Here is a 576,716-nt window from a genome sequence, read left to right as displayed (position 1 = left end):
GATGAGCTCTAGCAATGATGTTGCACGGGAGCTCGCTCTTTGGCTATCACTGGGGAAAGGTAGCCTTGATTGTTTCCCTTCAATACATGAAATGCAGACAGAACTTTCTTTCTCTTCAGACAGTTTTACACCAGTAGCACAGTTTGTTATTTTATTTAAGTCTGTGAAATTCAGATGGCCCATTCTCAAGTGCCATAAATAGGTATTATTATTATCTGTTGTTGCTGCCATAGCATGAGCTGTTTTTGTATGTAGAATGTAAGTATCATTTATCTGACTAGCCATTGCTACTTTTTCTCCATTTTTATTGAATATCTGACAGCCATGCTCATCAAACTGCACCTTACATCCACTCTTTATTATCTTGCTGATTGATAACAGGTTTGCTTTTAAATCAGGAACATATAGGACATTGCTCACCTGAATCATACTGGTACTGCCATTTATGGAAGGTACACATATTTCAACCTTGCCACAGCTTTCAACATGCAGCATCTTGTCATCAGCAATGCGGACATGCCGCACTGGTGGGACTGTCTCGTCTTGCAACCACTCCCGGTGCATCGTCATGTGCATGGCGGCGCCTGAGTCGAGATACCACTTTGCAGAGTCATTGGATGTTAAGGCTGAAAATGCAGCAACAAAACCATTACTTTTATTGTTATCATGATTATCTTTCTTGTTTTTAAACCAGCAATTCTTTCCTAAGTGCCCATACTTGTTACAGTTGAAGCATCGGGGGCCCTTAGACTTAGACTGTTGTTGATGGCTATTTCTGAACAATTTTTTAGACGAGTTTGTGTAAAAAGCTGAAGTGGCACTGCTATCCTTTACTTCTTGAAGTAATTTAGTTTTAATTAAGTCTGCACTTATCTTTACACCGGAACTCTCCAATCCCATGATCATTGGCTTATATTCATCTGATAAGCCTGCAAGCATCAATGTGCCCAACCACTCATCATCAACGTGGAATTTTATGTTTCTTAGTTTGTGGGCTGCTGACATGATCTTGCTTATATAATCTTCAACACCGTTACTTGTTTCCAGACTTGTATTAATTAAATCTCTGAGTAAATTTACTTTTCTTGATAGACCAGAATCCTCGAAGGCCTTTTTTAAATTTTCCCATACCTCTTTCGCGGTCGTGGCTTCTTCTATGTGGATATATAAAGACGGATCCACCAGTAGAATGATCTTAGTTTTGGCTTTTGAGTCCTTCTTCGCATCTTTAACAATGTCAGCCTCAATACATTCCAACAATTCTTCATGTTCCAAAAAAGTCTTCACACTAAAACTCCATGTGGCATAGTTATCCCGGCCTTTTAGCCTTTCGATGCCATTGTGGGCATTAGAACTCATCATGAAGCTGAAATTTAGAAGCTGAAAAATGAAAACCGGCGAAAAAAATCCTTTACGGTGGCCACGCGAGTTTCACTTTTAGGTTATTTTTTCAAAATATTGTTAATTTATTTATTTTTACTGAAAATAACACTAGGTACGGGTCGGCCCATAACCTGATAACATTAAAAGGGCAAGATGTTCACGGATTTATCTATTTATTATAATATTTATTAATTGCAAGTTTACAAGTAATGGTGAATACTAAGTAAGTACAAAACGATCACAGAGTATGTATATCCACAGATAATGAAGTTGACAGTTCATAGTATTATTCTGTGTTGGCTGCGTTCACCTCAACAATACATTTTCTAACTTAATTAGTCCTTAGTAATGACATAACAGGAATATTTCAACTTTCTGAAACAATTTACTAATTAGGTAATTTCCACCCAGGTACCTTTGAAGGCTTTTTTCTGCAAATAATACCCTATTAAGCAATAGTTTATTTGTATTTTTATGTAATTTTGGAACCTTGCGGAGTTTTTAAAATTAATAAGGGACCATGAGAATATCTTTTTCAATTTTTAGTTTCAAGTAGAAAATTCAGAGCAGTCTAGCTCGATGATATAATTCGAACTTTCGATAAAAAATAACTAACTTACATTACAGCTAGGAAGCTGAAACTTTTATGGTTAAAAGAACAACTTAAGAGGATGACACAAAAATAAAAAATGCTTTAAAAAAGTTATCCAAAAAATAATAAAACATAATTAATCCACTGAGGTCGATTTTCGTAGAAAATTAGGAAAAAAAATCATAACTCCTAAACTACTAAAAATTGCTGAACATACATGGGGGTGATTTGGCTACCCCTTGACCTAAGGAATCAAACATTTTCCTTTGGACGTCAGTCTATGGGCCACCCTGTATATATACACAAACACGAAACTATATAGACTTGCACACTTTGTACACACTTAAAAAATTTCCTTTTGTTATTTTTGTTATTTGCATCTGCATGCCTTTTAGAATTTTGTTTTTAGTATTTAATTGTTAGTAAATTCATAGCAAAATTGTTAAATTAATGTGATAAAACTAGAACCTGTATATGCGTACAAAATAAGTATCTATAGGAAGAGCGGAGTCTCCTGGCACAGGTGTTTGTAATACTTAAAAGGAGGCTTCAGCAACTAGCATTTAAGCATATTTTTGGTTAACGTAAATAAACAATTTTGAATTTTGAATTTTTGAATTTTGGATAATGTGTACTGATCATATTTAGTGCCAATTTCTCCATAGTCGGTTAGAGCATAACCAGGGAGTAGTGGTTGAATTTTGACACATCTGTCATGAATTTTATATGGAGATGACGTTTAATTTATAAATCAATTCCTGTCGGTTAGATAACCGACTATGGAGAAATTGGCACTTTACCATATAAAGTTAAGTTTTCTTCATGGTCGAGGAAGAAAAAAACCAGGGAAAGTAATAAAAAATCCTTGAGCCGACGCGCGTTCTTCATTTAGTATTCAAATCGCTAGCCAACATCACAATGGAGATTATTTCTTACAGAAAAACCTTTGAGTGCAAGTTTAAGTAATTGTTGAAGGGTTTCGATTAATATAATATTCAGGATGATTTCCAAGAGTAGAGGATGGCATTTGCGGTGTCGATTGAACCCCAAAATGCCTTATCAAAAATATTCAATTTCAAAGTTTTTTTTCTATTATTACTTAATTTAATTTTATTGATTGTTTAGCAACAGTTAAACCTGAACTAACTAATTATTATACTTAATAGAAAAGTTATAGGACCTTATTCTAATTGTAAATACTAAATTACGATGCTTTAAATTTACTAAATAGGAGATTAATTTGTAAAATTATACATAAACTAGGTATAGTCTGACATGTTTATATTTCAACAACAAAATTAATAAAAGCAAGGAGATTAAAACGAAACTCTCATTTAATCTGCGGATCCATAAAAGTGAAGTGTTATCGAGAATATTTCATAATGGATGCCGAGGCGGATATGAAAATATGAGATGAATACACAAGCAGCTCAGAAAACACCACGATATTTAGAATATATTGATGTTCACAAATATGTAATATGATGTATACTTACATCCCTAATAATCATACTATAAGTTACGCAAAGAAATTTAATCTAAAATTCTGGATTTAAGTATTATGACGTAAAGTTTAGGAAGATAGAGCTTCCAAAGGTCGTGATTTTACATGCATTTTATAAAAAAGCTATAGTTATTTAACAGGAAATATTTAATATTGGTTGGATTGATTTGAAACCATAAAAAAGAAAGAGAGATTTGACCACAAAAACTGGGCCAACAGGATGTTTAGTGACGTCAAAATAAATGTATACCTACTAAAAATAATCTATCGGAATACACCGTGAGAATCTGTCAATCACTGTTTCAATCTTTCCTTAAACATATTATGGTTTAAGCTTTTTTGAGATAGTACAGCAAGAGCTTCACAAAATTCAAATTAAAAATGCCCTTGCCAGTGCAAACGTTCCCGCTACCTTAGAGCCAAGCGGGATCATGCGGGACGATGGCAAGAGACCCGACGGCATGAGTCTAGTGCCATGGAAGAGGGGCCGGCTGCTGGTGTGGGACGCAACATGCGTGGACACACTAGCACCGTCCCATCTTCCATCTACCTCCACAGAGGCTGGCGCTGCGGCCGGGCGGGCGGAAACGATGAAAGGCCGCAAATATGCATCCCTAGGAGAGGGGTACATGTTTGTGCCTTTCGGAGTCGAAACCCTAGGGCCGTGGGGACCGGAGGCGCGTCGGCTGCTAAAAGAAATCGGCAGCAGGCTCAAAGAAGTCACAAGGGACCCTAGGGCTGGCTCGTACCTCGCTCAAAGGATAAGCATCGCCATACAGCGAGGTAACGCGGCCAGCGTCTTGGGTACCCTACCCGACAGTGGCAGCGATCTGGCCAGCATCTACTTTTTAGTTAAATTTTAATTTTATATTAGTTAGTTTTAGAGTTAGGGATTAATATTTTATCATGTATTGTATAATAATTATAAGAAATAAAAAAGAACTTACTCCTTTATAAAAGTAAATAACAATGAAAAATTAAAAATATTATAGCTGCTTATGAAAAACTACACGTTGTTAATAACCTCCTACCTAAACCATCAACTGCAAATTAACCCGAAAAAAACCTCCATTTCCGTAATAACGTTTACCTACAGACCGTGCGAAAAAAATACAAAACAAAATATAAGGTTGAAATGTCTAGTGCACCATTATAGGTTTTATTATGTTTAGTGGCTCATACGATTGCGACAAAAATGTTGAATACATACAAACATTCCCATTCAAATTCACACAGACTTACAGACTGTAAGTTACAGTACGAACTTTTGAAATAAGTTGTATGGTACTATTAGGTTCATAGTTCATCCATATAATAAGTAAGAATGTTATAATTTTGTGACACTAAACTATTGCATTGGTGAATAACTGTCATAATAGTATTAAGTGTGTGTGTTAAATAAATAAATAAATAAATAAAATAAATAAATAAAATAAAAATAACATCACAGCGCTTTAAGATTTTAGTCCCATAATAAAATTAAATAGACTTTTTAAGTTACACGTTAGTCACATCACATGACACAAACCTACGCTACAGGCTCTGTTCAGTAGGGATTCAAAGTCACAACTAGCGCTCTTCCCACTACACCACAGTCGTCAATCTCATCACATCTCATCACAGCCAGTGTCCACCAGGACATGCTAGCACGCACGGCCGCCCCCGCATCCCGAGCCATACCTAATTTGAGCTTTAACAATTTATGGCACAGGAAATCTTTTTGCTTGTCGCCCGTTCCGGTTTTTTTGTAATTTACCGAGATTTCCTTTTATGTTGACAAATTTATGCTGTAGCGAAACGGCGACGGTGCAACTTGGACGTGAATTAAGCAAATGGATTATTTTGTGAGGGAATTTTAAATATTTTAATTTTGTTTCGAGAAAATTTTCTTGGAGGTTATTAAGATAAGGTGAGATTCGCATTTAAGATAGATAGAAATAACTGCCGTTTTTCCGTCCAGGTGTAAAGTTATTCAGAACAATTGTATGCTCATGTTTGAGCCTTATCATCACTACAGTGAAATCGCATTTTTTGCCTAATTTTGAGGGTCATAGTTACCTATTTACAGTGTTAACGACATCGACGTTGACATCGTTGCAAACTAGAAACGTCGTGTCGTAGCAACTAATATTTTTTTCATAAACTTCAGACAGACAGTTCCGTCTACGCCGCGTCGTAACGTAACATAATAACCGTAGGTATATTTTAAAGAGCTTACTGAAACAAGTAGGTAACTTTACCTATAATTTTTCAGAAGAAAATATATTTTTTAAGGTGCGTGAACTTTTTAAGTATTTTTATACATCCCATTACGATACTGTTTGCATATTTTATCACTTACCGGAGGCAGAGAGCCGAGCCATCGCCTTTATTGTTTCAAGCAGTTCGCGAGATGGAAACGACACATTAAAGTCTCGGCATAATGACTTATCTCCATCTTCAGTTACGTTTACAACGGTAATCCAAACGCTTAAACGTTTTACAGTTCAACGTTTTAACGACTTCTCCAACTTTTTGGTATTCATCGCACGCTGTACAGTCGACGAACGAGATAAGTGACCACTTCCAGTGGAAATGGTTTGATTCTAAAAGTCACTGGTAAATAAAATATAGGTTGATATAATTACATAGATACCTTGTCAGATAAAAGTTATCTGGTAAATAATGCTGTTGAATATTTCTAATAGACAGTGACAGCCATAATTTCATTCTTTAGATAACATTTATGCGATTGAAAAATCCGCCCTAAGTTATATACCTATATAAAAAATAATATTAATTGGCGCTTTTTTAAAGTACTTAATTGCTAATGCAAAAGGCAAATGGCAGTAATTTATACGCAGGATTTTATGTCAGCGGTTGTGCTTTTAATTGCTTGGCTCCCAAAAGTTTCTTAACATACAGGGTGTGGTTTATATTTAATTAGTCTTGTTAACTGACTTTTCCTTATTTAAATAAATACGGTTTTTGCTCATTTCCGCGAGTTCAAGAAACAGTTATTCTTAACATGCCCAGGCCGGAGGCCGTCCCACGCTAATGATTCTTAACGCCTATTTTGTACTCGATCATATTTGTTTGGTATAGTCAGAAAAGATATATGTGGGCCACCCTACCGCAAACTCTTTAATTTTATGACCCACTGTCAGGTGATACGTAACAAGATAAATATTTATCCCCTTATTAACCTTAAGGCGGTTAACCTCTAGGATCGTTATGTGCTGACAGTACAATACATTTTTTCCAAACATCCTGTTGAACTTTGACGCCACACTCAAGTTCCCAACAAGTCCTAACTCCGGAGGCGTCTGGGCGAATTAATAAAAACAAACTTCCCTTGAACGCTGCTCGTTAAGAGTTTATTTCGGTGAATCACAGCTATCTTTATTTAATCATGGCAGTGACTTATGTCGGTTGGCAGTGTTGGCACTAACTTTTTATAGTGGGATAATTTCTAAATAGATTGATGGCACAAATGGACTGTAAAATAATATTCAGTAGGTACTTACTCGGTTTATCAAATTACTGTGCATGTATTATAAATATTTATGCAACAACCTACCTACCTACCTTCTTATAAAGTGAAATATGTTGATTGAATGTAAAAAAATAACTTAATTGTTTAAAAATCATAAATATGCGACGGACAATTTGACTTTTTTTTTTTGACTTTAATATATAATTTCACGAGACTTTAATATTTTTTTGCTGTAAATCGTCAAAAATCGTTTCGTGTAAAAGTATGCACAAAAATGCCTATCAATATGCGTAAACAAGTACTTATTCACTTATTCAGAATAATCGGTTCTACGTTTTGAGGCCTAAGATTTATTAGCCTAATCTCGTATTGCACAGTTACGTTTGGTCAAAGTCTCGTTTCGCCGAAAATCGTATGGCATAAATCTCGATTAGTAAAAAGTTATTTCGCATTATCTTGTTTAGCCTAATAATGGTATGGCCAAATCTTGAATAGCCTAATAATGCTATGGCATAGGTTTATACAAAGTAATAATATTCGTTTGGCTTTAACTTTGACTGAGCTTCTCTCTACATACGGCAAACTGGTGCCTTGTATTGTTTCCGCTGTTTGGAAAACGCTCCGCTTTGGTTTTGATGAACATGTGCACCTAACACGCTCCTCCTCGCTTTGCTCGTCGTCGCACCTATCTTTAGGTTTCGATCTCATGGGATTTGTAATAATTATATTGGTCGTTAACTTTCGATTTTTTGATCATACAATATCGTGATTTTCGGGATGTAGGAGAAAAATGCCACAATTTGCACATTTACTACATACTTAATATATTATTTATTAAGATAACATAAGGAGAAACTAGATTGTACATAGGTATAGACGAACATAAATTTGAACAAACGAAACTTAGGTGTTAAAAGATTGTTCCTAAAGAGTTTTAGACGAAACGAGCCTTATGCCACATAAGTCTTGGCAAAGTGATGGTTCGGCCAAAAAAGTTTAGACCATACGAGTTATGCGAAATGAGTTTTGGTCAATAAAGATTATGCGAGATGAGCGGAACCCAGAATAATCAATTAATCCGATCGTGGAAGCGGAAAAAAACCGACCGCCCGAGGCAAAGACCGAATACAAACAGAATCTACGTAGCTAAAACTACCGTACATAAAATTGAAAACAACCAATAAAACATTCGATGATAAGAATTGAACAATGTCGAGAAGAACGATCAAGAACAAGAATTGATCAATAACGTGTATATCTAATAGGTTGTCCTGGAGAGGAGACCACGACGGCATACGTAGTGTAGGACACCCTCCGGCTAGGTGGGGTGACGACTTGAGGTGGCTAGTAAAGGTTTGACGCGGAATTCTATACATCGTATCCTGTGTAATGCTTTAGGAGGGGCCTAGGTCCAGCAATGGACTAGAATAGTCTGTAAATAACGTCAGAATAAAAAATTTAGGAGCGATTAATTCTATTGGATTTTACAATCCATCCGTAAGATTACGGATACGAACGCATCGAAACCGCCCCCATTACTCAACCAAACCCACGGTAATACTAAGATAACGTGGCTAAAGCAAAGGCTTTATCCACTTAACTGACAGCAATATGCTAATAAACCCATCATCTTTTATTACGACAAAGTCTCTGGATCTCAACGTAGTCACAAATTTTTATGATCATCGGATTACTGAAATCTAGCGACGGCGGAACAATTTCGTGTAAAAGCACGTTTCATGGAGATAAGCTTACGTCTCCCATCCGAGTTCGATTACCAGCCAGGGCAGATTTTATGAATTATTCGATTGAAGATTTTTTTACAGTAGACCGAAAAATAAGGGTGTAGTGTCTGTTTGCATGTCTACATAGAAAAGTAAGCGTGGTCGTAGTTTTTGTTTATTTTTAAAATAAGCTCTGATTTACTTTTAAAACATTTCAGCGTGATTTTACAGTCGATTATACAATATGTTTGAGTAATTAACAAAGTAACATTTTCTCTTTTTATCAGATAAAACATACCTAGGTATATGAAAATTTACTTGAAATCTGCAAGCTGAAGTGCAGTGTGCCAAAGATCTTGAATGGAGACCAGGAACACGCACCAGCGTGTAGCGTGCGAAGTCCTTGCCCGCTGGACTGACGACCGCAGACAAGTAGCCGGTAGAGGGTAAGGATTTATTATCATAAGTATTTTAATACGAAATTAAAATTTTCGTTATTACGTAGTTATAAAATATGTATTACCTATTTGTGTAGTTAGTGCTTATGTGAGTAGGACGGAGCGTGGACTTCATTAGACGGGAGCGTTCTATTTTGCAGTTTATATTCAAAGTGCCTCTTACGAGTCGGTGATCGCTGCCGGTCTTAACCCTACTGATCACTGAGACATCATTGAATATGTGCTTCTTATCCGTCAATATGAAGTCGATCTCGTTTTTAGTCTTCCCATCGGGGCTAATCCACGTCCACTTCCTTTGTGGCTTCTTCTTGTAGAAGGAGTTCATCATATAGAGGCCCTCCTTCTCCAAGAAGTCAGCCAGCATTTGCCCACGATGGTTCCTGACTCCAAATCCATGTGACCCCACTTTCGTCTCGCCGCCTTCTTGTTTTCCGAGTTTCGCGTTAAAGTCTCCCATCACCACCGTGAAATGAGTAGTGAACTTACGCAGGGCAGACGATACGTCTTCATACGCAAGTTCGACCTCATCATCGGTGTGCTTAGATGTGGGTGCGTAAACCTGTATGACCTTCATTGAGTATCGTTTACCATAAATCAACAAAAATACAAAAATATTTATTTTCAGTAACTTAGTCTATGTATAACAAAACATTGTTGGGGCTCTCCTATTAAGTAAAAAATACCTGTATTAGGAGACCCCGCTCTTCCTGGACCACTGTACGTAGTAAGTTACATTCAATAAACTTAAATATGATGTAGGGTGGATAAAGTAGACCGAAGAAAAGTTATTGTGAAGCTCCTTGGAAGAGGCCTATGTCCAACACGGGATGATTACAGGTTGACAATGATGATGGAATTGATACCTACCTACGTTTTTAAAATTATAAAATCATTGTTAGTGTTTGATTTTCAGGAAGCTAACTACATTTACAATGTACGGAGCACCCTTTTTAAATCACGTACCTAACCCAACATTTCCACATTTTTCGTGCAATATTACGCAAGCAAACGAAAGCATAATTTATAAATGTTAATAACTAAACCAGAAACTCGCAGACGATTTAAAATGTAGCCGTTGTACCTATGTGATATTCATTTAATTTTGGGGTACCTTTTATATGTTGTAAGAACCTTAAATATACCTAGCTCCTGTTGGCAACACCAACACAGTGTATATTTTTAATATTGTTATTTTGTCGTCTGGCAATACTCTCTCTCTCTCTCTACCAACCTACCTACGTGTGTGCATTGTTAATCATCTAATAATTAATAAAAGTGCAGTAAAATTTAGTCAGCGTATAATTCAAGCGTATACAGTCCCGCTTCGCAACAGCTAAGTACTTAGGTGGACTGGTACTTAGGATGTGAATGAAACAATATCTTAAGGAAACGAAAGGACCCTCCTCGATTGACGTATCACCTGTTCTTGACACACGTTAAGAGCACGATGGGCAGAACGACTGACGCTTTCAGGACAAACCTTTCACCACGGTGACTAAAGGTCTTCGCACATTACAACAACTCCACGCCAACGCGGCAGCAACTCTACTCACACTGTCGATGAGTAGTCAACTAGTTGATCCACCCAATGTTCACTAGTGGACAACGCGGTGTCAACGAGTGGACAACGCGGTATCAACGAGTGTCACTAACTATCTACCTTTCTACTACTTACCAGCTGATGGGAAAAATGAAAGATTAATTGAGTCGCAAACGCATAGTCGTTGCGTGGACAACGTGTGGTCGTTGCGTGGACGACGTGTGGTCATTGCGTGACAAACGTGTCGGGGTTGACCTTTAGTGTACGATGCGTAGGCCACTCGTTGTACACTACTTTATAATATTTTTTTGAAATTAAACCTTGAACATATGACCCAGGGCTTAAATATCAATGTCTAGCATAGAGTCGAGTCACCGCGGTGAGTTGTTATAATGTGCGAAGACCTTAATGCTAGACCGGCTACCTTACCACCGACACATTAGCAATCAAAAATGTTTAAGTAGCATCGCTTATCAAATCGTCAAATATCTCCGTCAGATCCATACAAGTTACGACTACAGATTTGATAGATAAGCAATTTAATTCTGCTTGAATTATCTATTGTGGATTGTAGTAATGCAACTGCTCTAGTGGTTGTCCCCGACAGGATAAGAATAGGGAGTAAGAATTGTACTCATTCATTTTGAATAGACGAACATGTACCTATGCTGCGATCGTTACCTCTAACGAACCACGATAGAGTCGCGGTTAGCGTAGCTTTCCGATTCATACAATTGGAAATTCTACAATAGCGTTTCAGAACCCCAAAGCTCCCGAACTTGTCCGTTTCCCTCATTGTTACGAAAGCTTCTAGCTATACAGGGTGATTTTTTATCAGTGGCATTCATTCTTAGCATTTTTCATTATAATACAAATATATTATAGAGATCGCGAAACTAAACAGTTTTTCTATAGTAAAAACACAATCGATATTTTGTATGGAACAGCTGTTTCAGATTTGGCCCCATAATGAAAGTGGCTCAATATTCACCATGATCATTGCCCAAACAACGAGAGTATCACTGATAAAACGCCACCCTGTATAAAGCTCGCCGCGACAACACGTAGCTAAAGTGGAATATTTTGAACCGCTGAAACCTGCCGCGGGAAAAAGCTCAGCACAAAGAAAAGCCTTTATCAACCGCTTTCAATGGCGAAAATGTACGTATACCTGTATTGGGGAACATTTGGAAACGTATATTCATTTTGGGGGTCAAGTGGGGGGAAAGGGGACCTCAATAAGTCGATATGAAGGCGTTGAAGAAGCGGTGGTTGGAAATAAGCGTCTGTTTAGGTAATCAAGGTGTGATCTGAAAATACAATTTTATAACCAGAATATCATTGATATCAAATGTTTGTTATTTGAAAGTTAGTACCTTATAAGTTAAATAAAACGAGACAAAAACTCTCATCTCGTAAACTTTTACGAACCAAACAATATATTGTTTTTGAACAATATGAAGTGAACTCAAAGTGAAATATATAAAATTTAATTCGTACATCGTTCTAAGTGTAACTAAGCTGTTATGTATGTGTAAGTACTTATTATTGTGTATGTAGCAATGCGCGTTTTTATTATGAATTCAAGAGGCATCCCTAATGGCGCTAATGTATTGTAAAATTGTGTTATGAAATGTAGTGGTTAGAGCGTATTGCTACTATTTATTAATGTATTAAGTATACCTAGCTGTGGCACAATTAGAACTTCTGGGGCGGTTAAAAAAAGATTGTGGTGAATGTATATAATTAGGTACTTAGGTAAAGCTACAAAATTGATAGAAAAATGTTGTTTTTCCAAAGTCCATTCAAAAGCTCTTTTGGAACTTAAGTACAAAGTCTTAACTTATACTTTACATACAGCCTTCAAGTCGTGGCAGAGTTTACGGTAAGTATACATACTTTAACCGGATGAAAAATAAAGAACATATTGAATCTATCCCCGCTAATACCCATAGTCTATAGGGTACCTCAAGACACGCCAACAAAAATAATTGTGATCATCGGATCCACCTTTAACCTTCACCTATCGGACTCCTGACCGCGACATTAAAACCTGACCATTCTCAAATTACAAGCAATTTATACCGCCTTATCTTACAGTTACGGCTGAGCCTGTAATTAGTAGGGTTGAAAAACAGTTAAATTAACCGGTTAATGCTTGCTACGAAGTTTATGGCAGGTCGGTGGGGCAGGGCGCGGGGTAACGGCAAAATAAACATCTTTTGCGGCCTCTCGGTAGCGAGTAAAGGTGATTAGGGCACGGCTATTTTTCCGTTGGGAGGTGACTTGTGGTCTTAAGATTACCTAAGGGTTGTTGTTTTATTTTATTACGTTTTTGGCTCATTTTCGATGCGGTTTGGAACGTTAATTTATGTTTAATGGCAGTTTTGGAAAGTTTTTTTTTAGGTACAACAATTTATTTTATTTTGAAAAAGATAAAGATAACGGAAATAAAATACCTAACTAATAACGGATCGATCTAAATATACTACTGAAGCAGGTACTTACATCTATTTAACAAAATATGGGAATGCATTGTAAGTAGATGGCTGACAAGGATGTAACCGTTTTACTGACACGATTTTTCAAAATTGGCTTAGCCGTTTCATAACTTAAATGTTCAGCGGCATTGACTGTGCCGTTATTTCTGGTAATTTTTGATCCACTAGGTAGGTACCCATTAAGTACTATCTTATCGCTATACCTACCTGCTACAATAATTCAATAGAAGGCTATTAGAAACATTCTCCTCCGCTTACCTTTATGAAAGCAAGGGTTTCAGTTTCAGTATTCTCCCTCCAATATCCATGGATACGGAATACAATATCTGAAGTCATTCCGTAACAAAATTTACCATCCGAACATGAAACCTCAGTAGGTACCTACTATCTTATATTTTAAGAACAATAAGGTTGTCTGGGATAAGAGAGGTTTTGCACGGGAAGGAAGATAAATGAGAACCCTTTTGTTTTTTTGTTACTTCTGCGTGGTTGTTAGGTTTAGTAGTGTGTGTTTAGTTTACAGTTCGTAGCAAAAACCGATCCTAACTTACTTTCATCATACGTAGAACCTAGTCTGTTGTTTACTAGGTTAGTTAGCATTAGGTTTTGCTAATTATGAATTATGAATTTTATCCTCAGCTTACTGTTAAATCTAAAGTGCCTGCTTTGCTTTCTCTAGCTACATCTTTTCTGTCATCTAGTACTGTACCTGCACTGCATTTCCGTTATTGGTAAAATAACCGATAAAGTAGTTGGTACTCTGCATATGCCCATTGTGCAAATCTGCCAATAATGTCAATCGATCACTGTGCTACATTTTATACTGCGTAAACTTCGGCTTGCCTTCAAATGCCCAAATCAAAATCATTAAAGTTAGGGGCAAGTACACAATTTTCTTTCCTACTTACGCTTGCACATCTGAAGAAAGTGGTAACTTGAAGCGATCAAAGCACTCAAGTATGAAGTCATAACACTCATAACGCCATAAACAACACAAACAGCGGTGAGTCGCGTGACGGAGCCAGGAGCTGACAACTCGGAGGTATGATGCGCCCGCCTTAATTAGGCGCGGGCCAGCAAAACAGCGGTGGCAAATTTAAATAATTGTACTTATTAAGTTATGTACTAACTGGACTGCGGGCTAGACATCCGCTCTGGAGCGTTTCTGATGCAGAGGATCTCTCTGGCTGTACAGTGAGGCAACGCTGCCAGCGCCTTAGGGACCTTTGCGTCGGATGCGTTCCGGAGCGAAGACACATAGGTACTTAGTTTTTTTTTGTTTATAGTTAGGTACTTACCTAGAATCATAAGTTTTTCTTAAGTTTAGAATAAGTTATTTAGATTGTATTGTGTAGGTACATAGATATTTACAGTTCGATTAAATGTACTAGCTTGGGAACAGAGATTCACTTCGCTGGTTTTTCGTGGGAAATAAAATAATTCAGGATAGGTATCAGATTTACCTACTATCCCTGAAGTGAAGGGTGATGTCATCCTAAGAGGTGACTCGCAAGCAAGTCTTTTCGCTGAACTCACGTGATAGGTCGCGAGCGGTATCGCTGTTTTTGAATAAGTAGGTACAATGCACTTAGGGTACACATCTTGAATCTACATGTGCAGGTTTCCTCACGATGTTTTCCTTCACCGTAAGAGTACATACGTGGTATAAATTGTACTCAAATTCTTCATTTTTAAAGAATTAATTGGTACATGATGGCTGGATTCGAATCCACGGCCTCACAAATGTGAGTCGAGATCTTATCCATTACGCTTCCATGACTGTTCTTAAGTTGTTTCACACATGCTTATTCTACTATTTTCGTGGCCAAACAGAAATACGAGTACCAGAGGCATCACATCACAAGTCGTATTTAACTTGAACGCAAACATACGACGTTAGCGTCTACATATGACGGCCAATCCACATGCATTCCTAGGATCCCCTAGAGCAGTCTTCGTGACACTTCTGGCTCAGGGAATAAGGTTCGAAATACTACAGATATATCCAAGGACTCATTTGATCAGAAATGTAAAGTTCTGTAGCGAAGGATCGGTAATTGGCATCGATACTGTTTGAATGTTTTGATATTTGCAACCGCACTAATAGTGTATAAACAGAGAGCATCTTTACATTATATGATGTACCTAAAGTAGGTACTTATAAGAGCGGGTATATCGCCTGATATACTGTACTAATGGATTCTTTGGAAGTAGTTAGGTACCATTGCATTATATAGGTACTTACCATCGCTCTTATGTTAGGGCCATACTAACTGCAAAATGCCATTAATTATCGTAACAATGGAAACTAATAAGATTATATAGTTAACGAACTAAAAGTTAACTTAGTTACCTACATATAATTAAAAATGAGTTTTTTATACCTACCCTACCATCAATTATCGTGATAATGAATGGCATTTGCCCGTTAGTGTGGACCGAGATTTACGGTTAAGGAAAACATGAGGAATTAAATATATTATCTAGATTAAGCTAATCTAGATATGTGAACCCACCAACCCGCAGTGGACCAGCGTGGTGGGAAATGGTCCAAGCTTAAGAAACCAGTTTAGACCTAGGGAATATGTACTTACACTCCCACAGAGAATAGTATAGAATAATACAATAGTAGGGATATGGATTTCTAGGTAGGTAATTGGTAATCAAAAGTCCGTGCCAACATCATGTAACATGCAACCAACTTGACGTGAACTCTGCAACAATTACCAAGTCATATCACTTGGTTTATTACTTGCATATTACTTGGCAGGACTTTAGTCGTCAAGTTGATAGGTTATTTAGATGATCATCTATGCCAAGTCACGGTTTTCTTGGGCTTGGTTTTGGTTAGTATCGCAGTTTCTTATTTCCATAGGGGTTAGTAAATTGCATTGATGGGGCTGGCTAACTGGCTATAACTTAGAAAGCTGCGGCTGCTACACGGGTTCGTTATCGACGTCGATAAACTCGTTTAATGCACCTTACATCACTCACAGCGTCGTATTTAGTGCTAATCGCGATATAGTGACGTTTATCTACGTCGATAACGTATCCATGTAGCGTTAGCTGACCTGCGTGAAGTTAGCAGCCTAAAGTTAGCAGCCTATGAATATGCGACCAAATTAAGATGGTCACTTCACTCATCCTGTTCTTATTCAATTAAAACGTATGCAAAGGCTTACGTTGTGTATAGTAGTAGTACTATATGCTAATAAAAATTTAATACAAACCAATATTGTCAAAATTACCATAATTCTAACTTATTTAAATTAAAGGCAGCAGCCTAAATGGCCCATTTGTATGGAGGCACCTGTAAGTTGTCCAGATGCCAGCATCTCACCTAGTTTATTTTGTGTGTTGTTTCATAAGAAAAGGCTGACGGAAGTTTCATCAACATTGAAAGAGGATAACAGGGGTAACGGGACGAAAGAATGAAATAAAAAGTTAGCAGCATAAATGGTAATTTTGTATGGGGGCACCTGGAAGTCGTCCAGATGCAAGCATCTCACCTAGTTTATTTTGTGTTTATTCCCAGAAACAAAGGCTGTCAGAAGTTTCATCAACATTGAAAGAGGATAGCAGGGGTAGCCGGGCTACTTTATAACTGATTTTGGTGGAAAATCGACATTTTGTATGGAGACACCTGGAAGTTGTCCAGATGTCAGCATCTCACCTAGTTTATTTTGTGTATAATTCTATAAACAAAGGCTGACAGAAATTTCATCAACATTGAAAGAGGATAACAGGGATAACGGGACGAAAGAATGAAATAAAAAGTTAGCAGCCTAAATGGTAATTTTGTATGGGGGCACCTGGAAGTCGTCCAGATGCCAGCATCTCACCTAGTTTATTTTGTGTTTATTCCCAGAAACAAAGGCTGTCAGAAGTTTCATCAACATTGAAAGAGGATAGCAGGGGTAGCCGGGCCACTTTATAACTAATTTGGTGGAAAATCGTCATTTTGTATGGAGACACCTGGAAGTTGTCCAGATGCCAGCATCTCACCTAGTTAATATTGTGTGTTGTTGCATAAAAAAGAGCAGACAGAAGTTTCATCAACATTGAAAGAGGATAACAGGGGTAACGGGACGAAAGAATGAAATAAAAAGTTAGCAGCCTAAATGGTAATTTTGTATGGGGGCACCTGGAAGTCGTCCAGATGCCAGCATTTCACCCGGTTTATTTTGTGTATATTCCCAGAAACAAAGGCTGTCAGAAGTTTCATCAACATTGAAAGAGGATAGCAGGGGTAGCCGGGCCACTTTATAACTGATTTTGGTGGAAAATCGTCATTTTGTATGGAGACACCTGGAAGTTGTCCAGATGCCAGCATCTCACCTAGTTTATTTTGTGTGTTGTTGCATAAGAAAAGGCAGACAGAAGTTTCATCAACATTGAAAGAGGATAACAGGGGTAACGGGACGAAAGAATGAAATAAAAAGTTAGCAGCCTAAATGGTAATTTTGTATAGGGGCACCTGGAAGTCGTCCAGATGCCAGCATCTCACCTAGTTTATTTTGTGTTTATTCCCAGAAACAAAGGCTGTCAGAAGTTTCATCAACATTGAAAGAGGATAGCAGGGGTAGCCGGGCCACTTTATAACTGATTTTGGTGGAAAATCGACATTTTGTATGGAGACACCTGGAAGTTGTCCAGATGCCAGCATCTCACCTAGTTTATTTTGTGTGTTGTTTCATAAGAAAAGGCTGACAGAAGTTTCATCAACATTGAAAGAGGATAACAGGGGTAACGGGAAGAAAGAATGAAATAAAAAGTTAGCAGCCTAAATGGTAATTTTGTATGGGGGCACCTGGAAGTCGTCCAGATGCCAGCATCTCACCTAGTTAATTTTGTGTATATTCTCTTAAACAAAGGCTGTCAGAAGTTTCATCAACATTGAAAGAGGATAGCAGGGGTAGCCGGGCCACTTTATAACTGATTTTGGTGGAAAATCGTCATTTTGTATGGAGACACCTGGAAGTTGTCCAGATGCCAGCATCTCACCTAGTTTTTTTTGTGTGTTGTTGCATAAGAAAAGGCAGACGGAAGTTTCATCAACATTGAAAAAGGATAACAGGGGTAACGGGACGAAAGAATGAAATAAAAAGTTAGCAGCCTAAATGGTAATTTTGTATGGGGGCACCTGGAAGTCGTCCAGATGCCAGCATCTCACCTAGTTTATTTTGTGTTTATTCCCAGAAACAAAGGCTGTCAGAAGTTTCATCAACATTGAAAGAGGATAGCAGGGGTAGCCGGGCCACTTTATAACTGATTTTGGTGGAAAATCGACTTTTTGTATGGAGACACCTGGAAGTTGTCCGGATGCCAGCATCTCACCTAGTTTATTTTGTGTGTTGTTGCATAAGAAAAGGCTGATAGAAGTTTCATCGACATTGAAAGAGGAAAACAGGGGTAACGGGAAGAAAGAATGAAATAAAAAGATAGCAGCCTAAATGGTGACTTTGTATGGGGGCACCTGGAAGTCGTCCAGATGCCAGCATCTCACCTTATTTATTTTGTGTATATTCCCATAAACAAAGGCTGTCAGAAGTTTTATCAACATTGAAAGAGGATAGCAGGGGTAGCCGGGCCACTTTCCCTGCTATCCTCTTTCAATGTTGATGAAACTTCTGACAGCCTTTGTTTATGGGAATATACACAAAATAAACTGGGTGAGATGCTGGCATCTGGACGACTTCCAGGTGTCTCCATACAAAATGTCGATTTTCCACCAAAATCAGTTATAAAGTGGCCCGGCTACCCCTGCTATCCTCTTTCAATGTTGATGAAACTTCTGACAGCCTTTTCTTATGAAACAACACACAAAATAAACTTGGTGAAACGCTGGCATCTGGACAACTTCCAGGTGTCTCCATACAAAATGTCGATTTTCCACCAAAATCAGTTATAAAGTGGCCCGGCTACCACTGCTATCCTCTTTCAATGTTAATGAAACTTCTGTCAGCCTTTTCTTATAAAACAACACACAAAATAAACAAGGTGAGATGCTGGCATCTGGACAACTTCCAGGTGTCTCCATACAAAATGACGATTTTCCACCAAAATCAGTTATAAAGTGGCCCAGCTACCCCTGCTATCCTCTTTCAATGTTGATGAAACTTCTGTCAGCCTTTGCTCATGAGTCATCAAACAAAGTAAACTAGGTGAGATGCTGGCATCTGGACAACTTCCAGGTGCCCCCATACAAAGTCACCATTTAGGCTGCTAACTTTTTATTTCATTCTTTCTTCCCGTTACCCCTGTTTTCCTCTTTCAATGTCGATGAAACTTCTATCAGCCTTTTCTTATGCAACAACAAACAAAATAAACTATGTGAGATGCTGGCATCTGGACAACTTCCAGGTGTCTCCATACAAAAAGTCGATTTTCCACCAAAATCAGTTATAAAGTGGCCCGGCTACCCCTGCTATCCTCTTTCAATGTTGATGAAACTTCTGACAGCCTTTGTTTCTGGGAATAAACACAAAATAAACCGGGTGAGATGCTGGCATCTGGACGACTTCCAGGTGCCCCCATACAAAATTACCATTTAGGCTGCTATCTTTTTATTTCATTCTTTCGTCCCGTTACCCCTGTTATCCTCTTTCAATGTTGATGAAACTTCTGTCAGCCTTTTCTTATGAAACAACACACAAAATAAACTAGGTGAGATGCTGGCATCTGAGCAACTTCCAGATGTCTCCATACAAAATGACGATTTTCCACCAAAATCAGTTATAAAGTGGCCCGGCTACCCCTGCTATCCTCTTTCAATGTTGATGAAACTTCTGACAGCCTTTGTTTCTGGGAATAAACACAAAATAAACTAGGTGAGATGCTGGCATCTGGACGACTTCCAGGTGACCCCATACAAAATTACCATTTAGGCTGCTAACTTTTTATTTCATTCTTTCTTCCCGTTACCCCTGTTTTCCTCTTTCAATGTCGATGAAACTTCTATCAGCCTTTTCTTATGCAACAACACACAAAATAAACTAGATGAGATGCTGGCATCTGGACAACTTCCAGGTGTCTCCATACAAAACGTCGATTTTCCACCAAAATCAGTTATAAAGTGGCCCGGCTACCCCTGCTATCCTCTTTCAATGTTGATGAAACTTCTGACAGCCTTTGTTTCTGGGAATAAACACAAAATAAACTAGGTGAGATGCTGGCATCTGGACGACTTCCAGGTGCCCCCATACAAAATTACCATTTAGGCTGCTAACTTTTTATTTCATTCTTTCGTCCCGTTACCCCTGTTATCCTCTTTCAATGTTGATGAAACTTCTGTCTGCCTTTTCTTATGCAACAACACACAAAATAAACTAGGTGAGATGCTGGCACCTGGACAACTTCCAGGTGTCTCCATACAAAATGACGATTTTCCACCAAAATCAGTTATAAAGTGGCCCGGCTACCCCTGCTATCCTCTTTCAATGTTGATGAAACTTCTGACAGCCTTTGTTTCTAGGAATATACACAAAATAAACCGGGTGAGATGCTGGCATCTGGACGACTTCCAGGTGCCCCCATACAAAATTACCATTTAGGCTGCTAACTTTTTATTTCATTCTTTCGTCCCGTTACCCCTGTTATCCTCTTTCAATGTTGATGAAACTTCTGTCAGCCTTTTCTTATGAAACAACACACAAAATAAATTAGGTGAGATGCTGGCATCTGGACAACTTCCAGGTGTCTCCATACAAAATGACGATTTTCCACCAAAATCAGTTATAAAGTGGCCCGGCTACCCCTGCTATCCTCTTTCAATGTTGATGAAACTTCTGACAGCCTTTGTTTCTGGGAATAAACACAAAATAAACTAGGTGAGATGCTGGCATCTGGACGACTTCCAGGTGCCCCCATACAAAATTACCATTTAGGCTGCTAACTTTTTATTTCATTCTTTCGTCCCGTTACCCCTGTTATCCTCTTTCAATGTTGATGAAACTTCTGTCAGCCTTTTCTTATGAAACAACACACAAAATAAACTAGGTGAGATGCTGGCATCTGGACAACTTCCAGGTGTCTCCATACAAAATGACGATTTTCCACCAAAATCAGTTATAAAGTGGCCCGGCTACCCCTGCTATCCTCTTTCAATGTTGATGAAACTTCTGACAGCCTTTGTTTCTGGGAATAAACACAAAATAAACTAGGTGAGATGCTGGCATCTGGACGACATCCAGGTGCCCCCATACAAAATTACCATTTAGGCTGCTAACTTTTTATTTCATTCTTTCGTCCCGTTACCCCTGTTATCCTCTTTCAATGTTGATGAAACTTCTGTCTGCCTTTTCTTATGCAACAACACACAAAATAAACTAGGTGAGATGCTGGCATCTGGACAACTTCCAGGTGTCTCCATACAAAATGTCGATTTTCCACCAAAATCAGTTATAAAGTGGCCCGGCTACCCCTGCTATCCTCTTTCAATGTTGATGAAACTTCTGACAGCCTTTGTTTCTGGGAATAAACACAAAATAAACTAGGTGAGATGCTGGCATCTGGACGACTTCCAGGTGCCCCCATACAAAATTACCATTTAGGCTGCTAACTTTTTATTTCATTCTTTCGTCCCTTTACCCCTGTTATCCTCTTTCAATGTTAATGAAACTTCTGTCAGCCTTTTTTTATGCAACAACACACAAAATAAACTAGGTTAGATGCTGGCATCTGGACGACTTCCAGGTGCCCCCATACAAATTCACCATTTAGGCTGCTAACTTTTTATTTCATTCTTTCTTCCCGTTACCCCTGCTATCCTCTTTCAATGTTGATGAAACTTCTGTCAGCTTTTTCTTTTGCAAAAACACACAAAATAAACAAGGTGAGATGCTGGCATCTGGACGACTTCCAGGTGTCTCCATACAAAATATCGATTTTTCACCAAAATCAGTTATAAAGTGGCCCGGCTACCCCTGCTATCCTCTTTCAATGATGATGAAACTTCTGACAGCCTTTGTTTCTGGGAATAAACACAAAATAAACTAGGTGAGATGCTGGCATCTGGACGACTTCCAGGTGCCCCCATACAAAATTACCATTTAGGCTGCTAACTTTTTATTTCATTCTTTCGTCCCGTTACCCCTGTTATCCTCTTTCAATGTTGATGAAACTTCTGTCTGCCTTTTCTTATGCAACAACACACAAAATAAACTAGGTGAGATGCTGGCATTTGGACAACTTCTAGGTGTCTCCATACAAAATGACGATTTTTCACCAAAATCAGTTATAAAGTGGCCCGGCTACCCCTGCTATCCTCTTTCAATGTTGATGAAACTTCTGTCAGCCTTTGCTTATGAGTCAACACATAAAGTAAACTAGGTGAGATGCTGGCATCTGGACGACTTCCAGGTGCCCCCATACAAAATTACCATTTAGGCTGCTAACTTTTTATTTCATTCTTTCGTCCCGCTACCCCTGTTATCCTCTTTCAATGTTGATGAAACTTCTGTCAGCCTTTGTTTATAGAATTATACCCAAAATAAACTAGGTGAGATGCTGGCATCTGGACAACTTCCAGGTGTCTCCATACAAAATGTCGATTTTCCACCAAAATCAGTTATAAAGTAGCCCGGCTACCCCTGCTATCCTCTTTCAATGTTGATGAAACTTCTGACAGCCTTTGTTTCTGGGAATAAACACAAAATAAACTAGGTGAGATGCTGGCATCTGGACGACTTCCAGGTGCCCCCATACAAAATTACCATTTAGGCTGCTAACTTTTTATTTCATTCTTTCGTCCCGTTACCCCTGTTATCCTCTTTCAATGTTGATGAAACTTCTGTCAGCCTTTTCTTATGAAACAACACACAAAATAAACTTGGTGAGATGCTGGCATCTGGACAACTTCCAGGTGTCTCCATACAAAATGAGGATTTTTCACCAAAATCAGTTATAAAGTGGCCCGGCTACCCCTGCTATCCTCTTTCAATGTTGATGAAACTTCTGTCAGCCTTTGCTTACGAGTCAACACACAAAGTAAACTAGGTGAGATGCTGGCATCTGGACAACTACCAGGTGTCCCCATACAAATGGACCATTTAGGCTGCTGCCTTTAATTTAAATAAGTTAGAATTATGGTAATTTTGACAATATTGGTTTGTATTAAATTTTTATTACCATATAGTACTACTACTTTACACAACGTAAGCCTTTGCATACGTTTTAATTGAATAAGAACAGGATGAGTGAAGTGACCATCTTAATTTGGTCGCATATTCATAGGCTGCTAACTTTAGGCTGCTAACTTCACGCAGGTCGTTAGCTGAACTTACAACATAAAGATACAAGGTGTTGCAAAAGTGGTATTATAAGATTCATAAGACACTAGTTATCTAGGTAGGGAAAACAAATTTTGAGTAATTGCTTAAAAAGTTAAGTTCCTTCTTTTATTAGAAACTTATAAAATATTCTATTTTCTGCCTATGTAAATGTACATAATTAGAAACTCGATTGTTCTATTTAGATTGTATGTAGGTGCTTTAGGACTTGTTTCGCAATGAGTGGATATTGGATATCTGTGGGATAAGGACATGCTGTCACTCTCTGTAATCTTGTTTTAGACAGTGACAGCATATTATGTGTTTTATTCCACAGGCAGCCATTATTAAGACATTGTGAAACAGGCCTTAATACATTTACGAAGATATTACTTACATAAATATACGACTCAGAAATGTTATAGGTTCCTAATAGGTAACATGGAAGGGACCTAATCTACTCTATCATGTTACCTTATACTTGAATCAATTCACAGCACAACTACCTACACAGTATAGGGTGGAATTTATCAGTGGTCGAGACAGAGAATGGTCTATTTACCACACACAGTAGATTAATTGTTTACACTTTGAACTGGATCAATAAGTAACATACCATTATGAAATTTCCTAAATTGTATAGTAAGTAGGTATCTCAAAAATCTTGACTGGGTAAGTTATAGAAGGTGCCTAATGGTCTTATGGGACATCTAGGTCAAAGTAGCAGATTTTTCCTTATACCTATAAGTACAGGTGTAATAATTTACGTAAGTACATTTATTCTAAGATTTGGGGAATTTCATGCAAATTTTTGTTAGTGTCTCGGTCATAAATACCGGAGCACTAATAGCTGGACTTTACTTTGTGACCGAAAGGATCAAAATCGAAATCGAATAACGAACGGACAAGATGTGGTGACGCAATAAAGTGCACATCCGAAAGAAAGTGACTTTAAGTGACACGACTCCTTATATTCTGAACAACTTTTGCTCTAAGTACCATTATTGAAATTTCGTAAAGGAGAATGTATCTACATACTCCCTAAAGTAAAAAATCACGTGAACAAAGTTTCTATAGTAGATTTTTTTACATATAATTATTTAAGTCTTAGAACAAAAGTTTTTTCGAATGACGAGTTGTGTCATTATCCTTCGGATGTGCACCATAACGTGGGATACCCTGTACAACGAGATAAAGTGGTTATAGCGCTCCGATTTCCGAAGCTTAGGGAAAACGAAGTTTAGGAGCTAACCACGACTCTATCTTGTTGTATTCATCGTACGAATTGAATAACAGCTGTCGTTCGTCGATGTAATCGGAATGACTAGGTGAGTAAGGCACGGTTTCGCGATACTCGGTTAGATCATAACCAGGGATTAGTTGTTGACTTTTGACACATCCTGTCAAGAATTTAATTTCGTTAATAGGAAGATGACGTATAATTGATGAACTAATCCCTTGTTATGATCTATCCGAGTATCGCGAAACCGGGCCTAAGCCTGTTTTGGTTAACTTTTGGTTTTTCAACACCCTGTACAGTCCACCACTGATAAAATTCCACCCTGTACAAGCCTAATCCGAGCTTACATCTATCCGTATTTGTTCGATCTACGCAGATAATGCGCACATGTCTCACCCTGTGAAGGTAATCCAATTTTGATGCGGTCTTACGCCAACATAAGAAAGGAGATTTCATTCTATTAATTACGGGATGTATGAGGAAAAAGGGCTTTGTTTTCGTTAATAATGAAGCCTATTCAATATAGGTGAGCAAACAAACACATGGCTTAGAAAGAAACGGACCTATATACTGGTAGATTATTTATATATCTAACTTGTTGGAGGAAGATAATTAATTTATACATCTACTTATGCTACAGCTATTGTTTCGTCTATCAAATGTGTAGAATATTTTTATTAATTTTTGAAGTTAGATTAAAAAGATTGGTTGGTGCAGCTGCCTTACATGTGTAGGGCATGTAATGGAATCAATTTCAAACAAATAAAAAGGACCAGTTGAAATAAACAATAAAATCCCAACTAATATTAAGTTTTAATACGAATGAAATATAACTTTCTATTACTAGTTTACATTGTGACGTTATAACCATTGCTAGGGCACGTTATACGAGTGGGCACCGAAGCAATAAGGTGTTTTTTCGCATGTTTACACGTCCTATTCTAAAGTGATAAGTTTAGTCACTATTAAAATCAAATCTTATCTTACAGAAGAATCGAGTTTCTATTGTAATATTATGAGAGACAGAGAAAACTTTATTAAATATTATGTTTTGTTTCTCTCTAGCAGCTACCATCTTATATTTTATTATAACATTATGTGAGTGATAGCCTGGAGCAATGTTTAAGATTAATATTTAGTTGTTTTGTTGTAAATAGTTACCATCTGGAACACATAATGTTATATTTTACAGACTAGAAAACCTGCGAGTTTTGACGATGCAAACATAATACAGAGTGATTTAAAAGAAAAGCCTTACAGCCTAATAACCCACTTTTGCAACACCATGTATAAAATGAGGAACAATAACATTTACAACCGGATAAATTTTGCTGCTTTTTATTCAGTAGTGCAAAATTGAGATACAATATTGTATCATATCGTTTTGTAACCGATCTGCTATTGGAATCATCATAAACTATTAAACTTTTGTCAGAATGATTCAACATAATGTGACACAGTCGATATCAATATAAAACAACACTCTTGCAAATAAACTATGATACATAAACATACAGTCCGATTTTTGCGCTGACACTTATGTTATTTTCATACATTTCTGTTTAAATTTAGAAGTTACCTTGTAATGAATGCTGCAGGGATATGCATATAAAAGAGAAGTGAAACATAGGAATTCATAAATACCCCCTTAGCTCTACCCATTAACTAGGGAACCTTTTAACAAATCTCTTTTATTCTTTAAATAATTACAGGCAGTCGCAATAGTAGAAATTTTGATTCTTCAACACAATTCACAGTCATAACAATTAACCTATACTACTATTACACTTCATCGCTCTGACCTCAAAAACCGCAACAACATAAGTGCAAAACGCATAATACATACAACACCATTTACACACAATATAAATCTATATTACATAAACTCAGAACCGATAAAACTGTCACTACACAACGAACTAGTCACAAGTTATCACCAATTATTATTAAATCTTTGCGGTCTTGGGCCCCAATTCCTGGGCGGCGGCCGTGGTCCATTCCTGGGCCAAAACTGCTGTTGTGGTCCAAACCCTTGCGGCCTAAAGTTCCTCACACCCGGACTCCAATTCCTAGGGAACCTAGGGTTCATAAACCTAGGACTTTCACTCTGGCCGTGCCATTCATCGTCATAATCTTTCGGCGGCGATGGATTCCTTAAATCCGGTATAGAATTATCCCTCATCCTACTACGTATGTCTTCATCATACGCGCTGTCGTTAGACATTTCTTCTTCCTCTCGCAATCTAGGGTCTTCCCTGAAGGCGAATTCCGGCATATTGTTGAACTTCGGCATGTTATCAAAGGGATTGCTTAGTGGCATGACTGGGGCTGTCGATGGCATGGCCAGTTTGTCTTGGTACGCGTGGTCGCCGGCGGGCATACTGTTGATGCGGATCAAGTTGGCGTGGTTGGTCTTGCCGTTGTCTCCTCCGACTAACACTTTGTTGTTTTGGTTGAAGCTGTTGCGGCGGTGTGGTTCAGAGTGTGGGTAGTGCCCTGTTGGTAGAGAGACGTTTATCGACAGCTAATAAGATAGATGTTGGTTGGCTAATAAGATTAGTGGAGACATTGAGGTAGATGTACGCTTGACATACGAACAGGCAAACGTAACGTGAAATACGACCATGGACAAACAACCAGTAGCGAGTGGATGGGAGAGACAAATATTGTTCTTTGGGACAGATTTTAATGAAATCTAACTTCCATCGCAATAGGAGGTAGCTTTAAAGAGTAACCGCCCTTATTTATAAAAACACTTATTGGATGTTTTAGCCATTGAACTGTTTTGTCACTCTCCGTCAGAGAACAAATTGTTCTCAGTTGTTGAGAATTGTTGAGAGTGACAAAATAGTTCAATAGCTAAAACATCCAATAACTTTTTTTTATGAATAAAGGGGTAAATAATAATGTAAATTCTTACTCTGCGGATGCTCCTCGTCCTCAGACAGGTCCATGTCCACGCTCTCCACTATATCCGGAGGGGGCACGGGCGGGGGCACTCGGTAATCCTGAAAATTACATATTTTAATACCATTTCAGAGCTGAAAACTACAGGGTGCACAAGATAGAAGGGGCTGCCAAGAGAATAGAAGAATAGAATATTACTTTATTCAACGTATGTAAAATTTTACAATAGTTTGTTGAGTCTACCACCATGGAGAAGAAATGGCGGACAGGTAAAGTCAGCTTCATAAGTAGCTATACACTTTCGTATATATCTGCGTACCTACGTATAAACTAAAACAAATAAATAAGAACAACAGTTTTGTAGAATTTTATGGTGCTATTAGTACTACTTAATATTAATATCCGTGATACAGGAAGCCTATCTCTGAAAACTTATGAGTGAGTGATATATTTACAAGCCAGTGTGCTAAGTGAAAACATTATGCAATAGACACTGTAACCTCCATTTTTAACATTTCAAAATCACTCACCAAAAAATCACTAAGGAATATATCCAACTGAAAATAAGTTTACAATCTATGGTTTAAAAGTAAGGGAAAATCAAAAAACGTTTGCAACTAAAAATTTATCTTACTGCTCTATAGTTAAGGTTACCTGATCGACTCCTCTGCTTTTTTCCACAGACGGCACCGGTTGTGGCTGATGCGTCAGTGATATGAGATTTCTGTGGTCCACATCTGAGAAAGGAAAAACGTATTGTTGAGTTATACTTAAAATACATAACACCAAAATCTAAATGTGTGTAAAAACACAAAAAAGACAAAATATTAGTTACATTTTCTACTTCCGTATTTTTTTGAAACTTAGTTTATAAAGTACCTATATGTAAATTAATTCAAAAAGGCACTTTCAGATAGTTAAACTCTACAGTAAACCTATAAAAATGCATATTGCATATGCGATATTTTTTCAAAAGAGAGTCGAAATCGGCTGACTTTAGCTATGATAGAACTCATTATTGAAATAATTTTTCGCTTAGTCCTTTTACCTTTCCAGAGCGTCAACAGTACACAGTAATAACTATAAATACCTTGATTAGAGCTAGGATGCCTAGAAAGCGGCGCGGGCGCGGGCGGCGGCGGCGGCAGCGACGGAAGTAATCTGTGGTCCACGTCCTCTAGTTCTGTGGATAGAGAGAGATAAGTTAATATGTACAGTAAATATATAACTCTATTGATCAACTTTTATTTATATTAAATACATTCGGAATTATATTTTATAATCTTTCAAGCAACCTATGGATGGAGGAATGTTTTTTTTGTTACAAATTTCCAAAGATCGTAGAAAAAGGTAAATAGTTAAAATGATGAGCTGAGTCGCTTATTCTGCTTAGTATACGGGTGCTTTTCCACCAGAGATGTGCTATGCTACGATGCTATGGATGCGTTTGATATCCACCAATCATATTATTGGTGCACATAGCTTAGCACTGGTGGAAACGGATTCAACTAAGATATGTTTTTTGTATGGAATGATGCGTGCTATGGATGTGTGCTATGGATGCGTGCTATGGATATGTGCTATGGACCATCGCGAGTGGTGTAGCTATGTATGTGCAGAGCAGACCTACAGTATGCCCGCGTTTTTCACTGAAAGTAGACATGCCATCGTGGAAATCGATACATAGCATAGCTCGAGATGCGCATCTTTCTCGCACAGCTACTTTGCGGCGGCGCATCTTCGTAGCGCATCTTCCTCGCACAGCTACCTAGCGTAGTATTGGTGGAAACGGTCACATATTTTCGTAGCGTAGATATCACATCTTCGCAGCATAGCTGCATAGCACATCTCTGGTGGAAAAGCACCCTACTACTTCTACATTACGCTGTAGACGTTTATTTCGTTTAGCATACCTAGCACGGGGTGCAAGACGCGCCAGACATGACAAAAATTGGCCTCAAAAACGAGCGCGTCTTGTGCCCCGTGCTAGGTATACTGGAGTAAGCGAATGAAACAACTCACGTCCTAACACACTCAGTGTGGGTATGACGGGCGGCGGCGGCGGTGGCGGTAAGATTCCTCTGTGGTCCACATCTCCCGTTATTCGATCCTGAAAGAAATATACATGTTTTAGAGTTTTTAGACTTTACGACTACGAAAATAAAGCCAGTGCCACATGGATTATTTAGGGCGGGTGTGATATTTTAACATGTGGGTTTTTCAAAATAGTGTCGTTAGGAATATATTTTTCCACGCTCCAAATGATTCTTATGGCACTGTAATTAGTATTTAGTAGAAAGAGAGAAATAACTAAAACATTTACAACTACATAGTTGGTTTAAGTTCTGAAGTACTACTGATATAAACTTACATCTTCATCACCTAATTCCACATTCGGAAAGGCCTGATAATGAAAGAATTTATTGTAACAATGTTTCACAGCGAATTTACATATTCAAACCAAGTCAAGCAACGACATATATGGTGATTTTCAGAAAAATACACCACCTATGCACACCCTAAGGGCCATGGGGTATCTACACACCTCGTATTATACTCTACCATCATCTTTCGCCAGTGTGCAGAATGACGTTGCTAGATGTCGCACGGCTTATTATTTATTACGGGCTATTCTTCAAAGCTTAACCTTTCCTATGCCGAACAGCCGCGCACACATGTAACTGCCGTCTGCCGGCGCTTTTTGACAGTAGAGAGCGCCCGCGCGGGAATCACATTTATATGAATATTTGGGTATTATTGTTCGGTACTCAATAATGTATCGATTGTAATTTATTGTCAGATAGCTAATGATAATGAACGTGTTACAATGAATTTTATTGGTTATAATTGTTTTATTTGATTTCTATAGGTCATTTATTACAGATTTTTACTTGAAGCTGCACCCATCACAGAAAAATACCTCTATTTCAATATAATTTTAGTTTCAATCCAGGTTTTTTTATACTTATTACTTGAAGAGATTATATAGCAATCAACTGATATCAATAAAATATAAACTCTAGAGGAAATACATTTATAATTCATATTTTGAAAACTGACTATAATATGCTTTATTTCAAAAGACTCCATTTTCTGTACATGTGCATGTGTGCGTGACAAGAGCTTGCTCCAGTGCGCCGTGTGACAGATCTGTCTCAAATCAAGGGTGTTCAGTTTTGATGAAATAAAATAAGAATGATAATAATATATTTATGATGTTTCGTATTTTAGCATACTTAATTATAAAAAATTAAACGTAAGTTACTTACTGAATCATATTTACTTATTTGTTAACCTACTTTCAACAAATATGATACTATAAATATATATATATATATAAATACATTATTTATTTATATAAATAGGACAGGTTATCACCCTCTCAGACTCATCTACACATCGATATCATTCTAAAGAGCCTAAACTTCGAGTTCGCTAGAGCGATGATCCCAAAAAATAAAACACGCTGTATAACAGCCCAACGCACTTCGTGTACATACACGAGCGGCGGCCATTTTGCTTGCGTATGTGTGTGTGTGAATTTTGGATGCACCTTGATAAATATTGATTTTCTCTAATATTTTGGCTATTTATTGAATAAACCGATATAAATATGTATTATCAATGAAATTATCTTTATAAATGAAATAAATTATTTATTAGTGTTTTTACATAATAGTCTAGAAAACAGTTTACAAACTTACGCACCCTTCAGGCAATAATCCGGTACAATTTTAGATCGATAAAAACTCGATTTTTTGTATTTTTTTATACTATTGATTTATCACTGTACCTTCAAAATTGTATAAATAACAAGAAAAAATAGTATTTACTAACCTTTTGACGTTTTTTCCATACGAAATCACCATTTTATTACCAACAGTCGCAAGTACAAGGACTGTTCAAGGTACCAAAATTTGAATTTCGCGCTACTAGTAAACAAGTGAAGTTTTTGACTCAATGAATGTTGTCGATGGTTGTTTCATTCATATAGAATAAATTACAGGTGAATTCATTCTCTATTTCATGGTAATTAATAACAAAAATCACAAAAATCGCGATGAAGTACTCTTGGGACAGATCTGTCACTAGGCAGACAAGGGGGGTTGGGACAGATCTGGCACACGGCATTCTAGAGGTTAAATGTTTGCAGGAATATTCCGTATCTTCCTCCTTTTAACCAACTTAAAAAAGGATGATTTTCTCAATGTGTCTGTTGTACTCGGGTAATCTATGTATTTGTGTAAATATATCAGCAGTCCGACATCCATATTACAGGCTCCGCCTTGTTTAGGGTCCGATGGCCGTGTGTGAGACACCCACATATTGCACAAGAGGCCGGCGAGACGCCAACGGGACCTATGAGCTGTCCACTGGGTCGTTGACAAAGTAAATAATATACAAATCACGTCACTAGATGTCGCCACATACCTGCGTGTAGCTGGGCGGCGAGGCGGGCGGCACGGCGTGCGCGAGGGCGGGCGGCGCGGGCGGCGCGGGCGGCGGCGCTAGGGCGGGCGGCGGCACCGGCACTGGTAGCGGGGCCTGATGAAACGGGTGCTATTTGTTAAATACTGTTGTTTCGAGCATATCCCTATTTTATTGATACTATAAAGCACTACAGGTAAGATAAGATAAATACTCTTTATTGCACACAAACAGTTTCACAAACATACAAATTATACTCGGCCTTATTACTAAAAGTAAGTATCATTTTATAACCTTCACTGGCACGGGGGCCTACGAAAAGGCAGAAGCAGGTGCTAGTGGTATGCCTTTATGCCCTTTTTAAGTCCGAGCTATAGCTCTGATAAAATTATTAACGACTGTGTTCGACGACATTTGAAATGGCTCAAGTATAATGTTTAAATCTGAGGCATAGTGTAGTGTAATGACATTTTGTACTCGGATCCAAAAAAACAAAAAACAGAATGGTATAATTACTAACCATAAAAGAATCTTCTAAGTCCTAGAAACAAGAAATATTATTGGTATTTTCTCAATATTGTTTAATGAAAAGGGGTTTTAAGATGAATAGTAATAAATAATGATTATACACTCACAGGTATGGTCCAGGGCGATACATTATTGCTCCAGGGCGCTGGCTCTGGCCTATAAGGCTCTGGTTCTTCTGAAAATAATATTTTACAGTTTTTTACTAAGGAGAGGACTACATATTTTAGTGAAGATAGCTGATCTCCAAGCAAACATTTCCAACTACGGGGCAAAGGCGAGTAGAATACATTATTTGATCTATTACTCGATCTATTTATCAATAAAATCAATCTTAACCCTACTGCAATACAAATACATACCAGGTTCCAATGTAGACCCGTAGAATGAGATAGGGGGTGGTGCATTTCCCGTGCTCTCTGGTGTTAATAGATCCAATCCAGGTAAAGTGTCTTGAGACTTCTGAGATAGTGTGCCACTTGCCACTGTGAAGATAAAAAGTAGTTAGAACTAGATAATGCCATTATAGCTGAAGGGCTAGCACGGGGACGGGGCGCATTTAAGTTAACACGTGACAAGTTTTGCATCCCGCTCACTCACATCGCGCAGCCTCAAGAGCGAGCGCGATGGAGCACTTTTATCACGTCTCAATTGCGCCCTGTGCTAGCCCTCTAGCCCTTCTAATGTGGCCATGGTCCACCACATGGCCATACCACATAGTGTTGCAAAAATAAACTGAAAAGAAGATAGAGCGTCTTTTCTTCTATGACTTTAGGAAATTCGACAAAATAATAATAATCTAATTATAGTAAAGTGTCGCGTGAAAACAAAAATTCTATGGAGAAACAAACATTTGCGAATTGTAAAAGTTACACACGATAACAACATCAAACCGGAAGTAGGGGTAACAGACAGCCACTAGTGATTTTCACAACTTTGTCATAATTGATTTTAGCCATTCAGACATAAAAATAATGAAAAAAAACTGCAAAAAGAAAAAAAAATGCACAAAAAGCCGATAGCATTTGGGTATTGGGTGCCATGCCATTATCATTATACAGAGTGGAATTTTATCAAACAATTCAACAGTTTCATTTAATTACATCCTTCATTTATTTTCTGTAGGCTATTTTTTTGCTATGTTTTTGCAATTTAAATGCATCTGTGAAACATTCCCCAATAATTTCCGGCAGAGGTACATTGTATAATAATATAATAATAATAATAATAATAATATGTGGGGACATCTCACACACGGCCATCCGACCCCAAGCTAGGCAGAACCTGTGTTATGGGTGTCGGACAGCTGATATATCTACACAAATACATAGATAGATAGATACTAAATATAAATATCAACGCCCAAGACCCGAGTACAAATATCTGTCTTTAAACAAATATCTGCCCCAGCCGGGAATCGAACCCGGGACCTTCGGCTCAGTAGTCCGGGTCATGTATGCAAGTAACTTGTTACTAGATAATGTTGTTGTTGTTAAATTTAATCTTCTATCATAGTTTTTATAAAGCAAATAATGAAAGTCACTAGACCTTCTACATAATTCATCTATCATTAGTTTATAACAGTTACCGCTAAGTGCATATCGCATAAAACGGTAACTTTCACAGTTTATACCAATTATAACATTAATGTTACATAGGCATGATCTATATTAATCATTGTCAAAATTCCACCCTGTATAAACGATGATGATGACTCACCGGACACATTATCCGACACAGTAATGACCTCAGTTGGTGTGAGCGTCTTCAGGAAATTACTAACGTCAAAGTCCTGCTTATCGGCCGGCCTAGTACTAATCACTTCTATTTTATTCGCTGCAAGAGACAAAAAGTTACCCTCCTAAGTTTGTTTAGAAAAAATAAGTATCGTCAAAATTCATACAAACAGAAACAAATCCACAAGTCCTTTTACATTCATTGTACTGCCGAGTGGGGTAGGTGCAATGTTGCTATAAATTCTAATATAGCTATAAATCGGACATAATGGCAGCCATTTTATGGAATTGATATATAATTTATTACGACTTTTTATTTTTAACTTTTTTAAAGATTATGGGCTGTTAAATCCCTAACAAAACTGTCAAATTCAATTTTAAATGCTAGTTAAACAATGTTTTAAGGTTTTTGTGGTAATACAGACTGTTTTGTGGTCCGTAACAAATCTGTCAAATTCAATTTTAAATGCTAGTTAAACAATGTTTTAAGGTTTTCGTGGTAATACAGACTGTTTTGTGGTCCGTATTTATTCATAAGTTATATTCTGTACAACTCACCGGCATCGCCGTCGTCCGTGTTGAACGTCTTGTCTATGTCGTACGTGCTCTATTCTAACGCACGGTCGCTAAGCACAGCGAAAAACTCGAATTGACCTTTTTGTATTTGTCGCACAGTAATAGTGCCCTCACACAGGCAGCACAGGCTGTAGATGCAAAGGTCAACGTTCTATTTTCTCTGTGCTTGCCGACCGGCCTTTTGTTCTACGTATATCAATCCTACTAATTTACTACTAGTGTGTAAGTTTGCTACTTCTTCACGGCTGATCCGATTTCAACGAAATTTGGTATGGAGTTAGCTGACACCCTGGATTAACACATATGCTACGTTTTATCCCGGAATTCCCACGGGAAAACGTGTCTTCCAACTCACCGGCATCGGCGTCGTCGTGGAACATGGCGAGCGCGCTCTCGGAGCCCAGGAACGAGCTGAGCCCGAGGTTGTAGAGCGAGCCGCCGCCCAGCGACGTGTTGAACGTCTTGTCTATGTCGTACGTGTCTGTGGAAGAATATAATTATGCTTTAGTTTAGAAGGAAGGGAAGGGGAGTAGAGGATATGGGCCGGTAAGGGTAGCTTTAACCCTTGCCTAGAAGTACTTGGTGGCTAATGAAAAACTTTAATAGGAGGAACTTCATTTACGGACGAAAAACAATTATAGCAATGATTGGATATAGCATACAATCCTATAAAATCCTTTTCCGCTTTAACTTATACTGACTGTCTGTCATATCACGTCGGGTTTACCAATGTAATTCCATTATTATATAGCCACATGTCTCACCTATCGTATGTCGACTCCGAGAGACTACATTGAAGATGCACTAATCAGCTAGCAATAAATAAAAAAACCACCGCGCCAAAATACGCACCCCTATAAATAGTATTTGTAGAATCATGTCGGGGTCACCAATATTATATGAATATAAAACGGAATTGCGTTAGTTACAGACCTGTTTGTTTACAGACTTCATTGCTTCTGCCATAGCTTAGCAGTGTAGATATAATAATATAGTCTATGGTCTCACCTATATCATGACCTATATCCTGCGGCAACATCAGGTCGTCATCGGGCGCGGGCGAGGGCACCTCCTAGTACGGGGGTCTACGAGCTACTGCAGCGGTGTGCGGGATACTACCGAGTGCCGTGAGCGACCGACAGATGGCGGGAATCGCTAAAAGAGCCTATCGATCTACCTAAATAGACATTTACAACGCACCTAAATACGCAGTGCAATAAATGAGTATGTATGTACTGTGTGGTATCATATCGGGGTCACCAATATCGTAGAATGCCGAATTTTGACCAGTTAGAGACATGTTTGTTTGACTTTATTGCGTGTAGCCTGTCAGAGATATAATTATAGTCTCACCTATATCATGTCCTATGTCCTGCGGCAACATCAAGTCATCGTCGGGCGCGGGCGAGGGCACCTCCTCGTCTCTTCGCGGCGGCGACGGGGCGCTCTCTAGTGTGGGTATTAGCTCGTCGAGCTTGCGTTTTAGGGCTCGGACGCGGGCGCCGAAGTTTTTGTAGGCCTGGGGATGGGATGAAAGGTTATTTCAATTACTACAAAGTATAAGATCGCGTTCACGACGTTAGCGGGTGGAGCGGGCGGCGCGGCGGCATGCACTAGTATTATTTACTCTCCACCATGGAGAATAACGAAGAAATCTCCACCTCTACTAGCATTAGTGGCCACCGCGCTCGGCCCGCTGACGTCTTAGGCTGGCCATACACGGACAGCTTGAAGCAGTCAGGATAGACTGCTTGAAGCTGCGACTGCACAGCAAACTACAGTCTTCTACGTAAACACATACACGGAACCGCTCGAGCAGTTACGACTGCTTCGGGCAGTCGGCAGCACGGTGAAATTTCATCGTGCGGTCAAGCAGTCGCCAGGCATACACTGACTACTCGAGCTGTCGACTGGTCTCGCGCAGTTACCTCCGGGCCCCGCGCTCTTCATTCCACGTCGAGGACGCTTCCCGTCCGCACGCTTCATTTGTTACAATGGACGACAACATCGATTGTGACGCGCATAAGGCTGGCCATACACGGACAGCTTGAAGCAGTCAGGATAGACTGCTTGAAGCTGCGACTGCACAGCAAACTACAGTCTTCTACGTAAACACATACACGGAACCGCTCGAGCAGTTACGACTGCTTCGGGCAGTCGGCAGCACGGTGAAATTTCATCGTGCGGTCAAGCAGTCGCCAGGCATACACTGACTGCTCGAGCTGTCGACTGGTCTCGCGCAGTTACCTCCGGGCCCCGCGCTCTTCATTCCACGTCGAGGACGCTTCCCGTCCATCCTAAAATAATTAAAAAACTTTTCTTCGTCACGTCTTAGTTCCAAAAACAAGTGATTAAATTCTCCATTATAATTTCGTGTTTCTAATATTGTATGAACCCACAATTTTCTATTTTTACGCCGGCATCGTCGTCGTATGAGCAAAAGCAGCAGAAGTGCTTCCTCCTCAAAATCCATGTCGCTACTGATTTGAATGGACTTGTCGAGCAGTTGATAACAACTGCTACAAGCAGTTATCAATGGCAGCTTGAAGCAGTTGAATTTGACTGCTCGAGCAGTTCGTGTATGTTGGTCACTGGCAAACTGCTCAAGCTGTCCGTGTATGGCCAGCCTAAGTGCAATAACAACTGCTGCAAGCAGTTATCAATGGCAGCTTGAAGCAGTTGAATTTGACTGCTCGAGCAGTTCGTGTATGTTGGTCACTGGCAAACTGCTCAAGCTGTCCGTGTATGGCCAGCCTGGCTGGCCATACACGGACAGCTTGAAGCAGTCAGGATAGACTGCTTGAAGCTGCGACTGCACAGCAAACTACAGTCTTCTACGTAAACACATACACGGAACCGCTCGAGCAGTTACGACTGCTTCGGGCAGTCGGCAGCACGGTGAAATTTCATCGTGCGGTCAAGCAGTCGCCAGGCATACACTGACTGCTCGAGCTGTCGACTGGTCTCGCGCAGTTACCTCCGGGCCCCGCGCTCTTCATTCCACGTCGAGGACGCTTCCCGTCCATCCTAAAATAATTAAAAAACTTTTCTTCGTCACGTCTTAGTTCCAAAAACAAGTGATTAAATTCTCCATTATAATTTCGTGTTTCTAATATTGTATGAACCCACAATTTTCTATTTTTACGCCGGCATCGTCGTCGTATGAGCAAAAGCAGCAGAAGTGCTTCCTCCTCAAAATCCATGTCGCTACTGATTTGAATGGACTTGTCGAGCAGTTGATAACAACTGCTACAAGCAGTTATCAATGGCAGCTTGAAGCAGTTGAATTTGACTGCTCGAGCAGTTCGTGTATGTTGGTCACTGGCAAACTGCTCAAGCTGTCCGTGTATGGCCAGCCTAAGTGCAATAACAACTGCTGCAAGCAGTTATCAATGGCAGCTTGAAGCAGTTGAATTTGACTGCTCGAGCAGTTCGTGTATGTTGGTCACTGGCAAACTGCTCAAGCTGTCCGTGTATGGCCAGCCTTAGACGCGTCCTAAGTTTCGCGGCAGTCATTTGTCGCATCTGCTGTCTATAAATAGAACAGATTTTGACGTGGTTTTGTCATAGTTAAACTGCCGTTTTCAGAGATTCTATTCTCATAGGGGGTGAAGTTCCTGTACGTGGCTCTCTCGAGTGGTTTTCAGAGATTAAAATGTCCCAAAATTTCAGTGCAGTTGAATTGGACATTGACTTTTCACATGCAAAACTTTTTAGACACACAAAAGCTAGTACTCACATAAGCAACAACTTTGACCTCGCCCCTCTGGGTAGAGTAATACTGGTTAGCAGACGTCAGTAATGCTAGCAGCGCTTCCCTCGCAACTATCTCTCGCTGCAGCGCTTGAGTGTAGCGCTCGACGCACGCTATACCCTCATTCAGTTCCTTCTCTACATCGTCTTTGTTGCTTCTTTCTGCAAGTTGAAAGAGAGAAAGATATGGATATGGAATGACTTACAACTCACAAAATTACGCTCATTTGGCTATGTAGGCTATTATACATAGATCGCTGCTGACAGTAGCATATTTTTCTGGTGTGCGCTTCATACCCTCCTGACCCCGAGAGGTACACTGGTATTAAATTTAAAAAAAATTAAAAAAATTACTACTGAACTGTTTTGTCACTTTGTCAAAGAACAAATTGTTTAAGGGATAGGTACTTTATAAAACTTTAAAGGAATAAGAGGGATACTCCATAAAACTTTTAATATAGGTATTTTTAAACTATATATTGTATATTTTTTTCAATGTCCTACTCATAGCACGCCAGGTGTCAGGAGGTTAATGCACCTTTTTTCACACAGTAAATTGATATATTGTGATATAGCGAGGTTTACCTGCATTGATAATAACATGAAAAATATTGATTTCCTTCTTTAATATTGTATTTTTACCTTTCAAACTGGCGCACAACTCATCAGCATCAGATAGTTGTAAAGGATTCTCATGAATATATTTGAGTCTTAAATCCGTGTCAGCTTCTAACACTGTACATTGCTTTATCTTATTTACTAATTGTTGAGGCTGAAACAAAAAACATATTAATAAAGTTCAGAGTCACCAAAAAATGGATTACAAATTGAATCATATTCCAGCAAACTCAATATTCTATAGTAATAATAATCATGTAATGGATTGCTGCTCAGCAACTGGTTTCACCTTATAATTCTGATATTTGATCAAAACACTGAGTTAGCAGAAACACAGCACTTTATTCTATGCAATATGGCCTAGGCAGTCAACTAGATGTTATTACATCATTACATGGTCTATTGTTGAACATAGGCTGTCCCCAAGGTCTGCCTTTCCACTAGATGTGAGCATTAGTTTACATGTAACTAGCCTATTCCATTTGTATTTGTAGTGTGTCCGAAACAAACACAAGAATAAGACTAGGGTTTGGCACTGTGGTGAACTTTCGATTGACATTACATAGATAGATGTCTGCTAATTTAGACATACATATTTGTTGTGTAACCCATTTGGTTATCACAACAACTACAAAATTTTGCATGAAATTTCTTTACCTGGAAGTCCAAAGGATCATCATCAGTCTTTTTAATAGCGCCGGCGCTGAGCAGACCAGTCAGGTCTGACAGAAACTCATCATCATACACAGACCTCTGTTCCCAGATCTTGAAGATCCTCAAGATCTTAGGCCGCACCTTTTCGTCCCTGCAATTTAATGTTACACAAATTAGTTGTAGTTTTGGGATAAATATAGTAACAGGATACTTTACATACTCTAAACCCGTTTCAGTATAACCATAACCAGGTTTTAGTGTGTATTTCCATGGAATAAACTCAAAGCATAGCGACTGTTGATGGCAGCAAAAGGTAAATAAACTAACCTCACTAACGGAGTTGCTTTTTGCAAATTCAAACCCCAGCTCTCTACAAACTCGTAGTTCTTCCTCTTACTGTACTGAATAACATCGTTGGCCAAGTAGAAGAGGACCAGACGTTGCTCAATCTTCACTCTTTTCAACACATTCAGCCAACTCTGCACTATCTTCTTGTGGTGTTCCCGCTGCTTGAGACACCACGACGACAGGCCCTGGATACTCTCCTGGGTGTCCTTTAGTTGAGCCAACTTCTTCTCAAACACTAAGGGGTTAAATTCTTCCGTTTCCCCCATGATTCCGTAACCAAACACAACACCATCAACACATCCTCAACCACGCGTGAGGTGTTTCACAAGGTAAAACTGAGCGGCACAGGTTAGTATGGAACTCAAATGATAGAAAACACTTCACATTACCACTAAACAAAAAACATTCGATGGAAAATTCTTAAAAATCACAAAATAAAAGAAAACCGCGCTTTACATGTAACTTTCAAGAATTCTTATCATTTACACCAAAATGTGTAAAGAAACTATTCATGAATAACCGATAAAGGTTTTTGTAATGGTAATTTGGACAAATAACTGTGGCATTTATCTGCTTTCATGCTGAAAAATCTCAAAGAACCTAAAAATATTTTGTGTGATTTCCGAGACAACAATCGCCATTTTCTTAATGGCGGAAGGGATGGGACACGGGACGTCATACTTAAATTACCGGTTTATTACCATTCGTTATCGTTGTCATTTAAATTACTTTATTATTAAATTTCTTCTTTTTAAATCGATATAGTATCATAAATGGCAATACCTATGCTTGATTGCGTGAAAGCAAATATGAGAGAGTGTGGAGTGAATGAGGATATATGTCCGATTCACTATGGTATAAAAAGAAGAAATTACTGTGTCAAAAGTGAAGTTGAGAAAATAAAACAGCGAAAATAAGTAAAATGTGTTTCAATATAACAAATCCAATTTATTTAGGCAATTAAGACCACGAAATACAACAAACATAATGGTCCTTCGAGCCGGATAATCAATTTACACTAAATAAATTGGAAAAGTGCACTAGTGACAGTTGGCAAATTTCAGTGTGAAAAATGGCATTACTGAACAAAGAACAAAGTGAGTACTTAAATACATTGGATCAAACGGCTCATATAATACAAAGAGAACTAGTCAACTTTAAAAAATGCCCGAAACAAAGACTTACGGGAGGGTACATAACAACAAGGTTAAAAAATAATGAACTGTACTGGGGTACATACAAAGAAGCATTTCAGAATCTCACAAAGTGCACGCCGCGGGAGGACAGGAAAGACATCGAGTACTTTGTGAACGAAGAATACTTCAAGATTCAAGACATATACCTTGATTTACAAGCAGACCTTACCGATTGTCTCACACAACCGTCACAACAGCAACCAACAAATGAAACAACTACAACTACAACAGCACAGGTACCACATAGTCCAATGTCCTTTGCCACACTACCGAAAATACAACTTCCTACATTTTCCGGTAAATATGAAGATTGGCCTACATACCAAGACCTATTCACAGCACTTGTTCACAATACATCACTAAGCGATGTACAAAAACTACATTACCTGAAAACAAGTGTCGCCGGAGAGGCGGAGATGTTGCTACGCCACATACAAATAACAGATAGCAACTATACACAGGCATGGGAAATACTAAAGGGGCGCTTCGGAAACAAAAAGATGATTGCGAATTCTATACTGAAACGATTATTTAGCCAAAAGAAAGTAACCAACCAGTCAGCAAGTCAGATAAAAACACTGTTGGATACTACGACTGAATGCCTAAACAGCCTAAATAATCTAAAGATAGCTACTGATTCATGGGACCCAATCATAGTGTTCTTAGTATCTCAGAAGATGGACGCCGAGTCACTGAAAGGCTGGGAGGAACACTCACACAACGAAGACTCAGACAAGATGGCTACGTGGAGAGATCTGCAAAAATTTCTTGAGACAAAGTTTAGAACACTCGAATTAATCACTTCCGAGCCATCGTCTGTGAGGGAAAGACCCCAGACACACAAATCTTTCCACACCATGGCTGAAGAAAGTGAAGAAGATACATGTCAAATTGCACATGCAAAGGTAAACTCAAGGTCATGTGTGTATTGCAACGGAGACCACTACATGTACCATTGTAAAGAATTTGCAAAACAAACAGTTGAGCATAGACAAGAATTTGTGAAGAAAAACAATCTATGTTTCAACTGTCTAATACCAAGTCACAATGTATATCAATGCAAACAAAGAACAACATGTCGCGTCTGTCATAAGAAACATCACTCCTTGTTACACCGAGCGAGAGAAACAACCATACAACCAGAACCTACAATCACAACCGCACACTTCTCCAATCAACAACCAAGTAGTCAAGTGCTATTAGCGACAGCCCAAGTTCAAATGGAATCAGGGGATGGTGCGGTACATACGTTGCGAGCACTAATAGATCAAGGCTCTGAGGCATCATTTGTATCTGCGAGAGTTGTTGATTTATTGAGGCTAAGAAAAAAAGACATCAACGGTGTAGCGTCGGGAGTCGGAGAAGGTACTAAAATTCCTCTGAAACATTTGGTCGAGATGAAAATAAGGTCAAGTTACACAAACAAGGTTGTAAATGTGACAGCTTACGTTCTGAAAACAATATCCACTAAATTACCGTCGAAAGATATCATAATGAATTGGCAAATACTACAAACATTAAATTTGGCTGACCCTACTTACAATACACCGGGAAAAATTGATATATTACTCGGAGCAGAAGTCTTCTGTAAAATAATAGAAGAAGGACTAATAAAACTGCCAGATGGAGTAGTGGCTCAGAAAACAATGTTGGGATGGATACTTTCCGGTCAGAGAGAAGGTACAGAGGAAATAATGAAACATAATGTGACAACCCTACATATCACAAGACAAGTGGTAGAAGACAATGATATGTTACGGAAGTTCTGGGAAATAGAGACAGATATGTACAAAAAGAGGAAGCTTATGACAAAAGAAGAAGAAATGTGTGAAAATATTTACAAAGATAGTACCTACTACAAGAGATGAAACAGGAAGATACATAGTACATTTACCACTGAAACAAAGTATAGAAGAAACAGTAAAGTTGTGTGGAGATACCAAGCAGCAAGCTATAGCTAGATTCAAGCAGTTGGAGAGAAAATTCAAAAGAAATGACAAATTGAAAACTGAATACACAAAGGTCATACACGAATACTTAGAGATGGGTCATATGAACGAGTCAAAAACACCAGACAATGAACTGACAGTGTATCTACCACACCATGCAGTTGTTCGCGAAGACAGAGAGACAACTAAAGTTAGAGTAGTATTTGATGCATCGGCAAAGGGTTCAAATGGTCACTCACTGAACGACGTAATGATGATTGGGCCTGCATTGCAACCTGATCTGCGGAGCCTAATAACTAAATGGCGCACGCATAAAATCTGCATTGTCGGTGACATAACAAAGATGTATAGAATGGTTAAAATGACTGAAGAACATACAGACCTGCAACGAATTGTCTGGAGAGATGACCCTAGTGATGACATAAAAAACTACAACCTCACAACTGTCACATTTGGTACAGCTGCAGCTCCATATCTAGCTGTACGAACACTAAATCAAGTAGCTGATGATGAAGCCCATAGATTTCCAGAAACTGCTCCATTGATAAAACACTCATTCTATATGGATGATCTCATGACGGGAGCTGAAGATGTAGAGAAAGCTAAAAGGATATGTACAGAAATCGGAACAATACTTAAAAGTGGAGGATTTGAGATGCAAAAGTGGTCGAGCAATTCAGAAGAAGTTTTTAACCATATACAAGGAGAAGACACAATCAGAGTGATAAAACAAGATGCGATTATAAAGATACTCGGATTGACATGGGACAGAAAAGACGACAAATTCAAAGCCACTGTTAATTTACCAGAACTGAGACATCCTGTAACAAAGAGAGCAATTCTTTCAGACGTAGGACGCCTCTTCGATCCATTTGGTTGGCTGTCACCAGTCATAATAATAGCAAAGATGCTGATACAAAAACTATGGAAATGTGAATTGGATTGGGATACTGAATTACCCAACCATTTAATCGAAGAATGGAAAAAATACAGACAAGAGATAATGCAACTGTACCTAGATGGGTGAATTCTACACTAGTAAATAGAGAAAAGGCAGAAATACATGGGTTTTCAGATGCATCCACTCAAGCATATGCTGCTGTTACATACCTGCGGGTAGTGGAAGAAGATAAGATTCATGTAACTATGATCGCAGCACGGACGAAGGTTGCACCGTTAAAGCAATTGTCGATTCCCAAGTTAGAGCTTTCTGCAGCAGCACTATTGACAGAACTTATAGAAGATATAGTGGAGCCATTGAGTATACCGAAAGAGAGAGTCTTTGCCTGGACGGACTCAACTGTAGTACTATCATGGCTACAGTCAGATTCACATAATTGGCGAACCTTCGTAGCAAACAGAATATCAGACATCACTCGTGTAGTCGACGGTGACCATTGGCATCATGTTCAGTCTGCCGAAAACCCCGCAGATATCGCTTCGAGAGGCATTAAAGCCAGCGAGGTAGCTGCATGTAAGATCTGGTGGACTGGGCCTGATTGGTTAAAGCAAGACACAATACAATTTGACAAAAGTGAGATTCCAACCACGGACTTAGAATTGAAGGTTTCGTGTCATACAACTTCAGTGGAAGAAAAACCTATCTGGGAGAGATTCTCTTCAATTTCAAGGATGAAAAGAGTATTAGCTTATTGTAGAAGAATTGACATGGGACAGAAAAGACGACAAATTCAAAGCCACTGTTAATTTACCAGAACTGAGACATCCTGTAACAAAGAGAGCAATTCTTTCAGACGTAGGACGCCTCTTCGATCCATTTGGTTGGCTGTCACCAGTCATAATAATAGCAAAGATGCTGATACAAAAACTATGGAAATGTGAATTGGATTGGGATACTGAATTACCCAACCATTTAATCGAAGAATGGAAAAAATACAGACAAGAGATAATGCAACTGTACCTAGATGGGTGAATTCTACACTAGTAAATAGAGAAAAGGCAGAAATACATGGGTTTTCAGATGCATCCACTCAAGCATATGCTGCTGTTACATACCTGCGGGTAGTGGAAGAAGATAAGATTCATGTAACTATGATCGCAGCACGGACGAAGGTTGCACCGTTAAAGCAATTGTCGATTCCCAAGTTAGAGCTTTCTGCAGCAGCACTATTGACAGAACTTATAGAAGCGTCCGTAGTCGAGCGGGCCTCAGTGATCGTAACTGATCGCTGAGGTTAAGCAACAACTGACACGGTCAGCCATTGGATGGGTGACCAATTTCAAGTGGTGCTTTTCTGGACGCTTCCGTGCTTCGGACGGCACGTTAAGCCGTGGGTCCCGGTTGCTGCTTCGGTAGCAGTCGTTAAGCATAGTCAGAGGCCTTCGGGCGGTTTGAAAACATCTGACAGTCGGGTTGCCTACTTACCCGACAACTCTCTCAGCACCAGCTTGCTTGTGTTGGGGTCCACCAATCCGCACTTGGCCAGCGTGGTGGACTAGGCCTAAACCCTTCCATCATTGGAAGGAGACCCGTGCCCCAGCAGTGGGGACGTAATGGGTCGTGATGATAGAAGATATAGTGGAGCCATTGAGTATACCGAAAGAGAGAGTCTTTGCCTGGACGGACTCAACTGTAGTACTATCATGGCTACAGTCAGATTCACATAATTGGCGAACCTTCGTAGCAAACAGAATATCAGACATCACTCGTGTAGTCGACGGTGACCATTGGCATCATGTTCAGTCTGCCGAAAACCCCGCAGATATCGCTTCGAGAGGCATTAAAGCCAGCGAGGTAGCTGCATGTAAGATCTGGTGGACTGGGCCTGATTGGTTAAAGCAAGACACAATACAATTTGACAAAAGTGAGATTCCAACCACGGACTTAGAATTGAAGGTTTCGTGTCATACAACTTCAGTGGAAGAAAAACCTATCTGGGAGAGATTCTCTTCAATTTCAAGGATGAAAAGAGTATTAGCTTATTGTAGAAGAATGATAAAGAATACTGAGACAGAACCAAGAAAGAAATATATAGAAGTTTCTGAAATGGATAAAATTTTAAGCGAAGGCATAAAATATTATCAAAACTTGGTTTATGGAAGAGAAATAGAAGAGATAAGAAGGGACGGAAGAGTGAAGAAAAGAAGTTCACTTATAAGCCTATCGCCCTACTTGTGTGAGTGGGAGGGCGATTACAAAATGCTGAGATAGCTGAAGAAACAAAACACCCAATAATTATCCCAAGTAGTCAACACATCACAAAGTTATTGATACAAGAAGCACACATGAAAACTCTTCATGGCGGCATTCAAGCAATGATGGCTTATATAAGAACTAACTACTGGGTGATTGGTCTAAAGTCAGGTGTTCGAAGATGCATACACAACTGCAAGACGTGTATTATAGACAAAGCTAAAGGCAAGAATCAGTTCATGGGTCAGTTACCAGCCGCGAGAGTCAATCAACACAGAGCGTTTAAACACAGTGGAGTCGATTACGCCGGGCCTGTGTTAATGAGAACATCCAAGGGGCGCGGACAACGTGCATACAAGGGATACATCTGCTTATTCGTATGCATGTCTACTCGGGCAATTCACCTTGAAGCAGTGACAGATCTTACCGCACAAGCCTTCATTGCAGCATTCAGGAGATTCGTGGCACGCAGGGGACATTGTGCGCATTTATGGAGTGACAATGGAACAAACTTTGTCGGAGCCGCCAGAGAGTTAAAAGAACTCTTTAACGAAAACAAGAGTGCTATGACCAAAGAAGTGGCAGAACTGCTAGCCAACGACGGCACGACATGGCACTTTATACCCCCTAGAATGCCAACATGTGGCGGATTATGGGAAGCAGGTGTACAATCAGCGAAAAGACACTTGACCAGGGTAAATAAAGGTACCAAACTGACATATGAAGAGATGTCTACCCTGCTAACACAGATTGAGGCATGCCTTAATTCGCGACCGCTCTGTCAGATAGACAACACCACAGAAACGCCGCTAACACCGGGACATTTCTTAGTGGGAGAACCTCTAATAGGTGTACCTGGTCCAGACTACCAAACTAAGAAGATCGGATTGTTAACAAGATGGCAACTCATTCAACGAATGACAAGTGATTTCTGGTGTAGATGGCGAACAGAGTATCTCAACACTCTGCAACAGAGATTCAAGTGGCAAGTAGCAGTTCCATCACCAGAGATAGGCGATTTGGTAGTCGTCAAGAATGAAGACATGCCCCCGACTAAATGGTTACTGGGTCGAATCAAGTATCTTCACCCAGGAGAAGATAACATAGTCAGAGTAGTGACGGTACAGTGCAAAGGAAACAATGAATTGAAGAGACCTTTGTACAAGATAATACCACTGCCGAAACAACCTGAGGCCGAGTAAGTCATGGTGGGCGGCATGCAAGTACAATTGAAAGGAATGAGAAACTATAATTTTTATGCAGTCCATTGCTATTTATAAGCTATATTAAGTTAGTTAAGTATATTTGTTTAGTTAATTTTATCTTAAAAACTATGTTTTTGGTGGGCGGTATGTCCGATTCACTATGGTATAAAAAGAAGAAATTACTGTGTCAAAAGTGAAGTTGAGAAAATAAAACAGCGAAAATAAGTAAAATGTGTTTCAATATAACAAATCCAATTTATTTAGGCAATTAAGACCACGAAATACAACAAACAATATGACAGAGGATAGGGTAAAATGGCGTGACATGACATGACCAACAAAGCCGACCCTAAATAAGGATAAGGCAAGGAAGAACAAGAAGAAGAAAATGGCAATACCTAGCATGTTATTATTCTGAAGCGCAACATTAAAAAAATAATGACTTCCTGTCAGTGACGAAAGGAAAGGCGGCAATAATCACGATCTCAGCAAAATGGCGGCAAAATCGAAATCTGTTTACTATTATTTCAATAAACTGCAGAATACAATGAATGTACGATAATCCACGCTAGAGTACGCCACGAGTCTTCCAGTCAAAGTAATTCCAGTCCTCCTAACGGGCAATCAACTTTAAATTCATCTTTTTTTATGTCGGCACCTACCTACAAATAATAACTACAGTCGAACTATAAAGTCCTGACAATAAAGAGTGCGTTTTTGCTTAGACTTTTTATGATTATCAGTTATTTACCTACATTTTTAAAATAAAATATCGAGTGATAATAGCTTTTGTTAGCGAATGCATCCCAGCAGTAGCTACGTCACTACCGGATGTACATTCCAATATTAGTAGGGATTTGAATTATTGTTTATATGTTGATCAAATTATTGTTAAGGTTTATAGAATATGATTTATATCTGAAATTATAAATATACAGTTATAAATAGCTTTATAATATTACATTATTTTCGCACTAGCGACAGTGGCGTCATTATACTACCGGAACAGTTAAATTAAGTATCAAGTTTTGTTATATAATTAAAAGAACCATTTAAAAAATATTATTAATATGTAGTAATTATAATCTAAATAATTAATGATTTTACGAGTTGTTTTGGATTATATAATTTTAATATTTAGAATATCCAGATACTGTAAGCGTTTCCATTTCCGCTTAGATTACGATACTTTTCAAATTGTTGGGAGTTCTTATAAAACTAGATGTAAGGGCCGAGAGAGCCTCACTCTTTACTGCACCGTCACCTAGACACCTAGTTAAGGGGAACCTCTGCCCGAAAATAAAATAAAGTGAAAGTGCCAGCCATCTTTATTTTTCGCCATCCTTCGCCACCTGTTACACCTCAGAAGTGGGATCAGCCCAAGATGTCCGGCCCATATGCTGCTGGTTTGGGCATGAAGAAGAGGACAATCAGCCACGTGTCCACCACCGACGACGAAGAAAACGAAGAAAATTTTTTTTCTTCCAACGACGCCATGCCTGCCCCGACGAAAAGACGGCGAGTCACACATGCCGACGCTGAAGTAGTCCCAAAATTTCGACCAGAAGACAGCAACAGCAGCGTCAGTAGCTGGCTACACAAGATCGACCAGCTGGGAGACGTCTACGGATGGGACGCGACCGAGAAGCAGTTCGTGATGCAACTCCGCCTGCGAGGTTCGGCTCGACGTTGGTATGACGAGCTAGAAAACTACAATCTACGCTGGGAAGATTGGAAAAGTGCACTACGAACTGCATTTCCACGATCAACTGACTACGTGGATCGTCTTGAGGCCATGTTGTCCAGAACAAAAAGGGACACGGAAACCATGACAAACTATTTCCACGACAAAGTTTCACTCCTCAAAAAGTGTGAAATAGAAGGTGAAAGTGCAATCTCATGCATTATTCGTGGTCTGCCTGTGGAACTGCGCGCTAATGCTAAAGCGTATCAATGCGAAACACCTGAGCTTCTCTATTACGGCTACCTGTCGTCACTAGAAAACTACCGAAAAGTCGAAGCGGCTGCATCAACCAAGCGGTCAACATGGAGAAGAGGCGCGACTGACGTATATGTCGCAACATCACAGCCGTCTGGAGTGAAGCGGTGCTACGCGTGCCGACGAGTGGGACATGACGCACGGGACTGCCGGACTCAACAACGCTGCGACACCTGCCAGCGGGCCGGCCACACCTCTACCACCTGCTGGTTTGCATCCGCCCCAAGTTCATCTCGGGCACCGGTGCAGCAGGCGCCATCACGGGTGAGTCGTATTATGTTTACAACTATCAGTACCTGTCAGGACATCTATAAACGACTAGTTTACATTGGTGCGATTGTCCTATTAGCATTCATTGATACTGGCAGTAAATTGAATATACTTACATCAAAGCGGGCCAAAATGCTAGATCTTAATGTCGTTCCATCGGATATAGTAATGAGAGGATTTGGGGGTGCTCATATAAAATCGTTAGGCAGAACGCGCATAGATGTATCAATAGATGATATTTGCTTAAGTGGAGAAGTTGAAATTACTGATTACGATTTATCAGATATAGATCTAATCATAGGACAGTCTATGATCAATCAACCTGGTATTAGTCTAGTCACTACCACAAATACTGTAGAGTTCGTACAAACTAAGGAGGTAGAAAACTGTCTTATGAATTGTAAACTAGAGGACAATGATTTCAACTCAAAGTATTGTGTGTATCTCAAGTGTGATGTTAAAATACCAGCTCAAAGCGCCTGTTACATTAACGTATTTGTAGATATTGAAAGTAATGACAATAGTTGTTGTTTTCTGACTAATTCGATATATGTTCATAACGGTCAGATGTGCTATGCTATACCCGGGCGAGTTATCTGCATCGAGGGATATTTGAAATTCATTAACTTAAGTGATGAGGTCATATCTTTACCAGCCCATAAATTAGTGGCCCGAGCCGAGCTTGTTTCGCTGGTTCCTGATAATTTTCGCGACGTCATGGCTGTTGAATTACATACAAAGTCCACACGTAACGTGCCATTATTAGATCCTAACGAAATTGACATAGGTGACCTTTCAGGAGAAGATAATGATAAATTATTGACCTTGCTTAGTAAATATAGTCATATGTTTGCCAAAGATACGAAAGACTTAGGCTGCACAGATCTAATTAAGATGCAAATTCAGACAACGACTGACAAACCAGTTCATTTTAAGCCATACCGATTGTCACATAAAGAAAACGAAATAGTTAATGAAAAGGTGCAGGATTTAATCGATTCGGAAATTGTTCGTGAGTCGATGTCTGAATATGCAAGTCCCGTTATACTTGTTAAAAAGAAAGATGGAGATTACCGGCTCTGCATTGATTATAGAGCACTAAATTCACAAACTATTAAAGATCGCTATCCGTTACCAAATATTGATGACCAAGTTACGAAATTAGCGGGAAAATGCTACTTTTCGACCTTGGACCTCGCCCAAGGTTATTACCAGGTCAAAATATCAGAGGAGTCAGTACCTAAAACTGCGTTTGTTACACCGTCGGGACAGTACGAATTCCTCAAAATGCCGTTTGGTCTAGCTAATGCTCCCGCAGTTTTCTCTAGATTAATACGTCTAGCTCTACATGACGTCAGAAATGACGTAGCAACGTATCTTGATGACGTCATGCTACCAACCGTTACTGTAGAGTCAGGACTAGAATTATTAGAACGTGTCTTGGAACTTCTCGAAAGAGCCAATTTAAAATTGAACCTAAAAAAGTGTTCGTTTTTAAAAACTAGTGTCAACTATTTAGGTCACGAAATTACTGAAGGTACTATACGACCAGGTCAAAACAAAATTAATTGTGTTTCCGAGTATCGTCAACCTCGAAATGTCCACGAGATCAGACAATTTATTGGATTAACCTCGTACTTTCGCAAATTTATCCGCGGATTCGCTGAAATTGCTCTACCCTTAACGCGTTTGACAAAAAAGACGTAGAGTGGCAGTGGGGTCCAGAACAGGAAAACGCATTTCAAACTCTAAAACAACGGCTGATTGAAAGACCGGTACTAGGTATCTACGATAGTAAATCCGAGACCCAACTGCATACCGATGCCAGCAAACTAGGATTAGGTGGTATACTTATGCAGGTACAGCCTGATGGATCCTTAAAACCAATTGCGTATTTTAGCAGGGTTACTACTAGAGAGGAGCAGTTCTATCATAGCTATGAGTTAGAAACTTTAGCGGTTGTAGAGTCGTTAAAACGTTTTCGAATTTATTTAACGGGAATACCAGTAAAAGTTGTTACCGACTGCCCAGCTTTACGTTCTACACTGGTTAAAAAGGACTTAATACCACGCATTGCCCGTTGGTGGCTTACTATACAGGATTTTGACTTGCAAATAGAGTACCGTCCGGGGGAGCGAATGAAACACGTAGACGCGCTTAGTAGGAACCCTGTCACTGAAAACGTGTACCAAATAGATGAGTCTGATTGGCTTGTGACCCTTCAGTTACAGGATGATAATTTACAAAATATTATTACCCAATTACGAGAAAATACAACCAACCCAGATATAACCAACAATTATATTCTGAAAGAAAATCTTTTGTACCGAAAAACATTGCACGGAGAACGCTTTGTAATACCAAAATTAGCAAAATATGGCCTTTTACAGAAGTACCATGATCAAATAGGACATCCGGGGTTTGATAGGTGCGAGAAAACTATTAAGGAACAATTTTGGTTTCCGGGTATGACACGGTTTATCTTGAATTCCTGTCTACAGTGCGCATATGGCAAGTCAGAGTATGGTAGAGCGCAGGGTGAGCTATACCCAATCGAAAAACAACCGATCCCCATGCATACTTTGCATGCAGATCACTTAGGCCCCTTTACAAAAACTCGAAAAGGAAATACATACATCTTGGTGGTAATAGACTCTTTCACAAAATTCGTGTTTGCAAGACCTGTCAAAAACTGCAGCTCTATAGAAACAGTAAAACACATGAAAGAAATTATTACAATGTTTGGAAATCCAAATAGAGTCATTACAGATCGAGGAAAGGCCTTTACGAGTCGTTATTTTAAGCAGTTCGCGGAAGAAACCCAATTTAAACACATTCTCAATGCTATAGCTAGTCCGAGGTTGAATGGCCAAGTTGAGCGTGTCAACCGCACTATCATAGATGGTCTCAATACAATGTCTGAGAGCGAGAGTACTTGGGACGATAAACTTGCTGATATTGTGTGGGGAATCAACAATACGCCTAATGCTACTACCTCATTCCCCCCATTCAAACTTATGTTCGGACACGAAAACTCCCGTTTGCCGGCCTACCCTACTAATAGGCCTACTTCTCAAGAGGAAGCTTTAAAAGATAGGAGAGAGAACGCAAAGTTACGTATTGATAGGAATATGACACTAATGAAAAGTCGATTCGATCGTTCCCGTAAGAAGTGCAAGAAATACACAGTAGGTCAATTAGTTTTGTGGAAAGGCGGCGCTAGTAGAGTAACGACAGCAAAAGTTTCACAAAAACTGAAAAGTCCGTACAGCGGGCCGTACAGGGTATGCAAGGCAGAACCAAACATAGATCGTTATACAATATGTAGTGTAAAAGGGATGAAAGGATATAAGAAATTCAGTGCAGTTGTTCGGGGTGAAGTATTAAGACCATATAAATCATGTGTTTCCGATGCAGATAGCTGTTCATCTAGTGATAAAGATGTGGATAGAGATGATTTAATAGACTTGCTAGAGAGTTAATGATGTATAAAATAAGTAGAAGTTAATCCTGTAAATAGACTGTTCATAATCAAAATAGAGCTTTGCAAAATAATGTCGAATAATTATGATGTTATAGGCTTGATTCACTAACTATTAACTTATATCTTGTGTACGAGTATGAAATTAAAAGCAGGCCAAATAGTATGTTTAATAGAAATAATGATTTACAGAGTCTTGGTATTTTGAATATATGGTAAACAGTACAAACAATATTATGGATATAAGTAGGTACATTATCTGGCTGAATACTTGCAACTCCACGAAGATCTTCTTATGCGGTAAACTCGGTAAACTGCAATTAAAAACATATATAGCATTATTGATAACCGTTACCTAACCTAAGTCTATGTGGCAAAACTAGTCTGTGTGACGTCATGGCGCCTTGCGAATTTTAAACATACTTAGCTCTTAAGGTCTATGTGACACGTAGAAGCAAGCACATGGTGTGTGATGATGTGTATAACATTTAGCTCTTAAGGTCTATGTGACACGTAGAAGCAAGCACATGGTGTGTGATGATGTGTATAACATTTAGCTCTTAAGGTCTATGTGACACGTAGAAGCAAGCACATGGTGTGTGATGATGTGTATAACATTTAGCTCTTAAGGTCTATGTGACACGTAGAAGCAAGCACATGGTGTGTGATGATGTGCATAACATAATAATGGGTCTATGTGACAATTCTAGGTGCAACAAAGTCTGTGTGACAATGCTAGGTGTTATTTAAAGTCTGTGTGACAGCCAATAAGTCCATGAGATCAAAAATGTCTGTGTGACATGTTTTAACAATGAGGGGTACTTACTAATAAAAAATAAGTCTGTGTGACTTGAACAAAATGTAGACATGAAAGCAATTGAATATACATATTATACTTTACTAACTTACCATTCGCTTGAGGAACGAGATGTTGCTTCACTTTCAATAATATAAGTATACTTCATCACTCCACTTTATATTTTATTCGACGACCAATTTTCTGCCTGAATTTATTATTTTTCAGATACAAAATGGAGGCAGCGGCAGCGGTGGAGACTCCAGGGTGCAGCCCGAGCGACGTGGGACACGCGCTTTCCAGGATGGCCGAGTGTTAGCGAATGCATCCCAGCAGTAGCTACGTCACTACCGGATGTACATTCCAATATTAGTAGGGATTTGAATTATTGTTTATATGTTGATCAAATTATTGTTAAGGTTTATAGAATATGATTTATATCTGAAATTATAAATATACAGTTATAAATAGCTTTATAATATTACATTATTTTCGCACTAGCGACAGTGGCGTCATTATACTACCGGAACAGTTAAATTAAGTATCAAGTTTTGTTATATAATTAAAAGAACCATTTAAAAAATATTATTAATATGTAGTAATTATAATCTAAATAATTAATGATTTTACGAGTTGTTTTGGATTATATAATTTTAATATTTAGAATATCCAGATACTGTAAGCGTTTCCATTTCCGCTTAGATTACGATACTTTTCAAATTGTTGGGAGTTCTTATAAAACTAGATGTAAGGGCCGAGAGAGCCTCACTCTTTACTGCACCGTCACCTAGACACCTAGTTAAGGGGAACCTCTGCCCGAAAATAAAATAAAGTGAAAGTGCCAGCCATCTTTATTTTTCGCCATCCTTCGCCACCTGTTACACTTTTTAACGAATTTATCCTTAAATAAATATAATAGAATGATTAAATACAGTCAATACAATTAGTTAGGATTCATTTCCGTTTTCAGGACTTTATAGTTTTACTGTATCTGTTCCCCTTTGATTTATAATAAAAATGTCCTCCCGTGGGAACTTAAAAAGCAATTTATGTGTTATTTTAGAGTATCAGCATCCTGCACCCCAAGTTTCATGAAAATTTGTTTACTATGTAGTTTTTACGTGAACACTGAATAGGCCTATAAATAAAACAAAATCACTTCATTTTGCAAACTTATAATTTATCTACCTACTCAAAAATGCAACATTTACTTATCCATATTTCGTATAAAAAATAATTAAGTAACAACAAATATTTAATTTACTACCACACAGGCATTGAACGTTGAAGCTTCGTTATAAAAATGTATGTAAGTATTCCTTTTTCGATAAGCTTAGGATATTTTACTTCCGGTAGGTTCAATTAATATTTTATAAAATCAGTATGAATACAGGGTGTTAACTTAATTGCGTTGGAGCGGGAAATGGTAGATACAGCTGATGATACTGAACACGATAAGACATTAAAAAACGTATTTTATTTGCTTTAAGCTGACCAACATAAAACAGTTTTATTTAGTACATTTTAAAATTTCATAGTCACCCTATTCAGGTTTAGGTACGTTTGACAGAATGACCATGAACTTGAAAGCCAAGATCAAGGCCAAACAATTCAAAGCCAAGGTCAAAAAGTATGCGTGCATCTGCACCACACTCGTGGAGCCACATCGTCAAGGTACCTACCGAGATTTTGGGTACTCAAAGTACCCAATCCATTGTAGACATTTCATTTTACTCCATAAGTATCACTTTATTGATACACAATTATCTTTTATGAATACAGAACATTTTCATTTTATGCTTCATAACATAGGTCACACGTATTCACAGCACAGCACAACTTGCTGGCTTGGTAATCAAAATATAGAATTGTAGGTACCTTTTCCCTTTTAGGTAATAATTGTAAAAAATGATTGTAAACAAGTAAACAACAATGACTGACTGACAGACTAGATCCACAGAGAAGGTAATGACTATCATAAATACTCGATGGTTATGATACGCGAGATTGTTATTATTCTACTGGTATTTAAAGTGAGGCCATACTTATTATGAGGATTTCCGTACTATTCGTCATCAAAGACGTCTCAATCGCAAGTACACAACACAAATCGAGATGAGCGAGTGTAAGTAAACCAATTCGTCATTGAAGTAGACCCTGTTATCATCCTGTTATGCATTGTGGTCTTTTATCTTTAGCTGCATACAGACCGGCCAAACGAACGCCAACGAACGGGTTTTGTTGACCTTCGTTGCTCAATCTGCCCCTGTATTATGTATGATAAATGTCCATCGGTGGGCGTTCGTTGGGCCGGTCTGTACGCATCTTTAGGTAATAAAAGAAAAATAAAATGTGGTGAGTATCAAGGGTGAATACTAAACGCTTACCTTATTCTGAGTAAAAAGGTTTAATTATTGTTCTGAGCTCCTAAAAAGTCATAAATTATATTCTGTACGATCTATCAATCTTTATGACAATCAGCTGTTTAATTGTTGATTAGTATGGCATTAATCACCATGAATAATTTCAATTTTATTTAATAATTGTTATTACCTACTGTGTAATTAATTACAATCATAGTTACATCAAATAAATTATGAAAAGTGAAGTTGATAAAAAATTTACAGTGTGTGTCCTTTTGCAATCGAATGTCTCATTGGTTATGTGTTTGTGTAGGGTGACCATGTTTTTGATTAAGGTAAAACTTTCCACTTTACTTTAGCGTCAATTCACACGTACCACAACCACACCACGTCGCAGCGACAAAATGTGGTCAAGCTGTGGTTACGTGTGAATTGTGTGACAGCGGCTTTTTGCAGTTGCGTTGTGGCAGCGACAAAATGTCGATGTGGTTGCGTTGTCGCTGTCATTGCGATGTGGTAACCACGTCGTCGTGTGCAGTTAATATGGAAAACAGGTTGCCGCGGTGCCGCCGCCGCGTGGTGGCGTTGCCGTTGCGATGTGGTTGCGTTGTGGTTGTGATGTGGTTGCGATGTGGTTGCGATGTGGTCGTATTACACAGGTGGTCGATAATAACGGCAAAATGTGGCACGTGTGAATTGGATTATTCATTGTCAATACAAAATATACGCCCGACCACACCGCGTGGTTGTGGCTGTGGTGTGGTTGTGGTACGTCTGAATTGACCCTTAGACTTTAAACATAAATATTCGAGATTCTGATGTTTTTTTTCTTAGAAACGTGCTTGGTTAGACTAATACTAACCCCCATTTCCCGCTCAAACGCATTCTAGTTAACACCCTGTATAATAATATTAATAATCAACAAGCATAATAAAAAATAATTCACATTGTAAGTATTTAGGTTTCTACTTAGGTTATATACTGTAGTCTAGTAAGTAGTTTCAGTGTATTTGAGTAAGTATAGGTAAGTAGATGAAACAACAAAATTATCTTTGGTGGAGAAAGATATGGGTGAAGCTGCGACAACCTATATATCTAACCTTGTACATAGAATACTAACTGACACAATAATTATATTATGTAAGTATACCTACTTTTATAAAAAAAGATAAATTATTAGGATTATTTAAATTTAAGGCTTGTATATTCTCTCGACATCCACTAAATTATTATTTGCTACTTCACTTTCACGTATCCATACTTTTCAAACTAATCTAAACTAAACCGATTGAGAACCAAATGCATGTATTCAATATCTGCCAAATTTTTCAATGGGATACCTAATAATTTATAATCTCGATAAGTACACAAAGTTTTAATGCCCAAATAATATTTTAAAACTATAACATAGTAATTGACTGTAAGTTAGTAGTTACTATGAAACCTACAGGTACCACGGTAGTTATGCCGGTCTGGTATGTTTGATTATAATGTAAGTAGGTACCTATACTACGGTCAGCCTCATAAGTAGTTATACACTTCCTTACCGTCACAATCTAACATTAGCAGTTTGTGAGTTTGACAAGGTACAAAAGTGTACACTTACTTATTAAGCTAAAGCTACGCCCGTAAATAAAGAAATTATACGAAAATTTCCCACGGACTAGTGCTTTCTCACGGTTCTACCTTTTTTGGCATAAGATTTATTTGCCTAATCTCGTATTGCATAGTAACGTTTGGTCAAAGTCTCGTTACGCCGAAAATCGTATGGCATAAATCTCGTTTAGTAAAAAGTTATTTCGCATAACATTGTTTAACCTAATAATGGTATGGCCAAATCTTGAATAGCCTAATAATGCTATGGCATAGGTTTATTATACAAAGTAATAATATTCGTTTGGCTTTAACTTTGACGGAGCGTCTCCCTACTTAGCGCAAATTGGTGCCTTGTATTGTTTCCGCTGTTTGGAAAACGCTCCGCTCCGCTTCGCTGCGCTCCGCTCCGCTTCGCTGCGCTCCGCTTTGGTTTTGATGAACATGTGCACCTAACACGCTCCTCCTCGCTTTGCTCGTCGTCGCACCTATTTTTAGGTTTCAATCTGATGGGGTTTGTAATAATTATACCTATTGGTCGTTAACTTTCGATTTTTTGATCATACAACATCGAGATTTTCGGGATGTAGGAGAAAAATACCACGATTTGTACATTTACTACATACTTAATATATTATTTATTAAGATAACATTAGGAGAAACCAGATTATACATAGGTATAGACGAACATAAATTTGAGCAAACGAAACTTAGGTGTTTAAAGATTGTGTCTAAAGAGTTTTAGACGAAACGAGCCTTATGCCACATAAGTCTTGGCAAAGTGATGGTTCGGCCAAAAAAGTTTAGACCATACGAGTTATGCGAAATGAGTTTTGGTCAATAAAGATTATGCCAGATGAGCGGAACCCCTTTCTCACTCTTATAGCAGCTCTTTCCTACTCCCACTTATGTGACTGACGGCTGTATTGTTTCTTTATTCTAGGATATTTTATATGTATTACACTATCAGTGTTGCCATGAAAAGCTAAAGTGTGAAAGGTAACCTGTCTTCGCCTGTTAGGGCAACTTACTATAAATTTTAGATACTCTTCCCAAAATCGTAAAACAACATTTTACATATTAAAACGTACCTCATATGTATTTATTTTAAATACATATGCAAACATAATGGATAGGTAGTTAATTATTTTATCACTGGTATGTTGCACAGTAAATCGTAGGAATAAATAATTATCAAATTATCCCATACGTTAGAAATTGGACTATAGCCTAATAGTAAGAAGAGTTAGATTAGACTCGGATTAAAGTTACGAAAGAGTTGAATAAATATATTATTCTACATAATAAGTATATTTATAAATTGTGTACGTAGGTAATAAAGTTAACAGTTTCTCTTTAAAAAACTGACATATTTGATTATTTAACTTTGTACTTATCTAATGGTTGAATATAATGAATGTATTGAAATTATTTGATTATAGGTATTTCAGGTTACCAAACATATTTCCTAAAACTTAAAATTCCGGCAACACTGTAAACAAAACACAAACGTTACCTATTTCGACATATCTGAAATGATTCAGATTTATAGTTAAATAAATAGTAATAACTTGCTATGCATACTATCTAGTAATAAATAGTTATAGTTAAGAATAAAACGACAATACAGTTATTGGTGCCTATTTCTATAAGTATGGACTTTTTGGACGTTACAGAATCTATAATTTTATGACTATTGCTTTATATTTAAGTAAGTACTTACTTATTTATATCAATGAAATTATTAAACAATTGAATCCTCAGAGATAGGTAGGTAAGTACTTCAGCTAAGTACAACAGGTATTATAACTAGGTAACGAGCAAATTATTTTATGAAATATTTTATAGCAACTTTCAAATTATTGTCATTTAAATTGCTTTCAGTATACAGGGTGTTAACTTAATTGCGTTGGAGCGGGAAATGGTAGATACAGCTGATGATACTGAACACGATAAGACATTAAAAAACGTATTTTATTTGCTTTAAGCTGACCAACATAAAACAGTTTTATTTAGTACATTTTAAAATTTCATAGTCACCCTATTCAGGTTTAGGTACGTTTGACAGAATGACCATGAACTTGAAAGCCAAGATCAAGGCCAAACAATTCAAAGCCAAGGTCAATAAAAAAGTATGCGTGCATCTGCACCACACTCGTGGAGCTACATCGTCAAGGTACCTACCGAGATATTGGGTACTCAAAGTACCCAATCCATTGTAGACATTTCATTTTACTCCATAAGTATCACTTTATTGATACACAATTATCTTTTATGAATACAGAACATTTTCATTTTATGCTTCATAACATAGGTCACACGTATTCACAGCACAGCACAGCATAAAACGAAATGAGGAACAAGGCTTGGTAATCAAAAGATAGAATTGTATGTACCTTTTCCCTTTTAGGTAATACTTAATTGTAATAAATGATTGTAAACAAGTAAACAACAATGACTGACTGACAGACTAGATCCACAGAGAAGGTAATGACTATCATAAATACTCGATGGTTATGATACGCGAGATTGTTATTATTCTACTGGTATTTAAAGTGAGGCCATACTTATTATAAGGATTCCCGTACTATTCGTCATCAAAGACGTCTCAATCGCAAGTACACAACACAAATCGAGATGAGCGAGTGTAAGTAAACCAATTCGTCATTGAAGTAGACCCTGTTATCATCCTGTTATGCATTGTGGTCTTTTAACTTTAGCTGCATACAGACCGGCCAAACGAACGCCAACGAACGGGTTTTGTTGACCTTCGTTGCTCAATCTGCCCCTGTATTATGTATGATAAATGTCCATCGGTGGGCGTTCGTTGGGCCGGTCTGTACGCATCTTTAGGTAATAAAAGAAAAATAAAATGTGGTGAGTATCAAGGGTGAATACTAAACGCTTACCTTATTCTGAGTAAAAAGGTTTAATTATTGCTCTGAGCTCCTAGAAAGTCATAAATTATATTCTGTACGATCTATCAAACTTTATGACAATCAGCTGTTTAATTGTTGATTAGTATGTCATTAATCACCATGAATAATTTCAATTTTATTTAATAATTGTTATTACCTACTGTGTAATTAATTACAATCATAGTTACATCAAATAAATTATGAAATGTGAAGTTGATAACAAATTTACAGTGTGTGTTCTTTTGCAATCGAATGTCTCATTGGTTATGTGTTTGTGTAGGGTGACCATGTTTTTGATTAAGGTAAAACTTTCCACTTTACTTTAGACTTTAAACATAAATATTCGAGATTCTGATGTTTTTTTTTCTTAGAAACGTGCTTGGTTAGACTAATACTAACCCCCATTTCCCGCTCAAACGCATTCTAGTTAACACCCTGTATAACACAATATTAAGCTTTAAACTTGAAGCCCAACATTTGCTTTGTCAACAGAAAAAACGACATCGATAACATTAAAAATATCGTCAAAAGTTTATCATTTCAAAATGTTTAAAAATCCTCGCCTTCTTTTACCCATGGCACCCTAAGTCTGCTTTTCTACCTGATATGTGCTATGGAGCTATGCTGAGAAAATGTGAAATCAACGCTAGGAATGTGACTGCTTCCACCAACACTAAGTTATATAGTACGAGGAAGATGCACTAGCTATGAGTATCGACACCCCATAGCACGCATCCATAGCATAACATCCTTCCATATAAACATTAAAAAAAAAAAATTAGTTGAATTAAATTTTTTCCCAACATTGATAAGCTATGTGCTCCAATGAATATGATTGGTGGATAATTGGACAATATGTCTAATGCATGGATAGCTACGTAGCATAGCACATATCTGGTGGAAAAGCACACCCTAATACAAATAAGTTTGTTTATTAATCAACAGTTAATTTACTTTATAAAAACGATAGAAACAAATTATTCAACTTTGATTACTTTACCATTAGCCACAATGTTACATCCATTCAAAATGACACATATTACATTCGTTCATCATTCATCACATCAAATATTGTATTAATCGAATAGATGAGGAATAATAATAATAATATGAAGGTGAAAACTAGTATACACTAACGATACTTTACCTAACAAATTAGTAGCCGATTCTGAAGGCACCAAATCTCAAAACATACATAATGTGAGCACGACAAAAACTTAAGTTTTAGGTACTCCAGTGTGTATTGAAAAAACATGGTTGTGTGTGTAGCTACTGTTCATGTGATCAAATAACTGATTTTACCGTTTGACTTTGGTGCCTTAAGAATGGTTAATACTATCATAATTATCAACCTACTAAAATAATCTATTGGATACAATGTGTGTGCTTTATACGAGTTTTTCCCGCTTCTCACTGCTTTAACATTTAAAAGACGCTGAATAGTATGACTGACTGAATCGGGCTCTTGGCAACTCTGATCATTATATGTGTTACTAGCAGAAGATGTGATCAGCAGATGTTTCCATATCTCAATGTCAACCGATTCTGCAAGGTAAAGGTTACTTCATAGTAGGTAAAGGTATAGAGAGCGATATTGATAGATATAAGCAGCAGGTATCTTACTGTGTATGCGTAGGTATTTCTTTTACTTTAGCCCTGTTAACAATATCGCCTATTACCCAGCAGTAAGAACCGTGAAAAACTCGCGCTAAGCACACCAGTAACAGTATAAGGTGCGTGAATAAATTAACTAGTGCCGTTGTTCTGTTGCGGCCTGCGTTTGACGTCGTCCACTTGAATCAGTTGCTCGATCGGGATCAAGTTGAGTTCTCCGCCGAGTATGGGTGCTGGGAGACTCTGGGAAATATAAAAATGGAGGTGATTATGTCTGATGATGTGTTCGATATTGTCGAATTTGGTAATTGGGCCGATATTAAAATATACCTACCAATAATATCGATATTAAAAACCTAAAATGCTAGAATATAAATACGCTAAAATTAATGAAGAGATAAAAATGGCAATGGCCACCGAACGGTGTAGTGGTTAGTGACTGCCATGCCGAAGGTCTCGGGTTTGATTCTCGGCCGGGGCAGATATTTGAATTCAGGTCTTGTGTGTTAATATGTACCTATGTATCTATAGGTAAGTATATCTGTAGTAGATTATCAGATTTCCGATACCCATATTACAGACACAGAGGGTCATTCTGAACAAGTTTTGGAGGCTTTTTATACCCTTTTTGCAACATCCTGTATTATTTAGGTACCTGTGAGTTGTTGTCGGGCGTCTTAGGCGGCGCATGGGCGGCGGCGGCATCGTAACTAATCATTGAGGTTAAGCTACACATGGCACGGTCAGCCATATGGATGGGTGACTGATTTCAAGTGGTTCTTTTCTGGGCGCTTCCGTGCTTCGGACGGCACGTTAAAGGTCTTCGCACATTATAACAACTCACCGGCGACTCGACTCTATGCTAGACATTGATATTTAAGCCCTGTGTCATATGTTCAAGGTTTAATTTCAAAAAATGTTTATAAAGTAGTGTAGAACGAGTGGCTTACGCAATTCGTACACTAAGTGTCTAGAAAAACTAAAGGAGTGTGAGTAGAGTTGCTGCCGCGTTGGCGTGGAGTTGTCATAATGTGCGAAGACCTTAAGCCTTAGGTCCCGGTTGCTGCTTCGGCAGCAGTCGTTTGGCCTAGTCATGAGCATATGTAAGTATGTAATACAGTTACCTGTGAGTTGTTGTCGGGGGTCCTGGGCTGCGCGTGCCTTGCGCAGCCCCAGAGAGAACACTGCCACTGAGCGCACGCGCTTTACTAGGAGCGTTTTAGCAAGGGAACTGTATGTACTTACTATATATACTGCATTTTTTCCTAATGTAAACAATATTTGTGTGTCTTTTTATAATCATGCCGTATAGTTACCATAGAGTTGTGGTCGGGCGTCTTAGTTACTATTATATACTGATTTTTTTTTTCATATTTGGCATAAAACGTAAACAATCTTTGTGTGTCTTTTTAATCGAAATATGGTTACACAAATAAACTAAAGCTACAGTACTATAAAGGGTTTCATTGCGAAATTAATAATTTTCCCTAAATCAAAACCTCGTTTTTCAATACATTGTAATAAAAAGACACTGAGATAGTCTACCTTTTCTGCCATGTATGAAATCATGCAGTACAGTTACCTGTGAGTTGTTGTCGGGGGTTTTGGGCGGCGCGTGCGCGGCGGCGGCCTCTTTAAACTTATATACTAAACCCCGAATTCATAGAGCTTTAAAATAGGTTTAGAACTGACGTAAACAGTCAAAACTTGTGTGTTTCAAAGTCAATTTTAACCTAGTTGTAATGATACAATGACTTACTTGACTTAGTATCCTATGTCCCCTGGATGGGGCAGAGGGCGTCCACAGTGACTCTCCATCGCAACCTGTCTTGAGCTTCGCGTTTGATTTCACTCCAAGACTTCCCGATCTTTTTCGCTTCGTCCACTACCGTGCGTCGCCAGGTCTGCTTGGGACGGCCACGCTTTCTCTTTCCTTGCGGATTCCAATCCATCGCCTGTTTGGGTATGTGGTCAGAATTTCTTCGGAGGGTGTGGCCAATCCAGTTCCACTTGCGTCGCTTGATCTGCTGGTCGATCAGGGTATCGTGGCACCGTTCTCTCAGTTGGTCGTTGGAGATTTTATTGGGCCAGTATATTCGGAGTATGCGTCGAAGGCATCGGTTCACGAAGACTTGAAGCTGGTGCGAGATGGGTTTGGTTACCTTCCACGTTTCGCAACCATATAGCAACACGGACTTAACGTTTGACCTGAATATTTTCAGTTTGACTCTTCTGGTTAACTTTTGTGATTGCCATATTGGTCGCAACTGCGCTGCATTGTCATATTGAATGATACAATACGGTCTATGAATTTGAGGGTTTATTAATTTAGTTACTCTATATCTATAGTTACCTGTGAGTTGTTGTCGGGGGTCTTGGGCGGCGCGTGCGCGGCGGCGGCCTCGCGCGCCTTGCGCAGCCCCAGAGAGAACACTGCCACCGAGCGGACGCGCTTTACTAGCAGAGCTTTTGCGCGGGAGCGGGAACCTGTTGGTAATTAATACATTTATAATCATAATGGAATTTAAAGCTTTTTTTAAGCCGAACGGAGGTGACTCAGGGAAGTCGCTCTGAATAGCTTTGAGTTTTGGCCCTTTCGACTTCTTTCGGCTTAATTATACCACTTTTGCAACACCTCTTCTCTATACTTGAGCCGTTACAAACATGCGAAGTCAGTCGTAAAGCATCATATCAGATCTCTCGCTCACACAAGCGTATCCGAACGCGAACATAAGTGGGAGGTCTGATGATGATTTCACTTATGGTTATGACTGAGTTCGGATGAATGTAATGACTCAAATATGACGAGCGCGCCTGTTAATTATATGGTCCGATTAACATCATTTTTAGTAGGTAGGTAATTGAGGTATGGCTATAACATTGTCCGGCCTAGAAACATTCACCATTAACATACGTCCATTAACTCCCCCATCTACTCACCAGTTTTATCTTTCTCCTTAGGCCTGTCATCCTCACTAGAGGTGGCGCTGGCATCGATGATAGACGGCGCTCCGGACGGCACTGCATTCAGATCCGGTTCAGAGCCGCCCGCGCTCACTGTGCCTATTAGCTCCTGGAATTAAATAAGCATGGTTTTAATAAGATAACCGCAAAAAAATATTGTGTTTCAAAGGTAAAGGGTACAGGTATATTGTGTTGTCGGTTGTAGAATAGGGTGGTCTACTACTAAGTAATACTAGCTAAAGCACCCATATGTTATCATAATCAGCCTTGTAATCGTCCACTAGACATAGGCCTCAAGGAGGATCACAACATTCTGTCTTCAGTGTTTCTAATCCAGCCACTACCGGCTACTATCGGTCCAGCGGGTCTGAGGGCACCCCACGCTTGCCTGTTCGTTGTCTCCACTTGAGACCTTGTCAACATCATTGACTCGTCTAGTAGAGGCTCCTATACCTAGTGTATAGTAGAGTGTAGTATGTAGTCACCTGTAGAGTGGGGTTGTCTAGTAGAGGCTCCTATACTTAGTGTATAGTAGAGTGTAGTATGTAGTCACCTGAAGGGGATGACTCGTGGATAGTGAAGGAAACCGCGTGTTTGTGATACTGGCAGGATGCGCCATCTAGCAGGATTTATAGTTACTTAATAATCGATCTATGAAGCAAGTAACCTGCGAGATAACGCTGTGTTAACATAGGAATAATGTCCTCCTAGCCGAATTTCGACCACGGCGGCCAATCTCAATTGAGATCAGCCAACTACGCAGGAGTAGATTATAGTGCCCAAGTGTGTGCGCAGTACACAGGAGCACTCTCTGTTCCATCACTCTCATAGCCCAATGGGACGGATTGACCGACACGACTGGAGAGAGCTAGGCGCAGGACCGACTGCTTTACATGCCCATCCGACAGCATGGATCGTTTCACTGTTTCGGACATCAGGTGATCAGCCTTCTATGTCCTAACCAAACTTAGAACCACAATTTAGAAACACAAATTGATGGTCCCACCCAGGAATCGAACCCAGGACCTCTGGGTCATGAAGCGAAGCTTCTACCACTAGACCACAGAGGCAGTAACATAGGAAACTAAGTAGTTAAACCTTGTAATGTATAGATGGCGGTTTTCCTAGCCTTTTCCTTATTTAGGGTCGAGTTTGTGCGTCATGTCACGCCATTTTACCCTATCCTCTGTCATATCCTCATTCACTCCACACTCTCTCATATTTTCTAATGTATAGATGGCGCTAATATACTGTTAACACAGTCAACACACCTGTAGAGTGGGGTTGGCGCGGGGTCTGTGTGGGGTCTGTGGGAGGCAGTGCGCCGAGCGGTGTAACGGCTCGTCGCGGAGCCCGCGAACCCCGAGCAGGGAGAGCGGGGCGCCGGGTACTGACTCCTGGGGAGAGGGGAGGTGGTTAGGTAATGTATAAGTACTGACAGTACTGTATACGGAAGTATGGTTATGAAGAACTACCTACGGTCAGCTGCATAAGTCGTTATACACTTTTGTACCTTGTCAAACTGACGAACCGTTAATATTTCAATGGATGGATAGGCGGTTTCAGATTGACAAGGTACAAAAGTGTAGAGCTACTTATGCAGCTGACTGTACCAGTTTGAAAGCTGAACTCCGTATTTCGTTATTCTGTGCAAGGTTGTAAGGAAATAACGCTGCGCCGGGCTAGTGTTTATCACCGTGGTGAAAGGATTAGCCAATCATATATTATGAGTTGCCAAAATTGCGCGTCAAACCTGATATGAAATGTAAAAAATCTCATGATTATAGTATGACACATAAGTATAGTGTAAGGTGTAGAATTGAAATATTCAATTTTGTTGTTTTCCTACGCCGAAAGAGAACTCTATGTATACTTAGGTAGAAGAGTAAGATAGGTGTATGATGGTACATACCTTATGACGGATGGGTTTGGTAGGGCTAACATCTTGTAGTATTTGCAAGGACCCGTGAGTGATGGTCGGCTCAGCTATAGATGCTGCCTTAGTCCTAAAACACAATTCAGAATTCATTTTAACATGTATTACACTCGTAGGTAAGTTTGAAGTTATTGGAGAAATAGCGCTATAGTTTAGTTTTAAATAGGTAAGCTAGGTAAGTAGGATTAAGAAGTCAAAAATTCAAAGGCTGATAGAAAAGAGAAATATGGAATAATATTAAAGCTACTTGTAAGTAGGGTTATTGGAAGAATAATTTGAAGAGTTGAATTATTAAAAATCTGGAAGCTATTAAAGACGCGCTAAGCTTGTTATTATATTATTTTTTTAATCTGTAAAGGAAAATAAATTAAGTGTTAGACAAACACACACAAAAATAAGAATATAAAAGCAAAAAAATATAAAAAAGAATCTCATACCTGTTTGAATTCAGTTTGAATTTTTTTCTAATAGATAGATAGATAGAATATTCTTTATTTGTACACACACACATAAAAGAAACTTATATAACTTAAATACTATAAACTTAACTAAACTGTAATAACATTCCATTAGAAATATTTCAATCTTAATAAACCATTTTTTTGTATATAAGCTGTTTAAAAATATTTAATAAAACACACTGATTATTTTCAGAAATATTTCTTAGGAATTCATAGAAAAAAGAAAACAATTTTAAAATAGTGAGTACATTATTTATTCAAATAGAAGCCTTATAAAATTATGAGTGAGGTAAAGAATAATAACAAAAGTACTACCTTAAAAAAGTATATAAACTAAATAAAACTACTATGTAACTACACACCGATCCAGGCACAATTTTACTTGTCACAAATCAACTGAAAAAATGAAAAACATACATTTAGTTATTTTACTTTCAAGGAAAATAAAATATTTAAAAAATAATAATAATAATTGTACAATGTTGAATGTTAGAGGTAGAGTTCGATCAACGTAACTTGACTTATTTCATAATGTACGTACCTCAGCTGAAATGAGCTTATTTATTTCAGTAGACAGCAGATAAGCACATGAATAAATTCAACATTGCTGGGGCGTAAATATTGAACTATTTTCGTCTCATTAGCAATCTGTCTCACGGCAATATTGGGTGGCAGTTTTTGGTCAAGTTACGTTAAACGTAGTCTACTTCCGATTTGGGGAGTAACATAATTTAATTTTAAAATATTATAATACAGACCAAATCATGCAACCATCAAGTGAGCAATCATAATGGTAAGTGATAAATTGTTTCCTAGTGGGAATTTTGAAAATAATTCCTTTGTTGAATGTGGAAAATGTTTAATAGCAATAAACAGAATGTGTTTTTTTTGTGTGAGCAAATATAATTCCATGAAATAAATATTAAATGAGGTCATGGATGTTGACGACAACGTTTAAAACAACATTAATTGCAAACTGCATTCACCATCTCACTAAATCTACTAAAAGTAACAAAATATGAGGAAATTAAATTATTTTAATTTGTAGTGTGTTGCACAATGTTGTACACCGAAGGTTGCTGCCAAAGTGGTATGGAAAGCCGAAAAAGCTTAATTATGTTGCTTATTCTATACTTTTATTCAACGAATTCGCCAAATTAGTAAATGAAAAAAAATATTTCCTCTTAAACTTATTTATGTGACTTTTTAGCATGTGACCTATGCATATTTTTTAACATTTTTAAAAATACCCAGTACAAACGTTGCTTAGAAAACGTTCCACTAACCATACCACCTTTACCACAGCTCAACAACATTTTCAAAAACCAGCACTTCCCTCCCCTCTTAAAAACCCACTCACCTAAACGGCGGTATCTCCGGTATCTTCCCTATGTTGATCTTCTTCTTCTCTTGTTGCTTGTCGTCGGCCATTTTGGGCGTCGTGGGGGTGGCGGTGCGAGGCGAGCGCGCTTTTGAGACGTCGTCTTGGCTCGTGCATTCAGACTGTTGAATAATGAGAGATAGATCAGAATCAGTATTGGAATCTGAATTTATTTAAAAAAAATAGATTAAAGTATTTTTATCAAATGTCTCTTGAGAGACAGACAGACAACACAAAGTACTCTGTGTGTTAGTATTTAAGTTTTGTAAGTTTATTTCATGTGTGTGTATATATTCTATCTATCTATCTACTCTGGATACATGGGTTTCTTTTTTTCTGTACTTCAGAGGGTAAACACAGTACAGTTCTGTACTTCAAAAGGTAAAACGAAACCGAGAACGGATTTTTATGTAGTATAAGCATTGTAAGTAACTAACATAGAATAATCAACATTGTTGCTGTGGCTCTTTTTGGCTGAAATATTTTTTTTCGGTCACTGGTACAAAAAATAACTTACCAATAGAGGAGCGTGCGAATTCTTAATAGCCTCTCGTCGTTGGAACTCCACTTTAGCCATTTCCGTCTCCAGCCAAGAAGGAATCTCTGGTATGGCGAGACGCAGCGCTAATACTGATACCAGTATTATATGCTGAAACAATATAGCAGGGGATTTATTACACTGTACGCAAAATAAGACACTTTCCGATAGGTTTTTGATAAGTTCACTTGAATTTGTATTATCTATTGCTATATTAATTAGTTTTAAATGGACAGGGGTGATTATCGAGCTCTCATACAACACCACCAAACGAATAAACCTAGAAGTGACATAATTATTCCCGACTCTCTACTGACAGACATGATGTATGCAGAGAGAGTATTCGTGCTGCCATTTTAGATTTACTTCTTTATTGAAGGGGCTTATACGTAGCTTAGCTAGATACTGATTAATTAATCAGTAAGTAATCGATGTCAGAATACAATATTTCCCTTTGATATTGTCATTAATTGGCATTTATTGGTTCAACGATTAGTTTTGTACAATATTCCACTACAGATTCTCACCTCCAACCCGACGTACACAAGTAGGTATATGCGCTTGCGGCATGGCGTCGCCCAGCAATCTGTTGACGGTGCCGGACAGACCAATCAGAGCGCAGTTCACTAGCACCGCCACCGCTATGAGCGCTTCCATTGGACAATATTCCACTACAGATTCTCACCTCCAACCCGACGTACACAAGTATATGCGCTTGCGGCATGGCGTCGCCCAGCAATCTGTTGACGGTGCCGGACAGACCAATCAGAGCGCAGTTCACTAGCACCGCCACCGCTATGAGCGCTTCCATTGGACAATATTCCACTACAGATTCTCACCTCCAACCCGACGTACACAAGTATATGCGCTTGCGGCATGGCGTCGCCCAGCAATCTGTTGACGGTGCCGGACAGACCAATCAGAGCGCAGTTCACTAGCACCGCCACCGCTATGAGCGCTTCCATTGGACAATATTCCACTACAGATTCTCACCTCCAACCCGACGTACACAAGTATATGCGCTTGCGGCATGGCGTCGCCCAGCAATCTGTTGACGGTGCCGGACAGACCAATCAGAGCGCAGTTCACTAGCACCGCCACCGCTATGAGCGCTTCCATTGGACAATATTCCACTACAGATTCTCACCTCCAACCCGACGTACACAAGTATATGCGCTTGCGGCATGGCGTCGCCCAGCAATCTGTTGACGGTGCCGGACAGACCAATCAGAGCGCAGTTCACTAGCACCGCCACCGCTATGAGCGCTTCCATTGGACAATATTCCACTACAGATTCTCACCTCCAACCCGACGTACACAAGTATATGCGCTTGCGGCATGGCGTCGCCCAGCAATCTGTTGACGGTGCCGGACAGACCAATCAGAGCGCAGTTCACTAGCACCGCCACCGCTATGAGCGCTTCCATTGGACAATATTCCACTACAGATTCTCACCTCCAACCCGACGTACACAAGTATATGCGCTTGCGGCATGGCGTCGCCCAGCAATCTGTTGACGGTGCCGGACAGACCAATCAGAGCGCAGTTCACTAGCACCGCCACCGCTATGAGCGCTTCCATTGGACAATATTCCACTACAGATTCTCACCTCCAACCCGACGTACACAAGTATATGCGCTTGCGGCATGGCGTCGCCCAGCAATCTGTTGACGGTGCCGGACAGACCAATCAGAGCGCAGTTCACTAGCACCGCCACCGCTATGAGCGCTTCCATTACGTGCTGCGGACAAATTATAAAGATATAAATATTTTGATTACTTAAATGTTAAAATAATACGGTTTTATCGCTAAATGGCGACCGGATTGTGTAATAGAGACCCTCATGTCATAAACCGCTGCTAATGATAACGTTACATACCCATTCCGATTGAATTCATTACAGCTATGTATGTAGGTATGTAAATATACTTAACACGCTCTAGAACTTAAACTACTAGACCGATTTTGACATATGAGGTAACTTTGGAATCCTTTTGATGCAATTAAAGTGCCTATAGATCTGATTATAGTCGCTGTGGCGTGTCGATGTACCTACGCCACATATGCGGACACCCCATAATCAACTAGGCGCTGCATCCTACACCAATGGACGAGCAACCGGCCCGCCGCGGCATCGTCACCGATGGCGTGATATTCAACCAATGGCAAGACGGCTAGATCACGACATCGCGCGCCGAACCAATAGCGACGCGGCACCACTACTACTCCAACTTGAAGATGCGCTTACATAAAAGGACAAGCAGAGGACAGCCCTTCCCTTTTTCTCGGCTTGCGCTTCTAGCTTTCGCATCTCTTTAATTCTTTTTGTGCTTTGCTTAATTTCAATTATTAAAATTAACTATCTAGTTTTGTATCAAATCCTTTTTCCAAATTCTATAAACCTTTTCTATCGCAAATTCAGTATTAATGTTTGTGTAACGTGTAAAAATAAAAATTACTTAGTGTTCGTGCTTCCGCATTTTTATTAAAAACTTCACATAGATGGTTAGGTCTCAAAATACCATAAAAATTAGCTTGCAAAGTTAGCTTAGGCAAAATTAGGCTAGGTAACTACAGCTAAACTGGTGACCCCGTACGAAGAAAGAAACAAAAGAACACGTGTGAAAATGCCATTGACGGAGGAACAACCGCAGGGTGAAAACTCTGGAACCAGTGCTAGAAGCCGTGGCGTGGAGCGGGTTGGCGTGCGAATACCACCGTTTTGGCCGGAAAGACCTGCAGTATGGTTTGCTCAATTGGAAGGTCAGTTTATTTTATCTAATATTACTGTGGATTCAACAAAGTTCTACATGGTAGCAGCGAACCTAGACCCAAGCATTGCGTCAGAAGTAGACGACATTATCGTGTCACCGCCGGCAACTGGCATGTACGAGAAATTGAAAACCGAGGTGATTAAAAGGCTTTCCGTGTCACAACAACGCAAAACTTTACAATTACTTACGCACGAAGAGCTAGGAGATCGCAAACCCTCGCAGTTTTTACGTCATTTACGTAACCTCGCAGGCCCCAAAGTACACGAGGAGTTCCTGAGAGAAATGTGGACCAGTAAACTACCAGCTAACCTACAAACGATTGTTATTTCACAGGCGGAATGCACATTAGACGCCGTGGCGGACTTGGCTGACCGCGTGCACGAGATCATACCCCCGCATCACTCACCAGGTAGCCAGTACGTCCACGGATTTGCCAGGTACTGCTTTAGAGCGTAGAGGAGCAGAACTGACGCGGCAAGTAGAAGCTTTAAGCACACAGGTACGTGACGCACGTTTTTACTCTGACGGTCCACGTGGCCGCTCTCAATATCGCCGCCCATCCCGCACACGCCATCAACGTTCACGTAGCCGCAGCAAGACACGCCCTGAAGGCCATCGGTATTGTTTTTACCACTATAGATTTGGAGCCAGAGCCGAGAAATGCACCGAACCATGTTCATTCAAGTCGGAAAACTTATCGGGCAGCCACTGATTGCGGCAAGTGACTGTCCTGCATCATCATCAGGCCGCCTGTTCATCGTTGACCGAAAAACTAAAATAAAATTTCTCATAGACACGGGTTCGGACCTGTGTGTATTTCCAAGGTCAGCAGTACGGGAGCCACGCAGCAAGACAAAATACGAACTGTACGCAGCAAACGGTACGAACATATCAACCTATGGGTACAAGCAGCTAGAGCTAGACCTAGGATTGCGACGTGCATTCACGTGGCGTTTCACTGTAGCAGATGTCACAAAGCCAATTATCGGCGTCGACTTTTTAGTTCACTATAATCTACTAGTCGACTGTCGCAACCATCGCCTCATTGATAATCTCACAACACTATCAGTCACGGTACCAGCAAGCCACCAGCAGCCCAGCGACACTATCTCATCCGTGCGCACTACAGCCGGCTCGGAGGAAAACCTGTTCATCAACATCCTTCGAGAATTCCCAGAGGTAACCCGCCCAGCTGGTGAGCCTTTACTAGTTCCTAAGCACAATACGGTGCATCATATAAGGACGACACCTGGACCACCGGTCTCCAGCCGTCCGCGCCGTCTAGACCCAGAAAGACTGCAGACCGCCAAGAAGGAGTTTGATGAAATGCTGCACAATGGCACCGCTCGCAGGTCAGAAAGTCCATGGTCTTCCCCATTGCACCTGGCACGTAAGAAAAACGACGGCTGGCGACCGTGTGGAGATTATAGGAGACTTAACGCCCGAACCATACCAGATAGGTATCCCATCCGCAATATCCAGGATTTCGCTCATCAGCTGGCGGGCAAACAGGTATTTTCTACAGTAGATCTCGTAAAGGCCTATAACCAAATACCGGTTTTTAAGGAAGATATCTGCAAAACAGCCATCACAACGCCCTTCGGACTCTTCGAATTTCCATATATGACAATTGGACTACGAAATGCCGCTCAATCTTTCCAGCGTTTTATGTATGAAGTGCTCAGGGACCTGGAATTTTGTTATGGATATATCGACGACATAATTATCTATTCTGAGAACCAGCAGCAGCACATCCAGCACCTCAGACAGCTGTTCCAGCGACTGGCCGACTATGGAATCCTCATAAACACATCCAAGTGTGTCTTTGGTGAGAGTGAAGTAACGTTCTTAGGTTTTCGAGTATCAGCAGCTGGAATCCAACCACTCGAGTCTAAAGTACAGGCACTCCAGGACTATCCAGTACCAAAAACAATGAAGGAGCTAAGGCGATTCCTAGGTATGATTAATTTCTATAGACGGTTCATACCAGCAGCAGCCAATATCCAAGCCCCACTCAACGCTCTCCTTGCCGGCCGAGACGCAAAAGGAAACAAGCCGGTCGACCTGAAACCCGAGCACGTGGAAGCATTCGAGCGCTGTAAGGCAAGTCTGTCAAAAGCTACATTACTTTCCCATCCGGACTACAAAGCACCACTGTCAATCCAAACAGACGCATCTGACGTGGCTATAGGGGGAGTTCTTCAGCAAAAGAAAGGAGACACCTGGCACCCACTCGCATTTTTTTCCAGAAAACTGAGCCCATCACAGAGGAAATACAGTCCATACGATCGGGAGCTGCTCGCAATATATGAAGCTATACGCCACTTCAGACACATGGTGGAAGCACGAGAATTCACTATCTACACGGATCACAAACCGCTGACTCACGCATTCTCAACACCACGTGACAACTGTTCACCACGCCAATTCAGGTATTTAGACTTTATTAGTCAATTCAGCACTGATCTGAGATATGTTGCTGGCAACCAGAACACAGTCGCAGACGCCTTGTCTCGCATCGAAGAGATATCCCCGAAGCCGCTGGATTACCAGTCCTTGTCGCGAGCCCAAGAAGAAGACGCTGAATTGAGGTCCTTGCTGAGAAACGGAACGAGCCTGAAGATAGAGAAAGTCAGGTTAACAGACTCCAACACACAGGTATATTGTGATGTCTCAGTATCTCAACCACGCCCTTACCTAACAGCTAACTTCCGTAGACAAGTATTTGACAACCTACATAACCTCAGTCATCCAGGCGCGAAGGCCTCTGTCAAACTCGTCTCGCAGAGATTCGTCTGGCCTGGAATGCGCAAGGACTGTCGACAATGGGCAAAAGAATGCATACAATGTCAGAGCTGTAAAGTAACAAGACATACAAAAGCACCTTTAGCAAGCTTCGAGACTCCTTCGGCTAGATTTCGTCACGTGCATATGGATATAGTAGGTCCTTTACCATTCTATGGGCCCTTGATGCCTGCAATAAATGGATTTATTATTATTATTATTATTATTATTATCTTCTGGCTTCAGGTACCTCCTCACCGTCATCGATCGCTTCTCTCGTTGGCCTGAGGCGTACCCGCTTGAGGACATCACAGCGGAGACCTGCGCCCGCACCTTCATCGCTGGCTGGGTCGCGAGGTTCGGCTGCCCAGAACGCATCACAACAGACCGCGGCCGGCAGTTTGAATCGCAACTATTCAAGACCATCGCTACACTCATCGGCGCATCACATCACACGACCACATCCTACCATCCGGCAGCCAACGGTCTGGTCGAGAGGCTGCATCGTCAACTGAAGGCAGCCATCACCTGTCACGTAAACTCAAGATGGACTGAAACCCTGCCACTGGTGCTCCTGGGGATCCGAAGCGCCTGGAAGGACGACCTGCAGACGTCAGCTGCTGAGCTGGTGTACGGCGAGCCACTTCGCCTGCCAGGCCACTTCTTCGAGCCCCCCAAAGATGAAGAGATCGACATGAGCGACTTCACCAGCAGACTACGGGGCCTCATCAGACAGCTAGCTCCCCAACCAACATCGTGGCACACAAGCACGAACCGCATCTTCTACATCCCGAAGGATCTACACACCAGCAGCCACGTCTTCCTCAAACAGGGTCCAGCGAAGAGGTCGCTCCAGCCTCCCTACTCCGGCCCATACAAGGTGCTGAAAAGAGGACCGAAAACCTTCGACATCGACGTTCAAGGCAAGCAAACTACGGTAACAGTCGACCGCCTCAAACCAGCCTTCGTGAGCCAACCGCAAACGCAAGTTCCAGTTCCTAAACCTCATGATGAGCCAATGAAGAAAACCAGAAGCGGGCGAGTAGTTCACTTCCCAGACTACTATCGACCGTAACCAGTCACGGTCTCGGCAGGGGAGTATTGTGGCGTGTCGATGTACCTACGCCACATATGCGGACACCCCATAATCAACTAGGCGCTGCATCCTACACCAATGGACGAGCAACCGGCCCGCCGCGGCATCGTCACCGATGGCGTGATATTCAACCAATGGCAAGACGGCTAGATCACGACATCGCGCGCCGAACCAATAGCGACGCGGCACCACTACTACTCCAACTTGAAGATGCGCTTACATAAAAGGACAAGCAGAGGACAGCCCTTCCCTTTTTCTCGGCTTGCGCTTCTAGCTTTCGCATCTCTTTAATTCTTTTTGTGCTTTGCTTAATTTCAATTATTAAAATTAACTATCTAGTTTTGTATCAAATCCTTTTTCCAAATTCTATAAACCTTTTCTATCGCAAATTCAGTATTAATGTTTGTGTAACGTGTAAAAATAAAAATTACTTAGTGTTCGTGCTTCCGCATTTTTATTAAAAACTTCACATAGATGGTTAGGTCTCAAAATACCATAAAAATTAGCTTGCAAAGTTAGCTTAGGCAAAATTAGGCTAGGTAACTACAGCTAAATCGCTATAGCAATGTGTGTGGGTATCTTAATCTATCTAGAAACTAAATTACTCAACCGATTTTGACAAATCGTTCGAATCCTAACAAAACTAATAATAAGGTATCCCTACACCCGTAACACACCACTCCACTCCACTCGTCACCTGCCAAGAGCCGACGGAGCTGACGGGCGCGGGGAAGGGCCTCTGCGCCACGTGGCACAGTTTGAACGCGTCGGCCCGTATCTCCGCCGCGTTGTTCAACAACGCGCTCTAGAAACTAAACTAATGGACCGATTTTGACAAATGAGGTGTCTTTAGAACCGTTAATTAACGCTCTTGACGCTTAAGTAACAAAACGTTCTATAAGAGCGATGGTATTGCACTAATCAGGTCACCTGCCAAGAGCCGACGGAGCTGACGGGCGCGGGGAAGGGCCTCTGCGCCACGTGGCACAGTTTGAACGCGTCGGCGCGTATCTCCGCCGCGTTGTTCAACAGCGCGCTCTAGAAACTAAACTAATGGACCGATTTTGACAAATGAGGTGTCTTTATAACCGTTATTTAACGCTCTATAACGGTATCTTTAGAAACGTTTTTTAACTTCACTAGTCACCTGCCAAGAGCCGACGGAGCTGACGGGCGCGGGGAAGGGCCTCTGCGCCACGTGGCACAGTTTGAACGCGTCGGCCCGTATCTCCGCCGCGTTGTTCAACAACGCGCAGGCGCCGGCCAGCGGGAACGCGGACGAGAATAGCACCACGTGGCCGAGTTGGGTGAGCATCTCGAGGTACTCGGCGAATGTGCCTTCGTACTGGAACAAAGAGGAAATTATTATTATTGACTAAATTATTGTTATTAGATAACTGTTGCTAAGAGCTAAGCTTTGCCTTAAAAAGTTTTTTGGTGAGAAGTCTGGGATAGAATGTGGCGTATTATATTAATGTGCCGTGATGGCGTAATGGATAAGAGGTCGTCTCGCGCCTAAAAGTACCAATATATTCAGTAAATTTTATGACGTGCCCTTATGTTCAAGGAAAACATCATGAGGAAACCTGCACGTCTAAAAGTGCAAAGTGCTTATTCCAAAATGGCATAACGGGTCGCGTTTTATCACCTGAGTACAAATGTGCATTGAACACCATTATGACGATTGCGACTTGCGAGTCACACGATTACAGTCGTGAGCATTATGTATACTATTTTATAAGCCAAGTTAATACATACCTTGAACAGCTGCGATTCCAACTCAGCCTGGTGTATGACCTTCTGCCCGACCACCGGCTCGGAGTCCCTTCGCTCGTCCTTGTCGCTGGTGTTGAAGATTGAGTTCTCTGGCACACCCTGTATACCTCAAACCTACGTACCTTTTGACAGCACCGTAGCGTAGGCGGTAATGAAGCTGCTTCCGAAGCTTTGGGCCGCGGGTTCGAATCCCACTCAGGGCAAACATTCGTGTGATGAGCACTTGTGTTTGTCTTGTGTCTGGTTGTCGCTTATCTATTTAATATGTATTTGTGTAGATATATCAGCTGTCCGACACCCATACCACAGGTCTACTTAGCTTGGGGTCGGATGGCCGCGTGTAAGATGTCCCCACCACATATTTATTTATTTATTTATACCTTAAACAGCTGCGACTCCAGTTCAGCCTGGTGTATGACCTTCTGTCCGACGACCGGCTCAGAGTCTCTTCGCTCGTCCTTGTCGCTAGTGTTGAAGATTGAGTTCTCTGGCACGTCACCCGAAGAGTCAGTTTTCTTCTCGAACAGTTCTGTCAGTTGTGCTGATGTTGGCACTAGGGAGAAAAGATAAGCTATTTGTTAAAATAAAAATGGTATGATAAATAAGATCAATACAGATAGTAGGTTCGATTTCGGTAACTAATTTCAGAAGTGGGATTGTAGTAGATAGAGTAAAAAATTGCAGCAAGATGAAAAACTTTACACAGAAAACTCTGGGTATCTCGAACCTCAAGAGAGATGCCGAAAACTACAAGTTGGGTACTCATACAGTTTTCGGCTTGAATTTTTTTTCATGTGATAGATGAATTTTATGAAGAGTACATTCCCTATTTTTCCCTGTAGACAGGTGTAGATTTATTTAGTAAATTATAAAAGTGCTATTGGCACTTTCAAAAACTTTTGACTTTTTACTAAGTTCATACTGCCATATTCTCATCTTACTGAAGTCTGTTACCCAATAAATTTCTTATTCTTATTCTTATTCTCATTACTCCTGAGTTGGCCTATCAGTTCTCGAAGGCACGACGTTACCTTTAGAGACACGGGACAGTGTGGGTATTTACAATACAATTAAAACTATTATTTATCTACTTACTTACGTGTTCTGGAGTGGAGGCCGCGTCTAGGCAAACATAGTGTGAGACGCCCGCCCTAGATGGGGTGACGACTTGCGAAAGGTGGCTGGTTATGATTGGATGCGGAAAGCTAAAGATCGCATCCAGTGGCGTGCTTTGGGAGAGGCCTACGTCCGTCAGTGGACTGCTATAGGCTGATGATGATCTACTTACTTTTGCTAGGACTGAGAGCGCCGAACACATCGACACAGATTTTTGCAAGTCTCAGGTTCTCAATCAAATATGGCAGAGCAGACTCCTTGAGATTGCCGATTATCTGCCTCGTTATGAGCAAGACGGCTAGTTGCTGAAATATATAAAATGTTATATATTATGAGATTGTCAAAAAAGTACACTTTGCAAAAATATAGGCACCTTGTTTCAGTACTTAACTGAAAGTTATATTTTCAAAGTGATATAAATCTACTGTCTCTCTCTCTCTCTATCTCTCTCTCTCTAATTTAGCAATTTTGTAGTACCTACTATCATACTATGTTCTCTTAGATTAAGCCTCTTTCACAATGTCTTGATAAAAAGTTAATCGAGTGATAGAAACCAGATACATAACATTTGTAACATAGGTACATTATGAAACAAGGTCCAAGACTGTACAAAATATGTGTTACACCATACCTCTTTAAGCTTTTCCATGTCTTGTACGTAAAATGCGAGGTAGAATAAACTCATGAACGAGTTTACGAATTGAAACTGAAATAAAAAAAACTCATTTTTACTTTTCATGCAATACCTACTGCTAAGATTTTTTTGTTTTTTTCTATAGACTAGGTTTAGTAGAATTTGTAATTTTAAGTTGATATTTTATATCTATTTAAGTAGCAAGTGGTATGTAGCCCTAAAGGTAGCTAAATATTATGAATATGAAGTATATGAAATACATAGATGTATAGAAATAAATATTATATTCGGACCATATACAGGACCGTAGTTTCTACTTGTAAATATCATAATTGAAAATGCCATTTACTTAATGGTACTTTGTGCCATGTCTAGTAGATACATGCAAAGGGCTTTTAAACTTCACTTATTTATAGTGCTTTTACTCCAAATACATATTTTGTGATAGAAGGGTATATATACCCCGTATACCACAATCTCTTATATCGACTCTTTGTTATTCTTCAAATTACAGTTAGTCATATTCGAAACAGCTGAAATTCACATGAAAATAATATAATAATGTTACATGGTAATTAGATTGCATGTTTATAAGAGATAGTGGCTGGAAGCAAATACTTTAATGGGACTTTATTATTATTATGAAAAGTTACTAAAGGAGAATGGCAATTTCTCTATAGCGCCATGACCCAGAGCGGCCATTGATGAAACATACACTGATGTGTAGTCCATGACTACAGTATATACTGGTATTAATTTTATTATTATGAGGCATGGGAGAACGAAGATATAAGTGCCGAAAGATCAAGTCTTTCTACTGTACTAGATGTTACCCTTGAGCTAAAAATAGTTTTTAAAAGTGTTCCCGTGGGAATTCCTGGATAAAAAGTATTCTATGTTATTTCGGGATAACGGGAACTTGAATAGAATGAAATAATTTTTGAAATTGATCTCTTTATAAAAATAGGTTTCCGAGTGTGAAATGTGCAAAAATAATCTTGATATTATTTGCAGAAATAAAATCATGTAATACATTTTGTGATGCACTATGTATTGGGAATCTCATGATTTAGATTATAAAACTTGTTTGTGCGTGTACTATTCATCAAAAACTTATTTAACGAAAAAAAATATATTAATTAATTTACTTTTGAACCCTAATATCTCAAGAACCCCATGTTTTAGATTTTTTAAAATATTTTTCCCTGATAGTAGACATTTTTATCAATAACTTAAAATAGGTTTGGTTAGTGGCTGCTAACTTACGCAAAGCGGGTCAGGTTTCGCCATTCTTCTTTGCTTCAAAAGTGCTTTGCACACGTGAGTTCGTAACATCGTCGCCAAAAATCAAAAATTTTTATAATCGAGGAAGTGAGGTTATAAGAGACAACGTGCTTGATCGATAGCTAATGGCCATCTGGCTTATTTTATGATACTCTCTGCTTATTTTATGCTGTAGCTTACAGCACACAACAATAAGCACCCTTTTTCTAGTAAATTATGTAGCTAAATAGGGTTGCGTTTATGTGTTTTAAAAATGTGGTGAATTTTGTGCACAAGGCTTTAGTGCAAAGGCGCCTGATTGTAAATTATCCAGTTTAATCCAATTGCTATTATTTTAGTATTTAGTACTAGGTGTATTTACATTAAGTTACAGTAGTTAATAACCTTTTCCTTGTTCTACAAAGCAAAGCGTGATCCGTGAGCTTAGCGGTGTTTACTGCATTATTCAATACAAACCAATGCTATTTTCACTATCAGATGATTTTCATACTTCGTCTCGAGACGGTAGTTTTCTGTTGAGAATGTGTTTTTTGTTGTTGTTTATTTTATGTTTTTTTTTGTATTTGTTGTAGTCCAGTCCGTTGGGTAGGCAGTAAAGGGAAAATAATAATGTACTATAGTATTTTGCTACGGAATTATGTAAGACTAAATTAATATAACTTTCTATGCAGATGTAAATATAGTTAATTTCTTATATTTTCAGAATCTTTAAAATCATATTTAATTATTTATAAAAAAAAACACGCACTCACGCCTTGTACTAATGTACTCCATTATTTATATCTACATAGAAAGTTATTAAAATGTAAATATATCTACTTAGGTAAATATTAAACATTAAATACTCTACATCACTCTACATATTTATTTCCTGTGTATAGGTCATATGTGTGTTATAATAAACTAGATCAGAATAAACAGTAATAGGTAGTCAGGTAATAATATAAATCTATTAGGAAAATGCGACTGGTGCTAAAAGTTTGTATTGGCTAATTACTTTATCTTGGGTTTTAGATATCATGCAAATATGAATTATTTATTTTATTAAATTCCTAATTTAGCTATTCTTTACCTAACTGTATCTAAAATCTTAGTTTTAGGTTTGCTATTTTAAAGTATAGTAACTTAAGGCTGTAAACATAAGGCTTTGTTAATATTATTATTATCAAAACAAAAAAAAAACTGGCTGTATCACCAAAAGTCATAAAAAAACAAATCATACATAACACATCCTATAAATAAGGAGTCATACAACTCCACTCTAATGTATAAGGCATACATACTAACCTTTGTCATTCAACCATCGCGCTATCCTGCCGTAAACCTCCTCTTCCACTGCTATGATGATGGCTAGTATCGCTCGAGGTAGCCACGAGAAATATACTATGTGATTTTCCCACCATTCCTGCGGATATAATGTGGTAGGTTATTGGTTTATTCGCGTAGTGGCAACTGATTTACGGTATTTTTGTATGCGGTTCTGAGTCATATCTGGTCGGGGTCACCATTTTTCCGAAGAAACAAGACAGTACAATAAGACACGACCATTGTGTCTCACCGAAGTTATACTTTTATTGTGGAGATAATCTTGTAGTGAAATAACGTCCTATTATCGAATCTAATACAGGAATTAAGTTACATAACCATGTACAGTGAAACTATAAAGTCCTGAAATTAAATGAGGGCACTGCTATCTTTCATGTAGCAACCCTATATAGCGAAACATAACTGACTTTGATACTTGAAATTTTGCCTGTAAACTACTTACCTATTTATGTATTTTAAAAACAACTTACCATTCACAAAAAAGCTCTTATACAAGCTAGAAGGTGTAAGTATGAAGGCTAATAGTGAAAACAATAAATATTTATTTACATAACGTTATTACAACTGTATAAAAAAACTGGATCTGCTGACGAAGGGCACACATAGTAAAGACATCAATTTCTCTTTTTGGACGGTCACTTCTGTTTCTTCCAGGATTTAGAAATATTCCATATTTTGCCCTCTTTGGCACGCTGGTCCGATACAACTATAAAATAAAATAAAAAAATATTTTTGAGTTACGCAATGCCCCCCAAATTCACACAATGTGAATTTAGTAAGTAAACAAAAAATATATCTTCAAGTATCAAAATGTTAAGGTTTGACTCAACTGAAACCAGATGAAACCTACAATCAGTGGTATGTAAACAATGATCGATTTGGGCTCTAAACCTAGGTTTATCGATAAATGAAGCATTGGTACTAATAAAAAAAAAATTATTACAATTTGTACAATGCTACATGTATACCCGTCATAGACGATGTACGAGCGTAAACATCCTCCAAATTCTACAAAATGTGTCCAGCTTCATGTTCCGCTAAACATTGTATATAAACTCGATAAATTACTTCCCTAGCTTGACTACGAATATTTTCTTATTCTTCCTAATTGCAAACAAGCGTAAATAGTTGTTTTTATCTAGATTATCCTAATAATTAATAAGAAAATTGAAAAAACAGCCAACCGCCAACTGCCATAAACAATTGTTGACTTTTATGTTTCTTTTCTAAAGGTGCCAGGCTCCTGAAAATTTTAGTTCCTCAAACATTATAGCTGAACACAAAAGAGTAGAGATTAATGTTTTTGGAACTAAACAGATTTAAACCTGGCAATAAAAAAAAACTTGTGATTTGTGGTCTGTTTCTATGGTTTGAATGTTAAACTCGCCCTGTTCCTGTATAAACAAATCGAATTTTGCTTAATTTTGGAGTTTTGTGGATTGTTGAGTTTGTTCACGAGGTGAAAATGAATAAAACCATTCGCAGCGAAGCTAGACAGATGATTTACAGCGTTTACCTACGATGTTTGGCGGAGAATGAGGCTGGAGAAGTATTAGTCAATATATACGATGTTTATAATAATAATAATAATAATACCCAGTAAGGTGCTTGTAGGGATCTTGACCGATAACGCGATTGTCCTGAGAGCCGTGGAATACCTCTCCATCCTTAGCACCTCATGCCATGTTGCCCCTTGTTGCTACGTCACTGTAATGTGCTAGCGACTGCTATGGGGGGGCCATTTACTGTGTGTGCGAGTCACCCCCTGCCTTTTTATCCGTGTGTGAAACATATAGGTCAGGCAGGGGCCATAGTCCTTCCATAGTCCCAGTTACCCAGTCCATTTAGCACCCCCTTCCATAACCCTGTATTAGTTTTCTCCATATCCTACAATAGTCCTGCACTAACCGGGGATTTTCCTTGGGTTTACTCCATAGTTTACACAGGGAAAATCGTCGGTTGGTGTCACATTTCATATAGATTAATGTTGTCAAACGGGCCTCTACGTGTTGGCTTCGGCCCCATGCACGCCTTCCAAATGCCCGGGACCCCATGGTCCCGTGATGGTAAAGACACAACATAATAATAATAAAATATTTATTGATCAAAAAATAATGTAAGATAGACATACATCGACAATGGAACAAGATTATATAGGGTAACCTTGCCACCTAAACTAGGTTTATGGCCTGTACGATAGGTGACAAGCTCTTCCTTTACAAATATTAATATGTAATTAACGTGAGAGTATGAAAGATATATGAAGCAGTTTTAATAGGTAAATATACTAAAAGTGAGTTACAAATTAACCTTAATTACTATTAAAAACTATTAAAAAATCTGATAGTTTACATACTTAGTTTAGTAAATTTTATCTTATATACAGAAAATTACCTTAATTTATAAGAGAAAAACAAAATAAAAGTTAATATAATATAACAATGATTGTGAAACTGTAGAATGTACGATCTTGCATGCAGATTTATGATAAAAGGTGAACTTTACAATTTTAAGAATATTAATTAATAATAACAATAAAGATAATGCTATTCCCGATATACGGAGATTAACAAATTCTCGGACTCAACATAATTTAACGGGAGGAGCCACTTAAATAGTATACTTTTAACTTCGTATCTGTTAAGAGTATGAATAGAATGGAGCTTGTTAGCTAAGTTATACAAATAACCACCAAGATAAAATTCAAATCTTTTAGCAAAGGATGTCTTATAAAAGTCAGTAGATACCACTGCATACGAACGCCGGCTAGAGCAGGAGATTGTGGAAGATGGGAAAACGGAAGTTGAGTGAATCCTTAGGATGGAGTTCATGATAAATAGTTGTCTAACAGTTAGAATACCACATTCTTTATGTATTTTTGCGGTCGGGAACCGAATCGGTTTGAACGTGCTGACCTTCAGGATAGCTCATGAAAGAGCAGCGTTTTATACTGGTGAGTAGGTACTTAATTTCTAACCATTAACATACATTGCTTATATTTCTTGTAAAAAAGTACTATTTTGATGTAATAGAATGCCTTTCAATGTGTATTTGTTATTCTTATAGAGGTTAGAAAATACTCGTGTCAAACGTTAAATGACATCAGGGTCTGGATGGTAATGTTGTTAAAACATCAGGTCTAGATACTTTTTTACTAACCCCCGACTCAAAAAGGGTATCGATAAGTTTTACAGCTGTAGGTGTCTATGTGTTTCGGTCTCTCCGTGTTAGAGTACCTATTGTAAAAATATGTGTAAGAATATGTAAGAGTCGGTATAAATTCCCCAGACATAATTATTTGCAAGTCACTGCTTTTCTGACCAATTAAATAATTTGTTGCAGGAAAATCGGTAAAGACAGTTTTAGAAGAATTGTCGGGGCACATTTGAACTTTTTCCTGAGCAAGAAAAAACTGTAATAAAATATCGATGTGTGATACTATCACTTTTCTCCTATAGTAATTACATAATGGGATAACCAACACGTGTTTCAGTGCAAAAAAACATTATGAAATACACAATGAAATAAAAGTTACAGTTGATTTGATTTAATGAAATTCATTCAAGACTGACCCCTCTCCCCTACTAATTTCTTCTCTTAACATAAACCTCCACAAAAAGTGGCATTTTATAATTAGTAAATATTTGAAACATTTCTCGTTTTGATTTTTTCTGCTAAAGTATCGTGATAATTTGTCCGTTTCCTATACTATAATAGTGTGGCCACTTTCTTAGATTGACACGCCCTCAATGATTCTCTACTCTTTTATGTTCAGCTATAATTTCATGAATTAATAGTTTCACTGTAGTGCAGTCAGCAAAAAGCAAAAGTATACCTTATAAGGTATCACCAGTCATTGTTTGTGTTGGGGTGGATTACACATATCTTTTGTGATACTCCTACACTATACACACGCGACATACTATACCTGTACAGTAAGAGCGGCGAGCGTGACGTGCGCGCACGCACACACGCACATGACGGGCAGCGAGACGGCGTGGCGCCACAGGCGGCGCCGCCACGCCGGCCATGTTGGCTCCGGTACTGTGGCTACACACTATTGACGCACTATACTAGACTACCGAATGGTGTAGTGGTAAGGCCTGGGTCTCCTATTTACGCCGCAGTTCCCTTCCGGCGTCAAGCCGTAGGCCGCGTCACGATGCTCACTATGGCCCGGGTCTCCTATTACGCGCCGTAGGACGCGTCCAGCGTCACGCCGTAGGCCGCGCCACGATGCTCACTACATCTACGCGCCAACGTCTGAATGCTACGCCTTGAGGTCGGATGGCTGTGTGTGAGATGTCCCCACATATTACGTAAGGAGAAAAAAGGCGGAATTAATCTTGCCAACTAAAAACTGAGGCACAACAATGGTTACATGAGAGTGTGAATGTGTGTGTGTCAGCTCGTTGTATCATGAAATTTTTACTTACTTAGGGTGCCTCAGTTTTTCGACCTTCCTTCCGCCTTTTTTTCTACTTCGATAATGGTATTACTATACCTGTACAGTAAGAGCAGCGAGCGTGACGTGCGCGCACGCACACACGCACACGCACATGACGGGCAGCGAGACGGCGTGGCGCCACAGGCGGCGCCGCCACGCCGGCCACGTCGGTTCTGGCTTGCCGGTGACAGGGCTTATTGTCATCTCGCCCTGGGGACAAAATAGTTGGGTAATCGTCAAGAGAGTTAATGAAAGAAAAACGATTCAAGTTAGGTAAATCTAATATGTAACTAACCTAGATAATAAGTCAAATTGTAACTTAGAAACTATAGACTAATGTCTGTAATAAAAACAATCCATTATAATCGGGAAGAGAAAGAACGAAAAAAGGGACGCTCCACAGAAGTACCATAGACGCGACGCATTGTAGTAGCTTTTACCGTAAGATTCAAAAGTTATTCAGAAGGAATACTAATGAAGTTTTCATGATTGACAGAGTAGCATGTAGCGTCGTCTATATTGAAATCTCGATACGAGCCAATGAGAAAATGTAATTTGTTATTTTATTTCATAATTTCTACCTGAAACTGTGGTCTTGGTTCTACCAACAATTCGTCTCTTTGATCCAGCGTCCCCCATTTATAGGCGAGCACATTGGAACGTCTGCAAAACAAAACACATGATTTAATTAATATTCACACTCTGATAATGGTGAAGATACAGACTATAAATGAAATGAATCAAATATTACCTTTTCCAAGTCTCCAAATAAACGCACGCCCATAGCACGTTGAATATAGAGAATAGAACGTAAGCGATATCCCGCCAGTTTTCATTGGCGACGCCAAGCCATATCTGGGGAGTGAATAAAAATGGTTGAATTATTATTATTACAAAAAAATACGTACAAGTTTAGTTGGCTGCTGTAGTGTAATGTAAGTAGTAAGTAGTAGTCATTATTTTTCTGGACTTTCTGGACTACCAACGTGGATTTTGTACAAATACTTAAATGGTACCTACTACTTATATAACTATTTAGCTGCCTGTCCTATTTTCATTTTTGTCAAGAATCCAGTAAAAATTTTCGTAAAATTTTAGCTCAGTAACTAACATAACAATTTCGTTTTCATCCGTATTGTTCAGAGGGTTCACGAGAGAGAAAGGCTGTTCACGAGAACTAGAGTTTTTCAGAATGTCAATTTTAGTTTAAAATTCCAGTTTTTTTACCAAGAACAGCCTGTATGTCTACTAATACACACACCCTGTATATTCACAACTGACACATACCCAGAACAGGAACCCCACTACGGCGGGCGCGATGAGCGAGCGCGTGTAGTGGCCGAGCCACGCGAAGTACATGGCTATTTTCACGCCAAAGTAGTCGCATATCTCGTCTGGAAATATAAGCAAAAGATAAAAATACTGTTTACTATTATTTGAAAACGTAAGCAAAGGGTGAAGATACAGTAAAGCTAAGTGTTTACTTAGCGTAATTTTCGGTTAAGCGTATTTGAATATCATTAAAGGGCTTTATTAGGGTTAATTTGCAACGCTAATTAACATGACTTCTCAAATCTTTTTCCGTCAGGCTAATCTGTTTGTCATGCATTCGAATTTAGAACCAAAACTACAAAGGCTGGTTTCCTAAGCGGCCGAAGAAGAGGTTTCATTGGCAGTTATTAGATGAATCTACTCTGACTACTCTCATAAGGAGCTTAATCTACATCAGAATTAGCTCATCACTTTTGGAGTTACATACGGCACACAAATATCGCCATTCTTCTTCAGTCAGTTGAAAATATCGCATAAACACTGACTGCTACTTACAGCTACATACGGCAAACAAACATCTTCATTTTCCTTTAGTTCAAAATATAGCATAAATACTTACTGGACCTATATACAGTTACATACGGCACACAAGCATCACCATTTTTCTTCACAGTCAGTTGTAAAACACTTACCCAAAGGCTGTGGAGCAAAGAACTGTTTGACCCACTTCTTCCTGAGCACCTCTAGCGCCTTCCTGTCGTGTAGCGGGAACATGTTGGAGACCACACCCTTGCTCACGCATGCTGGCACTGAGAAAGATATTGTAAAAATTTAGTATCAGATGATGAAATGATGAGAAATACAATACAATTTAATACGTATTGAAGAAGGTTTTGAACAATGTGGTTGCACTTCTTGGGAGGCGATAAGGGGATTTTTTTCACGTAATTCCATAAGACCTAAAGCAAATGTAGTTCACAATGATCACCCCCATTCGGCTTTTTGTTGTTGTTTTTGTCCTATTAGGTACCCTCGAAATACAGAGGGCCTCCACAAGAGTGCACCACGCCGTTCTCTCGTCAGCAACCGCGTCCGCTAGTGTGTCGGCGCCTTAATACTCACATATAGCCTGCCTCAACCTCAGCTCGAGCGCGGGCCGCAGCGCGTCCTCCTCGCCGGGCTGCGCGCGCGCAGACTCCAGCACCCGCTTCACGAGGGCCCCGAGTTGAGCAGCTCTGACGCAGTTGAGACACCCTGTATGTAACAAGACACACTCACATATAGCCTGCCTCAACCTCAGCTCGAGCGCGGGCCGCAGCGCGTCCTCCTCGCCGGGCTGCGCGCGCGCAGACTCCAGCACCCGCTTCACGAGGGCCGCGCGCTCGCCCGAGTTGAGCAGCTCTGACGCTGATGAGCCCTGAGGGTGTGGAGTTGAAGTTACTTTAGGGTAGTAAAATTTGCCTTCAGGCGATATTATAATGTACAATGGATAGTTTTTGGCCCTTGGTCCAAAGGTTGAAGACCCTGGGTGTAGGTAGATAGTGCTTTAGCTCGCGATCTACTGGTTAACAGAAGAAAAAGAGGCGATCCCTTTACATTAGGTCATATGTGCGGTGACCATTAGATGTGAGGTTACTAATGTGTAGCCGGTATTCAGTGCCGTCTGATTGGTATACAATTTTCTATCTTACGAGCTGCGTTTCGCCTTAAAAAGATATCTCGTTGGAAGTCGGGATAAACAGTAGATTATGTGTCAATCCAGGTTGTCAAATTCGCACCGTCGTAAAAAGAACTTCCTGACCATTTCCTAAGTAAACTTCATCATCATTGAAATAACTTCCCTGTGGTATTTCGAATCATCATCATCATCATCATCAGCCAATAATCATCCACTGCTGGACATAGGCCTCTCCCAAGGAGCGCCACAACACTCGGTCCTCGGCCTTCCTCATCCAACCACTACCCGCCACCCGCCTAAGGTCGTCAGTCCAGCGGGCAGGAGGGCGTCCCACGCTGCGTTTGCCTGTTCGTGGTCTCTACTCGAGAACTCGTCTACCCCAACGGTTATCGGTTCTTCGGCAGATATGACCAGCCCACTGCCACTTCAGCTTGCATATTTTGACAGCTATGTCGGTAACCTTAGTCCTCTGACGGATAACCTCATTTCTGATACGATCCATCAGAGAAACCCCAAGCATAGCTCTCTCCATAGCACGCTGAGCGACTTTAAATCGGTGGACCAGTCCTACCGTCAGTGTCCACGTCTCTGCACCATACGTCATCACTGGCAGGACGCACTGGTTGAAGACTTTTGTCTTCAGGCTCTGAGGAATGGCCGAGGAGAATATGTGACTGTTGGATCAACTATATTTATTATAAAACATAAGTAAATGAGAAATCTTGGGTTCTTCTTGTATAATAGCGTAATTTAATTAACTTTACACATTTTAATATCGTTTTACATTTTAGTTGCAAACAATCGAACAATAGTATTTAGCATAGAGAGAAGCAGCAATATAGTTTTTTTATGGACACAGATTACACTAGTTTCACAGATTAACAGTTTGCACTTATGGCGCGTTTACACGCGTGAACATAGTCCCCCCGGTTGAAGGGATCTTCAATCACTATGCACATCGATTGCACGTCGGCCATTCGTGACTTTGCGTCGGCTCCAGGCATCGCTATCGGAGGTGCTCGCTCGCTGCGTAGCACGGAGGCATTCTTGATTCTTCTTTCTTCGGAGACGGCAGCGACATTAACGGCCGGCCAATTAGAAATGTCCAAGAGAAAGAAACTTATTGTCTTAAGGACAAAACGATAGGGGACATAGACGGCGACTAATAAAAATATTAGTGAAAAAAAGAACTGACGAAGTTTGCCGAATGCAGCCCAACCCAGTTGGATGCGCCTTGCAGCCTCCTTGTCGAAGTTGCTTCTGCCTAGCCGAATAGTCTGCCCGAGGTAGACATATTCTTGCACAACTTCGAGTGTTGCCTCACCAACGGCGATCGGCTCCGGTTTGATGTGAGCATTGTACATGACTTTCGTCTTGTCCAAGTTCATTCCGAGGCCTACACGTCGGGAAGCAGCATTTAGGCCACTTAGCATCCAGCTGAGTTCCTGCAGAGATTCTGCCATAATAACGATGTCGTCCGCGAAGCGGAGGTGTGACATGTACTCGCCATTTATACATATGCCATGTCCTTTCCAGTCCAACGTCCAAGATTCAAGATTCAAGATATATTTATTTGCATAAACACAGGTTAGTTACATTCATCTTATGTATAGGTTAGGACATGCCATGCTTTGCCATGAGGCGTACAAATAGAGAGGAGGCGTCATAGTCATAATTTTATAAATTTTACACAAATTAATTATAAATTAAGAATTAATATTTTAATTACAGTTTTATATTTTTAATTAAGTTAGGTTTCAATAGTTTCAATTATGCCAAAAAATTATATAAAACACCAATTATCAAAAACAATTAAATTAATTAAAAAAATAATAATAATAGTAAAAGTACCTAATTATCAGACCTGCCAGCATACATAAATTTATCATTAGATATTGTCTGTGAAAAACTCGTTTAGATTATAATAGTTCCTTTCAAGTAAAAATTTATTTAGTTCTCTTTTGAAATGAAATAGGTTTTCAATGTCACGTAGAGCCTTTGGTAATTTATTGAAGATCTTTGGTCCCATACCAAGTATACTCCTGCTAAACACGGCTGTTTTACGAGGCATAGCTTTTAATAGGTTAGGACGTCTTAAAGACATCTTCCAATGCATTGGTGAACATCAGTTTCGGAGATATCACATCCCCCTGTCTCACTCCACGTTTCGAATCCGCAAGTCAAATCTGATCATTAAATTCTAACTGAGAATGATAGATGAGAGATTAAACGTAGCACCATCTGTTCCCTGCAACGATTCTGCTGAGTCATAGCTGAAACGTTAATCACAAGATATTCAGGAAATTTTTCAGACGGATTTTTGAACTTCGTTAATACTTTGAAAGTAACTTTCACCTTTAGCAGTAAACGTATGCCAATACGAATTGGTTAGAGAAACACATACCTTCACATAGAACTTACAACACACCTGGTTTCGGTGTGGATTACTATTGTTACTATAGAATTTCTTAACGAGTTGGAGTAATCTTGTATTTCCGTTGCGTGCGCGTTTCTCACTGAAACTTATCGCATTAGGGAACAATAAATCGTGCACATACTACGCAGCGAATTAAAACTAATAAGTTTAGTTTTCAACCTTTACAAGTTTGATTTTAATCTATTTATAAGAAAGGCATGCCACCATTTAGTCAAAATTACGGAGTCAATGAAGTCCAAAAACATTAGGTACTATTGTATAAAAAATATTAAATAATCGAATCGTATCATATTTTTTGCATCTAGAAAGAGAAATAGACCGATAGACAAATACCCCCATAGTCATCACACTTCAAAGTTATATCATCCCACTTTGGGCCAGAGGTTAAAACCATAGACTTAGTATATACTAGCGTATAGACGAACTGACAGCTCGATAAAACGTGACCAATTTTGATTTTTCAGTGTGTGCATTAGCTAGTGATGTACCTTTCTTTACTTTGGACGACCATCGATAAGTTATTGAAGTTCGATGTTCGACCCTTGGAGAGTTGTTCCATAGACTGTTGTTGTCCAGATTATAATTTTGACATAGTGTAAAAAAATGCATAAATAAAAATAAAAACACTTTTTTCATCGCTCTTTATTTTATTGACTTTTAAACAGAACAATCTTAGATATATCAGCTGTCTGACCCATATTACAGGCTCTGCCTCGGATGGCCCTGTCTGAGATGTTCCCACATATTTGTTTATTTAACTGGTTCATTACAGTTTCGTTTCCTAAATTATGAAGTTTACATTCATTCTTAAGTCGAATTGCTGCAAATGGTAGAGTTCTTCTTTGGATTCCAACCAACGCGTCCAACTTATTTCAACCACTTTCGGCTTATTATAATATCTATAGAGGGAATCTGTTGGACAAATTATAGAAAATAATTAGTTTATGTATTTGTTAAAAGATGTGCCTTGCCCTGACTTATTTTTATAGCTAACATTCAAGATAAAATATCGATAATGATATCGATTAATTTGAGTCAATCCCTAGCGTACATGTAAAATAAATTGATGAAAAATATATCCACTAAAATCTTGTAAATTATTAACAAATGGACTTCCACATAGACAAAATATGAAAGTAAACAACAGCATTGGCATTATTTTATATTTAATACAGGATAAAAGACAAGTTTTAACCAAAAATATACGCGTCATAGCAGTGATGACGATTTTGGTATTTACCAGTGAAATGTGCAATTTTCAGGATTATTTCTATGATTAACGCCACAATCACTCGCAGAATATGTTACCATTGTTGAATACAATTAGATTTACTGAAAATAAACCACCGATGTACGCAAAAAATCCAAAATACTGAGGTGTTGATTTTCCGCGTGCTGAATTGTGACGCTCTGTCATTCAAAACCAGTCACAGTTTCATTGGACTCGCTATCCTTTTCTATCTTGCCAAATTTCCGTAAGGGATTTTCTTCTCTCTCGCTCGCTTTGTTCGTCTATACCATTGGTACTCAACCTTTTTTATATAAGGGCCACAAACACGTTTAAGTCATATAGTCGCGGGCCGCAAGCAATTTTTTTTAAACTATTTTAAAACGATGTAAACTGTCGCAAAATAATATAAATAACACATGCATATACTACTCTGTGTAAAAAGTATCGGAATTAGATCAATAAAATAAAAAAATGATTGTTATTCATCCAAATTTATTTTATCAACTTCAAATTATGCTACTTCAGAAACGATACACATACAGTGCAAAGTGCAACTAAAAAGTCCTGACAGTAAAGAGTGCGATTTTGACTATGACTTATTATCATTTTCATATATTTTTTTACATTTACATCCAATTTAAAAATAAAATACCGATTGATAATGGCTTATTAACGGATTTTTTCTTAAATAAATATAATGGATCGATTAAATAAGGACTTAAACAATTAGTTATAATCCACTTCTGTTTTCAGGGCTTTATAGTTTTGTACTGTACGCCATCACAACATTTTTTTAAACACTCTGTTTTCAAAGTTGTGTTTAGTACTCGCGGCGAATTTTCCTTTTTGTCTTCTATCGATTGTTAGTTAAAGTCATGTTGACTGTTTTCTTTGACTATCGTGGTTTTGTGCACTCGGAATTATTGCCCGAAAGTCAAACGGTAGGAAAATATTATTATTTGCGAGTTATGTAGAATTAATACAGCAAATTTGACGAAGATGTGTGGAAAAAAATTAGAGAAAAGATTTTGTGCCACGATATCGCGCCTTTCCCACAAGGATCATCATTGTGAACGAATATTTAAGCAAACACTCACCATCGAGCATCCACCATATGCACCAGATATGGCTGCAGCTCACGGCTCTAGGTTCTTTTTTATCCTCGACTCAAATTACCACGAGGCACTGTTTTCAATCGATAGAAGACAATAAGGTAAAATCGCCGCGAGTACCAAACACAACTCTGAAAACAGCGTTGAAAAAAATGTTGTGATGATTGGATAATTCGTTGGCGTATGTGTATCTTTTCTGAAGGAGCAAACTTTGAAGGTGATAAAATTAATTTGGAGGAATAAAAAACATTTTCTGTTTTATTGATATAATCCCAATACTTTTTACACAGAATGTATATTCTCTATTATCTCCCATGGCACGCGGGCCACTGATAAAGGCCCGGCGGGCCACATGCGGCCCGCGGGCCGCAGTTTGAGTATAGCTGGTCTATACGCTAGTATATACTAAGTCTATGGTTAAAACGATGTATGTATAACATAAATATTATGTAACGCCAAGATATTTCGGTACCACTTGCATAGGCGAATCGCGTGCTTGCTCAAGCCACTGAAAGCCTTATGCAAAATACCTAGTGATGTTATTAACTCGATACACTTTAACAGTGTGGAATATCGAATAATGTGTCTTCCTAAACTATGAGATTCTTTTTTCTGTTCTTTCCTACAATCTTCGCTTTGTAGTAGCAGAAGTCCTCAAGTTTAAAAAAAATTGTTACATGAAAGTACTAGCCATTCTCTAAATTATGTAATTAGTAATATGTATGTATGACGACTACTTATGTGATGACGATCCTTGGGAGAAGCTTACCTTATGTCCAGCAGTGGAAGATTGTATGATGACGATGATAATTTAGGTTATCAGTAGATACTAAACTGCATCCCTTTAAGGAATGGTGAAGCAAAAATGGTAGATATAAATAAATGGTGGATAAATAAATATGAACGCAGATTTTTTACCTTTTGGAAACAGTGCATGTCCCGAACAGTGAATTCTTTGTAACCCCCTCCGAATTCTGGCTTCAGTTGTTTCGTCAGATGTATTTCTTCCGCCGTTTGTAGGAGCCTGTGTGGAACAAAGTTTATGATTAATTTATTACCTATACAAACCTGATACCTATAAAAGATAAATGGGTGAAAGTATTTTCACGAAACAATGATCTAACGATGAAACATAGCTGATCTAGTCACCATCAAAATCGCATTTGAACCGATGACGGCTGTATGGCTAATTGGTTAGCGACTGCTATGCCGTGAGTCCTAGGTTCAATCCCCAGCCATGGCAGATCTTTATTAAATGTTTGTGTTGTGTGATATCTCCAAGTCGCCTGCCAAGCGTGGAGATTATGGCAATAACTCTCCAGTCTTGGATGCATGGAACGTATCTAAGGCTTTGGATCGATGTTAGAGACCAGGTGTTTCGTGAATGGCTTTTATTTCCATAAATGCCATAAGGTTCCTTCTCACATTGATTAAGTAGTGCAAGCGATTAGGACATTTATAGCGTACATTGCCGCGTAGCTCTTATCATTATTTATTTTTTAATGCAATGCTAATGCATGTCTACTCATACCGGATACTATCAAATGTGTAATAGCAAAATAAATAGAAAGATAAGATAAAGGACCACCTAAAAATGCCACGGGATCTTTACTGCTGTCATAATAGCAATGCAAAACTTCGATATGAATAAAATCGATGGATGATAGAAGCATTATTCCAACGCTTTAGTATTCAGAGTCAGTTTGTAGCGATAATACCGTTCAAGGCTGTTGTTCCTATCAGTAGCATAAACTTAGAAACTTGGTCTAGTCTGCAGAGAAAAGTGACAGCTTCTTAGACATGCTACCGCGGGGTACCAGCTGGTACGGTCAGCTTCATTAGTAGTTGTACACTTTTGTACCTTGTCAAATTCACAAACCGTCAATAAATAGTTGTATTGCGAGATTGACAACGTACAGTGTAAAGTTATAGCTACTCTTTTACATTAAGAAATAGTCATGGCGTTATTCTTTCTCACTTTGATAATACTTGGAGTTCGACAACGTTAACTTTCCAAAGGGTAGAATTAGAATAAGGGTTAGGGTTAGGAACTAGGGGGTTTCTTTAGCTGATAGTCCTAAATAAATTAAAAATAAGCTAAAAGAATAAGATGAAAATCTTCAGTTTCAGAGATTACAAAGTGTAATTAAAGTAAATCATTTTTTCTGGTTTTATCTTTCTATTCCAAAGGACTCTATCAGCTAAAGTGTTAAATCAATTCCCAGGGAATCGTAAACGATATCGGATAATCAAATTGAATGCCATGTCTTTTGGGATCTCTGAGTAGACGTCGCGAGATATCCCTTCGGGGATAGAGACTATAACATATATTCTGAAGGATTGGTATGGGATTGCTCTAGCTTCACGAAAACGATAATTATTTCGAAGCGCTCACCGAGACTTTATATCGTTACATTAATAATCTAACTCGATGTATGTGTATGCCTAAATATTATACCTACACCACGTAAGTTATTTGATTAGGAGTCCCTCCGATCAGGTTATAAATGATAAATCAAATGGATGGACAGTGGACACACTTTATAGGTTACAGCTAGTGATATCGGTAGCAAAAGAGTAATACTCGTATAATAGCAGTATTATAATAATACATCTCTCCTAATACGCCTCAAGACTTCTCGAAAATACCGATCTGTTAGATAGCTCAACTAAAAACATCCTATTTTTTACGTCATAAAACCATTCCAACGAAACTACCACCAGAAGAAAACTTATCCTACTCGTAGCAAAGACATCACATAACGACAAAACGTATAAAATCTCGAACACCACGATAGCACTAATGCCTGTATTTTCCTCCCGACACTACAGAAGGCTCAGGGGGATAGAGTATACATTTAGATAGTGACATGACGTGATCGCAAACCTTACTGGGACTTCCGTTTATATGTGTCAGGGGAAAATGGTTTTGAAACGGCTTTGTGTCAACATTCAGGCCAATAGATGGAATATGAGGAATGGTTACGAATTGAAGTGAACAATACAGAAAAAGGACAAAAAACTGGATTTAAACTAAGCAACCTACTTTAACATGCATATTTCTCCGAATTGAAGTGGACAATATGCTCCAATACGCTATAGAAGAAAAAAATCTTTATTTTAACCTAACCTAACCTATTTTAGCATGTTAACTTCTACATTATAAACTTTCACAACTCCTTCTCCGCACCATTATTGCCTAATTACACGCCACGTCACTCAAACTGGTGAAAGCGTAATGAAAACCCTTTCCCCACCCTGTTACAAGTTTTAAACAAACCTTCAGTTTTCAGACTATACCTACCTAGTTTTTTGTTGAACACTTGGCAGAATGTCTGAATACGAGTACATAAGAATTACCATATTATTTTGTCTTAGTTATTCAGTCGCATCTAATTTCTAATTCAAATGCAGACACCTACAAAGTACGACGATTCATTTGGGTGCTAGACAATTTTACTGCTAATACAGTGTGTTGCAAAAGAGATATAATAATAGTAAAGTGAAAGGGGGTTACTCAGTTTGTAATAAAATTTTAAATAATTTTGAACTACGAATCTTAGTAGGTAATAAGGCCACCATTTATACCGTCTATGTTGTACATTTCCTTGTGTAATTTATGTTTGTGTGTGCAATAAAGAATTATCTATCTATCTACGACTTATGAAAAATAATACTGCTCGTAATAAAAAAGTCACGTGACATCAAAGTTTCTATGTAGAAGCAAACAAAATGCCTCGGTTTACTATGAGTAGCCTGTTAACATCCTGTATAGCTCTTAGAAGTCAAACGAGCTTTTAAAGTTGTTGAATTCAACCCAAACAGCTATCAGAATGGAACCCGTAATACAATGCCACGGCAAACTTTTAACTCAACGAAGAAAGAACAAAAGCACGATATAAAACCACGGAACAGAATTCATCAGTCACTGACAAACTGGAGACAGGCAACGGATCCGTTTCCTGAAAGTTCCTTAATTAAGAAGCAGAGCAGCAGTTGTGTAAAACGATCCGAGAAAAAGGTTTAATCCGCCATCTTGGAAAATGGCGGCCATATCTTGCCGTATGTCCGTTTCCGGTGAAACGTAACCGTCATTTTTCAAGATGGCGAATGGTATTATATTCTTGTTTCTACGAGTCATTATTACTAATAAATTTAACCTACATAAATGCAGATATATTTTTTTATCAAAATACGTAATATATACGATAAGTACTTACAAAAAAATAAGCTTCTACAGTATAAGTATATAAAGATCAAATCATGGGACATAATTCCTATCTCTACATAATTTTATGGAATTTCCAAATGCTGTCGAATAATGACGAATATTCAGTTGTGCTGGCTCCCTTTTAGTTCCAATAACCTCTTGTAGAATGCTACTTATATACAGTGTGGAATTTTACCAGCACTCTATGTATATATCACCATGAGTTCAAAGTCCTCTCGACAACGCCTTTCATCTGAGGAACAATGCCAATGTGTACCTATACTTCAAGAGGGAACGTGTGCTGGTTTTTAGAATACGGTCCGCGACGAAACTTAGGTGAACAAAGACTGTAACACCATAGATTTTATAATAGTAGGTATAGCTGGTAAGGAATCTACGGGTTTCACAACTGAGAACTTTTAGTTAAGCAGAGCTTACGTATGACATGCAGCGCTGTGATTGACCAAAGTGTAAGGGTGCTTTTCCACCAGAGATGTGCTATGCAGCTATGCTGCGAAGATGTGATATCTACGCTACGAAAATATGTGACCGTTTCCACCAATACTACGCTAGGTAGCTGTGCGAGGAAGATGCGCTACGAAGATGCGCCGCCGCAAAGTAGCTGTGCGAGAAAGATGCGCATCTGGAGCTTTTTGCTTCCACGATGGCATGTCTACTTTCAGTGAAAAACGCAGGCATACTGTAGGTCTGCTCTGCACATACATAGCTATACCACTCGCGATGGTCCATAGCACATATCCATAGCACGCATCCATAGCACACATCCATAGCACGCATCATTCCATACAAAAAACATATCTTAGTTGAATCCGTTTCCACCAGTGCTAAGCTATGTGCACCAATAAATATGATTGGTGGATATTAAACGCATCCATAGCATCGTAGCATAGCACATCTCTGGTGGAAAAGCACCCTAAGTGTAGTTAAATTTATGCGTTGGTTGATTTTCTGAAACTAAACTGATTTACTTATACAGTAGCAATAGAACTTGTAACTATTTGGTATCTTCAAATTAATACAAAATACTGTAAGTACTTCAAATTAACTTATAGGATTTAGGTAAAATAATATGTCTTTTATTAGTGCTTACTCTACTAGGCAACTCTCCAGTTCAGTGCCGACATTTTGGGCATTTCCGTTCTCGCTATCTCAGCACTCATTTACTTACTTGACTTGCTACAGAATTTCCCACTTGAAATTTTCAAGCCTTGCTTGTTGTAACCAAAGCCTTATACAGGTTGAATTATTTTAAAATTTAGCGATCCGAATGTACAGTGCATTCCTTTTAATCGACAGACTGAACGATAGAACTGAATATTACACTCCTATACATTCTGCTCCCCGTATCCCTCCTGCACCTGCTGCAGGTTGACTGGTAGAAAATGCTTTTAGCATGAAGTCCACCATATTGGAAATAATTAATTTTGTATACTGTGCTTATTGCAAAAGAATAAATAAACAAATATTAACTTATACTCATAATATTATCTCTACTATAGTATTTTGTCGATTACAGTTTACTAATGCTAAAATTACTCTTATTATCATTATTAGGCCAAGGTAGGACTACATTGGTAACATAAAATATTATATTTGGACAGTATAAAGAAGGCATATAACCAGGAGAAATAAAAGAACCAGGAAAAAGTCTAACTCAAAAACACTGATTAAATCCCACCCTGTATAATCGATCGTACCTACAACTAGGTAGCTACCTATACCTACCGTTCCCATTAGCGTTCAGAACGTCTTTGTCAAATTCTCAACTCTCACTCGAAACCTTCCAATGGACCCTCAATGAACGATGGAGGGGAGAGAAGGGCTATTCAACGAACCTATTTTTGGATACCGTATATTTTTAAGTTAATATAACGCACGCACATAAAGAAGCAAAATAAAAATGCGAGATGGCATGATTCCGCACCATATTTATAAGGTTTCTTTTTTTGCGTGATATACATTGTAGATGTAGTGAGTAAATATATATGTTTGTGTAACTTACACTTACTTTTATCCGACAATGAAGTAAGGAATGAACATAGTTTTGATACTTCCCATTTATTTGAAAGCTCGAAACGACCGACTATAGCAGGGCTGCTTAATAAAACTGGCGTGCGGTTGCCCTAATACAAATTCAGCTCAAATCCGTAAGCTCAAACTCTGGCTCTGCAGCACAAATTCAAGATAAAACACAGTTTAGCATAGCGATGAAATAATCTCAGAGTCAGAGATTCAAGCATTCAACGCTGTTAGCGAACTATCCTTAATTTTAATGTCCCAAGTTTAATTTTGAAAGTTAATTTAGCAAGCTGAGCTCAGTAGATTTTGAATGCTTTAATTATTCTCGAGCGGTCTTATGAGAACCGGCGAAGCCATTTCCTAGCTGTAGAAATTAGGCGAAAATATGCTCTTTAATTTTCGGCGGTTCTACTTGTGCGCTAAAGTGGTTATGTGCCCATTGTCAAAGAAGAACCTAATTGTAGTAATTTATATTAATATTACAATAGACTGAGCGGTATAGCACACGTACCAATGGCGTAGCGGGGTTCATAACACAGCTACACTTTAACCCATACGAGTACTCTTAAACAGACAGCGAATAAAATGTATTGTAAAAAGTCTACTACAGGACAATATTTGTTGCAATAACCCAGTCTTGGAGTGAGTGGAGGGCTATTGCAACAAATATCACCCTCGGCGGGCGATCGAATCCAAGATCTTCGTCACTGCACCATCCGGTCATCTTACATTAGGCAAGTTACTTTTAAGTCTCATGCTAAGGATTTTACAACGTTTACGCGTGCTGTGAAACAAGTGACACTCATACGTCGTCGTCATCGATCAATCTCATGTCTTATTCCCTCCATCCAAAGGTTGTCTGGCAGAGATCACTTTTAGTGATAAGACCGCCTTTTGTACCCTAATTAAGTTGTAATTTGTTATTCATATGATTCTTTGTTGGTGTGCAAATAAAGCGTATTCTATCTATCTATCCCTTCACCTACCACTGCTACAGCATGGTCGCTAAGCACAGCGAAAAACGGGCATTGCCCTTTTTATATTTGTCTCTGTCGCACGCGCATAGTAATAGTGCTTTCACGCTCGCACAGTAACCTTGATTGGCGTTGGCAGAGATTGTGATTGGTTGTAGATGCAAAGGTCAACGTTCGATTTTCTCTGTGCTTGCCGACGGGCCTTTACAAGTGATTTAAAACAAGTGACACTCAAACCGTCATCAGCTTCTCTGCTCCTGTCTCATACCACTGCTACAAGTGATATAGAAACAAGTGACACTCACGCATCGTCGTCAGCGGTTCAGCTCCTCTGCACACTTCACCTACCACTGCTAAAAGTGATATAGAAACAAGTGACACTCACACATCGTCGTCAGCGGTTCAGCTCCTCTGTTCCCTTCACCTACCACTGCTAAAAGTGATATAGAAACAAGTGACACTCACACATCGTCATCCGCGGTGATGTAGAACGCGGAGCACTGCACGCTCGCGTGTTGTCTCACACACACGCGCAGACATTGTTTTTGGTTGTAGATGCAAAGGTCAACGTTCGATATTCTCTGTGCTAGCCAACCGGCAAAGTGATGTAAAACAAGTGACACTCACACGTCGTCGTCAGCGGTGATGTAGAACGCGGAGCACTGCACGCTCGCATGTTGGCGCACGCACACGCGTAAACGGGGCTGGCTCCCTCGGAGCTTCTGCAGCAGCCAGAGCAGCATCGAGTCGGGCAGACCTGGTGGAGAGGTGTGGTTATTGTGGGATTGATGTAGGGGAGATCTATCTTATTGGAGGAGTATGACATTCACACTGGAAGCTACTATCGTTATACCCTGATTACACCTACCGAGTAGAAGTTCTACTCAGTAGGCATTCTGAACGCAAATTGCTAGTATTGAACGAGCGATTGGCCGAGGATACTGTCTCGCCACTCTACTCGGTAGGTGTAATCAGGGTATCACGAAGGAAGCTGAACGACTGGATAGTTTTATGAGTGGATTTATTGACTGAATCATCAAGGCTGGTTGCAATATGCACTTCATTTCATATTCGCACCAATATTTCGTCTTTAATATTATTTTAGATACATTATATAGGTACCTAATTCACACATGCATTTAGGTATAGGTCTAGGTTTGTATGGATACTGTTACGCAAAATAAAACGAAGGAAGCCGCCGCCGTAGCTTTCATATTACTTGGCTCGAAGATGGGAAAAGTAATTTGAATCAATTCAAAAGTAGAACTGACTGGTTCCTTCAAATCAATATCTCGAAGACACATTGAACATTCCAATAAATTCACCGATAAAAGTTGAAACATCAACTTGGGAAAAGTTAACCGTTCGTACAATAACTTCCATTTTCCACATTGTACCGTCTTGGCAAACTATAGTTTCTTAACTAGAACAATTATTATTGTTGTAGGTTAATGGAAACCCAATGGGCATAAAGATAGGTTGCTGCTATTCCATTTGCTATACCATTTTCCAGAACCAATGATATGGGTGACACTTTAAAATTTTTCATTTAACGCATGAATACTATTGCAAAATCTGTCATTTTATTGACAACGACCACAGATAATATATATTTCTTGAGTACACACTTTGGTAAAATGGAACGTACTAGAGACGGGACACATCAAAGTCGACGTTCTGAAATCGATAAAATATAAGAATTTTTTACATTGTATTATAGTAAGTAGGTATATAGTATTTCTTACTTACTTTCTCATCAACAGCTTAATTATTACAAATTTACTTATTTAAAACAAACTATGATGTTTTAATCAGAGTGCATATCTCTCTCATGCTGCCTCTCAGAATAATAACAATTTTAATATATTTTATTAATAATCTACCTTCATGTATTTCATCGATATACTTCGTATAATTTGAGTACAGTTTAATTTATGGTTTTATTATCCTATTGTTGTTGGAAAATTTCGGTCTGTTTTTTGTCATTTTGTTTGTTATTTTTGTCAAAATGCCGAGAAAGGCTGTTTTAAACTCGAAATGTCGTGAGTTTGTAATTAATTTGAGTTTGGTTGATAGAACAAAAACAATTATATTACAGGACTGTGACTATTTGGCTCGGATAGATTGTTTGCAAGATGAACTGATCATCAATGTCGGTGTTTAATCTGACACATACAAATTGACCCGTACAAATATCGATAGGTACAAGTCGATAGAATTTTACTCTCGGACATCTCTAAAACTGCCAAACTCAAAACGTCATGAAAACGTCCCCCATATCATTGGTTCTGGAAAATGGTATAAGGTACACTGAACACAAAACAATTGATATAGTTATATAAATGTATTATAGATTGCGCCATTTATATGAGAAAACCTTTTAATATCCAGGTCATAATAAGCAGTAAGCACCGTACCATAAATATAGTGTAATAAGCTAAATTATTTACCAGGAATTTCCATGGGAAAACCTAGTAGGGTGAACCGGACACAAGCTATAACAGCAGCATTGCAATTAGGCTCATTGCACTAGGGATCGGTTACTTACTGTAATTATACTTTGGGGTTTAATTGCTTATTTATCGTTATTTGCCTACAGGGACACAATTTAGAAGCTACTTTGTGCTCAGGCCTAAAATTTTCCCGAAATTTTGCGATAGTTCCTCTATATTCTCTCTATAATATTGGCACTATAACATTTCCATTGCAAAAGTGGGTGTAGCAATACAAGTAAGTAGCTACCCCGCAATCTCGCAAGACGTGAGTTTTTGTGTTAAATGATAGTCGAATTCTAGAATAAAATATTCAAGTAAAACTTCATCCTCTTCTACCAACAAAATACAGAGAGCAGTAAACGCAATGAACAAGTTTATTATGCAAAGAAACGTCCAAAGCGAAGTTTAATTTTAAAACTTTGAATTCGTTTTTACTTGAAATCTAGAGATGTATTTTTTATTCGTTTTGTACGGTCAGATAGACTGGTTTGTAAATTCACAAACCGACAATGGTTGAATGAATGTATAGCGAGTTTATAAGTTTAACAAAGTACAAAATTGTTTAGCTACTTGTGCTTATGAAACTGGCTGTGCCTTATTATGTACCCTGTAGGAAAATTTTAGAAAACTTCAGATTATTATACACTCACGGGCAAAGAAACAGTTCCACTTACAAAATGCAGATAGCAAATGACCTCAATTTTTATAAAATTTAATAGGTTATTTGTACAAAATGTTTACGTTTTTAGTTAGTAATAATTCTGATGAACTGTAAAATATAGTTAAATGTTGCAGAAGGCGTCATTAAGTTAGTTTTTTCCGTTTAGAAGTAATATGGTGATTTTCTCAATGGTAATTTTTCATTGCCCGTAAGTGTAGTTCCTCCTACTAGCATAACCGTTAATTGGCGACGCAAAAGTCAACATATTTTCAGTAATTCAACAAACACACTTTGGCAGCGTTTCGTATTTCCACCAATTCGCTTTCATTCCATTATGCCCTATGTTCTTTGGCAACCAGAAATCAAGGAGTCAGACGCAACGGTATGCAATGTTGTATACAGGCTAGATACAATACTGGCGTGTTGAGTTCACTCGACTATATATTCAGATTGTATATAATTTACTTTATGGTATTCCTTGAGTCCTTGATTGATTAAGTGGATAGTTTATCACACATTAGTGAACATGGCAAAATAGGGGGCACCGTGGTAGCAATTTTGTCTTACCTCCTCCTTAACTCCCTAGCCTGCTAAAAGAAGAGCCACCATCTTTGAGACTTAAAGACTATTTTTTAATTTATAACACCAGAAAATACATTTTCTGTTACTCGAACTCATAACCCTTTTTACCTTTACCGGTCAGGCGTTAATAATATAACTGCTATATCAAACCAAATAGACACTACACTGCCGGGCAATGAAAAAGTTCCACTCACAAAATTCCGACAGCAAATGACCCCAATTTTTTCAAAGATTTAATGTACAATTGGATTTTTTTTTTTTTTTATTTATTTATTTAAGGATCACAAAACAGATAAGTTACACTTTTAAAAATAATTTAAGACTAGAGTAAAGTTATTGTAATGTGTACTTTCTAAATACATGCGACCACAATAAAATATTACTGATTTTAGTTGGTAATATCCTGATTTATCCTGATGCTCTGTTAAATGTAGGTACTTCAATGTTGCAGAAGACGACATTAAGCCAGCCTTTTTCGATTAGAAGTAATTTGGTGCTTTTCTCAGTGGAACCTTTTCATTGCCCGTGAGTGTAATAACGAGCTATCTAGCCTGAGGCAGAAAGGTCAAACACACAGCCACATTTATTTTATCGTCACACAAAAACCTTATTGTTACTGCGGACTTCTCGAGATTGTGGCATCTAAAAACTAGAGCAGATGCTGTTAGATAAATATTTTGTATAGGTTCATAATTTCGTATATATCACAAAAAAAAATGTTAAGAAAAAGAGTCGAGAAAAACTTTTAGTGGTTATGAAGCGCGATAAAAGCACATGGATAGATTAAATGAGTTTGTACCTAGTTGTTGTAGAGACATTTTCATTTACTTATAATAAAATAGTATGTGTTGGTCAAGAGTTATCCAATCATTCGTATTTACCTATCGTGACACGACACAGTCTTCTTACCAATAAATATTTTGAGTTATTGGTGATTTGTTTTGTGTGAGCGACCAACGAAGCACGATATCGGAAAAATACGCTCTAATAACTCAAAATATTTATTGGTAAGAAGACTGTGTCGTGCCAAGTATGATTTATGAGGATGAGCCATTGAATTTATCAGAATAACTGATATGTTTGTAATATACACGAATATGTCTCTTTACATTGCTATCCTAATAAGCGCATAAAATTTGCGCTACAGAAACTTCTCCATAGTAGCTACGTAAGCTACGTAGCTACAGAATGACTTCAATAGATTTTTACTAAGCCTAAAAAGACAGACAGACTAATCACCTTTGTCTTGAAAAACCTTTTAGTAAGATAGGAAAACTCGTCGCAATGTTCGCACACAAGTCATAACACCTACTTTAATGGTTTATAGATAAAAGTACAAGTATAGATAAAAATAAAAAAATACCATAGATACATTACAAACATTTGTTAACACTGGTGAGCTTACTAGACCCGAGTAATAAAATAGCAAAATGTGACACTGTAATTCAAATAGAAACTGAAGAGCTTCTCCGCATTTCCCAAGAGGGGAATCCGGGGAAAAGCATAAAATTGTGTGGAAAACTCCGTTTTAGTACCTACGCGTGATAGACTTATGCCGAGTTGTAGAAAGGATGGTTTAGCTAATGTCGGCATTAAATCTATGTCTGTCTCTTTCTGTCCGTATACTGTCAAAGCAAGGCAGCAATACATTTCTGCCGTCCTAAGGATAAACGCAGTAAGTCGGGTTTAGGCGGTTCCGAGAAAAACGCGGTCAAAGTTTTGTGGCGATATTCTTCCATTTTTTTTTTGTTTTTGATCACATCTTGACGGTTTATACCTTAAACGAAAGAGGACCTTTGCCCCTATCTGGCACTCAATTTTAGACCAAAACTCTGCAATATAAAGGCACAATAAACTCATTTATGTAGTTATTCTAAGTATATCCTAAAATATACTCAGAGAGGATACTTAGCAGAAATAAAGTAAGTACTTATTTTACTTCGTTTATGCTAAGTTACCATACTAAGTTATAAGGGAATTTTTTGTGGTTATCCTGATTTTACGACGAGTTTTGCTTCTCCTCTAAAACGTTTGTAGAATTATGAGATAAAGGGTAGCTAATGTGATTCTCTGATGTTTAAGCTCTATCAATGTAAAGTTTCACTCAAATCCATTGAGTAGTTTTTGTTTGGAGCAGTAACAAACATACTCACGAACTTGCGTATTATATATTTTCTTGCTTTTTCCCATTGATATTGTTTCGGTTTTACAGGTTTTCCCGCGAGAATTCCGGGAAAAATGTAGTTTAATTGTTAATCTGACGTGTAAGCTCCATTGCTGTTTATTTGCATTTACATAATATGTTCAGTACTTTTTGAATGATAGGGGATCAAAAACAAACACCTCACAAATTTTTGCATAAAAAAATATTAATTCATGTTAACTATGTCAGTTTGGGGTGCGCATTGCGACGTATAAAAACGAAATGTATAATTTCACATTAATAACGTTCACAACATATAATGAACGTTACGTATAACAACAAAATCTATATTTTCATAAGGTATAAGATTCAATTGGTATAACGTACATTTTATATAATATCAAAATATATAATACTTACGAGGACTAATATCAATTCGTATAACATACATTACGTATATCGTTTAAAATATATACTATCATTTAGTATACAGTTCATAAAACATACTAACATACAATAACATAATCTGTGTTTAATTACCAAACACCGTCAAACCCCTTAGCACCAAAACCTAAAGATAGGTGCGACGACGAGCAAAGCGAGGAGGAGCGTGTTAGGTGCACATGTTCGTCGAAACCAAAGCGGAGCGCAGCGAAGCGGAGCGGAGCGTCTCCCCACATAGCGTCAATAATAATAATAATAATAATGTCAAAACCCCTTAGCACCAAAACCTAAAGATAGGTGCAACGACGAGCAAAGCGAGGAGGAGCGTGTTAGGTGCACATGTTCGTCGAAACCAAAGCGGAGCGCAGCGAAGCGGAGCGGAGCGTCTCCCCACATAGCGTCAATAATAATAATAATGTCAAAACCCCTAGTACCAAAACCTAAAGATAGGTGCGACGACGAGCAAAGCGAGGAGGAGCGTGTTAGGTGCACATGTTCGTCGAAACCAAAGCGGAGCGCAGCGAAGCGGAGCGGAGCGTTCCCCCCACATAACATCAATGATAATGAAAATACGATACGACAATCTTCTATACTTTTTGTGCATTATACATTATAATAATTATATCCGTTGTAGAATATATGTTATAAACGTTATATATTATAAACGTTATGCATTTTAATCGTTATATCAATTGAAATTATACTTTTTGAACGTTATTCTTTACGAAATTATGTATTTAGTAATTATGCCTTTCGTTTGTTATGCACAGTGATCGTTATACTTAATAAATTTATATCATATGGGCGTATACCTTGGGAATGTTATACCATTCGTTTGTATACCTCGTATTACTTACCCGTCAGTTTGTTATTATTATAGTGGCAATAAAACAAATACTATGAATAATCAATTTATTTTAAAAAAACACTTGAGTAAAGTACCTAATATTTATCAAATAATATTTATTGTCTCTTAGTTATGGAAATAAACTCGCAGATGTGATATAGTTTTCTTTATGTTACTCACAATAACAACAACTCTTAACTAAAACTTAACATGTTATTCAGTCTTTTTTAATACTTATTAATTTTTAAAAAATCACAGACAAGTACTTCTTCAGTACATTTTCTATCAAAACAAATAAAAATGAAACTTAAAAAAAATATTCTTTATAGTAACCAGCTTTAACATTATAATTAACAAATCGTAAATCAAAATGACTAAACATAAAACTTTCTTCTTTATAGAATTACAAATATTTCAAACGGGAACACCCAAATATTCCGAAAAACTTTTTTCCGAATTTGAAAACACTGAATATGTAATTTACGAAATATTGCAATACCGATTTTTTTAAATGCCGAATTCTAAAATCACGTAAATTATAATTTCGAATATTATAATCACGAAGATTTGTTATTACGATTGTCAAATACACGAACGTTAAAAAATACGATTACTTAAGCATACGAAAAATAAAATACCGATTTATTATAAACACGAAAAATTGAAATCCCGATCGAAAATGTGATAATTCGTGATATTGACAAAAAAACCGTAAACGTCTTAAAAACCTTAGACCCAAAACCTAAAGATAGGTGCGACGACGAGCAAAGCGAGGATGAGCGTGTTAGGTGCACATAGATATCGAAAAACAAAGCGGAGCGCAGCGAAGCGGAGCGGAGCGTTTCAAATATAGAGCAAAGCAATTGCTCGGAATTTTATGGTGTTTAACCTTAAAAACCTTAGGACCTAAACCTAAAGATAGGTGCGACGACGAGCAAAGCGAGGAGGAGCGTGTTAGGTGCACATAGATATCGAAAAACAAAGCGGAGCGCAGCGAAGCGGAGCGGAGCGTTTCAAATATAGAGCAAAGCAATTGCTCGGAATATTATGGTGTTTAACCTTAAAAACCTTAGGACCTAAACCTAAAGATAGGTGCGACGACGAGCAAAGCGAGGAGGAGCGTGTTAGGTGCACATAGATATTGAAAAACAAAGCGGAGCGCAGCGAAGCGGAGCGGAGCGTTTCACATAATATAGCTTAAAAAATATTGTTAAATTGTATACGGATTATGCTGTTAATAAACACACTATTCTTAATAACTATTTCTTGTTAACTAAGATACATTCGGGAATTTGTATTTTCGGAATATTAAAACTTCGGGATTCGTAATTTTAACAATTCGTTATAATAAAAGGTCGTACTTTTAAAACATCGAAATAATAATATTCGGAAAATTGACTTTCGTCATTTTAATAAATATGTTGTTTGAAATTTCGTTTATTATCTATTCGAGATTTTCGTTGTTCGGAAACTTGAAATTCGGGATTGTGAATTATTCGGAACTATGAAATTCGTAATTTTAAAAATCGTTATTTTCATATTCGTAAAAAAGTAATTCGGATTAATGTAGTGTACCCATTTCAAACATATATTTAAATCAACGAAAATAAAAATGTAATTAAAAATACAATCAACATAAAACATAAAACTTTCTTCTTAATTAACTACAAAAGATCACACACTGAAGAAAAGTATATTAATAACAATAAATCTAGTTTTAATAAATCTAATCATCTAACTCTTTTGAGAGATTAGCAGATACCTCGTTCGTAGGCAAATGTCTCCAGAATGGTCTCTTGCTGGGTAGCATCAGCGGAGCCAGATCTTTTACTATTTTCTCCTTTCTAGACGATGCTACGCCTCTTGGAGATTTTCTTTTTTCGGGCTCAGGGAAAGCCTTGTGTTTTAAAATCTTTAGTTGCAAAAAGTTTAGACTTGTAAACTCTTCTTCAGTGTGTGATATTTTGTAGTACAAATTGTACTCACCACGCACAACCTTAACAACTGTGAAATTCTTTACATATTCACGATCTTTCAGCGCTCGCATCTTTTGTTCTGAATGAAAGTCACAGTATTTGTAAAAATCACCCGTAAGTATCCATTACTTTTACCGTATTTAATCTCGAGTTTGATCTTTGAACGGCATCCACAAAATCCGTGAAATCACAAACATTAGTTTTTTCTCCTTTCAAGTACTATTAAAATGTACTACGAAACTATTATTAGGACAATTTAGATCAGTGTTTTATCATGTTCACAGTAAAGCAACTTTACTGCATTGAATTAATGACGTAGCATTATGTCAAAGCTAAATAGACATGCAGTAGAAATGACTTATACTTGATATAATACGTTATACCATCAAATTGTACATAGGTGATTCGTAAGTATGAGTGCAGTGTAGCTACCTTACTTCCCCCATGATACGTAAACCGAAACATTTAGGTATAACCACTGTCTTAACATTAACACAGTATAGCTACTTTGCTTTCAGTACAATACGTACTTTACTTAGTAAGAATTGATTACCTAACTTACTACAATTACAGTATGGCATCGTACTGTCTTTGAGGTAAGTTATCCAGAACATAATACCTAATGATCATTACTAAGTATATATGCAGGGTAGCGACTTACTGTATTTATATTATTTAAGCAATAATATAAAATTTTGGCTTGTACGTAGTTAAATAACAGTATGGCATCATACTGTATTTAATACTATATAACTCTAATAAGTATAATTATTGGAAACTGCTAAGGCTAAATGTAGCATATCTTCTTACTGGCATTTAGCTAGGCTAAATTCAATTTTTTATCCTGTATATTACTCGTCATATTAGTCGTATAGATGTCATACTGCATTTAAGACATGGACACTGAATAAATACTTCTGCAGTAAGTGGATAGGCTTCAATCATGCTTAGTAACGAAAAAAAAAATCCCAAGTTACTGTAAATATAAAATTGCTAAAATTGCTTTAAAAAGAGATAGAAACGAATGGGTAAGATCAAAATGTAGATCTCGTTACCGTGATCACGCCTATATATATAACTCAATTTCGGAAAAAACCCGACTTACTGCGTTTATCCGTAGGACGGCAGATTTTTAAGCTCGAAATTAGCTTAAAGTCCCTTTCTGCAAGTCAGCGTTAGCGGAGCATTAGACCTTTGGAGGAACATTAAATATAAAATAATTAGTATGTTGTATTTATTATGGTTTGAATTTGAATACCAACAAAGTAAAATTTCATTATTGGGATGTTGTAGCTGTTGTAACATTTTTTGCGGGTCTACATAGCGAATGGAGATATAGTTGGGCTTAATTTTTCTTTATATTCTGAAAGTCCCACGGGCACAGAATAATTAATTAATTTAATTCATTTATTTCAGATAAAGTGATCCATATTCAGTACATGTCACAAAATTAAATAAAAATAAAAAATAAAATTAAATACATTAATAACTCCACGGGTAAATTAAAGGACTCGATAAAACTATATCATGTTTCGTATAGTGAGTTAGGTATAGACTGAAGGCATTTACTTTGTTACAACTTCTAAAACAAAGCGCCGAAACAAATACATCATCTCCAAGATAATTTTATGGTCTTCATAAATAAATATGAAACAAATTGTGTGAAAGAAGAGGGAAGGTATTATTACTAGGGAACAATAAGGGACAATATTTTATTGACTACAATATAGCAAAAGTCGAAGGCTACTTTTAGCTTATGATGAAATATGACATCTATTATTGCTAAGGACGCGGACTTATTTAGCGTTTTATCGTTACAAGATTGTAGACACCATTGACAAGTATGGTCTAGTAGATCATGCAAGTACCTATAGTTAGTTGTTTTTGTAATTTTGTTAGTGTTACATTGCACTAGTAGACCTCTCGATACTATTTAATAAACTCCATATTTCTTATATGTAGCATAGTCTTTCCGTTTACATTTAAAAAATCCGCTTTGAATTTCAGGTTTTACAACATTTCTGCAGGACTTTTAAACATGAAAAAGCTTTTAACCGAGCTTAGTGTTGGTTCCCAGGTGACATGGCTGGGAACCTGGATAAGCGAAACTGTGACACAGAAAAAAAAAAAACACGCACTCACGCCTTGTACTAATGTACTCCCTTGCGGGGTAGGCAGAGGTGCATTGCTGCACCCACTTTTCGCCAGAGTGTTGTGTTAGTCCCAATGTAATAGGGGGCGGGCCTATTGCCATTTTACGGGCACATCCAAGACCCGAGAACAAATATCTGTGTTTAAACAAATATCTGCCCCAGCCGGGAATCGAACCCGGGACCATCGGCTCAGTAGTCAGGTCACTAACCACTACGCCATTCGGTCGTCACACACTGTGACACAGGTACCTAAAAGATAACTTAAAACTAAGTCCAGCGTAGGGATATTTCGTCCTGCTATTCTACTAATATTATAAACACAAAAAATTCCAGCATGGATATTTGTATTGTAACGTAAAAACGAATTTACAGATTTTCATGAATTTTGGTATGCAGGAAGCCGACAACCTGGATTAAATATGTTACTTACTGCTAATAGATTTTTTTTATGAAAGTGTTACTTCGTGTTGACTCTGCGAAGGGCCCCAGTTCTTTTTAATAAAATACATGCAGAACTTATTATATTAAATATAGTTTATAATATATTAAATTACCTATAAACTAGTTTACGTCTCTTTTTTGTTTATAATTATATCAATATTGCTGTCTGAGTCAAATAAATATTTTTTTCTTCTTTCTTTCTGAACAGAGATACCTAATAAGCAGTCGGATAATTTGGCGCAGGGCTCGCGCGAGTCACGCCTACGCCTATGGAATCTATGAATACGAACGAGACTCGAGCCCCAGCTATTTACATTTGTGCCTCGCTCACTGCAGGGGCAATCTGTCTCGGCACCTGCACTACCGATATGCGATCACGAACAATCGCATAAGTACAACTATTATAAAGAGTAAAGATTTGACTGTTTTATATAGGTATTTCGGAGATGACATGATACTAGTGGTCGATGTCATGGTACTGTCATGATACCTGGTTGTGGCGGATGTCGTGAAACTGTCATGATATCTAGTTGCTGCGAATGTCATTGTAGTAGATGTTAGATTGTTCATGTCATGATACCTAGTAATCGTGGAAACGACCTGCTTTACCGACATCACACCGGAAGAGACGCGAAGTGTGCCGTTGGCGCGCTTTGTCAGAGTCCAACCGTTTACTTTATGAAGACCGGGACGGTGGGTCCCTCACTTTGTGCTGGAGGCAAGCTACCGAGTAGACGTGTTGGGAACTGATCGTGCGTTTCTTGGAAAGTGTGGTATTTGTGAAGTGCTGTACATGTGAAGTGTTAGTTTAGTTGATCTGTGCCGTTAAGTTGATTTCACTTTGATGTTTTGTTAATTGTGATTTTTATTAAATCTTAATTGTGAACTACCGCTGTGTTTTATGTGTCCACCTACTCGTACACCACGTGCCATGTCTGATGATGATGATAACGAACGCTCGGGCCCCCTCCTGCTTCGTTATATATTTGTTTATTCATTTTCAAAGTAGCCATGAGTCCATAGGAAACCATTTAAAATCGATGTGAAGATCTCGCGGAAAAGATAGTAATACTATGTGGGTACAACTCACACACGGCAATCCGACCCCAAACTACCTGTAGCCTGTAATAATATGAGTACCAACCAATTGGACAGCTGATATAATATATCTACACTGATAAAAAGATAAATGTACATATCAACACAAATATCTGTCTATAAACAAATATCTGCACCTGGGAATCGAACCCGAGACCTTCAGCACGTAATAATAATCAGTTAAATAATAAAAACCAGATTATTCCAGGAGTCGAAAAGTCAGAGTTACTGCTTCGGATTTATTTGCATACGGATCAAGTGCTGGCAATGGATTCACTGTCAAGTTACGTAAAGAATAAAGTTGTTACCGGCAACGTAACCATTGGATGGTGTCGTTTTTACGAGTATTATACGTAGATCTAGGGGTGAGATTCAGAGATATGTATAATGCTCACGACTGTAATCCCCAAAGGGGTAAGCGAGCCACCAATCGTATCGTCATTTTGTATGAAACATGGTGGTCTTTCACAAACTTAATTTAAATTGTATCACAACCAAGTCTAGCTATTGTGTTTGTCACCTAAAACATAGAAGACAAGCTTTTCCCGCGAGCTTCGCTTCACCTAAAGTTTTTTCCGAGCGAATTCCGGGATAAAAAAGTATCCTATGTATTAATCAAGGAAAAATTACTAAGACATCAAACAAAATTACAAAAAAAATAGTCCAGCGGTTTTCCCGTGAAAGAATGACAAATATAATTCCAAACTTCCAAACTTTAACGTTTATAACATTACTACAGAAGGATTTTTCGGCGCAATAAAATGAAACTAATATGTTAGATCTCAAGGTACATAGTTACATACCACTAGTAGACTAGTAGGTGAACTTGAATTAATGATAGGTAACTACTACGAAAAGTATTCTGCAAGGTCATTCATCAGTTCCTTATAAATTAGGTCATCTAATGGTGAATCATCAATGTCGTAATAGGTACTTGTACTGTTGTATGTTTTTGTTTATATTTAGGTAGATACTTACCGAAAAAGCTACACATTTATACTTTTCTCATACTCAAAATATACCTAAACCTACCTTGTACAATATTTTAACTATGTTTTTAACAGAAATTCCACTAAATCATACCTACAAGATTTTTATCGTTATTATAAGCCATTAAATAAACACAGTGGGCCCAATAAATTATACCAAACATATAGGCCACTAAATAGTTGGCTAATGTAGTAACACAAAGCTGAATTGGGCCCGTTATTTAGCCCTAAAATGGGTAAATAGGCACAAGGTTAATATGTTTTTAACATGCATAATATAATAGTCCATACTAACTTACATTCTTGAATGATGAAGAATAGGTACTTTTATCTCGTAAAAAAATTGTATAAATTTACTGAAAGTATAGTAAGTATCTACTTAGTACACCACTAAGGAATAAAGACAAAATTCATAAATTAGTTAGGTACCTAGATAAATTACCCTGCGTCTTACCTTTAGGGAAGGTGAGTACCACATCAGTATGTTGGGTGGCAGTGGAGTGTAGCAGCAGGCGGCGCGGGTGCATGAGGTGAGCCCCGATCTGTCCCGCCATGGGCAGCCGGCGACGGAGCTCGCGGCCCGCTGGGTAAATGGAGTGGGGTTATTTTATTGGATCATGATGTAAGGTGGTATGTTATCAGTGGGTTGTAATAATGTTTTTTGTAGAAATGATTATTTAATCTCATGGTTTGATAGGTACTAAAGATGGTTAGTGGGTCATCTTAGGGACTAAGTACTTGTTATAGGTAAGTACTTAAGTACATATTTTATTTTTACTTTTATATAAATGTTTTTTAAATTTAAGTAAACTTAAGTCACAGAGAATTTACAAGGCAGAAAGTAATAAAAGTAATAGCTAAATTTGTTAATAAATATCTAAAAATCGTGTTTAATTGAAGGCAAGTGTTTAAATTATAATTTCAATTAACTCACCACTGTCGAGCTTGTCTTTAGCGAACTCCGCAAAAGATTTGTGTTCTTGCGGTGTAGAGTGAGAACTACTCTCGTTCTCATCTTTATCATGCGCACCGATCAACCCGACTTCCTCACCTTCCATGGCGAGCAACTAACAAATACGCACAAAACAATAACAGCAACCGGCGTTCCCACAAAGCCTAGCTTCGTCCTTCAGTTTCTTACATCATCGATTACAATAGAAACATGAACAACAAAACTCGCAAAGTTTACACAAATTATCACTGAACTAATGTCACTGAGAACTTAAAACGATTAAGAGCACGAGTAATTCAACGTTTCCATTTTATGAGATGAAAATTAAGCTTATTTATTTACGTCGTAAATAATTCAGCTTTGTTGTTATCCTTCGCAAAAGTTCGGACTCTACTAAACGTCAGATTTGAAATTGATTTTTCGCCGCCATTGTTCTCACGGTTTTTTTAAGTGTTGCTACTCTACCTACTTCCGGTAAACAAAATTAAATTTAAACATTTTTGCACAAAGTCAAAATTTTCCTGCCGCTCTCGTAGGTACCTACTAAGTAGTACCATCTACCTATTGGTAGCAAGCATTTTGTATTTCTACACGCGATTTTAGAATAATGATTAATTAAAACCGGTATTTATCGATAGACTTAAAAAATATATATGTATATTTTGATCTGGCAACTCTAATTATTGACATTCATGTGACGTCACAAACAACGTCAAAAGTTGTCAAAACTTGGGGAGGAGGAGAAATTTAGTTTTTCGTTTTATTCGACGCGAAAATAAAAGACACAATGGTCGAATGAAAATAAAATACGTGGGTTTCAGTGAACTGCTGAGATAAATTGTGTTGAAGAATCTGTGAAACAAATATAATCCATAGGAGGTAAGAATTCTATGTACTTTCCTATGACCTTTCATTGTTCTGAAATGTTTCGTCGCAGTTTCTGAAATTCCGTAATTTCGCGCAGATTAGAGCCAAGAAACTGTCCATTCAGGTAGAAACTAATTTAAAATTAAGTAAGGTAAAGTTTTCATAGAAATTTACCGTCGTAACAAGCGGAGAAAAAATTTGGCCCACTTTTATCTATACAATAATAATGAACAGCTGTTTTTTCGTCACACCCTAAAGTAAAACAACAAAAAACAGCTGTGAGATTTTAGCCTTTCTATTATAATCTGAATATAAACATACCTACGCCTTGCGGCTTAAATCTATGAAATTAGGTATTTAAAACATAACATAAGTATTTTAATGTCTATCGAAACTATGTCCGTAGGTACCTAGTTATAAATGTAACAGTATTACGAAAGATTTGTGTTGTGGCAAGGTTGAGCGACATTCCATGTTGATTTCTATTGATTTTCGAAATTGTACCAACCTTATTGTGCCAGAATCTTGCTAATTCACTAATTTTATTTAATTTATAATGTGAAAGTAAACTCTGCCTGTTTTACTATGACATCTAAATAACTATTAGATTATGTAAAGCATAACTTAAACACTCATACCTGGTAGGCTAGCCACTTTTCTCCAGTTTAAGTTAGTTAGAGGCTCCCCTATGAATTAGAGGCTGTGGCTCAGTTTCTTACTTGAGTAAATCTACCTAAAAATAAATGGAAGTCAACAATAATTTTTCTAATAACTGACATCCATATATTTTATAGATTGCCCACAAAACAACAAATAGAAATATTCTGTCTTCCAACCGAAACTATGAAAGAAAATACAATCTTTCATCATATCTTCTTGTGCCGTATCTTCCTCTTTTTATCCAAAAGATAAAAAATTGATTCTCAGTTTGACCTGTCTATAATCTCTGGCTTTCGGCTGAACCAATTTTGATATGGTTTTCAGTAACATATCTTTATACTAGTCTGCCATTACAGGTACCAGGATGACAGCATGGGAGTGGAGCTCTCTCCCGCTGCTGCCGCTGAAGTGTGTGCTGGACTTCCTCAGCATCAGCGATGTGCTGGCCGCCACCGCCGCCTGTCGAAACTGGCGATATGCGTTGGCATTGTATGAGGGCAAGAGGTAATTTAACATTAATGTTTGTTTCTAACATCCGATGATAATGTGGGGTGTTATAAGTTTAAGGTATCTGTGTGTATTTGTGTGTGTCTGTCTGTGGCAGCATAGCTCCCAAAGGGCTGAACTGGTTTTCGATTTGATTTTTTGGGGTCATAAGTAATGTTACTCCAAGTGTTCTTAGCCATGTTTATTTAATATCGGTTCATCATTCAAAAGTTATGCGACTTTTGGTGTTGAATGTCGGGAGTTTTTAACGTTGGTTAGGTTAGATAATATAGGCTTTTTTTGTAAAGGTATAGGAGTTAAATTGGAAATAGAACACAGGAAAAGTTTTCAATGTACTTAAGTATTTTTATTTACATTAAACTTTTATTTGTATTTGAAAACTGATCTTTTTAATAACTGTAAATATAAATATAAATATGTGGGGACATCTCACACACGGCCATCCGACCCCAAGCTAGGCAGAACCTGTGTTATGGGTGTCGGACAGCTGATATATCTACACAAATACATAGATAGATACATATATAGATACTAAATATAAATATTAGAGGTGCCACGAATATTCGGCAACTATTCGGTATTCGGCCTATTCGGCCAGTTTTTTCAGTATTCGGTATTCGGCCGAATAGTGCGTACTATTCGGGCCGAATACCGAATAGTAAATCATGTAAAAAAATACTTGTTATTTTAATCAAAATTGTGTATTTATTTCCAAATCACAACATTTTAGTACTTAAAATTTATCAGTAATAAGTTGTGCTGGATAAAAACGAGCATTTCAGCATTTTTTGGTAGACCACGATTGCGCTTTTCATTGTAACCATCCTCAGAAAATAACCTCTCACTATAAACGCTAATTCCAGGTGAAAAAAGATAAGTTTTTGCAAATTTCAAAAGGTTCGGGTATTGTTTTTTTGTTTGCTGACCACCACTTGTAAGGATCGGCCATCCGATCTAGGCGAACTATTATAAAATAAAAAGTCAACTCGTTTGCCACAGCATTCTGACTCCTAATAATTAGCATTTCTCATATAATCTGTTGCGACTTCTTCAAAGCAGTTCCAGGAACAAAAAAAACAGGTTGTAGCGCCGAATATTCGGCGGCCGAATATTCGGCGCTTCGGCCGGCAGCGTCGCCGAATATTCGGTATTCGGTATTCGGCCAATTCACTATTCGTGGCAACACTAATAAATATCAACACCCAAGACCCGAGTACAAATATCTGTCTTTAAACAAATATCTGCCCCAGCCGGGAATCGAACCCGGGACCTTCGGCTCAGTAGTCAGGGTCACTAACCACTACGCCATTCGGTCGTCAGTAAATGGTAATTTATAGACAAAATTTTATAAAAAAATCTATAAATTATCAAACATAAACAGTTTTTATAAGACTTTGTCTATCTGTTGTCATTGCGGTCTATGTGGTCTATGTTGCCAAATTCAGATAGACACTCACAGAACAGATATAACAACTTCTATTCCTTTCCGGAAATATTACCTACCTAATACAATTTCCTCTTACAGAGAGACCCTGAAACTGACTGCCAAAGATGTCCCCAAGAGCTTATTCCTGAGTAGACTGTTCAAGGACAACGCGTCGAGACTGGAGATCTACGTCGACTGTAGTGGGGACGATCTTGACAACTTCTTCCAGATTGTGCTGCCAATGTGAGTTGACTACATTATTATAAAATAGCCTTAAGCCTCTTCTATTCCCTAAGCTTGGACTATTTCCCACCATGCTGTTCCACACCGGGTTGGTACTGTTGGTAGATCTTGATGTACTAAATCTAGATATACCTATATGCAGGCTTCCTCACGACGGTTTCCTTCACCGTAAAACTGATGATATACATTGTGCTTAAATTTATAAAGAACTTATTGGTACATGTCAGCGACGGGATTCCAACCCGCATATCTGGATACCAATAAATACGAATACCAACCTACCATCGCTCTTCCTTAAGCATCTTCATGACACATGTTTTTTTGGCCACTTATGCCAAGCCTAGATACCCAACTGTAGGCCATAGAGGGCTGATGATGATTCAAGATGGACAATAAAAGATAAGTGTTGAAAAATTATATGATTAAATCTTTGATTAGAGAAAGTGCAAAATTATTACACTAACTTGTAACATCTCAAGTACCTTACATACTCAATAGCTTATTATCAGATAGCAAATAGATACAATACAATATTATTATAAATTACAAAGTTACATTTACAGGAAGTTATAATTTTCATACCTCTACACTCTACACTACAGTCTAAGCTGTTATCATTAACTAGCACACATACACATAAGCTACACTGTAAATTGCAAAGTAATCGATTTTGCCATTGCGTGTCTGTGTTTTGTCTTCAAAGCCGTCGACTCGTCACAAAGTTATGCCTAATCGATATTACTTCGGCTGCTATTCTAGTTGGCTTATAGCACGTATAATCATAATCGTATACACTTGCTTTATGATTTGATTTACCTATATTCAACTAAGACTTACCTGTGTAATAAAGTAAAGTATAATAGCAGACATTTCTCCACTCTGCAACTTTTGCCTTTGCTGTTTAACTTTCAGTGTAAATCAATGTAAACATCGCCTATCAGTATCTTACGAATCGGCCCAAACAGATTGTCATAAATGAATGGGGAAACTGCATCGGCAATGGGGAAACTGCATCGGCAATGCCGATGAAATGGACGGATTTGTGTGAATTTCATTACAAAGAAGGCAATGCGTCCGTTGCGTGTAATGCCGAAAGATGGTCGCTTACCTTTAAAGAGAGCTCTTCGGATAAAAATATTAATACGTAGGTATGTATTCGGTAACCCTGATTAAGAAAGTGAAACAACGACCTTCAACCACTGCCAAGTGCATACGCCAAGCGATGCTAAAATAGTTATGATGTTAGTAAACAAAAATCATTGCCGTGGCAATAGAGTACTATTTATATTCTATGGCATGGCAATAGTAGAGCTTCTGTAAGTTGCAAGTTTACAATGCCGCCTGATTTACATTATCATAAGCTCTATTAATTATGTACGCTTTTAACGATATACACTGAGAGAAAAAAGTACAAAAATAGTGTTGAAGTTACTAAAATGGGTGTTATTCCCAGGACAACAAATTTACTGTTACTGTTACAATCGGACTTTTGTAAATTCAGTTTTGTATAAATAAGTAAATAATATGTGTAGACATTACACAATAGATATATAGCGAATTTTATAAAACTTTGTCATTTTAAGTTTAACAAAATAGTGTCTTTTAGTAGTACCTCTGTAAATATTACTAAACTTTGTGTTACTTACAGACGTTGTTTTGTGATACTAGTGTTTGTGTTTTTATTATTACTGAACATATTTTTCGTTTTGTAATGTGCAGACTAGGGAATACATTAGCATACTGGGATTCAGTAGTGTGTTTAGTAATTTCAGCTAACTATTTTATATATTCTACATTTGTGTTGTGATAATTATGCATAAAATTTGTAATTTCTAATCCTTTAGTATTGTCTTGACTAGGAAATACATTGGTGAAGTTAAATATATTGTGGGTGTTTTGTAATTTCTAGTACTCGTTTTTGTGATCTCAATAGCCATAGCGCAGGCCACACCAGGAATGAAGCGTAAGGAAACTGAGTTCGATCAGCTTCGCTCTCGTAGCTACCGTCTCTATACCACAAACAATATTAGTCTATGCTCTATACGTACTTAGGATATCACTATGAACTGTGAACCAATGTACGCTATAATACTTGTAAAAGTCCAAATCTGAGCACTGTGTAGTGGTAGAAGTAAGTACGAGAAAGTCATTATAACACAAGAAAACTTAATACCGCGATGTAGACTATTGCATAGTGACATCTGTTAGCGGGCATATGAACTAAACTTTAACAAAGGCTACATTAATTTTTAGTATTATGAAATACTCGGAATAATCATTGTGGTCACTTGTAAAAACAAAATATTCATTTGGCATTACAAACTTTGTTTGATTTCACAAATGTATGTTTTTCATCAGGGCTACATTAATTTTTAGTATTAAGAAATACTCGGAATCATCATTGTACGTTAGAAAATACACAGAGAAGAAATTACAAAGCAACGACACTCAACTTCACAAATCGATACACTTGGTATTATGAGGGAACTGTTAATTTTATTTAATGTAGTAATACCATAATTTTAAAGTGTTTTTTGTTGTTATTACATTTGGATGTTTTATAGTAATTAAACAAGCCTTTGTGAAAATAATTAATACTGTATTGAAATCAATAGGCATTGTAAATCGTATGATTTTTTAATAATACCCTCAAAAACAAAAGTCATGTTATAGATATTACAATATGGAAATAACAAAAGTTTTTAATAATTATGTTTCACTATTATTTTAAAGTAAAGTTCTGTTGGATTTATTTTAAAATAGTATTAACGGGCATTGCAAATCGATTTTTTTATTTCTACAATAAAATTTCTCTCAGTGTAACTATGTATACTTTTACCTTAAATTATCGAAGTTTAATATTCCCTTTATTAGAAGTGCCAATAATTAATCGTCCACTGGTTAGCTACCTGTCTGCTTGCTGGTATTAGTTGGATGAGGAAGGCTGAGGATAGAGTGTTGAGGCGATCTTACGATACGCCTGTTTCCAGTGGATGATTATGTCGTTGGTCCTGCCTCAACCACTCAAGAACTTATTTACCCCAACGGTTATCGCTTCTGCGGCAGATATAACCAGTCCAATCCAATGCCATAACAGCGACTGAAAAGAGGTCTCTAGTGCAGACACTAAACCGAATTCCGAAAAGAATCGCTTCCGTCCAGAATTCGAATGGCGAAGCTACTTGATAAGTCGTTGCGTGTAGTCATTTACATACATAAACGTTTGTTGTTGTTTTGTTTCAATGTATTTATTAAGTAATCATAAAAACACATTACAATTGACAATGACCCACAAAACCAGTTTACTGGTTTGTCTGTGGATTCAGACTTCACTCTTAATAAACTAATTATATTATATTCTATTTTTAAGAAACTTAGTGCTTAACAATAAAATTAACTTGTTTAAACATCAGACAATAGGTATCTATATTTTACTTAACAAATGTTTTTTTAACAATCTTGAGAATCTTGCCTTATTTGTTTCATCCCTTATTTCAGTAGGTAGATCATTTAATAATTTAGGTAATTGTTTTGTTAAGGTCCGACCTCCATAGAAGTTATTAACCCTAGGTATTTCATATTTACCCTGAGTAACCATCCTAGTACCTATACCATGCTGGTGCTGTGTTATATGCTCCGTACTGCCATGGTTGTTCATTGCTAATAAATATTTATGCTTAAGGCTGACTGGTAATACTTTAAGAATTTTGAATAATTGACTATAATCATTTTGGCATTTTCTCTGTGTTTTTTTGTCAACTAGAAGTTTAAGAAATCTTATTTGAAGAGCTTCTATTTTATCAATATAAGTTTTAAATGATAAACCATAGCAGTCAAGGGCATAGCTTACTATAGAATCCACTAAAGCAAGGTAAATACATTTTAGAACATCTTTAGGTATTTTAAAACTTAGTTGATAAAACTTACACAGCAGTATTCTTAATTTATTCGATACATAATCAATATGCTTGGTCCAGCCAAAGTTCTCATCAATTTTCATTCCTAGGTAGGTTACCTCACTAACTTTTTTAAGAAGTTTACATTTACATACATAGTTTATATTTAAATTATTATGATAACACTCATAGGAGTGGGTTTTAATATGACAAGGCAAATTTGGTTGAGCTGTATAAGGTGATTGAATAATTAATAATTGAGTTTTATCAGCATTGAGTATAATACCATTATCATGTGACCATTTGACTACATTATCGACATCTTCCTGCATGAGACGGCTAACCTCAGCCATGTCCTTGCCCGCGCGCAGCGCGCACAGGTCGTCAGCAAACATATACACTGAGGAGTGACGCAGCACCCTGCATAAGCTGTTGACCAGGGTGAGGTAGCACACGGGCCCTGCCGTGGATCCCTGCGGCACCCCGCAGCGCACCGCCCGCCGCTCGCTGAGCGCGCCGGCCACGCGCACCCGGTACGAGCGTGCAGTGAGGTAGTCGCGGAACCAGTCGTTCAGCGGCCCCCTCACCCCACACTCGTCCATGGCACCAAGCAATGTCTCGTGATCAAGTGTATCAAACGCTTTTTTGTAATCAAAAAATATTGCAACTACAAAGTCCTTATTATTTAAATAGGTATTTATTTCATGTGTAAAATTAGCCAACAATGTATTGGTACTTTTGCCTTTTTGAAAACCATGTTGTGATTTATGTAGTATCTGGTTAGTATTTAAAAAATTACCTACTTGATTAATTATACATTTCTCAATAATTTTTTCTATACTTGATAGTATAGCAATAGGTCTATAGTTTCCACAAACTTTATGGTCACCCTTTTTATATATTGGTCTTAATATAGCCTCTTTTAATTGATCTGGGAACTTTGACTGGGCCACACACATATTTATTAGTTTAGCAATTACAGGACTTATCTTATTATTTATGAATTTAATATCACACATTCTAATGAGGTCACAACCAGCTGACTTTTTATCATTCATTGTTTGAATTATCTTTGAAACATAAGCCTCAGTAACTGGTTGCCATCTCATAGACATACTAGCAGGGTTTACATAGTTATTCCTATCGAGCCATTTATTATCACAATGATGCCTTATATTTTCTATTTCATCAGTAAATGTATTTGAGAAACAATCTGAAATATCCTTAGGAGTGCCTATTTGAGACATATGCTTTGTAAGGGATGGCTTAGGCGAGACAAGTGAAACACGCGACTGTCCAGTAAATACTCATTTATTTAATAATAAGTTGAGACTTATATTAACTCTGTACCCTACGTCACTACCTGAGTACATATCATCCCTACATCCCCATCGGAGGGAAAAAACAAAACATAATGATTACATATTGTTGTTTTGTTGTATAGTAATACAAATTATAAAATATAGATTAATGCGATTACATAATCGGTTACATAATGTTGAAGATTAAATGAATAACATATAAAAGGTATACATGTAGGTTACAACATTACACGAGTACACATTACTAAAATAAACACATGTTATTTAATTGATATAGAATAACTATACTTAATTACTAGGAAGGTAGGTAATACAATTTCGTTCTGTTTTTGTGAATAATTTCTGGTTTACCATTTTTTAAAATCTCAACATTCGGTGACATATCTCTAATAACTTTATAAGGACCTAAATAGATATTCTGTAATTTATTACCTGTCTCGTTTTTTACTAAAATTAAGTCGTTTGGTTTATATTCTATTGGATTTTTGTTAGAATCATATTTCTCTTTTCTTGCTAATTTACTGTTAATTAAATTTTTTCTAGCCTCGCTTTGTACCGTTTGTAACCTGAACTTTAACTCTAGAGGATATGAGTCAACATTGTACAGAGGTTCAACTGTGCCATTAGTTAAATTAGATGGCAAACTGCACTTTTTACCAAACACCAACTCGAATGGAGTAAATTTTGTTTCAAAATGTACTGAAGTATTATATGAAAAGCACCAATAAGGAAGCCACGTGCTCCATGCTTCCGGTCTGTTGTCAGTTTGTATGCGTAGATAATTTCCTAAACCTTTGTGTGTATTTTCTAACGCACCAATGCTTTGATGATGGTAGGCAGTAGAGTTTAATTTTTCTATTTTTAAAAGTTTACATACCTCCGTAAATGTTGCTGACATAAATTCGGCCCCTCTGTCGGTTCCGATGGAAATTGGCACCCCGTACTTTAGTAGGAAATTAGTAACAAAACACCTTGCAATCTCCGTCGAACTCTTAGTAATCAAGGGAAAAGCTTCCACATATTTTGTTAATTCACATTGTATGGTTAGTATATATGAATATCCATGGCAATCTTTATCGATAGGACCAACTACATCTAAAAAAACTTTTTCGAATGCTGTGTTTGCAGTTGTTGTAATCTCCATAGGCTCTTTTACATAGTGATTCGAATATTTTTGTTTTTGACATTTGTCACACCTTTTTATGAAATTTTTAATATCATTTTCCATTCCTGTCCAAAAGTAATATTTTCTTATATTATGTAACATTTTCCTTATGCCTGCGTGGCCACTCGTAGGCAGTAGGTGAAAGTCATTAAGAATTACCCTTTTATCATCTTTATCTTGAATTCTCATAATATCTTTTAATATACAAAGTCGTGGTCCGGACCATTTTTTCATACTTTTTATTTCGCGCATTAATTTTTCAACAAATATTTTATTTTCATTATTTCGTAAAAAATATATTTCTTTAATATTCAACTCATCACAAAAATTACTTAGCTCTCTCACAAAAGCGCTTGGCGTCGGTTGTGATCGAGAAGCTAGTTTTATATATATCATATTTTTACTTGAATCATAACATAAGTAATTGCTCTCTTTATCTATATTTTTTCTTAATCTCAATTCTCGTAAGTAAGTATTATCTATAAATCGAAGCTCTACCGAATCCTGCGGTTTATTACACATTTCTACAACTTTCGGCTGATCAGACCGGCGGTCGGTAGGAATAGTAATATCCCGAGAATCCTGAGTCGCTTTCCTGCATTGCGCACGCGTCATCACATTCATAACTTGCTCATTCAACTCTTTTAACTCTTGTGAACTCACACATATCCTGGATAATGCGTCTGCAGCCGCATTATCTGTTCCTTTCACATATACTACCTCGAAATCGTACTCCTCCAAAGTAAGGCGAAACTTGGTCAACCTACTTGAAGGGTCCTTCATACCAAATAAATATACTAATGGCTTATGATCCGTAAAAATTTTAAACTTTCGCCCGTATAAATATGGCCTAAAATGTTTCACAGCCCATACAATGGCCAATAATTCCTTTTCAATAATTGGGTAATTTTTTTCCGCTTTATTTAGTCCTCTACTAGCGAAAGCTACCGGCCTGTTATCTTTATTCGATAATATCGCTCCGAGAGCGTAATTTGATGCGTCAGTCTGTAGTAAGAACTCATTGTTTTGCGATAGGTCGGGATATTGCAGAATAGGGTGACCAATTATTTTTTCTTTTAACGTTTCGAAAGACTTTTGACAGTTATCATCCCACTCGAAAACGGCATTTTTCTTACACATTTTATTTAAGTGATATGCTATTTCCGCGAAATTAGGAATAAATTTTCGATAATAGTTGACGAACGCCACAAATCTCTTTACTTCATCCGTGTTTTTAGGAATTGGGTAGTTTTTTACAACTGTAATTTTATCAGGATCTGGTAAAATTCCATCGGCTGATACAACATGGCCTAAATAAAGTATCTCTTTTTTTAGAAAAGTACATTTTGATGGGTTTAATTTAAGGTTCACTTTTCGCAGTCTTTCAAAAATTGCCTGTAAATTTTTATTATGGTGTTCTAAATTTTTCCCGAAACAAATTAAATCGTCCAAATATATTAGACATTTTTCGTAAGAAAGACCAGACATAGCAATAGACATCATTCTGGAAAATGAACTGGGACTTGTCTTAAGACCCATGGGCATCCTAGTCATTTGATACTGCCCAGAGTCGAATGCGGTGTACTTACGACTGTTTGGATCTAGCTCAACATTATAATAACTTTGATATAGGTCTAAATGAGAAAAGTATATACTTCCGGATAAAGAATCGAGTATTTCTACAATATTCGGAAGCGGAAATTTATCGTCTTTTATGCAGTTGTTCAATTTTCGGTAATCTATCACCAATCTCCATTTCTTTTCACCATTGACGTCGGTTTTTTTAGGAACCAAAAGTACCGGACTTGACCACTCACTCTGACTGGGTTCAATAATCCCTTGTTTCAGCATTTCATCAATTTGTTTTTGTTTTTCAGCTTTTTGTGAATATGGTAATCTATACGGCTTAGAATAAACGGTATCAGTGCCCGGTTTCAAGTGAATAGTATGTTTATAAATTGGAGTCGTAGTTAATTTATCGCCATTTAAAAAAAATACGTCCGAATATTTTGCACATAAATTTTCTATGGAGGCTTGTTCCTCTTTATTTAGGTAATTTAATTTTAATGATGAAAATAATTGTTTTACGCGATTTGCATCAATTTTATTTTCATTAAGAATACAAATGTTGTAATCACAAGCCTTTTTTATACGCGGTTTAATTTCATTTAAGGTCAAGTTATTTTCAGTCGTGTTTAAAATTTGGATCGGTATTTGACCGTCAATTGGGGCAACTAGAGAACTAGCAATAAACACCCCTTCCTGAATCTCACTTGCACAAACCAAGCATTCTTCTTTCATATCAATTTTAAGGAAATGTATGGATTCTGATCTCGCTGGAATATTAAAGTTATTTTGAGTTGAAGAATCATTATTCATTATAAGTGGAATGTTGAATATACTTGAATTGTTTTGAAATGAGATGTATTTATCTTTGAAATTTAAAACAGCCTTATACTTATTCAGAAAGTCTTGTCCTATTATGCCGTCAGCCTTACAAGGCAGTGTCTCAAATACATAAAACACATGCGTCAAAACTTGATCATCGATACGCAGCGGTAAGTAAATATATCCCATAGCCTGGACTTTGCCACCTACACCATTTATGACGATGCTACCTTTATGGATTGGAAGATTATGTTCTCTGACATGTTTATATTTTATTGCCGATATGGAGGCGCCTGTATCTAACAGCCAAGTATAAACATAGTTTTGGTTAGTAGATAAATTTATATGACAGTTGTCGTTGCACACATATATATGGTGATTAGTCACGAAAAAACTGGTTTTCTGGAATGCATTTGGAATTGTTGTCTGACTCTAAGACATGAATCTGCTCCGGGCGGCGTCCCCTGTTAAAGTAATTATTAGAATTACCTGTGTATCTGCCTCTCCGGGGTCGCATGTAGCCTCGTCCCGACGGTTGTCCTCGCCATCCTCTGCCTGATGAGGTATTAGCATAGCCACGACCTCGACTGGAGTACGCACCTCTTTGTTGATAACTCGACGACGAGAATGGAGCACCCCTTTGGTTACGGAATGTCCTGGCTCTGAAATTACGGTTATTATTATTTCTCTGTATGGTAAAAAGTTCAGTTGCCTGTGTCGATGGAGCATCCTCATCAACTGCCGCTTGTATGGCATCTTTTAAAGATGTGTAGTTTCTAGCAGTAATAACAGTACCTAACCTGCGACTACGTAAACCTTCTGCAAATTGTTTTATCGCTTGCCGTTCGTTCAGTGGTTTTAAAACATCAAAGCTGTTTGAGTTGTTTTCTGATTGAGAAATTGTTAAATCTACAAACATTTCGGATAGTTTTTTGCCAAACTCATCAATACTTAAATCATTTTGTTTCAAAGTCATCATTTGTTTTTGAATAGCACTTGCGGACTTCTTAGGAAGTAGCCTTTCCTTCATATCTTTCAGTAAATCGGATACAGTATCATAATTCTGTTCCAATTTCAGCTTCGCACTTTGGGAAAGTCGGCTTTTTAGTATAAAAGCAATTAAATTATTTATCGATTCTTTTTTCAAAACAGAATTATAATATTCTATCCCGTCTATTAACTGTTTTGTGTTAGAAAGTTCGTCTGTCATAACAGGTAATAAATTCAGAGCTACCTTTAAATCAAAATCCATTTTTCCACTTCTTTCGTTTTCTTTTTTACACAATAATATAATTTCTTTATATATTTTTTCAAATTTATCAGTATCGCTATATATATTTCTTAAGGTTTCCACATCACTTACGACATTTAAGGCACAACTTATTTCATGTAACAAAGCTTCAAACTCTGATTTTAATACATTTGCCTCAGCTAATTTTTTTTCTAAAATTTGTCCTCTCCTTCTAGTTGATCCTATCTTTATTAAATATGTTTTAACTTTTAATAATTCTTCTATGAACTGTTTAATACCTTCCATAACATAATAATACAAAGTAATAAAAATACCTTACCCTTAACAGTTACAATGATACATAGTATTGAGTAATATGATACGCGACGATAATAATTGTCCCGATAGACTTTAATTTTAACGCACTTGGTACTCACTGCACTTTAGAGGCCATATTTTTAATCACTTTTTCTCACTATATCACTGTTTTACGAAGTGCTGCCGCTTGTAGTCGTCATCATCACCAGCGCCCATGCCAGTGCCCGAAGTGGTTCGCCGCAGTCTCATGCTCTGCGCCGCCGCACGCCGCTCTATCTTCTTATTACAGCTTATATTGATATATCGGCCCAGAAAAAACAATATCACAACAGCCAGCATCAACAGCAGCAGGAACATATACCAGTTCATGTGATTCAAGTGACCGAGAATATTATTTGATTCTTGGTTCAAGGAATTTTTCAGCCCAACTTGTGTCATGAAGTTATTATTTTCCTGGCGCGGAGGGGGCACGGAATTACACATTTTAGTAATTTTTACACAACACCAACAGTTTTAGAGGTCCTTGCGCGCGCGACACGACGATATAATATATTATGCGATGCATTTTGTCACACTTATTTTGCACGCGATACCCGAAACGCTGCCAAACATGGCAGGGTCGCCATGTAAGGGATGGCTTAGGCGAGACAAGTGAAACACGCGACTGTCCAGTAAATACTCATTTATTTAATAATAAGTTGAGACTTATATTAACTCTGTACCCTACGTCACTACCTGAGTACATATCATCCCTACAGCTTCATTATAGTGATATCCGGAGAGACCTTACTGTTACCAAGTATACTATTAATTCTTTCCCATATTTTTTTACTGTTACCATTACAGTCAATGACAGCCTGCTTCTCATGCATATTTCTGGCTTTTGAAATTGCTTTATTACATTTATTTCTATACCTAGTATAAGTTAGTCTTTTCTCCATACTTTTGCTATCATTATACCATAAATTAAATAAAGTATCTCTTTTTAATATCATACATTTTAAGTTATAATTTACCCAACACTTATTATCCCTATTACTTGCTGTTATTTTCTTAAACTTATATGATGATTCATAAACAGAAGTAAAAGTAGAGTTAATTTTGTTATACAAATCTAGTGGGCAATCTATATCCATGAAGGTAGAAAAATCTATGTTAAGTAGGGATTCACGAATCTTTCTATTATCTAAGACCCTACGGGTAAGTGGTTTACATAGTTATGTACTGGCCACCGTTTTATGTAAACCTAGTCGCGTATTTACTTTCTCTGGGGTGTGGCCTGTGAGCCGAATGAAGTAAAAGTTACGAGTTAGTTTTTTGCCAAGCGAGGTAATACCGATATGGTCTCACCACAGAAACTGTTCATACGTAAACATAATATTATTGTATAATAATGTGTAATGTTTAGATAAATTGTACTTTATTGCACACTAACACAGAAATTACAACAATAAATCCACAAAATAGACTAGTTTAATGCTGGAAAATACCTTTAACATCTGTGACATACGGTGATAAGCTCCGGTTAAATATGGTTTAAGTATATATGTTTGTGGTAATATCGAGACTAGGCCTAAAACCCTTCCTTCATTGGAAGGAGACCCGTCTGAGCAGGAGAGTGATGGGTCGTCGAATAGTCGTGATGATGAATTCGAATGGCTTCCTTTTTTGATACAGTCAGTAAGAAATACTTACAATACCTTTTCTTTCTTACTGACAATTTATGAAATAGTATTATTCACGAATGGCCGCGCATATTTCTATCATTTAAATAGGAAAAAGCTTTCACTTTCACACGAAATTCTACAATTAGGTATGTGAATTTGACCTCAAACGATGTATTGTAGAAAAGATGAAAGTTTTATGACAAATATATAAATATTTTCATCATATGTAGTTAAGTAACTATAATAAATTTATATTTACGATTGATTCATAATTATATTTGATCAATCAACCTGTTAATAGGTATTTATCTTATTCCACTATACAAAAAAACCACAACAAGTTATATTATTAAAGTAATGGGTACCTATTTTATTTTCGAACAAAAAGTGTACACAGTTATACAGTTGCTCTCAAGTTATTAGGATTCTTGAAAGTTCAAAGGTCAGACATTTCTGTAACAGACCTTTCCTGCTTTGGTCCTTTACACAAGTTTACAATTTATTGTTAGATGCCGACCGTTATTTATTTAACTACGCAATGAACTTAAACCTTCATAGGGCACTAAAGTTAAAATATAGAATAGTATTCGTTCTCAGTTGCAAAACTCTCAGTAATCTTAGAATCCGTCTATGCTGTAAGCATACCAAAAAATATAGTAAATAACAAAGTGGAGACATCTCACACAGACCATCCGACCCCAAGCTATAGGCAGAGCCTGTAGTATGGGTATCATACAAAACAACACACAACACCAAACAACATTAAATTAACACTCAATACCCGAGTACAAATATATGTCTTTGAACAAACATCTGCCCCGATCTGTCTCGAACTGGAGATCGAACCCAGGATCTTCGGCTTAGCAGTCATTTATTTATCCATAGTTCATTCGGTCGTAGTCAACCGATATACTGATTATAAACCATTTGTCTTCAGATTCTACGAGCCCAGTCGTCTTACAGAGATAGTGTTCGTGGCTCGAGCCTTCATGAACGAACAGAAAGCAACCACTTTGAGGCTTCAGAGGTAAGGATTTTTCTCATTATTGCTATATCTTTGAAGTCTTGGTGTCTTATGAACCCTTAAATAGGACAAAGGATCATCGAAATCATCGAATTTTATCAGAAAATATATTCAAATGGCGACAGATATTTATTTATTGACAAACCTACCATTATCATTAGAGTGAGATACCTTCTCCCACATATTGTTTATTTATTTTATTTATTTATTTATTATAAAAACAATAATGCTTAACAGCTATGGCCAACACGCGATCATTGCTAGGTAGTACAACAATTATGTATTTACAAAATATAATTTAGCTTTCAACAAATACAATTAAAATTATAAAAAAAGAAACATAAAATACAACATTTAAAAAAAACAGAATTAAAAATCTATATAAATTGAGATCATTTTAAACAATAAATAACATATATCTTAGGAACTAAGTACAACTTTACATAGCCTAATAAGAGCAGGTAATGTAGTGTGATGTATGTCGGCATCCTGACATCGCTCTAAAAAGTTATTAATATAACAAATAGCCCTGACAGTGGGAGCATTCTGTCCACGTACTGTGGTGACCTCAACTACTGGTGCGATCGCAGGCGGCGCGGCGCGGGCGGCCCCCGCGCGTCGGCGCCCACAGCCCCACGCCGCTCAGCGCCGCCGGGTTGTCCACGCCGCCCCGCAGCAGGCGCAGGTAGTGCACCACGGTGTGCACCGCTCGACGCACTTCCAGTGTCTCCATACCTACCATGCCTATTACAAATAGAGACGGATATAGAAAAGGATAGTATCCGTAGACCCTCCTAAACAGATATCTGGCAAACTTACGCTGCAAACGCTCCATCATGACAATATACTTAGCCTCGTAGGGTCCCCATGTAATTGCGTCAAATTCTAGTTTACTTCGGACAAACGAATTATATAGGACCATGGCAACTCTAGTGTCACTAAAATGAGATGCAGTGCGCATGACGTAACCTAGAGTCTTGTTAGCACTCTTACAACACGCCAGAATTTGATTTCTAAATGAAAGTTGCGGATCCAACAAGACACCCAAGTCGCGTATCTCTTCTACTCTCTGGATAGGACAACCAAGTAACGTATAAGACTGCTCAACAAAGCTTTGCAGTCTGCCAAAAGTCATCACCCTACACTTGTCCACATTGAAATTCATATCGTTTAGTTCGCTCCAATGGCCAATAGCGTCGATGTCTTGCTGTAGTGATTCACAATCGACAGTGCTTTTAATGTATGTGTAGATCTTTAAATCATCAGCGTACATCAGGCATTTACATACCTGGAGCACTTTGGGAAGGTCATTGACCATCAGAGCGAACAGAGTTGGCCCGATGGTGCTGCCCTGACTGACACCAGAACGAGTGTGGTAGCCGTCAGAGCAGTAAGGTCCCAATTTAGGTTCTACCTTTTTTGGCATAAGATTTATTTGCCTAATCTCGTATTGCATAGTAACGTTTGGTCAAAGTCTCGTTACGCCGAAAATCGTATGGCATAAATCTCGTTTAGTAAAAATTTATTTCGCATAACATTGTTTAGCCTAATAATGGTATGGCCAAATCTTGAATAGCCTAATAATGCTATGGCATAGGTTTATTAGGTTTATACAAAGTAATAATATTCGTTTGGCTTTAACTTTGACTGAGCGTCTCCCTACATAGCGCAAACTGATGCCTTGTATTGTTTCCACTGTTTGGAAAACGCTCCGCTCCGCTTCGCTGCGCTCCGCTTTGGTTTTGATGAACATGTGCACCTAACACGCTCCTCCTCGCTTTGCTCGTCGTCGCACCTATTTTTAGGTTTCGATCTCATGGGGTTTGTAATAATTATATTGGTCGTTAACTTTCGATTTTTTGATCATACAATATCGTGATTTTCGGGATGTAGGAGAAAAATACCACAATTTGTACATTTACTACGTACTTAATATATTATTTATTAAGATAACATTACGAGAAACAAGATTATACATAGGTATAGCCGAACATTAATTTGAGCAAACGAAACTTAGGTGTTTAAAGATTGTGCCTAAAGAGTTTTAGACGAAACGAGCCTTATGCCACACAAGTCTTGGCAAAGTGATGGTTCGGCCAAAAAAGTTTAGACCATACGAGTTATGCGAAATGAGTTTTGGTCAATAAAGATTATGCCAGATGAGCGGAACCCCCCAATTTAACATATTGCCTACGTTATTGTTATGTTGGCATCTATTTTTATTTTAGTTTCCTCACCTATTCAAGGTTGCCTTTAAGACATCGCTCTTAGCGATAAGGCCGCCTATTATTAATTGTTCTTAGTTTATAACAATTTTTGTCTGTTGTGTTACTTTGGCGACCAGTAAAGGCATATTCTATTCGATTAATAATAATATCCGTGTAGGCTGATGATGATGATAATTCTTGGGCACTGCTGCTGATGATGATGATGATGTCGTGTTGCAGGCCAATAACGGAGAACCTGATCCACGCTCACCGCAACACGTTGCAATCTCTAGCGTTATTCGGATGCGAGATGTCTTCACTGAAGGATGATAATATCGTGAGTATTTCCTTTAGTGCTACCCCCAAATTCATAGTAGTTTTACTTTTAGTTTTGAGTACGTTTACAAATGACTTTAAAACATGGGAGTTTAGACTCTTTGTGCCAGTCCAAATTCGTATTTCCCAACGTAATTTGTAAACCTAATAAAGTGACAACTATTAAGTACCAACCTAATCCATGTCGTATGTAATAGAAGACAAGCGAAACACATTCAACCTGTTTCGATTAGTCTTCTTCATTTTTGCGTGTCGGTGACAAACACTAGATGTGACTGGTCAAAGTAGAGCAACGATTAACCAGTCAGATAAATTGTCTAGGTCCACTCTGTCGAATCTCATTATTTTTAAGGTCCTTTTAATATCCATTATTAACCACTACTAACTACCTCAAAATTGGAAAGGCATTTGTATTGTATGTTGGTTGAATTCCATCTAAATCTCTTACCAACAAGCATGTTTGTATGTAATGTATGTATTTTCCAGGACGGCAAAGAGCTGAGTCCGTGTTCGGATCAGTACTTCGAGGCGGCGCCGAGCCTGCTGCCCCCGCAGTACAGTCTGCGGCCGCTCGCCTTCTCTTCTATACGGGTGTGTTGTTTATAATATATCCAAGTAGGTAAAACGTACAATAGGCTAGTTTCCTTGGTATGAAAATCATAGTAAGTAAAATATAATATTATACACAAAAAATGGGACCACCCCTGAGCTCAACCCGATAAAACAAAAAAATAATTTTCAAAATTGGTCCATAAATGGCGAAGTAATCGGTGAACATACATAAAAAAAAACATACAGACGAATTGAGAACCTCCTCCGTTTTTCGAAGTCGGTTAAAAATATAACATGAGTCCTGTGACAGGTGTCAAATGCATAAATTTTAAATGTCATTGGTTCGTTCTCAAGTGAAGACAGTTACATTTTACAAAGGGTTTGCGGCCTCTCTCAATTTCAATGATACGGATATGTGACTCCTTTGTAGAGAGTTTCATAAAAGATAGAAGAAATTATAAAATGAAGAACCTTTAGAATGTCCCGACTCTAGTGCGCTAAACTAAATTATGTACTGCCTATATACCTATAATATGTAACATAAACCCAATAACATAACCAATGTCTCTCCCCCCAGCACCTAACCGTAGACATAACCACCCTAGACGGCGCGGCTCTCGACGCCATCTCGTCACTGCGCATGCGTCGCCTCAGCGTGTGCGTGTCGGGGCTGTGTCGTGTCGGCGCTGTGCCGTGGCGGGAGTGGCGCCCGCCGGAGATGGACGTCACTATTGTGAGTTGATTCACCGGTAGTTATAACAAAAGAACAAATTGACAATGACGGCATGATCTTACTACTAATCAGCAGCTAGCAATAAGCGAAAATAAGTATATAATTATGAGTGACGCATTATTAGTAGCGGATTATTAGTAATATATTAGGATGCTATTAACATTTATCCCTGTTGACATTAACTTACGACTCATTTGGTGCCCACTATAATGATTTCTGATGACGATGATAATGATTGCTGGTAGCTTGGATGCTAGTGCCAAATCTTTGTCACGTCTTGTCAATCTTGTCATGCGTGTATTGTGCCCTGTGCTAGGTATGCCGAGGGTAGGAGAAGTGAAAAGCGATCATTATACTTACTATGACATGTAAAGCAAAACAATGCTTCTTGTTTTCCAGATCAACGTATCGACGGATTTGTTCCCCGAAATAATGGAGAACATCCTAACAGATGACATCCCCGTGGTGGCCTTCCGAGTCATGTTCTGCAAAGTTGTAAGTTTATTCGTTTATTTACTAGTTTAACACACTCTACACAATGTTGCAAAAGTTCGTATGTTTGAGTTGAGCCATAAAGTCACACATTGTTAGAATCAGATCTTAAATATTTGGGAGTTTGTTAACTTTATTGTACAGTGTCATGCACATAAACCTAACCCCTCATAAAGTGACATTGCTACTCAGGGAGTCAGGTATCTTATCTTATATGTTATATCCCATTCCACGGGGAAAGATATTTGATACCAACAAAAACTACCCTTATTCGAATGTAATAAGGGTTCTGTCAGATGTCTTTCTCCGTGAAATGGGATATAGTGCATTATAATACACACACACATTTGATAAAGCTTATGTTTGTAGATGTAGATGTATAAACTCTAAAGGCCCCTTGCGCACTAGGTAGCTGGGCTTGCCATAGACAACATGACACAAATTCTCGTAAATTCGAGCTGCCTATTGTGCCTATAGTGCGCGGGGGTCTACCTCTAAATATGCTTATTCTAAGACACCGTTCTCTAATAAATCCCATTTCTTTTCATTCCAGCTATACGAGCCGATAATAAAGCACGTGGCCAACAACTACCACTCCATCCTACGTGAGTTTCAGTATGTGGACGCGCCCCACTGCGGCCCGCGCCCAGCCGAGGTCGTCATGGACCCTGAAACGGTACTGAGCTGTAGCGTATAGGAGATTAGGTCTATATTTCAGCGTTATAATGGGGGAAAAAACCAAGTGAAACTTTGGCAGCACTATCGAGTTCTCCTTTCAGGTTCTGACCAATTACATTATTGGGTTGGGGCAAAAAAATTGCGACTGAATCAACGAATTAGAACTGGAGAATCGGGCACACTCGACAGTGGCGACATCTGGAATTAGCTTTGCGTTTTCCTCCCCATTGCAAGAATCCTAACATTCAGCTAATGTCAATGCGATGCAAAAATTCAAACTTGTATAAAGTAGTAAACCAGAACTATATTTGATCTTCGTTTTACAATATGGGGGTTTAAGACGAAGTGGAGCTAGCGCTCATTAACTAACTACTGTATAATAAATTATATTGTGTATGTTTGTTGACAGTATGAAGACCCATGCGTCATCAACCCTTTCATCCTGGTGTGTTGGCGCTGCACCAATCTGCGCAAAATGGTCATACACGGTAAGTTTATTATAAACATTTACTTCGAAAGGTCACCGCACGTATACGCGTAAAAAAAGGCGTTCGCGAGCTCGCGTTCTACTGGTTGACAGAAGGAAAAGAGGCAATCCCTTTTCGTTACGCTTTATGTGCTGAGAACCTTAACCTTACTTCGAAAAAACGAATATTACGACCCTCTTTCTACCTACTTTATATACACTTTGGCAACACCTTATATACGATTTATTTATTGTAAGACACTTATTTTTATGGTAGGCGATTTTTGAAGGCCGTTTATTTTGTGGCAATTCATTAGTGACCTCCCCGGTGCCTACAGTACCCCCTAAATTTCCTAATAAAGTTCTACCATCTATAACCAACACTCCATACCCCCCCAGGCTACTGGATCTGGCAATACGACCTGCTAGGCATGGTCCGACTCCGACACAACACACTGCAAGAGTTCGAGGTGTCTGCAGTATTCTCCAAGGACAACCGCACCGGGTGTTCCTCAGCCCACTGCATGATGCCGGCGGGGGTGAGGCGAGTGGTGCGGGGGGACCGGGCCAAGCCGAAGGATGATTGCTTTGTTAGGGTGAGTTTTTGAAGTTGAATTGCATTGTTGATGCCTCAAAGTTTGGTTTTGGTGCAGTCCAATAGAGTCTTTGACACAAAAGGGTGAGTAACTTTTGAACGGGTGAATAGATTTTAATGTAACATGCCTTATCAAAATCTAGATTCCTTTAGCTACGTAACAAAAAAACCCGCATCAAAATCAAGCCATCCGTTTCGGAGCTACAGGACTTCAAACATACAGCTGAAGTAAGCTATAAGTGTCAGCAGTATTCTCTAAGGACAACCGCACCGGGTGTTCCTCAGCCCACTGCATGATGCTAGCGGGGGTGAGGCGGGTGGTGCGGGGGGACCGGGCCAAGCCTAAGGATGACTGTTTTGTCAGGGTAAGTTTTTAACATTGAACTAAATATTGATGCTTGAAAACTAGGTTTCGGTGCAGTCCAAAATAGTCTGTGACACAAATGGTTAAGTAACTTTTGAATAGGTAAGGAGATTTTGATGAAACATAGCTTATCAAAGTCTAGATTGCTTTAGCTACGTAACACAAAAATCCGCATCGAAATCGGTCCATTCGTTTCGGAGCCACAAGACTTCAAACATACAGCTGAAGTAAGTACGAAGTGTCAGCAGTATTCTCTAAGGACAACCGCACCGGGTGTTCCTCAGCCCACTGCATGATGCCAGCGGGGGTGAGGCGGGTGGTGCGGGGCGACCGGGCCAAGCCGAAGGACGACTGTTTCGTGAGGGTAAGAAATAATTATACATAGAGATGCTTCAAAATTAGGTTTCGGTGCAGTCCAATAGAGCCCTTGACACAAAAGGGTGAGTAACTTTTGAATGGATTAACAGATTTTGATGAAACATAGATTAACGAATACTCGATGACATAAGCTATCTAACGCAAAAACCCGCATCGAAATCGGTTCACCCGTTTCGGAGCTACAAGACTTCAAACATACAGCTGAAGTAAGTTCGAAGTGTCTGCAGTATTCTCTAAGGACAACCGCACCGGGTGTTCCTCAGCCCACTGCATGATGCCAGCGGGGGTGAGGCGGGTGGTGCGGGGGGACCGGACCAAACCGAAGGATGATTGCTTTGTTAGGGTAAGAGATAATTATAGTGTAGTAGTGATTACTGTAGTATTGATTGATGCTTCAAAATTAGGTTTTGGTGCAGTCCAATAGAGTTTTTGACACAAAAGGGTGAGTAACTTTTGAATGGATAAACAGATTTTGATGAAACATAGCTTAACAAATTCTCGATGATGTAAGCTTTCTAATACAAAAACCCGCATCGAAATCGGCCCATCCGTTTCGCAGCTAAAAGACTTCAAACATACAGCTGAAGTAAGTTCAAAGTGTCAACAACCGCACCGGGTGTTCCTCGGCCCACTGCATGATGCCAGCGGGGGTGAGGAGAGTGGTGCGGGGGGACCGGGCCAAGCCGAAGGATGATTGCTTTGTCAGGGTAAGAAATAATTAAACTCTGGTAGAGATGCTTAAAAATTAGGTTTCGGCGCAGTCCAAAAGAGTCTATAACACAAATGGGTAAGTAACTTTTGACAGGGTGAATAGATTATAATCAAACATAGCGTATACAATTCTTGGTGAGCTGGTGGTAGCTGTTACAACAGGACAGGACATCCTTTTGTATTTCCTACTTACTGTAACAATTTATTTAATCTTATGTTCGTCCTATATTAAGAGCTGCGCTCTTGTAGATATACCTAGTTCCCATCCCATCACCGTGGTCAGTCCCAACCCATGCAATTCTTTAATCTCTTGGCATGATTATGTTATCTTTCTCAAACCACATTAAGAACTTTTCACATTTGCCCACAGCAAATCAACCGTCTCCTTCAATTCCCGTGGCGTCCTGTCAAGCGCTTCTCCCAGCTGCACCCGGCGCTGTGGGCCAACGCCTCTCGCAGGGATCAACTTGAGTATGTCATGCAGCAAGTCTTGCAGACCAACTATGGAGTCACGTAAGATGGTTGTGTGTAGTATTGCAATGTCTTCGTCTACTATACTTAAGTACTGTTCTTGTAATAGCGGAATAGGATCTGTTGGTGTTTGTGTTTGGGCTCAATTTGTGTGTTTTTTCTGTTTAGGTGTTACAGGAAGGTGTTATGAACTTGAATGAGGATTAAATATAGCTATTTGTTTTCACTTTCTGTCTGAATAGTGTTAAAGGAAGACAGCAATAGATTTCAAGCTTCAGATTAGTTGAAAGTTCTTTCAGGCTGTTAAGAAAGCGCAAATTTACATACATATTAATCCTTACTAATATTATAAATGCGAAAGTAACTGTGTCTGTCTGTCTGTCTGTCTGTCTGTCTGTCTGTTACTCTTTCACGCCCAAACTACTGAACGGATTTGAATGAAATTTGGTATACATATGGTCTAGACCCTGGGAAAGAACATAGGCTACTTTTTATCCCGGAATTCCCACGGGAAAACTTTTTAAGGCGAAGCGAAGCTCGCGGGCAACAGCTAGTAAAAGATAATTTTGATAAAAACAGAGAATCAATGCAGAGAACACATAAAATGAGCGTAAATATCCAACGAAATATCAAGACATTGTGAAAATATACAAAGAAACCATTAAGATCAAATAAGATCGTAAAGGAGATTGAATCTTGAGTATGATCAGGTGTAAAATTTAAGGTTTCAGAAAATAAATGTGTACAATAAATACCGAAATAACTAGTTCAGAGGTGAGACGTACACTTTTATTGATAAATCCTTATGCAACGTTATACTAATCGGATAATAATTTTATCAGCTTTACTTTGACGACACCGTTATTTTGACGAAAATAAAACGTGCACATTATTATTTAATCGTTTTGTGGTACGTATCTGTGATAGAAAATTCTGTGTTATTTTGATTGTCCGCTTTAACATTGTTTGATTTATCAATAAAAAATATATACCTACTTATATAAAGAAACCAAAATTTTACACCTTTTTCAATCAGCTGTCATGGCGGTGTGTGGTTTAGACATCTCACATCTACCATTTTCAGCCCAAATGTACCTATTAAATAACCGTATTTACGAAAACACGGTATAGCAACGTACCCATATCACCAACCTACGCAATACAGGAAAATCTACGTTGCAAAACTTCATATATAAATATTGTATATAACTATATGAAGGGCCATATAATCCATGATTTAATCTAATATATGTGCACGAAAATATTCAATATCACTGCTTTTTCTATATATTTACTGTGATTCCATCTTCACTATACCTATTACATGCATATTTATGTACTCAAAACGAATCCGAGGTTAAACTTTAAAATCATTTATTAAAACTAAATATTCATGTATATTATTTACTAGAATTAAGATATATTTAAAGACCTGTTGAACTCTTTCATATATGTAAGGAGAGTTCGTTAAATATGTAATGATGAATATTATAAATATTGTAACATTGTTGTTAATAATTGGCTAATAGTTAAATTTAATATACTTACATAGAAAATAAAAGTAACTATTTTTGAGGATAAAATAATAGGTAACTCCAACAATCAAAACAATGATATATTAAACTAAATAAAATATAATTTCGTTAAAATAAAGTTGGTAGTTCAGATGGTAACATCCTAAAAGTTATCTGAACATCATTTAAATCCTGTATAAGTACTTGCATATCATTTCAGTAATATGGCCTATATATCAAATTTCATCGTTTACCACATAAGAATAAAGCTTGTACTTAGCCAATTGTAGTTAAATTAATATGATAAAAATTCCTAAAAATCACTAATTTATTTCAGTGATTTAAAAATCATTATATTTAGATAAAAATAAATACAAAAATATTATCTATCAAACTATTAAGAAAACTATTTCTAGTGAATCCTTAGAAGTTTTATCATCGTATACAATTTATATTAACAGCGTCTAGAAAAAAAGTGGCACAAAATAAGTCCATCTAAGAAGTACACACACATATGTTACAATCGTACCAACAAACTATAGAGAGTAGGTCGCAATACAAGTCAATTATATAACCAAACTAATGTATTTATAAATGCAATTAAAATTACAATTTAGTGGCGTGTACAACAGAATCTTAGCTCGAAGGGAAGAAATCGAACCGTTTTACCGTGCCTTTGGCCTAAATCTATCTTGTGATTGGTTGATTCAATAACCAGATTATCTCTGATTGGCCAGGCACATTCGAATTCATGTTAATGTTTTGTTATTTTTCTTCTCCAATCGGTAAAAAATACTGTTGTACATAGAAACTGTAGTTCGTGCTAATAAATCTGATTTTTGTTGTATGTTTTATCCCTTTATAAGGCAGAGTAAGTTCACATATTTCATTGGTTTTGGATCTTAAGTCAGTGTCATAAAGTTCAAAATATTGCCCAGGGCCTTATAAAGATATAAATAAAGTTTTCAGAAGATGATGTATGATGTATGACTGACATTATTGCATAAATATCAAATCTCATATCTTCATTCATCGTATCGTTTCCAACGGTTCAATGTTAAGCTTTAATGTATTTTTAGTATTCTATCCTAACGGATATTTACCGAAGGAATTTAATTAGCACGAACTATAAATAGTTGTAAAAACAGTCTTTGAGCAAATTAGTGAAGTTGTTTTGTTATAAAATCATTTATTTACAACAAATATACAAAGTATTGAAAGTATTTTGCAATAAAATGAGGCTGTAGGTATGTATTCAAAAGCTTGCTTTCTACAAGACTGATATCACGAAAAATAAAACATCCCTATCATCTTTACTATTTCCCACCTCAATGTTTTATTAAAAATATATTTTGTCAAGCTTATGAGTACATTCAAACACTATTACAATGCTAAGTTTATTTAAAACTGTCAACTTATTTAAAGCTTATCTATTTTGAACGCTTGGTTGAACAGGTCTTCTTTGAAATAATATGAAAATTTGTATCAGGGTGTCCGATGAATACTAAAGTCACGTAACCATCAAAATATCTATGGAGAAGCTATTTCTTTTCGCGAATTTCTAAAAGTCATAGAATAAAAATTGTTTAGATTGACTCCCTGAGTGACCTCCGTTCCGTTTGTACACTTTTTCAGGACACTCCGTATACCTATTACACATAAGTTTTCACGTTTTTTTTTAAAGTAATCTAAACGTTGATATCATATTTTTTATCGTCTATATCAAACAATGAATCTTACAAAAAAAGCTTAGCATTGTTAAAAGTTGTCAAATCATACCAAATCACGCGATGTATGAACAATGAAGTCTGTAGCTTAGGAATAATATCTTTATGGAGTATGAGAACGGCCGAAAAATATGTTTAAAGGCATCCAATCTCAACATCCAATCATGTACCTAGTTGTGTTTTAAGTGCAATGGCATATGCCTACAATATACAGGGCATAGTTAGTAAGACCAAATGTACAGATATCTCGTTAATAACTTGGTAAAATCGCATTCAGTAATTGTAAAACATCTTATTTTATTACTAGTTTTACATGAGAGTATCAAAAAAGGTTGTGCGACGGATTCTTTTTATAAGACTTCTTTGAATGCGATTTGTTTAAAGTTGGGTTTCCTACATGAATATATCCTTGATGCCCCGTTCTAACCATAGTGTCGGTCGAATGTAAAATTGTATACTTAAGTAAATCTTAATATAACACTAGTACAGTATAAGGCAGATAAATCTGACCCCTCTCAGAAACATTGTTACTATGAGAGGGGGGTCAGGTTCCTCTGCACATGACCGTACCTGTACCACTCTGTTACAAATTCATATAAATTGTAACTCAACAAAATGTGATATAGACATGCACTTTATACTGAACGGGGCTCAAAGAACAGTAGAAACGTAACCATCTAGTCCAAAAATCGTAGACTTTGTACATAAATAATTAAATACAATCCTTTAATAACGGGTTTAAAATCCAACATTGCACTGAACGAAGTATTACAAAGAAATGCCTAGTTAATATATATTTAACAACGGAAAGCTTTAATAACATCTACTGTATATAATACGGTAAATATGTGCCACTCTGAAAGGGTTTAGTAAGAACTTACGAAGTAGTTTTTGAGAACGATGGAAATAACGAGAAAGGAGGTTATTGTATAAACATATATATAAACTATATATTCCACAAATAAAAAACGCCCGACCAATATTACAATCTTCACTTTTTACAAGCCTGACCAATAAAATTGTTATGAAAGTACCTACATATTGCTTATTTCGGTCTTTAGAAGTATTGGCCTGTTTGGGAATAAGAAACTATATTCAAAGCTCTTGAGAGAATAGCTTGTCAAAAAGGAAAGAAAAATTATAAATAATAATAATAATACTGCCAATATTTTTTATTTGGTCGGACTTTAACTGCCTATATATACGGGTTATATTTCCATCTACTGCTCCCAATAGCCATCTTTGTATTTACTTTAAAATCTAATAAGTATATTTAAAATAAATAGAGTATAATGTAAGTCGGTAGTTTTTAGGATTAAAGACATATTATGAAAAGCTCAGATCTAGAAATTTTAACTGTTTCTCAGACCTTGTATAGTAATATCATTAAATTGTTATTTTTCATGTTTGAATAACAATTATATCCGTCCCCAATTAATTGATTTATTGAATTTTAAACAGACTGATAAAGATTATTACGGTCTGACCACAAAAAATATGCTAAAATTTATAGATACATCATTTGAGTTCATAAATTACAAATTAAGTATATGAATAGAATAACACATTTTTATTCAAGCATTGTAGTATAAATTTTGGCTTTGTTATTAAATACATACAAAACCATAGATGGTAATTGGTGGTATCAATAGGCCATTGGTTGTTTCAGAATTTAACAAAAGTTTTTTTTTTATGGTGAACAATACAGTTTTTGAACTCACGCACAAAATAAGTTGTTTAATCGTCCATATTTTCATAATTATCATACATGGTTGTTTTCATCTATTCTTGATGTCTAGAAACAATCATTTTTTAATCGATGAAAATACTTTGAATGAATTAAATTCGTTACAACAACAAAAATCTTGTCAATAAATTTTATATTCATCCTAATACGATTTTATTTTGTTAAATATTAGTTAATAAAGAATACAGTAATTTCATCCTTAGAAAATTAGAAATAATAATAAAATGTATTAACAACTATAAAGTACACGAAACTATTCTAAATGAAAAATATTTCCTATTATTGCAATATACATTATCTACATAGATGGTTCAAACTAAATTAACCAAAAATGATATTTATACAATATTTTACACAATCCACATAAGGCACTATAACTGAGTGTTATTAATAATTATATAACAAAAAACTTAGATAAAAAGCTTATTAGATAGCAGTAATACATAATTGCTTTTTTTAGAGCTGTCGTGTAAAAATCTCCTTGATTACCTAAGTTAAATAAATTATAGAATTCATATTTTTTGTAACTTATATTTTTAACATCGGTAAAGTGACTAATCGTAAGGCAACGAAGAGACTTATTAACAACATACATTCCCTGAGACTGAACCAAACAACTGTGAATATAATAACAACTATAAATAAAAAAAACTGCACCAAAAACCTGTTTTTTACTAAAAAAAAAACATCAGACGAAGAAAGCTCAATCTTAATCTAATACGAATATTATTATTTACATACTGAGGCTCTCTGACAAAAATATAAGGCAGCCATTAATGACCATTTAATCGTTTGTCACTCAAATAACACTAAGCCCCAGTTTCACCATAGTCTGTTAGAACATAACAAGTGATTAGTGGTTGACTTTTGACACATCTGTCAAAACGCAACGCAACGCAAACCGATGTGAATTATAATAATCATGCTGTATAGTATTAAATAAAATAGTTAAAAAAAATGTAAAGATAATTGATGACATAATGACATTACAATGTAACAGGGGTGTTAATGATCTAACAGACTATAGTGAAACTAGGCATAAAAAAACTATACTATTTTATAAAGAAATCAATGTAAATAACAAAATGGTTGCTTTAAAACCATTATAATTCCTGTTATTTTTAATAAAAATTGCCACCATTTTTATGATTGAGGCTGTGAAACATCATGTTGGGTTATTCCACTAATACCTACTGTATAATTTAATGGCGAAAATAAATAATATACTTGTACAGTAGTCAAATAAAACCGATTTGCCTAGAGTAAGATCAAAATGTACTTATTCAATCAGTTTGTGCAAGAGTAATTACGCAATTTTTGTGGATATGAAAGAGGGAGTGGAGATGATAAAATTATATATTTAAAATATAAAAATCATTCTTTTTTTACTACACGGCACAAATTAACCTAAGTACATTGTGTCAAGACAAACCCTTCAGGTTTAATGGCACGTAAACTTCAATAAAATAACTATGTTACACAATGTTTGGTATAAATAAAAATAAAAACATATTGTTTATATCATTTCAATAATTCCATATGGTCAATTTGTTATAAATATAATATACCTCCCTCTTATTTATTAAATATTTACTGTTATCTCTGCAGAAATGATACATCGGGAATGTGGGAATGAAAAGTATAAGAGTAAATACAGGGTGTTGCAAAAAGAGTATACTAAGCCGAAACCTACATGTGCAGCTTGTTATATCTAAGCCTAATAAATAAGTTATCCATAGTAAAAAAGTCACGTGACCAACAAAGTTTCTATTGAATATGAGTATTTTTTTCGCGAATTTTGAAATCGTGATTTTCGGGCTTAGATATAACATGCTGCATATGTAGGTTTCGGCTTAGTATACCCTTTTTGCAACACCCTATATAAGTATAGTTAGTACTTTTAAAATTATATGACAAAATGTGTTTTCAATTGATTTAAAAGAGTTTATATTTGTGTTTAAAGATGGTCGTTAATGAAAAAAATAGTGTAGTCATAAATAATTATTAATTACTGTTATTTTATTATGAATCATGACTTGTTGTTTTCCAATAACATTGTATGTATATCCTTATGTACCTACTTGTCTTAAATAATAATTATCCTTATTTTATTAGTAGTTTAAGAATATAAAATTATTATATAGTTATAAAATTATAAAACAAACGATTGTATTTTACCAAAAATCTTCTTAACTTACATCCAAATTATGTTATCGGTTCTGTGAAAAATTATAAACAAATATGTATCTACGAGCCCTTATGTAACTCTTTTGTATGGATAAATAAATCACCTAAACTATCAAATTCTTATAATCATAGTACAATTCAAAAAAATAAACAGATTTTATTGTCACATATAATTTGTTTAAAAATAAATCGATTTCGTAGTATAGTTAAAGATTAAGATTTATCGATGTCTTTCACTTGATAATGAAAATTATAATGTGTTGTGTATGTATGGAAATATATCCTTAATTATGTGTATCAAATTCTCGTTTTATTTGCAATCCATATAAGTACTTGCTAGTCTTGCTGGTTTTAAACTCTCACGGGCAATGAAAAGGTTCCACTGAGAAAAGTACCAAATTACTCCTAAACGGAAAAGGCTAGCTTAATGACGCCTTCTGCAACATTGAAGTTCATTTAAAAGAGCACCCGAATACTATCAACTAAAAACGGTAATATTTTATTCAAATTTAAAATTATATGTTTGGAAAAATCGGGGTCCTTTGGTGAAGACACATTGTGAGTGGAACTTTTTCATTGCCCGTGAGTGTAATTGTTCTTTCACAGAGATTGATCAAACTGTTCAATAGCTAAAACGCTCAATATTTTTAATGAATACGTAGGTATACATAGTTTTTAAAATAGGCTTTAGACTATTGATAATTTACTAATGGAAGCAAACCAAGCTAGGTCGCTATGCTTATCATAAGCCACACAAATCCGTATGCGGGCTGCAATAAAATGAACAGTTATTTCCCCCGCTGAGTCATGTGTGGGCTGCAAGAGTGATGTCTTTGTAGGAGTCGACGTGATGGCATTCACCTACTAACAGTTTTGGGGTTAAGGATAGTTTGTCTATGAGAAACAGCTGCAACTCTGAAAAACAGAGCCATGAATAAATGTAAATCATGTAGGTACTTTTCGTTAAGTTAATGTTAATTAATAAGTTTAGACTGATGACTGAAAGAGGTGTTGGGTAGTGGCTGAATGAGGAAGACCGGGCAGTCTGACTGGCTTAATCCTTTCATCATAGTGAAAACCCGTAAACCGTCCAGTTAAAGCCTTAAGCACTACCAATCACTTTTTCAACATCACCAAAGGTTAACTGGTAGAAAATGCTGCTAGCATTAAGTTCGCCTTTGTACCACTTGGAATTTAATAATAATAAAGTACCTATCTATAGGTATGCATCATAGAATAACAAGTACAGTAGTAGGTAGTAGTAGGTACTCGTTATTCAATGTATGTATTTTCTGCGTTAATTTTTAATTCCGGCGCAGATGACCAAATCCTCAAAGGGTTAGTACCTACAATGGCTACAATACCTTCTACTGTTTAAATCCAAGGTTGACCATCTCTTGTCTTCTTTCCATCCTACAGTAGCCTTCTTCTAACCAACGCGCTATAGAAGGTGTCAGAGAGAGACAGAATATGTATTGTTTATTTCACGATACCGTGGGAACCGCCTAATGAATGAGTCAATCCGAGGATGCTGTGATTGTCATTCGTATGACATAATCATACAATCAACATTTGTGTAGATAATGGTAAGTATAAGTACCTACCATAACTTACATATTATTTACGTAGTGTATATAGGTACGGTCGCCTGCGCCTAAAAGTATACAGGCGGAGTTTTTAAAATAGCAATCTCAAGCTCACATGCTGCTCAAGCACATCCACATAAAAACCACTACTACACACATCACACACAACACGTCCCCGGATTTATAACAGATGTAGCTGGTCCCTTCATCATCAGGGATCGCTATTTTAAAAACTCCGCCTGTATACTTTTAGGCGCAGGCCACCGTACATAATAAACAAGATTTGGGGATGTTCTTCTTCGTTAGGGCCATTTTCGTGGAAAATATAAACGTCTCTAGTCTTTGTTTGTCCTTAGTGGTATGTTCGTTAGTGGCGAAGTTCGTTATACATAATATCGTAAAGTTCATATTAAATATCAAATCAGTCAATCCTAGAGAATGTACAGTCATCTGCATAAGTAGCTGTACACATTTGTACCTTGTCAAACTCGCAAAATTATCATCATCAGCCACCAAACGATGGACATGTCACAATTAACTGTCCTCGGCGGCCTTCCTCATCTAGCCACTACCGGTGCGTGGTTACGGATAAAGGTATTTATTGAATCCTTTATTGCACAACAATAAACATATGCAAGTATACAAAGGATGGACTTAATGCTATAAGCATTTTATGTCAGTCAATCTACAGGAGGTGCAAGAAAATGTTTGTAAGTTTGTAACGTTGTTACGGTATTTACTTATGTCGCAAAGTTCGTTGGTCCTAGATTATAAAATATACTTAATCCCCGAATTTCAAATTGACCTACAAGTAAGGTTATTGTGTAGGAAGTGAATACTCCATAATTATAGTAATTGTAGACCTCAGTGACAAAATTACCGACTCTGTCAGGCGAAATCACCTCGGTTCACGACCTTAAGCTATTTTCAAATCACTTCATGCAACTGAAATGGGTTCCCCTCATCTCGCCTAATCTTTATTTCCCTAAACTCGATTCGCATAACTCGTAAGGTCTAAATTTTTTTGTTAAAATCATCACTTCGTCAAGACTTATGTGGCATAAGACTCGTTTCGTCTAAAACTCTTTTGGCACAAACTTGAAACACCTAAGTCTCGTTTGCTCAAATTGTTCGTATGGGTATAATCTTGTTTTTCCTAATATTATCTTAATAAATACTATATTAAGTATGTTGTAAATGTACAAATTGTGGTATTTTTCTCCTACATCCCGAAAATCACGATATCGAGTGATCAAAATATCGAAAGTGAATGACCATTATATTGATTACAAACGCCATTAAACCCCATGGGATCGAAACCTAAAGATAGGTGCGACCTGCGAACACCTGCAGGGCGATTACGAAAAACAGAACTAACGTATAGAATCGGATGCGAGTGCGACAACTGCAGGGCGATCACGAAAAACAGAGCTAACGTATAGAATCGAATGCGTGTGCGACAACTGTCAATTCGATAGGTAAAAAGTGTTCGAAAGCAAGGGCGTACCCAGGTAGTAGCAGATAAAATAAAGCCCTAGAAGATAAAATAAACGTAAATTTTCCTGCCAAGTGGGAATTAAAAACGTGTTATACTTACTGTGCGCAATATTTTTAGTCAGATATTTTGATTTAATATTCTTTTATCTATAATGTTTCAATATACCTAACCCGACCGACCATCATCTCAGAACAGGTATGAGCTGCCCCCCCCTAGCTGAAATCCTGGGTACGCCCTTGTTCGAAAGTGCTGTCAAGTTGACACTATTCGCACTCGCATTCGATTCTATATTTTTCGTCATCGCCCTGCAGTCAATTCTATAGGTAAAAAGTGGTAAAAAGTGTTCGAAAGTGCTGTCAAGTTGACAATAGTCGCACTCGCATTCGATTCTATATTTTTCGTGATCGCCCTGCAGTTTGCGCTATGTAGGGAGACGCTCCATCAAAGTTAAAGCCAAACGAATATTATTACTTTTTACATTATTAGGCTATTCAAGATTTAGCCATACCATTATTAGGCTAAACAAGATTATGCGAAATAACTTTTTACTAAAAGAGATTTATGCCATACGATTTTCGGCGAAACGAGACTTTGACCAAACGTTACTATGCAATATGAGATTAGGCAAATAAATCTTAGGCCAAAAAAGGTAGAACCCGGTAAGCTACCTACATCGACATAGGTACTTCATGGTCTATGTTAATGGCACAGAACCCCAAAAACAATAATGTCTTCCGCAGACCATACTAAACAACCTCACTACTCACGTAGACAAACCATCGTCTACATTCAATTTCGACCTCTAAGAATTTCACACTAACGGTTCTTTTCCTACCAAAGGGCAGTGCGTTGGGACAACAGTTCCAACTCTTTTGTATGCAAACTTGTTACTCTGAGTCATATTGTCGCATTCAGGTTTGTGACCTGCCAGTCGCTTTCATAGCAAGGAGGTATTGGGGCTACTTTTACAATTACACCTTGAAATGCTTCGAATATTTCTGGCTCAAGCCCTTGTACTATTGGTTTCAGTGTAAATCTGATTCTTGTCTAGATTTAACCTGTGAGCTCCAGAAAGCGCGATATCGCGCAAGACACAATAGATTTTAATTGTGTCTGATTTTATAGGATTCAACCAGTTGATTAAACAAAAGCAAAGTAAGAATGATTTACCTGAAACGTGTACAGCTTCACAGCTGAATTACATAGGCCACAATATGTCAATGGGCTACGCTCAATTTTTATGAAATGCTGGCCCGGAATAAAAAAAATCGTAAGTATATTATTGTAGGTATACTGTTGTGTTAACACATGCTTCTTGAAAATACCTAATAAAATTACGCACCGGAACAGTAGCTATGTCTTTATTACTACGATCACGATAAGCAATAACCTACATTACCTTCTATTTTATTGATGCATTGATAACAATTTATTGCATTTAGCTATAACTTACTTACGACGCTCCATTTGTGCCACATTTCAACTAAACTGATACCGAGAAACCGACTTTGCAAACGATCCATTAATAAATGTTACGCCATAGCTATTTGCATTTTGATAAATCAAAACCTGTTTTTTGTTAACGTCACGTACAGCTGGTTTCTGACAGGCCATTCTAAATGAAACCAAAGATTAAGTGTTCGTTAACTGTAATGTGATGTGTGATTTGTATGAATAACATTATCTTTTTTAGAAGTAGCTTAAATATTAATATAATATTTGCTGGTTAACTTTGAATAGCCTTCTGGAAACCGAGAGTTTTGACATGTGCATTCCCGCGCTTTGAGTCACCAATCGCAGGCCAGTACCATGCCGGCAGGCGGCGCGCGCGCGCGTATTCTTAATTCAAAATCGCGTGTTCGCTCTCGATAAATAAACGCACAGCTGTTTTTATTTTCAGCCAGTGTTATTGTATTCTTAAATTAAGTTTTTGAATTGTTGTCAAGGAGTTTATGGTATTAGTGCCTCTGAATGGTCGAAATTGTTTTGGTTGTGCAACTTCTTATAGTGCAAGGTTGTTTTAGTGCTTTATTGTAAAGGAGGTGTTAAATATTCACAGTCGAAGGTTTGTGAAGGTTTTTTTGTTTGGACTGGTGTGGGGAAATAGTTGTTTCTTACTTATTATTTTAATTAATACATTATTTTGTTTTCGTTATGTACGTATTATTTATAGCTATAAAAAGTTAATAAGGTACAATAATAATAATTAATGTTAAAAAATTATTGTATCCTTATTGCATAAATTCTTAACTAACTAAAAACAGGTTCTTATTCAATATTTTAGTAGTAAAGACTACTAAAATCATTTACTTCCACAACGTCATAATAATATTCCGGTCAGATTCTCGATACAAAAGACATCAACGCGCGCGCACGAAGTGTAAGTTCTAATCAAATTAAATTCCAAACATCCTATTTTTATCAGTATTATGTATATGTTTTTTGAGTTCGACGTAACATAAACCTTTAATTTAGTTTTTCTATGCCTGTTGTCCCTGAAAGGGTAGGCAAAGATTCGTTGTTTGTTACACCAACTTTATATTAAATTTTTATATTAAGTAGATACGTATTCCACAGATTTCTGACTATAGTTAAATACGTCCTATTTTTCAGACATGAAATGTACCAGGAAACCAACTTTATCTTATTTAATTTTGAAGTTCTTATGTCAATAACAAGTTGCAAAAAATCATGGTTGTTATTAAACAAACTACATCAAAGATACGGTATCGCATATTTAATAGACACGTATAGTGGTACCGTTTAAAGTATTTGAATAATTTGCAACATTCTGCCATTGTCATCGCATGTATCGATAAGATGCCGGCAATATGCTGTGCAGGTACATAATATACTGTTATTACGATCGCACCAGTATTGTAAAACTATAGTTTGCTATAATAAGTATATGAATGCATGAAAATAGCTGTTTCTTTCATATTATATGCATGAAAGTTAGTAGGTTCGAAACTGAATACAAAAGTTTCAGTAAAATATACTTAATTATAATTTTCTACCTATAGCAGGTAGGTACTAGTAGGCAGCATTGGATTCTAGAGTCGTTTTAACTCCAATTTAAGTAGGTATTTTCTTAAATAGATTCGGTAAGTAACTATATCATAATTAGGTACTTATTATATATTCATATTAATATAATTTAATCACAATTTATGAATCACCAAATCATCATTTGTATTGTACAACAGTGTACTTATAACAAACAATGCTATATTAACCTTCGTGAGGTCGTTGGTTTAATGTCAATCAATGATAATGATAAGTTTTTTCGTAAGTAATCAACTTTAAGAAGCTGCGAGGCTGGTTTTACTGTGTGTGTGTATTTATGCCTGTTAAGGAAGATTTTTATGTAGTAGATAACGTACATTAAAGTTTCGAAAACGTAATTAGCTAACACAAATTCATATATATCCTATCTTGAGGTAATACAATAGTAGTAGGTACTACAATAAACTACTTACAGTGCTCCAAAATTGATAATGCGCATAGAAATCTTTGACAGATCGGCTTTTCAATTATGTGACACATGATATTGACTCCTATTTCTTTCAAACAAGGTGCAAAATGCAAGTGTTTTTTAAGGCTCTTACGAGGGCTCATCTCGCATAATCTTTATTGACCAAAACTCATTTCGCATAACTCGTATGGTCTAAACTTTTTTGGCCGAACCATCATTTTGCCAAGACTTATGTGGCATAAGGCTCGTTTCGTCTAAAACTCTTTAGGCACAATCTTTAAACACCTAAGTTTCGTTTGCTCAAATTTATGTTCGTCTATACCTATGTATAATCTTGTTTCTCATAATGTTCTCTTAATAAATAATATATTAAGTATGTATTAAATGTACAAATTGTGGTATTTTTCTCCTACATCCCGAAAATCACGATATTGTATGATCAAAAAATCGAAAGTTAACGACCAATATAATTATTACAAACCCCATGAGATCGAAACCTAAAAATAGGTGCGACGACGAGCAAAGCGAGGAGGAGCGTGTTAGGTGCACATGTTCATCAAAACCAAAGCGGAGCGCAGCGAAGCGGAGCGGAGCGTTTTCCAAACAGCGGAAACAATACAAGGCACCAGTTTGCGCTATGTAGGGAGACGCTCCGTCAAAGTTAAAGCCAAACGAATATTATTACTTTGTATAAAGCTATGCCATAGCATTATTAGGCTATTCAAGATTTGGCAATACCATTATTAGGCTAAACAATGTTATGCGAAATAACTTTTTACTAAACGAGATTTATGCCATACGATTTTCGGCGTGACGAGACTTTGACCAAACGTTACTATGCAATACGAGATTAGGCAAATAAATCTTATGCCAAAAAAGGTAGAACCCTCTTACGATTTAATGATTCGGGTGTGAAGATCTGCATGTGCATTATTAATTTTGGACAAGTGTACTACACTGTATAAAAACAGTTTTGTGGAACATTAACTGTAAAACCAAAGTAAAATATGTACACTTTAATATATAAATAAATAATGTCTTTGCTACTTTAGAAACATTATACCTATACCTATAAAAATAAGCATAAAACAAAGATGAAAACATCTCGTATCGTCCGCCCACGCTCTTGCCATGCTAATCATGTGAATAATCATTGCATTTGCATTATTTGATTTATCCATTACGACCTCACTCGCTGCATGGGGCTGATATATAACGTAGACAATAGTTTTGATCACTACACAGCCTTGCGATCCTGTAAAATCAGACTTCATTCGCATCTCACTTCGATCTTCATTCTCCCTTCACCTTTCACTTCACGTTCGAACAGTAATGCCATTATACGTCATCACATACATTATTTATTAAAAACTCGAAATTGCTTTAGTTCTACTCACTTCCAACCTTGTAAGGATGTCGCTAGTGTGCATTCGATGTGTCTACGGAAATTACAGAATATCAATTTGAAAACTCACTCCGGATTCAGAATCGAGTTTTGACAATTAGCTTTATAGAATCGCAATGCAGGCAAACTTTTCGGTGTCGGGAGGGCGAGTTATTACAACGTTCGAGTAGCGGTGAGTAAACGCGAATTTGTGTCCGCGCCATATAATTTTGCGTCAGTTTTCACTGCTCGATCGGTTAACTTGGCCCTTTTACGAATCACGAATATTGTCCACTCTAGTCGATAGTAAAGTAATTCGATAGTTTGTATGCGTTTATTAGTTTCTAACGTTACCGACTAAGTACATACCTACCTACTTAGTAGAGAAATAAGTCATGCAGTTGACCGTGTGACGAGTTCATGACTGCATTTTTGTACTGAATTTCTGTACTTTTATGAACCTGATATACGCATACCGTTTCTGGTAAACATTCTGAGATTTCGTAAGTTCAAAATATATTGTAGACTGCAACGACCACCATTTGCAAGGGCTATAACTATAAAGTTTAGTGCCTATTTACAAACACATTTCTTCGAGAGAAAGCTTTTTATTGTCAAACGTGACTACCAACTCGCTATACAGGGAAGACTATCAGTGATACACTCGACAAACATAATGAAAAATGTTTTTAATGTAAGTATAATAAGTTTGTTTTGTATTTAAATCGTCGACGACCGAATGGCGTAGTGGTTAGTGACCCTGACTACCTACTGAGCAGATGGTCCCGGGTTCGATTCCCGGCTGGGGCAGATATTTGTTTAAACACAGATATTTGTTCTCGGGTCTTGGATGTGCCCGTAAAATGGCAATAGGCCCGCCCCCTATTACATTGGGACTAACATAACACTCTGGCGAAAAGTGGGTGCAGCAATGCACCTCTGCCTACCCCGCAAGGGAGTACATTAGTACAAGGCGTGAGTGCGTGTGTTGTGTATTTAAATCGTTAATACCTAGAGATATTAAAGCATGTAAACTTATCATATTTTTTTGATTAAAATAGTGTAGGTAACTAAATATACATAGTAATATTTATAAAACCTACTCCGTGACCTAAATTCAGGCCTTAGCATTTACACAGTTGGGCCAGTGCGGTCATGTTGATAGATGCGGGTGTACGGTGCCTACTTACACTATCGTATGTGCAAGTTTCGGTATAAATATTTACTTACTTACGTTTGTAGGTGATTCATCAATCTGTTACAGGCTGTTTCATACAGAAGAAAAGGTAAACAGTAAGTTTCATAAATAGTAAAGCTCAATTACATTCTCTGCTTCTATCATCAACCTTTGTATATTTATCCGAGAGACCCCAAACACCGACCTAAATAACAATAGCAACACGGGCCGTTCTCCATAAAACCAATAGAACAGTTAGGCGCTTCCTTCCAATCCTCAGAAGGTATGATGTGAGGCCGAGTGGGCTGGCACAGACGTGAGTGGGAATACTAAACATGTCTGTCACACTTTAGTATTTTATTTTTATCATTAGTGTGCGTAGTTGCCTACCAACTGTGTATGAGTTGTACACACTCGAGCAATGAAAAAATTCCACCTTCCATAGCCGTTTTGTCACAGGAACTTTTTCATTGGCCGTGAGTGTAAATTTAAAGGAGGAAATCTTTAAAATTCTTTGAAAATTTATTAGATTTCCTTTTTTTTTGTTTGGGTCATAAGTAAGTAAAGTCACCATTAGTGTTCTAAGGTAAGTATAGTAGAATGACGGGGGATTTTAAAGTTGGTTAGGATGGGTATTTTTGCCAATAATGGTAGTCTATATTTAAAAGTATAGGTTATTTTATTTGATTTTGATTTGAATTTTGATTATGGCCTTAACAGGGTAGGCAAGGTAGTGGTAGGTGTTTATAATAATTATGTACCTCCATCAAACGGAAAGGGTTAATTCCAAAGCATAATAAATAACTTAAGTTTGGCCTAGCCAGGGTATAATGACTGTACTCAGGACGCTAATTGCAAGCGGAAGGATATGGCTGTGATGCAAATATTACGAAATGGCTGCCGACTTGTAATCTCTGCATGCATTTAATCGTGCACGCAGATTAGATAAGTGGCTTAAGGATTAAGGTTTATCTGAATAAAACGACTAGGTATGTTTTTTATAGATACTTACACACTTAACATAAAATTTTAAGTTTAAGTCTGTGCTAAAGTACCTACAAAAAATATTAGGAAAGTAACATTTAATTTTAGCTACTCTTCATTTTTTTTTGTTGAATACATCGAGATAGATTCGTGGTTAGTATACATATGTGTCTCAGAAGCTTAGTAAGTATATATTTCGTAAACTACAGTGACCGTAAGCTAGAGTGGTACAAAAAGTACAGTGAATAAAGTTCAAAGCTCACACTTACTCGCTTATTCTCGTGAAATACTTTGCTTAACCCAATTCCGGTAGCTGTGACAATACTGGTGCAAACCTCGTTTGACCATTGAGTTTGTCCCTTCATTATTTACTACAAAATGTATATTGAATGCGTTGTATCAGTATTACAAATAGCCAGAAACGCGTTAAAACGTCGATTAATTCATAATATAAAAGTAAAGTAGACTTATTCAGTACTTGGCCGACGTGCATTAAAGATTTCTAGCAACTTCATCATCATCACATTCCCACTGCTGGGGCACGGGTCTGCCTTCAATGAAGGAAGGGTTTTTGGCCTAGTCCACCACGCTGGCTTAGTGCGGGTTGGTGGATTATCTGAACTTAACTATCTGAAATTTATGACAGTATAATAATATGTGTTGCTTGTATGGTCCAAACGCGTTTGCCAAGTCTGTAACTGGCCACCCAAAAACTGGGTTTATTCGCACGCCACCACACCAAACAAGTTACAATAAACTCTGTGTAACAATTATTATCTAACTTATTACATCCTTCCGTATTTTGCGTTAGTTAATACAGCTTGTTAAAATTGATAATATTTAATGATTCTTGACTGATGTTCAGCTATATTGGTGGTTGCGTGATCAACACAGGTACAACTGCACGATGGTAGTATGTAATTAATCCGAGATCCAGTAGCTTATATAGTTTTTGCTAGGTGTTTCTTGAATGATTCTGCATGTAATTTTCTGTCTATATAATTAAGTACAAAATACGTATATCGTCCGGCACACCCGAAGACTGCAGTGAACAGTTATCGTTTTACAAGTCTTAATCTGACTGCTTAATCCTTTATAACCACATAACCACGGCGACAAATCCTACTCCACATACATAAATTAAATTTAAATTATAAATTTTCTCTCAATACTCTACGGTGAGCTATATTATCTGCTGGTTATGGTTGATGGCTGGTAACTGTTGTTAATTGTCTGCAATAATACGTGATCTGAAGTGAGAAAAAAACGTAATACCTGCCCACGTGCGTTATGAGAAAAGTTGGTACAGTTATTCAGCGTTATATGAAGATAATACCTTTAGGTAGGTACTGAAAGATATTTAAGGTAAATGTCCCTGTAGTTGATAGCGTCCCAGTAATTGATAGTTTCAACTTTATGGTTGAACAATAAGAAAACTAATTCAGTTTTTGAACGCACTCCTATCAATATTTGAACTTTGAAGTCTGTAAAATTGAAAACCAAAGTGTCAGTATTCTGCATCGATTCAATTTCACGTTACAATTTTTTTCCCGCGCAGCCGTTTGCATCAACGCGTTTACTTGTGTTTCGTTAATTGAATAACTAAGCTCGGAGTATTCGCCGGTATGATATTGCAGTTGATTCATGACGTTTTACGGGTAAGTATTGTTTTTATTACCTTTGCATGTAAAGTAACTTCGCTGGTTCATGCTTTTTTTTACCAATTTTTATTATATTATCTTGTTTGTGACGAGTATCATCTACTAGAACAAGAAAAACTCAAATACCTAGTAATTGATACCCCCTATCAAGTAATAGGTCAAAACTTTTTTTTTTATTTGCTCGTAATATCAAAGGTGTAAGGGTCACAATACAATAAAATTTGTCTTTGTTTATTTCTGGGTTGAAAATATTGCACGGGTCGAGTATTTGATAGGGTATCAAGTACTGGTCATCTAGCTATCAACTATTAGTTATACACATTATTAATAACAATAAAATTTTCGTTGTAGGTACTATAATTTGATAAGATGCCACCAATTAAAGTTAAAATGCTGGCTTATAGTGAGGATTCAATGCTACGAGCTTATGAAGAGGTAAAATCTGGTTTACCAATAGCTGCTGCAGCCCTTAAATACAATGTACTTTATAGTACTCTTGCTTATAAGGTGAACGGTAACTAAATTAAAACGAGATATTAAGCATGGCAAAGGAATATGAAAAAAAATATTAGAAACGAAAGAAAAACGAGCTGAAGAAAGACAAAGAAAAAAGAGATGAAGATGAAGCCATGAAGATTAAACAAGAAAATAATTTAGCAAAGAAAACTGTAGCACAACAGAATATAGACGCCTTGCAATTGACCATAAAAGTATTGTTTGATTCTTCAAGCGAAGATGATGTGGAAATACAGGAAGACAATAATAAGAATGATAATGGAGAAAGACGGACGAATGAGAACGATTAAGACGAAAGAAGAAACAAGAAAAGGATAAATCTAAAGCGAAGGAAACTACAATAAGGTATATTCTACAAGTGAAAGTGAAGCCGAAAAGTGGGTGCCTCCTCATGATAGTACGGATGATCTCGAGAGTGATGACTATATAATATATTTTCTAGAATTTGTTGATTTGTATAAGAAGTTTAAATTATTGTTTTTTTCCTATTAAAGATTTATAATGTTGTAAAATACTTATTTTGAATGGTGAATTTCATAAGGTCTCATTATAATAACAACGTTATTGCGTAAAATATGTTGCGAAGACGCGTAAAATCTTCAGTGTTTTTATGTATGAAAATTACTTTACTTTTGCTATGACAGATTTTTAATACTTTGATATTTTTTTGTTTGATGACTTCATATCAATTACTGGAACACAAAATGTAAAACTGTTATGTCAATTACTGGGCAAAGTGAAAAATTTCCTATCAATTATAGGTACATTTTGAGACTGTTTGAATTTTCTCGGAAAATAGTAAAAAACGTTTAATTAGATACTTGATTGTAAAGAAATAATTTAGATAGAAGACTGATTTACCAAATTTTGTTACTTAGTTACCGCCTGATTTCGTAATAAAAGTTTTTCCCTAACAACGTTTTTGTTATTGCCACTATTGTGTCAACTACTGGGACATTTACCTTACAACAAAATAAGACACACCGCTAGATCAAAATCCTATTTCAAAGGTTTCCCGTGGGGTCTCCGGAATAAAATTATTTAGAAATTTAGCATTATTTTTTAAATAGTAACAAACATTTCTTATCTACCTACAAACTTTCACTTTTATGGATTTTCAATCCATAAAAATAACTAATTTTATGCGTTCTCTATGTATAAGTGTAGAAGCACGGAAGTGTACAAAATACAAACATTGCAAATTGCATTTGCGTAAGACAATTTTCTGCATTTGTCAATGCAATGCATTTCTAGTAATTTGTGAAACTTTCTCCTAATAACTTGCTGCAGCAAGCACAGATTGACTGGATTAGAGACGCACGCCTCTACTGACGCTAATAATAACATTATTTTACAGATATAATATAGATAGAAATGTAGTAACTAGTACATAATAATATACTTATGAAATTAGGTATATTATGAGAGTGAGAATCTTGGTACACCACACTAATCTATTGGCAAAGCAATATATTTAAATATTTATGTAATAGCTTTTTGTTATTATACAGGTGTTAAAAATTATAGTAGGTAGGTAAGCCAAAAGTGGGTGATTCAGCGGGTGATTCTGAAAAACTTAATCCTACAACTTTTTAAATTACGAAAAAAAAACCTGAGAGACTTTGTTGCCGACGTGACTTTTTAAATATGGAGAGTTGAATATTTCATCAATATGTAAAAGTCTATTATAATATAAAACATTGACATTCATACAATGCTATTCTTATTGTTGGTCCCGTAACTTCGATCAACGAATAAGTAGTGGATCAGATTAATAAGGTTCTACTTTTTTTTGGCCTGCGGAAATTAGGCAAGGTTTTATTTGTATATTTTTTTTTACATTGTTTATATGTAATGAGAAGTTTAAATATACCTTATCTACTTATACTAAACTATTTATACAGGGTTATTTGCAAGTAGACCTGATTCTTTCAGGAGGTGATAGAGGAAGGCATTTCCAGTCGATTATACCCTATAATGCATTATCCGAAACTTATCTATTTCTAAGATATTTAATATTTAAAGTTTTTTTGATTTTTTGCCAAAATTTCATGTTTAAAACCGAAAATAAAAAAAACTAGCCATATTTCAATACTTTTTTTGTTTGTTTAGCATTAGTAACATCTTAATAAACTAATTAAAATAATCAAATGTGCATTATTCGACCAAAATTAGACACCATACCACAAAATAGATAAACATTTTTTAAAAATATTCAAAACCTAAAAACAAATAAGTTAAATTAAATAAGAATTTCATATAACAATTTTTTGTGCACTTAAGCTTAAAAACATTGTCAACTTATAAGCTTTCAAATGAGATATTTCAATATCAAATCGATTTAGGTATGACCAAGATATGGCCAAAACAATCAGAGAAGGCGGAGAAAACTCAACAGGGGTTTCCATACTAAAGTGAACAGTACTGCTACTCTTGATACGCAATAAGACGGTTATTCATATTGCGTTAATATTGTGCTCGAGTCAGAACCAATTTCAATTTAGATTTGGTACTCTTGACGTCTATTTGGTTACAATTCGGTTTCACTTAAAATTTGGTTATGATTGTTTGAAACTGTTTTATCGACTTTGTGAAAGAATGAATGAAAAGGAAAAAATAACAAAAACTGTCGTGAATAGTGTCAAGTTGACACTATCGAAGCGTCTGTAGTCGAGCGGGCTTCAGTGATCGTAACTGATCACTGAGGTCAAGCAACAACTGGCACGGTCAGCCATTGGATGGGTGAGCAATTTCAAGTGGTTCTTTTCTGGACACTTCCGTGCTTCGGACGGCACGTTAAACTGTGGGACCCGGTTGCTGCTTCGGCAGCAGTCCTTAAACCTAGTCAGAGGCCTGTACTGTATTTTATTTATGTAGCCTTGATGTATGTAACAAGTGTATCATTTGTTGGTCTTCAAATAAATAAATAAACTCTTTCAGCACAAGCTTGCTTGTGTTGGGGTCCACCAACCCGCACTAGGCCAGCGTGGTGGACTAGGCCTAAACCCTTCCTTCATGAAGGGCTCTATGTCTCCACATAGTTCATCAAAAAGTTCTTTTGTGAGGCGGTAATTATCGACGAACTCCGCCTGTCCCATTTCCACTGCTTCGTCCAAATATCTCACCATTCGCCGCTGATTTTTGCGCCTCCGGATATCTCTTCGCTGCGCATTGCGCTAAATCGCTATTCGTAGTGCTAAATAAGCCATAACACAGCATCTTTAGTCTCAAATACCAGTACCACACAAAATCGCCACTCACAAGTACAAATACAAGTAATAAAGTTACTTTTTTCTTCTTGCCTTAGCGATTGCGTATATCCAGTTTGTTCAATATTGACAACTGTCAAAATGGTGGTCAAGAGTACCAACTTGCGATCGTAACAGAATTTAGACTAGTTCACCCGAAAACCACCAAATACGGTAGGCAAGGTGGCGCTACCATCGTGTTCCAGAGTGCCAAATGACTCGAAGGCAAGCGTGACACAATGGATTGCGCGTCGAGAGTACCACTACAGGACTGAAAACCATCACACTTTTTACCTTTAAATTGCGCTAATTTTGTTAGTATTTCTTATAAATTTTGTCCGCCTTCTCTGATTGTTTTGGCCATATCTTGGTGATACCTAAATCGATTTGATATTGAAATATCTCATTTGAAAGCTTATAAGTTGACAATGTTTTTAAGCTTAAGTGCACAAAAAATTGTTATATGAAATTCTTATTTAATTTAACTTATTTGTTTTTAGGTTTTGAATATTTTTAAAAAATGTTTATCTATTTTGTGGTATGGTGTCTAATTTTGGTCGAATAATGCACATTTGATTATTTTAATTAGTTTATTAAGATGTTACTAATGCTAAACAAACAAAAAAAGTATTGAAATATGGCTAGTTTTTTTTATTTTCGGTTTTAAACATGAAATTTTGGTAAAATTTAAAAAATCTTGAAATATTAAATATCTTTGAAATGGTTAAGTTTCGGATAATGCATTTTAGGGTATAATCGACTGGAAATGCCTTCCTCTATCACCTCCTGAAAGGATCAGGTCTACTTACCAATAACCCTGTATATTTTACTAGTAAGGTTCTACTGTATAAGTAGGTATTGGTACTTATTATGGGAACTGGCTGTTGCTCCACTGATATAAGCGCACTTTCTAGCGGAAAGCAATGGCAATCGATTCTGTGCGAATTATGACCATGGCGAGTAGCAATTTATAAAAACTATCTAGGTACTTAGGTAAGTACTATCTTTCTTTCATTAACAATTTCTTAGGTGGTAAGTATTTATTCATGAAAAAATATCACAAAGTAACTTAAGCCTAATAATAAAGAATGTTGGGAACTCTCCCACAGGGACCAGACTTAGAAGGTCTGTTCTACATATTATAGTTTTAGTTATGTACATAGGTTTAGTTTCTATAATATATAGGTACTTTAGTTTGTGACATTCTTTATTATTAACAATTAAAACATCTATTAGAACATTCGGATAACGTCTTGTGCTCTACCTACTTTATATGTTTAGAAGCAGGATAATCGCAATTTGTTTTTAAGTCGTTGTTACTCATGCGTGTAATTTACAGGATATTACAAAATAGTTGAATCAATGTAAAACGTACAATATGTATACTCCAAGTGCAGGTACTTGAACAATGGGACTATGAAGTAATTTTGCAATTACATTTAGTTCTGTTCAAAAGAAAATAAGCACACCGGGACAAAAAAATCGCGATAAACGCAAATGGTAAGTAAATCCTTTATGTTGATTCAGGGTGTCAGATTCCTAGTTCCTACACTACGAAATTTCATCAAAGGTCGCCTGGGAGAGATCGCTTTTGAAGTCGTATTCTATTGATCCATCAGTTTTCCCGTCAAAGTGTAAGACACATCCATCCATCCATAACTAACTAAGTACTTACAAACTTTCGCGTTTACTTAAGTAAGTATAATAAATTAATACCTAGGATTCACCAATTTAACCTTAGCCCACACTCTAACTTTGCGTAGGTTAGTATTATGCAGGTAATCTAAGCATGCGTTACGTCGGTAGGCGTAAGAAATAAGCTATGTAATTGTTTCCCTTGCCTTGGACTTTTGCTGACTAACAGGGCCTTGGCCCACACGGGAGTCACTGATGCTTGTGGATATTAATTACTAATTAACTACTCATTATAGCGGAATAATATGATTTATAAGGTTGGATTATAGTTACCATCGTGGCAAGTTTGGTAGAACTATGCTGCAACTAATATCTCGGCCATAGATATATAATTTAACTAGCTGTCCCCGCGATCTTCACTTCGCCTTAAAAAGGGTTTCCCGCGGGAATTCCGGGATAGTAGCCTATGTTCTTTCCCAGGGTCTAGACTATATGTATACCAAATTTCATTCAAATCCGTTAGGTAGTTTTGGCGTGAAAGAGTAACAGACATGTCTGTCTGTCGACAGACACAGTTACTTTGGCATTTATAATATTAGTTTGGATAACACCAAACATAACTTAGAGATCTAACGTAACGATGCAGTGGGTTGGTTATTTCCGAAGCATGGTATTACCCTGTGGGACTATTAACTTTATTTACAAATGTTTACAATACATACTTAATTAGCTATATTTTAAAGGTACAAATTCTTTTATAAGAAATTAACTGACGAAGACGGAGATACGGAAACACCTATAAAGCGTTGTGTAAAAAAACACAATCAAAGTCATTGCCATGTATCTACTTAATCGACAGGCTATTTGCATAGTTATATACCTACATAATGTATTATATTTCATCGCTTCATTCTTCAGATATAAGTAAGATTAACAATGTAGTCCTTTTAACCTACAGGCAAATCATTCGCACTATTTAAAGATTTCAACTCATTTGAAACTTTTTTTTTTTTTTTTTTTTTATTTCACTACCCTCACTTTACCTCGTTTACCTTACCGATTCCGAGCTGCGCTCGCGTCATTCTTTTTTCTTGCGAGGCAACACGCGCACGTATAACCTAAAAACATTATTAAAGTAGCACTCCTTTCTTATTAAAACATGTCTAAAAGAAGTGCAGATGATAAAATTGAGCGTTACAAAGCTAAAATAAGAAAGTTAGAAGAAAAACAATATCGCAAGCGTATTCGGATCATCGATTCATCAGACTCTGAAGAAAAATCTGGTAAGTACTCATATTTTCCTCATTTATAGTGAACAGTGCCAATGTTTAATCGTTTAAGTATAAAAATAAACAGAACTAAACCCTTGGACGGTGGCCACGGGTCACCGCCATGAGATTTTTTTTCTGTGCTGTATCTTGCCATGATGGTGATAGCTGATCACTACGTTGGTAGTTTTTTGACCAAGATGTTAAGCACGGCTTAACACGATGGTACCATATATGTGCCATACGGGCACGTCTACCAAAGTGGGCTTCGATGTTGGCCAAGGGTCATCACGTCGTCACACAAGAACATGAACTTAAAATTACATTAACAACGATTATAAAATGGTTTTTTCGTTCTACCTGATATAATATAGCATATTATACAAGAGTAAAAATCGAAAATTATGTTATTTTTTAGACAACGAGCCACAAACTATCGAAGATGCGACTGCGCCCGCCGATTTACCGGTTGTAGAAATAGTCGAAGACGTCACATCGGACCACGCTGATCCTGAGCAAGGGCCAATAGCGACACCCGAATTGGACCCGGATATACTTCTCGCCTTAGGAGAAGCTTCCGAAGACACTCCACAGTATGGTGAGAAAATTCACGATAATTTGGCTCGTTTATGGCTTCCCATACTTAGAAAAGGATTAGACAAAGAGGCAAAACAGAAATTAATGAAACAATTTCTTATACCCAACAATTGCTCTCTTCTACATGCACCAAAACTGAATCCTGAAATATCAGCCTTTGCCAGCGAAGCCACTAGGTCGAAAGACAAGAGAGTAGAAGCCGTCCAACAACAGTTGGGATTGGGAATCACGGCGTTAAATAAAGGTTTATCTTTATTGTTGGAACCAGATCACGATAAAGTCCAGGCCATTAAATATCTGAGCGATAGTTCTCGCCTTCTATGTGACTTACATTTTATCGAAACGGAAGCCAGAAAAAAATTTGTTACTCCGGGATTAGACAGATCATTTCTAAGTGTCATCCAAGGAGTCGACCGTGATGAGATGTTGTTTGGAAGCAAACTGCCTGAAAAGATTAAAGCCTCAAAGGCTATCGAAAAACAAGGTCTGCAGATAAAGAAGGTGACGGCAGCGGCCCCCAAGGCGACTTCTTCTACGTCATCGCAGCCTAGTACAAGCAACTATCGGGGTCGACCCCAGGGAAACTGGAACTACCCCTCTCGATACCCATCAGCCCGGGGCGGGAGGGGGGCACCGAGGAGGACGGCGCCAGCGGGCCGTCCGGCGGGCCGCCCAGCTGCATTGCAGCCCCAGTCGAAGCCATCGTACCAGAGCAACCGACAGCGTGCTCCCACGCACCAACAGTAGAGGTAGGTGTTCATGCAGGACGAATACAACACTTTTATGACTGTTGGCTAAAAATCACAAGTAATCCAGTTGTACTCCAATGGATCCGTGAAGGATACCATATCCCATTCTGCTGTACAGTCAAACAAGGACGTACCCCGTTGTCACTTAAAGATGACCCAGAAATGTCTCTGGCTATTAAAAAATTGCTTGACTTAGGAGCTATTACTGTATGTAAACATTCTGATGACCAATTTGTTTCAAGTATATTCCTAGCACCTAAGTCGAATGGTGGCAAACGATTTATCCTAAACTTGAAACGGCTAAATAAATTTATTGCCACTACTCATTTTAAAATGGAAGACCACAGGACAGCCGCTAAACTTATTCCGAAGGACGGGTATTTAGCTACAATTGACCTTAAAGAATCGTATCTTTTGGTCCCGATGTCGGAAAAGCACAGAAAATATTTGCGTTTCCAGTTTGGTCAAAAAACTTACCAGTTTAACGCTCTGCCCTATGGTCTTTCAGTAGCACCTCGAGTTTTCACTAAAATTATGAGGGAAGTAGTAAATCACGTAAGACATCGTGGCTTTAAATCTGTCATATTTTTGGACGATTTGCTGTGTGTAGGTGACTCATATGAAGAATGTAATCTTAATGTTACCGAGACTATAAATTTACTCAAATGTTTAGGATTTGTGATAAATTATGATAAGAGTGTTTTAGTCCCCCAGAAAGAGTGTAAATTCCTAGGCTTTATGTTTAATACATCTAGTATATCAATCTATCTTCCTATAGATAAGAAATTAAGAATATTGGACTTAGTTAAAAAACACTTGAAACTGCCAACTTGTACTATAAGAGAGGTTTCTCAGTTGATAGGCACGCTTACATCCGCTTGTCCAGCAATTAAATATGGCTGGCTTTATACAAAAGAAATCGAACGTCAAAAGTATTTAGCACTCAAAAAAAGTAACAGTTACGAAACTAAAGTTAGGCTACCCGATACTATTTTGCCCGACTTACGTTGGTGGGAACAAAATATTATGAATTCAGAGAACTCTATGAGGCCCGATGAAAACTTCAAACTTGAAATTTTCTCTGATGCATCTAGGACAGGCTGGGGGGGCTATTGTAATGGCAGCAGGGTTCATGGGAGTTGGAAGCAGGACGAACTCGTTTCCCACATTAATTATTTAGAATTATTAGCTGTGTTTCTGTCACTAAAATGTTTTGCTAAAAGTATGTCACACTGTTCTTTACTTTTACGTATAGATAATACAACTGCCATCAGCTATGTTAATCGTATGGGTGGAATTCAGTTCCCTCATTTAAATAAGCTAGCCAAAGATATATGGCAATGGTGCGAGATGCGAAGGATTTGGCTTTTTGCTTCTTACATTAACACCAAAGAAAATAAAGAAGCAGACCAAGAATCACGAAGATTAAACTGTGACACAGAGTGGCAACTATCACAGTGGGCTTTCGAACACATAGTTGACACTTTTGGCCAGCCAGAAGTAGATCTGTTCGCATCTCGAACTAATGCCAAGTGTAGCAGGTTTGTTTCATGGAAACCGGATCCCGATGCAAGCGCCGTAGACGCTTTTACGATATGCTGGGGTACTTCTTTTTTCTACGCATTCCCTCCTTTTTCAGTAATTCTGAGATGCTTAAGAAAAATAGTTACGGACAGAGCCACTGGTATATTTGTTTTCCCTTACTGGCCCGGTCAACCTTGGTTTCCGCTTCTAAAAAAGATGCTTGCTTCAGAAATCATTTTTTTCCAACCTCACGTCGATCTTTTGCAATCCTATTCCAGATCAGTCCACCCGCTGCACCAGAGCCTTACCCTGGGGGCCGCGAAGCTCTCAGGATTGCCTTCTTAAGACGAAATACCCCACCTGTGGCTCTTGATCTAATGCTTTCGTCCATATCAAGCAATACGTTGAAACAATATTCAGTGTCATTTAAACTATGGTGGGAGTTTTGTGTACATAGACAAATAGATATATTTAATCCATCAATCCCCATGATCTTGACCTTTTTAAGTGAGCAATTCAATCTAGGGTCTTCCTATGGCTCTATTAACAGCCACAGGTCAGCTTTATCATTGCTCCTGGGAAGTAACATTGGCTCGGATGAAACCATAAAGAGACTTCTGAAGGGTATTTATAAACAGAAACCCTCGCGCCCTAAATATTCAAGCACATGGAATCCTGATACAGTTCTTAATTATTTATCTGGGTTGTTCCCTAATACAGAAATCAACCTTGAAAAATTAACTAGGAAAATGGTGACATTGTTAGCACTTTGTACTGCACAAAGAGTTCAAACCTTATCGTTAATAAAAATGTGTAATATTTCAAAAACCAACACTGGATTAAAGATATCTATCACTGATATTATTAAAACCTCAGCTGCAGGACGAGAACAACCAATTTTGTTTCTTCCGTATTTCATAGAAAACCCTAATATTTGCCCGGCTTCTACTATAAATGATTACATGGACGTAACATCACAACTTAGACCTGTAAATATAGACAACTTGATCATTTCATTTAAAAAGCCGCACAAGCCGGCTTCATCTCAAACCCTAAGTCGATGGATCAAGCAGACGCTGGCGGAGAGCGGCGTGGACGTGTCTGTGTTCAGTGCGCACAGCACGCGCCACGCGGCCACGTCCGCGGCGGCCGCGCACGGCGTCTGCATCGACACCATTAGGAAGACGGCTGGCTGGACCAGTTCGTCTCAGACCTTTGCCAGGTTTTATAATCGTCCCATCACGGACAATAGCGCATTTGCGAGATCTGTGTGTTCGGTATCAAATATTGAGAACAATACTTAACTAGTAAGTTTAAATGTTAAGTTGGTATAATGTACTTAATTAAGCAGTTATGTTATAATGATTATAGATATGTAAAATTTGATTACAAGAAACTATGTTATCATATTTATTATATAAAATTTTGCGAAGACTGACTGAAGATACAATTAAACCTTTTCTATTGCTTAAAAAATATTTAGTTTCATTTATTTACTAAATAATACCAATCATAGATAACAATTTACTCTCTGAACATCTACATTGTTAATCTTACTTATATCTGAAGAATGAAGCGATGAAATATAATTGATGATCAAACGAACTTCTAGAAGTGAAGTTCGATCGATATTATATGAATCGCTTCATTCGAAGATATAAGGTTCCCTCCCACCCTTATAACCCATAGCTTATAGAAAGAATACATAGAAAAGCTTTAATTACTTATTATGGAGAATCTTTAAAGAAATGACGCGAGCGCAGCTCGGAATCGGTAAGGTAAACGAGGTAAAGTGAGGGTAGTGAAATAAAAAAAAAAAAAAAAAAAAAGTTTCAAATGAGTTGAAATCTTTAAATAGTGCGAATGATTTGCCTGTAGGTTAAAAGGACTACATTGTTAATCTTACTTATATCTTCGAATGAAGCGATTCATATAATATCGATCGAACTTCACTTCTAGAAGTTCGTTTGATCATCAATTATTTACTACAGTGTACAATGCGTATAACGTACAAACGTATGTGAAATAACTCCGTAGAGTAATTTTAATTACACACAACAATGGTTACAGTTCCCAGTATTCAATAGCTCTATAACCTAGGTTGCCTAGGGCTTCTGTTCCCATGAAACTGTCTAATTTGTTTGCATATAGGTAGGTATGGATACTCATTTACATACTATAGGTATTCCTAGGTAAATATGATTAAATAAGAGTAGAAAACTATCTCATATCTCCACATCCTATCCAAACCTTAATTTTTTTGATACAAGCTTCTATTTGAATATAAAATAAATTATTTTATTTTAAATAATAGAGATATGGAAAACCTCGACCGACCGAATAGTGTAGTGGTTAGTGATCTTTCGATTCCCGGCTGGGGCAGATATTTGTTTAAACACAGATATTTGTTCTCGGGTTTTGGATGTGACCGTAAAATGGCAATAGGCCCGCCCCCTATTACATTGGGACTAACATAACACTGCTGGCGAAAAGTGGGTGCAGCAATGCACCTCTGCCTGCCCTGCAAGGGAGTACAAGGTTTTTAGTGTTTTTTTTGTTTAGATATGGAAATACCTACAGTCATGTATATTTCATGCAATCAATATAAGTACGTATAGGTCCCACGTACGTACCTATAGATAAATATAAGTACTTAATTAACTATTTTCAATCATTTAAATTTAATTAAATAATAAATAATTTTCTTGTTTGTAGTGCTAAAATTATCCATACGATACGTACATAATAGGTATGTGAAACTCTTATAATGAAGCCAGGGATTTAAAAAATAAATTAATTGCACTTTGCACATTCGATGCTCACAAAGGCATAATATGTTAGCCTGGGTAAAAACAAGCAATACTTCTGAGCCACGGTACCTAGCAAAAACAATAGACCATCGCCGTACTTACTTGACCGCTGTTTATCACCCTAGACTTGTCTAGTTTTAAGCCCTGACTTCACACGATTTTCACGGGAGACCAAACAAAGCCATATTCTGGATAAAGAAGCGTTTCTATTAAGTAGGTACATGCATTGCATAGCGATGCTACGTGTGTATTCTAATACATAAACCAGAGAACTTTTTATTTTTGTGTGCTTTTACTACAGGTTTCATACAAATCTAAGCTAACTTAGGTGTTGTACCTGCTTAGATACCTACTAGATTTTATCCTAATATCGTACCGTCAAAGATAGATAACATATATGCTATATAGGTACTATTGCTAATATATTATTTTCGCTAGGTGATACCTTACATTTCACTATTAAGGCTGAATAATATATCGTGAAGAAAGCTGCAAATTAAACAAATTGTCATATTGATGGCCGGCATTGTTCTATAACCCTTATTGTTCACAATAAGATAATACCTTTCTTCGGAAGCGACCATTATCTTGAAGTTTCTCATGAAATAATTCCACTGTTCGTTAGCGCACTTGTTAATTGAGACATTATTCTGAGCTTTAAATAAATCATCCTTTTTATTTGCAGATTGGAAACCGTCTCCTCACGCAGAACTGAGAAGATGCAGTATTTTCAAATCAAAATAAGAAGAAGGATTCTTAACGATAATAATTCGTAGAACATTTAAAAAATGGTGGCTCCATCTTGGAATATAACACGACGGTTTAAAAAACAAACACATCTATGGATCTCCATGAACGAACAGAAAAACTAACAATCAACACTGGCCACTAAGAAAAAGTTTGCATACCAAATGAGATAGCAAAGAGTCCGACTTTAAAAGTCACTAAGAAGATCGAAGACCGCAGAGGTTGCGACCTCCTTGGATAACAAGATGTCGACCAGCAATGACCTCACCGAGGTGGAGTCGGCTCCCAAGTTGAGGATGAAGCCAGCTGTCAAGAAGATCTTCTGTTGCAGCGTCACTGCTGCTTCGGGATTCATAGCCGCTTACGCTTTGGTAAGTTAGTCTTATGCTGTTTCATTGTTTAGATATTTAGCTCACAGATTGGAGAGCCTATGTATGTATTTTTAGCTTAAATATTATAGGAACATCTTTCTTTGCACTGACCGTAACGATGACATTACGGTTGGAGTAATATAAAGCGATAAAATAATATTCTTACAAACAAATTACCTCAAGCAAATGTGGTCTCAGCGAAGAAGCTGAAAACTACTCAAATGTATAAAAATATGTAGGTAGGGGAACCCGGGGTAAGACGGGGTCGCGAGGTAAGACGGGGCCACCCACATATATGCAAAACTATACATCTTAGGAATCCGAGTAATTAGCCAATAGAAAGGCTTAAATGATTAACCTTTAGTGCGCCAGTGACTACAGGTGTGAGCGCTTCCTTTTTTTGTGATAGCTCAATTGTTTGTTTTTGCGTAGTGTCCATGTTATTTTTGACCGGTGGAAACAACGTCACAACTCAGTAAGTAAAACAGTGGCATTTTTGGTAATTGTGTGTTTTTATTTAAGGTTTGGTACGCTTTGTTTAGATATGTGCAAAATCACTTTAACATTGAAAGTTTTTTTTTTAATGAATTATTTTTATCAAAAATATAACGTGGGGCAAGACGGGGTAATTTAGGAGGGGCAAGATGGTGTATGGATCAAGCTTGGTGAAGTTTTTTTTTCTCCAACCCGATGTTTGACATTGGAGAAGGGCTCTAAAAGGGCTACAGGGAAGTTGGCTAAAAAAACAAAGCAGATACTGCCTACGAAAAGAATAACAACGGAGATAACTGTGTCTACCTTTGCTGTGAGGATATCAACAGTCCTACTTTAAATCTAAGGAAAACTGGGTCGGATGTCAAAGGTGCAGGCGTTGGGCTCACACTGCAGGTGCTAATGTTGACGATAAAAACACAGAAGAAGTTTTGTTTGTCTGTTTTGTGCCCCACATAGTATACCTACCCCATCTTACCCCGTACATGGGGCAAGATGGTTTATTTCCCATTTTTTACATTTCTTAAAATAAGTCAATTTTAATGATTACTTTTTTGGCAAAAGCTGTGCCAAAGTGTTCGTCATTAAGTTCCTAATGAGCCATAAATAATTGATAACGTTGTGGTTATAAATACCTGTTGTTTTTTCTATTTTCCCTTAGCGACCCCGTCTTACCCCGGGTTCCCCTATGTATACCTAAAACACGTTAATTATTCAAACTTGTGACCTTCTACTATTTTACCAGCACATACGTTCAACTAATCCGCAGTTTATTATATTGTACTTAGGTAAGTATGTCTGACTATGTCTGCATGATTTCTGCATGTAGGTAATCCTTACATAGCTGCCGAATTTCGCAGAAAGTTAGGCAGAATGCAATGAATTATTAGAATACGCAATCGCGATAGTTTTTGCTACCTATTTATAATACTAGACCTACGCTATGTTAATGACATTTATTAAGTATGTTGGTAGTTTATTTAAATCTATTGTCGTTTCCTAAATACACAAACAAATGCAAGAAACATTTGAAAGTTCTTGTTGAACTGTTTCGCAAATGTCCGAGTTGCCACCAACGGCCACGCACTACGCACTAATGGTGTAGTTTAACCTTTTAAACACTTTCCAAGTAGTTCGCTTACTTTGCATTAAGTAAATACTTAAGTATTCTTTCTATGAGTCACCTAACAAATTATTTTAGAATACCTACTTACTGAAAATTATTCAACTTTAAGTTACTTTTATCTAACTTTGAAAAGATTGATTTGAAGTTACTTGCCCCCTTTATAAATAAATGAGCAGTGATGTTGTGTGCATAGGAAGAACAATACCTATTAGATATTGAACATAGAATTAACTACCTAACGTGATAATAGTTACTAGTTATTATTCTGTGGTAATAATAAGCTTCCGTACCTATAACAGCTGAATCCGATTCGACCAGCTCACAGCCTGTACCTACGTACATAGATGGGTGCAGTCTCAGACTCTTAACTCTCGTAACAGTTAAGTTGTACCTACTTATATAGCTTATACATATATTATACATACAATTATATGGTATGTAGTGAGTCGTAACAGCTGTTTAAACACTCGGATTATGGGCACCAGTGCCGCCCGGCCTCCTAGCAGACTGTTCAACCCAGATTTGAGCTAGTTCAACGGCTAATGAGTTATGTTATGTTATCTATATAGGTACTTAGAGTGAAGTATAAAACCCTAGACGGTGCCCACCAGCCCACTGCCCAGTCATCAAAATGAAAGCTTTCTTGCACCGCATTGGCCACACACCTAAGTGAGCAGTACCTACCTACTTATAATATTTCTTTTATCTGGGCAGGATTAATCGACAGTATCAAACATCATCAATGAATGATGCAACCACAAGTTTCAATTATAAGATCGAAGAGACACGTAACCCCAACATCCTCATAGCTAGGAGAGGTCAGTCTACTCTGGCTGTGTGTAATAAGGCCATACAGAGCGGTTATCTCAGTGGATGTCGCAACCAGTGAGAGTGAACTTTGTTGTGACTTACCGGTCGTAGTAGACTTCTGATGTGCTATGGGTGCCTGGTAGAGGCTTGGGCTTGCGAGGCGGTTTCGTAAAAAGTTTAGCGTGTTTTTACTAAATGTGTCGCTAGCTAAAGTTGACGTCGTAATGCTTGCACCTAAGTAATAACCGCAACATTCCAAACGTAGCTTAGGTATTCATACTTTTTCAAAATTTTGTCTTCATCTTACTAACGCTTTCTAGTTCAGTGGGATTTTCCCTCTTCTTCAGCATACTCAATTTTTAAGTAACTATAACGTATGTAAAAGGGTTATCGATAACCTGGCGTGTTACAGTATTGAATCTATAATATGCAAGGCGTGGCGGCGACCACTTCCTCTGTGCAGCCCGCAATTCCGGTGCACTGGGCGGGTGCTCTAAATTCTATAATTTATGTTGATACCTTAGGTACCTACATAGGTTGGTAATTTATTGCTGAACCTACCTATTATTTAAAGCTTTTCTCTGTGAGCTTTGCATCGACTTAAAAGCATAGCTTATTTTCAGTATATTTATTACATTACAATCACTCAAAGAAGATCTTGCAATGAATGATATTTCAATTTGCTATTATTAGGTAAGTACTCTAAGCACAAGGGTAAAGCTTAAGTATTCAATTTATTTTGTGAAATACTACTTAGCTACCTTTTTTAATGTCACCGTCCACGTATGCTATAAAAATGTTAATTATTAACCATTTAGCGCCTCGATTTGGCTTGTTTATTTCTGTAATTGTGTACTAAAGTCGGTAATTAAGTAGCGACATGATCTTTAATAAGGCAGGTGCGGACAACACCCTGTAAATAATGAAGTAAGTACTTACTACATTAAGATCTTGTTTTAAAAGATCACAATCATCTTGACCTTTCCGTACGACTCTGCTAAATAAGTTATTATTATGTTAAATTCTTAAAAACAACGTAGATACTATTTAAATAGGTATTCCAAGTAAGGAGCATCAGTCAAATAGTTACGAAGTATAATTTGTATGTTATATATAATTTCAATTAAGGAGTTTAAGTACAATAATACCACGTGCTCTTACGGTGATGGAAAACATCGTGAGGAAACCTGCACATCTAGATTCTAGATGTGTATTCTAAGTGCATAGTACCTACTTATCCCAAAACGGCGATATGGTTCGCAACCTATCACGTGAGTACAAATGTGCTGCGAAAAATGGGTGGCTCGCTTGTGAGCCACCTCTGACTACCCCTTCGGGGATTGCAGTCGTGAGTGCAAATGTATGTATGTATATATAAAATACTTAGGTAGGTACATAGTTTATAAACTGGTAGGCCTACTTAAATTAAGTACTTTAATACATCATTACCTAACACATTAAACATGTACCTACTTACGATTTCTAACACTGACACCTCCAATTTCATAGCAGTACCGTTAGATCCTATTGCATAGTAAAGTAAAATAGTAAGCTATCAAACTAAATAATTTATTGGTAGGAACTTAGGGTAACGTAACGTACCTTGGGACGCTTGTACCTCGGGACATTGATTGTATTTTAAAAACCGGCTAAATAAACAAATTATAATTCTACCCTAGGCATAGTATTTTACTCGCTTGGCAAAACTAGTGAGTCTCGTGATCATACCAGCATCTAGTGTGTGGTGAAGACAGTATGAAGTTTTTTGGAGTCAAAAGTAGCTTTTGTATAGTTTTTTTGTGTTGCTTTATCTCATTGAGGCATGCTCAAAATAAATACATGGATGTCACGTATAACTTTTCAGTTATTTAATTTTATGACATGGCAATTATCTGAAAGATTCCTATTGATTAAAAATAAAGATATTTAAATTTTGGTTAAATATTGCTTTTTTGTACCTTGGGACACGATTAAATTTGTACCTTGGGACACTGTTTCCTATGGCTTTGTACTATGGAAAATGCAAACATCTAAATAACGCCTTATATCTCTGTTCTTATTAGTGCCAGAGTGAAACTAGACAGAAGAGAGATGCAGTAAATAAATAAGAACAAAGATATAAGGCGTTATTTAGAAGTTTGCATTTTCCATAGTACAAAGCTATAGGAAACAGTGTCCCAAGGTACAAACGTGTAACGTACCTTGGGTCAAAACAAGCATTTTTACTTTTATCTTAATTTAATAAAATCTAGCCACACTAAAGCTTAAGCACAAATACTAGTGATAATAGATTATATATCCTACCGAATAAAGAAAATTTCACATTAATATCTTAGTTGTACGCTGCGATAGCTTCATTCAAAGTTGGGGTAGTCGAAAATGTCCCTAGGTACGTTACGTTACCCTACCTACCTAGGCAGTTCCAGCTACTCGATTGTATAAGCATAACTTAACTCGTAAGTACACACGGCAACGTCAAATGGTTGGCAGGGCACACTAACGTAGTGTATGTGTGCACACACTGCACACTAACGTTGCCTATGTGTGCATAAATGCAGTAATCGGTTTACACACCAGTAACAAACCACACACACACACACAACACAGCACAAACGAGTTTGCGCGTAGGCAAACGCCCGTATACCAGCTGTGACATAAAAATATCAACCGGTAGTGTTAGTGAAATAGTTATAAAATTAATGTGAAGCAAAATTTCACTGCCTGTGTCTATACACTTCGTAGCTCATTGGTAGAATGTTAGACTAATGAAACATAGGTCGTGAGTTCGAGTCCACGAATGGTTATTTTTATTTAACTTAATTCAAATTTTGCGTTAATTTAAACGCTGTTGAGTATAAAATTAATATATTTGAAACTGACAAATGACTACAAGCTGCATAGCTATCGACTATTTCTCTTCGCCAAAAATATATGATTCGTTCTTCATTTGAGAATTAAAACCATTCTACCCTCACACAATATGAATAAACGAAATTTGTTTTTAGTTTTAGTGACAATCCACCTCTGCGTCTGCAAAGTGAAACACTTTGTGATTTGTCAATTTAATTAATTACTCTTCGCAGTCACTATGGAAAGTCACTTAACCATGTTCAAAAAGGCGGAGATAATCGTATTTATATCAACAAAACATTACAATTAGTGAAATCGCAAGACGTTTAACGGTAAGTAACATAGAATTGCAAATATTTTATTTGACTGTTAGAATATTTGTATTTGTATAAGCTAAGTATTTGTTTTTTTTGTTTGCAGAGGAGAACTGTTCAATTATGGGTTCACCGATACGCAGATTCGGGACATGTAGACAGTAGTCGTCTATACGGATGCATCACCACGCCATCGAGAAATCGTATACAGCTGCACATAGCGCTGATCCGTTCTGCAGCACCCGTTCTACGGCCACAACACATAATCTATCCCTACAAACCGTACGGGTTCACTTGCGTGCTGCTGGGTTGTGGTGTCGGAGGCCGACGAAGAAAATTGCTCTAAACGATCAGCACCGTCGAAACAGAGTGCGTTTTGCGACTGACTATTTTAAACTTTGATTGGTGTAACAATGTGGTGATATTTAGTGATGAAAAGTCCTTTAAGTCAGACAAGGATGGACGTAAGATATTATGGTGAAAAAGTGGTGAAAATTATAGTTATTGGGGTTAGCTCAGTAATTTTTATTTTTCCATTTGTATAAGATTTTAGTTATTTTGTTAAATACTTATTATTATTTACAATTATGGGTAAGCCAATGTGTTAATGATGTTATTGTTACTGAGGTTGGAATAAGTTATCTTATTTCTAGCTAATTAACATGGTGATTCATATAACTAATGACTTGCCTATTTACTTTAGTAAAACAGCCAGTCCATCCTTTTCTGAAGTTTATTATGATTTAAAACTGCTAATTGAAAATTTTCCTTATTAATATAAACTACAACTATGTTTTAAAACGAAAAACAACAAAAACGTAACATCCTTAATGTTTATGTTACGGCAAGAATAAATTTGGTAATTTTAACACTTAATAACTTGTTTCATTTACTTTCTGTGTTGCTTTTATTCGTATATACTACAATACTATTATTAACCATCTTAAAAAATAAATTAAATCTATAAAAAAAAACAAAAAAAAAATATTGTAAGTTTAGTGGGATTCGAACCACCATACCGATAATTGTAAGTCTTGTATCATACCAACTGAGCCATTCAATCTATTCCAATGCTTTGCAAAATTTTGCTTCATATCATAAAAACAATGAATCATTGTCACTGGCACAACTACATGCTTACAATATCCGTGTGTGGCTTGCCCAGAACTAAATAATTACGTCGACGTCGCCGACAAACACATACACTACCTACGTTAGTGTGCCCTGCCAACCATTTAACGTTGCCGTGTGTACCTAGGTATACATTAGTTGTATAGTTTATTGTAGGTAAGTAGGTAATTTATGTGGCTTTTAATCTTATCAATCTGATCACAAAGTTTTTGTGCATTGCTGAATAAACGAATGAACGCAGTAATAATTCATAAAATATTTAGAAATAGCGTTGCTAAATTTATAATACTTACATAATAGAGGTAAACAAGTAATTTTATAAGTATAGGGAGGAATCTAATCAGTGAAATACCGGCAAGCCGACTCAACATCGTGAAAAACATCTTCGAACGTATGTCTCGGGTCGTATCGACACTTTTGGCAAGCAGGTTATACATTTTTAGAAAACATTAATGTTAAAATGTTGTGATTAACCCTTTCCCTTGGGGTACAGAGCGGAGGGCCTTGCCAAACGTGCGTCTTTTGTCCTGCCCAGCTGCAGATGCCTGCTTAGATGCGAGCAGCGGAGCACCCCAAACCAGCCCTGCTCGCATCTCACCGTTTGCTCTATAGATACGCCGCTACGGGATGACCGCTGCGGCCCCCCTTCGGTTTCCACTCGCTAATGCTTTCTGCTCTTTTCCGAATAGTCTTGCCTATCTATCTTTCTCTCATCTCGAATCCTTCTTTTTGTGCGCCCTCACTAAAGCCTCGTCTTCTAACTTCCAGTATATAGCGTACGTTCCCAACTCCAATCCTGGTTTTGGGTGCTCTTACTTATAAGGCCCTTACTAAACTAAACTCCTCTGAATTTCTAGGTAGCATACGTGATAGCGCTGATCTACGAGATAGTGTGGGTGCTGGAGGGCGGCGCGGGGCTGCCGGCGGCGGCGGCGGCGCTCATGCTGTGCTACTGCGTGGTCATCGCCGCCACCGTCACCCTGGTGCACGGGCTCATCTCTGTGAGTCTCTGTCTGTCACTAGTACTAATACCCTGATTACATCTACCGATTAGAGTGGCTGAGACAGTGTCCTTGGCCGAGCACTCGGTCAATTTCAAGCCGTTCATTGGTCAAGGATCGGCCGAGGATACCTACTCTGTCTCACCAAATCCTTGGTAATCATAATCATTTAATGAGGCAAGTATAACAGGGGCACATCTCCGTGACAGATAGAGCTGGACTGCATTTGTCACCGTGGTGAAAGGATTATTTGATAGTCAGATTAGTTTTTCCAGAAACTCCATATTGCTCTTCATGCTGTAGTTTACCTGGTCGTCAATCAATCAAGTCAATGGTAGTGATGATGACTGCATAATTATTTGCATAACCATCGAATTCCCCAAGGTCCCCTAAAACTAATCCGCCATTTCTACCCCATCTTGCAGAAGAACAACAAGTGCCTGATGGCGTGGCTGATCGCGGTGATCCTGGTGCTGGTGCCGGAGTGCGCGCTCGTCTTCTACATGTCCATCAGCCATTGGGTGAGATGAATAGTTACCATGTCCTTACCTGCGGCCGCTCCACGGGTTCGCTATCTACGTCGATAATGAACCCGTGTAGCACGTAGTTATAATATTCTAGTCTATGGTGCACAGCGGCAGCTGAGGAACCAACTTGACTGACATAATCCAACAACATGCCAACCTGAGTCTGCGTTGTTTTATGTCTGCCAATATAAAATCCTATTAGGTTTTTTTAATCCAAGTAGGTACATTACACGGATTCACTCGGCTTTTCCTGTAACGGTTGCCTGTATGTGCACTCGTATTCTACATGTCCATCAGCCATTGGTTACAGAAACTACCATGTTGATCCATATACCTGAGGAATCAACTTATTAGTCCAATGCCTACCCATTGTCATCATCAGTATATCTACTGACCTGATAAACCAACTTTTTATATTATTAGCGCCTAGCGAGTCACCAAGCGAGTAGCTCAGTAAAACGAACGTTCTAGAATCGCTATATAGGCTCTTGGAGCAAAGCAAACCTCCTGTCTGTTCCTGCCTCCTGGCTCCATACTAACAGAATCTCTCTCCACATTCCAGGGTCTGCAAGGCGTGTACGGCGGCGCGGAGCTGGCGTGCTACGTGGCGCGTCTGCCTGCCATTGTCATAGGAGTTGTGCTGGTGCAATCAGCTTATGCGCTGAGGGAGGCCAGGTGCGTTGTTTAGCTTTTTTATTTAGAGTGACATGTTATACTTAGAGCGGTTCTGAGCAGCAGTCTCAAAAAAAAGAATATGCCAGATGATTACCGGCCTCCGATAGGAAAAGGTACCCAAATAAGAAGAAGAAGATATAGAGCATTGTTCTCACCAAAATAGTTAAATATTCATCATCATCGATCCTGTTACTCTTAACAGATCATAGTCGCAGTATCTTCCTCTATTTGGGCCGATCGGTCACTCATTGTTTCACCTCTGTGTTGTAGTCTCTTTTGCCACTGAGTGGCACCAATGGGCTACCGGCGCCCTTCTTTTCAAGGTTGCCTTTCAACTCATGTCCTGCTTACGTAGGTACCCTCCTGATATCCTGACGGTATAACCGATGCAGCAAAGCATATTCTTCTACTTCTTTATTCTCGTTACTCCTGCCTTGTTGTCTGGGGCTGAAGCCAGGAGCTGGGCATATTACTAATCAACCTCTATTCCCTATGTTTCCAGGATCGCGGGCTACCCCAGCGCGGGCGGCGCGGTGGGCAGTGAGTTCGACGCCAGTCACTACGTGCCCGACGCGCCCGCCGCCTTCACGAATGATGGCTTTATGAGCGATAATGGTAACTATTGAAGATATTCTGCTTGCTATCTTGTCGGTTACATGAACTAGAGCTGCAGTTCAGTTACTGCCCAGAGCATAGGTATAGGTAATAAGGAATCATTCATACCTACGTCATCATGGAGGCTCCTTTCATGCACCATCACCACTGAACCCTGTAATCGCACTGTAATATTTAAGTAAGTCATTGTGGTGACCATTTGGTCAGCTGGCTAGGTAGTTATGATCATATTATTTATTAATTCCTAGCTTATCAAAGAGCGTATTAGTAACGGTATCATACACATAGACAGGAAGACGTAATCTCCAGTTCCAGAACTTGGATATGGCTAATTCCTCTGTAAATTATCACGAATAAAACTGCTGCTTACCAACACCTACCTACTAACCAAATGTTTTCTTCTCTCCCCAGGCAAACACGGCTCAATGCCAGACCTTCGCAGGCACCTGGCCACCAGACACTCGTTCAACATGGGCTACCCTCCCGCCATGATGCCGCCCCCGCCCCCCGCCTACTGGCAGCACCTGGCTGAGCGGCAGTACGCAGCCAGCTTACGAGGCTTCCCCAAGCCATACCAGCCACAGATGTACGGGACCTGGGTCGGCCCTAGGACACACCCGAGCGAAGCTAATTACAAGCGAAGACACTCCGTTGTTGGCGCTTTTGCTGATGAGTATCCTGCTAAAGAATACGATGGGTATAACGAAGATAGAGCTGACTGTAAAAGCGAGATGGGTTACCCGTATTATAGACAGTATCATTACGATCCTCGGATGTATCCGCCAGAATACGATCCGAGGTTCGCGTATGATTATAAACGGGATGATACAGCGTATGGGGTGAATTTGTTACGTCATGAGCCGTATCATTTTAGGGGGTCTCGGGATAGAGTGTTCTATGACCCAGGGTTCAGACATAGTCACCAGTCGGTGGGGAACGAGTCTGATGATCTAGGAAAGTATAAGGATGTAGCGTTGTGAGCGGCTGTTGTGATTGTTAGTGAAAGAGAGCTGTTGTAAATTATCTTATGTATATCTTAGGTATGTAGTAGTAAGTATGAGCTGAGCACTAGATACTCGTAGAATAGAATAATCCTTAAATTTTAATGGAATTAAATAGAATTAAGAAGAGCTAGCTAGTATTGGATATATAGATAGGAATATACTTATTAAGTTATCTTGATATATAATTTAAGTAGTTGTAGATGGGTAGGCACTTACTTACCAGAGTCTGTGTTCTATGCTACCTAGTTATAAAATAACCTTTATTGAAAACCTTTAATCAAAATATGAATTCATAGTACTTAAGTAATTAGTGAAGTGCATAGGAAGAATGTATAGTTAGATAGGTTTATGTTACCCTAATAACCAAAGGTATGTACTTATGTTATTAATTGTGAGTAGGTTGAGGTAAGTACCTATCTACCTACCTACTCACATACTTAATTTGAAAAAGATCTACTTATTCTTGTATAAATTAGTAGGTGCGAGGTGCCTTATAATTATAACATAGTTGAAAAGGTAGGTACGAGTCATTTAATAAGACAATGCAAAAATAATAAATTATGTTTCTTATGTGTGTGTTTTCTGTTTTAATTACTTAATAAAGCCCCTGTCCTAATGCGAGTGTAATTATTTAATTAGGTAAGGTATCTATGCACGTGCGACGTACCACAGTCAGAGTCCACAGTAGTTACGTTCAATCATAGTTGTCATCATCATCATCAAGCTGCATAGATCAGTAAGTACATAGTTACATTATTATAATCGTCCACTGAATATAAGTACCTTAGTTAAGTACTACATATGTAGTTACCTACCTACGTCTCTACCAAGGAGCAACATTACCTATATAAGTAGGTACTCTCTCTTCGGCTTTGCTTACCAACACACATCATTGTCATTTTAACACCTAGCATCTATACAATAATCAGCATGTCCCTTGTATACCTTATAGTTAGTAACCGTGCATACTGCTTAGCCTCCCATATTGAACCCATAAGGTCGAATTGACCGAACCAATGCAGCAGACAACGGTCGTAGGTACCTACTTAAGTAAAAGATGGCCCAACGATTATGCGGTGTATCTACTGATGTCGCCATCGGTATAGATATAGCCATAGAATAACAAGTAAGTACAGTAACTTTCTATGATATAGCTCAGATATAATGTTGCATGTGCATGCCGAGGCAGATCAAGCTTGAAACTCCGAATAATTACTACCTGTAGACTCATTAGGATTATAGGTACCCAGTTATCGAGATACAATAGGTACGATATTCAATAAAAAAAAATAATCAAAAAATCAAAAATATTTATTTAAACACCTATTTTTCTTTATCATAATGAAACAACAACAAAACACCTATGAATTTAAATGAGTAAGTACAATATTATGAAATTAAATTGGAAGTGTGTGAGTTAGTAAATTTACGAGTTTTGGTGGCTTCCACACTAGGCTCGGCCTGTGTCGTGGATGCCGGTGTACCGGTTATAAAAGGTATAATATTAACAAAGAAGGTAGGTAGCACTTACAGTAAAAACAGGTACTTCTTCTCTCTGAACCGAAAGTGATAAAAGCTTTGCTTTGCGGGAAATTCTTAGAATAATAATTGTAAATTGGCCGAATAAGAAGTATCCTTTGCTTTAAAAAATATAGAGAAGTTGTGTTTTTGCTTTGTCTCTATAATTTTTTTTCACACTACTAAATATAATTTGTACCAAAATTTTATTATAAACAAATATTATTATTTGTTATTCCACCACATAATGTGTAAAAAGCCAACATTTTTGTTTAGCTCTGGTTTTACTTTCGCTGAAATGTATTTTAATACAGTTAAAATAATGGTTTGAAAACAATAGTGCATAAACGGAACGCAATATAAAATTTTAGTGTGACCAGTAGCTTTAGAAAATTTCCTTGTAATAATTTGAATAAGAAATATATTTTTTTCTTTTTTATTAAAGCGGATGATGAAAAAAATGGGATAGTGTGGTAAACCAACCAAACGAGCAAAATAAAACATAATATATGTAAACTCGTATACTAAATAAATGCGAAATCAACAAGGCATTTCTTGGATGGATTATAACGTGATCATATTTTTTCCTTTTACTTGATGAAGTTTTTTAGTCTGGTATTATTTTCAATGTCGGCGTTGTCAAGTCGTCGACAGCAAAACTTTTTTCGATGTTTCCGAAAAGTTGTTTCCAAGTTCTATTTATTGTGATTACCTAGAGATATTTTGTTAATGACACAGCCTTTATCTCTAAGCCCGTGTAGACTATTCGTATTTGTGATAAAACTTGATATGTAACTGTTTTTCGTTTGTGTAGGTGGCTTTGGCTACCTGTAGATACCATTGTTGTTATACCAATGTGAAAGTGTATATTCGCATAAAATTTAGATCCCATTGTTTTAATCTTTCCGGGTAACTGTTGGGAAAAAGTACGTGCGACTTGTGTGCGATAATATCAAGTTAAAATGCTATAAGGTTTTACTTATAGTGACTGGATAGTGACAGAGAAAAAAGGTAAATGGAAGTGTTTTTAAGCTTATTTAATGTTGTGTTTATAGTCAAATCTATTGGAGGTAACTATCTGCATACACAGGGGATGAGGTTGGTCAGACAATACATGGTAACATTATAGTTGCCCGTGGCTCCTACAAATTTTGTACAGAGAAATAATTGAACCATGACTATCAGCTGTAATATAACCTTTAATTGAATTGTGTACATTAGTTTCTGTGTGGTGTAAGCACCAAGGCTTTACACACAATGCTGTACGAGGCAATTTATTTATTTCATTGAAGGATATTTTACAGAAATGTATAGTAGGAATAAACATTTATTTTAAAGGCTCTTTTGAACAGATGGCTCTGAAGATTCTAGTGTCCTTCTTCTTTCAAAGTCTAAGAGAAGAGTCTTTAACCTTTGGATGGCAAAGCGGGCTCCATGCAAGACATAATTAATTTTAAATTTTTCCTGATATGCAGAATACTGAAGCGTTTAATGAATATGGAATACTTTTAATAGATGGGGAGTAGTGGTGGTTCAACTCCATAGCAAAGGCAGGATCCTCCAACCAAACCAGGTATTTTGGCTTGGAGGGCTGCTGACTGCTGGCTACCATTTAGATCACATTTCTATAATTTTATTCTGAAATGCTATCCTTGTTTTCAACTATTGGTCTGTACACGCACATGACTAATAATATTTTTTCATATTTCAGTACTTCAAACATCACAATCCTGAACATTATGGCTTCAGAAGAACATGTTGGTCTACTGTCTTCAGGTATGTTGGCATTCAGTGAACCTTATCTTAATTGATATAGACCCTGATGAGGGATGGATCTCATTGTGACATTAATTTGTTAGCCATGAGCTTTAAACCTACCTGGGAACACTACTTGTGCTTGATGAAATATGTGTTTTAGATTGCTATTTATAGCTGTAGTTATGTTATTTTGCTGCTATACTGTGTATTTCAAAAAACTGGGCAAGAGTGTGTGTGACACGCACACGAAAGGGTTCCATAGCTATAAGATGGGCTGACCATATACATCTCTCCACCAATTTTCATGGCAATTGGTGCACAAACGTTGGAGAACGAGCCAGGACAAACGGACAGATGGACAAAACTATAATAAGGGTTCCGTGTAGAATTACAGAACCCAAAAAAAGACTGACATCCATAACTATTAGTGGCTAAAAGTTATTATTTCTATTATACATATTTTATGTTCATGTTGTATGTAGACCTGCAAAGCTATTCTATTCTATTCTATTCTATTCTCTGTGGGGGTGTTAGTACCTGCACCTGGCTCTCTCGAGTGGAACCTTTGTGCATATCCCCAAGGTCTAAACTGCCTTCCTAAGCTTGGACCATTTCCCCCCCACGCTGGTCCACTGCGGGTTGCTGGGTTCACATATCTAGATGTGCTAAATCTAGATATGCAGGTTTCCTCACGATGTTTTCCTTCACCGTAAGAGCAATGGTATACATTGTACTTAAGTTAAAAGAACTCATTGGTACATGTCAGCGCCGGGATTCGAACCCGCATCTCTTGCGTGCTTGCCTGCAAAGCTATAAAATTCATAACCCTGCGATACCATACAGCAAGGATTGAAATTGTGTTTAAAAAGTGGACTTACTATTGTCTACCTCTGAGGTACAGAATTATTTCCTCCTCTCCTAGCTGTGTGTCTCAATTTCGTCAGCAACCTAAATGTCGTACAAAAAAGATAATTTTCCCACAACTATCTATCAGTGTTGTTGTGTAAACTCTCACATATTTATAGATTAGATCATAGATAAGGCAGACAAACATTATTGAGGTGAATCTTGAACATCCTAAATTGATTGAGTGGAGATACTAAATACTATGGGGAGATTCTGTTATGTAGGTGCAGTAGATAAAAAAAAGATAGATAAAAATATGACAAGACACATTAAACATGACTTAAGTTTAAAACTTGTTAATGACATGCCAATGACCGACCATACAATACTAATTGTGCACATAAGAAGTCCCAATATAAGAAGAAGGACGCAATTATGTATCACATGTTGTTTACATGGGGTGTTGTGCGGATTTCATCACGCACGCGGGATTGCCCCGCACGAGTGACAAGCTCAAGTGTTCTTTTCATACAAGTATTCACTGTAACGCGTGGAATGTGTACCTACGCGGGTCGCGAGAAAATTGCGTGACCATACGTTCACCCGAATTCGCTTTGTTCTATGCGTCCGACGCACCCTCAACTGACGCTAGTCTGACTGACCAATCATTTCGCCACTGTGACAAACCCTGGTCTTGACTTGTGTTTGTCACCGAGGTAATAAGCAGATAGGTAATTAAACTAATTAAAACGGCCTTATTCCTCTTCTTCTTCAGTCCCGCTACTCCTCCGAGGAGTCTGGGGCCGACACCAGGCGCCTCCATCCTTCTCTGTCGGTGGCCAGCAAGTTGAGCTCTGGCCACGACTTCCCTTTCTCTTGGGCCTCACTGAATAGGCCTTACATCTATGTTTAAACAACACCACATCACAAGCATCTTGCTTATCTGGAATTCGAACCAGCATTCAATTCGTAGTTCCATTCCGATGCTGTAATATCATCACGACCCATCACGTCGCCACTGCTGGGGCACGGGTCTCCTTCCAATGAAGAAAGCGTTTTAGGCCTAGTCCACCACGCTGGCCTAGTGCGGGTTGGTGCACCCCAACACAAGCTGTACATAAATTATCTATTGTCCTCTATAAAATTTCCAACATAAAAAAAGTATTTTGAAATTTTTGCTAAAAGTATTAATTCCTAAGTGCACAACTACAGTTCCATTATGCAGGCACTCTGCTCCGTAATAGGATATATCGGAGTGCCGCGCTACCTCCATTTAATGCACTATAGAGTTGTGGTTAGTGCAGCCTTGATCCGAGGATTAAACTGAGTAGTTTTTCAGAGAGCTAAAAAGCTTATATTATGTATTTTACAATACCCGCACTTGCGTTGTTCTATGCGTATTTATAGGAATTGTAATGTGTTATTCTGATGATTAACTTAATAATAGCTCAACTTAGTCTAAGTTGAGCTATTATTAAGTTTTCTAAATCTATTAAAAGTGAATCCTACTAATATTTAACTGATAACCCTAATAATTTTAATAGTGCCCTTAGTATTTTTTTAGTTGCAACGTTACCGTTGTACGATATCTTTTTAATTGACTCAGTATCAGACATTCCTTTTCATGTAACTAGTACCTGCTAGAAGCTAGATGATTCCCTAAGTAACTGATATACGTTCAACCATTCGTCACGTCTCAATATCCACCAACACAACACAACAAGCATACACCACTCAATACTGAACCCGTCAGCTCTCGAAATAGAGTAAGTTTTTAATTAACAGAACAATGGCATCCGTCAGTCAGTCGGGCCGCTTCCGCTGTCGCGTCCTGCGTTCCTGACTACCTGTCTGGTGGACGATTCTGCTAATATATTTTGGTTATGTAGGTACCTAGTTATTATTGTAGATGCACAGGTACAGACGGTACAGTCCATTTGTCATGAAAATAAATAGTGTGATTTTACAAACATCAATTTATAATTTTCAGTAACGTATTTAGGTACTTATAAAAAGTACATGTTTAAAATAAAATACTTACCGTTTGATAATCTCTTTTGAAGGTATTTGTGCTTAGTATTAGTAGTTAGGATCCATTTCCGTTTTTATTACTTTATCATTTGGGCTGGATAAGGGAGGCTAAGGACAGAATGTTGTTTTTGTCTCGATGATGATTATTACTTTTTCACAACATATTGGGTAGGTACAGATTTTTATGTCAAAATTACAAACTAATTAGAACATATTTGTATGTAAAAAAGGCGGTTATCACTAATAGTAGCGCTGAGCGTTTATTCCAGACAACCTTTGGTTTTGTCAGGGTATTGTTACTTCAGGTCCGAAGCACCACCATTATTGGCTTAGTTAGTAGAATGGATCCTCTTTGTTTATGTGTCGCTCAGCCTCACGCAAGGTCAATGGAGATAAAACAATAACTGTTAATAACTTATATTTTTATGAAAGTAGGATCTTCTTGATCGTATAAATCCTTCCTACGACAATACTCGTGTCGATATGAGACACCTACAAGAACCGTATTCATACAAATCATTATATTTAAAACCGCTTTCCAATTTCCTAAATAATTTCACAACTTGGATTATAATTTTATAATATTTTTCATCATTAGACCGTTATTGGTCCTATTAACAACCCACCGAATCAGTCAGTAGGTACTCAGTACTCAATAGTCATAAAAAAAGAACATCAAGTTCCGAAGTAGTTACCGTAGCTTCGACATTCCGAACTAAAAATGAGTAGAATAGTTGAACCCCGTCGAAGGCTAGGGGGTCACTCTATTTGACGAAAAACTAAGTATCAGATCGCCGCTGCGCGAGCCACGACTCTATCTCGTTGTATTTCACGTGCCGATTGATTAACATCTCTCGTTGGTTAGTTTTTCGTCAGTATAGAATGACCCTGGTGGTCCGGATCGATGTTGGCGCATGCGTGATGCCGCCTACCCGTGCAGAGGCAAGGTTGACGAGCCACCAGCCAGCTCTGTCAAAATAATACCAACCAATATCGGGAAAATTGCACGCAAACTATCCTTCATCCTCAAACTAACATCTCGTGAAAAATCTTCGACACTAAAAAAGAAACAAAAGAACGCGCCAGCGTTCCAATTTCAAACCTCGCGCTTTTTTCCATAAATTGCAAAGTTTTTTTCTTCATATCGAGTTGCATTGTAATTTGTTCTATATTTAAAAATGCGCGTGTGGTTAATGTGGCCAGTAATTTAATCAGTGGCGGCGGGATTATGCAGCCTTCTTGAGGCGTCATACGGTGAGTGGTGGAGATTACTTGTAGCTTTCGTTTACTTGTTGCGCCCTGTCTCTAGTTCGGAGTTCGGACATTACGTAACGGGACATTTAAAATTTATTTCAGCTATATCTAATATATTAACATTTTTATTTTAAATATATTAACATGACTTACTTAGTATCCTATGTCCCCTAGATGGGGCACAGGGCGTCCACAGTGACTCTCCATAAAATATATTAAACAGGTTATTAAATCATCATAAATAATAACTTCGTACCTATAAAATGTTAAAGGGCCCTTACCGATTTTTTCAAATGAAGGAATGTTCCCTTGAAGATTTTTTTAAAGTAGTTTCCTTCCATTACCCGTATTGTATTTCCAACCTGTGTATGGTTTAAATTTCAAACACATCTACGCGTTTCCGAGACAGTCAAGGGTTCCGTTTTTAACTTTTTAGTAATGGAACTCTTAAAATACAATATAGTTCAAGATCTACAAAATTTAAATAAAAAGGTATATTTTTAAAAAGATATATATCCTCTTAATATTATTATTTGCCTCAATATAATGATCTTCATTCTTTATCTTACTAAAAAAGCAATAATAAGTAATGTATTTAACTTACATGTAACTGGCAATGGCTAGCAATTCTTTAGTTTATTCCTTAACGGTACGGCTAAGAGGCTTTTATGTCAGGCTTACTAATAAAACTAAGACAAAGCCGTAACGTAATGGATAAGTAAACGTAGCAAGAAGGATTACGCTATAAATTCACAGACGTCTCGACTACTCTCGACAATATATATATATATATATATATATATTTTTTCTTATAACGCGCCGAATCATTGTACACCTTTATTTTTTTATTGTACAAATTTTTTTTTTTTTTTTTTTTTTTTTACATAGCCTATTTGGTTTCCCACTGCTGGGCAAAGGCCTCCCCTTTTTCCTTCCACACCCTACGATCCTGTGCACTCTCAGCCCAGTTACTTTCGAATTTGTCCAGGTCGTCCCGCCATCTCCGTCTTCGCCATCTTCGTCATTGTACAAATAATAATATAATATTTCAAATCAAAGTAACTTAAGCCTAATAATAAATAATGTTACAAACTAAACTACCTATATATTAACTTTTCTGTAAGTATGTCATTTATTTTTGCTTTACATCGAGAAACTATTTGTACGTAATATCCTTCCACCCAAAGGTTTTCTGGAAGAAATAGCTTTAAGCGATTAGACCGCCATTTGCTCTATATGTGTTAGATTGAGTTCTGTATTTTGCATCCGTGTGTTTTGTGTGCAAATAAAGAATAATCTATATCTTATTTATACCAGCCAAGTGAGCAACGTTGCCTAAGGATTGTTAATAATTCATGCTTCACGTTTTCATTCCGATGTATAAAAGTTTTATATTCCAATCTCCAAGTTCCAATATATCTCCCAGTCAATGGATGGGCGAGGAAAAAGGATTAAATCAGTTAAAATTGATATTCCAAATAAGCGGATATTAAAAGACCTTTTTACTCTTATTCAGAATTTCTTATTATTATTTCTATAATGAGGACCAAAAAAGAAGACGGTTGGAAATAACGGAACAAAAACACGATGCCAATTATTTCGCAGGGCTTAATGTCCTGAAATAGAAATTCAATTATCGGAGCGTTGCATAATGTGCTAATTTTTACGACGATAGATAGATAAATTGTTTATTTGAAGGCGTAAGAGAGGATGACCAAGAATGACGTGGCTTGATTGTGTGAAAAAGGATATGAGAGAGTGTGGAGTGAATGAGGATAGGGTAAAATGGCGTGAAATGACACTCAAAGCCGACAGTACAAGCCTAGGAAGAAGAAGAAGAAGGTAAATAGTTTATTCACTGAACACAATAAATACGCAAGTTACACGATACAGACAAGAAACATGTGTATTTATCATGTTAGCCCTCTCACTAACAGCAGCTCACTCAGCATAATGCTATGATAATTATTAAATATACATAGAATCGTCTTTTAACAAGTCAACATTATTCCTCAGAGTTAGACTTATTAGACAGAGCAAGATAGATCTGAATATCGCGATCTCATTAAAAGTAAAAAAGTCAGTTTTAAATAGTGGAACACGGTATTACAGGTCTACCTCTGAGGTAAATAATTGTATCACTTTGCCGGAAGTTTGATCACTTGTTAACGGATATGCGTCGATTCCCGCCATTTAACCGGAAGCGGCGACATCGCCATATTACGGGCGAAATGAAAATGGCGCTATCCCATACCCGTGTATATGGGATCGCTTGAATAAACTGTTACTGTTATTGCGATGTGATGTTATTAAATTGGAAAAAGTAATGAAAGCTATAGCCGTCGTTTCGATGTTAGTTGTGTGTTTTATGGACAATTTATTGAGGGGTTGGTTGTTAAACCACATAACCTCAATATGGGTGGGGCTAGTTTGCTGTTCAACTATTTATGAGCAAGTTGTTTTAATCTTTAGTCACCCAAAAAAATCAAGCTAGGTTTGCCGTTTCAGTAGGACAGTAGGTAAGCTATGTAGTACCCGTCAGATCATGAATTCTATTACTACCTACAGTACCTACTTTTTACAGGATTTACACCAAACCTTTCACTAAAACATAATATATTTAGACGCCAGTCAAACGTCTGTCTGTCAGTACAATAATGTATTCTAAATTACATTTAAATACGTTTACCATTTGCTAAAATACTCTCTTAAACAAACAATCAATAATTGATTACAAGCGCCACTTACATTAGATGCTGCATACCATATACCAGGCAATAGCCTTGACCCAGAGTGCGTCTAGAATGTAGGTCAAATCTCCCGCCCGGAGCTTCGTGGCTCCGTGACGCCGTCACATGCATTTTGTATGGGGGTTGCGGGAAAAAGGTCGTGTTTTAGCCTAGATTAACGATATACGAACAGGATGGAGTGTCAGTGCAAAAGAAATGTCTCGGTAACACCATACTTCTACTACTAAGCTCTTATTTTGAATTAGTTCGGTTTGAAGATTTGTGCCCTTCTTCAATGGTACAGTTCCCCAAAATTGATAATGCGCATAGAAATCTTCGTCATTGTTCGGCAACGGTCGTATTCCCGAGCGTTAGAAAACTATATGTATTTAGAGTGGTTAAGTGCATTTTCTTCATGCAATTTTAGTAGAATTGTGTATTTGGTGCTAAAAGAGATATTGATTTATCAATAACGAAATCTGATTCGATAATTCATAATATTGTCATAATTTAAAATTTACTTCGAAAATGTTACAGTACTTTCCAAGTGTCTTACTGAAGCTGATTTGTAAAGATGGATGAAAGAAGGTTTGAATAACACAAGGTTTATAATAGTTTATATTATAAGAAGAAATGGATTTCAAACACAGGTTTACATAAAAAAATTAAAATGTCAGTTCAAAAGTACCTATTTACAGCACTGATCATTTTCACATTAATAAAAATGGATTTCAAACACAGATTAAGATTAAAATTTTAAAATGTCAGTTCAAAAGTATTTACAGCACTGATCATTTCACATTAATATTAAAATTACAAACTTGGCCTTTTGGGTGTGGCTTTATTTACAAAGTGAAGTCTATATCAATGTGACATTATATTTTATTCTTTAATTTGTTTCATAATAGGGCGTCATCAAAAATAATTTTATTAAAGTTGCAATGAAATTCACATTTGAAAACAAAACCAAGAACGATGTGTAATAACAGCTCTATACATATAATTCCAAAGAACTGACTGACAAGAACTGAAGAAACTTTGACTGATTGGAGACAGCCGCCGACAGCCCGAATTGTTTTCGATTATGTGACACATGATATTGACTCCTATTTCTTTCGAATAAGGTGCAAAATCCAAGTGAATTGTTTAAGGCTCTTACGATTCAATGATTCGGGTGTTTCCGGGAACACGACAGTTTGTGAAGATTTGCATGTGCATTATTAATATGGGAGAACTGTACAATGGTTGTCATTAGGTTGAACATAAGCGATTAGACAGCAAACAAAATGCAGACAGGATTTTGCTTTGTTTTTGTATGCAACACACCATTTTGTTCGTACATTGTTAATCTAAGTGTTTTAGCGCTCTTTTAAACGTCTCGGCTGGTTTACGACGGGCCTTTATTCGCGTTTACTTTGCTACAGCATGATTGCTGGGATCAAGTGTTTTTACTGGCCGTCTTGTTTTCATTGAGGAATCTTTAGGGTTTTCCTACTATGCAATAAAACTCTTTTATGTTTAAATCACTTACGAATTGTGTCGGAGACTTTGTAACGAAACTTTGTAAGCTTTTATCTCCCTTTTAAGATCAGCTTGGTCTAGCTTGTTACAAGTAGTTCTACATGTTGTATTATATTTAAACACTTTATTGTATACAAAATACATAGGTATAGCAATAAAAGATGGAGAACATTAAACTAGACTAGTATACAAGGGCGGACTTATCGCCTCTTATACTGTCTGCTGAAGTGATTATGGCTGGTATCAACAGCGGATGAAGGTGAATATCCCCATCTTGAAATTGCTGAGTCGCCACTTATCTGTCTCGTTTAGTTCAATCTTGAGATTCTTGAGCCCATGTTGGGCGCCAAATATAGAATGCTCGGTAAAATCTGTCCCGTGTTGGGCGCCAATTACATTTACATACAATCGTTGTTTTTATGTTAAATAATAAAATGCATAGTTAACCTCCCTTATGTCAGATCGAAACATAGATCTACCAATAGAGTCATAATTAACAATGGTGAATATTTTCAATTATCTTCTTCAATAGGTCGTTCGCAGTGTTAATAGTAATAGCAGTGACTACTTAATTAACTCTTTTAATTAACCTTTAGCATCACTACAACGAATACATCTAGTCTACGATCTATTCTAATCTAAATCACAATCTTTTATTTATTAACTAAACACGTATAATGTCTAATTCAAAAAAAAATTCAAAAATTATTTATTATCCATATAACACAAAAACATAATTATAAAAAATACACCTTGCCCTTACAATTTTACAAAATTTTTATGTTTATAACCGAAATTAATTATAGTGGCCCCACACTAAGAAAGCTTGTATCGTGGGTACCTTTACAAAGATTTACTTAATACTATTTCGCAGAGGTAGTTAGGCAGGTTTTTGAGTCAGTCAGTCAGTTTGTAGATAGGTATGAATTATGTATCCTAAACTAATTCTAAACATGCAATAAAAGAAAAAATAAATCAGGGGTAATAATATAAAATGAATACGGTGAATAAATATATGTATACTTTTATAAATATATACATTTATGTGAGTAAGTAATAATATATATTTTAATAATAATAATATATTTTAAATTATGATTTTAAGAATTTCAATTAAGTAAAATCTTATATGTTTTCAATTTAACCTCATTGCACGTGTTTTCACGGAAGTCGCAAATACTGTGAAGTTTATTATAAACAAACGGGTGCAGAAAATAGGGAAATTTTTGGGCGAATTTCGTTTTTACCTGAGTGGTGTTAGCTCTGTATATGTAAGCCATTGTTCTGCAAAACCTTTTATGGCTCAGTCTTTCGAGCTTACAAGGCTTGTTGATCTGAACCCCTTTAGGGGGGATTGACTAACGAGAGTTTTACCCCTGAGTGCTACTTGGAAATAGCTGCTTATAAATAGCCTATAATATGCGTAGTGTGAGTTCATTCTAAGCCTTAAGGTGACGTGTAAGGCCAACTAGCGCCGACAATTGAAAAAAAATCACGAATTCCGTTTTTAAGCCTTTTTGCCAAAACTGCCACGTTTGTGCTCTCGTCATGCTATTTACAATTTTTAGAACCTACCTCCCGTACTATAATAAGGTATTATCTATGCCACTACCTACATTATTTTTATTTTATGTAAAAAACTCTAAAAAGAGCCACTTACACGGTCATCACCTTAAAAATAAATGGTATTATTAGAGGTTACAGAAGGGTCATTCTGACTAAGCAAACATATTTTAATTCATTTATAAAAATGTTTACGACGAATGGAAAATATTTAAAAAATCTAGAGTATCTAGACTCTAGCCAGACCATTGGCCATGGGGTTCTTGAGATATTAGGGTTCAAAAGTGAAATAATAAAAATAAAAAAAAATCGTTAAATAAGATTTTGATGAATTTTAAACGCACAAATAATAATAATTATCTAAATCATGGGATTCCCAACACAATAGTGCATCATAAAGTGTGTACATGATTTTATTTGTGCAAAAAATTACATAATTATTTTTACATATTTCACACTTAAAAAAATATTTTTTCTAAAAAGACTAATTAAAAATATATTTTATGCTATGCAAAGTTCCCGTTATACCAAAGTAAAATTGAATACTTTTGATACAAAAATTACCACTGGAACACTTTTTGAAAAACGCATCTAGTGCAGTACAAAGACATGATTTTTCAGCACCTATATCTTCGTTCTCCCATGCCTCATAATAAGAAAATTAATACCAGGATATACTGTATTCAAGGACTACACATCAGTACATGTTACGTCAAAGGCCGCTCTGGGTCATGGCGCCATAGAAATTTAGTCATTCTCCTTTGAAAATAAATAAATGGTTTTTCATCCAAACTTTTTAACGTCAGCTTTTACTTTTAAATAAGTACCTACATAATTTCCCAAAAGTTTTTTTTTGTTTTTATTTTCTGTTTGTAATGTTTCTCGCTAGATGTCAGTAGTGTGCTGAATCCTACATCGCGGTATGGTTGTGTTTACTTGAACATTCTTAACTGAACATGCCATTTACCGTGCATGGTCTAAAAGGAATTCTCTTCTATTAAACCCTACGAAATCTAAATTTACTTTTTGGAAGACTTCTTCACAAATATATAATGAAGTGGTCTTAAGTTATTATTAAAATAGAGAAGTCTAACCCTCGGTTTCGCAACTGAGTATTTGAGGTTGAGTCGTTCTCAAAGCCTACTTAAGTTCATACTTATTAAATTTCTGTTTCTGAATTGAGATTTCTTATGATTGAGTTTGGTTTGAGCAACAGAGCTTGAGAAATCTCAAATTTGACAGTTGGCATGCTTAACTTCGTGCTTAGCGACAAAAATGCGTTTCACAACGCGTTTGACAGCGCTCAAACCGTACTTGCTCAAAGTTGAGTCTGTCAAATTTAAGTAACCAATTTCGGCTACTTAAACCTTAATCAAATATTTTTACTCGTGCTTATTGTGAAAAATCAAGTATTATACAAGAGTTTTGTTTGCTGTACAATGTCCAGTGACGATACTACGTTAATCTAATCTTATAACACCATTCATAAATGCAGCCATACCGTCACAAGAAGCATTTAATAGAGCCCAGAACCCAACAAGAAACACCATTGAGTGATGCTTTGTGGTGTTAAAGAGAAGATTCCCATATCTACATTATGGAATGCAACTCAAATTGCAGAAGGTTTACAAGGTCATTATGAGATGTTGCACAACATGGCTCTAGAACTAGACGATTATACTTGTGGTTCTGGACAATGAAATAGAAGAGGAACCATATGCTGTGCTGCCTTTGCCTCAAGAACTGCAAAGTTTTGAAAACAAGATGAATATGCTGTAAGAACAGCACTGGTGGAGACATATTAAATATTTATGAATGTAAGGACTTATATAAGATTTCATGGCTATAAATAAAAATATTTGTTTAAACTTTTATATTCTTTAATTAATAATATTTTTTATCAGGAAACAACAAAAATCACAGTAATTACTTAGAAATCAAAATAATGCTCCGGGTTTGATTTGTTGTTGTTGTTGTTGTTCTAAGGTACCCTGGTGGTACAGAGGGTCTTCACGAGAGTGCGCCACGACGTCCGGTCCTCAGCAACCGCTCTGGCCTCCGTCCAGCTCAGGCCTTGCGCTCGCAGCTCGCCGTCCACTGTACGCCGCCATGTGTGCACGAGGCGACCGCGTCTGCGGTGGTGCGTCCCTTCTGATAGTGTGGCTGTTCAATCTCCAATTCGCCATGCGACTTCTTACTCGATATGTAGTAGGTTCATCGATCCCTTAGTCACAATCGAACAGCAGAAGCGACTTGACCACGGAGTTGAAGAGGGGTTTTTACGCAACGCTTGAGCATGTTGGAGTCCCACACAGATCCGAGTTGAGGGAAGGCAGTTTTCGTTATTTATTCCAGCATTCACACGGGGCTACCAAGTCAGTGCTCTACTTGGTTGCTCACTGGGTCCAGTCACTGAACTAACTAATTATTATCTTCCTTTCCATTTTAATATTTGGTTAGAATCCTTTAATTTAATGGATAACTATGGTAAAATACACAAGATTATATTTGGTTTTGAAGATGAATATTTATGAAATGACAATAGATTTGATCAAGATTTGATTGATTGACAATGAAATGACAATGACATTTCGAATTTCACAGATTGGATTTTGAAATGCGTTCCGTTGTCTATCCTGGTGATTCGAAATTAAAAGAAATATCTGAATTTATAACATTATGGCCTAATATATTATAAATAGATAATTCTTTTAATAATTTCACGTGTTTGAAATTAAATTCGTCAATATTTTTTAACAAAAATCCTATACAATATTTTTATCGATTAAAACCGGTTTTTTGTACATATAATGAAACGTAAAGTCGTGCTTAGAGGCACCTTGATTAAATACTTAGCTAAGTACGGTTTGATAAAAACTATGTTCGACTTGTGAAACGTAGAAAACCTAAGTATCTACTCAACCATTGAGCAAATCTCTACTGAGATTTTCTTGAATACTCTATTCTGAAACCGGGTGTAATTCGTCGTAGAAAGGTAACTTTTAATTAAAACGCACTAATAAACATAATATACTTTTTTCTATCGTCGCATATAGTAGGTATTAATTACGGAAGTTTTAAAATAAAGTTTACGTTTAAGTTTAAATATAAAATAACGTGAAAATTAATTAAAAAAGAAAATCAAATTATATGTATGTGTTTAAATATAATGTTTATTTCCCAAGGGTCGTCGCGTCACGAGACGCATCGTGAGAAAGTTCAAATGAAACAAAGATCTAATATCTGATATAATACCAAAGTATTTAATTAAAAATAATGTCGATAATTGAATAAATTGTGGAACTTAGCACGTCTAAATTCAGTATAGAGCTTTATAATGGTTTCACAAGGCGAAGAGTAGAGAGCGCTGCAAAGAACTGACTGCCAACCTCCAATGATGAAGAGGCACTTTAAGAAAAAGAATGGTTTCACAATCTTTTGATTTTTTAAATAAGTAGGTACATGTAGTTAATTTGTAGTGGTCGTTTCTTTCGTGATTTTCTATGTGTCTATGACAATATGACGGGCACTAATATTCTGAACGTAAAATACTATTTATTTTAAACTACCTATATTTTTACGTATACTTTCTTTCATTCTTTGGGCGACTTGAAACAAAATTTTAAATCTACATTTAGTGACTAATCTCAAAGTATTTTTTTGTTTGACATTAAATCGAGATTAGTCTCTAAATTTAGATTTAAAATTCTGTTGCAAGTCTCCCTTATTGTGTTTGCTTTTCAGCCACAGCAACTGGTAGCCTTTTGAATGCGGGCTTTTGCATAAAATGCTTCATTTGCACCGTTTCTTGGCTAACGTTGGCTTTCGACTCGACTTATAGCAGCCGCTTTTTTGCTGTTGAAAATAATTGTGCTTCTATTTTATATAGCGTGGTTTTAATGATTCAGTTGCGTTATGACGACTATTGCGGTTCTGAAACTTTTGACAGATAAAAAAACATATTCCAAAAAAAAACGTAAACTTGTTTCGTTTTCGTAAATCGCGAAACCTGTGCTAGAGTCTCTGCTCCATGTCCTCCACAGTACATTCACGGGTTAAGAGCAGGTATACTGAAGGACAGATTAGAGCCAGCGGATCGACGGAAGCGCGATATTCACTTGCATCCGGATACGATCGTCTGACACGCCGGCAGCTGTGCATGTGTGAGTGTGCCGGTGTAGGGTGCATGTTGGCTCACATGAGTTAAACTATAGGGATGTGTAGTACAGAACACTCGCGAGCAACGAAAAAGAGCCAATTACAAAATGTCAACACCGATAAACCTAGGAGTAATTTCGTGCTTTTGTCACTGGAACTTTTTTAAATACTTTGCTCGCGAATGTATTTTACCACGCACCATCAAAAGTTTCATTATAGTGTCCGCTAGAGGCGCCACTTTGTATGCGTATAATCGTAAACTTTTACAGGTTTCAAAAACCATCAAACATGCGTGCTAATAATTATGTTGAGGAAAGTGACTGTAAGTGAATTTGTTTTACAAAATATAGGAGAAAAAGTACCACCCACTAAATAATGTCACGAAATAGATTCTTAAAATTAGACATTTAATTTAAAACTTCAACACAATATTTCTGGGACATAGGGCTCGAAGTGTAGATTTCCACTTACGTTTCCATTTAAGTTTTTAGTTGGTAATATTCTGATGCGCTGTTAAATGGACTTCAATGTTGCTGACGGCTAGCCTTTTCCGTTTCGGAGTAATTTGGTACTATTGTCACTAGAACCTTTTCATTGCCCGTGAGCGTATCTTAACAGGATAATTTTATTTTATCTGACCTGAGATGAAATTATGAAATCCAATGTTTATTACCGGCTAGCTGTTCCCGCGAGCTTCACTTCGCCTTAAAAAGTTTTCCCGTGGGAATTCCGGGATAAAAAGTAACCAAAGTAACTAAAGTATACCAAATTTCATTCAAATCCGGTCAGTAGTTTTGGCGTGAAAGAGTAACAGACAGACAGACAGACACAGATACTTTCGCATTTATAATATTATTATAGTTACCGATACCCGCTCCGTTTCGCGCTTACACCACAAAGCGAATGTCACATCAGTTGAACGGAACTTCAAAGCCGGCGCATTCGATGTCCGATCCGGTGAAAACCAATATCCTATTTCCGTTTGACGGCCGACGTTTCCTATCTGCTGGAGCCACGAGTTGATGGTATTTGCTGTGTTCTTTTTTTGAAGTTTGAGGGTAGTTTATTGGGATTGGAACGGATTTGGAAAAGTTTGGGCTGATTTTTCAATGGTCAGATAAACTTTATCTGGGGAAAAAAATTGTTGCTGTCACTGTCTAATACAAATATTCAGATGTGACAGCATCAGAATTATACCTCAGATAACGTTTATCTGCCCATTGAAAAATCAGCCCTTAATCGCATATCTTTGATATGGGGTATAGTTAAAAGTTGGTTTCGTATTAAATAATATGTATTCCCAATGTTGACTAACTCAGAGCTCAAGCGAGTCACCCACTTCTCGCTGTAAGTATAATTGTACTCAAGTGATAGTTCGCGAGCCGTATCGCGGTTTTTGGATAAGTGTAATGTACTTATGTTATACATCTAGAATCTAGATGTGCAGATTTCCATAATGATGCAGATGTTAAAGTGTATTTCTCACATTCTGATATCAAATGCACTGCAAAATAGTCAAAGCTCAAAGCACAGTTAACTCAAAGGACGTTTGGCCCGTTCGCTGAAGCTTTAATGATCAGTTTGCTGTAAAGGGAAACGGGAACGCTTTGAAGCACTCACTTCGTTTTAGATACACGACTTTCCAATACGACGATGCAAACCAAAACATGTTCGCAAAATAGTGTTTTCGTTTTTGGAATGAGATCAAAACCTTTAGATCAGGCTAGGTTTCATACCAACTGTTAAAGAGCTGTTTACTGATAACGATAATATTCAACCAAGGCTGAATATAAATAATGGTGCTCAATCTGATCTCAAGTATCATTGCCGATTTTTTATTTAAGCCTGCCTCTATAATCCTCTTCAGCGTATTACATAAAATTTGACCGATAAAAGACCAGTTTCTCATTTGGATAAATCCACCTAAGTCCTGCTCAAAGGCAGTGCTGCATGGCATAATATCATACTTAAGTTAAGTTATTTGACATTTACAGTAGTGAAACCCGCCGTTAATCTATAAAGCATGAAGTGGCCTGACCACATTCGATAGCAATGAGGGATATAACTACCGACTGAAAACCAATATCCGACTTCCGCTCCCGTCGCTTTATCTGGGGAAGTTCATTTTCATTTCCGTAGCTTTTATTAATATATTCATATTCCATCCTGACAATGCAACGGCAGAATATAACGAGATGATTGTGTGTGTGATGCATTAATATTTGTACGCAATCTGAAGTAGTGATTGTTCCGGACAAGTTATATTCATAAATTGCATAAGCATGAAAATTTTGCTCTACCTTTTCTAATTATGCTAGACAGCCAAAAGGTTGACAAGTTAAAATTTGCTCTACATTTTCCATAATATACATTCTTATCTTATCCATCTCGTATTTAAAATATGAAAATTAGAGTGTCAGTCACTACACATGCAAAATTTATTGCAGTATTTAAACATGCACAATTTTAACCGAGGAAATAATAATTTACAGTGAAGGCAAGTTACCTACGAACACAGACAGGAGTTGAAATCAAAAGCTCGCCCCAACAACTTCATCCGACTTTGTTGACTGTTTAATAAATGAACTTTGTTGTTGTTCCGTTATGATAGAGCCTGATTGTTTAGTGGCTGGCGCAAATTTGTGCACTCTGGGCTGCGGCTTTGTTTTGCGGTGAAAGTTTCAGCCGGTTTGTGATGCTTTCACGGATTCAAGTGGTTGTTTGTTAACGGTGGATGGAGCTATTAGGAAATTAGGCTGGTTATTGATTGGTAAAGCTCGCAGTATAGTTTGGTAATTGATGGCTTAGAGCTCTATAGGCTTGCTGCCTACCTGTGTGCATGGTGCATATCAATTATCTGGTTTCAAAAATAAGATCCTAATACCTGCGCTTATGTGTATGTGTGTCTGTTTGCACAACAGCATCACTGCAGATTAAATTCTACTTATTCTCGGCTAAGCCTTATTATTCAATGATGAATTTAGTTTATTGACTCTACATGTCGACTGCCAATTTCTTTCACAAACTTCCCTATACCCGTTCATCTTAAGATAGAGATAAAGAAACATTTAATTTACACAACTGACAGCAATAACATAAAATACAGACAATAACACAAAACAAAATAAACGATAACACAACAAATTCCTAATTATCCAGAACGTCAAAAGGGCACCGTATATTGAACACATCATCTCCCTATTCCAGACGAGGGCGGCGGCAGCTCGGACTCGCCGGACAGCAGCGAGGACGAGGTGACGGAGCACGTGCGCGCGCCGCCCGCAGACATGTGCGCCGCCAGAGCACAGGTACTTGTAAGTGATGATTTGGATAAGTCATACTGTGTGTTACTGGGATTGGCGCCCAACATGGGGCTAATAACCCCATGGGGTAACAATGAGAAGAGTATGAGAATATAGATGAGGAGACTGTTGAATCCTGCCCTCCTCCGACATGTGCGCCGCCAGAGCACAGGTACTTGTAGTGATGATTTAGATAAGTGTGGTTTGGCGCCCAACATGGGACTTAAAAAGTACCTACTGATAGATAAGAAAAGCTGTAGTAGATTGTGAGGACGAGGTCATGGAGCTGGTAGGCGCCTGAAGCCGCAGACATGTGCACCGCCAGAGCACAGGTACTTGTAAGTGATGATTTAGATAAGTGTGGTTTGGCGCCCAACATGGGAGTTAAAAAGTACCTACTGATAGATAAGAAAAGTTGTAATAGATTGTGAGGACTAGGTCATGTAGCTTGTAAGCGCCTGCCGGAGATATGTACGCAGCCAGAGCTCAGGCACTTGTAAGTGATGATTTGGATAAGGTGTGGTTTGGCGCCCAACATGGGACTTAAAACTAAAAGTTGTAAAAGAAAAGAAAATTTGTAGTATATGGGACTTTTAGCATTAGTTACTTCTTACACTACTGAGTGAAAGAAAAGAGGTCGTATTTTAAGGTACATACAATGAGTAGAATATGAGGACATTGAGGGCAAAGTGATGGAGCAGTATCCTTCGAAATATGTTCGTCCAGAGCTCAGATTCCTCCTTTCATAAGTCTACAAATATTTCTTAGATTCATCTTGGCGCCCAACAAGGGACTGCCACCAAGCAAATCCAAACGCCACTAAACTCATCCCACATTGCAGGTGCCCACTATCAGCGTGAAGCCACACATGGCGCCCAACATGGGACAACAGCCACCCGAATCACCCCTGAAAACCACACCACTAAACTCATCCCACATTGCAGGTGCCCACCATCAGCGTGACGCCGCACAGCCCGGGCGTGCTGGACGACAGCCTGCAGCAGCTGCGCCGCCTGCACCAAGCCGTGCAGCGCATGCGCGCCGCGCCGCTGCCTCTACTGGTGAGCTTCATTTGTAATCCCTGAGGAAAAAGAGGGGTGTAATAAGTTTAACGTGTCTGTGTATCTGTCGAACGGCTGAACCGATTTTCGATTCGTATTTTCTTGGGTCTTACCTGCCACAGTGAGAGTTCTCAGCCATATTTTATCCAAAAGGCCTAGCCGTCCAAAAGTTATGCGACTTTTAGCATTAAATATAGGCGTTTTTTTACATTGAAGCGTAAGCGAGCTCTGCGCCTTCTTTGAATGACTACAATGCATAATTGAGTGTTAGGCCCTAGTCTTGTGCTTCTGGGAATTCCTAACTTCTTCAATGAAACTCAGATAGAACTTAAATAAACTGTATTAATATAAATAGGCGCTGATTGTGCAAGAGGCCGAGAAATTTATGTTGCGCGGTCGCAGAGAGCTGAGCGAGTGTGTGTGCCGCGCCGCGATGTCTCGGAGCTCGCATCGCGCGAGTGGTGGAGGCACGAAGATTGCCGAGGATTCCCGAGGCGATGTAGGCGGTTGTAGGTGTAGGCGTTCCGGTCGGAACAATGCACTTAGTTTTCTAGAATCAATATCTCTTATCCTATAAATTTTATGTCCTTAGGGAAGCGGCTCCAGTCGGCTCAGTACATCGTGCCCGTCACTCTGCAAGGACGGCCAACAGGAGGCAGAATGTTCCTCGCCAACACACCTGGACTTGTATCCTAGTCGGAAGGGAAGTGGTGAGTTATAATACATGGTATTACGGTTACTGGCTGGTGTGTTATGGGCGCCTGGTATAGTGGCTGTAGGTACGACAGAAATTTTATTGTTTTTTTTTGTAGATATTTAAAGCCATTTATTACTAATGCATTTATGGTTTATGGATTAACCATATTATATAAGTCTGGCGCACCCTCGTCAGTGAAGTTATCGACTTACAAGTGACAACTAATCTGAGTTGCTAATCTTTTAAATACGATGACATACCATTACATAGCCAAGCTCTCATTTGTCACTAACAAGTTAAAAGAAAGATTTGTGGCGACATTGAATATCTGTGGGTATTGTGGGTAACCCAATGATTTTGTATGGGTAACCTTATTGACCTATGTGTGTGTATCTGTTCGTCTTTCTGCTTTGACGTCAGATAGGTACGTCTGTCTATCTCGTCTCTGCTACGTCTGAGGGGTTATAGCCTTAACCTCCATGTTAAGAAAAGATCTCCAGAGTTCAAGATATCCAGCCACATCTAGCTAACATAAAACCCCTTCTCCCCAGGAGTATCATTCGCGGGCGACTACCGATGGGGCTGGGAGTCGCGCGACGAGGGCCGGCGCTCCTCCTGGGCCGCGCTGGAGCCCGGCGCGCGCCCGCCCACAGCCACGAGACAGAGGAAGTGAGAACTTAGCAACTTTATCACCTATGGACTTAGAGTATGGTTTAATTAAAGGAATGTAATAGTGATGATAATCGCGTGCTCTTGGAAGCGAGACTTTGAACCCTTTGATCTGTGCCACAAAAAGCGACGACAAACGGATCAGTGGCAGATGCGTTTGCGGACGTCAAATACCTATGCCCAAATCACCCCCTCTACACGTCCGCGGATGTCATCTCCGGATGCATCTGCGAACGCATCCGCAGACGTGTAGAGGCGCCATATGATTTTGCGTCGAACGAAGTGGCCGTCTTCTTACCCTATATATTATGTAAATACCCGTATTTTAATTATGTTTATTATGTATTTTTCCAGCACTCTAAACGGGCACAGTGCGTCGCTATCGTCGATGGAGTCAGAAGGGGAAGTCCCACGACCCGTGCGCCACTCCACACACTCGCTCAACGACAATGATCTCGCTGTGAGTACAAATATGTTGTAAACTGTTTAATTGCTCTTAATGTGATCATCATCATCATTACAACCCATCACGTCCCCGGCAACCGGGACCCATAGCTAAACATGATAACTTCTAACCCAGATGCCCAGATTACCTGTAAAATGTTTATTTGCCTGGAATGGCTACTTCAAATTTATTATTGGGTTTGCCCTTAACTCAACCGAACAGTTAAACCAGTTAAAGCATAGCTGCCCTTTAGGTCATAAAATATGTATTGCAGTTTGCTGAGCCTGCCGCTTATGCCACACAAAAAAATAACGTATTTTCCTTCACCGTCCATGTTTTTACCATTTCTTGAGTCATTGGGGGTAAATAAATAGCACATTATAAGTAATGGTAGGTATTCTAATCTCTTCTAGAGGAAGATACGGCATTTCTCTCCCAAAATTGAAGCGTGCAAAATTGTTGTGTGCACCACTAAATCTCATTCCCTCTAAAACAACCCACAGAAAGACTTCGAAAAAGTAACCGCCGCCCTCCGCGCCGGTTGCCTAGCAACAGAGCCGCCGGCCGTCGACACTCGGTTAACCGCTCGACTGCCGCTGCAGAAGAGTGTGTCGACCCCGAGTATTGTGGCGGCGGTGCAGCCGGCGTTGCCTACGCAGACTATGTGAGTTTTTGGGGTTATATGCTGCGGTAATCGTGGGGGGGTTATTAGGTGTTGTGGGTGGGGAGTTTGAGCTTTAAACCTTATAACCGTTAAATTAAGCTTTAACTGCAAGTTTTAATACTCTATCTATCGATAGCTGACAGTTATTATCATACATTAAAAGTTGCATTCTGTCAAAATCATATGAAAGTAACTGCAAGCTATGTTTAGTCGTCTAATGGCTGATTTTTCAATGGTCAGATAAGTGTTAACTGAAGAATAAAATTGTTGGTGTCTAATACAAACATTCAGATGTGACAGAAAAAAATATTCCTCAGATAACACTTATCTTACCATTGAAAAATCAGCCCTAAGCTCAAATTCTCAATTCACAAGTGTTGACTGCTTTATGATTTTTGCTAAACTTAACTTATCAAAGAGAGAAACAGGGGCATTATTATCCAATCCAATATATCAAATTCTTATTTTAATGCATATGCACATTAAAAGTTTCTCAATTAGCCAAACATTAGTTAAAGTTTTTTGAACGTTTATTCATTATTTAGAATATTTACTTGAATGAAAATCTTACCAATTGATGCATTGCAAGAACATAGTGATAGTGATTTATGCAATCTTTCACATTTATAATTTTGAAATATCTAAATAAATAGAATAATTTGCAATTACTTAAATAATAATTTTGCATGTCTTTGAAATGAGTTAGTTTCAGAGCCTATTGTGATGATATTATTATGAACAGCAATCAATATTTTTTGTGGAATCTATTCTGATAAGAGAGTTTAATTTGGGACTAATGAAGCATAATAAACTCTAAAAAGGTACCCTAGTGGACCATGCAGCAGAAAATATAATTATTCCAAATTAATCATTACTGTTTTCGGAATAAGGTTCATATTTGTGCATGTTAAAGTCAATGTTTTTTGTGGCACAGTGTTATAGCTTCGCTGCGAAAGGCACAGACCAGTTTAAATACCGAACTGGATAATTTTTTATGTTTTCTTTTGTTGCGCACTTAATTTTAGACTTTTGCGATCTTATGTCTAGACTGTGGTGATAGAAATTAGGGTAGCAGGGGAAAAACGGCTGTTTTTTACAAATTGGATTTATTCTGCATATAGTCGTAATATGCTGGCTAAAAACTGCTGGTTATCATGAAAACTTAAGTACCAATTTCTCCATTGTCGGTTAGTAACCGACAGGGATTGATTTATAAATTAAACGTCATCCCCATATAAAATTCATGACAGATGTGTCAAAAGTTAACCATTACTCCCTGGTTATGCTCTAACCGAGAATGGAGAAATTGGCACTAAGACACAATGTTAAACGCTGTCAAGATCTGACAGACGTCATCCATACCACCCTATACTACGCAAAATGCGATTGTAGTTTAGTTTACCAGTAATTACCGCCAAAGCGCAAAAAACCCCCTATTTCTATCACGCACCCGCCCTAAAGTACCAGGCGCACATAACCTCGCAAGAGTCTGAAGTGCACTTGTGAATGTGGCTGGATGTTAGCTTGTCCGCGGGCGCTGACAGCGACACCTCTGACGACGACACGTCGGCCGCGACCACGGGGGCTGTCGCACCGCCGGCCAGACGCAACAATACCAGACAAGACCACCTGGATATACATCGACTAGCCTTCCTTGAACAGTGAGTATAGCGTATCAAGAAACTATATGAAAATGGCGGTAGGAAAAAAATATGCAGATTGGTAACGTACACAGCCATCACAAATAGCTACCAAAGTACCAGGCGCCCATAAAAGCGCAAGCGCATTGTCTAGGACCAAAACAAGCGGCATTGGTAACTATCACAAATAGCCTCAAAAGTACCAGGCGCACATAACCTCGCAAGAGTCTGAAGTGCACTTGTGAATGTGGCTGGATGTTAGCTTGTCCGCGGGCGCTGACAGCGACACTTCAGACGACGACACGTCGGCGGCGACCACCGGGGCTGTAGCACCGCCGGCCAGACGCAACAATACACGACAAGACCACCTGGATATACATCGACTAGCCTTTCTTGAACAGTAAGTAGTGTCTACAGAGCTATAAACAAAAATAAGATAGGTATTTGGCAACAATTATGGTCTGACGCAAGGAGATAATCAAACTCGGCATTGGATTGTAACTATGGCATCCGTAAGAAGCAATGGTAATGTATAACGCGAGCACAAAAAGTACTAGGCGCCCATAAGAGCGCAAGAGTTAAATTTGACACGATGGTAGCGACCGCGGCTGTGGCACCGCCGGCCAGACGCAACAATACCAGACAAGACCACCTGGATATACATCGACTAGCCTTCCTTGAACAGTGAGTATAGAGACTATAGAGTATTAAGAAACAATATGAAAATGGCGGTAGGACAAAAATATGCAACATCGATAACATACACTTGTATCGCAAATAGCCACAAAAGTACCAGGCGCCCATAGAGTGAAAGCGTATTCACTAGGACGAAAAGAAGCAGCATTGGTAACTATCACAAAGAGCCTCAAAAGTACCAGGATCACATAACCTCGCAAGAGTCTGAATTTGGCTGGATGTTAGCTTGTCCGCGGGCGCTGACAGCGACACTTCAGATGACGACACGTCGGCGGCGACCACCGGGGCTGTCGCACCGCCGGCCAGACGCAACAATACCAGACAAGACCACCTGGATATACATCGACTAGCCTTCCTTGAACAGTGAGTATAGCGTATGAAGAAATCGTATGAAAATGGCGGCAGGACAAAAATTTGCAGCTTTGGTACGTACACAGCCATCACAAATAGCCACAAAAGTACCAGGCGCCCATAAGAGCGCAAGCGTATTGACTAGGAACAAAACTAGCGGCATTGGTAACTATCACAAATAGCATCAAAAGTACCAGGCGCGCATAACCTCGCAAGAGTCTGAATGTGGCTGGATGTTAGCTTGTCCGCGGGCGCTGACAGCGACACTTCAGACGACGACACGTCGGCGGCGACCACCGGGGCTGTCGCACCGCCGGCCAGACGCAACAATACCAGACAAGACCACCTGGATATACATCGACTAGCCTTCCTTGAGCAGTGAGTAGTGACTACAGCACTTTTAACAAACAGAAGATAGGTATTTGGCCACACTTATGGTGTGAGGGAAGGCAACAAACAAACTCCGCATTGGATTGAATCTAGGGCATCGGTAAGAAGCAACGGTAATGTATAACGCGAGCATTAAAAGTACTAGGCGTCCATGACAGTTCAAGAGACAAACTTGACACGTTGGTAGCGACCACCGGGGCTGTCGCACCGCCGGCCAGACGCAACAATACCAGACAAGACCACCTGGATATACATCGACTAGCCTTCCTTGAGCAGTGAGTATAGCTTATCAAGAAACATTATGAAAATGGCGGTAGGACAAAAATATGCAGCGCTGGTAGCCATCACAAATAACCACAAAAGTACCAAGCGCCCATAAGAGCACAAGCGTATTCAAGAACGAAAAGAAGCAGCATTGGTAACTATCACAAAGAGCCTCAAAAGTACCAGGGTCACATAACCTTGCAAGAGTCTGAATGTGTCTGGATATTAGCTTGTCCGCGGGCGCTGACAGCGACACTTCAGACGACGACACGTCGGCGGCGACAACTGGGGCTGTGGCACCGCCGGCCAGACGCAACAATACCAGACAAGACCACCTGGGTAAACATCGACTAGCCTTCCTTGAACAGTGAGTAGTGTCTAGGTATTTGGCAACAATTATAGTGTGAGGAAAGGAGATAATCAAACTCCGCATTGGATTGTAACTAGGCCATCAGTAAGAAGCAATGGTAATGTATAACGCGAGCATCAAAAGTACTAGGAGCCCATAAGAGTGCAAGAGCTAAACTTGACACGTCGGCGGCGACCACCGGGGCCGTATCACCGCCGGCCAGACGCAACAATACCAGACAAGACCACCTGGATATACATCGACTAGCCTTCCTTGAACAGTGAGTAGTGTCTACAGCTGTTTTATACAGAAAGAAGGCATTTGGAAACAATTTATGATCTGAGGGAGGGCAATAATCAAACTCGGCATAGGATTGTAATGGACATCGGTAAGAATAATTGGTAATGTATAACTCGAGCTTAAAATTACTAGGCTCCCAGGAGTAGGTGGAAGCAATGGTCCCGAAATTAATCCAGACACATTCGTCGTTATCAAACTGTGAGTACATTCTTATTCTTTAAAACTTTAGGAGAAAATAATTGAAAAAAATTTAAAAAAGTATATTCAATAACTTTAATTTTGAAGCATGTTGTAACGTTTTGCGCACAAAGCTTTGCTTATGTTTTTGTTCCGAAACACACAGATTAATAGTTTTTGGCATGGATTTACGAGTATATGAAAAGTGAATATTTCTCTTGTATTGCATAAATATTATGTATTAATTTGTCTTAAATGTATGTCTAGAGCTGCCTATGACCACCATGCAGAGAAACGACGGAAAAGGGGAAGCCTATTCTTCAGGAAGAAGAAGGTAAGATACAAATCATCATTAAAACATAGAATTATTATACATACACATAAAAAACTATAACGTAATGTTGTATTGTTTCATACCATTATTTAGATTTTTGATATTTTCGATTCTCCTATGAACTCCTTTCCCAACTATCATGTACCTAAATATAATTAAGTAGGTACTCATACTCTCATTTGGACAGAAATTTTCCCTTTATTTTTAAAACAAGTCTGTAAACAGCATTAAACTAAACACGCACTCACGCCTTGTACTAATGTACTCCCTTGCGGGGTAGGCAGAGGTGCATTGCTGCACCCACTTTTCGCCAGAGTGTATGTTAGTCCCAATGCATTAAACTACTTTACTACAAATAATTAAACCAGGTATAACGAGCATTAAGGGGCCGTCCATTAATCACGTGAGGCTCAAAGGGGGGGGGGAGGTGGTACTGAAAACCTCACGAAACATCACGAGGGGGGAGGGGGGTTCTCATTAGACATCACGTGTATAAATTTTTTGTCAAAAATTAGGTATTTCTGAACCGATATTTTGGACGGCGCAAAATTTTTTACGATTTGTAGTATGACCTATATTTTTTCTAGCCAAAAATTGCCTTTACATAGACTTCCGAAAAAATACACGTGATCCAGGGGGGGGGGGAGGGGGGGTTGGTCCCAAACCTCACCAAATATCACCAGGGGGGAGGGGGGGGTCAAAAAATGAGAAAAACGACCTCACGTGATTAATGGACGGCCCCTAAGTCCACCCTTTATAGTTTTGTAATATTTGTACAATAAAGAGTTAAATAAATAAATAAAATAAATAACGAGAGTTACACCCGATATCCGCCAGATACATAACGTTAATCAACAATTTTACATTTTTACATGTTGCATAGTGTAACCATAGTCTTTTAGATCATAACACCCCTGTTACATTGTAATGTCATCAATTATACGTCATCTCCATATAAAATTCTTGACAGATGTATCAAAAGTCAACTAACCCTTGTTATGATCTAACAGACTATGGTGAAACTGGTTCTTATCTTTTAAATATGCTTTAACAAGAATTCCCTAATCAGGACAAATCCCGCAAGGCGTCCCACGTATGGCAGGCGGCCGGCGCGGGCGGCGACTGTGACTGGTGCAACCGGGCGCTGTCTGACAAGCCGTCGCTGTACTGCGAAAGTGAGTCTTATTGACATCGGTATTGGGGTTATTGTTGCTGGTATTTGTGGCTGATGGAACCGGGTGTATGGAAATCCCATGGTTGTAGGTCGTAGGTCAATGTGAGCTTTTTGGGCATTTTATTAGGTTTACTGTGTGATTGATGTAGCCAACATAATGTCTTTCTGGCATCCTTTTTAGGGTTCCGTAGCCAAAATGGCAAAAACGGAACCCTTATAGTTTCGTCATGTCCGTCTGTCCGTCTGTCCGTCTGTCCGTCTGTCACAGCCGATTTACTCGGAAACTATAAGTACTACAGTGATGAAATTTGATGGGAATATGTGTTGTATGAACCGCTACAAAAATATGACACTAAATAGTAAAAAAAAGAATTGGGGGTGGGGCCCCCCATACATGTAACTGAGGGATGAAATTTTTTTTTTCGATGTACATACCCGTGTGGGGTATCAATGGAAAGGTCTTTTAAAATGATATAAAGTTTTCTAAAAAACATTTCTCTTAAAGTGAACGGTTTTTGAGATATCAGCTCTCAAAGTCGTAAAAAGTATGTCCCCCCCCCTCTATTTTTATAACTACGGGGTATAAAATTCTAAAAAGAATAGAGGTGATGCATGCTAATTAACTCTTTCAACGATTTTTGGTTTGATCAAAGTATCTCTTATAGTTTTTGAGATAGGTTGATTTAACTGTAATATTATATGTGCTGCTACGGAACCCTTTGTGCGCGAGCCCGACTCGCACTTGGCCGGTTTTTTTTTTATTTAGGTACAATCAAAGATTGATGTATAAAATTTGAATGAGATAACGAAGTTATTTTCAAAACTTGAATATTTTATTTTCAGATTGTACAATGACGGTGCATCAAAACATATGCAAGGACTACATAGTGGAGTGCAATAAACCTAAAACATCTAAGGTCAGTAATTTTAGTACATTTGTCGTCCTTGTATGATTCTCGTGTATACGCAAAAAATATTTTCAAAGCCGTTTGGATCTATTCTTCGGAATGTGAAACAAATGATTATTTTTTTACTTTCAAAATCTAATCTAATCTTCCGAATGTTCCAGACATCAGTTGGCAAATCGCTAAGCGCAAGCAGCGGCAAAAGCAGCAAACGAAGCTCGGTCTCCGGCCAATCACAGACCAATAGGTGAGTCCAACGACCAATCAGATTCTACCTCTAAATAAATACTTTTTTCATTCAACCTCCTAAAGTATTCATAGGCTGAACGATACTGGCCGGAAATAAAAAAGCGTAGAAAAAGATTTTGTAATATTTGTGTATGTATTTTGCTGCTTTCTTTTTAATTGTTGCAAGAAGCAAAGCGGCGTGCACTCGAAACTCGGGCTAATGCTACTGCGTTTTAAGGTTTTATTTTGCGTGCGGCGGATATCAAACCTAATTTGCTGTAAACAGGATTTAAGCCATGGAGTATTTATTTGTAAGATGCGTTAGTTTTAAAATCTATAGACGTTGCCAGATTATTACTGAATTTTCTTATGAATCGTCCACTTTAATTGTGATTTTATTATAAGAAGATACACAAGTATGTTAAACTTTATACTAAACTCTATAAACTTTTTGCTTTCTTCACTGCTATAAATCAGTCTTCTTTCTATCCATTCTTCATTTGGTTACCGCTTTTTTGTATATTTAGTTGTGTTGATTTTTCTTTTCTTTTTCCTTTTACAATTTAGTTGAAAGATGTCTTCTTATAAGAGAAATCATAGGTTTGTGAAAGTTTAGAGGTGAAATAAGTCATACTATATTTTTAAGACAAATAATATGTAAACACCTCTATTCTCCACAACGCTTGTAGCCCAAATCAATAAATAAAACAGTAACTAAACACACATTAAGATGTACACAGAGGTTGGTCAGTTATAATAACGTTATGTACATAATCATAATATGTAAAAATCTTTGTGAAACATACTTAATTTGGGTTTGCTACATGCATTATTATAGCTGACATTGAGATTAATTAATTATCCACGGAAGTCGTAACGCTATCGAAATGTGAACATCTGAAATAAATTAACAATAAAAATTGTGTGATAATATAGGTTGCCTTGGAAAAATATTACAACAATTTTGTTAACACTGACTAAACACCAATAGAAAACCGATCAATAATACTCCCCACCGTTATTCGACAACGTTACGACTGCCAACACAACCATTGACGAAATAACCGTTACTAAAATAACGCCTATATATAAAACAACGCCATACAAACTGACTGTATTGATAACACGCTACAGCAAGAAGAATTCTGGATGTTATTCGCCGTGGCGGCGAGTGGCCACAAAACTCGGCGTGCAGTAAGTTAGCTGCAGCTGTCTCACTCTCTCCTTCCGTATCATCCATGACAACGTACACACAGCCATCGTGCCGTCTCTTTTCCTCTCGAGCGCGACCTCCGCGCGTCTCTGCGCTCCTAGTACTTTTGGTTAGGTTTTTGTTGGAATTTGTTTGTTTTTTCGTTGGATTTTAGGTTGTTTTGTAGTATTTTTTACTGTTTTCCTTTTATTTCAGTGATTTAAGTTGTTTTTACAAATGGCGCGAAGAGCCATTGTTATTTTATTAAGTTGTTGTTATAAACATTATTCTTCGCTTTAATCAGTCACATAAACTTGATACACACAAACTGTTTATGCATAAGTTTGTTATACTGTGAAGCTAGCTTTAAATGCAAAACAAAATAAGTTGTAAACCATAGACTAAACTTTCTTTAAAAAAGGGCTAATTCCAAAGAGGATTACTAAACCTATTCCACAGTATACAAACTCTATGCTATCATCGGATCACACACGTAACTTTCTTGACCCATCGAGCCTTACTTGTGTATCTTTCTCTCTATCGTTGAAGGTAGTTCGAAATATGTGTCGTAGATTTAAAATTGGAACCAAAGAGGTGGGTTGATTGTAGAATATATTAAAAACATTATGAACAAACCACAGCAACATTATGGTTTGGTATCGCGAACTAATTTGAGCAAAGACTGATTCTTACTACTTATGTACTGCTATAAATACTTTGAATTTGGGATGAATGTGACATAAAAACCCGATATTTACTAAGTATTCTACAATCAATACTAACCCAGTATTATAATTTTCGAAATTTATTTGGCTGAGCCGACACTTTAGTAGGTAAACGTTATTGTAAACAGATTATACACTAGTTTTAAGATTTAATTGTTATTTGACGCATGTCTCTATTTTACTGTACTTCTTGGTAAGATTTGATATTCTATTGAGTTAGTAAGTTTTCGTCGCTTCTTTTTATGATTTAAAGCTTGGCAAAGTCTTGTTTTTATAATTTTGTTAAATTAATGAACTAAACAAATGTATCTTCTTCAACTGTTTGATATGTCTCATGTTGTTTCTGTCGAATGAAGTTAACCCTGTCTTATCTACCTATCACTTTTTGAAGATCACAGAATAGTTAATAAATATTTGAAATGTAATACAGAAAAGACTTATTTAAAAAGTTCAGCTCTTATAAATCTATATATTCACAATGTACCTAATTGCCTTAAAATTATAACCAGTAGTGGTCGAAATATGACCACCATATCTTCAATTTTATGCTTTTAACTTTAGGTCCAAAACCAATGAAATATTTTAATTTTCTACCAGTTAAAGTAGATGCCTAACTGAATATATGTACTGCGCTGATACGAGTAAATGGAACTTATAGCCGAATATATATTCTGTGGTCTTCCTCCACACTAAATAATACTTGTATTAAGATCTGTGTTTATGTTTGCAGCACTAGTCACCTATGCAATGATGACAAGGACGGATCAGATCACAAACACGATCAGAGCAAGTAAGTTAATGAAATATTACGAGTTTACGACATCATCATAATCATTCGTCCATAATCCTAAGGAGCGCCACAACACTCTGTGTATGATAGCATGCCCCATAATGTATACCTACCCTAAATGACGTCAATTGAATCGTTACATTAAATAATATTCTGCTTCACTGCCATCTAACAGTAGTCTCCGTAACTTTGTACATAATATGTTAGGACGACACACACATACTATGCCCTTAATTTTTAAATTCTACTAATATTATAAAGGCGAAAGTTTGTGAGTATGCGTGTGTGTATGTTTGTTACCTCTTCACGTCGAAACGACTGAACCGATGGTTATAAAATTTGGTAAGGAGTTAGCTGACACCCTGTATTAACATATAGGCTACTTTTTATCCCGAAATTCCCACGGGATAACTTTTTAAGGCCAAGCGAAGCTCACGGGAAGAGCTAGTTATTAATATTCTTTAATATTTTCTCCCCAGTGCATCAGACGAAGCCGGCATGTCGTCATGGGCTGAAGCGACCATCACGGCAGAGCAACTGGGGGACGAGGCTTTAGCTCTCGGATTAGCACTGGTAGAGGCGGATACTTGGGCGGCCGCCGCGCCTAGCGGACTCGCCAGGTGACTCACTTACGACTCACGTCATGACACAATGTGCCAGGTGTCCTATAACACAACTTGTGGCTATAACATAGATATTCCGTGACAAATCCATCATAATTATATGCCAAAGTTATGTCTCACACATACCTATCATAATTTCATAACGCTCACCATTACTAGACACATGTAACTCACTGTTATACAGGGTACTTATTGCAACAGTCGTATATTGAAGTGAGCCAAAAATAGGTGACTTCAGCTCTTAGCACTTGGGCCGGTTTCTCGATACTCGGTTAAATACAAGGGATTAGTTCATCAATTATACGTCATCTCCATATTTAATTCTTGACAGATGTCTCAAAAGTCAACAACTAATCCCTAGTTATGATCTAACCGAGTATCGCGAAACCGGGCCATAGGCTTACTAAATTTTAAAGTGTGTGTAACGATAACAATGTATATTTTTATTTCCAGACAACTGGGCGACCGAGAGACGAAGCGACAGGAGCACATCTACGAGCTGATACTGACGGAGAAGCACCACTGCCTCACCATACGACTCATGCAGAAGGTAACATATTCACTATTCAGGCTGTATTCAAAGTAGGCCAACTGTTCTCCAGTGACATGGGTCATGTACAGATCCTACTTATACTAGAAAATATGTATTTAAAAATGGATCATGTTATCACTAGTAAAATCAGTACCACCTAGAGAGGTGCCGTATTTTTGTGGTGAAGCGTAATCTTATTTCTAACATCTAAAATAATAAAAACAGTGATTGATAATATCATATACTAAATACGGCACGTTACCGTTAAAAATGATACCATTTTACAACGAACAGCAACAAATTTATTTTCTTACTTTACAATTTACAATATAACTTGTACATAAGACTTAAAAAATATTAAAACCTTTTCTCCTCCCCAGATGTTCGCCGAAGGCATGATGCGAGCCGGCGGCGTCACCGCCTCGCAAATAGGGCGCATGTTCCCGTGCCTCCACGAGCTGTGGGCGCTACACTCGACCTTATTGACGCGGCTGCGCAACCGACAGAAGTGCTCGCCCCACATCGCGTCTATTGCCGATATATTGGCGGATACGTTCTCGCATCCGAGTGCTGAGAAGTTTAAGCAGGCTTATGGTACGTTCATTGTTTCATTCATTCACCAAAAGGAAGATAAAAAGACTTGCGCTTGGTTCATTCAGTGAATCATTCAGTCGTTCAATAAAAGAAGGTTACTATTCGTTCATTCATAAATCCTACGGCTGGCAAATTTAAGCTAGATTATGGTTCGGTTAGGCCTTTGCCTTCTCAGGTAGATATATTAAGGCTTACTGAAACTTCAGATATTAAGAGAAGGTCTAGCGAATAGGGCGCATGTTCCCGTGTCTCCACGAGCTGTGGGCGCTACACTCGACCTTATTGACCCGGCTGCGCAACCGACAGAAGTGCTCGCCCCACATCGCGTCTATTGCCGATATATTGGCGGATACGTTCTCGCATCCGAGTGCTGAGAAGTTTAAGCAGGCTTATGGTAAGTTCACTCGGTTATTCATCTAAAGAAAGGTAATTTTATACTTAGTTCCTTCAGTCATTCACCAAAAAAGGTGAAATTAAGCAGGCTAACGATTCGTTCACTCAGTGAATCATTCATTAAGAGTACGCTTTGTTCTACGACTTGCGCTTTATTCATTCAGTGAATCTTCACTCGTTAATTAAAAGAAGTTTACTATTAGTTCATTCAGTCAATCATTCATTCGACGTAAGCTTCTTTAATTCATTAATCCTACGGCTGGCAAATTTAAGATAGCTTACGGTTCGGCTATGCCTTTGCTTTCTTTGGCTATAAGTGCACTAAGGTCTAGCGAATAGGGCGCATGTTCCCGTGTCTCCACGAGCTGTGGGCGCTACACTCGACCTTATTGACGCGGCTAAGGAACCGACAGAAGTGCTCGCCCCACATCGCCTCTATTGCCGATATACTGGCGGATACGTTCTCGCATCCGAGTGCTGAGAAGTTTAAACAGGCTTATGGTAACGGATCCCTCATTCCTTCGCCTAAATATGGATAGTTAAATAAAAGTTGTCTCAGTAAATTTTTGTCACCCATTCCCATATAGGAAAACAGGTAGGTAAATAATGAAATGTCCAGCAGTGGATGATTATTTTATTTTATTTTAATTTTAATTTATTGCATGGAAAACCAACAGCTTTATACTAATAACAAGTTAATCTTATTTAAACATAAATAGACGAAAAGCTAATTATAGGTTTTCGCATATGGAGACGATATAACAATAACAACACATACTCACCTAATAATAAATTCTACTTAGATTATACTTATGCTACTTATTTATTTGGTATCTATTACGTACTAAAGTTAGTTATAATATGTTTTCTAATAGAACATAAGCTGCCGCTAAAGAGGTCCACACTATTATTATTACACATCTGGTTAAAAGTATTACTAGCTCTTACTAAGAATGAATTTTGTCTGTAGTTGCTGTTACACTGAGGAATACTAAGAAGCGGTCTGTTACGCGTTCTTCGCCACGGAACTCTTAAACCAAGTTTACCTAGCAGATCCGGACAGTCAACGTAACCTCGAAATATTTTAATTAAATAAATTATATCGCTGATATCCCTTCTTAATTTAAGAGGAAGCAAGTGAAGTTTGATACATTTACATTCGTAACTTGAATCAATAAGTTTGAATTTAAAGCCGAGATACCTTATAAACCTTTTTTGGATACGTTCGAGTCTGTCGATATAAATATCATACTGGGGATTCCAGATCTGGGAAGCATACTCAAGGTGGCTTCGGACATAGGCGCAGTATAATATTTTAACTGTCTTCATGCATTTGAACGGACGAGAAGAACGTATTAAGAAACCGAGGGCCTTAGAAGCTTTTGTGATTATGCTATCGATATGTGAATCAAAAAGAAGCTTACTATCATGCACTACACCAAGGTCTCTAATTTCTGATACGCTTGTAAGGCTCTGATTCTGAAGCATGTACGTACTCATATGTTTGTTGCGTTTACGAGTGAATGAGATGTGAAAACATTTATCTACATTGATGTCGAGTTTATTATTGAGGCAGTACACACTAAGTCGATCTAGATCACCCTGCAGGAGTTCCTCATCAATTGAGTTATTTACAGCTTTGAAAATTTTCATGTCATCAGCAAACATTAGATATTCGGAATTACGAAAGCAATCATTGATGTCATTTATAAATATAATAAATAGAAGGGGCCCCAGAAGAGATCCTTGCGGAACACCAGATGGAATGTTTATCCACGAGGATGTAAAGCCATTTAAAACAACTGCTTGAGATCTTCCCGTGACATAAGATTGGAACCAGGAGAGCAATGCACCGGTAACACCTATTCTACTCAACTTTTTTAATAATAAACTATGGTCTATACGATCAAATGCTTTACTATAGTCAGTGTAAATAACATCTACCTGACTACCACCATCCATTTTCTCGGTGACAAAGTCATTGAATAACGTAAGATTAGAGACAGTAGATCGCCCTTTTAAGAACCCGTGTTGCATGGGGCTGAAAGAAGATTTAATGCAACTATATAATTGGGTATAGACTAATCGCTCAAGTACCTTAGCCAGAAGACAGAGCTTAGATATTGGCCTGTAATTGTCAATCTTATGTTTACTGCCCTTTTTATGTATAGGAGATATAAAAGCACGTTTCCAATTTACAGGCATAGTACCTTCAGATAATATCTTCTTGAAAATTAAGGACACAGGAATGGATAGTTCAGCAGCACAGGGCACTATAAACATAGCAGGTAACGTGTCAGGGCCGGCAGATTTATTTAAGTCAAGAGAGCGAAGTTGTTTTTCTACGTCAGAAGTCAATATTTCAACTTGCGAGATATGACAGCAGGGTTGAAAGTCAGCGAATTGATTGTGAACATTAGAAGTACTAGTTTCATTAAAGGTAGAGTAAAAAAAGGAGGCAAATAGTTCACTAATTTCCTGACCGGAGTCACTGGAAGTGTCCTTATAGGTCATTGTTGAGGGGAATGTGCTAGCAGATTTATTGTTTTTTATGTACGTCCAAAATGATTTAGGGTTAACGTTGATTGATTCTTCTATCTTTTCTATATATTTATTGTAACATTGCCGCTCAACGTCCTTGATCCTGCCCCGAAGTGTTTTTAATGATAAATAATCAGATAAGTTACCGTAGGTTTTAAATTTTTTAATATATTTAAATTTTTCTTTTAATATTTTTATAAGTGCAGGACTATACCATGCAGGATATTTATCACGTAATGTCGACCTAATCGGTACGAATTTTTCACGAATGTCATATATAACATTATAAAAAAAATCGAGTGCTAATTCAGCAGAAACATTCGAAAATGACTCGATCCAGTTTACATCACTAATGCTCTTACATATTTGGGTGTAATCAGCGCGAGAATAAGTAAAAAGTTTACGCGGTTTATTAGGAAGCGATTTTTGAGATTCAATAGGATAACTAACTAGCAAAGCCTTGTGGTAAGGATCTTCAGGGACAAATGGGTCAGGGCAAGCCACCACCTCTGTTGCCTCATGTGCAAAAACTAAGTCTAAGATGCGTCCAAAGTTATTTTGTACGCTATTGAATTGGCGTAAGTTATGAAAATTAATTAAATCAATAAAATCCGTGACTTGAGTGCCGACAAGATCTTTTGCCATCAGTCCATCGTCAGTTACCAACCATGTAATGGAACTCATATTGAAATCTCCAAGAACAAGGAATTTATCTTCAGAATGTGAGGCTAAAAAGTAAGTTAGCTGACTAGTGAAATTAATTAGCTGCGTAGAAAAGTTTGAACCTAGGTTTTGGCTACATAAATATAATACGCAAATGTGTAGCTTAAAATCTTTTAAGGATATGGTTACCCACAGATCCTCGGCCGATGATAGCATACTAGCAGATGAATTAGCACAGAATTCGCGTTTTACCGCTATGAAAACACCCCCACCGAGCGACTGGCCCGTGGCTGCGTAGTCCCGGTCCCTGCGCCACACTAAGTACCTATCGTCCACAATCTCCGCATCGCCAATACCATCGAGAAGCCATGACTCGGTTATCGTTATTATGTCGTAATCATTCAGCATTACATTCCGCAAGAACATGTTGGTCTTTGTCCGAAGCCCCCTGGCATTTTGATAATAAATACTTAAATAATTAGTCATCAAAGTCAAAGTTCAATATAAAGAACGCGTAGGCAGCCACGTAACAATAAATAAAATTTAAGCATGAATGAAATAAAATGTACAAGTTACTTTTATTTATTTACAAAAAGGTAACAAACAGTCTTTTGCGTACATTATTACATATTTTTGGTGCTTAATGACCTATAGTACCATTAATTAATATAAAAATAAATCAATATAAATGACAGATTAATAAAATAAATGATATAAATTAAAAAAATAGTGTAAACATGCAAACAAATTAAGTGAAATTAAGATAATTAAATAAACAATTAAAAGAAAATATAAACAATTTTAAATTAAGTTAAAAAAGTGAGCAGTCTATGTTGCGATTAATATTTAAATGATGTTAAGACTAGATTTTTAAAAGAGTTTAACGAATTGTGAAATATGTCAACGTCGGCAAATTCCCTATCCATTAATCTTGCACAACGCCTGAAAAATGAATTTTTGGCATAATTTGTGTTACACAAACTTGCATGAAAAGTATCTTTAAATCTTGTGTGTGCACGGGGGACTCTGAATGTGATATTTTCAAGCAGTGTAGGAGAATCCACTTGGTTATTTAATATTTTAAAGAAAAACGATGCGTCAATAAGTTTTCTACGATTTTGTAGTGATACAAGGTTATAGCGTTTAGCAGAAGTTTTGTAATCTAGAAAGAAATTTCCGACACGATAATCCAAAGCTTTGGTAAATTTATTTTGAATTTTTTCAATGCGGTCGATGTGAACTGTATACTGAGGGTTCCATACTACGCTACAAAATTCCAATGTACTACGAACATACGCATAGTAGAGTATAATGTAAGTAGAGGGATCCTTAAAGGGCTGACCCAATCGTAGGATAAGACCAAGGTTTTTAAAGGCTCTATTAATTATGTTATCGACATGCAAATTGAAATGAAGTTTTGAGTCTAAAATTACTCCTAGGTCGCGTATTTTGTAAACGCGTTTAATTTCGTCGCCATGCAGATTGTACGTATAGTCAATAGTATTCTGTTTACGTGTGAAAGTGATGCAATAACATTTATCTACATTTAAACGCATATTGTTATCTTCACAATAATTTACAAATTTATTTAAATCATATTGCAATTCTACACAATCGCTTGTAGTAGAAATTATTTTAAAAATTTTAGCATCGTCGGCATACAGTAAATGACAAGAACTATCAAATATGGTATCCAAGTCGTTGATATAGAGAGTGAAAAGTAAGGGCCCCAAATGTGATCCCTGCGGCACTCCAGAACTAATTGGAAGGAATTGTGAAGTATGACCCTTCAAGGATACCGCCTGTGAACGATTTAAGACATACGACCTCAGCCACCGAAGAAGATCGCCGTGCACACCGACTCCAAGTAATTTTTTAATAAGCAGGTGATGGTCAATTTTATCAAAGGCTTTAGAAAAGTCTGTGTACACGGCATCCACCTGACAACCAACATCCATGGCATTAAGGATAAAATCGGTGTAGGTCACGAGGTTGGTATCCACGGAGCGTCCCTTAAGGAAGCCGTGTTGATATGGAGATATATGCTGTGATAGGGCCAGGCTAAGTTCTTGTGTGACTATCTTCTCAAAAATTTTCCCAAAGATGTTAAGCTTGGAAATCGGCCTGTAATTCGGTACATGTTGTTTGTTACCACTTTTGTAGATAGGGTTCACAATAGCACGCTTCCACAATTCCGGGAAACAGCCTTCACCTATAGATTTTTTATATATGATGGAAAGGGGCACGACTAACTGCTTAGCACACTTAGAGATAAAGAGGGGGTGAATACCGTCACAACCAGCGCCCTTACTGACATCAACATGCTCAAGATGCTTAAGAACGATTTCTTGTGTTATGTGGATAGAAGATATGCTTATGGGGGCATTAGGATCATCCGCTAAGGTGCCACAGTCGTTACTGATGCAATTTGGCTCGAAAACTGATTGGAAATAATTATTAAACATATCTGCAATTATTTGACCATCTTGAGATACTTTATTATTATAAATCATTTGACTAGGAATATTGTTACTATTAAATTTAGATTTAATGAATCTCCAGAAGTATTTCGGAGATTGCTTAATATTACTTTCCGCAAATTGGATATAGGCATGGTAACATTCTCTTTCTAACTTCTTTTCTCGTGATCTTAGCAACTTAAATGTTTCATAATCAAGTGGATTGCCGTATTTTTTCCATCTTGTATGAAAGTTACGTTTTTCCCTGGTTAGTTTAATAAGAGCCCGTGAGTACCAAGGAGGGTGTCCATCAGAATTGCGTACAGGCCGAGTGGGAACATGCCTCTGAATTAGATCGTCGAGAACATTGTAAAACATATTAATTGAGTCATTAGTATCAAGGTCACGAAGCAAATTCCAATCAGTGTTCCGAATTCCAGACGAAATTTCTTCATAGTTAGCCGAGTAGAACGATTTTTTGAGACCAATATTCTCTGGTAAAAAAGGGTATTCATTCAAGGAAAAAGTAATTTCGAGGCTGGTGTGGTGAACTGCATCTTCTTTAGAAAGGGGGTTCTTACAAGAGGATAGAGCACAGTCCTCGGAATTAGTCAAAACTAAATCTAGAATGTTTCCATTCTGATTAAAACATGAATTATACTGACGCATGGAGTTAAGTGACATAAAATCTGATAGAAGAATGGCTTTTTTATGGTTGTTAGGTATGAATGTCATGAAATTTTCTTCACCAACTACGGACCAAGAAGCATCAGTGATATTAAAATCCCCCAGTATAATAAACATATCGTCAGGATGTTCCGCAATCAAGTCAGAAGACTTATCAAAATAGTGCTGCAATGAGTTTAAGTGGTTATTATTTTGGGGAAGATAGACACATGACAAATGAATAAATTTAGGTGATACGTAACCACGCCGGTCGTGATTAGCTGGGTGTTTGTTTAATTGTAGAGTAACCCAGAGTTCGCTATGACCCGGTGCCGCTCGCCACTCCCTGGCGACCGCGTTCAGTCGGCGATGCACCGCCACTATGACTCCGCCACCACGTTCCTGCCCTGTAGCAACGTAATCGCGATCCGATCGGAAAACATTGTAACGTGAGTCAAAGTATTCCGCGTCGTGATAGCTATCAGTTAACCATGTTTCAGTTATGCACAAGATATCATAGTCAGTGGTTAAAACATTAAACAGAAATAAATTAGATTTCGTACGTAGTCCCCTTGCATTCTGATAGTAGATATTTAGTTTATGAGTATTAGCCATAGATATACATAAAAAGTGTTGTATGGACGGAACAAGTACAATATGTTTCAGGTATAAGACGTGCAATTAAAATTAGCTGACAAGGATCCTCCAACGTTGACTCAGTTCGGAATAAAATAATTATACAATGAAAAATACAAGATTGCTCACTCACAAAATGAAAACATAAGATAACATGATTATGAATCAATTCATTTACCATACTCAATACAATAATTAATATTTTATTAATAGATACAGATAGTCACTTCAACCTATCGAGAATGCTATCATTATTGATATGAAAGGATTTGCTCTTTTCGTTTTTCCTCATAAAGATCTTGCAATCCCTCACCCACAGATACGTGTAATTAAGTTCACCTTTAAGTTGCCTAGCTCTTTTTAGCAGTAATTTATTAGCTGGAGTCAAGTGATCGCTGATGTAGATGTTGCTCGGTGGGCCATCGATGGAGATATCCTTAGTGGTGATAAGTTACACTTTTCTATCTTTCTTTCTTTCTTTATATATTTTAACGATAGATATCTGAAACACGTTATAGATACTAAGACAGCGATACAGCAATGATAATTAGTTAGCGACACAAATAAATAACCTAGGACGCATAACCTAGTATGTAAGTTTAGTTTATGTATGATTTTTACAAATTCCAGCAATAACAGTACGCTTATTACGTTCATAACATTACACCGTAACAGCAACAACAGAACAAGCCAACGGAAACATGGGTAAGCGAACAAATAGACGACAAATATAAAATAACAAGATTTATCATTTTTAACTAGTATGAATGTTATGTGTGGAAAAACCGACCTAATTGTGAGGACGGTAAATAGCAAATCACAATGTTCTATTGAAAGCATAAACAGGTGGCAATCGTAGGCAGCAATAGACAAAAGGCTCGCCGAGGCGAATTGAATAGGCAAATAGATAAGAAGCTCGGCGGTTCTCAACATTAAGTAAATACAATTAATCTGTAAAGTTGCCGGGTGTATTTTACATGATTTTGTGCAAATCATTTTCAGTACGGATTTTAATAATATTAGAGGTAGAATTCTTACGAACCAATATTTTGGCATGCTTAACCCAGACGTACTGAAACTCGAATTGTTGCGCTGCTGCTTTTGCCTTCGTGAGTAATTGCTTATTCTGCACAGTCAGGTGGTCATTGATATAGATTTTGCTGGAGCCCTGAAGATCAATGTCCGTTGGAACCAGGTACTTTAGAGATCGCGCTGCAGCCACAAAGTCCTCCTTCATGTAACGATTGGTGAAAGCGACGATAATGGGCTTTGCTTGCTCAGAGTCACGGGATGGTACTCGCGCCACATAGTTTATGTTACACTTGGAAATTGGGTAACTTATTTTCGAACCGATTTTGGCGACTATGTCAAGTAGATTTTCACCGTGCTTTTGAGGTACGCCCTTGATTTCGGCGTTGTTGCTGCGAAGCCACTGCTCCTTATCATTCAGGCTTCTTTCTAACTTAGCAACTTGTACCTTGAGAGCTTCAGCTTCATCAAGACGACGTTCAACCTTGCTCAATCGCTCGTCCATGGCCTTAAACTGGGTAGGAACGGTACTTGAGGATCTTTTCAAATCAGATATATCTGATTTAATACCTCGAATTTCATCTACCAGCGACAGCAAAGGTGACAGTTTGCTGTTGAGTTTGTTGAACTCCTCCATCACGTTGGCAAGCGTCAAAGTAGACGGCTCCTTGGAAGAGGCGCTAGCGGATTTCACAGCGACGGAAGCAGCAGATGTTGAAGATGACGCTTCATTTTTGCAGGTGACACATACCCAAGCAGCCTTGCTGCGTTCACTTAGCTTTAAGTAGCCTTTTTCAGTGACACCGCTGCATTGGTAGTGGTAGTCCAACTTGCATTTACTGCAAAGTGCACCGAACGTGACATCATCGGAACATTTACCGCAGGATACCATTTTCAAAAGTTTGAGAAACACTGGAATTACCGGACTCGCGTAAGCAGAGTAGCGTACGATACGTGTATTCGCTGCTATTGCAGAGAGGGTATTGGCTGACAATGATGATGTAATGGGGAAGAAAACCAAGTGAAACTTTGACAACACAATCGAGTGTGCCTTTCAGGTTCTGACCAATTACATTGTTGGGAAGAAAAAATTGCGACTGAACCAGAATGAGGCACAGTCGCCTAAGGCGCCATTTGTAATTAGCTTTTAATTTTTCTCCCGATTAACCTGTATATTTCCGTCCACAGGAGAATTCTGCGCGCGCCACCGCGACGCAGTGGAAGTATTCAAGGAGTGTTGCGCGAGAGAGCCACGACTCGCCCGGTTCATTAGGAAGTGCCAGCAAAACCCGCTGCTTAGGAAGAAGGTAATATATAGAATAGGAAGAAGGTACTTAATCTATAAGAGCACAAACGAGCTACTTTTGAGCTACGAACCGTCTAGCTGTAGTATTATTAGTTTTATTAGCGAAATAAACAGTAGTATCGAAAAGTAAATTATCAACTAATACTTAAAACTAATTGGGCCAATAACTAAGTTTTTTGTGGTACCTAATACAGATTGTTATTAAAATTTGACGCTAAAGTATGACGCTCATAATTAATATTTATATGCAACTGTAATCACTTAGGATATTTCTCTGTAAATTCGAATCTCCCGATCCCATTCTAAGCCAAATGGACTAACTGGTCACTTAACCTCCTGACACCTGGCGTGCTATGAGTAGGACATTGAAAAAAAATATAAGATATAGTTTAAAAATACCTGTATTAAAAGTTTTATGGAGTATCCCTGTTATTCCTTTAAAGTTTTATAAAGTACCTATCCCTTAAACAATTTGTTTTTTGACAAAGTGACAAAACAGTTCAGAAGTTGAAATTATTATATTTTTTTAAATTTAATAACAGTGTATACATTTATACCTCTCGGGGTCAGGAGGTTAACTGTCTAAAAACTAAACTTGTGCTACTTATAAGTTAAAATTATTGAACTGTAAATTGCTCTTTATATAAGACTGACTATTTTTCCTTCAACCCACCTATAATACAAGTATAACTATTCAACCATAAATCTCTGTCCACAGGGCGTCCCAGAATGCGTATTATTCGTGGCACAACGGCTAACAAAGTACCCGCTTCTGCTGGAACCGTTGTTGAAAACGGCGGGCGAAGATGTGGGGGAGAGAGAGCTGCTGCAACGAGCCTTGTGTGGGGTTAAGGTAAATTGAGATTTAGTTATTATGACATAGAGGCGTTATTTGCCCAACAGATGAGATTAGTTCTTTTTCACGTAAAATGTACGAAAAGAAAAGGTTTTTATGGAAAAAGGTGCAATGCGCTTTGTGCGGGGTTAAGGTGAATAAAATAAAATAGAACATTAAATAGCATGAGTTACATACATATATTATGCTCACGACTGTAATCCGCGAAGGGGTAGTTAGAGGTGTCTCACGAGCGAGTCACCCGCTTTACGCTGTACATTTGTACTCACGTGATAGTAGGTCGCAAACCGTAACGCCGTAACGTAGATTAGCATGACTTGGAGTTGTTATTGGCGGTAACCGAAACGACTGAGGGCTCTTTCAACCAAAATAAGCGGAAAGATAAGGTTTTTAAAGGGATGATTTTACCTATAAATAGGAAATTCCACTCTGTATAGAAGTACTTATTTATGTTTTCAATGACCCAAAAACGCCTTAAGGGGATCCCTAAAGCTAAAATGCTAAAGTCGGCTTGATATACTTGATTAGATTGGAAAAACGGTGGCTTCTATCACATTGATAAAAATATATTTTGTAGCAGAGGGTATACTGAACATGTTAGTTGCTTATAAATTGGTGCAGGATTATAATAAGTATGTTAAAAAAAATTGCAAACACACCATGTCTTTTGCCATTTTTTTACTTATTATGAAAAAACCCTCGAAATCAGAGGGCCCATTTTCATGGAATCTTATATGTATGTGTAGGTAATTAAATTCTTAACAAAGTTACCTTAAAGAGTTGGATTTAATGGACCAGAAGTCAACTTTTTTGCAAAAAACTAATAAATTCCGGTTTAAAAATGATGACACCGTGACAGATTTCAGATTTCTTCAGTCGTCGCCCTGGTGGCGGCCTGTTAGGAGCGATACCCACGCCATTTTATTTTTTATCAAATATTTCACAAAAACTGATTAAATCAACAAATTATGACTACAAGTATTATAATACATATGCATTTGCTATGGAAAGTTAATTTTCTAATCATTTTAGATGCAGAAAAGCCGAAAATTCTTAGAAAACATTTCGCCTTTTCGATTTGTTTACATTTTTTACTATAGAGTTACAGATGCATAGATAAAGGTAAACATTGCACATAATGACACTTATTAGATTCTCCGAATAAGAACTATACGGTCAATGCAGTATGCCAAAGCGCGAGCCTGTTTATATTCTGAGGGGTAATTTATTTTATTTTAACGGTTGTGTATGGTAGGTAAGCTACACAATATACAGGGTGTTGAAAAGTAAGTTCATAATTTGTTTTATTTGAAACCAAAAACCGTAGTTAATTAAAAATATATATATTTTAAGATGTGGTAGTCTGTACACTACAGGTTGTTAAAAATAAGTAAGTATTTTTAAAAATTGAAGATCTAAAATTTACATAATTTTTTAAATCTATTTAACAAGCTTTGCAAAAAAGCGGTTAAGTGCGACTGTATCTCGCCATGAAAAAAATTAAATGTTTACTGTAGCTATGAATTTTATGCGTTACAAGTGGAATAAAATACCGCATAATATTATGTACAACTATGTAAGAGCCTAGTTTTAAAAAAAAAACTCATAAGAAAATATTAAATACACAGGTTTTTTAACCCCTGAAGGAAATAGAGGGGTGTTATAAGTTTAAAGTAAGGGCTGAATTTTTTTTTTAAATTAGGGTGATAGGTAATGTATATTTTTAATGATTTTTTCAAATAGATAAATGTTATACCATTTTTAAATTGCCATAAAATTACCTATAGTTATAGTTATAGAAAAGGGCAGGGCTACCAGTGCCCATTCGCCACTGCAACCTAAAAGATCTATAAATTATGACTCCCCATGCCGAGTCTCACTCTACAGGCCCAGGTCTTTTATAAACCTGATATTACCTATACAGGATGTTGCAAAAAGGGTATACTGTGCCGAAAGGGTTTGACTCAGGGGTTATTCTGAACAACTTTTGTTCTCCAAGTTTTGGAAATTCTCGAAAAATAAATTCGGTCTCTATAGTAAAAAGTCACGTGATCGAATAAGTTTCTATGTAAAAGGTTTTGCTACGTGAATTTTTAAAATTGTAGAAGAAAAGTGGATCAGAATGGCACCTAAATCCACTTTTGGCTAAGCTTTATACCCTTTTTTCAATACCTTGTATAAAATATCGTCAGCGTCACCTTAGATCGTAATCATCGTAACTCCTCGTGACCAAATTTTAGAGGAGACAAAAATACTGTTTTATTTGTAGTTCTAGTTGGCATACTACCCACCTAAAGTTTTTTTTAACTAGCCTAAAAATGATTTGTTTAGACAGTCTATCTTCCTGTTCAACCGCAGCCTGAGTGCCAGTGACTCAATGACTGAAAGGAGGCCATTAGTGCTCCTAAATAAATAAAGCAGGCCTGTAGATTATCTTTCAGTGTACCGACACATCTGATTGCTGTAAGAGCCTGATAAGCTCTTCGAACGAGTCATACCTCTGTGGTGGTACGGTTTCGACCTTTCGGACAGTCAGTTTGGCATCCGAAATGCGGATTCGAATAGTGGGTACAATACTTTGCGTTCGTTCACTGTCGGAGCAGGATAAGAACCACGGGCGAGTTGTTGCGCTGGCTGTTTGCTTAAAAATAGTAACCGCGTTCAACTCTATCCCCTAGAGGGCGAACCTTTAGGGCGGCTCTTGTATACCATCACTTGTCTTCTCTATCTCGTCATCTGCAGAAAATTGACAGAGGTCATACGTGTCTAACAAGTACATTAAGGATGCGAAAAGAGAGGGTTTGTTTTCACTGAAGAAGTTCAGTTGCGGAGTTCCACAGCGGTAGGTCTTGGACCCCTCTGCTGTGGAACTTGGCATACAACGCGGTCCTGCAAATCAAGCTCGCAAACGGCGTTAGCACAGTGCATTTTTCTAATGTCACACAGGTCGTGAGGTAGGCTGAGAGCCTCCTTCGGGGATGACATCCCAATGATTCATTACGAAAAAATTGCTGCAGCTGTGCTCGCCATGCAGTGCATGGGCTACTTCCGAATCTGGGGGGCTGTTGCAAAGGAGTCCGTTGCCTCTATACGGTACGGGTTCCGTGCGATCTATGATCCTTCCGGGAGCACCTGTCTTGTCAAGTCGAAGAGAATGGCTCGTATTCGACGCAACCTGCAGTACTGGTGGGATTGGTTGGAGGACAGGACAGCAGGAAGCTGCAGCAGCCGTCATGCTGTGATTCGACGCATAGATGCAAAAAAAAGTTGAAAGTAACTTCATGTTAATAAAATATTAGATCTTAATTTAACAACATAACATTGCAAAAAAAAATTAACATTGTTGAGTATGTTATTGTAATTTACTAAAGTAGTAATAAAAACAAAGGCTTATTGCATAGTTTTCGTTCACGTTCGCCTACATCGCACGTTGTATATGAGAATAAAGGGTCTAATTACTAAGTTTTCTTGTTTAAAAATCACGGTTTGGGGTTTAGAGGAAAACAAATGGTAAAATGCGGAATACAGTTTTTTTTTTCGAATAAAGAGGAAAACATGTGAATTCAAAAAACGTTTCTATTGACACCAAAGAGTACTTTTCGCCGAGAAAAGTGGAGTTACAATGTTTGCGATCTAAAGTGATGATAGAACTAGAACTTATTTTTTCAGTTCACCTGCTGTTGAGTGAAATCGTAATTAGGTAAATGACTCCTTGACATGAAAATAACTTTTTTTTTATAATCGTTATAACAAAACCGTTTTTTTTAATACAGCAATATTTGTAGGTGTACTTACAGTGAGCAAAAGAGCGCAGCAAGGTGTACATTTTTTGGTTTTTAAGAAACAAAAATATTATTTCTATCATATCCCAAATACACATAAGTACTTAAAAAAAAAATACACACTCTCGCCTTGTACTAATGTACTCCCTTGCGGGGGTACTTACATGTTATTATTTTTCTGGTGACCTCCCCATATCCCTTTGCCAGCTACGTAACCTTTTGTGACACCCTGTATATGCAGAGTTCTGCAAACTACTGTTCTGCTTTTGAAACACCAAAAAAAAACAGGTCGTCTAACTAAAAGGTCACGTGACCAAAAAAAAATTATATGAAGAAGCGTTTTTTTCATGAATATAAAAAATTACGTAGGATAAAAGTTTTTCAGAGTGACGCCTGAGTAACGCCCTTTCGGCTAACTATACTTTTTTTATTACACGGGGGCAGAGTTTAATACAACACCCTGAACTATTAAACTCTGATAATATTTTCGCGATTTTTTTACATTCTGATTTCATTTCCTGGCTTAGAAATAACATCAATAACATGCTGCACACGTAGGTTTCGGCATAGTATTAAACCCTTTTTGCAACAACCTGTATAAATATCGGCACGGGTACGACTTTATATATAATTAATTATTAAATATTAAAAATACTTTCAAATAAAAATAAATATTTTCGTATCACAAAACAATATTACTTACTTAGTATATTTTTAACAAAGTGGCATGTCTTCACTTTTATGTTTTCGAGTACTATGTTAAAATTTCATGTCATTGTCCGTAGAACGCCCCGCATACCTCAACCCCCCCTCACTAGATTTGACAGATTCTGATTTTCTTCCAGCTTTAGTGACAGCCTTAACCAATTTTCCCCAATCCTATCATTCACAGGAGGTCCTAGTAGACGTGGACAACCAAGTGGCGGCGAAAGAGAGAGAAGACAGAAAACTGGAAATCTACCATCGCATAGACGCTAAATCATTCGCGCACTTCAGAGGAAGGAAGTTCAAGAAGTCTGATATTTTGCAGGGGAATAGGAGTCTAAAGTATGTGTGCATAAGAGTTTCATTCCTATGTTACCTTCTTCATTATTTTCTGTAGTACCTATGTACATTTTATTACATTACATAACAAAACACTACGATTATTTATACAATAAATAGTTCCCAGTAGAATTGAAAAGCCACAAAAAATAGCCTAAGCTAAACAGAGAGCTACTTGCGAACGCGTCGCAACCTTACTATTACGTATTGATACGTTTTTAGTTTTACGGTATTAGAGATATCTCATAGTGAAATTCTACATGAAACGTAAATTAATACACACAGATTTCGCAATAGTATTTGTGCGTAATTCAGAAACTTGTGAACTGTCAAGAATCATCTTTGCTGAAACGAGTTATGACTTCTTATTTAGTTATACAAAAGTAGCACTCCGAACATATTGTATTTAATTAAAAATCGTATCATTTGTGTCCCAGGTTCGAAGGCGTAGCCACAATGATGCAGGGTCGCAGCAAGATGCAGACATTACTAGTGATAGTGCTCACCGACGTATTGTTCTTCCTCATTGACAACAACAACAAGTATACGTTCTTCACTCCGGATAATAAGGTATGTATCAATAAGAACGCTGTAAAACTTAAGGCTCTTACAGATTGCTATGGCAATCCGAATAAATAGTATGTCTTGCTGCTATTTGTAATGTTATGACTCAAAAACGTCCCGTAGAAGATTTATCTTTGAATATTTAGACAGGTTTAATGTTTGGACAGGTTCTGCATTATGGGTGGATACAGAACACAAAAAGGAACATCATTTATTTACTACAATCAGATGTCTCTTATAAGACTACTATGCGGCCTATTCATTATTCGCTTATGAAAATTCGTTATGAACTAAGCTTACAGCAAGCACTAGCTTTATAAAACTTTATGCCATTTATGAACGTACGAGTAGGGGAGCGGGGGGCTTCATTCAGCCTTTCTATGATGGCATATCGGAACCCGAAAATAAGTTGAAGCGAGATGTCTGATAAGAGGTTTTATGACTGAGTTCGCACATTTGTAATGGCTCAAGCATCGGTGAAACAATTGTGAGTTAGTTGATAGACTAGTTAACCTTATTTGTGAAGTAAATAAATTACATTTATGCATATTAATACCTACATCTTTTCCTTCCCAATAGACGGGCGTAGTATCCCTAGTATCGCTACTAGTGCGAGAGAAGGCCGGGGCCGAAGGAAGAGGTCTTTACCTGATCTGTAGCGGGCCTTCCTCACCAGAGATGTTCGAACTTAGAGTACACCGGCCTAAAGACATCCACGCCTGGATTACCAACGTTAGGTGAGTGGGATAAGCTTCAATATATGTAGAATGATAAAACGACCGAATGACGTAGTGGTTGGTGACCTGACTACTGAGCCGATGGTCCCGGGTTCGATTCCCGGCTGGGGCAGATATTTGTTTAAACACAAATATTTGTTCTCGGATCTTGGATGTGCCCGTAAAATGGCAATAGGCCCGCCCCCTATTACATTGGGACTAACATAACACCCTGGCGAAAAGTGGGTGCAGCAATGCACCTCTGCCTACCCCGCAAGGGAGTACATTAGTACAAGGCGTGAGTGCGTGTGTGTGTGCCTTATAGCATCTTATAGCGTTGCGCGCACGCACAGAGCATTTCAATTATGGCATTTTATTTCATTGCCTACATCCTCTTTCTCCCTTTAGAAAACTTAGAACCCTTTAAATGGTCTATCTATACGTTTCTGTATTATATCCGGCTGGAAGGACCATGAAAAGGCTTGGTAGCCTTATGAACCCGTACCCGAAGCGTCTGTATCCGAAGCGTCCTAGGCCTAATACCCTTCCTTCATTTGTAGGAGACCCGTGCCCCAGCAGTGGGGACGTAATGGAATCGTGATTATTATTAATTTCTAACCCCCGTTTCCCTCCCAGGGCGGCAGTGCAAAACTGCCCAGCGGAAGCGGAAGAATCGGAAGCGGGCGCGCACGCCATCTCGGCAGAAGAACGACAGAGGCAGCTGGAGGCTAGACACGAGAATATCACGCTTATTACTGGTGCGTAGAGTTGGTTATTGATTGTGTATTGTGAAGATATAGGTATATAGCAATAGCGACAAGTGACTTTGAATTTTAAATGCACTACGGTAAGGCTCAAGGGAGTTATTATGTGAAATAAGATACACATAGTTTACCTACGTAGCTCCTCAAATCAAGCAAGAATCAACCAAGAAGTGTACCTGTTACGTCTGTCAAAAACGTGAATTCCGTTTATGTAAGGTGAACGGGAACACCCAAATATTCCGAAAAACTTTTTTCCGAATTTGATAATTCCGAATATGTAATTTACGAAATATTGCAATACCGATATTTTAAAATATCGAATTATAAAAATTACGATAATTATAATTTCGAATATTATAATCACGAATATTGTTATTACGATTATTAAATATACGAACGTGAAAAAATACGAATACTTTAATATACGAAAAATAAAATACCGATTTATTAAAATCACGAAAAATTAAAATCCCGATCGGAAATATGATAATTCGTGATTTTGACAAAAATTAATCATATAATATGCCATTTATTTCCAAACTAAAGTGACTTAAGTATTAATTTTATATATTTTTACATTTTACAATTTAACATTCTATATAAAAATTTTATCAATTAGCTTAAATTCATTATGATGCATTATTAATTATTATTTTGACGGTCGAATGGCGTAGTGGTTAGTGGCCCTGACTGCTATGCCGAAGGTCCCGGGTTCGATTCCCGGCTGGGGCAGATATTTGTTTAAAGACAGATATTTGTACTCGGGTCTTGGGTGTTGATATTTATATTTAGTATTTATCTATCTATGTATTTGTGTAGATATATCAGCTGTCCGACACCCATAACACAGGTTCTGCCTAGCTTGGGGTCGGATGGCCGTGTGTGAGATGTCCCCATATAATTATTAACTTTACTAAATTGATTACATTTCTAAAACTAAATATACATTATTTATTAATTTAACCAATTAATATCAGTACTTACTCTATTTTTATTACATTATTAATTTAAATTAAGATAATTTCATTATTATTTAACTAAATTGATTACATTTGACAAAAATACATAAACGTATTTAAAACTTCAGAATCAAAACCAAAAGATAGGTGCGACGACGAGCAAAGCGAGGAGGAGCGTGTTAGGTGCACATAGATATCGAAAAACAAAGCGGAGCGCAGCGAAGCGGAGCGGAGCGTTTCACATAATATAGCTTAAAAATATATTGTGTAAAAGATTTAGTTTCCCATGGATTTTGCTACATGGCGCTGTCGTCACCATTCTACATCGCGGTATGGTTTGGTTTATGCTTTGATTTGGGGAAAAGTAAATAAGATTGTACCATTTTAAATAATTGTAATACAATTGCTCGGATATTTACGGTGGTTAACCTTAAAAAGCTTAGGACCCAAACCTAAAGATAGGTGCGACGACGAGCAAAGCGAGGAGGAGCGTGTTAGGTGCACATAGATATCGAAAAACAAAGCGGAGCGCAGCGAAGCGGAGCGGAGCGTTTCATATAATACAGCTTAAAAAATATTGTTTGTATACGGATTATGCTGTTAATAAACATACTCGTACTATTCCTAATATATGACTATTTCTTGTTCACTAAAAACATTCGGGAATTTGTATTTTCGGAATATTAAAAATTCGGAATTCGTAATTTTAACAATTCGATATAATAAATAATCGTACTTTTGAAACATCGAAATTATAATATTCGGAAATATGACTTTCGTCATTTTAATTAATCTGTGGTTTAAAATTTCGTTTATTATACTATTCGTGATTTTCGCTATTCGGAAACTTAAAATTCGGGATTGTGAATTATTCGGAACTACGAAATTCGTAATTATGAAAATCGTTATTTTCATATTCGTAAAAAAGTAATTCGAAATTCTGTAGTGTACCCAAGGTGAACAAAGCAATATTGGGTTTGGTAGTATAAAGTGGTAGCAGTGTTATGGAAATTGTTTAAGTTCTAATATGCTAGTCCAAAAGCCACTTCGTAAATTGCGTACAGTATGCCGATATAAAACTACTTTTGCTTACATTTATTTGGGTTTCACGTAAAAATACATTTAGATACATTCTGTATAAAACGATAGCATTGTCTACAAGATAACCTTTCCTTAAGTGTAAATAGTGACACAACCTTGTCGTCAACAGATGAAACTCCGTGGTGGCATATCGAAGGTGATATACGTTCTGTAACTACACCACTACCACCCCTAGACCCAGTTGCATCATCCACAGTTAGCCAATTAAGTCTCGGTTAAGTGGATTGAACGATGATGCAAGTGGCTCTTAGTGTTTGTCGTGTCCAACAGCTTTTAGCGCTGTGAATCTAGAATGAAGCACTTAATAATTTAGGTCTCAGTAATCAGTATCTAATACTTATTTACATGAAAGAAGAAAATGCTAAAAGTTTCTACTTTCGTTGTATTATTTATTTTTGATCCGTTAAATATTTTAACTTTCAATATGATTTTTAGCGAGTTTTTTTACTATACAAGCTTTGGACTCGTGTAATTACATATTTATACACTTAATGGCTGTTAGACACGACATAGTATGTAGCATGTACGTTGTACACCGCATGCAAAGATTCTTCTGTGATAACGAGTTATTGTAACCCCGTTTTATTAATGTCTTCAAAGAGTTATGTGCATATGGCTTCATTATTATGTGTTTATATGTATAAGATATTACTAGACGAGTTAGTTTACAACTCCGACCCAAAAATAAGACGTTACTTGTTTTACGTAATTCAAATGATCTAAAGATTATTACTGTAAAAGGGTAATTTTTAGGTTTTGAAGCCATTTACACAGAAGTGGTTTTGAAAAGCGTAACATTCAGTACTTACTCAATTATTTATTGCATTATAAGTTTTACTCAATTGATGTCTTAAATTAAAATTTATAAATAGATACTTTAAATGCAAACAGTGTTACGCTTTACCTGTCTTCTATGTCGTTCTCGAGTATTTTTGAAACTTCTGGGGGTATAACATTAATTATTAACTTATCAAGAGTCAGTGTCGTATTTTAGTTAAACAGTCTAAATGTATGTTTTCTCTTATAGATCTTCAAACATACTTTTCTGTAAGTTGTCACATAAACCAAATGTTTTGCCCAGTCTTAGCTTTAAACTAAATATGTGTACCCTTTTCCAGCTACATTCAATGCCTTGATACTTTGTGTACTTAATACTATTGTTAGATACGTTATTGTATGTGAATAACTTGCCCATGTTTATATTAACCTTTTCTATCATGAAACTTGATAAACACTAAATTTCTTTATTCTACCACTTTCAACCATTATCTTATAACTTTTAAACCTTTCACAATTTGCAAATTCTTCCGAAAATCTTCACAATCCTTTCCATTTCACTTCACACATCACTTGCATCTTTTCCATCCGACCTTTTTCTATTTCCTCTTTTCCTCACATATTTTTCCACTTGGTATAATTTTGTTATTTTCTCTCACCAGAGGCATTAAGGGCGAAGGATCGAGAGCACGCAACGATATTAGAAGAGAAAATGGCACTACACATGAAAATGGTCGGACATACTGGCGGGTCCACACTTGAACTTACTAACCCAGGTACAAATTTGTTACTTACATACATATTTATGCTCACGACTGTTATCCCGAAGGAAAAAGTGAGAGGAGACTCGCAATCACTCGTTCTGGAATTAGTACAATGCAATTAGGGTACACATCAAAAAATCCAGATGTGCAGGTTTCCTCACAATGTTTTCCGTCACCGTAAAAGCACGTGGTACAATAATTGTATTTAATGCTCATCTATATTTTTCCTAATTCAGTCCATCAACATTAAACTGCAATGCAATGCCTATAATATCTATAACTCTGTGACTTTAAAAACAAACAATCCTTTATGTTAGCTGGATTATAATAGGCATCCAGAAGGGCTAGTACGGGGCGCATTTAAGACGTGATAAGAGTTTTGCATCGCGCTCACTCACATAGCCCAGCCTCAAGAGCGAGCGCGGCGGAGAACTTTTGTCACGTCTTAATAGCGTCCCGTGCTAGAGGGCCAGGATAATAGTAAGCTAACACAACAATCCCTTCTCAGGAGTGGCGGCATACCCAGGCGGCCTAGTGTTCCCAGACTACGTGCGTCTAGCGGCGCCCACACTGGACACACATGCGCTGTGGCAGGAGGTCTGCAAGGTTGTCAAGGTAAGTCTCCTGCAGGGCTATGGTTGCCTGGTACCTCTGTGTCTTTGTCCTCCTTCTCCGGTGGTGTTGACATTGTAAGTCACCTGTAGGGCTCTGGTTGCCTGGTATCTCGTTCGGAAGCTACAGGGCGTTTGCTATATAAATTTAGAAAAATACTTGTTGTACCTACTAACTATGTAATTTGACCAAATACATAATTAATTATTACATGTATGATAGAGGATTCGGAGCGCGCGTCCTCGCTGTAATAGACGAATAGTATCCAAGCGGCCTAGTATATTCAAGGACGCCGTTGGTGTATTCTTGATTGTCTCCACCTACCTACATATTATTATCGTCCAACATAATACGTTTCTTTACCCGCTCCTCCCACCATTTCTGATAAAACTATAAAATATAACCCATACTTACAGGACGCGCTAGAATGCTCGAGCACGGCGTGGGGCGTCAGCGGCGGGCTCGGCCGAAGCACCAGCTCCGCCGGCGAGCGGCATTCAGTCGCCTACGAGTCACCCGCTTTACCACGGCGAGCTGATACCTTCGCCGGGTTTGACAAGACGAGGCATCGAGGTGAGTTATAGCTCCTGTAGAGTCATAGGCGCCTGGTACTTTGTGGCGCGGCATCACAATATTATAGTGACTATTTTCGTTGTACCTCGCACATTTCTACAAGACAAGGCATCGATGTGAGATATAGCTCCTGTAGTGGCATAGGTGCTGATACTGATACTTCAGGTGAAGATTTAGTCGCGTACGAATCACCCGTAGTCCAGTCTAGGAATGAGGTGTAGAGTGCGTCTGCGGCGGGCTCGGCCGAAGCACCAGCTCCGCCGGCGAGCGGCATTCAGTCGCGTACGAGTCACCCGCTTTACCACGGCGGGCAGATACCTTCGCCGGGTTTGATAAGACGAGGCATCGAGGTGAGTTTATGTGGTCCTGGTACTTTTGTGCAAATATCCTTGAAATTATGAGAGCTCCTATAGAGGCATTGGCGCGTCATAACACAATATTATAGTGACCATTTAGCAATGAATTAGGTATATGATTCGTTGTACCGCGACTATTTCTGTAAGAAGAGGCATCGAGGTGAGATATAGCTCCTATAGAGGCATAGGCGCCTGGTACTTTTACTTCAGGTGAAAGGGCATTCAGTCGCGTACGAGTCACCCGCACTACCACGGCGTGCTGATACCTTCGCCGGGTTTGATAAGACGAGGCATCGAGGTGAGTTTATGTGGCCCTGGTACTTTTGTAAAAATATCCTTGAAATTATGAGAGCTCCTATAGAGGCATAGGCGTCTGGTATCGGGTCATAACACAATATTATAGTGACCATTTAGTGCCAATTTCTCCATAGTCGGTTACCTAACCGACTGGGATTGGTTCATCAATTATACGTCATCTCCATATAAAATTCTTGCCAGATGTGTTTAAAGTCGACCACTAATACCTGGTTATGCTCTAACCAACTATGGAAAAATTGGCACTGAGCCTGGCTTTAAAAAGTCGGCTTTTTTCTCCTATACCCAGAATAAAAGTGAATGTTTTCTTATTGTCTGAAAACCCAGGCATATTTTCATTGTTTACTCTGAATGTGGTTTTAATTTTATTCAACTAACTTCTCTCCTAACCCCCATATAATTTCCGCAGGCGTAACCCTCCGCATGTCATCGGAAACGCCGGAAGACCAGCCGGAAACCAGTTCCAACCTGAAACCGGAACCGGAAGCGGACGGCCCGCGACTCATGTCCGACCAACATGGCGCGGACGCGGCGCTGAAACTGCAACACGCTGTATATACGCTGACCTGCATTGTGTGGCAGCATTTGACTACTATACATAGGTATGGGTGCTAGTATTTGTTAGTGTACTCTAGGTTTGAGGGAAATTTCTTAGTACTTACACGAGTGAAGAAGAGTTGAATATTTCAGACTTACTACTGTATGAAATGTATTATGTAATAAAAATGGCGTCACATTTAGCTTATAGCAGTTAGTAAGTTTTCGTTCACTTTACGTCGCTATTATTTATGTCATTGATGATTATGGATACCACAAGCTGATTACAATTCAGGTAAGTATGCAATAGAATAGAAAAATGTGTCAGCAGAATTGGCCAAGATACGTAAATCGAATCTTTATTATTGAAAACACAAACGCTTTTTTGTACACACACATAAAATAAATTTAACTACTTAACTTATACTAAACTATCTATATATTTTACAATTAAAAAAGATAATAATATAGAATACTTAAAATAACATCCTGGCCTGGAAATATTCTACCCTTAATAAACAGGAATTTATCAAAGGTAGAATATTTCTTTTAGTTCGCTGCCGTCGCCCGGGATGGTTCCGAGGAGGCTGGCAGCGTTCCCTCTCTGTATAGCCAGGCTGATGCGCTGGCTGAGATAGCTGCCAGCCCTCTGGTCCCTTGATACCTCGACCAGACGCGACGAAAGTTCTTTTACTAATCGTCGCGCTTCGGGTCCCCACGGCCCCAGGGTCTCAACCCCAAACGGCACAAATATGTAGCTGTCAGACAGACCGTTGTATTTGCGCCGTTTGAGGTTTATATATATACCTCATTTTTAAGCAAAGCCGCATCTACGACGCCAGCGGGAGGTGCAGCGGCGGGGGCGGAGATGTACGTAATTATCTGCTAAGAGTAAATAATATTAGAGCGTGCCGTCGCTCCGCGCGCTGATGTAGAGAACGTTCCTGAAACTTCACTGATTGGACGATTATACCGACTTATCTTCTACATAATCGGATCGAACTGTAGTCAGATGCCAAGTTAAACTATAATTTTACAACAAACTATAACCAAAAGCCCCTCCTTTCCACAGTCTAGAAGCCCAACTCTGCGCCTGGCGCTCCTGCGGCACAACCCCCGCCCCGCCCCGCCACGACCAACTAGAGGAGCTCCGCTACGCACAAGCACAGCTCACCGCCTCCCGCGCCGCCTGGGACGCGCAGCGGGCCGCGCTGCAGCAGGCCAGCGCCCACGGTATATACCTCATAGGAACTATTTTTGCAACACCCTGTATATAGCCTCTTAGGAACTATTTTTGCAACACCCTGTATATAGCCTTTTTGCAACACCCTGTATATAGCCTCATAGGAACTATGCCAGGCGCAGCTCACCGCCCCCCGCGCCGCCTGGGGCAGCAGGCCAGCGCCCACGGTATATACAGCCTTGTTGCAGGTCGGGTACTAGCAGGAGATGAGTTAAAGACGAATTACAAGTTCACAATACTCATTTATTTATGAAATCAGTCGTTCTTATATAGCTAGGATTTAGGACGCTCTTAACTACTGCGCATGCGCGGCCCCAGCGCTGTACGATGCTGTAGGCCTGCGCTGGCGCCGCTGATATATAAACAGCTGGCGCGGGGGCGCAGTCAGTACTGGGTGAAGGCGCCTATCGGCGCCTCCCCCACAGTTAGGGTAAAGCTGAATAAGTCCCTTATGGCCGACTTCAGTAAATAGGTTTCATTTAGAAAAAAAAAAGCGCAGTCAGTGGAGCGTCCGTCGTCGTGGGAAGCGGACGCAGGGCGCGCTTGGCCGATGAGTCATCACGCCGCGCTGTGGTATAGCCGCATAGCCTCATAGGAACTATGCCCACCCCGGGCTGCTATGACAAGCCACCCTTAATGTGCCCAAATAGTTTGAAAGCGACTACCAGTCATCTGTAGGTACAATTATTAAAACTGGCAGTTAGTGAACTTACCAGAATAAACCAAATTTACCTACCAAACGACAGTTAGATATATAGATAGAATAGTTGTTGACTTTTGACACATCTGTAAAGAATTTAATATGAAGATGAAGCATGATTGATGAACTAATCCCTTGTTACGATCTAACCGAGTATGATGAAACTGGGGCTTAATGTGTGAAATCGTATAATAGTAACTGTCAGCTATCGATAGATAGAGTTATTGAAACTGGCAGTTAGTAAACCAGAATCAAACCGCTCCATAACAAAATAACAACACTGTCAATTCTTCCACAGAGCGCAGACAGCTAGAGATCGCGCGGGCCGAGTTGGCGGAACAACAGAAAGACGTGGAACAACAAAGGGAGCGACTCTACCGACGGCTGGAGAGGCTGCAGCAACACGGTGAGAGAAATACTAGTATTTGCAGTCTTACACGATACAGGAGAGCTAGCACGGGGCGCAATTAAGATGTGCGGCCAAGATATAGCGCTAATACCTAATTCATTTGTTGACCTGGAAATCGAACCCAGATCGCTGAATGCAGAGAAAATTAAAATTATAAAAAGGTCACCCATACAATAATTTCCTTCAAAGCAACATAGCATCTTAATTAAATGGAAGCCCATAAAATTTTACAATACTTATATTTTACCTTCACGTTGTCAGGTTCTCAAGAGGAGCTAGTGACGGTGGGCACTCTATCACCGGATTCTAGCATCAGTGATACCACCAAACGGAAAGAACCCAAGTGGCGAAGTAAGTACAAATTGTTTTATAGAGAATTTTTTAGAAAAGACGTAGGAGGAAGAATTGGCTAGTTTTCTGGTGACCACCTCTAGACAAGCTATATGTTTTTTCATCGACGCCCTTAGAAAATTACCTTTATATTATGTTTTAGTAAAACTATGACTGTATTAATTACACTCATATAATTAAAATGTAAACTTATACCCACACATATTACACCCAAGTTTACATACTTGTCTTACTCTCTCTTACATCACACTCATGTCTGTAAACCCGAAACTGCACATATTACACTCACGCATGTAAACCTATAACAACCCATTTGCACATTTCTATGTGCTATTATAGTATGGCCGTTGAGAGAATGCGTTTTTGACATTTGAAATCCCATAGATATTTGATGACGGCAAGGAAAAACCAACTGAACTTGCCAGACATAAACAAAAGCTCATGGGCCGGAGTATACTACAAACGTATACTACGAAGTATACTATAAACTTCTCTCCTCTCAGCCTATCGCACTACCAACCACTTTTTCGACATCACCAAAGGTTAACTGGTAGAGAATGCTACTAGTATTAAGTTCGCCTTTGTACAATGTTTTATGTGCAATAAAGAATTTATAATAATAATAATAATATACTAAACCTATACCTACACATATTACCCCCAGGTAACCGCGGCTCCACGGGTTCTGAATCCTCAGCCTCCGTCGCCCGAGCGCTGCCGCCGCCGCAGCTGTTGTCGGCACAGAACGAAACCAAGGCCACGCCACGAGTCAATACCATCTCTGTAAGTTTACTGAGCTAAATTCCATATTATTGAGAACTAATTTAATGGTGGCCGGAAGCAAAACGCTTATTCAAAGAAATTGCGACACGGCTGATCGAAGCCTCCGGCGACCAAAGGGCTGGCACGTACCTAGGACAAAGGATAAGCCTCGCCATTCAGCGGGCAATGCGGCCAGCCTCTTGGGAACCCTGCCAAACGACGGCGGTGAGCTAGAAAATATTTATTAAGATAGGCAGTTTTATAATAGTATTATATTTATAGGTTCTCTTTTAGTTTAGGTTGTTAATTAGTTTTAGAGCTTAGTATTTAAATTTATTGTTTATTTAATGAGTAATTGACGGTTTCCGAATTTATGCTTTGCCTTTACAAGGCACAGAAGTCTGATAATATCGATGACACGATGTGTCGGTTTAGGCTGTATTTAAATAACAATATTATTACATTTTCGAATTAGTAATTGATACATAGTGAAAGTAAATCATTTAATCAAACTGTAAATATCTATGTACACAATACAATCTAAATAACTTGTTCTAAACTTAAGAAAAACTTATGACTATAGGTACCTAGCCTAACTATAAACAAAAAAAAACAGTTATAAAATCAGTATCACAAAATATACTTTACATTTTTTTAGATTTTTCACAAAACACAATTTTTCTTCCATTTCCAGCAAATAGTGAAGCAGCAGCTCCCACTGAAGCTAGCCAGCGGCAAGACTGCGGCCCCCGCGACCAACCCGCCCCCGTACCACCGTCTGCACGAGTCTCCTAGCGATGTATGTATACTATATACTGTATACTATGTACTAGTATTAGTTGAAACTGGCCAGCGGCAAGACTGCGGCCCCCGCGAGCAACCCGCCGCCCTACCATCGACTGCACGAGTTTCCTAGCGATGTATGTATACTATATACTGTTCTATTCTATTCTATCCTCTCTGGGGGTGTAAGTACCTGCACCTGGCTCTCTCTAGTGGAACCTTGGGGATACGCCCCAAGGTCTAAACTGCCTTCCTAAGCTTGGACCATTACCCACCACGCTGGTCCACTGCGGGTTGGTGGGTTCACATAATCTAGATGTGCTAAATCTAGATATGCAGGTTTCCTCGCTATGTTTTCCTTCACCGTAAGAGCGATGGTATACATTGTACTTAAGATAAAAGAACTCATTGGTACATGTCAGCGCCGGGATTCGAACCCGCATCTCTGGCGTGAGAAGCGGGCGCTTACCCGATTGAGCTACCACCGCTCTCTGGCTCTCTCTGTACTATATATACTATGTACTAGTATTAGTTGGTTCTCTAACACTCGACTTATAAGTTGATTAGGCTCAACCGCCATAATCTGGTTTTTTAATCTACTAAATATTACTCATAGTACAGTGTCAGTGTCCATAAAACAGCCAGATTGGACCCCCCGAAGAAATAGTGAGATGGAAATTCTGAATCTTGTTGAAACTTTTATTTGTTGACCTTGGGTTCCGCTCATCTCGCATAATCTTTATTGACCAAAACTCATTTCGCAATAACTCGTATGGTCTAAACTTTTTTGGCCGAACCATCACTTTGCCAAGACTTATGTGGCATAAGGCTCGTTTCGTCTAAAACTCTTTAGGCGCATAATCTTTATTGACCAAAACTCATTTCGCATAACTCGTATGGTCTAAACTTTTTTGGCCGAACCATCACTTTGCCAAGACTTATGTGGCATAAGGCTCGTTTCGTCTAAAACTCTTTAGGCACAATCTTTAAACACCTAAGTTTCGTTTGCTCAAATTTATGTTCGTCTATACCTATGTATAATCTTGTTTCTCGTAATGTTATCTTAATTAATAATATATTAAGTATGTAGTAAATGTACAAATTGTGGTATTTTTCTCCTACATCCCGAAAATCACGATATTGTATGATCAAAAAATCGAAAGTTAACGACCAATATAATTATTACAAACCCCATGAGATCGAAACCTAAAAATAGGTGCGACGACGAGCAAAGCGAGGAGGAGCGTGTTAGGTGCACATGTTCATCAAAACCAAAGCGGAGCGCAGCGAAGCGGAGCGGAGCGTTTTCCAAACAGCGGAAACAATACAAGGCACCAGTTTGGAGACGCTATGTAGGGAGACGCTCCGTCAAAGTTAAAGCCAAACGAATATTATTACTTTGTATAAACCTAATAAACCTATGCCATAGCATTATTAGGCTATTCAAGATTTGGCCATACCATTATTAGGCTAAACAATGTTATGCGAAATAACTTTTTACTAAACGAGATTTATGCCATACGATTTTCGGCGTAACGATACTTTGACCAAACGTTACTATGCAATACGAGATTAGGCAAATAAATCTTATGCCAAAAAAGGTAGAACCGTTGACCTTTGGACGTTGGCGAATACCATAGAACTTCTATCATCAATAAATATTTAGATTTTCATTGTATGAACCTTTCATAACATGACAAGTGGCATTGAAAGCTTTGTCACACATCTCACTAAAACCCCTGCCAGCGTATCTATTACCTACTTTTTAGTAACCCGTATTGAGTCAGACGAATGTCAAACGCGATAAGATGGAATTTGAATTATGTTTATCTAAGTTATAAGTATTCATAGAAAACAAAATAAGCCATTTGATACCAAATAGTCTACTGTGCAGTTATTAGATAGAGTGACAGGGTTTTTCATATACCTCATTTTTTATATAAGTACTATAAAGTAACTAGGTATGTACAGTTCCCCAAAATTGATAATGCACATAGAAATCTTCGTCATTGTTCGGCAACGGTCGTATTCCCGAGCGTTAGAAAACTATTATGTATTTAGAGTGGTTAAGTGCATTTTCTTCATGAAATTTTAGTAGAATTATGTAATTGGTGCTAAAAGAGATAATTGATTTATCAGTAACGAAATTTGATTCAATAATTCATAATATTCCATAATATTAAAATTTACTTCGAAAATGTTACAGTAGGTACTTTTCAAGTGTCTTACTGAAGCTGATGTAAAGATGGACGAAAGAAGGTTTGAATAACACAAGGTTTATATTATAAGTAGAAATGGATTTCAAACACAGGTTTATATAAAAAAAAAAATCTTAGATCAAAAGTATTTACAGCGCTGATCATTCACAATAATATTACAATTACAAACTTGGTCTTTTGGGTGTAGCTTTATTGGCAAAGTGAAGTCTATCAATGTGACGTATATTTTATTCTTAAATGTGCCTCATAATATGCCGTCAATCCCTGTGCTTTGTAACCATACACGAAGCACAGGGATTGACGTACGAATCCGTCATTATCATTAGAACAAAAGATAAAATAAAGCTGCATGATAGCGTACCTCACGCAGTAGTGGCGCTGTCGAGGCACACCACCACCTGCACCTACTATGCGGATGACACCGAGGACGCTATCGGCAACCTCGCTAAAACGGCAATAACAGCGCCAAAGAAACGCATCCTCGAGTACAATCTAAAAATGGCAGTTAAGAATCGAGACGAAGAGGTCATTGCACTTTCTGGGGAAATGTTAAGAAGGCATAACGGGGCGGAATAAAACATAAAATATAATTTTCGTTAAGAGTGCAAAATATAGGCCAAATTGATTATTATATAATTATTATAAAAACTAACAATTAAAATAAGTTATCTTTAAGAACAGAGTCACACACTAACATCACGCAAAACATGACCTATAACGACTGAGGGGCCGAGCCATTGCCAGGTGTCTACTAAGTTCTCCGAAGAAAGCTGGCATTGGCCCTGTCTGCCATTACTAATGTAAGTGTGACTCTGAAAACCATTAATAAAAAAAAGGAAAAAAAAAAGACATTTCTTGTATAATGAGATACACGGCTGGGGGTTTTTAGTCGGTTAACGCCCGACACTACCTGGGTCCTCTTCCCAGGTGTCCATGTGGATTTTCCCCCAGCAGTGAAAAAAAAAAGAGAAAAAGAACAATATATATATAAAAGAAAGAATATATAAACTAAAGACAAAATAAATATATATAAAGGATAATATATATAAACTAAACTTCCTTACCGAGTAGAAAGTAGATACTTACTTACTTACTTATTCCGAATCTCCGCTGGGGAGCAAAGGGCCGAAGTGAAGCGCCGCCATCCAAGATCGATCGTAGAAAGTAGATAAAAGAATTAAAAACTATCTCTTAAAAATTACCACTCTTCAAAAGGCACGGACATAAAGTCTGTGGAGTGATAATCATTTATTAAAAAAAAAAAAAAAAAAAAATATGGCATCGTCAAAAATAATTAAAGTTGAAATTAAATTCACATTTGAAAAAAATAACAAGAACGATTTGTAATTGCAGCTCTTTATAATTCCACAAAAGTAATATTGATCTTGACCTTGAGACCCTTGACTGATCGGTGACAGCCACCGACCGCCCAAATTGTTTTCGATTATGTGTCACATGATATTGACTACTATTTCTTTCGAACAAGGATCAAAATGCAAGTGCTCTTACGATTCAATGATTCGGGTGTTTCCGGGAATACGACAGTTTGCGAAGATTTACATGCGCATTATTAATATGGGAGAACTGTAATATGTATATTTAACAAATCAAAATGGCAGATAAAATGGTTGACTGTATTTCAGGAAGCAGACTATCCCGTATTTTAAAGCTACAATATTTATAAGATTTTACGTGTAAGTAAACTGAAACCCGAATATTAGTAGAATTGGCCTTCTCTTCCTTGAATTTTATCGATGTTGTTGCTTACACCTTTCGTGCAATATTGGTTTTTATCGCGTAGTCCTTGAAGTTTAATGTTGTGCCAACCATTTCGTCTGTTAGGCTTTCGATGTTATTTTTATTACTGTGAGATTGCACTTTGCATGAAATACTACAAAGCTATATTCTTACTTATGAAAATGTTCAATTAATGGACGCTTTGTTTCCCTAATTTCAAGAACAAGATTTATTTTGATTGACGGAAAATCTTTCTTTATATTTTTTATTTAATATGCGCTTGATGTTTATGGTATGTTTCTATGATATATCTATCTACTAGCACCTAGCACTTTTACCCTCCACCTATCTAAGGTATAAGTGTATTACTTAGTTATATGTTGCAATATAAAAGTCCACGGCTAATTTAGCCAATACTATCCAAACCTAGTTCCAAGATTCAGATCTTTAAATTGCTGTTGCTATGAGCATGTATAGCGATCCCGATTATCTTCATTTTACTATTATTAGAATAACGTTGCGGCGTTTTATCGTTAGTGTACCTAAAAGTGTTTCCGAACAAAGAACATTGCAAGAGTAGAACAATTTGTTACCTGCATAAGTTGCATAACACCGTACATTTTATATTTTATGATAAAGAAATAATAAATAAATATGTGAAGACATCTCACACACGGCCATCCGACCCCAAAGTAGGCAGAGCCTGTGTTATGGGTGTCGGACAGCTGATATATCTACACAAATACATATTAAATATAAATATCAACACCCAAGACCCGAGTACAAATATGTGTATTTAAACAAATATCTGCCCCAGCCGGGAATCGAACCCGGGCTCTTTGGCATAGCAGTCATGGTCACTAACCAGTACACCATTCGACCGTCAATGATAATATTTGTTATTTGCCTTCCAGCTGAGTGGTGGTCTAGTGGTGTCCCACTCTCGCACGGGCAGCTCGCCCGCGCCGCTGCCGTCGCAGCAGCCGCCTCCTAACAACAAGGCCACCAGGTAAGCAATAACTTTTTTAGGGGTATCTAATTTATTTAAATAAGCAACACCACCGTCCGTAGAAGCGTCCGTAGTCGAGCGGGCCTCAGTGATCGTAACTGATCGCTGAGGTATAGCAACAACTGACACGGTCGGCCATTGGATGGGTGACCAATTTCAAGTGGTGCTTTTCTGGACGCTTCCGTGCTTCGGACGGCACGTTAAGCCGTGGGTCCCGGTTGCTGCTTCGGCAGCAGTCGTTAAGCCTAGTCAGATGCCTTCGGGCGGCTTGAAAACATCTGACAGTCGGGTTGCCCTCTTACCCGACAACTCTCTCAGCACAAGCTTGCTTGTGTTGGGGTCCACCAAGCCGCACTTGGCCAGCGTGGTGGACTAGGCCTAAACCCTTCCTTCATCGGAAGGAGACCCGTGCCCCAGCAGTGGGGACGTAATGGGTCGTGATGAATCAACACCACCAGTTAACACTATCTAATCATCGAAGTAGAAAAAAAGACGGTAGGTAACTAACTAAAAACTGAGGGTGCCTAAGTAAGTAAAAATTCTATGTTACGACGAGCCGACACACACACATTCACAGTCAAAGCAAATCAGTCCGCCGCCGCGCGACAATGAGGCATTTGTTAAAAAAAAAAAAAAGTACCTTTTTGGAGAAATAGATGGCGTTGTCTGGGGTTGTACCAACTTTCAAACCCTCAGAACACACTCAGATCACAATATGTCGATGTCACTGTTGCTTCGTTGAATGTTTTCGCAGTTTCCATTCCAATCAATTTTTCGCACATTTATCCGAGTCGCCTTAATCCATTGTTGCGCCTGGCTTTCATCATTTGGAAATTTATGATGTCCTTTATTTTTACAAGTTGCGACGGCACACATTCTCATCTTGTCTTGTAAGTATTTCTTTGGGATCTTATTTAGGATCATACAATAAATAAAAATAGAAAATCAGTTCTCGCACGCAGCACCCGTTCAAACGGCGCGCATAGAGAAAAGAACACTACGTGACGGCGCGGGTAGAACTATTCACAGAATACTTAGCACTATCTCAAGCCACATGCAGTCTGAGCCTCGGAAGGATGGCTCGCGCTACCACCCGACATTTAATCACAACTAGTGAGTTCTTATTCTGAGTTTAGTACTCTTTGCTCTCTATATAATTTTTGACAGTTGGTTCACTGCGTTTTCACGCCATCTATCGGCTTACCCAAAAGCTCAACTGACAGCTGTCAAGGAAAACGGCTCATTACGTCGCACCCTCTCATGTCACCGCCATTGCTGTGCCTCAGTTTTAAATAAAAACTCGGTCGGGCTTCCTTCCGCCTTTTTTTCTACGACGATGATTAGATAGTGTTAACTGCTGGTGTTCCTTATTTCTATCTATCTATTATCTGTGGGTGTTTAAGAACCTACACCTTTGTGCGTATCCCCTAGGTCTAAACTGCCTAGGGTATCTTGTGAATGTATAGTCGTAATTGTTTCTTAGGGCCGAATTCACCGAAGTAATTAAACGTGATTAGTAGGATCGAAAACGCAGGTCATGCTCTAAACGAACTTATAGGTACGCCCATTTCAATTTTCACCGACCAATATTAAACAAGAAGTGAATAAAGAATTTAGAAAAAATGGGGATCAGCCTCAGGATCAGGATCCCAGGATTCATTATTCTAGTGTCCAGTTTGTAGATAGTGTTGGTGGTCTAAACTTCAAAGGTATTTATAAAATTCATGATTACTTAAACGACGTAGGTAATTGTATCGTCTAATGTGTAAAGATGGCTTGTGAGTTTCTTTCCTCAGTTCTTATCCCAATAGAAATGACCTTTCCGTACAGTTCAGAAAAATAATATAGAATAGAGTTTATCTTTACTTGTCACCAATATAGCAAAACAGAAAAAAATACTTATAAACTAGGAACAATGAACAATAGGCGACCGTATCGCTAAGATCTCTTACAGACCTACAACCTTGAATACAAAGAAATTAAAAGTAAAGAAGAATTTGACTCTTTTTCAGGACAAACACGTACCCAAAGCTGCCAGACAAATTCCGAGTGCGTTCGCCCGAGCCCGCCCCGCCCGCGCCCTCCGAAGAAGAGGTCATCTACTTCTGACAAACAACTAGGGACAAGCCGCAGACGAGGTCCTGAGACTGCCTGCTAGCCTAGTGTGCTGCCCTGGTACTTTCTGCACACAAGGACTGTCAACTAGACTAGATTATATGCTGCCTCCTAGTGTTTTGTGCGATCCTGGTACTTTCTGCACACAAGGACTAACAACTAGATTGGATAATATGCTGCCTCCTGGTGTTTTGTGCGACCCTGGTACTTTCTGCACACAAGGACTGTCAACTAGACTAGATTATATGCTGCCTCCTGGTGTTTTGTGCGACCCTGGTACTTTGAGAAGATTCGGATTATCAACTAGACTGGATAATAAAGGCTGCCTTCTGCTGTTTTGTGCGATCCTGGTACTTTCAGCACGCTCGGACTAACTAGACTGGATAATTTGCTGCCTCCTGGTGTTTTATGCGATCCTGCTACTTTGAGGTCTTTCAGCATCGTACTCAACGGACGCATCGCACTCACTGCCTGGCATTGCTGCCTCCTGGTTTATTTTGCAACCTAGTAGACTTTTGGTGGACACACTCTGACTATAACACTTACTCCAATCTAACCTCGATTAAATATTAATCTTCCGAAAAGTTTTGAGAAGTCTAGTATTTTGTAAGACAAAATCGTATTTTATAGTTGGAAGGAGTATCCAGTCATAAGCAGCCAAAAAATTCCGGTGTCTAGGGTGTCCTTGTACATTGGAAGGTTACGTTCATAGCTTAGTATGCTGCCCTATTACTTAAAAAGTCATAATAAGGCTGATTTAGAAACAACCCATCTAAGAGCTAACAAAACCAGAAAGGTATATCTCTTACTTACTATTTTCTGGATGTCGAGCTTTCATTATAGTCAGCTTAAAAAAGAGTTCGATAAAGTTTTGTTCCGCATCTAAGTATTAACCTATGTTCAATAGCTTCATTTGAAAATAGTTCTTCGTTGCGATATCTATGCCACTAATTGTTCGCCATTTTCAACACAGATTTAACTAAAACAGTATAAGAGCAACATCGCTGATACTAAGGGCGACTTGCACAAACATATTAAATCTAGATTTAGCGTTAAATTTCGATTAAGGCCAAAAAAACTGTATGGATTGACGTTTCTTAAATCGAAATTTGACACTAAATCTAGATTTAACATATTTGCGCAAGTGGCCCTAAATGCTAGACACGACATTTTTATGAAACTTACTTTTTATAAAGGGCTCCATATTAACATAACTATTTCCTAGTTTTATTTTGTAAGTTCAAGACAGCTTATCAGTATTGTATAATTAGCAGCTTTTAAGACGCTCCTAGTAATGCATTTATTTGTAGATTGTAGATGTAAAAATGGACCACTCGTAAAGCAATCCTTGATTTCATATCACTATTTTTATATTTATTTATTTAAGAATGTTATAAGTACTTAATAATGATGATAAAATAAACATTCCATTTAAACAGCCACATGATCTCTTAAAAAGGACTTTATTTTTGTAAAATGCAGCTTAAAATGAACCTATGTACTCAGATACTTATTTATCTCGAAGTAACTAACTACTCAAAATGTATATTTTTGTAAAATTGATCTAACTGCTACATAAGTCGTCTCGAAATAAGACGCCTACGGCATATAAAAATGTACAAAACCATTAGGGCAGGATATATTAAATACCACTTAAAATGTATCTATTCATTGTGTCTACTAAAATAAATATTTAAAATTACCACCTTCTTGCAATAGTATTTTAAGGAAACTTTCTATAACACTTTGTATAAGAAAGTATGATTCTTTTTAGGACACAATGGAAAGGGCTATAATAATTTTAAAATCGATAGTATTTTTAAAACATAGTTAAAATTTTACGATTTTAGAATATAAAATATATAGGGTTGTTACACTAGCGGTTTGACAAATTCTTGTTGTTACATTTGGAAAATTTGATGTAGAATAGAAAAATATTTGAGATGAACCTTATATATAAGTACTTATAAGACTATTTACTTGCTATTTAAAGCTAATGGCAGAACCCTTAGTATTTATTACCTTCACCAGAGTTTAATAATGATTCAGGATTGCGAAAATCATATGTGAATATTTTGATTTAGAGTCACCATCTAATTCTTTTAGTACGATTAATTTTGCGACTGAAAAGTGTGATAGAAATGTTAACCTCAGAATTACGAATTAATTGAATTTAACGTTGTTTCAAGTGCCAAGTAAAAAATATAAAATACGAACGTTTTAGTTAAAACGTTATTCCGCACCATTTTCTTGTTTCAAAGTAACTATACATATTTTTATCCATTATCTCGTCTGCCTGAAATTTTCAAGTGCCTAGTAAAGCCGAGTGCCCACTGTCGACGATGTTGGGAATACTGTACCTAAGTAAATGTTAAGCGACACACACATTAAGCTTTAAGCTGGGACCACATTTGTATTTTTTCACCAGTATCGTAGCCACAGCGTATCATAACGGTTAGTTTGCGTGCAAATATTCTAATAAATATTACTTCAAACGATATTAACGAATATTACGAGTACTTCGATACGGGATGATACAAATGTGGACACAGCTTCAACTATGGCCTTGTGTCCTACGAATTCAGGCTTTTCTTTCAGCCGTGGACAGTGGACACACGCCCTAAGTCAGAGGACTAAAGTCGTTTTTAAAGCGTCAAACGTGAAATCAAAGTCACTTTCAAAATGTTTAAAGTAGATCTAGTTGATAGAGTTGTTAGTACAGTTAAGGATGTTTGTGGCGGAAAATGTAGGACATTAACTAAGTACTTATCTAATTAAAAACTTAAATATATTGTAGGTATAAACAAATGAATGTTGAGTCTTAGTAAAGCGAGACCTTAAATCTTTTTGACTACTCATTCACTAAGGTTCTAAATAAGCACGCAGTTAAAAACATAATTGTTGAAATTTTAAAAATAATCTTTTTATCTTCGGAATGATACACTGTTGTTGTAGGCATGTGTAAATATGTTGCGATGTTGATAACGTTGTTGTAAGCTAATCTAGATATGCTGTTGGACTTCATCAACCCTTTTGAGCAAAAAAGTAATACCAACCTTGAATAAAATACCTCAAACTTAAAAAACTTTAGTTTGTTATTGGGGAAATAAATTTAAATATGACTTACGATGAACGAATTTTAAAGGGGTACAATTTAAATCATCACCAAAAAAAATAATTGTACGCTAATACATTGCACCAAAAAAATAAATTAAAACCAAATTAATTAAACCAACTCCAAAATCGAAATCCCAAAAAAAAACGTTTACGTTCCAAAATAAATAAACACGCCTCCAAATAATTGCAAGTTTACAATAGAAAATCTTTTTCGTCGCCAAAACGGATAAATCATCACCAAATTATGCTATACTAAAATATAAACATTGACACCAAAACTAAGTGTTCAATTTTTTTTTATATCACCAAATTATCCTACCCAAAAACAATATCCTAACTAATCCTTACTAATATTATAAATGCGAAAGTAACTGTGTGTCTGTTACTCTTTCACGACAAAACTACAGAACGGATTTGAATTAATTTTGGTATACATATGGTATAGACCCTAGGAAAGAACATAGGCTACTTTTTATCCCGGAATTCCCACGGGAAAAGGCGAATTGAAGCTCGCGGGAGCAGCTAGTATAGTATAAAGGTAATCGATTACCTGTTAATTTTAATATGTAGGTATTTGCGGCTCTACGAGTGGTGCGGCATGAATTTTGAATTCGCGCGATGCTTGTGGACGCAATGTATCAATGATGTCTAGTACATCGACCTCAATACATCGCGGCAAATTCTGGACAAGGTCAAATTTGAGCGGCGCCATCCCCCCACGCCCGCATACTCATATACATACATTTACCCATCATCATCATCATGATCATCAGCCAATAATCATCCACTGCTGGACATAGGTCTCTCCCAAGGAGCGCCACAACACTCGGTCCTCGGCCTTCCTCATCCAAACACTACCAGCTGAAACCCGCCTAAGATCGTCAGTCCAGCGGGCAGGAGGCCGTCCCACGCTGCGTTTGCCTGTTCGAGGTCTCCACTCGAGAACTCGTCTACGCCAACGGTTATCGGTTCTTCGGAAGATATGACCAGCCCACTGCCACTTCAGCTTGCATATTTTGACAGCTGTGTCGGTAACCTTAGTCCTCTGATAGATAACCTCATTTCTCATATGATCCATCAGAGAAACCCCAAGCACCAAGCACTTAACTATAATAAATTGTATTTCAATTCCTTATTTCTATAGAATTTATTGGTACATGACAGAATTCAAACCCTCGCCTCGGCCACACGGCCACACGAATGGGAGCCAAGATGGCGTAACGGATAGATTTTACTAGGCACATACAAATGATTTAATTAATAAAATTCATAAAGCAATTTAACAAGTGACTTTGTTTTAGGGTAAGCTATTGATTTTTTGGTATAAACTTAATTATTAATATTTATTTTTACTTTTTTTGGTTAGAAAGTATTATTAAAATGATACTGATAAAATAATATATTGGTTACATCTATTTAGCGATGATATACTTTATTTGGTTTGAAATAAATTTTAATGGTGTCAAAATAGTTTTACAGTATGCAGTAAAAAATAATTTGGTTCATTTCAAAAATATTTTGGGAAGCATGATTTGGTGATGATTTATCCGTTTTGGCGGAGATTTCGAATTTATTGGCGGCAGTATCATATAATTTCTGGTGGAGGTTTAAATACAAGCCATTTTAAAGTCTAAAGTGCCACACATTTCATAATTTTATTTCACAGGCTAAAGTATAAAATAACTAATCACATTATATGCCTAGCTCAGTCGGGCGATAGAATGGACGCAAAATGCCTATAATTATTATTTCAGCAAAGCGAAAAGGTTATGATTTTGACCGGTTCCTATGTAGTATCTATGTTTTTTTATGACAAAATATAAAGATGAGTCAGCCACTACTATTTCTATAGGACCGTTTTTTTATGCCTTGAGACAGAGGCTGTTAGTTGACATATTACTTCATCCGACAGTTGCTAAGTTCACTAAGATATCTGTTAAACAACTCAAGACTATGTATTGACTATTTTTCGTGCATTTACTGTAATAATTTTTACTATTTAGTGTGTAAACGGTGATATTTTATAACTATTCTCTTGTTTAGGACGTTAGAGGTACCTACCATGGGATCCATCGCCTATCTCTTTCTATATAGAAATAAAAGAAAGAGAAAAATAAAGTGGCTACAAATTCTGAAGATTCACATGGTATGGACGTCTGAATAGGATATCTCTTCGTAATATGTACATATATTTGATGTTGATGTTTTAAAATACTTATAAAAATGTATTATAGCTATAACTGAAAAAATATTAGATTTATAAATACATAGAAGTGAAAACGATGTAGTAAAGTACCAAAACGCAATCATAAATTCGCAATCTATTTGGTCGATCAGAAGTTTAATAAAATTGTGGCAATTTTTAGATATATAATTGTTTTTAAATATTCTTGTATTAGGATTAACTATATTTAATTTGTGTCGGTCGCTAAGACTTTAGTCTTCGAGAAAAAACATCATGACAATAATAAAAAAAATATTCTATTTTTCTGAAAGATTGACGCATGTTCCGTTATTATGCGAAATAAGAGTAACTCTATGTATTTAATGTTTTAATCAAATCAGCACTATTTATAATCGCCATTTATTCAACCTTATTTATTTCCCGGCTTTTTCCTGGCCAGAAATGCATTTACATACATTCAAGTTGTTCCTTCTAGTATAGTGTTCAGTTTGGTTAATGCAGCTATATGAGAGCTAAGCATAATATTCAAACTTTTTATTACTAACAAGCTTTGATTAAAGCTATTCTACCATGTATAATCATGAATACCTATTGCAATATTTTTAATTCACGCTATTATTATGCTCAAGAGCTAATATCGTCAATGCTTTTATAGCTAGAGCAAATAAAATATATATAACTAACGCCTGTGCCTTCAAATATATTCCATCTTTTGCAAGTCAAATATTTAGTAAACTATTCAAATATTTTAACACATTTCTCAATGCACTGACTGTGTATACCTACTACTAACATAAATACGATGTTTTAGTGAGAATTTATGGCATTCAGTACTTATCAATGTAATCCTTTGTTATAAGTTTTATCTGTGGCAATATTTAAACAATGTTATACATAAGCTTTAAAGTTTTTAGTAAGTACTTGTATCTTTTAAATGTATTACATTCCCTCCATTGTTTTGTGGCAATGACAATACAAGCTTTGTATTGCTCAATTTTATGCTCATTTTTATTCTATCTCTACTTATTTGATATTATGATTATAAAATTATGTATAAAAATATTATTTTAAATTGTGTACAGCTTAATTTTCTTCCAAGTATTTTTTTAGCGTTCACTCTAGTTTTGTCAACTTTTAAATTTGCGACATTCGTTGGACATTTATCCATGTAATTTAACATGAATAGAATAAATATTTACTTAGAACCATAAACAAATTGTTTTCAGTTCTACCCTGTGAATATCTCTAGGTATTCTATTCTATTCTCTTAAGTACCTGCACCTGGCTCTCTCGAAGCTTTGTGCATATCCCCAAGGTCTAAACTGCCTTCTAAGCTTGGACCATTTCCCACCACGCTGGTCCAATGCGGGTTGGCGGGTTCACATATTTAGATTGATGTGCTAAATCTAGATATACAGGTGTCCTCACGATGTTTTCCTTCACCGTAAGAGCGATGGTATACATTGTACTTAAATTCAAAGAACTCATTGGTACATGTCAGCGACGGGATTAGAACCCGCATGTCTTGCGTGAGAAGCGGGCGCTTACCCAACTGAGCTACCACCGCTCTTATATCCATGCATTTTCCACTAATTTCATTTGGTTAAGTGCCTTCATACCCTATGGGAGTTTCAGAGAGCTACCACCGCTCCTATTCCTAGGTATTCTTATAGATTTTTTCTATATCTGTGTCGATGTGGGCAACAAGTTAAAAGTCGTATTCGGTGTTATAGCCAATGATATTATTACAGCAAGCGGAAAATAGACAAATCGAGAGTATTGGACTTATTTCAAAAATGTTGTTTCATCCTGCTGTAAAATTTGATTGTGTCAAGGAATCAGGAAGAAAGTTGTAGTTAGGTAGGTACTTTTCCGCTTAGCTTTAAAATATTGCGGATATTTCGTAGGTTAGTTGACTAACTACAACTAGGCCATCAAGTAAAACATAGGTCAGCGTCTATTGAAAATTTATTAAAAGTGTAAGTATAAATAACATTAATAGTACTTATCATCATTAACTAGGTATTATACAACGCCAAAAAAAATGGCTCAGTAAATTAACAAATGCGCTGAAATAAAAATAGTAAAAAGTGCAAAAACAGGTTTAAACTTTAAATTACATACATAAGTAATATTAGATGAATATTTATAACTAATTATATCTAGCTAGTCACCTTTTTCCACTTTCAAGGCACATTATCTAATGATCTAGGTAATAATAATTCCACATAAGTAGCTACCATTAAAAAACAATCATTTTATGACTAGTTTAATATCAAATTTTAGGTGATTAGTGATTACTGATCAGTACTTAATCGAGAGCAAAGTAATATCTGCTATCTTTACTAACAGTTATAAAACGAATGGATCAAATTTTATTATTTTAAGAACATGTAAAGATGATTTTATTCAATGATTTTCGTGAGAAGAAGCTATGCCCAGCTGACTAAGATATTGATAAAAGATAGATACTTAAGTCATGAAGACTTTTTGCATATAACAAGTGTTCATGACTTATCAAAGTTATCAGATGCGAACACAAAATCAATTTGGTCCATATTATAATAAATTCAATACTATTACAAAATTACTTAATTAGGTAAGTACCTAATAACAAACTTCTGCGTTATATTTTCTTAGATGATATTGTTAGGTATGTAAATGTAAGTATAACATAGTCTAAAGCTGCGTACAGACCGGCCCAACGAACGGGTTTCGTTGACCTTCGTTGCTGCAATCTGCCCTATATTATTTATGATAAATATCCATCGTTGGGATAACCGTTGGCGTTCGTTGGGCGTTCGTTGGCCCGGTCTGTACGCAGCTTTACAACAAATTGAATATATGAACTGGCTGTCCGTAAATACAAAGACTGGAAGTGCTATGTGATTTTAAATCTTAATTCTATTACGTTAAAGCTGTAGTAAATGGAATATACTCATAGTTATGTTTATTTTTGCTTTATACTTATTGAATTTTGGAGACAGTAGGTAATGCTCCTAATACATACATAGCTGTTATGAGAGAAGGTGATTAATATTTGAAATCTGAACACATGAACAATACCCGTTTAAGTTCAGCTAAACCTGTTAGACTGAGTCAACCTTTCGACATCGGACGCCATGGCACTTTGCCGAGGCCGTTTCTCCATACATTTATGAAAATCCTTTGGTCTGATATGTAGGTACGATGTAGAAAGGTGGACCTTCATAAAGTAAACCTCACTAGCAACACTTCCCCCAATAACTATACATAAATGGTGATTCTCCATTCTAACATTTCTAACCAAGTACTGAACATTCCCTATATTCTTTGTACTACAATCTACGTTATATTTTATCAATTAATCACATTCCATTCAATATTGCCTTCATTACCTGTTCCGAATATTTATAAATACTGTATAATATACATCTAACATACTTAAACGATCATGATTTTCATTAACTTCAACTTAAAAATTAACAAATTATCAACTAACTTCACAACATTTCCCTGATATCTTCATTGTCATGCTTCTCCCATATTTGTCCGGATTTGTACAGCCTGTATATCTTGTTATTGACTAAACTGGGGCCGTACTTGAGCATGGCTCCTTCAAACTTGTGTTGGAACACCTGCATCTGCGTCTCATTGTACTCGGAGCCGCTAGCCTGGAAGTTCTTGCCGTCCCTACACTCCGTATACTTATGAACTGCCATTATATCAACTGAAATTACATTTGTACTTGATTCCAGATTGAAAATATCATCAAAAGAAGTCATTGAATCAAAGTTCCGTACATAAATTGGCTTGTTTTCCTCAGGCAACTTGAAATAATGTGTCTTTCTTATGATTTCTGGGTAACCTACTTCTGCATTGTCATCATCATTTTGGTTCAAGCAGAAAAGCAGAGATTTGATTTTTGATGATCTGACTTTCCGAGTGGGGTCTGAATCGTCAAACACCGCTTTCAGGTTGCTGTGGAACCGAGGAACGAGGAACTCATCCCAGGAGAGGACCACTGCATGGCTCGCTGCGGAATTCTCTTCTCTGTCCATCTTGAAATGTCTAAAGAGGCAGTCTAGCTCAACAGCTTTACGAACAATTTCATAAGACTTTGAAAATATGAATGGGTAATTGAGAGGGAAAAATTGAATTTCCCATTGAGTTATATCTGGCGGAATCAAATTCAGTCTTCGAATGATGTCCTCTGACACAGTACTGTCATAAATTGTGAAGTGGTGCACACCAAGCATGTGGTGAAACACAAGGAACTCTATAAATGCAGCTTTAGACACCAGCGGCACTTGGTTTGGTATGACACAGATTGCTGGTTCAATATTATTGATAAACCTTATATTAGAGTTCAGTCTTGGTTTTATTTTAGTCACAACTTCTATTACCTTGATGATGGGAGCGTGAATAGGGTTGATGTTGTAATCATTGATGTAAAAGCTTATAGCTTCTGGCTTCCCAAGATTCTTTGGCATAGAACAGTGGAACACATACAGCTGATAATCTTTAGTTGCCTCCCCCATAGCTTTGAATGCAAACTTGCCAGGTTTCGGTTTCCTTACATTTTCAAGCCAAATATTGCACCGAAACTGTGGCAGCACATTCGCTTTTCCTATCACAATGGTATCAATGTGATGCGCCTCAGATGGCTGAAGGTTCTCATATTTCTGATGTGATCTAAGAAATGAAGAGTATGAGTAGAAGTTTTCATCTATCTGTTGGAATAGTGGTGGCTTCTCTCTGACCTCCATGGAGGAGTTTCTTAGTATTTCAGTCAGCAGCGTAGCGTTGAAGCCGGGTCCGCAGAACTCAATTTCTGAAAGACCGGGCTTTCCGAAGATGTTGAGTACCTCGAGTACGTATCGTAACCTGTAGTATTCATGTCGATATATCAGGAGAGTGACGACACTGACGCAGCAGACGATCACCAGTATCAGCTGGTAGTACTTGCGCATGATGCCCCCTGAAGACTTTCGAGGAGTCTTCATCTATGTGTCTGCATCTGATGAGATGAAAATATGTTTTAAATGGTTTTAAGTTTAATCGGAATGCAGTGGTTTAAGTTGAGAGGATAGGAGTAGAATTTTCGTGTCACACAACTTACATGGAACCAAAAATATTTAGAGCACATTAATTACTTGCAAGCCGATCTACTTTCATGCGATTTTTTATAGAAATGTAACTTGAAAACACAAAATTAAGCAGGAAAATTGAGATTTGAGTTTGAGCTGTTAAAGAAATTCCAAATTGTCTTGTCTGAGTCAACAAATGTCAATTTTGACAGAGTTGACAGACCACAACAGTTATGGTTATAGAAAAAGCAGATACATAATAATAATAATAATAATAATGCGGCAGGGCAGCTTGTGGCGAGCTGTTGGGCATTAGCGACCCCACCCACCCGATGCCGGGGAGAACCCCTGTTCCTCATCTCTGGCTTGCCTTTATTGGTTGTCCAGAGTGAACACTGACGAGGAACAGGATCTCCCACCTCTTGCTTGCCTTCATTGGCTGGCTTGAGTGGTGTACCGCTAGAGCAGAAATGCTCGGAGGAAGGATGTATATCCAGTAAGTGCTTGTAGGGGTCTTGACCGGCATCCGCGATTGCTCTGAGAGCCTTGGTATACCTCTCCACCCTCAGCACCTCATGCCATGTTGCCCCCTTGTTGCTACGTCACTTTTATGTGCTAGCGACTGTTTTGGGGGGCCCATTTAATGTGTGTGCGAGTCACCCCCTGCCTTTTTATCCGTGTGTGAAACATATAGGTCAGGCAGGGGCCATAGTCCTGCCATAGTCCCAGTTACCCAGTCCATTTAGCACCCCCTTCCATAACCCTGTATTAGTTTTCTCCATATCCTACAATAGTCCTGCACTAACCGGGGATTTTCCTTGGGTTTACTTCTATAGTCTGCACAGGGAAAATCGTCGGTTGGTGTCACATTTCATATAGATTAATGTTGTCAAACGGGCCTCTACATGTTGGCTTCGGCCCCATGCACGCCTTCCAAATGCCCGGGACCCCATGGTCCCGAGACGGTAACGACACAACATAATAATAATAATAATAATCATACCCAAAACCTTTAAAAATAGCCTAGAAATATTAAACATTCCACTCCACACAATCCACCTTCTACAAAAAGCCACAATCCTGAACACCTGCCGCATCACAAGGAAATTCCTAACCTCATCATCCTGCATCACCGATCCGATTACGTTTGGCTAAGGCCCGCGTGATCTGGATATAAAACATACCCCTCAAACTCAACAGAGGGAGACATGACACGACACACTACATACATAATAATAATAATATTAATAATAATAATAAAAAATCTTTATTGCGCAAAAGAAATGTTACATATTTACTATACTTATATTAAACAAGGTATTATACTTAAACTATATCTATGCACACGTCTGAATTGGACATTAATCACAAGGAGCAGGGGTCCCCAAACTAGGCTAAGCCCGTATCTTGGGGTACCAAAAATGACTTGACTAAAGTGAATTTATATTAATAAAACATAATCAGTGTATGTCACACAAGAGTGAAATATGAAATAAACTAATAATAGAAAACTTATATTTGACTAGATGTATATGTATATTTACAAATGTTGGTGGCGCTCTTCATTTGCACCCCACCCAAAAGTACCCATAATGCTGGCTGCGTTTCCTCTTTGTATCGCCAGGGATAACCTTTGGGTGAGGTACGCCAGGCAGCGTCGGTCTTGGCCGCGTTCTATCAACCTGCGAGCGATTTTTTTAATGAACCGCTTCGCTTCCTCTCCCCACACTCCCGGGGGGGACTCTGGCTGTATAAATCCTTTATCTTAGTCAATTTAAAAAAAAAAAAACCTTAGCATGCTGATTGGCTAGACGAAAACGGCTCCGCTCCCATTGGCTACTTGTAATTCGAGTGGAAATGATAGAACCAAAAACAAATATATATTTTTTTTAATATAATATATTTTTTCTGTTTTATCAATTTTTCAAGCTAAAAGACCTTTTGATTTTCAACTGTTGAAAATGTCCTAACTTTTCATCCTATTTAAACTTAAAACGGTGTATTTTGATATCAGTTGAAAGAACAGAATCGATCCCATAAAATATAATGTATTAAAAAAATACATGATTAAATAATAAGTTAGGTAAGTTATAATATTACAATATAATTGTTAAGTTATAATATTACAATATAATTGTTAAGTTATTTTTGTAAGTGAAAATAATTTATTCAATCTTGTAAGTTATTTATACGACTGCATCGAGAACATACTTTCTTTAATTTGTTCTGTGTACAAAATCAAATTTTCGCCGTTATTTTTCTATCTGACTGACGCTTGAATTTTCCTGGCTTTCCCGCCATTTTGTTTTGTCTCACTATTTCTATAGCGGAGACTTTACGAAAAAATTACAATTTGCTTACAATATTCACTTATTGATGCAAATTTTAATTCTTTTTATCATTGAAAGGACACTGTTCTTTTGCTACTAATCTATTTGTTTTGCTTGTTGTTTTTTGTGACTGATTACAGAACTTCGTCCAAAGTCAGCGTGTTAAGGTTTTCCCTCCGTTTGTGACCTGCGTCTTCCCTCAGCCATCATCAGCCTTGTGACCAGTCTTACACCTCCAATAATTTCCACTTTTCCGTAAGTTATCACCAAGTAGACAATACCCTTTTCATAAGTTTAAGTAACCTTTGTATGTATTCTTGATTCTTATCTTTGATTGTCTTTCAGCTGTCTGACATGATTCGGATTCGCAAGTGCGTCGTAGATGGCTGCAAATCTGATGTGGGATCTAAAACCTCCCGGTGGCCGCATGACCCTCGAGTTTCAGATGTTTGGTTGGACACTCTCAAACCATATTGTTCCGGGTTGATGGGCCTACCTAGATATCGTCTCAGGGAAAAAGTTGTAAGTTTGCATTCTTATCAGTACCTAATATAACACATGAGGCTTATATTATCTACTTATCTTATACAATATATAATGTATATTCATACTTACACAATATGCTGATGACTGTAGTCCCCAAAGGTGTAGTCAGAGGTGACTCGAAAGCGAGCCACCCGCTTTTCGCTGAATATTTGTACTATACAGGGTGTTGCAAAAAGGGTATATCAAGCCGAAACCAGCATGTGCAGCATGTTATATCTAAGCCCGAAACTGAAATCAGAATTTCAAAATAGTTTACCGTTTTCGAGTTATTGACGATTGAAGTTTCAAAAAATCACGCAGAAAAAAAGTGGCCTAACAACCCTAAAACAGCTGATTACAAGACCCACTGACCTACATGTCAATGAACTCTGTCTCTGTTACTAGGACATCATGCACAAAATTTGAATAATTGCCATTTTACCCCATTTTCTCTTTTCCCTAAAAGTAGGGAAAACTAATTCACAACAGAATTTGAACTTAGCTACATTTAAGTAAGTGCTTACATGTAGTGTTCAGGAAATGTAAAACTAAGATAATTTACGTCATAGGTACCTACAAATGCCTACTACAGCCTAGAATCAAATTAATCGTGTAACTAGGTAGGTACTTACGTGCGACATCAGAATATTCGGGATGTTTCCCGAATATTCTGATAAACACAATCACACTTACCCACTATCACTTGGTTTTAACGCACAATAAATTTACCTACCTATTTCTTCCATAGTAGGTACTAAATAAATTAAAAACTGGCTTTACAACAAACATTTCGCGACAGAAATATGTAAAAGCACTACACAGTCTACACTACACTTGTGTATGCTTAAAAGTTTGCAATGTGACTAAATCAAAGTACCTAAATTACAACAAAATGTGCATTTGTCAAAGCCGCCGCCCTTGGCTTTGATATCGCCGCCTGACGCGCCGCGGGCCGCGGGCCGCGCCGCGCCGCGGAACTTCTTTGATCTAGTTAGAAGAATAACGTATTTCCTTCCTATTCATACCTACCTACTGATTTTCTGTTAATCGCGAGCGCAACACACGGGTCAATGCAGGTGTGTGTACTTTACTTACTAATTAATCATATCTCCCCAACGATCGGGTTCTGCCAAAGCTAGTATCAGGTAATTTATTTATTTGATTCTGGTATCCCATAGGCACTATCTTATCTAAACCATTATTAAACAAAGATAGAAAGAAGATAAAAAGAGAGACGAGAGTTTTGACCAATAGCAAAACCAATAAAAATTTATTACTTTTGACCAATGGCTCTCCAACTTTAAGAATTCGCGCGCGAGCAGCGCATAATGGTCTCCTGGTAATCAGTCCCACGCGACGCTTGTTCAAACTGATAATCACCGAAAGAATTGCATGAAAAAAGGCATTGAGCTCGTTTCATAGCAGAGTGACGTGAGGGAATATTTTGGTGATGTAGGTACTTAAGAATAAGCTTTCACCACTTATGTAACAGAACAATGTGCAATGTACTATTGTAGGTATTTTATTCACGAATTCGATTCGATTGAGTGAATTACTACTTCTTACTTTCATAGTGTGAGTAATGAGTATTAATACGTACTTTTACCTTCATAATCATAACCAATACCAACACGACAGTGACAAACCCTAGTTCAGCTCTAATATTTTCACCGACACGCTTAGGAGAAGAAGTAGGTACTTACCTACCTCAACGTATCTACGGTATCCACTTTACCTGAAAAAACTTTGAGAACCAATGAACTCAGATTGTCCTAGTAAAAGTAACTACATTATTAAGATAGAAAAAGAAAAAAGATATAACTTATCTATGAAGTAAAAGAGAGATAGATACTTCTTTATTTGTATTACTTTAAAGTATTTTAATGTCTAATTGTCTATGTATGTGTTAATATGATGCGTGAGTGAGAAGAAAGTATTCGTTGTTAATGGCCTTCGCGTGAAATAGAAAGAAATAGCATAATAACATGCATTTCGTCCTTAAAGCTAAGCCTTTTGTCAACACAAGTGCATTCCTCAACTGAAATGTACAATATCCGACCTTTTCATTGACTCAATTCGTCTCTGGTTACTAGGACATCATGGACAATCAATGCCATTTTACCCCAGATTCTCGTTCCCCTAAAATTAGGGAAAAAGATAAACTTTTTAGGAATCAAGGATTATGGAGATGAAATTCTTACTTGCTTGCGTGCTGACGAAATGTAATTACCTACCTAGAATCAAATTCATCATTTACTATCATTCATTACCTACTTAGATTACGTAGTTGGTAGGTAAATAAGTACTTACTTGCAACATTTATGTTATTAATTACTTAATTTATTTATTTAACGCACAACATACTTATACCTAACTCTACAAACAACATTTCATAAACATTTCGCGGTAAAAATATGTAATGCTTAGCACTGCGATGTGACTAAATCAAAGTACCTACCTTATCAACAATAAAATGTGCATTTGTAACTGCTTTGACGAACCGCGGCAGCCCTCTTTGAGTACAGCCGCTTAGCCGCGGCCGCCTTCTTTGAGTGAAGCCGCTACGCTACGGTACCGCCGCCGCCGCCGCGCCGCGCCTTCACTCAAAATTAAGTAAGTACTTAATAAACTGTTTTTAGGAATCAAGGTTTAAGGAGATAAAATTCCCTCAGACTCGTACCTACAAGAAGTGACTTACCTGCTTACTAAAAACGAGATTCCCTACCCTTCATATGATTTTTGTGATAACAACCTTAGGAGTTTAGGAGGGTAGCCGGTAGTGACTGGATGAGGAAGGGCAAGGACCGAGTGTTGTGGCGCTCCTCGGGCGAGGCCTACGTCCAGCAGTGTATTATTATTATTATGTATAATTATGATGATGATGATGAATCCAATTATTTAAGGTGAAGTCGGCCAATGCCGAAAATCGGGTAATTCCGATTGTTGCTGATTTCTACCAAACGCAACCATACTTTGAACCGTGGAACCATTCACCTTAATCGCAACTTTGTCAGCGTGCGTGTTAAATCGTAAAATGAATAAAAAATGCAAATTCCCGCATTTTTGATTTCCGGAATTACCGGCACGTTATCGGTAAACTTATTATTTTTTTATCAAAAATATTGTCGTTTTTTTCACTACGTTGTGAGCTAATTTTTTTCCGGAATTAGCCGACTAGGGTAATTTCGAATGATGAAACATTTAACTATGAAATTCTGTGGATCGGGTTATAATAATGAATTTGTAAAAGCTATCTCTTGGCAGTTCTAGGCAATATTGCGAAATATGTTTTTACGAGGTTAAAGTTGATAGAAAAATACATATGCACCTTTAGCTTAAATGAACTACTCAAAACTAATTTTTAGATGTAATCGGAATTGCCCGCATCCATTCGGAATTACTTTTATTTTATTTTATTTTTATTTTTATTTATTAGGGAAGACAAACAGCCATACATTGAAAATCTTATAAATAACATAAGTAAAAAAGAAATATAAATGTACAGCCCACAGCGTCATCCACAGAATTATAAAATAAAGAGGTGTCAAGTTGAGAGGTTATATAAAATTAAATCAATTAATTTAGCGATGACAAAAAAAAAAAAAACAATAGTTACTATACTTAATATAGATATACTTAATATTCAAAGAAACCTGAAGACTATGATAATGTATCGATAACATTTCTTTTAAATGAAGATATGAAGATATATTACCCTCGTGTAATGAAAAAAAATATCAACTTTTTAAACTCAAAATTTACCTTATCTAACCTCAACCTTTTCTGATAATGTGACAAAATACTAATGTACCAAACTTGACCAAAAACCTTTCGGAATAACCCAGCTTCACCTGGCTAGTAAAAGATTTGTACCTGAACTTTTTATTTTGAATTATAACCACATTATTTAGCTGTCATATTTAAAGTATGACTGTGTCATTTTGATCTTTGTTATCTGGGTGTTATTCAATAAGTATTTTGTATGGTTTATTAATTATTTTTCATAAACATTTATTTTTTCAGCAGAAGGCCATTTTTTGCGCTGGTGTCAGGTTTATCGGGAGGTTTTCTCAAACGCTATAGCCTTTGCTAACAACCACTGACGATAAATGTCTCACAAACACACATCCGGATAAGCTGGCCATAAGTACAGTACGGACCCACTCTCAGTTACAGATATCCATGGCATGAAAAGGTCCCAGTTCTGATCTGATAGCCGCAGAAATGTTGAAAGTGGACATCCCGTCTGCAGTACTTAAACATGCTGTATCCAATCACATACTTTAATATACTACCTAAAACACCGCTTAACATACTTATCTCCATCAACCATACCAATCCCACGGAATACGTGAATATTTTAGTTTCAAAAGCTCATATTTTTTATCTTGCACGAGGGTAATTCCGAATGAGATTTAAAATGAGTTTTAGGTTATTTAAGCCAAAGGACCATATGTATTTTTCGATCAGCGATAACCTCGCAAAAACTTATTTCAAAATATTGCCTACAACTGCCCAGAAGCACTTACAAGAAGCACTTACATTTATAATGATATTTATAATTCGGAATTACCCGATCCACAGAATTTCATATTAAAATGTTCCAACATTCGGAATTACCCTTGTCGTTTAATTCCGGGAAAGTCAGAAAAAAATTAGCTAGGGTTTTTAAATTCCGAACATAGTGAACAAATACGACAATCTTTTGGATGAAGAAACAATCAGTTAAATTAATTATCTGAATTCTTAATTACCAATGTGCGGAAAATTCCGAAAATTCAAAAATGCGGAAATTTGTACTTTTTTAAAAATTTTACGTTTTAGCACTCACGCTTGGTCCTACCAGTGATGACGTATGGTGCAGAGACGTGGACACTGACGGTAGGACTGGTCCACCGATTTAAAGTCGCTCAGCGTGCTATGGAGAGAGCTATGCTTGGGGTTTCTCTGATGGATCGTATCAGAAATGAAGTTATCCGTCAGAGGACTAAGGTTACCGACATAGCTGTCAAAATATGCAAGCTGAAGTGGCAGTGGCCTGGTCATATCTGCCGAAGAACCGATAACCGTTGGGGTAGACGAGTTCTCGAGTGGAGACCACGAACAGGCAAACGCAGCGTGGGACGCCCTCCTGCCCGCTGGACTGACGACCTTAGGCGGGTGGCGGGTAGTGGTTGGATGAGGAAGGCCGAGGACCGAGTGTTGTGGCGCTCCTTGGGAGAGGCCTATGTCCAGCAGTGGATGATTATTGGCTGATGATGATGATGATGCTCGGTCCTAGCGCCCTGAGTCAACCCAAGCGCAGTAGAAGATTAAGTTGCCATCAAGGTGAATGGTTCCACGGTTCAAAGTATGGCTGCGTTTAGAAGAAATCTGCAAAAATCGGAATTTTCCGAAATTCGGAATAACCCAGCTGTACCTTATGGCTGTGTTTAAAAGAAATCGGAATTACTAACCCGATTTTCCGCATTACCAACTTCACCTTATCTACTTGATGAATAATGAAATTATGAAATAACATGCTACCTATCTGTACTTTAAACCGAGAGCGTTTCGTCAAATGAATAAAACATCTGAAACAGACAAAAACTAACCTTATTCAAATGTAATACGGGTATTGGTTTTACCTACAATCGCGCGGTGCGGTATTGGCGGCAAAGGCTTTGCGGACATCGCCGCCCGCCGCGTTTGACAAAATGCCGCGCCGCCCGCCCGCCTCAGATTTTTTTGATGTTTGGTAGGTATTTCTTCTAGTAGGTTGTAAGAACAACGAAATTCATCCTATGAATAGTAGGTAGGTAGGTACTCCTGAAGTTACCTGAGCAACTTAGATTAGTTAGTTAGATTTTCTGTGAGTTACAAAACACCGGTCAATGCGGATGCGTAGGACGTATGTATTACATGCTCAACCAAGCCAAGGCTGTTTTCAGGGGATTTCATATTTTATTCTGGTATCCCATAAGATAGAAAGAGAAAGAGTTGTGTTATGGTTATTTTATGACCCTTTGGCCAATAGCGAACTTACTTACTTTTAGGCTGTCTATGCGTAACAAAGATAGATGCTATTGTTTTTGCATTGCCTAATCACTGTGGCAAAAAGAGACAAATAGCTTTTGCATAATATCCAATAAGAGAATTGTTCAATTTGGCGGGAAAAAGTAGCGATGCGCGATTATCACTTATATCAATAATCGAATACACCACTACCGCTACTCTCCATAATCGAATATCAAAGTAGCGATATACTTATTGCAATAATCGAATAAGCACCACTACTTCGATTATCGATTCTAACTTGACCGCTACTTGTATTCGTAAATGCAAAAGTAGCGGTGGATGACCGATTCGATTATTTGCAACAATGTAATGATGAGTAAGACGTATGAAAGGGGCGCGGGCGCGGCGAGTTGAACACAGACGCGCCGGCGACGGTCAGCTATGGCGCCATCTACTAGCCCCCGTATTATGTAACTCCGAGTGGGGTTGGTTGGTATAAAATGGCTGACAACTTAGAGCATTATTAATTAATAACTTTTTACTGACTTATCTGATTTCACAAACGTTTATGTTGAATGTATGGATATATTGGTAGGCTTCTTGCATATTTCTTTCACTAAGATTTTTGGTGTTTTCGGTTAATAAGTCTCTAAGTTGATACCAATTATCACCGGTTGCTAACTCTCAAAAAGTTACAAAATACCTACGGGGGCAGGGCGCCGCTAAGACGGGGTGTCTAACGGACACTACTAGGGAATATCGAATAACAAATAGTTTGGTTTTTAAACCATTATAAATCTGTGAAAGTACCTAGGTACCTAAGGGATGTTTTTAGCAGTGTTATATTATATATTAATTACCTAGTTTTTTTCTTTATAAATATAATATACCTATGTAAGTACCTACTTATAATATAATAAAATAAAATTAATAGGTAGTTTCAATTGATTTAGTTTTTTTAATCGGACTATTTACAAAATGTCAAAATAAGCAGGGTTTATACCGGTAAGTACTTAGTTAGTTCATTCATCTATTCCTAAAAACAACTTTCCTACCATAATTTGGCACAGTATACTGAATCAATGATGTTACATGTAAATAATTAAAAAAAATTAAAAACCGACTTCAAAAAACCACTAAAACGTAAGAAATAATTTGATAATCTGAAAAAGTAGCGACGAATAAGTAGCGATACAAAAGTAGTGGTAAATGATTAGTAAATGCAAAAGTAGCGATGAATAAATAGTAAATGAAAAAGTAGCGACGAATAAGTAGCGATACAAAAGTAGTGGTAAATGATTAGTAAATGCAAAAGTAGCGATGAATAAATAGTAAATGAAAAAGTAGCGACGAATAAGTAGCGATACAAAAGTAGTGGTAAATGATTAGTAATACTCTAAAATGATAATCGAATAATCGAATGATTGTAATAATCGAATAATTAATGTAGTATCATTTATAATCGCGCATCGCTAGGAAAAAGTTTACTAGTGTAAAGAAAATCTTCATTTGCAAAGTGCATCGCGAGTCGTTAGTGTTGTTTAAGTTTTCGCGAGATGGCTGAATACACGAACGCTGAATACTACGACATGGTGATGTGTGTGGGGGAGTGTCGCGGAAACCTTTGGGCAGCCCGTGAGCTGTACAGGGACCGATATGTGGATGTGGCAGCACCGAGGCGCCTGCCCTCGTACCCCTGCTTCCGTCGCGTGGTGAACCGCCGGCCTGCACAGGACTGGCTCGGTCCGCGAGCGGAACCCAGGAGGGAGGCCCGTCGCCGACCGGCACGGAGTCATCGACGAACACATCCTCCAGCACTTCGCCGAGGACCCCACCCGGAGCACCCGCCGCGCCGCCGCTGTACTTGGCGTTGACCACTGGACCGTGTGGCGCACGCTGAACCGGGACGGCCAGCATCCGTACCACCTGCGTAAGACGCAGGAGCTGACGGTCAGGGACTTCGCTCCGCGTCTCGTTTTCTGCCGCTGGACTTTTTTTTGTGGGGTCACGTGAAGACCACTGTTTACGCAGTCGAGTGTGGCACAGAAGAGCAAATGCGGCAGCGGATAGTCGATGCTTTTGCCGGCATCGACCCGCCCATGATCCGTCGCGCGGTGGATTCTGTGCGCCGACGCACCAGGCTGTGTATCCAGCAACAAGGTCGACACATTGAACCCTTTCTATGAGTTCGGCGCGTGAGGTTCCTACGGTGAATAATAATGAACTTTTGTGTAAATTGTTTTTAAGTCAATAAAGTAGTATTCTATTCTATTCTAAATTTCGTGTGGTTGCGTCATCGAACTTTTTTGATAGCGAGCAGTGAAAAAGTGAAAGTGCTAAGTTATTATTTCGCTAAAAGATCGTTTTAATACCTACCTACCAAGGAATTAAGTGTAAAGTGATAGCAGTGAATGACAAAAACAATGTGTCGTCGTTATTGTGTCAGTGCAATACCGGAGGATATTGCTGTTACCTACTTTTGGATTGGAGAGGTATGTTTAATATTAATACCTGTCCTAATTTTTTATTCAGTACTTTAGGTTGGTAAAGATACAAAACCGTAAAAAAATGTACTAGGGACGGGCCGTGTCCGCCAGCCAGGAGGTCATGCGGCGCGCGGTGTGTGCTATATCTAATACTTATACAAAAGTGGGGTACTAGGGTCATAAGGTGCTCGCGTGGCATGTGATGTATGTACATGTAGTTATACGGAAGTGGGGTACCAGGGCTAACATAAAAAAAATTAGGGTTGCCAAAAAAGTTACAAATAAAATATGGATTAAGTTTTGTATGGAACTTTTTTTTATTCGTGCGCCCAAATCTGACATCGCCAATGACTTTTCCAGAACGAGTTGTGTGGACCCTTTTCGGCTTGATATACCAATTTTGCAACACCCTGTATAGCCGTCTTTGAATGACTACAATGTACTTAGGGTACACAATCTAGACATATTGTACAGGATTCCTCACAGTGTTTCCCTTCGCCATAAGATTATACATTGTATTGAAATTCAAAGAACTCATTGGTACTTACCTACCTATACCTATTGGATTTGAACCCACATCTCTGGTGTGAGAAGTGGGCGCTTACCGGATTGAGCTACCATCACTCCTTATCTTTTAGGTATATCAGTAAGATACATTTCATACTTTTGGTGTTAGTGTCACATGTCCCCGGGGTGAAAGGATTAGCCAGTCAGATAATATGTTGTCACTGACTGCCCAGGGTGTTCTAGATGGCATGGATACATTTATTTAACATTCAGTTGGTACATCACCCTTGGATACAATCAATTTTTATGTGTAATACTTATGTCTAACATGATTGAAAATTTCAGGTGTGTTTGAAGCATTTTGAACCCAAAAGTTTCACAAGAGGAAGGAGGCACTACATGGCTGTACCATCTTTATTTACAGCTGAGGAAATTTCATCTGGCAAGCCAAAATATGAAAGTAAGTAGTAGTAACCTACTTACTAATATAGAGTCAATTAGAGTGAAATTGTTTAGTTGGGCAACCCTACGAACCGGGTGTCAAAAAAACCAGCTGATTTAATTTATTTTAATATTACTAAATTTAATGTATAATTACGTTTAAAACTAGTGTTAACTTAAAGAATATAGTGTTATACAGCTGTGCAAATGAAGACAAGCCTTCAAACCCTGAAATAAAACACTTACGGGACTCGGATATTTGAAGCAGCGGCACCTGTCAAAGTTCGAATTTGCCAACGGATATCTATCAGGGGAGTATTGTTAAAATTACATATTTTTACTAGTATTACTCATTTAAAATCATAATCACTAAATTATTTAATCATTATTCATTAGTTTGCTGCATACGTGAAATGTTTTTCACACTTCCTTAACCCACTTTTAGACTTTGTCATTTTCAAACTCTGTTGTTTTCATTTCTAATTTTCAAACTTTCTATTAGCTTTTGTATCCCTTATTCCCTATTATTACTATACCATAGTCTCCACCTACTTAATTGCTATTAGTATTAGTACTTCATTGAATAATGATCAAGTGATTGTTTTTTTTGGCTTAAAGTTTACATAATTCTAAGTCAATAATACCACTGAGTACCTATTCATTTAAGTAACACATTATGCATATTACTCCCTCCCCACCCATAGTTTGTGTTCATGACTACATTGTATATGATAACTAACAAATAAGTTACCTTTTGATCATTTTTACATAGACTTACAATATATCAAGTTTTGATTGGTTTGATCAAGTTATACCTAAAGAGGGTTATTTTGTATATATCTTGGATAAACATCCTCTCAATTCTACCTATCAACATACTAACGGGTAACCCCGGGTGGTTTCAGACATGTCGAGGATGACGACCCGGAAGGTGCAGAGCCGTGACCTGGAGATCCAGCTGAGGACAGCTTTGGAGGATCTCAAGGCATCTCGTGACCTCTCAAGCCAACTGATGGCAGAGCGGGAGGACAATGAAAAGGAATTTGATTCCCTTTTAAAAAAGAACTCGGACTTAAAGAATGACATAGCTGAAATGGACATCCAATACCAAGACTTGCAAGGCAAATGTGATGAGCTACAGATTGTACTTAGATCATACAAAGAGTGTCAGGATTTACATGAAGCTGCCTTGTCTAAGATCTATAGCCTAGAGCAGCAATTGGCTGAAGCACACGCAGAGATCCAGCAAATAAATGAAGCACATGCAAGCAAGGAAACAGATAAGACAATGGCATTGTACGATGAATTAGTCACCCTACACCCCACCCCTATGCCAACAATAGACCTCACAACTCCAAGAAAATCAACCAATATCACAGGTGCAAACAGGCTTAAAAAATATATTAAAATAAAGAAATATATCAGGAAGTCTGAGCGAGCATTGAAAAAGCATAAGACGCACCTTCCATTGACAAAGGATAGAGTGAGACTTCAACTACTGGTGAATAAATATGAACAAGAGATGTCAGACTACAACCAGAAGCTCGCAGACAACAACCAAGAATGCGAGTTCAACATGGCTATGCTACAGTCTAGGCTGGCCACACTGAAGTCTGCCCTAGAACAGAGAACTCTGGAATACGAAAACCAGCTGCTGGTGCTGAGTAGTGTGGGCTTAGTTCGGGTTGAGATGCTGCCGGAGAAGTCTTCACCTGCTGAAGCCACCACCGCATCTCCGGAGGCCACCACCACCACCTCGGAGGCCACAAACAGCATCCCGCTGGCCACCACTGGACTCTCGGGGACCACCACCATCCTCCCGAGGGCCACCACCACCTCGGAGGCCAAAAACAGCATCCCGCTGGCCACCACTGGACTCTCGGGGACCACCACCATCCTCCCGAGGGCCACCACCACCTCGGAGGCCACAAACAGCATCCCGTTGGCCACCACTGGACTCTCGGGGATCACCACCAGACTCTCGGGGACCACCACCATCCTCCCGAGGGCCACCACCATCCTCCCGAGGGCCACCACCAGCCTCCCGACGGCCACGCCATCCTCAAGGGTCATCCAGAGTAAATCGGCTACAGCAGATGTTTTTCCGACCTCCAATAATAAATTACATAGGATACCCACCTATGCTCAGGCAGCTAGTAGAATAGTAGGTAATAAGCAGTTACCTAAGATGTCACCCACTTACTTGACAAGGCTTACTACTGATACAAGTAGTAGCAGTTCAGCCAAGGATTACAGCACAGTTGTATACTCCGATAGGCTTGGCAAGGATTTCGGGCACATGTTGGGTAATCATGTTACTGGAAATGTTGTTAATCATTGTTACCCAGAACTTTCATTCGCACAAATAGTACAACTGATCTCAGAGAGGTCGTACACCGAAAAAACTACTATATTAATTATGGTGGGAAATAGTTTAGGTGTGTCAAATTCTGATATAAATAGAAGTTTTGCTATATTAGAAAGCATTCCTGCAAAACATATATTTGTTTGTGCATTTCCTTATTCTTGCACACTGCCTGACAAATACAATTATATGACATGTAGCCTAAATAAAAATATGTACAATGCGTGTTATAAATCTGACTGTATCAATTTCTTTGATACTAATTTGTATGTAGATAATTTTAAGTTGACCTGGGACAGTTTATTTCTGTCCTTAAATCAGAAACGACGTTTAGCTACAGAAGTAGCTCCTCTTATTAACTCAGTTATAAGCATTATAACGAAGAAAACTTGTGTCCCTATTGACACCGTCAGTAGTAATACTGAAAATAGTACAGTAGATTTAAATTAGATTTTCAGACAACGGGAGAGCATCATAGCGTTGATATAAAGATTGATTCAGTTCACTGCTCTCTCGGCTCAAAACTATCGAAGGACAAGACATTTAAGAATGAATTTAAATTGGTACATCAGAATATTCAGAGTATTTCTTCTAAATTGTTAGAAATAGAACTATTTTCGGAAAAATTTAACATTGATTGTTTATGTATCACAGAACATTGGTTAGACGAGAATAAAATGATGTTCCAATTAAAAAATTACAAACTTATAAGCTGTTTTAACAGAAATATCAACGAGCATGGTGGGTCACTTATATTTCTTAAAGAAAATTGTAAATGTAAAGAACGAAAGGATATAGTTGCTCTTTCTGTTAAACACCATATAGAAATTTCATGTGCAGAGCTTAATAAGTATATAATAGTATGTACCTACAGGCCACCTACTGGTGATTTTATTACCTTTGAGACTGTCATGGAGGATGTTCTAAGGTTAGCTTCCAATAGTAAAAAGGAAGTAATAGTGTGTGGTGACTTTAATGTTGACCTATTAGGTGACTCTCCTAATAGGTCGAAATTGTTGTTACTTTTTAAATCATTTAATCTTTTTAATGTTTTTCTGGAACCAACTAGAATTACACCCACGTCAGCCACTTGTCTAGATAACATATTCTGTAACTGTGAGTTTAAAGACAGTAGTGTGATTAATTGTCTGAGGTCAGACCACAGTGGGCAGACCATTACCTTAGTAAACACTGACAAGACAAATAAAACTAAGGTGAGATGCAGACCGATTACTACAAAGAAAATTGACAATTACTTGAAGAAACTAGACGAAAAACTTCCGAATGTTAAATTAGATTGCAATTCTAATGAGATGTATAGTAACTTGTTTAAGATAATAGCTGATGAGTTTGAGAGTAATTTTGAAACGAAGGAAGTTTTGATTGACAATAAAATTAAATTTTGTGACTGGGCTACAGAGGGTATTCGCAAAAGCAGGGCGACATTATATGATCTGTATGAGATGAAAACATTCATACTCCGACCTGACTTTCAATCTTATGTGAAGAAATATAGCAAGATGTATAAATGTGTCTGTCACTGTGCGAAGACAATGTTTATTAATAACAAGATTAAAGACTCTGCTAACAAATCTAAGGCCATTTGGACTATTATTAATAACGAAACGGGGAAGAATCGAACACGCGAGACAAATTTATCTTTGAAGGTAGGCAATGACATTATAACATCGAATGATGCGGTGGCGAGGGTCTTTGAAGAGTTTTTTACGAACATTCCTTTAGAGACTACGTGTAACCTGGATTCTTCGGCTGCAGCAGCTGAAACCCTGACGAAGGAGAACGCACCTTCAACCGATAAGGAATTTAAATTCAGATATATTAATACATTAACTATTATAAAAACATTTAAGTCATTAAATATGAAGAAAACTGAAGACTTGTGGGGAATGTCAGTTAAATTTGTTCTTTCTATTATTAATAAAATCGCCCCAATTTTGGCTAACATCTTTAATAAATGTATCGCTGAAGGTGTGTTCCCAGATCTTATGAAATTTAGTAAAATTATACCTCTGTTCAAAAGTGGGGATATGGAGGACCCTGCAAATTTCAGGCCTGTCTCGGTTCTTCCAGTTTTGAGTAAAATATTTGAGAGGGTCATACTCAGTCAGATGCTTTTGCATTTCAATGATGCTCGATTGTTTCATAGCCAGCAGTATGGTTTTACAAAAGGCAAATCAACAGCCGATGCCGGTACTGCGTTGATTAAGCACATATTTGACGCCTGGGAAGACCATCACGATGCTATTGGAGTCTTCTGTGATCTGTCGAAGGCGTTTGATTGTGTAGACCATCAGACTTTAATTTCGAAACTTAGATACTATGGAATAGGAGGAAAGGCTTTAGATTTGATATCTTCATATTTAGACAAGAGACAACAAAGGGTCGATATTAACAATACTAAATCACAGGGGGCTCATGTAAAAATAGGCGTCCCTCAAGGATCTATTCTAGGACCATTTTTATTCCTCATTTATATTAATGACTTGCCTTTTATGGTTGAAAAATTGACTAATATAGTTTTATTTGCTGACGATACTTCTTTGCTTTTTAAAGTTAAAAGAAGAGAAAATAATTTTAATGAAATTAATTCAATTCTATCTGACATACACGATTGGTTTACCGTTAATAATCTTCTATTGAATTCTAAGAAAACGAAATGTATTAAATTTACACTGCCGAATGTTAGACAATGCGATACTAACATTATTCTAGATGGGAATAAATTGGACCTAGTAAATGATACTGTCTTTCTTGGGATGACTATAGATTCAAAGTTACAGTGGGGACCTCACATTGAAAAATTGTCTGGAAGGTTGAGCTCCGCAGCTTTTGCTGTACGGAAAATTAGACAGCTGACCGACGTTGAAACCGCCAGATTAGTTTACTTTAGTTATTTCCACAGCTTATTATCGTATGGCATTTTGCTTTGGGGTAGAGCAGCTGATATTGAAACTATATTTGTATTACAGAAAAGAGCCATCCGCTCTATATACAAACTTGGTTCCAGGGATTCATTGAGAGAACTATTTAAAGAAATTAACATCCTTACAGTTCCATGTCAGTTCATTTTTTCCAATTTAATGTATGTACGAAAGAATATTTCAACTTTTGATACAATTGGCAGTAATCATGACATTAATACTAGGAACAAGCATAAGCTGGCTTTTCCAGCGATGCGTCTGGCGAAAGTTAATAAATCGTTTTTAGGGTACTGTATTAGATTTTATAATAAGCTTCCAGCAGAAGTTGCTCAAATGCCAGAGAATAAGTTTAAGTGTTACATTAAAGAGAAACTCAGGAAAAAAGCTTATTATAAAATTGATGATTACTTAGAGGACGTTAATGCATGGCTGTGATAAGTAGTTAGCTCTGCTCATATTATTATAATAATAATTATTAAGCTTATATGTATTGTATACCAACTAGTTTTAAGTCTTTTTTTGAAAAGATGGCTCAGGAGTTTCTTGCCTCCGTTCTTCTCCTTAGACAGAAAGAGCCCCCCCTTATCCGAACGGAGAGTAATTTGTAAAAATTGACGTTCATCAGAAAATTTTATATTTGTACGATGAATAAAAAAATTTGAGTTTGAGTTTGAGTTTGAGTTAAAATAATAAAATGACTCACAGCATCAGTCTGCCAACATTAAAAAAAAACTCAAGTTTTGGTTAATGTAATAGTTGCCCATATGCCACTCACTTTCAAGGAGCTCCTCATTCATCACTTCCTATGATTCTTCCTTCATTATCATACCCTACTTGTAAAAATTTCAGGCTTGAGGGTGTCACATGCTACATTTACCAGTATTTCTTAATAGAGCATACCACCAATGCAGTTGCAGATTTTATAAACTATGTTGAATCTTGTTTCCTATTGAATGATTATTATAATTATCATTGTTTTACATTTTATTTTATAGATTTCCACTCCATGCATGCTAAATGGGATCACGATTATGCAAAGAAAATACCTCTCAATGCACCTCTGGAAACTACCAAAAGGCATCTGTCAGGATCAGAACGTATGTACTCGTAACATAATATTTATTACTTACATTATACCTAATTATTATCTAAGACATACCCTATCTTCATTTGAATTTTTGTTAAGTAATTGTTTATATTACAGTGGAAGACATTATAAAAGTGTTAAATACAGTGAACCTTGAGCATTCATATGCACTGCCACCCAATAAAAAAAAGAAGTTTAATACTGGTACTTCACTTTAATTATAATTACCTAGTAGTTGTTATTTTATTGTGTGTATGTGTAAACTCTATTTTCTAGCACTTATTGATCATAATCACAATTCACAATGAAACCTCGTAATATTAAGAATAACCGTTTATTTTAGTTGTTTTCAGGGAGCCATCTACAATTTCATACAAAATATAAATACATAAACTAAAACGAAACCATACCGCGATGTACACGACTACCTACAACGCCATCTATGAGCAGACTTCACAACTATAAACTTATAAACTGAACATTCCGCCCACCGAGGACCATGTCCGATTCAACCTATAAGAAAACAATACAAATTATGAGTTTAAACTTATCGAAATAAAAAATAAACAACATAGTTATGTTGGGTGGGCTTAGAAAATCTAACCATTATAACAAGCACCTCACGTCTCAAAGCTACCCTACCGCCCACCGTGACAACTCCGCCTTTAAATAAACATATCTTATACACAATGGCAACAAGCAACTAAACCAAATAATTTATAAAAATATACAAACTTACACCCTTTGACCTCCCTCATGACTAATGAAACATAAAAACAAACAACTTCTTAAACAATATGTGGCTAGCATGCTGATTGTAGATTAAACGATACTTAATAATGATGAGCATAGTTATCCTACGTAGTCTTAGGTAAAAAACATAGTTTGTTACATGGCCTCTTTACCAAAGAATTTTTGCATTTAACAGTAACAACACGAGTAATGTTATCCTTACCGGTATGTTTCTCTACAATTCTACCTAAAAGCCATTTGGCTGGAGGTAAATTGTTATCCTTAATAATAACTACGTCGTCTATCTGGGGTTCAGGTAACACATTGTTCCATTTCTGTCTCTGATTAAGCGTAACAAGGTATTCATCAGACCATCTTTTCCAAAAATCATTAACGATTTTTTGTACAAGTCTCCAACGTTGCAATCCTGTAACATGCGTATAAGTAGCGTCTTCATCAGGAATGTTTAATAACGGCTCACCTACCAAAAAATGCCCAGGTGTCAGAGGCAATGGGTCATCTGGATTATCGCTTAGCTTTGTTAAAGGACGCGAATTGAGGCATGCCTCGATTTGGGTTAACACTGTTGTCAGTTCTTCGAAGGTGAGGATCGAATCACCAATAACTCTTTTCATATGTGACTTTGTAGAGCGCACTCCTGCCTCCCATAGTCCACCAAAGTTTGGTGCGCCTGGTGGTATAAAGTGCCAAGAGGTTCCTTCTAGAGTTAGCAGACTCGCAATGTCTTGATGTAATTGTGATTTAGCACTCGTTAACATCTCCTTTAGTTGTCTGTCAGCGCCGACGAAATTCGTTCCATTATCACTATACAAATCTTGGCAATGACCTCTTCTTGCTGTAAATCTTCTGTACGCCGCGATAAATCCTTGTGTGGACAAGTCTGAGACCGCTTCCAAGTGTATGGCCCTCGTGACCATACAAACAAATAGGGCAATGTATCCTTTGTACGACTTGGCTCCTCTTCCAGGTGAAAACTTAATGTTGATAGGGCCAGCATAATCAACTCCTGAAGCTTGGAATGGTTTGCTCGGTTTAAGTCGTGCTTCTGGTAACTGACCCATCAATTGATTATTACTTTGCCTGGAGTACCGTAAGCATGTGACACACTCTCTGTAGCATTTTTTTACTTGATCCTTGCCTCGAATAATCCAATACTTTGACCTCAAATAGTTATGCATTACTTGCGGACCTCCATGTAGAGTTATCTTATGGGCTTCCACAACAATTAATGTTGTAAGGTGTGACTTGGCGGGCAATATTACTGGATGTCGTTTTTCATATGTTACTTGAGCCAAATGAATGCGTCCACCGACTCTGATTATTCCATCCTTATCCATGATAGGATTTAACGTGTACAGTGAACTTTTCTTTGCAACCTTTCCTTCGGCACGCAATCTTCCTATTTCTTCGCGGAAGTGAAACTCTTGTGTTTGTTTTATGCTTATTTTGAGTACTTCCTCTCTTTCCTTTGCTGTGACAAATTTGGGTATTGTCTCTCTTGTCTCTTTCGTCTTTTTTATTCTGAGAAACCTCCGACAATATGCCAGAATGGTTAACATTTTGGCTAGTGCTGAAAACCTCGTCCATACAAAACTTTCTTCTTCAACAGCTACTGCTAAGACCTTGACTGTCCTCTCTTCCTCATGTGTTAGAAACTCCTTCTCAGTGGCAGGGGGTATATCTTCTCTCAACCATTCTGGTCCCTCCCACCACAAAAGATGTGTTGACATTTCAGATGGTTTCAATCCTCTCGACGCACAATCAGCAGGGTTGGAATTTGTGTTAACATGTCTCCACCGATCAGCCTCTAATAATGTCAAAATTTGCGATACTCTATTACTGACGAAAGTTGTCCACCGATTCGGTAATCCGTTCAGCCAGGCTAAAACAACTGTAGAGTCAGACCACGCATATAATTTTTCTTGTGGAACATCCATAACTTCAGACACTTCGAATATTAATTTGGCTGCCAGTACTGCCGCACACAATTCAAGCCTAGGAATTGATATTTCCTTTTCCACTGGCGATACTTTGGTTTTAGCAGTCATTAGATGTACGTATATTTGGCCACTTGGACTGATAACTCTCATGTATACCGCTGCTGCATAGGCCGTACGTGATGCATCAGCAAATGTGTGTAGTTCAATATGGCAGTCGTTTGTCGTATTTAACCATCTTGGTATCACACATCGTTTTACTGTAACCAGTTCACTTCTGAATTGTAACCACTTGTTTCTCAGATCTTCAGTCAATTGCTCATCCCACTCCAATCCTGATTTCCATAGCTCTTGGATAAATACCTTTGCTACTGCCACTACTGGGGCTATCCACCCCATAGGATCATACAACCTTGAAATATCTGACAACACTCTCCTCTTGGTGATAGGTTGTTGATTCTCTTCTGGTAGCCGTACTGAGTACTCAAACTGATCGTTCATTCTGTTCCAGCTGATTCCTAAAACCTTAACAAGGTTACTCAATTCTACAGGTATCGATTGATCTGCTGTCCTTTTTTCTTCTTCGATGACCTTTAAAACTTGGTCATTGTTGCTAGTCCATTTTTGCAACTCAAATCCACCAGCCTTCATGAGTTCATCCATTTGGTGATAAATGTCTTTAGCTTCGTCTTCTGTCTGGCACCCTGTCATCAGATCGTCCATATAAAAGTCTCTGAGGGTTATATCAGCTGCCAACGGCCATTTGGTCTGTTCGTCTTTTGCAAGTTGCTGGAGTGACTTAACTGCAAGGTATGGAGCAGCTGCGGTTCCAAATGTTACGGTCAATAATCTATAGTGTTTTATCGGTTCATTTGGGTTAGATCTCCCTACAATCCTTTGAAAGTCTGTGTCTTTATCATTTACTCTCACTTGTCGATACATTTTGACTATATCAGCCACCAAGCATATACGATGACGTCTCCATCTCAGAAGTATATGGCGTAGGTCTTGTTGAAGTTTAGGGCCTATTAATAATTCATCATTTAATGACACTTTATTGTATCCCTGGCAACTTGCGTCAAATACCACTCGGACCTTCGTCGTTTTCTTATCGTTTCTAACGACAGCATGGTGCGGTAAGTACACTGCTCTTGGATTATTTATCTCTTCCTCCTTTACTATCTGTGCCATATGATTAAGCTCTACATATTCGTTTATGACTCTTTTGTATTCATCATATAACACAGGATTACTTATTAGCTTCCTCTCCAGATGACAGAACCTTCTTTGAGCTATTTCTCTCGAACCACCATATTGGCATTCTGGGTCTTCGATTTTAAAAGGTAATCGCACTACGTACCGGCCATTTTGATCTCTTTCAGTTGTAGATTTAAATCTTTCTTCACAAAGTTCTTCTTCTCTGGTTAATTGCTTTTTGACAGAGTCGGGCTCATTCTCCATCTCCCAAAATTGTTTTAGAAACGTATCTTCCTGTACACCAATATGCATGTTCACTAATTTAGCCCCTTCTTTAGTGTCTCGAACTCTTCCAGACAATATCCAACCGAACATTGTGTTTTGTGCAATTGGCCCGTCAGATTTCTTGATTATACCGGGCAGCACTATGTCTCCGTATACTTCCGCTCCTAGAAGGATATTAATTCGGCCAGGTGCGTTATACTGCGGGTCTGCTAGCGGTATTCTCTCCCTATTTAGCCAAGCGATCTCCGTGAGTTGGGTGGTTGGGAGTAAAGATGTTAATGACTTCAACACAAATGCATTCACCTGTACGGTATTTTCCGGATTGTGGCGTGACTCAAGGTTTATAGACACCATCGATTTGATTCTCGTCTCGCCCTCACCTAAACCTGATACTATGCCACTGGCAGGAACTCTCTTTAATCCAAGTAATTGGACTGTTGCCTCTGTCACAAATGAGGCCATCGAACCTTGATCTAGTAAAGCCCGAATGATATGCTTGCTTCCGTTGTTGGACTTCACGTTTACTGAGGCTGTAGCTAGTAACACTTGGTGTTCTGGAAGTTTTTCCCTAGCAAAGTTGGCAACCATTCTGGTCTCTGAATCTGACGCAGGTAAACTCTCTGTTGCCCTTTTAACCTCATTCTCAATATTCGGTTCTTGATGGTCTGATGTATGTCCCTGACGCTCAAAATGGAGCAACGTGTGGTGCCTTCGCCCACATCGGCGGCAACACGTTGCTTGATGACAACCTCTCACAGAATGGGCAGGAGAGAGACAGTTAAAACAAAGTCTTTGTTCTTGAACGTAGCCTGACCTCTCCTGCGGATTTAAATGGTTAAATTGTTTACATTGATATAAATTGTGTGATCCTGAGCACATCGTGCACTTGTTTTGTTGTACAGCCGAATGAAATGATTTAGGTTTAGTAGGTTGATAAGAGTGTTGTGTTTTCTCCATATGCTGGCTTCTATTGATGTTGGGTGCTGACTGGTTCATCATCTCGAGCGCTCTAAATCGAGTCTCTAAAAACTCTGTCAATTGTGGCCAAGTAGGCAGGTCATCATTAGATTTTTCTGCTTGTAGCCCCACTCTATGTTCCCACATTTTGCGTGTCTCACTGTCAAGTTTAGATGTCACCAGGTGGATTATTATGACATCCCATGATGTTGTATCGATCCCCATGTTAGTCAGTGACTTCAAACAAGACGATGTTGTATCCAGCAAATGTTTTATGTCACTAGCAGATTCATGCTTGATGGTCTCTTGATTGAACAGTGTTTTCAGAAACTCATTCGCGTTGAACCGCTTGTTATTATAGCGGCGCTTCAGTTGGTTCCATGCCTCAGAGTAATTTGCTTCGGTGATAGGTAAGTTTCTCAATAAAATCTCAGGTTCTCCGGACAAACTACTCTTTAGATAGTGTAGCTTCTGAACTTCAGCCAGTGTACTGTTTTCATGAATTAGCGAGACAAACATATCATGGAAAGTCTGCCATTCTTCGTATTTTCCACAGAATGTGGGTAGCTTGATTTGTGGCAACTTAACCTCCACCGATGACTCGGCAGCTTGGGCCTTAGACATGCTTGTGGTTTTAATATGGCTCTTAAGATCTTCCTTTAATTTCGCCTTATACATTATATACTTTTCCTCGAATGTAGAATGGTAGTCACCTTGGAAGTATTCCATTGTTTCTCTCATGGAGTTGCTCGTGGAGGAGGCGACGATGGCATGATCTTCTTCAAATTTCTCGTACAGCCTCTCCAGCGCTTCGAGTCTACTCTCGATGTATGATGAATTGACTCTCTCCTTTGGCGATTTTTTGTAGTTGCTTTCGGCCTTCGCTATCGACTTTAACCTATCGTCTTGCCTTCTCAATAACTCCTCCATTTTATTGAATTTTGAGCTGATTATCGAAATTGTAATTGAAAAACCAGAGACTTTGTTATTTCTTGAAATTTGTCAATGTCACTATTGTCGTTGTCACAATCTTCTTTTTCGCTGTCACTGTCACTTCATAGCACGCTGTACACTCAAATACTCCCGGGTTTCGGCACCAATATGTAAACTCTATTTTCTAGCACTTATTGATCATAATCACAATTCACAATGAAACCTCGTAATATTAAGAATAACCGTTTATTTTAGTTGTTTTCAGGGAGCCATCTACAATTTCATACAAAATATAAATACATAAACTAAAACGAAACCATACCGCGATGTACACGACTACCTACAACGCCATCTATGAGCAGACTTCACAACTATAAACTTATAAACTGAACAATGTATATATTTCTAGTATAATCCATTTGTCCTTACTTGGCACTAAAGGTAAACAATCTTTGTGTGTCTTTTTATTAGAATTTATTTAAAAATTAGGTTTTAAAATGAAACATAACAAACAATGGAATACTTACTAGCAAAAATGATTAATTTCTTATTTAACCATTTATTTTAGCTGTAGATTACTTGTTTAATAATATTTTGATTAAAAGACACAATCAAAGTATGGTGCAATCCGTGCAATCGAATGTATTATTGTATGATAGTTATTGTAGTAAGCAGTGCATACAGTAGTGTAGTATTATAGTTAGTATGACCATTACCGCCCTAAGGCATGCGCGCGGCGAGACGGTAGGAGAAATCGGCTACTTCGTCTGGCACACTCGTGGCGGCCCCGCCCCGCACGTCCCCCGCAGTGCACAGCGGTAATGGTCACACTATAATAGTAGCAAGTATAATATAAAGTATATGCACTGAAAGAAAACTAAAGTACCTTAGAAACTTTTAGAAACCTGTTTTTTAATCTCGGATACTAAGTTCAGGTGAAATATCGTTCGTTCGGTGACATATCGGCAGGACAATCGGCTGTTGATGAACCGTTCAGAATTTGAATCATTGATGAACCGTCAAATCAGTATCCGAGATTTAAAAAAAATATTAGTTGTAGCAATAGTTTTTAGCAAAAGACTTATGTTAGATAGAACAAACCTATTATTTTGATTACATTTTAGAAAAAACCTATTATTATAATCTTAATTAAAAAAACTATTTCTAATTTTAGATGGTAACGACACTAATGGCTCATGTGGTTCTAACTCGCAGAGAGAGTTAGATAATTTTAACATATCCGCAGCAACAGACAGTAAGTAGTTCACTACATTTTTTTTAGGTATTGCCAATTTCATATTTGATAATTAAACTATTGATTCAACTCAACTGCAACTATTCTAGGTTTTGCCCAAGAGCTTTGTTTCGAAAATCCTACATTAAAATTTGGAATTCTACTTCTGTCGAATTGACCAATTTATTTCTTCCCAAAAAGAGATATTTAACTCTATTACTTCTGAAAATCACTGTTTTCAGTTTCAGGGACCATTCCTGATGATATTACGACCGCAGAATGTACTGTTCGTATTCCGGAAGTCATATCTCCTAGCTGTTCAAGAAGGTCCAATGTGACATTAGGTAAGCCTACGACGTAGAGTGATTTAAGTTTTTATGCACTTTTTATCCCAGAAGCGAAGCTGGCGGAGAAGTTAGTGTATTATATTTATTTATTAGAAAAAAACACTCCCCAATTTAATCAAAAATACTCTTTCAATTTAAGGTCCAGGTAGGGTATCGTTTTTTTTTAGCTATAAAACCGCCTATTATTAGTTCTTAGTTCGAATAATACTATCTAAAGGTATTAATTATTTTAAGTAAAATACTAAAATATTTTATTTTCTACTTTTCAGAAACCAAGACGGCAAGGAAAAGACTTATAAAAAGTGTACAACAATTAACCCCCAGATGCAAGAAAATGTACCAAAAATGCTCGACTATACTGAAATCCCGTCGCCGTATAGTTCAGTCATACCAGGAGCGAATAGAAAAAGCTGAAAAACTAAATCAGAACAAATCTTTTTCTGAGCTTGTAGAGAAACTGACTCCTCAAGCCAAGACATTCCTTAAAATGCAGGTCACGCTCGCCAATAAACACATAAAAAGACGGAGGTTCACAACTGAACAGAAACTCTTGGCTCTATCACTCCAAAAGCAAAGTCCGAAAGGATATAAATTGCTGCACAAGATATTTATCTTGCCTAGCAGGCGCACTCTAAGAAAATTTACTCATCATATTTCTCTTGCACCGGGAATAAATGAAAACATATTTACACAACTAAAGGAGTCAGTTCGGAATTGGGATGACAAAAAAAAGTGCTGTTCCATTGTGTTTGATGAAGTGGCGTTGACACCTCATTTGACATTCTTAGAATCTGAAGATCGCATTGACGGTTTTGTGAATTTTGGTGCCGAAGTGGAAAGGAAACTATGCGATCATGCCCTTGTTTTTATGGTTCGAGGTATATGCACTTCATGGAGACAGCCCATAGCTTATTATTTATGTGAAGGAACAACTCCAACTATTAAGTTGAAAAACATTTTAAAGGTACTTACTTATTTATTTTTAATTAAATTTAATTAAATGACATCAAGGTTAAATTAACATTTAAGGTAGTTTCTCTCCAACCCGTTCAATCTTTCCGCCCTGTTAAAATTATGTATTGTAACAATCAGGGATATGAAGTTACAACTTTAAGTTGTAATATTTAAAAACATTACTGCCATTTATAAATAAATATGTTTCCAATATTGCAGGAAGTAGTAACTGCTGTCTCTCAAACGGGACTTCTTCCAAAAGCGCTAGTATGCGACCAAGGGTCGACGTTTCAATCCTGCATGAACAGTATGCGAGCAGATACTCGCAGATGTCAATTGCTCCGTAATGATCCCCCAAGTAAGTACCTGGAATTCCTAACTGTCCAAAATATGACTATACACAGGTGTCTTACGGCCTCGATGCCACATGAAGGGTGTACAATATCTAGCAAGAATATAGATGTAGGGTACTAACTCGCGATAACCTCTCTTATTCCATAATTGTTAATATTGAGAGTGAGCGACAACTCTGTTTTAAAGTGGGATTTTGAAACTTTGCTGTAGTAGTTAGTGACCCTGATTGCTATCCCGAAGGTCCTAAGTTCGATTACAGACCGGGCCGGTAATTTGTTTTAATGTCAGATACTCTGGTCTTGGGAGTTAATATGTACCCATGTATCTGTTTAGATATATCAGCTGTTCGATACCTATATTACAGTCTCTCCCTAGTTTAGATGAATGGCTGTGTGTGAGATGTTCCTACACTTTAACTATAAAAAATCCTATGTCTTTTTCAGATAACAAAGTGGAGATTGATGGTCATGCGCTGAACATAATTTTCGACCCTCCGCACCTCATTAAAGGGATACGGAATAACTTTTTAAACAAAGATATGATGTTTAAAGGAAATATAGCTAAATGGAGTGACATTGTCGAAGTGTACAAAAATGACTGCCACGTAGGAGAAATTAGAATGCTTCATAAATTAACAGATGAACATGTCATCCCAGATAAAATAAGGAAAATGAAAGTTAAAAACTGTACACAAGTCCTCAGCGAGCGAACCGCTGCAATGCTCTTGTTTACATCCAATTATGGTTTGTATATTTTCGTTTATTAAACTACTAAAGACTTGTTATTTTCATCACGTCGATGAAAATGTTCAAATATCTGCAATAAAAAGTGTTGTTCTCTACTATAGGCTATTTTTCAAATATTATTCTAGTGCTAAATGGTTATTATTAGTGTAAGATAATAGGCAGATCATTAAACCTAGTCAGAGAAGGCCTTTGGGCAGCTTGAAAACATCTGGTTGCCCACTTACCCGGTAACTCTCTCAGCACAATCACCAACCCGCACTAGGCCAGCGTGGTGCATTAGGCCTAAACCCTTCCTTCATTGGAATGAGACCCGTGCCGGAGATGACGACCTGATGCGCATTGGTTTCTAACTTTTGACCGCTGTGCCAAGGGTTCTGAGTTCGACCGGCAGGGGTACATATTTGTTTAAAAAATCATTTTATAAGTAATTTCTCCAACGCGCCCGCCAAGCGTATGGACCACGAAAATTGGGTTATTTTCGGGGAGGCCCTAATTTCACTGTATGAAGATCAGGTATCATTATATGCACCTCGGTAGTGCTGTGATGGATGCTTTAGAGGGCATAATGTCATCATCATCGTCAGCTAATCCACTGCTGGACATAGACCTCTCCCAAGGAGCGCCAAAACACTCTGTCCCCGGCCTTCCGCATCCAGCCACTACCGGCTACCCGCCTAAGGTCGTCGGTCCAGCTGGTAGGAGGGCGTCCCACGCTGCATTTGCCTGTTCCTGGTCTCCACTCGAGAACTCGTATACCCTAACGGTTATCGGTTTTTCGGCAGATATGACCAGCAGACTTCAGATTGCATATTTGACAGCTATATCGGTAACCTTAGTCCTCTAACGGATAACCTCATTTCTGATACGATCCATCAGAGAAACCTTAAGCATAGCTGTCTCCATAGCACTCTGAGCTACTTTAGGAGCGCTATTAATATGTTACGATTAATAGCATACTAATTAAATTATATTTTTTCCCTCAGGCACGCATGCAGATGGTTCGTTGGTTAGTTCAACCATGAAGAATACTGCGGAAGCAGTCCTATTTTTTGATCGAGTATTTGACAGCGTGAACGGGTACCTATATAAATATTAAAAATGCTATAGTAATAAGGGCCTGTTTCACAATGTCTGGATAATGGCCTGTCTTTTAACCTATTGGTTAAAAGACATGCTGTCACTGTCTAAAAAATAATGATAGAGTGTGACAGCTTGTATTTTAACCGACAGGTAGCCATTATCAGACATTGTGAAACAGGAAACATTTAAAAACCTATATCGCTAAAACTATTATAGATATCGAAAATATATCATAACATTGCTTTTGTATTGCTTTAACTTCAAATATTATTTTGCGCGAATAAAAAATATATGATCATACCAATTACAAGTTTCCTCATGGTGTTTTCCTCTTTGCCCACGTGGAAAAAATTCATAGGTAAGGTAGAGCGTCAAAATTTCATGAATCATGTTCATGGATATAGTTTTGATATTTATCTGAACAATACCTACACTTCAAATATTTTCGAGAATAAATATGTAAGTAAAATTTGATAAATTACAGGTCCCGTGGTGGCTCGGCTCCCGGCAAGATGCGAGGACCGGTTAAAGAAATAAATGGAGAGTGCAAACATCTGGACTTTTGGAAGGAGAGTATTAGAGTTTTGCAGGATCTATACTATGTAGATACTAATGTTGGTGATCGAAAAAGGGTACCCAGTGTAAAAAACTGGATAACAACATTAGAAAGTTTTATAAATTTGTGGGTTGAGCTTAAAGATATGGGTGTAAGCTTTTTTTACACTCGTAATTTAAATCAGGACCCGTTAGAGAATTTTTTTGGCCGAATACGCGCACTTAATTATAGGAATGTTAATCCTGACCCTTATTCGTTCATCTGCTCCTTTAAGTCTCTGTTAGTGACTGATGTCCTCGGCCCACATTCTCCGAACTCTAATTGCGAGGAGGATATGGGGGAGGCTATCTTTAATAAGGGATTAATGTTCGAAGTCCATGGTGCTCCAGCTAGTTTGCCTGTTGCAGGCCCTTCCCGTGAGCCGCGAGCATCTCCGTCGCCGTCGCTGCTGCAGCAGGCGCGCGAGGAGACGCAGAACGTCCGCTCTTCTGCCTTCACTGCCGGATTTGTATCACGCCAACTTATTAAAAAGATACCTTGCACTGATTGTCGAAAAACAATGTTGACTACCGAAATTACTGATGTACATGACTGGGTTACACAAAGAGAGCGTAGGCTTTTAAAGGGAAGAAACTTAAAGTATCCAAATACTAAATTTATCATTTTGTTCCGGAAATTAGTAACTTGCATTAATCAATATTTAGAATATCATAGTCACCAAAAGAGTGTAGTAAAATATATTAAAGTAGAATTTCTAAAATCAGCAGATGTAAGCTGGTTGGGATGTAGTCAGCATTGTCGAGAACTACTAGATATGTTTGTCAGTCTGGTGTGCCGAGTTCAAATTCACAATTGGTGCAATTGTATCAATAAAATTATGAAAGGGTCATTTTTAGGCAAAATGTCATCATCATCTATGACCCCTATGCAAGAAATTGCATTTAAAAAATATACTACGTTAAGAGTTAAAAAGTAGGTTGACTTTATAATCATTGTTAAATCGTATTTTTTGTTTCAGGTCGCCTAGCAGTATTAGTTAGTTGATATATTTTATAAGATTTTACATTGTTATTATTTTTAATTCACTTATTTAACATGAATTGTATTTTTTTTATAATAAGTTAATGATTAATTAGCTGTTATTATGTTAATGAATTTGAAGTTGTAAATTAATTTTAAGTGACTTTGTTAATGTCTTAACTGTATTCTTGTTTACTTACTATTTTGAATAACATATAATATATTTAAGTTGTTAATTCATTGTAAAAGGCACTTATTCAGTTTTTAAAGCTTTATTTTTGTACAAGCACAAATCATAAGTATTTATTAAATTTTGGTAAATATTGGCAATCGCTGAAGAATGTATTTTTTATAATTAGGTGATGTATATTTTTGTTTGTGCATTGTAAGTGGTAAATTAATTTTAAGTGCTATTAATTTAGTTATTTTAAAACTGTTTTAGTTTACTTAAGTTGTTAATTCATAAGTGACCGATATTTAGTTAAATTTAAAGCTGTATTTTTGTACTTGCTCTATTAATAAATTTAATTTAGGTAAATTGCACTATGGATCTTTAATATACCTATGTAATCATTGTTTTATTAACTGTTTTAACCTTATTGTACAAATTAATACCACAACGCTTATTTTATTATTGTATAGAATATTGATAAGTTAATTATGTACCCTCTTGTACAAAGAAAAGTTATATATTTTTGTTCCTTTTGTAACACTTATTCATGTAGTGATAGTAACATTTGTTATATTATTTATAATAAATTGTTGTATAAGTTGTACCTACTTTCGTTTCATTTACAGGAGATTTACAGCTTTGTTTTATTACTGGGTATAATAAAAACTGAAACAGAGCCATCTAGCGGCCACCGTAAAAAAAATAAAACAAAGAGTATATAATGCAATCATTTCAATGTGAGGGCTTAAAACTGACATCTGTCATCCAGGGTGGGGTGTACAAGCTCACTAACGACCGGACTGTTCTATGGCAGATACCTATCTGTACTATAGTACATAGGCTGTCTAATCTGTGCACTCCCGTGGTTTCAAATGCTACTGGAATAAAAGAGACGACTATATATTTAAAAGTAACGATGTTTATGCCAGATCCTCTCTTTTTTTAGGGTTCCGTAGCCAAAATGGCAAAAACGGAACCCTTATAGTTTCGTCATGTCCGTCTGTCCGTCTGTCCGTCTGTCCGTCTGTCACAGCCGATTTACTCGGAAACTATAAGTACTACAGTGATGAAATTTGATGGGAATATGTGTTGTATGAACCGCTACAAAAATATGACACTAAATAGTAAAAAAAAGAATTGGGGGTGGGGCCCCCCATACATGTAACTGAGGGATGAAATTTTTTTTTTCGATGTACATACCCGTGTGGGGTATCAATGGAAAGGTCTTTTAAAATGATATAAAGTTTTCTAAAAAACATTTTTCTTAAAGTGAACGGTTTTTGAGATATCAGCTCTCAAAGTCGTAAAAAGTATGTCCCCCCCCCTCTATTTTTATAACTACGGGGTATAAAATTCTAAAAAAAATAGAGGTGATGCATGCTAATTAACTCTTTCAACGATTTTTGGTTTGATCAAAGTATCTCTTATAGTTTTTGAGATAGGTTGATTTAACTGTAATATTATATTTGCTGCTACGGAACCCTTTGTGCGCGAGCCCGACTCGCACTTGGCCGGTTTTTTTTTCTTTCGTCATTGTATCGTTCACGAAGAAGAGTAGCCTCTGACCAAAGCGCGCGCGCATGCTCTTCAAAGTGTGAGCAAGTTAATTAGTTATTATTCTGAGTCATCAGTGACCATAGTACGAAAATAAATTTACGAACGCAGCTCGACGATCCAAACAACAAACGTCAAATTTCGAAAAGTCATTCATTCATACGGCGTTTTTGGCTAATTCTAACAAAACAATTTTGTACGATTTTCCATTTCAAAATAGTGATAATTCCACGCAAACACTATGTCTGCGGCTAAGGAGGATACGTTGAAGCAGTTTTGCGACGTCACAGGCGCCGATGAGTCCCGTAGCAGATTCTTTTTGGAATCTTCAAACTGGCAGCTCGAGGTTTGTTCTCACTTCAAAATGTTTTCCAAACATTGCTATTTTAAACAGTGCCCCACAGTTTTAATAAATTAATCAAATTGTAGGTAGCTCTATCAAGTTTCTATGAGCACGGTGGCAACGCAGACGCGTCAGGCGCGGCGCCGTCAAACGCTCAGGCCGCGGCAGCTCTGTCGGACAGCGACATGGACTCCCCTCCCGTCTCCCCGTTCAGACCTCAGAAGAAGGACAAGAAGCCCAAACAGAGCAGCAACCAGAAGTTCGCCACGCTCAGCTCTCTGCAGCAAGACGAGGATTCCAGTGATGAGGAGGAAGGTAAACTCTCTTTTGTTTTCGCAATTGAATTTGCTTGTGTAGCAGTTTTTGAGGTCAAATTATATGGTTGGTGAGCTGAGTATGAAATGCTAAGCTATGATAGTGAACTTGCTGAGCTAGATTTTTAAGTTCATGCCTATGTAGATTTAAGCAATGTGAAACTGGATCTAATTATATTCAGTGTTCTTCTTGCTACCATATGAATTTGTTTGAACTGTACACTAAGATGATACTATGTTTCAGGTCAAGCATTCTATGCAGGCGGGTCAGATCGCTCGGGACAACAGATCATAGGGCCCGGGAAAGGGAAAAAAGATGTAGTCACAGAAGTGTTCAAGAGTGTCAGAGAGTAAGTGCTTTTTTAGTGGTCCACAGCATTAAATTTACCTGTAAGAAATCACCCTTAGCCATAAGGCTGCCTATTGTACAGTTCTGTCAAACTATTTGATAGTTCTTAAGGTGGGTCATTCTATTTGAAAGGTAAAAAGTGGTCGAAAGTGCTGTCAAGTTGACAATAGTCGCACTCACATTCAATGCTATATGTTGGCTCTGTTTTTCGTGATCACCCTACAGAACTACCAAGTTGCTTGATCTGAACGAATATGAATTCCTAGTCTGTAAGTTTCATTTCAGTGGTTCAAAAGAGGCTATATTATATTGAAAGTGCTGTACTTTTTTTTATAAATTATTATGGTCTTTTGTTTATTTGCAAGCTAGGCTTTTAAAAATATTTTGTGCGAAAATGTTTGTATAATATGATATTCAATCAAATTGATTCTAAATCCATTTTTGGTGGACATGCATTTTCAACAATCATGCTGCCATTTAACTATTGCCTTATAGTCTTTTGTTATTATTTTCATTATCACATTCTTAGCAATGGACACAAAAATCCTCAAATAAAAATATATCTGAGCATTAATTTATACTGTATTCTTTACTTCAGACGTGGGGCAGTGATGTTTGAAGACGAGCCATCATCTACAAGTCGGGGCAACAGACCTTTTGGAGGTGCCGGCTACAGACTAGGTCAGTCACATTTTAAATATGAAGAAAACACATTACACATTTTGTTATATAGAATAGAATAGCCGTTTATTAAATTTCATTACATTGACATAAATACTTAGAATTATTTACATTTTTTTAATTTTATATTTAAATTATTACTATTTCAAATTTTATGTAAATAAGTAGATTTAATTCATTACATAATCATCTTATTTAACTACAATTTTTTTTTTTTTTTTTTTTTTTAGTTCTGTTAAACGGCCTCCCAGCACCATAATAGTGCAGGGGTTGAGGTAGTGTTCTCCAAGGTTACCAGCCTTTCTAGGAGAAATAATTATCTCATTATCAGTTTTTTATACATGGTTACAATTTTGATTCATTCAGTATTTATTTATTTACAAATAAGTACCTATATATTTAATACTAATAATATAATTTATTCATTACATAGTTATGTTAAATTAATTGAATATTTTTTTATACTACCTAGTATATTTTAGTTTGTTTACATTAATTATTATTAAAATACAAATAAAAAGCATGCATTCAAATAACATTTCTAACACATTATAATATTTTCATCATTAACAATAATTATACTATACCATCATATACAACCATTGATTTGATTAAAGCTGCGTACAGACTGGCCCAACGAACGACCAACGAACGCCCAACAATGGATATTTATCATACATAATACAGGGCAGATTGCAGCAACGAAGGTCAACGAAACCCGTTCGTTGGCGTTCGTTTGGCCGGTCTGTACGCAGCTTACTTCAATGACAATACCTACTACCTACTGTATTATTATTATGGACTTAGCCATTACTTCAACAACATTACTTCTTATATTTCCAGGACAAACAAATGACGATCACGAGCAGGTGGCGCCCGCGGCCGGCTCCCAGTCTGCACAGGTTAGTTCCTGTTTGAATAGAATACGGAAAAGTATGAATGCTACTTATATTTTTCATTTGTAATTATTACCTAAATGGGGTGAATTCCGGCTAACTCATAGGTAAGCCATTAAAGCATAAAAAGCAAAGATTCCAGGCATATTAAGCCTTCTACATATACTGTAAGTAGGTGCAGTAAAAGGGCAACCTGGCAGTGTAGCACAGGGCGCTAATAAGACGTGACAAAACTCCGAACTCCGTCGCGTTCACTCTTGGGGCTGCGCGATGTGAGTGACGGCGATGCAAAACTAGCCCTTCTGGGCAGTCAGCAACTCACAACTTATCTGACTCTGGTTAATGCCAAGGTGACAAAACCTAAACACACGTTTTGTGTTTCTCACTCCAAAGTTGCTATGGAAAACCAATTTTTTTACAAAAGTAGTAAAACATTTGTTTTTTAGAAAGCAACACCCTGTATAACATTTAACCCTAAATAATGTTATTTTGATAAGTTACTAACTAGTTTTGTGTACTATATCGGTGAGTGACCACTGATCCTCATCTTACAGGTTTTTACCTAGTTTGAGTATCAGGGGACATAATATTCATGCATATAGCTTACAGCCTATATCTATGCTTGTTAACTTTGTTTTTTTTTATCTATTTTTATTTAGGGACATTGTTTTCTATAGAAAACATGTCAGTCCCATCATACCCTAATACAAGATAACAATCAGCTTACACTATTTCTTAACCTTAAACTAAATCTAACTAAGCTAAATAGTAGCTTGCAATTCTCAGAGTGTGGGCTTGCGAGAATATATTGCATGGCTCCTAAATATTATTATTATTTATTTAACACTATCTACCTATCCCCAGGAGGGTCCCCGCTCGGTGCGTCTCCGCCTTTACCGCTCCGGGTTCACGGTGGACGCGGGCGCTCTGAGGCGCTACTCGGACCCTGAACACGCCGAGTTCCTCAACTGTATACGTAGAGGGTGAGTCTGTCTGTCTGTCTGTCTGTCTGTAGGTTCATAGGTAAACCGCTGCTTGGTCCTTCGAGCCGGATGAAACCGTTGAGGCGTCGGCCATATTGAGCACGCTGAGTTCCTCAACTGTATACGTAGAGGGTGAGTCTGTCTGTCTGTCAGTAGGTTAGATAGACCAAAGTTTGGTCCCTCGAGCCGGACAAAACTGTTCAGTAACTCCTGAACTGATTACGTAGAGAGGGTGAGTATGTGTGTGTCTTTAGGTTCACATGACCAAATTGTTAAGTAAAGTAACTTTAACTAACACAATTTTAGCGGCAGGCGGTAAGTATAGCCGACAATTCGCAAATAGTTCACCGTTAAGCTAGGGAACAAATGAAGAGCGGTCCGTATCTCTGTCAGTAGTAGTATGTCTCTACGGTCCGGGTTCTGGACCCCGAGCACGCCGAGTTCCTCAAGTGTATACGTAGAGGGTGAGTCTGTCTGTCTGTAGGTTCGTAGGTAGACCGCTGATTGGTCCTTCGAGCCGGATAAAACTGTTAAGTAACTCCTGAACTGTATTAATATAATGTAGAGGTTGAGTCTGTCTGTCTGTCTATAGGTTCATAGATAGACCGCTGCTTGGTCCTTCGAGCTGGATAAAACTGTCAGTAACTCCTAAACTGTAAAAGTATAATGTAGAGGTTGAGTCTGTCTGTCTGTCTATAGGTTCATAGATAGACCGCTGCTTGGTCCTTCGAGCCGGATAAAACTGTTAGTAAAGTTAACAAACTCAATTTTAGCCGCAGGCGGTAAGTATAGCCGACAATTCGCAAATAGTTCAACGTTAAGCTAGGGAACAAATGAAGAGCGCTCTGTATCTGTCTTTCTGTCTGTCTGTCAGTAGTAGTATGTCTCTACGGTCCGGGTTCACGGTGGATGCGGGCGCTCTGAGGCGCTACTCAACGGGTAGGCGGTCTACCGACTGATCGCCTTCCCTCCCTCGATATATTATCATTATCCTAATCCAAACTAATATTATAAATCCGAAAGTAACTGTGTCTGTTTGTCTGTTACTCTTTAACGCCAAAACTACTGAACGGATTTGAATGAAATTTAGTATACAGATAATCTAGACCCTTACAAAGAATATATGATACTTTTAATCCCAGAATTCCCACGGGAAAACTTTTTAAGGTGAAGCGAAGCTCGCGGGAACGGCTTTTTACTCTCTTTCTCTTCATCCTTGCCTTATCCTTATTTAAGGTCGGATTTGTTCGTCATGTCACGCCATTTTACCCTATCCTCTGTCATATCCTCATTCACTCCACACTCTCTCATTTTTTCTTTTACGCAATCAAGCCACGTCTTTCTCGGTCTTCCTCTCTTACGCCTACCTTCGGGTCTCATTTCCAATACTTTTTTTACTATTACAAGGGCGTACCCAGGTAGGAGCAGGGGAGGGCAGCTGCCCCCCCTAGAAGATAAAATAAACGTAAATTTTCCTTACAAGTGGGAATTAAAAACGTGTTACTTACTGTGCGCAATATGAAGTGTTGGAAACAAAGTATCTTTTCTTTTTAGTCAGATATTTTGATTGAATATTATTTTATCAATTTGATTTGATTGAATATTAAATATCTCCATTGTACATTCCAGTGAGATCCCGGCGGAGCTATCGGAGGCGGGCGGCGAGGTGCGCGTGACGCTCGAGGACAGACGCCACGAGGAGTGTCCTACTGGCGCCCCCGCCGCCGCCCGCGCCTTCAGCGGGAAGGGACATCTGCTGGGCAGGTAATAATAACAATATGTGGGGACATCTCACACACGGCCATCCGACCCCAAGCTAGACAGAACCTGTGTTATGGGTGTCGGACAGCTGATATATCTGCACAAATACATAGATAGATAGATACTAAATATAAATATCAACAACCAAGACCCGAGTACAAATATCTGACTTTAAACAAATATTTGCCCCAGCCGGGAATCGAACCCGGGACCTTCGGCATAGCAGTCAGGTTCACTAACCACTACACCATTCAGCCGTCTAGGACACTAGGACATGTGTTAGACAGGTAGGCAATGAGGCAACTCAACTGAATATCAGTGCGAGTGACGCTCGAGGACAGACGCCACGAGGAGTGTCCTACTGGCGCCCCCGCCGCCGCCCGCGCCTTCAGCGGGAAGGGACATCTGCTGGGCAGGTAGGGTATCCTAACTAATATTATAAATGCGAAAGTAACTGTGTCTGTCTGTCTATCTGTTACTCTTTCACGCCAAAACTACTGAACGGATCTGAATGAAATTTGGTACACATACGGTCTAGATCCTGGGAAAGAACACAGGCTACTTTTTATCCTGGAATTCCCACGGGAAAACTTTTTAAGGCGAAGCGAAGCTCGCGAGAACAGCTAGTTCTCTATATCTCATCCGTCTAATGTCTTTACTTTTATCTCTTTATGTTCAAGGTTGCCCGTAAGAGGTCGCTCTTACTAACTACAATCTGTGATTTAATTATAAATATTTACCATCTCCCCAGCCCAACGCCGCCGACAGTGGGCGCCACTGCGCCCGTAGCGGCGGATGTACAGGACGCGGCCGCCAACGAGCGAGCCGCCATCGCCGCGCTCAACTTAGACGAGACACAGCCCGTCACTAGTATACAGGTGAGGGGTTGCTAGTTGAACCATCGATACTCATGTTTTACACACACACAAGTCGCACATAAATACGACGAATTTAGACGAGTCATCACAGTAGGTGACGGTTGATCACGCCGGGGTCACCACTTCAGACCATTAACTCCAACGAGCGAGCCGCCATCGCCGCGCTCAATCTGGACGAGACACAGCCCGTCACTAGTATACAGGTGAGGGGTTGCTAGTTCATTATCAGCCAATAATCATCCACTGCTGGACATAGGCCTCTCCCAAGGAGCGCCACAACACTCGGTCCACGGCTTTCCTCATCCAACCACTACCCGCCACAAGGTCGTCAGTCCAGCGGGCAGGAGGGCGTCCCACACTGCGTTTGCCTGTTCGTGGTCTCCACTCGAGAACTCGTCTACCCCGACGGTTATCGGTTCTTCGGCAGAAATGACCAGCCCACTGCCACTTCAGCTTGCATATTTTGACAGCTATGTCGGTAACCTTAGTCCTCATGTTTTAGACACACAAAAGTCGCACATAAATACGACGAATTTAGACGAGTCGTCACAGCACTATATGTAATAGGTGACGGTTCATCACGTCGGGGTCACCACTTCACACCATTGACTCACCGATAGTCATGTCAACAAAACATAAATATATTATAGTCTGATTTATGGTGTTCACAATAATTCAATTCAATTTATTGCAGATATAAATCCATAGAAAATGTTAGTAACAATTTTAACTTACGCTAATGTTATAGCCCTTCATGACGGTGTGGCTGAAGTATGGCCATTGATTTAATATTCTAAAACAATGCCCTGTTACCAAAAGCATACCAAGACCAATATAACCCGGCCCCTCGCCCTCCACAGTTCCGGCTGCCCGACGGCTCTCGCCTGGCCGGTCGCTTCAACCACACGCACACGGTGGGGCAACTCCGGCAGTACATCGTGACCGCACTCCCGATTTACCAGCTGAGGCCATTCGTCCTCCAAACGACCTTCCCCAGTGCCGAGTTGACAGACGACAGCCAGACGGTCAAAGAGGCTAACCTGCTAAACTCTGTCTGCGTTGTGCGATTGAAGTGAATTGTTTGGAGTAACCCCCCGTTCCCTCTATTTCTGTCGGGACGATATTTTATCGGATAAGCATGTAAATCGGTGTCCGAGTGTGAACTCATACACGATAAAAATCGTCCCGACAGATGGCATAGTGGAAACGAACTCTTAGGCCCAGCACACAGACACTGCAACTGCTAGTTAATTTTGAGTTGAAACCGGTTTCTAGTTGCGACGTGTGTTGTCTCTCAAAGGTATCTATTGCATAAACTCAAATGAAAATCTAAAATTAACTAGTAGTAGTAGATTCGTTGCAGTTGCGTTTCACCATGTGTGCTGGGCCTTAGGGCTTGAAACTACGTTAGTTATGAGGGATGTAATGTTTGTGGCGTAGGTTATTATTATTAGCCAATTAATTTATTGATTGGGTAATTTTGAGCGCCGCAAATGGGGAAGTGTGAAAGCATAATAAGGGTGTGTCTCGATTATTACAATTTATAGTCATGCTATGTATGGGTTGCAAAGTAAATTACCTAATCACATAACTTCAAGAGATACTTAACTTGACATTCTCAAGTAAGAAACTGGACTGTATCTTTTGAATGTGAGTTTAATCGGTACCCACCCTTAGGTAAAGTAAAAGGGTACAGTAAATTGGAACACGACAGGATTATGTATCATGGACAGATTCCGAGAGTCTTTAAAGTAAATCGAAGATTTGCATATTACCTTTATCCAGACTTTGTGAAGCTGGAGGTACATAATAATAGCTTCTACTTTGTGGATATTGATCCACCTGTATAAAGTTACACAGATAATTAGAATTTATGAAAATTTTGTACTGTCTTGCGTTTTCTATGTCCATTTTTAATAAGCCATCTACGTCTTGTATGACCTATGTCGAGTTGCAGAAATAATCTTTAAGCTAATGTCGACATTAAATGTAGGTATATTATTATATCTGTCTCTTTCTGTCCATATACTGTCAAACTAGGCAGCAATACATTCTAGGTCGACATCAGCTTAAAGTCCCTTTCTGCAACTCAGCAGCAGTCACTTAAATAAAAAGTATGTAAAGTCTGATTTTATCTCAGATGCTAAATTAACAAGTACAAATGTCAAATAGTAAAATATTACTTGATTTTATTCAATATGACATTTGCAATAGTTAAATTATCTGATATAAAAGAATAGAAGCTCTTACAGCTGTTTTGTTACTATTTATTATTGCTTGTCGGTACAAAGGACTGTAATTTATTAGACTGCAGCGCTGTAAACCTGTGTATATGTCGCCTAACGTTGCATAAATATAGTTTTAATAACCTTTCCGTTAAGTCTTTTACATGTTTTTGTATGAGCATTATAAGATATGGAACTGTGTTGTACTCTATGTAATGATTCCTTGATGAATGTGGATAGTAATTATAATAAAGTGTCTTATATCAAGAATGTATTCTTATTGTTCGCCAACCCGCACTAGGCCAGCGTGGTGGACTAGGCCTAAACCCTTCCTTCAATGGAAGGAGACCCGTGCCCCAGCAGTGGGGACGTGATGGGTCGGATGATGATTCTTATTGTTTGGGCTGATTTTTTAATAACCAGATAAGTTATCCAGGGAATAATTCTGATGGTCGCGCGTCTCAACATTTTTATTCGGGAGATAACATTTATCTGATTATGATTATTAACAGGGGCGTACCCAGGTAGGAGCAGAGGGGGGCAGCTGCCCCCCCCCCCCTAGAAGATAAAATAAATTAGTAAATTTTCTTGCCAAGTGGGAAATAAAAACGTGTTACTGTGCGCAAAATGAAGTGTTGGAAACAAAATATATTTTCTTTTCAGTCAGATATTTTGATTTAATATTCATTTATCTATAATGTTTCAATATACCCGACCGACCATCATCTCCGAACAGGTATGAGCTGCCCCCCCCTAGCTGAAATCCTGGGTACGCCCTTGATTATTAATATTAAAAAACAGCCCTTAGTTTGATAAAAAAATAGTTTACCTTATGATGATGCTAGCTTGAATGAGAATAAAACTCAGTAATTTTAATTCATAATTATGTATTCGTAGTTATAATATAAGAATAAAAGCTCTGTTACATTAAATGCTTCATGCTTAAACGCCCATATATATTCATATTATTTATTGATAAATATGCATTACTGGTCATTAGAATTAAGATTAAATTAATTATCACAATATTATCGTAGTAATAATTTCAAATAATTATGTTTATAAATGGATATCGTCATACACATTGTTGCGTCTGACGCTAGGTGGCGCTAGTGAAGCAGTCAATCTAGCACTTTACTATGGCTGAATTATAACGCGTTATCTCAAATGTGGTTCAAGCTTCGGCAGAAACCTAAATATCCGTTTTCTGCCCTACGGGGGGAAAACATTGAGACATTGAACTACTATTAAGTAATATTAGACAATTTAATATTTGTACTAATTCAAGTAGACAATTTAATTTAATATTTGAAGTAATTGAAGTAACCATTTAATATTTGGCGCCTTACGGTTAATAAAAAAAATATGCCTTCAACGGAAAGCGCTATCCTACACATTTAAATTTAGAACGACATTCAATATGGCGGCCGCTAGCAACAGGCTGCCTTGGGGAAGTCACACGCGCACGGGTCTTTACTGATACATTCCGCAGGAATCTTGCACGGGCATGCTGGGGAAACAAAACATGAGAATCACACATAGGTACCTATAAGAAGAACTACACTCACGAGCAATGAAAAAATTCCACCCATGGAAGTAATAAGTACCTACTTAGGTTCCACTTAAGTACCAAATGTCGACACCGAATGATCTCACTTTTTAGAATTAGATCAAATTATTGAAGTTTACCGTTGGTAATATTCTAATGCGCTGTTAAAATTTCTTCAATAAATATGGCAGACTGCTTCACTGCTAGTCTTTTCCGTTTAGTACTTTGAAACTATAGTTAATATAATATAATTTGGTGTTATTGTCACGGGAACTTTTTCATTGCTCGCAAGTGTGTCGGTTAAATTGGGTTTTACTATAGTGCACATCGTAACTATCATGACAGTAGAACCAAATGGCGGTCATCTTGCAATGCAAAGTAAACGGCGCATGGTGGATTAATGAAGGAATGTTAAAAGAGGATTGCTAGGAACTTATAAGGCGTCTAACATTTAACTTGACTTTGATTGATTGACAAAAGGCCCATGCTAGTTGACCTAAATAACTTGCAGTGGATATTAATACTGATGATAATTAAGGCAGGACATAATGATAGCACTTACGATTGCAATCGCCATAGGAACAAGGGTCCTGCACCTCGCTGCAATCCATTCCGGGCGGCAAGAAAGACCCTTGGTACACCGTCGTACCGTCAAACTGCCAGGAAAAGAAATCATGAGTTATTCATTGAAGTACTTATAATGCATTAGCTTAAAGCAGTCCACTGCTGGACGTAGGCCTCTCTCAAAGCTCGCCATTGGATACGATCTATAGCTTCGCATCCAATCATTACCAGCTACGTTTCACAAGTCGTCACCCCATCTAGCCGAAGGGCGTCCTATACTACATTTGCCGAGGCGCAGTCTCCAGCACAGAACACGTTTACCCCATCGGTTATCGTCTCTTCGACAGATCTGACCATCCCACTGCCACTTAAGCTTACTAACTCGGTGATCTCTGTCGGTGGCTTAAGCAAAGGTAGCTCAATAGCTATCCGTGTGACTCACCCTCTGGCAAGGCTTCTGGTACTGTCCCTTACAGGCCCAGGGCGGTCGCTGCGGCGGCGCCACACAGGTCGGCAGGTACGACATCTTGTGTGTCGTCGCGCACTCCATAGGGGCTGGAACGACAAGTTGCGGTGCAGATTAGGGGAAGTAGAAGGCGTAGATATGAGCAGGTTTAAGGCATTCATACCGCAGTTGTACGCTACTGCTAGCGGTAATGGTATACTTACCGTCAGTCCTACTATTTCTCTATGTTCATATTACCGCTGCCTACCCAATACCCACGGTGAATAACCCTGCGGTTTGAATAGGCCCTTAGGGTTAGGGCCTTTTCTCTGCCATACGTATCTTTGCCCGCACGCGGATGTGGTGATAACGTGCTTGGGTCAATAACCTAAAATTTAGTATCGACGGGATCTTAGTGACTAACCTGTGGGTCTCTCGTAGCACTTGGTGGGTGCGTAGGACTTGCTGCGGGCCAGGCGGCCCGGGTCCAGGTACGACATGCGGTTAATCGTGCGGTCTGGAACATTACAACAATACATTAACTATAGGTAGGTAGGTACTTATTACTTACTAAAGTATCCCGATTTGTTTAAGAAGACGGCAGGATACCCCAGGAACCTTAGGTGGCCCACAAAAGAGTCTGCCTGACTTCCTGACACACCTCAACCTACGAGGGAGCTTATGTACTTATGTAAGTATATTTAGATTATTCCTGGATTGCTCGTCCAGCAACCGAATGGCTTCCCACGTTACATTTTGCGTCTATTGGCCTACATCTTAGCTCCTTAGCTATCCCTCGTCTTCATCACTACTACAGGATAAATATTTTTTTTTTATAGTTAGATCTCTTAAAGAAACCTATCGCAGTTAGCATTAGGTGTTACTTAAGTGCTCACTTTCAAAATCGCCATGATAGATAGATAGTTAGGTAATTAGAGCTCACTTTCAAAAGGCGCTTCCACACAATGGTACTTGGGGTCTGGCTTGAAAGACTCCCTGACGCAAGATGGCTTCGGCACAAAGTCATGGCGCTGCGTGGTGAGGCTTTGCATGGGGCCCTGGCCCCACATGTCGTGGTTGCACGGACGGATCGGGTTTGTCACGCAAATTTCGTTGGGCAGGTAGGATAGCTGGAATTGGGTGTGGGGTTAGTTAGTGACATGACTAACGTGCTTTTGTCGTGCTTAGCATACAGGAAAGGCCCGTTCATTGAACGTCTTTGTATGCCCATTCCTTCCGGTTATTTCTGAATCCTTGAGCAAAGGAACCATGGGCAGATACAGACAACATGATAACATAATCCATCACAATAAGTTCCATCTAAAGGTTTTGTGCCTTCTTTTAAGCATAACTAAGCCATAACCAGAGATTTCCTACCTTAGAGACGCGACAAAACTATCAACTTCTTATCCCGGCATTCCCAGATCCTGACACCTCAGAACAGAAGTAAAAAAAGCGTCCAAATAGCATACCTTCTGTATAGTCTCCCCCTCCATGGGCGCGCAGCTCAGGATGATGTTCCCCGTCGGCTTCCTTGCCTCCCCGCGCAGGTTCTTGCACTCGACGGGTAGGTACGACAGCTTGTAGGTGGTGCAGCCTTCCACGGGAGCCGTCGGCTTCATGTAGACCCGGCGGGGAGCGTACGACGCCGGGACCTTCGGCTGTTTGTAGCACTGGAAAGGGTGGAAGGATTAGTAATGAACACAGAGCATTGTGTTGTGGAATTAATCGTACCGATTGCATGTCAGCTCTCGTTAGAACCTACTACTACGTTTCTTTTTAACCCCTCAGTTAGGACACACATGTCTGCATTGCGCGATGCCTTTTGTAAACCGAGGACTCTCTCTAAGAGCACTGTCAATAACTTGTCAAGACAAAGAAGCAAGACAGCGATGATGAGAAGATTTCTTTTATGGCAAGGATACTGAACCACAAAACACTCTCCGTAAAACAACGCATTCTATTCTTTCTTCTCCTTCACTTAAGGTCAAATATTAAAATGCCACTTACAGGCGTGATCACGGGCGGCTTGCCACAGCAGCAGCTCTTGCAAGGGCACCCTCCCGCGCCCCGCCCCTGCCCCCCGGAGCCCGCGGGCGGCGCTGGACATGGCTGGCAACACCTGCGGAGTAAGGAAGATGCTGACAACACAGAACAGAGATTACCATAGTGTGGCCATGGAAGTAGAAAAAAAGACGGAAGGAATCTCGCTTACTAAAACACTGAAGCACCACAATGGCGGCGACATGAGAGTGTGTGGGTGCGTAGATGCGACGTGATTGGCGCGCGGCGGCAAACCGACTTACTTTGATTGAGAATGTGTGTGTGGCGGGCTCGTCGGCGTCGTAACAATGAAACTGACTTACTTTGGGTGCCTCACGTTTTAGTTCGCGAGATTCATTCCGTCTTTTTTTCTATTGCCCGGACAGCTACACAAATTTGTTACTTATTTACTCTTGATTTACTTGATGAAATACATAAAAAGATACAAAATCTGGCGTATTATTTCACGGCCGAAAGAAATAAGAACTTTTGAAGCAGCATACATTTTGGAGCTGTCCTAACGGCCCTCTTATATTTCGACGACTGTGCTTACTTTAATTAAAATAACTAGCAGTAGGCCTCCGGGTTCACCCAGCCTCGGTCAGTATCTGACTATCACATTAAAAATTTCGGCATGTTTAGTGGATTGTATTATATTCAAATAGTTCCGGGATTCGAACCCAATACCTCACGGTCGCCTATTGGATCCGTAGAGAACAATACAGGGATACAGGAATACTTACTCAGGCATGATTTGAAAAATTAACTCTAAAAGATTATAATAATATTAAACACTGCACTGTACATTAAAAAACAAAAATACTTAATCTAAAAACCTAAAATAATAAAAAAATATTTTTAAACAAGCATCTTGAAACGGAAATAGTTAATAAATGGTGACAGTTTTAAGTTTGTTTTGTTGTCAATGTCAATCTGGTTGGTTTGTGTTCTTAATTTAAATTAATGTACCTACCTGCCAAAATACAAATAAGTTTACTATAAAAAATACGGCCCAGAGCGAAGTATTATTTTCTCTATGCCAGAGCACGAGAAACGTGTCTATGTCGGACACGCACATGAAAGGGTTTCGTAGCCAAGAGATGGGCCGAAAAAAAATCAAGTATGTAAGGGCGGATTCGGCCAACGTCGAGTAACTTTTTACTCACGAGTAAAGTACCAGTTACTCGCGAGTAAGCAGATTTTGCATTCTACCAAACCTGAAACCAAGATAACTAGCTTATCCCAAGAATAAAATGTTATACCGCCAAAATTGACCGTGTAACGAGCTTATCCGAGAGTAATTTTGTAATGGCGGCAGCACATCAGCTGATTAGAAAACCGTCATAATGACATATAAACACATCTGTCAAAACATAAACAAAAGTACGTTAAAAGGCAAAGTCTCAGAATAACAACAGCGAATAAAATATTAAAACATAAATAATTTCATACTTTTATAATCCATTCAAACTAAGTTGGCATGTCATTTCTATTGCATGCTTTGAAACGCAGCTATTTTTATTTTAGTTGCATTACAGTTTCGTTCCTCGTTCATTCAATTTAATCATGGTATAACTTGGTAGAATGCAAATGTACTTATCCTAGATATTTACTCGCGTATAATTTTAATTCCGGTATAGTTATTCTCGTGTAACGTGATGTTTGGACGAATTCACCCTAAGTATCAAAGTCGGTTTTGTTTCGCTATAAGTATAGGATTGCTACATGTAAGTTAGCAGCGCCCGCTTTATTTTCAGGACTTAATAGTTCAGCTGTATAACTACAAAAACAACGTTTTGACATTTGCATATCTACTGTGATTTGAACATTACTTATAGGAGTATTATTAGTTTAGGTACACGCGACACTATTAAAAACGAATCATGTAGCAATATTTCAGCATCAGCGCATTCTAGAAATACGATCTGCGCAGGAATGTACCATAGGTACAATTAGTAGGCACTTCGGAATAATTAAAACAACAACAACAACATATAAATGCGAAAGTAACTGTGTCTGTCTGTCAGTTACTCTTTCACGCCAAAACTACTGAACGGATTTGAATGAAATTTGGTATACATGTCGCTGGCATCTGGTTTAATCTCCTTTTTATTGAACCACTAGCCCGTTCATTGGATGGCGCTATTCAGTTGTATGACTAAATGACAACTCGTCAAGTCGTTGATTGTAACGTTCGACGTCTTGACTGAACGTCATTCAACGAAGTCGTTGAATGGGATATAGGTAGTATAGCAACTTTGTAATGTCCGGTTAGGGTGAACATGACCAGACAAGAGTCAACAAAAAGACTATGTTACAAAGCTCTTATCTCACAAATTAACTAAACAATAACAATAAACGTACCTTCATATTCTTGTTCATAATTATCCAGTTTCGCCACAATTTTTTCTTTGAAACTATCCGCCTGCGGCGTAATAATAAGTAAATCCATGTTGTCAAACTATAACACAAATAAGTTCAAATAACGCACTTTAAAGCTAATTTATTTGCAAAAAACTAACAATATAGGTGCTTTTTGTGTCAGCTGTTATCTGTTAGACGCCATATTTGTTTTATTCACCACCTGATTTTAAGTCAGCTAACTAGTTGGCCGTTTTGTGACGCTTGTACAATCAACGTTCGGCTTAGTCATACAATTGAGTAGCGCCATACAATGAACGGGCTAGTGATTCAACCAAAAAGGAGATTCAACCAGATGCCTTCGACATACATACGGTCTAGATCCTGGGAAAGACTACTACTACTACTGGCTACTTTTTATCCCGGAATCCCCACGGGCGAAGCGAAGCTCGCGGGAACAGCTAGTTTATAATATTTGTTATTTGCAGCCAGATCCGAAAGGTATTTCAAAGTTAATCCATAGTTACAATAAAAAAATGCTTCTAAAGCTATGGCAATGACTTGGAACTCGATTAGGTATTTATTCGAATTATGCCTTCTAGAAACTAGACTTTTTATTTTTGGAAACTGGCAAAGATAAAGTTCTAAAGACTCTGAGCACTGTTTTCACCTTGGTAAGCCAAGAGCTGATAGCTCCAGCAGTGCACAATTTTATTATTTGCTCTTGATGATGATTATGGCATATCTTAATTAAGCTTAATTAGGATGTTCTGTCTCATTATCTTATTATTATTATAGGCCAACAATGGTTTCAATAATGTGTTTTAGAAAAGCTATTCCAAGATACTTACTCACTTACCAATAAATACCTAAGGTTAATAAGCGTTGTCTTTGATTGAGCTTTAGGTATACAAACTTGTAGCCAACATATACAGGTGTTGCAAAAAGGGCCTACTAAGCCGAAACCTACATGTGCAGCATGGTATATATGTAGGTATAGAAGCCTGCAACTGAAATCAGAATTTCAAAATTCGCGAAAAAAAAACATTCTCCATAGTAAAAAGTCACGTGAGCAACAAAGTTTCTACACATGTAGGTTTCGGCTTAGTATACCCCTTTTGCAACACCCTGTATATTGCTAAAGAATACGGGGACGGGGACCAACAACTGCTTTCTTTGAAGTTTCCCCATTCATTCTCCAATTGTAACAAAATGTTAAAATTTCGGTTCTGTAATAATGGTATCATATCAGCATCCTGTAGATATGAATGTATTATTAATACGGAGTCCTTCGCTAACGTATTACTATAGTAGGGAGTGTAATTATGTACTTACTTATACATATTGATGTATTGTATCTAACCGCTCTGTAGATAAACAATACTAATCATCAGTAGTGATCCATCCACCAATCCGTTTGGAAGGATAAAAGGATTATAATTAAGTATTTAGTAAAATTTTATTAAATTATAATATCACTCGGTGAATAATGACGTGCGATTGTGATTACATAGTGAAAGATTTCAGTGGGAAGTTTGAAGAACATTACGATAATTGTAGTACTAAAGGATGTGTTAAAACGTGAGTGTTTGAGGATATTTTAAGCCTAGCTGTTCCCGCGCGCTTCACTTCGCTTAAAAAGTTTTCCCGTAGGAATTCCGGGATAAAAAGTAGCCTTTGTTCTTTCCCAGGGTCTAGACCGTATGTATACCGAATTAAATATCTGATAGCCATCTAAGACAACATGAAATAGCAAGAATATGTTACCTAATGAATTTTAGGCAATAAAAGCTTCTCCACTTCTTCATAGAAAGTTTCTTACGTGATTTTTCACTACGGGGAGTTTTTTTTTACGAATTTCCAAAACTTGTAGAAGTAAATTTGTTAAGAATGACCCTTTAAGTCACCCCTTTTCGACTTAACTACCATACCACTTTTGCAATACCCTGTATAATGTATACGAACCGATTAGAGTGACTATATTTATTTATTTATTTGATACTCGTACTATATATAGTTAGTGGCGAAACAGCGGCTAGCAATTGAATTGACTTACTGCCGATGACTGGTAGTTATTTTCATACGATTTTGACATAGTATTACTAATGTACTTACTCCCTTGCGGGGTAGGCAGAGGTGCATTGCTGCACTCACTTTTCGCCAGTGTTATGTTAGTCCCAATGTAATAGGGGGCGGGCCTATTGCCATTTTACGGGCACATCCAAGACCCGAGAACGAATATCTGTGTTTAAACAAATACTTATCTGCCCCAGCCGGGAATCGAACCCGGGACCTTCGGCTCAGTAGTCAGGGTCACTAACCACTACGCCATTCGGTCGTCAAAATAGTATGAAAGTAACTAGTTACCAGTCATCGGTAGATAGAGTTATTGAAACTGGCAGTAAGTCAATTCAATTGCTAGCAGTTCATTGGTCGAGGATCGGCCGAGCATACTGTCTCGCCACTCTACTCGGTAGGCGTAACAAGGGTATGGATTCTCTCCTTGCAGTGCTGCAGACGGCACCCTGCTGCTGCGGAACCCCCACCTGTCCTTACTGCAGACAGACGTGCTGTACCACCTCGGGTTCGACTCCAGCCAGGACCTGCCCGGGATGTTCGGGGATGTCAAGGTAAATACACTCGCGGAAAATAAAAAAGTTTCACTTACAAAATGAAGAATTTTTAAAAATTACTAGCTGTTGCCCGCAATCTTCGCCTACGCTACCCTTCTTACCTTTTAAACCGTCCCGGGACCTCCAATATTTTTAAAGACCAATTCGGTATGTTAAGTAAAAATTTTTGATGCTAATTCCAAAACCGTTTCGAGATATTATCTTCTTAATAAGTGTCTCATTCTTAAAAATATAAAATATTCAAGGATTCCGATTATTTTATCAAAAATGAAAATATAATTTGTCCTTCAAGACGCTGCGCAAGGTTAAAGTTTCAACCAAAGAGAATGAAAATGTTCAATTGTTAAATGTCACTTCTGTCACTTCTGTCAATCTAAAGTGTAAATATTCACAGAGTTACGATCTTGATGACGTCAGCGGCTGCATGGTAGCGAATGACGTCATAAAATCGTCGAAGAGCCGATCTTTAATTATTTTTTATTAAATTAACGAGAGCAGTAAAATAAAAAAATATTCAAATTAGTGTCTCAAATTACGACATACTTCAATTTAAAATTATAAAAACAATCACCATAAAATTACTTAACATACCGAATTAGCGAAATCGCAGCTGTTCTCGAGTTATAGCATCAGGAAGGAAACCCAACTTATTTTTATATAGTAGATTACATTAATTGAGAATTTTATATCAAAATATGAATAATATAATATGTATGAATGGATAATTGGATATACAGCCCCATTTGCAAATGACTGGCTCAAATTCAAATATTATCTGAGAGGATGTCGTTATCTGCATTATATTAATATTCTGATAATGATTGACTTGTTTATTGTTTATGTTAAGTAATTTTATCAACAATAGAGATAATTATTGCGTGTAAAGGATATCCCAGGGCCATCCTAGATACGGTCTGATAGTTGATAAGGATCGTTTTTGCATGTCAAGGTAAATGCATATCAGACCGCGAGCAGCGACCGTCAGGATGAGATCAAAAGCTCCGGTTTCTATTCCCGGCCAGGTCCAAAAAAAAATACACTACATCACAACAAATAATAATACTAATAATTATTCACAGAATTAAAGCCCTCCGTCGCTGGAAATCCTATTCGCAAAATAATATGATATTCGCAAACATCACATTATAGAGCTTCCACTATGTTATTGTATTTTTGACGTTTCTTTATGTCTGGTAAGTTGGTTTTCCTTTGCAGTCATCAAATATGTAGGGGATTTCGAATGTCAAAAAACCAATAATATAATGGACAGAGTTTAGCAAAACATAATATTCGCATATCATGTATTCAATGCATTCAATGCGAAGCGGGACGGCGACAACTATTAAATCTGACAGATGTTTGACAGACGAGCGAGGCTAATGTGACGGTGGTGGTGGTACGGTAGCTGATACACTGCCGGGCAATGAAAAAGTTCCACTCACAAAATGTCAACTTCAAATGACCCCAATTTTTTCAAAGATTTAATTTAAAAGTGGAACAAAATATTACCCTTTTTAGTTGGTAATATCCTGATGCTCTGTTAAATGTACTTCAATGTTGCAGAAGTAGTAATTATGCTAGCCTTTTCCGTTTAGAAGTAATTTGGTACTTTTCTCAGTGGAACCTTTTCATTGCCCGTGAGTGTATTTCAAATCATCTATTCCAGTTCGTCTGCATGGGAGGCACCAAGCAGCGCATGCGGGACTTCGCCGAGCACATGCGCCAGGTCCTGCAGACGGGGCCCGATCAGCTGGTCAACCTCACCAAGAAGTCTCACAGATACGCTATGTACAAAGTTGGCCCTGTGCTGGCCGTTAGTGTGAGTATTGTTGAGGCACTTTGGGTGGGTTAGAAATTTAGAATAGAATAGAACTCTTTATTTTGCATTACGAAAATACAACTTATAAATAAAAAAGTACAAAAAGGCGGCCTTATTTATTTATTGTTTTATTCAGGTAATCACAGGCATATTACAGTAAATATAAATATAAAGCCTAATACATGTTTTAAATTGTATAGCCAATAATAGATTACCCAATTTATACAAACAAAAGATAGGTACTGAGCAAACAGAAATATTCTACTTAAGTAGTTCTAAAAACTTACAAAAAATATTAAAAACTTATTGCTTAATGCATTCTCTATATACCGGCTTCTTATACCTAGCTACTTCTAGCTAGGTGTGTATAACAGGGGGGTCACTCTATATGACGAAAAACAGAGTTTCGAAACGCTGCTGCGCAAGCCACGACTCTATCTCGTAGCATTAAACGTGCCGATTGCACGACAGCTCTCGTTCGTTTTTCATCAGAATAGTAACCCTCCAGGACTATCTCGGTCCTCTTGGAGGTGCGAGGTAAAGCGGCTCGAATGTGAAAAAATCACTCTACGCTAAATTCTCTCTTATAACCATCAGCCCATAACCTGGTGGACATAGGCCTCTCCCTAGGAGCGCCACAACACTCTGTCCTTGGCCTTCCACATCCAGGTACCGATCTCAATACTTTCAAAAATGCAACATGCGAAGATGGCCGCTGTTTGATACCTATACCTAAAAAAACGGTAGAGATTGTGATTGGTTGTACATGCAAAGGTCAACGTTCGATTTTCTCTGTCCTTACCGTGCGGCTTTTAGTTAAAAATTAACATGTCACTTATTTCCTTCCCCCCAGCACGGTATCGGCATCCCCTCCATGTCAATCCTGCTCCAAGAAGTCCTCAAGCTGCTCCACTACGCGCGCGCCCCTCGCCCCCTGGTGGTGCGTATCGGAACTAGCGGCGGGCTGGGTCTGCCGCCCGGAGCTGTGGTCGTGAGCTCCTGGGCCGCTAACGCTAGCGGGGAGAGGGTTTATGAGCTGGTGAGTGGACAGAGGACAATATTAGACATATTATTGAACACATCGTTATTTACTCACATGGGTAGCCATTATCCAGACATTGTAAAACAGGCCCCAAGGGCTGATTTTTCAATGGTCAGATAAGTGTTATCTGAAGAATTAAATTGTTGCTATCATTGTCTAATACAAACATTCATATGCGATAGCAACAATTTTATTCCTCTGATAACACTTATCTGACTATTGAAAATTCAGCCCTTAATGTGTCAAAATCGTATGAAAGTAACTAGGTACCAGTCATCGGTAGATAGAGTAAAGCTGCGTACAGAACTGCCCAACGAACGCCCAACGATGGATATTTATCATACATAATACAGGGCAGATTGCAGCAACGAAGGTCAACGAAACCCGTTCGTTGGCGTTCGTTTGGCCGGTATGTACGCAGCTTTCTTGAGAGTGGCAGTAACACTTGTTATCTAACTTGTTTCCAGCCGATCCTGGGCGTGGTGCGCAAGTTCCCCTCGCAGTTCGACACGCGAGTGAGTCAGGAGCTGGTGTCTATGGCGCGGGAGGAGGACCCCTTCCCGACAACCTTGGGGGGCACCATGGCCGCTGATGACTTCTATAGAGGTCAGTTAACGTTAACCGTCAAATTTAAGGTGAAATTTGTTAATTCCAAAGGTGACTACGTTGGCGCTCTTCTTTTTCCATAATGAGCCGTTTTCCTTAACAGCTGTCAGTTGAGTTTTTGGGTAAGCCGATAGATGTCGTGACAACATAGTGTACAGTACTGTCAAATATGGCACACACAGAGCAAAGAGGTTGAATGTTTTAAACTCAGAATAAAAACTCACTATTTTCAATAGTATCTCTAGTTTACAAGTCCAGAATGTTTATTTTCGAAGCGTCGTTTTGTTAGGGAACGCATGAGGGCAGATATATAATTTCTTCCGTTGAAATAGGATGTGAGCTGACATAAAATCTGTGTTCTGAGGGTTTGACAGTCTGGTGCAACTCAGACAGCGCCATCTTTTTCTCCAAAACTGTAAACTTTTTTTTTAACAACAGCTCATTTATTTTTGTGTAGTATCGTACCACGCTAGCGTATTGCCGCGTTAGCCTGTGATAATATGTTTTTCGGCGGACAGCGCACTTAACCACGAAGTACCGGCAACCATAGATAGATGGCAGTGTTACCGAAATTCAAAGATAATATTATTGGACCTCAAAAAATTGCTATACTATCATATTCTACATCGCGGCATTGAAGTTCAACAGTTATACAGGATGTTGAAAAAGTGGTATACTAATCCGAAAGAATTTGACTCAGGGGGTCATTCTAAACAACTGTGTTTGTTATGTATACGTCTAGACTAACCCCGACCTACCTACCGAACCAGAACCTCCGATCCTCTGAGTCACCCCAATTTTGGCTTAGTAGGTACGGTCAGGTGCAAAGAAACCTGACCCCCCTCTCATAGTAACAATGCTTCTGAGAGGGGTCAGGTATCTCTGCCCCTTACTGTACCTATACCACTTTTGGAACATTCTGTAGACATTGCCAACAAATGACTGCTGCATGAGCATCGTTCATACAAACTTCGCGATTCTAGATTGAAATCTCTAGACTTAGATAAATAAAACGCGTTTCCCCGTAGCGTAGCGTTTGAGATAACCTGACCGGTCGCTTTGAACTTTCTAAGTAGAAGCTTAGAGTAAGAGATAACAGCTAAAGACCTAAGTACTTACAACTTAACGCTTGAGCGTGAGCTGTAAGTACGCGACCCGCAAATTACTAGAAAACTTGTAAGTAGAAGCTTATCTTCCCTCTACGACTTTAGAAACTACCAAACTCGGTGTAACATTACCTACCTATGACCCAAAAAACAAATAAAAAATCGGTTCACCCGTTTTAGATATACACAACCACACAAACATACACAACAAACTTACAACACCCCTTTTTTCCTTCTGTGGTTAAAATCCAAATCAACTCCCCAGGCCAAGCCCGCCTAGACGGGCCGTTCTGCGACCACTCGGAACAGGACAAGATGGCGTACCTCCAGTCGCTCCGACACCAGGGCGTCAGGAACATAGAGATGGAGGCCACGGCCTTCGCCGCGCTGACGCGGGAGGCGGGAGTCAGGGCGGCTGACGTGTGCGTGACGTTTCTGGACAGACTGCACGGAGACCAGGTTAGTAAGAAATATAGATAATACGTGGGATATATGCATACAGCCATCCGACCCCAAACTAGGCAGAACCGGTACGTTAATAATATTAGTCTTGGGTGTTCATAATATGTATCTATGAGAGCACAATATCTCCAGGAGCTGACGTGTGTGACCTTCCTGGACAGACTGCTGGGGGATCAGGTTAGTGGTTGAAGAGAGAGAGAGAGAGAGAGAGAGAGAGAGATAGAGACTATTACAGCAAGGGCTCTAGTGGGACAATAAGGAACGAATGCGTGCTTTCTATCCACTACTAACCGTAGAAGTAATGATGCTAACCAACCGGGATCAGGTTAGTAAATAGTGTAAATGATATGCAGAACCTATAGCAACCGAAGGTTCGGGTTCGATTCCCGGCCGGGACAGATATAATTTGTCGGGTCTAGGGTGTTCATATAAGAGGATAAGATGGCGTACCTCCAGCTGCTGAGACACCAGGGCGTCAGGAACATAGAGATGGAGGCCACGGCCTTCGCCGCCCTGACTCGGGAGGCGGGAGTCAGGGCGGCTGACGTGTGCGTGACGTTCCTGGACAGACTGCTGGGAGATCAGGTTGGTGGAGATTGAAGAGATATGCTATTACAGAGTAGAAAACTTAAAACTTAAATAAATAACTCAGAAATTGTTGACTTCCGGATAATGCATTAAGTATGGGGTTCAATCCACTGGAAATGACCTCTTCTACAACCCATTACCCATTTAAAGGAATACATCGACTTAGCAATCAACCTGGTATAATTTGTATAACATATTTTTGTATCAATGTAGATAATATCAGCTGTCCGATACCTATTTTACAGGCTCGGCCTAGGTTGGGGATGGATGGCCGTGTGTCCGCATATATGATTCAGTATTAATTGAATTCATTTCAGTAGAAATTATGTAGTAGCTGATTTAATAAATACAACATGCCTGTTACTACACAATTTCTGGTTAGTGGCTACCTGTGATATAAAATACATAGTGTCACAGAGAGAGACAACAATATTTTATCACACAGGTTGGCTACCTGTGTGATAAAATATTGTAACTAACTAAATATTTTAAAAAGTAAGTATAATTTATGTTTCAGGTGACCGCGAGCAAGGAGACGCTGACTGCTTGGCAGAAGAGGCCCATGATCATAGTCGGCCGATACATCAGCCAATATTGTAAACAGAATCAATAATAAATACCTACATTAGTAAATAGTAGTAGCAAAATAATAGTGAAACAGGTCACAACAGGTGGGAGCTTATTATATACCTACTATACCGTGCAGTGGGTTGAAATGAACAAAGCCGATATTTTTAGTAGGTAAGTAGTTCAATTTAGGGGATATAATTATGAATTAATAAAATTACTTACTGCCTATAATATGTAGTTGCATGTAATAGTTAGCTCTTAGGGATATATTTTTATAATACTTATGCGAAAGTTAAGTTAATAGTGCTGAATAAAATGACATTCTATGTATAACAAAGTTTTTTGACAAAACTATCTACCTACTTATTGCCATTTTATAAGGCACGTCCAAGAAATTAGAATAAAAAATCATTTAAGGTATTTTGAAAACAAAGAATTTCACAAATATTAAAGAGGTTGATTGACATAATTTAAGCTGAATTAGGCACTTATGCCTATTTTATTTCAAATTTGACCAAGATATAGAGGTCACATAAAATCTTACATAAAAATACAACAAATACAATACGGAGGTAAACAATAAAGGCTGTGTTTAGTTTAGTAACTGTTAACTATCTGTGGCGCTACGCCAAAAAAGTCCCAAGCTCAGCAAATGCTGTATGTATGTATCTAAGTAACACCATACCTACATTTATAAATATATTATGTGTTTGTATTGGTTAACGACATTTTCTTTGGCTCGTTAAATTATAATTAATGTGGCCTTTTCCTTGGCAAGTCCCCTGATGGGTACCAATACCAATATTACCAATATAGGCATTGCCTGTATTTACTTAATAAAAGTGTAACTTTTTTAAGTATCTAATACCTATCAATTAAGTTTACGTTTTATTTCTCTGAATCTGAATACAATTATTGAAAAATATTCAAATTACGACCTAAACAACCCCGTTTCAATCTTCAATACCACTTTTGCCTAAATAAGGTTTACATACACACACACACACACGCACTCACGCCTTGTACTAATGTACTCCCTTGCGGGGTAGGCAGAGGTGCATTGCTGCACCCACTTTTCGCCAGAGTGTTATGTTAGTCCCAATGTAATAGGGGGCGGGCCTATTGCCATTTTACGGGCACATCCAAGACCCGAGAACAAATATCTGTGTTTAAACAAATATCTGCCCCAGCCGGGAATCGAACCCGGGACCATCGGCTCAGTAGTCAAGGTCACTAACCACTACGCCATTCGGTCGTAAGGTTTACATAATGAAACCAATATTGAAAATTGGGAAGCTTTCATAACGCTCAGTAATTTGTTTTAATAAAATGCAATAATTCAATACCTACAACACCGCACTATCAAACACCACCGTTTTCATTCATCGTACAATATTGACGCACACGTATAGAATACGGAAATCCCCCCAATAAACGGAAATTCGTTTTAATTCCTCTAATAATAGGGTTAAAAGTGGACCAGCGGGATGGAGTATTTCGTCGTCGCACGCAAAAACGATTTTCCCTCCAACGCCGGGCTACGTCAGTTCGTAGCCATCTTCGGACGAAGCAACACGCTACGCGCGACGCCATTTTGGAAATCCATTTCCACTAATTCTAATACAAAAACCCCGCCCGCACGCATAAAAACCCGGTGCTTTGTGTGGTTAAAACCTAGTGGCTAAATTGGAGTGTTCAATTTGTGTGTCAGTGTTTTTTCTGTGGTGACTTATCTCTGGAGGTGATTGTGAGATAATACACGATCTCGGACGACTTTCGTGGATTTTTCGTATAAAAAGGATGCGGAAAGAAATATGATTGGTAAGTGGTTTGTGCATATTATTAAGCTAATTACCTACCTATTTTTGAATCGCCTATACCTAAGTAAGTTCGTATGAATGATTGTAATGTAAAGTTAATGTGGGTTCCGTGATATTTCATTTCCTTTGAAGTTGTAAAGCTTATTAAAGTTGGCCTGCGTCTCATTTCTTTTCATGAAGTTGCGATTTTTTACTGTATTTTTTATGTACCTACCTACCTAGTTAGAACCTGAATTAAGCCGTTAGTTACTTTGAATTTGCCAGCTTTATTTCATGCATAAAATTATAATATTAATTTACATCTTCAAGCAATACAATATAAGCAGCATATTATGTCTACGATATGCAATTTATATTATAGATAGAGGGTAGTTGAAATAATTCAATATGGGGTTATTGACATTGGCCTTCATTGATTTGCTTGTCTGTCTGTCGTCTGTCGAGGAAGCCAAAAACTTTGAGCATCGTTTGGCAGCATGCCTTCTTCTGAAAGCTGCAAGTCCTGGTTTGTGATCTTGTTAATTTGGTAATGTACGGTCAGCTGCATAAGTCGCTAGTCACTTTAGTACCTTGTCAAACTGATTATTTATATTAAAACCGTCAATCTTTGAATAGACAGTTTGTGAGTTTGACAAGGTACAAAAGTGTACAGCTACTTATGCAGCTGACTGTACCTACAGGTAAGTCTAATACTTATGTAAAATACATGACATCCCCGTTTATTGCCCATGATGCCTGCGATTGTCCCTAAGAACTACGGTTAAAGAAAGTAACCGTGAGTGGTCACTGTTTAAAATATTAGCCAATTGCCCGTTTATTGCTATATTTATTCAAGAACATTTTAGTTAAGTACAGCTCGGCGATAAAGAATATTACTTAGTAGGTATTCCCTATTTTATAATTAAAATTTTTAAGCTATTGAAACTGTACCTTCTTATCACGAAGGTTACAAAACCCAATAATTCATGTCCATGAAATTTACAACGGCATGTGAACAATGACCGAGGTCTATAGAATGCTAATCCAATAAATTTGTAGTTTATGTGGATAGGATAGCCTCAATATTGCCGGCCTAGGACTGGGGCCTGCAAATCCTTTCAGAATAGCCCTGGAGAGCTATGAATAGCACTCCTGATTAGTCTAATTATACAGAGTGGTACCATTTTAAACAAGTTACGTAATTTAACGCATAAATTTGATTCAGCTTATTTTTAGCAAGGAAAAGTTTTGTAAATTTGATTTTTGAACTATTGGTATTTATTTACCGTATGAGTCTTAAATTTTAATTTGGTCCCTTTCGAATCGCTGCCAATGTCTGTCCACATTATTTACAGTTCTAATTAAAACACTAATAGAGAGCAGTGGTATAGCTCAGTCGGGTAAGCGCCCGCTTCTCACGCAAGAGATGCGGGTTCGAATCCCGGCGCTGACATGTACCAATGAGTTCTTTTAACTTAAGTATACCATCGCTACGGTGAAGGAAAACATCATGAGGAAACCTGCATACCTAGGTTTAGCACATCTAGATATGTGAACCCACCAACCCGCAGTGGACCAGCGTGGTGGGAAATGGTCCAAGCTTAGGAAGGCAGTTTAGACCTTGGGGGATATGCACAATGGTTCCACTCGAGAGAGCCAGGTGCAGGTACTTACACCCCCACAGAGAATAGAATAGAATAGAATACCACAAATAGGCCTCTTCCTGAACTCCGTAATGTACTCCTTCCACCCAGTTTCGGCTATCTGGCTGTCCACTGCTTGCATGGCTTTCATGATCCCCAGCAGTTATCTATATCTTCTCCAATATTTTTATATCCTTGGCAAAAAATAAAGCCAGCAAAGTTCAAACTTACCTTAGATTTTGCCTTGGATTTGATAATCTACTATACATTATACATTTTTCTGTATGAACGTCAATTTTTACAAACTACTCTCCGTTCGGATAAGGGGGGGCTCTTTCTGTCTTAGGAGAAGAACGGAGGCAAGGAACTCCTGAACCATCTTTTAAAAAAAAACCTAGATGTATATTATATTCATTCAGTACAAATGTTGGCCTCCATTCGGACTGGTTGAGTTTATAACAGTTCGTGCGAAGTTTTGGGCGAGATTAACATCGGTGAATAACAAATGAAGCGGCATGTTCTACAGGTATTTTCCTTGGGGCAGGGCACTAAGTATTATGATTTTATTTCCCTTCATGGTCAAGAAACCTCCCTTAGCTGTTCCACGCAGTCATATTTTGTTTAACTTAGAGATTCACCTTTTCTCACTTATATGTTCAGTACCTACCTACCAAAATACATTCCTATTCATAAACAATCTTAGTACTTACTTAATACTTAATCTTACATAAACTTTTAATTTCTAATAACAAAATTAAATGAACTTACTTACATTAAACAACTTACTTACTTAACATCTAAAGTGTGAAGCGACTGATGATTTTATTGATTTGTCAATGTAAGCTTATTATCTTTACACACATTTATGCTCGGAACCATAATTATATCACAATCGACCAAAGCCACAAAAGATTCACGTAAATCATTCCCCCAAATTTACCCGTAAAAAGACCCGCATTTTATAAACCAGGTTAATTCACCGACGCTGCGTCGTAAAACATTTGCGTCGTTTCGACGTGACCAATTCTGACAGCTGGATGCGATATACGACGTGGGACACGTCACTTTTTGAGTGGACATTAAAGTGTTAAGTGGTCATAGTGAGGTAGTGTTTGTACTCAGGGGCGTATTTACCCTAGGGCTAAGAGGGCTACAGCCCGGGGCGGCAGGCGGCGAAGGGCGGCCCAGGGGCGGCCGGTAGGCCGCCCTTGGGCTTTAGGTTGGAGGATTAAAAAAGTATATAAAATATTTTAAGACGTACGCCTAGAACGGTACTGAGCCATCTTTTCACATGTTGATTTCATGTCTTAATTGTTCTTTTCTGAACCGGTGGAATAGTCTATTTTTTTTCCGCCTCGGTATTTTTTAAGGAATTCTAAAGATTTTTGTTTTATGCCTCACTCAGTCGCCCTGTACAAATTTATTTCTGAACGTTCTAAAATGTACTCGTCTATCCAGAGAGATCTTTTTTTTTGTTCGGAAGATATCATTATCTATGCAAATCTATCACCACAATGTTCTTATACATTTTTGTAAGTCGGTAGGTAGACTTCTTCTTTCGTGTCAGTGAACATACGAATTTTTTAATTTGTCCAGACCAAAAAGAAGCAAGTTTGATAGCATTCTGATTGGCCTGGAGTACCTAAGTCTTCCCGAGTGCAGGTGGAAGGGCACAGGGGACAGGAGAGTAAATGCTCCATAGTCAGGGGGGCGGTACCACAGTCGCATAGGTTGGTACCAACGGTGTAGCCCCACTAGCAAAAATTGTCCTTGTAGCAGCCTAGCTCTGCTCGCAACCAGGAGCAAGTTTTTCCTCAAGAGGTAGGAAAGGATCCTGGGGCTGTTTTTCCTCCCAGAGCCTTAGCCTTGCGTTTTGTGGGTTTTCATCCGTTAAGAAGACCTCAATATTTAGAAACGCTTTGCGGCTCTTAAGGCGGGAAGGTACGGCAGTAGGTATGTGAGTAAAGTGGATATCTGGAGTAGCATTCTTGTTTGGCTTTCTCAACAGAACATGCCACTTTTCGCCGTATGCTAGGGGGTGCTAAGTATCCTAGCCAGAGAGTAGACTTTGTAGAGCGTTGTCGGTTTGAGGCATCCCGTTACTATACGAACTGTGTCGTTAAGAGCAAAATCTACTTCTCTAGCATGCGCGGATCTTGCCCATATCATCATCATCAGCCAATAATCATCCACTGCTGGACATATGCCTCTCCCAAGGAGCGCCACAACACTCGGTCCTCGGCCTTCCTCATCCAACCACTACAGGCTACCCGCCTAAGGTCGTCAGTCCAGCAGGCAAGAGGGCGTCCCACGCTGCGTTTGCCTATCCGTGGTCTCCACTCGAGAACTCGTCTACCCCAACGGTTATCGGTTTTTCGGTAGATATGACCAGCCAATTGCCACTTCAGCTTGCATATTTTGACAGCTATGTCTGTAACCTTAGTCCTCTGACGGCGGATAACCTTATTTCTGATACGATCCATCAGAGAAACCCCAAGCATAGCTCTCTCCATAGCACGCTGAGTGACTTTAAATCGGTGGACCAGTCCTACCGTCAGTGTCCACGTCTCTGCACCATACGTCATCACTGACAGGACGCTCTGGCAACTTTTGTCTTCAAGCTCTGAGGAATGCGAATCTTGCCCATATGGGGCAGGAAAATTCAGCAGAGTGCTAGGCTACTTGTTCGTAGAACTTGCGGAGAGGCGCCCCAGCTGGTAGACGTAAGCCGTCGCAGAAGGTTGTTTCGGGAGCTGACTTTCTTCTTGGTGTTTAGGCAGTGGGTTTTGTACGTGAGGGATCTATCCAGGGTCACTCCGAGGTATTTTGGTTACGAGCAGTGCTGGATTTTTTAAGTATGCCGGCTGGTCTTTGTCCTTTTCTCTACCGGTGGAATAGACTATTTTTTTCCGCCTCCGTATTTTTATGAAGGAAATCTAAAAAGAAAAATTGCCTCACTCAATCGCCCTGCACAAGTTTATTTCTAAACATTCTAAAAAGGAAATAAATAATAAATAAAAAAAATAAAGTAAATTTTTCTGGATAGTCGAGTACAATCCAGAAAAATCATTTTTTTTTGTTCGGAAGATATCATTATCTATGCAAATCAGTCACCACAATGTTCTTATACATAATTATGTCGGTCGGTAGGTAATCTAAACTGACTGCTCTTTTTGTTATCTTTCATTCCTTGGTGGGGCGGAAAACTACAGGAGCCCAGGGCACGCAATCTTTAAATACGCCCCTGTTTGTACTGTATGTAAGTAGGTATATACAAGGCATTTTTATCGTCAGTGGTAGTGAAGTTTTATCTTAACTGCCTTGTCTATACAGGGTGATTCTTTCGTAGGTGCATATCCGGAAGTATGAAAAACGAAACGATGCTTCCCCATACAAAAATTGGTTGTTTACGTGACACTGTGTATGGGGAGTAGATATTTTTTTCGAGAATATACTTCATACTTCCTCTGTTACTACTCACCCTGTATTATAAAATCCTTAGGCCATCATCTGACCGAGTTCTGATTTAGGCATAATATTTGTTCCCTTGAATCCCAACCTCAAATGGTTGCAGATCAGCGATCAGAAATAGATTAAAGTTGCATTAGCATTTTATTTTAAATAGAAATCCGATTAGGGTTAAAGTGTATTTAGGTCATAATATTATTATTAATGCTTAATAAATAGCAAATCCATCCATCCAACTGAGTAAAATTACTATACCTACATAATTATAATAGTCACAAGCATCGGTGTGACAGGCATTAAGGAGCAAAGGATTAGGAAAGAGGGCATGGACTAGCAAAGTTAGATACTTACTGAATGATTCCAAAAAATCTTTCCATCTGAAAATAAGAAAATATTTTGGGTTCCTCCACCATTCTATAATAATTTATTTCACCAAAACCTGTCAAGAGCAGTTACCTACGGCTACGGCATTACGGATATCCCTGTTTTACAGCCGCCCTGACAAAAGTTACCACATAAAATTTACCATTAAATTGAACGATCACTCGAGACAATTTCCGAGCGACACTAATTATGCCCTTAGGGACGTTTATTGCGCCCGTCCGTCCGTCACTCGAAGCCTTAGATTAACAATGTACGAACTAGATGGAGTGTCAGTGCAATATAAACGTCTCGACAATGAAATTAAAACGCCACTATCTATTCTATCTATTCTCTGTGGGGGTGTAAGTACTTGCACATGGCTCTCTCGAATGGAACCTTTGTGCATATCCTCAAGGTCTAAACTGCCTTCCTAAGCTTGGACCATTTCCCCACCACGCTGGTCCACTGCGGGTTGGTGGGTTCACATATCTAGAATATCTAAATCTAGATATGCAGGTTTCCTTGCGATGTTTTCCTTCACCGCAAGAGCGATGGTATACATTGTACTTAAGTTAAAAGAACTCATTGGTACACATCACTGCCGGGATTCGAACCCGCATCTCTGGCGTGAGAAGCGGGTGCTTACCCGACGGATCTACCACCACTAATACCACTTCTAACACCAAGCTCTTATTTTGAATTAGTTAGGTTAGGTTTTTTTGTTTTGTTTTTTTTTAATTTATTCAATTGTACAATAGTAGTTATTAGGTTGTACTTAAAACGGTATGACAATAAACAAAATTCGGACAGTTTGTTGCTTTGGTTTTGTCTGTACCATCTTGTTGGTATATTGTTAGTCTATGCTCAGGACGTGGTACGGTGTACGTGTATTGTATATTGTATATTGGCTATGTATTGTGTTGTGTTTTGTGTTGGTATTGGTGATCGCCCGCATAGCTTCGATAATTGGCTCGACCCTCCGACCCAACATAACAATAATAATGAATGTATACATATAGATACGCACACCGTAGATACAACGTATATACACACTGTGTAAAAAGTATCGGGATTACTTACATCAATATACCAAAACATTTTTATTATACATTCAAATTTATTTTATCACCTTCAAAGTATGGTACTTCAGAAACGATACACATACACCAACGAATTATCCAATCATCATAACATTTTTTAAATGCTGTTTTCAAAGTTGTGTTTAGCACTCGCGGCGATTTTTCCTTATTGTCCTCTATCGATTAGAGTAGTTCGATAGTTGGATAGGTCTTGTCTTGTGGTCCTGTACTTGGACAGTCATAGTAGCGGCATTGTACAGACATCTCAACACCTCGATATAGCGTCAGTCGTTTGGCATCTCTGCAACGATTCCAAAACTGCCCAGGTCTCGATGGAGCCAAAGACTTTTTTATAGTCCATAAAAAAAATGTACTTACTTACCAATTGTACAATGTGAATTTCGTTCAGTGACTTCTGTTTATAACCGAAGCATGGTAAATATGTAAGTTACATCTTAGTAGTTCTACGAAACAGCTATAATGAACTCAAAGTTAAATTTTGACTCTTATGACTAAAGGCACAAAGTTCAAATACTGTATCTTCTATCAAGTCTGTCCATATTATTATTATGTAGCTTTGTCTCTTGGCACTAAAACGTGCCTTGTATATGAAATTCAGCCTAGAAATAGGTCAAAAGTTGTTAAGAGGTAACTAGGAATATTCCTGAACAGTATAGTTTAATTCAGTATACATAGAGTGGCTGAAAAGCTGAAAACCTCACGTTTATAATACATTTCCGAATCTATTTAAACCAAAGGTCGTCTTTTAAAAATATTTTAACGAGCTTGTCACCTTTTGTTATCATTCCTTTTGCAAAGCCAAGCCTCTTGGGAAAGAAACCTTCGTTATTTTCTAGTATTTTTATTAAAAGACTTTATTTATATGTAGGCTACGAATAATTATTAGTGATGGGCCGAATGTGGTTTGAACCGAAGTTCGGCTTCGGCCGAACATTCGGTATTTTTTTTTGCTTTTGTAATTTACAGGGAAGTGTACCCAAAATATTGAACAACATCATAAATAGTCGCTGAAATCTTAATACAACTGTTCTATAAATTTTAATTTGTCAAGAGGGAAGTATATACCTTCGCGATCCTAGCGGAATAGGTATGTAGGAAAACATTGGCTATCACTTGGGCACTTATGCCTCAAGATTAATGCAGTTCGCTAGTGACAACAGGTACTTTTCTTTCTTGGTGAAATTTTAATTTCAGGAAAAAACTTTTTTTTCAAGTAAATATAAGAAAATATACTTAGTGGATTTCGTATCGCTTCAGCGTGATATTATATAGGTCAGTAAGTTCCGTTTTTTTAATGCATTGCTTTTTCAATACCACTAGTATACAACTCCACATATCGTACGAAATTCCAGACTCACAAAAATTACGTTATTTGCTATAGATTCAAACTTGTATGTACCTGTTGAGGTATCTATAGAAAAAAGAAAAATATAAACCTAGTACTTGTGTCGTTAACATTCAAAAAAATCATGGAGATTGGATAATATTTAGTAGGTAGTAGAAAAACATTTTCTCTTTTTTTCTGGGCGAGCCAGTGCTATACCTCCCTCTTAATTACGTAAGTATTTAACTTTACCATGAAACACTTGTTTTTTTCACTATTTCAAAGCGTTTCAAACAGTGGCCATGCATTACAGGTAGACACACCCGCAAACAAAAACGTTGCTGTCAAAATACCACAATGTATTTCCTACGAAATTGTAGAAATAGATGTGCCGAATGTTCGGCATTTTTAACCGAAGTTCGTTTAAACCTGCCGAAGTTCGGTTGAACCGAATGTTTACCGAATTTCGGCCCATCTCTAATAATTATGTAAAGATAAAATATAAAATACTCTTTATTGCACACAAACAGAAACAGTTTTACAAACATAGAAAATAAATAGTACAATCGGCGGCCTTATTACTAAAAGTAATCTCTTCCAGTCAACCACATAGACAGGAAATAGACAATAAGAAAATGGGTAACGTGTGAAAACAAGAGATATTTATAAACTGTATATTATAAACGATATGTAAATAAGTATGTACGTACCTAGGTAGGTACTGTTGTGTTGTTGTCTTAAGGTACCCCGGTGGTGCAGAGGGCCTTCACGAGAGTGCGCCACGCCATCCTGTCCTCAGCAATCGCTCTGGCCTCCGTCCAGCTCAGGCCTTGCGAAGGTACTAGGTACCAAAAATCATGGTGTTTGATTTTTAGAAACTAAAAGTATTGTATTAAAATCTATAGACGTAGGTACATTATTGGTACCTACCTCCATATTGTATGTTATATGTATCATCATCATAATCAGCCAATAATCATCCAATGCTGGACATAGGCCTCTCCCAAGGTCGTCAGTCCAGTCCAGCCCACTGCCACTTCAGCTTGCATATTTTGACAGCTATGTTGGTAACCTTAGACATGTCGCAGGCATCTGGTTTAATCTCGTTTTTGATTGAACCACTAGCCCGTTCATTGGATGGCGCTATTCAGTTGTATGACTAAAGGACAACTCGTCAAGTCGTTGATTGTAACGTTTGACGTTTTGGCTGAACGTCATTCAGCGAAGTCGTTGAATGGGATATAGTATAGCTACTTTGTAATGTCTGGTTAGGGTGAACATGACCAGACAAGAGTCAACAAAAAGACTATGTTACAAAGCTCTTATCTCACAAATTAACTAAACAATAACAATATTGTTGTTCATAATTATCCAGTTTCGCCACAATTTTTTCTTTGAAACTATCCGCCCGCGTCGTAATAATAGGTAAATCCATGTTGTCACACTATTTTAACACAAATAACGCACTTTAAAGCTAATTTATTTGCAAAAAACTAACAATATAGGTGCTTTTTGTGTCAGCTGTTAGCTGTTAGACGCCATATTTGTTTTATTCACCACATGCCTGATTTTAAGTCAGCTAACTAGTTGGACGTTTTGAGACGTTTGTACAATCAACGTTCGGCTTAGTCATACAATTGAGTAGCGTTATCCAATGAACGGGCTAGTGGTTCAATCAAAAAGGAGATTCAACCAGATGCCTTCGACAGACATATCCTCATTTCTATATATTATGTATACTGTGTAAATACTCGACTCGAAGTACAAGAGTGTAGGTTTAGGTTCACGTTAATTAGACCATTTGTTTGTCCAGCCGTCACGCTAGTTTAGTTTCGCTTCGTTGCGTTCGGGAATTGAGGTCAAGAAAACTCTATACAGAACTTGCTGTTTCCGCGAACTTCGCTTCGCCTTAAAAAGTTTTCTCATGGGAATTCCGGGATAAAAATGAGCCTATGTTCTTTCTAAGGGTCTAGACCATATATATATACCAAATTTCATTCAAATCCGTTCAGTAGTTACATATGGTCCAGACCCTGAGAACAACATAGGCTACTTTTTATCCCGGAATTCCCACGGGAAAACTTTTTAAGGCGAAGCGAAGCTCGCGGGAACAGCTAGTACTGTATGAGGTATTAAATTATTATGTGTTTCAATGTTTCAAATGTTTCAATGTAGAAAATTTAATAGGACCTAAATGCGTTTTTTGAAATGACCTAATTATTTTAAAAAGTTCAAGTACTTTAAATGGTAATGAAGGAAAATCCCGTAAATTTTGCAGAAGGCTGGGTAAATTTATTATACTCACTTTAATTCAAAAATGTGAGTACCAAAGGATTAAGGAAATAGGTAGGTATATGGTTTTAAACAAATACTTAAGCAGTTTTCCTTTAAATGACCTTTGTAAGAGTAAAAATTCAGCTATTTTTGATTTTTTATAAACTAGTATTCTTCTTAACGTACCTGTGATAAACACTAGGGCTGCCTTAGGGTATGTCACCGTATTGAAAGTATTAGCCACTCCGGTAGTAGGAATGGACATTTTGGGAAGAGGATATTCTGAAACTAAAGGCATCTAAGTAGTAATAAAACATCCAAATTTGAATAATTTCGAATTTTGCGAGCTCCGGCTGACTTCGCTGACAACTCCGAAAAGTTTCCCATTTGTTTGACACAGTTCAGATGTTTTAATTCGCATTTACAGCCGCCGAAACGCTAAATTGCTAGCCAAATAACAGTATGAAATTTCAGACGGTTTCCGCAGTGCTTATAAGTTGTGGAAAGTTTAACCATCAGTGTAGAAACTTGGTCATACTTCTCGCGGATAGATTTCCAATTTATATGTGAGATAACTTTCCCATCTGTGGGGAAAATAGCGACAGAAGTAGATCAAGGGGTAACGTGTACGCTTCCCAAAAAATATAGATATTCAAATCAAACATGTAAAAATGTTTTCTTTGGACTTTCTATTCTATTCTCTGTGGGAGTACCTGCAACTGGTCTCTCGAATGGAACCTTTGTGCACATCCAACGTCTAAGCTGCTTTCCTCAGCTTTAACCATTGAAACATCTGCGGGTTGATGGGTTCACATTTAATTTTCTTGGCGTGCGAAATCTAGATGTTAGGTTCCTTCACTTGTTATTTTAATTCCAAATAGCTCATTAGTACCTACATGACAGCGGCAGCGCTGGGATTCGAACTTGCATATCTGGGTTGAGAAGAGGGCGCTTACCCGACTGAGCTACCACCTGTTCTATCGTTTTAAACCTGCATATTGGATAAAATAACTGGTATGAATAATAATAATACAATCATTAGCTGTGTCTGACTTATGAAGTCATAGCTAGCACACGTCTACCTACTATATAACTAACTCAGACTCCAACACTTGAATTCTCTTTCAAGAAATCTTTGCTAACAAACTTCTGAAAACTTTTTGTTCAAAAATGTGAGTTGGTGTATGGGTATGGAGTACACTCATGATTTACAAAGCAGAACACATATGAATAAAATTGTGTACGGTTTTATAAATGTTAATAAATGATGCAGTTAATAAATAAAAATATGTATTTGTATATTTATAACTACCTCGTTTAATTTAATTCATCATCATCATCAAGGCATCACAATATCCCCAAAAAACATAAACAGTAACACAACGCAGCTAATTACTGAGAGGTTTTTACAATCAAACGTAACGACATTGAATTCTATAAAACTTTTGAAGGTACAGAAGCAATATCGAGACAGAGAAAGGGATATAGAAGAGCGAGCGAGATACAGAATGCGTAGTAAAAAGTAAAGTAACATAAAGGTAATAAGGTTAATGCTCACTCGGGGCCCGGGACGACAACGTGAGAAAAAGCTGGTGAACGGGGGTTTATTAACTATTTTTCCTTCTATCACTATCTCTTTTGCATCTGGCATGCTTATGTCGTAGGTATTACCTATTGCAATGTCTTAGAAATACATCAAAACGGTTTTGTAAGCCGCACGAGTTGAGAACGATTGTATTTATGAACAACATTAATTTGTCCTAACTCCTACGACTAACTTTGTAATACATAGGTATATAATAATGGTTCCACCTGTACTATATCGTAGCAGAAGCAATACCTAAGATGTAGTAGGTACTTAGTTTACAATTTACGTTAATGCTCAGCATTGCAGATAATTTCCTCCCATCTGCACATTAGATTATAAAGTAATTAACGTGCCTAATTTAACAGTAGCTGCGTAGTTTAGTCTTCACGACCCATTACGTCCCCACTGCTGGGGCACGGGTCTCCTTCCAATGAAGGAAGGGTTGTAGGCCTAGTCCACCACGCTGGCCTAGTGCGGGTTGGTGGACCCCAACACCAGCAAGCTTGTGCTGAGAGAGTTGTCGTGTAAGTGGACAACCCGACTGTCAGATGTTTTCAAGCCGCCCGAAGTAGTTTAGTAAATTTTATTATTATTATAGATATTTTCCAATTGGATAGAACGCATTTCCCAAGAACAATTATGGCGTGATGTAAAAACAGCGGGAGTGAAAAAATACATTAAAATATACTCAAGATATCTTGTTACTTTGATGGAAATGGAGGAATTATGTTTTATAGAAACTTTAAGGGTCTGCAATAGGGAATCGAGGGTTGGCATTGTCATAGAATTATATAGTAAATGATGCTCTACAGCCTTGAAAAAAATCACACAGGTAGCCGAAGAGTCTAGCTAGGTGCTGAATCATTCGAATTTAAGTAAATGCTTATGGATAACTGTAAATTAATTTCGAAAAACCAGTAAATCACACTCCCGTATTGTAACAACTGTGTCGTAATTATAAAGAATTTTCATATGATTCTTATCAAATTATAAAGATAAATGCTTGGACTAGGCGCTAAATACCTTGTTTTTAAATAAACACACACCTATTTTGTGTAAATTAATAACAAACTTGGGCAATTTTTTTCCCTCAAATCTTCATACAAATATCTATGGCGGCTTTCTGTGTTATAAAATCATAAACACAAGCGACGTTTGACTCAGTCGGCCGCTGGCCTCCAAAGAAGGGTCACGTCGGTTTAGGCAGCACTGACAGCTCGCGATCTTTTCGTGTACAGATACAAAATCACTGCACATTGGTTGTCATTGCACTTTTTCAACTTTTATGACAAAAACATAATTTGATTTGAAATTGAGGAAGAATAATTCTTACACTATATTCATATTTATATACATTAAATTAAATTAGATAGTGGGCAATGTTCTCGCGTGACATTACAGTCTCGTAAAGGTCCGATGAGGAGCAGGAATATAGCGAATTGATCTAAGTGATGACAATACGTAGGAACATTAGGTTAGGATTCATCAAAAACACAGTCTCATGGTACTGGTTGAGGAATGGTCTCGTGAGGATCTGATGAGGGCAGTAACAAGGTGGTGACTGAATTTTATTTCAAAGATGTTAATAGCTAAAAGCATCGAGTTTGGGCTATTAAGTATGTTTTTCAGAGAGACAGAAAGATATTTTAGGTTTCCTCTGGATTAGTTAGGTTTACTGGGTTTACTAAATTCATTCGTAACGTAAAATTGATAATGACGGAATTTCTTCTATAGACAGTAGTTACTAAAAAAACCAACGATAGATGGCGTAATTTGCAGAAGTACCTATCTAGTCACCCTGTCACGGGGTGACTTCGGTTGGTAACTCAGAAAAAATACTATATGTTATTGCATCAATAATATAAAAATCAAGAAAATATTCAAAGTTTCCATCCTCGCACACAAATCACAAAATCATGCCCTGTTCTAGGAGCAGGGTCTACCCTAGTGCATTTTCATGACCACTTTTCGGTTCTACCTTTTTTGACCCAATATTTATTTGCCTAATCTCGTATTGCATAGTAACGTTTGGTCAAAGTCTCGTTTCGCCGAAAATCGTATGGCATAAATCTCGATTAGTAAAAAGTTATTTCGCATTATCTTGTTTAGCCTAATAATGGTATGGCCAAATCTTGAATAGCCTAATAATAGGTTTATACAAAGTAATAATATTTGTTTGGCTTTAACTTTGACGGAGCGTCTGTCTATAGCGCAAACTGGTGCCTTGTATTGTTTCCGCTGTTTGGAAAACGCTCCGCTCCGCTTCGCTGCGCTCCGCTTTGGTTTTGATGAACATGTGCACCTAACACGCTACTCCTCGCTTTGCTCGTCGTCGCACCTATCTTTAGGTTTCGATCTCATGGGGTTTGTAATAATTATTGTATGTGTATTATAAATGTATGTTGTATTGCTCGTTAACTTTCGATTTTTTAATCATTTAATATCGTGATTTTCGGGATGTATGAGAAAAAATACCACAATTTGTACATTTACTACATACTTAATATATTATTTATTAAGATAACATTAGGAGAAACAAGATTATACATAGGTATAGACGAACATACATTTGAGCAAACGAAACTTAGGTGTTTAAAGATTGTGCCCAAAGAGTTTTAGACGAAACGAGCCTTATGCCACATAATTCTTGGCAAAGTGATGGTTCGGCCAAAAAAGTTTAGACCATACGAGTTATGCGAAATGAGTTTTGGTCAATAAAGATTATGCGAGATGAGGGGAACCGCCACTTTTCACTTGTGTCCCACCGGTTTCGGTGCTCAGCGGAATAGCACCATTAACCATTATTATTCTGAGATATCATCACTTCTTATTCTGAGTTACCCAACATAAAAACACGCCATCTATTGAAATCATTTTTTAATTAGGATTTGTCTATGGTGTGGTCCCCAAATTTAAGGGTAAAAGCGAAATAATTATATTTTAACCTTTTTTTATACCTATTATATTAAAAGACCAATTCAACGATACCCTACCTACACCATCAAAATAACCGGAAAAAATATCAGCCCCAATTTACTTGTATGGGAGAGGGAGTACCCCAATATTTTTTTGGGGTACTCCCCATATCTATGCGAAATATCAGCTTGATATCTTTACCCGTTTCTGAGAAAAAGGGCGGTGACAGACAGTCAGTCAGACAGACGGACAACAAAGAGATCTTATAACGGTTCCTTTTTTCCTTTTGAGGTACGAAACCCTAAAAATAAGAAAAAATATTATTCTGCTACCAAAAAATATACTTACAAACATACAATCGAAAAATATTACCCTCCTCCTTCGGCAGTCGGGTAAAAACAAGTGAGACAGGGGGTCATTCTGGACTTTTGTTCTACGAGTTTTAAAAATTAACAAAAAAAAAAACCTTTTTCATAGAAACTTTGATGACACGTGACTTTTTACCATGGAAAACGAATATTTTTTTTCGCGAATTTGCAAAACTCGTAGAACAAAAGTTGTTCAGAATGACCCCTTGAGTTGAATCATCCCCTTTCGGCTTAGTATCTACACTTTAATACCTGTAGTTACCTTTCTACAAGTAAGTAAATACTACATTTGTTTAGAAAGCTAATCGGGTTCCGAGTATGGAGAAAAGTGGCACCCCTATTAATTTCTACTCTTTCCTGGTGCTTACCAGTGTAATTAAAAATTATACTTACCCTCAAATCACTACTTGAAAATAATTGTCAATAAAGTTGGCGAGTAAAAGTTTATGACCCACTGTGCAAACTTACATGTGTGCGTGTCACTGCATGTGCTGTGTGAAGAGCATTGAAAACCCAAATTTGGCGGGGCACGTCACCCTGTACGGGCCCTTAATGAGAAATACACATTAATTATAAACTTTGTATAAAATATCAAGTAACCACACGTGTGTGTGTACGTAGTTACATTACGTAAGGGTAGAAATTATCACAATACACTAACAAAAGGATCATACAGCAGATACCGGGTGTATTATATACTCAGATAACATATATTATATAACTTTGTTGTGTGTCGGTATAGACGGCTTTTTATTGGACCGCTCACTAACCGCTTTGTGTTGATAATTATATGTAACAATTTAATGAACTTTGACCAGCTGTACATTATGTTTAAGTATAGACATACATACATATATGCTCATGACTGTAATCCCCGAAGGGGTAGTCAGAGGTGTGACTCGCAAGCGAGTCACCCGCTTTTCGCTGTACATTTGTACTCACGTGATAGGTCGCGAGCCGCATCGCCGTTTATGAATGAGTACAGAGTGTACTGTCAATCACTGCGGAAGAATTAAATCGATCATACGAAAATTATTCGCAGCAGACAAAGCTGTCGATCAAAAATAGTAACAAAAATGTTTTTTTTTCGATGCTACGAAATTCGTAGCAATACGCTACGAGCTAGTGCTACGAGCTACGAAGAGCTACGAGTTTCGTAGTAATAATTATTATATAAAATTTTCTTAGGCCATTTTGGTAATATTTTCTTGATTGGAAATGATAACATTTTTTATAATACACCATTTTAAATAGTAAACATACTAATTATGAACATACTTTATCCATTATGGGGTCATAAACTGGTCATACTGAACAATTTATTCATCAGTGATTTATGAAGATTTACAGAAATCGTAAGTACTTATGACAAAAAAACATTGTTTTTAACATGTTTTGCATTTAATTAGCATAATATTTTTCTCACTAGCTATAGGGACATCAGTACACATGTTTTTTTATTGCCAACGAACGGCACAGAAACTTTTCATTCAAAGTTTCTCATTTACGAACTTTTGACCCAAAAGTTGTTAAAGCTGTGTTACATCCATTTCAAGGGATTTAAAACTAACTTTCTTTAATCGAAAAAGTGTTTCTCCGATTTACACACACACACACACGCACTCACGCCTTGTACTAATGTACTCCCTTGCGGGGTAGGCAGAGGTGCATTGCTGCACCCACTTTTCGCCAGAGTGATATGTTAGTCCCAATGTAATAGGGGGCGGGCCTGTTGCCATTTTACGGGCACATCCAAGACCCGAGAACAAATATCTGTATTTAAACAAATATCTGCCCCAGCCGGGAATCGAACCCGGGACCATCGGCTCAGTAGTCAGGGTCACTAACCACTACGCCATTCGGTCGTTTCTCCGATTTAAAGGTTATTTATTGAGGCAGCGTGTTTATTTTCTGTTAGTATTATCTATTAGGTAACTAGAATACTTTCTGCCGTGGCGTGGCTATTTCTATTTAAAAAGTCTAAATCAAGATTTTCAGGTCAAGTATTCTGTAAAGTAACATAATTAATTATTATCATGAAAAACGCGGGTACTAAGGTTGTGTTCCAAGTAAGCCAACAGTTAAGCACCCCATTCACTTCACGCACGGGGAGCCGAGCCTCGAGCCGTACCATTCCGTGGACAAATCCGTCATCGCCCACACACTACACGAGCCCCGAGTTGCAGTGCAGTCGATTGTGAACTTTGTTGAGCTTAGCACGAGGAACATATTCGTACTTCTCTCGCTACGCTTGCGACCGCAAACGGCGAGCGCCGCGCCGAGCCGCGAGCCGCACCCACATACCCATTCACACGCTGATTGGTCCGCGGACTAGGCGCCAGCGACAAATCCGCGGATTGGCGCGCCCGTGAATGGGGGCTTTTAGCTGCCGACATAGCTGTCAAAATATGCATGCTGAAGTGGCAGTGGGCTGGTTATATCTGCCGAAGAACCTATAACCGTTGGGGTAGACGAGTTCTCGAGTGGAGACCACGAAAAGGCAAACGCAGCGGACTGGACTGACGACCTTAGGCGGGTGGCGGGTAGTGGTTGGATGAGGAAGGCCGAGGAGCGAGTTTTGTGGCGCTCCTTAGCAGAGGCCTATATCCAGCAGTGGATGATTATTGGCTGATGATAGCTGCCGACTGAGTTACCGACGCGTCATATCGGTTTATTATGCCGAATCTCCACAGTTTCATAGTTTCCTCGTTAGCTCTCGCGCGAAGCAACGGTTGCCTACTGGGAGCACTTAGCCCTTTAATTATAGAAAACATTTAGTACCTATTGGTTGATGACCTTAAGGTAGTAGAAAAAAGTTCAAAATATTGCAGCCATTAAATTGCCGCCAGACAAAGGGTTAAACAGCCCAACACTCTGTAGGCTGCTGATAATTTCCGTTCAGAAACATGTTAACTAGCGCCCAGCACGGAACGTGGCGTGACGGGTGCGTCACCCTGTATATACTGACCATTGGGGTTTTTAAATTCATATTCTAAATTCAAATGAGAATGTTCTTTGTTCTTATTTTACGCCGAAACCGATTCGGATGGCGACATAAAATAAGCTTCAGTAGGTTTACAATGTTATTTTGATAAGTTACTAACTACTTTTGTGTACTATATCGGTGAGTGACCACTGATCCTCATCTTACAGGTTTTTACCTAGTTTGAGTATCAGGGGACATATTATTCATGCATATATATAGCTTACATCTATGCTTGTTAACTTTGTTTTTGTAATTAAGTTTAAGTTTGGCTATGAAATAAATTATTAAAAAAAAAAAAAAAAAGTAGGTATGATAAATATAACACCCAGGCTTGCTGCTCCAATTTACGGCATACGGCAGCTAGGCTGAGCTGAAAATAAGGAACATATACAAATGTTCCACTCTTGAGAGCCTTAGAGAATATTTCTTAGTAACAAATAGGTAGCATAGAAATAGATATATTATATATTATAACATGTTATAAATTCTTGTACCTTTTTACCAAACAAATTCTTATTTAATTACAAAATAGGGGTAAAAAGAAAAACAATTTAGAACAACCCCGGGCACAGGTAAAGTTAAACTTCCCGACACATTCATTAGTAACTCTATCTACCCACTGGGTCAGTGCACTCAAACACTGGCTGGCTAGAACATTGTATACGTTTGGGAAAAATGTGGTTATGAAAAAAGTTTGCGTGTCATGTCAGCCAGGAGGTCGGTAGCAATAAGGTTGGTCATGAGGCGAAATAGGTTTATTACTTTTATATGAAATAGTTTCTATCATTTAGAGAGAAATAATGGTTTGGTCGGGAAAAGCTCAGCTCTTGCTTGGTGCATATTTTTATTTAAAAAGTAAAAACAAGGATGCCTAATTAAAGAAACATGTTTTAAGCTTTAACTCTCAAATGACAGAATAAAATGGAATGAATGAGTCATATTTGATTCCATTTTAAATGAGGCTTCAAAAGAGCTGAGTGCAGAATAATTTCCATTGTTACTTTAAATACCGGGAACCCAGCATAAAGGTTTAATTAAGTTAATCTGAATGGAGTAGTAGAAGGAGGTTGTTAGTGCTGCGACTTGCAAAATAAAAAAGGGTAATGTTTCATAAATGAGGTGTTACAGTCCGACAACGCTCACTTTGCAACGAGTAAAAAATAGTTTTTTTTTTCTTTAACTGTAGCCGAGGTACTTTATTGCCGACCTTTAGCTTATCTTATCTTAGTATCAATGGTCATAAATCATAGGCAGTAGGTAATATAAAGAGTAAATGAATATAATATGTGTTTATGTTTGTTTACTTTTTAATATACTTAATACAATCAAAAACAACTGAATCGATTTAAAACATGATTTCACTATCATAACAGCTTACCTTATACTACATTATCCCAGAGTGCTAATAAATAGGCTATTTTTCATCGGGCAGTTCCCATAGAAAATCCTTTAAAAGCGCTGAAATTAATGTTATTAGTGCAAGTCTGCAGTTAGTTACAAAAATACAAAATACATTTATTGCTTTTTCTATAAGTTGAAGCTTCAAAGATTGTGTTTCAGATTTCAGACAAGGCTTCCCCCGATTTGATCCTTAAATCGTATCCGATTGCTGCCTGTATCCTGTATCGGTATCAATCTGGCTTCAAAGGGAGCCGTCACAATAAACAATGATAGGATTTCCTCAGGCGATCAAGAAAGTCTTTGTCTCATTTGTATTACAATACTGACTGAGCCTTTTTGAAATGGTGGTAGACTCATAATCTTGGCAATCAACAAATAATTGTGATTAAATTTTAAGTTTAATGAATGATATTGTATTCGAATCTACATACAAAAAACGCAATTAAATTTAACTTATGAACCACAATGAAACATGTTAGGTTGCTTATTGTAAATATTATTATATATCTTATATCCATCTCTTGTAATAGTTGTACAACTCAAAGACCAACACACCTAAACGCATCTACAAGCGTTCATATACAGGGTGTTGCAAAAAGTTATACTAAGCCGAAACCTACATGTGCAGCATGGTATATCAATATAAGCCCGAAACTTAAATCAGAATTTCAAAATTCGCGAAATCCCGCGTCGCTGTTATTGCAAAATGATCTATGTCATCGAAAATAGATTTCAGGTTTTGAACTTATAAGTATATACACAATCGCAGGGGCAGTGTGACAAACGACTTACTATATTACTCCCATAAACTTATGCCCACACTTTTCTCACACTTTCACCAATAAAAATCCATCTAAAAAGTACCTTATAAAGCTATCATCCCTATAATGTCAAGGCCGTTCCATTACAACAGTGAAGCATGAAATGGCTCGCTTTATTGTACTCATTGTACTCACTGAGATACGTGGCTGTCTCGATGAATGCCCGTTGTACTCAATGTACTCAATGTAAGATAGAGGAGTGAACAATGAATACAGCCTTTTACTGTAAAAGATTACCTACATGTATTTTGGCTGGCGGGCTTGTGAATGTGTGGCATTTAAAAGGGATGGTACAGTTCGTCTAAACAACTTGAAAGTTCTTGAAGTTGGCTGCGATTACACTCATGTACCTTGACAAACTAACAAACCGCCTAGATATTCATTCAAAGATTGACAGTTGGTTAGTTCGACAAACGTTTAGTGTAATCGCAGCTAACTTTAAGAATTTTCAAGTTGTTTGGACCTGTTGAGGACAGAAATAGACTGAGGCGGAATAAAAGAAAAACCGTTTCGATTTCACTTTCCCCAACAAGAGGAATTTATTTACACGAACAATCAAACACACTGTACACACAAAGGTTAGCACACATAAACAACAGTTAAAAAGGTTCACTAAAGGACGGGTGTCCATATCACAGTTAATCACTTTCACTAGTGTCCATGTCACAGTTATGTTAAATTATGTCTCGTAGGGGACATATGGAGCTTGAATTAAACTCAAACTGTTCACTTTTAACAGTTTAATGCAATTTTTTTACAATTTTGATGTTGATAGGCCGAATACGTTGATCGAAGTACATTGTTAATTATATGAGGTAGGAGAACAATTAATAATTTTAAAACGTTAAGCGCCTGAATACGCTGAATAGCAATGTTGCGCCCGTGAGCCAACATACTCCCCCCCGTTGAAAGGGATCTTTCAACTCTTCTTATGGTCTTCCGTCGTGGGTAGTGGACACAGGCGAACCAGTGGACGCCGGACGCAGCCGCGCGTAGTGTTGATGTCCGCTACACGAGACACTCCATCTGCACCAGGGAACAGCCGTACTACTCTTCCGAGGCGCCAACTTAGCGGTGGAACGAAGTCTTCTTGTAGTAAGACCAGATCTCCTACATTGATTTGGCCTTTGTTCGTTCGCCATTTTGTTCGTAGCTGAAGTTCAGCGATATATTCTTTCTGCCAGCGCAGCCAAAAATGCTGGCGTATTTGCTCTAGACGCTTGTATCTATCTAGTCCACCTTCCTTGAAATCCGTCAGATCTTTGGCAGGCAGTGCATTCAGTGCTCTTCCTATGATGAAGTTTCCTGGGGAGAGGAAAAGGAAGTCGTTAGGACAGGATGATAGGGGATATAAGGGACGGCTATTTAGAATTGCCTCCACTTGTGCGAAAAGAGTAGAAATTTCTTCGAAAGTAAGGTGAGTGTTTCCTATAACACGTTTTATGTGGAATTTAGCGGATTTCACCCCAGCTTCCCAAATGCCGCCAAAGTGAGGAGCGTAAGCAGGAGTAAAAATAAATTTGAAACCTTCGTGAGATGCAAACTAAAGAGGATTGACATTATTGTTTAGGAAAGAACCGAGTTCCTTGGCAGCGGCAACAAAATTTCGACCGTTGTCGCAAAATATTTCCGCTGGTCGGCCACGGCGCGCCACGAATCTCCGCAGGGTCATTTCGAACGCGTCTTTAGTTAAATCACTCACAGCCTCAAGATGAATGCATTTGTATCGTAGGCAAACAAAAAGGCATAAATAAGTTTTTGTTATTTTAGCTCCGCGACCTTTACGGTTTATTGTGTAAAATGGCCCGGCGAAGTCTAGTCCAACTGATAAAAATGGAAAATCAGCCGTGATTCTTTGAGAGGGTAAGTTTCCCATTTTGGGACATAATGTTTTGCCTTGCACTCGTCGACATCGTACACAATTATAGACAGTGCGTCGCGCAATATGTCTACCATTAGTAGACCAAACTGTTTCTCGAACAGTAGCCAGTAACAGTTGAGGCCCGGCGTGCATGTTGCGCAAGTGTTCATGTTCAAATATTAATTTAGTCAAAATATGAGACGAGTCAAGAAGTATCGGGTGCTTCTTTTGGTAAGCATAGTCAGAGGCACTTAAACGCCCTCCAACTCTAATTAAATTATTTTCGTCGATAAACGGGTCTAAAGATAAAATCCTAGATTTGGGACTAAGTGGTTGTCCTTTCGATAAAATTGAATGTTCATGACTAAAACTTTGAGTTTGCGCTATATAAAATAGCGAATTCATTGAATTATTAAGTTCATCTGTAGAAAGAATGTCTGTAAATATTTTGATGCGATTTTTTAACATGTAAATAAATCTTTTAACGTATGCCATGATACGCTGCAATTTTGTTAATTTAGAATATTTTTTGAAATCTATTATGTCTTGTTTTGATTCACAAACTGTCACAGTTATAGTTTTAAGTTCAGGCATTTCGTCATCACAATCTTTTGAGTGTAGTACTGGCCATTTTGATTCATCCTGTTTTAAATAACTAGGACCATGCCACCACAGCTCCGAATCATGCAACTTACTGGCACTAGCACCTCGTGAAATTAAGTCGGCCGGATTGCTAGCGGTAGGTACGTAACGCCATGAGGAAGGCTGTGTTGTTTCAAGTATTTCACCTACACGATTTGCAACAAATACCTTTAGCTTGTTAGGATTGCCTCTCAGCCATGCTAGAACTACACTTGAATCGCACCAGTGCACAATACGATCGAATTTATACCGTAATGAATTGATTACTGAGTCGCATAATCGTGCAGCTAACAGTGCAGCACAAAGCTCCAATCGAGGAATTGTTGTAGGTTTTAGACGAGTAACTTTGGATTTAGCGCATAGTAATCTTACAGTGACCTCACCATTCATATTTATAGATTTTATGTAAATACACGCACCGAAAGCTGATAGCGAGGCATCACTGAAAGAATGCATTTCAATTCTAGTTGGTGAATCACACAAATTGTGACGGATTATGTTGAGACCTGCAATTATATGTAAATTATTGACAAAGTCCTGCCATGATTCTTCTATGTCTTTGGGGACTGGCTGATCCCAAGGAACCTTTTGCTGCCATAGTTTTTGCAATAAAATTTTGGGCACTATTATGCATGGGCTTAAAAGTCCCAGAGGATCAAAAATTTTTAATGAACTTGACATGATGAAGCGTTTTGTGATAGCTACATTTTGAGGTGGAATTTTGACCGGAAAATTTAATGTGTCATTAGACGGACTCCAGCCCAGTCCAAGCGTGCTGGACGATTCGCTTATTGCTAAATTTTCCTGAGTGTTGACGTCTGACACTTCGAAAATGCTGGGTAAATTGGTCTTAAACTTTCGTAATTTAAAGCAACCTTTGTCTAATTCTTTAGTTACAGTATTTAGGATGTGGCGTAATTGCTCAACATCATTTGACCCAGTTATCATATCGTCAACAAAAAAGTCCTTTTGAATTATTGTTTTAATGAGTTCGCCCTCACACTCCTCCCCTACTTGCCAAAGACAACGCGTACTTAAATAACTGGCACTTGCGGTACCGTAAGTGAGAGTATTCAATCTTAACGTCCGGATAGGCATTGACTCATCTTCCCTCCATAAGATCAGTTGCAGGTTTCTGTCTTCATCAGCAACGAGAACTTCACGGTAAAACTTTTGAATGTCTCCCGTGAGTAGATATTTGTACTGCCTTGCTCTGATCAGTATGGAAAAAAGAGAGTCTTGCACATGTGGACCTACCATCAGTATGTCATTGACCGAGAAGCCGGAAGTGGAAGGAGCAGAACCATCAAAGACCACTCTGATTTTGGTTGACTCACTGTCCTTAAATATAGCGTGATGGCACAAAAAATAAGATGGATTTGGCTTAACCTCCGGAGATTCTGAAAGATGACCCAAATCAGCATATTCTTGTATGAATTGTACATATTGTAATTTTAGTTCTGGATCCCTTCGAAAGCGCTTTTCTAAATTCAAAAATCTACGTTTAGCCAAATAATAGGAATCTCCGAGGCAGTCAGATGAGTCAATTAAAGGTAAATTTACGCAAAATCTACCGGTATTGAGACGAGTTATATTTGCTTTAAAATGAAGCTCGCATGCCTTTTCGTCTTCACTTAAATTATTTTTGTGCGGAACTTCTTCTAAGTCCCAGAATTTTGTAAGTAATTTTTCTATTTTGTCTGTATCATAGGATTTTGTAGATAGTTTATGGATTTCGTCTGCATTGCAGGATTGTGAGAGTGAATTTTGGGTTTGGTCTTTATTATTGAATTTTGTAAGTGTATTGTCTTTTTCGTCTGTATAACAGGAATGCATAGGTAGATTTTGTATTTCGTCTGTTTTACAGGATTGTGCAAATAATTGTTGTTTTTTGTCTTTGTTATTGGATTTTGTAAATATACTGTGATTTTCGTTTGTATTACAGGTATCTATAGGTAGGTTTTGTATTTCGTCTGTACTACAGGATTGTGTAAATAATTGTTTTTTGTCTTTGTTATTGGATTTTGTAAATATATTGTGATTTTCGTTTGTATTACAGGTATCTATAGGTAGATTTTGTATTTCGTCTGTACTACAGGATTGTCTAAATAAATTTTGTTTTTTGTCTTTGTTGTTGGATTTTGTAAGTATATTTTCTTTTTCGTCTGTATTACAGGAATGCATAGGTAGATTTTGTATTTCGTCTGTACTACAGGATTTTGTTGTTGCATGATTGCAGTTAATTTTGTTTGTCTTTTTTGATTTAGTATAAACCGGACCACTGATTAACCAACCAAGTTGAGAACTGTGCAATTTAGGGTTGTTTGGACCTAGGGACTTTTGCTCACATCCCAGTATGTCCCAGAAAATATCTGCTCCAATCAATATCTGTATTGGAGAAGGTTGGTGAAACATTGGGTCGGCCAGTTGAATATTTTTTGGTAGTTGTAAATTTTGTATATTAATAGATTTTTTAGGAAGATTTCCAGTTAGGTCGTCTAAAACAAAACAGGAAAGCGTCACATTATAGCTTGAATTAATTGAACTTAGTTGCGCAACGCAACTTTCATTTACCTTGTTGGTAGAATTATTGCCAATGCCAATGACACTCAAGTCAACAGGATTACAACTTAATGATAGCCTTTGCTGCAATGACTTGCAAATAAATGATGATTGGCTGCCACAATCTAAAAGAGCTCGAACACGTTCCATTTGTTTGGTAACCGGGTTCGTAACTTCAATTAGTGCTGTTCATGACTAAAACTTTGAGTTTGCGCTATATAAAATAGCGAATTCATTGAATTATTAAGTTCATCTGTAGAAAGAATGTCTGTAAATATTTTGATGCGATTTTTTAACATGTAAAATAATTCCCCCCCCGCCCGGCATCGTTGGCGAACGGACGTGTTTCTGTGATTGTCTTAATAAAGAATTAATTAAACGGTTTAAATCGACCATAAGTCTTAAATCTCAATCTAATTCGCTAATAGTGAGAATCTGCTACATATTACTGTGCCTTAAACAATAAAAACCGTGTTATTCAAGTGAATTAATAAGTGAATTCCTAAACACAAGTATTCGTTAACGTGTGGGTAACATTGGCAAGTGAAGTGAGTCGTCAAGCTGTCTACAAATACTGGTCGACCTTGAGACTCAACAGTGACGACGTTCTAATCTAAGCTGTCGAACCTATAGCGATTTTTCGTAGCGATAAAATAATCTCCGCTGGTATAGCCGTTAACAGAGCGACTCCGTGAGAAGGAGGTCGGCGGTTCAAGCCCCGGTGGAGCACAAGATACTTTTTTATTTTTTTCTAACATTGCGGATTTATCAGCATCATGCCTATCAACCGTTCTCCGCTCAAAGCAACAAAAAATAAGTCTTCTGATAAAGATCCATCGTTAACGTCCTCTGTATCTAATCTGGATGAACGGTTTCTGTCGAGACACTCCGGATCTGCTCCCGACCTGCCTACTCTTTCTACTAGCGTCAAAGAGCGCAAAAAAAGGAAGTTACAGGATGACGACGAGGATGTAATGGTCCTTATTAAAGGCATGTTTTCCGACCTTTCGAGGGAACAAGATGTTCGTTTTCGTAGTCTGCAAACGACTATTGATAAATTGAGGGAAGAAAATATCGAGATGGTTAAAAACATAGAATTTATGTCCACCAAATATGACGACTTTCTGATGCGAATCTCGGCTCTGGAGACCGAAAAAAGCCTGGACAAGCGTCTTATTAGGCAGATGGAAGAAAAGTTGGAAAGTATGGAACGGAAAAATCGTGCAACGGGCATCGAGATTCGAAACGTTCCGAGAACCCAAGCCGAGACAAAGGAAGGCCTCTGTGTTATAGTCCAAAATATGGCTCAAGCAATGGACTTAAATTTAAAGGAGTCTGAGATAAAGGATGTGTATCGAATCAATACCAAAGATTCATCCAATCCGATAATAACTGAATTTACAACTGTTTTGAAAAAGGAAAAAATAATTAAAGCGGTAAAAGCATTTAACAAAAACAAGAAACCAGGGGAAAAACTTAATACCTCTCACCTAAAGCTGGAAACCCCCATGAAACCAGTTTATGTGTCGGAAACGCTAACACATAAGACCCAAAGATTGTTTCACTTGGCCAGAAATTTCCAAAAAAACTACAATTACATGTTCTGTTGGACTACACACGGAGTTGTATATTTGAGGAAAGATGAAAAGTCTCCCCAGCTACGTATCAGCACTGAGGAAGACATTGAGAAACTCAACAAACAAGAATGACTAGGCTACACTACCTACTGTTTTTGGCTCTGCGTACCGTTAGTGCTAAATATCAATGTTATATGTCTCATGTCATTGTGTTTTTCTGTCTTATGCTCAATTTTAAAACCTAAATCATTTTTCCTAGTCACTACTAAATCAATCAATACAAATGCAAGTTCAGTGTATAAAATATATTTCATGCATTCACCCACAAAAGTATTTCTACAGGGATCTCTTGTATTAAAAATCATACCTCTTTCCATTTACCATATTTTTTGTCACTCATTCAAACAAATTACCATTCTCTTAAAAGTTCGGTAATTCCGATAATATTAACATAAGCAAAGATCTTGACAATGTTTCTGTATCTAACGCATTTGAATGTGATGTTGAAGAATGTTACCTGAAACTCCCACACACAAAAGATTATATTAAGGTACTCACTCAAAATATACGAAGTATTAACTGTAATTTCCCTGATTTCGAACTACTCCTGACGAGGCTGAATATAAACTGCGATGTTATAATTCTAACAGAGTGCTGGCTATCTTGTGCACCTGTTTTACCGTCATTGATAGGATATTCATGCTTCAGAACTACAAATAATAAACTCCAAAATGATGGAGTTGTGATATATGTCAGGAGTTGCATTGACTTCACTGTAGTAGAACCAGTGTTTCAGGAGGGTAATTGTCTTGTTATTAAAATAGGCAATGATACAGCAATCCTTAGCATATACAGATCGCCATCGTACAAAAAAATTGACAATTTCTTGCGGTCTTTAGATGATACACTGACTACAGTCTCGTCTTGTAGCAATATCAGCGTTATAGGTGATATTAATATCGCTATTAACCAGAATAAGAAAGATTCGTTGTCAGATGAATATTTAACTTTGGCTGCTTTTCATGGTCTATTGCCCGCACACACGCTAATTACACGTGACGAGTCAGGAACATGCATCGATCATGTCATGCTAAAAACTAAAAAACCATCTCTTGTTATTGTACCACAAAGTACGGTTACTGATCATAAGTGTGTATTTTTCTCTTTATCACGAAAAAGTGAACGAAGTATTTCTACATCAACGTACACCAAAATCAATCACGAAGGATTGTCCAAGGACATTTTAGGCATTGACGTTGATTTTATTTATAAATCTACAGACCCTAACATATCTATGAAATACTTATCTGAATCTATAAATAAAGCAATTGAAAATAATACTAAAACAATAACTCTTCCAAAACGTAAACAAATTATTAAACCCTGGATTACCCCAGGTCTCTTGCGCTGTATTCGGAATAGAGATAAGCTACATAAAAAGTCAAATAAATCACCTAATAATGATACTCTTAAACTAATTTATAAGCGGTACAGAAACTATTGTAATAACATAATTAAAAAACTAAAAAGATCGTATGATAAAGAACAAATAAATAATGCACAAAATAATAACAAAACACTTTGGGAAGCCATAAAAAAAATTACTAACACTACTAAAATTAAAACAACAGCAAAAGAATTACTGTCTCTTTACCATTCCCCTCAAACCTCTGTGAACAGTGTTAACAATTATTTCGCAAATATAGGTAAATTACTAGCTGAAACAAATTTAAAAATACATAAAAAACAACCAATAGAGTCACTCAAGGAATGTTATAACTGTAATTCCTTTGTTCTTCATAATACTGACGAGAAAGAGATTGAGTTACTGATAATGGGGTTAAAAAATAACTGCTCTGTTGGTTGGGATAAAATTTCGAATTTGCTACTTAAGCAGTACAGGGACTTTCTTGTTCCTCCTCTAACATTTATCTTCAACATGTGTCTTGTACGGGGTATTTTCCCTAATGTCTTGAAAATCTCTGAAGTTCGTCCTATTCATAAGGGTGGTGATAGACACCGGGTTGAAAACTATAGGCCAATATCTATTCTACCCTCTTTTTCAAAACTTCTAGAAAAGATTATTAATGTTCGGCTTATAAATTATTTGGAACAAAATAATATAATCTCTGAAAATCAGTTTGGTTTTAGAGCGAAAAGATCAACGGATGATGCAGTACACACACTCACAGAGTTTATTTCTGAAAGAATCGATAACAGTAAGAAATGTATCACGATTTTCCTTGACTTGGCCAAGGCTTTTGACACGGTGTCTGTCCCCATCCTCATACACAAACTAGAAGCTGTGGGAATTAGAGGAGTTCAATTGAAATTGCTCTCGGATTATCTCTCCAATAGACAGCAATGTGTCCGAATAGATAATTACTCTAGCTCTTTCCTACCCATAACCTTTGGAGTACCACAGGGCAGCATAATAGGACCTACCCTTTTTCTTATCTACATCAACGATCTTCTATCTCTCAGACTTTCTCAGGGTAAGATTATCTCTTACGCGGATGACACCGCTCTCGTTTTTGCTGCTGATACCTGGAGTGAGACTTTCCATGCTGCCCAAAATGGATTTAACTTGGTTAATAAATGGCTTTCTGCTAATATCCTGAGTCTGAATATAAGCAAGACCAAGTATTTGACTTTTTCTATTACTAAAACCGGCCAACCAACTGCTGATAAAAAAATCGTCTCCCATTTATGCCAATTAAATGGCGAAGAATGCACGTGCCAGTCACTGGAAAGAGCTGACTCAATACGTTACTTGGGTGTCATAATTGATCACAATTTAAACTTTAAAAAGCATATTGATTTGTTGAGTGGAAGAATCCGCAAGCTCATTTATATTTTTAAGAATTTGCGACATGTTTTAGAGCCAATTAGAATGAAACAAATTTATTTTTCCCTAAGCCAATCTCTTATCACGTACTGCATTTCTTCATGGGGCGGGGCGCACAAAACTGCAATAAAGGCGGTTGAGGTGGCACAACGTATGATTTTAAAAGTGGCCACCTTTCGGCCATATCTCTTTCCTACAACTCTGTTGTATCGGTCCTGCGAAGTGCTCACTGTTCGTCAATTATTTGTGCTTAACATACTGCTAAGACAGCACAGTAATCTCATTTTCGACCCTGATATTCTAAACAAGAGAAGAAAGCATGCTGTCAGCGTATTACCTAAACAGTCCAACACTTCCTTCATCCAAAGATTTTTTATTTTTCTCGGCCCATATTTATATAATAAAGTTAATAAGTTAATTTCCATATACAGCTTAAATAAAATTTCATTAAAAAAGGTTGTTACTAAATGGCTTCTAACGCTTTCATACGATGAAACTGAGGATCTTTTAAAGATCCTGAAGTAATTTAGCTATGTTTGTGGTATGGTTTTCAACTGTTGAATGCACTAACCTACTTTTTGATCCTTTTATATTACAATTATTATACTTAATTAGCTGGTTGTTCTTGCACATGTACACTGATAAAAGTAATAATCAAAATATGTATGATATCTTACATTAATCTTACTCTCATTTTCTGTGAATTTATAACACAACTAAGACAAGAAAGCACATTCTCAAAATTCTCTAAATTATTTTTTATTATAGTTTAATAAATTCTGTAATTTCTTACTTTTTTATGTTAGTTATAAGTAACTGTTATATACTTTTTTAAGTTACATAAACAGACTTGCGAGTCTAGTTTTGCCTTTGTCTATGGCTATTTTTGTCATTTTTGGTGGGTGAGGCGCTACTTGCTGAAATACAGGTTTTTACCTAGTTCGGCAGTGGAGGCTAAACAATAACTTTTATGAGACATCTACTTTAGCCTTAGTATAGTTTAGTTATTAGTAACTGTGTAATGTGTTTTACTGAATAAAGATATTATTATTATTATTTTTTTTTAATTTTGTTAATTTAGAATATTTTTTGAAATCTATTATGTCTTGTTTTGATTCACAAACTGTCACAGTTATAGTTTTAAGTTCAGGCATTTCGTCATCACAATCTTTTGAGTGTAGTACTGGCCATTTTGATTCATCCTGTTTTAAATAACTAGGACCATGCCACCACAGCTCCGAATCATGCAACTTACTGGCACTAGCACCTCGTGAAATTAAGTCGGCCGGATTGCTAGCGGTAGGTACGTAACGCCATGAGGAAGGCTGTGTTGTTTCAAGTATTTCACCTACACGATTTGCAACAAATACCTTTAGCTTGTTAGGATTGCCTCTCAGCCATGCTAGAACTACACTTGAATCGCACCAGTGCACAATACGATCGAATTTATACCGTAATGAATTGATTACTGAGTCGCATAATCGTGCAGCTAACAGTGCAGCACAAAGCTCCAATCGAGGAATTGTTGTAGGTTTTAGACGAGTAACTTTGGATTTAGCGCATAGTAATCTTACAGTGACCTCACCATTCATATTTATAGATTTTATGTAAATACACGCACCGAAAGCTGATAGCGAGGCATCACTGAAAGAATGCATTTCAATTCTAGTTGGTGAATCACACAAATTGTGACGGATTATGTTGAGACCTGCAATTATATGTAAATTATTGACAAAGTCCTGCCATGATTCTTCTATGTCTTTGGGGACTGGCTGATCCCAAGGAACCTTTTGCTGCCATAGTTTTTGCAATAAAATTTTGGGCACTATTATGCATGGGCTTAAAAGTCCCAGAGGATCAAAAATTTTGAATGAACTTGACATGATGAAGCGTTTTGTGATAGCTACATTTTGAGGTGGAATTTTGACCGGAAAATTTAATGTGTCATTAGACGGACTCCAGCCCAGTCCAAGCGTGCTGGACGATTCGCTTATTGCTAAATTTTCCTGAGTGTTGACGTCCGACACTTCGAAAATGCTGGGTAAATTGGTCTTAAACTTTCGTAATTTAAAGCAACCTTTGTCTAATTCTTTAGTTACAGTATTTAGGATGTGGCGTAATTGCTCAACATCATTTGACCCAGTTATCATATCGTCAACAAAAAAGTCCTTTTGAATTATTGTTTTAATGAGTTCGCCCTCACACTCCTCCCCTACTTGCCAAAGACAACGCGTACTTAAATAACTGGCACTTGCGGTGTAATGAGGCGAGCAATCAAGAACACGGTTGATGTGCGAATGGTCTTTATTATTAATATGAAGTACGTATTATGTACCTATGTATGGAGGGAAGGTGTTGCCACACTACACCTTCCCCCTTTTCGAATAAAAAATGTTACATAATTACATTTTTTCAATTTTTTATATGAGTCGGTAATTGTTAAAATAGATTTTTACAAGTAATTACAGATACAGAATAATCAGACATTTAAATTTCGTTCTTCTCCAAGGTTACTAATATGTTACTACTTAAGTTCACAAAATTACTTAAAATTGGTTGCTTTTAAACAAAAAAATACATTTTGAATCTTTTTATATACAGGAAAATCCTAATTTAAAAAAATATGAAAATTCGGGTATGTTATTAGTTACGTACAAACTCTATATAAATGTATAAACATTAAAATTTAAATTGATTTTATAGAAATAAGTTATTGCAAGTGTTTTTGTACTGAACACAAAAATTAAACCACATCGTTGACATCAAAGCTTTTTTTTTTTTTTCATTGATTACATGGTTAAACACGTAAAGTTAACATTAAGAATTTAAGTGTGCACTTTATATCCAACAAAGAATAATATAATTTCCGGACTATTAATATTTTAGTTTTATTTATTTTTTAATACAATTTTAGTTACGGATATCTTAATGAATACCAAGTACTAACATAATATATTACGTATTAATTTCCTATTGCAAATTCTGATTCTGAAAAGATTTATTATTATGATAGTGCACACATTAATACAATATAAAATGAAACAATAAGTACAATTATAAGTTTCCTCAAAACTTAACATATATTTTATCTTAACATAAAGTAATGTTGACGCATTGTTGACGACTCGCTTGTTGATAATTGATTACCCAAACATAAATGTATTTATTAATCTTTAATAAATCTCTATTTAAAAATCTTTTATTTTTATTACATCTGTATAGCTGTATATGTATAGGTACCCTTAAAATGTATTACTCTAAACATATTTTTAAATGTAAATCATAGTAATTTATTTAAAAAAACAATATTAAATGTTTCGATATTCATGATAATTATTTAGTTTCAATATAATTCAACTCAGTACATAGGTACTTGCCCTACAAGAAACTCATTTAACACAAGTTGTGTCCAACTAAAATTCAAAATTATCTAATGATTATAGAAGGATTTGTCCTTGATTGTACTTTAAAATTGTTAAAGAAAATTATTCATTTATATGATTTATTTACTACATTATGATTAAAACTTTCTAATTTTTTTTTAAATATTTACTGACGTAAGTTATTAATTCAATTCATTATAACCTTATTTCTTTCTCTTTCTATATTAAAAAAAATATATATATTTATTTCGTAATTTACTATACTTTATTTCATTTATTTCTTTTACTTTCAAAATCATCTTTATTTATCTATACTTCATTTCATTTATTTGCGTATATTTATCATCATTCATTTAATCTTTTATTTTCAAAATATTTCATTTATTTTGCGTATGTATTTCATCATTCATATTCTTTTATTATCAAAATCATCTTTATTTATTTATACTTTATTTCATTTATTTGCGTATACTTTTCTTCATTCAGTTTCTTTTATTTTTAAAGTCATCTTTTATTATTTATTTATACTTTATTTCATTTCACACATACACATTTACGAAAGGTACATATAATTATTTCCACTCTTTGGTGGGCCAGGCCTGGTCTTATTATTTATTTATATATTTATCTGTAGGGTACGCAAAACAACGAGAGTCGACTCTATAATAATTATAATATAAATAACACATATTCCATAAATATTACAAGGGCACATTTAAACTAGCTCTACTCTTAGGCAATTCCAAAATTCTTCACGGAGGGTTCTCGACCGCACTATGATCAGAAATAAGGACGTGACACCTTGTTGTACCCTACCATATGTACCTTCGATGACTTTGCTATTTACTTTTTATTTATATAAGTCCTCTGACCATACGTAATCGCTAAATATCTTGGTAATTGCGCTCTGTATGTCCCTTACTCGTATTACCTTCTTTATATTACTCATGTCCTTTAGAATCCTTCGGCCAATAAAATATTGTTAACGCTTGGGTGATCAGTCCAATTGTTTATTCACTGACCAAAGTTTCCTCAACCATACATTTCTCACGTGCACATGAGCTACTGAACCTTCATACATTACCTAATATTCTTTATCATTGCTTACTCATAACCATTTTCACCATAATTCATAGATCTTCATTCAATTAACAAAACTAATCAATCCCTAGTCTCAAAAGAGTACTAAACAATCTTTATACTTGTACATCGACATCTGTACCCTTTGCTTATCTACATACGACGACGACAAGACGATTCGTACCTAATCATCATTTCTTGGAACGACAAAAAGATCTTTAATACTACATCCAGCCGTGTCTTTGCTCGCAAAATAAACTTTACACTCTATATTTTACTCTTCTTTCTTTTATTACGATTTTGTTTTCTTTTTAAACCATTATATTAACGTAACCGTATCAAATATTTATTTTCTATAATTTTTATTCTTTACATTCCAAACTTTATAATTTTTATTTATGGGTACCTATGTTTAAAATCAGTAACTATTTTTCGAAATCATATTTCCTAATCTAATTCTGGTACGTACCTAGTTGTAATATCTTTATTAGTTTACCCAATTAATTTTCATTATAATATAAGTGAAAGTACATTGAAGTGAAGTGTAAGTACATTTCGAATAATATGTTGTTACTTATTTAAATTTATGTTGATACTGGAACTTCATTATACTATTGAGATATATTTTAATATTATTTTTAGAAATGCCGAATCCTTAAATTATTTTAATTTAATGAAAAAATTTACAGGTGGTCAGGTTTCTCTGACTCTAACTGTACTTAACTCTCTGACTGTAACAGTATTATTATCATCAGTTGTTATTTGTATATTTTATTTAATTATCTCACGCATAAATTTTTTGACTACTGCATATTTCTGTTTACTGTTTTCTGATTCTATTTTATACTACCAATGCATGATCTCCTTAACAAAATGAAATTCAAAAATAATAACTTAAATTTAGACCTGTTAAACTTTAGCTTAAATGTTGCATCGTGACATGACATGATTTCCCAATATGCAGGATCATCAAATTCTTCACTGCATGTGCGGCGGATCGAAATACGATATCTGTTGAGCGTGTGACCATTTTTGTGAGAAGTATGTTTTTGTTATATGGATTCGAAGAATAAACTAAGCATCGCTCCAAATCTGTAATTGAACTTTGATACGTGTTTATAAGAATAGGTATAATAGACTTATTGCTATGTTTTCTATGGGATTTTAATATAAGATAATGGGATAAATGGGAAAACTATTATCGGTTTTAGCGTTACAAAACTATGACATATTACAAGAAAAATACCATATTACGGTTTTTTTTTCTCTAATTACCTACTGATAAAATACTGCAGTTTTTTATTATGGTTAACATACTCGAAGGTACGAAATATTTACGCGGTATTAATTGTATTACTAGAATTAAAATTTGTATTTATTAAATTGCTTATTTACGTACTATTAATTTCATTTGACCAATATCTGGGTCATAATGGATTATTTAATAAATTTATTTTTTTATTTTACTTCTTTCTTTGATTATTTTATAATTGTAAATTAATTTCAATAAAATATTTTATTTACTATTTCTAATCTTTGTAGCTATTTATGTGAAACAATAGATGGATTAACATTTAAATTTTTGAATGTGAGTATTAATTTGACAGAATTTAGACAGTATTTTAGAATGAAAAAATATTTTCGAACAAATAAAAAAAAAATAAGGTGAGATTTTCTATGATTAATATTTTTTTAGTGCGGTCGAACTTGCGGGGATCCAACTGTGGGCGCGTCCAGCTCCTCGCGTCCCTCTGGGCAGCATCAGGCAGCAGCGTCCTCCTCCAGCCTCGCAGCTGTAGCTCGGAGGACATCCTCTGCTACCCGACTCGCACACTCCCAGCGCCTTCTCCTCAGCAGCCAATTTATCTCCCGGCGCCATCCATATTTTTTTTTTTTGTAGAATTTTATTTTTATTTTGTCCACTTGTTTGTCATGTTTATTTTCTTCAAGTTTCATTGCTTATAATAGCATGATTATATTATTAATTGTAATTTTTATCCTATAGATTATATTGATTGTCCATTTTCATTTTATTTTTACTATCATTATCACTCACACTACTTTTTTTTTTAAATGTAAAAGTCCTTTGTTTTTAATTTATTTTATTTTTCGGTCCGCCGGCACTGCCACGGAGGCAGGCCGGCTGGCAGGGTCGCCATGTAATGAGGCGAGCAATCAAGAACACGGTTGATGTGCGAATGGTCTTTATTATTAATATGAAGTACGTATTATGTACCTATGTATGGAGGGAAGGTGTTGCCACACTACAGCGGTACCGTAAGTGAGAGTATTCAATCTTAACGTCCGGATAGGCATTGACTCATCTTCCCTCCATAAGATCAGTTGCAGGTTTCTGTCTTCATCAGCAACGAGAACTTCACGGTAAAACTTTTGAATGTCTCCCGTGAGTAGATATTTGTACTGCCTTGCTCTGATCAGTATGGAAAAAAGAGAGTCTTGCACATGTGGACCTACCATCAGTATGTCATTGACCGAGAAGCCGGAAGTGGAAGGAGCAGAACCATCAAAGACCACTCTGATTTTGGTTGACTCACTGTCCTTAAATATAGCGTGATGGCACAAAAAATAAGATGGATTTGGCTTAACCTCCGGAGATTCTGAAAGATGACCCAAATCAGCATATTCTTGTATGAATTGTACATATTGTAATTTTAGTTCTGGATCCCTTCGAAAGCGCTTTTCTAAATTCAAAAATCTACGTTTAGCCAAATAATAGGAATCTCCGAGGCAGTCAGATGAGTCAATTAAAGGTAAATTTACGCAAAATCTACCGGTATTGAGACGAGTTATATTTGCTTTAAAATGAAGCTCGCATGCCTTTTCGTCTTCACTTAAATTATTTTTGTGCGGAACTTCTTCTAAGTCCCAGAATTTTGTAAGTAATTTTTCTATTTTGTCTGTATCATAGGATTTTGTAGATAGTTTATGGATTTCGTCTGCATTGCAGGATTGTGAGAGTGAATTTTGGGTTTGGTCTTTATTATTGAATTTTGTAAGTGTATTGTCTTTTTCGTCTGTATAACAGGAATGCATAGGTAGATTTTGTATTTCGTCTGTTTTACAGGATTGTGCAAATAATTGTTGTTTTTTGTCTTTGTTATTGGATTTTGTAAATATACTGTGATTTTCGTTTGTATTACAGGTATCTATAGGTAGGTTTTGTATTTCGTCTGTACTACAGGATTGTGTAAATAATTGTTTTTTGTCTTTGTTATTGGATTTTGTAAATATATTGTGATTTTCGTTTGTATTACAGGTATCTATAGGTAGATTTTGTATTTCGTCTGTACTACAGGATTGTCTAAATAAATTTTGTTTTTTGTCTTTGTTGTTGGATTTTGTAAGTATATTTTCTTTTTCGTCTGTATTACAGGAATGCATAGGTAGATTTTGTATTTCGTCTGTACTACAGGATTTTGTTGTTGCATGATTGCAGTTAATTTTGTTTGTCTTTTTTGATTTAGTATAAACCGGACCACTGATTAACCAACCAAGTTGAGAACTGTGCAATTTAGGGTTGTTTGGACCTAGGGACTTTTGCTCACATCCCAGTATGTCCCAGAAGAGCAGATAGCTCCAATCAATATCTGTATTGGAGAAGGTTGGTGAAACATTGGGTCGGCCAGTTGAATATTTTTTGGTAGTTGTAAATTTTGTATATTAATAGATTTTTTAGGAAGATTTCCTGTTAGGTCGTCTAAAACAAAACAGGAAAGCGTCACATTATAGCTTGAATTAATTGAACTTAGTTGCGCAACGCAACTTTCATTTACCTTGTTGGTAGAATTATTGCCAATGCCAATGACACTCAAGTCAACAGGATTACAACTTAATGATAGCCTTTGCTGCAATGACTTGCAAATAAATGATGATTGGCTGCCACAATCTAAAAGAGCTCGAACACGTTCCATTTGTTTGGTAACCGGGTTCGTAACTTCAATTAGTGCTGTAGATAGCAACACTTCCTGTTTCATATTTTGATCGCAAAAGTTTGAAATTGTCTCTGGATGATTGACAGAAGTATTTGCAGCGACATGGTTTGGTTTATGCAGCAAAGTGTTGTGCTTCTTGTTGCACTCGCGACACGGACCCATGCGACACTCATGCACTGGGTGCCCTTGGCGTAAACAATTAAGGCACAACTTGTATTTTGATACATCAGCCAGCCTATCCTGAATGTTTTTAGATTTAAATGTAGGACAGTCATAGATCCTATGATTTTGATTGCATACTATACATAGGTAAGATCTTGGCTTTGATTCGTGACTTGAGTGACTTGTGTTAGCAAATGATTTTGTGTTGTTCAATTGTTTTTGTGTATTTTGATTGTTGTTGTAATTCGATGACTGCTGTGGCCGCTGAAATTTAGAATAATTATTGTCAGATTTATTGCGATTTATTGATTCGAGTACATTAGCACGATCAGTTAGAAATTTTGTGAATTGTTGTAATGTTGGAAAGTCATCTTCAAGAGAATTACGGTACTCTTCCCACTTCACGAGCGTTTGACTGTCAAGCTTTTGGGAAAATGTAAATATTATTAGTGTATCCCATTTGTCAGTGGGCTGGCCAAGACTGCTCAGCGCACGTAAGTTTTTAGTGATGTGATCAACAAAGAACCGTAATGCACCTTCAGATTCGCGAGCCATCGGTTGAATGTTATGCAATGACTTGAGGTGGTGAGCTATCAGTATTCTATTGTTGTTATAACGCTCGCATAGTAACTTCCAAGCATCATTATAATTGGCGGAGCTTATTTCAATATTCGAAATAACCCTCGCGGCGTCACCTTCCAAATACGATACCAAGTAATGAAACTTTTGAATGGAAGATATTTTCTTGTTGTTATGGATCAAATTTAGGAAAGTGTCGCGGAAGCCCAACCAGCGGAATGGTGAGCCATCGAATTTAGAAATTTGAATCTGAGGTAGTTTAATACCATCATTTTGACATTCGCCTCCACCTTGTGCCTCCTGCCAATAAGAATTACGTCTGTCGCGCTCCTCTAGCACAGAAATCTCATTTTGATAATTTAGAATAGTCTTAGCATCCGCAATGCAATCAATGATATTTTGTTCAATATTCTCGCGTTCATCCAATTCGTCCCTTAAATTTTCGGTATTTAAGACCTCAATCTGATCTTGCAACTCATCAAACTTAGTAGACAAGCATTCAAACTTGCTAAGCTTGACCGTTAATTTAGCTAACTCAATAGTTTCATACTGAGTGCGACCCGTAAAACTTTCTAAGTATTTCTTAAATTTTGTAATCTGCCCCTTTACTGAGCTGCGTTTAGCAGATAATTCTTTATATTGTTTCGATAATTCTTTAGATGAATCATCTGAATCAACTGGCGCCATGATATAAAATAAATTTAGTTATCACAATCAACAATTTAGTTACACAATAGCAAAGTGGCCAAATCAAGTTTTACGTTTCGCACCCAAAGTGAGTAGGTATTAAGTGTAAATAATATAATTGAATTTAATCTCACGCTCCTCAATCCGTGACACCTGCCGAACAGGAAGCTGGGACCGCTTACCACCGAGAACTCAGCTTGAGCTGACGTTGGGAAGTCCTATTGGCATACTTCGTGGCTCGCTTTTGATGCGAGAACCTGGAATTGTTCGGCAAACCCGGGTTAGAAGGCGTGTATAGACATAATTTATAACGAGGGACAAGTAATGTCCACCTTACTCTTATGTTCACAAAACTTACAAGAAAGAACAATGGAAAAATGAAAAATGTTAATAATTTGTTTTAGAACAAAAATTTCAAAAAAGTGAAATCAGTTATGTGTGGTGGGTTACCCAGGGAATGTATTTTGAAAGTTTTGTGAAAATTGTATGAAAAACAAAAAAGTAGGTGGCACTTTTGTGTAAAAAAAATTATAATTTCAATAATTAAAGATTTGGGTTCAGGCCGGGTCTATCTACGGAGTCAGCTATTCTGTGTTTAAAGCACACCGTCCGCTACTATACCGATCGAAATACGCCTGTATTCGCCTGCTTCCTGGACCTATCCAAGGCATTCGATTTAGTGTCATATGACATACTGTGGGATAAGTTAGCCAAGGACACAAAACTTCCTTCAGAACTAAGTTCATTATTTCGCTTCTGGTATGGGAATCAGACGAATGCAGTCAGATGGGCAGGTACATTATCTGACATGTACAGGTTGGAGTGCGGGGTAAGACAGGGGGGGCTGACGTCACCCAAGCTCTTCAACCTGTACATGAACGGCTTGATCGAGGAGCTCAGCAGCGCCGGTGTCGGATGCTCAATTGATGGAAATTTCATCAATAACATCAGCTACGCGGATGATATGGTGCTGCTGTGTCCTTCGATTAGTGCCCTTAGAAAGCTGCTCTCAATTTGTGAGTCATACGCGGCGACCCATGGACTTAAATACAACACAAAAAAGAGTGAGCTCATGTTGTTTAAGGCGGGAAGGACGTCATATGACTCCATACCTTCAGTCTCACTCTGTGGCTCTCCTCTACCGAGAGTAAGCCAATTTAAGTATTTGGGTCATTGGGTCACCGAAAACCTCAGTGATGACCTAGACATCGACAGGGAGCGCAGGGCGCTGGCAGTTAGATGCAACATGCTGGCCCGCAGGTTCTCACGGTGCACAGAACCTGTTAAGATAACACTGTTTAAGGCCTTCTGTCAGTCGTTCTACACGTGCAGCCTGTGGGTCAACTATACGCAGAAGGCTTACAGCGCCCTGCGAGTACAATATAATAATGCTTTCAGAATGATGTTGGGGCTGCCGCGGTTCTGCAGTGCTTCAGGAATGTTTGCTGATGCCAATACGGACGGCTTTCACGCCATTATGCGTAAAAGAGTGGCTTCCCTGATGCACAGAGTCCAAGGGAGTACCAACATCTTTCTGAAAGATATAGCTGGCAAGTTCGACGGCCCTATCCTGACTCACTGGATGAGGCTGCACGTCATCAGCCGGTGAGGCGGGGTGTGGCGGTCGGATTTAACTACTCGTATTATTATTTCATTTATTAGTGTGTATGTGTGTCAGACTGTCAGTGTATTGTTAGTGTATAGTTATTTGTAATGTGTGTTGTCAACATTAGATTAGATTAGATTAGTATTTATTAGTATTAAGTATTTACTGTATTTGTATGTTTGTATTTGTTTGTTTCATGTGTTACAATGTTTTATGGACGTGGTCTGAAATAAAATTTTATTCTATTCTATTCTATTCTATTCATAAATCATTTTGGATTAATATTTTTTGAAATCTGATTTGATGAAAAGTTCTAAGGTCCCACAGGGAAGGTGTATTGCGAGTTTTATAAAATTTGAATGAAAAATAAAAAAGTAGGTGGGATCTTTGTATAAAAAAATTAAATTTTGAATAAATCCGTTTTGGGCTAGAATTTCAAAATTCTGAAGCCACAGATAGTTGGTAGGTAGCAAGGGGAATATTATATTTCGAAAGTTTGAAAATTGGATGAAAGATAAAAAAGTAGGTGGAACTTTTGTATGAAAATTTTGAAATTGTAATAACTTCGTTTTGGTTATTATTTTCAAAAATCTAACGTCACAGCAAGCTCGAAGGTTGCACAAGTGGAGTATTTTGAAAATTTGATGAAATTTGGATGAAATTTGAGGAAGTAGGTGGGAATTTAGTAATTTGTTTTGAGGTTATTTTGTTGAATTGGTGCTCCCTCTGCACCATGTCTGCGAGGCGGGTCCCGATCACCGCCGCTTGTAGCTCCAGCCGTGGGATGCTGAGCGCCTTTATGGGCGCCACCTTTGACTTGGCGGCGGCGAGAGTTACGGCGATGCTGCCATCGGGGTGTTCCACGCGCCAGTACGCGGCAGCGGCGTAAGCCACCTCACTGGCGTCGCAGAAGACGTGCAGCTGCCGGTGACCCTGTGTCGGGTCGTAGCATCTTCTAATCTGTAAAGCATCCAGTTCGTCCAGGCCACGGAGCCACCGCCCGAATGTGGCAGCCTCCTCCTCCGGAAGCGGCTCGTCCCAGTCGAGTCGCATGCGCCACAGATCTTGCAGCAATATCTTAGCTGTTATTGAAAAATGGCTGAGTAGGCCCAGGGGATCGAAGATGGACATAACTGCGCTCAGCGCCTCCCTCTTGGTAGGGGCGCGAGTCTGGGCTCGTACTTCAGTGGGCACCCTGCACATGCTCGTGGAAAACGCGAGTTGGTCCCGGGCTGCGTCCCACAGCAGTCCCAGGATCTTGGAATCGCAGCTACTACCGACAGGCAGCATAGCGGGTTGGCGTGCGTGGAGCTCCTCAGGCACGTCCCTCAGCACCACAGGGTCGCTGCTACTCCAGCTTCTCAAGCTAAAGCCCGCTTGAGCGTGTACGTGCCTCAACTGGTCCACTACTTCTCTTGCTTCTTCGGGGGAATTAAAACTGTCTACAAAGTCGTTCATGTAGTGACTCTGAGTTACGGCCCGGTGTGCAAACGGGTGGCTGGCCGCAAAGTCTTCTGCATTCCTGTTGCGCACGCTGTGGGCCAGGAACGGGGAACTGGTAGCACCGAAAAGCATTGATGCCATACGGAACTGCCGAGGAGGGCTCGAGCGGTCGCTGCCTCTCCATAGGAACATCTGTGCAGGCTGATCCTCTGGCCGGATTTGAATGCGCAGAAACATTTCTTCTATGTCTGCACAGACCGCGATGGGCAGCTCTCTAAATCGGAAAAGTACTCCGGGAAGCGATAGCAAGAGGTCCGGGCCCTCCAAGAGACAATCGTTTAATGAAATCCCTCCGGTAGTAGCGGCAGCGTCGAATACCACACGCAGCTTTCGGGGCTTATTAGGATTGTGCACCGCGAAGTGAGGGAGGTACCACCTGCGGGGATGAGAGGCCTCTGAGCCATCGGCAGGTACAGCGTAACCCTTGGTGAAGAGGTTATCCATTTGCTTTTCATACGCCGACCCGAACACGGGATCCCGGTCGATCTTTCGCTCAATCGCACGCAGTCGACGTAAGGCGGATTGGTAGTTCTCCGGCATGTGCTGTCCCTCCCGACGCCAGGGAAGGCCGACCTCGAAACGTCCGCCAACCCGTCGCACCGACCCCTAGAACAACTCCCGAGCTCTCTTGTGCTCGGGAAGCTCCTTTCGGAAGGCAGCAACTCCCAGAGCGTCCACAGCGAAATGGTGCCTGACCAGCGCCTCCAGGTGGAGGTCGGAACCGCAGGAACTCTCAGAAGTTGTGTGGACGTGCAGCACGGTGTCCTCTCGTGACTGCAGGAAACGGCGGGGCAGAAGACCGTGGACGATCCAGCCGAGGGGGGTAAGGGAGGCGGCTGGTTGGTCTCTGTTGCCGGTGCGGAGGTCATGTGAAACCATCAACGGCCACTGGTCCATCCCTATTAGCAGGCGTGGTGTAGCGTCCTCGTAGGTCAGGTCATCCATGCCTCGGAGGTTGGGAAAATTCAGGGCCTCTTGCGGCACGGATTGCTTCCGCAGCTGTAGCCTGGAAAAAGTACGCGCTTCTATGCGGTACTTTTCGTTGGAAGTACCTTGTACGGAGAAGGTGACGAGGTGGCTCCTGGAGTCACCTTGGGTGGCATTCAGGCCTCGAACACGCAGGGGCTTCTGGGGGCCGGTCGCACCGATTTCCTCGGCGAGTTCTTCATCGATCAGGGTGATCGTGGAGTGTTTCTCACCAAGACATCGGAAACAGAGATTGGACTCCTTCATCCACTCCCATCTCTGGTGGACTTCCATTGCCAGCAGCTTCTTGCATCTAGTCAGTGCGTGGCTGCCACCGCAGCAGCGACAGCGCGGTACCTGTTCTGCAGCGACCGCGATGAAATCCCGGGGCTGCGTCGACTGGTGGTACGGGGCGGGCTGGCGATACTGGACAGGTTGGCGGTAAGGAGCAGGCTGGCGGAAGGGAGCAGGCTGGCGTGCTGGGGTAGGCTGACGCGGTGGAGCAGCCTTGAAGAGTGCCGAGTACGGGTTGTTCACGGAAACCGTATTTCTCGCCGTTATCGACGCTTGCTCTTTCAGGAAATCAGCCAACAGGGAAAAGCGCGCTTTACCTTCATGGCGATGAGCGTCGCAGTAGAGGAACCAGGGCCGGGTGAAATCAGGTCCTAGTTTCGATACTACATCCTGCATCATAATAGGGTTTGTCAGGTAGCCGTGGTCGTTGTCTTGCGTTCTCAATGTATGCTCTACACGACACACGGTGGATGCAAAGGAGGAAATGTCCTTAGAAGACGCCTGCGCCTTCAGTGCGCGCAGGGAATGTAGCCGGGTCAGAGCAGTATCTATGAAAAACTCCGGACATCCGTATTCCATCTCTAGGTAAGATAGTACCTCATACGGGTCAGCGTCGTCCTTCAGCAACAGATAGTCGATATTGCGACTCGCCTCCCCCCGTATGCAGCGGCGGAGCTTAGTAATAAGTTCATACCGGGTGAGCCCGTACATCCTTTCTGCGTCGGTGACTGCGGCGCGGAATTGCAGCCATCCAACTCCGGCTCCATCGTTACCAGTGAAAGTGGGGAACTCACCCGGGAAAACTTGCGGGAACGTGGGGTAGGAGGCGTAGCCCATTCTGGGCCCGGCGTCGGCTTGAGTCAGTGGTGGAGCACAGGCGGGGCGGGAGCCACCAAACTCATCATGAAGCTCACGCACATTCACTGGCACTGTCACATGACGCTCACTGTTACTCACAAGTACGGGTATATTGTCGCGGCGCACATAGTGGGCACTGGCGTCGCGACGTTCACTTTCGTTCACATGCACTGGAATATTGTCGCGGCGCACATAGTGGGCACTGGCGTCGCGACGTTCACTTTCGTTCACATGCACAGGAATATTGTCGCGGCGCACATAGTGGGCACTGGCGTCGCGACGTTCACTTTCACTCACATGCACAGGCATATTGTCGCGGCGCACATAGTGGGCACCGGCGTCGCGACGTTCACTTTCACTCACATGCACAGGCATATTGTCGCGGCGCACATAGTGGGCACCGGCGTCGCGACGTTCACTTTCACTCACTGTTACATTAACATTCACTGTGTCACTCACTTCAGCGTCGCGACGCGAATAGTTAGCATCACGACGTTCACTAACATTAACTGTTGTCTGGTTCACCCAGTCGTCCAAGGCCTCTGCGGCACAAACACTGTTCGCACCGCGGACACTGCCTTGGCTGCTCAGTTCTTCCATGTCGAGCGCGAGGCGGCGCTGAACTTGCGCTTCTTGCAGCTCGATTTCTTTACGTTCGATCTGAAGCTTAGCTCGCGCCAGCTGGGTGAGCTGCTCATCTGCAGCGATCTGGGCCAGGCGCATGCGTGAGGACACGTCGGAATGGGCGACGGAGGTCCCTCGCGGCCCCGTCTCGCGACCGGCTACCATAGGGCGGTAGAGCGGTGCGTCAGACGGCCCGGCGAGGGGGAATGAAACCGCGGGTGCGGCCGTGGATGGAGTGGCCGTGGAGGATACGGCTGGCAGGAACGATGGCGCGGAAAGCGCCACCGTGGATGGGGCGACAGAGTCCGTGGTGATGGAAGGTGAAGCTGGCGGCTCGTCGAACACCCGAGTTGGAGGGATCGGACGATCACCGTTCTGCGAGCGTGTCACCACCATTTTTAAACTTCACTGCACTTCACGAAACTTCACTGACACTTCACTGACTCTATCCGGCTCGAAGGACCAAACTGTTGAGGACAGAAATAGACTGAGGCGGAATAAAAGAAAAACCGTTTCGATTTCACTTTCCCCAACAAGAGGAATTTATTTACACGAACAATCAAACACACTGTACACACAAAGGTTAGCACACATAAACAACAGTTAAAAAGGTTCACTAAAGGACGGGTGTCCATATCACAGTTAATCACTTTCACTAGTGTCCATGTCACAGTTAACTTCACATATACAAGTGTCTATGTCACAGTTTATTCACATCACTTCGCACTTCCGAGATAGGGGGCCGGGGAGCGGCGGTGCCGGCTCGACCCGGACCAGCGAAGTGTGCAGTGGCCGCGGCGATGGCGCCAGCAGCGGCGTGACGTCAGCGGCGGCGGCGGTGGCGGCAGCGGCGTGACGTCAGCGGCGGCGGCGGCAGCGGGTCAGCTGCGGCGGCGGTGGCGGCAACGGCGTGACGTCAGCTGCGGCGGCGGTGGCGGCAGCGGCGTGACGTCAGAGGCGTGACGTCAGCGGCGGCGGCGGCGTGACGTCAGCTGCGGCGGCGGTGGCAGCGGCGTAACGTCAGAGGCGTGACGTCAGCTGCGGCGGCGGTGGCGGCAGCGCGGTGTCCGCAGGGGTCGCGGATTCCGCGGGGTCGCGGAAGTCCCAGCAGCTGCGACGGGTGTCGCGGCGGTGGGCGTTGCAGCGGGCCGGACGTTTGCCCGGCTTTTCCTCGGAGCAGCTCTTCAAGCTTCTTGAGAGAGCTTGAGGTTTCTTCAGGTTTCTGGAGGCTTCTTGAGGCTGGTGTTCCCGGTGGCTGCTGGACTGCGACTGATTTTTCAAGCCAAAATGGCCTCCCTTTATACTTGGCCGAGCGCTTGAGACAATGGGCGCTCGCTATTGTTTCAACGAGTGCCGCGCTCGGCCAATCAGAGCATCGCACGGGTGGGAAAGAGAAAGGAAGTGTGCGTGCGAGGGGGACGGATTCTTCGCTGTCCGCAACAGGACCTGAATTTAACTAGCTGGTTTAATTCAGTTAGGTTAATTTTTTTAAGTTTTGGTTTCTGGAATCTTAGAGCGTAGTTAATGAATTTCAGACAAAAACGACCTACATCGTGCGCAACCTCGTTCCTCTAACTCATTTCCGATTCCCGCGCAAAAAAACACACTAATAACTTTTTTCTTCTAACTCCACAGAGGCCGGTCGTCACGCGATTCTAGCCGGCCAGTGCTGAGCTGCCACAGAGTAGCGGCGGTGTTGGCGCCGTGTCACCTCGATGATATCCTGTGTGCGTTGTGACAGCTGACATGAGCTGCAAGCTGTCATGTCAACCAAGAAGCATTCGCCGCAGCCGAGTAAGTGGTTATTTATACTTTAGGGGGTGTAATCATTTTACTCGCATCTGTCTATCTTTGGTAGTGCTTTTAAATCGCATTCAGTGGCGTGGTTTCGTGGTCCATCAGTGGACTGCTATATAAGCTGATGATGATGATGATCTGTCTACTATCTCTAGTGAAGCTACTTTAATAATAAATTATGAAATAATCTGGCAAAATATGGAGCAGCTTTCCTCTGATTTCATTCTTATATTTATACTTATAACCATTATAATTTGCGTCATGTATACTTAAAGCTCATGGTTATACTTGTGTACCTTCTAAAAGTTTGTTAAATAGTTTGAAAAAGTACAAAAGTATGGAGCTACGTATAACTACGTACCTACCTACTTTAGCAATTAAAATAATGGCAAAAGTGATCCATTAAATGATTGTGTCATGCAGTTCACGAGTTGGTTATTCACCCCTGTAACCTTTTCATGAGTGTCATCAAACTCTGTCATATTACAGGAATTAAAATTACTGTTAAAGTGGCAACCCTATTACTTTATGAGGTTAATTAATGAAGTTCATGATAAAGCTTTATTCTATTATTATGTGATTAGATCACAGCGCTTCGTCGAACCAAAATTAAATATAAGCACATTTATTTATCTACTTGAAACTGACGATGTTAGATACAAAAAAGATAGAAATAAAAGGAGACAGGCGTGAATTTTATATCAAAACCTTTCTGAGAAAATTAAAAATATTTTCCTAAAATGTTTATGAAAAAAAATTACGCTTGTCTCTAAATACATACCATGAATAATTTAGAGTTGTATACCTACATAACTAACCATGATAATGCACACGTAAATAATACAATGTTGTTTTGTAAGTATATAGGTATACTATATTCCACGGTATATTGAAAATTCACAGGAAAATCTAGCAAGCTATAACTCGTAAAGCAAATTCTCTTTGGAAAAAAAACTTAGTTTTTTTTCTAGCCAAAACAATAATATCGGCACACATCTTGGCCTAGACCAAGCCTAGACCTCATCTAATCAAAAATACAATATGGCTGCCATTTATTGGTGTTGATTGAGAATCTCAACTGCCTCGCTAGGTCAATTGGATGTTTAACATTTATCAAGATACAGACAACCCGCTAGCAAAGCGGTTAGGTACTAAGTTCCTGGGTTTGAATCCCAGTTACACTAAACTATCGAGTATAGTATATCTAAAATAAACTCAGTATATCTAAGATTCACTCATGAAATTCCACGCTGAATAGCGGAATCCAGTTTTAGACGACATTAAATAGAATAATTTGCTTTATTAGATCTTATTTATATTGTTATTTATACGTTCATTTTATCTCCCCTCTAACTTAACTATATTATGGGCTTACAAAAGCCAGAAAATTTACCAATTTCCCAAAGTAAATTAATAATCATCATACCCTGAAATTGCTTTTATCTGTCGTAGCCGCCGTTGGTAGGTATAAAGATGATTGGTTTCATTTCAAGCCTATTAAAATAATATTCAGTCATGAAAGATAAAATTATGCAATTGCTTTATAATTTATTTATATTGTTCAATTAAACATTATGAAGTTATTATTAAAATAAAATATTAAGTACTTATTATTTAACTAAACTATCTATATATTTTACAAAAAAATGATAATAATATAAAATACTTATAACTGGCCTGGAAATATTCTACCCTTAATAAACAGGAGTTTATCAAAGGTAGAATATTTCTTTTAGTTCGCTGCCGTCGCCCGGGATGGTTCCGAGGAGGCTGGCAGCATTCCCTCTCTGTATAGCCAGGCTGATGCGCTGGCTGAGATAGCTGCCAGCCCTCTGGTCCCTTGATACCTCGACCAGGCGCGACGAAAGTTCTTTTACTAATCGTCGCGCTTCGGGTCCCCACGGCCCCAGGGTCTCAACCCCAAACGGCACAAATATGTAGCTGTCAGACAGACCGTTGTATTTGCGCCGTTTGAGGTTTTCTGCAGCAGCCGCCGCCGTGCCCGCCGCCGCGGCACTACCCTGGATGTGGGAGGGGGCCACTGTGTCGGTGCAGGTGGCGTCCCACACTAGGCATTTCCCGTACTTCCAGGGCATTACGGTCATACCGTCGGGCCTCTTCCCGTCGTCTCTCGCCAGGCCGGTGGGCTCCAGAATGGCGGGGATTCCGGCGCTCGCAAAGGCCCGACGTATGACGTCGTTAAGGGCCGCGTGGCGGGGTAATCGGCCGGCACTCCGCTGACAGGAGAGGCCGTGGTGGCCTAGCTGGTCGACGGGGTCCCCGCAACGGCAGCGATGTGGCTCGTTGGTCTTACAGCCTAGTCTCAAACAGACAGAAAGGTTAAAGGTGTTGCGGTCCAGCAGTGTGCCCACACTCGCAGATGGAAGGGCCTTCAACCAATGTCCCGACTCCGGTTCGGCAGAAGCCATGAGGCGGGCGCGGTCTGCAGGGCTGGTGGCAGTTTCTAAGAGATTTTCCTGAACCTGCCTGCAGATCGGCTCGTCCCACAGCCTCTGGGATTCCGGTAGTCGAGGGACATCTTGTTGTGGGCCAGCGATATCTGACCAGGCGCTCCTGGCCTCGGCCAAGTAGGTGACCTCTGCATCGCCAAGCGATGGGTAAATTATCTTTCCGTAGAGGCCAGCCGTGCTGTGTGCCGAGGACAGGAACGCCGGGAGGGCCACACTGGACGCCGAGCGGATGCCCAGGCCACCGAACCGTATCGGCAGCGATGCCTGGGCCCAGCTGCGGTTATCCAGTTGGCAATTTAGAATTTCGGTTAGTGTATTCCTGATCATCGCATCCAAATTATTAAGTAAATTTTGGTGTCTCCAAATAGGTGAACATCGCAGTACATAGGTAAATTTTGGAACGAAAAGACAGTATCTGATGATTACCAGGGCGATTTGCGGATTAATTTGTACCAGCCGATGCGATGATTCCTGGAATTTTGTGATTTCATCGTCAATATATTTGGGAATCGATTCGTCAAGAACTGGGGATCCGAGGAGACGAAGCGAGCTTTTATTTAAGATTTTGATACCGGGTGCCAGAGAGTTAAATTTACTATGGATGTCTGTTTGTTTGTCTGTCGGTAGGTTGGGGTTGATAAAAAGTTCGCATTTAGAGAAATTTAATTCTAGTCCGATGTTTTGGAATTCTTTGATCATGGAGTCAAGGTCTTGAAGAGCGGTGCTTGCTTCATCCCCTATGGATCCATCATCGAGATACCACACGTTAAATTTAGATTTAATTTTGGTTATCACCGGATGAATAGCCAGACTGAATATCGCTGGACCGAGTGGGTCTCCCTGCTGACACCCAGCCGCAGAGTAAAGGAGGTGGTTCCTGTATACTAATTTTGTTTTTTCCCCGTAACATTGCCACATGTAGTGGTATATTTCAGGAACCACCTCCTTGATCTGAGTCAGCAGAGCTTCCCTCTCAACCGAGTTGAAGGCGTTCCTTACATCCACTTTCAGCAGCACCTCGCCCGCGCCGCTTGTGAGGAACGCGCGCGCCGCGTGGACCGCCGCCTCGCACCCTCCTTTACTGCCGAAACCTAACTGGGTGGGCTGGAACTTATCCGACAGTATTGGCGCGATGTGTTTGCAGCATATTTTGGATACCACGCGGCGGATTGCGTTTCCCACAGCGATAGGTCTTATCCCACCGTCCTTTTTTTTTAGAGCACATAGGTTTGCACCGTATAAAACATCAGTTATCTCAGTGCAAACCTTTCCCGACAGCATGAGGTTCACTAGCTGTGTCACGCTCTCCAGCACGACTCGGCCAGTGTCTCCCGTTGTGCCAAAGATGAGATCTTTATAATGTTGGGGCGAGAGTCCGTCGAGGCCACCGGCCGAGCCGCCCCGGAAGGACGCGACGGAAGGATGCAATTATTTCATGTGAAATGATTTATGAAATTTAATGATAATTATTTATATATCATACCTGGAAACTACTAGGTACTTACTAGTATGTTATTTCAGTATTACCAATGCTACAAATACCTACTTACATTGTTACTGGGAATGTGTACGTGGGATCTTATTCTAGTAACTCAATAGCCTCCTGACACCTGGCGTGCTATGAGTAGGACATTGAAAAAAAAAATAATATATAGTTTAAAAATACCTATATTAAAAGTTTTATGGAGTATCCCTGTTATTTCTTTAAAGTTTTATAAAGTACCTATCCCTTAAACAATTTGTTCTTTGACAAAGTGACAAAACAGTTCAGTAGTAATTTTATTTAATTTTTAAAAAATTTAATAACAGTGTATACATTTATACCTCTCGGGGTCAGGAGGATAGGGTTTCCTATTTCTGTAAATGCAATTTATAATTAAATCCAAATAAGTTTGCAATTTAATACCTATTAGGTCCTTATTAATAAACATATGGCTTCAACCTGCTAATCTAGTCATGTGATTGCTGGCTGAATATACATATATATGAATTTAATATGTATCTATCTATGTATTTGTGTAGATATATCAGCTGACCGATACCCATATTACAGGCTCTGCCTAGCTTGGGGTCGGATGGTCGTGTGTGAGATGTCCCCACATATTATATATTATATAGGTAATAGTTATCGTTGAGTAGTAACTGAACTGTTCAACAACAATTAAAAGTTCTATAAGGTAGTATGTAGAAAGTTAGTGTTAGAGTAGACTACAGCTATTATATTCATTTTATGGTAACCAGAATTAATATGCAAAATTGTATAAAATTAAGAAAACACGTCATGTTGCGTGTAAAGTGTAATAAAGATATTTTTTTTTAATTTTTAGGTCATAAGTGGCTCATACTAACTGCAAAGTAACAATACCTACATAAAGAACCAAACGCAGTAAATGAAGCTTTATTATAGTAGTGGAGGGTGGAAAATCGATCTATAGTTTCAAACCATCTTTGTTCAAAGCCGGAAGCTTTGGGGAATGAAAAGCATTCCCAGCTGGTGAATGAAGGAAGTTAAGTGAAAATGACGTCGTAGGTATATTGGGGTTCCCTTTGAGAGAGAGGCAAAATTCCCGATATTTGGCCTTTGAACTTCACTTTCGTTTCCATTTGCTTCGTTCAACAATAAATAGAGCTGATATCTGAAGTGGCAGCGCGTCGGCCATAGGTACATGCTGAAGAACCAATGCCGTGTGGTGTAAACAAGTTCTTGAGTGGAGACCATGAACAGTAAGGCTACCTTCAAAAGTGCCTGGAAAAAGTGGCCGGTAGTGGTTGGATGAGGAAGGCCGAGGACAGAGTGTTGTGGCGCTCCTTGGGAGAGGCCTATGTCCAGCAGTAGACGATTACGGGCTGATGATGATGATGATGATGAACAAATAGTTTCATAATAGTGATGATAACGACTTATGATCAAGTTTTTGACGTAAAAATACCAGGGGTCTGCTCCGAGAACTGAATTATTCAGTGTTCATTAATATTCACGAACCTTCTTGATTTCAGTATTCAATTTCCGATAATTCACTTAATAATGTGTATATATTCTAGGAATAATAATTCCTGCTATTGGATATTGTGTAATACTAGTAATATTGAGTAATATGGTATGATTTAATAAAAGAAAATATTCCAGAAAATACTTAAAATGCGCAAAGCGTTAACAAACAAACTAACGTAAACGTAAACTGTATGTTTATTAATTGCCAATCCAATATTATGTAACAATCGATGAACAAACTAAAGCACAGACAGACACATTCAATTGATTTTAGAGACCACTTGTAAATCTGTGGAACACCAATTGAATACGATACAATTGAAATGGTCCCGAGGGAATGCATTGAGTGAGGTACAATGTACAATAGAAACGAGGAGGATTAGACGTATGCTCACTTGCAAGCTTTTATATGCTACCCTGGTATAGATTTAACTGGTAGCGGTTTGTGGTAAAGCAAAATTCCAGCTGAATACTTGAATCAGCACTCTGCTAAAAGTAATCATGTCTTTCAGATCCAAGTTTCTAATACAACATGCCAAGCATAAACCGTGGACATGTTGTAAAAACGCATCTTTAAAACTAAGAATTAAGATAGTGCATTTTCTTGTAGCCCAAACGTGTTAAATTCTAAGGTGATTCCTCCATTTTCACTAACTAAAGGAGCCTCCCCGAGTGACGTATCAGCTGTACATACTTGTGTACATCTATAGCAGCCTGGCTAGTCAGCGACTGACGCTATTTTAACTGGCTAATCATTTTACCACGATGATACGAAATGTTTGACATCACAATTTTGAATCATTAGGTTGGCAGGTAAAACAGATATCTATATATATATACATATTTATTTATATTTATGTAGTATTATTTATATAAGTATGATGTCATTTTAAGTTATATGTTATAATATTATGTTTTTTTAATGTTGTAATCATGCACTCTTAATTTAAGGTTAGAGTTAAACCATAGGCTAATTTCAGTTTGATAATTATTATTGTAAGAAAGACGTGGCTTGATTGCGTGAAAGAAAATATGAGAGAGTGTGGAGTGAATGAGGAAATGACAGAGGATAGGGTAAAATGGCGTGACATGACCAACAAAGCCGACCCTAAATAAGGATAAGGCAAGGAAGAAGAGAATTATTAATTGTACCTACTCAAATTAGTTAAAGGATCTAATGTCATTTCGCACATGACAATCCGAACCGTCATATCTTGAAAAATCCCAATTTTTTTTAATTACATTTTTGCATTCTACAGATCATTCTCTACAATCTGGTAAAACAGTCATAACTGTAGCTCATTTCTGGGCCGAGATATGGCACTATACGACTGTCTTGCCTGTTGTGATGCGCACGCATTGTCGATGGACAAACAGTCATATTTTAGTTTAATACGCGGACCATGTCTGAAGCGCGGGCTCCGGTCGTTTTATCTTAAGTTAAGACAAGTTTAGTTACGAAATACGCAAAATGTGATGAATCAAAACGTATTATAATGTAAATAATACTATTTTGCTTGTTTCGCACGTAGAATTTTTATTGTATTATTTCTAGATAATACTATCTTGCCTGTTTTATTATTGAATTTTCACTAATTCGATTGTTGTATGTTTTTATGTGACGATTTAGCTATGGGATTCGTCAAGATAATACTGTTTGTCCAGTTAAATCAATAATTTTTCTATGTCATAAGAGACATAATACGGTTTGTACGGTTTTTAATGTAATTATTCCCGGAATATTTGAGTTGTAGTAACATCATGAAGCTACATAAACGTGCTGCTAAACTAGTTTTGACGGCAATTCCTCCACCCAAAAGGCTTGGAACCTGAAGGGTATTGCAGCTAAGGAACCTTAGACTCCAGACAAAGACTTTGACTATGATTTTGTTGACCCTACTTACGTATAAACCCGTCGAAGAAATAGTGACTCTGTCCAAGTTCTCCGAATCTTCTAGAGCAACAACAGCAACATTGCGAGCACGCCCATAGCAGTTCTGAAGTCTGATGTTTGCTTTAAATGTTTGGCCCACTGGCATTTCAGCTTGAGATAGATTTTAAAAGTTTGGTTGAGATCTCTTACGAATTACCATATTTCTGATGTAGTTCTTCAGAGAAACGCCGAGCATAGCTGTTTCTATTGCTCGATAAGCGACTTTAATCCGTTGGAGGAGTCTAACTGTCACAGCCGTTTCTGAACCACACGTCATCATTGGCAGGGTGCACTGATTGAAGACCTTTGAGTTCAGACTTTAGAAATGGCCTCAAGGTGAATTTGTATCGAAGTTTACCGTATGCAGGTCAACTTATAGTATGCTTGTCTTCTGCCTAGTTGAATAGTCTACCCAAGTTAGACAAATTCCTGAGCAACTTCGATCTTTGGCTTCCCATACAACTACCACCAGATTTGGTTTAATGTAAGCATTCAATTAAATAAGACTTATTTCTATTACAGTGCACTTCTGTTCAGTTTTGGCGATATTAAATCCCTCTGTTGAACTACTCTTTGCAATTCAGTCTTGATTTGTGGTCCAAGAAAAGCACACAGTCGATGCTATGCCAGTAGCGGCGTTTTACAGATACCTCAACACATCGATATAGCGACATTCAATTTGACATCTCTGCAAGGTTTCCAGAAGTGTCCACGTCTCGATGAAATATCCATAGCTTTTGGTCAACCAGGCCACCAAGGTTGATTGTAATCTTTGTATAATCTGCCTGAGGTTTCCAACCTCATATATATAGTGCTTGACCGACGGTACGTCCTGACCTGACCGTACCATCTGAATGTCAGCGCTTACCGTCGCGTCGGTTGCAAAATGCATTCAGTGCTTCGCTGACGGCAAACTGCGATACGTTGAATCCATGCGGTCGGTCACGCGGTCGGTCGCTCCGTTAGCGAATCACTGAACGCGTCCCTACAAACTCTTAGCTCGTCGGTCGACCGACGTACGCTGACTGATGAGCCCGACCAACGGCTGCACCGACGTGTCACACGAAATCACGCGCGTACCGTCAGCGTAGCTGCACTCATAGACTTGCATAGATATAGCTACGTCAAGCGACGGTCAGCGCTGACCATCGGTCGAGCACTATTTCTAGCCTTACTGTTTGATGATCTATGGTGATTAAGAATTTTCGAAATCTAGCCTGTTTTGGACTCGGCAAACTAATTAGTGAAACGGTTCTAAATGATCCTTGAGAACGTACATAAATAGCACTTATATAGCCTCGGTCTATAGATCCTTAGAACGGTTTTTATTTAAAGTTTCTTAGAACGGTTACCATTGTTGATAAAATAGCACGACACTCTCGTACGATGCCTCCGGTGTTATTCCAGTACAAGCAACCGACTTGCACTACTTCTTGAGCTGTCCGAGGCTTCGAGACTAGTAATACCACCAGGTTTCAGAAGCTATGAGGTAATGCTGTCTGCACCAGGATTATTTTTGATTTATTCGATTATTTGATTTGCTCAAGGGCTATTCAAATCTTGTCCTCAGTTTTCAACTTCGTCCTGTGGTTCTCCCATTCTGCTGAACGAACACTTTCACCCGCGATTTAGCTCTATAGCTGCTTCTATAACTAGTGTATTGGAGCAACGAAGGTCTTTTCGTATCAGCTTCTTTATACGCTTGGTGAGGGCCTGTTATTCTGACGAAATGTTACTCATAATTTGCTCTCATAGTTTGTAATTATCTATTATGGAAAGCAATAAATAATAAAATAGTTTTTGTATGCAATCTACTAAGTTGCTAATAATTTCATTGAAAAAGTACATAGTATTTAGATAATCAAAGGTTTAAATGCTGTTTTTTTTGTAATTAAGTCTAAAAATATCAAATATTGTTCTAAAAGTGAGATTTCTCGTTTTTAAAATTTGTGTTTAATCAATAAAAGAACCGATTTTCCACAGAAAAAAATATATCAAACGCTTTGTATTATTTAATTTTCCCTAAAAGAAGATAAAACGTATGTATTATCTCGACATATGACAAATTACCAGCAAGTATGTAAGCAAGAAAACGGGCTATAAAGTCATAAATATGAAAATCGAAAATTTTAACAGGCAAGACCGTATTATCTTCGGACCGCCTCAGAAAAACACTTGTAGATATAAAATGAAATGACTTAGGCTCAATTGAACTATATGTTTTTATTGCCAAAGAGTTAATCTACCAATCACAAAAGAAATATATTTATTTTATTTATTATTCTTTGAATTATGAGACATCAAACTTTCAAAACGCGATATCTCGAAACTATGTTTTTCAAGATATGACGGTTCGGATTGTCATGTGCGATTTATCTTTCACCCAGTCGTAGGTTGGCTGGAAGAAATTGCTTTTTGGCAATAAGCCCGCCTTTGTATACGTTTTGTGTTTTGATTTGTAACTGTTCTCTTTTATGTTTGCTTGTGTATGCGTACAATAAAGTGTATACAGGGTGGCCCAAAGAGTGACGTCCAAAGGAAAATGATTGATTCCTTAGGTCAAGGGGTAGCCAAATCACCCTCATGTACCTATGTTCAGCAATTTTTAGTAGTTTAGGAGTTATGATTTTTTTTCCTAATTTTCTACGAAAATCGACCTCAGTGGATTAATTATGTTTTATTATGTTTTTGGATAACTTTTTTAAAGTATTTTTTATTTTTGTGTCATCCTCTTAAGTTGTTCTTTTAACCATAAAAGTTTCAGCTTCCTAGCTGTAATGTAAGTTAGTTATTTTTTTATCGAAAGTTCGAATTTTACGATAGAGCTAGACAGCTCTGAATTTTCAGCTTGAAATTAAAAATTGAAAAAGATATTCTTATGGTCCCTTATTAATTTCAAAAACTCCGCAAGGTTCCAAAGTTACATAAAAATAAAAATAAACTATTGCTTAATAGGGTATTATTTGCAGAAAAAAGCCTTCAAAGGTACCTGGGTGGAAATTACCTAATTAGAAAATTGTTTCAGAAAGTTGAAATATTCCTGTTATGTCAGTACTAAGGACTAATTAAGTTACAAAATGTATCAAATTAAAGGGAAAAATAAATTATTTACTTGTTTTTTAAATTTAAGTTACATTTTTGAATGTAAATTCTTAGAAAAATGTTTTAGTCTGAGTAGTAAGATTTATGAGAAAATTGTATTAAGGTAACGGGTCCATATATCGCGGTATTCAAAATGGCGTCCTTATTTCGAGTTATATTTATTTTCATGATTATTACTCATTTTAATAGGTTTGGATACTCTAAAATTACATTTAATCGTTCATTATCTTTAACTGAAACTACTTGATGTAGTAAATATGTTTAAAATTGCCTAAAATTACTAAAAACTCATGTAATGTGCCGTGAGGGCGACGCCGCCATGTTTTTCATACAAACGCGACCCGGCTTACGTAAGGCCAGCCATATTTAATAATTGTGTTTTTTAATATTTATACGACGTTCAACTTTGTAAATAGTTTATATTTAGTTTATTATATTCTTATACTTACATTAAATTTAAATTTTAACTCTTTTTAAACTAATTTAACCCCTTTAAATTCAAAAACAAAATACCTCGGTATAAGGGCCTGATTTTTATACGTTGTTCCTAACTCCGAGTTACCCTCGGTATAAGGAAAAATACTATGTCATGATTTTTAGCTTATAACTTTACAAATAATAACATTTGAAGTATATGCTTGATTACATAATAATAATGATGAACGTGACAAGCTTATAACCTAATTCGGCGGTACAAAATATCCTCTAGGAATCTTAATATGACACGATAATTGTTGACCCAAAAATCATGGTTACATAGAAAACCTTAACTTTGTATGTATATTTGAAATGATAAAAAACAGTGTTATTTCATCGCTATTAACGTAAGTGATACATAATTTTACCAATATTTTATGTATGATTTGAGTAACAAATCTATGTTGTTTCTAAATCGATAATTTGATAACTCGGAATATGGATTATTAAAATACTTGCTGAACCCCTAATATGGAGTATGACATTTTACATAGGTAGGTACCTCGGAAATCGGAATATGACTACATCACACCTTCGCAGTGTCATCCGATGCCGTCATCAAACCATAAAATCAAGATGAATTAGCGACTTTCTTCCTAAATATAAAAGGTGTGTGGATAGATATGCCTGACTTTACGAAACTACTACTAGATACTACCTACTTATTACTCTTTATAAAAGAAGAAAGAAAGAAATTTGTAGACGTAAAACTTTATTTGGGTGAATAAAATAACACACACGACCGTGGAGTTTTTATAACACTTATATACACAATTGCCTAATTTCATTTCTGTATTTTATTTCCATTATCCTTCTACTTCGAGGTCTGATGGCCGTTGTAATATTGTTATCCCAGAATTCCCAGATAAATGAATGTCCTGTATACTGCATTTCATGTTTGGTTTAGGGGTCTGGTTGATTTTTTCATTTTCTTGTTGTTGTCACTGAAAAATAAAGTAAGTAGGTAAATTGTATGGATAGTTGACAGAATTAAGCTTATCCTTATAAGTTGGTACCCATTTTCACAAAACTTAGTGAGTTTAGAAACGAAAACGCTAGAACAAAAACCTAGGTTAGTAACTAAACTGATGCCAAATTACTGATAAAAACATAAAAATATTTCCATTTTACGTAATTTCCTAAAATAATTCGCACACAAGCTTACCTTATCGATTTTCCAATTGCATATTGCAAATACAAACATAATAATTTAATAAAAGATGTTTGTTTTCTAATGTAAAGACTTAACAAAAATACTTTCAAAGAATAGCGGCAAACTTTTCGGCGGAAAATTGAACATGGCGCCGGCGCGCCTCCAGTCCAGCGCGCATGCGCCATAGAGATGTACCTAGTGCAATGTTCCTTGCTTCCGACCTATGCTTGAATGAAAAAATAATCGATGCTGGATCGATTCCTGGGTAGATACTTTTATTATAATCATATTCGTTTATGGTAAATACATTAGGTACTCATCGGAAATTAGTACTGATAAGGTATTTGGCTTTTGTAAGTATTCGATACTTTTCCTCATCCCTTACACATCTACTTTTATTACGTATCATCAACTTTTAAACATTTAAGTAAGAACATAAAATATCGTGGAAAAAATTTAGACCTTACTTAGATAAAAACTATAGTAAAAAATGTTTAAATCATTCGAGTTCAATAATCGATTATATTCGATTACTGTCACTATTTCATCAATTTACCCCATCTCTACTCTATTTTTTTTTTAATCGCTTGGAAAAGTCCATAGAACATCATAGAAGCATTATGAATATTTTTTCTAGCCAATGTTACCAGTTGCAATAATGAATTATGAAAATGTTACATAAATAATAGAAATCATCACGAAAACCAATATAAATGGAGAGTATTTAATTCTTTTCATTATTTTCAACTACTATTTAGAATAATTAAATTTATTTGGAGTACTTTAGGGTTAAAAAAGTATATCGATATTTTAGATTGTAATTTCCTTATGTTCATGGCCACACTCATGGAGCCACTGACAGGACTAACTCGGAATATGGAACAGGCTACCTCGGTATATGGAAGAAACCATAATCCTACCTCGGTATAAGGGCAAATCGACATGTGTAATAAATTATATTTTTTTAAGTATAATTAATGTGTTATCAATGAATCTGTGTTAAGAAATATAAAATTTAGCGTATATTCTTACAGAAGACAATATTTCACATCAATATTGATGGTTACAAATGCTTATTTTTCTTACTTACTTTCAAATGTTGTTATTTACCTCGGAATATGGACCCGTTACCTTATTAATAATAAGTAAATAAACTCTAATAATTCTTTTACAAATTTACTCACAATAAAATTTTAAAATGGCGACCTCCCATAGCAATACACTACCTACATCTACGCAAGAATACGCTAGTACTGACATAACAGGAATATTTCAACTTTCTGAAACAATTTACTAATTAGGTAATTTCCACCCAGGTACCTTTTAAGGTTTTTTTCTGTAAATAATACCCTATTCAGCAATACATACATACATACATCCATCCTGACGTCCCTCAGCAGGGACAAAGGGCTTTGAGAAGATTTCTCCATCTGACTCGATCTTGGGCAGCGGCTGCGAGATCCTCCCACTCCAACCTCATAACCTTTGCCTCACTCTCCACAGAACGTCGCCATTCAGCAATAGTTTATTTTTATTTTTATGTAACTTTGGAACCTTGCGGAGTTTTTAAAATTAATAAAGGATCATGAGAATATCTTTTTCAATTTTTAATTTCGAGTTGAAAATTCAGAGCAGTCTAGCTTGATCGTAAAATTCGAACTTTCGATAAAAAAATAACTAACTTACATTACAGCTAGGAAGCTGAAACTTTTATGGTTCAAAGAACAACTTAAGAGGATGACACAAAAATAAAAAATACTTTAAAAAAGTTATCCAAAAAAATAATAAAACATAATTAATCCACTGAGGTCGATTTTTGTAGAAAATTAGGAAAAAAAATCATAACTCCTAAACTACAAAAAATTGCTGAACATACATGGGGGTGATTTGGCTACCCCTTGAACTAAGGAATCAAACATTTTCCTTTGGATGTCACTCTTTGGGCCACCCTGTATAAATACGACCTAAATCAATGTACCAATCACGAATATTTTCGACTCTAGTCGATAGGTAATTCGATAGCCCCTGTCTTTACATGATTCGCACACAGCTCTACTTTTTGTCATCGACACGCTTATACCCTGATTACACCTATCTACCGAGTAGAGTGGGCGAGACAGTATCCTCGGCCGAGCTCTCGGTCAATTGCTAGACGTTTATTGGCCGAGGATACTGTCTCGCCACTCTACTCTACCGAGTGTAATAAGGGTATAAGAAAAAGAAGAAGACTAACCTCCCCGTTCCCCCACAGAGCGGTCAGAAGCGCTGAGCGGTCGACTCTCCAAGTCGGCATCAGAGCTGTCTTGCGCTCCAGGCTCGCCCCCCGCACCCCCCCGCGCCCGCTCCGCGCATCACCACCACGCGCCGCTGTCCGTGGTGCATAGGACGCAACACTTCTTCACTAGCCTTAAGGTAAGAGGACTGTCACTAGCCTTAAGGTAAGATGACTGCCACTAGCCTTAAGGTAAGAGAACAGTTAGTAGTCTCAAGATAAGTTAGCGCGACGCGGTAGTCTCTCAATGACCGCATCAGAGGTATCCGTCGTGCACCGGATGCAATACGTCTTCACTCGCCTTAAGGTAAGAGGACCGTCACTAGCCTCAAGGTAAGTTAGTGCGGCGCGGTCGTCTCTCAATGTCCGCATCAGAGTTATCGCCAATGTATAGTATAGCCAAATTTTTCAACAAAGCTAGAAGACAGTATTTTGAACAAGACAATTTTACGTCAGTGATACAGATAACCACTACTTATTAACACCTTTACGTAACAGAGCGAAACCAGGATTACTTAGCTTAGCATTGCGGGGCTTCACATATCCAGGGGATAAACTCACTTGTGATTAAATAAGAATATCCGTCAAAATATAATTAAACGATCTAGTACCTAGGTAGGTAATAAGATTAAACACATATATCGCCATTATTCAAAATTCAAAAGTGAATATTCTTTGATTTCAGTAATCGAAAAGTGATTTCCTATGAAGCCCTGTAGATATACTTAGACAAGGCTCACGTTTAACAATAAACTGTTCACCATCCGCCAATCTTTCACTAGATCCAGAATATCATCAGTTCAACGAGATTTTTTAGGTATGTAGAATTAAATTAACTAAGTAAGTACAACATTTACAACACACATTTTGCTTCAAGATTTTCAGTCACTGGAACAAAACGAGTCACTTTTGTATTGCGAGCGGCCTCTAATTTCAGTTTCAGCGCTATTAAAGAGCTTTCTGTCTAAAACAGAACCACACACACAATATAACTGAGGTCTTTCTCTGACTGGGAACGTTTTAACGACTTTATAGCACGCTATTATAAATATTTGTCTGCTCTTAGTTATCACGTTTTTGGGAATATAATATTTTGCAAGAGGTTCCAATATTGACTTATGTTCGTTCGAAATATAATATCGAATTGAAATATGACAGCGAACTCAACAAAAATAGTACTTAAATTAAAAAAATACAAACCGACGACTGAAGTCGGTCTATAAATATAACAGTTCAGCAAGTAGGTACCTAAGGTAGAGAGTCCATATTTCGCGGTATTCAAAATGGCGTCCTTATTTCGAGTTATATTTATTTTCATGATTATTACTCATTTTAATAGGTTTGGATACTCTAAAATTACATTTAATCGTTCATTATCTTTAACTGAAACTAATTGATGTAGTAAATATGTTTAAAATTGCCTAAAATTACTAAAAACTCATGTAATGTGCTGTGAGGGCGACGTCGCCATGTTTTTCATACAAACGCGACCCGGCTTACGTAAGGCCAGCCATATTTTATAATTGTGTTTTTTAATATTTATACGACGTTCAACTTTGTAAATAGTTTATATATCGTTTATTATATTCTTATACTTACATTAAATTTAAATTTTAACTCTTTTTAAACTAATTTAACCCCTTTAAACTCAAAAACAAAATACCTCGGTATAATGTCAGTCGCGCGCGCGCATCTACCCGGGTGACTGCGTACGATCCTTTCTACGGCGATAAATTATTTCGTGTCGTTATAATGACGAAAATTGTAAAGTGTAGTGCGTGTAATATAGTTATAGACGAACTGCTGTCTTATATCCAAAATAAAGTGTCGGTGATTGATGATGAAACGCTTGTACGCCTATGCTCATCCGCATTTACTGGCGATGAGATCAAGAAGTCAAAAGCATTATTATTTGACTCGGTTCCAACAGATCGAAGAAAAATTCTACGAAAAAACAAAGGAAGAGAAGCAAGAGATTTGGTGGATATGGTCAGTTTGTTTAGATCGGCAGAGCCCGATACGATACCTGTGTTTGTGGCTCGAGATTTAGACAGGCTGCCTCCGATTACGTTTGATCACTTGGACTGTACTAAATTACTTAAAGATCTTCTGAAAGTGCAAACAGATATTAAAGAGATTAAATGTACTTACGCTACAACAACTCAGCTTAAGGATCTACAAATGGAATTTCATGATTTTAAACACGAATCATTGCCTCAATGTTCAGTGTTTAATAATAATGTAAATAAAAAGCGAGGTACCTGGACATTGGATAGCGGACCCATGGGCTTGTGTAGTCAAAGTGATTCTATGAATTTACCTACAAGCCCACAGTCTCCGAAATGTGTGCAAGAATCTACACAACAGTATAGAGATATTGTATTGTTAACGCCTGCGGTACCTACGCAAAATAGCTATGATGCGCTAGCCCATTCGCCAATATCAGCTGTTGCGGGTAGCGGTCACGTCTGTGCACCGGGCGCGAGCGGCCCGAGCGGGCGCGATGACTCAGAGCGTGCCCCGATAGCAACCGTCGTCGTCGCCGCCACTGCCGCAAACATGACGTCACCGGTGGCCGGTTCAACCGGATCTTATTCGTCGAATATTGCGGAACGGGTGACACTTGCGCATGAAAACAACTGCTCACCACTTATACCTAATGACGGCAACACAGGGTGGGTAAAAGTAACGAAACGCAAAAACACTTCGAAATACCGCTTTACTGGAAAATCAGGTATAGCAAAGGACCATGAGTGTAAGTTTAAGGCCGCGGAAAGAAAAGTACCCTTCTTCATTACAAATGTACACAAAGAAACTTCCGAAACGGACATTATTGAGTACATTTACTCGAGGACCCAGGAAACGGTGTCACTACACAAAATAAACTCAAAGAAACAAAATGACCACATAGCGTACAAGATGTTTGTGTTAAACAAGAACGTGCCTGTATATTTGGATGAAACGTTTTGGCCGCAAGGTATAATTTTCAGGCGCTTCGTTAACTTTGATCGTAAAACAGCGAACGGAATTATTTCTGTAAACGAAACCGCGAGACAAAACAATGGATAGTCGTCTTTACAGGTTTGCCAGTTTCAACTGTAAAAATGTGAAACGCTCGATAGACGGCATAAGAGAACTGTGCAATTCGTGTGATCTCATAGCACTACAAGAGACTTGGTTACTGCCTACGGATATACCATACTTAAGTACAATTAACAAAGAGTTTGGTTGTACGGGGACATCTGCTGTGGACACTTCAAGCGGAATATTGCAGGGAAGACCGTTCGGAGGAGTGGCTCTGCTATGGAGAACTAGTGTCTTTCAAAATGTGTCGGTTTTAAATTGCAATAATGTTCGTGTGTGTGCCATAAAAATAATAACGAGTGATCGACCTGTGATAGTAATGAGTATCTACATGCCAACAGATTCTAAGGATAATTTACCCGAATTCACGGACTGCCTTGGGACTGTAAGTGCAATTGTTGACGAATATGGTATCGAATCAGTGTTTTTATTGGGTGATTTTAATGCTCATCCGCATGAATTATTTTTTAACGAGCTATCTGATTTTTGTCAAGAACAAAATTGGTTTTGTATCGATGTTGATAAACTGGGAATATCCTCTGACACTTACACCTTTATTAGTGAGGCTCACGGTACACGAAGGTGGTTAGACCACAGTATCATAACACAATCGGTTGTTAGTTCTGTGTCTAATGTGTTTGTCAAATATGATACTCTGTGGTCTGACCATTTTCCTTTAATAATTGAGTGCAATTTAAATCTTATTACACCAAAGTTAGCTTCTAAAAGCATTAAAGACAATGGAGTGGTGTGGGGGGATAGAAACGAAGACCAAGTTGCCTCCTACAGTAAGGAGTGTCATAAGCTACTAGGGTGCGTTGATTTTCCAGCTCAATTCACAGACTGTGCTGACCATTGCTGTGGTGAGCCGGACCACAGGAGCGTTCTCGACAATCTATACTCGGACATTGTGACCGCCCTACAGGCGGCGGCTAAGGTGAGTCGAGGAGGCAGTAAGGGGGTAGGCCGGGGCCCACGTATAGTAGGGTGGAACAAGCACGTCAGTGCGGCTCATCGGGAGGCCAGATCGAGGTTTCATGAATGGTTGTTAAGCGGTAAACCTAGTTCAGGATGTGTTTACGATGATATGCGCAGTAGCAGAAAGGTGTTTAAGTCCAGACTAAAGTGGTGCCAAGACCACCAGGACCAAATAAAAATGGATGCCCTTGCTGAAAAACATGAGAGAGGTAATTTTAGAACGTTCTGGAAAACCACGAGTAAGATGAACCCGCGACCTGGTCTCCCGGTGAGTGTTGGTGGAGTGAGTGACCCGAAGGATATTGCTAACTTGTTTAGGGACCAGTTTACTATCAATTCTCCCCTGGGCCCTGCTCGGACGATGCCCAATGTTGAGACCCATGTACAGGAAATGAGTACTCGTTTTACAGCAAAAGAAATAGTAAAGGTCATAAGGTCTATATCTAGAGGAAAATCTCCAGGTCATGACGGTCTCAGCATTGAGCATCTCCAATACGCGGGTCCTCATATATCTAGGGTTCTGGCAATGTTCTTTACATTATGTGTTAGACACTCTTACTTACCTCCTGAGATGTTAATTACGGTGGTGGTGCCTGTCTTGAAAAATAAAACCGGAGACGTTGGAGATATGAATAACTATAGGCCCATATCTCTGGCGACAATCCTTGCGAAGGTTTTTGATGCCTTACTGAATGTGCATTTACAAAATCACTTGGTATTACACGGTAATCAGTTCGGTTGTCGACCGAACCTATCAACTGAGAGTGCAATACTAAGTCTAAAGCACACAGTGAGGTACTACACCGATAGACAGACTCCGGTGTACGCCTGCTTCCTTGATCTCTCCAAAGCCTTTGACCTGGTCTCCTACGACATCTTATGGGGAAAACTGAGGGATATCGACTTGCCTCACGAGCTAGTTACAATTTTTCAGTACTGGTACTCGCACCAGGTCAACAACGTGAGATGGGCGGGCGTGATGTCCGAGTCTTTCGGTATGGAGTGCGGGGTGAGACAAGGGGGGTTAACCTCCCCCTCACTCTTTAACCTATATGAGGATGCGCTGATCGTCGCGCTTAGCAAGCGGCATGTCGGATGTCACGTAGACGGCGTATGTGTAAACAATTTGAGCTACGCAGATGACATGGTGCTGCTGAGCGCGTCGGTCTGCGGTCTGAGGAAGCTTCTGCGGATCTGTGAGGATTACGCAATGAGTCATGGTCTGAAATATAATGTGCCGAAAAGCAAATACATGGTCTTTGCGGCCGGTTCAAAACGTCCCGACGGTGTGCCACCCATCAGACTATATGGTGTGCCTCTAGACCGGGTAGAACATTTTAAATACCTTGGGCATGTTCTAACACCAGACCTCAAAGACTGTGCTGATATAGAGCGGGAAAGAAGGGCCCTATCGATAAGAGCAAACATGTTGGCTCGCAGGTTTGCACGTTGTTCACAAAATGTAAAAATAACTCTCTTCCGAGCATTTTGTACCTCATTATACACGTGCAGCTTGTGGGCTAACTACACGCAGAAGTCTATTAGGGCCCTTCAAGTCCAGTATAATAACGCGCTAAGGGCAGTGTTGGGGCTGCCCCGCTACTGCAGCGCTTCAGGCATGTTCGCGTGGGCGCGCACTGACTGCTTCCACGCGACCGTGCGGAAGCGCTGCGCGTCCCTGGTGCGGAGGGTGCGGGCCAGCGCCAACACTGTCCTTGCGATGATTGCGAACAAAGAGGAGTGTCCTTATATCCGCCACTGCTGTCAAAAACATGTCACAACGAACAGTGGCGGATATAATATTATTAAATTTTAATTATTATTATTATAATGACTTTTTGTATGTTAGTTTTTATATAAATTTAATTTACGTTACCAATATTATTCAAAAAGTATCATTGTTTTCTATTTATATTATTTTACCTATTGATTATTTATTTAAAATTTTACTGCATAATGTACCTAAGGAATGTTTTCAAATTTTCTGTTAATTTGTTCCTCCGTTTTTGTTTTGTGTTCCATGTGTAAATGTGTAAATTGTATTTTTTTTTTTAATGTGTAAATGTAATTTTGATGTTTTACATTATGAGTCCGTGGTAACTCGAAATAAATGAATTATTATTATTATTATAATGGCCTGATTTTTATACGTTGTTCCTAACTCCGCGGTACCCTCGGTATAAGGAAAAATACTATGTCATGATTTTTAGCTTATAACTTTACAAATAATAACATTTGAAGTATATGCTTAATTACATAATAATAATGATGAACGTGACAAGCTTATAACCTAATTCGGCGGTACAAAATATCCTCTAGGAATCTTAATATGACACGATAATTGTTGTCGCAAAAATCATGGTTACCTAGAAAACCTTAACTTAGTATGTATATTTGAAATGATAAAAAACAGTGTTATTTTATCGCTATTAACGTAAGTGATACATATTTTTACCAATATTTTATGTATGATTTGAGTAACATAATTATCTATGTTGTTTCTAAATCGATAATTTGATAACTCGAAATATGGATTATTAAAATACTTGCTGAACCCCTAATATGGAGTATGACATTTTACATAGGTAGGTACCTCGGAAATCGGAATATGACTCTACATCACACCTTCGCAGTGTCATCCGATGCCGTCATCAAACCATAAAGTCAAGATGAATTAGCGACTTTCTTCCTAAATTTAAAAGGGGTCTGGATAGATATGCCTGACTTTACGAAACTACTAATAGATACTACTTATTACTGTTTATAAAAGAAGAAAGAAATAAATTTGTAGACGTAAAACTTTATTTGGGTGAATAAAATAACACACACGACGGTTGAGTTTTTATAACACTTATACACACAATTGCCTAATTTCATTTCTGTATTTTATTTCCATTATCCTATTCGGCGGTGGTCTGATGGCCGTTGTAATATTGTTATCCCAGAATTCCCAGATAAATGAATGTCCTGTATACTGCATTTCATGTTTGGTTTAGGGGTCTGGTTGATTTTTTCATTTTCTTGTTGTTGTCACTGAAAAATAAAGTAAGTAGGTAAATTGTATGGCCAGTTGACAGAATTAAGCTTATCCTTATAAGTAGGTACCCATTTTCACAAAAAATTGTGAGTTTAGAAACGAAAACGCTAGAACAAAAACCTAGGTTAGTGACTGATGCCAAATTACTGATAAAAACATAAACATATTTCCATTTTACGTAATTTCCTAAAATAATTCGCACACAAGCTTACCTTATCGATTTTCCAATTGCATATTGCAAATACAAACATAATAATTTAATAAAAGATGTTTGTTTTCTAATGAAAAGACTTAACAAAAATACTTTCAAAGAATAGCGGCAAACTTTTCGGCGGAAAATTGAACATGGCGCCTGCGAGCCTCCAGTCCAGCGCGCATGCGCCATTAGAGATGTACCTAGTGCAATGTTCCTTGCTTCCGACCTATGCTTGAATGAAAAAATAATCGATGCTGGATCGATTCCTGGGTAGATACTTTTATTATAATCATATTCGTTTATGGTAAATACATTAGTTTTGGTAAGGTATTTGTGTGTATCGAATACTTACTATTCGATACTTTTCCTCATCCCTTACACATCTACTTTTATTACGTATCATCAACTATTAAACATTTAAGTAAGAACATAAAATATCGTGGGAATAATTTTGACCTTACTTAGATAAAAACTATAGTAAAAAATGTTTAAATCATTCGAGTTCAATAATCGATTATATTCGATTATTGTCACTATTTCATCAATTTACCCCATCTCTACTCTATTTTTTTTTAATCGCTTGGAAAAGTCCATAGACCATCATAGAAGCATTATGAATATTTTTTCTAGCCAATGTTACCAGTTGCAATAATGAATTATGAAAATGTTACATAAATAATAGAAATTATCACGAAATCCAATAATAAATGGAGAGTATTTAATTCTTTTCATTATTTTCAACTACTATTTAGAATAATTAAATTTATTTGGAGTACTTTAAGGTTAAAAAAGTATATCGATATTTTCGATTGTAATTTCCTTACGTTCATGGCCACACTCATGGAGCCACTGACAGGACTAACTCGGAATATGGAACAGGCTACCTCGGTATATGGAAGAAACCATAATCCTACCTCGGTATTAGGGTAAATCGACATGTGTAATAAATTATATTTTTTTAAGTATAATAAATGTGTTATCAATGAATCTGTGTTAAGAAATATAAAATTTAACGTACATTCTTACAGAAGACAATATTTCACATCAATATTGATGGTTACAAATGCTTATTTTTCTTACTTACTTTCAAATGTTGTGATTTACCTCGGAATAGGGACGCGTTACCTTAGTTATATTTTTTCTCGACAAAAATGTTGAGATTTTTTGTGTATTATTGATACCTAATATCTACTCGTATTTAATATATTGGCACCGTATAATAGAATAGAATAGAATAGAATTGGCACCGTAAATCTGATTAAAACCGGCGTTACACCACAAATTTTTAAGATGTAATAATCTAGGCCTTTCATTTAATTTCCTTTGTAAGTTAGGTAGTTATAAACCGCAAGGGTACATTTATGCATAATTCTGCTAAACCGGCGTAAACGCGAGATTATTTGCACAGCATTTATTCATAAGGTGTAACTTTTAGGATCGCTTTATGCGAGTGTAAGCCGCTTACCCATTCGGCATCAGAGTACCCAAAATGGATACAATTTCTTTTAAATCCTTTTCTTTTGTTGACCTTTTTGGATCGTACTTTACTTTACCCTGCGAATAAAGGAAAAAAGCTACTTATTCCTACAAATAAAGTCGATACAATAAGAAATGAAAACGAAGTTACTGTCAATTACTTTTTTTTGAAAAATGGAGTCAAGTTTTGTTTTTCGGAGCACGTTGAATACTTAGCTTTAATATCGGCTATTACGAAAAAAAAAATAAACGTTACCTACGTGAGTCCGTTTGGCCTAAGTAAGTAACTCAAAATTACGAATCATATTTTTTTACGTGTCGTAAGTCGTGTATTTTTTTTGTAAAACTCACCCCAAACTGAAACTATTTGACCGGTATCTGTAAAAATTTACGATACCGTTAAATAATGTTATTATTAAATCAAAGTGTAGGTAGGTACTGCTACCTACCTACATGTGAAAATATTGAAGGGCAAATTTACCTAACCCATTTTATTCACTTTGAGGCATTTTCACAACGTTTTCGTCATGGGGAAACGAGTGGCAAATAATATTACCCTACCACTCTCTGTTTATGGATGATATAAAACAGACGCTACAGAGAGAAAATAAAAGAAAAGCATACGAGAAAAATAAGAGAAATGGCGTCCCTGTTGAAATAAGAATATGAAAGGTACAAGATTTTTGTTTTTATTTGAGTGTATTCGAAATAAGAGTTCATTTAAGTAATAACTTATTTTAAAAAGCTGGATAGTATTAGATGAGGAAAATAGAAGACACCGTGTCGTAGATTTTAGATGTGTACCCTTAGTGCAAGGTACCTTGTACCCATTCAAAAACGGCGATACGGCTCGCGACCTATGTGACGATCTACGTGAGTACGTAGGTACAAAATGTACAGCGAAAAGCGCTTGCGAGCCACCCCTTAGCCAATTACAGTCGTGAGCATAATTCAAATTCAAATTCAAATTCAAATTCAAATTCAAATTCAAATTCAAATTCAAATTCAAATTCAAATTCAAATTCAAATTCAAATTCAAATTCAAATTCAAATTCAAATTCAAATTCAAATTCAAATAATTTATTTTCTTACTAAAAGTCCATAAATGTCTGTGGATATTAATTCAGCTGTTTTTGGTGATTTAAATTTATTTATTACTAGCTGACCCCGCGAACTTCATACCGCCTCATACCCTATTCTACCCTACACTACACTACCCTACACTACCCTACACTACCCTACACTACCCTACACTACCCTACACTACCCTACACTACCCTACACTACCCTACACTACCCTACACTACCCTACACTACCCTACACTACCCTACACTACCCTACACTACCCTACACTACCCTACACTACCCTACACTACCCTACACTACCCTACACTACCCTACACTACCCTACACTACCCTACACTACCCTACACTACCCTACACTACCCTACACTACCCTACACTACCCTACACTACCCTACACTACTCTACACTACCCTACACTACCCTACACTACCCTACACTACCCTACACTACCCTACACTACCCTACACTACCCTACACTACCCTACACTACCCTACACTACCCTACACTACCCTACACTACCCTACACTACCCTACACTACCCTACACTACCCTACACTACCCTACACTACCCTACACTACCCTACACTACCCTACACTACCCTACACTACCCTACACTACCCTACACTGCCCTACACTACCCTACACTACCCTACACTACCTTACACTACCCTACACTACCCTAAACTACCCTGCACTACCCTACACTACCCTACACTACCCTACACTACCCTGCACTACCCTACACTACCCTACACTACCCTACACTACCCTACTCTACCCTACACTACCCTACACTACCCTACACTACCCTACACTACCCTACACTACCCTACACTACCCTACACTACCCTACACTACCCTACACTACCCTACACTACCCTACACTACCCTAGACTACCCTACACTACCCTAGACTACCCTACACTACCCTACACTACCCTACACTACCCTACACTACCCTACACTACCCTACACTACCCTACACTACCCTACACTACCCTACACTACCCTACACTACCCTACACTACCCTACACTACCCTACACTACCCTACACTACCCTACACTACCCTACACTACCCTACACTACCCTACACTACCCTACACTACCCTACCCTACCTTTCTTACCTTTTAAACCTTCCCTGGACTTCCACGAATATTTCAAGACCAAAATTAGCCAAATCGGTTCAGCCGTTCTCGAGTTTTACCGAGACTAACCAACAGCAATTTATTTTTATTATATTGATAAAGAACAATAATGATGACGAACCATATCAGTACGAGTACCTATTGTATTTAGCGTAACCCCTATCCCCTTCCAAACCACTAAGCTTACACTTCCATTCGCAGTCGCGATGGCAGCGCAGCCGGAGCCGGGAGCGATGCCCCGCCGGCACCTCGCTGACGGTGGCCCCTGGAGACAGCAGCGGCACCGAGTATGCAGCTGACCATAGCTCGGAGCAAAGCACGCCGGCTAACTCACCACGACATCGAGGGAAACGAGGTAAGAGCCTTATACATGATTTCACCTTTTAAGAAAAAAGTACTGGGGTAGCATAAGTTTCCAGAAGTCCAAAGATTATGCAGTTTGGAGCTAACAGCCCCGCTAACTCTCCACGGCATCGAAAATAATACTAGGGTAGTATAAGTTTCCAGAAGTATGCTGTAAAAACCGCTTCCCCGCCGGCACCTCGGTGACCGTGGCCCCTGGAGACAGCAGCGGCACCGAGTACGCAGGTGACCATAGCTCGGAACAAAGCACGCCGGCTAACTCACCACGACATCGAGGGAAAAGAGGTAAGCAAAAATATCATTTTGAAAAAGTACTAGGATATTATAAGTTTCCAGAAGTCCGAACGAGTTTGCAGCTCGGAGCTATCACCAAGTTAGCGGCGATATTGTCCAGAAAAGTACTAGGGAAGCATAAGCTTCCAGAAGTATGTTGTATAAACCACAGGGAAGGTATGGAATGCTCCCGGGTGCGCTGCCCTGCCGGCACCTCGCTGACCGTCGCGCCTGGAGACAGCAGCGGCACCGAGTATGCAGCTGACCATAGCTCGGAACAAAGCACGCCGGCTAACTCACCACGACATCGAGGGAAACGAGGTAAGAGCCTTATAAATGATTCACCTTTTAAGAAAAAAGTACTGGGGTAGCATAAGTTTCCAGAAGTCCAAAGATTATGCAGTTTGGAGCTAACAGCCCCGCTAACTCTCCACGGCATCGAGAATAATACTAAGGTAGTATAAGTTTCCAGAAGTATGTTGTTTGTAAGGGTATGGAAGATTCCTAGAGACTGGATAATTAACCACGACATCTATGTTAAAGGTTAAAGGTAAGCCTAAACAGTCGATGAAACAGAAGAATAGCATGTTGAAAAAGTACTAGGATAGCATAAGTTTGCAGAAGTCCGAACGAGTATGCAGCTCAGAGCTAGCACCCCCGCTAACTCTCCAACGAGGTAAGAAAAGATAGAAGCACATTAGGTCATTGCCCTAAAAAGTACAACTTTGGTTTCTGAATACAAATGCTGGCAAATTATCTAATTTTACGGTTTAAATTTGTTATCCAGCATTACGAGTAAAAGCCAGCTTTATCTTCTTCATACACAAATTAGCACAGAATTACCTAAAATGCTTCAATTAATTCAGATTAAAACTGTTACGAAGGAACGGAGCTAGAACAAACAGATAGGTTCACGAAGATTGGCGCAGAAAATATTAAAGAAAATCAAGTTGGTGATGTGCGTTCAACTGACTTTTCCCACCTCATCGTTACATTGTTTGAATCATCTACCTATACCTAATGAAAATGTGGAAATTATGTATCAATACCATCATAAATTTTGGAAGGTTAACGGGTAATCTGACAAATCGGTTTTGGTATTTATTATTAATGCCTGAGGGTTTGTGTGATAAATTTTGTACCTGGTGGAATATAGAAGGGAAAATAACGTCGGTTTTAGACGATCGACGATCGTGACAGGTTTTCGTATGAGTACCTATACAATTTTAGTAAGATTTCATAAAGATAATTACAGGATATGTAACGAAAATTACTCGAAACAATAAAGCATGTAGAAAATAGAATTATTTTAAAAGTGCCTAATAAGTACGTGATTTTTTTTAAAACCTATCCATTATTAGCATTATTAATAAACTATACTTTATCAAATATATCATGAGCCCTATGTTGTTATTATATACATAAAATCATTTCTTCGTTTTCAAGGGAATCTATTAATTTACTTCCATAATTTATTAATTGTATTACTCAAACATTTACAATCGTATTGTAACGCGTTATAAAAGAGGCCATCCAAAGTATGCACAAGTGGCGACATCTGTTGGAATTTCCCGGCACTACTCCGGCCCGTGGAAAGCGCGCCTTACCGCTTTAGTTAGAAAAGAGTTTTCATGCAAAACCGTATCTTTTATCCAGAGGACGCTAACGGGCCGCTATAAAAAAAACTATTTTCTAGTTACTTAGGGCTGATTTTTCAATTGTCATCTGAGGAATAATATTCTGATGCTGTCGCGACTGAATGTTTGTATTAGACAGTGACAGCTACAATTTTATTCCTCAGATAACACTTATCTGACTATTGAAAAATCAGCCCTTAGATATTTAGGGTCGATTTTATTAGTGTCATTCCCTTTATTAGGTAGATAGGTACTAAATGTATCTATCATTATGAACAATTTTATATACTTATCGGAAATCGCGAAAAAATTGTTCCATTGGATATTTCTATTTAAAATTCACCTGCACATAAGAATGACACTGATAATACTCCACCTCTATGAGTAAAGAACTACCTTTGCTAGGTATATCATACGAACTATCTATGCGGTTATCGAAATAACCATAAGATGTTTCTTTGACAGATACCTAGTGTTGCTAACACCTAGTTTAAGATATTATCTGGTAATGATGCATGGTGATAATAATTATAATATGACTTGGCAACTGTAAGACCTGCCATGCCATGTAAGGTTTCCTCTGGGTTTAATCTCTTTACTTGCACTATTACCTTTTAACTGCACTTCACTCAGTTGTTTCTATATACAGGGTGTTGTAAAAATGCTTTATAGCAAGCCAAACAAAGGGTGACTCAAGGGGGTCATTCTGAATGACTAAGATAAAAGAACCCGGAACTTCCGGCACCACAACAGTCAGAATAGTCAACCACTGCGTGACCGTGACGTGAGTGTTCCCCATAATTTTTCCTGCCACAAGACAAAGAACCTACCAAAATTTAGTTAATAATTTGACTAATGAAAACACGTGTCACCTAAAAATGCTTTAAACACATAAAAATCTCTTTTTTCCCACGTTCCCACAAAGTCTGACCCAATTTTCGGTTTGATATCCGTCTGTTTAAATAATTTATCAGCCTGAGACGTATTATTGCCTCAAACCTATTTGTAAAGGGTAACCTAATAATAGAGGTCCCAGTGGCGGGACGCCTAACTAGAATAAACCCACTTACGGTGTTGCCAGGCTTTGTGGGTAAAACTAGGGCTCTTCGGAATGGTGGTAGAATTTTGTTGAAAAACAGGCTTACCAACATAGTAACCTAGAGAGCCAGGTTCCGGTACTTGCACCCCCACAGAGAATACAATAGAATACTATGTAACCTATAATGACTTATCAGAAAATTGTTTTAAAAACTTTTAATTTGATTCAGATTTTTGTAAGTTAAAATAATTCATCCATGTTGAAAATCCACACGTCGGTTTCGTCGCTTCAGTCAAAGGAAGCGAGATAGGGTAGGGCATGGAAAAACATAGTTTTTACGACCGTAGAAACTATTGTAGGCGAAATGTATTTGGTTTCATCTGGCAACAATAACAGCCAGTCTGTTTGCCGCCAACGCGAGGGGTGGTCGCTTTTTTACAAAATGGCGCTTGACATAAACAATTTCCCGCCCAATTATTTTTCGCTTTACGTTTACCTTTTGTTTTTCTAGTGCTTCCAAATTTAAATTCTGTGCTTCGTAGTGCTTTTATAAAATTACAAGTGATGTGATTGTGTCATTAATTTCGGAATTGACTGAGTATTGTCGATGTTTTGATATTTTTAGACAAATGTTTTACGTGACTTGGCCCGTATGCTACGGATTTCTAGGTTAACTTACATACCAAGTTACTTGTCTTGTGCAGATTATGCACTTGTGCAGGCATAGTTTTATTTATTTATTTTAGTAATCAATTAAATTTATAAGACCAAGTGCAGGAAAATTTCTAAACAATCTGTCTTTCCAAGTTAAATCTGACTCTTGTTTTAAACCTACTCTGGTTTTATATGTACTTATTTTTTCTTTAGCACACACGCACTAACACATCAAACTCATTTTAATTTCCACTTGGCTTATCTGTCCACTAAGCTTTTACAGTGATAGGTAGGTAGGTACTCACTTAAATAAAGCTCAAATGATAGTAGTTTAGCGATAGGGTAATATGATGAGTAGTTTGACCTCATTCACTCACCTTTTCCGTTCACCGAAAGGTCGATAAGTTCACCGAAAATATTACATATCAACAAACATAAAAAAACTATTTTTTTTACCCAATCTCATTTAGGGGTTTACCTTCAACTGATTCGATATTCTAGATTCAGATAGATTAGGAATAGGCACTCATAAACAAAGTTCACAGTTCTTGCTGTGTAGGGAAAAAAACGCCCATAAATACGATGTTTTCCTCGATTTTCTTAGTTCCTTCCTACAGGGTTTTTTCAATGCAACCATGCTCTGGAAAAGTTTTGAAATTTTGGGCGATTTTTCCCTGTGCGAGAGCTGTGTTTTACAAACACTTTATTCATAAGTACATTCCAATATTGCAGCTTTTAAATTATAAGGTTAAATCATTTAGATCGTACCTCAAATGGCGTATGCTACTAAGTTAGACAGAAAGGTGAAAAAGGACATTAAATATTTGTTTAAGCTTTTACATTTTAATGAAATGCAAGCAGTTTACAAGCGCTACCGTACTGGAATAAGATAGTTTATCATAACAATGAACCCTGTGCCATGTTACATGAAAACATTAAAAATACAAGTACAAACTTTTCTATACACGAGCTGGTATAACTGTAGCTATGTACTCAATTGTACTCGGTACTTAACAAAGTACCTACCTATAGTCTAGAAATATTGAGTGTGTATATCCTAAAATTTAGGTAATGTACTCATAACTTTTTTAAATAAGCCTAAGCTGTCCGAACATTTAACTTGGTGCTGTCAATCTGTCATTATTTTATTAACGGAATCAATCGTATGTTTGTGTAACTATTTATAAAGTATCTATCCAAAATGACCCATCAAATTGAAAGTACTTATCCGTAAAATATAACTCTGTAAAAGTTACGGGATGATTTAAATTCAGTTCCTTCAGAATCGCTGCGACTGTTAATAGAATTTCCATAAGACGTCCTTGTCATAACAAGTTAGACGCTTCTCTCTTGTTTGCAAAACTACACTGTACAGCAGACACTTCTGTACTAGCGCTCCACTTTAGACTAAGGCCCTGTTTCACAAAGTCTGGTTAGTGGCTACCTGTGAGGTAAAATAAATGCTGTCACTGTCAAAAAAATAATAACAGAGAGTGACAGCTTGTATTTTATTTCACAGGTAGCCACTAACCAGACATTGTTAAACAGGGCCTAAGTGTTACCTACTTGTAGTCGGGTAAGCGCCGCGCCAGCTTCTCAAGCCAGAGATGCAGGGTCGAATCTCGGCGCGGACATACTGTACCAATGGGTTCTTTCGAATATAAGTACAATGTATACCATCGCTCTTACGGTGAAAGAAAACATCGTGAAGAAACCTGCACATCTAGATTATAGGTGTGTAACATACGAGTAAGTGCAGTGTACTCATTCAAGAACAAAGTGAGTACAAATGTACAGCGAATAGCCTTGGACATTGCATCGTACCTATCTAGTTATCACTTAATTAAACTACTGCAAAAATAATCGCAAACCAAAGATATTTATACTATTGTTACACCATTTCTACTACGCCATGCGTAGTCCATTATGTATCCTGTATGTGTATACTCGTAGCTACTTATTCCAATGGTCTTAATTTATATTCAAAACCGATCTGTAGTTAAGAATATTCCTTCAGTTCCACTTCGCTACATTTTCTCACTTTTATTTCGTATTTGAATTTGCGATGAGGATGAAAATCGTTTCAGGCGGGCCACTCTAGTTTCACGAAACCGAAATTTCGGAACGGTGGTGGCGTAAAAGATAAGCCTTGTCCTCTCAATCGACAGGCCTTGGGTTCAAATCCTGGCCTGTACCAATGAATTCTTTCAATTGTGTTTTCAATTAAGGAGTTTAAGTACAATAATATCACGTGCTCTTACGGTGATGGAAAACATCGTGAGGAAACATACTGCACATCTAGATTCTAGATGTGTATCCTAAGTGCATTGTACTTGTTCCAAAACGGCGATATGGTTCGCAACCTATCACGTGAGTACAAATGTGCTTTGAAAAGTGGGTGGCTCGCTTTGTGAGCCACCTCTGACTACCCCTTCAGGGATTACAGTCGTGAGTGCATATGACGGTATGTAATATATGCACTTTTTGGAAAAACAGAAGTTATGTTTTTTTCAGATACCATAACAGTTTCATTCGTTCGTTTTTTGGAAAGGTAGAGTAACCTTCCTGTACCAGATTTCGTATTATTTCTTATAGTGAGTGTGAGAGAAGTAAGTGCTTCGGGTGGATATTGAATTGAATATTTAACAGTACAAAATGAACTATTCGACTCTATTAGGTAGAGTTATATTATACAATAGTATCAACGTGGCATCAACATAGTTATTACTTATATATTAAATGTACCTAAATAACGTTTAATATAAAACCCAAAGTAATTAAACTTTTCATTAATTAAATGAAAAATAGCCGGGAAATGAAACCTAATCTGCCTGTATACAGTGGCGGATTTACAAATTTGCCGCCCGTAGGCCATTCAATTTTTGCCGCCCCTACTGACTTCTGAAATTCAATTTGTTAGTTTAATCCCGTTATTAGTATGATTGTGAACTTAATAATGTGGATATTTCTATGTCTATCTGTCACCAACTTCAAATGTTTCATCAAATCTTATTTAAGGTTCCGTACCTCAAAACGAAAAAAGAAACCCTTATAGGATCACTTTGTTGTCCGGCTGTCTTTTTCTCAGAAACGGGTAAAAATATCAAAGCTGACATTTCGCAAAGATATACAAGGTGGGCCAAAAGTAATCACCCTATTGGAAATTGCTCTCATTTGTACAAATGGCCGCCAATTTCAAATTTGTTTTGATATTAGTGGACTAGACAAATGCAGAATACAAGTTGACAAGCCATGGAAGCCACACTTTCCAAGAACGCCAAATAATTTTGTATATTCAGTTGTCGGGTCGCCTTTTTTTTCGTTTTATATGTCATTTTTCCCCGCAATATCGCCCGATTTAACCGTTTCAGACAGTTTTTGTGGGTGTTTTTTCAAGACCCATGTTAATGTGAATAAACCCGTGTCTCTGGAAGCCCTTAAGAATTCTTAACATTCGACACGAGTGAATTGATGAGAAATGCCATAAAAGGAGCCCATAGGGATCAATTGTGACGGCGCCCATTCGGCCAATATCATCTTCTAGACTTTACCAATAACTTCTGTTTTTTTATTAATAAACATAGTTAATAAAAAAACAGAAGTTTTTCATTTAGAATAACATTAGAGCCAATCAAGATAGGATGACTTCTTTTGATCCACCTTGTACAAATGTACGGCATCGACAAACTGGTAAAATAAATTAATGAAAAAAAATGTTACCTTCCATACATGGGAAATGGGGATGATTTTTTTCGTTGGTGTAAGGTATTGTACAGGTCTTTCAAAAATATCAAAGGTCTTCTCAAACCATTTTTTTATTCAGTGACTGGTTTGCGAAATATTAATCTTGAAACTGCGAATTCTTGGTAGACTCAAGTGACTGTTTGGTCCAAAAATATCACTGATGTACATATGAAAAAATTCCACATTATCCACATATAACTACCATTACAGCCGTTTCCAGTTTCTCCAAATTCGAAAGTATTCCCGCCGCTTCTTGTCGCGTTACAGGCTTTTTAGTAATATCATATTTGATTGATTTCAAAGAATATGCATGCCAAGAATCTCTTTAACTATTACATGCTTCTTTTCTGGCTGACCATCGTCTCAAATTTACTCTATTCCGGGTTTTGCCTTTCCCGATTTCACTCATTTATTTAAGCCAGCGTTGTGTCGAGTTTACAAAAAAAAAACCTGAAGCAGCATGAAAAAGCGTCAATCTTGGCTAGTTTAAGACGTGACATAAGTTATGCATCGCGCTCACTCACATCGCGCAGCCTCAAGGGCGAGCGCGACGACGTAGAACTTTTGTCACGACTTAAATGCGCCCCGTACTAGCCCTTCTGAGCCTGATTCAGCAGCCACAGTTGCCACTAAATTCAAAGAATATAGGTACATACTGATTATATGACAGTGCGTTTATTTATATGTAGATTGTGTGCACGTAAATTTATATTAAAAAAATCTGTAAAATAAAAAATGCTAAATTTGCCGCCCCTCTAAATCTGCCGTCCTAGGCACTGGCCTTTTTGGCCTATAGGTAAATCCGCCACTGCCTGTATAAAATTTTCATTGTAAGAAAATGTTCGTTATTAAAATTTTACGATAAGTACTTGTAAATCACCAACCAATGAATTTCGTAACCCGAATCAATTTGAGATATATATATACCTACCCACCCAGCTTCATAATTAAATTAATACATTTTCATTTCAGTACCTATCAGATTCGATTAAATTTACCTCATGCAGTACGTTAGATGTAGGTACAATTGCACATAATTATCTATACATGTTTTATATGGCCAATACGTGTATTTTATTTAAACAAACAATAAATTAAAATACTAAAGTCTAAAACCGAACTGACGACCGAATGGCGTAGTGGTTAGTGACCCTGACTACTGAGCCGAAGGTCCCGGGTTCGATTCCCGGCTGGGGCAGATATTTGTTTAAACACAGATATTTGTTCCCAGGTCTTGGATGTGCCCGTAAAATGGCAATAGGCCCGCCCCCTATTACATTGGGACTAACATAACACTCTGGCGAAAAGTGGGTGCAGCAATGCACCTCTGCCTACCCCGCAAGGGAGTACTGTAGTACAAGGCGTGAGTGTGTGTGTGTGTGTGTAAAGTCTAAAACCAATTAACAACCTAAACTAAAAGAGAACCTATAAATATATAATACTATCATAAAACTGCCTATCTTAATAAATAATAAATATTTTCTAGTTACGTTGGATTATGAATTAAACTAATGAACGAAGTAAGTAACCGATGGTTATGCCAGTTGTATCTACCTAAAGTCTGTTTTAAAATCTCAGATACTAAAGTCAGATTCTGAACAGTTCCCCGCAATTAAGTGACGTATCGTTCTATTGACGGGACAATCGACTGTTGATGATCCGTTCAGAATCTTTCAATGAGTAGTTGTTAGTATCTGAGATTAAAAGACAGACTTTAGCATAGAACAATGTCTCAACTCAACTGTCTCATAATACCAACGTTACTATGAAGAAATCCTGTAAAATCTTTAGATCCTTTGTAATTGTAAGTCTTGTAGAGTTGTACAATGTGGAACTATCGAGTTAATTAGTCTCCAGTGATTAGAAGTAGGTAAACGTGTCGCTAACAATCATTCTTTTTGGCTGAACTTTGTTAACGTGGAAGTACTAATTAAGTGGCAATATAATCCTACTTTCTCGATTAAACTATATAAATAAGTACTTCAAATAGTTACTAGTCATTATTCTGTGCTTTAAGTACCTAAGTACTTACTGCCGAACTAGGTATAAAGTCCTGAAAACGGAAGTAGATCTTAACAAATAGGTAAAGTCCGTATTTAATCGATCTATTACTGACAATGATAAAAAGTCTTTGCAAAATTGCACTCTTTATTCTCGACTTTATTGAAGTGAACATAGTTTATCCTTTTCGTAAGCATGCCTTTTTTTCCAGAGCTAGATGTTATAATCCAGACACCATGACCATGACACACACAACTGAACGTTTCAGGCCCTTTTATTTCCATCGGGGTTCAAAGTGAAGCAAGAGATTCTTCAATGAACCACGAAGCGGAGAAATCAGACGTTTTATCCAATTCATTAATTCAAGTTTTCAATTCGCTGACTTGGTATTAAAGTATAAAAGTTGAGTAATGGACTTATTCCCGTCGGCCGTTTTAAAACTGTTATCTGAAGTAATATTATATAAACTGTTTCTGAAATATTATAAGTTGTACTTAAGACTCCTTTAAAAGTTTCGTGATGAAGTCGAGAGTAAATTTATTGTTTATTTTTTAAACTTAAGGTTACAGGGGAGTTATTCTGGAGACTTTCTACGATTTTATTAGGAGCATAGTATTGTTTATGTTTACAAAAACATTGCCTCGGAAAATCAAAAAAATCTGTAATTTTGTGGTAGGCAAATGATAAACATGTAAGTACATACATCATAATTATGCTCACTATTGTAATCCCTGAACGGACCTCTGACTAAGAGGTCACTCACAATGGTACATTTTGTGCTCAAATGAGAGGTCGCGAGCCGTATCGCCGCTTTTGAATAAGTACCTATAATGCACTTAGAGTACACATCTAGAATCTAGATGCACTGGTTTTCTCACGATGTTTTCGTTCACCGTAAGAGTACTGTGGTATAACTTCATTGTAAGTTGGTACCAACTATTCTTGTTCATAAAAATATTTTTCCGCCATTTTCCTTTCGCGCCCGAAGTCCTAGTGGCAAAGCTACTGCGAGTCCTGTGCAGAATCAGTTTTGAAACGCGGCCAAAAGTGTCAAGGATGTCTCTGTAGCACTGATATTATTTTGCCCATAATTTGTGACAAACGTAATCGTATTGTTCTAGATTCCAGAACTGTTAAAACCATTGAAAACGATGGCTGTTATAAGTTTGATTTAAGTATCATCCTGTGCCGCTAAAAATAAAAGACCTCTTGAACACAAAATCTGCAATAGTTTCGTCTGTCCGAGATACCAAATACAGACACATAGATACATACAAAAACATAATACTTACATAATACATTTATAATATTAATTACACATAATCACAAATGCCACTTTTAGAGTCGGAGGTAAAAAAAACTTATGTAGGTAAGTATGTAAGTATAGTGAACTCATTTGAATAAACTTCACTCCAGTCTGTTATGAAGTAACTCTTTACCTACGTACTAGAAGTAGGAAAATTCAAACAAAATTTTCATAAAACTTCCAGATTGTTCCAACTCAAGCCGTGCCGATGGTTGACTTATTCGTGCAGTTAGTTTGCTCTCGAGTGCTTGTTCTGAGCTTCAAGTTGTGTAACATCGGCAGCTCGCTTCGGAATAGTAATTTTAATCCGCGCTTTAGTCCTGAACTTACCTACGTTTGTCTACTTACCGTGTGATGAGTTGATTACGTCATGAATAGTACAACCTTCATTTAAGTACTTAATTAAGTACTCAATTTGTGTTTGTAACTGTAGAAGGCTTCCTATCTCAATCGAGTGGTTTTGAAACCGGATCCCGATCTATATAATATGCCTGTAATATAATATTGTTTCATGCAAATAGTAGCCTGCGTGTTCATTTTATTTTTAACATCGGCAATTATACCATCTGCTTTACAGCGGCTATCGGGATATTTCCGTTTTGGCCACATTTATCGCAATCGCAACCAGAAGTTGACATTTATATTAGAATTATTATGTGCAGTAATTATGAATTTACGTTATTTACTATAAAAAATAATCAGAGTACACTAGTTACTCTTAATACTTCAGATCCATACTTTCACAACCACAAACCTCCATGTACTTACCTAAGGCCCACTTGCGTGGATCACAGGGTTAAAAATATAAACTCAGAGGTAACTAACTCAGGGTTAACTTTGTAAAATTTTAACCCGGACTTTTGATTGCGCTAATGGAAAATAACCCTGAGTTAGCTAACCTGACGTTTCTTTTTGCACTCTGTGAATCTATGTCCCATTCCAGGCTGAAAGGGACCAAGTTTCTATTGCCGTAAAAAAACATTGTCTTCTATCTCGTTTTCACCTCACGTCTTTGGATAAAACTATCCCTCTCTATTTCCATTTTCGCAATCTGTCAGTAATTTGTATTTTGTTTACAAAGTGTCATATTTGTGATTTCCTTGTAGATATACATTACGAAAATTATAAAAAATTGAAAAGAAGCGGCGGTAGCTCAGTCGGGTAAGCGCTCGCTTCTCACACAAAAGATGCGTGTTTGGATCCTAGCGCAGACATACCAATGAGTTCTTTGGAATTTAAGTACAATGTGTGGCAACTTACTACCACACATCCTACCTACCACAAAACGTTCAAGAACCTTATCATAAGCAGCTCTCTTCAATCTAACCGTACCAGCAAGCAATACTCAACCAATAACAACAGCAAGTATTGATTTTATTGAACACATCGCGGTTGCAAGTTGTGCTTTAGATAACAGCAAAGATAGCCCTGAAAAGAGCTGTTTCTGGAAACAAAGAGGGAGTTCCGAAAATAACTGTTCAGCAAGCTCAAGCAAGCAGCAGCAGCGACCACCACCGTCACCGCGGCAGCTCGGAGAGGAGAGCCTCCGACAGCGCAGAAAAGGAACGAGTCCCCGTGCATTCCCAACGCCACGAGTATTTAAGTTAGCACCGCGCGTATAAGTTGGCTTATTTTCTGTAAATAAATTATTATTATTCTGTCCACTCTGATTATTATTTTCTACCTACTCTACGCAATATCTCCAAAAATGTATACCATAGCTCTTACGGTGAAAAAAACATCTGATCTAGATGTGTACCCTAAAGTGCATTGTACTCTTTCAAAAACGGCGATACGGCTCGCGACCTATAACGTGAGTACAGAAATGTACAGCGAAAAGTGGGTGAGTCACCTCTGAGTAACTACATTACAGTCATAGTCGTGAGTATAAATATGTAGGTATGTAACCACACCATCGTGATCTTAATTTCACAAGTGGGACCATTTGCTACTTTGCTAGATAGTGGAAAAATATAAGAATGATGAGTTAATCATCATAATCAAACATTTCCAACGAATACAAGAATATTGATAAAAACCTTTTCTTTTGACGTAAGCCGGGTTTGCGTCTTAACCCTCCAATATTGGGGGGTTAAATATATAAGAGTTTATCCCAAGGTTAGCGCTCATATTTAAGCGATGCAAGACAAATTAATAATCTAACCCTCCTTATGTCAAATATCTCCGAGTTAATTCGCTAACCCAGGTCTGCGCAAGTGGGGCTAAAAGGTTTTGTCGTTAGCCTATGTAGGTATGTATTATGTCTAGTTAATCGAGTAATTTCGATGATAATGAGATAGGCAGTCACGCTTTAGATAAAGTAGACGAGATAATCACGATAGGGTGGAAATGAATGTGGATTTGTTGGATCAATAGGTTGATCCTAGCCACTAACAAATAAAACAGAACTAGAAAACCTGAAAGTCATAATATAGTTTTTTTTATAAGTATATACTTAAGTATATCTTTTTGTGATTATGTTTTGCATTGTGGTTTCACCCCACAGTGACATAATTTTAACTAAAGTCAAAAGTGTCGCGTAATTATTGGTAGGCCGATTTTGTTTTAGTTAGACAGTAGAGGTAGATAAGTACAAGATACATAAGTTCTTCATTCAAGTATGTAAGCTCATTGAAAAGCTTTATTGGCTTATCACAGCTGTTGTATTAGAACTACACTCACGTGCAATGAAAAAGTTCCATCTGTCATTGATGTTCCATATGTCACTGGAACTTTTTCTCGATCGCATTCGTATGCCACCGCAAAGTCCACAAATTCATCCCACCGAATAGCGCAGTGATGGAACCTCCCGCGTACCATAGACAATCACCTGATGTGCTCAAGATGGCGCGGCAGGGTCGTGGATGTACTCATGAACTGTGTACTCATGAGGAGACTTAAGACAGCTGTCAAGAAGTGGCGGAGGATGCGCTTTTTCGGACAGAAAGACGGTAAGTGTGAGGCTGTTTTGACTCTGAGGTAAGGGTATTGGCTGGTGAATTCTGTGCTAGCTGATAAGCTAGTTAGCTAGCGAGTAGATACCTTATGATACGTAAAGCTTTAACCAGTTCCATATAGTTATCTACTTACGTCTTCAAGTCTTCAACTCGCCTTTTCAGTCAATCTTTCAAAAAATGGTAGCCATCTCACCCTTGGTCTAGGAGGTCCCTTCGTCTTTGAATACGAGAAAAGATGATGATCTAACCACGACTTCACCCCGTTGCATTAAACGTACCGATGGCACAACAGATGTTTCGACAAGCAAGAGTAACCCCGCACGAGACGCAGGTGTTTTCAGGCTACGATCTATACTATCTCTTGTTCGTTGATTTCAATTGATCAATGTTAAATCTCAATTGCAGCTAGGTATTCTGAAAGAAAGAAAGAAAGAAAGAAAAAGGCATTTATTTCGTCCAAGACACAAAACATATAAATAAAACAAATAAAAAAAAAAATACACTAGGTTACAAAGTGTCTCAAACAAAATGGTCACCGTCTCAACATAATGTCACAGAAGCCTGTGACGCTGATTTTCATCAGGTGGCCGCGAGTCGTGCTCGATGCAGTGTATAAAAAAATATTATAATACTTAATTTATATTTTAGAATAAACAGGATGGCTTAACACAACTAGGTAAACACACACAGTTAAGTAACATACCAAAAGAATAGTAATGCATAACAACAATATAAAAATAAATAGACATACAGTTTACAAATTATTAAACGACAGTTTTAGACGGGGTACAAGCAAATTCAAAATAATAAATATGACTTGGCATATGTTGCGGAATGTGACGTATTACAAAGTTTTTGAAGGGATAGAAGGTATTTTTTAAGAAGATATTTAAAAGAACTTTTGGTTTTAGCTTGTCTAATTGGTGGAGGTAAATTATTCCAGCATTTAGATGATAAATATCGAAAACTTCCGCGGAATGCCTGAGTTTTATGCTTGGGTACTTTTATCATATAAAGGGATCCTCGGGTAAAGTGAAGGGGTGGCTCACGAGAGCGCCCCAGTTTGTCAAAAAGGTATTTAGGGGTTTCTTGTTTAATTACTCCGAATAAAAGAACGGCAAAATGAAGCTGTCTGCGAGCCTCCATCCTAAGCATACTGGCAGCGTTTAGGAACGGAGTAATATGTTTTCTTGGTGGAATGCTGAAACAGAATCTAGCACAGGCATTCTGTACTCGTTGTAATATGCGTCTGGAACTCTCAAGCAAACATGGTCCGAATAGTGTATCACAATAATTTAATTTCGATAAGACCAGAGACTCACACAGTTTTACGCGCAATTCTTTACTTAAGCAATCTCGTATCCTGTATAAAAGCTTTAGTTTGTATAAAGAAACCTTAGCCAGTTCGCTAACATGATGTTCAAATTTTAAACCAGCATCCATAATCACACCGAGATTGCGTGCTTCCCAGACGCGTTCAAGCGGTTGCTGTTGTATTTCTACAATAAAGTCGTAAGATTCAACGGCGGAGATTTGTTTTCGCGATCCTAAGATTATAAATTTTGACTTAGCAGGATTTAAGACAAGTGTATTTTTATTTGCCCAAACGTTAATATTATCCAAATCTTTGTTTAGTTTTTGAATGGCAGAGTTTGTATCTTTAGGGTCAAATGATATATAAACCTGAGTATCATCTGCGTAAATGTGATATTTGCAATCGGCTATAGTATGAGTTAAGTCGGCAGAGTAGATTATAAACAGTAAGGGCCCTAAAATAGAACCCTGAGGTACACCGCGATTTAGTGCTTCTCTTTCTGACATAGTAAAAGAACCATCTGTGTTATCAATTACAACATGTTGAGCGCGATTTTCAAGGTAGCTGGAGAACCAATTTATAGATTCTGTGTCAATTCCGTAGTATTCAAGTTTGGAAAGTAGTAATGGGAGGTTGATAGCATCGAATGCGCGTGAAAAGTCTAACAGAACGAGGGCTGTCGCTTTGCCTTCCTCTTGAGCTGCAAGTATATTATCGACAACATCTATTAGTGCTGTGGAAGTGCCACGGTTTTTACGGAAACCCGACTGAAGAGAAGGAAGAACGTCGTTATCTTCTAAAAATTTCATAAGTTGATCATATACTACTTTTTCTAGAAGCTTTGATAGTATAGGTAACAAAGATATCGGCCTAAGTTCCTTAAAAGACTGAGGATTTGAATTTTTTGGAATAGGCTTAACTTTAGCGGTTTTCCAGTCTTCAGGAAATACTTTTGTTTGTATTGATTTATTTATGATTTTGGTTATAACTGTTAGCGTTTGAGGTAGTGTTAACATAATCATGTCTAAACTAATTTCATCCATGCCCTTAGCGTTAGATTTCATTCCCAGAATGGCTTTCGCTACCACATCCTCAGAAACCTCACTAAGTTTAAATCGATTATCATGAAATTTATTTGACTTGTAATATGTAATAAGTGCACTGTCTGTAAATTTTGGACCAGGTACATTTATAAATTGTTTGTTTATTTCATTGGGTTTGTTCATATGATTAGGTAGTTCCTCTTTTGTATTTTGATTTTCAAAAACAGTTTTCTTTAGATTAGACCATAGTAATTTTGAATTTTTTATGTTTTTATTAATATAATCATTGAAATATGCTCTTTTTTCTGTCAATAAGGACCTAGCAACCAGCAATTTTAGTTGTTTATATTCAATTTTGTTGGTTTCTGATTTATTTTTACGGTAGCGGGCTAAAGCGGCATTACGACATTCCATCATCTTTCGAATATTACTTGTGAGCCAGGGCATTGGCTTGTCACGAATTGTGAGTGATTTTATGGGCGCGTGGAAATCAAACAACTGACTTAAAAGTTCGTGAAACAGATTAACCATGTCATTTACACAGCTGACCGAAATTACCAAGTCCCATCTTATTGTATCTAGGTCTTTATTAAATTTTGACAAGTCAATGTCCTTTATTGGTCGCAATGATATTGTTCTGGGAATAAATTTTGTTTTTTTAACGTTAACAGTGACTGTTACAATAGCATGACGGTTTAAATCGGGTATATGGGTAACCTTGACTTCTCTTACAGAAGTATTAGTACAAAACAAATCAATAAGCGTTTCACTGGTCTGAGTGAAATGAGTGGGTTCATTTACATGCTGTATTAAATTAGTAGAGGTGAGAAAATCATGCAGTTGTTTCGTTTTACTTTCATTATGATCTAAGAAGTTAATATTGAAATCTCCCATAAGGATTAAATGTTCGTAATCAGAGAAAAATAGTATGCTTTCAGTAAGAGCGTCAAAAAACGTGTCAACGTGAACCCAATGGGGGCGATAGGCTGTACCTATAAGAAAAACATTACCGTTTACTGACGAACGTAGCCACATTTGATCAACTGTAGTACACGATGGGCCCTGCAGATAGCGTACATGTAATCCACGCTTAATGTAAAAGCCCACTCCCCCTCCACGGCCATTGCGTACACTCTCAGGACGCGGCGTATATCGCAGGCGGTACCCGGGAACGGAAGGCGCCTTTTCTTTTTCATCCTTTCTAATCCATGTCTCGTTGATCGCAATTATATCAGGAGTTATACTTAACATTGCTGCAATAAAATCATCATGGGAAGTGGAAAGCGAACCGGCGTTAAACAAACTTAATTTTAAATATTTATCTTGTGACATTATCATTGGTGGGAGTCAGATAAGAAAAACCCATTAAAAGTCTGAACATTTGCCAATTGTATAAGTAGGTAGTACCTCATTAGTAAATTTGATAGACTTAACTTGTACCCCATTGTAATTTGAGACCTAGACATGTACAGATAAATTATTATTTTACAGTATAAGTTAGAAAGGTAGGTATTTAATTTTTGTAACATAATTATTTTAATACGTCTAGTTCGTATAGCGATTTGCCCGTCAAGGATCAGTAAACACATGAGTAAATGAATTTTCTTTAATGTATATTTTAAAATGCAGATACCATAAATCATAACCAACACATAACAATCCAGATCTGAGAGGTAGATAGAACGAAGGAGTATTTTACCTTTTAACACGTTTCTGTGTGTATATCTAAAGCAAAACAAATCATGAGTTTTAATGAGTGGAAAACATAACAATATTAAACCATACGGAGTACACACATTTGTTATAAAAAAGTTAACACTAAGAGCTAATGCTTGCAGAACCAAAAACACGCAGTATGTCGCTCTCAGCACGAATATAATGAACCGTAGATGTCTCATCTCGTCTGACCTTGACCCGTCCCTCAGCAGTCCATACGAAACGCCAGCGCTGCTGCCGGGCGTGCTCACGGGCCTTCGCGAACAGAGTGCGATTCAGCTTAGTAAGTCTCTCGTTTATGTATAATGGCTTAGGTTCGTGAAGCGGTAAGCCAAGATCAGCTGTGGAGGCGCCGCGACGGACACGGGCACTCTTGATCAGGTTGTCCCGCAGAGATCGTCGAGCCAGCCTCACGACGATAGGGCGCGGGCGTGGGCGGGGGCTGCTGTCCTCCTCGCCAGCGCGGCTCGCGCGGCGGCCTCCCACGCGGGTTGCGGTCACCAGGTCGCGCTCCTCCAGTGAGACACCCAGCTTGGTGGCCACGGCCAGGGCGATGTGTCCGCACGACTCACCTTCAAACTCGGGGATGCCGACCAGTTCAATGTCATTAATTAATTGAGCTTGATCGCGATCATTTAGATCTGTTTTCAGATTAGTAATTATCTCGCGCAGATCATCGGAATCGGCCACTGAAGGCTTATTTATTTGCAGTCGTAGTTGCGCATTTTCTGCTTCAATTGCACTCGTTCTCTGCTTTATCTCCGAGACTTCCTTCTGGAGATCAGTCAACTGGGCGCTGAGGAAGTCGGTTGTTTTAGTGAAATCCACCTGGAGGGCGGTAAACATTGACATGAGCTTGTCTACTACTTCCTTGGATATGTTGTGTTGGATTTGCTCGAGTTTAGATTCCAGGTGCTTATCAATGATATGACTCATCTTCACGAGACTTAGGTCGGCGGGCTGACACTCCGTCACAACAGTTTCTGTGATAGACTGCTCCATATCTTCGCAGGACATATCCGCGGCGGGCGGCTGGAACTGGCGTCGCACCGGGGTGTCATCGCGCCCGTCCCGCCGCCGCCGGGAGGTGATGTTCTCACAGGATTCGCACTGCCACTTGTTTTTCAACTCGAGATTATGTTGTTTATAAAACGCCGTTGTCATATTCAAACACTGGTGATGGAATGTTATTTTACAAACAACGCAGCGGAGAAGCTCGGAGACATTAATTTGAAGTTTGCACCCAGAGCACTTCATTATGTAATGTGCGATAGAAATATTAGGCTAAGTTAATTCAGTTCAAAGCACTTAGAAACAGCTGGTAGGCGATTGAATAAGCGTTAAATGTCCAAGCGGGATGCAAATACTGCCTTTATATGTGTCAGAGTAGCACAGCGATGTTGTTGACAAGTTACCGCTGACTAGCGATGACTCACAGGTTCAAGTAAACACTAATTCCACAATGATTTCACTAAATTACTGGTCCAAAAGGCTTTATATATGGAAACAAATAGTTGAACCGTAAAGTTTAAAGTTCCCGACAACTTTTAGTATAGGTATCACTGTTGTAAACTTAGTTTAAACACCGTATTTCTTAAAGACCGGTAGCAATAGAAATAAATACGTGTTGCGAACACTAGCGCCGAACGCGACTCCCTATTCTCTGATGAATGTGAGTAAGGGAATGTTAGAGAAAAGGATTAAAGTGAGTGCTATAAGTATGTTAAAATGATACTTAGTAATGATTTGGGTTTTGCCTATTATGTTACAATGTGTCTGTATTCATTCGAGTAAATCTATCTCCTCCCATAATCAAAATCCAACCTAATATTACTTAGGTGAACGCCAAAGTTTGTGATTGTGTTGTTACTTTTTCACGTCAAAACAACTGAACTTTTTTTTTTTCAATGAAATTTGTTATGGAGCTAGCTTACACCCTGGATTAACACAGGCTACTTTTTATCGCGGTATTCCCACAGAAAACATTTTCAGGAAGCTCGCGGGAACAGCTAGTATACTCATAAATCTGTTGACGATTGTCCGCAGAGCTGTCGATGACTCGTCAAGTGTCGACGGACCCGGCGCCGTCCACGTCGGGCACCCCCGCGCACCACCCGCGCTCCGCCGCCGACCTGCTGCTGGTGAGTTGTTTACTGGGCTTCACTAGATGGCGGTGTCGTCAACATTCTACATCGCGGTATGGTTTGGTTTATGCATCCAGTATATTAGTTGAGTTGTCATTAACATCAGGTAATTATCTAATAAACTAACCTAACCAATGCAACGTTAAAACACCCCCGTTAATAACCCGTTATTCAACACTAAAAGTCGCATATCTTTTGAACGCCTAAGCCGATTTTGATAAAATAATGGCTAAGAACACTCGATGTAACGTTACCTAGTCAAGTGTCGACGGACCCGGCGCCGTCCACGTCGGGCACCCCCGCGCACCACCCGCGCTCCGCCGCCGACCTGCTGCTGGTGAGTTGTTTACTGGGCGTCACTAGATGGCGGTGTCGTCAACATTCTACATCGCGGTAAGGTTTGGTTTATTCATCCAGCGTATATTTTGTTTGAGTTATTATTAAAATTAATTGTCTAATAACTCTACATTACCAACGTTGAAAACCCTCGATATTCTACACTGAAATCGCATGTCTTTTGAACGGCTAAGCTGTTTTTAATGAAATATGGATAGGGACACTCGAGGTAACATTAAGGTAGAAAGTTGCACCGGCTACCGTACTACCACCAATGTGATGTGTGACTAGGCCTATAGCCCTGTCTTCATTGGAAGGAGACCCGTGCTCCAGCAGGGGGGACGTGATGTGACAAGGATAAAAATCATAAGACCGATTATCCAAACTTACGGTTCAAATTTTACCTTTGTTAAGTAGTTGATACGCAGCTTCACACCAATCTTGAAGAAGGCTTATGATCCATGACATGACGAATGATTGATGACATTACAATGTAACAGGGGAGCATTGAGTGAGTCCGCGTTGTTCTATGCAGGGGAGTGATTTAACAGACTATGAAACTAGGCATTAGTCTTACACTTGACATACCTAGCCATGATCTATGCATGAATGTGTTGCAAACCGTCACACGAATGTAACACAACTGACCGGAATCACAAAATCAGGCGCTTTGTAAGTCAACAAGCAATGCAAGCATTGGTATTGGTCACTCGGGCGGAAATATCAATACGAGAGCAAACAATAATATTGCCTGATTCACTGCGGTTTATGTACTGTAGAGGACACGCTAGGCGAAGCAGTGAGGTGCTTATTCCGATAGAGTAGTGTTTATATTTGATCGACAAGCATCGTAGTTAGTCTGTCTTTCACTGTACCAGCGTTGACGGCCGTTGTGGCGAGATAAAATAAATGCTTGATGAACCTATCGACCTTTGGGTTTCAACTGGTATATTTAATTCAACTTAGAGGACTTAGGTGCACCTACGATCTGCTATAGACTATATAGTCGGATCCTAACTAGAGTACCTTAGGAATATGGAATAGTACCTTTATTATATCTTCATTAAACAGCTCCTCCTACAAGTTTAAACTATTTTCAAAGAAACTAGGTACTTAAGTACATATTATTCCACCGATGGAATCCCCGAAAGGGCAGACGTTTTTGCTGTACTTACATATTTTGTACTCAATCAAATTGGACCCAATCAGATGACGCGAGTCGTATCTCCGTTTTAACCCTTTGAGAGTTACGATGGCATAAGCTCTCAATATGTCTATTGTCTATAACTTATCTTACCCCGTCCTTCACCTCAACAAAAGCAGCAAACTACTGCTACCAGCCAAAACGATAGCCATCTATCGATTGTCTGCAAATAGTTGACGACCGAATGGTGTAGTGGTTAGTGACCCTGACTGCTGTGCCGAAGATCCCGGGTTCGATCCCTGGCCGGGGCGGTTTTTTGTTTAAAATCCGATAATTATTTGAGTTCTTCTTAATACATATATCTATCTGTTTAGAATTTGTAGTTGGTCTGAGGTTTAGAATATAACGCATCTGTCTTAAACCCATATTACTGGCTCTGCCTAGTTTGGGGTCGGATGGTTGTGTGTGAAATATGCCCTCACATATTATTATTTAATATTTCTGAACGTTTCAGGAACCTGATGAAGGCCAGAGACAAAGGGAGCACCAGCTGAGGTTATACTCGTTCTTCCAACTCCGTGTCCATTTGAAAAGAGGAATAAACTTGGTGGCCATGGACAAGAATGGTGAGTTTTTATTTTTTGTATCACACACAGCAGATAAGGAACTTTTACCGAACATTGCATGTTGCAAATCGCAAAACTAACGAACGATAGATGTCATACGACATGTCAAGGGCTGCGCTAACTTCTCCATCTCATTGTATTACTCGTAGTATGTATAAGTTTACCTCAGGATATACGACAAGAGCCTATATTATCTAAATTTAAAACTAAATTAAAATACCTAATATTTTATACTTAATAACCTACCTTGATATACTTAAGTTAATACTAGCAATTATGAACAAAAATACCTTAATTTTTTTTGTATAAAGGTACTCCGATCCCGCAGACAAACTGTATATAAACAGTTTTGTGTTCACATTGTAAAACTACAATTAATATATGAACCTAATAAATAAATAATAAGTATTAAGCGTATCGATTGCATGACAGCCCTCGTTGGTTCGTTAGTTTTCTATAGTGTCTCTCCTGTATCTATCACTTTCCGCCAATCACAGAGCGGTATTGAAGGAAATTGACAGTTCGGCTCAGTCATAAGGAAGAACAGGGGAACTGGGGAGTAATCCCTTATGTTCTATAAAATTCTACTGTTAGTATTCTAGCAGTGCAGCAACTGATTCGAACTATAATTTAAAACAGTACCTAACAGTTGCAGTGTTGTGATTGGCGGATCGGCTGTCAAAGTAACTGTTTAATTTAATCGGAAAACAAATTGGAAAACAAGATAGACGCATGTTTGGTACAAGTTCCTTGCACATGCACACTCACTGAGTCACTTCAGAATAATGACTTAACAGCTTTACACAGAGGCAAAGACCATTATGATCAACAGCCACTTTGCACGCCAGAAAAAGAAACATATCACTTAATAATAATTTTAAAAATTCCTTGTCTTATTTCATTCTGTAAACAGAGAGAGCTTTTCACTTGCTCTCAAAGCTTACAGTTCAAAGCTTGAGTACAGAATGTTTAACTGAAGAGCTTTTTAAGTCAAAACCTACTCATTTTTATCATCATTGTAGGTATTTGAGGCACAATTTACGTTTCTTCATAAAAGTGGCTTAAACTTAAAACTCAGTTGAGCCTCGTTTCAACATTTCCTCAAGACACGCACACATACACACTCATAGAACACAATTATATTACCTATTTGTTTTTATAATATTGTTATTTTGCAAAGTAATTTTCTTTCATAGTGATTTTAAACGATAAGCTCGCTTGGCTTTCTTAGATAGAAACCTTTAGATTTATACCAAATACTTACTAATTCTTCTTCAACATCTACCTACCTACATACCTACCTACTCTTACTTCATGAAACTATTTGATACACAATATAAATATATCTTTACAGATTTGAAATAAAGCAATAGCAATAGCTATCCTATATTTTTCAGTAACGAATGTTCTTACTTAAACTAACCTTCAAATCCCTCACCAACAAAACCCTCCACACCCAAACCTTAGAGACCCTCGCAACAAAACGCCTAGAACTTTCTTTTTACTTTCGCTTCTTCCTTCTAATCTCGCGACCGTGGACCACACAACAGGCTTGTTGTCAGGCACCAGCGACCCCTACGTCAAGTTCAAGAGTGGAGGAAGACTGCTGCACAAATCCAAGATTATATATCGGGACCTGAATCCGGTGTGGGATGAGAGTTTCACCGTGCCGATTGAAGATCCGTTCCAACCGGTTCAGATTAAGGTGAGTTGTCTTGATGTGTCGGGAATTAAGTGTAAGATAACATATATTCTTTGTTTGTACACAAAAAAACACGAAGCAATGAAAAAGTCTCCGTTATATGTATAGCACCAAATTACTCCTAAACGGAAAAGCAATATTGATGTAAGTACATTAAACAATATACTTACATCAGAATATTACCAAATGAAAACGGAAATATTTTGTTCATATTTTAGACAAAATGTTTTTACAAAGTGGATTTTTTTCATTTCTCTTTAGCGTATTTATTAGGCAATAACTATTAGCTTAGGTTACTTTCAAAAGAAAATGTAAGACATAAATCTAATAAATTGTACCCACCTAGACATGCAGATTGAATGTTTATGGCGGATAATGTAACTCACAAATTATACTAAACGATTTAAATATATTCGTTTTTCCTCTTTTATTATTCTTTGCCTAGTACCTACCCACGTATAGGTAATTCAGGTATTCCAGATAACATAGAGCAATGGCTCAAGCGGGTAAATCTGACTATGTATTTGTGTAGATATATCAGCTGTCCGATACCCATAACACATGCTCTGCCTAGCTTGGGGTCGGATGGCCGTGTGTGAGATGTCCCCACACATATATTTATACTTCTTTGTTTTATTTCTTGGCTGAATTGAGAGTGAAAAGAGCGACGTACGTACGTACGACTGAAGCAATAATATGTAAAGCACACATAATAGAGGTATGTATATAAACCAATCAATCAGACTAAACCACGAACATTGTGAGAAATATTCTCATGAATAGCTAACTTTTGATCAGCAACTCTCAAATTCAAACAGTTCCTTTATTTCGAACTAGGTACTTAGGTATACCTGCATAAACATCGAATATCTCTCGAGACAAACCACGTCCGCATCCGCTTTAAATCCGTCCAAAATATTATGCTTTTGAGATCACCTTTGTATTGTATCTACTTATGCTGCCAACACAAACATAATAAAGGTAGTAACCTATCCCACCCCTTTATAATATTCCAACCACTTCCGCCTTCTAGAGTTATTGCAATATTCAGGTCAAACTAGTGTTTTCAAAGCGATATTATAAATTAGAAGTTGCAGTCAAGGGCAGAGAAACCTGACCCTTTACAGAGTGGCAATGTTACGTGAAAGGGGTCAAAAGTGTATTACTCGCGACCAATGAAAAACCACCTGTCTCTGTAACTTTTTCATTGCTTGCAAGCATAGAGCATCGCCGACACAAGTTCTTATAATTTTTGGAAAAGAAAAACATTTTCTCTTCAAATGAAAAACCACGAAAAACAGTGTTACTAAACATTCAACGTTTATTATCTAAAACGTAGGTAATAAAGTAAGTAATAAAAGCCGACGACTCCTAATACGTAGGAGTTTGTAGTTCTATAACATTCTACATCAAAGTATAACTAGTAGATAGGCTACGTTTAGCGGTAATAAAAAAAAATAACTTTGTGAAAATTATGGTAAATTTCAAACGATGTTTATAAATTTGAATCGGACGACGCTTCAAAAGTTACGCTCTCATATTTTCATAAGAGAAGGCATTTATTTGTGCTTTGTTATTTTCAATCCAATACTGTATTAGTCTATGACTGTAGATAAGTACCTTTTTTATACAGGGGGTTATTTCTTAATAAGTATTCCGTTACGTTATTTTGACGTAAATTCAAATTCAAATATTTTAATCGAAGTAAAATTTTACAATTATTTTTCGATACTCATGATAGAGTACGGTAGAGTACCATCATTTTCACACGTAAAAATAGCGGTTGAGTTCATTAGTACCTACTGTAATGTGGTATCTTTTCGGCATTGCTTCTATTATTAAATCATCAAAGTAAATATGATTGCAAAACGTGTACCTTGTGGTAGTGATATGGAATAGACACGCCATCGCCACGCAAGCCTGTCATTAAAATGTTTTAAAATTCAATTACATTTGCCCAGAGTACATAAAATTACTGTGACGATGACTACTGCAAATGAAAATTGAAACAGTTTTATGTTTATGGGCAATTTTTTTGTGGTGCAGTCATCGATATAAACACCCTACATTTCTGTACTTGTGTGAATTAGTGATTAATATCAATTTCTTCACTTCTTTTTTCCACAAATGTACACTGTACAGTAATAGTAACTATGTGATTTATAAGGTGGTGTTGAAAAAGTGGTATGCTTTGCCGAAAACGTAATTCTACGAGTTTACTTTTGCAACACACTATGATAATCATGGTGGAAATGCTACCCAATGTTAAATTCTAAATTCATACAATAACGTATCCAAATAATAATTAAACTCAGCTACCATATAGATAGACCAAACAGTGTAACGTAATATGCTACCAATTAAGAGTAAATCCCAGCTCTTCTCGTATCTCGCGTTTAAACAACAATAATAAAAGGGAACTATTTGCTAGCATTCAACTTTAGTCTTTATAAATGAATATTTTATAAAGGCTACTTCAACTTCAGACTAAAATTGCACTGGTAATTGCTATCCATATTTATACCTACATCAATTTGCAGATATGCGAAGTCTTTCAACTTACACGGTCTGTAAACTAACCCATCGTTAAGCCTAGTCAGAGGCCTTCGGGCAGCTTGGAAACATCTGACAGTCAGGTTGCCCACTTACCCGACAACTCTCTCAGCACAAGCTTGCTTGTGTAAGGGTCCACCAACCCGCACTAGGCCAGCGTGGTGAACTAGGCCTCAAACCCTTCCTTCATTGGAAGGAGACCCGTGCCCGAGCATTGGGAACGTGATGGGTCGTAATGTCATCACATTACGACCCAATGCTCGGGCACGGGTCTCCTTCCAATGAAGGAAGGGTTTGAGGCCTAGTTCACCACGCTGGCCTAGTGCGGGTTGGTTGGGGCATGTGGTAGCACCAGTGTTGCAAAAATCATGCGCTTCTACTTTCATCTAGAACGGAATATCTTACTATGTTTGCCGTCGCCTTTCAACTTACACGACTTCTGAACTAACCCGCCTCAACCGCCAGGTGTTCGACTACGACTGGGGCCTCCAAGACGACTTCATGGGCTCCTGCCTAGTAGACCTCACTGCCCTGGAGCTGGGCCGGGGGCAGGACCTGGCGCTATGTCTGCGCGACCCCGCCAAGCCGGCGGCGGCCCTGGGCGAGCTGCTGCTCCACGTCACGCTGTGGCCCAAGTCGCAGGAGGATAAGGAACAGGTGGGTTTATTTATGCATTTACTTATATATTTATTGCACTAGTGAGGAGGAACCATGTTAAAGGTAGGGAAGCACAGAGAAAATCGAACATTGACCTTTGTATCTACAACAAATACAGAGTACAATAGAGATTGTCTGGCGCCGGCGGCGGCGGCCTGGTTACTGTGGGAGCTCGTATAAAATGGGTGCAATAACAAAAATATTTTCTACTAGCTAACGTGCGGCGTGCTAGAGTTTCAGTTCATCGTGTATGTGTAGTATAATTTAATGTATGCCTGTGTTCGTGTATGAGCAACAACTTTACTCTCCCAGGAGATAAGTACTAGCTAGTCAGACTTTAAAACAGTTTTTAAACGAAAACATTTTGCAACTGTATCCATGCAGGCACAAAATAAAGTTGTCCCAATAAAAACAATGCAGCCGCCATTTTGGCGCACAGGTTTCGCAACATCCTGTATAATATTTATCATCGGGCTGATAATGATAACACTCGTGAGGTCAGCGAAGTGTGAATGTTACTCAACTTGGACCTTGACATCTTTACACGAAAGAACATACGAAAACACAATATTTATGTAAGTATAGAGGTTCGGTATCCGTGTTTTAAATTTTGAATAATCTGCCATTTTCATGGGCCCGTTGTGGATAATGAAAAAGGCTCTAACTCAATCAGTTGGCTTCATGATTTTGAACATAACAATTTAAGCTGCATCTTGTTAAAATCGTATGAATCTAGGGTACGCAGAGGAGTATCGCTAGCACACTGATATTTTTATTTACGTAGTATCCCGTGGAAATCCTGAGTCAAAAATCAGCCTATAGCACTCAGGGATGTTGAGCATGACTGTATGTACATATTATGTAGTTAAAGTTTTTTGGCTTTATTCGTCACAAAAATACGTACCTATTACACTTGAATTTTCCCTCTTAATAATTCAGGTACCTTCCTACTTAAGTGGGTGCTTCTAATATTCAGATCAAGCAGTAAAACTTCGTTGACATTAGTCCCACTTCTATGACAATGATCGTGAACCCTCAAGGTAAACCGTTTCATTTGAATAACTCTACTAACTCTAAGTTCTACAATTATTTAATTTACCGGCACATTGACCCAACGGTTTGATTGCCAAGAGCAGACGTTTGACATAAATATTACTAAAGACTTGTAATTTGGCACGGAGCCTTTGGACCTACATAAACACATTCATTCTAACAAAACAATGAAATGATTGCTTTTGAACGCGAATTGCTAAACAACGTAGCTTTTTGCAATCTCATTCGAACAGCCAGTTTAATTTCAAACGTGGAACGCACACTACGGCTGGCCGGTCGGAATTTAAAAGAAAATGCGCGCGCGCGCGTTTAAAGAATAAACTATTTTAACTTGCGTTCTTATTTTAAATCGGCAACGTGTGGAAATGTCAATAAATAACAGTGTGTTGATAACAGTGTAGCCTGTGTTTAGGTGTTCTGTGAAATTGGTGTTGTGTTAAAAAGTTGTGTTGTTTATGTGAGATGTAATGGTAATTTAAAGTAAAATAATAAACTAACCGTTTCACATAGGTTTTCAGAATTACTTCATTAATATTCTTAGCCATACATAACTGCGTTTGATTGGATATTAAATCTATATATGTATGTGCAGTAAAGCAGGTATATAATACTTATACATTTAGCTATCTATCTATAAGTTAATAGTTTAAATAACCTTTGATCGAACTTAACATCAATCAATAAGTAATTATTACTTAAATAGAATACCTACCTAATACCTATGTACCCATATGTATCATCTTAGTGCATGAATATAGGTATCTACTTAGACAGTTAATGTTTCATTAGCATATTGATAATAGGCATTCAATACCTTACAGATTCGATCGAACCTAGACTGCATACTAAATTTTTATTATACCGCGTTTACACTATAGAGCTTCCACTATGTTATTGTATTTTTGACGATTCCTTATGTCTGGTAAGTAAAGTAGGTTTTCCTTTGCAGTCATCAAATATGTATGGGATTTTTCGAATGTCAAAAAACCAATAATATAATGGACAGAGTTTAGTGTATAGTGCAAGTATTACAAGTAGATGTACAGATAGCAAAATAATTACATTGACCACTCCAAACACTTTAACTTTATGATGTAAGTAACTAACGGGTGATAAGTGTCATGAAAAATACTTAAATACAAATTGTTTGAGTGTATCGATAAAATTTTATTTGAATTATCTATCTTCATCCTATGAGTATCAGGATAAAACTGCTTGCGCAGGGTGGGACACATATAATATCTTTGGTTGACTGTACATTACCGGGTATGTAATGTATCATCATTAGCCTATAGCAGTCCACTGCTTGACGTAGGCCTCTCCTAAAGCACGCCACTGGATGCGATATTTAGGTTTCCGCATCCAATCATAACCACCTTTCGCAAGTCGTCACCCCATCTAACCGGAGGGCGTCCCACACTACGTTTGCCTAGTCGCGGCCTCCACTCCAGAACACGTTTACCCCATCGGTCATCGGTTCTTCGACAGATGTGACCAGCCCACTGCCACTTAAGCTTACTAACTCGGTGAGCTATGTCGGTGACTTTAGTTCTCTGTCGGATTACTTCGTTCCGGATGCGATCTTTCAGAGAGACTCCAAGCATAGCTCTTTCCATAGCTCGCTGAGTGACCTTCAGTCATCATTTTTGAAGCCATCATACATTACACGATAGAATAGAATAGATAGACAAGATAAGTCTACTTAACATAAAGCTACCTGCAAAGCCCGAGTAAACTTTACATTATGCATCTTGCAAGCAATTTCCCATTAGTTCTTCAGTCTCGTCTCGGGTTTAAATATAACTTGACATTTTAATGGATCCCATCTCCAGTGCTATTTTGGAGCAATTTATTGTGTCTTGTAGGTAGTACTTATTGTTATGTACTACATACATAGTTAACTTTTCAAAGTGTTACTGTTACTGGTAGTCAATGTAAGTATCATATAGGTACCTAATTATGTTCATCCAACATACAAAATAAACAAACAAACCCAAGTGCTACGATTATATAAGAAGTAATAACTAATTAATATTCATTTAAAATGTTGGTAATATAGTCGAACCACGCTAACTTTGCATCAGGTATAAATTAATAATATTATGGTGTTTTTTTTTTAAATGGTTCGTAGCTTAGAATTAAAGAAGAAGAGTAATACGTATCTACCACATCCGTAAAAGGAAAAAATGTGTAGTATCTAACTCTATGTTAGGTTTTAGGTTCTAAAATAACCGATGTCTAAGCCTTATTTCAATATTAAACGCCTTCTTTTATCCTTGGTTTAACAACCTCATATCCTTGCTGATAATATTGAAACGACCGCCATTATCGCCAAACCTAGTTAGAGTTCAAGAACATAATTAGGTAAATGTGTTAAGTAGAAACTTATTTAGAAAGACATTTAATGCCCCTAATTAAAAGTCACCTTCCCGAGACCAAAAAACAAGTTTCACAAAAATAGCTTTTTTAATGAATAAATTTTTATGTAGAGGGTGGGTTACAATGTTACAAAGGTGGATTTGTTTGGCACACCAACACTTTTGACCTACGACATTCTTTAGTCTTCGCTTTATAATAAAGGGCCCGAGTGTGGATCTTGATTGTTACCAAAAGTTAGCTCTATCAGCAAAAATCATATATTATTTAATTGACATTAGTAGTTACTCGTAAAATAGTTGCAGGAATGCACTGTTGCTTATAAGTAAAACAATAATTAGGTACTTAAAATTATTGCAAGATCACTTAATTCCTCTATCTCGCCTTGTCACAGCCTACTTGCTAAATGACTGTCTATAAAAGTTTACCTCACACCAAATTGCAACGTAAGGTGTGGTAATATCATACCTAGACTTGATATATGGGCACTAAGTTCGACCTAGGGTCACTCTTGCTTGTGAAAACCTAAGTTTCAGAGAATGTTAACCGCGACTCTATCTCGTATGAAACGTACAGTCAGCAAAAGAAATCGTGTACGTTACATAATATAATAATAATAATATGTGGGGACATCTTACACACGGCCAAATATCTGTCTTTAAACAAATATCTGCCCAGCCGGGAATCGAACCCGGTACCTTAGCAGTCAGGGCCACTAACCACTACACCAGTCGGCCGTCTAAAACATGGAAAATACTTAGCCGGTAGAGATTGTGTGTAGGTATAGATAAAAGTATTATTTGATTCATCAATCCTGACTAATAATATTATAAATGCGAAAGTATCTGTGTCTGTCTGTCTGTCTGTTACTCTTTCACGCCAAAACTACTAAACGGATTTGAATGAAATTTGTTATACAAATGGGACTCTGGGAAAGAACAAAGGCTACTTTTTATCCCAGAATTCCCACGGGAAAACTTTTAAAGGCGAAGCTAAACTCGGAGAACAGCTAGTGTTTCATAAATGAGCCATATTATAAGATCAAAATATTTACGCGGGGGTGTCATACGTTTTTATTTGGCTGACTTTACCCAGCGATTGCACGACAGCTCTCGTTCTTTTTTTTGTCAATCTAGAGTAACCCTTCATCGGAGCTGCGGCTAACAGTAGGTAATTGTAGTAAATTACATGCTGCCTGTATTATGCAGGCCTCAGCCTTCAAAGGGAAATAGTAATTGTGTACACAATGGTTGCTTTGACTGTTCATATTATTAGATTCGCTACTTTGTAAGGGTGTAAGATTCCCTTGCACCTAAGTGTAGTGTTTTTTCGTCGTATCTGTATGTGATGATTTAGGTGCTCCCAAAGTTTTCCTTGGCCGTAAAAGCGAAAGTGCTCATGAAACATATCGTGTAGATGAGTGCTGAGGTACTTATTGCAAGAAAGCCATTACTGGATATGAACCCGTGTCTCTTTTTTAAGAAGCACCCATCTACCACCCTTCTTAACTGGTATTATATCGTATGAATGTGTGACTAATTATTGAAACTACGTAGGACTAGGTGTGGTAGTCAAGGTAGTTTGCACAGTTAAGGCTATGGAGATAAGAGGTGTTATAAAATGCCTAAAGGTGTATCCGTGTCTATAAGTGGCATAAAAACGTGTTCTATGTCATATCATAAGAATTAAGTAGGTATATAAAAATCTGGGCACGTTAATTTTTATTGTTTTTGTAAACCAATGTCTTTGGCTGATACATCATAGCTACCTAGATAATTCTTAAAACCAGATGCTCAGAGAGTAAAGTAAACATATCTTGTGCTAGGTATTTCTTGCCTTTACCCAAAATATCTTTGGATATTATCTAAATCACTCAACAAGAAACGATTGTATACATCAACAATACTCAGAATTGGTTATTTTGATAGCGATAGACAATATATTAGCTAAACGAAGTTAGATCGATTTGTTGGAAATTGCTTGTTAGTTGTTAGTCTGGGTAAAACCAATATTATGGTAGTAATCATATATATTATCCTGGAACTTAGCTCTTTATTATTTAACAATCCATGTTCCGTGTCTACGCCATGTTATTTTAGGTTGCCTTTACATCTCATTATCATTCAGTGAAAGCATTAATAATGTAATAGAGAACTACCGGCAATTGCTCTAGTTAACTGATGACAAGTGAATAAGTTGAATTGAACATAATAAAAATGACTGAAAACACAATGGACAAACTGAGAAGCCGCCTCATAAAACTGCATGACAAAATACACGATCGAGTAGAAGACATCCAAGACCAAGTGCAAGCAAAAATAGAAAGAGCAAAACTATCCAAATTTGTCTCTCATATATCCGACGAGAGGAGATCTGTAGATTCCAACTCTTTTGAAGACAAAGAAAGTTTACTAGACTCTGATGAAAGATCTCTGGATTCACTACATTTAGACCAGAGAAGTCTTAAGAAGTCTACAAGCATTCCATCGGTGGTGATAGATGAAGCTGTAGATGTCATCCAAAAACCTAAACACAAAGATTTGTCCAAAGCATTTATAAATATAAAGAAAGAGAAAGCTTTTTACAAGAGGAAGAGTCGATCAGCTATTGACTTGGCTTACAATGACGACTCCAGCTATGACAGTTCCAGTGATTCTTGCGTGTCCTGCCTGTCGCTAAGCGATGAAAGGTATTGTCCAGATTATACTAAGTATCTAGATCTAGCCTATTAACCATTGTTCTTTCTTCGTAAATCTGGCAACCGAAATGTCCTTCCCTTTTTTCCACGTTCACAAAATCTTCCTTCCATTTGCCTTTTCAATTATTACAATCCTTTTATCATTATTGTTATGTTACTTTTACTTTTTATTGTTTTAATTTCCCGAAATTCCCTCACATAGTCCTCAAACACCATCCAAGACTTCAATAGTTAGCTCTATATTCCTTCCATTGTCCGTTTTTTTTTGTTTAATCATATGTAAACTACCTTTCTCTTTTTATTGTTTTAAATTCCCCAAACCTCCCTAACAGAGACCTAAAGTACCGTCCGAGGGCGGGAAGCCTGCCCCAGTCGGCGCTGGTTCTGCCATCTCCGCCGAAGCCTCTGGACCCTTGCAGTGAGCTGATCGAGAGGATCGGCAACCGGTTCCCGAGGCTGAAGAAAGAAGGAGACAGAATACATAGGGTAGGAGAAGTGGGAGATTTGGGGTTGGATGCATGGGTGTTTGCTGTTGGACGTGATTACGTGATGTGGTGGTGATTCTATTAACCGCTTTTTTGCCAGGGAATCAGACACATTTAAATTTGTTTTGGAGGGATCTGCGCTTTTTATCGTTCCACAGGTTAAGTGTTTAAATGATTATGTCATCGCCTAATCCATCATCATCATTGTGCGGATTGTGCCATTGGTTCAGTTCAAAGGTTCATGCTTTTCCAAGACTGCAGGGTTTCAAGTGGAGTGATTTAACGTAATCAGTTCATTGTTTGGAGTTCGTGCAGTTTTAATTAGTTATAGAGACTATGAGGAAAATCGAGTTGCTTTGTTTTTGTTAATGAATAGTGTGAACATAATTTAGGTGTCTAATAAATTTTGTGTGATGTTAATGTTACTGCTTAATTAATAATTAATGCCATACTCTTTCGGAGTGGTACACTTACTAATCATTATTACCAACTACTTAATGTTTTGGTTACCTTACTAACAATTGATTTATTGAAAATGTTATCGGTTTGTACTATATCAAACTTTGATGTTGTATACTTATTATTGTTCTTTGTCATAATTGCTTTATAATAATTTATAGGCAGGTTGGTAAGTACCTAAAGATTAAGACATGATAGGTATCTTTTACGCGTTATTCCTAACTACCAGATAATTATAACCACGACCAAGGATTAGTGGAACTGGCAACTAGTTAGATGACTCGCGCCTCTGAGTCACTGTAAATAAACGTCATAACCACGGATATTATACGTACTATCAGGGAATGTGCCGATAGCATACCTTAAAGCTTAGAATCGCGTGAAGCTAAGCTGCACGCACGGGATAGTGTTATGGAATCGGGCTGGTATATTCTCTGATGGTACCATAGTCATAGCATAATGTGATTGCACATTGACATGCTGCACCTACAGTAAATATAAGAACATATTCACACAATTCCTGTGCTCTATGTTGGCTGGGGAAATTCCCAATGCTTTTAATTTCTGGAAAAAATATAGTTTTACGTGACAACGTCTCATTGTTATGTATAGCTAACGGGTCATTGAACAAAGATTTTTTTCACTATGTACCTACTTGTAGTTACTTGGGCTATGAAAATTATTATAGTTCAAGATTAACATCTAGTAATTAATTGTAATTGTTATATCGGAGCGCGAGGTGTAAGTGAAACAACGAGTAATAGCACACTGAGATTTATTTGTCAAGTAGCGGGTAATATAACGGGCGTAGCCACATACGTATATAGATACTAGGTATACATACATACCATTTCCTCCCCTATTTTGACAATAAATCGAACATCACTTAATACGTATAACAAATGGGTAAGTATTAGAAAAATCTTTTATAATCAACTTTCGTCAAAGGACGTAACAACTTTTCACCAGCACGTCTAGAACCCTCGTCCTCGCCCCCCGGAGGTTCAGTGTCCACCGCTTCGTGAAACTCATCATTATTGTTAGCACTCTCGTTATCAACGCCAGGACTACTAGGCGGTGCCAAGTTGGTTGTGACACTATCAGCTGACTGAGATTCACTAGGAGGTTCACAAAGAGTCGGAGCCTGGCTTGTGGTTGGATTACCAACATGTGGTAGAATATCTTCAAGGTCATAGCTGACGTTGGTGAAATCATGTGTCCCTTTGTAGGGTAACAATTGGTTCTTATGTTTCTTATAACTAGTCAGAGTTACATTATCTTTAATTTCGTACAATACATTGCCGAGCTTCTTAATTACAGTTCCTTTACGCCACGTACTTTGCTTATTACCTACATATTGTTTATACAAAATCAAATCTCCCGCCACAAACTCATTGTTATTGTTACCGTCGTACGCTTTACACTGTAAAAACTGTTTTTCCCGAACATGGTCATTGAGGGCATCGGACGACGACGGTTGAGGTGTGGTGTTAGAGAGTAGGTCAAGGCGTGATCGAAGTTTGCGACCATAAACCAATTCAGCAGGAGAAGAGCCAGTTGTAGAATTAACAGAATTCCTATAGTCGAACAAATATTTCATTAAACTAGTGTTCGTTTGATTAGAATTTTTGTTACTCAAAATACTAGACCTTATGCCTTTTTTTATAATCTTAACAAAGCTCTCCGCCTGGCCGTTGCTTGCTGGATGGTAGGTGGGTGAAGTTACATGATCTATGCCATTTACCAAACAAAACGATTTGAATTCTTTTGAACAGAAGGCTGTGTCATTATCACTTACTAGTGTATGCATTACTCCGAACCGTGACACGAAGTCTTGTAATCGCAATATCACCGCCGCAGTTGATACACAGCTCATATTGTACACTTCAACCCATTTTGAAAATGCATCCACCACTACCAAATACGTGTTGTTATTTATTGGTCCCAAAAAAACAATATGAACCCTGTAGAACGGATGCGGGGGGTAGGGCCATACTGCGAGTGGCGCGCGCGCCGGTGAAGGCCTTAATTGAATGCATACCTCACAACTATTTGGGTGAAATCGCCAAAATTTGTACGTAACAAAAACGTAACAAAAGGGAAACGTTACAAAAAGGAACTATTCGGACTCGATCACACTACTATGAATAAATAAAACAATTTTTATTTAATCAGCACTACGGCGAAGCGAAAATGAGGGTTATGATTTTGACCGGTACCTATTCAATAATTAAAACACGAACTACTTTCGTAATTTTTGAACAAAAATATTTAAAAAATTTATATATCTATGAGGTTTTTTTTTATTAATTGAATTATTAATTATTTTGGTATTAGGTATCACTAGTTAGGATAATTTAAATTAAACTTCTGTACAACTTATATTTTTTTGTAATTTATTAGTTTTAAAAATGTCATCACATTCTTGTCAGTCTGAATTTGCCCTTAGCTTTCCTTTTTGTAACGTTACAAAGAAAATTGTAACAAAATGGAACAAAAATTCTTACGTTCATAAGCTAAAAATATTTTAACACACGTGGATTTAGTTTTCCGAAAATTTGACTAACTGAATAGTAAACAGACTGAAATTATGATTTTACGTGCAGGAATTACTTTGTAAATACTTTCCTTTAACTTAATTTGTCGGTTGTTACAAAGGGGAACATTGAAAAGTCTTTTTTCTTCCGAGTTCACTATAACTTCGATAACGACTACAAACAAAATGGCGGAGACGCGACACTAACGCCACTTCTAAGAATACATTTGCTCGTTGTGATGCCAGTAAAATAATTTAGATTTAATACTATTTTATACAAAAAAATACTGTTACAAAGAGCATAACAAAGAAATATGATATTTTTATTAAAATTTAAATTTATGTAAATTTCAATAACCACTGTACAAAATATGATAATATACAAATAATTTAATACGTTACTTATTCTACTAATATGATTTACCAAAATTTTCTATGTGAAGTTTGTTATATTTTTCTCATTTAGTAGGTTTTAGTGCAACCAAGAGAAATGGACAAAAAATGTACAAATTTTGGCGATTTCACCCATTTATCATTGTTTCTATTGAATTATCAATGCCCGGGAACCAAAACCTACTACGAGCTTCTGCTTTGGTTTTCACAATGCCTAAGTGGGACATATGCAACTCAGCCAAAAGAACCTGCCTGAATTTTTCCGGTATTGTTATTTTGTATCCCCGCATAACACATCCGTTTTCATAAGACAACTCTGATCTGATTACAAAGTATGGTTTCAATTCGGGACTTATGTTTTTTGGCGGCCAACCATTTAATATGTACCTAACCACTTGTTGAAGTATTACATCCTTACTGGTTTCCTCACGCAACATCTCTAAAGTGACCGGCATTGTCGAATCAACTACAAAATTTATGTAAGATGCGCGATCTTCTACAATGTCAGAGTAGTCCCCCGCGAGCCCGGCGCCCGCGCCTACTTGTCCCTTCAGTTCCGCTTGCGATGACTCACACTCTGGTAGGCTAGCGCGAGACAAAAAATCCGCGCTGTTATCAGCACTACGCACATACTCAATAGTGTAATTATATGCATATCTTTTTTAAATATTGTAGGCCTTTTGTATTATTATTCTTTGTATGTTTGCATGTCAAAAACTTGACAGGAAGTGCTGGACGAATTATGAAACTTAAGATCTTATTGTATTATTACCACTTTTACGCAAATAAATGATTTTACTTTACTTTACTTTAGGAACAGCGCATATCTCTGTAACCGGTTTGCGGACACTTCGGGCACTCCTCGATAAGGTCCGAAGATAGAAATAAGGGGTTTATGGTCAGTCCGTAAGACAAAAGGAACTGACCTGCCGTAAAGGTATTGGTGAAATCGACGCACACCGAAGATAATAGCCGTTGCTTCCTTCTGTATTTGCGCATATCGTTTTTCGGCTTTGTTAAGAGTGCGTGACGCGAATGATACAGGCCGCTCCACCCCGTCGTCGCCTATTTGCGACAATATCGCGCCGAGCCCGCACGGTGACGCGTCCACTGTCACTATTATTTTTGCGTCTGGATTATAATGAGCGAGCACTTGCTCTGACGCGAGACACTGTTTTATACTAATAAATGCGTTATCGTGTTCGGAGTTCCAACACCATTTTTTCCCCTTTTGTAGCAATTCGTATAATGGACTAAGTTTTGCGGACGCACCCTGCACGAAATTACGATAATAATTCACTAAACCCAAAAACGACTGCAGTTTTGCGACATCTGTGGGCACGGGTGCATTTAGAATTGCGTCAACTTTTTTTTGCGACCTTTTTAATCCATCCTTATCGATTTTGTAACCTAGATATTCGACTTCATCTTTTAAAAACTCACATTTTTCTTTCTGCAATGTTAAGCCGGCATCTTGTAACTTTAGTAACACAGCGCTTAGTCTATCCATGTGCTGCTCTTTAGTTGCCCCGGTGATCAGAATATCATCAAGCAGGCAGAGAACACCTTCCATTCCCGACAGCACACAGTCCATGGCGCGTTGGAAAATAGCCGGCGCGCTCGCTAGACCGAACACCAAACGCATGTATTTGAAAATACCGCGGTGAGTGTTGATGCAAGTGATCGACTGTGATGACTCATCCAGTTCAAATTGTGCATATGCCTGTGTTAGGTCCAGTTTACTGAACTGCTGTCCTCCGTGTAACTTCGTAAATAGCTCATGTGCTGTCGGCATGGAAGTAATAATACAACAGGAATGCGCACTGCTCCAAAAAAACGAGCCGACAGAGATAGTCAGCACGGAGCCCTCCATCTCTTTCTATTTTTGGTGACCATAATTTTAGGTAATTCATGAGACATCACTTCTAATCTATCATGTCGCGAATAGGAGTCGATGGTCTCAAAGTCACCTATTATTCGAATAATTCGATTGCAATGTAGGTACGAATGTATTTTGGTGATATGACAATTGAGTAAACAAATGGGGTGAAGGTAAAATTTGTATAGGTTTTAATTAGAGAGTTAGGATTGACGTAAATAATAAGATGAGGGAAATCAAACATCACACATTTTTATAATAAGTATAATACAATGTATTTATTGGATCTTCTTTATTTACACGTTACTATTCTATTCTATTTTCTGTGGGGTACCTAAGTAGGTACGGTGGCCTGCGCCTAAAAGTATACAGGCGGAGTTTTTAAAATAGAGATCCCAAGCTCACATGCTGCTCAAGCACATCCGCATAAACACCACTGCTACACACATCACACACAACACGTCCCCGGATTTATAACAGATGTAACTGGTCCCTTCATCATCAGGGATCGTTATTTTAAAAACTCCACCTGTATACTTTTAGGCGCAGGCCACCGTACCTTATTAAATTAAATTAAATTAAATCTGTCCTTCAATACGCTCCGCAAGGTTAAAATATCTCAACCTAAGTGCTTCCGCCGGTTTTAAGCTTGATAAATTATCTTATAATACTCATATCTATCACCAAGAAAATCAACAGCTCATAACTCTTTACCAGCCTTATAAGATAACAGCCACAATAACACCTAATGATACTTAGGTATAAAATAAAACAAAAAGTTGAATGAAACAGGTCCTAATTAATGGAAAGTGATTCAAAAGTACGAATGAATGGTCACCCTAACCATAACGTCTCTCACAACCAGTATAAACGTCATCCGTCATCTTGACAACTTCGGTCTTGTCGTAAAGTATTTAGAAAAACTACCAATAATTTTTATGAAATTATTATTCATACAAATACCAAATATTTCATTGAAATTACATGTTTATAATGATTTATTATAAATTTGTTTTTGAAAATGATATGATATACAGTAGTCTATGAGTTAATTTAATTATTTTTTTTGCATAGCTTTCTTCGTTCAAAATCTACTAAAGTTTACACAACTAAATCCTGGCAATTGTTAGAAAGAGAGGAAGGGCTCTGTGGTAACCCTCTCTATCGGCTCGCGGCCTCTTTCACTTCAAATATAAATCTTAAGGTGAATTCGTTAGGTCTATTTTTGTTTGCATCATTTTGGTGAGTGCGCATTCCTATTGTATTATTAGTTCCATGGCTGTCGGTAATGGATATTGTTCGATTTTTAATTGTTTATTTATAGAAACCGAAAAATCTGCACAAATTCTAATTGATCCGTTACGTTTTAACACCGGAACTAAAGGTGACGCATACTCGGAGTAATCTACTCGCTGTAATATACCTACTTTTAGTAACCGGTCAATCTCTTCATCTACCTTGTCCTTTAACGCAAAAGCTATAGGCCTAGCTTTAAAAAAAAACAGGTTTTGCGTCTTCTTTCAGCTGTAATTTAACCTTGAACTTATTAAATTTCCCTAATTTATTTGAAAACACAGAGGCGTATGTCAACTGTAACTGACTGACGGTCGGGTCTTCTTTTTCGCAAAAGTTAACAGGAGTCATTTCTAACTTAAATAAAGATATGAAATCTCGACCTAAAAGGGGTGGTCCGCCGTTTTTTATCACATAGACATCTAAAACGTGAGTGCAGGACATGTATGTGATTTTTAACTGCACTATACCTATACATGTTATATGGTCGCCTGTATAAGTAAGTAATATTTTGTTAGATAGTGATAATGGCACAGCTGAGAAATGTTTTTTATATAAATCTTCAGAAATAACTGTCACCGCGGATCCACTATCAATTTGGAACTTCATATCCACGCCTTGAACCAATACTTGTTCTAACATGGGTTCTCCGTGTATTGAGCGAATATTAAATAACTCACCGTCGTCTCCGTTGTCCTCATAAGCCTCACTTTCAATGAAATTTATCTTAGTGCACATCCTACGTAAGTGACCCTTTTCATGACACTTTTTGCACTTTAACTTTGAATAGCGGCATTGTGCCGTTTCATGATTTCTTAGACCACACACTTTGCACTGCTCGTTAGCACTAACACTTTTAGAACTTTTCGCGATCTTGTACAGCTGGTGGTCCGCGCCGGCGCTCAGCTGCGCGGCTGGCGCCGACGCGGCTGCTGCTGTCACCGCGCGAGCGCTCCTCATGCTGTCCGCCAGTTCCGCCGCCTTTGTTAGTGTCAACCCGTTGAAGTCCTGCGCGAACAGTTTCTCTCGCTCTGGGCCCGGTGCCATGCCCATCAGGAACCGATCACGAAGCGCCTCTTCTATATTAAGAAAGTGGCAATTCGCTGTGAGTCCGCGCAGCCTCGCTGCCCATTGTGTATACGTTTCACCCAAGCCTTGTGTCGCGACGTAGAAATTATATCTCTCGCCGAAACCCGTTACCTTTGGAGTGAAGTGGTCATCCAAAAGCTTGACTATATCTTCGTACGGTACACTTTGCAAATCCTTTGGCAAAGCTAGGTCCGATGCCAATTTGTAGGTACCGTCGTGGAGTGTGCTTAGAAGAATAGCTCTTTTCTTTACGTCGGTGCTCACATCGTTCGCGATAAACCATTGGTTTATTCGACCCTTAAAGGTTGACCAGTTTTGCGAATTATGGTCAAAAGTCGACAAAATTCCGAATTGAGACATATTTATTTAATAACGCGGGTAGTTCGTCGCCACTGTTATATCGGAGCGCGAGGTGTAAGTGAAACAACGAGTAATAGCACACTGAGATTTATTTGTCAAGTAGCGGGTAATATAACGGGCGTAGCCACATACGTATATAGATACTAGGTATACATACATAACAGTAATTACGATTGTTACCAAAGTTGAGATTAAGATAGATTAAGCCCATGACATGATTCGTTACTTCATAACACTATGTACTCCAAAAAGATAGAAGCTATATTTTCTCAGCCTCCGAGGTGTTGGGGACAAAATGGCTTAATTTATCACGGTCACGATAATGGGCCGAGTAGTGACATTATTTGGGGTAATTATTAAGATGGACACTCGTAATGGGATATGGCTGGGTGTTTGTAAGAAACTAATGATCCGACAACGAAAAATAAACTAAAATTAGTTATTTAATTATGATTTAACTTAGCAACTAATAAACTACCTAGAGACCTAGATGATAACTTATATATAAAACTGCTGGGGTAGGTGAATTATCGAGTGGTGACCTCGAATGGCCAAATCTTGCGAAGGATGCTTTCCTGCTTTGATGGTACTAGATTCCTGGTACAGCTACTAGACTGGTGTATCTACGAATTCCCACGGCAGAATCCTATAAACGCGGTGCAAAGCACGATTTACATAACTAAGAAAAAGCTTTTCAAAAGTTCATTTCAAAAATGACTGAAAACACAATAGATAAACTGAGAAACCGACGTATAAAACTGCATGATAAAATGCACGATCGAGTAGAAGACATAGAAGACAAAGTGCAAACAAAAAAAATAATAACGAAACTATTAAAATTTGTCTCACATAGTCACATCACTTTTACTAAAATTTGACTAAAGTTATAATATAATTTTCTTAAAATTTTAAATTTTCCGCAGTACCTCCTAAAGAACACTAAGCTGAGCGACGTGAACAAGCGGCTCAAAGCCCAGATCTGGAGCTCGGTGGTCACCATCGTGCTGGTGGAAGCCAAGAACCTGCCAGCCATGGACCTGGACACCAGGTCCAGCGACCCTTATTGTAAGTTTAGGTACGTATCGTTTTGCTTTGACAAACAGGAGTCTTGGAGGTCAAGAGAGACAAGCCGTAAATATGAAGGCTCAAATCTATTGACTATGGCAACTTTGATGTTTTTTTGTGTTCTTAGTTTCATAAAATTTGTGGCTTGACTCCTTTGGCCTCCACGGCGACGAAATTTGAAATCTGAGAGTCAAATAATCTAGTTGTTATTAGGTTTCTTAGTGCATAAGATAGGTAGGTAGGTACTTTGTGTTCTGATTGACTGAATTGGTCATCGAGCTGGACTTAATTTCATGATAAGGTCGATTTGCTGAAATGAGAATATGGAAAATATTTTGAAGAACTTTAGTAACGTGACATTTAATATGGCTATGATAATTTAATAATAGGTATGAGTTTTAAAACCATTATAATAATTTTAAGTTTGGCTTGATGAACCGAACATTGTAGGCTAGATGTTACTACAAAAACTTAGACAGTATTTAACAGATGTTTAGCGCTGTCAAACGCCTACAAAATCTGTCAAATTTCGTTTTAAACTCTTTCTAAACAGTATTTAATTAATATTTTTTGTGGTAGTACAGTTAGGTTCTTAACGAAGTTGGCTTCACCATCTGAGATAGGTATTAATCATGTCTATAAATATCCCAAATGACACCAAAAGTTGCAAAGTAACGTTAAATTTATGGGAGAAATAAAGTAACTTTCAGAATATTTCTTCAACTCTCTAGATACTTTCTTACCTACAAACTTACGAAAGCTGCCGTGGAGGAAAAATACTTACAAGTAAATAGGTACTTTAGATAGGTAGGTACCATATATCTCTACAGGATAAACTTTTATCATGGGATATTGGCCTTCAACCATTACAGTCGGTAAAGAAATTAAACCTATATCAATAGGTACTACTTAGAAACCACCTTACATTTAACGTAGACGCCATAATTATTAATTCATTTAGGTATTTCAGATAACATAAATCCATTAAATTTGTCTGTAACAATGACTCCTAGCCTATGTTAGTAGATAATATTAGTAGTACAGTTTAAAGTCTTAATCATTCAAAAATCAATACATTTAAAACTCTAGCTATACAGGGTTATTGGTAAGTAGACCGGATCCTTTCAGGAGGTGATAGAGGAAGGCATTTCCAGTCGATTGAACCCAATAATGCATTATCCTAAACTTAACCATTTTTGAGATATTTAATATTTAAGGTTTTTTTAATTTTTTGCCAAAATTTTATTTTAAATACCGAAAATAAAAAAAACTAGCCTCATTTCAATATTTTTTTTGGTTGTTTTGCATAAGTAACACCTTAATAAACTAATTAAAATAATGAAATGTGCATTATTCGACTTAAATTAGACATAATACCTCAAAATAGTTAAACATTTAGAAAAAATGTTCGAAACGCAAAAACAAATAAATTAAATTAAAAAAGATTTTCATATGACATTTTTTTGTGCACTTCAGCTTAAAAACATGGTCAACTAATAAGCTTTCAAACAAGATGATTCAATACCAAATCGATTAAGGTATCACCAAGATATGGTCAAAACAACCAGCACAGACGGACAAAATTCAACAGGAAAAGTTTTTTTTATTTTCGGTTTTAAGCATAAAATTTTGGCAAAAAATTTAAAAAACATTAAATATTAAATATCTCAAAAATGGTTAAGTTTAGGATAATGCATTATTGGGTTCAATCGACTGGAAATGCCTTCCTCTATCACCTCCTGAAAGGATTCGGTCTACTTACCAATAACCCTGTATATACTCTAGCAGAAAAACCTGAAGCAAAATGTATAAGTCAATGGGACGAAGGAAAAGTTTCTGAGGACAGCTAGAACTTAGTCTAAAGGACTATTAATGGGCTGTACGAGTCATTAACTGTGGCCCCGGTGCCATCGTCGCGTTTATTGGGGGCAGGCGGCCCTTTGCGGTTTTATATTGTTGTTTTAGATGTGACTCATTGTGTGTTTTGCTTGTGTTATGTTATGTAGAGTTGACTGTGTATATGGTGTAGTGTGGGTGAAGTTATGAGGATGTTAATTGAATTCTTAAATAATGAAGCTAGGCACAAGACTAATTAGTAGTCTAGCTTATGGAACATAGCACCTGTATGACTTAGGTAGTGTACCTACACAAAGTAACTTCTCCCTATCCTTTCAATTATTTAGCTACATAAAAGTAACTTATCGTATTTAATTACATGTTCAGTATGCCAATTTATTTTCAAATTAGTTAATTTGGAAATACATAGGTTTCATCACGATGTTTTTCTTCACCATAACTTGCAACTCTTGCAAGCAGCCATAGCGTAAATAGGTTAACGCAGATCAAGGAGTATTATTTACTTAACTAACCTCCAACATTATCCCTCAGGTTAGGCAACGAGAAGTACAAAAGCAAGGTGGTCTGGAAATCCCTCCATCCGTCATGGCTGGAGCAGTTCGACCTTCACCTCTATGATGACCAGGAGCAAGTTCTGGAAGTCTCTGTGTGGGACAAGGACAAACAGACGAAGGACGACTTCTTGGGACGGTGAGTTGTATAGTGCTGTCTCTTTTCTTTCTGGTGTCAGATCGATAGATAGGATCAGAGAAGCATGGTAGACAAGGAAAAGCGAAAATAAGACTTCTCTGGAAGATGGGTTGTTGCGTTTTGTTATGTTTTCCTTCGTATGTACACACGGCAACTCCAAATGGTTGGCAGGGCACACAAACGTAGTGTATGTGTACACACTAACGTGGTCTATGTGTGCAATAAAGCAGAAATCGGTAAATACACCAGTAACAAACCACACACACACACACACACAACAGCACAAACGAGTTTGCGCGTAGGCAAACGCCCTTACACCAGCTGTGACATAAAAATATCAACCGGTCGAGTAAGTCAAACAGACAGACTTGAAGCAAAATTTCACAACTTGTAGCTATACTCTTCGTAGCTCATTGGTCATGTTAGACTATGAAACATAGGTCGTGAGTTCGAGTCCACTAATGGGTATTTTTATTTTACTTTATTTAAATTTAGCGTTAATTTAAACGCTGTTGAGTATAAAATAAATTTATTTGAAATTGACAAATGACTACAAGCTGCATAGCTGTTGACTATTTCTCTTCGCTAAAAATATATGATTCGTTCTTCATTTGAGAAGTAAAACCATTCTACCCTCATACAATATGAATAAACGAAATTAGTTTTTACTTTTAGTGACAATTCACCTCTGCGTCTGCATAGTGATTCACTTTGTGATTTGTGAATTTATAATTAATTTATCTTCGCAGTCACTATGGAAAGTCATTTAACCATGTTCAAAAAGGCGGAGATAATTGTATTATATGAACAAAATATTACAATTAGTGAAATCGCAAGACGTTTAATGATATCGGTAAGTCACATAGAACTGCAAATATAATTTTATTTGACTGTTAGAATATTTGTATTTGTATAAGCTAAGTATTTGTTTTTTTTGTTTGCAGAGGAGAACTGTTCAATTATGGGTTCACCGATACGCAGATTCGGGACATGTAGACAGTAGTCGTCTATACGGATGCATCACCACGCCATCGAGAAATCGTAGCTGCACATAGCGCTGATCCGTTCTGCAGCACCCGTTCTACGGCCACAACACATAATCTATCCCTACGAACCGTACGGGTTCACTTGCGTGCTGCTGGGTTGCGGTGTCGGAGGCCGACGAAGAAAATTGCTCTAACCGATCAGCATCGTCGAAAGAGAGTGCGTTTTGCGACTGACTATTTTAAACTTTGATTGGTGCAACAATGTGGTGATATTTAGTGATGAAAAGACCTTTAAATCAGACAAGGATGGACGTAAGATATTATGGCGAAAAAGTGGTGAAAATTATAGTTATTGGGGTTAGCTCAGTAATTTTTATTTTTCCATTTGTATAAGACTTTAGTTATTTGGTTAAATACTTATTATTATTTACAATTATGGGTAAGCCAATGTGTTAATGATGTTATTGTTACTGAGGTTGGAATAAGTTATCTTATTTCTAGCTAATTAACATGTTGATTCATATAACTAATGACTTGCCTATTTACTTTAGTAAAACAGCCAGTCCATCCTTTTCTGATGTTTATTATGATTTAAAACTGCTAATTGAAAATTTTCCTTATTAATATAAACTACAACTATGTTTTAAAACGAAAAAAAACAAAAACGTAACATCCTTAATGTTTATGTTACGGCAAGAATATATTTGGTTATTTTAACACTTAATAACTTGTTTCATTTACTTTCTGTGTTGCTTTTATTCGTATATGCTACAATACTATTATTAACCAACTTAAAAAATAAATTAAATCTATAAAAAAAACAAAAAAGGAATATTGTAAGTTCAGTGGGATTTGAACCACCATACCGATTATTGTAAGTCTTGTATCATACCAACTGAGCCATTCAATCTATTACACTGCCTTGCAAAATTTTGCTTCATATCATAAAAACAATGAATTATTGTCACTGGCACAACTACATGCTTACAATATCCATGTGTGGGTTGCCCAGAACTAAATAATTACGTCGACGTCGCCGACACACACATACACTACCTACGTTAGTGTGCCCTGCCAACCATTTAACGTTGCCGTGTGTACTAGGAGCACATAATGAGGAGCTTTCTATAAGGGACAAACAAGCTCAAATAGTCGAAAGACGATTCTTGACGTGTTGATTTGTATCTACAAATGTACCGTTCCTAGAAACCTGCCCCGGACGGACGTTTCGTTTGAATTTTTAGGTACCTACATAAAATTACATAAAATTTAATATAAGGTACCTGCCACCTTTTTATTACTGAAGCTATATTCATTAGAATCGCACCAGAAAGGAGAAATCGTGACTTAATTTTATTCTGCGAGATTATTAAAAAGTTAAGGCAATCTCCTTTGAGTTAACTTTGATAAAATTCTATTTGTAAGCGTAAATTGGTTCCTTTACGTCTGGGAGCCCCATTTGTATGCAAACGAAACATCCTGAATGGTTGACTCATTATTGTTGGAAGATTTGAAAGCAGTGGGAAAGTGTAGCAGACGGGTTTTCATTTTGAAAATGTTTATCTTGAAACTATTCAACTGATGATGAAATAGTATTTTATAATGATTTAAATATTACTGTATTTTATGTTTTCAACATTGCCTGTAAATTTTGCGTCAAACTTGTATGAAAATAACTAACTACCATTAGTACCACTTACAGAGTTAGTGGTGTGGTGATAGGTATTTTTTTAGATTCGGATAGGTACTTTATCTAAAGGTTTATGGCGCAATAAAATCAGGCCCCACCCCTTCATCGTTAAAACTTTGAACGTAATAATAAAATTCTCTTAACAGTTACTACATTAAACAACACCTAATAAAAAGTGCCAACTTCTAATAAGTTAGGCGCGCGAGATATCGACTCCCATAATCTAGCAAAAGATTAGCAAAGCCATTTTCAAAACCCAATTGTCTCATTCTCAGATATTCCACAATCTTTCATTTCAACAATCCAGCCAAGTCTTTCTTACTGCTTTCCAGCCGTTTTCTTCTTAGTTATACTAAAAAGACTACTATGTATTCCTTTAGATCCTCATTCCCAACCCCTTCGTTTCAGATGTCAAATAGATCTCTCGAAGCTCGAGCGCGAAATAACCCACAACATCTGGCAAGACCTCGAGGACGGGAACGGCCAGATCTTCCTTCTCCTCACCATCAGCGGCACCACCCAGTCGGAGACCATCACGGACCTGACCAGCTATAGAGAGAACCCCAGGGACCGGGAGATCATTGAGAGGAGATATGTGAGTAGGTTTTTGGTTGTGTTTTGTTTTTGTGGATTTTTTGATCAAATCAAATTTTGATTGACCAAAGGGGTTGTTCGTTTGTGTGTCTGCTTGAGGTGTTGTAGCTCTGGACTAGATAAACTGCTTTTTAGGGGTGTTGAAAGGACTAGCCAGACTGAGCCAGACAGATTAGCGTATGTCACTGACTGCCCCATAGTACAGCTGAGACGTCACCCCAGGAGATTATTTTTGTGCCCAATGATATGGATAGCGTGAGACACCTACAAGCCCACTGGACTAAAAATCTTAGACAAGATGCTTAGAGAAGGGCAGACTATATTATGGCGCACCTTACATAGAAGTCTTACATCCAGCACAGGATGAAGAAGATGATGCATCTAATGTCCCCAAAACATCTCAATAATATTTCACCCTCAGGCGTGGTACCGTCTCAACGAGACCGCGAGCGGCGTGGGCTGGCTCTGCGTCAAGGTGTACGGGGCCAAGGGTCTCGCTGCAGCGGACCTGGGAGGGAAGTCTGACCCGTTCTGTGTGCTGGAGCTGGGCAACGCGAGGCTCCAGACGCACACGGAGTACAAGACTCTGACGCCGAACTGGATGAAGATCTTTACTTTGTGAGTTTATTTATGGAGTTCGGGAGGGTTTAGTGATGGTTAAAGTAAGGTTCTCAGAAAAATTCTTCATTTCAAAAATCTACTGATTTAGATATAGATTTTCGTGAAGCTATCAATTCGGATGTTTATAGAGAGCTCGTTTAAATCGATAGATATTCCTTTGCATTTATATATCTACTTAACAGTATTCCAATCATCGCGAATTTTGATCAGATAAGCAAAATAGCGTATAGTGTAGACTGTATGTAGGTATACATAAAAGACAGCTACGGCAAATTTTCTAACCACCAATTTCAATACCTTTCCAGTACAGTGAAAGACATAGCCTCAATCCTGGAGATCACAGTCTACGATGAGGACTCAGACCACAAGGTGGAGTTCCTGGGCAAGTTGGCGCTGCCACTGCTCACCATCAGGAATGGGGAGAAGAGGTGAGTTCGAGTATAAGAGTGTAAAAGGAATAAATTCCCTTAGAGGGGAGAAACATAGTGTGAAACGCCGCCCAACCACGAATATAAAAGATAGTGGTTGGATATGGAATACTGAAGACAGAACGCGGCATTGCTCATTGATGATGATGATATAAAGACCGAGAGTTTGGGTGGTAAAACAAATAGGTACGGTTGCCTGCGCCTATAAGTATACAGGCGGAGTTTTTAAAATAGCGATCTCAAGCTAACATGCTCCTCAAGCACATCCACATAAACACCACTGCTATACACATCACACACAACACGTCCCCGGATTTATAACAGATGTCCCTTCATCATCAGGGATCGCTATTTTAAAAACTCCGCCTGTATACTTTTAGGCGCAGGCCACCGTACCTACCCCAAAAACAAGAAATTTAAAAAGCTTATTTTACTTATATTTAAAGTAAAATAAGCTCGCCACGTTAAATAGGTATGTAGGTACATATAATACACTTTTGTCAGTGCAGTTGTAGTCCCAATACTCAGTCAGATGCAGACCATAGGCATTCAGTTATTTCATCATCATCACCCAAGATATAATTCATCTCAATATTTCTACTATCATAGAGCACATTGTTGTTTATGTCCAGATGGTACGCGTTGAAAGACAAGAAGATGAGGGCGCGCGCGAAGGGGAACTGCCCGCAGATCCTGCTGGAGATGTCCGTCATCTGGAACCCTGTAAGTTTAACTGATAAATATCCTACACTTATGGTAAACGCCTGATGACGATAGGAATGATAAACTTTCGAGATCGAAATAACTATCAGACGATGGATGTCACTAAAGATGAACCATTTTTTTTCACCTATAAAACTAAATGAAATTCTACAGTTGAATATACATCTAAAAACTGGAAAGTAGAGATGAAACGGATAGCTGTTTGGCCGGATACCGGATGCCGGTTATCCGGCTGCCCTGGTGGTGGAAAGTACAGCTATCAGCTAGAGGTGATAAGAATAAACGTGCAATAAGGTTGATGAGCGAATACAGCCATAACATAACTTAGTGGTTAAAAGTGGTTAAAAATCAAGCTAGCAGGAAAATTTAATTAACTACCAATTAATAAAATCTGTTTAGGTATTACATAAAATTATAGTAAGTAATATTGTAAATTGCCTTTTTTCAGCTGAAAGCAGCAATCAGAGCGATAAACCCGGCTGAGCCGAAGTACATGCACCAAGAGGCGAAGTTCAAGAGGCAACTGTTCATCAGAAACGTGATGAGGCTCAAAGCGATCATCATGTGGTTCATAGAAGTTGGCAAGATTTTACAGTAAGATCCGTCAGAATTTTCCTCACAAATTGATAAAAACTTACTCATATTTCAACCTAATTTAAACTTAAAATGGAATTTTCAAAATTGGCGAATACATAAATTCAGGCATTAACATCTCTAAACTTTTTAATTTAGGGCTGCCGAAGCCTAAAATTCTTTTACATTCCCGCGACGCAGTCTTCCATTCCTTATTTATTGGCGTTCGGAGTGCACTTTCTTGCCATTTCTTCTCCTGCTTTACGCCATTCTTTTCAGATTAATTTAAAATCATGTCTTTACTCTGTATATTTAGATGACATTTGCTTTCCACCCCTACAGAGACTGTTTCGAGTGGGAGTCCAAACTGCTCTCATTTCTCGGCGTGATGGCGTGGCTGGTGTTCTGCTACTACTACGAGCAGTGGATGCTGCCCTTCATCATTCTGCTGTTCTTCGCGAGAAACTGGCTTATTTACCGGCTCACTGGTGAGTTACTTACGGAGTAGATGCTTATCGGGTGCAGCAGCAACTATGCTATCATCTAAGTTTGCGATGCATTGAAACGTCTGGTATTGGTAGCAGAGTGTCAAATCGTAAAGTAGTCGTTAAATACTTACGGTCTCATTCATAAAAAAACCTTAAAGTAGGTTTACTGAGCTCAATAGTTACGGAACACATTAAGCCTATTTGAGGTTTCGTAAAAATCTCTATTCATAATAGTTCCGTAAACCTTCAGTAACTATAGTGATGCTAATAGATTTCACAGACCAAACATTTTGACATTTACCCTATTAAGTTGCCGGTCCGACGAAACCATAAACAAAAATAGCGAAAACTTTCATTCATTTATCAATCTCTATTATCTATGATAGCCACGGCGCGGCACTTAAAAAAGTTTACGTTGGCTTAAAGGCGCAGTTGGCCAAGCCAAAACCCACAAAAAAAATAATTAAATTTTTACGTTACCATGGCAACTTATTTTCAGCAAATATTAACTCACAACAAATGTCAAATCGTCAATAAAGCAGAACAGCTGTTGACCGGCCGCCATGTTTTTGTACAAGAGGAGGCTTACGCCGCTTACGGAAGGTGTATAGTAGGGTCCAGCCAACTTTAGCATATCAAGGTTTTACGAATCAGTTGGAGAGTTCTTTAGCGCTATTGATCGTTTATGAATAAAGTTTTTTTGACATTTGCTTATAGCAGGCCTATAGGTCTCCCGTAACTTTTTATGAATAAGACCGTTAGGCTTATCTTTTATTTACTGAAATCCGATCTAAAGTATTGATCTCCAAAACTTGACATGATTATTATGTTGTTAAAATATAGGTACTTAGGTATTTACCTACTTGCTTATTATTTTTTTATGAATTCTCCTGTTACCCATTTAGTAAATAATTATGTATAATAGTTTATTTCAATTATTAATAAATTATATTTCATTCTATAAAATAGATTGGGTACCTTATCAAGTAATTTCAAGAATAGTTCATCCATTATTGCATCTTTGTTTTGTTTATCATTTATTTTTGTTTTTAGTGCGAATTAAACTTTTGTACCGGGAATTTATGAACGATCCGGACTTGTTTCTTCATAATTTAATTAGTAAGTTTAATGAAAGCGCTTTGAATGTTTTGTGTTGTACGAAATTCATTCTTAGCTTTCAGTGTTTCTTTTTCTATTAATTTAATTTGTCGACCAATCACAGCTGAACTGTTTTAGGTGACTTCATAATTATTATTTACTTCGGTATGTGCTATTGTTGTTATATAATTTTCCAAAGCACATTCAAAATTTCAACCTAACTTACACAATGTAAATATTCAATGTCGTTTGTGTACACAACAAGGTTTTTTAACAATTTCTTTGTACTAACTATAATTCCATACTACTTGTAACACAATTTTGATGAACACTAAAATGTTTCCTGTATTTCAGGAGGAAATCCACTGTTGATACCGGTAGACGATGAGGACCTACTAGCTGAAGAGGATGATGAGGATGAAGAGAATAAGGTACTTAACTATAAATATAATCTTTATACTGGATTACAAAAGTTACTATTGCAAAAACCTGTAGGTACTCATGCAGTTTACTCATAAAAAAGAAAAATCGAGTCGAATCGGCTAAGAGAGTATTTGGCAAATTCTGAAAAGGGATGACTCAGTTTTGCAGAAAGCATTCCGAACCACTTGTACTTACTCTACTCTCACCTCACCTAATCCTTTAAAAGGCTTTTTTACTCCGTAGACTAAGAATCCTGATTTCTTTATTATCTCGCTCTGAAAAACCATGAAAGCTTTCCACCTCTGCTTCAGGAGGAGAAGAAATCGCTGAAGGAGCGACTGCAGGCGATACAGGAGGTCACTCAGACTGTGCAGAACGCCATCGGATACGTCGCCAATTTAGGGGAAGCTGTTAAAAAGTATGTACCTTTATAATGCTATTCTATTCATTATAGGCTAGTCGAAATAGACATAAAATTTGCAATAAGTACACTCAATACTTAATTAATTATTGCATCCATAAGTTTTACTAACATCTTCTCCATTCCGAAGTTTTTCTAGATTTCTTCAGTGTGCTGGATGTTACAAATTTAAATTAATAACCCCATCACATCCATTGACTTATTTTGTTGTTGTCGGAAATGACTGATTATGTTTTATAAGTACCTTGTAAAATTATCCCGTTTCAGAAAATAAAATCGATTTCCTTTTAGAATAAAACTGTATACGGGATACAATTTGATTAAATTTGATGAAATTATAATGTAAAACTGAATTAACATATTTTATTTAATTAACCTTGTCTGAACTTTTAATTTTGTTTTCAGTTTAATGAACTTCACGGTGCCATATCTTAGTTATTTAGCAATAATAATGTTGATCGGAGCCATGGTGGTCGTCTACATCATACCGCTCAAGTACTTACTCATGGCTTGGGGTAAGTTGTACAAAATACGCTAATATAGAACCTTACAAATTTTAAAGTACCTAATTACTATTACATTAAGAAGAATACATTAATAAGTCTGAAGTATAGTTAGTTAGGTACTTACTTATTTTTATAGCCCGGCTGATGCTAGCCGGGTTCGTTACCGACCACGACCTAAATAAAAATCATTTAATCGCCATTCGCCATAAATACGATGCTGTGATTAAAGGAGTTTATCGACGTCGATAACGTTCCCGTGTATCAGCCGCAGCTCCAGTGTACCATCTGCGTGTTGTAAAAACGAATGCGGTTTTATTTATTTATTTGAACACTTTATTTGTATCTGTATCGCTTTCGGTTACGCTATTGGTATCTGCATTATTACCAACTCGACAAGTTCCCTATTCATCCTACAAATATTTAATTAGGAAGTTTTTAGCGCTAGTAGATAGAGCCTAGATCTAGATAATTATATCAATTTTTTAAATTATAACGTCGTTTTATTGGTTTCAGGTGTAAATAAGTTCACTAGGAAAATATTAAGACCCCACACGATACCCAATAACGAAGTTTTAGACTTATTGTCCAGAGTTCCGGACGATGAGACTCTGGTAAGTTTACTTATATTATAGAATATGGAAATATGGAACTACAGTTCTCCCATATTAATAATGCGCATGCAAATCTTCGCAAACTGTCGTATTCCCGGAAACACCCGAATCAGTGCCTTAAACAAAGCACTTGCATTTTGATCCTTGTTCGAAAGAAATAGTAGTCAATATCATGTGACACATAATCGAAAACAATTTGGGCGGTCGGTGGCTGTCACCGATCAGTCAAGGTCAAGATCAATATTACTTTTGTGGAATTATAAAGAGCTGCAATTACACATCGTTCTTGTTATTTTTTTCAAATGTGAATTTAATTTCAACTTTAATTATTTTTGACGATGCTATATTATGAGGCTCATTTAAGAATAAAATATGCGTCACATTGTTAGACTTCACTTTGCCAATAAAGCCACACCCAAAAGACCAAGTTTGTAATTGTACCTAATATTCACTCCATTTCTCCTTATAATATAAACCTTGTGTTATTCAAACCTTCTTTCATCCATCTTTACATCAGCTTCAGTAAGACACTTGAAAAGTACCTACTGTAACATTTTCGAAGTAAATTTTAATATTATGGAATATTATGAATTATCGAATCAAATTTCGTTACTGATAAATCAATTCTCTTTTAGCACCAATTACATAATTCTACTAAAATTTCATGAAGAAAATGCACTTAACTACTCTAAATACATAATAGTTTTCTAACGCTCGGGAATACGACCGTTGCCGAACAATGACGAAGATTTCTATGTGCATTATCAATTTTGGGGAACTGTACTTAGTTATAAATTCCCAGGTCAATCATGCCTATGTCTTTTCTCATGGATTATAAATTACAGGATGTTCGATGTTCATCTTTTACTAATTAAATTTACCTGTAACATATAAAAATATATATTTTTAAATCTATTTTTATTGAAAAAATCATCTCCATTTTACTGTTATAGTCCTCCAAACTTCGAAAATCCAAAGAACGTTTTAAAATTAATTCTTCATATAGATTATACCTAGTTAGATATTTTTTATAATCCCTAATCTATTTTCCCAGCTGGACTGCAGAGAGCTAAAGCACCCCAACGAGCACAGACGCGACGCGAGGAAGAAACACAAAGTGTCGTAGCAAAGCCCCGTCGTGGTCCAACGCAGGATCAAGACTTACCTCAATAGAGTCAAAGACAGAATATGCGAGAGCACTGAAGAAGAAGTGTTTTAAACACGGCAGAATGGCGGGTTTTTTTAAGGAAAAAATTGGGAAATTAGTCGAAAAAAGGTTAGAGCATCCCGAATTTGGAGTTTTATATCGAGTTCTTAGTTAGAGAACCTGCAGAAAACAAGTTTTTTTGGTTGATTTTAAAGGCATTTTTTTGTTAAATGCCTTCATAATCAACCTTGTTAAAATATTTTAATGTTTTTAGATCTGTTTCTTTTTTATAAAACACTGGTGGTTTTGTAAAATAATTGTTAAGTATTATTTTTTGTATAACGGTAAAAACACCTCTCACAAAATCATTGACATAGGTTAGATAGCTTATACTTTGTTGTGTGTTTGATCCAATCCGACGTTACTAAAATAAGTTATCGTAAATCAAATTGATTTTATCAAATTGTGCTGTAGTAAGCTGCTGTTATCTGGTGTATGCTGTTCGTCCATTTTGAAAATGTTATAAAAACTAAATTATATGAAAGAAATAGGTAAGATCTCGAACTATTTATAAAGTGTATGCTAACTATACTTAATGTAAAAAAATGCTGTGGTAAGTAATATGAGAGTATAAAAGGTTAGCCATTTGAGTTTCTTCCATAGTATTAGATATCATTTGTTTGACTGGTTGCTTTATTAAAAAAAATCCTTTCACCCAATATTTTGCAAACATTTTGTCGTTGATTTGAGAATGTGCCGAAGTTAGGGTTTTTAAACAAAACTGTGATGCGACGTCGCATCGTAGTTTTATGTTCAAGCCCTTAGAAGTAGCATAAAACATAACTTATCAATTCAATCATTATGCATCTTTATTAGGATTAATGATGGCAATTTTTACGATATAAATAGGTGTTACCATTTATAATGCAAACGTCCCAACTTTATATTTTTATATTAGATAGGTAGGACATGAAATAATATTCTTCCTTAACATCTATCCAAATTCCACCTATACTTAATAATTAAGTATGTTGAATATCAATTAAATCAAATACTTAATGCTTATCAATGTCTCAGATTCACTCGTTAACTAAACAACTTGTTTTAGGTTTTATTTACATTAAGTACTTTAAGTACACCTTATAGTTCTACCTGCTTGTCAACGAAATCGAAATAACCTACCCTATTTTTAAACGTTCATAAAACTCTTGATTCATACACCTAAACCTTCCAAATTCCCACTTCGTAAATATAATTATGTTGATTCTAAATTATGTGCCCAGTCTGCCAAGTATAATGAAAGCCTTTACGAATATTTGGCAATAACTTTACAAAATTGTAAATAAATTAAGTTACTTTATCTTACTGACTAATTCTAGCTCTTTGATTATATACAACCGTTGTAATAATGGTCGAAGTTCTAGCTTAGTAAAACTTTCGTAGCACAAAAGTACCTATCATAGTTATTAACACTTATAATAATATCTAGATGTTTCAAATCTTAAATAATTTATAATTACGATCTTGATCTATCGAGGAGAAAAATATTTTTGTTATTAAAATTTATTATAGCAAATTCTAGTCAATTGCCGCTTATAAAACTTAAATTTAGCAAAATAAAATAAGTATATTTACTTACCTAAGAGCTCTCACTATTTTATACTTAGCACTACAATTTTATGCACGTACTTATCCATTATTTCTATGAACCTCAACTTAATTGTGTAACTGTTATCTCAAAATATTTAAACCTACTTTTCAAGCAATACGAAACCATCTTTCTTCATTTGTGATATTAGTATTTAAGATGAAGAACCCTCTTAATTTGAGCTAAGTAACTGTCTATGTGGAATTAGCTAGGCATTTTGTTTATAATTAGACCGATTAGGTACCTATCTGCTCTAAAATTACCTACTGGTTATTTTATGGTAATGAAACTGAAATAAAAATTTATTTAGGTACCTAAAGATAGGTATAGGTACCTACCAAGTAATACCTACCTAGGTAGGTTTTTTTTAAAATCTGTTGAAATTATATAGGTTCTTATATTAGTCCCTAACTTCTGACTTCTGGTTATCATATTTAATTTTCCTATTCTTCCATTTTCTATTTCCTATAACTCTTACCTCCTTAATTTTTAACGAATAGTTTTTTACGAAGCACAAAATCGGTGATAATTGTTGAAAGTAATTACCAAAATGTTATCGCCTTTCATATTCTAAAAGAATAAAATCGATTATAACGAATATTTGCATCTTGTTTTCCTTACCCCTCAAATAAATCCTCAGTTAAAGTCCTATCCTAAGGAGCTCCGCTCACTACACGAGAGTCGAGGCGGCGTTGCGGCGGCGTTGCGGCGGCGGCGATAAAGAAGCGCCTTCCCTATGTTTTCTATAAGCGCGCCCTGTTCAACGCTCACCGAAGAAGTCGAGGCGGAGGCGTGGCGTGTGGGTGAGGTATAGGCATTATACTTCAATGGATGCAGGCGAAAATAGAACGCGTTATTGTAAATGTGAGATTATTCCCTGCGCCCTGTGGCTTTACACCGCGATACACAGCGTAGTTCTACTGTCCCGACTGCACGGCACCGTTTGTGTCGCAGATAGACCTCAATGATAACAATAAGAAGAAGCGTCCGTAGTCGAGCGGGCCTGAAGCGTCCGTAGTCGAGCGGGCCTCAGTGATCGTAACTGATCGCTGAGGTTAAGCAACAACTGACACGGTCAGTCATTGGATGGGTGACCAATTTCAAGTGGTGCTTTTCTGGAAGCTTCCGTGCTTCGGACGGCACGTTAAGCCGTGGGTCCCGGTTGCTGCTTCGGCAGCAGTAGTCGTTAAGCCTAGTCAGAGGCGTTCGGGCGGCTTGAAAACATCTGACAGTCGGGTTGCCCACTTACCCGACAACTTTACTCTCTCAGCACAAGCTTGTTTGTGTTGGGGTCCACCAGTGGCGGATTAACCTATAAGCACGACAAGCACGTGCTTGGGGCCCCGGGCCTCCAGGGGCCCCCATCCTCTGCTGCTGTTTCATTTTAAACCTACATTTTATTCATCTACAATATGTCCGATGTAATGAGTTCGCTCTGATTAAAGGGCCTACCACACGCGTGAGTATCACCACAGTTTTGCCTGCGCAGGCCGGCTTGTACTGTACATGGAATACTGTACGAATGGGTGGTAAAACTGTATACCGCGCCGACCCCGAAGCGCGGCTTGCGCATTTTTCGACATGTTTGAAATTTTAATAATTTTGCCATTCATTAGAGTATTCTCTAAATCCTTTGAGTAGTTTAACATGTGAATGATTTTTTAAATTTTTCAGCAATTTTTTTGTCCACTTCGATCTTGTACAGTTTTGGGAATAGCAGGCAACTAGACTTTTTCTAGTGAAAAAATTCTAGTTGTTTGCAAACATTGAAAATATACCAGTAGAAGAAATAGTTCCTCATTAGGAAACTTGTTTCTAGTTTCCACGCAGATGATTTTGACAAAAATGAGGCTTGCGCGTACTTAACTGTGCCGTGCATACCTATACAATGTGTTGTTTTTAGAACCCGACAAACTTTTAGGGTGTATTCTACGAATGATTTCATCGAGAAAACACCCCCATATGTGGGGTCAAATCTAAAGAGAGGGACAAAACAGTTTGTAAGTTAAAATGTATTGTAACTTCTCTATGAATAAGGGGGTTAGTTTTCATAAAAAATCATATCTCGAGATTTAAACGCCTTACGGCCATGAAATAAAATGATTATATGATGTAACTTATTTTATCTAACTTTTTAGCAGTTGTGCATATTTTTATTGAATAGAGATGACTTTTTTCGGATAAAATTATTTTATTTCATGGCCGTAAGGCGTTTAAATCTCGAGATATGATTTTTTATGAAAACTAACCCCCTTATTCATAGAGAAGTTACAATACATTTTAACTTACAAACTGTTTTGTCCCTCTCTGGCAAAAAATAAATTGTTCTTTGTCGGAGAGGGATAAAACAGTTTGTAAGTTAAAACGTATTGTAACTTCTCTATGAATAAGGGGGTAAGTATCTAAAACTTTAAAATGGCCGCCATTTCTGGAATATTGAGATTTGACGCCACATATGGGGGTTTTTTCTCGATGAAATTACTCGTAGAATCCCCCCTTAAAGTTTGTCGGGTTCGAAAAACAACATGTTGTATACTCTAAGGTGCCGTGTGATAGCTCGGCGTACCTGCGCAGTTGTAACGGTGGTGATACTTGCGCGTGTCGTAGGCCTTTAAGGCAAGCAATTTTTTTAAAGTGTTTTACCTATATCCTTTTTATAGAAAAGTTATAGGACGTTTTAGATATTGAACTTTTTTTGTCACTCTTTGTCAAGGCACCAATGAGCCGTTTTCCTTGACAGCTGTCAGTTGAGCTTTTGGGTAAGCCGATAGATGGCGTGAAAACGCAGTGTACCAACTGTCAAAAATTACATAGAGAGCAAAGAGTACTAAACTCAGAATAAGAACTCACTAGTTGTGATTAAATGTCGGGTGGTAGCGCGAGCCATCCTTCCGAGGCTCAGACTGCATGTGACTTGGGATAGTGCTAAGTATTCTGTGAATAGTTCTACCCGCGCCGTCACGTAGTGTTCTTTTCTCTATGCGCGCCGTTTGAACGGGTGCTGCGTGCGAGAACTGATTTTCTATTTTTATTTATTGTATGATCCTAAATAAGATCCCAAGACAGTATAGCAGTCACTATCACAAGAGTCACTATCTCACAAGAGTCACTATCTCAAAAGAGTCACTATCTCAAGTGCACTAACTCTACAGTATCAAGGGAGGAGGAGCAGATAGCTCAACTACAACTCAATTAATACAGGAGAAACACAAGGAAACTGAGAAAACTTGAAATTCAAAAAAAATTCAAATTCAAAATTCAAGAAAATAATACTACAATTCTACCTACCTACGTCACTTTCACATTTCGTTAGCCTCACAGAATAACATATTGTGATCTGAGTGTGTTCTGAGGGTTTGAATGTTGGTACAACCCCAGACAACGCCATCTATTTCTCCAAAAAGGAACTTTTTTTTTTTTTAACAAACGCCTCATTGTTCTAAATTAGGGGCCTACACAGGTTTTGTGCTTAGGGCCACCGATGCTCTTAATCCGCCACTGGGTCCACCAACCCGCACTTGGCCAGCGTGGTGGACTAGGCCTAAACCCTTCCTTCATTGGAAGGAGACCCGTGCCCCAGCAGTGAGGACGTAATGGGTCGTGATGTTAGTGTGTAAGTTCCCGAAGTCCCAAGCATCAAACCATTATTCTGAGCGGTCTAAAATAAAAAATGGTAGATTTTAATTTTTATGGTAGAATTTACTAATTTTATACTGGCAGCACCGAAAAAAAGAAATGTCTGCCATTTGTCATAGAGTCGTGGCCACGGAGTGTCGGCCGGTTTCCATTTCGCAAAACCAGCCCATTTCCACCTCACACAATGAGTGCCAAAGTCCAGGAATACAAAGACTCCATAGAGCGTCAGCTCCTTGACAAATCGAAGCCATGGACCAAGTATTTCGACATGGCGGAGGCGAAAACCGGCGTGAACCGAGTGTACCTTTTCGCTGGTAAGCCCAACTTTCCGCACGTTTATTTTTATCCATAGCGAGACGTGTTTTATCTGACTGACTTGTCGGCTGTTGGCAGGTTTGGTGGCGTTCACCGGGTTATATTTAGTCTTCGGTTTCGGAGCTGAATTGATCTGCAATGCGATCGGATTCGTCTACCCGGCCTACATGTCCATGAGGGCCCTGGAGTCACCACAGAAAGATGACGACACGAAATGGCTCACATACTGGGTGGTCTTTGCCTGCTTCTCTCTGGTGGAGTACTTCTCCGACTTCATAGTCGGCTGGTTCCCTCTGTACTGGCTTATAAAGGTGAGTTTTGTTCATATTTACTTGCTTGCTAATGTGTTTTTTCGTTGTGGAAAATTACTGAGGATTTTGTAAGGAAAATCGCGTGTGGCGTCGATTGATTTCAATAATGCATAGGTGTAAGCAACCTGTTATATCTAGTCTATTAAATACTAGATTGGTAATGTAATCAATGTGCAACCACTGATAGGTAGATTGGATATTATGTATGAATGTATCAATTTAATGTACAATATCAGTATACCTACATAGCAGATAATAGTAATGACATCCTGCATAAGGCTGGGTCAAGACTACTCCTACGTAATGGTATAATGAAAATCATTGTATAGTTTTATCAACTGTGGGTAGAATATTATCTCAAATAGAATATCTTTACAGTTTGATTATGAGTCAATTAATAATATCAGATAAAATGTGTAATATCACTGCTATCTTTACTGAATGCATAATTTATCTCTCTGATGCCCGTTTTCACCATCCTAAATCCTAAATTTTAGGAAACTTCTAACTCATTTTAAGGATCTCCTAAGCGTAGAATGGTTTTCACCACTGACGAACTGTCACTTAAATCCGTTAGGGACTTCCTTAATTTAGGAGGTGGAATTTCGGCCTCTTAAAGTTAAGTGACAGTTTTTTGTTTGCAAATATACTTCTAGCTACTCAAAATTAGATATATTGATGCTATTGAGGCTATAAAATTAATCACAGATCGTGTATTCGACCACGTAATTACGTGAGAGATGTCGAAAGACAGCATTTTACCAAAAAAAATATGGAGTAACAACTTGGATACTTGAACTTTTTTCGAAGGTTCAGATTAACTAAAGAAAGTGTCCTTTTCCTCCTTACTAGGTACTTAAATATTGAGTTCCAGGATTAATAATACCATTGTGATTTGGGTGAAAATATTTATTTAATCTAAATTAAAACATATTAATTTATTACACTCATCAACACTCTGTTCCACCAATGAATCAGTTGCTAATGATATTGCGCTCTGCCACTTCTTTTTCAAGTTCCGTCTCCTAGCGGAACAGAGCAAAGCGAAGGTGGATTTCTTCAAAATAGTCAAGATTCAAGAAAATAATTGTCCGCGTTTTCTATTTTCCACCATTGCTTCCTGCACTTTATTAAATTATACTTCGTCTCTTTTGGAAGGATAAAATACAATTTTCGGTTTCTTATTTACAAAAAAACGTAATAAATAAGGCGATGTCAACAAATATTATACTTTTAAAAGCATAGACAATTGACAAACAGCCAATGTTGACAGCAAAATGAATGAATGAAATTGAATCGGTAAAAAACATCACTAGTATTTAGGTGACGGATTGCTAGGGAGCTCTTAGCTTGGTGAAAATGAATTTATGTAGGGAGTGGATTTAAGAAGTCTCTTAGCTTAAGAAACTTTTAGTAAAATGACTGTTTAGGATGTCTTGGTGAAAACGGGCATGAGACATAGTGTCTGTTAAAAAATATTTACTTATCTTCAATAAACTTTCAGTTAATCTTCACTACATAATTATTACTTTAAAAATGACTATTTAGGTTTGTTTATGAAACTTTGTGTTGCTGTGTGCATTTATCAGTTGTTAGTAAATTTCAGGTGAAAGGAGATAATTTTGTATGACCTTTGCAATAAATAAGATACTGAGCTTGTTCACCTTTAGGTAAATGATAAATTAAAAGTCAAACAGCCTACTAACCCAAGAGTTACTGATTATTTGATTACAATGCAATATTTATAGCATTCATGACCTTTGCAATAAATAAGATACTGAGCTTGTTCACCTTTAGGTAAATGATAAATTAAAAGTCAAACAGCCTACTAACCCAAGAGTTACTGATTATTTGATTACAATGCAATATTTATAGCATTTTGTTTTTTTCCGCCAGGTGGCGTCTTTACGTAAACAAGTAGTTTCACAACGCTCCGTGTTATAAATTCAATTATATTAAAATTAGCCATTCTATAGTGTCAAAGTAAAGTAAACTAGTGTAATTAGATTCAAAGCAATCAGTGAAAGTGTTATCACAGTAATTCTGTAAGTACTTTGAACAATAAACAGTGAAAACAGTTTTCCCGCCTAACAACAACTTTACTTTGTTATTATTAAGAGATTACGGTGAAATACTGTCCAGTTGCGAGTTCTAGTGTGATTTCAACAATAACTAATTCAAATAAAAACAATAATTACCATCTACAATACCTAATAAGAAAATAACTAAAAATACGTTACAAAATTCAAATTGGACGCCAACTTTCGCCGCCGAATAAGCGCCACTTTCGCAGCGGACCATCGGGACAACTCTCACGCGCACATTCGACCTTTCGATAGTTCAAAGTCTCGCCGATAGATGACACTACTTGTAATTTAGAGAGCACTTCATTTCTGTAATCGCTAAACATGGAATGTATCACTTGTATGAAACCAGTAAAGACTGATGAATCTCTGAAATGCACAAATTGCCACGGAACCTACCACTATTACTGTAATGGATTGACGGAAGCAGACTTTAAAAAAATCCGTCCGATAAATAAACAGAAATGGAAATGCTGTGGGTGCAAAGATTCAAATAAGACAAACAGTCCTGTCATTCCTGTAAAACCAAAACAACTGGCGTCTTCGAATTTGAGTACAATTACCAATGCCGATTTAGCCAGTCTGAAAGAATTTATGGAGGAAAAATTCAATGCTCAAACTGATAACTTCGCCAATTTCAAAAAAACCGTATCTGATCAATTATCAGCACTCACAACTTTAGTCAACACGTGGGAAAGTCGAATCCAGAAGCTAGAAAGCAACGCTCAAGAACTGAATGAAAATCTTAACAATCTAAAGAGCCAGAACGCAGAAATCTCCACCCTTCATGACACGATTGACTTACTACAAGAGCAACTCAATACCCAAGAGCAATTCTCTCTACGCAACGAGATAGAGATATGCGGTATTACAGAGTTCGACAACGAAAACCTGACACACACTGTCCTTGTATCAGCCCAAAAAATCGGAGTTGAGCTTACCGTGAGCGATATAGACCACGTGACCCGCGTCGGCCCTAAGTCCAAACCCGACGCCGGCGCCGCCGCCGCTGAGCCGCGCCCCGTGGTGGCGCGCCTGCTCCGCAACAACAAGCGCAACGAGATCCTGCACGCTTCAAAGGTTCGCCGCAACCTGAGCACCGGCGACATCGGCCTCGGAGGTACTGCCAGGAAAATTTACTTCAACGAGCGGCTCACTAAAGTAAACAGGCAGCTTTTTCGTGAAGCACGAAACAGATCAAAGCAGTCCGGTTTCAAATTCTGCTGGGTCAAAAATGGGTCCATTTATGTCCGAAGAGAGGACCAGAAGTTCCCAAAACTCATACGAAACACTTATGACCTTGACCAAGTTCTTGGTTCTACTCGTCCTCGTGATCCTAAGACCACTTAGGTCGTTTAACATAAGTGATAATACTAGATCTCATAGTCATAAGCTAAACATGTGTTTACCTAGTTGTGACTCAAAGCACTTTAAGTTTTGTTACTTTGTAAAACTGCTAACTATATTTTCTGTGTGCCATCCTACATTATGTATACATAATAATAATATCTTTAACTCTATGCTATTAAAATATTTATCTTATAAGTACTTATATCGTCTCTCTACCCTCTTAAGAAAAACTTCTATTACATATTATATTATAACTATTATATTAAACATTATTACAATTTTATCTGGTAACTACCCTACACCAAAAATCAGTCAGAATATTAATTTTTCTTCAACCAACCAAAATAATTATATCAAAATGCGTGACAGCACCTATAAAGAAACTCACCCCAGCGAAAAAAATTATACCAAATGGCCATCTTAGATAATATCACTGAAGATATTGATAACACTATAGCAATCCCCTGTCACGCAATAGACTCCCCTGAACTATTTTCAAAATCTATAGATAAAAGCTACGATCTAAAAATTATTACTTTCAATATTAGAAGTCATAGTTGTAATTTTGATAATTTCATTATACTATTAGAACGAATGGATGTCACTTGTGATATAATCATACTTACTGAATGCCGTTTAGGTTTAAATCCGGTTATAAGATCTCTTCATGGTTACCAACACTACCACACCACTAAATATACAAACCAAAACGGTGGAGTAATCGTGTATGTTAAAAACACCCTTAGTGCCACAGTCACCGAACCAGAATTTATAGACGCTAACGTTCTGTTAATTAAGATTTCAAATTTTATTGATGTCATTGCAATGTATCGCTCTCCTTCTAATACTAATGTTAATAATTTTCTTCAATATCTAGAACGAATCCTAAATATATGCAAAAGTACACCGAATATTGTTATAGCGGGAGATATTAACATAAATATTTTAGCAGAATCAGATGACAACCGTAAAGACGAATACCTGTGTACACTTGCTGAGCACGGCCTTGTTCCGGCTATAACACTACCTACTAGACAAAAGTCATGTCTTGATCATATTTGTTTAAAAACAAAATACGAAACTGTAGGAATTGTCTGTAAAACATCTGTAACAGATCATGATCTTTGTTTAGTAGCTCTTAAGACCCTGTCCCGTACCAAACCACAACAAAGGCAAATAAGTAAAGTAAATTATTCTGAAGTTGCAGCCGATCTTAAAAATACTGATTGGTCTGAAGTGATATCACAAACAGATGTAACTGCGGCTCTCAACATATTTACAACAACACTTAACGATTCCATCACTAAACACACACAAAAAATAACAATGGCTAAATCACAACACACCATGAAACCCTGGATCACACCTGGCTTAATAAGATGCATGAAGCATAGGGATAAACTACATCTTAAATGTAGACGGTATCCGAAAGATACTGAAACGCGCCTCGTTTATAATAGATACCGGAATTTTTGCATTAACATTTTACACAAAGTTAAAACAGAATACGAAAACAAAATATTATCAGAAGGTAAGAACGATACAAAGAAACTCTGGAATGCTATTCGTGAAGTTTGTGACTTCTCGAAATCCAAAGCCACCTCTTCAACCGAACTACTTAACTCTTGCCCAACCCCTAAAGAGTCGGCTAATAAATGTAATGAGTACTTCACTACTATAGGGGCTAAGTTAGCAAACGATATCCTTGAAAAACAAAATGAAACCGAAATTAACCTAGCTAATTTAGCCAAATCACACATTACACCATCACATTCCTTCTTCATGCTCCCTACTGATGAAACTGAAATCTTAGACTACATCAGACAACTTAAAAATGACAGTGCACCAGGTCTTGACGGTCACAAAAACACATTAATAAAACATTTAGCCCCTTACATATTGAAACCCTTTGCACACATCTGCAATCTCAGCCTTTCAACTGGAATATTCCCAAAGATCTGGAAAATGGCAGCTGTTACACCAATACATAAAGCTGGTAATAAAGAAAACCCTTCTAACTATAGGCCTATTTCTTTGCTCTCTGTTCTATCAAAACTACTCGAAAAAATCGTTAACTTTAGACTTGTAAAATATTTGGAATCTCACAATATTCTCTCTCACACTCAGTTTGGTTTCCGTCATGGAAAATCAACCGAAGATGCGGTATCTCTCCTAATTAATTCTGTCTCCCAACATCTAGATAAAGGAAACTGCTGCGTAGGAGCCTTCCTTGACTTGGCCAAAGCTTTTGATACCGTTTCTAGTAAAATTCTTCTACAAAAACTTCAGAATGTTGGTATCAGAGGCGTGGCCTTAGACTGGTTTTCGAGCTATTTATCTGACAGAGAACAAGTCACGAAAATTGGTGAAGTTGTCAGCAATCCCATGGAAATTAAATACGGAGTACCACAGGGCAGTATACTGGGTCCTACACTCTTTCTAGTCTATCTCAATGATATTTCGACAGCTCTTCCTTCAAATGTTGAGGCCGACATCATTTGCTATGCAGACGATACTGCAATCATATTTAACGGTGTTTCTTGGAAGTCTGCTTTAACACGAACTTCAACAGGATTATCCGAAATATCTAAATGGCTCTCTAAAAATTTGCTTACCCTCAACACTGACAAAACCAAATATCTTTGCTTTCATAAAACTGCTGCTTCTCAACTTGACCTTAACATCCCAATCCATATTCATAACTGTGATCACGTCTCACCTCTCTCAACCTCTTGTTCTTGTCCAACCATAGATAAAGCTGAATCCATTAAATATTTAGGAATCATGATTGATGACAGACTTTCATTTCAAAAACACATTCAAAGTCTCTCTGGCAGAGGACGCAGACTTATAAACATCATGCGCTTACTTAGGAATTCGGCGACTAAAGATACCTTGCAGCTAGTATATACCAGTTTATGCCAATCAATACTCTCATATTGCATTAGATGCTGGGGAGGTTCACATAAAACTAACATGATTGCGTTAGAAAGAGCGCAAAGATCAATTTTAAAAGTAATGCTTAAGAAACCTTTTCGATACCCTACCACAGCCCTTTACAAAGAAATCAATGTCCTAACTATCAGAAAACTATTTATCTTCCAAGTATCACTTTCCCAACACCAACAAATTATGAACTTGCCAACCTACAGCCAGATGACAAGCCAAAGAGTATTTAGATTAGTTCCTATCACCGCTAGAACAGTCTTCGCTCAAAGATTCGCACCTTTCCTACATCCCTATATATATAACAAAATATATAAACAGTGCAACCTGAAAGACCTCAATAAGAAAGAAGCAAAAATAACTATTTTTAACTGGCTACTTACTCTAGATTACGAAGAAACAGAAAACATTCTATGCATCCCTAAATAGTTACTTACATAAGAATATATTATTGTATTTGTACATTTTCAACTTATTTATTAATATTAATATTATATGTATATACTGATATTTATGTATATTTTCATTTTTCTACTTAGTATCTATTTCAACACTACACTATTTTACAAAGAACTTTATATTCTACCTATTTCATAGGATCTACATACGTATAGGTATTTTATACTATTATATAAAATTACATTGTTTTTGTTAACCATTGACGGATTTTATGTTATGTTTAAATTTTATTTTACTTAGTTATTTAAGTTTGTTTTTTAATTACTATTCTTTTTGTACCGTATGATTTGTATCTTAAATGCTAACCAAATATACTACTTTCACCCTAATCTTACTCAAAATGTTGACAACAAGCCACCTGTTCTCAAATGTTACAGTCTGCCTACTGGTTACTCACGGCACAGGCTTAGCCTAGTGTGAGAACCCTAGCTACCATAGTTTTTTTTTAATCTGGTCCAAATAATTTATAACTGTTTTATATTCATAATATTTATTAAGATAACCTGTGTAAATTTTTTGGTTAAATAAACATTTTTTCATTTTTTTCATTTTTCAAACTGTATGCACTTTAAGCGTATCAAAGAGAATTTAATGACTGGTGGCTTAGCTATGTATTGATATTGTGTGTAAATTTCCATTATTAATATAGGTATTCTAAATAGAATGGACATGGTTTAGTAAAAAGGTAAACCTTATAATTAACACAAAAATAAAGGTCTTATAGGTACCTACATTTCAGATAATCTTATCATTAAATGTAATTTACCTTCCTTCATTATCCTTACTACCTAACAATAACTTTAAAAAATGCCAAGTACCTACTTACTTAATTAGTATCATTAACTATAAATTGTAAAGAAAACCTATTCTTTTCATTAAATAAAATTTATGTTTCAACAAGAATACATACATACATACATACATCCATCCATCCTGACGTCCCTCAGCAGGGACAAAGGGCCTTGAGTAGATTTCTCCATCTGTCTCGATCTTGGGCAGCGGCTGCGAGATCCTCCCACTTCATTTCAACAAGAATATTATCTTAAAATAGCCATAACCATATTATTTACATTTTATAAAACACACCTGAGTACAAAATACATTTCACAGAAACAGTGCAAAGTTCTCTAAATCGGTCAAAGTACCTTTTTTTTCATTTTTGGCTGGTTTTTCGAACACGTTTAGTAATTGACAAGTGTTAGGTAGTAACAAGGAGTGCCGAGGGTTTGGACCAGCCCCTCGGTGACTGGCTGACTGCATAGAAATGGACCACCCAATGTTCACCCAAAGTTCAGAATAAATAGAATAGACTCACTGAAAATCTAGGCTTACTATAATTTATAGATTTTGTTTTATATTTTTTTAAATATTATATTTTATTAAAGGCATATATTATATATTATCATAATTAATTAATTACATTATTATATACAGTCAGCAAAATATATTGAGTGTAATGATGCAGCTGGTTATGACAACTTTACACAACATCCACTTTTTATGTTAACTATACAAGTATACATTGAGGGTACACCCTAGCCCCGTTGCTCTATGTATACATAGGTCTGTGTATCTATACATTAGATACCGTGTCACCAGTGTCAAGGCCACACACGCAACGCTCGCTCTGACTCATGATGACGTCATCGTCACGCAGTGCCTATGTATTGTTTTTAAAGAGTGTAAATCTCAATGAATGCAATTGAAAAACTCATTATATTTTATTTGAACTTTATCACTGTGTGGGTGGTCACTGTAGGTAACGAAAAACTAAGTTTGGGAGCGCTTCTGTAGGGTTTCTAAGAAAAACGAAAAAACGGGAGTTGAATCGTGTTTAATGCAACGAGATAGAGTCGTGTCTCGCGCAGCAGTGACCCTCCTTTGTTTTACTAAAGGTACAATTGCATGGCATCTTTCGTTCCTTTTGGCAAGCAAGACCCCTCCTGGGTAGTCTTCGTCCTTGTTTACAGTCCTTTGCCACACTCTTCCACTCCCACTCCCTGTATATTGACTTCAAAATATTACAATCACCTTTGCCGTTTCCAGTGCATGTTCATCATCTGGTGCTACATCCCAACCGACTTCAACGGCTCGCTGATCATCTACAACCGTGTGATCCGGCCCTACTACCAGAAGCACCACGGCAGCATCGACCGCATGGCCAACTCGGGTGAGTAGAACTGTACGGTATAGTCCGGGCAGAGGAAGCTGACCCCTGGGTGATAGTGGTGTCGGAGAGGGGTCAGGTTTGTCTGGCCCGGACTGTATGATTTGGAGCACGAATGATGACAGTATTATACTGACTGTTGTAGGCACTCATACCTTTAAACAGAGCTACATTTCTTATTCTTTAAATTTTATAATAGGTAATGATCTCTGCTAAAACAGCCATTCCAGTTTCGCAAATACATGGTGTTGCAAAATTGGTATAGTAAGCTCAAAGACGGTTCAACTTTGTGTCACTTTTTTCTATGAAAGTGTTTCATGAATTGGATGATTTTATTGTAGGTAAAAATTTATTAGAATGTCAAGTTCAGTCAGTCCCTTTTAGCTTCCTATAACATTTTTTAAACACCCTGTATTCAATGTGAAAACATTGCTCCTTTCCAGTGAAGATCGCTACACTGGAATGGATATTGAAAGAACAAATACTGAAATAATGAACCTACAATAATGAACGGTTCATTAAATATGTATTTTTAATGGCGTCTATTTGTGGTAGCATCGCTAAATGTTATATTATGTAGAAGTTTTCCTCAAACTATAAATGAATGTTTATTGTAATTTTCCATAGAGTTTTGCATGTTTTTCTTATGTATTCAATAGATTTTTTGTTTTGTACAAACGCTTTTCTCTAAATTGAACTTCGAATGTTAAATAAATTTTAATTTTCACAACACAAGCTCTTTTCACTGGCTTTTTGCAACAAAATTCATATTTTCCGTGGCACCTTTGCTATGTCATGAAAGTAAGAATAGAGTAGGTATGATTTATTCCCACGTGTCTTGTTGTCAAGTGAACGAAAGTATAGTTAGTACGATATAGTACAATAGTGATATGTTTAATTAAAATACTGGCATCGGGCCAGTGATTAGAAAAATCTTAGATTTGCCAATATTATATGAATGCCAACTAGTACGCTAAATGAATAGTAATTAGTTATAGGTGTAGGCAACGGAATTTTAGTTGAGTTGAATGAATAATAGTTGTCTGAGCTCATTAATCCACTCTTGACTATACACTAGAAACAATTATAGATTTATTTTAGCACTGTTCAAAATTTAAATTTGCAATATGTAAAATGAGATAGGTACATCGTATCGTAAAATGAACAGTGCTAAATTTGATGCCCTCACAAATGCCATTTCACTCCTAGATGTAAGCCTAGCATTTTCACTACTAACAACCTACAGTATACGTAGAACACAGTTTGTTATTTTTACTCTATTGTGTACTAACATGTTTATACTTCTTCGCCTTTTCTATTTGTACTTCTATACATTTCCCACAAATCCCACACTATTCCAAACTGTATAAAATTCATGCCATTAATTTCTCCATGTGCTTGGAATCTTCTAGATCCCGTTAAAGGTCTGGTGAAGGACATTACGAGAGCCGTAGACAAAACCCTCGACAAGGGCATCCAGCTTGTCAACAAAAAGCTCGAGAATCTACACAAAGACTAGACCCCTTTGTATGTATGTTCCGAATTTATGCAGATTACAATTTTTGTTTTTGTAAGGCCGTATGTCCACTGCCTCCGTCAAGTTACTGAGCGAAAATCGATTCATTACTCAATGCAAATGAGCCGTTGACAACTGTCAGTTGAGTTTAGTATTATAGTCAATAGATGGCGTAGTCGACCAATCATTGTGTTAAATTTGAGTACAGACATACACAGCCCAAAAAGATGCTTACATCGAAATGTGGACTAATGCCATAATTGACAAAAAATAGTTTTTATACTAACAGAAAATTCTTGAGGGTTTGACAAGTTTAGTCTAGCTGAAGAAGCGCTATCTATTTATCCACTTTAACTAGCGGGCGGTAGTGGACTAATGCCTTAAGGTTTGCTGTTTTCTCACTGCTTGAATGTGATAACTCTTTTATTTTCGTAGTATGTCATCTGCTAAAAGCTAGAAAGCTTTTTTTTCTCTATTTCTGTTGCTATGCACCTCTGCCTACCCCGCAAGGGAGTACATTAGTACAAGGTACTCACACCTTTGTTTATATTATTGTTATTCTGTTGCTGTCCCTAGTGAATTCATTGGGAAGTTTATTTGTTTAAATTTTTCCTGTGAATAACGTCCACTCAGTTTTGTGTTATTTTAAACCATCATTAGCCATATTTATTGTATACAGATACCTATATATAGCTTGAATGTGTGTGTATGTCCTGGTGGCGGTTTAATCCCCTTTTTTTGTACTCAAGAGTGGATTACATGGGGACTTAATTATCTCTGTAATTATTTTATCTGACTAAAATAATGTGCCTAACCAAAAGTAAAGGTTAACGTAGGTATTGTTTTCAAATATCACCTACATACATAGAGTGCCCTAATGCCCCAAAGTGCAGTCAAGGAGACCTGATGAAGGCCAATGACCTCGCAATAAGAGTAGCAAAACACTGGAGGAAGTTAGCTTAGTGCATTTACACGATAGAAAAAGACCTACATACATTTCCTATCATGCGATGCATATTATGGAATACACATATTTTTTAATATTGTGAAAACTATTACAACTTAGGTACTGGATAGGCATCTACATGACTAACATACAACGATCAGTTATACCTAAATCAAATATTTGATAAATACCGCATCAGAGCCTGTTTCAAAGTGTGTGAATAAAAGTAATCTGTTTGATAAAAGTTATAAAACATAATTTAATTTTAGACATTGTCAGCATGACTATCCCAAAGATAGCCAACCGTTATCCAAACATTGTGAAAGAGGCAGTAAATGTTTAGGTTACAGACACCCTATATTATATCCTAGTTATTGCAGTATCTACCTTTTTTAAGCTCGTTCCATCATTTTATATTGACCCTGGTATTCATAGAACTTATAAACTTTATATATTATAATATAAAGGGTTGGATATAAATATTACGAACTTCATAAATCGAGTTATATTTTTCAGTCAAAAATCCTAGTAGGTACACGTTGACTTTTGATAGTCTCTTAGGTGTGCTTTAGACACCTAAGCAGTCGTCGACTGATTCTAATCTGGCATTCGCCTTTAAACGGCGACAACCCCTAGTCTAGCACTTCTGTTTGTCACCACCACAGAGAAGTCTCTTGGAAACAGACAGTTGTTCTATGAATACGGTGGTTAATAATTCATTAACATAAGAATAGTAAACATTACAATATGGCCCCTTCTCAATATTTTAGGTAAGCAAGAGTAGTGCTGCACGTATCTTCATAGTTTATGCCTTTCGGTAAGTTACGTCACGCTTTATGCTCTGTTTCTGATTTAAGAACTTCATGTTTATTCTATAAAGCAAAAAAATATGTAGTTTGTTATTGTTACTTATCAGTCATAATATGCATATTCAGTTTTGTACCTAAGCTGTATTGATTGGGTGATATTCTTAAATCAGAAATTAATGTGCATAACTTAATGAAAATGGGCTTATATTTTGTGGTTTAAGAGAAAGTACTTTTCACTTCCATAAAATTTTCTTCTGATGTTGTGTGTTTACAAATAATGCTTCATGTAGGTAGGTATTATGTAACTAATCAGAAAATATGGCAAAATGCAATAAGTGCTGCCAGCTTCATTAATGGACTCATAAAATACATTTTGTACCTTGTCAGACTCAAAACTGCAATGGTTTAAATAATAAAAAAAAAAAAAAACACGCACTCACGCCTTGTACTAATGTACTCCCTTGCGGGGTAGGCAGAGGTGCATTGCTGCACCCACTTTTCGCCAGAGTGTTATGTTAGTCCCAATGTAATAGGGGGCGGGCCTATTGCCATTTTACGGGCACATCCAAGACCCGAGAACAAATATCTGTGTTTAAACAAATATCTGCCCCAGCCGGGAATCGAACCCGGGACCATCGGCTCAGTAGTCAGGGTCACTAACCACTACGCCATTCGGTCGGTTTAAATATTGTATTTAAATAAACTGCTGAGCTGACCAACGCATCAAATACCTAGTTACTTAAAGTGTTAATTATAACAATGCTGTTACAATTAGTATACATGCCATGGTCGTGGTAATATTATGTGAAGATATTCGTTCACTAAGGCCTTTTGTAATGGCCTCTACCGGTCACTGAATAATTAAATAAATAACGTAAATGATCAAAGCTTACACTAAACTTGCACGGATTAGTGAACCGAGGTCTATGATATGAACCTAGCCGGGTGGAACGCTAAGCTCCAATTTCTCCACAGTTGGTTAGATCGTAACCTGGGAAAGGTTGATCAATTATACGTCATCATCTCCATATTCAATTCTTGACAGATGTGTCAAAACTCAAGCAATAATCCCTGGTTATACTCTAACCCACTATGTCAAAATTGGCACTAACTCTCGCTTTAAAATTAGAGTAATGGTAAAATTTACGATATTTTAATACGAACTAGATGGAGTGTTCGTGCAACAGAAACGTCTTCACAAATAACACCCCACTTTAACCTATGAGCTCTGATTTTGATTTAGTTCGATTTGGAGATTTGTTTGTGATTTTATTTTTTGGTGCAATTTGTTGTTTGCTTTGCTTTTGTATGTGACACTGGTGACACACCATCTTGTTTAAGTATATGTTATTAACAAATCTAAGTTTAACTCTTGCTTAATAATTATCGAATGTTCAATATATCATTCCTAATAATGTATTTCTTATTGTTTCAGCCACGAAGGTTGTCAATGACGTCGTCAAGAACAAGTAAACCATTTAAAAAAATGTAAAATCATACAACCAGGGAAAGGTTAAAGTACAAAAGACTTACAATTATGTTGCACTAGCTTGTCGCTTCGCACTTGCCTCAAGTTAAGTAATGTATAATGCTGGTACCCCACTTGGCAATTTGCGTATTTGCCAAAACTGCTGTGTGGCCAAACTTATTGCCGAATTTGCCTATGAAGTGCTTATTTGACAAATATAGCCAATAGAAGTTTTGGAAAATACGAATAGCCAAGTGGGGTGATAGTATAAGATCATGTAATTGACTACTGCGAAAATTGACTGATGTTTCCGGTCTAATGCCGCGCAAGCGTTTGCCTAAGTACCTATTTGTTAAAAATGAATTTTACAAAAATACAAACTGTAATCGTTTTATAAGTCTTTCTATTTCCATTCTGAGGTTTCTGTAGTAGGTCTTGCCTAAAGTGATGTTTATAACTTGTCTTTCCTGTTCTTAAGATCTCTATTTGAACAATATTAACTTCGATTATTTCTAGATTAGTTTCGGCATTGCTCAAGGAATGTTAGTAACATTTAAGAATGTTTTCTGATTTTAGTTTTTAAACTGTTTAGTCGTTTTTACCCCGTTAATATTAAATAAATGAATTGAGAGATGGACAGAAGCATTTATGGTATTTCTTGTTGAGAACTTTTCCGAATATTTTTGTACCGTATGAGCAAAGTATAAGACCCTGGTATTTTTAAATGTTATAGCTTTTTTTGTTACCTATACGTGTAAGGCTTGTGGTGTTATAGTGTGCCTTTCCATGTTTTGGCTGACAGAATATAAAAATATTAAGTAAGTACACATGAGGAATTGTTCACAAGGTTTTTTTGACACAATAAATGGATTCTTTGTATGTTACGGTGTTTGTTATTTTAATTTATGAGTAAATTGCATTTATAAATAATAAAAATGAATAGGTACTTGATGGGAGTAATTAAATAAGATGATTATATGTATTAAAAAAATATACCTACTAAAAGTAAGGGGAGGCCTACCTATTTGGAGATTAAAATTATTTGTAACACCCTAAAGACTTCACTCTAAAATCCCTTTGAGCTGGCCAGAATAAAAGATTCCATAATAGCATAACACTCTTTACTACTAATATCTAAACTTAAATTATTTAACTACATGTAATTATAATCTATTTTGCTTCTTCAGCCTTTTGGGCCTCTTGTTCTTTGGCTAGTTTCTCTCGTTCCGCCTGTCGGTTCCTCCATGCTGTCATATAGGAGTGGGGGTGGATCGGGAAGAAACCGGAGAGGCCTGGCAAATACAAAGACTGGTAAGTAAAATGATATGGACTTACGGTTACAAGTGAACACTGAAGGACAATTTTGTCCTCAGCCAAGATCATCCAGCCACAACTGTACCCATCTAAGGTCAGAGACATATCTCCAGCCACAACTGTACCTAACCAAGGTCAAAAGAGATAATATCTGAGGTGCTAGACAATATGAAGTTTCAGATACTGTCTTGAAATTAAGTTTGTTAAATGATAACAAGGTAAACAAGCAAGCAGCTGAGAAAGTATCTTGATATTTAGTAAAACAAGAGTGACTAGCCATCCAAAGGGCCAGAGGACCTTTAACAGTTTCTTACCTTCTTACCACATTTGTAGTCTATCATCATCTGTTTTGTAGTCATGTCATCTATTTTGTATTCTATGCTTACCGAGAACCTCAGCCGCAGGTTTGGACACATGAGCTCCTTGTCCGAGCCAAAACTTGATCCGCTCCAAGTTTAGGGCCACTAGTTTCTCATTGTACATATTAGGGACAGGGTCGTAAGAGCCTAACTGCTCAATCACAGGCTGACTGTTCAATCTTCTTCGCTGCAATATGAAAAAGAATGTAACCTTCATTTTTAAATCAAAATTCGTAGGTATTTACCATTAATGGGCTCGTAAAATGATCCATTAATTCGAAAAGTACCTTAGTAACGTAAGATAATCAGTTAGCTGTCTTTTGGTAGGTACTAAATATTGTGAAAATAAGTCGGTTTTTGTAGTGAAAGAAACTTACGTGAGTAACAGAGATGTGATAAAATGGTCTATTTGTGCATCCGTGCCGGATTAATCGAATGGACTTCGCTGCTCTGGCAAAATATCTTCCAGTTCCACTGGCTGGTGGTAGCGACATCGTGATTTTTACACAAAAAGAGCAATATTTTGAAGATTCTTTGAAATTTTATAACCTAAAATCTATTGACTTGACCTGACAGTTGACAGCTGCTGTCACCGCACTCACAATCAAAGACGTTTATAGTTTATAATCTGTGATTTAAAATTCTACCATTTCTACCATGTTTTGATAACTCAGAATAAGTATTAAGATCAACCATTTTCTAGCATGTTTCGCTATGTCTTCCTCACACAGAAGGTTTTCCGAACATGGATGTATTCTAAGCCTGGTTATGCATTATAATTTTAACAGTTGGAAAGCAGCTCCAGGATATAAATTCCTCATCATCATCATCAGCCCGTAGTCGTCCACTGCTGGACTTAGCGCTCTCTCAAGCAGTGCCACAACTGCTACAGCACTCTATCCTCGGCCTTCCTATACAACAACCTGATCTTCAGTTCAACGAGCCGAAGGGCGTCCCACGCTACGGTTGCCTGTTCGTGGTCTCCACGCGAGAACTCGTTTGCTCCACCGGTCATAGGTTCTTGAACATATCCTACTAATATTATAAATTCGAAAGTTTGTTTTAATTTAATATGTTTTAGTTTTTAACCAATTTTAATGAAATTTGGTATGGCGTTAGCTGACAACCTGAATTAACACATAGTTTCGCGGGGAAAACTTTTCATAACGAAGCGAAGCTCGTGGGAACAGCTAGTAATTCCATAAGCCTTCCATTCACCCGGAGGCCAAAAGTTTGTCTGGAAGAGATCGCTTTTAGCGATAGTCTAGTGTGCTTACTCTTAGGGCGAAACACCCAGTAACTGACCATGTGCCAGTAACTGACCACCTTCCTCTTCAACTCCAATAAATAAGAAATATAGCCAAGCAGGGCCATCTAGTGAACATCCAGTCTATTTTGTGGTTCATTGAGAGCATTACTGATACATAAGATTTTGCCAGCCGCCAACAGATGGATAGTGAGCGATCGAAAAAGTTCAGTTGGCGCGCGAACCGAGTAAATTGCAGTTGTGAGTAACGTATTTGTTAAGGTAAGTGAATTTTTTGATCGTAAATTTTTCCATTAAAAAAATTGAAATCAATGAAAGAAAAAAATATACCATATAGATTGAATTATAAAGATTACGTTTTTGATAAGATTCAGCTTGTTATTTCCCGTTTGAGTGTTTTGAATGGGGTGGACAGTTACTGGACGAGAAAACAGCAATTTTCCAATAACTGACCACCTATGTCGGTTATTGGGATTTTTTGCTGAAGCTGAATTTAGGCAAAATAAGAACGTAATATTAAAGCTCATATGTACCATTTTGTTGTGTCAAAATATGAGCAAATGAGCATTCTATCTTCACTCCTTCCATTTACTGACATAGGTGGTCAGTTATTGGGTAAGTTGGTGGTCAGTTACTGGTATTATTATATATGACATATTTTTACAGCTTTCAGCGAGATGAAGAAGCGCCAAGATTGCAAAAAAAGTATAGAAGGGGCAATTTCACTTGTCTGAGACAAGCTAGGATCAACAAGACAGTCCAGAATAATTCAGGGTGACATGCAAGCACCTTTTAAAATATAGGGAATTAAAACACATAGTCCAAGTTTGTTCCAGGTTCGGTGTTAGCTGATGAGGAGGATAAAAACGCTGGTGGAGCACACTGTCGGCCTGGGATGATGTGGATTCCCCAGGATAAAGACAGATGTCACCATTTTTCCTTAAAGATAATCCTTGGAGCAGTCCCTTCAGGAATGCAGAACCAGGAGACAAATGGCTTTCACCATCTCACTCAATGAAAAGATACTCAAATGCTATCTTCAGAACAGCCAGTAGGCGTACCTAACCAATGCCAGCGCTTGTGAACCAGATGTAATTGGTTCCCCGAGCACAAAAGCACTTGGCGAACAAGACCTCAATGACGTTATTAATAACCCAACCCGAATATACGTTACCGACGAAACGCGCCTCCACATTCGTCCAAGACAGGCAAATCCACTTCAGCAAAATAGGAAAAAGAAAGCATCACTACAATTCTAGCACCCTCAGCCGGTGCACCAACACGCCCTTCAATGGCATTACGAACGGCCAACGGATTTCAAACAGAACAGTATAATTGGCACACAAGAAATATGGCATACTTCTATAAGTTGTTACCACGACCAACACCCCAGCCATTTGGAACCGATACCACAACTATCCGGAATCAACTGGCAACGCTATACCATCATTGGCAGACACATTAGTCCAGCAGCGGAAAATGCAGAAAGTACAGCGATGTTCTACTTCAGTGACGCCTCTTCAACGAGGCAAAGATTCCCTGTCACCCTTGCAGAAATTACTACACCTGTCTTTGGCCAAATACTTACCTACGAAAGCACGTTTCAACAGCATCATAAATATTCCAGTTGAATCCTAAACAAAGTCATTGAAATCCCGTTCGTCAAGGCATCCATCTTTGTATCCTGAAAAACTAACCCCCAATATCTGATACGGTCATGATTACAATGGCTAGCCTCAATTACTCTTTTAGCCGCATTGAAAGTCTCTGGGTGGGGTTTCAGCAATAATGAAAACCATCTGTCTCTGGTTCTGCATCCCTGAAAGGACCGGCGGGGAAAGGGCCTACTTTTCCGGCGGGGAGTTTATGTTTTGCTAGGCCGACAGTACAATCCGCCACGATTCCTCCTCCTCATCAGTTGATACCGAGTATGGAAAAGACCCGCTTTAGCGCTTGGATTCGCTACTTTATATTTAAGAAAATGCTCGTTTCTGGCACCATGAATGCTTCATGGGCCTGTCCCACTGATCCTGGCTTGTTCCGGACAAACAAAAAAACGCCCTTTCTATGACTTATCTGAAGGTACTACATTAGAGCCTCTTAATCTTCCTGAAAGCTGTAAATTTAAAATGCGTGTTCACTATGTGCATGTGTGTTTATTCCTTTGTTTTTAGTATTAAACAAAAATGCATAAACTTGTGTTTTTAATAAATAAATGGTTGATTATTAGGATAAAATATGATTTAAAGTATGCATGAAGCTGATTAATTAATTTAATGCACTTTTCAGTTAAGAAACCTTGAGGAAAAGTGATGTGTCACACATTAAAAGAGACCAGAGGATCGGTACTATTACATGAAGTTATGAAATAAATAAATTATAATAAGATTTCATGATAATTCCATTTTTAAACGATTTTAAATTGGTGGTCAGTTACTGGCATCGAGTGTGGTCAGTTATTAGATTTTAGTGGTCAGTTACTGGAAAAATCACTACTTTTTGTTTGCAAATATATATAAAAAAATGAGTAACTTCTACGTGTTTGCTATTTACTCAGAAATGTAGCTCTGTTATTCTTATTTTTAAAACAAAAATCGGATTTAATAAGCGATAAGAATTGAGCCCGCTACAGACAAATTACTGGAACAACTCCCTTAAGGTGGTCAGTTACTGGGTGTTTTGCCCTACTTTATACCTAACGTAATTTATCTTAAGTGTTTTTCAGTAAAGTTCAGTAGTGAGTTCGTAGATTCTGACTTGAGCGGTTTTACGTGGGTCAAATGATTAGAGAATCCGTTTGAGGGGGTGTGTCGTCTCCGTTACGGTTAACTATTATAATGACAAGTATGATTTGATTATAAGATAAGTAACTAAGTAAGTACATGCCTAATTTCACCATAGTCTGTTAGATCATTAACACCCCTGTTACAGTGTAATGTCATCAATAATTATACGAGATCTCCATATTAAATTCTTGACAAATGTGTCAAAAGTCAACCACTAATCCCTTGTCATCTAACAGAGTATGGTGAAACTAGGGCTTAAGTACCAACATTAATTAACTTACCACGTAAGTATACATAATATAGGTAGGTATACATAATATTATTGCTAATATTATAGAAGGTATCTACTTACCAACCTATTATTTTTAAATCAATGACTAACTATTAGGTATTCATATTCTTCAGGTGCTTAAAAAAAAGTTGTTAGGTGTAAAATTATAGTACCTAAGTTACTCGTTAGTAATTTTGTACAGTTAATTACTTAATTCAAAGAGCCTTTCTTATCCAGTCTTTTTTATTTACAGGAAAAAGCCATACATAAGCTAAATATCCGGTTGTTTAAAATAAAACACGTACTCTGCACAGTGCTTGTGAAAAAGATTTTAATTTGCCACCAAATAGGTAGGTACCTAATTTTCAGCGTAAAAATGCAACCTCATTTCATGCAGAGCCTCTAAAGAGGTCCGCGACCTAAAATCCTTCTTTGAGTATTTTTACAGTGGCAGTTGCGTTTTTCCACCACTAATGGCGGCCTGGCGCCACCGTCGGCCACTAGACTTCGCTCGTTGGTGTAATTTTTTACGAGCATCTATTCCTTGCTTTCCATTCATCGCGCGTATTCATGCTAGAGGTGGTTGCGTAGCGGTTGTAAAACCTATCGATAGTTTCAGCTTATAGTTAGGTTGGTACTTAGTACTTACTGTTATGAATAACTTTTCAGGAAACGCTTTCTCTTAATTTTATCGAACATCTCTTTGCACTTTGTGAAGGTAGATATATATACGAAATAGGTTTAGATAAATTGGCTGTCGACAGGGCTAATCTACTTATGATAGAAGTTGCTTTAAATATCCAACTTTACGTAGCTACCTACGTAGCTATGTAGCTATCTAAGATTTCATTTCCCCGCCCTGTAGTCCCTGAAATAACACCCTTATTTCCCGCGCATCGACACCGGGAAAACCATCGACAAACATTCACCCTAAATTACGCGATCCCGACCGACAGCCGAAGCGAGTGTGACCGAGATCCAGCGACCTTACGCCAGACAGGGACGGGCTTACTCAATCAATAGATGAGCGAAAGAGAGCGAACTCTTAAGTAGGTCACGGGATGGCACTCAGCGCCCGGCCGCAGCGCTTCTAGCTGAAAACGTCGGCTGAGGAAAAATTGCTCTCTCCGTAGCGCAGGTCTATAAATAGATGGACCCTTAAACCCAGTATTCGTCGCCGCGGTAGCGCCCTTTCTTCGAGGTCACCCCCGGTATGCCGCACTTCTGCTGTTCTAATTTAGACCCTATGATTGTCTTGTTACTGTTGTTGCCCCTCCACTTCCTTGTCTTAGACTGTCCTATTTTAAACGATGTGCCTATTCTTGATTCTTGCGCATGTATCTCGATTCTCGATGTGATGTAATTTTTAATTAAGTACTTAAGTAAGTAGTTGATGTTGTTTTGTTAAAATTACATATTCATTTATGTAAGTAACGTTATTTATTCTGTAATCATGAAATTTTTCAAAAACTACAAATTGACCGCTACTTCATCTTTAACTTGACCCAATTCAGCGTCTGCCTTCCATCCACGCTTCCTCATCCACCATCCATACCCCGAGTAACCCTCGCCTCTGCGTAGGTGATGCTCCGCTGAATCAATCGGCGCGCGGGCGGCGGGCGCATGCGCGGGCTGTCGGTCGATGCGGCGGGCGGCGCGGCCGGCAGTGGGGAGCGCGCCGCCGGAGGGGCATCATGCGTGCGCGTTGACGGCGACAACGGCAAGCTGTATCTGCGGGAGTACGCGGAGGAGGAGCGGCCGCCGGGCCGGGACGAATGGCGGCGCCAGGACTGGTCCGGGGGCGGCGCGCGCGGCCGCCTGCCCCAAGTGGACCGCAGCCCCAGCCGCCGGAGCCCCTACCTGGCGCGGGACGACGAGCCTTCGCCCGCGCCGGACGAACGCGGCCGGTCGGCCTCCGCCGGCGCCCACCACCGCGCGCGCCCGCGCCCCTTACGCTACCAATCTCTAGAACGCGACTACGAACGCTCCTACGCCCCGCCACCGCCCCCAGATGAGGACTACTACCGATCAGGAAGAGAACCCCCGGGTTTATTCCTGGGGGAACTCCAATCGCAGAACTCCGATCTGCAACGGGAGCTGGGAAACCTTAAGAAGGAGCTGGAATTGACGAATCAGAAGCTCGGCTCCAGCATGCATAGCATCAAGACCTTCTGGAGTCCGGAGCTGAAGAAGGAGCGAGCGCTGAGGAAGGAGGAGTCGGCCAAGTACAGCCTCATCAATGATCAACTCAAACTGCTCAATCAGGAGAATCAGGTTAGTGGTAGAATAAGTTATACAGACCATATATCCGTATACATAATTATAGCACGGAACTCAGGGAGTGCCCGTTTTCGGCATCCCCTATGTAAGTAAGTCGCGAAACAAAACCCTTTTATCCATAAGTACCTTCACCTAACAATGTCTCCACTGAATCTGCTTAGTAAGGAGACGCCGTGTTTCCTTTTCCGCCTGACTGGGCAGGTTGACAATTAGACATTGTAAGCAAACGCGTAGGGTCTGCATTCAAGCAGATCGAATGTAAGCAGATACCGAAATTACCGAGCTATGTCGTCGTCATCGTAAAAGGAAGGGTTTTATTGAATTGAGAAAAGTAGGCCACGTAGTCAAATAGCGTACCTACATTATCTTTGAAAGCAATATAGAGCCCTTTCTTGTTTCGTATCCCAGGGAAACTTTTATCTTGCCATTTCCTTATTCTTTGATTTTCAGATATTCCCTTTGATCACAGGAGCGTGACAAATAAGTACATAAAAGAACAGCAATATTTTTAAAATTCTACCATCTAATAATGTAAAGCCACAAGGTAAAATTGGTAAGAGCCGCATAAATTATTCTCTGCCCGAAACGGTTTACCGCCTGACTGAAACATTTACTGAAAGTCCACGAAAACTCCTCTGCTAGTTAATATTTTAGAGCCTTATATAAGTACACACATTAGAAGGTTCATAGCGTCTGTTCTATCTAAATATTTAATTGGACTTATTAGCCGTAACAAGCTGAGATAATTCATTAATTAATCGCTACATTATCTAGCTCGAGTTCAAAGGTCTGTTTAAGCCGATTTAAATTAACGAAAGATCAAAAAGTTTTGGCTACATCGATCCTTTGATTTTCATCTGATAATTTTCTTATAGGTCCTACTTCTCGCTCTCTTAAAGATTTTTCTGTAGAGATTTTAACCAGCGAAGATGGGTTTTTATTGATTGGACACAGTGACCTCTTTCCAGTCGTATATTGGCTACTATCAGACGCATCGCATGCCACATATTAACTTTACCAGATCGAGATAAGAGCATAGGTACATACACCAATGTTCGGTTTCTTCATCGTATTTAAGGCCCGATTCACATTGTCTGGATAATCGCCACCTATGGGATAAAATACATGCTATCACTGTCTTAAACATAATTACTGAGTGTGACAGCATGTCTTTTATCCCAAATGTAGGTAGCCATTATCCAGACATTGTGGAAAAGGCCCTAACTAACTTAGTATTTTCTGGTTGATTATGGCCATCAACTGTATTATTAATGTTTTATTGAGTGAGCTTTAATAAGCTTTTACGACGCGGTCTGTATTCATATTATAGGCAAATTCTATAAATCAAATCAAGCAGAATACGAGCATTATTACAATTTTATTATACTGGGTGGATTTTTATCAGTGAGTTTCTCGTCGGCAGGTCAATGTACCAACATACAAGAGCAACTCTCATTATGGGACCAAATCTAAAATCGCACAACAGCTGTTTCATAGAATAGTTTATCTAAGCCCCAATTTCTCCATAGTCGGTTATCTAACCGACTAGGGATTGGTTAATTATACGTCATCTCCATATAACATTCTTGACAGATATGTCAAAAGTTAACCACTAATATCTAGTTATGCTCTATCCGACTATGGAGAAATTGGCACTAAGGGCGGATTCGGCCAACGTCGAGTAACTTTTTACTCACGAGTAAAGTACCAGTTACTCGCGAGTAAGCAGATTTTGCATTCTACCAAACCTGAAACCAAGATAACTAGCTTATCCCAAGAATAAAATGTTATACCGCCAAAATTGACCGTGTAACGAGCTTATCCGAGAGTAATTTTGTAATGGCGGCAGCACATCAGCTGATTAGAAAAACGTCATAATGACATATAAACACATCTGTCAAAACATAAACAAAAGTACGTTAAAAGGCAAAGTCTCAGAATAACAACAGCGAATAAAATATTAAAACATAAACAATTTCATACTTTTATAATCCATTCAAACTAAGTTGGCATGTCATTTCTATTGCATGCTTTGAAGCGCAGCTATTTTTATTCAAGTTGCATTACAGTTTCGTTCCTCGTTCATTCAATTTAATCATGGTATAACTTGGTAGAATGCAAATGTACTTATCCTAGATATTTACTCGCGTATAATTTTAATTCCGGTATAGTTATTCTCGTGTAACGTGATGTTTGGACGAATTCACCCTAAGTCAGATAGGTACTCGTAAATGAAAAAACTTGGTACCAAAAATGTTCTAAACGCAAGGCTAGCATAATCGACATAATCGGAGGTCATATCTGTAATCTGCAATTGAAATTTCCACCCTCCGCACCCTCGTTACAGTAATGATGACACGTTTTCAAGAAAAGTGCTTTTACGCCTAGTTAGGAGAAGGTTCTCTTGTGTAAAAGCTTAATCTGCGTAGGTCTAATATGCTTGTCTGGAAAACAATACTTTCAGTAAGGCCAACGATTATGTTTTTATATTTATGTAGGTATTTGCTGTAAAGTTAGTTTAGTTCAGGAAGGCTTTAAAATAATACGTCTTTTTTTAAAGTTAGAATAAAGCTTGAAAAATCTATCTGACAAATCTTTTACGCATTGCGAGGTAACTTGACCACCAACATTCACACAGATACTCTGTTATCTTATAACATAAGGGATGTTATCGCCGATTGAAATGGAATTTTACCGATTACAAAAAGCCCTCCCTCTGACATCCAAGAATCACAACATTGAGACAATCCTGAATGACAAGATTCGAATCCAAGAAGTATTTTCACTGTTCAAACTGCAAAATTCAGTGCACATACATAAATAATGCTATATCAAGAGCCTGAAATTCAGTATGAGTGGCACGTATGGGCCTTGCCGTACTCTTATTGGGTGCTTTGCATTCAGAACACTATGAGAAATGTATGTGAATGCTGTAGAGAGGCATCCTTCATTCTTTGTAGAATCTCCTAGATCTTCTGTACTCCTAGTAGGTATTTCTGCTTGTACCTACGTTTCTTAGATATCTGTTTTAATTTGTTTTATGAAAATTTCAATGAAACTGATGGTAACATTACATTACTGACCCTTAAATAACCCAAATCCATTGATCATTGATCACAAATACCTAATATGGGCAAATACACTTACAATTTTAACAGCTACTCCATTGTTTTATTTTTAGCTTTACTGCCACTTTCAAGAACTCTATCTACCAATGACTGACGGCAGCGTTCCCACTACGCCGGACCGGCAGATCTGCCGCGCCGGTAAATCTGCCGGAAGAGCTAGTGGCTGTACAATTTATATGAAGCTATTCACATTATCCCGGGTCCGGCATTTTTGCCGAGCCCGGCATTTCTACCGAACGTTTTGTCACTACGAATTGCCGGTGGAACGACCGGGCCCGGAGTAATGTGAACGAGTTTGTGCCGGTATCTGTCCCCCGCTCGCCCCGCTCGTGCTCCCCTCGCAGTTACTTTCATACAATTTTGACACATTAAAGTTACAACCTGTCAAAATCGTATGAAAGTTACTAAGTACCAGTCCTCGGTATTTCATGAAAAGTGGCAGTGATTGTGTTTCATCATAGGTGGTCATTTTAGATAAACAACGCGGGGTATAGCTAAGTATATGCAATGTAGACAACATCAACAACATGACTGTATATACACTTTGTGAAGGAATTTGCTAAGATCGAAATTATTAATCATATTCATAACAGATGGACATAAAACGGTTTTAAATAGGTACCTGCCATTGCTGTGAACGTTCATCTCATAAATAAAGTTATACTTACCACGTTAATATTAAAACATTTTGAATTCCAATTATACCAGGTAGGTACCAGGATAGCATAAAACGAAGGCGTCTATCAACAAAGGGCCGTCACAGGCCGCATTGCAGGTGATCCCGCTAACGACCGTCTTCCTGCTTCCCAGCACTAATTGTCTGAGCTCTCAATAAAATACTGCTGAATGCATTTGTCATTCTGCCTATTTTGTTACTAAGTACTTGATTTCAACGGCTTTTATAATTTAGCAATATGTATAGGTACTATTACGCCTATGGAGATTAAGTAGGTACCTCAAGAAATAATACATAATGTACTTAAAAAGATTGCCATTATTCTTGACGAAAGACAAAATAAACTACTCCCCAATCGGAAGCGCTTTTAGGCGGCCCCTAGACGATCAATTATATTGCGCAATATTGATAATTGTGCAATATAATTCATCGTCTAGGGTTAATATTCAATATTACGCAAACGTCATTTGGATTCAATCTTATTGCACATTAAATAATGTTATTGTAGGGTACCAGAGCCATCATTTAAAGATTCTATGAAAACTAGAACAAGAAGAAAGGACCGACTTAGGATGAGCCCTGAGACAAGCCTACTTGAGTACATAAAGTCATCAAATGATCAGTAATTTTTAATTACTAAGAAGTCAATGTAAACATTTCCCTTCAAGACACTCTAGCAATACTTACATGCATAGTCAAGGTAGTCTCCAAGAAGCGCCAACGAAAAGCTTGTCTTTTGGCAACCACCTCCGGCCAGGGATTCCCCCATTCAACATCAACAGCACCAGTAATTGGAAACAACCGGAACTGTACTTACTCGGAAGCAATAATCACTTTACAGTCCACTTCTAGTTTTGGCGCCAACTTCTGTCACGATTTGGCGGGAAGCCAGTCGCCATGACAGGTGTCGTTCAGAAACATAGGCACGTTCGTGATTGTAGAGCCACACCTGTTGGATGCAGAACTTCGTTCTGAAATTCTGCTAATGAGCGACAACTTTTTTCAGATTGAGCGGTAGAGGCAAAGGTTGGTCTTGGTATACAGCCAACTACATTCCTTCCGTTTTGCAGCAAACTGTTTGTCACTGACCTCTGTGGAAATGTTTGTTTACGGTGTTTTGTGCAGTGAAAGTGAAATGCTAACTTTGATTTAATTTGGAACGAAAGTTTGGCAAAAGAAATTGTTGCAATGCAATGTAAAATAGTTTTCTCAATGAAAATTTTATGAGGAATACATGTAATTTTCCACGATTTCTTCAAACTGTAAAAAGTATAAGGTACTTACGTCTATAAAGTCTATACATATACAAGGTATTGTAAAGTATGTACACCTAGGTATTTCAAGTAACTATTACTTAATTGTAATTTTCTTAAAATATCAGCTATACATAAATAACTGCTATATAATACCTCAATAATCTTTTGACACGAAAAAAACAATCGCGATAAAAAGATATAACTTTATAAGTAATATTAAATTTAAAGAACAAAAGCTTCCCCGCTAACCCACATCAACTGAAAATAGACATCGAACAGATGTGGACCAAAGGCTGGAAAACTTCCTGAAAGATTTATTAATGTAAGCAAAAACTGTTATGACAGATTCCCCACTTATTATAGCATCTAGTAGACTAAAAATATTCTGATTGGGCTTACTATACTCCGGGATTCATCCCTAAATCACATCTGATGCTGTTACGATATAATTGGTTTTCGTTTGGCCAAATTGAGTATTCGGCAGAATACGAAGCTCTTACGCATCATCTATGCATTTAAATGAAAGATTCATCATCATCATCAGCCAATAATCATCCACTGCTGGACATAGGCCTCTCCCAAGGAGCGCCACAACATTCGGTCCTCGGCATTCCTCATCCAACCACTACCGGCTACCCGCAATGCAAGATTACAAATAATTATTAATGTATTAGCTATGAAACTTACAGAAATTATTAAAACAAATCATGAGACAGATTACAATATGGTCACCGACAAAGATAAGGCATTCCTGATTAACCTATTACACTTAATCCAACTGTGACTATCTACATCTTCTTAGATAAATAAATAAATATGTGGGGACATCTCACACACGGCCATCCGCCCCAAACTAGGCAGAGCCTGTAATATGGGTATCGGACAACTGATATATCTACACAAATACATAGATAGATACATATTAAATATAAATATAGAGATCTAAATCGTTGTCTGAAAAAAAATATCATGTGCTTCGAGACATTTGATTGTAGTCTTTATTACCACGCACCCGCACTGTAAGTAAAACTGTAATTGTTGGTAGGATAATTTTGGCATTTTTACCGTCTATTACTACAGAGTTATTGTCTTATTTAACTGCGTTGATGAATTTTTACTGCGTAGTAAAACGTTATAGATCCAATCTGCTTTCTATGAGTCAGGTACGAAGAAATCACAAAAACAAAAATCCTGCAGGTAGATTAGATAATAAATGTACCAAAACCAGACCAAAAACACCAACACTACAGTTCCAATGCTACAATGTAAGCCGAAAGAAACCATGAATACCTTTTTTTCTCCGAATTTTATAAATCTGCGTAAAAAATGCTACTCATACTAAGAATTAAAAAGTCAGACTGCCAGTTTTTATGATGAAGGAAATATATTTTTACGAATTTTCATAAAAGTTGTTCAGAGACTTAGTTATTTTATTTTCATTTTGCAACACCCTGTAGGTACCGGTCCCTACTACACAAAACACGTGTAAATCAAAACTGTCTATGTGGCATATTTAGACGATAATCCTATTGAGGATGAAGCCTACGTAATCCACCTTTTATCCTCCTGAATTTGGACAAAGGAAATCTTTTTTGTGGTGGATTGGATAATAAAATTATTAGTAAGAAATTTTCTTCTTTGACTGTAGATAGATAACAGAGAGCTCGTGCAAATTTAGTCACAAAAGGGTTGTTCAGAATGACAATACAATACAATACAATACAATCCTCTTTATTTGCACCAAAAAACAGAAACAATACAAAATAAAACTTAAAAATTAGAACAGTACAAAAAGGCGGCCTTATTGCTTATAGCAATCTCTACCAGACAACCTTTATGATGAATGACCTCCAGAGGCACCCCATTTTGGGTTACTATAGGTGCCACTTTTGCAACAATCTGTAGGTACTTCTATACTGGTAATGTTCTACAACCTAGAACACGATTATAAGATTATATCTGATAGCCGGTAGACATCTTGAATTACATCAGTCAGGCTTGACTGAACACCACTCTTGTAAAGGGAGATACTCATGTATTGTAGACGAACTTATACTTACTGCAGTTTAGTGCGGTGCTTCTTTTTTGTCTAGTCAAGATATTGTAGGTACCTATCTCTTCATTATGGGGCACGTTTACCAAATTCAAAAACTGTTGCAAAATACAGTAGTAAGTATACTAAGCCATAACCTTATAATTATATCTAAGTCCGGAAATAAAATCAGATTGTCAAAAAACGCGTGTTTTTTTTTTCGAGAAATTCTGATTTCATAGGCTTATTCTTGTTGACTAGGCATTTATTTAAAAAAATATATAGCAAGAAAGCTTCCCTGGGTTGTTGGTGGAGTCCTTCACCAAAAAGTGGTAAGTATAAGCAACCAAGGAAGTCTTCAAGATTCAAGGGAAACAAAGTTTATACTTTAGGGAACTTCAAAGAAATAATTAAGTACACTACTTTTATATAAACTATTTTCAGAACTGTAGTTCTGAATTTCAGAAATGTCTGAACTTTCGGAGAGTTTCGAAATTGTGTCAACGGAGTTAATTTTAGAGTTTGTGCAGGCGGAAGAGACAGATAAAAATATAAATTGCTTAAAATAAGTACTTACTTAGGTATTATAGTTAATTATTTAAAGCTAATTAATTTACATTTCTTCTACTACGTATACGTATCTTTTAGTTTGTTAAAAATTCAGAGGGTCATTGTTCAGTTCTAGACATTTTAGAAATTCATGAGTCCACTTTAGTAACACCCTTTATAAAACTGACCTACCAACCAACTGTTTTTTATAAACTATGTTAGGATTATCAATTTGTGTTTCTAAATTAATAATAGGTAATTAGGTAATAGTTCAGATTATCTAGGCGGCTTTCCGTTAAGGAGTAATTTGGTTTTAGTGCTATGTCACTGGACCCTTTTATTTATTTAATATGGCACATCATTTTCATTGCTCGCGAGTATAATAATAGAATCTGAAGTAAATTAGGAACTCTGTTCTATAGTATGGAATTGAATTTGGATGAATTTCACAATAGGGATCATAATTTCTTTCACTTTGATCGATTAATTATAATCGATCCCAAAATGGCTATAACTTTCAGACCGTTGTTACTAATTATATTAAAGTAAGCATTAATACTTAAGATCAAAATTATAATAACGAGAGTTGCAAAAAAGGTAGGCAAAGTAAATTGCTAAATTATTTCAACCGTATATAAATTATAAATAAAACGTTTCCTCATCCAGAAAGTACCAGGTACCTACCAGGACCGCATAGGATCTCAGGATCTATGGATAATTTTCTCAAACAACTAATTTACTCCTCTAAAAACGTCACTTACAAACCGACCTCTGAAAGACAGAAAGAAGGCTAGAGGTTACGTAAATGAGTGATTATAGGGTCTATTTTCGGTTGTCGATCGCGGAGGTCGCTCAGTGGATCAATGGCGGCCTGCGCGGCGCCCTCTGGCGGGAAGTGGAAACGGCCATTCACCTTTTACCCTACAAAGCATCTTCTTGTAGTATGACCTCCTCAGATCCTATGCGGTCCGGGTACTTTCTGCATACTTATATGGAAAGATTATTAAAATTTTCATTAAATTTGTGTCAACGCTTTGCAATTTACAAAATTAAACTTCCTTCTTATTTTAATCTATAAAGATTTCAATTCTAAAAAAGTAGCTTCTAGCAATCCTTAAATCTATTCTATTCTATTCTATTCTCTGTGGGGGTGTAAGTACCTGCACCTGGCTCTCTCGAGTGGAACCTTTGTGCATGTCCCCAAGGTCTAAACTGCCTTCCTAAGCTTGGACCATTTCCCACCACGCTGGTCCACTGCGGGTTGGTGGGTTCACATATCTAGATGTGCTAAATCTAGATATGCAGGTTTCCTCACGATGTTTTCCTTCACCGTAAGAGCGATGGTATACATTGTACTTAAGTTAAAAGAACTCATTGGTACATGTCAGCGCCGGGATTCGAACCCGCATCTCTTGGGTGAGAAGCGGGCGCTTACCCGACTGAGCTACCACCTATCCTTAAATCGTGATTACATATAAAATTGCAGTCTCTTTCTTATTAATTGGAAGTAGGTACCTATTAATTCGATTTAATATCGTACAGCTACGCTATAACTAGGCTTGTTATGTTAAACTATTGATATTATTTTCCTTATTAATTACTCCACACACACAAATAATTATACATATCAATTCCGATTGCGTGACCATTAGTCACGCATGACTAAAATTTGTGACGATTTTCCAAGAAACTTTTCACGGTTACCGCTGTGAATTATTTCTACATTAAGCAGGCATAAGAACTGATGAACGACGTAGAACTGAACGAATGACTGATCGGTAAATTCTTGTTTCATTAGAGTGATCCAATCAATGAACTGGATCTTGTTGAAGTATTGATGATGGCAATCGTTTGTTTACAATGATCATAGATCAGGTTTAAACGATCATTTCTATATGTCTTTATCTTTGACCGACGAATAGTGTTGAGTATACTGATTTTATATCATTATAATGAACGATATTATAACATTACGACGACCAGGAGTCAGTAGCAATCTGACCACCATTCAATCAATTCAACGATCGAATCGAATCAATAAGATATTGATTCGATTCGAATGAATGAACAATCCAATGTATGATCATTTATAAATCTTTAGTACAATCAAACGAAGAAAATACTAATGAACTATATGGCCCGGATCACCTCACAAATCTATTCTTGAATGATCGAATCACATAGAATGAAGGATTGACACAGCTCTGCTCTGAAGTATTTGAAAGTACATATTAGGCAGGGACCTCACGTTCCACCTTAAATTATGCTCTCAGAGAGACATCTGTGTTAAAGTGGGTATACGCTACCCTTACCCATTTTTGATACAGTTACGGAGAAAGTAAAAATTATATTAGGTATGTCCTGTCAGCAAAAGAGATAGGTAATGTACGCTAGTCCGGCACAAACAATCGGTGATTAAAATAATTTCAGTAATTAACTTGGTAAATACAAAGAATAATAATTTTATTGTTGTCCTAATAAACTTTGGTGTTGGCAATTGTTTATGTTGCCAAGTTGGTTTTATTGTAGTCTTACCAATATGATAGGGGTTTTACTCCACTGAAACTAAGGGTAAATATAAATAACGTTAGGATCAGCATTTTCAGCGAACGATTTAACTTAAATAAGTACCGAAATAATAAATAACCTTAAGGGTCCGCAATAGGCAATCGAGGGTTGGCATTGTCATAGAATTATGTAGTAAATGATGCTCTACAGCCTTGAAAAAAATCACACAGGTAGCCGAAGAGTCTAGCTAGGTGCTGAATCATTCGAATTTAAGTAAATGCTTATGGATAACTGTAAATTAATTACGAAAAACCAGTAAATCACACTCCCGTATTGTAACAACTGTGTCGTAATTATCAAGAATTTTCATATGATTCTTATCAAATTATAAAGATAAATGCTTGGACTAGGCGGTAAATACCTTGTTTTTTAATAAACACACACCTATTTTGTGTAAATTAATCCCAAACTTGAGCAATTTTTTTCCCTCAAATCTTCATACAAATATCTATGGCGGCTTTCTGTGTTATAAAATCATAAACACAAGCGACGTTTGACTCAGTCGGCCGGTGGCCTCCAAAGAAGGGTCACGTCGGTTTAGGCGGCACTGACAGCTCGCGATCTAATTGTGTACAGACACAAAATCACTGCACATTGGTTGTCATTGCACTTTTTCCACTTTTATGACACCAACATAATTTGATTTGAAATTGAGGAAGCATAATGCTTATACTATATTCAATAAATTAAATGATAATGTTTTTTATTAGTTAAGTCCATGGTACTTCTTGATTAAATTATAATTATTAATGCCTAACTAAAACTCACTAATATAAAATTAAAATTAAACTAAAAAGAAGATGCTGGCCAGATCGCTGCCACTGTCGGGTAGGGTACCCAAGACGCTGGCCGCGTTACCCCGCTATATAGCGATGCTTAGCCTTTGTGATAGGTAAGTGCCAGCCCTAGGGTCCCTTGAGACTTCTATTAGTCTGCTGCTGATGTCTTTAAAAAGCTGACGTGCCTCCCCACGGCCCTGGGATGAGGAGCAGGAATATAGTGAATGGATCTAAGTGATGAAAATACGTAGGAAGATTAGGTTAGGATTCAAAAACACAGTCTCATGGTGCTGGTTGAGGCATGGTCTCGTGAGGATCTGATGAGGGCAGTAACACGGAGGTGACTGAATTTTATTTCAAAGATGTAATAGCTAAAAGCATCGAGTTTGGGCGCGGTGGTAGCTCAGTCGGGTAAGCGCCCGCTTCTCACGCAAGAGATGCGGGTTCGAATCACGGCGCTGACATGTACCAATGAGTTCTTTTAACTTAAGTACAATGTATACCATCGCTCTAACGGTTAAGGAAAACATCGTGAGGAAACCTGCATATCTAGATTTAGCACATCTAGATATGTGAACCCACCAACCCGCAGTGGACCAGCGTGGTGGGAAATGGTTCAAGCTTAGGAAGGCAGTTTAGACCTTGGGGATATGCACAAAGGTTCCACTTGAGAGAGCCAGGTGCAGGTACTTACACCCCCACAGAGAATAGAATAGAATCGAGTTTGGGCTATTAAGTATGTTTTTCAAAGAGAGAGAGAAGGATATTTTAGGTTTCCTCTGGATTAGTTAGGTTTACTGGGTTTACTAAATTCATTCGTAACGTAAAATTGTCAATGACGGAATTTCTTCTATAGACAGTAGCCACTAATAAAAACAACGATATATGGCGTGATTTGCAAAAGTACCTATCTAGTCAACCTGCCACGGGGTGACTTCGGTGGGTAACTCAGAATAATACTAATTATATGTTATTGCATCAATAATAAAAAAATCAAGAAAATATTCAAAGTTTCCATCCTCGCTTTTCACGCACACAAATCACAAACTCATGCCTTGTTCTAGGAGCAGGGTCTACCCTGGTGCATTTCCATGATCACTTTTCATTAACGTCCCACCGGTTTCGATGCTCAGCGGAATAGCACCATTAACCATTATTATTCTGAGATATCATCACTTCTTATTCTGAGTTACCCAACATAAAATCACACCATCTATTGAAATCATTTTTTAAATTAGGATTTGTCTATGGTGTGGTCCCCAAATTTAAGGGTAAAAGCCAAATAATTGGACGTAGTTACGCAGAAAGGCCTCAATCCACAACTTCGTCAAAATTGAGTTATATACTAGAACATGCTATTTAATGTAGGGTCTACCTGTCAAGAAAACAAACACAGTAAAAAACCAACTACAACATACTTTTTTGATGTGGGGGACCAACCCACATTGTATGAAACACACATTTTTTAGTTTCACATAAAGGACTCAAACTGTTTGAGTCCTTTTACAGAAACGCATTTCCTATGAAACCATGAAAAATTTAGTTTTTCATAAAAGACTCAAGCGCTCTGAGTGTTTTAGAGAAATACGTATTCATTAAAAAAAGACAATTTGTATTTAGCAGAAAGGACTCAACCCGTCTGAGTCGTTTTAGAGAAATACTTATTCATTGAAAAAAGACAATTTGTATTTAGCAGAAAGGACTAGGAAACCGTCTTGAGTCGTTTTAGCGAAATACTTATTGATTGAAGAAGTCAATTTGTATTTAGCAGAAAGGACTCAAACTGTCTGAGTTGTTTCATAGAATATAAGTTTTTAATAAAACAGTTCAAATTTTATTTGGCAGAAAGGATTCAAACTGTTTTTGTTCCGTCTCTTGGCCACTATTCTGTTACTTTTTCCACCTTCCGTCCCCCCACGAGCCAAGTGTCCTGCCACTCCCATTTCAGTTCGGCGACCCGCATACCGACGTTGAACACTTTCCCCTTTTTGACGGATCACCACGTTGGGAATACGTCTAAGCGAAATACTTAACATGGCTCGCTCTATAGCTCTTTGTGGAACTCTGATTCGGTGCACAGTTTCGTTGGTCATCGTCCATGTATCGGCACCGTATATTAGTGTGGGCAAGTCACATTAGCAATTAACAATCCATAAGCAGCGTCGGTCGACTCTCAAACATCTATCAGATTCATACAAGTTACGCCCGATTTGATAAGCGAGTGACGATGCCTAAGGATTGTTAATGGCTAATTTTCGGTGGTGGTAACTCCAAAGGAATGTCACAAGGTGACTTGGTTCTCACACGACTGTCGGACCGGGAACCAAATCGACCACATTTTGATTATTCGAAAATGAAGACATTCACTTCTAGATGTTAGAAATACTTAAGAAGGGTTGCTAAAGTCAAGAGTGATCACCACTTAGTCGTTGGAAAAATCTGCTTCACGATAGCGGGAGCTCAGAAGCAGGCCACAATATCTGCCAAAGATGTCGCTGTAAATAAGCTGCAGGACCCAGAAGTCAGAAGATAACTTAGTATCCAGATCCACAACAAATACCATCAACCTACTAAGTGTGGGCGACGCGCCTCAATCAAAGATAACTGCACTGGCATTAAAGACATGTTTTAAAAAACTTGCGAAGAAATAATAAGGCACAAGGAACACTTAAAGAAAGAATGGATGTCTAAAGGAACATGGCATATGATCAACTCTCCAAGGAAGACTTAACATCGAACTATACTACCATTCTAAAGAAGCACGAGTTGCGTACGAATATTTTCTTTGTGAACAAAATAACTAACGTAATTTAAAAAAGGATCATAGCTGCTAGTCTGATTCTATATCTTGGAGAAAACAAACAGCGGCTGCCATGAAGGATCTATAGAAAGAATCAAATAAACTTTGCAACAAACCCCAGGATATCTCCTTGTTACTATGGAAGACCGACTTGTAAGATGGTATGACCACATTGCCGAAGTTTTTAAAGATCTAAACCATCTGAGTACGTCTGCATCTGAGGAGTTGGATGCAGATTCAATAAACCAGGAGCATCTTGTATATTCAGATCTTGATGTATGTCAAGAAGCATAATCGTAAGCATTATGATTTTAATAAAATCGATAGCAGTCGTTAAGCCTACTCAGAGACCTTCGGGCAGCTTGAAAACATCTGACAGTCGGGTTGCCCAATTACCCGTCAACTCTGTCAGCACAAGCTTGCTTGTGTTGGGGTCCACTAACCCACACTGGGACAGAGTACTAGACTAGGCCTAATCCCTTCCTTCATTGGAAGGAGACCCATGCCCCGGCAGTGGAGATGTGATGATGGTTAATGATTATGAGATTTATAATTATTCTGCATCTTGACATAAATTTTAATATCCAACCGCAAAGTTAAGTCGAAGTGATACGGACCATACGATCGCTGAAATCCCACTTTTCAGCGATCGTATGGTAAGGACAGGGAACGACGGATATCCTACGGAGGCATAAAAAGGAGGATAGTTGCAATATACCGAGGATGATGAAGTGAAGTTAGAGTAAAAGAGAATTTTATTTATGTCCAACTTTATCCTTTGAGGTTTGCTTATGTTCATATTGCTTTATCCTGAAAATTATGGGATAAATACGGGTCGTAGACACTTACTAAAAAGGTGGGCTTCCATTTCGTAAAAAAATATATCAAAATCGGTTAAGTTGATCCAGAGTTTTGCTCTTGGGAACACATTTCCGGTTAGAATTTTATTCATGCCCAACTTTTTTCTATGAGGTTTGCTTTCCGTCAAAATGCCTTATCCTGAAAATTATGGGATACAAACGGGTCGTAGATACTTACTAAAAATGAAGGCTTCTATTTTGTAAAAAAAATATCAAAATCGGTTAAGTTGATCCAGAGTTTTGCGCTTGGGAACACATTTCCGGTTAGAATTTTATTCATGCCCAACTTTTTTCTATGAGGCTTGCTTTCCGTCAAAATGCTTTATCCTGAAAATTATGGGATACAAACGGGTCGTAGATACTCACTAAAAACGTAGGCTTCTATTTTGTAAAAAAAATATCAAAATCGGTTAAGTTGATCCAGAGTTTTGCGCTTGGGAATACAGTTCCGGTTAGATTTTTATATAGATGTGAAATGTTGTTTCCGATTACATTTCAATATAAATTATTTAATAATAGGTTTACTTTTGATACATAATTTTTATTTTGTGTAAAAAAGTAATGTCTTGTGTCTACAATATAAATATTTTTCTTTAAAAACCATATTGTTATTAAAAAAAAATATTTTATAAAAATAAATATTTGGTTGGATCCTTTCTGCGAAACGTTGAATTTCCCTGCTTGCATAGAAAAAGCAATTTAGGAGAAAGGATCCAAGTGCATATTTTCATTAATAACTCAATAAATATTCGTTATAGCTACACCATGATTTGCAATAGTAAAATAACAATAAATATGCATAATTTAAGATAATTTCCACATATAAGATGCTTTTCATTGCTGAAGAATACCGATTAGAACTTAAAACGTCTATATCTCAGAACTAGGTTTGTGTGGGTTGAGTCCTTTCTGCGTAACTACGTCCAATTATATTTTAACCTTTTTTTATACCTATTATATTAAAAGACCTATTCAACGATACCCTACCTACACCATCAAAATAACCGGAAAAAATATCAGCCCCAATTTAATTGTATGGGAGAGGGAGTACCCCAATTTTTTTTGGATACTCCTCATATCTATGCGAAATATCAGCTTGATATCTTTACCCGTTTCTGAGAAAAAGGGCAGTGACAGACAGTCAGTCAGACAGACGGACAACAAAGAGATCTTATAACGGTTGCTTTTTTCCTTTTAAGGTACGAAACTCTAAAAATATGAAAAAATATTATTCTGCCACCAAAAAATATACTTACAAACATACATACATACAATCAAAAAACATTACTCTCCTCCTTCGGCAGTCGGGTTAAAACAAGTGAGACTGATTCTGAACTTTTGTTCTACGAGTTTTAAAAATTAACCAAAAAAAACCTTTATCATAGAAACTTTGTTGACACGTGACTTTTTACCATGGAAAACGAATTTTTTTTTCGCGTTTTTGCAAAACTCGTAGAACTAAAGTTGTTCAGAATGACCCCTTGAGTCATCCCCTTTCGGCTTAGTATACCCTTAGTATAACTTATTATCTACACTTTAATACCTGTAGTTACCTTTCTACAAGTAAATACCACATTTGTTTAGAAATCTAATCGGGTTCCGAGTATGGAGAAAAGTGGCACCCCTATTAATTTCTACTCTTTCCTGGTGCTTACCAGTGTAATTAAAAATTAAACTTACCCTCAAATCACTACTTGAAAATAATTGTCAATAAAGTTGGCGAGTAAAAGTTTATCGACCCACTGTGCAAACTTACATGTGTGCGTGTCACTGCGTGTGCTGTGTGAAGAGCATTGAAAACCCAAAATTGGCGCGGCACGTCACCCTGTACGGGCCCTTAAACTTACATGCTTAGACTTATTTATTAGAGGCTATAAAAAACTGAAAAAAAATGCTTGGGCGTGAGGCGTGTGGCAACTCCATATAAAACTATATCAAATCATTAAAATATTTCATGAAAAAAACGAAAAGCCACTGAACGTATGACTTAACCGATAATTACACGCCTGAAAAAATCAGTGGTATACATAAATCGACCTTTTTCGTAACGACATAAAGATCGGAATTGAACAACGATACCGGTTGATGGCCTGTTATTTCGGTTGATGTAAAGATTCGTTTAAATAGGCGTGGATTGTTAGTATTTTTCAGTTGTTGTTATTGTTCTAGTTAGATACCGATACTTACTTATAATTATTGTCTTAATTCATTGTTTATACAGATTAGACATATCCATTTAAAAATACTTAAATATTTTTAAAAATCCAAGGACAAAAGTTATTATGACTTTTTCCATCTCCCAAAAAAGTTTGTCAGTCCATGTGCATGTAATATTTTAACCAATTTTTAACGTCAAGACAAAAGAGTTCACTATGCAAAACAAATTGAACCAAACCAGAATAACGTCAAAAAACCGAACAAAAAACTGCAGCCTGCAACCTTCTATTTCCTTTTACAATTTTCAAGTTGAAAAAAATGTGAACTCGTCAACGGTAGGTGTACTACAGTCCATTGTGAGCTCGCCTCAACAAAGGGAGGCGTAAAATCGATGCCCGTTTCACGTCCAACGTATACGAGCGGCCTAAAGTGGGGGGTAACCCCACCCCCACACCCTGTTGCCATGTAAAGATATAATCGACGCCACTTTACATAATCTCGACACTATGTTACCCGGGTACATTGTACAATGATTGGTTTTATTAATTCTACGTTTTGTTGCGGGTTTTTAAAACAAACATGTAAACCGAGTTTTAGGTGAATTTCTTTGTAGAATTTACTGTTCTCGCAATGATGAAATTATAATTAAACCTAAGTACCTACGTATGATCCTTCTGAATATAATAAATTAATGAATGAAGTACTAGCTTCTCCAAGCAAGATTGGCATCGCGTTTAAGTTTCCCGTTGGAATTCGGGAAGAAAATAAGTAACCTACTATCCTCTATGAAAGATAAAGATAAAGATAAGATAAAATACTCTTTATTGCTCACAAACAGAAACAAACATAGACAAGAAAATAAATAGTACAATCGGCGGCCTTATTACAAAAAGTTATCACTTCCAGACAACCACGTTGAAAGGAAATCGATAGTATAAAGAAAGGTTTTTTTTTAAATCGATCCTTCGATCCAGTCGTAGTAGAGCTGTGTACTTTATATTATATTTCAAAAATCATCAAATCTACATACACATATAAAAGAAAGCCTGAAATTTGCCACCATCACGGGCGTGTAAGCGATTCTGGTATTTTTTAATAAATGAATAGGAAAACTCTCGCCCCCTCGGCGAATAATTTCCATAGGGGTGTTAGCGAGGGCTGTTGACGTGTCCTGATATCCTGGTACCTCCGACCTAATTGTATTAACATGGGATCGTTTTATTAAAACTGTGGCAGACATGGGGTTTATCAAGTAACATTTTGGAAAAGGTGTTAACATTTGCATATAGGTTGTATTTTCAATTAGATATTGTTATTTTATCACCGTACCAATATTTGAAAAATTATCTAGTTGTAACAAAAATAACTCTCGTAATAAATAATATCTCGCTGAGATACTAAGGTGGTCGCAGTATTTTGGCATTTCCGTCAACCCCAAAAAGTGCCAGTCAATAATTGTAGGAAGTTCAAGACTACTATCCTGTCTGGACTACACCACTGTTCCACCAGTTCAATTTGACGGTCGTGTGATACCATTTTCTCCAACTGTCAATGATCTTGGTCTGATTATTGATGAACACCTAAGTTGGGGGCCACAGCTGGACAAAGTGTCGCGTAAAGTCTACGCTTCTCTCCACTCTTTGCTTCGCCTCAAAAATTTCCTTCCACAACACACCAAACTAGCCTTAGTAAACTCACTGCTTCTACCTATCTTAGACTATGCGGATGTGTGTTACTTGACCGAAGTGCTACTCAATAAGCTTGAACGCTTATTGAATACCTGTATCCGTTTCGTTTTTGGGCTACGTAAATATGATCACGTTTCTCAGTACCGTTCACAGCTAAAATGGCTCCCCATTCGTGATCGTAGGAATCTTCGTATCCTGTGTCTCCTTTTCTCAGTTCTCCACGAGCCAAATACTCCTCCCTACCTTAAATCCATGTTCGATTTTCTTTCTGACACTCACACACGTCATCTCCGTTCCTCCCATAATAATCTTTTAGCACTCCCCTCTTTCCATTCTGGTTTTATGTCTAACTCCTTCGCTGTCACCGCCGTTCGCCTATGGAATAATCTTCCCGAGAACATTAGAAAAGCCCCTTCTCGCAATATCTTCAAGCGATTAACCCGCGCCCATTATCTGAGCAACTTAAATAGATAGCATTTTCGTGTACCTGTCTGGATATTATATTATTATTATGTATTATTATATATTATATTATTTTCATTCTATACCTATGTATCCTTTATATAAATTTATATAAGTATTATTATGTATTTTTATTATATATAATTAAATAATTATTAAGTGACGTTTTTAGTTCATTCATTATTTTATTTTTTTTGCACATCTTTGTACCAGTTTTCCTGTACCTCCTGTAGGTTGGCTGGTAGAAAATGCTCTTAGCATTAAGCCCACCTTTTGTGCATTTATTATATCGTCGCAGTCGTAGAACAGTGACGGATCTGATTTTTTTCGATTTTCGGATTATTGCAGATTCTTCTTTAAAATTTCATTATTTACCTATACAACAAAAGTTTTTTTTCAAATATTTTATAATAAGCGAAATACAGAGTCGAACACTGACGGTTTTGATTTTTTCGCGTAGAACATGGGCGCTTGTGAGGTCCCGTCGATGTTCCGCGGTGACCCTCGCCCCCCGCGAGTCCCGCGACCCGCTCCCGCGCGACGGTTTCTTTGTTCTGTCAGTGTTCTCTGTAGGAGCACATGGAACACGTAGTGAGTACTTAAAATGTTTTTTTGCTATAATTATTATTTAAAAAGTTTTGTTTTCCAAGTAAATATTTTTTTAATACTTCTCCCATAGAACAAAGACGGTCTCTTAAATCCGTCGTTATAATTAAAACTTTGTTTTAAAAAAATAAAAGCCCTAGTTTTCGCTAAAATCATTGAGAAGTTAGTTATAATTAGGTACGGTGTATTAAAAAAACAATATTGTTTGTTTGTAAAATTTAGCGACGGTATTTCAAATGCGACTATGTTCTTTGTCCTAACTATTGGTGTTTTGCATATACCGTCATTGTTCTATGGATAAGTGGTAGACGAGTGTAGATAACCGTCGTTATTCTTTGGAATTATTTAAGGATACGTCGTTGTTCTTTCATAATATTACGTATTTTCAGTGGAAAATAAATAAATTTATGATTTTTCAGTATATTTTTGCTAATTCATTATGTTTTTAAAACTATGTGCTAAAAAACAATGTAAAATAATGTACTTAAGTACTTTTTTTGTTCATTAACTCTACTGCTAGAGGCAGGTGACGATGGGAGCACGGTACCATGCGGGTAGGTTTGGAATTATGTTTTTCCAGCCATTTGCATGAGTTACCAAACATACAAACCAAGTCAGCCGCAGAATCCACATCAAACATTAAATTTCTGTATTAACAACTACCGTTACATTAACTGCAAAGGGAATGTCCCAGCATCAACCGAACACTGGTGACTGTCAAACAGCTGAGGACAATGATCATCGCGAAGCAGCCCGAGAGGATCCCCACACGGCCACGGACAAGATGACAGCAATTTCCTTCATTGACTGACCACAATCAGTAAATTCTCTAGTTCTAGGGGTGAATGGCATCGCGGGGGAGTCAACGTGATCGGACAGCAGTGAATATACTGTTTGTGGGCAGTAAATAATTAAGGAAACTGGTATCATCCCATCCGCAGCCATGCAAGGATCATCCCGAACTGCTTGGGGAAGATAACCTTCCCCAGCCGTTCCACAACCACCAGCACTCGATTGATACTGGGGCTTTTCCTCTTAAAAATAGGTGAGCCCACTTTATTCACGTATTAATTTCAGAAAAAATTCCCCGTCAATTCTGTAATTCTCACATTATACTTACTTTTCCATAAAAAGGGTGAGAAATCCGACCTCGGTAACTATAGACCCGTTAGCTTGACATCACACATGTATAAACAATTCACAATCGCATGCGTTCTCTGCTGAACTAACATCAACCACCAGAACAAGCCGGTTTCCGACCTAGTTATTCTACCACGAACCCTCTATACACGTTCAATCAGATTGAAAAGTTCATAGAGCTTAACACACCACTTTACCATGTATTTATTGACTATACAAAAGGTTTCGACAGTATCTACCATCAAGCAATACTTTCCGCCCTTAACACCACAAAATTCATCCAACCTACATCGAACTCGTTGGTACTATCTACATAAACAGCTCAGCCAACGTGAAATTGGAAAAACCTGGTACTGGTCCAACGTTTCCGATTGAAAAGGGTGTCATACAAGGCGACCCTCGCTGTACACGCTTTACAATTTTCCTCAAAGAGGTCTTCAAGAAGTTGACACAGTCCTGGGAGGACAAAGACATCAATTTCGGAAGTAAAAAATAGTCAAACCTCGGTTTTGCGAACGATATTGCCCTATTCTCCCACTCAACGCCCGAGCTCCAACAAATGTTGCGAGAGCTATCCACGGCAAGCCTTGAAGTTGGACTAAACAAGTTCGAAGACAACAGACATGACCAGGGTTGAGGTGGCAGGAAATACAATATGTCAATGAGTAATTTATTTGGGCGAGATAGCGTCCTTCGTCGTGGGTGCTAAGACCGCCAAACTGAAGTGAGACTGGGCGGCGCACGTCAGTCGTATGCAGCCGGATAGGTAGGGTAAAAATGCTACCAAATGGGTAGCCGATAACGGCCGCCGGCACAGGGCCCAGAAGAAGATAACCGGATGACCTAGACGTGTTTAGTAGGAACTGGAATGAGGAGGCCATGAACAGCCCAGCAAAGGGTCACAAATGTCACAATTGAGTTGGGAAACTCCGTCACATATTCTCCTCGGCCATCCCTGATCAGGGAAGAAGACTTTTATCATTAGAGCCTGAAGACAAAAGTCTTCTTCAACCAGTGCATCTTGCTAGTGATGACGTATGGGGCAGATATGTGGGCACTGACGGTAGTACTGGTCCACCGATTTAAAGTCGCTCAGCGTGCTATGCTTGGGGTTTCTCTGATGGATCGTATCAGAAATGAGGGTATCCGTCAGAAGACTAAGGTTACCGACATAGCTGTCAAAATGTGCAAGCTGAAGTGGCAGTGGGCTGGCTATATCTGCCGAAGAACCGATAACCGTTGGGGTCGACGAATTCTCGAGTCACAAATAAGGACAACCGTAGGCTGGTAGCCAGTAGTAGCTGGATGAGGAAGCCCGAGGACCGAGTGTTGTGGAGCCCCTTGGGAGAGGCCTATGTTTAGCATTGGATGATTATTGACTGATGCTTGGACACAATGGGGTCTTCAAGGAACATTTTATAAAATAATTGTATTTTGTAAAAAAAAATAGGACCTAAACAAAAAATAATATAGCGCAATCAACACCCTCCTAAATAGGTAATTTAAAGATCCGTCTTTGAATTTTTCCATATATTCCCTAAAACAACGACGAAAAGTATAATACGCCATTAGTTACGCAATAAAAGTCCGTAAAAAAACGACGTATCATATAATGCGACATAGTAGGATACATAGAACAATGACCTATCTGATTTTTCAGGAAACCTAGACTTATTACAGACTAATTATACAGGCTATATTGCAAAAGTCCATTCGTATAATAATGTGACCAAATTTCAAATGAATTGCTTCAGCCGTTTTCATTTTATCGAACAAAACGTTGTTTAAAAACTTTAACTGGCTCTCCTGTAAAGTTGCTGTTTTGCAGATCCGTCATTGTTCTACGACTGCGACGATATATTTGTGCAATAAAGAATTAAATAATAAATAATAAATAATAATAACACTGTTTACAGATTTGATTTTATTTAGGTTTTTTTAGACGCATTTTTTAGGGTTTGAAGATTGAATAGATGTAAATTAATCCAGATTTGACTATCTTGGTTCTTCACGACATCCTCATGTGGAAATAATACAAATGTGTACTTGTAGACAACAATATAAAAAGTACACATTTGTATTATTATAAATTTATTTCTAAATTCTTATAAGTCATCGATTCTCATACTACGATTAAACAGAAATTATACAATACAATACAATATAACTTTATTGAACAAAACACACAACATACATTAAATTACAAAAGGAGTAAGCACAATAGGCTTATAGGATCCAGTTCCTCATTTCAGTAAATCTACAGAACATTCCCATCACGTCCCATCCTTTAAAGAAACGTACTTCTGTCATGATTACCAAAGTTTTAACTTAGATTTACGTTACGTTATACGTTACCTCGTCTACGAAATTGGAATAATCTTTACTTAATCCCGTAACTTGATACTGAACGTTACGCATTCTGTTTTCCTGGTCCTCGGGCCAAGGCCGCCGAATGTAGGTCACCCAACAACAATATCAGTGTTTGTGCTGTTACTGTTAATGTATGCCTCTGTGGTCTAGTGGTAGAAGCTTCGCTTCATGACCCAGAGGTCCTGAGTTCGATGGGACGGGTGGGACCATCAATTTTTGTTTCTAAATTGTGGTTCTAAGTTTGGTTAGGACATAGAAGGCTGATCACCTGATGTCCGAAACAGTGAAACGATCCATGCTGTCGGATGGGCATGTAAAGCAGTCGGTCCTGCGCCTAGCTCTCTCCAGTCGTGTCGGTCAATCCGTCCCATTGGGCTATGAGAGTGATGGAACAGAGAGTGCTCCTGTGTACTGCGTACACACTTGGGCACTATAATCTACTCCTGCGTAGTTGGCTGATCTCAATTGAGATTGGCCGCCGTGGTCGAAATTCGGCTAGGAGGACATTATTATTATCATGCCTCCCTGGTAGACCAATGGTAGTTCAGTCGGGTTAATGGTAAGCGTCCACCTTTCGGTATCGGACCAAACGGATTTTCATAAATGTATGGAGAAACGTCGTCGGCAATGCCGATGCAGTGGACGCACTTGTTTGAATTACTATACAAAGAATACTGAATGCGATGCGTCCGTCGCGTACGATGCCGAATGGTAGACGCTTACCTTTAGCGTCCGCTTCTCAGGACAAATAATGATGTGTGGCTTCAAATCCCGACCGTGAGCTAAGTATTCTAATGAGTTCCATGTAACACGGTGATATGCTAACCTACTCAGTATGAATAATAAAAGGTAACTCCTGAAATTACGAAAAAGTTATGACATTTGCTTAAATAAAACGCAAATCCTGTAATGTTCTTTTAAAACAGGAAAAAAACTTTTACATGAAGTTTAAAATTCAAACCAGCCAAGTGCTTTCTGCAAGTGTCTCGCTGAAAACTTCTCGAGAAATTCGCAGGGAAAAGAATTTTCACATTTTACAGTGGCGGTTTTTTTCAGACTCAGAGATATGACGTCACTTCTATGTCCTATGAAATATTTAGAAGGGTTTTTTAATTTTTTACACGAGATCGCAAAATTTGAATGCTATAAGATTCTTCATACATATTATTAAACCTATCACCGCTTTTGCTGGCACTTGAAATAATTATAACCAATCACAACACATCGGTATTTCTAACTAGAAAATATATGCCTACATTTTTCTACTATAACTGTCCCTCGTTAAGTAATTACTTTATTATGTAACAGTACGTATGCTATGGCCATTTATATGCGTTTAGTGTTGAATAATAAATAACGCTGCTAATAACTTAGTGGGTCCTTGTTATGGGTGGCTTCTACCAACCCATGCAACCCTGGTATCGATTCTTTACAAATTAGAGGAAATTAGGGCAATCGAAACCGTAGAAATTTTTATAGAGGTAAACATACCTCAATTATTGGGGTATTTTATAACCATATTATTATATGAAGTTTTAGGTACCTATTAATTTAAATCTGTGCATTTGTGGTCACAGTTTTTATAGAATTTGGTATGTTGGAAGCTGAATACCTTGGATAACCATTGACTTAGAAATCATTGGGATAAACACATAGAGAAATTTTTATCTTAGAATTACAAGGCGCGTGGGAAACAATAATTATATTGCCAAATAGAAATTACTGGATATACTATATTAAATGTGGACTACCCGTAGATATTATTTAGAGTGAGGTCACGCTCACATTTCATACTTACGCCGACGTGCAAGTATTACGTGGAGATGAGTCCATTGCAATTTCTAATATCCAGGGATGACATCATTTGTGCCACTATACAGTGGGATAGCTACTGTGGATTTTTAGATGCTAGAATATGAGGTACCTACTTAATTTGTTTTTATTTTAGGTGAATATTTGTGTAGACACCGAAACTAGAGACAATGGTAGCGATTCTGAAAACTCATTTTTAGGGTTCCGTAGCCAAAATGGCAAAAACGGAACCCTTATAGTTTCGTCATGTCCGTCTGTCCGTCTGTCCGTCTGTCCGTCTGTCCGTCTGTCCGTCTGTCACAGCCGATTTACTCGGAAACTATAAGTACTACAGTGATGAAATTTGATGGGAATATGTGTTGTATGAACCGCTACAAAAATATGACACTAAATAGTAAAAAAAAGAATTGGGGGTGGGGCCCCCCATACATGTAACTGAGGGATGAAATTTTTTTTTTCGATGTACATACCCGTGTGGGGTATCAATGGAAAGGTCTTTTAAAATGATATAAAGTTTTCTAAAAAACATTTTTCTTAAAGTGAACGGTTTTTGAGATATCAGCTCTCAAAGTCGTAAAAAGTATGTCCCCCCCCCTCTATTTTTATAACTACGGGGTATAAAATTCTAAAAAAAATAGAGGTGATGCATGCTAATTAACTCTTTCAACGATTTTTGGTTTGATCAAAGTATCTCTTATAGTTTTTGAGATAGGTTGATTTAACTGTAATTTTGCTGCTACGGAACCCTTTGTGCGCGAGCCCGACTCGCACTTGGCCGGTTTTAGCTTTTAGCATTAGGTACATATAGTCCTATATGGTTATTTTCGATGGTAAGGCTGTAAGTAAGTATCTGAAAATAACCATCTCGATCACAGGATTCGACACTATTTTCGAAACTACACAAACATATGGAAAAAGAACTGTATCGTCAACTGTCACTGTCAAAACGTAAGGCAAATTCGCTCCAAATTCGTCAGTTCTAAAAGTGACATTTGTTATTTCCATGTGTTTGTGTAGATTCGAAAATGGTATCGAAACCTGTGATCACTCTCACTAAGTAGGGTCTGATTTGTCCTGCAGTAGCGTGTACAAGGAAATCCGTCGCGTCGTTTTGGCGAAACATTCGTCCGAATAAAGTATTCATGCGTTTGACCTCATTTCTCAACTCAAGGCCGAATTAACGGGACCATAGCCCTAAGATTTGGCAAAAGATAGGAATGCCTTTGCCAAATGTCCTGAAACTCCTTTATATGGAGGTACTTGGATTATTAAGCATTTTTAGATGAGAAATACTTTTTCGATCGATATGTATTTATAAGCATAAGCCAAAGATCCGGTAACCTTTAAATCAAGTTGTAATCAAGGCAAAATCTTAATATAATATAGGTTTACATAGCTAAACGCAAATTTTGAAAATAAAAAAAATTAAGTAGGTATTTCTAAATAACATCATTCAAGTTTGCCAATATCGCCCACGGGTATCCTCAAACCTTATTTTACAAGAAAACTTTTTATATCCCCAAGAGTTTCTGAAGCCATTAACAAAATTTTCCTCCATTACGCCTCCATTCGTGTACCAGGGAAACATAGATTAGAAAAGCAACATATAGGAGAAGTTCAAATAACATCCTCGCTCCTTAATGTCCCGCGATCCTAATGTGAAGTCAACGACGACATGGCTCGTAATGTTGGTACGTACTGGAAACTAATATCGTACCCGATCGTATCGTATGCCAATACATTATGCATCCCTGGTAGATACGTAGTTACATCGAGTAGTCCGTCCAAGGCTTATTTTGTGTCGGACTTGTGAGTAGGTAGGAACATCGCGTTTCTAAAATACTTTGCAATTCAATTTTCTACAACAAAAATACCTTTACCAATAAAGATTCTTTAGGTACCTTATATGACATAAATGCAGTATCTATAAATTTAGTTTAGCTCTTATTCCTTTTGAAGAAACTTCTGACTGGTAAATTTGTAAATAAACAAGTAACATTCTCTAAAAATATAAATGTAAAAACAGAGTTATCGCCGTTGCCCTTTAATTAAGTTAAGATTAGATTTCTAATGAAAGCTTGCAAAGTAAAAACTCTCGTATTTCTAGACGGAATTGTCCCTTTCAATTCAGTCTCTGCTAAAGTAGATTAATTTGCTTCAAGAAACACAATAAAGTTTTACTTTTTCTCTTGTTTATTTGTCTGGTTTCTTTTAATCGGTTTCGAGCCAGTAAGGGGATTTGCCGGTGAAGGTATTTGTGGTTTTGTTTGACTTTCAGGAGTTCCAGGTAATATAAAGGGAGAAGTTTCATGTTGATTTAATTTAACTTTGATTAAAATTTGTCTACGTCGTAACAAGTCTCAACTTTGAATAATTAGGTAGTGTTAGTCCTCACAAACATTTATACATAAATCGAAAATCCTTTTTTCTCTATACAAACTAAAGGCTTTGACAAAAACCAAATTAACAAAGTTTCCAAAAAAAAGTGATAGTTATTGCTATCCGTCAAGCACAAAACGATAAAGTCAAATACTGACATAGCACTATCTCTTTCGGAAACAAGCGATGCTAGTGAGACAGCTAGAGCGTCTTACAAAACGATAGACTCAAATACTGATATAGCACTATCTCTTTCAGAAACAAGCTATATTAGTGAGACAGCTAGAGCATCCTACAAAACAATAGAGTTAAATACTCACATAGCTCTATCTCTTTCAGAAACAAGCGATGCTAGTGAGACAACTAAAGCCACATACAAAAGTATAGACTCAAATACTGATATAGCAGACAGAGCGCCTATCTCCGCTATTGCAACACCCAGGCTTGCTATTCCAGTTTACTCGGGAGCTAGGCTGGCTGAGCTGAAATCAAGGGGATATGTACAAAGGTTCCACTCGAGAGAGCCGAATCTCTCTCAGAATATAATATAGCTCCTTCTCTTTCAGAAACAAGCGATGCTAGTGAGACAGCTAGAGGAGGAGCTGCGGTTGCGGATGCGACAGCCGGCGCCGGAGTTGACGGGCCAACTGGAGGCGCTGTTCGCAGAGAACGAACATCTGCAGAGGGAGATAGCAATACTTAGGGACACCATCAAGGTGAGATTAATTTATTTATTAGATTTGCTAACAAAAATCTCATTAAATTCATGCTAAATTAAAATACAAAAAGTAAAATGATAAATGCATCTCGAATTATACGCAAAAACAACATGCATTTTGCATGTTGAGACTTTGGATAAACTTAATAGATTTAATATGTTGGTGAAAGTGGTCCCTAGACTCTGGTAATGCCGTCTTTGCTACGCAAGCAAGGAAAACAACCAAAAATGAAGCCCTTACTTATTTATGAAATGTGAGAGACATAGGTGTAATGTCGAGTCTTCAAACTGTTTTCAAAGAATTTGATGTAAAATAAATTTGTGTTTTTGTAACAGGAATTAGAATTGAGGATCGAAACGCAGAAACAAACACTTCAAGCACGAGATGAGAGCATCAAGAAGTTGCTAGAAATGTTACAAAACAAAGGCATGGGTACGTATTGAACTCCCGTTGAGATAAATTGATTCAAAATCAATAGTTTAGAATTTTGTATTGTACTTTTTCTCATAACTAAGTGTTAAAAACTGTAACTGCTACCTGTAGAATTGAAGTTTATAAATTAAGTTTTTAATAATTTTACGTTTTTTATTAAGAATAAAAAGACTATTGGCTTTCAGGGAAAGAGGAAGAACGGCAAATGTTCCAACAGATGCAAGCGATGGCTCAAAAACAGGTAATTATCGTAATTATTATCTGAATGTTGTTATGTGTGCATGTCTTGTGAAAATTAAAGCAAATATTTTATCAAGAACCTTGATTTTCTTCTAAGAAACATAATATTGCGATTGTCAATATCATTGGCTTTATTTTGCTTTAATTTTATTTGTAACCCATATAATTGACATAAAAATTTACGATATAATGATTATTATGTATATCGTACGTAGTGCATGTCACTATTGCTTTCTTATTTACATCTACAGTAACAATGTTAACCACATGGGCGTTTTACTTTGTGATACCTTTATCAGAATGATTGACTATCTGTTAGTTTTGCTCGTGTTAGTTTCATTTCATTCATTATTTCAGTCCCGAGCTGTCTCCTCGGGATTGCCTTAAGTGTCAAATGTCTCTGATGATCTTTTGTCTGTAGCTTCATACAATGTCTCTCGCTTCTTTTCTTCACCTTCACAATCTTGCAAAGCCTTTCTGTGACACATTCTAGCTTTCCCCTTAAGCACAATATTGTCTTCTGCCAGTTTTCCACATATCGACGAACAAAACCCAAAATTTTGTAATAAAATATTGAAAACAATATCACGTACCAACGAATTCGGCCTCAACACCAAAATTAAACTCTACTTGTCTAAAATGAAGAACACAAACACGAACCAAATCACGACATTGCATGTTTAGCTCATTCCCGTCACATATAAAACTTAGAAGACGTCGTCTCGATCGTTCAAAAAGTTTCCAAAAATCCAAAGATCTCATGTAACTTAGAGCATTCCCCCTGTGCCGAGGCTGCGTCTGCCGCATTATGTAACGTGAAGTGACAGCAATTCCGTTTCACGCCCCCTCAAGGAGCAAGAAGCGGCGCAGGCTCGGTGGAGGAGCTATCGAGGCGGTGACGGTGCGCGTCTAGGCGTTATGAGGGTTTATGATAGTGGAGCGGACGCCGCCGCTGCGGTGCTGACGGCGGCGACGGCGGCGGCGGCTGACTCGTCCCGTGGTCACTGGCAGGAGCTCAAGGCGACGGCGGACACTCTGCGAGCGCTGCAGGTGCAGCTGGAGCGCGCGCTGGCGGCGGCCGGGCTGCCGGGCGGCTCCGCCGGCGCCACGCTCACCGCCGTGCTGGAGACCAAGGAGGCCCGCATCGCCACGCTCGAGCGCCAGGTGGCTCTGCTCGAGGGCGAGCTGGCTGCCTACGGCTCGCCGCCGCCGCCGTCGCTCGCGCCCTCCCACGCCTCGCTATACGATAAGGCCGAACCACCCTTCAAGAGACAAGTAAGTTTCCTCCTCAACGACGTGCAAGTCCTCAAGGACGGGACGAGCGTCCCGGCGCGCTATCCCCCGCGCCCCGGCCGCGCCCCTCGCTCGCCCTTCTACTATAGCGCCACCACGCTGTGACCGTGTCAATTAATGCTTTAAACTGTAGCAAAGATCGTAGTCACCGACTGTGTTGATTCGTTATATTTTTGTGTACTAAACTTGTTCATTGTTAAAAGGATATTTTCGAAATAAGAGATGAAATTATATTCTTGAAAGTGTCGAATCGATTATAATATATTTTGTTAAGTAGGGCCTTAGGATCGAGTATTTAGATGATAATATTAGAGTGTGAGGTTACGTTGACACCAATTATCGCAGGTAGTGAAAGACTGTTGAAATTAAGACTGTTCAGGTCACGTTTTGAATGCATCGAATGAATCCTTCGAGATATTGTGAAAGCTCTTTGGGTATTATCATTTGATCATATTGTGCTTTCGGTGTTGATCGCCACTCATCATACCCAGCGCTAGCTTGGTGTTCCCGCGCCACTTCATCAGCCGTAGCATCACCGTCAAGTCGACTAGCTCATGTAGATCTCGTATCATCAGTCTTATCACACTTATACTTAGATAAATGTATCACAACATAGGCGCCCGTGTTCACAATATATTCTTCCGAGGTGTTTACAAAAACTAACAAAATCTGGAAAGCTTTCTACAGCTTCTATCATATCCTTGCGTGTATTTAGGAAGTTTTCCAGTTTCAAAAATATTACTAATGTCCGTTTTCCTATTTTAAATTTTAATCGATATTATAGTTTAGGGAAGTTTGGCCAGTCGTTGTAACATTAAATTGCATGATGAGAGTATCGTTCAAATCGAAATGTCTTCCATTGCACTGTATAGTGTGCGTGTGGTGTGAATTTGTTCCATAGAGGTGTCCCGAGAGCTCTCTGACTGGCGATCAATAATCGTCGGTCACAGAGCCGGCATCTTTAGCTCCTACGTTACTAACATCAATTTCCTCAGCTATTTAACATTTAACGCTAACTTCGAAATCAGTATTACTAAGTAGAGCAATTTTAACATCTTTATCATTACCATTAATTTTCTTACTTATTCAATCAAGTAGCTAGAGTTTGAGTCTTCCGAGATTGCTGCCCGTATTTGGGACTGTTTTGACATTTTGCGTGGATTCGGAATCATTGACAGCTGGATGAGTTCCGTCTGGAGATTCAGAGGAGAGACCAGGAGATCCTGGCGATGGCGGCGAAGATGAAGGCTTTGGAGGAGCAGCACCAGGACTACCAACGGCACATCGCCGTGCTGAAGGAGTCTCTGTGCGCGAAGGAGGAACACTACAGCATGTTGCAAACTGATGTGAGTGTCTCAATCTTTCCATTGTAGATAATTAAGTACCCTCAAATTCATAGACCGTATTGTACATTTTCTACAAGGTTGAAATTCGTATATCACGACGTAAATTATAAACCTATTTTAAAGTGTCAAAAGCTATGAATTTGGGGGTTAAAATTTGCCCCTTTTAATGCTTTGATGCAGACTCCAAATAAATAATTATGTAAACCAACTTATGAAATTAAAAACTCTTGTTTACCTTTTACTTATGCAATTAAAAAGTCATGATTCTTTCGTTAATCTACAATTTGACTATAATCTCTCATTGGCAGAAGTAGACATTTAGCTCAAAGAATCCAACATCCTAAAGATCCTATTTCCTACTTTAATCATTCCCAAAAGAAGAAGTAGAATCCATTTTCAAACCTCCCTAAAACAAGCCATAGACAAAGTAGCGGCAAAATGCGCACAAGAAGATACCGATAAAAAAATGCCTTTAACAGTATTCCCGTCGTCAGGTGGAAGAACTGAAAGCCAGGTTAGATGAGAAGTCCCGATTGGTGGACAAGAAGACGGCGGCGGCCATGGCGGCTGCGCACGAGTTGGCAGAGTTCAGAGACCACTCGGAGATCAAGGATCGGAAGATCAATGTGCTGCAGAGAAAGGTTGGTGATGCTGATATAGATTTAGGACTTCCAATGGCAGAGTTATTTGTCAATTACTTATATACATGTTCATAAGCATTTAACTTGACAGTTGATCAAATTCAAAGTATCAAGTCAAGTACGTTATTTTTACTGGTCTCATTTAAAAAATACCAGTGTATTGGAATGGATATTTTAAACGATTGATCTCATAAAAAGGTTGTCAAGAGTCTATATACTAAGTAGGTACTTAGTATTGTATTATGATTCTATTCCGTAGAATACATTGTTAAGCTACTTTAGTATTTTTATATATTTTATTTTCGTAATTAGCTATTCTATAGGCTAGAATAAATATGTGATGCTCTCACACTTCATTAATTTGCTATTGTTTATGTTAAATTTGTTATCCGTTTATTTATTTTTTACCTACCCCTATTATTTTTCCTCTAAATCGAATTCTACGAGTTAATGCTTTAGATGGTGTTAATAAAAACAAGTGGCAAGTTTGACAGGCGATCGATCAAGTTTGATTTATTGTAGAAGCCATTACATCGGTATTAGGTTTCCTGAAACTACTCTCTGATCGTATTGTTAATCTAAGATGATCGTAAAAGCTAAGCATTTTGTTTCCTTCGGGTTTTATCATTTCAGCTATTTGCAAAATTTACTTGGAAATTTTCCAGAGTTACTTACTCTTATTATGTTGTTCTTAGTGATTGGATTGTGACTTCTCCGAATCCATTAGATAAGGAATATTTGAAATTTCAGGAACTGAATTTGCTGGAAAGTAGAAATTGTCAAACACAAATATTGTAGTTTCAATATTTGAAACCATAACTCACGACTGATCTATTTAGTTTATGGTATCCAATCAAGATAGGCATCGGTGGTGGCTGATTGTGCACTCAGTCGATAAAACATGAGTATTGATGGATCCGTATACATAGTCCCTTTGCGCTTCAGCAAAAGGCTGAATAAAACCTGTGTGCACAGTAACATAGAGGTTAAATTTATTTAAACTTAAGGGTCGATGTTATGATGAACGAATCGGCAGACGAACTCATGTGAACACATCAAAAGAATATTACTCACAATATGTATTAATGCCCAATGTATACTAAAATTATAGGTCTCATAGCCATCACGTTATGCATTTAAAGTCAAATAATACTAACATCAAAGTTAATAATTATTATGTTTCCGAGTAATGAAACTCCATGAAAATATTTCCTGCATTAAGTATAATAACATCGTCTAAATATAAGCTCCGCAATCATGAATATAAATAATAGAAGCTTATAAAGCTATCTACAGAATCCCCGTTTCGTAGCAATTTCAACTTTGATGTTATGACCTGTTTATGTCCTGTTTTTGTGTTTGTTTCTGATCAAAACGCTCTTTATGTCACTTTAACTTCGTGGCTTCTATTATAAATTTATAAAAAAATCTTTCATGTAATCTAAAAACTCTTACGATAGAAAAGTTTATCAATCTAGACCGTTAGATTATGAACTTATCTAGGAAGATATAAACTGGAATAGGAAATGTATCTTGTACATTGTAATGAATACGGGGTAACAAATTCCAATAAATGAATTTGAAATTATTCGTCGTAAAATTGTAATTACTGAAAACAATTTGCCCTCCCTCGTGACCGTAAAATTATTATGTTCCATCAAGCTAATATTAAACGTCCTTAATTGTATATTGTTGAGTTATTTGCTTGTTATTTTTGGTAGCGACTTAATTTATTATTATTTTGTGTTGTTTGTGTTATGCCAGCTCCCTAAGGTATGCTATAATTTGTTTTTGTTAAGTTTTATATTATTCAAGTATTTTATTTGTTTAAATTGCAAATATTGTTTTAAAATTACAATACCACGCACATTGAAGTTAAACATTAAATCGATTTCAGATTGAAAACCTTGAAGACCTTTTAAAGGAAAAAGACAATCAGGTTGATATGGCAAGAGCGAGACTAAACGCTATGCAAGCGCACCATTGCTCATCTGAAGGCGCTTTATCGTCTCTCGAAGAAGTCATAGGAGACAAAGAAAAGCAAATCCAACAACTAAGAGAGCAGAGAGACCGAGCAGAACACGATAAGAACGAGGAGAGAGAGCTTCATGAAAGAGAGATAGCAGATTACAAAATGAAACTGCACGCACTAGAAAGCGAGGTCGAAAAGCTTGGTGCAAGGCTTGAGCGAGCACAAGCAGAGAAAGACCGTTTAGAAGCCAAGTTAGAAAGCTCACAATCAGAACTCGGCAAATCTAAAGCGGAGCTCGACAAAGCAGCGAATGAAGTAGGCAGGTCTGGTGCTGATTGGGAAGCGGCTAAGCAGCGTCTAGCTCGACTGGAATTAGAAAACGAGCGGTTGAAGCATGAGCTTGAAAGATCGCAAACGACATTCGGTAGAAGCACTCTATCGACTGCCACTGAGCTAGATAGAGTGCAAGAGAAGGCTGACAAGATATCGGCAGACTTGAGGCGGACGCAAGCGGAGCTGAGAGTGACGCAAGCAGACGCTGAAAGGGCACGAGTGGAGGCCAGCGGACTTCAGGACAAGTTGGAGAAGTCTCAGGGTGAAGTCTACCGTCTGAAGGCTAAGCTTGAAAATGCACAAACTGAACAAGATAGTCTGAAGGAGGAGTACGATCGGTAAGTTTTTGCCTCGTGATAGGTATTTTTTGTGTCTTTAATATTATGTATAAGTATGTCCCTTATGTAAATGTTTTTTTTTCATATAAAGAAAATCCTCGAAAATGTATGCTACGTAAGAAGGACTAGATAAGTAATCTACATTCTTAGCTATTTCACGGGCCACCAAGAACTCCATGCTAATTCTGGTTTCCAAAACTTCTGAACCTATTCGTGTAAAAAAATCACACCATCATCCTCTATTTACAAAGCCACCTCCAACTTACCAGCCACGAAACCTATACCCGTCTCTGTCCCCCAGGATACAATCATCGATCAGCCGGCTGCACTCCGAGCGAGACAAGGCTACTGCTGAGCTGGAGAAGGCCCGTGAAGAGCTGGAGCGAACTCAGGCGACCCTCGGCAAGGCTCAACTGCAGCAGGACAAGTTGCAAGCAGCGCTGGACGCCGCACACTCCGAGATCGACAAGCTGCAAGAGAAACTGGATAAGGCTGCTTCGGAGAACAGGAAGGTGGGTTAGAGATAAAGAAGCTAGGTTTTAAAGACTTGGTTATGAGCTTGTAATCGTCTACGGGTGGACATACATATTTCTTTCTAGGAGGGCCACAAAAACACTCTTCTGTCTTTCTCATCCACCTACTTCCTGTCTAATGTCCAGAAGACCAGTAAACCAAAAACATAACAAAAACAAGCCATTTAAAAAAAATGCTATAATTATTGTTGCTCGAAATTATAGCATAAGCTGCACTCGCAGTAATACAATAGTAAATACCTCTAAAAAACTTTTAATAGTTGGTATGAGAAAAGGGGATACGGGGGGATAAGGGGATACAATAATTTAAAATCGAAACCTTCAGTAGACTATCAGATGGTCACAGGCACAGTCACCAGCTTACACTTATTTTCTCCCTTAACACAACAACATTCAAGATGAATTTCCTCTAACTAACTCTCTCTTTCCCCCTTAGCTGCAAGTGGACCGTGAGAAGCAGTCCTACGACTTCGAGTCGCTCCAATCACAGCTTGACAAGGCACTGGGTCAGGCGGCCAGGCTGCAGAAGGAAAGAGACACAGCACAGCTGGACGCCGACCGGTTCCACGATAAGCATGAGAAGGCTCAGGTGAGAGAGAGATAGATATAGGTTTATCGGTTAAGGATGGCTTAAGATTCATCTTCTGGTAATATGTCTTGAGTTTGAGGTTAACCTCATATTGGTGTAAAACATATTCTGCTCTGCTTAACAGCTCCTACAGTAAGTACCAATTTTAAAAACAGGGTTGAAATTGCGTTTAGAGGCCCGTTTTGATTATGAATTGATATCTGATGGGCTAGCACGGGGCGCATTTAAGACGTGACAAAAGTTTTGTATAGCGCTCACTCACATCGCGCAACCTCAAGAGCGAAGCGCGAAGGGGAACTTTTGTCACGTCTTAAATGCGCCCCGTGCTAGTCCTTCTGAAAGTTCTGTGAAGCGTCTGTAGGTAGCAACAAAATACCGTCTTCCGTCCACCACAACATAAAATCTACATACAAACTTTAGGTATACCAAGAAACCCCATTTACCCTATAAAGGGCTCTCGACAATGTTTGTATTGGTCTTGCCAGAGCTAATATCAAGCAGACGACCTTCAAGAGATAATCCCCTCTTTCACCGTAAAGCACGTACAAGGGGGTCCGATGTTGACTGACATTTGAGTCTCAATTCAAGGGTACTTCCATATTTATTGAACTTCATCGTAGGTACTTACATCTATTTTTCAACCCCTATAAAATTGGGAAGTCTTATAAATTTTAAATGTACATATCTATGTGCGTGGCATCAGCCCTCGAAAAGATATCTGTATTGCAATAATACCTAGATGGTGGAAGATGTTTCACGGATACTACAAATTCACAACAGCATACGAATTCCACATCAAATCATCACACATTCTGACAGCCCTATTTTTTTTTTTTTCTGTCTGCTCTCCTAGTACATTCACGGGATTACAACCAACAGTGGCCATTCTAGTATTACCATATTCGCATTTACAAATAGCATCTCATAAAATATTCGTCCATGAGAACTGAGACTAGATATAGCGGGGAGAATGACCTTTATTCGGGGCAGTATGTCTGACACTCGGTCTAGGCGAGTCTATCCCAAGTGGAGACGAATAAAAATATTGATTGTAGGCGTTTATTTGTAGTTTCAGGGTTTTACAAAGCTTTTAAAAGGCGATGACATAGCTCAGCTAGTCATTCTGAAAAACTATTGATAGACAAGTTTAGACAATTCCAGCTTTATGTACTTTATTCTACTACGTGTAAGTGTATTTTCTGCTTATGTAGATTAGCTATGTACATTAAAATTACCATTTTTGACACAGAAACAGGCTAGAACAGGATAATAAATGTGGACCCGGCTTTAGTTCGTCTCACATACGAATGACCTAGGTCCGTAGATCTAGACAATGTAGACCCACTCGCCCGTACCTAGATTGATGGATGTTAATCGCTCGTACCAGGGTGTCAGTATTTCAAGCAGTTAGCGTTGATAGGCTTTATCTCGGAGGTGTGGGAATATTGACTGATAGCATCATCCATAACATGATCATAGGGGCTTCGGTTATTGATAGCAAGACTGGTTACGATACTTACTCAGATACCTATATTGACTTAGACTCTGATGCTTTGAATGCTTTTGATAGAAGATGCATAAGCTTATAGGTAGTTATTATTAATCTGTGCTTATATCAAGATTAGCATGTTAATAAATACTTGAAGCATCGTTTTTTCATAAAATAAAATAACACGTGAAAACGTTTTGATCGAGTCTAAACCACGATTTTAGAATACGAAACAACCAAGCATCGCATTGAAATCCTAACTAATATTATAAATGCGAAAGTAACTGTGTCTGTCTGTCTGTCTGTCTGTCTGTTACTCTTTCACGCCAAAACTACTGAACGGATTTGAATGAAATTTGGTATACATATGGTCTAGACCCTGAGAAAGAATATAGGCTACTTTTTATCCCGGAATTCCCACGGGAAAACTTTTTGAGGCGAAGCGAAGCTCGCGGGGACAGCTAGTAACCAATAAATAGGAAAATCCATGGGAGCCAAAAATATTTCAGACATTCAAGTATTATATTTATAAACCAAGTTGGAGATTGGAAAAATTGTAAGTACTTACAGACTTTTAAGTTTTTTAAAGCCCTAATAAAAACGGTAACGACTTCAATATCTACTTGGATTTTTGAAAGTAAGGACGGTATTTATAGGGGGTAATTAGAATCTCAGTTAGGAATTATAGACGTGTAAACTAGATTTTTATACAGAACTAGCTGTTCCCGCGCGCTTCACTTCGCCTTAAAAAGTTTTCCCGGGGGAATTTCGGGATAAAAAGTAGCCTATGTTCTTTCCCAGGGTCTAGACCGTATGTATACCAAATTTCATTCAAATCCGTTCAGTAGTTTTGGCGTGAAAGAGTAACAGACAGACAGACAGACAGACACAGTTACTTTCGCATTTATAATATTAGTTAGGATTTTAAACAATATCTTCAGTAATATTACATACTTACCTACTTACCGACGCGACGGCAAGTTAAGTCCGACCAGTAGCGAGTAGGTCTTAGATATTACCTCCTTACGTAAAGCCTGCTTTATTGGCAAACTTGGAGGGAATATTGTTTCTTTATGTGCCGCCACCATCGTAAACTTATGAGCGCCTAGTAGCTAGGCTATGAGGATAAGTTATGTTGTCCCTAGTTGTAAGTCGTAATAACGTAACTAAAGTTAATTTTACCTATCCCATAACTTTTAAACGTCGTTAAGGGAAGACCGATGTATTTTTATAGAATTATTCAACAATTTATTAACCCTAATTATTATATTGTACTGATTCGCCCTAATGCCTATGTCCTATAGTACTTATATTCTTAAGATAACCCTTTGAAGATATATTAAGACGTTAATATGAGTCAATGAGGTATAACGACCGATCAGACATGACAAGTACCTACTGCCTTGATATCCGCAATAGGTAGATACAAAGATTTAGCCGAATCGATACACAGGTACTTATCCAGATTAGCGATCGCTTGGCTGAACACTAAGGGCCAATTATTGAAGAGAAGCTTCGTTACTACGTAGGTAAAGATTGATGTTAACTACCTACATGTATCACAAACATAATTAACTATATACATGTGATAGTAATGTAGTTTACAGCCCGTAAAAACACAACTGCTGAAAGCGATGTTTTCCAAACCCTGTATCCAACACTTCAACAGTCATCTATGTGGAAATAATGGTTTAAAACTACTCTTTGAACTCCACAGGCCCTGGTAGCTCGAATCCAGAAGGAAAGGGATGCAGCATTGGCAGAAGCAGCTAGCTGTCGAGAGAGAGCGGAGGCGGCGGGGGCGGCGGCCAATCGCGCCGCGAGAGACAGAGATAGCGCGGCCACCGAGCTCGAAGTGCTTAGAGAGAGATGGGAGAAGGCGCATCAGCAGCACCAGAAGCTCACTGTGAGTATGCACTTCTCACTTATGAGTTCCTAGTAGTTTTGATATATTTGATTCCGAAAATAACAAACGTTGGTTTTTACGTAACATGATTTATTTCAGATGGAACGTGACGATGCCTTGACACAGCTGGAAATAATGAAAGAAAAACTTGACAAAGCTCTGTATTCAACACAAAAGACTATTGAGGAAAAAGAAACGGCGCACAAAGAATACGAGAAAATGCTTGAAAAGTATGATAGGTACATTTTACTATACATGTCGTCTTGTGTTGGTGACGATGTCGTCTTTGTGGTAGTTAAATATAGCTATGTTTATATAAAAGTTAAAAACTAAGCTCACGGATGGCTCTTGTTACAGGTCACAAAATGAAATTTATCGACTGCAAAACAAGATAGACATATTGGAAGCCGATAAAGACCGAATTGAGTTGGAACTCGAGAAACACTTGCATGTATCAACGAAGTCAAGAGAAAATGAGCGGAAACTACAGGATGAACTGGCAAGATTGCAAGAAATGTACGACCGGGCCAACTTACAGCTCGGTAGAACAAAGGAACAAGAGGAAAAGGCGAAGGAAGATATGGATAGATTGAACGTTGACATAGAAATGGTTCGTGATCGCTACGAAAAGAGTCAAATCGAATTGCGAAGATTGCAAGCCGAGAAAGAGAAACTGGTTGGCGATAATGAACGTTTACAGTTCGAATACGACAGAGCAATGACACAATGTGGCAAAGCTCAGGCTTCCAACGAAAAGACTCAAGAAGAAATGGCCAGAGTACAGATTGAACTCGAAAAGATGTACGATAAGCACGATAAGGTATCGGCAGAGATGAGAAGAGTTCAGGCTGAGTTGGACAAAGTGAAGGCAGACGCAAGTGGGGCCCGGGAAGAGGCCGAGCGGTATGCGTCGCGGTACGGCAAGTACCACGATAGCAAGGAAGAACACGAAAGGACCAAGATGGAGGTGGAACGGCTCCGCGCGAGGCTCGAGAAGACCAACCTCGAGCTGGAGCGAGCGCGCAAGTCGGAGGAGGAAGTCACGCGTCTACGATCAGAGCTCGAACGCATCGAAGGCCTACGAGGTAAATACCAATTTGAACAGGAAAAATGGAATACAGAACTTAACCGAATGCAGACAGAAATGGACAAGCACCGAGAACGCTACGACGGCTCGCAAGCTGAAATTCAGCGACTGCAGGCAGAGAAGGAGCAGGCTGAAACAAAAGTACACGAAATCACCATTCAGTTGGAGATCTCGAAGGGCGAAGTGGTGAAACTGACGGCGGCTCTTGAAAAGCAACGGGTGGATCTAGAACGTGCTCATATTGAGTGCGAGAAGTTCAGAGATAGGTGTGAGAAGCTTAAATTGCGATCGGATCAGTTGGACAAAGACAATGAGCGCCTCAAAAATGAGTTGCAGCAGATCGAAAGGATGAAGCTTCAAGCTGTTGCAGGCGACAAAGCGAGAACAGAGGACCGTCTTGAGATTGAACGTCTCCGAGATAAACTGGAGAAGGCAATACAAGCACGGGACTCCACGGAAATGGAGGCCGGACGGCTAGCGAAGGAGCTTGAAAAGTCACAAATACACCTCGCAAAATACCAAGAGACTAATGAAACGACTCGTGTGGAATATGACAGGATGACGAATGAGCTTGGCCGTATGCATGAGAGACTTGAGAGGACGATCCTAGAAATGCGCCAGATTGAACAAGAGAGAGATGCACTCAGAGGAGAGATACAAAATACAAGACGCAACATCGAACAACAACAGAGGACTTTAGATCATCGAACGCAAGAAACATTGGTTAAATTGCAACAAGAGCTGGCTCAGTCTGTGCGAGATAGAGAAAAGATGGCCTCAATATTAGAGCAGCGAGATAAGCAAGCGGATGCTATCGAAAAGCAGATTGTAAAATTAGAGGCAGACACAAAGCAACTGACCATCGAGCGAGATCAGCTGGTCGCACAACTAGAGAAGTCTCAAGACATGTTGGTTAACTTCCAGAGAGAGCTCAACGCTTCAGAGGCCGAGCTACAGAAACAGAGGGCAGAAGTGCGCAGATTGCAAGAGGAACAGCGAAAGATGGCACAAGACTCGGAGCGTGGCACAAAATCCGTCCTAGAGGGTCGCGACAGGGAAATCGTCAAGTTACAGCAACAAGTCCAGAACGTCACAAAAGAGCGGGACTCGATACGGCAGCGCGCCGAAATGGCTGAAAAGAAAGCGAAAGAGGTCGGTGAGGTTGACAAATGGCGAGCGGCGGTTGAAGCGGAGAAAACCAAGGCTATTGCCGCGGAAAGAGCGTTGTCGGAATGCCAGCAGCGCTTGCAATCGATCGAGAAGCAATTCCATGCGCAACAGCAACAGTTGCAGCAGTTACAGGCTCGAGGACCTTCGGACGTGCGCGAGGTTCAGAAGCAGCTGGAAGCGGCTCAGGCGGAGGCGCGCTCGTTGGCAACAGAAAGGGAGCGATGCCAGGCGCAGCTCGAGATGCTTGTTCAGGAGTTGGAGAAGAGCCAGGTTAGTTGGAGGAACGCCTGGCGACTCGCGGCCGTCGGAGCGGCTTAGTTTGGGTCAATCCAGTTTTCACTTTAACGGCAACACGATGGATTATATGATTGAAGACCGGTTTTATATCAATGAGGCTATTAACTAGATTGACCCACAACCGCGTCGCGTTGTCGTCCGCTTACATCATTGCACCGGTGTGTTATCGAGTAGATGTTTTAATTTCGATGTCCATACGTTACGTTTTAGTTGTTCATGGATCGCGTTTCATACATTGTTATTACAACTGTTCAGACATTAGTAGCATGCCATCCGCTCGGCCCGGCCGGCGTCCTCCAACCTTCCTATCATGTCGTTATTTGTATTTATTTTGTTATTTTCATCATCGTCTTGGAATTGGGAGTCATGCGAATGGTATTTGTTGTGTTCGAGGTATTTTTGACCTGCTGCACTTTACATTTTGACCTCATCTGCACTGTTTAGTCCCTAAATTGTTATGAAAACATAGTCAAAATGTTCGGTGTATGCAAGTACTTTTTAGCTTATGTATATGGAGTCATGTGTTAATTTTATTGTCTTTTTCAGCCGCATTCGCTACTGTATTGTGTAATTTTGCGATTTCATCGTTGTTTACGTCTATAGCAATAATAAAGTGAATGTGTTTCCATCAAAGAAGCTGATTTAATTTGAAAAACTCTTTGTATATTTTGCAAATTTTTGTATAAAAACATTTCGCTTGTGTAATGTTGGGCTTTGAGCTGAATAACTTTTAAATAAAAGTCTGTACATTGCTTTTCAACTTTTTGTCAAAGATCCTCTTCTCTAGAACTTCGCCGAAGTATTACTAGGCTTTTGTCATGTCTCTTACCGTCCAACCACTGCGTGAGCTAACCTGTGTCTTCTGTGAACAGCTCGATCTCCACGACGCCAACAAGAAGCTTCAAGCAGCTGGAAATCAGAACGCCAAAGCTGGGGAAGACTCAGCCCAAGCTAGACGACAACTGCAAGAAGAATTCAAGAAGTTAGAAGATCAGAGAAAGCAGTTCGAAGATCAGAGGAGAGCAGTAGAGAATAAGAGGAAAGACGTGGAAGAGAAGGAGAAGTCGTTAGTGGAATTAGATCGACAGTTGAAGAAGAGAAAAGAGCAAATGGACCAAATGGAAGCGTCTTTGAGGAAGGTAAAAATATATTTCTGCTTATTTTGATTCTGTAAAGTCATGGTCACTGAGACAACTAAGACAACCTCAATAAACACACAGGTATTTGCATTTTAAAGCGATCAATCACGATTTTATTTATTTACCGAGAAATATTGTTTAATTAATCTAAAATTTCCATCTTCGGGGGTAAATGTATGTGATTTCATGTTTCTTTCCACTGATGATTGCGAATTGGTAACGATAATATCATCCGAGTATCGTTGGTCAACCTGCAGACACGACAGTGTTGATCATCTTTACCAACGGTTTTTGCGATCTCATCAGCCTGTCTATCTGTCTTATCAGCCTTCATAATCTGCACTTACCGCCTAAGTATTGACAAAAAATTTACTCCGCAACACATTTTGTAAATCCTGCGTCTATTCAAATAAATTCTCTCTCATCCCCAGGCCGGCGGAAGCGCGGCAGCAGCCGGCGAGCTGAACCGAAAGCTGACGGAGTCCCAGAAGGAGGCCGACCAGCTCAAACAGTCTCTGGAGACGACACGAGAGGAGAGCAAGCGGCTGACGGCTGAGACGGAGCGACTGCTGCAGCTCGTGCAGATGTCGCAGGAGGAACAGGCGCAGAAGGAGAAACAGATTATGGAGCTGCAACAGTAAGTGGCGTATTAGCATTAGAAAGAGACATATAAGATAAGATATATCTTTGCCTTCTCCGGTTTAAAGTAAACATCGCTATTATATTATATTATACTGTAACACATATGTACAAATGGCGGTCCTATCGCTTAAAGCGATTTCTTCCAGACAACTTCATACTTAGACATATTTTAAATGGTACTTATTAAATAAAAATATTAAGTTTGTAATTAAATATGAAGACATACTAATAGGTATACAGGTGTTGCAAAAATGGTATACTAGGACAAAAGGGAGTGACTCAGGGGGCATTATAAATAACTTATATTCTAAGAGTTTTGGAAATTCTCTAAAAAAATATTCAGTTCTCCATAGTAAAGAGTCACGTGACCTACAAAGTTTCTAAGGAAAAGGATTTTATTTTTTTGTGAATTTTCAAAACTCGCAGAAAAAAAGTTGTTTAGAATGACCCTTGAGTCATCCCCTTTCGCCTAAGCATATACTCTTTTAACAACACCCTGTATAAAACAAGTCTGACAAAATGCGGTTGCACTTGTTGTGAGGAATTTAAGTTTAGAATAAAAAGGCAGGTAAGTAATAATTGATTGGTTTTCTTTCTAAGGTCCTTGAGAAATCTTCAAGCCAGAATGAAAAGTCAGCAACAAGCACAAGCACAAAAAGAAGAGGTAATTGAACTCATATTTTAATTAACTCCGTCAACTAATTTATTAATAGCATCTTTAAAGTTACCCAATCATCTAAATAATCTATTTTATGACATGGAAATAACATACTGATAACTATATCCTATTATAATTAATTTTACCATTAACTGTCAAGCCTCTATTAACCAAACTAAGCTCCAATTTCACAATAGTCGGATAAATCGTAACCAGGGAAAGGTTGATCAATTATACGTCATCTCCATATTAAATTCTTTACAGATGTGTCAAAAGTCAAGCAATAATCCCTGGTTATGCTCTAACTCACTATGGAGAAATTGGCACTAATACTTGTAGAACTAACAAACTAACATTTGTTTCCAGGCCGGGCCCGCTGGCTTCCTCAAAAGCTTTTTCTAAGTTAATCCTTCGCACCAAGACTGCCATTCATTTATTTGCTCTTTACTTTTACATTTTTAATTTAACCGTCGTCAATTTTACTAAAACCATCAGACTTCATTCCTACGACGCCTTTGACCACCACGTCTTTCTTAAAACGTTTACTAACCAAACGCTTTATGATTGCAATTTCGTATTAAGTAATGTTATTGGATATAATGTAATAAAGAAGTGTTCAGATAATAATGTGATTATAAAATCCATTGCAACTCTTGTTATAATACCATGTATACAGACCCCCAAGCCTGATTGACATGAGCCAGCACATTTGACTGGGCTGGAGGATTTGCTTATGCTACCGGGATCATGTAAAAATTATAAATAAATATCACTTCTAGTACAAATATTTAAATATCTTATCTTGGGTATAAAAGAGAAAGTGAATAATGAGTATAATATTAAAAGAGCAAGAGTATAGTACAATTATTATTTTTTGTAGGCATAGTAAAATTTGATAACTTACATGACCGAATTCAAAAAGCATGAAATGATGATTCGGGTTAACACGTAAACGTTTATAGCATAAACAATGCAGACATCATTTATTACTTGCCTACTGCAACGCGATAATAGAGAACTGTTTGTTGAAGTGAAAGGAAGTCAATATATTAAAATTTATATACTTAAAAAATTATACTTATATAATTATGAGATGATTTCGGTAGCACCTGCGTCCAGTCAATATTAGTCTAGCTAATAACTTTTAAGTAATGTTTGAATCTGACAATCGTGTTCAGCGGGAATTATTTTTTAAGTATTAATAAATATTGTAAAACTGTTAAGGAGTAATCATGTATTTCTAGATTGTTCAAGGAGTAAATTGTCCAGTACTAGTCGGTGTCCCAGCTTGATATCTTGTTATGCGACTAAACTATCAGTAATAAATAAAAACTCTTTGTTGACTTTCCTCAAGTTTTTTAGTTTACATTGTTACATTTATTTGTTAAATTATTTAATAGTAAACTTATTGTTTATATTAATTTCTTCTTTATTTTTTAATCAAACCCCAACAAAAAGAAGCAAACGAGGCAGAATAAAAGAGAATTGGCAAACATCGATGAATTGAACAAGTGGGTAACAGAAAAAGCCGAACTTAAAGCTAAATTGGAAGAAACAAAAATGAAAGTAATTGATTTAGAGATTGAATTAAATCAGTGTTTTTCAACCTTTTTCATGACGCGACCCCCCTGGAATAAAAAAATATTTCGCGACCCCCTTGACCCTTTCGGTTTTATATCATGTATGTATGTGTATGTTACACTGTTACAGTATTCACAATATTCATTCCATACCACGTATTTATGGTCTCCATGATTAGGATTCGAAGTAGTACGCATACTTATCGGATTTAAAAACACATTATTTTACAATTACACACATCGGATACGTGTGGCCATGTACAATTGTACATAGGTTCGTACGTAGGTAGGTACGTAGGTATCCCATTGCGACCCGGAATTTCTTTTTTGAATTTAGCTTTTTCTTTCTGACTTTTTTGAGCATTTTAATATCTTGAATAAAAGTTTTCAAGGGTGAAATGAAAATAAAAAGACAAAATACCTGGCTTTACAAAAAAAGTAACTATATACTTGTGGTCGTCGTCTTTGATCCAGGCAGGAAGGCCTCCCACGCTGCGTTTGCCTATTCGTGGTCTAAACTCAAGAACTCGTTTACCCAATGGTTATCGGTTCTTCGGCAGATTAACCAGCACATTACCATTTCAGCTTGCATATTTTGTCAGCGATATCGGTAACCTTAGTCCTCTGACGGATAACTTCATTTCTGATACGATCCATCAGAGAAACCCCAAGCATAGCTTTCTCCATATCACGCTGAGCGACTTTAAATCGGTGGAATAGTCCTACCGTCAGTGCCCACGTCTCTGCACCATACGTCATCACTGGCAGGACGTACAGGTTGAAATCTTTAGTCTTCAGGCTTTCAGGGATGGCCAAGAAGAATATGTGCTGACAAAGTTTTCCGAATGAAACCCAACCCAGTTGGATGCGCCTTGCAGCCTCCTTGTCGAAGTTGCTTCTGCCTAGCCGAATAGTCTGCCCGAGGTAGACATATTCTTGCACAACTTCGATTGTTGTCTCACCAACGATCCACGGCTCCGGTTCGATGTGAGCATTTACATGACTTTCGTCTTGTCCCAATTTATACCCCGAAGCCTACACGTTGAGAAGCAGCATTTAGGCCACTTCCATCATCCAGCTGAGTTCCTGCAGAGATTCTGCCATAATAACGATTTCGTCCGCGAAACAGAGAGGTGTGACATGTACTCGCCATTTATACATAATATTATGCCATGTCCAGCGGCATCGTACGGACTCCTCGATATAGTGCTAGTCGATTTGAAATCTCTGCAACGCTTCCAAAATTGCCCATGTCTCGATGGAGTTGAAGGCGTTTTCATAGTCCACAAAGGCTAGATACAGAGGTTGATTATACTCTTCGGTCTTCTGTGTAATCTGCCTTACGGTGTGGATGTGGTCTATTGTACTAAAACAGATCCACGATGAGATAATTTAATTAATTAAAAACAATTGCTGAGCCTTCGCATTTAAGAAAATTTTAAGTAAATGTATTTTTAAAGTAAGAGTCTTTCTTAATAAATTAATACTATGTAATTGTCTTTATTGTTTTTTTACTAAAGTTCCCAGTTTTTTCGCCCTTTGGCGACCCCCCTACAGAAGCTTCGCGACCCCCCAGGGGGTCGCGACCCACAGGTTGAAAAACACTGAATTAAATGAATCATCCTTGATACTTTCTGAAATACTCAAAATATCTAATGGAAAGGATGTAAGTCAAATCAAGAAAAGTAAGAGCTTTTTTGAATTGCAAAAGAGTGGTAAGGTAGTGAGTAGGTTAGACAAATGTAACAGATATTCAAGAAGTGCTAACGACCTGAACTTGACAGACAGAGAAGATAATAACGATAGCACGAGAACAGTTGAAAAGCTAGTTAGAAAAATTACTGAGCTTACCAAAGAGATGAATATTAAAAACTCCAAAATAATAGAACAACAGCGATGCATATCAATTTTAGAGGATGCTTTAAGAGAAAATAACAATATAGCGGAATTTGAGCAGCTTTTGGCTGTAGTCCGAAGTAAAGATGAAAGAATCACTGAATTAGAAATGATACTGAATAAAAAATCCGGAGCAACGATGGCTGGATACAAAAACAAAAGAATTTTGGAGTTAGAAGAAGCGTTAAAAGAATCTTTTATGATTGCTGCCGAGAGGGAAAAAGTTTTTTATGAAGAGGAACAAAGGAGAATCGAAACTTTGCATAAGGTTAGTGAATATTTAGTTACTTCTAATAATTTTCTTGGAATCCATTAATTCACAAAATCAAAGAAAGTAATAAGGCATCTTCTAAACTATTTTATTTGAATGCCCCAATTAAATTCCAGAATACAAGTTTGCAATTAATCAAAACTAACAATAAGCTAATTGTTTTATTTAGTTTCACACTTGAATGAATCTACCTAAGCATGAACTTAAGACCTACTCAACGATAATTCAGCCAATCACAGCGCTGCATTCCATACTCAATCTCTATCTTGACGTTCTCAGCTGTGAAACTGACAATCAATAACAAATTCCAGATGAAGAAAATGGAACAGAGGATCAGGTCTCTGCAGAACGCGTCAGCTCTAAACTGTGCCACGTGTGGGCCGCTGCTGAGGAGGCTGAAGCACCTGCAGGGCAGCCTGACTCACTGCCAGGAGGCCCGGCTGACGCAGTGGAGCGAAATCACGAAGATTGTGTGAGTAAATATTTTTGAAAAGTAGAGTAGAGTAGTAAGTCAACCGTACTTGAAGTAAATATAATTATACTCAAGGGGGAAGGGCATAAGAAGTCGTCAATATTATAAATCAAATCTGCGTTCCCAGTGCCTATGCAAACATTTCATATATTAGTATGCATGTGAAACGCTGCAAATTTCATAGAGTGAGCGCAAAACTAACAAACAGTGAACACCTGCTCACAAAAATACTATAGATACTAAACTGCAAATGACGGCGAACATTTTGGCTACTTAGGACGCAGCCTAACTTTAAGTTGGCATCGGTTAGGTCGGCATCGGCAAGAGATAAGGGGTGATAATAATGATGAGAAATTCAACATGAAAATTATAAGTGCAATGGGTACCCTACCCGACAGTGGCAGCTATCTGGCCAGCATTTTCTTTTTAGTTTAATTTTAATTTTATATTAGTTAGTTTTAGTTAGGCATTTATAATTTAAATTGTATATTTATTAATAGTAAAATCGTAAGGTCTAAACTTTTTTGGTAGAATCATCACTTTGCCAAGTCTTATGTGGCATAAGACTCGTTTGGTCTAAAACTCTTTTGGCACAAACTTGAAACACCTAAGTCTCGTTTGCTCTAATTGTTCGTATTGGTATAATCTTGTTTTTCCTAATATTATCTTTACAAATACTATATGTTTTGTTTGTAAGTATGTTTTAAATGTACAAATTGTGGTATTTTTCTCCTACATCCCGAAAATCACGATATTAAATGATCAAAATATGGAAAGTGAATGACCGTTATAATTATTACAAACGCCATTAAACCCCATGGGATCGAAACCTAAAGATAGGTGCGACGACGAGCAAAGCGAGGAGGAGCGTGTTAGGTGCACATTTTCGTCAAAAGCAAAGCGGAGCGCAGCGAAGCGGAGCGGAGCGTTTCCCACTTAGCGGCCACAATACAAGGCACCAGTTTACGCTATGTAGGGAGACGCTCCATCAAAGTTAAAGCCAATCGAATATTATTACTTTATATAACCTATGCCATAGCATTATTCGGCTATTCAAGATTTGGCTATACCATTATTAGGCTAAACAAGATTATGCGAAATAACTTTTTACTAAAAGAGATTTATGCCATACGATTTTCGGCGAAACGAGATTTTGACCAAACGTTACTATGCAATACGAGATTAGGCAAATAAATCTTAGGCCAAAAAAGGTAGAACCAAAATTATTCTTATTCTGCACCAAAAAAAAAAGTGCAATAGGGGAAATTGAAAGAAAGGAAACGCACAGAAGTGAATTGAATACCTATATAGTTTAAATAAACATCTTGAATCTAATCAAGCTAGAGAACTCAAACTTGTTTTTGTAATGATAAAGTTGTATTTTATTTCCAGGCAAGACATTTTGGAGGAAATAATAAGCGAAAAGGACTCCCAAATTGCTGAATTGGAAATGAAGGGAGTGCTGGATGAAAGTGAAACAAAATTATGTGACGCACTCAAGTGTGAGCGAGACAAATTGCTTGTTAGGTTAAAGAATGAGGTGAGATATATTAATGATTGTATTGTATAAGCGGCCAAACCAGTTATTATTGCGATCCAGTTTTTCATAATATTGACAGAATATCAATAAAATTTTAATAAACCAAATTAATATCGCGTCAGTGTATTCCGAGTAACTGCAGCTACTGTGAATGTAAATAAGCTCAGCAAACTCATATTATTAAAAGTCTACTACGAATGTTTTGCAAAATTCTATAAGACTTGCAACTGAAATTAAAAATGTTGAGTTTAGCTGAAGAAATTGAAGCACACATAGCTACGTCAATTTTAAACCTATAGCTACCAGGCAATCAAATGGCTTGCACTGGGGATGGGTCATCTGACTGTACGTTACTAAAACTTTTCAAATTTATCAATTTGTTTTTCCAGAATAAACGGATAGTGAGCCTGCAACGAGCTAGCTACCAGGACAACAGTGATACGGAGAGCTCTTTGCCAGTCGACCTGACTCTGGCCGACGACATCATAGCAGTATGCGACGACAATGTAATTGTTTGGGTATCGTAACATTAGGACTTATTGAGAATGCGCGTGGTTTTATGAGTTCCTAGTCATAGTAGAGTGGAAGCCAACGAAATAACTTTAGGGAAACTGCTCAAATCGTAATCTACGTTTTCGATTGTTTTGTGTTTGTAATATTAACACACTGATTTAAACTTCTTAATTAATATAAGTAGGTACTTTATAAAGATGTTTTTCCCGACACGATTTCGACTCGTCCATTCCACCTAATATTTATCAGGCCTAATCTAAATTTAACCATAAAACCAACCATAATTCGAAATAAATTTTCCGATGAATTTTACAGGAGGAGGACATCCCGGCAACAATTCTCTGATGACAAAAAGCTAAGTCTAAACCTAAGTCTGTGGTCTTAGCCTTCATCATCGCACTAGCCATACATCACCGCTACCTTACCACTTTTCATCGCTTTTCTATCACCAGCCATCGATCGACTGCCTATCTTTAAAAAAACATCTCTCTCTGCTTTCGTTTTTCGAACGCAATTTTGAATTTTGAGCGCGCCGGATGCGTTCCGATTTAATAAAAGTGTTTTTCTTTTAATGTAAATAAATTTTGTTTTGATTTGTTTAAATTGATTTTTGTTTCATTTTATGTCCCAAGTATATAAATTGGGTAGTGTTAGAGTTGGAACAGTTGTGCGTTGTTTGTATGGTCTTACAGTTAGTTTTCCTTCGAACTCTTCAATTAAATAGATACAAAGGAAACGGAACCAATAATTTAAATTTATTCTATTGTAAACTTTATAATTATTGCACTTGTTAAAATGTATACCTAGAAGCAATAATTTTATCTATCCAATATTTAAATATTCTAGTAAATTCACATTCAATGTCTATTTTTATCGTAATCCTAGTCAAATCTACTCATGTTTTACCGCAAAGAAAGTTTGGAAAGTGTTGCAGTGCAAGTTACTAAGTCGCCATTACATGTAATTACTAACATCAGCCTCAGTCTCAGTAGTATCGTTAATACGATTTTTCAAAATTAAACGCCTAATAATTTATACGTTTACATACCTCTACTACCAAGTACATTTGCACTGCAACACCTCATAATATGCCGCTAGCTAGTCATGTGAAGACAAAACATAGTTATTTAGACCTATTAGAGATTATTAAGTTATTCTTCTACAAGTTTCAATGTTGTATTGCGTAAAGTTAGTACCTAATTAATGGTGGAAGCGTAAATGCCATTAACGATAAAATCCTTAACAAATTTAGCAAAAATATTGACATATCATGCCCGAGGTGAACAATAATGAACATTCTACGAAAGAAAGCTGTATGCCTGCATATCATAACTAATTTATCAGCCGAGCTTTGAAGCTAATGATACAATACCTGTGCGGTGGTTGTTGTAAAACTATATTTTTGTGAGTTAAAATGCTTTAAAGTCAATAAATAAGTGGTAAAAAGCACTGCCTTACAACTAAATAATAACAAATTAATTTTAGTGGGAATCGCTTTTTTTGCAACGTTGTCTGACTGTTTGAAAATGGATCGATGCAAATGTCAAGTCTAGAAATGGCGGGAAAGTGAGCTCTATGGCAGCTAATCGTCTTAATTCATAGCCTCATAATAATCTTTGATCCAGCTTTTTATAATATTTATACACAACAGTATTGTATTTGTGATAAAAATAAAACGACTCCGTTGATTACCTATTGATATCCAATTTTGGAAATATTTTCTTAACATTCGCCCATTTTTATTGTGAAATTAATTTGATTGAGACTATCCAATAGTTTGTACCTAATACCTAAATTAAATAAAGTTATTTTAAGCCGTATATACCAGGTCTGCTGGTATGTTTATTGCTGTTTTAAGCAATCGTTGTTTTTAAATTAATACCATAATTCTTGACTGGAAACATCGAAAAGTTCAACTTTATCCAAATAACATGTTTTCGTCATAATTATACATAATATCTCTATGTCCATGAGTTGTCTATTTGTACCTAGAAATGAAGGAAATCCTAAATATAATTGTTTATAATCACAGTTTATTATGATAGTGTTGGCAAAATCTATGGCTTTTTATACACAAATCGCTGAATGTAGAATGTATACTGTATGGTAGATAGGTCGAGTGTATAGCGAGGCTGCAATTTATTGTCAACATACTTTAAACATTAATTTTATTCTACTTTGAACTGCAAAATGTAACAATTTAGGTTAATTTTTTCATTAAAAAAAATTGCCACTATACACAGATACTTACAGCTTAATCGACACTTACCATTAAATGTGTGTTTATTTATCTAAGCAGCCAGTGTCAATTAATAGTGTGCATTAAAAACTTAAAGATTCGATTGTGTTAAATAGGACGTCGATTTTTTAAGTTTCAAAACTTTTTTCTCTAACACTGGAACTTTATTGTACTTACTACAAAAAAATTGTTGATTGATTAATTTAAGTACTTTTAAATTAATTTCTCATATTGACATTATGTTGCAGCCACGAGCGAATTTTTGTATTGACTCAAAGTGTGTAGTTGAAAATTGTATGAGATCACAATAATTATTATCTATGGTATTGAAAGTAAAACAATATTATTAGTTACTTGTTAAATATAATGATTATTATGGTATAATTAAACAGTGGATATTGTTTCACACGTTGTATTGATCGAAATTATGCTGAGAATATAAAAATACATGTTCTTTGAAAATATAATATCTTCATATACGGAACGGTACCTATTGGTTGTTTTATTTAATTAAGTAATTATTCCCCCATGAAGAAAATACAAAGCCTGCTCATATGTACGTATACCTACCCCTTAAAATCCGCATACTTATCAATGTTGCGTAAGTTTTCCTTGCAATGGAAGCCAATATTGGTCCATAATTAGGACACCACTGACCCCAGATATACAAATAACATGTACTTACGCTCTAGTGCCTACTTTAAGAATACTGTAAACATATTCAGAAATAAATAATTTTTTATTTTTTTATTTTTTTATTTATAATTTAAAGATCTGAAATTCAACAATGGTATCATTCCCTATTCCCACCGTACTATTTAAATATATGTATAATATTATCTGCCGGGAATCATACCGCAAGACGCAACTTAGATAATAATATATTTATGGCTATGGAGAAAATAAAAACAGCGCCATCTATTGACGAGTAGCTGAACTTGTAACTATTGTCATGCTGTACCAATGGACACTAACAAAAGGTCCACATGTTAAATGCTACTCATTAACAGGTGGCGCTACTAGTAATTTAGAACCTTAGTTACAGTAATTTCCTAAACTTTGAAAAACGCTTTTTACGAGTTCGAAAAAACTCCAACTTCTAGAAAGTAAACCAAAAATAAACAAAACTGTAATAAAACAAAGTACCAGGCGTCCATATATTGTAGCAAGAGCGGAAGTTGATCGTGACAGGAAGCAGGTGCAGGCAGCCGAGTTCCGCTCGCAGTCACTTGTCAAGCGGGGGTTTTTGACCTTATCGCCCTACGCACTGCAATGCTATGCGATCCTGGTACCCATATGGTGGGGGAAAGTTTAGGTATGAAGCGAAAGTGTTGGCTACCTAAAATTAAGTAGGGTGAATTTTATCTAAAAGAAAAATTCAATAATTTTAAATAGTCTCTGTTAATTTTACTAATGTGCATTTTAGCAAAAAAAATATTAAAACTGCAGCTAAACTGGTAGTAGGCCAGTAATTATGTGCACTCAATACATGATTCTGGTTGGCTAGACAAACATAACATTTTGATGGGTCTGCTTTAACTATAACTGTAATATTTGCAGAAGAACCGATGACAGTGGGGGTAGACGAGTTCTCGAGTGGTGACCACGAGCAACTTAGCATGGGGCGCCCTTCGGGAGTGTTACTTAATAAAACACCAACTGAACAGACTCTACCTACAATGTTTCGGATGGAGTCGTGGTTAGGGTACCTGGAAGCTTCTCCTAAGAAGTCCGTGACGTGATGACGTGACAGCTCGTGGCCGGTAGTGGCTGGATGATGAAGGCCGTGGAAAATACCTCTCAATCTCAATTCACAATCCGAAGAGTAAGCCGAAAGAGGGTGACTCAGAGGGTCAGAGGCCATGGGGTTATTCTGAACAACTTTTGCTCGACGACTTTTGAAAACTTGCGATTCTTCTTTCGGCTTACTATACCTAGGTAGTTTAAGTAATAGACCACTATCACTAGATAAACGCTAAGTACAGAAGAAATTCCTAACGCTTAGCTTAGGTACTCCCAGTTTTACGTAGCGTAGGTAGGTCTATGACTGTCTAGTGTCTACTTGATCTACCTAGTTAGGTACCATGTCTGATATGAAATATGAAGGACTGTGAGACTTATAGGCATAACTCTTCTCTACTCTGCCGGACCACACGGCCTTATTCAACCATTCTCCAATTTAATTTACTTAAAATAAGCAACGTATGACATCACCCCACTACTATCTAAAGTAAAATGTCCTCAACCCGGCACGCACACATAGACACAGATAGCCGCTATCTGTGTACGTATGAGAGTGTGAGTGTGTGCGTGGATGCAACCGATCCGATCTGCATAATGTAAAAATATAACTACACATAGAATGTAGAATAAAACAGGTCGTGTAGTCGGATGGTGCGGGTTTGATACTTTAGTTAAAAATTTGATTAATATGATGGGCAAGGTGGAGGGTAAAAAGGAGTGCTGCTGTAAGGAGAAGGAAATCGTGGCTCTGAAACATTAGGGAATGGACAGGAACTGCCAGTGTTGAAGACCTATTTCAGTTGGCAAGAGAAGGAAAAGAGTATACCTAGCTGACTGCCCACCTCCAATAGTGGAGAGGCACTTGAAGAAGAAGAAGAAGGTAAAAATTTACATTAGTTACATAAATTTTAATCTCTTCAAAAATGGTACAAATCGTCATTTAGAAAATAGCGAATGGGGGGCAGGGTGATGTACTCACTTATGGTTATGGTAATGAGATGAGAGTACAATACAATAACCCCCTTATTCATAGAAAAGTTACAATACGTTTTAACTAATAAACTGTTTTGTCCCTCTCTGTCAAAGAACAAATTGTTCTTTGTCGGAGAGGGACAAAACAGTGTATTAGTTAAAACGTTTTGTAACTTCTCTATGAATAAGGGGGTAAGAGTTATCAACTACACTCACGAGGAATGAAAAAGTTCCAGTCAGAAAATCACCAGGTTATTCCTAAGCGGAAAAGGCTAGCTTAATGACCCTGTCTGCAATATTGAAGTACATTTAAAAGCTCACCAGAATGTTACCAACTAAAAACATAAACATTCTGTTCAAATTTCCTATAAAATGTATAAGAAAATTAGGGCCATGTAGTGTCGCAATTTTGTAAGTGGAACTGCGTTTCTTTGCAAGTGTGTGATGGCTGGTAATCGAACCTGGAACCGCAGTCAGATTTACTCACCACTGTTGCATCCGGTCTGTTCCAGGCTCCTTTACGCTATTTCAATTCATCCTTCAAAACATGCGTGAAAAAGTTACGATCAAAATAAACCTGAAATTTAAAATCAAAGTATCAAATTATGCAATCCTAGTACATTTCAGGGGACACGCACGCGCTCTGCGTGCTCTATGTATACATAATATACATATATGTACATAAACTATACGTACATAGCATTCCCCGGAATATATTCTAGTGAGTATATGTACATAGGTCTGGACTGTACCTCATTAAATGGATGAAGTGAATATACAAAATACACTTCCAAAAATATTAACAAGGCAGGCAGGCGTGTGTACTGTAAGTAATTATAATAATATTAACTTATATTATAATTAGTTGGCGACCAAATGGCGTAGTGGTTAGTGACCCTGACTACTGAGCCGAATTTCCCGGGTTCGATTCCCGGCTGGGGCAGATATTTGTTCTCGGGTCTTGGAACTCTTGGATGTGCCCGTAAAATGGCAATAGGCCCGCCCGCCCCCTATTGGGACTAACATAACACTGGCGAAAAGTGGGTGCAGCAATGCACATCTGCCTACCCCGCAAGGGAGTACATTACTACAAGGTGTGAGTGTATAAATAATTAGTTTGGTATTAATTAAATGAATAATTTTTATACCTACTCTGATAATTTGTATGCTGGCAAATTTATTTTGGTGCAAGTACTTATATTATTTTATAAATAAGTATTCACGAAAGAAACTGGACTAAAATTTAACTAAAAGAGAAGGGGAAACTTTCGAGTTCCAAGTTCCAACCGAAAGTTTGATCCTTTTTAGTAAAAAGGATCAAACTTTACAAAGTTTTTACGTCATTACGGACGTCATAGGTTGGTAACCACTTGGTAACAGTTACGTAAATGGAACTTTATCCTGGAACACGAAATAGAACATTGCGAAATATGAAAATAAAGTTGTTATAAAAATAGGCTTTACATTACAGTCAAACTTTTTGGGGTTTTTGTTATTTTTACTCTTTTTGGTATTTGCTTTTAAAATGATATAGGTACTTACGTAAGTATTCCTTGTTACGTAAGAAATTATGGAAAGGTTTTCTGTTTTTTTTAATTTCTATTTTAGTATAAGAGCTACACTTACCAGAAAACATGTATGTAACACCATGTTATGTAGGTATCAACATATTGTTTTTTATTTAAGTTCCTATAATAGTAGCAATAATAAACTAGGTATAGCTCATCTACCTACTTGGCTTTGTTTCTTAATACCTAACTATGTATTATGTTGCATGTGAAATCGACCTTCGTACTAAAACACGCCAAAAGAAAGTAAAGTTAAATTTATATAATTTATATAAATTATACATACTTACTTACTTAAAAAATAATATAATTAGTAATATTTATATTAGGTATAAGTATTATTATGTTTAACACTGGCCGCATTTAAACCGCCACGATCGCTCTATATTCAAAAAGCGTTCATGGGTTCCCAGGAAATTCTGAATTTAGAACAGCCAAATTCGAAATTCAAAACTACCGTTGCATTGCGCATAGGTAGGTAGTATGAAAGTGCCCAAAACTCGTTCTAGGGCCCAAGACGTCCGAAAGAAGAAAAAAAAAGCACATAGCTAGTATACAACATATACAGGGCCGTACGAAAGTTACTGTTATCTTGGCATATCCTCTCTAGGCAACGCGTCTATAAAGTACCGGTTTTATTATCTCAAGTTCCAGTAACAACGAAATGTGGTACTTCATGCGCGCGCCGCCCCCCCCTCTCTGCTATTGTTACGAAGTTCCCATAAAGTACCGCATTAGAGAACGAAAATTATTCTATCTCTGGCCCCGACTTCAAAGTCTTATTGCGGCCAAACTACAAATAAATCCATAATTATTTTTACACAGACATAACCAGTAGAAAATCCCCGATTTTTTGGTGTAAATATATTTCGAAAAACTAGCTGGGAACCCCGCTAAATAAAGGCACTTGAATAAATTCCTTATCTCTCTGGCGTGTATTTTAAATGCGCTACTTTATGGTTGCGTTCGTCCATGTTGAATCGTATTTCCGAGCGCTCGCTCGTTGGCGGAGAAACTCGGTACTTTCTGGGTCTCGCAGCAACCCTTCGTCTTATTCTCCGTCCTTGTCTTACGCGACGGTGGCCTGCACTCCTCTACGATATTGGGTCTCTCCTCCACTGGAATATAACTTTGGCCAGTCCAGTGACTATTTGGCTGTTTTTATAAAAGCGTGGTACAGTTTGTACTGCCGTTTGCTCGACTTGGCAGGGGCACAGTGCTATGCACCAATCAATCGCCTATTTAAGGGGCCGTCCATTAATCACGTGAGTCTCAAAGGGGGGGGAGGGGGTACGGAAAACCTCACGAAACATCACGAGGGGGGAGGGGGGGGTCTCGTTAGACATCACGTGTATTATTTTTTTGTCAAATAGCGCTAGGTATTTCTGAACAGTAATTTTGAACGGCGCAAAAATTTCAACGATTTGTAGTATGACCTTGATTGACTCGTCCGCCGTTGCTAAGCAACGACTCCCCGCGCGGTCCCAAACCTCACCAAATATCACCAGGGGGGAGGGAAAAAATTAGAAAAACGACCTCACGTGATTAATGGAGGGCCCCTAACTTTTTAAATATTTCTCTCCTCTGCGGGTTGGTGGGCTCACATTTATCTAGATGTGCTAAATCTAGATAAGTATGCAGGTTTCCTCACGATGTTTTCCTTCACCGTGAGAGCGATGGTATACAGTGTACTTAAATTCAAATATGTCAGCGCCGGGATTGGAACCCACATCTCTGGCGTGAGAAGCGGGCGCTTACCCGACTGAGCTACCACCGCTCAGTCACCCCTTCATTCCCCTTATATCTTTTTCCCACCCTGTACACCTCGCCTATATAGCTCCACATATTACATCTCCCACTAGCCAGAGGGCATTAAGCCGGCAACGCTGGTCCCGGGCGGCGCTACCTAGCTATAGCGCGAATGTACTTCTGCCCACTTTGAAATATCGCGCGCCCCACGCACACGGACGTAGCTGAGCTTCGTGCGTTCCAATTTTGAAAATATCGCTGGCTGGATGGAAAGACTAGTGGACTTTTTAGGGCTATTTTAATTTTCATTAATTTTGTAGTGAGAGTAACTTTGGGATTAAATTCAAATTTAAAATTTTATTGCCATCAAGTGTACATTTACATTACCATTATATTATCAATTAGCGATCCTTAAGCAGCGTCGTCGCTCGCTTGTCAAATCTGACATAACTTGTATGGATCTGACAGGCGAGCGACGCTGCTTAGATTGTTAATTGCTAATGTGTCGGTGATGGTACGGTAGCTTATGTAACTCTTTGTTGGTGTCGTGTGTAGTCACAAAGAAATGACTGTGTACGTTTGTATCAGCTGACACCGGCTTAGATTCATTGGTGGCATTTTAGTAGAACTGTATGGGTGGAGAAATCTGAATCTGAACACCATCATACAATAGCCGAACCCAATCGGAGGAGTGTAGTTTGAAAACAATCGTTCACGAATCACAATCAACTGACTCAAAAATAAAATTAATATCGGTAAGAGTGCTCAACACAAACAAGGCAAAATTCCGCCAATTCCAAAATGGTATAAGAGACTATATACATACATCCATCCTGACGTCCCTCAGCAGGGACAAAGGGCTTTGAGAAGATTTCTCCATCTGAAGAGACCGTATTGCTTCTCGTATTAATCATAATCAATAACTGGTTCACTATCCCTTCCATGAATAACATAAGTCACAAATACCTACAGACCTACAATAAGTAAGTACCTATAAGTAGGTATAATATATTATTTGTTAGCAAAGTGGCATCATCTACTGTATGGAATGGCTTTATAAAAACCTTACAAGCCATTCTAGTACATCCCAAAACTATAACTATATCGCACATTTTCTCATATCTTATCTAAAAAAAACACGCCGTCAGAAATATCAGTTGCGTCGTTCTTGCTGAAGCCACTGACAGGCTGTCTAGAAGCGGGCGCTTTTTTTACATCAAGAACCCATCCGACGAACGGGAAACAAAAAGGACTGGATTTATATTTTTTTATTATTTTATTTATTCCCTTTTATATCTGGTAGGTATTTTATTTTCGCAACATTTTTGCATATCGCCCGTCTCGCCAAGTTATTGTTTTTATATCGGCGCGGCCGTTTTTTGTTTCTGTGAATTTTCGCGCGCTTTCCCTATGCATTTTTTCTGCTAGAATAACGCGTTCGGATATGCGTTTGTTGGGATTTATTTGGTATATTTGGTGCACGGAATAGTTTCCGATGGTTTTGAAGATAATTCGCAGTTTCTGCTTCTTTTACACAGATTCAAACTTCTCTGTACAATGACTACGTTAACTGGTTAAAAACGCTATTAGCTCAAGTTCGACTTTGTTAAATTTAAAAGCTCTATGCGCATTTATGATTACAAAGAATAAAACCTCATTTCCTAAATATAATATTATAAATGCGAAAGTAACTGTGTCTGTCTGTCTGTTACTCTTTCAAAAACTACTGAACGGATTTGAATGAAATTTGGTATAGGTACATATGGTCTAGCTAGATCCTGAGAAAGAACATAGGCTACTTTTTATCCCGGAATTCCCACGGGAAAACTTTTTGAGGCGAAGCGAAGCTCGCGGGAACAGCTAGTAATAATATATATACGTAACTATAGGTACTAGACCAGTAGTGTTTCTAGGACACAGCACCTGGATAACATAACCCTTGAATTCTAAATTATCATATTCACTGTCCTCATTTCAATACAGCTCACCATTAAATAATTTAATTTATGTTGGGCCTAAAATGCGTGCTGGCGAATTTCCAACCTCGTTTTCCTTCGACCAACCTATGTGGAGTATGCAGTTGCTCTTTTTTGCAATTATAGTAAGGTTCCTGCTACGTAACTGTTATGTAAGTAAATATGTAAGTCGGTAGGTACTATGTTAATCCAGTTACGTAACCATGGGTAAAGACTGAGTATCCTACTTGCTTGTAGTTTGTCATTGTAAAAGTTCGGTATACAGTTGAAAATATACACACATACACATACTCACGCCTTGTACTTATGTACTCCCTTGTAGGGTAGGCAGAGGTGCATTGCTGCACCCACTTTTCGCCAAAGTGTTATGTTAGTCCCAATATAATAGGGAGCGGGCCTATTGCCATTTTACGGGCACATCCAAGACCGGAGTACAAATATCTATGTTTTAACAAATATCTGCCCCAGCCGGGAATCGAACCCGGGACCTTCGGCTCAGTAGTCAGGGTCACTAACCACTACGCCATTCGGTCGTTGAAAATATACATCATACTTAATACTTAGGTACTACCTACATACCTACAAATTAATGATGAGTCTAACACTGTCGTGAAGTCGCTTGTACGATAGATTTATTCTATTGTCATCATTTTTAACCGACTTCAAAAAAAGGAGGAGGTTCTCAATTCGTCGGGATCTTTTTTTTTATATTTTTTTTATGTATGTTCACCGATTACTCCGCCGTTTATGGACCGATTTTGAAAATTCTTTTTTTGTTGTATTGCATTGAGCTCCCAGGTGGTCCCATTTTTTTTCAGAATTTTAGTTCACCCCCAAGGGTGGGTAAAGGGGTAAAAACAGGGTATGAATTTCCATTTTGGGCACCTAGTAACCGATTCTAATGAAATTTAGAACGTAAATATAGTTCTTATAACAAAAAAATATGATGGTGACCTTGAGCTGATCTGATGATGGAAACGGAAGGCAGTCAGGGGAACTCCTCAACGGTATATAGCAACTACTTCGTATTTAGGCTTGAATGATTCGTAATGATTAGTAGGACTTTTTGGTATCATTTGCACCTTACTTTTGATTGAAAATTATTGCAAATATACTAAAAAGTATAAAATAAAATAATAATTTAAAAAATTAAAAAACCGACTTCAAAAAACCACTAAAATGTAAGAAATAATTTAAGGTTTACACAAATTCTACTCGTATGTGACAGTACAAATATACCTAAGCAGGAACTGTTCTTTTTTGAAGTTGGTGCCAAATTTCTTCAGATTACTTTGTCACCGCACCAACATCAAAAAAGAACAGTTCCTGCTTAGGTATATTTGTACTGTCACATACGAGTAGAATTTGTGTAAACCTTAAATTATTTCTTACATTTTAGTGGTTTTTTGAAGTCGGTTTTTTATTTTTTTCTGTATTATTTTAAATTAATATTACTTCTAGCAACTGAGCATACTTTACCCATTTGAATGAAAACGGTAGTTTATTCTGTATTACCAGATTTTCCTATTTATAGTAAATCACAGTATCGACTGTAAAAGCCCGTAAATATGAACGATAACCTAAGTTTCTTCAGAGTATAGTGACTAGAGTGACTCTAGTCACTAGAGTCTAGACCATCTGGCAATACAGGGTGTTGCAAAAAGGGTATAAGTACTAAGCCGAAAGGGACTCAGGGGGTCATTCTGAACAACTTTTGTTCTACGAGTTTTGGAAATTCGCGAAATGGTCACGTGACTTTTTTACTATGAAGTTATAAGTACTTATTTTTAACTGCCTGAATCACCTCCTTTACCCATTTGTGTCTACAAGGGATCTGTATCCAAGGAGATTAATTTATAATGTCCATGCTGCGCACATTGTGTATAAAGTAAACATGCCTGAGGCCTGTAGCGAAATGCTCCAAGTATCTATGCTACCCTGGTAGATTTATACAGAACACGGTATAAAATATTACAATTTATCTAAAAATATACCTATGTAGTGTAAGTACTAGGTAGGGTTTCGTTTTTCCCGACTTTTTTCTGTTCCCGGGAAACGGGAATTTTTTTCAAGATTTCCCGGGAATTCCCGGGAAACGGGAATTTATTTTAAATGATTGGTTTTGCTATTTTCGGGTATTCAAAGTCTATTAAAACACTAACAATTAAATCAAATATACTTTTATCACTCGTATAGGTAGAAAAAAGCAACATTCAGATAAATTAACAACCAAAATGATAATGATTTGTTTTACATGCAATATCATTTGTTTTTCTTAATTGTAAATTAAACAATAACAAAGGTATTATAAATAACAGTTTGAAAATAATATTAATATTACATTTGAGGTTTTAGAAAAATTAATTAATTCAACGATTTATCGCTCAACCTACTTCTTATTTTGTTTTTTTCTATGCGTAAGTAATTTTATAAAAAATAAACGTGGACACAAAACCGGGACATAAAAAAATATGACAGGCGTCACACTAGCGTTAGCTTTTACATACTCTTTGGTAACATTATATTGTATGTAGGCGGTAGGACCAACAGATAAATAAAGATGAAAATATTGAATCAGGAAGAGGTGAAATAAGGTGATGTAGATGAGTCATTTATCTTCAGCTGCGCGAAAACAATAACACGTATGATTTTCCAATAAATTACAAAAAAACCGAGTATCTGATCGTAGATGACAAGCCTGCCGATCATTTTTTTTTGGTTTAAGGTAGGAGAAACAGATAAATAACGATGAAAATATATTATAGAATCGATTAAAAATCAAACCCGGGAATTCCCGGGAATGCTATTTTTTTCCCGGTTTCGGGAAGGACAAATTTCCCGGGAATTCCCGGGAACGGGAAATCCCGGGAACACGGGAACGAAACCCTAGTACTAGGTACGTAACGTTCGTTATTTCTCTGGTTGCCGTCACCTACTTAACATTGGTTTTAGTTTAAAATACATTCAATTTAGGTAATTCAGCAAATTTAAAAAATCGTAATTTAAGAGTCTGATGTTTGAACTGGATTTTTTATATTTCCATGTGTGTTTTTGCATGACTCATGTGACTGTAAAAAAAATTGCGATCGCAATCGGCAAAAAAACACAAACTATATTTCCAACCCTTTCCGTGATGGTAATTACAAAGGACCAACACCGATAGACACCGAATCGGTAACTATAATAATACGAGCTAAGGAATTGCACTGAAATACAACCCAGTATACTATGAACTTTCGTTTCGTTGTTTTTTAGAACTAGCAGTTTGATATGCATGGATGAGTTTATACTGGTTTTAGTTGGCGTGCCCAGATAGTATGATAACGACTTATTATAAATCGCCCTGTCCGTCTGTCTGTCACGGTACACGCGAGGCAAAAAAGTTTCAAGCGTGAGTCTTTTACATTGGCCTCCGGATATAAGTGAGCCTATATGGATGAGGTAATTTTGTTTAGTTTAGAAAAAATTAAGAAAAATGGACGTAATAACACAAACCATACAAAAAACTACTAATATTACGTCCATGTCACGTCCCCTTACCTTAAGTCCATGTTCAACTTTCTTTCTGACACTCACACTCGTCATCTCCGTTCCTCCCATAATCATCTATTAGCACTACCCTCTTTCCATTCTGGTTTCATGTCAGACTCTTTCGCTGTCACCGCTGTGCGCCTATGGAATAATCTTCCCGAGAACATTAGGAAAGCTCCTTCCCGCAATGTCTTCAAGCGACTAACCCGTGCTCATTATCTCAGCAAGTTAGATAAGTAGCATTTTCTTGTACCTCTTTGAATATTATAATTTTGTATGTATTATTGTATATATATATAATTATTGAATTTATAGTATAATTAGTAATTTAAAGTATGTATACATTGGGTTCTACCTTTTTTGGCATAAGATTTATTTGCCTTATCTCGTATTGCATAGTAACGTTTGGTCAAAGTCTCGTTACGCCGAAAATCGTATGGCATAAATCTCGTTTAGTAAAAATATATTTCGCATAACATTGTTTAGCCTAATAATGGTATGGCCAAATCTTGAATAGCCTAATAATGGTATGGCATAGGTTTATACAAAGTAATAATATTCGTTTGGCTTTAACTTTGACGAAGCGTCTCCCTACATAGCGCAAACTGGTCTTGTATTGTTTTTTCTGCTGTTTGGAAAACGCTCCGCTCCGCTTCGCTGCGCTCCGCTTTGGTTTTGATGAACATGTGCACCTAACACGCTCCTCCTCGCTTTGCTCGTCGTCGCACCTATTTTTAGGTTTCGATCTCATGGGGTTTGTAATAATTATATTGGTCGTTAACTTTCGATTTTTTGATCATACAATATCGTGATTTTCGGGATGTAGGAGAAAAATACCACAATTTGTACATTTACTACATACTTAATATATTATTTATTAAGATAACATTAGGAGAAACAAGATTATACATAGGTATAGACGAACATAAAATTGAGCAAACGAAACTTAGGTGTTTAAAGATTGTGCCTAAAGAGTTTTAGACGAAACGAGCCTTATGCCACATAAGTCTTGGCAAAGTGATGGTTCGGCCAAAAAAGTTTAGACCATACGAGTTATGCGAAATGAGTTTTGGTCAATAAAGATTATGCGAGATGAGCGGAACCCATTTTATGTATATCTATTAAGTTAATTATCAAGTGACTTTATTTTGTTTTTGCTTTTTCAATTTAGTAACTACTTTTTTTTTTGTTGCACCTTTCTACTAGTTTTTCTGTACCTCCTGTAGGTTGGCTGGTAGAAAATGCTTTTAGCATTAAGTCCACTTTTTGTACACTTATATTTCATATTTGTGCAATAAAGTATCAAATAAATAAATAAATAAATATTTTTAACAAGCAACTCTTTTCAAACCTTTGATTTTTTACATGATTATATTTATTTCTCATGTTTACGCGATCCTGTCATAAGTTTCCATTGCACAATAACAAAGTATTAACTTCTGACGAAAAAGAGGGGTGTTACAATTATAAATTCAACGTGTCTGTGTATCTTCTGTGGTAGCGTAGGGCCCAAACAATTCTTTTTTTAGTCTTGAGTGTTTACCACATCCGTAAAATATAAAATATTTATTCTTCGTGGATCACAGTGTTGCCACAATTTTTTAATTATGTGTCCAATGAGGAAAAAACAGTGACGAATACACCATTCGATTGTCTGCCTCATGCGATGGTTATGGTAATATTGAAAAAATATATATTGCTTACAGGGTCTTATGCAACCCTGGTATATTAACTTTCAAATTAAAGAGAGCTAATAGCAATTCACAGTCTTTTTCACCCCCCCCTTAATAAATAATATAATAGGTAATATTTACTTACATTTTACATAATACACAAATAGCTCCGAAATCAAGAAGAAATCACGCAGAATTCTTGATTCAGCGGCCTTACCATCACCGATTAGAAATTGGTCCAACTAGTTAATAAGCAATAGACAGTGTCAACTTATGTTTCATTCGTTACCACTACTTACCTACCTTATTATTTGCAGTGTCACTAACCAATTGTGAACAACATAGACAGACAACATAGGAAACGCGACTTGCTACACTTTATTAAACGGTAGTCGAAGTTAGCCGATATCTCGGCCGAAGTTGCGTTCGTCGTTCGCCAGTTGTTTTTCCCGCACACAATTTTCCAACTCATCACATCCGGCGTACCCAGTGTTCAGCACCACACACTAGGTACCTAGAGTACCTACGAGGGTGGATCACCCCCTGGTGTAAGAGCTACCCTCCAACAGAGAGAATGCTGGGTTACTCTATCACCATGATCAAGACTGCTGGGGCACGGGTCTCCTTCCAATGAAGGAAGGGTTTTAGGAATACTCGTAGTCCACCACGCTGGCCTAGTGCGGGATGGTGGACCACTTTATACTGTTATAAAATAGTTTTCTAAACTTTAATCCATAGATTTTGATAAAATTATTACATTTACCAATTTTAAAATTATTTAAACGACTCGTTGACCCTGACGACGGTTTTTATAAGATATGAAGCTATATCAAGTTTTTAGGGCAAATAAGCATCGTTTTCTCTACAACTGACGAAAAATGCACAAACGCATTTATCTTATTTAAACATTATACTTCAATGGTTTCTCGTCACATAGAGTGACCCCGCTGGAACGTTTTTAATAAATTCCAGCGCAGGCACTATCGGGGCGAGCCATTTTTCATTCTACTCATTACATGCAAGCAACCCTTTGCTTCTCTAGCGGGGGAGCGTTCGCAACGAACGGTTATGAGTAAGGAACATTATAATATTAAGTACTAGCTGATCCCGCGAGCTACACATCTCCTTAAAAAGTTTTCCGTGGGAATACCGCGATAAAAAGTGGAGTGCCAGCTAACTTAATACCAAATTTCGTTAAAATCGGTACAGCCGTTTTGACGTGATGAAGTAACAAACATACACACACACATACTCACAAACTTTCGCATATTTATAATATTAGTAGGATTAGGTAGGTTAGGTAGGGTACTTTAACAATGCTATTACGGCGACAATTGGATATTTTTGTAGGAAACTAGAAAACTTACTGAAAACTTGAACGTGCGACTATTGAATAAAAGTAGGTACTTATAATGTTTCCAGTTACCAGGGCCCTGAGTGCGAGTTTTTTAACCTATCGAAAAGTGAAATCGAAACGCAAATTTGTATGGCGTTTTAGACACGCCACCTAGCGGTAAGTAGCTGTACTAGCTCCGCGCCATACAAAATCTGCGTTTCGATTTCACTTCTCGATAGGTTAAAAAACTCGCATTACCAACGCGGATTACGCGCGTTACTTGTGTTACGAAAATGTAACTTCATAAATTATGATTTTAAGGGTTGAATGAATAAACCCCATATATCACATATTTTATACAAGTTTTCAATGAATTGTAATAAATTAAGTAGGTAGTTTTCAAAAATGGCTTAAATGGTTGGGAATAAATTGATATAGCAAAATGTAAGTAACTTAATATTTGTTTGTAAATTTCTTTATCTATTTTTAACAAACTTTCTTCATAAGTAAGTACTTACCTATACTATAATGAGCCAGCATAATGATTTAAGGCAGTTCCTCTCCAGCCAACTTATTTTCCCACCCTGTATAATATTTCCACCTGCAGCGGGCGTTGTTTTGCTGTCGCTACACTAGCCCCACTACGCAACACTCCTGCGGGCATTTTTCATTGCGACTTGATTAAATCCTGCCTCCCGTTAATATACACTGTCTGTACTCTGTGTATCACTACATTGTGTTGCTATTGTTTGTGTATTGTAAATAATTTCCGACATAAGGGTGCTTACATAGAGAATCGGGTTCCCTGTATCTACCTGTACCGGTAACCTGATTATGCGAAAGCGCTCACTCACGGAGCATTTCCCGGATTTTTAAATGTCATGAGCGCTTTCACATAATCAGGATACCGGTACGGGTAGATACAGGGAACCTGCCTCTCTATGTAAGCACTAAGCACCCTAAGTTACCTATATCATAGAGCTAGGTATTTTGTATTTTTTTTATACTTGGCATAATTGGTAAACAATCTTACTGTGAATTTAGTTATAATTTAAAATTTAACAATAATTCATTCACAACTTCATTTCTTTCCTCGAAAACGTTGTTTCGTACCTACCTAACTTCTGAAAATTACATTCTGTGATTAGTATTTTGGCCCCAAGCAAGATACTAAAATATTATGGTAACATTATCATAGTTACAACTACAAGTTACAACATTATTATAATTTTATTTTTCTAAGAAACTGAATAAGTTGCCATCGGAACTTGGGAACCCTAGGCTATAATTATAGAGCACCTAGACGCTCCTCTTCTCTAGAATGCAACATCGTTATTATTAACTTAAATATTATGTAGGCAGTAGGGGTAATGGTTACATAACGTAACTAATAGGTACTTAGGTAAGTATAGGTAGTTATCTACTACGTAGGTAAATAAGAAGGGAGGTCTCTGCTAGTAAGCTTTTTCTCTGAAGTTAACGGTTCAAAGATAAAACCAGATAGAAATTAAGACTTACGTACATTCCATTTATGAATCAGTGTAAAATTAATTAAGTAAGTAAGTATTGTTAGAATCGACGTGGAATCGATCCTAAAACCGTCATATTTTATATGCACATAGCTTTTCTATGTGACACACCATAAAGATAGATAAGATAAAAATTATTTATTCGGTGTCGGAAATACACACAGCAAACAACAAATAAAACAAAAGAACTTATATGACTAAACTTATAGGTAGATACTTAATATTACACATTCAAGTGATAACGGTGTGTGTTGTCCACCTGTCTCTCTCGAGTGGAACCTTAGTGCATTTCCCCAAGGTCTAAACTACCTTCTTCCTTGGACCATTTCCACTCCACGTCCTCTGCGGGTTGGTGGGTTCATATGATGTTATACATTGTAACTCAAATTCAAACTAATTGGTACACGTAAGCGCCGGGATTCGGACCCGCATCTCTTGAAAAGCGGGCGCTTACCCGACTGAGCTACCACCGCTCTCATTCTTTTGTTTTTTTTTTATAAAGCTAGACTCTCCAGAGCCTCTAGTAAGGGATTTGCTAATTTTTAAAACAAAAAAATTTACGTTTTCTCCTGTCATCTGCATACATTATACGTCAAAAGTTTCATTATAGTTTCCGCAAGAGGCGCCACTTAGTATGCGAGAAAACGTAAACTTTATAGTTTTCGCCAAACTATCAAACCTGTACTAGACCCCCTGGCTTGAGAAGCGAGCGTACCCGACTGAACTACCACCGCCGCTGCTTCATGACAGCTCTCATTCTTTTGTTTTTTTATGGAGCTAGACTCTCCACTCCTGTCGGCTCGAAGGTAGTTTTGTTTGAAGTGGCGGCGGCGGCTTGTCGCATCCGTGGATTCCTCATGACAGTGCGACGACTTGGACGATGAGGATACTCCATGCTCGGGATTACTGTGCGGGTTGTTTGTGAGGAAATTACTTGATCATGGGATTCATAGACGGTCGAATGGTGTAGTGGTTAGTGACCCTGACTGCTAAGCCTAAGGTCCCGGGTTCGATTCCCGGCTGGGGCAGATAATTGTTTGTAAGACAGATACTTGTACTCGGGTCTTGATATTTATTTTTAGTATGTATTTATTTATTTATGTATTTGAGTAGATATATCAGCTGTCCGACACCCATAACACAGGTTCTGCCTAACTTGGGGTCGAGTGGCCGTGTGTGAGATGTCCCCACATATTTATTTTTATTTATTAATGGGTAACTAATGTGATCTGGACCGACGACCTCAGGCGGGTAGCCGGTAGTAGCTGGATGAGGAAGGCGAGGACCGAGTGTTGTGGCGTTGCTTGGGAGGGGACTATGTCCAGCAGTGGATGATTATTTGCTGATGATGATGTGTTCTGGAGTGGACACTAGGCAAACGTAGTGTACGACGCCCTTCGGCTAGATGGGGTGATGACTTGCGAAAGGTGGCTGGTGATGATTGGATGCGGAAAGCTATAGATTGCATCCATTGGCGTGTTTTGGGAGAGGCCTACGTCCAGCAGTCTGACTGCTTTAGGGTGATGATGATGACTTGTACATTAGCAATCGAAAATCCTAAATAGGTTGTCTATCTAACAAACATTGTCAGATTACAAATTTGTCCATACAGATTACCTATGTCAGTTTTGACACATAAGTAATGCTAGGATCTCGCTAGGATCGTTGATTGCTATAATGTCAGTTAACTCCACCTCCGGTGAACTGCCTATTGAATTACTATCAAGTAGAGTTGATAATATTCGTGATTCGCACATGTGTACAGTGCACGAAGTATAGTCGAAGTAGGGTCACCTCATCGCTTAGCCATATCGGGAGCTGCGCTGGATGTTTTTTTATTCGATAAACATTACATTACGCTATTAAATCAATGCGTAAAAAGTTCATCCGATGTTGGCTTTAGGTAGATAGATACAGCATATATATACTTACTGAGGTTTTTTTATTGGGACACTATAAATTAACGTTGAATTAATATAATTATTATAAGGCTAACACTAAGATGCATAAAGAATCTTTAAGCTTATGACGGCATCGCATCGGCATTAAATGTATTGCTGCCTTGCTTTGACCGTACACGGACAGAAAAAGACAGACATAGATTTAATGCCGATATTTTATCTTAAAGTTCATTTCTGGAAATGAGCATAAATTGAGTACAGATAAGGGAAGATAATCACAGAATTATGGAAATATTCTATGTATAGGTAGGAAGGTAATTTTTGAAAATAAAAACTACCAAATTTGTTTTCCACATCCTTTATATACAGTACAGTGAATATTAGATACTTAGAAATAATTAACATTAGCTCTATACATTCAGTAACATTTAGCTAAAATCATACACAGTGAGCTCGAAATATAAAAATATCGATCTTTGCCAAAGCTATTGAAATACTCCTAATAGCGTTATAGTAGCAAACTATAAAATTTTCGTCCAAAATAACCAGATGACTATATTCTAAAAACTAAATTTTACCATATACCTAGGTAGTATTAGAACAAATTATGAAACGACCAAATTAAAAAGTCCTGTCGAATATCGTAATTTCATATATTTTTAAGTTGCCGAAAACATAATATTTTTGATGATCACAGGATTTGTTGGTCCTTAAAATTATCAGAATTCATAAAGTACTTAAGTTAAAATGTGATTACGACTCAAACCCACTGTTTGCTATATCGAGGCGTATTTCAATATTTTGACGTGATCTAAATTTTAGAGAAAAAATATTATTAAAATCTACACAACTAGATCTGATACTTACTAAATCCAAATCAAACAAACCTAATGAAAAATACTGACCAAAATTATGTTATGATGTAAATTTTCCGTTAGGAATTTATATAAAATAAAAACCATTAAGAATCATTGTAAAAAAAAGCTGTAGCTTTTAACTCGTACAAAAATTTTACTGCAAAAAATACACAGTATTCAATGTTTATCACATGATATTTCAAAATTTCTTTCGGCATGAGCGTTTTACCACTAATCAGTTCTTATCGAGACAATTCAGAAAACAATCCAGACTGGAACATAATAAGTTATCATCATCATCATCATCAGCAACCATCTGCATACCTAGCATGGGTCGCAAGTCACTCACTCACACCGGGCGGATACGAGAGTGAGCGCGACGGAAAACTTTTGTCATGTCTTGACGTGCATGTCTCACGCCCTATGATAGTCTAGCTGATAGTCCAGTCTACCACGCATATATCTGACCAACCCTGATGTAAATGTACGGCTGAGTAATATCAGCAACAAGTTTAAACTAGCAGTATGGAAGATGAAGCTTCTTATTAAATAAAACCTAAATGGGATAATTTGGGCGTCAGATATTTGCATGGTAATTATAAATTAACTACACCATTACCATTAATTCCAATCATAATTTTCGTAACCCTATCTAGTGTCGTCGGTATGGTCTATAATTGTTTTTGTCGCATTAACTAACTTAACAATAATAAACACAAAACGTGTTCGGTGTTCTTCTACAGAACCAAGTCAGTCGCAATACACTATTTTAAGTCACCTATTTGCAATTTGTAATTTTTACAGTAGTACCTAAAAATATTAAGAAATAAAAATTAAATAAGTATATTTTTAATCCGTAAGTATCATAATTCATATTGCAAGTTTAAAAAAATGAGATGCGAAGTCAGTTTTTAAAATCATACTGATAATAATTGGGGAACTCACACTAGTCATTTGTAAGACTTGAGACTAATCTAAGGTTATTAAAGTTAAAATAAATACCTACTTAGTTAAGAGATGGAACACAAAAAAGGATCGCTTACTTGGTAACTAAACTTTTAGAAAGTTATTATGTAAAAAAATCTAAATGAAGTAAGCCAACTAAACAAGAATAAATACTAACCTACACAAAAGACATTCAATGAGGAAAAAAAATTAAATAATAAATATTATTATGCCAACTTATTATTAAAACATTACCTAAAAAAATATCGCATTTTTATCCAATACTTCAGTCACTATACAAAAAGTAAGAATATTTTTGTATATAATGGTTAAGGGCTTGAACACAAAACTGCGATGCAACGTCGCATAGTAAAAATGAGCGACAGTTTTCAGGGGAAAGGGCCAGGCCACAACACTGCGTTGCGACGTCGCATCGCAAAAATCTGCGACCATAAATCAAGCATTTGTACGGGAACACTTCCAAAACAGTCACAGAATTTTGCGATGCGACGTCGCAAGGCAGTGTTGTGGGCCGGCCCTTACCTGGAGACGTCGAATCTCAAAGTAATGCAGTAAATTTTGCATTCTGACGGTATTGGATGTGCGATAATCGCAGTCATTATAATATTATTACTATTACATAAGGGTGATGTTAATAATTGCATCTGAGTAACTGGAACCTCCTTCTGAAGACATTTGGTATGAATTATAATTTAATTTATTTATAAATTAATAGTTCTATATTTAACCATGGAGGAACGAATGAAATCAATACTTAACAGCTGCAAAATTCGCGATCGGGTTGATAGGATAAATTTATAAAAGTACTTTTATGTATCAATTTATGTACAAATTGTAAAAAAATGGCAGTGACCGGCTGGTCCCAACTGTTTTAAGACAAATTTAAATTAAATAGGTTTTTTTTTAAATAAATGAATAAGAAATCGAAATTGAAGGAATAGGTTGTAGAAAAGTAGTAAGAAAAAGTAAATATCGAGATTTTTGTCAAGAATAACAGTTTTTCTAAGACACAAACGAGCATTGAATAAATAGAAGTTCATTAGCAACATTCGCAATATTATTGCCTTTTGTGTTTAGGAAATACAAAAAATATCAAATCGCGTGCGTTTCTAAACTAGTTACAAATCATTTACAAAATCCCTACATAAAATTTAGTGTTTTATTTTTTTTTAAATAACGTTCTTTTAAAAAAGCATGGAAGTATCGAACTTATTTTCGCGCTGAACATTTTATATAAAATCAGTATACCGCTGAGAATCCACAGTCTACGGGCGTGCATCATTCGAGGACTCGACGTCACTGGAACTGCTTGAAACAGATTTCTTCGGTTTGTATTCTGTTATGACCACCGTTACACTGTTCACCGTGACCTGATGAAAAGAAAAATATTAAGAACTGCATTGTAAAATAACAGATTTTTTGTTCTTATTTTAAGATATTGGGATTGGAAAGAATGATTTAGATTTGAAAGACCATAGTGAATAAACCACATATAATGGGTTCTTAGGAAACGGTCACAGGGAAAGCTGTTAAAGAAATTGAGAAATTAAGTAATGGACGACCATTTCGTTACGTCCCCGAGACGCAAAAACCCATTTGATTACCAAGGGAAGTTGTTTATTTAGGGCACACGTTCCTTATTCTGAGAAACCCGTAGCTTTCAAGTTAATAAGCTCTGGATATATTCTAGTCGTAGCGTAGAAAGCAGAGTTCTCGGAAATCATTTTGCTGGTGACAAAGGGAAAGCGGTAATTGTGACTTTTGAGTGTCAAAAGAAAAGTCTTTAATGATGCTAATTGCTTTCAGATATCAATGGACTTTGAACAAGCGAGAACTGAAATGGTGTTAACTATTCCAGTTGTCAGGAAAAGGTTACTTTGAGAAAAAAACTAGATCGTTTAATTATACAGACTTTTACATTGGATGTGCAGTTCCAACTTATTTAAAGACACGGTTAGGAAATACAAATGTTTACAAGAATATGAATGATAAATAAAATGTATGAAGAATTAAGAAAGTAGTTGGAAATATACGCTGGCTTTTCTGTCGACATTTCACGAATTTCCAACAGTCGTAGATTTGAAATTGTTCAAAATGATCTCAGTCACCTCTTTTTATTTTACCATCCCATTTTTGTATCCCCCCGTATCATAACTACATCACTGGGAAAACCACAGACATATATGACAAGATTCCACAAATGCCATTTTATAATGAAATTATTATTAATTTTAAAAAATTAAAAAACCGACTTCAAATCATTTCTTACTTTTTAGTGATTTTTTAATTTTTTTTAAATTATTATTTTATTTAATGGTTTTTAGTTTATTTCCAATATTTGTCAATCAAAATTAAGATGCAAATGATACCAATAAGTCCTACTAGTCAATACGAATCTCTCTGTTCTCTTGACTGCCTTCCGTTTCCATGGCGGAGTAATCGGTGAACATACATAAAAAAATACATACAGACGAATTGAGAACCTCCTCCTTTTTTCGAAGTCGGTTAAAAAGTTGATCATATGATCAAATTTTTGGCGGAGTTTTTAAAATAGCGATCTCTAGCTCACATGCTGCTCAAGCACATCCACATAAACACCACTGCTACACACATCACACACAACACGTCCCCGGATTTATAACAGATGTATTTGGTCCCTTCATCATCAGGGATCGCTATTTTACAAACTCCGCCTGTATACTTTTAGGCGCAGGCCACCGTACACATGGGGAATCTAGTGTCATACATGTCTGTGGAGAAAACATTGCACAGCATACCTCTCTAGTCTGCGCGGAGCTCCTATCCACATTACTGAGCCGCGGGGGCCGGCGCTTCTTCTTGAGCGAGTTGGCCGAGCGGGGGCGCTTCTGGGAGCCGGTGGGGGCGGTGCCGGCTGCTTGCGCCGCCGCCAGCGCCGGGTTGATGCGGGGCTTGCGCGTCGATGTGCCTAGTCGGACAAATATACAGGTGTAGTAAAAGTATATTTACCACTGTAATAGGCCAAAAGAGATACTTGGGGGACTTTTATTCTACAACTTTTCGGGAAAAAAAACTAGCTTATTATGCGACTTCATTTATATTCCCATCATCCTTTCCTAACTTGCACTTTTGAAGCAGTTAACGTTCGACAAGTTCAATATGAGCAGCATCAAACATTAATAGCAGCCCGTAATAGTCACTGCAGGAATGGAGCCTCCGCCGTAACTGGAGGGTTTTCTATAACTCCGCACTCACAATGCGGGTTGAAAATATCATAAACAAATGTTTATCAACAAATATTCGCCGGGATTCAACCCTGGGACCTTCAGCTCAAGCATCACTGTTACTAGCCGCTGAGCAGCATTAATACTATCAATCCAAAAGACTTCAATAATTGCAACAGAGCAGCTCATTCGCTATAAAGCATATTGAACAGTAGAACACTGTGGTGTAATTTGTCAGTAAGAGCCGAGTGCCCCGGGCGCCCCCGGGCCCGGGTAGTGCGCTGCCATGTTTGTGGGGCGCTCGGGCCCGAGGCCTATTGTAGTCTATGCGGCCCTGGTGGATTGCTGCGGTACTCGAGTTATTATTTTTATTTTGGCGAAAACTTGGCCGTTTTTAAGGGTAAGAGCGTGTGTCTGAATGTGCTTGTTTTGTTGCTGAGGTGACTCGTTTTTGAGTGATATCTAGTCTGGTCCGTGATTCATCGAAATCGGTTTAGCCGTTCAGAAGTTATGCATACACTTAAAACTAAGTGCTACTGTAATTCAGTAATCGACATTGTTATTTTCGAATTTCAATTGAAAGATAACTTCGAAGGCTGTCAAATAATTGGTCTTTAAGAACGAAAGCTAGCACAGCACAGCCTTGAAGGCATCACTAAACAATGACCATTATTAAAGAACTACCAAGTATGTACTACCTACATTGAGAAACATAACAAAAGGCGATCTAAAAACTTTATCGTCCCACCGTCGTAAAACAATCGACTTGGGTCGCCTACAATCGATACTTCGTAGTACCGCAGGATCGTATAAAGCGTGCGGAATTTATTGAAATAGCCCCGAAAAGCCCCAAGTTGAGAACAAAGGAGGACTCTAAAAGGGTAGATTTAGGAATAGTTGCCCGGTAATACTGGTAGTGGCTTCAGTATTCTGTATGGGCTATCCAACTTTGCGGATCAGACTTTGAAGTTTCGCATCCTACACATATGATATTCTATGTGAGTTTAGTGTTAGTAGGACTAGTGAGTATCGTGGGATCTTAAATAATTTACAGCTTTTGAATTCTATGTGAGTTTAGTGCGTGTACGGATCGTGGGACTTAATGTAGAACTTTGATAGTCGTAGAGTAAGGTATTACGTATTGAAACACTCTGGGCAGAGAGCTATTTATAAATGAGGAATTTAGGTAACATATTTTTTACAATACTGTAGGTACTAACGAATCGGAAGGATTGATAAGCTGCTTAATACAACTGTTAATTACTATCTTTACAATATTCATCACGACTCATTTAATTCCAACTAGTTCCATGAGAAGTCTGTTTTTTTTGAAAATGCTTTTGCACAATATAGGCCACATCTACAAAATACAGAGTGTCCCAAGTTAAAGTGTACGCCCAAATCATAGTGACACAACTCATCATTCTAAACAACTTTTGTTTTAAGATAGTTGCGAATTTTGTTTTTGCTAACTCATAGAAACTTTGTTGGTTATGTGATTTTTTACTATATGTAGATAGTAGAATTTTTTTTTCACGTATTTAGAATAAAAGTTGTTTAGAGTAACGACTTGTGCCACTATGATGGCATGATATCCGAATGGATGTGCACTTTAACTGCATGCACTGCATTTAAATGCATTAAAATTCTTAATGGTGTGAAATTAGGTAAGTACAGTCAACATAAGAGATTAGTAACCATAACCACCCACAGTGCAATGCAAACTATTTGATTCTGACAGGTGAAATTACAATTTGAATTCGGTTAGTGTTTGGGGGGGGGGGTGGATGGATAAATATTATTGGATATCTACTAATCTACGTATCTCTTGTTCTCTCTTTTGCTGACTAGACAACGTTAACAGGTCTATTGCACAAGTAGATGAGTCTACCCCTACCTGCAAGTAGCTTACTGTAAATTTTGTAAGAAAAACGTTTTTATTTACGGCAAATAAAATGTGCAAAGAAAAGCCAATATACGGACGTCCTCTTACATACGTCACATATCACACCAAAATCGTTCCTACATCAATGAAAGGTCAATGTTTGCATAAAAACAGTTTCCATTGTCAAAAGCAGCGCAATATACGAACATACGAAGTGCTATTTATGTAGGGGACTTTTCTATTTAGTAGGGTTATGCGATCGCAGCGCGCGATAGCGATGTGGAGGAAAAAGTAACTAACTTTACGAGGGAATTTGTTTACATTAGCATAAAGTTTTATTTTACACCGTTGTTTTACGTATTCTAATTAAACTTACGATATTATAAATGAAAGGTTCGGTAGATATAGTTTAATGAGTTCATAGAAAAGAAACAAGACACAAAAATATTGCATCAAAATTACTTAAAGTTTACATTAAGTATGGTTCTTATTTGAACATTATAGGGTTTACTTTACTCTGGCAATGCGTACCTTTGTATAACCTTACCCATTATCTAACGAGACTGTTTCTAATCAATAATCATGGATGAACTAACAAGAGCAGACTGATTTATTGGCTCAATACATAGCATAGCTATAGGTACTATGCAGACATTACAAAGGAAATTCACATTTGAATGTTTGGCTACGTGTCCCTACAAGGGAATCATTTGGCTCACTAAATACAGTCATGAGAAAAAGCATATTTTAAGGAACTCTGAGGCCATTAGATGAATTTGAATGTGGTGTTACCTTTTCTGACATCACACATGGAGCATTTGAATGCTTCTGCATTATTTCTGTATGTACAAACGCTGCAATCCCAATAATTCTCCTCAAGCACTTTTGACGGCCTTTTGGCTCTCCGAATTGCATTCTTCTTGTCCATTTTCACGCACTTATAACTAAATCTTCACTTAATAACGTTAATCATGACACTTTGTAGAAACCACATGAGTTTTTGGCTGTAAAATTACGTTTTAAAATCATTATTTATGTTTTCGTTCGCGAAAACCTATCTGTGTAAACGCCATGACAGCTCGTCAATGTTGCGTCGGCAAAACGGTTTCTAATAACTTCGAAGGCAGCACTGTTTTATCAACTTAACTTAGTATTGCATACAACCGATAGATGGCGTTAAGGAATAGTTTTTACAAATATTTTCAGTCTTTGAAACGAAATCCTGAAAATGAAAATATTTACGACTATTGGTAGGTGCAACGTAGACTTGTAAGGCCAACTAAGTACGGTACTAAATTTTGTTTATATTTAATAACTTAAGTATATTTAGTTTTAATTTTCTGTGCCCGACAGGGTCCATAAAGTTCCTATTTTAATGTTTTGTAAAAATTATTTATGCTATAAATGATTAAGGGTCACTTTTACCAAACGCTAAAAAGTATTAAAAATCGTAATAAAATCACATGTGTGACAGGCTACTAAATAAAAGTTATCATCTAGGAATATGAAGTACTTACCTACTACTTACTAAGTACAATATTACCGAGGAATGTATGTATATATATGTACTTATAACTATTAAGTATAAGTATTTTATTCCCATTTTATTATTATCTACCTTTACAAAAATTGTACTTACTGGAAATTTATTCGACATACGGTGAAGGATGGTGAGTAAAAAGTCTACGATGAGTTGGTGTTTTAGTGGGCCATACCCACCAAGCCACCAACCTATTTGCCATAAACGATGAAGTTTGTTTTTAGTTTCACACCTGTACCTATTTAAGTATCGTCAAGTTAAGTTTTTTTAAATCTTGCAGAATTTGACTCCCTCCGGTCGCCTTTCGGCTAGATAATGAACCTATCATCATCATCATCATCAGTCATCAGCCTATATAACAGTCCACTGCTGGAACTAGGAATCTCCAAACCACACCACTGGATTCGATCCTTCCTTACAAGCCACCTTTCGCACATAGGTACCCTGTGTACATAATTAGATTACCTAATAGATTATTTAAATGACATGCAAATTGAAGACCGATTTTAAAAAAAATGGTTAAGTAACAAATAAGGAATATACAGGATGTTGCAAAATTGGTTTACTAAGCCGAAACCTACATGTGCAGCATGTTATATCTAAGCCCGAAACTGAAATCAGAATTTGGAAATTCGCGAAAAAAAAATGTTTTTTTCCATAGTAAAAGTCACGTGACCAACAAAGTTTCTATGGAAAATTAAATTTTTTTTCGCGAATTTCCAAATTCTGATTTCTGTTTCGGGCTTAGATATAACATGCTGCACATGTAGGTTTCGGCTTAGTATACCCTTTTTGCAACACCCTGTAGATATAGGCTTACTTACGAAATTGAAAAAAAAAGAAGTAATATGTACATACCACATTCGTGACTAACACAAAATGTTGAACATGTTATTTTAAAATTGTACAAAAAATCTCCTGGCATCCATAGAACAGTTCCCTAGACCGAGAAAGAGGCCGAGGCTTGTTCTAAGAAATGTGAACCTTTTTTTGTCGTTGGATTTGTCGGTATCTGTCAGTGAAAAAACTTTTACAGTCAGTGCAGCGCGTGAATTTAGACTCTATTTATAGAGTGGTTACGTTAATTTTGCTCTGCACGCCACCTGCATAGGGTCTCAACCATGGATTCGATATTTAAATAGTAATACTGTCCGTTAGGTTAGTGTTTGTCATTACCGGTCTGTTAAGAGGGGCTGAGAATCTAGCTAAGCATGAACTAAAATGTTACTCAACAGTAATTCAGATAATTACTTAGGTAGTGCCTATTTATTTTTAATTTTATCTTGTTATAAGTTTTTCTGTTAAGTAACTGTTATTTAGTTTATCGTCAGTAAATAAAGATAAGGTAGGTAGTTATAATAATAATATGTGGGGACATCTTCACACACGGCCATCCGACCCCAAGCTAGGCAGAGCCTGTGTTATGGGTATCGGACAGCTGATATATCTACACAAATACATAGATAGTAGATACATATTAAATATAAATATCAACACCCAAGACCCGAGTACAAATATTTGTCTTTAAACAAATATCTGCCCCAGCCGGGAATCGAACCCGGGACCTTCGGAATAGCAGTCAGGGCCACTAACCACTACGCCATTCGATCGTCAAGTTATCTGGAAGGGAGTACATAGTACAAGGTGTGTGTGATTTGACAGCTCTAAAATTAGAATTTCTGCCCTCAGAAACAACATCAATAGAGGTAAGTATTATTATTATAATTAACTTGACTTTCACCAGGTGTGAATATGACAGATAGTGATTAAAATATAGTAAGCACAACATTTTTACTCGGCGTCAACTACTGGTCCTCAATTGTAGTTTCGTAATTTTGAAATTTTGTCATAAAAAAATAAAAATACTTTTGAGGCCAACATATTTGAAACGGATTATACCATAGCATCTTATGAAAGAAACCTCTTCATTTTTACCTGAGGCAAACCTCGCTACCCCGATTCTAAACGTGGATAATTTCGATTAATTTCAGGTTACGTATTAACTAAAACATACCCTGAAGGCAGGGTTTATATCGAGAACCACTTAGGTGTTTTTTTTTAATTTCTGATTTGACAGCAGTAAATACAATGATGATTCACAAGTTACCAGCGCTGTGGCGTTTATTGTTTGTAGGACTGTAGCACATGCTGAGCTGATGCCTTTATTCTTACCATGGGCTTACCAAATGAGCACTTCAAATCATCTATCATTCTTAAGTAGAATTAAATGGGAGATAGAGAGACAAACATTTATTTGCCAAACAGCACACTGATAAAGATACTTACCTAACAGTTTACACATAGTATCGATTGTATGTATGTGCTGCAGCGACTAAGAGGCAATGATTTCAAAAGGAAGGATACGCCCTTCAGAACATTTTACTTAAACCTTCTTCATACAAGCAAAATAACTGCCATCTGTCATAATTTGTTGGAACTATTTCAGAGCCGAGCTACTTATCCTGACGACGCAACCTTGTACGTGCGTTCATATTTTACCGTCACCGGACAGTAGGTACATAATAATATGAGTGAGTTGCATGCGGACGCCCGTACAAGGTTACATCGTGCGGCCATTGTAGACTTTGGTAGTAAAATAATTATCGCTTTAAAATGTGTTTATTTATTAATTAAGGATGATACGATATTCCATATTCCTTTTTGACCTTCGTATCATAGTTTTTGTAGCCTTTCACAACAAAAATAGGCATATTTATCACAAGAAACAAAGACTATCTCTCCGTCACAGACAACTGTCGACTGAGGACCGTTGGCCCTAAAATGACTATTTTAGGGCCAACGCGCGGGTGCCATTTTCTTGAGTGGTTTGGCCTGTCCTTACGCAGTAATATATATGTCAATGCTAAGAGGTCTTACACTCAGCATAATGTCACTCACAGTTGACAAGTCAGCAACACTGATTTTCAAATCATGACAGTCCAAGCGCTGCCCGTGTAAACTTACCTCTTTGCTGACTCTACATGCAATTTCGCACTGCCCCGCGCGCAGATAAATCCTCCGTCGAGAGATACTTTTTGCAGATTTCTGGACGTAAAAAGTGAGATCGGAACTCCGACTAAATGGATCGGGCAGGATGTTGCTTGATTTTTGCAACTGTTGTTAGGGTTGCTGAATAGCTATGGCAAACTTGTTTCGGCAACGATTTTCGGATGAAAAATTAGTTGAATTTGACACTAAAGTATTTTTTTAATCTCAGATATATGTAGTAGATATAGTACCTACTAAGTTGACAGATTCTGAACGGTTCATCAACAGTCGATTGTCCCGCGATTAAGTGAGTATCGTTAATAATCGTTATATTGGTGGGCAATCTACTGTTTATGAAACGTTCAGAAATTGTCAATTGGAATTCTGTTAAAATCAGACTATAATTAGGTATCTACTTCGTAAATGTTACCTACTTTGTTTTTATTTCGTAATAGAGCCCCTGTGCAGAACTCGCTCGCTCCATCGGTTGTCTTTGGCACGGGCGCAATGGCCAGCCCATCGCCATTTTAGCCGGCATGCCAACTCCGCTGCATCTGTGACTCGAGTCCGCTTTCTTATAGTAAAATTCTTCACCCTGTCTCTCAGTTTCAAACCCAACATGCTTCTTTCTACTGCTCTCTGAAATACCTGTAGCTTGTTGATTATTTCTTTAGTGATGGCCCACGTTTGACAACCGTATAAAAGAGTTGGCAGTACCACAGTCTCTAATGCCTTTCTTTTTAACTCTATAGATAAGTTTGATTTAAATATGTGCTTCAGGGACCAATATTTTTTCCATGCTAACTTTACTCTACGTTCTACTTCCTTAAGAGTGAAGTTTTTGAACGAAATATTCTGACCCAAGTAAACATATTCGTCGACGTATTTGATTGCAGTGTCGTCAACTATTAGAGAGATTGGTTCGGAGTTGGTCATGGCGCAAGTTTTACTTGCATTCATTTCTAGTCCGCATGATTTGCTTTCTCTGTTTAGTGGTGGCCGCGCGATACACCTCGCCCGCGAGGCCGCCCGCGCCGCCGCTGGAGCGACGACATCGTGCGCCTGGCCGGCCACACCTGGACGCGACTGGCACAATGCAGGGAGCATTGGAACAGGATGGAGGAGGCCTTTACCCGCTTATGGGTGCTTCACAATTAATATAATAAATAAATTTCATTTAAGTATATAACTACAACTGTAAAACATATTTAATAATAAGTAACAATAATTAATTATAACAATGTATAAATACAATTAAATTTAACCTTTAACTGCCGACGTGACCTAAACGCGCCACTAACAACGAGGTTACGTCTGAGAGACGTAGATAATTGAAAAATCATTTAAAAATAAAGTATTCGTTTTATTTATTTATAACCACCCATAAAAATACTATAGATAAATGGCTTATAATATATGGATAGCCAATAAAACAATTAGTTAATTTAACAAGAAATCAGCCTGTATTGATGAGACCCCAAGTTTTATTTGAACATTTTTAGGAACTTTTATTAGACATATATATTTTTTTATTTATACACATATCAGTAGATTTTTTTTTATAATTTTACTCTTTTATAACTAATAAAGTAAAATAAAAAAGAATCGGCACAAAAACTTAACGAAATAAAAAACTGACACTCAATCAAGTTAGCATATTTATGGCTTGCAGCTATTGCATATTTGTAGGCAAAATGTAAGGCACATATGAGTTTCTTCCAAAGACAACATGATTTTTTTGTGCGTCTTTTTAGTAGCCTTGGACAAATTGCACATGTCTTCCGAATACCCAGCTATTCTTGAGCTTATGCTCGGGCAGGAGGCGGTGAGGGCATATCTGTTGGACCAATAACTGGTTCAATGGAATAACGTAGTTCTCGCGGTGGTCTGATATTTCATCGCCTCGCACGTCCTGTCTCTTTTCTCTCAGTTTCCTATGATTATCAATTGCTTGATTTTTATAATCACTGGGTTTTCACCACTTTCAGACATTCCGTAGGAAAAAAAGCATATGTTAATTACGATGTGACGACCTCAAGACACTAAGGTAGTACATGCATTTACAACGTGGTGACGACCAAGAGACGTATCAAGTTTGGAACATAAACACCGTACTCACGTCTGTGAGACGTCTCGAGCTCCGCATAAAGCACCTGTGCACGCGCCGTGAGCGGGACGCCTACAGCAAGTAGAACACGCGGGGGGAGGAGGGTACTGAGGGGCGGAACCTTGGTAACGTTTCGGGTGAAAAAATATTGTCAAAATAAAAACGAGGCCGTCTGTGAGACTGGTAGGTCGGCAGTTAAAGGTTAATTCGAAATGCATGAAACTGTAAAATATATTTAATAATAAGTAATAATAATTAATTATAATGATGTATAAATACAATACAATTTAATTCGAAATGCATGATAAGCTTTGTGAAATGTCAGGAAATTGAATAGTTACTTACCTACTTAGCTAATATTTTGTCAATTTGTAAAAGTATTGTAATTTATTGTATTTTGAAATTGCATGATAGTGAAAATAAAAGGCTATTTTATTTTATTTATTTTATTTATTTTTATTAATAGAGCCCCTGAGTGCATCTATAAAGCCATGTAAATAAATACTGGAAAAGTCCTTGTTAGTTACTTACTTGCTTATTTAAAGTAAATAGGTGGTCCTATAAGTACATGTAAAAAATGAACAGGATGACCATCTTACCATTTAAAATAATTATTAAATAAAGTAAATATTATTTATTACTTTTAGCAGCGTTGAGCATTAGCATTGTGTGACAGTTTTGATTTTAAGGCCCAAAATCAAGTTTGATAATTTCTATTGCGCTGATTTGTGCCAAAATAAGGTAAAACATCGATAGAAAAAATCATCATGCTGAAAAAAAAGTTGGGATCTTCTTTGATGTACTTTCTACGGAACCATAGACTAAAACTCCTTGCGGTATCTTTTTCGTTTCTGTTCGCGCAACAAGTGGCCAGCCAGTTACTTTGTTTGTTTAATTTTTAAACTCCGTATGTGCCAAGAGTTTTGTAACCGTCGACGTTTCATTTTGGAATCCATCGTCACCTATTTCGAGATAAACTACGGGTTAACTTTTTTAAAGTGTCTAATACTTTTGAATGTGGGTTAAGGATTGTACGTGATGTAGGTAGGACAAAATAAATATTAGAATAAATAAATAATAGAATAAATAGTACATTTACTTTCAAGGGGTGAAACCCGCCTATTTCATCCCCGAGGCAGGTTTTGCGGCCTAAGCATAGCGAGGCCGCCGATAAACTGCTGAGGGAGTAAGTAATAAGTCATCCCAAGGTAAACAATGTACTTTTCATTACCAATGCGAGGATATTATTAAAAAAAACATGAATGACAAAAAAAATATCTTATAAGTAACTTATTCTATTATTATGTGTAGCTATAGATAACAACACCAAAAATATTCCATCACGTTCATAACACGGTACATACATACATCAGGTGCTTTAAGAAGGCTTTCACCTGAAATTCGCCATAATAAATAGATCTTTGAAGAAAGCAAGTTTCCCCGGGCATGAAAAGAGCAATTTTCATGCCCCTTTTCAGTTAATCCTCACCTACTTTCAGTGCATGAGTGATGAATAATATGTAGGTAAGTACTTAGAACTTACACAGGAGCGCGCTAAAAGAAGCTACCTATAATCTATCGTAACTAGTAATTCAACAATTTCTAGAAATTATAGGCACAACGGCAAAGCAATGTTTAGTTTGTTTTGTTTTTGCGACACAATAATGATATGTTTATGATAGAAATGTACAAATTACAGGCCTAGCCAGTATACTTAAACAAATGAAAACTGTATTTTTGTGAAGCTTTTAACCAAAGATAGGTAAATAATATTCTAGAAGTGACTTTAATTAACATAGGTATTAGTTTAAATTTACTTCTTTCCAAAGGCTTTAATTAAAGCCAACTAAGTATTGTAAATTAGTTCTTGTATTTAAAACACTTTTTCTCAGATCGCGATGACCAGTTATTTAATTTCATACGTCTGGTTTTGGCTGTAGATGCAATAGCAGCAGATGAAAGTAGCTACCAGATATCGCAAAAAGAATTTTTCATTACTAGCAACAACAGTACTTGTAACTTATCAGTACGACTCCCCTTTGTAGTTTTATTTGCTCTACATTGTCTGACATTTTAAACACCCAGTAATTTTCTTCACTGACAAAATTGCTTAATCAAAACCATAATTTTCAATTAATAATTAATTGAAAATCTCGGGAATTAAATCACCTATGCTATTTGAAATGTAGGCTTTCATTGTCCAATCATTGCTACCGCGGAAAATACATTTTCTTTTAAACTATTGCAACACCACATAATTTCAAAGATTTCTAAAAACACAATAAAATGTCGAAAGACGACGAATTTAGTCGTTCACTACGCATTCCCAAACTCTGTCTTCTATTAAGCGGCATCAAAATTGACCAACCTTTACAAACGGCTTTCTTTTCCTTCCTAAAGAACTATTATTTGTTCATATTCAACCTCATCATCACCGGTCTCTGCATACCTTGCGAGATAGGGTGGTGCCTCTCCAGCAAAATGGGATTTGTTGGATTAACATACATGATGCCTTGTATCGTTTACGGAATCCTAGGCTTTGTAAAGATTGCCAATATCCTCCATAAGGTCGACATAATTTCGAAACTTATCAAAGAACTTCACGCTATGTTTCCTGGCAATGGTGATTACAAAGAAAGCGAGGATATAGATGAGGAAGCGGAGAGTGATATAGTGATTGATTCTTTGAAGTTATCGCGGAAAGTGGTATTTGTTCTGTTTTGGACGAACTTACTGCTGATTCTGCTCTTTGACCTGAGGCCGTTGATTGTCCTCGCGTTCAAATACTTCGCTCATGGCCAGCTTGAGTTGTCTCTGCCGATGTTCATGAATTATCCCTTTGATCCGTACGACCTGAGGTTTTGGCCGATAGCGTATGGGCATCAGTGTTATTCGAGTAAGTATTATTAATAGTAATCATTATTCTTTTATCATTGCTGGAAATCTTCAGTCAAGGATCGCCGCAAAACTCTGACCTCTGTCTTACTCGTATGTAATGTCGTTGTATGCTAGTTCAATATTCTTCGTACTTTATCTAAGTATTTTTATATTTATATGTCGTGTGAAAGGCTTGTTCTTTACGATTTGCATGTAGACATAGCTTTCATTTTAACAACTTCTGCCAACAATATTTTAATACGAACAAGATTAATTATCAATGCAAAAGAAAAGTCACGGCAATTAACCCCCCAGTTCTGCCACTGAGCTCTTATTTTTAAGTAGTTCGGTTAGAAGATTTGTGACTTAATTCATGCGTAAAATGTTTATCATTAGGTTGAACTTAAAACGGTTTGCGCAACAAAATGCGGATAGTTTTTTCTTCGCTTTTGTATGTGATCTTGTTCGTATATTGTTGTCTCTTTCAGGTGCATGTTGCATCTACAACCTCATTGGTCCAGACACTTTGTTCTTCGTCTGCTGTACCCACTTGTACATGCAGTTCCGTATCCTCAAGAGAAGGTTGGAGATCTTCATCACAGGATCCGAGATTGGAGGGGAACAAGAAGTGGCCAAGAAGTTTTGCATCTTGGCAAAACGGCATCAGAAGTTGATAGAGTAAGTGTACCTACTTATGTTTTTTTCAATTAAGTAAGTACTTAATTATTTTGAAACAATGAAATCATCGATGAAACATGGAATGCCATAATTTTGCCTTATTTTAGAATATATTATATGAGATAATAATATGTTAGTTCTTTTCACCAAAACATTTTCTGTTTCGAAGAGACGTTAATTATGGTACTTACTTATTAAATTAATGCACTTTCTGTCTTTAAATAATATTTTTTTTATGCCAAACACTATTCCAACTCTAGTGTCTTTCTGATTAGAATAGCCATCAGATAATCTACTGCACCTTTAAGTACATAAATGTTTTAACAACGGAATTCTTTGGTTGTATTCCACTCTATTCTATTCTATTGCACTGTCCCCAGGTTGGTGGGCAGATTGGAGAGAGTCTACTCCACGTCCATCTTCCTCAACTATGGCTGCAGTTCTTTCCTCATTTGCTTCACAGGATTCAATGTTACGGTATTATAAATATCAATCAAGCTTTTGTATAACTTAAATTATCTTAAATTTAATTTCAGTTAATATAATTTTTCTCTGTTTGTTTTATGGCTGTACAGGTGTTTTAATAATTTTATCTATCTAATTTACACTCACGCTGAAATCTTGATATTTAATTTCGAACAATTTCCTCTCATTTGTTTTATATGTATAGTTACTGCTGTTTTTGCATAAGCATAAGTACAGTAAGCTAATGACTTAGGTAAGAATCACTTGGTGTTTTTTTTTTAATTCTTGCTCATTTTCAGACGCTGAATGATGCGTGGTCCGTTTTGAATTACTTGGTGTTTTTCTCCTCCAATGTGTCACAAATATTTCTTATTTGCCTGTTCGGAGATTTAATAATGAATTCGGTCAGTATATACTTACGGTCTTATTCATAAAAAAACCTTAAAGTAGGTTTACTGAGCTCAGTAGCTACGGAACACTTTAAGCCTATTTGAGGTTTCATAAAAATCTCTATTCATAATCGTTCCGTAAACCTTCAATAACTATAGTGATGCTAATAGATTTCACAGACCAAACATTTTGACATTTACCCTATTAAGTTGCCGGTCTGACGAAACCATAAACAAAAATAGCGAAAACTTTCATTCATTTATCAATCTCTATTATCTATGTTAGCCACGGCGCGACACTTAAAAAAGATTACGTTGGCTTAAAGGCGCAGTGGCCAAGCCAAAACCCACAAAAAAATATATTAAATTTTTACGTTACCATGGCAACTTATTTTCAGCAAATATTAACTCACAACAAATGTCAAATCGTCAATAAAGCAGAACAGCTGTTGACCGGCCGCCATGTTTTTGTACAATAGGAGGTTTACGGAAGGTGTCTAGTAGGGTCCAGCCAACTTTAGCATATCAAGGTTTTACGAATCAGTTGGAGAGTTCTTTAGCGCTATTGATCGTTTATGAATAAAGTTTTTTTGACATTTGCTTATAGCAGGCCTATAGGTCTCCCGTAACTTTTTATGAATAAGACCGTTATATTATATGGAGATTATGTATTAAAAACATTACATGTATTAAATATTTAAGTACCTAATTATTAACTGTTTTATATATTTTTGATTCTAGAGTCGGGAGGTGGCCGATGGTATATACAACTGCAAGTGGTACGCGACAACACCAAAAATAAGAAGGAGTATTCTGTTTTATTTGGTGAGGTAAGTTTACTGACAGTCGGGTTGACCACTTACTCGACAACTCTCTCAGCACAAGCTTGCTTCATTGGAAGGACAACCGTGCCCCAGCAGTGGCGACGTGATTGGTTGTGATGATGATGTTAACTGTGTTATTTATTTATTTATTTATTTATTTGGATAAACTACAACAATATGCTAAAGATATCTTAAATATAATATAACTAACATAGGTTAACATATTGCCTTAAATGTTCATCACCATGACACAATGAAATATTAATAATTTTGTGACACACAAAAAGGTTAGGTAGGTATTTATAATATAATTTCGTTTAACATTTTCTTAATTGCTCCTAGTTTCTTCTGAAAAATATCAACCGACAAAAACTTTTCATTATGTGAGTGGCATATTCTGTGTAAGGGTGCGCGTTGGCCAGAATTTGTGCGGGTAGTCGCAAGATAAAATAATTTGTTAGGATGGCGAGATGTGGTGGTACGTGGGGCTAAGTATTTGATCTCATTAACTAGATCGGGGCAGTCATAGAGATTGTTACAAATTTTGTACAACGTAATCTCGTCTGCTATTGCACGTCTACAAGACAATTTTTGTAATTTATAGAGTTCCAGGAGATTATCGTAGGATGATTTAGTGTGAGTGAGCCTGTAATGAATTGATTTTAGTGCTTTCTTCTGTATTGACTCAAGTTTGTCAGAGTAAACTGCGTAGAATGGGTTCCATACTACAGAAGCGTATTCCAGTTGTGATCGGACAAGTGTTTTGTAAAGCATTAGTAGAGTTTTCGGTTGTTTAAATGACTTACTTATTCTTAAAATAAAAAACCCAACATCTGATACGCTTTAGTACAAATGTTTTCTGTGTGTGCTTCGAAGGTTAATTTTTTATCAAATAGCACGCCGAGGTCTTTCATTGAGGATACTTTATCCAGTGTATGGCCGCCAATATTATAAGTATATTGTATTTTATTTATGTTTCTAGTGAATGTTATTTGTTTACATTTATTGTGGGCAAGCATCAGTTTGTTGGATGCACAGAATTCATTGAATCTATTTAAGTCAGTTTGAATTTGGATGCAGTCTTCTTGGGTAGTAATGGTTTTAAATATTTTTAGATCATCGGCAAACATAAGGATTTTACAATGTTGAAAACAATTTGCTATATCATTGATAAATAGTAAGTACTGAATTGGTCCCAGTATTGATCCTTGAACTACGCCTGAAGATACTAGCTTCTTGTCGGATTGATGCCCATTAATGGTCACCACCTGGTAACGGTTATGTAGATAAGACTTGAACCAGTGAAGAAGCCTGCCAGTAATGCCGTTTTGTCCCAACCTTTTAAGCAATAGTACATGGTCCACTTTGTCAAAAGCCTTTTGGAAGTCCGTATAAATAGCATCGACTTGAATACCTTTGTCCATTTTATTAAATAAAAAGCTGGAGTATAGAATGAGATTTGTAGTAGTGGACCTTGCTTTCATGAAGCCGTGTTGTTGCTGACAAATATTGTATTTTAGTTGAGAGTAAACTGATTCTTTAATTAAAGACTCAAATAATTTAGGAATTATTGAAAGAATGGATATTGGCCTGTAATTTGGAATGTTGTTTTTAGACCCAGACTTATGTAACGGTTTAATATATGCTAATTTCCAGAAATCGGGAAAGGTGCCTTCTTGTATACTTAGATTAAAAATTATGTAAAGTGGTTCTGATATCAGTTCAGCGGTATTTTTTAGAAATATGGGTCCTATTCCATCGGGACCTGCGCCTTTGGATAAATCTAGGTTTAAGATAGATGATTTAATTTGGCTTTTAGTTATGGTTATACTTGGTATGTTAGGAGCCTCAGGATATGTACTGATATTGTTTAAATCAATAGTATCCAGGGCAGTATCACTTGCTTCAAAGACCGAACCAAAGAACTCGTTAAACATATTGGCTATTTTCGGTGGACTGTCCGAGGTGCTATTACCTAACGTCATTTTGGACGGGTAACCATTATTATTTTTCTTTAAGGATGAAACATACTTCCAGAAGTGTTTTACATTTTCGGTTATGTCCGACTCAGTTTTTAAGATGTAAGTATTGAAATTTTGTTTTAGTAATATTTTAGTACGACTGCGAAGTAATGAAAATTCATTGTAATCAGATAAGTTGTGATATGTTTTCCATTTTCTCCATACAGTTTTCTTGCGAATGAGCGTGCTTGTTAGCGCTTTAGAAAACCAAGACGGGAAATTACGAGATTTTGGTTTGTCTAAAGGAACATATTTTTTTATTATTTCATAAATAATTTCATAAAACCGAGAAACACTATCTGTTATATTTGTATAATTTAGCTCCTCTACCCAATTTATTTTTTCTAATTCCTTTTTTATGACACTGTTATCCTCAAGTTGTCATCTAAATCTGAGTCATCAAGTATATGGCTGAAGCATTGACCTACCTTCCAGTAGTTCACTGATAAAATGTAATATTAATTATGTTAGTATTAATTTGTGTAAATTTTTCAGATCTCAGAAACCGTGCAAACTGACAGCTATTAACTTTGCTGACGTTAATCTAATATCTTTTACTACGGTAAGTTACATTTTTTATCTCGATGGAAATTATGATATGAGTGAGACTGACGTTGAGTTGCACAAAGGATCTTTAAGCTAATGTCGACCTAAAATATATTTCTGCCCTACTTTGACAGTTTTTAGTTGATAATATTCCGATGCGCTGTTAAAATTTTCATTGCTCGTAAGTGTACTATTCTGGCGTGAGTGTTGTGGCGCCCCTTGGGTGAGGTCTATGTCCAGTAGTGGATGATTATTGGTTGATGATGATGATGATGATGTACTATTCAACTTCCACAGATCCTCAGCAGGTCGTGGTCTTACTTCGCCCTCCTCAGAACTGTCATGTCCACGAGGTCTCAGGAACAGCAGACGTTGGCAGCCATCGCTTAGAACTAGGTGTATAACATGTGTTTAACTAATGCTTTGCCTCGGAGTTTAATTAAATTTAGTTCAATATTATGAAACACCGCTACTGAAAATGTCGGTCTAAAATGTATGAAAATACCTGTTCTAAGAGTGCTTACTTATTTGTTTAGAGGATAGTAAGATTCCACTAATCAAAAAGATACCTATACCTAGGTACTCTATGTTCAGCACAGCACCCAATAAATTATGAATACTGAAGCTTTTATTTGATTCTTCTTCTTTCGGTGCCATATCCTAACGGATGTCGGCGATCATCATGCAAAATAATTTTCCTAATCTAATGTCTTTTGATCCGGTCAATGTCTTTATATTTTCTTTTTATTTGATAGGTATTTCTATACTTCCAAAATCTGATATAAATAAGGATAATCAGCTATAATGGTGTTTAAATAAACAAAAAAAATATTTTGATTTTGATTTTTGATAAATCCTATAGGTAAGCTACGTACATAGCTTCTATTTTAATTGTAAAAATCATCGATCTCATAATAATCGGTCTGCATAAACGGCCCCAGCAAAGTCAGTGAAGCAAGTCAACAAACAGTTGGCTAGCGCGGCGATTTTCAAGATGCCCATGGGTTTTTGCGATGAAGCATGTGAGCACATCCTGTGTTCCATCTCATGGGAACATACTTGACCAGTCGACCAGCAAACAGCTGGCTATATGATTCCGAAATACTCTTTATTTTAAATGCAGGAAAATTTATCCACCGTTGGACGTTACTGGTAAAATTGTGTAAGTATTTTGGCCAAAATACACTATTTCGGTTGTGTTTATAGGTGCTAGGAAGCGTCCATAGTAGAGCTAGCTTCAGTGATCGCAACAGATCATTGAAGTTAAGCCACACATGGCACGGTAACCATTGGATTGGATAGGTGATCGATTTCAAGTGGCTGTTTTCTGTGCTTCGGATGGCACGTTAATCCATGGGTCCCGGTTGCTGTTTCGGCAGCAGTAGTAAAGCCTAGTCAGAGACCTTCGGGCCGCTTGACAACACGATTGGTGCTCGCTATACTGCTGTTTACATTTTGGTAATTTTACCTGTAAATCCATGGACGAGTAATGGAAAATGCAACCCATTATAGTTAGTAAAGTATAGGGAAAAAAACAAAACCGGTTTTCAACTACGATGATTGTAGTACCAGGGGACCAGCGTGGCCTAGGAAGTGATGCCTCAAGGTCACTGAAGCATGAAGAGCAGATGGCAGGCTGGTTTTTATCGCGGATATACATACCATGAATAGTCAACTTGCATTACTATGCAATAGCATTTCTTCAGAATCCTATTGGATAGATAATATTATCCATAGAACAAGACTGTTTTACCTGTAAGTATGTCAGAATGTAACTTTTCAGGAAAACAATGCATAAATAGCCAAGTTTCTTCTTCTCCTTCTTATTATCGTGTCGGTAACAAACTCTGGAGCTGGAATAGCGTTTGTATCCAGGGTGCGCCAGAATGAGAAGCTATAATTAATATTATTTACTACTTACAGTTTAATTCAGTTAGCGACTGACTAACTGGCTAATCCTTCCACCGCGTTGACAAACCCTAGTCCAACTCTTAGTTGGTATGTCTTGCCGAAACCTATACGGGGGCTAAGCCCACCTTACTTAATCCACCTTGCAATGGCACCACTTTATTGTCTAACACTGAGTTGCACAAAGGAACTTTAGGCTAATATTGGCGGCAGCTGTATTGCTGCCTTGTTTGACAGTATAAGGACAGAAAGAGACCGACATAGATTTAATGCTTAGTTTCCTCTCAGCAACTCAGCATAAGTTTCCAAAAAAAACCAAGACAAGTTCTGCAAGCAGGCCACACAAGTACCAGGCGGGCAGGGCTCTCAGGAGGCTAGGACCGGGTTCAGGCGAGCGTGGCGAACAGTTGGCAGGCGGCGTGCGTGCGGCGCCACATTGCGCTGTGGGTGAGTTGGGGGGATGATGCTCTACTTGTAATGTGGCTAGCTAAGAGCTCATGACGCTGCCAGCGGTGCAGTATCGGTGGCCTAGTTCTGCGACTTTGTTGGTTTTGTCGTCGACACGATAAGAAGAAGATCGGCTTCCCTTTCGAGCCATTGGTGAGATACCAGAGGTTAATTGGGTTATCCCAATCATATAGACTCACTCTCTTCCATCCAAAGGTTGTCTGGTAGAGATTGCTATAAGCAATAAGGCCGCCTCTGCTTCCTCCCAACAGTGTGACAAATTCTTTGCAGTATTCTTTGTAGTATTCCTCTAATATTATAAAGTTTGTATGAACTTTATACTAATTAGCTGATACACTGGAATGTTAATAGGCCACTTTTAATGCCGGGATTCCTTCGAGAAAACTTTTTAAGACCAAGTGAAATTCGGAAGGAAATCTGGTAAGTATTTAATAATAAAACAGAGCATCATTCCTCACTCAACAACGGTTGGTTGACACGGACAGCTGAGCAGAGGTACGCATTCTATCTATAGAACCAACTCCATAGTTTCGCTATCTACCCATACCTGCGTAGTCACGCAACGAACAGTTGGGCCTTTCCACAATAAACTTATTCAACCAGCGAGCGCTGTATCGATGTATGCGGCAAGTTATTGAGAATGACAAGGTTTCAAGCATGTCATGCATTGTGGTGGGCCGTTTACGAGTATTCTATTGTTTTCTTCTGCTTATGGAGTCCTGGTATAACAATGCTGTAATGTTGCAGCTATTGTTTCATATTGGATATTTATTTATTGTAATACTTATTATGAAATGACAAATAATAATCAGGCCGATAGAATAAGCACATAAGTTAGGAATGTTAGGATGGGCTTCGAAACCTCCATAGGTTTTATTGTACATAATAAGAGGTAATAACATAAGCGAGTACTGATATTTATTTGTTCTGTCCAGTGTACAGAATCTTTCGTCAGTTATCTAGGTCCAACAATGAACAGGTGTTGGATGTGTAGTGTCCAGCAGAATATAGAATAGAATATAATACCTAGTACTTTATTCACTAAACAAGACACAAATAATCATTTATAATACAGTGGATACAACGCAATAGGCTGCCTTATCGCTAAAAGCGATCTCCAGGCAGCTAGTAAGGCCTGGCAACCAGGGGTTTCTGCTATTCCAGCAGAGTGCCTAGAACAGCGCAAACCCCTTACACTTAGGTAAGTCCTTATATAGGGATTAAGGGAGTACTAACCTAAGTGCATACCTACTACCTAGATACTATTTTCTTCCATTGGCAAACAATATTTCAAAACTTTACTAATAGTGTTAGTAATCTTGTGATCTCAAACCCAACAGAAAAACTGATTTGCAGTGTACCACCATATCGTCCAAACGACTTGCTGTGACTTGCAGCGCAGCTATCTGACATAACTTGTATTTATGTGACAGATCAGGATAGGTAGTTGCTTGTAAGGATTGTTGATTGCTTATGCGTCGATGATGATACGGTAACAGACCTGAATTCTGAAACGGTACTACTTTATCTACTCCTTTCTGGAAAATTTAAATGGTAGTTCGTTCGACACTGCATCTCTTAATAATAAAATTGGTAAAATACCTACTTATTATAAATTCTACCGATACTATAGCACAGTGTTGTGTGTATGTGTATAAGTATGTGTGTTGTTTGTGTGTGTGTATCGAAATGCATGGGGTCTGTTGCGCACCCCCGCTGCGTTTTTGAAACACGCCTTAACCTATTAGGGTTGGCAGAGGGGTGTTATAATTTATGTCTTATTAATAAGAGTAACCTACAGCTAATGCAACATAAAATGCTTCTTCTGATCGTGTCGGCAACAAATATAAGAGGTACACAGACTAGAGTTAGTCATCGTGGAGAAAAAATAGACATCGATAGTGTTCTTTCACTGGTAGCCTAGCAGCAAGGTCTATAAAAACGAAAGCTGGCCTTGAAAATTTCCTGTTTCCTACCACAGCAACATACTATACACCTTCAATCATAGATGTGCATCATCATAATAATCATTGCTTTAAGTATTTTAATTTAAATTTC

At 37.9% G+C, this 576,716-nt stretch overlaps 25 protein-coding genes and 2 long non-coding RNA genes across 55 annotated transcripts; 17 read left to right on the top strand and 10 right to left on the bottom strand.

The window, feature by feature from the left end:
- Positions 1-25,479: 25,479 nt before the first annotated feature.
- On the bottom strand, positions 25,480-40,892 carry LOC105394246 (regulation of nuclear pre-mRNA domain-containing protein 2). 4 transcript variants are annotated; one of them, XM_048631311.1, is made up of 17 exons: positions 40,210-40,892; positions 39,886-40,033; positions 39,253-39,382; positions 38,597-38,772; positions 36,272-36,376; positions 35,866-35,926; positions 35,213-35,338; positions 34,265-34,381; positions 32,908-33,030; positions 32,656-32,723; positions 32,024-32,137; positions 29,964-29,996; positions 29,615-29,702; positions 28,683-28,775; positions 28,247-28,329; positions 27,606-27,693; positions 25,480-27,181 (listed from the first exon to the last, which is right to left on the bottom strand). In XM_048631311.1, exons 1-17 carry the CDS (start codon positions 40,494-40,496, stop codon positions 26,619-26,621), a joined length of 2,403 nt encoding a protein of 800 aa, XP_048487268.1. In that variant the 5' UTR covers positions 40,497-40,892; the 3' UTR covers positions 25,480-26,618. The 4 variants fall into 4 exon arrangements, with proteins under 4 accessions (XP_048487268.1, XP_048487267.1, XP_048487269.1 ...); XM_048631310.1 differs by lacking the exon at positions 35,866-35,926 and having other exon boundaries at positions 36,211-36,376; XM_048631312.1 differs by lacking the exons at positions 29,964-29,996; positions 35,866-35,926 and having other exon boundaries at positions 36,211-36,376.
- A 7,638-nt stretch (positions 40,893-48,530) lies between these two features.
- Positions 48,531-55,128, top strand: LOC125490915. The gene is made up of 2 exons (XM_048631416.1): positions 48,531-49,997; positions 54,509-55,128. Exons 1-2 carry the CDS (start codon positions 49,119-49,121, stop codon positions 54,617-54,619), a joined length of 990 nt encoding a protein of 329 aa, XP_048487373.1. The 5' UTR covers positions 48,531-49,118; the 3' UTR covers positions 54,620-55,128.
- Positions 52,491-55,128, top strand: LOC125490916 (uncharacterized protein K02A2.6-like). Of its 2 annotated transcripts, none has more exons than XM_048631419.1 (2): positions 52,491-53,919; positions 54,050-55,128. In XM_048631419.1, exon 1 carries the CDS (start codon positions 52,577-52,579, stop codon positions 53,483-53,485), a length of 909 nt encoding a protein of 302 aa, XP_048487376.1. In that variant the 5' UTR covers positions 52,491-52,576; the 3' UTR covers positions 53,486-53,919; positions 54,050-55,128. The 2 variants fall into 2 exon arrangements, with proteins under 2 accessions (XP_048487376.1, XP_048487375.1); XM_048631418.1 differs by having other exon boundaries at positions 53,985-55,128.
- A 10,312-nt stretch (positions 55,129-65,440) lies between these two features.
- LOC125490826 lies at positions 65,441-67,987 on the bottom strand. The gene is made up of 4 exons (XM_048631171.1): positions 67,645-67,987; positions 67,004-67,129; positions 65,709-65,841; positions 65,441-65,511 (listed from the first exon to the last, which is right to left on the bottom strand). The coding sequence occupies exons 1-4, from the start codon at positions 67,759-67,761 to the stop codon at positions 65,441-65,443; spliced, it is 447 nt and encodes a 148-aa protein (XP_048487128.1). The 5' UTR covers positions 67,762-67,987.
- A 388-nt stretch (positions 67,988-68,375) lies between these two features.
- On the bottom strand, positions 68,376-70,869 carry LOC105392743 (anoctamin-8). The gene is made up of 4 exons (XM_048631228.1): positions 70,734-70,869; positions 70,028-70,159; positions 69,490-69,632; positions 68,376-68,525 (listed from the first exon to the last, which is right to left on the bottom strand). The coding sequence occupies exons 1-4, from the start codon at positions 70,857-70,859 to the stop codon at positions 68,522-68,524; spliced, it is 405 nt and encodes a 134-aa protein (XP_048487185.1). The 5' UTR covers positions 70,860-70,869; the 3' UTR covers positions 68,376-68,521.
- A 612-nt stretch (positions 70,870-71,481) lies between these two features.
- On the bottom strand, positions 71,482-102,992 carry LOC125488496 (anoctamin-8-like). Its single transcript, XM_048631227.1, has 16 exons — positions 102,867-102,992; positions 95,934-96,039; positions 89,918-89,974; positions 89,680-89,761; positions 89,250-89,366; positions 88,573-88,679; positions 88,037-88,140; positions 87,867-87,948; positions 87,343-87,495; positions 82,800-82,917; positions 81,969-82,024; positions 80,226-80,300; positions 79,767-79,899; positions 78,859-79,031; positions 77,850-78,047; positions 71,482-71,789 (listed from the first exon to the last, which is right to left on the bottom strand). The coding sequence occupies exons 1-16, from the start codon at positions 102,980-102,982 to the stop codon at positions 71,490-71,492; spliced, it is 1,977 nt and encodes a 658-aa protein (XP_048487184.1). The 5' UTR covers positions 102,983-102,992; the 3' UTR covers positions 71,482-71,489.
- An 11,660-nt stretch (positions 102,993-114,652) lies between these two features.
- On the bottom strand, positions 114,653-117,442 carry LOC125490825. The gene is made up of 3 exons (XM_048631170.1): positions 117,003-117,442; positions 116,523-116,651; positions 114,653-114,768 (listed from the first exon to the last, which is right to left on the bottom strand). The coding sequence occupies exons 1-3, from the start codon at positions 117,124-117,126 to the stop codon at positions 114,653-114,655; spliced, it is 369 nt and encodes a 122-aa protein (XP_048487127.1). The 5' UTR covers positions 117,127-117,442.
- Positions 117,443-117,725: 283 nt separating this feature from the next.
- Positions 117,726-138,751, top strand: LOC125488485. The gene is made up of 9 exons (XM_048631169.1): positions 117,726-117,899; positions 118,904-119,051; positions 120,580-120,723; positions 133,648-133,737; positions 136,182-136,278; positions 136,764-136,868; positions 137,407-137,562; positions 137,962-138,057; positions 138,608-138,751. Exons 2-9 carry the CDS (start codon positions 118,912-118,914, stop codon positions 138,749-138,751), a joined length of 972 nt encoding a protein of 323 aa, XP_048487126.1. The 5' UTR covers positions 117,726-117,899; positions 118,904-118,911.
- Positions 138,752-139,146: 395 nt separating this feature from the next.
- LOC105391447 lies at positions 139,147-141,844 on the top strand. The gene is made up of 3 exons (XM_048631338.1): positions 139,147-139,220; positions 139,598-139,794; positions 141,617-141,844. The coding sequence occupies exons 1-3, from the start codon at positions 139,208-139,210 to the stop codon at positions 141,761-141,763; spliced, it is 357 nt and encodes a 118-aa protein (XP_048487295.1). The 5' UTR covers positions 139,147-139,207; the 3' UTR covers positions 141,764-141,844.
- An 11,949-nt stretch (positions 141,845-153,793) lies between these two features.
- On the top strand, positions 153,794-184,851 carry LOC105391441. Its single transcript, XM_048631318.1, has 7 exons — positions 153,794-154,041; positions 173,690-174,122; positions 181,703-181,846; positions 182,272-182,367; positions 182,936-183,048; positions 183,551-183,663; positions 184,075-184,851. Exons 2-7 carry the CDS (start codon positions 173,997-173,999, stop codon positions 184,641-184,643), a joined length of 1,161 nt encoding a protein of 386 aa, XP_048487275.1. The 5' UTR covers positions 153,794-154,041; positions 173,690-173,996; the 3' UTR covers positions 184,644-184,851.
- Positions 184,852-185,960: 1,109 nt separating this feature from the next.
- LOC125490933 lies at positions 185,961-186,202 on the bottom strand. Its single transcript, XR_007267976.1, has 2 exons — positions 186,029-186,202; positions 185,961-185,990 (listed from the first exon to the last, which is right to left on the bottom strand). It is a non-coding gene; the product is annotated as an uncharacterized LOC125490933 (long non-coding RNA).
- A 618-nt stretch (positions 186,203-186,820) lies between these two features.
- Positions 186,821-255,945, top strand: LOC105391446 (rho guanine nucleotide exchange factor 28). Its single transcript, XM_048631213.1, has 34 exons — positions 186,821-187,196; positions 187,897-187,961; positions 205,253-205,353; positions 206,292-206,408; positions 207,001-207,118; positions 207,657-207,774; positions 208,129-208,234; positions 208,723-208,883; positions 212,454-212,591; positions 213,318-213,384; positions 214,454-214,559; positions 215,402-215,475; positions 215,628-215,710; positions 218,339-218,398; positions 218,878-219,018; positions 219,475-219,571; positions 219,934-220,147; positions 229,723-229,841; positions 230,559-230,693; positions 235,371-235,525; positions 235,960-236,092; positions 236,666-236,823; positions 237,439-237,560; positions 241,066-241,179; positions 241,676-241,782; positions 242,196-242,352; positions 243,433-243,625; positions 244,633-244,793; positions 245,802-245,909; positions 246,174-246,263; positions 246,928-247,046; positions 247,720-247,824; positions 252,679-252,773; positions 254,786-255,945. Exons 2-34 carry the CDS (start codon positions 187,925-187,927, stop codon positions 254,880-254,882), a joined length of 3,906 nt encoding a protein of 1,301 aa, XP_048487170.1. The 5' UTR covers positions 186,821-187,196; positions 187,897-187,924; the 3' UTR covers positions 254,883-255,945.
- A 6,195-nt stretch (positions 255,946-262,140) lies between these two features.
- On the bottom strand, positions 262,141-265,423 carry LOC105395463. Its single transcript, XM_011567416.3, has 2 exons — positions 265,292-265,423; positions 262,141-265,189 (listed from the first exon to the last, which is right to left on the bottom strand). The coding sequence occupies exon 2, from the start codon at positions 265,173-265,175 to the stop codon at positions 263,673-263,675; it is 1,503 nt and encodes a 500-aa protein (XP_011565718.3). The 5' UTR covers positions 265,176-265,189; positions 265,292-265,423; the 3' UTR covers positions 262,141-263,672.
- Positions 265,424-267,405: 1,982 nt separating this feature from the next.
- LOC105394056 lies at positions 267,406-296,474 on the top strand. Of its 2 annotated transcripts, XM_048631139.1 has the most exons (12): positions 267,406-267,844; positions 267,935-268,111; positions 277,450-277,564; positions 283,848-283,949; positions 284,057-284,143; positions 291,176-291,256; positions 291,478-291,579; positions 291,852-292,546; positions 292,756-292,894; positions 293,334-293,633; positions 294,620-294,713; positions 295,201-296,474. In XM_048631139.1, the coding sequence occupies exons 2-12, from the start codon at positions 267,944-267,946 to the stop codon at positions 296,246-296,248; spliced, it is 2,931 nt and encodes a 976-aa protein (XP_048487096.1). In that variant the 5' UTR covers positions 267,406-267,844; positions 267,935-267,943; the 3' UTR covers positions 296,249-296,474. The 2 variants fall into 2 exon arrangements, with proteins under 2 accessions (XP_048487096.1, XP_048487097.1); XM_048631140.1 differs by lacking the exon at positions 284,057-284,143 and having other exon boundaries at positions 295,201-296,473.
- A 1,674-nt stretch (positions 296,475-298,148) lies between these two features.
- Positions 298,149-306,715, top strand: LOC105391438 (NSFL1 cofactor p47). Of its 2 annotated transcripts, XM_048631302.1 has the most exons (10): positions 298,149-298,364; positions 298,448-298,676; positions 298,920-299,025; positions 299,623-299,705; positions 300,549-300,607; positions 301,466-301,584; positions 303,214-303,268; positions 303,682-303,761; positions 304,097-304,223; positions 305,084-306,715. In XM_048631302.1, the coding sequence occupies exons 1-10, from the start codon at positions 298,260-298,262 to the stop codon at positions 305,297-305,299; spliced, it is 1,179 nt and encodes a 392-aa protein (XP_048487259.1). In that variant the 5' UTR covers positions 298,149-298,259; the 3' UTR covers positions 305,300-306,715. The 2 variants fall into 2 exon arrangements, with proteins under 2 accessions (XP_048487259.1, XP_048487258.1); XM_048631301.1 differs by lacking the exon at positions 303,682-303,761 and having other exon boundaries at positions 303,214-303,348.
- A 603-nt stretch (positions 306,716-307,318) lies between these two features.
- Positions 307,319-311,950, bottom strand: LOC105391436 (stabilizer of axonemal microtubules 1). Its single transcript, XM_038111234.2, has 8 exons — positions 311,793-311,950; positions 311,017-311,128; positions 310,479-310,679; positions 309,950-310,136; positions 309,431-309,523; positions 309,004-309,116; positions 308,560-308,653; positions 307,319-307,958 (listed from the first exon to the last, which is right to left on the bottom strand). The coding sequence occupies exons 1-8, from the start codon at positions 311,798-311,800 to the stop codon at positions 307,879-307,881; spliced, it is 888 nt and encodes a 295-aa protein (XP_037967162.2). The 5' UTR covers positions 311,801-311,950; the 3' UTR covers positions 307,319-307,878.
- A 2,850-nt stretch (positions 311,951-314,800) lies between these two features.
- Positions 314,801-322,551, top strand: LOC105394482 (uridine phosphorylase 1). The gene is made up of 8 exons (XM_048631445.1): positions 314,801-314,991; positions 315,920-316,040; positions 317,710-317,862; positions 318,716-318,901; positions 319,372-319,510; positions 320,882-320,931; positions 321,520-321,663; positions 322,184-322,551. The coding sequence occupies exons 1-8, from the start codon at positions 314,900-314,902 to the stop codon at positions 322,277-322,279; spliced, it is 981 nt and encodes a 326-aa protein (XP_048487402.1). The 5' UTR covers positions 314,801-314,899; the 3' UTR covers positions 322,280-322,551.
- A 1,011-nt stretch (positions 322,552-323,562) lies between these two features.
- On the top strand, positions 323,563-452,854 carry LOC105394483 (multiple C2 and transmembrane domain-containing protein). 17 transcript variants are annotated; one of them, XM_048631397.1, is made up of 22 exons: positions 323,563-324,057; positions 371,108-371,266; positions 385,649-385,809; positions 396,879-397,032; positions 416,772-416,866; positions 418,864-418,975; positions 420,538-420,680; positions 423,696-423,887; positions 439,432-439,583; positions 441,962-442,120; positions 445,205-445,391; positions 445,812-446,008; positions 446,317-446,439; positions 447,072-447,162; positions 447,611-447,756; positions 448,078-448,223; positions 449,277-449,342; positions 449,676-449,752; positions 450,056-450,162; positions 450,571-450,680; positions 451,185-451,282; positions 452,337-452,854. In XM_048631397.1, exons 2-22 carry the CDS (start codon positions 371,236-371,238, stop codon positions 452,406-452,408), a joined length of 2,619 nt encoding a protein of 872 aa, XP_048487354.1. In that variant the 5' UTR covers positions 323,563-324,057; positions 371,108-371,235; the 3' UTR covers positions 452,409-452,854. The 17 variants fall into 17 exon arrangements, with proteins under 17 accessions (XP_048487354.1, XP_048487353.1, XP_048487355.1 ...); XM_048631396.1 differs by having other exon boundaries at positions 323,565-324,057; positions 420,526-420,680; XM_048631398.1 differs by lacking the exon at positions 449,277-449,342 and having other exon boundaries at positions 323,568-324,057; positions 420,526-420,680.
- Positions 364,430-365,230, top strand: LOC125490824. The gene has a single exon (XM_048631167.1). It carries the CDS (start codon positions 364,430-364,432, stop codon positions 365,228-365,230), a length of 801 nt encoding a protein of 266 aa, XP_048487124.1.
- Positions 452,855-455,843: 2,989 nt separating the features above from the next.
- On the top strand, positions 455,844-456,707 carry LOC125490946. The gene is made up of 2 exons (XR_007267988.1): positions 455,844-455,945; positions 456,620-456,707. It is a non-coding gene; the product is annotated as an uncharacterized LOC125490946 (long non-coding RNA).
- Positions 456,708-457,811: 1,104 nt separating this feature from the next.
- Positions 457,812-472,963, top strand: LOC119693511 (receptor expression-enhancing protein 5). 6 transcript variants are annotated; one of them, XR_005254113.2, is made up of 6 exons: positions 457,812-458,027; positions 458,107-458,339; positions 467,225-467,348; positions 468,758-468,872; positions 470,578-470,624; positions 472,052-472,963. XR_005254113.2 is itself a non-coding variant. In XM_011556479.3 (5 exons), exons 1-4 carry the CDS (start codon positions 457,898-457,900, stop codon positions 470,589-470,591), a joined length of 501 nt encoding a protein of 166 aa, XP_011554781.1. In that variant the 5' UTR covers positions 457,812-457,897; the 3' UTR covers positions 470,592-470,624; positions 472,052-472,963. The 6 variants fall into 6 exon arrangements, 4 of the variants coding, with proteins under 4 accessions (XP_011554781.1, XP_011554779.1, XP_011554778.1 ...); XR_005254112.2 differs by having other exon boundaries at positions 468,758-468,876; XM_011556479.3 differs by lacking the exon at positions 468,758-468,872.
- A 225-nt stretch (positions 472,964-473,188) lies between these two features.
- Positions 473,189-474,344, bottom strand: LOC105386005 (probable 28S ribosomal protein S16, mitochondrial). Its single transcript, XM_011556480.3, has 3 exons — positions 474,135-474,344; positions 473,785-473,944; positions 473,189-473,376 (listed from the first exon to the last, which is right to left on the bottom strand). Exons 1-3 carry the CDS (start codon positions 474,249-474,251, stop codon positions 473,255-473,257), a joined length of 399 nt encoding a protein of 132 aa, XP_011554782.2. The 5' UTR covers positions 474,252-474,344; the 3' UTR covers positions 473,189-473,254.
- A 4,774-nt stretch (positions 474,345-479,118) lies between these two features.
- Positions 479,119-525,795, top strand: LOC105386006 (plectin). Of its 2 annotated transcripts, XM_038111324.2 has the most exons (18): positions 479,119-479,292; positions 479,663-480,355; positions 508,190-508,339; positions 508,678-508,774; positions 508,960-509,015; positions 510,026-510,289; positions 511,486-511,653; positions 512,133-512,294; positions 514,192-514,937; positions 515,239-515,449; positions 515,907-516,059; positions 519,266-519,454; positions 519,554-519,693; positions 519,812-521,981; positions 522,881-523,147; positions 523,579-523,784; positions 524,390-524,453; positions 524,814-525,795. In XM_038111324.2, the coding sequence occupies exons 2-18, from the start codon at positions 479,705-479,707 to the stop codon at positions 524,847-524,849; spliced, it is 5,730 nt and encodes a 1,909-aa protein (XP_037967252.1). In that variant the 5' UTR covers positions 479,119-479,292; positions 479,663-479,704; the 3' UTR covers positions 524,850-525,795. The 2 variants fall into 2 exon arrangements, with proteins under 2 accessions (XP_037967252.1, XP_037967253.1); XM_038111325.2 differs by lacking the exon at positions 510,026-510,289 and having other exon boundaries at positions 479,127-479,292; positions 512,148-512,294.
- A 119-nt stretch (positions 525,796-525,914) lies between these two features.
- On the top strand, positions 525,915-528,670 carry LOC125490823 (ELKS/Rab6-interacting/CAST family member 1-like). Its single transcript, XM_048631166.1, has 3 exons — positions 525,915-526,038; positions 527,641-528,191; positions 528,506-528,670. Exons 1-3 carry the CDS (start codon positions 526,008-526,010, stop codon positions 528,668-528,670), a joined length of 747 nt encoding a protein of 248 aa, XP_048487123.1. The 5' UTR covers positions 525,915-526,007.
- A 1,368-nt stretch (positions 528,671-530,038) lies between these two features.
- LOC119692077 lies at positions 530,039-533,447 on the top strand. The gene is made up of 3 exons (XM_048631138.1): positions 530,039-530,206; positions 530,596-530,712; positions 531,035-533,447. Exons 1-3 carry the CDS (start codon positions 530,117-530,119, stop codon positions 531,062-531,064), a joined length of 237 nt encoding a protein of 78 aa, XP_048487095.1. The 5' UTR covers positions 530,039-530,116; the 3' UTR covers positions 531,065-533,447.
- A 20,354-nt stretch (positions 533,448-553,801) lies between these two features.
- On the bottom strand, positions 553,802-558,933 carry LOC105386033 (YY1-associated factor 2). The gene is made up of 3 exons (XM_038111255.2): positions 558,640-558,933; positions 555,537-555,706; positions 553,802-554,129 (listed from the first exon to the last, which is right to left on the bottom strand). The coding sequence occupies exons 1-3, from the start codon at positions 558,773-558,775 to the stop codon at positions 554,025-554,027; spliced, it is 411 nt and encodes a 136-aa protein (XP_037967183.1). The 5' UTR covers positions 558,776-558,933; the 3' UTR covers positions 553,802-554,024.
- A 7,740-nt stretch (positions 558,934-566,673) lies between these two features.
- LOC105386034 (odorant receptor 4) lies at positions 566,674-572,839 on the top strand. Its single transcript, XM_048631442.1, has 7 exons — positions 566,674-567,378; positions 567,848-568,037; positions 568,418-568,514; positions 568,802-568,906; positions 569,633-569,721; positions 572,232-572,298; positions 572,580-572,839. Exons 1-7 carry the CDS (start codon positions 566,769-566,771, stop codon positions 572,670-572,672), a joined length of 1,251 nt encoding a protein of 416 aa, XP_048487399.1. The 5' UTR covers positions 566,674-566,768; the 3' UTR covers positions 572,673-572,839.
- The last annotated feature ends 3,877 nt before the right edge of the window (positions 572,840-576,716 follow it).

This window comes from Plutella xylostella, chromosome 28 (assembly GCF_932276165.1).
Source record: "Plutella xylostella chromosome 28, ilPluXylo3.1, whole genome shotgun sequence".
NCBI classification, from domain to species: Eukaryota; Metazoa; Arthropoda; class Insecta; order Lepidoptera; family Plutellidae; genus Plutella; species Plutella xylostella.
The sequence above is the reverse complement of the archived record's forward strand: the minus strand, read 5'-3'. Positions and strand labels throughout refer to the sequence as shown.

Coding starts and splice junctions, on each gene's coding strand:
- LOC105394246 (XM_048631310.1), bottom strand. CDS start 40,496: ATGGGGGAAACGGAAGAATTTAACCCCTTAGTGTTTGAGAAGAAGTTG. Junction 34,382..35,212: donor CCACGACGACGCCGATGCCG/GTGAGTTGGAAG, acceptor TGTCTCTTGCAG/CGAATAAAATAGAAGTGATT. Junction 27,694..28,246: donor AAAGCAGAGGAGTCGATCAG/GTAACCTTAACT, acceptor TGTAATTTTCAG/GATTACCGAGTGCCCCCGCC.
- LOC125490915 (XM_048631416.1), top strand. CDS start 49,119: ATGTCCGGCCCATATGCTGCTGGTTTGGGCATGAAGAAGAGGACAATC. Junction 49,998..54,508: donor TGCAGCAGGCGCCATCACGG/GTGAGTCGTATT, acceptor ATTATTTTTCAG/ATACAAAATGGAGGCAGCGG.
- LOC125490916 (XM_048631419.1), top strand. CDS start 52,577: ATGCATACTTTGCATGCAGATCACTTAGGCCCCTTTACAAAAACTCGA.
- LOC125490826 (XM_048631171.1), bottom strand. CDS start 67,761: ATGAATTCTGAATTGTGTTTTAGGACTAAGGCAGCATCTATAGCTGAG. Junction 65,842..67,003: donor GCGCCAACCCCACTCTACAG/GTGTGTTGACTG, acceptor ATTTAATTCCAG/GAGCTAATAGGCACAGTGAG. Junction 65,512..65,708: donor TAAGGAGAAAGATAAAACTG/GTGAGTAGATGG, acceptor AATCATCATCAG/ACCTCCCACTTATGTTCGCG.
- LOC105392743 (XM_048631228.1), bottom strand. CDS start 70,859: ATGGAAGCGCTCATAGCGGTGGCGGTGCTAGTGAACTGCGCTCTGATT. Junction 70,160..70,733: donor TTGTGTACGTCGGGTTGGAG/GTGAGAATCTGT, acceptor ATATTGTTTCAG/CATATAATACTGGTATCAGT. Junction 69,633..70,027: donor ATTCGCACGCTCCTCTATTG/GTAAGTTATTTT, acceptor ATTATTCAACAG/TCTGAATGCACGAGCCAAGA.
- LOC125488496 (XM_048631227.1), bottom strand. CDS start 102,982: ATGCTGCTCTGGCTGCTGCAGAAGCTCCGAGGGAGCCAGCCCCGTTTA. Junction 96,040..102,866: donor ATCACCGCTGACGACGACGT/GTGAGTGTCACT, acceptor TGTTCCACACAG/GCTCCTACAAACGGCGGAAG. Junction 87,949..88,036: donor TATTTGGAGACTTGGAAAAG/GTAATATTTGAT, acceptor TTTGTTTTGCAG/ACGTTCCAATGTGCTCGCCT.
- LOC125490825 (XM_048631170.1), bottom strand. CDS start 117,126: ATGGAAGGTGAGGAAGTCGGGTTGATCGGTGCGCATGATAAAGATGAG. Junction 116,652..117,002: donor TAAAGACAAGCTCGACAGTG/GTGAGTTAATTG, acceptor CCATTTACCCAG/CGGGCCGCGAGCTCCGTCGC. Junction 114,769..116,522: donor GGTACTCACCTTCCCTAAAG/GTAAGACGCAGG, acceptor TCACATGTACAG/CACTTCACAAATACCACACT.
- LOC125488485 (XM_048631169.1), top strand. CDS start 118,912: ATGACAGCATGGGAGTGGAGCTCTCTCCCGCTGCTGCCGCTGAAGTGT. Junction 136,869..137,406: donor TCGCCTTCTCTTCTATACGG/GTGTGTTGTTTA, acceptor CTCTCCCCCCAG/CACCTAACCGTAGACATAAC. Junction 138,058..138,607: donor GAGTCATGTTCTGCAAAGTT/GTAAGTTTATTC, acceptor TTTTCATTCCAG/CTATACGAGCCGATAATAAA.
- LOC105391447 (XM_048631338.1), top strand. Junction 139,795..141,616: donor AGGATGATTGCTTTGTTAGG/GTGAGTTTTTGA, acceptor ATTTGCCCACAG/CAAATCAACCGTCTCCTTCA.
- LOC105391441 (XM_048631318.1), top strand. CDS start 173,997: ATGTCGACCAGCAATGACCTCACCGAGGTGGAGTCGGCTCCCAAGTTG. Junction 174,123..181,702: donor TCATAGCCGCTTACGCTTTG/GTAAGTTAGTCT, acceptor CTGAATTTCTAG/GTAGCATACGTGATAGCGCT. Junction 181,847..182,271: donor TGGTGCACGGGCTCATCTCT/GTGAGTCTCTGT, acceptor CCCATCTTGCAG/AAGAACAACAAGTGCCTGAT.
- LOC105391446 (XM_048631213.1), top strand. CDS start 187,925: ATGGCTTCAGAAGAACATGTTGGTCTACTGTCTTCAG. Junction 205,354..206,291: donor TGTGCGCCGCCAGAGCACAG/GTACTTGTAAGT, acceptor CCCACATTGCAG/GTGCCCACCATCAGCGTGAC. Junction 246,264..246,927: donor GAAAGAACCCAAGTGGCGAA/GTAAGTACAAAT, acceptor TATTACCCCCAG/GTAACCGCGGCTCCACGGGT.
- LOC105395463 (XM_011567416.3), bottom strand. CDS start 265,175: ATGAAGACTCCTCGAAAGTCTTCAGGGGGCATCATGCGCAAGTACTAC.
- LOC105394056 (XM_048631139.1), top strand. CDS start 267,944: ATGATTCGGATTCGCAAGTGCGTCGTAGATGGCTGCAAATCTGATGTG. Junction 283,950..284,056: donor GCATCTGTCAGGATCAGAAC/GTATGTACTCGT, acceptor TTTATATTACAG/TGGAAGACATTATAAAAGTG. Junction 293,634..294,619: donor CTTGTTTACATCCAATTATG/GTTTGTATATTT, acceptor TTTTTCCCTCAG/GCACGCATGCAGATGGTTCG.
- LOC105391438 (XM_048631302.1), top strand. CDS start 298,260: ATGTCTGCGGCTAAGGAGGATACGTTGAAGCAGTTTTGCGACGTCACA. Junction 301,585..303,213: donor CTCAACTGTATACGTAGAGG/GTGAGTCTGTCT, acceptor TGTACATTCCAG/TGAGATCCCGGCGGAGCTAT. Junction 303,269..303,681: donor AGGTGCGCGTGACGCTCGAG/GACAGACGCCAC, acceptor GTGACGCTCGAG/GACAGACGCCACGAGGAGTG.
- LOC105391436 (XM_038111234.2), bottom strand. Junction 310,680..311,016: donor AGCCGCCCGTGATCACGCCT/GTAAGTGGCATT, acceptor CACCCTTTCCAG/TGCTACAAACAGCCGAAGGT. Junction 309,117..309,430: donor GTGCTACGAGAGACCCACAG/GTTAGTCACTAA, acceptor TTGTCGTTCCAG/CCCCTATGGAGTGCGCGACG.
- LOC105394482 (XM_048631445.1), top strand. CDS start 314,900: ATGACGTGCGATTGTGATTACATAGTGAAAGATTTCAGTGGGAAGTTT. Junction 314,992..315,919: donor ACTAAAGGATGTGTTAAAAC/GTGAGTGTTTGA, acceptor CTCTCCTTGCAG/TGCTGCAGACGGCACCCTGC. Junction 319,511..320,881: donor CGCTGATGACTTCTATAGAG/GTCAGTTAACGT, acceptor TCAACTCCCCAG/GCCAAGCCCGCCTAGACGGG.
- LOC125490824 (XM_048631167.1), top strand. CDS start 364,430: ATGTACAGGTTGGAGTGCGGGGTAAGACAGGGGGGGCTGACGTCACCC.
- LOC105394483 (XM_048631396.1), top strand. CDS start 371,236: ATGTCAACCAAGAAGCATTCGCCGCAGCCGA. Junction 371,267..385,648: donor GAAGCATTCGCCGCAGCCGA/GTAAGTGGTTAT, acceptor GTTCCCCCACAG/AGCGGTCAGAAGCGCTGAGC. Junction 450,681..451,184: donor GTACTTACTCATGGCTTGGG/GTAAGTTGTACA, acceptor TATTGGTTTCAG/GTGTAAATAAGTTCACTAGG.
- LOC119693511 (XM_011556477.3), top strand. CDS start 457,898: ATGAGTGCCAAAGTCCAGGAATACAAAGACTCCATAGAGCGTCAGCTC. Junction 458,340..467,224: donor CTCTGTACTGGCTTATAAAG/GTGAGTTTTGTT, acceptor TGCCGTTTCCAG/TGCATGTTCATCATCTGGTG. Junction 467,349..468,757: donor CGACCGCATGGCCAACTCGG/GTGAGTAGAACT, acceptor GGAATCTTCTAG/ATCCCGTTAAAGGTCTGGTG.
- LOC105386005 (XM_011556480.3), bottom strand. CDS start 474,251: ATGTCGCTACCACCAGCCAGTGGAACTGGAAGATATTTTGCCAGAGCA. Junction 473,945..474,134: donor ATCACATCTCTGTTACTCAC/GTAAGTTTCTTT, acceptor TTCATATTGCAG/CGAAGAAGATTGAACAGTCA. Junction 473,377..473,784: donor ACCTGCGGCTGAGGTTCTCG/GTAAGCATAGAA, acceptor TGTATTTGCCAG/GCCTCTCCGGTTTCTTCCCG.
- LOC105386006 (XM_038111324.2), top strand. CDS start 479,705: ATGCGCGGGCTGTCGGTCGATGCGGCGGGCGGCGCGGCCGGCAGTGGG. Junction 519,455..519,553: donor AGCAGCACCAGAAGCTCACT/GTGAGTATGCAC, acceptor GATTTATTTCAG/ATGGAACGTGACGATGCCTT. Junction 521,982..522,880: donor AGGAGTTGGAGAAGAGCCAG/GTTAGTTGGAGG, acceptor TTCTGTGAACAG/CTCGATCTCCACGACGCCAA.
- LOC125490823 (XM_048631166.1), top strand. CDS start 526,008: ATGAAAGTAATTGATTTAGAGATTGAATTAA. Junction 526,039..527,640: donor TGATTTAGAGATTGAATTAA/ATCAGTGTTTTT, acceptor ACACTGAATTAA/ATGAATCATCCTTGATACTT. Junction 528,192..528,505: donor GAATCGAAACTTTGCATAAG/GTTAGTGAATAT, acceptor AACAAATTCCAG/ATGAAGAAAATGGAACAGAG.
- LOC119692077 (XM_048631138.1), top strand. CDS start 530,117: ATGAAGGGAGTGCTGGATGAAAGTGAAACAAAATTATGTGACGCACTC. Junction 530,207..530,595: donor TTGTTAGGTTAAAGAATGAG/GTGAGATATATT, acceptor TTGTTTTTCCAG/AATAAACGGATAGTGAGCCT. Junction 530,713..531,034: donor TAGCAGTATGCGACGACAAT/GTAATTGTTTGG, acceptor TGAATTTTACAG/GAGGAGGACATCCCGGCAAC.
- LOC105386033 (XM_038111255.2), bottom strand. CDS start 558,775: ATGGACAAGAAGAATGCAATTCGGAGAGCCAAAAGGCCGTCAAAAGTG. Junction 555,707..558,639: donor CATGTGTGATGTCAGAAAAG/GTAACACCACAT, acceptor TTGTCCGACTAG/GCACATCGACGCGCAAGCCC. Junction 554,130..555,536: donor GCTCCGCGCAGACTAGAGAG/GTATGCTGTGCA, acceptor TCTTTTCATCAG/GTCACGGTGAACAGTGTAAC.
- LOC105386034 (XM_048631442.1), top strand. CDS start 566,769: ATGTCGAAAGACGACGAATTTAGTCGTTCACTACGCATTCCCAAACTC. Junction 568,907..569,632: donor GAGATTTAATAATGAATTCG/GTCAGTATATAC, acceptor TTTTGATTCTAG/AGTCGGGAGGTGGCCGATGG. Junction 572,299..572,579: donor ATCTAATATCTTTTACTACG/GTAAGTTACATT, acceptor CAACTTCCACAG/ATCCTCAGCAGGTCGTGGTC.